The sequence below is a fragment of the Petromyzon marinus genome, unplaced genomic scaffold (genome assembly GCF_048934315.1).
Source record: "Petromyzon marinus isolate PM22_M1 ecotype Great Lakes invasive population unplaced genomic scaffold, UKy_Petmar_22M1.pri1.0 PM_Scaffold_9, whole genome shotgun sequence".
Lineage (NCBI taxonomy): Eukaryota > Metazoa > Chordata > Hyperoartia > Petromyzontiformes > Petromyzontidae > Petromyzon > Petromyzon marinus.
This window is the reverse complement of record NW_027423699.1, coordinates 76,936-653,651: the sequence shown is the minus strand read 5'-3', so window position 1 is coordinate 653,651 and position 576,716 is coordinate 76,936. Positions and strand designations below refer to the sequence as shown.

General features: G+C 45.9%; 12 protein-coding genes, 2 long non-coding RNA genes and 1 pseudogene across 21 annotated transcripts; 11 read left to right on the top strand and 4 right to left on the bottom strand.

Moving 5' to 3' along the window:
- Nucleotides 1–274,492: 274,492 nt before the first annotated feature.
- On the top strand, nt 274,493–306,899 carry LOC142923931 (uncharacterized). The gene is made up of 4 exons (XM_076064955.1): nt 274,493–274,616; nt 276,883–276,957; nt 290,517–291,372; nt 304,300–306,899. Exons 3-4 carry the CDS (start codon nt 290,527–290,529, stop codon nt 306,205–306,207), a joined length of 2,754 nt encoding a protein of 917 aa, XP_075921070.1. The 5' UTR covers nt 274,493–274,616; nt 276,883–276,957; nt 290,517–290,526; the 3' UTR covers nt 306,208–306,899.
- Nucleotides 274,572–283,142, top strand: LOC142923926 (uncharacterized). Its single transcript, XM_076064949.1, has 3 exons — nt 274,572–274,616; nt 276,925–276,957; nt 280,524–283,142. The coding sequence occupies exon 3, from the start codon at nt 280,554–280,556 to the stop codon at nt 281,964–281,966; it is 1,413 nt and encodes a 470-aa protein (XP_075921064.1). The 5' UTR covers nt 274,572–274,616; nt 276,925–276,957; nt 280,524–280,553; the 3' UTR covers nt 281,967–283,142.
- A 7,604-nt stretch (nt 306,900–314,503) lies between the features above and the next one.
- On the top strand, nt 314,504–331,054 carry LOC142923933 (uncharacterized). The gene is made up of 4 exons (XM_076064956.1): nt 314,504–316,691; nt 317,055–318,491; nt 325,990–326,198; nt 328,838–331,054. The coding sequence occupies exons 2-4, from the start codon at nt 317,085–317,087 to the stop codon at nt 330,360–330,362; spliced, it is 3,141 nt and encodes a 1,046-aa protein (XP_075921071.1). The 5' UTR covers nt 314,504–316,691; nt 317,055–317,084; the 3' UTR covers nt 330,363–331,054.
- Nucleotides 331,055–334,741: 3,687 nt separating this feature from the next.
- Nucleotides 334,742–345,054, top strand: LOC142923923 (uncharacterized). The gene is made up of 4 exons (XM_076064942.1): nt 334,742–334,756; nt 336,366–336,439; nt 338,701–338,793; nt 339,157–345,054. Exon 4 carries the CDS (start codon nt 339,185–339,187, stop codon nt 340,679–340,681), a length of 1,497 nt encoding a protein of 498 aa, XP_075921057.1. The 5' UTR covers nt 334,742–334,756; nt 336,366–336,439; nt 338,701–338,793; nt 339,157–339,184; the 3' UTR covers nt 340,682–345,054.
- A 163-nt stretch (nt 345,055–345,217) lies between these two features.
- On the top strand, nt 345,218–365,494 carry LOC142923929 (uncharacterized). The gene is made up of 4 exons (XM_076064953.1): nt 345,218–345,325; nt 350,234–350,296; nt 353,423–354,452; nt 363,041–365,494. Exons 3-4 carry the CDS (start codon nt 353,453–353,455, stop codon nt 364,207–364,209), a joined length of 2,169 nt encoding a protein of 722 aa, XP_075921068.1. The 5' UTR covers nt 345,218–345,325; nt 350,234–350,296; nt 353,423–353,452; the 3' UTR covers nt 364,210–365,494.
- Nucleotides 359,702–414,808, top strand: LOC142923922 (uncharacterized). Of its 2 annotated transcripts, none has more exons than XM_076064941.1 (3): nt 359,702–359,724; nt 409,669–409,735; nt 412,475–414,808. In XM_076064941.1, the coding sequence occupies exon 3, from the start codon at nt 412,515–412,517 to the stop codon at nt 413,652–413,654; it is 1,140 nt and encodes a 379-aa protein (XP_075921056.1). In that variant the 5' UTR covers nt 359,702–359,724; nt 409,669–409,735; nt 412,475–412,514; the 3' UTR covers nt 413,655–414,808. The 2 variants fall into 2 exon arrangements, with proteins under 2 accessions (XP_075921056.1, XP_075921055.1); XM_076064940.1 differs by lacking the exon at nt 359,702–359,724 and adding an exon at nt 374,095–374,276 and having other exon boundaries at nt 412,505–414,808.
- Nucleotides 374,300–446,949, top strand: LOC142923928 (uncharacterized; annotated as a pseudogene).
- On the bottom strand, nt 377,167–379,821 carry LOC142923932 (uncharacterized). Of its 2 annotated transcripts, XR_012941020.1 has the most exons (3): nt 379,617–379,821; nt 378,847–378,916; nt 377,167–377,961 (listed from the first exon to the last, which is right to left on the bottom strand). It is a non-coding gene; the product is annotated as an uncharacterized LOC142923932 (long non-coding RNA). The 2 variants fall into 2 exon arrangements; XR_012941019.1 differs by lacking the exon at nt 379,617–379,821 and having other exon boundaries at nt 378,847–379,136.
- Nucleotides 389,243–399,292, bottom strand: LOC142923924 (uncharacterized). Of its 2 annotated transcripts, XM_076064943.1 has the most exons (3): nt 398,547–399,292; nt 394,420–394,494; nt 389,243–391,553 (listed from the first exon to the last, which is right to left on the bottom strand). In XM_076064943.1, exon 3 carries the CDS (start codon nt 391,523–391,525, stop codon nt 390,485–390,487), a length of 1,041 nt encoding a protein of 346 aa, XP_075921058.1. In that variant the 5' UTR covers nt 391,526–391,553; nt 394,420–394,494; nt 398,547–399,292; the 3' UTR covers nt 389,243–390,484. The 2 variants fall into 2 exon arrangements, with proteins under 2 accessions (XP_075921058.1, XP_075921059.1); XM_076064944.1 differs by lacking the exon at nt 398,547–399,292 and having other exon boundaries at nt 394,420–394,510.
- Nucleotides 446,950–447,061: 112 nt separating the features above from the next.
- On the top strand, nt 447,062–468,813 carry LOC142923930 (uncharacterized). The gene is made up of 4 exons (XM_076064954.1): nt 447,062–447,220; nt 451,994–452,056; nt 455,089–455,795; nt 466,718–468,813. The coding sequence occupies exons 3-4, from the start codon at nt 455,119–455,121 to the stop codon at nt 467,682–467,684; spliced, it is 1,644 nt and encodes a 547-aa protein (XP_075921069.1). The 5' UTR covers nt 447,062–447,220; nt 451,994–452,056; nt 455,089–455,118; the 3' UTR covers nt 467,685–468,813.
- LOC142923921 (uncharacterized) lies at nt 460,951–487,462 on the top strand. 2 transcript variants are annotated; one of them, XM_076064938.1, is made up of 3 exons: nt 460,951–461,056; nt 463,777–463,849; nt 485,246–487,462. In XM_076064938.1, exon 3 carries the CDS (start codon nt 485,274–485,276, stop codon nt 486,768–486,770), a length of 1,497 nt encoding a protein of 498 aa, XP_075921053.1. In that variant the 5' UTR covers nt 460,951–461,056; nt 463,777–463,849; nt 485,246–485,273; the 3' UTR covers nt 486,771–487,462. The 2 variants fall into 2 exon arrangements, with proteins under 2 accessions (XP_075921053.1, XP_075921054.1); XM_076064939.1 differs by lacking the exons at nt 460,951–461,056; nt 463,777–463,849 and adding an exon at nt 483,927–484,879.
- Nucleotides 480,911–501,173, top strand: LOC142923925 (uncharacterized). 4 transcript variants are annotated; one of them, XM_076064946.1, is made up of 3 exons: nt 480,911–481,014; nt 496,309–496,371; nt 498,795–501,173. In XM_076064946.1, the coding sequence occupies exon 3, from the start codon at nt 498,805–498,807 to the stop codon at nt 499,879–499,881; it is 1,077 nt and encodes a 358-aa protein (XP_075921061.1). In that variant the 5' UTR covers nt 480,911–481,014; nt 496,309–496,371; nt 498,795–498,804; the 3' UTR covers nt 499,882–501,173. The 4 variants fall into 4 exon arrangements, with proteins under 4 accessions (XP_075921061.1, XP_075921062.1, XP_075921063.1 ...); XM_076064947.1 differs by lacking the exon at nt 496,309–496,371 and adding an exon at nt 482,650–482,717; XM_076064945.1 differs by lacking the exon at nt 480,911–481,014 and adding an exon at nt 490,875–491,420.
- A 9,114-nt stretch (nt 501,174–510,287) lies between these two features.
- On the top strand, nt 510,288–547,174 carry LOC142923927 (uncharacterized). Its single transcript, XM_076064950.1, has 8 exons — nt 510,288–510,381; nt 510,561–510,623; nt 513,966–514,055; nt 514,422–515,463; nt 515,494–515,504; nt 528,596–529,172; nt 534,013–534,023; nt 544,744–547,174. Exons 1-8 carry the CDS (start codon nt 510,365–510,367, stop codon nt 546,011–546,013), a joined length of 3,081 nt encoding a protein of 1,026 aa, XP_075921065.1. The 5' UTR covers nt 510,288–510,364; the 3' UTR covers nt 546,014–547,174.
- LOC116958085 (uncharacterized) lies at nt 542,115–544,747 on the bottom strand. The gene is made up of 3 exons (XR_004405297.2): nt 544,565–544,747; nt 543,794–543,863; nt 542,115–542,906 (listed from the first exon to the last, which is right to left on the bottom strand). It is a non-coding gene; the product is annotated as an uncharacterized LOC116958085 (long non-coding RNA).
- A 13,968-nt stretch (nt 547,175–561,142) lies between the features above and the next one.
- LOC116958078 (uncharacterized) lies at nt 561,143–564,446 on the bottom strand. The gene has a single exon (XM_032980570.2). The coding sequence runs from the start codon at nt 564,083–564,085 to the stop codon at nt 562,730–562,732; it is 1,356 nt and encodes a 451-aa protein (XP_032836461.2). The 5' UTR covers nt 564,086–564,446; the 3' UTR covers nt 561,143–562,729.
- Between the last annotated feature and the right edge of the window lie 12,270 nt (nt 564,447–576,716).

The window sequence follows — 576,716 nt, the reverse complement described above, 5'->3', positions numbered from 1 at the left end:
TTAACAATTAACCCTATGGGAGTCTCACTGATTAACACTGAACCCTGTGGGAGTCTCACTGATTAACACTGAACCCCATGGGAGTCTCACTGATTAACACTGAACCCTGTGGGAGTCTCACTGATTAACACTGAACCCTGTGGGAGTCTCACTGATTAACACTGAACCCTATGGGAGTCTCACTGATTAACACTGAACCCTGTGGGAGTCTCCCTGATTAAGACTGAACCCTATGGGAGTCTCACTGATTAACACTGAACCCTATGGGAGTTTCACTTATTAACAATTAACCCTATGGGAGTTTCACTGATTAACACTGAACCCTGAGGGAGTCTCACTGATTAACACTGAACCCTATGGGAGTCTCACTGATTAACACTGAACCCTATGGGAGTCCCACTGATTAACACTGAAACCTATGGGAGTCTCACTGATTAACACTGAACCCTATGGGAGTCTCACTGATTAACAATTAACCCTATGGGAGTCTCACTGATTAACACCGAACTCTATGGGATTCTCAATGATTAACACTGAACCCTATGGGAGTCTCACTGATTAACACTGAACAGTGTGGGAGTCTCACTGATTAACACTGAACACTGTGGGAGTCTCACTGATTAACACTGAACCCTATGGGAGTCTCACTGATTAACACTGAACCCTATGGGAGTCTCACTGATTAACACATGAACCCTGAGGGAGTCTCTCTGATTTACACTGAACCCTGTGGGAGTCTCACTGATTAACATTGAACCCTGTGGGAGTCTCAATGATTAACACTGAACCATATGGGAGTCTCATTGATTAACACTGAACCCTGTGGGAGTCTCACTGATTAACACATGAACCTTGTGGGAGACTCACTGATTTACACTGAACCCTATGGGAGTCTCACTGATTAACACTGAACCCTATGGGAGTCTCACTGATTAACACTGAACCCTGTGGGAGTCTCACTGATTAACACTGAACCCTGTGGGAGTCTCACTGATTTACACTGAACCCTGTGGGAGTCTCACTGATTAACACTGAAACCCTGTGCGAGTCTCACTGATTAACACTGTACACTATGGGAGTCTCATTGATTAACACTGAACCCTGTGGGAGTCTCACTGATTAACACATGAACCTTGTGGGGGACTCACTGATTTACACTGAACCCTATGGGAGTCTCACTGATTAACACTGAACCCTATGGGAGTCTCACTGATTAACACTGAACCCTATGGGAGTCTCACTGATTAACACTGAACCCTGTGGGAGTCTCACTGATTAACACTGAACCCTATGGGAGTTTCACTGATTAACACTGAACCCTGTGGGAGTCTCACTGATTAACACTGAACCCTATGGGCATTCTCACAGATTAATGCTGAACCCTATGGGGGTCTCACTGATAAACAATGAACCCTATGGGAGTCTCACTGATTAACACTGAACTCGATGGGAGTCTCACTGATTAACACTGAACCCTGTGGGAGTCTCACTGATTAACACTTAACCCAGTGGGACACTCACTGATTAACAATGAACCCTGTGGGAGTCTCACTGATTAAAACTGAACCCTATGGGAGTCTCACTGATTAACACTGAACCCTGTGGGAGTCTCACTGATTAACACTGAACCCTGTGGGAGTCTCACTGATTAACACTGAACCCTGTGGGAGTCTCACTGATTACCCCTGAACCCTGTGGGAGTTTCATTGATTAACACTGAACCATGTGGGAGTCTCACGGGTTAACACTGAACCCTGTGGGAGTCTCACTGATTAACACTGAACCCTGTGGGAGTCTCACTGATTAACACTGAAACCTATGGGAGTCTCACTGATGAACACTGAACCCTATGGGAGTCTCACTGATTAACAATTAACCCTATGGGAGTCTCACTGATTAACACTGAACCCTGTGGGAGTCTCACTGATTAACACTGAACCCCATGGGAGTCTCACTGATTAACACTGAACCCTGTGGGAGTCTCACTGATTAACACTGAACCCTGTAGGAGTCTCACTGATTAACACTGAACCCTATGGGAGTCTCACTGATTAACACTGAACCCTGTGGGAGTCTCCCTGATTAAGACTGAACCCTATGGGAGTCTCACTGATTAACACTGAACCCTATGGGAGTTTCACTTATTAACAATTAACCCTATGGGAGTTTCACTGATTAACACTGAACCCTGAGGGAGTCTCACTGATTAACACTGAACCCTATGGGAGTCTCACTGATTAACACTGAACCCTATGGGAGTCCCACTGATTAACACTGAAACCTATGGGAGTCTCACTGATTAACACTGAACCCTATGGGAGTCTCACTGATTAACAATTAACCCTATGGGAGTCTCACTGATTAACACCGAACTCTATGGGATTCTCAATGATTAACACTGAACCCTATGGGAGTCTCACTGATTAACACTGAACAGTGTGGGAGTCTCACTGATTAACACTGAACACTGTGGGAGTCTCACTGATTAACACTGAACCCTATGGGAGTCTCACTGATTAACACTGAACCCTATGGGAGTCTCACTGATTAACACATGAACCCTGAGGGAGTCTCTCTGATTTACACTGAACCCTGTGGGAGTCTCACTGATTAACATTGAACCCTGTGGGAGTCTCAATGATTAACACTGAACCATATGGGAGTCTCATTGATTAACACTGAACCCTGTGGGAGTCTCACTGATTAACACATGAACCTTGTGGGAGACTCACTGATTTACACTGAACCCTATGGGAGTCTCACTGATTAACACTGAACCCTATGGGAGTCTCACTGATTAACACTGAACCCTGTGGGAGTCTCACTGATTAACACCGAACCCAGTGGGAAACTCACTGATTAACAATGAACCCTGTGGGAGTCTCACTGATTAAAACTGAACCCTATGGGAGTCTCACTGATTAACACTGAACCCTGTGGGAGTCTCACTGATTAACACTGAACCCTGTGGGAGTCTCACTGATTAACACATGAACCATGTGGGAGACTCACGGATTTACACTGAACCCTATGGGAGTCTCACTGATTAACACTGAAACCTATGGGAGTCTCACTGATGAACACTGAACCCTATGGAAGTCTCACTGATTAACAATTAACCCTATGGGAGTCTCACTGATTAACACTGAACCCTGTGGGAGTCTCACTGATTTACACTGAACCCTGTGGGAGTCTCACTGATTAACACTGAAACCCTGTGCGAGTCTCACTGATTAACACTGTACACTATGGGAGTCTCATTGATTAACACTGAACCCTGTGGGAGTCTCACTGATTAACACATGAACCTTGTGGGGGACTCACTGATTTACACTGAACCCTATGGGAGTCTCACTGATTAACACTGAACCCTATGGGAGTCTCACTGATTAACACTGAACCCTGTCGGAGTCTCACTGATTAACACTGAACCCTATGGGAGTCTCACTGATTAACACTGAACCCTGTGGGAGTCTCACTGATTAACACTGAACCCTATGGGAGTTTCACTGATTAACACTGAACCCTGTGGGAGTCTCACTGATTAACACTGAACCCTATGGGCATTCTCACAGATTAATGCTGAACCCTATGGGGGTCTCACTGATAAACAATGAACCCTATGGGAGTCTCACTGATTAACACTCAACTCGATGGGAGTCTCACTGATTAACACTGAACCCTGTGGGAGTCTCACTGATTAACACTTAACCCAGTGGGACACTCACTGATTAACAATGAACCCTGTGGGAGTCTCACTGATTAAAACTGAACCCTATGGGAGTCTCACTGATTAACACTGAACCCTGTGGGAGTCTCACTGATTAACACTGAACCCTGTGGGAGTCTCACTGATTAACACTGAACCCTGTGGGAGTCTCATTGATTACCCCTGAACCCTGTGGGAGTTTCATTGATTAACACTGAACCATGTGGGAGTCTCACGGGTTAACACTGAACCCTGTGGGAGTCTCACTGATTAACACTGAACCCTGTGGGAGTCTCACTGATTAACACTGAAACCTATGGGAGTCTCACTGATGAACACTGAACCCTATGGGAGTCTCACTGATTAACAATTAACCCTATGGGAGTCTCACTGATTAACACTGAACCCTGTGGGAGTCTCACTGATTAACACTGAACCCCATGGGAGTCTCACTGATTAACACTGAACCCTGTGGGAGTCTCACTGATTAACACTGAACCCTGTGGGAGTCTCACTGATTAACACTGAACCCTATGGGAGTCTCACTGATTAACACTGAACCCTGTGGGAGTCTCCCTGATTAAGACTGAACCCTATGGGAGTCTCACTGATTAACACTGAACCCTATGGGAGTTTCACTTATTAACAATTAACCCTATGGGAGTTTCACTGATTAACACTGAACCCTGAGGGAGTCTCACTGATTAACACTGAACCCTATGGGAGTCTCACTGATTAACACTGAACCCTATGGGAGTCCCACTGATTAACACTGAAACCTATGGGAGTCTCACTGATTAACACTGAACCCTATGGGAGTCTCACTGATTAACAATTAACCCTATGGGAGTCTCACTGATTAACACCGAACTCTATGGGATTCTCAATGATTAACACTGAACCCTATGGGAGTCTCACTGATTAACACTGAACAGTGTGGGAGTCTCACTGATTAACACTGAACACTGTGGGAGTCTCACTGATTAACACTGAACCCTATGGGAGTCTCACTGATTAACACTGAACCCTATGGGAGTCTCACTGATTAACACATGAACCCTGAGGGAGTCTCACTGATTTACACTGAACCCTGTGGGAGTCTCACTGATTAACATTGAACCCTGTGGGAGTCTCAATGATTAACACTGAACCATATGGGAGTCTCATTGATTAACACTGAACCCTGTGGGAGTCTCACTGATTAACACATGAACCTTGTGGGAGACTCACTGATTTACACTGAACCCTATGGGAGTCTCACTGATTAACACTGAACCCTATGGGAGTCTCACTGATTAACACTGAACCCTGTGGGAGTCTCACTGATTAACACCGAACCCAGTGGGAAACTCACTGATTAACAATGAACCCTGTGGGAGTCTCACTGATTAAAACTGAACCCTATGGGAGTCTCACTGATTAACACTGAACCCTGTGGGAGTCTCACTGATTAACACTGAACCCTGTGGGAGTCTCACTGATTAACACTGAACCCTGTGGGAGTCTCATTGATTACCCCTGAACCCTGTGGGAGTTTCACTGATTAACACTTAACCATGTGGGAGTCTCACGGATTAACACTGAACCCTGTGGGAGTCTCACTGATTAACACTGAACCCTGTGGGAGTCTCACTGATTAACACTGAAACCTATGGGAGTCTCACTGATGAACACTGAACCCTATGGGAGTCTCACTGATTAACAATGAACCCTATGGGGGTCTCACTGATTAACACTGAACCCTGTGGGAGTCTCACTGATTAACACTGAACCCTATGGGAGTCTCACTGATTAACACTGAACCCTGTGGGAGTCTCACTGATTTACACTGAACCCTGTGGGAGTCTCACTGATTAACACTGAAACCCTGTGTGAGTCTCACTGATTAACACTGTACACTATGGGAGTCTCATTGATTAACACATGAACCTTGTGGGAGACTCACTGATTTACACTGAACCCTGTGGGAGTCTCACTGATTAACACTGAAACCCTGTGGGAGTCTCACGGATTAACACTGAACACTGTGGGAGTCTCACTGATTAACACTGAACCCTATGGGAGTGTCACTGATTAACACTGAACCATGTGGGACACTCACTGATTAACAATGAACCCTGTGGCAGTCTCATTGATTAACACTGAAACCTATGGGAGTCTCACTGATTAAAACTGAACCCTGTGGGAGTCTCACTGATTAACACTGAACCCCATGGGAGTCTCACTGATTAACACTGAACCCTGTGGGAGTCTCACTGATTAACACTGAACCCTGTGGGAGTCTCACTGATTAACACTGAACCCTATGGGAGTCTCACTGATTAACACTGAACCCTGTGGGAGTCTCCCTGATTAAGACTGAACCCTATGGGAGTCTCACTGATTAACACTGAACCCTATGGGAGTTTCACTTATTAACAATTAACCCTATGGGAGTTTCACTGATTAACACTGAACCCTGAGGGAGTCTCACTGATTAACACTGAACCCTATGGGAGTCTCACTGATTAACACTGAACCCTATGGGAGTCCCACTGATTAACACTGAAACCTATGGGAGTCTCACTGATTAACACTGAACCCTATGGGAGTCTCACTGATTAACAATTAACCCTATGGGAGTCTCACTGATTAACACCGAACTCTATGGGATTCTCAATGATTAACACTGAACCCTATGGGAGTCTCACTGATTAACACTGAACAGTGTGGGAGTCTCACTGATTAACACTGAACACTGTGGGAGTCTCACTGATTAACACTGAACCCTATGGGAGTCTCACTGATTAACACTGAACCCTATGGGAGTCTCACTGATTAACACATGAACCCTGAGGGAGTCTCACTGATTTACACTGAACCCTGTGGGAGTCTCACTGATTAACATTGAACCCTGTGGGAGTCTCAATGATTAACACTGAACCATATGGGAGTCTCATTGATTAACACTGAACCCTGTGGGAGTCTCACTGATTAACACATGAACCTTGTGGGAGACTCACTGATTTACACTGAACCCTATGGGAGTCTCACTGATTAACACTGAACCCTATGGGAGTCTCACTGATTAACACTGAACCCTGTGGGAGTCTCACTGATTAACACCGAACCCAGTGGGAAACTCACTGATTAACAATGAACCCTGTGGGAGTCTCACTGATTAAAACTGAACCCTATGGGAGTCTCACTGATTAACACTGAACCCTGTGGGAGTCTCACTGATTAACACTGAACCCTGTGGGAGTCTCACTGATTAACACTGAACCCTGTGGGAGTCTCATTGATTACCCCTGAACCCTGTGGGAGTTTCACTGATTAACACTGAACCATGTGGGAGTCTCACGGATTAACACTGAACCCTGTGGGAGTCTCACTGATTAACACTGAACCCTGTGGGAGTCTCACTGATTAACACTGAAACCTATGGGAGTCTCACTGATGAACACTGAACCCTATGGGAGTCTCACTGATTAACAATGAACCCTATGGGGGTCTCACTGATTAACACTGAACCCTGTGGGAGTCTCACTGATTAACACTGAACCCTATGGGAGTCTCACTGATTAACACTGAACCCTGTGGGAGTCTCACTGATTTACACTGAACCCTGTGGGAGTCTCACTGATTAACACTGAAACCCTGTGTGAGTCTCACTGATTAACACTGAACCCTGTGGGAGTCTCACTGATTAACACATGAACCTTGTGGGAGACTCACTGATTTACACTGAACCCTATGGGAGTCTCACTGATTAACACTGAACCCTATGGGAGTCTCACTGATTAACACTGAACCCTGTCGGAGTCTCACTGATTAACACTGAACCCTATGGGAGTCTCACTGATTAACACTGAACCCTGTGGGAATCTCACTGATTAACACTGAACCCTATGGGAGTCTCACTGATTAACACTGAACCCTGTGGGAGTCTCACTGATTAACACTGAACCCTGTGCGAGTCTCATTGATTACCCCTGAACCCTGTGGGAGTTTCACTGATTAACACATGAACCATGTGGGAGACTCACGGATTTACACTGAACCCTATGGGAGTCTCACTGATTAACACTGAAACCTATGGGAGTCTCACTGATGAACACTGAACCCTATGGAAGTCTCACTGATTAACAATTAACCCTATGGGAGTCTCACTGATTAACACTGAACCCTGTGGGAGTCTCACTGATTAACACTGAACCCTATGGGAGTCTCACTGATTAACACTGAACCCTGTGGGAGTCTCACTGATTTACACTGAACCCTGTGGGAGTCTCACTGATTAACACTGAAACCCTGTGCGAGTCTCACTGATTAACACTGTACACTATGGGAGTCTCATTGATTAACACTGAACCCTGTGGGAGTCACACTGATTAACACATGAACCTTGTGGGGGACTCATTGATTTACACTGAACCCTATGGGAGTCTCACTGATTAACACTGAACCCTATGGGAGTCTCACTGATTAACACTGAACTCTGTCGGAGTCTCACTGATTAACACTGAACCCTATGGGAGTCTCACTGATTAACACTGAACCCTGTGGGAGTCTCACTGATTAACACTGAACCCTATGGGAGTTTCACTGATTAACACTGAACCCTGTGGGAGTCTCACTGATTAACACTGAACCCTATGGGCATTCTCACAGATTAATGCTGAACCCTATGGGGGTCTCACTGATAAACAATGAACCCTATGGGAGTCTCACTGATTAACACTGAACTCGATGGGAGTCTCACTGATTAACACTGAACCCTGTGGGAGTCTCACTGATTAACACTTAACCCAGTGGGACACTCACTGATTAACAATGAACCCTGTGGGAGTCTCACTGATTAAAACTGAACCCTATGGGAGTCTCACTGATTAACACTGAACCCTGTGGGAGTCTCACTGATTAACACTGAACCCTGTGGGAGTCTCACTGATTAACACTGAACCCTGTGGGAGTCTCACTGATTACCCCTGAACCCTGTGGGAGTTTCATTGATTAACACTGAACCATGTGGGAGTCTCACGGGTTAACACTGAACCCTGTGGGAGTCTCACTGATTAACACTGAACCCTGTGGGAGTCTCACTGATTAACACTGAAACCTATGGGAGTCTCACTGATGAACACTGAACCCTATGGGAGTCTCACTGATTAACAATTAACCCTATGGGAGTCTCACTGATTAACACTGAACCCTGTGGGAGTCTCACTGATTAACACTGAACCCCATGGGAGTCTCACTGATTAACACTGAACCCTGTGGGAGTCTCACTGATTAACACTGAACCCTGTGGGAGTCTCACTGATTAACACTGAACCCTATGGGAGTCTCAATGATTAACACTGAACCCTGTGGGAGTCTCCCTGATTAAGACTGAACCCTATGGGAGTCTCACTGATTAACACTGAACCCTATGGGAGTTTCACTTATTAACAATTAACCCTATGGGAGTTTCACTGATTAACACTGAACCCTGAGGGAGTCTCACTGATTAACACTGAACCCTATGGGAGTCTCACTGATTAACACTGAACCCTATGGGAGTCCCACTGATTAACACTGAAACCTATGGGAGTCTCACTGATTAACACTGAACCCTATGGGAGTCTCACTGATTAACAATTAACCCTATGGGAGTCTCACTGATTAACACCGAACTCTATGGGATTCTCAATGATTAACACTGAACACTATGGGAGTCTCACTGATTAACACTGAACAGTGTGGGAGTCTCACTGATTAACACTGAACACTGTGGGAGTCTCACTGATTAACACTGAACCCTATGGGAGTCTCACTGATTAACACTGAACCCTATGGGAGTCTCACTGATTAACACATGAACCCTGAGGGAGTCTCACTGATTTACACTGAACCCTGTGGGAGTCTCACTGATTAACATTGAACCCTGTGGGAGTCTCAATGATTAACACTGAACCATATGGGAGTCTCATTGATTAACACTGAACCCTGTGGGAGTCTCACTGATTAACACATGAACCTTGTGGGAGACTCACTGATTTACACTGAACCCTATGGGAGTCTCACTGATTAACACTGAACCCTATGGGAGTCTCACTGATTAACACTGAACCCTGTGGGAGTCTCACTGATTAACACCGAACCCAGTGGGAAACTCACTGATTAACAATGAACCCTGTGGGAGTCTCACTGATTAAAACTGAACCCTATGGGAGTCTCACTGATTAACACTGAACCCTGTGGGAGTCTCACTGATTAACACTGAACCCTGTGGGAGTCTCACTGATTAACACTGAACCCTGTGGGAGTCTCATTGATTACCCCTGAACCCTGTGGGAGTTTCACTGATTAACACTGAACCATGTGGGAGTCTCACGGATTAACACTGAACCCTGTGGGAGTCTCACTGATTAACACTGAACCCTGTGGGAGTCTCACTGATTAACACTGAAACCTATGGGAGTCTCACTGATGAACACTGAACCCTATGGGAGTCTCACTGATTAACAATGAACCCTATGGGGGTCTCACTGATTAACACTGAACCCTGTGGGAGTCTCACTGATTAACACTGAACCCTATGGGAGTCTCACTGATTAACACTGAACCCTGTGGGAGTCTCACTGATTTACACTGAACCCTGTGGGAGTCTCACTGATTAACACTGAAACCCTGTGTGAGTCTCACTGATTAACACTGTATACTATGGGAGTCTCATTGATTAACACTGAACCCTGTGGGAGTCTCACTGATTAACACATGAACCTTGTGGTAGACTCACTGATTTACACTGAACCCTATGGGAGTCTCACTGATTAACACTGAACCCTATGGGAGTCTCACTGATTAACACTGAACCCTGTGGGAGTCTCACTGATTAACACTGAACCCTATGGGAGTTTCACTGATTAACACTGAACCCTATGGGAGTTTCACTGATTAACACTGAACCCCGTGGGAGTCTCAATGATTAACACTGAACCCTATGGCCATTCTCACAGATTAATGCTGAACCCTATGGGGGTCTCACTGATAAACAATGAACCCTATGGGAGTCTCACTGATTAACACTGAACTCGATGGGAGTCTCACTGATTAACACTGAACCCTGTGGGAGTCTCACTGATTAACACTGAACCCAGTGGGACACTCACTGATTAACAATGAACCCTGTGGGAGTCTCACTGATTAAAACTGAACCCTATGGGAGTCTCACTGATTAACACTGAACCCTGTGGGAGTCTCACTGATTAACACTGAACCCTGTGGGAGTCTCACTGATTAACACTGAACCCTGTGGGAGTCTCACTGATTACCCCTGAACCCTGTGGGAGTTTCATTGATTAACAGTGAACCATGTGGGAGTCTCACGGGTTAACACTGAACCCTGTGGGAGTCTCACTGATTAACACTGAACCCTGTGGGAGTCTCACTGATTAACACTGAAACCTATGGGAGTCTCACTGATGAACACTGAACCCTATGGGAGTCTCACTGATTAACAATTAACCCTATGGGAGTCTCACTGATTAAAACTGAACCCTATGGAAGTCTCACTGATTAACACTGAACCCTGTGGGAGTCTCACTGATTAACACTGAACCCTGTGGGAGTCTCACTGATTAACACTGAACCCTGTGGGAGTCTCACTGATTACCCCTGAACCCTGTGGGAGTTTCATTGATTAACACTGAACCATGTGGGAGTCTCACGGGTTAACACTGAACCCTGTGGGAGTCTCACTGATTAACACTGAACCCTGTGGGAGTCTCACTGATTAACACTGAAACCTATGGGAGTCTCACTGATGAACACTGAACCCTATGGGAGTCTCACTGATTAACAATTAACCCTATGGGAGTCTCACTGATTAACACTGAACCCTGTGGGAGTCTCACTGATTAACACTGAACCCCATGGGAGTCTCACTGATTAACACTGAACCCTGTGGGAGTCTCACTGATTAACACTGAACCCTGTGGGAGTCTCACTGATTAACACTGAACCCTATGGGAGTCTCAATGATTAACACTGAACCCTGTGGGAGTCTCCCTGATTAAGACTGAACCCTATGGGAGTCTCACTGATTAACACTGAACCCTATGGGAGTTTCACTTATTAACAATTAACCCTATGGGAGTTTCACTGATTAACACTGAACCCTGAGGGAGTCTCACTGATTAACACTGAACCCTATGGGAGTCTCACTGATTAACACTGAACCCTATGGGAGTCCCACTGATTAACACTGAAACCTATGGGAGTCTCACTGATTAACACTGAACCCTATGGGAGTCTCACTGATTAACAATTAACCCTATGGGAGTCTCACTGATTAACACCGAACTCTATGGGATTCTCAATGATTAACACTGAACACTATGGGAGTCTCACTGATTAACACTGAACAGTGTGGGAGTCTCACTGATTAACACTGAACACTGTGGGAGTCTCACTGATTAACACTGAACCCTATGGGAGTCTCACTGATTAACACTGAACCCTATGGGAGTCTCACTGATTAACACATGAACCCTGAGGGAGTCTCACTGATTTACACTGAACCCTGTGGGAGTCTCACTGATTAACATTGAACCCTGTGGGAGTCTCAATGATTAACACTGAACCATATGGGAGTCTCATTGATTAACACTGAACCCTGTGGGAGTCTCACTGATTAACACATGAACCTTGTGGGAGACTCACTGATTTACACTGAACCCTATGGGAGTCTCACTGATTAACACTGAACCCTATGGGAGTCTCACTGATTAACACTGAACCCTGTGGGAGTCTCACTGATTAACACCGAACCCAGTGGGAAACTCACTGATTAACAATGAACCCTGTGGGAGTCTCACTGATTAAAACTGAACCCTATGGGAGTCTCACTGATTAACACTGAACCCTGTGGGAGTCTCACTGATTAACACTGAACCCTGTGGGAGTCTCACTGATTAACACTGAACCCTGTGGGAGTCTCATTGATTACCCCTGAACCCTGTGGGAGTTTCACTGATTAACACTGAACCATGTGGGAGTCTCACGGATTAACACTGAACCCTGTGGGAGTCTCACTGATTAACACTGAACCCTGTGGGAGTCTCACTGATTAACACTGAAACCTATGGGAGTCTCACTGATGAACACTGAACCCTATGGGAGTCTCACTGATTAACAATGAACCCTATGGGGGTCTCACTGATTAACACTGAACCCTGTGGGAGTCTCACTGATTAACACTGAACCCTATGGGAGTCTCACTGATTAACACTGAACCCTGTGGGAGTCTCACTGATTTACACTGAACCCTGTGGGAGTCTCACTGATTAACACTGAAACCCTGTGTGAGTCTCACTGATTAACACTGTATACTATGGGAGTCTCATTGATTAACACTGAACCCTGTGGGAGTCTCACTGATTAACACATGAACCTTGTGGTAGACTCACTGATTTACACTGAACCCTATGGGAGTCTCACTGATTAACACTGAACCCTATGGGAGTCTCACTGATTAACACTGAACCCTGTGGGAGTCTCACTGATTAACACTGAACCCTATGGGAGTTTCACTGATTAACACTGAACCCCGTGGGAGTCTCAATGATTAACACTGAACCCTATGGCCATTCTCACAGATTAATGCTGAACCCTATGGGGGTCTCACTGATAAACAATGAACCCTATGGGAGTCTCACTGATTAACACTGAACTCGATGGGAGTCTCACTGATTAACACTGAACCCTGTGGGAGTCTCACTGATTAACACTGAACCCAGTGGGACACTCACTGATTAACAATGAACCCTGTGGGAGTCTCACTGATTAAAACTGAACCCTATGGGAGTCTCACTGATTAACACTGAACCCTGTGGGAGTCTCACTGATTAACACTGAACCCTGTGGGAGTCTCACTGATTAACACTGAACCCTGTGGGAGTCTCACTGATTACCCCTGAACCCTGTGGGAGTTTCATTGATTAACAGTGAACCATGTGGGAGTCTCACGGGTTAACACTGAACCCTGTGGGAGTCTCACTGATTAACACTGAACCCTGTGGGAGTCTCACTGATTAACACTGAAACCTATGGGAGTCTCACTGATGAACACTGAACCCTATGGGAGTCTCACTGATTAACAATTAACCCTATGGGAGTCTCACTGATTAACACTGAACCCTGTGGGAGTCTCACTGATTAACACTGAACCCTATGGGAGTCTCACTGATTAACACTGAACCCTGTGGGAGTCTCACTGATTAACACTGAACCCTGCGGTAGTCTCACTGATTAACACTGAACCCTATGGGAGTCTCACTGATTAACACTGAACCCTGTGGGAGTCTCAATGATTAAGACTGAACCCTATGGGAGTCTCACTGAATAACACTGAACCCTATGGGAGTTTCACTGATTAACACTTAACCCTATGGGAGTTTCACTGATTAACACTGAACCCTGAGGGAGTCTCACTGATTAACACTGAACCCTATGGGAGTCTCACTGATTAACACTGAACCCTATGGGAGTCCCACTGATTAACACTGAAACCTATGGGAGTCTCACTGATTAACACTGAACCCTATGGGAGTCTCACTGATTAACAATTAACCCTATGGGAGTCTCACTGATTAACACCGAACTCTATGGGATTCTCAATGATTAACACTGAACCCTATGGGAGTCTCACTGATTAACACTGAACAGTGTGGGAGTCTCACTGATTAACACTGAACACTGTGGGAGTCTCACTGATTAACACTGAACCCTATGGGAGTTTCACTTATTAACACTTAACCCTATGGGAGTTTCACTGATTAACAATGAACCCTGAGGGAGTCTCACTGATTAACACTTAACCCTATGGGAGTCTCACTGATTAACACTGAACCCTATGGGAGTCCCACTGATTAACACTGAAACCTATGGGAGTCTCACTGATTAACACTGAACCCTATGGGAGTCTCACTGATTAACAATTAACCCTATGGGAGTCTCACTGATTAACACCGAACTCTATGGGATTCTCAATGATTAACACTGAACCCTATGGGAGTCTCACTGATTAACACTGAACAGTGTGGGAGTCTCACTGATTAACACTGAACACTGTGGGAGTCTCACTGATTAACACTGAACCCTGTGGGAGTCTCACTGATTAACACTGAACCCTATGGGAGTCTCACTGATTAACACATGAACCCTGAGGGAGTCTCACTGATTTACACTGAACCCTGTGGGAGTCTCACTGATTAACACTGAACCCTGTGGGAGTCTCACTGATTAACACTGAACCATATGGGAGTCTCATTGATTAACACTGAACCCTGTGGGAGTCTCACTGATTAACACATGAACCATGTGGGAGACTCACTGATTTACACTGAACCCTATGGGAGTCTCACTGATTAACACTGAACCCTATGGGAGTCTCACTGATTAACACTGAACCCTGTGGGAGTCTCACTGATTAACACCAAACCCAGTGGGAAACTCACTGATTAACAATGAACCCTGTGGGAGTCTCACTGATTAACACTGAACCCTATGGGAGTCTCACTGATTAACACTGAACCCTATGGGAGTCTCACTGATTAACACTGAACCCTGTGGGAGTCTCCCTGATTAAGACTGAACCCTATGGGAGTCTCACTGATTAACACTGAACCCTATGGGAGTTTCACTGATTAACACTTAACCCTATGGGAGTTTCACTGATTAACACTGAACGCTGAGGGAGTCTCACTGATTAACACTGAACCCTATGGGAGTCTCACTGATTAACACTGAACCCTATGGGAGTCTCACTGATTAACAATTAACCCTATGGGAGTCTCACTGATTAACACCGAACTCTATGGGATTCTCAATGATTAACACTGAACCCTATGGGAGTCTCACTGATTAACACTGATCAGTGTGGGAGTCTCACTGATTAACACTGAACACTGTGGGAGTCTCACTGATTAACACTGAACCCTGTGGGAGTCTCACTGATTAACACTGAACCCTATGGGAGTCTCACTGATTAACACATGAACCCTGAGGGAGTCTCACTGATTTACACTGAACCCTGTGGGAGTCTCACTGATTAACACTGAACCCTGTGGGAGTCTCACTGATTAACACTGAACCCTATGGGAGTCTCATTGATTAACACTGAACCCTGTGGGAGTCTCACTGATTAACACATGAACCTTGTGGGAGACTCACTGATTTACACTGAACCCTATGGGAGTCTCACTGATTAACACTGAACCCTATGGGAGTCTCACTGATTAACACTGAACCCTATGGGAGTTTCACTGATTAACACTTAACCCTATGGGAGTTTCACTGATTAACACTGAACGCTGAGGGAGTCTCACTGATTAACACTGAACCCTATGGGAGTCTCACTGATTAACACTGAACCCTGTGGGAGTCTCAATGATTAAGACTGAACCCTATGGGAGTCTCACTGAATAACACTGAACCCTATGGGAGTTTCACTGATTAACACTTAACCCTATGGGAGTTTCACTGATTAACACTGAACCCTGAGGGAGTCTCACTGATTAACACTGAACCCTATGGGAGTCTCACTGATTAACACTGAACCCTATGGGAGTCCCACTGATTAACACTGAAACCTATGGGAGTCTCACTGATTAACACTGAACCCTATGGGAGTCTCACTGATTAACAATTAACCCTATGGGAGTCTCACTGATTAACACCGAACTCTATGGGATTCTCAATGATTAACACTGAACCCTATGGGAGTCTCACTGATTAACACTGAACAGTGTGGGAGTCTCACTGATTAACACTGAACACTGTGGGAGTCTCACTGATTAACACTGAACCCTATGGGAGTCTCACTGATTAACACTTAACCCTATGGGAGTTTCACTGATTAACACTGAACCCTGTGGGAGTCTCACTGGTTAACACTGAACCCAGTGGGACACTCACTGATTAACAATGAACCCTATGGGAGTCCCACTGATTAACACTGAAACCTATGGGAGTCTCACTGATTAACACTGAACCCTGTGGGAGTCTCACTGATTAACACTGAACCCTGTGCGAGTCTCATTGATTACCCCTGAACCCTGTGGGAGTTTCACTGATTAACACTGAACCATGTGGGAGTCTCACGGATTAACACTGAACCCTGTGGGAGTCTCACTGATTAACACTGAACCCTGTGGGAGTCTCACTGATTAACACTGAAACCTGTGGGAGTCTCACTGATTAACACTGAACCCTATGGGAGTCTCACTGATTAACACATGAACCCTGAGGGAGTCTCACTGATTTACACTGAACCCTGTGAGAGTCTCACTGATTAACACTGAACCCTGTGGGAGTCTCACTGATTAACACTGAACCCTATGGGAGTCTCATTGATTAACACTGAACCCTGTGGGAGTCTCACTGATTAACACATGAACCTTGTGGGAGACTCACTGATTTACACTGAACCCTATGGGAGTCTCACTGATTAACACTGAACCCTATGGGAGTCTCACTGATTAACACTGAACCCTGTGGGAGTCTCACTGATTAACACTGAACCCAGTGGGACACTCACTGATTAACAATGAACCCTGTGGGAGTCTCACTGATTAAAACTGAACCCTATGGGAGTCTCACTGATTAACACTGAACCCTGTGGGAGTCTCACTGATTAACACTGAACCCTGTGCGAGTCTCATTGATTACCCCTGAACCCTGTGGGAGTTTCACTGATTAACACTGAACCATGTGGGAGTCTCACGGATTAACACTGAACCCTGTGGGAGTCTCACTGATTAACACTGAACCCTGTGGGAGTCTCACTGATTAACACTGAAACCTATGGGAGTCTCACTGATGAACACTGAACCCTATGGGAGTCTCACTGATTAACAATTAACCCTATGGGAGTCTCACTGATTAACACTGAACCCTGTGGGAGTCTCACTGATTAACACTGAACCCTATGGGAGTCTCACTGATTAACACTGAACCCTGTGGGAGTCTCACTGATTTACACTGAACCCTGTGGGAGTCTCACTGATTAACACTGAAACCCTGTGCAAGTCTCACTGATTAACACTGTACACTATGGGAGTCTCATTGATTAACACTGAACCCTGTGGGAGTCTCACTGATTAACACATGAACCTTGTGGGAGTCTCACTGATTAACACTGAACCCTATGGGAGTCTCACTGATTAACACTGAACCCTGTGGGAGTCTCACTGATTAACACTGAACCCTATGGGAGTTTCACTGATTAACACTGAACCCTGTGGGAGTCTCACTGATTAACACTGAACCCTATGGGCATTCTCACAGTTTAATGCTGAACCCTATGGGGGTCTCACTGATAAACAATGAACCCTATGGGAGTCTCACTGATTAACACTGAACTCGATGGGAGTCTCACTGATTAACACTGAACCCTGTGGGAGTCCCACTGATTAACACTGAACCCAGTGGGACACTCACTGATTAACAATGAACCCTGTGGGAGTCTCACTGATTAAAACTGAACCCTATGGGAGTCTCACTGATTAACACTGAAGCCTGTGGGAGTCTCACCGATTAACACTGAACCCTGTGGGAGTCTCACTGATTAACACTGAACCCTGTGGGAGTCTCACTGATTACCCCTGAACCCTGTGGGAGTTTCATTGATTAACACTGAACCATGTGGGATTCTCACGGGTTAACACTGAACCCTGTGGGAGTCTCACTGATTAACACTGAACCCTGTGGGAGTCTCACTGATTAACACTGAAACCTATGGGAGTCTCACTGATGAACACTGAACCCTATGGGAGTCTCACTGATTAACACTGAACCCTGTGGGAGTCTCACTGATTAACACTGAACCCTGTGGGAGTCTCACTGATTAACACTGAACCCTATGGGAGTCTCACTGATTAACACTGAACCCTGTGGGAGTCTCCCTGATTAAGACTGAACCCTATGGGAGTCTCACTGATTAACACTGAACCCTATGGGAGTTTCACTTATTAACACTTAACCCTATGGGAGTTTCACTGATTAACACTGAACCCTGAGGGAGTCTCACTGATTAACACTGAACCCTATGGGAGTCTCACTGATTAACACTGAACCCTATGGGAGTCCCACTGATTAACACTGAAACCTATGGGAGTCTCACTGATTAACACTGAACCCTATGGGAGTCTCACTGATTAACAATTAACCCTATGGGAGTCTCACTGATTAACACCGAACTCTATGGGATTCTCAATGATTAACACTGAACCCTATGGGAGTCTCACTGATTAACACTGAACAGTGTGGGAGTCTCACTGATTAACACTGAACACTGTGGGAGTCTCACTGATTAACACTGAACCCTGTGGGAGTCTCACTGATTAACACTGAACCCTATGGGAGTCTCACTGATTAACACATGAACCCTGAGGGAGTCTCACTGATTTACACTGAACCCTGTGGAAGTCTCACTGATTAACACTGAACCCTGTGGGAGTCTCACTGATTAACACTGAACCATATGGGAGTCTCATTGATTAACACTGAACCCTGTGGGAGTCTCACTGATTAACACATGAACCTTGTGGGAGACTCACTGATTAACACTGAACCCTGTGGGAGTCTCACTGATTAACACTGAACCCTATGGGAGTCTCACTGATTAACACTGAACCCTATGGGAGTCTCACTGATTAACACTGAACCCTGTGGGAGTCTCACTGATTAACACCGAACCCAGTGGGAAACTCACTGATTAACAATGAACCCTGTGGGAGTCTCACTGATTAAAACTGAACCCTATGGGAGTCTCACTGATTAACACTGAACCCTGTGGGAGTCTCACTGATTAACACTGAACCCTGTGGGAGTCTCACTGATTAACACTGAACCCTGTGGGAGTCTCAATGATTACCCCTGAACCCTGTGGGAGTTTCACTGATTAACACTGAACCATGTGGGAGTCTCACGGATTAACACTGAACCCTCTGGGAGTCTCACTGATTAACACTGAACCCTGTGGGAGTCTCACTGATTAACACTGAAACCTATGGGAGTCTCACTGATGAACACTGAACCCTATGGGAGTCTCACTGATTAACAATTAACCCTATGGGAGTCTCACTGATTAACACTGAACCCAGTGGGAGTCTCACTGATTAACACTGAACCCTATGGGAGTTTCACTGATTAACACTGAACCCTGTGGGAGTCTCACTGATTTACACTGAACCCTGTGGGAGTCTCACTAATTAACACTGAAACCCTGTGCGAGTCTCACTGATTAACACTGTACACTATGGGAGTCTCATTGATTAACACTGAACCCTGTGGGAGTCTCACTGATTAACACATGAACCTTGTGGGAGACTGACTGATTTACACTGAACCCTATGGGAGTCTCACTGATTAACACTGAACCCTATGGGAGTCTCACTGATTAACACTGAACCATGTTGGAGTCTCACTGATTAACACTGAACCCTATGGGAGTCTCATGATTAACACTGAACCCTGTGGGAGTCTCACTGATTAACACTGAACCCTATGGGAGTTTCACTGATTAACACTGAACCCTGTGGGAGTCTCAATGATTAACACTGAACCCTATGGGCATTCTCACAGATTAATGCTGAACCCTATGGGGGTCTCACTGATAAACAATGAACCCTATGGGAGTCTCACTGATTAACACTGAACTCGATGGGAGTCTCACTGATTAACACTGAACCCTGTGGGAGTCTCACTGATTAACACTGAACCCAGTGGGACACTCACTGATTAACAATGAACCCTGTGGGAGTCTCACTGATTAAAACTGAACCCTATGGGAGTCTCACTGATTAACACTGAACCCTGTGGGAGTCTCACTGATTAACACTGAACCCTGTGGGAGTCTCACTGATTAACACTGAACCCTGTGGGAGTCTCACTGATTACCCCTGAACCCTGTGGGAGTTTCATTGATTAACACTGAACCATGTGGGAGTCTCACAGGTTAACACTGAACCCTGTGGGAGTCTCACTGATTAACACTGAACCCTGTGGGAGTCTCACTGATTAACACTGAAACCTATGGGAGTCTCACTGATGAACACTGAACCCTATGGGAGTCTCACTGATTAACAATTAACCCTATGGGAGTCTCACTGATTAACACTGAACCCTGTGGGAGTCTCACTGATTAACACTGAACCCTGTGGGAGTCTCACTGATTAAAACTGAACCCTATGGGAGTCTCACTGATTAACACTGAACCCTGTGGGAGTCTCACTGATTAACACTGAACCCTGTGGTAGTCTCACTGATTAACACTGAACCCTATGGGAGTCTCACTGATTAACACTGAAGCCTGTGGGAGTTTCAATTATTAAGACTGAACCCTATGGGAGTCTCACTGATTAACACTGAACCCTATGGGAGTTTCACTGATTAACACTTAACCCTATGGGAGTTTCACTGATTAACACTGAACCCTGAGGGAGTCTCACTGATTAACACTGAACCCTATGGGAGTCTCACTGATTAACACTGAACCCTATGGGAGTCCCACTGATTTACACTGAAACCTATGGGAGTCTCACTGATTAACACTGAACCCTATGGGAGTCTCACTGATTAACAATTAACCCTATGGGAGTCTCACTGATTAACACCGAACTATATGGGATTCTCAATGATTAACACTGAACCCTGTGGGAGTCTCACTGATTAACACTGAACCCTGTGGGAGTCTCACTGATTAACACTGAACCCTGTGCGAGTCTCATTGATTACCCCTGAACCCTGTGGGAGTTTCACTGATTAACACTGAACCATGTGGGAGTCTCACGGATTAACACTGAACCCTGTGGGAGTCTCACTGATTAACACTGAACCCTGTGGGAGTCTCACTGATTAACACTGAAACCTATGGGAGTCTCACTGATGAACACTGAACCCTATGGGAGTCTCACTGATTAACAATTAACCCTATGGGAGTCTCACTGATTAACACTGAACCCTGTGGGAGTCTCACTGATTAACACTGAACCCTATGGGAGTCTCACTGATTAACACTGAACCCTGTGGGAGTCTCACTGATTTACACTGAACCCTGTGGGAGTCTCACTGATTAACACTGAAACCCTGTGCAAGTCTCACTGATTAACACTGTACACTATGGGAGTCTCATTGATTAACACTGAACCCTGTGGGAGTCTCACTGATTAACACATGAACCTTGTGGGAGTCTCACTGATTAACACTGAACCCTATGGGAGTCTCACTGATTAACACTGAACCCTGTGGGAGTCTCACTGATTAACACTGAACCCTATGGGAGTTTCACTGATTAACACTGAACCCTGTGGGAGTCTCACTGATTAACACTGAACCCTATGGGCATTCTCACAGATTAATGCTGAACCCTATGGGGGTCTCACTGATAAACAATGAACCCTATGGGAGTCTCACTGATTAACACTGAACTCGATGGGAGTCTCACTGATTAACACTGAACCCTGTGGGAGTCCCACTGATTAACACTGAACCCAGTGGGACACTCACTGATTAACAATGAACCCTGTGGGAGTCTCACTGATTAAAACTGAACCCTATGGGAGTCTCACTGATTAACACTGAAGCCTGTGGGAGTCTCACCGATTAACACTGAACCCTGTGGGAGTCTCACTGATTAACACTGAACCCTGTGGGAGTCTCACTGATTACCCCTGAACCCTGTGGGAGTTTCATTGATTAACACTGAACCATGTGGGATTCTCACGGGTTAACACTGAACCCTGTGGGAGTCTCACTGATTAACACTGAACCCTGTGGGAGTCTCACTGATTAACACTGAAACCTATGGGAGTCTCACTGATGAACACTGAACCCTATGGGAGTCTCACTGATTAACACTGAACCCTGTGGGAGTCTCACTGATTAACACTGAACCCTGTGGGAGTCTCACTGATTAACAATGAACCCTATGGGAGTCTCACTGATTAACACTGAACCCTGTGGGAGTCTCCCTGATTAAGACTGAACCCTATGGGAGTCTCACTGATTAACACTGAACCCTATGGGAGTTTCACTTATTAACACTTAACCCTATGGGAGTTTCACTGATTAACACTGAACCCTGAGGGAGTCTCACTGATTAACACTGAACCCTATGGGAGTCTCACTGATTAACACTGAACCCTATGGGAGTCCCACTGATTAACACTGAAACCTATGGGAGTCTCACTGATTAACACTGAACCCTATGGGAGTCTCACTGATTAACAATTAACCCTATGGGAGTCTCACTGATTAACACCGAACTCTATGGGATTCTCAATGATTAACACTGAACCCTATGGGAGTCTCACTGATTAACACTGAACAGTGTGGGAGTCTCACTGATTAACACTGAACACTGTGGGAGTCTCACTGATTAACACTGAACCCTGTGGGAGTCTCACTGATTAACACTGAACCCTATGGGAGTCTCACTGATTAACACATGAACCCTGAGGGAGTCTCACTGATTTACACTGAACCCTGTGGAAGTCTCACTGATTAACACTGAACCCTGTGGGAGTCTCACTGATTAACACTGAACCATATGGGAGTCTCATTGATTAACACTGAACCCTGTGGGAGTCTCACTGATTAACACTGAACCCTATGGGAGTTTCACTGATTAACACTGAACCCTGTGGGAGTCTCACTGATTTACACTGAACCCTGTGGGAGTCTCACTAATTAACACTGAAACCCTGTGCGAGTCTCACTGATTAACACTGTACACTATGGGAGTCTCATTGATTAACACTGAACCCTGTGGGAGTCTCACTGATTAACACATGAACCTTGTGGGAGACTGACTGATTTACACTGAACCCTATGGGAGTCTCACTGATTAACACTGAACCCTATGGGAGTCTCACTGATTAACACTGAACCCTGTCGGAGTCTCACTGATTAACACTGAACCCTATGGGAGTCTCACTGATTAACACTGAACCCTGTGGGAGTCTCACTGATTAACACTGAACCCTATGGGAGTTTCACTGATTAACACTGAACCCTGTGGGAGTCTCAATGATTAACACTGAACCCTATGGGCATTCTCACAGATTAATGCTGAACCCTATGGGGGTCTCACTGATAAACAATGAACCCTATGGGAGTCTCACTGATTAACACTGAACTCGATGGGAGTCTCACTGATTAACACTGAACCCTGTGGGAGTCTCACTGATTAACACTGAACCCAGTGGGACACTCACTGATTAACAATGAACCCTGTGGGAGTCTCACTGATTAAAACTGAACCCTATGGGAGTCTCACTGATTAACACTGAACCCTGTGGGAGTCTCACTGATTAACACTGAACCCTGTGGGAGTCTCACTGATTAACACTGAACCCTGTGGGAGTCTCACTGATTACCCCTGAACCCTGTGGGAGTTTCATTGATTAACACTGAACCATGTGGGAGTCTCACAGGTTAACACTGAACCCTGTGGGAGTCTCACTGATTAACACTGAACCCTGTGGGAGTCTCACTGATTAACACTGAAACCTATGGGAGTCTCACTGATGAACACTGAACCCTATGGGAGTCTCACTGATTAACAATTAACCCTATGGGAGTCTCACTGATTAACACTGAACCCTGTGGGAGTCTCACTGATTAACACTGAACCCTGTGGGAGTCTCACTGATTAAAACTGAACCCTATGGGAGTCTCACTGATTAACACTGAACCCTGTGGGAGTCTCACTGATTAACACTGAACCCTGTGGTAGTCTCACTGATTAACACTGAACCCTATGGGAGTCTCACTGATTAACACTGAACCCTGTGGGAGTTTCAATGATTAAGACTGAACCCTATGGGAGTCTCACTGATTAACACTGAACCCTATGGGAGTTTCACTGATTAACACTTAACCCTATGGGAGTTTCACTGATTAACACTGAACCCTGAGGGAGTCTCACTGATTAACACTGAACCCTATGGGAGTCTCACTGATTAACACTGAACCCTATGGGAGTCCCACTGATTTACACTGAAACCTATGGGAGTCTCACTGATTAACACTGAACCCTATGGGAGTCTCACTGATTAACAATTAACCCTATGGGAGTCTCACTGATTAACACCGAACTATATGGGATTCTCAATGATTAACACTGAACCCTGTGGGAGTCTCACTGATTAACACTGAACCCTGTGGGAGTCTCACTGATTAACACTGAACCCTGTGCGAGTCTCATTGATTACCCCTGAACCCTGTGGGAGTTTCACTGATTAACACTGAACCATGTGGGAGTCTCACGGATTAACACTGAACCCTGTGGGAGTCTCACTGATTAACACTGAACCCTGTGGGAGTCTCACTGATTAACACTGAAACCTATGGGAGTCTCACTGATGAACACTGAACCCTATGGGAGTCTCACTGATTAACAATTAACCCTATGGGAGTCTCACTGATTAACACTGAACCCTGTGGGAGTCTCACTGATTAACACTGAACCCTATGGGAGTCTCACTGATTAACACTGAACCCTGTGGGAGTCTCACTGATTTACACTGAACCCTGTGGGAGTCTCACTGATTAACACTGAAACCCTGTGCAAGTCTCACTGATTAACACTGTACACTATGGGAGTCTCATTGATTAACACTGAACCCTGTGGGAGTCTCACTGATTAACACATGAACCTTGTGGGAGTCTCACTGATTAACACTGAACCCTATGGGAGTCTCACTGATTAACACTGAACCCTGTGGGAGTCTCACTGATTAACACTGAACCCTATGGGAGTTTCACTGATTAACACTGAACCCTGTGGGAGCCTCACTGATTAACACTGAACCCTATGGGCATTCTCACAGATTAATGCTGAACCCTATGGGGGTCTCACTGATAAACAATGAACCCTATGGGAGTCTCACTGATTAACACTGAACTCGATGGGAGTCTCACTGATTAACACTGAACCCTGTGGGAGTCCCACTGATTAACACTGAACCCAGTGGGACACTCACTGATTAACAATGAACCCTGTGGGAGTCTCACTGATTAAAACTGAACCCTATGGGAGTCTCACTGATTAACACTGAAGCCTGTGGGAGTCTCACCGATTAACACTGAACCCTGTGGGAGTCTCACTGATTAACACTGAACCCTGTGGGAGTCTCACTGATTACCCCTGAACCCTGTGGGAGTTTCATTGATTAACACTGAACCATGTGGGATTCTCACGGGTTAACACTGAACCCTGTGGGAGTCTCACTGATTAACACTGAACCCTGTGGGAGTCTCACTGATTAACACTGAAACCTATGGGAGTCTCACTGATGAACACTGAACCCTATGGGAGTCTCACTGATTAACACTGAACCCTGTGGGAGTCTCACTGATTAACACTGAACCCTGTGGGAGTCTCACTGATTAACAATGAACCCTATGGGAGTCTCACTGATTAACACTGAACCCTGTGGGAGTCTCCCTGATTAAGACTGAACCCTATGGGAGTCTCACTGATTAACACTGAACCCTATGGGAGTTTCACTTATTAACACTTAACCCTATGGGAGTTTCACTGATTAACACTGAACCCTGAGGGAGTCTCACTGATTAACACTGAACCCTATGGGAGTCTCACTGATTAACACTGAACCCTATGGGAGTCCCACTGATTAACACTGAAACCTATGGGAGTCTCACTGATTAACACTGAACCCTATGGGAGTCTCACTGATTAACAATTAACCCTATGGGAGTCTCACTGATTAACACCGAACTCTATGGGATTCTCAATGATTAACACTGAACCCTATGGGAGTCTCACTGATTAACACTGAACAGTGTGGGAGTCTCACTGATTAACACTGAACACTGTGAGAGTCTCACTGATTAACACTGAACCCTGTGGGAGTCTCACTGATTAACACTGAACCCTATGGGAGTCTCACTGATTAACACATGAACCCTGAGGGAGTCTCACTGATTTACACTGAACCCTGTGGAAGTCTCACTGATTAACACTGAACCCTGTGGGAGTCTCACTGATTAACACTGAACCATATGGGAGTCTCATTGATTAACACTGAACCCTGTGGGAGTCTCACTGATTAACACATGAACCTTGTGGGAGACTCACTGATTAACACTGAACCCTGTGGGAGTCTCACTGATTAACACTGAACCCTATGGGAGTCTCACTGATTAACACTGAACCCTATGGGAGTCTCACTGATTAACACTGAACCCTGTGGGAGTCTCACTGATTAACACCGAACCCAGTGGGAAACTCACTGATTAACAATGAACCATGTGGGAGTCTCACTGATTAAAACTGAACCCTATGGGAGTCTCACTGATTAACACTGAACCCTGTGGGAGTCTCACTGATTAACACTGAACCCTGTGGGAGTCTCACTGATTAACACTGAACCCTGTGGGAGTCTCATTGATTACCCCTGAACCCTGTGGGAGTTTCACTGATTAACACTGAACCATGTGGGAGTCTCACGGATTAACACTGAACCCTGTGGGAGTCTCACTGATTAACACTGAACCCTGTGGGAGTCTCACTGATTAACACTGAAACCTATGGGAGTCTCACTGATGAACACTGAACCCTATGGGAGTCTCACTGATTAACAATTAACCCTATGGGAGTCTCACTGATTAACACTGAACCCAGTGGGAGTCTCACTGATTAACACTGAACCCTATGGGAGTTTCACTGATTAACACTGAACCCTGTGGGAGTCTCACTGATTTATACTGAACCCTGTGGGAGTCTCACTAATTAACACTGAAACCCTGTGCGAGTCTCACTGATTAACACTGTACACTATGGGAGTCTCATTGATTAACACTGAACCCTGTGGGAGTCTCACTGATTAACACATGAACCTTGTGGGAGACTGACTGATTTACACTGAACCCTATGGGAGTCTCACTGATTAACACTGAACCCTATGGGAGTCTCACTGATTAACACTGAACCCTGTCGGAGTCTCACTGATTAACACTGAACCCTATGGGAGACTCACTGATTTACACTGAACCCTGTGGGAGTCTCACTGATTAACACTGAACCCTATGGGAGTCTCACTGATTAACACATGAACCCTGAGGGAGTCTCACTGATTTACACTGAACCCTGTGGAAGTCTCACTGATTAACACTGAACCCTGTGGGAGTCTCACTGATTAACACTGAACCATATGGGAGTCTCATTGATTAACACTGAACCCTGTGGGAGTCTCACTGATTAACACATGAACCTTGTGGGAGACTCACTGATTAACACTGAACCCTGTGGGAGTCTCACTGATTAACACTGAACCCTATGGGAGTCTCACTGATTAACACTGAACCCTATGGGAGTCTCACTGATTAACACTGAACCCTGTGGGAGTCTCACTGATTAACACCGAACCCAGTGGGAAACTCACTGATTAACAATGAACCCTGTGGGAGTCTCACTGATTAAAACTGAACCCTATGGGAGTCTCACTGATTAACACTGAACCCTGTGGGAGTCTCACTGATTAACACTGAACCCTGTGGGAGTCTCACTGATTAACACTGAACCCTGTGGGAGTCTCATTGATTACCCCTGAACCCTGTGGGAGTTTCACTGATTAACACTGAACCATGTGGGAGTCTCACGGATTAACACTGAACCCTGTGGGAGTCTCACTGATTAACACTGAACCCTGTGGGAGTCTCACTGATTAACACTGAAACCTATGGGAGTCTCACTGATGAACACTGAACCCTATGGGAGTCTCACTGATTAACAATTAACCCTATGGGAGTCTCACTGATTAACACTGAACCCAGTGGGAGTCTCACTGATTAACACTGAACCCTATGGGAGTTTCACTGATTAACACTGAACCCTGTGGGAGTCTCACTGATTTACACTGAACCCTGTGGGAGTCTCACTAATTAACACTGAAACCCTGTGCGAGTCTCACTGATTAACACTGTACACTATGGGAGTCTCATTGATTAACACTGAACCCTGTGGGAGTCTCACTGATTAACACATGAACCTTGTGGGAGACTGACTGATTTACACTGAACCCTATGGGAGTCTCACTGATTAACACTGAACCCTATGGGAGTCTCACTGATTAACACTGAACCCTGTCGGAGTCTCACTGATTAACACTGAACCCTATGGGAGACTCACTGATTTACACTGAACCCTGTGGGAGTCTCACTGATTAACACTGAACCCTATGGGAGTCTCACTGATTAACACATGAACCCTGAGGGAGTCTCACTGATTTACACTGAACCCTGTGGAAGTCTCACTGATTAACACTGAACCCTGTGGGAGTCTCACTGATTAACACTGAACCATATGGGAGTCTCATTGATTAACACTGAACCCTGTGGGAGTCTCACTGATTAACACATGAACCTTGTGGGAGACTCACTGATTAACACTGAACCCTGTGGGAGTCTCACTGATTAACACTGAACCCTATGGGAGTCTCACTGATTAACACTGAACCCTATGGGAGTCTCACTGATTAACACTGAACCCTGTGGGAGTCTCACTGATTAACACCGAACCCAGTGGGAAACTCACTGATTAACAATGAACCCTGTGGGAGTCTCACTGATTAAAACTGAACCCTATGGGAGTCTCACTGATTAACACTGAACCCTGTGGGAGTCTCACTGATTAACACTGAACCCTGTGGGAGTCTCACTGATTAACACTGAACCCTGTGGGAGTCTCATTGATTACCCCTGAACCCTGTGGGAGTTTCACTGATTAACACTGAACCATGTGGGAGTCTCACGGATTAACACTGAACCCTGTGGGAGTCTCACTGATTAACACTGAACCCTGTGGGAGTCTCACTGATTAACACTGAAACCTATGGGAGTCTCACTGATGAACACTGAACCCTATGGGAGTCTCACTGATTAACAATTAACCCTATGGGAGTCTCACTGATTAACACTGAACCCAGTGGGAGTCTCACTGATTAACACTGAACCCTATGGGAGTTTCACTGATTAACACTGAACCCTGTGGGAGTCTCACTGATTTACACTGAACCCTGTGGGAGTCTCACTAATTAACACTGAAACCCTGTGCGAGTCTCACTGATTAACACTGTACACTATGGGAGTCTCATTGATTAACACTGAACCCTGTGGGAGTCTCACTGATTAACACATGAACCTTGTGGGAGACTGACTGATTTACACTGAACCCTATGGGAGTCTCACTGATTAACACTGAACCCTATGGGAGTCTCACTGATTAACACTGAACCCTGTCGGAGTCTCAATGATTAACACTGAACCCTATGGGAGTCTCACTGATTAACACTGAACCCTGTGGGAGTCTCACTGATTAACACTGAACCCTATGGGAGTTTCACTGATTAACACTGAACCCTGTGGGAGTCTCAATGATTAACACTGAACCCTATGGGCATTCTCACAGATTAATGCTGAACCCTATGGGGGTCTCACTGATAAACAATGAACCCTATGGGAGTCTCACTGATTAACACTGAACTCGATGGGAGTCTCACTGATTAACACTGAACCCTGTGGGAGTCTCACTGATTAACACTGAACCCAGTGGGACACTCACTGATTAACAATGAACCCTGTTGGAGTCTCACTGATTAAAACTGAACCTTATGGGAGTCTCACTGATTAACACTGAACCCTGTGGGAGTCTCACTGATTAACACTGAACCCTGTGGGAGTCTCACTGATTAACACTGAACCCTGTGGGAGTCTCACTGATTACCCCTGAACCCTGTGGGAGTTTCATTGATTAACACTGAACCATGTGGGAGTCTCACAGGTTAACACTGAACCCTGTGGGAGTCTCACTGATTAACACTGAACCCTGTGGGAGTCTCACTGATTAACACTGAAACCTATGGGAGTCTCACTGATGAACACTGAACCCTATGGGAGTCTCACTGATTAACAATTAACCCTATGGGAGTCTCACTGATTAACACTGAACCCTGTGGGAGTCTCACTGATTAACACTGAACCCTGTGGGAGTCTCACTGATTAAAACTGAACCCTATGGGAGTCTCACTGATTAACACTGAACCCTGTGGGAGTCTCACTGATTAACACTGAACCCTGTGGTAGTCTCACTGATTAACACTGAACCCTATGGGAGTCTCACTGATTAACACTGAACCCTGTGGGAGTTTCAATGATTAAGACTGAACCCTATGGGAGTCTCACTGATTAACACTGAACCCTATGGGAGTTTCACTGATTAACACTTAACCCTATGGGAGTTTCACTGATTAACACTGAACCCTGAGGGAGTCTCACTGATTAACACTGAACCCTATGGGAGTCTCACTGATTAACACTGAACCCTATGGGAGTCCCACTGATTTACACTGAAACCTATGGGAGTCTCACTGATTAACACTGAACCCTATGGGAGTCTCACTGATTAACAATTAACCCTATGGGAGTCTCACTGATTAACACCGAACTATATGGGATTCTCAATGATTAACACTGAACCCTATGGGAGTCTCACTGATTAACACTGAACAGTGTGGGAGTCTCACCGATTAACACTGAACCCTGTGGGAGTCTCACTGATTAACACTGAACCCTGTGGGAGTCTCACTGATTACCCCTGAACCCTGTGGGAGTTTCATTGATTAACACTGAACCATGTGGGATTCTCACGGGTTAACACTGAACCCTGTCGGAGTCTCACTGATTAACACTGAACCCTGTGGGAGTCTCACTGATTAACACTGAAACCTATGGGAGTCTCACTGATGAACACTGAACCCTATGGGAGTCTCACTGATTAACACTGAACCCTGTGGGAGTCTCACTGATTAACACTGAACCCTGTGGGAGTCTCACTGATTAACAATGAACCCTATGGGAGTCTCACTGATTAACACTGAACCCTGTGGGAGTCTCCCTGATTAAGACTGAACCCTATGGGAGTCTCACTGATTAACACTGAACCCTATGGGAGTTTCACTTATTAACACTTAACCCTATGGGAGTTTCACTGATTAACACTGAACCCTGAGGGAGTCTCACTGATTAACACTGAACCCTATGGGAGTCTCACTGATTAACACTGAACCCTATGGGAGTCCCACTGATTAACACTGAAACCTATGGGAGTCTCACTGATTAACACTGAACCCTATGGGAGTCTCACTGATTAACAATTAACCCTATGGGAGTCTCACTGATTAACACCGAACTCTATGGGATTCTCAATGATTAACACTGAACCCTATGGGAGTCTCACTGATTAACACTGAACAGTGTGGGAGTCTCACTGATTAACACTGAACACTGTGGGAGTCTCACTGATTAACACTGAACCCTGTGGGAGTCTCACTGATTAACACTGAACCCTATGGGAGTCTCACTGATTAACACATGAACCCTGAGGGAGTCTCACTGATTTACACTGAACCCTGTGGAAGTCTCACTGATTAACACTGAACCCTGTGGGAGTCTCACTGATTAACACTGAACCATATGGGAGTCTCATTGATTAACACTGAACCCTGTGGGAGTCTCACTGATTAACACATGAACCTTGTGGGAGACTCACTGATTAACACTGAACCCTGTGGGAGTCTCACTGATTAACACTGAACCCTATGGGAGTCTCACTGATTAACACTGAACCCTATGGGAGTCTCACTGATTAACACTGAACCCTGTGGGAGTCTCACTGATTAACACCGAACCCAGTGGGAAACTCACTGATTAACAATGAACCCTGTGGGAGTCTCCCTGATTAAAACTGAACCCTATGGGAGTCTCACTGATTAACACTGAACCCTGTGGGAGTCTCACTGATTAACACTGAACCCTGTGGGAGTCTCACTGATTAACACTGAACCCTGTGGGAGTCTCATTGATTACCCCTGAACCCTGTGGGAGTTTCACTGATTAACACTGAACCATGTGGGAGTCTCACGGATTAACACTGAACCCTGTGGGAGTCTCACTGATTAACACTGAACCCTGTGGGAGTCTCACTGATTAACACTGAAACCTATGGGAGTCTCACTGATGAACACTGAACCCTATGGGAGTCTCACTGATTAACAATTAACCCTATGGGAGTCTCACTGATTAACACTGAACCCAGTGGGAGTCTCACTGATTAACACTGAACCCTATGGGAGTTTCACTGATTAACACTGAACCCTGTGGGAGTCTCACTGATTTACACTGAACCCTGTGGGAGTCTCACTAATTAACACTGAAACCCTGTGCGAGTCTCACTGATTAACACTGTACACTATGGGAGTCTCATTGATTAACACTGAACCCTGTGGGAGTCTCACTGATTAACACATGAACCTTGTGGGAGACTGACTGATTTACACTGAACCCTATGGGAGTCTCACTGATTAACACTGAACCCTATGGGAGTCTCACTGATTAACACTGAACCCTGTCGGAGTCTCACTGATTAACACTGAACCCTATGGGAGTCTCACTGATTAACACTGAACCCTGTGGGAGTCTCACTGATTAACACTGAACCCTATGGGAGTTTCACTGATTAACACTGAACCCTGTGGGAGTCTCAATGATTAACACTGAACCCTATGGGCATTCTCACAGATTAATGCTGAACCCTATGGGGGTCTCACTGATAAACAATGAACCCTATGGGAGTCTCACTGATTAACACTGAACTCGATGGGAGTCTCACTGATTAACACTGAACCCTGTGGGAGTCTCACTGATTAACACTGAACCCAGTGGGACACTCACTGATTAACAATGAACCCTGTGGGAGTCTCACTGATTAAAACTGAACCCTATGGGAGTCTCACTGATTAACACTGAACCCTGTGGGAGTCTCACTGATTAACACTGAACCCTGTGGGAGTCTCACTGATTAACACTGAACCCTGTGGGAGTCTCACTGATTACCCCTGAACCCTGTGGGAGTTTCATTGATTAACACTGAACCATGTGGGAGTCTCACAGGTTAACACTGAACCCTGTGGGAGTCTCACTGATTAACACTGAACCCTGTGGGAGTCTCACTGATTAACACTGAAACCTATGGGAGTCTCACTGATGAACACTGAACCCTATGGGAGTCTCACTGATTAACAATTAACCCTATGGGAGTCTCACTGATTAACACTGAACCCTGTGGGAGTCTCACTGATTAACACTGAACCCTGTGGGAGTCTCACTGATTAAAACTGAACCCTATGGGAGTCTCACTGATTAACACTGAACCCTGTGGGAGTCTCACTGATTAACACTGAACCCTGTGGTAGTCTCACTGATTAACACTGAACCCTATGGGAGTCTCACTGATTAACACTGAACCCTGTGGGAGTTTCAATGATTAAGACTGAACCCTATGGGAGTCTCACTGATTAACACTGAACCCTATGGGAGTTTCACTGATTAACACTTAACCCTATGGGAGTTTCACTGATTAACACTGAACCCTGAGGGAGTCTCACTGATTAACACTGAACCCTATGGGAGTCTCACTGATTAACACTGAACCCTATGGGAGTCCCACTGATTTACACTGAAACCTATGGGAGTCTCACTGATTAACACTGAACCCTATGGGAGTCTCACTGATTAACAATTAACCCTATGGGAGTCTCACTGATTAACACCGAACTATATGGGATTCTCAATGATTAACACTGAACCCTATGGGAGTCTCACTGATTAACACTGAACAGTGTGGGAGTCTCACTGATTAACACTGAACACTGTGGGAGTCTCACTGATTAACACTGAACCCTGTGGGAGTCTCACTGATTAACACTGAACCCTATGGGAGTCTCACTGATTAACACTGTACACTATGGGAGTCTCATTTATTAACACTGAACCCTGTGGGAGTCTCACTGATTAACACATGAACCTTGTGGGAGTCTCACTGATTAACACTGAACCCTATGGGAGTCTCACTGATTAACACTGAACCCTGTGGGAGTCTCACTGATTAACACTGAACCCTATGGGAGTTTCACTGATTAACACTGAACCCTGTGGGAGTCTCACTGATTAACACTGAACCCTATGGGCATTCTCACAGATTAATGCTGAACCCTATGGGGGTCTCACTGATAAACAATGAACCCTATGGGAGTCTCACTGATTAACACTGAACTCGATGGGAGTCTCACTGATTAACACTGAACCCTGTGGGAGTCCCACTGATTAACACTGAATCCAGTGGGACACTCACTGATTAACAATGAACCCTGTGGGAGTCTCACTGATTAAAACTGAACCCTATGGGAGTCTCACTGATTAACACTGAACCCTGTGGGAGTCTCACTGATTAACACTGAACCCTGTGGGAGTCTCACTGATTAACACTGAACCCTGTGGGAGTCTCACTGATTACCCCTGAACCCTGTGGGAGTTTCATTGATTAACACTGAACCATGTGGGAGTCTCACGGGTTAACACTGAATCCTGTGGGAGTTTCACTGATTAACACTGAACCCTGTGGGAGTCTCACTGATTAACACTGAAACCTTTGGGAGTCTCACTGATGAACACTGAACCCTATGGGAGTCTCACTGATTAACAATTAACCCTATGGGAGTCTCACTGATTAACACTGAACCCTATGGGAGTCTCACTGATTAACACTGAACCCTGTGGGAGTCTCACTGATTAACACTGAACCCTGTGGGAGTCTCACTGATTAACACTGAACCCTGTGGGAGTCTCACTGATTAACACTGAACCCTATGGGAGTTTCACTGATTAACACTGAACCCTGAGGGAGTCTCACTGATTAACACTGAACCCTATGGGAGTCTCACTGATTAACACTGAACCCTATGGGAGTCCCACTGGTTAACACTGAAACCTATGGGAGTCTCACTGATTAACACTGAACCCTATGGGAGTCTCACTGATTAACAATTAACCCTATGGGAGTCTCACTGATTAACACCAAACTCTATGGGATTCTCAATGATTAACACTGAACCCTATGGGAGTCTCACTGATTAACACTGAACAGTGTGGGAGTCTCACTGATTAACACTGAACACTGTGGGAGTCTCACTGATTAACACTGAACCCTGTGGGAGTCTCACTGATTAACACTGAACCCTATGGGAGTCTCACTGATTAACACATGAACCCTGAGGGAGTCTCACTGATTTACACTGAACCCTGTGGAAGTCTCACTGATTAACACTGAACCCTGTGGGAGTCTCACTGATTAACACTGAACCATATGGGAGTCTCATTGATTAACACTGAACCCTGTGGGAGTCTCACTGATTAACACATGAACCTTGTGGGAGACTCACTGATTAACATTGAACCCTGTGGGAGTCTCACTGATTAACACTGAACCCTATGGGAGTCTCACTGATTAACACTGAACCCTATGGGAGTCTCACTGATTAACACTGAACCCTGTGGGAGTCTCACTGATTAACACCGAACCCAGTGGGAAACTCACTGATTAACAATGAACCCTGTGGGAGTCTCACTGATTAAAACTGAACCCTATGGGAGTCTCACTGATTAACACTGAACCCTGTGGGAGTCTCACTGATTAACACTGAACCCTGTGGGAGTCTCACTGATTAACACTGAACCCTGTGGGAGTCTCACTGATTAACACTGAAACCTATGGGAGTCTCACTGATGAACACTGAACCCTATGGGAGTCTCACTGATTAGCAATTAACCCTATGGGAGTCTCACTGATTAACACTGAACCCTGTGGGAGTCTCATTGATTACCCCTGAACCCTGTGGGAGTTTCACTGATTAACACTGAACCATGTGGGAGTCTCACGGATTAACACTGAACCCTGTGGGAGTCTCACTGATTAACACTGAACCCTGTGGGAGTCTCACTGATTAACACTGAAACCTATGGGAGTCTCACTGATGAACACTGAACCCTATGGGAGTCTCACTGATTAACAATTAACCCTATGGGAGTCTCACTGATTAACACTGAACCCTGTGGGAGTCTCACTGATTAACACTGAACCCTATGGGAGTCTCACTGATTAACACTGAACCCTGTGGGAGTCTCACTGATTTACACTGAACCCTGTGGGAGTCTCACTGATTAACACTGAAACCCTGTGCGAGTCTCACTGATTAACACTGTACACTATGCGAGTCTCATTGATTAACACTGAACCCTGTGGGAGTCTCACTGATTAACACATGAACCTTGTGGGAGACTCACTGATTTACACTGAACCCTATGGGAGTCTCACTGATTAACACTGAACCCTATGGGAGTCTCACTGATTAACACTGAACCCTGTCGGAGTCTCACTGTTTAACACTGAACCCTATGGGAGTCTCACTGATTAACACTGAACCCTGTGGGAGTCTCACTGATTAACACTGAACCCTATGGGAGTTTCACTGATTAACACTGAACCCTGTGGGAGTCTCAATGATTAACACTGAACCCTATGGGCATTCTCACAGATTAATGCTGAACCCTATGGGGGTCTCACTGATAAACAATGAACCCTATGGGAGTCTCACTGATTTACACTGAACCCTGTGGAAGTCTCACTGATTAACACTGAACCCTGTGGGAGTCTCACTGATTAACACTGAACCATATGGGAGTCTCATTGATTAACACTGAACCCTGTGGGAGTCTCACTGATTAACACATGAACCTTGTGGGAGACTCACTGATTAACACTGAACCCTGTGGGAGTCTCACTGATTAACACTGAACCCTATGGGAGTCTCACTGATTAACACTGAACCCTATGGGAGTCTCACTGATTAACACTGAACCCTGTGGGAGTCTCACTGATTAACACCGAACCCAGTGGGAAACTCACTGATTAACAATGAACCCTGTGGGAGTCTCACTGATTAAAACTGAACCCTATGGGAGTCTCACTGATTAACACTGAACCCTGTGGGAGTCTCACTGATTAACACTGAACCCTGTGGGAGTCTCACTGATTAACACTGAACCCTGTGGGAGTCTCATTGATTACCCCTGAACCCTGTGGGAGTTTCACTGATTAACACTGAACCATGTGGGAGTCTCACGGATTAACACTGAACCCTGTGGGAGTCTCACTGATTAACACTGAACCCTGTGGGAGTCTCACTGATTAACACTGAAACCTATGGGAGTCTCACTGATGAACACTGAACCCTATGGGAGTCTCACTGATTAACAATTAACCCTATGGGAGTCTCACTGATTAACACTGAACCCTGTGGGAGTCTCACTGATTAACACTGACCCCTATGGGAGTCTCACTGATTAACACTGAACCCTGTGGGAGTCTCACTGATTTACACTGACCCCTGTGGGGGTCTCACTGATTAACACTGAAACCCTGTGCGAGTCTCACTGATTAACACTGTACACTATGGGAGTCTCATTGATTAACACTGAACCCTGTGGGAGTCTCACTGATTAACACATGAACCTTGTGGGAGACTCACTGATTTACACTGAACCCTATGGGAGTCTCACTGATTAACACTGAACCCTATGGGAGTCTCACTGATTAACACTGAACCCTGTCGGAGTCTCACTGATTAACACTGAACCCTATGGGAGTCTCACTGATTAACACTGAACCCTGTGGGAGTCTCACTGATTAACACTGAACCCTATGGGAGTTTCACTGATTAACACTGAACCCTGTGGGAGTCTCAATGATTAACACTGAACCCTATGGGCATTCTCACAGATTAATGCTCAACCCTATGGGGGTCTCACTGATAAACAATGAACCCTATGGGAGTCTCACTGATTAACACTGAACTCGATGGGAGTCTCACTGATTAACACTGAACCCTGTGGGAGTCTCACTGATTAACACTGAACCCAGTGGGACACTCACTGATTAACAATGAACCCTGTGGGAGTCTCACTGATTAACACTGAACCCTGTGGGAGTCTCACTGATTAACACTGAACCCTGTGGGAGTCTCACTGATTACCCCTGAACCCTGTGGGAGTTTCATTGATTAACACTGAACCATGTGGGAGTCTCACAGGTTAACACTGAACCCTGTGGGAGTCTCACTGATTAACACTGAACCCTGTGGGAGTCTCACTGATTAACACTGAAACCTATGGGAGTCTCACTGATGAACACTGAACCCTATGGGAGTCTCACTGATTAACAATTCACCCTATGGGAGTCTCACTGATTAACACTGAACCCTGTGGGAGTCTCACTGATTAAAACTGAACCCTATGGGATTCTCACTGATTAACACTGAACCCTGTGGGAGTCTCACTGATTAACACTGAACCCTGTGGTAGTCTCACTGATTAACACTGAACCCTATGGGAGTCTCACTGATTAACACTGAACCCTGTGGGAGTTTCAATGATTAAGACTGAACCCTATGGGAGTCTCACTGATTAACACTGAACCCTATGGGAGTTTCACTGATTAACACTTAACCCTATGGGAGTTTCACTGATTAACACTGAACCCTGAGGGAGTCTCACTGATTAACACTGAACCCTATGGGAGTCTCACTGATTAACACTGAACCCTATGGGAGTCCCACTGATTAACACTGAAACCTATGGGAGTCTCACTGATTAACACTGAACCCTATGGGAGTCTCACTGATTAACAATTAACCCTATGGGAGTCTCACTGATTAACACCGAACTATATGGGATTCTCAATGATGAACACTGAACCCTATGGGAGTCTCACTGATTAACACTGAACAGTGTGGGAGTCTCACTGATTAACACTGAACACTGTGGGAGTCTCACTGATTAACACTGAACCCTGTGGGAGTCTCACTGATTAACACTGAACCCTATGGGAGTCTCACTGATTAACACTGAACCCTGTGGGAGTCTCACTGATTAACACTGAACCCTATGGGAGTCTCATTGATTAACACTGAACCCTGTGGGAGTCTCACTGATTAACACATGAACCTTGTGGGAGACTCACTGATTTACACTGAACCCTATGGGAGTCTCACTGATTAACACTGAACCCTTTGGGAGTCTCACTGATTAACACTGAACCCTGTGGGAGTCTCACTGATTAACACTGAACCCAGTGGGAAACTCACTGATTAACAATGAACCCTGTGGGAGTCTCACGGATTAAAACTGAACCCTATGCGAGTCTCACTGATTAACACTGAACCCTGTGGGAGTCTCACTGATTAACACTGAACCCTGTGGGAGTCTCACTGATTAACACTGAACCCTGTGGGAGTCTCATTGATTACCCCTGAACCCTGTGGGAGTTTCACTGATTAACACTGAACCATGTGGGAGTCTCACGGATTAACACTGAACCCTGTGGGAGTCTCACTGATTAACACTGAACCCTGTGGGAGTCTCACTGATTAACACTGAAACCTATGGGAGTCTCACTGATGAACACTGAACCCTATGGGAGTCTCACTGATTAACAATTAACCCTATTGGAGTCTCATTGATTAACACTGAACCCTGTGGGAGTCTCACTGATTAACACTGAACCCTATGGGAGTCTCACTGATTAACACTGAACTATGTGGGAGTCTCACTGATTTACACTGAACCCTGTGGGAGTCTCACTGATTAACACTGAAACCCTGTGCGAGTCTCACTGATTAACACTGTACACTATGGGAGTCTCATTGATTAACACTGAACCCTGTGGGAGTCTCACTGATTAACACATGAACCTTGTGGGAGACTCACTGATTTACACTGAACCCTATGGGAGTCTCACTGATTAACACTGAACCCTATGGGAGTCTCACTGATTAACACTGAACCCTGTCGGAGTCTCACTGATTAACACTGAACCATATGGGAGTCTCACTGATTAACACTGAACCCTGTGGTAGTCTCACTGATTAACACTGAACCCTATGGGAGTTTCACTGATTAACACTGAACCCTGTGGGAGTCTCACTGATTAACACTGAATCCTATGGGCATTTTCACAGATTAATGCTGAACCCTATGGGGGTCTCACTGATAAACAATGAACCCTATGGGAGTCTCACTGATTAACACTGAACTCGATGGGAGTCTCACTGATTAACACTGAACCCTGTGGGAGTCTCACTGATTAACACTGAACCCAGTGGGACACTCACTGATTAACAATGAACCCTGTGGGAGTCTCACTGATTAAAACTGAACCCTATGGGAGTCTCACTGATTAACACTGAACCCTGTGGGAGTCTCACTGATAAACACTGAACCGTGTGGGAGTCTCACTGATTAACACTGAACCCTGTGGGAGTCTCACTGATTACCCCTGAACCCTGTGGGAGTTTAATTGATTAACACTGAACCATGTGGGAGTCTCACGGGTTAACACTGAACCCTGTGGGAGTCTCACTGATTAACACTGAACCCTGTGGGAGTCTCACTGATTAACACTGAACCCTATTGGAGTCTCACTGATTAACACTGAACCCTGTGGGAGTCTCACTGATTAAGACTGAACCCTATGGGAGTCTCACTGATTAACACTGAACCCTATGGGAGTTTCACTGATTAACACTTAACCCTATGGGAGTCTCACTGATTAACACTGAACCCTGTGGGAGTCTCACTGATTACCCCTGAACCCTGTGGGAGTTTCACTGATTAACACTGAACCATGTGGGAGTCTCACGGATTAACACTGAACCCTGTGGGAGTCTCACTGATTAACACTGAACCCTGTGGGAGTCTCACTGATTAACACTGAAACCTATGGGAGTCTCACTGATGAACACTGAACCCTATGGGAGTCTCACAGATTAACAATTAACCCTATGGGAGACTCACTGATTAACACTGAACCCTATGGGAGTCTCACTGATTAACACTGAACCCTGTGGGAGTCTCACTGATTTACACTGAACCCTGTGGGAGTCTCACTGATTACCCCTGAACCCTGTGGGAGTTTCATTGATTAACACTGAACCATGTGGGAGTCTCACGGGTTAACACTGAACCCTGTGGGAGTCTCACTGATTAACACTGAACCCGGTGGGAGTCTCACTGATTAACACTGAACCCTATTGGAGTCTCACTGATTAACACTGAACTCTGTGGGAGTCTCACTGATTAAGACTGAACCCTATGGGAGTCTCACTGATTAACACTGAACCCTATGGGAGTTTCACTGATTAACACTTAACCCTATGGGAGTCTCACTGATTAACACTGAACCCTGTGGGAGTCTCACTGATTAACACTGAACCCTGTGGGAGTCTCACTGATTAACACTGAACCCTGTGGGAGTCTCATTGATTACCCCTGAACCCTGTGGGAGTTTCACTGATTAACACTGAACCATGTGGGAGTCTCACGGATTAACACTGAACCCTGTGGGAGTCTCACTGATTAACACTGAACCCTGTGGGAGTCTCACTGATTAACACTGAAACCTATGGGAGTCTCACTGATGAACACTGAACCCTATGGGAGTCTCACAGATTAACAATTAACCCTATGGGAGTCTCACTGATTAACACTGAACCCTGTGGGAGTCTCACTGATTAACATTGAACCCTATGGGAGTCTCACTGATTAACACTGAACCCTGTGGGAGTCTCACTGATTTACACTGAACCCTGTGGGAGTCTCACTGATTAACACTGAAACCCTGTGCGAGTCTCACTGATTAACACTGTACACTATGGGAATCTCATTGATTAACACTGAACCCTGTGGGAGTCTCACTGATTAACACATGAACCTTGTGGGAGTCTCACTGATTAACACTGAACCCTATGGGAGTCTCACTGATTAACACTGAACCCTGTGGGAGTCTCACTGATTAACACTGAACCCTATGGGAGTTTCACTGATTAACACTGAACCCTGTGGGAGTCTCACTGATTAACACTGAACCCTATGGGCATTCTCAAAGATTAATGCTGAACCCTATGGGGGTCTCACTGATAAACAATGAACCCTATGGGAGTCTCACTGATTAACACTGAACTCGATGGGAGTCTCACTGATTAACACTGAACCCTGTGGGAGTCTCACTGATTAACACTGAACCCAGTGGGACACTCACTGATTAACAATTAACCCTGTGGGAGTCTCACTGATTAAAACTGAACCCTATGGGAGTCTCACTGATTAACGCTGAACCCTGTGGGAGTCTCACTGATTAACACTGAACCCTGTGGGAGTCTCACTGATTAACACTGAACCCTGTGGGAGTCTCACTGATTACCCCTGAACCCTGTGGGAGTTTCATTGATTAACACTGAACCATGTGGGAGTCTCACGGGTTAACACTGAACCCTGTGGGAGTCTCACTGATTAACACTGAACCCTGTAGGAGTCTCACTGATTAACACTGAACCCTATGGGAGTATCACTGATTAACACTGAACCCTGTGGGAGTCTCACTGATTAAGACTGAACCCTATGGGAGTCTCACTGATTAACACTGAAGCCTATGGGAGTTTCACTGATTAACACTTAACCCTATGGGAGTCTCACTGATTAACACTGAACCCTGAGGGAGTCTCACTGATTAACACTGAACCCTATGGGAGTCTCACTGATTAACACTGAACCCTGTGGGAGTCTCACTGATTAACACTGAAACCTATGGGAGTCTCACTGATGAACACTGAACCCTATGGGAGTTTCACTGATTAACACTTAACCCTATGGGAGTCTCACTGATTAAGACTGAACCCTGAGGGAGTCTCACTGATTAACACTGAACCCTATGGGAGTCTCACTGATTAACACTGAACCCTGTGGGAGTCTCACTGATTAACACTGAAACCTATGGGAGTCTCACTGATGAACACTGAACCCTATGGGAGTCTCACTGATTAACAATTAACCCTATGGGAGTCTCACTGATTAACACTGAACCCTGTGGGAGTCTCACTGATTAACACTGAACCCTATGGGAGTCTCACTGATTAACACTGAACCCTGTGGGAGTCTCACTGATTTACACTGAACCCTGTGGGAGTCTCACTGATTAACACTGAACCCTGTGGGAGTCTCACTGATTAACACTGAACACTATGGGAGTCTCACTGATTAACACTGAACCCTGTGGGAGTCTCACTGATTAACACTGAACCCTATGGGAGTTTCACTGATTAACACTGAACCCTGTGGGAGTCTCACTGATTAACACTGAACCCTATGGGCATTCTCAAAGATTAATGCTGAACCCTATGGGGGTCTCACTGATAAACAATGAACCCTATGGGAGTCTCACTGATTAACACTGAACCCTGTGGGAGTCTCACTGATTAACACTGAACCCAGTGGGACACTCACTGATTAACAATTAACCCTGTGGGAGTCTCACTGATTAAAACTGAACCCTATGGGAGTCTCACTGATTAACGCTGAACCCTGTGGGAGTCTCACTGATTAACACTGAACCCTGTGGGAGTCTCACTGATTAACACTGAACCCTGTGGGAGTCTCACTGATTACCCCTGAACCCTGTGGGAGTTTCATTGATTAACACTGAACCATGTGGGAGTCTCACGGGTTAACACTGAACCCTGTGGGAGTCTCACTGATTAACACTGAACCCTGTGGGAGTCTCACTGATTAACACTGAACCCTATGGGAGTATCACTGATTAACACTGAACCCTGTGAGAGTCTCACTGATTAAGACTGAACCCTATGGGAGTCTCACTGATTAACACTGAAGCCTATGGGAGTTTCACTGATTAACACTTAACCCTATGGGAGTCTCACTGATTAACACTGAACCCTGAGGGAGTCTCACTGATTAACACTGAACCCTATGGGAGTCTCACTGATTAACACTGAACCCTGTGGGAGTCTCACTGATTAACACTGAAACCTATGGGAGTCTCACTGATGAACACTGAACCCTATGGGAGTTTCACTGATTAACACTTAACCCTATGGGAGTCTCACTGATTAAGACTGAACCCTGAGGGAGTCTCACTGATTAACACTGAACCCTATGGGAGTCTCACTGATTAACACTGAACCCTGTGGGAGTCTCACTGATTAACACTGAAACCTATGGGAGTCTCACTGATGAACACTGAACCCTATGGGAGTCTCACTGATTAACAATTAACCCTATGGGAGTCTCACTGATTAACACTGAACCCTGTGGGAGTCTCACTGATTAACACTGAACCCTATGGGAGTCTCACTGATTAACACTGAACCCTGTGGGAGTCTCACTGATTTACACTGAACCCTGTGGGAGTCTCACTGATTAACACTGAACCCTGTGGGAGTCTCACTGATTAACACTGAACACTATGGGAGTCTCATTGATTAACACTGAACCCTGTGGGAGTCTCACTGATTAACACATGAACCTTGTGGGAGACTCACTGATTTACACTGAACCCTATGGGAGTCTCACTGATTAATACTGAACCCTATGGGAGTCTCACTGATTAACACTGAACCCTGTCGGAGTCTCACTGATTAACACTGAACCCTATGGGAGTCTCACTGATTAACACTGAACCCTGTGGGAGTCTCACTGATTAACACTGAACCCTATGGGAGTTTCACTGATTAACACTGAACCCTGTGGGAGTCTCACTGATTAACACTGAACCCTATGGGCATTCTCACAGATTAATGCTGAACCCTATGGGGGTCTCACTGATAAACAATGAACCCTATGGGAGTCTCACTGATTAACACTGAACTCGATGGGATTCTCAATTATTAACATTGAACCCTATGGGAGTCTCACTGATTAACACTGAACCCTGTGGGAGTCTCACTGATTAACACTGAACCCTATGGGAGTCTCACTGATTAACAATTAACCCTATGGGAGTCTCACTGATTAACACCGAACTCTATGGGATTCTCAATGATTAACACTGAACCCTGTGGGAGTCTCACTGATTAACACTGAACCCTGTGGGAGTCTCATTGATTACCCCTGAACCCTGTGGGAGTTTCACTGATTAACACTGAACCATGTGGGAGTCTCACGGATTAACACTGAACCCTGTGGGAGTCTCACTGATTAACACTGAACCCTGTGGGAGTCTCACTGATTAACACTGAAACCTATGGGAGTCTCACTGATGAACACTGAACCCTATGGGAGTCTCACTGATTAACAATTAACCCTATTGGAGTCTCATTGATTAACACTGAACCCTGTGGGAGTCTCACTGATTAACACTGAACCCTATGGGAGTCTCACTGATTAACACTGAACTATGTGGGAGTCTCACTGATTTACACTGAACCCTGTGGGAGTCTCACTGATTAACACTGAAACCCTGTGCGAGTCTCACTGATTAACACTGTACACTATGGGAGTCTCATTGATTAACACTGAACCCTGTGGGAGTCTCACTGATTAACACATGAACCTTGTGGGAGACTCACTGATTTACACTGAACCCTATGGGAGTCTCACTGATTAACACTGAACCCTATGGGAGTCTCACTGATTAACACTGAACCCTGTCGGAGTCTCACTGATTAACACTGAACCATATGGGAGTCTCACTGATTAACACTGAACCCTGTGGTAGTCTCACTGATTAACACTGAACCCTATGGGAGTTTCACTGATTAACACTGAACCCTGTGGGAGTCTCACTGATTAACACTGAATCCTATGGGCATTTTCACAGATTAATGCTGAACCCTATGGGGGTCTCACTGATAAACAATGAACCCTATGGGAGTCTCACTGATTAACACTGAACTCGATGGGAGTCTCACTGATTAACACTGAACCCTGTGGGAGTCTCACTGATTAACACTGAACCCAGTGGGACACTCACTGATTAACAATGAACCCTGTGGGAGTCTCACTGATTAAAACTGAACCCTATGGGAGTCTCACTGATTAACACTGAACCCTGTGGGAGTCTCACTGATAAACACTGAACCGTGTGGGAGTCTCACTGATTAACACTGAACCCTGTGGGAGTCTCACTGATTACCCCTGAACCCTGTGGGAGTTTAATTGATTAACACTGAACCATGTGGGAGTCTCACGGGTTAACACTGAACCCTGTGGGAGTCTCACTGATTAACACTGAACCCTGTGGGAGTCTCACTGATTAACACTGAACCCTATTGGAGTCTCACTGATTAACACTGAACCCTGTGGGAGTCTCACTGATTAAGACTGAACCCTATGGGAGTCTCACTGATTAACACTGAACCCTATGGGAGTTTCACTGATTAACACTTAACCCTATGGGAGTCTCACTGATTAACACTGAACCCTGTGGGAGTCTCACTGATTACCCCTGAACCCTGTGGGAGTTTCACTGATTAACACTGAACCATGTGGGAGTCTCACGGATTAACACTGAACCCTGTGGGAGTCTCACTGATTAACACTGAACCCTGTGGGAGTCTCACTGATTAACACTGAAACCTATGGGAGTCTCACTGATGAACACTGAACCCTATGGGAGTCTCACAGATTAACAATTAACCCTATGGGAGACTCACTGATTAACACTGAACCCTATGGGAGTCTCACTGATTAACACTGAACCCTGTGGGAGTCTCACTGATTTACACTGAACCCTGTGGGAGTCTCACTGATTACCCCTGAACCCTGTGGGAGTTTCATTGATTAACACTGAACCATGTGGGAGTCTCACGGGTTAACACTGAACCCTGTGGGAGTCTCACTGATTAACACTGAACCCGGTGGGAGTCTCACTGATTAACACTGAACCCTATTGGAGTCTCACTGATTAACACTGAACTCTGTGGGAGTCTCACTGATTAAGACTGAACCCTATGGGAGTCTCACTGATTAACACTGAACCCTATGGGAGTTTCACTGATTAACACTTAACCCTATGGGAGTCTCACTGATTAACACTGAACCCTGTGGGAGTCTCACTGATTAACACTGAACCCTGTGGGAGTCTCACTGATTAACACTGAACCCTGTGGGAGTCTCATTGATTACCCCTGAACCCTGTGGGAGTTTCACTGATTAACACTGAACCATGTGGGAGTCTCACGGATTAACACTGAACCCTGTGGGAGTCTCACTGATTAACACTGAACCCTGTGGGAGTCTCACTGATTAACACTGAAACCTATGGGAGTCTCACTGATGAACACTGAACCCTATGGGAGTCTCACAGATTAACAATTAACCCTATGGGAGTCTCACTGATTAACACTGAACCCTGTGGGAGTCTCACTGATTAACATTGAACCCTATGGGAGTCTCACTGATTAACACTGAACCCTGTGGGAGTCTCACTGATTTACACTGAACCCTGTGGGAGTCTCACTGATTAACACTGAAACCCTGTGCGAGTCTCACTGATTAACACTGTACACTATGGGAATCTCATTGATTAACACTGAACCCTGTGGGAGTCTCACTGATTAACACATGAACCTTGTGGGAGTCTCACTGATTAACACTGAACCCTATGGGAGTCTCACTGATTAACACTGAACCCTGTGGGAGTCTCACTGATTAACACTGAACCCTATGGGAGTTTCACTGATTAACACTGAACCCTGTGGGAGTCTCACTGATTAACACTGAACCCTATGGGCATTCTCAAAGATTAATGCTGAACCCTATGGGGGTCTCACTGATAAACAATGAACCCTATGGGAGTCTCACTGATTAACACTGAACTCGATGGGAGTCTCACTGATTAACACTGAACCCTGTGGGAGTCTCACTGATTAACACTGAACCCAGTGGGACACTCACTGATTAACAATTAACCCTGTGGGAGTCTCACTGATTAAAACTGAACCCTATGGGAGTCTCACTGATTAACGCTGAACCCTGTGGGAGTCTCACTGATTAACACTGAACCCTGTGGGAGTCTCACTGATTAACACTGAACCCTGTGGGAGTCTCACTGATTACCCCTGAACCCTGTGGGAGTTTCATTGATTAACACTGAACCATGTGGGAGTCTCACGGGTTAACACTGAACCCTGTGGGAGTCTCACTGATTAACACTGAACCCTGTAGGAGTCTCACTGATTAACACTGAACCCTATGGGAGTATCACTGATTAACACTGAACCCTGTGGGAGTCTCACTGATTAAGACTGAACCCTATGGGAGTCTCACTGATTAACACTGAAGCCTATGGGAGTTTCACTGATTAACACTTAACCCTATGGGAGTCTCACTGATTAACACTGAACCCTGAGGGAGTCTCACTGATTAACACTGAACCCTATGGGAGTCTCACTGATTAACACTGAACCCTGTGGGAGTCTCACTGATTAACACTGAAACCTATGGGAGTCTCACTGATGAACACTGAACCCTATGGGAGTTTCACTGATTAACACTTAACCCTATGGGAGTCTCACTGATTAAGACTGAACCCTGAGGGAGTCTCACTGATTAACACTGAACCCTATGGGAGTCTCACTGATTAACACTGAACCCTGTGGGAGTCTCACTGATTAACACTGAAACCTATGGGAGTCTCACTGATGAACACTGAACCCTATGGGAGTCTCACTGATTAACAATTAACCCTATGGGAGTCTCACTGATTAACACTGAACCCTGTGGGAGTCTCACTGATTAACACTGAACCCTATGGGAGTCTCACTGATTAACACTGAACCCTGTGGGAGTCTCACTGATTTACACTGAACCCTGTGGGAGTCTCACTGATTAACACTGAACCCTGTGGGAGTCTCACTGATTAACACTGAACACTATGGGAGTCTCACTGATTAACACTGAACCCTGTGGGAGTCTCACTGATTAACACTGAACCCTATGGGAGTTTCACTGATTAACACTGAACCCTGTGGGAGTCTCACTGATTAACACTGAACCCTATGGGCATTCTCAAAGATTAATGCTGAACCCTATGGGGGTCTCACTGATAAACAATGAACCCTATGGGAGTCTCACTGATTAACACTGAACCCTGTGGGAGTCTCACTGATTAACACTGAACCCAGTGGGACACTCACTGATTAACAATTAACCCTGTGGGAGTCTCACTGATTAAAACTGAACCCTATGGGAGTCTCACTGATTAACGCTGAACCCTGTGGGAGTCTCACTGATTAACACTGAACCCTGTGGGAGTCTCACTGATTAACACTGAACCCTGTGGGAGTCTCACTGATTACCCCTGAACCCTGTGGGAGTTTCATTGATTAACACTGAACCATGTGGGAGTCTCACGGGTTAACACTGAACCCTGTGGGAGTCTCACTGATTAACACTGAACCCTGTGGGAGTCTCACTGATTAACACTGAACCCTATGGGAGTATCACTGATTAACACTGAACCCTGTGAGAGTCTCACTGATTAAGACTGAACCCTATGGGAGTCTCACTGATTAACACTGAAGCCTATGGGAGTTTCACTGATTAACACTTAACCCTATGGGAGTCTCACTGATTAACACTGAACCCTGAGGGAGTCTCACTGATTAACACTGAACCCTATGGGAGTCTCACTGATTAACACTGAACCCTGTGGGAGTCTCACTGATTAACACTGAAACCTATGGGAGTCTCACTGATGAACACTGAACCCTATGGGAGTTTCACTGATTAACACTTAACCCTATGGGAGTCTCACTGATTAAGACTGAACCCTGAGGGAGTCTCACTGATTAACACTGAACCCTATGGGAGTCTCACTGATTAACACTGAACCCTGTGGGAGTCTCACTGATTAACACTGAAACCTATGGGAGTCTCACTGATGAACACTGAACCCTATGGGAGTCTCACTGATTAACAATTAACCCTATGGGAGTCTCACTGATTAACACTGAACCCTGTGGGAGTCTCACTGATTAACACTGAACCCTATGGGAGTCTCACTGATTAACACTGAACCCTGTAGGAGTCTCACTGATTTACACTGAACCCTGTGGGAGTCTCACTGATTAACACTGAACCCTGTGGGAGTCTCACTGATTAACACTGAACACTATGGGAGTCTCATTGATTAACACTGAACCCTGTGGGAGTCTCACTGATTAACACATGAACCTTGTGGGAGACTCACTGATTTACACTGAACCCTATGGGAGTCTCACTGATTAATACTGAACCCTATGGGAGTCTCACTGATTAACACTGAACCCTGTCGGAGTCTCACTGATTAACACTGAACCCTATGGGAGTCTCACTGATTAACACTGAACCCTGTGGGAGTCTCACTGATTAACACTGAACCCTATGGGAGTTTCACTGATTAACACTGAACCCTGTGGGAGTCTCACTGATTAACACTGAACCCTATGGGCATTCTCACAGATTAATGCTGAACCCTATGGGGGTCTCACTGATAAACAATGAACCCTATGGGAGTCTCACTGATTAACACTGAACTCGATGGGATTCTCAATTATTAACATTGAACCCTATGGGAGTCTCACTGATTAACACTGAACCCTGTGGGAGTCTCACTGATTAACACTGAACCCTATGGGAGTCTCACTGATTAACAATTAACCCTATGGGAGTCTCACTGATTAACACCGAACTCTATGGGATTCTCAATGATTAACACTGAACCCTATGGGAGTCTCACTGATTAACACTGAACACTGTGGGAGTCTCACTGATTAACACTGAATACTGTGGGAGTCTCACTGATTAACACTGAACCCTGTGGGAGTCTCACTGATTAACACTGAACCCTATGGGAGTCTCACTGATTAACACATGAACCCTGAGGGAGTCTCACTGATTTACACTGAACCCTGTGGGAGTCTCACTGATTAACACTGAACCCTGTGGGAGTCTCACTGATTAACACATGAACCTTGTGAGAGACTCACTGATTAACACTGAACCCTGTGGGAGTCTCACTGAATAACACTGAACCTTATGGGAGTTTCACTGATTAACACATGAACCCTGTGGGAGTCTCACTGATTAACACTGAACCCTGTGGGGGTCTCACTGATTAACACTGAAACCTATGGGAGTCTCACTGATTAACACTGAACCCTATGGGAGTCTCACTGATTAACAATTAACCCTATGGGAGTCTCACTGATTAACACCGAACTCTATGGGATTCTCAACGATTAACACTGAACCCTATGGGAGTCTCACTGATTAACACTGAACACTGTGGGAGTCTCACTGATTAACACTGAACACTGTGGGAGTCTCACTGATTAACACTGAACCCTGTGGGAGTCTCACTGATTAACACTGAACCCTATGGGAGTCTCACTGATTAACACATGAACCCTGAGGGAGTCTCACTGATTTACACTGAACCCTGTGGGAGTCTCACTGATTAACACTGAACCCTGTGGGAGTCTCACTGATTAACACATGAACCTTGTGGGAGACTCACTGATTAACACTGAACCCTGTGGGAGTCTCACTGATTAACACTGAACCCTATGGGAGTCTCACTGATTAACACTGAACCCTGTGGGAGTCTCACTGAATAACACTGAACCCTGTGGGAGTCTCACTGAATAACACTGAACCTTATGGGAGTCTCACTGATTAACACATGAACCCTGTGGGAGTCTCACTGATTAACACTGAACCCTGTGGGGGTCTCACTGATTAACACTGAAACCTATGGGAGTTTCACTGATTAACACTGAACCCTATGGGAGTCTCACTGATTAACAATTAACCCTATGGGAGTCTCACTGATTAACACCGAACTCTATGGGATTCTCAATGATTAACACTGAACCCTATGGGAGTCTCACTGATTAACACTGAACACTGTGGGAGTCTCACTGATTAACACTGAACACTGTGGGAGTCTCACTGATTAACACTGAACCCTGTGGGAGTCTCACTGATTAACACTGAACCCTATGGGAGTCTCACTGATTAACACATGAACCCTGAGGGAGTCTCACTGATTTACACTGAACCCTGTGGGAGGCTCACTGATTAACACTGAACCCTATGGGAGTCTCACTGATTAACACTGAATCCTGTGGGAGTCTCACTGATTTACATTGAACCCTGTGGGAGTCTCACTGATTAACACTGAACCCTGTGGGAGTCTCACTGATTAACAATGAACACTATGGGAGTCTCATTGATTAACACTGAACCCTGTGGGAGTCTCACTGATTAACACATGAACCTTGTGGGAGACTCACTGATTTACACTGAACCCTATGGGAGTCTCACTGATTAATACTGAACCCTATGGGAGTCTCACTGATTAACACTGAACCCTGTCGGAGTCTCACTGATTAACACTGAACCCTATGGGAGTCTCACTGATTAACACTGAACCCTGTGGGAGTCTCACTGATTAACACTGAACCCTATGGGAGTTTCACTGATTAACACTGAACCCTGAGGGAGTCTCACTGATTAACACTGAACCCTATGGGCATTCTCACAGATTAATGCTGAACCCTATGGGGGTCTCACTGATAAACAATGAACCCTATGGGAGTCTCACTGATTAACACTGAACTCGATGAGATTCTCAATTATTAACATTGAACCCTATGGGAGTCTCACTGATTAACACTGAACCCTGTGGGAGTCTCACTGATTAACACTGAACCCTATGGGAGTCTCACTGATTAACAATTAACCCTATGGGAGTCTCACTGATTAACACTGAACTCTATGGGATTCTCAATGATTAACACTGAACCCTATGGGAGTCTCACTGATTAACACTGAACACTGTGGGAGTCTCACTGATTAACACTGAACACTGTGGGAGTCTCACTGATTAACACTGAACCCTGTGGGAGTCTCACTGATTAACACTGAACCCTATGGGAGTCTCACTGATTAACACATGAACCCTGAGGGAGTCTCACTGATTTACACTGAACCCTGTGGGAGTCTCACTGATTAACACTGAACCCTGTGGGAGTCTCACTGATTAACACATGAACCTTGTGGGAGACTCACTGATTAACACTGAACCCTGTGGGAGTCTCACTGAATAACACTGAACCTTATGGGAGTTTCACTGATTAACACATGAACCCTGTGGGAGTCTCACTGATTAACACTGAACCCTGTGGGGGTCTCACTGATTAACACTGAAACCTATGGGAGTCTCACTGATTAACACTGAACCCTATGGGAGTCTCACTGATTAACAATTAACCCTATGGGAGTCTCACTGATTAACACCGAACTCTATGGGATTCTCAATGATTAACACTGAACCCTATGGGAGTCTCACTGATTAACACTGAACACTGTGGGAGTCTCACTGATTAACACTGAAAACTGTGGGAGTCTCACTGATTAACACTGAACCCTGTGGGAGTCTCACTGATTAACACTGAACCCTATGGGAGTCTCACTGATTAACACATGAACCCTGAGGGAGTCTCACTGATTTACACTGAACCCTGTGGGAGTCTCACTGATTAACACTGAACCCTGTGGGAGTCTCACTGATTAACACATGAACCTTGTGGGAGACTCACTGATTAACACTGAACCATGAGGGAGTCTCACTGATTAACACTGAACCCTATGGGAGTCTCACTGATTAACACTGAACCCTGTGGGAGTCTCACTGATTAACACTGGACCCTGTGGGAGTCTCACTGAATAACACTGAACCTTATGGGAGTCTCACTGATTAACACATGAACCCTGTGGGAGTCTCACTGATTAACACTGAACCCTGTGGGGGTCTCACTGATTAACACTGAAACCTATGGGAGTCTCACTGATTAACACTGAACCCTATGGGAGTCTCACTGATTAACAATTAACCCTATGGGAGTCTCACTGATTAACACCGAACTCTATGGGATTCTCAATGATTAACACTGAACCCTATGGGAGTCTCACTGATTAACAATTAACCCTATGGGAGTCTCACTGATTAACACCGAACTCTATGGGATTCTCAATGATTAACACTGAACCCTATGGGAGTCTCACTGATTAACACTGAACACTGTGGGAGTCTCACTGATTAACACTGAACACTGTGGGAGTCTCATTGATTAACACTGAACCCTGTGGGAGTCTCACTGATTAACACCGAACTCTATGGGATTCTCAACGATTAACACTGAACCCTATGGGAGTCTCACTGATTAACACTGAACACTGTGGGAGTCTCACTGATTAACACTGAACACTGTGGGAGTCTCACTGATTAACACTGAACCCTGTGGGAGTCTCACTGATTAACACTGAACCCTATGGGAGTCTCACTGATTAACACATGAACCCTGAGGGAGTCTCACTGATTTACACTGAACCCTGTGGGAGTCTCACTGATTAACACTGAACCCTGTGGGAGTCTCACTGATTAACACATGAACCTTGTGGGAGACTCACTGATTAACACTGAACCCTGTGGGAGTCTCACTGATTAACACTGAACCCTATGGGAGTCTCACTGATTAACACTGAACCCTGTGGGAGTCTCACTGAATAACACTGAACCCTGTGGGAGTCTCACTGAATAACACTGAACCTTATGGGAGTCTCACTGATTAACACATGAACCCTGTGGGAGTCTCACTGATTAACACTGAACCCTGTGGGGGTCTCACTGATTAACACTGAAACCTATGGGAGTTTCACTGATTAACACTGAACCCTATGGGAGTCTCACTGATTAACAATTAACCCTATGGGAGTCTCACTGATTAACACCGAACTCTATGGGATTCTCAATGATTAACACTGAACCCTATGGGAGTCTCACTGATTAACACTGAACACTGTGGGAGTCTCACTGATTAACACTGAACACTGTGGGAGTCTCACTGATTAACACTGAACCCTGTGGGAGTCTCACTGATTAACACTGAACCCTATGGGAGTCTCACTGATTAACACATGAACCCTGAGGGAGTCTCACTGATTTACACTGAACCCTGTGGGAGGCTCACTGATTAACACTGAACCCTATGGGAGTCTCACTGATTAACACTGAATCCTGTGGGAGTCTCACTGATTTACATTGAACCCTGTGGGAGTCTCACTGATTAACACTGAACCCTGTGGGAGTCTCACTGATTAACAATGAACACTATGGGAGTCTCATTGATTAACACTGAACCCTGTGGGAGTCTCACTGATTAACACATGAACCTTGTGGGAGACTCACTGATTTACACTGAACCCTATGGGAGTCTCACTGATTAATACTGAACCCTATGGGAGTCTCACTGATTAACACTGAACCCTGTCGGAGTCTCACTGATTAACACTGAACCCTATGGGAGTCTCACTGATTAACACTGAACCCTGTGGGAGTCTCACTGATTAACACTGAACCCTATGGGAGTTTCACTGATTAACACTGAACCCTGAGGGAGTCTCACTGATTAACACTGAACCCTATGGGCATTCTCACAGATTAATGCTGAACCCTATGGGGGTCTCACTGATAAACAATGAACCCTATGGGAGTCTCACTGATTAACACTGAACTCGATGAGATTCTCAATTATTAACATTGAACCCTATGGGAGTCTCACTGATTAACACTGAACCCTGTGGGAGTCTCACTGATTAACACTGAACCCTATGGGAGTCTCACTGATTAACAATTAACCCTATGGGAGTCTCACTGATTAACACTGAACTCTATGGGATTCTCAATGATTAACACTGAACCCTATGGGAGTCTCACTGATTAACACTGAACACTGTGGGAGTCTCACTGATTAACACTGAACACTGTGGGAGTCTCACTGATTAACACTGAACCCTGTGGGAGTCTCACTGATTAACACTGAACCCTATGGGAGTCTCACTGATTAACACATGAACCCTGAGGGAGTCTCACTGATTTACACTGAACCCTGTGGGAGTCTCACTGATTAACACTGAACCCTGTGGGAGTCTCACTGATTAACACATGAACCTTGTGGGAGACTCACTGATTAACACTGAACCCTGTGGGAGTCTCACTGAATAACACTGAACCTTATGGGAGTTTCACTGATTAACACATGAACCCTGTGGGAGTCTCACTGATTAACACTGAACCCTGTGGGGGTCTCACTGATTAACACTGAAACCTATGGGAGTCTCACTGATTAACACTGAACCCTATGGGAGTCTCACTGATTAACAATTAACCCTATGGGAGTCTCACTGATTAACACCGAACTCTATGGGATTCTCAATGATTAACACTGAACCCTATGGGAGTCTCACTGATTAACACTGAACACTGTGGGAGTCTCACTGATTAACACTGAAAACTGTGGGAGTCTCACTGATTAACACTGAACCCTGTGGGAGTCTCACTGATTAACACTGAACCCTATGGGAGTCTCACTGATTAACACATGAACCCTGAGGGAGTCTCACTGATTTACACTGAACCCTGTGGGAGTCTCACTGATTAACACTGAACCCTGTGGGAGTCTCACTGATTAACACATGAACCTTGTGGGAGACTCACTGATTAACACTGAACCATGAGGGAGTCTCACTGATTAACACTGAACCCTATGGGAGTCTCACTGATTAACACTGAACCCTGTGGGAGTCTCACTGATTAACACTGGACCCTGTGGGAGTCTCACTGAATAACACTGAACCTTATGGGAGTCTCACTGATTAACACATGAACCCTGTGGGAGTCTCACTGATTAACACTGAACCCTGTGGGGGTCTCACTGATTAACACTGAAACCTATGGGAGTCTCACTGATTAACACTGAACCCTATGGGAGTCTCACTGATTAACAATTAACCCTATGGGAGTCTCACTGATTAACACCGAACTCTATGGGATTCTCAATGATTAACACTGAACCCTATGGGAGTCTCACTGATTAACACTGAACACTGTGGGAGTCTCACTGATTAACACTGAACACTGTGGGAGTCTCATTGATTAACACTGAACCCTGTGGGAGTCTCACTGATTAACACTGAACCCTATGGGAGTCTCACTGATTAACACATGAACCCTGAGGGAGTCTCACTGATTTACACTGAACCCTGTGGGAGTCTCACTGATTAACACTGAACCCTGTGGGAGTCTCACTGATTAACACATGAACCTTGTGGGAGACTCACTGATTAACACTGAACCCTGTGGGAGTCTCACTGATTAACACTGAACCCTATGGGAGTCTCACTGATTAACACTGAACCCTGTGGGAGTCTCACTGATTAACACTGAACCCTGTGGGAGTCTCACTGATTAACACTGAACCCTGTGGGAGTCTCACTGATTAACACTGAAACCTATGGGAGTCTCACTGATGAACACTGAACCCTATGGGAGTCTCACAGATTAACAATTAACCCTATGGGAGTCTCACTGATTAACACTGAACCCTGTGGGAGTCTCACTGATCAACACTGAACCCTATGGGAGTCTCACTGATTAACACTGAACCCTGTGGGAGTCTCACTGATTTACACTGAACCCTGTGGGAGTCTCACTGATTACCCCTGAACCCTGTGGGAGTTTCATTGATTAACACTGAACCATGTGGGAGTCTCATGGGTTAACACTGAACCCTGTGGGAGTCTCACTGATTAACACTGAACCCTGTGGGAGTCTCACTGATTAACACTGAACCCTATTGGAGTCTCACTGATTAACACTGAACTCTGTGGGAGTCTCACTGATTAAGACTGAACCCTATGGGAGTCTCACTGATTAACACTGAACCCTATGGGAGTTTCACTGATTAAAACTTAACCCTATGGGAGTCTCACTGATTAACACTGAACCCTGTGGGAGTCTCACTGATTAACACTGAACCCTGTGGGAGTCTCACTGATTAACACTGAACCCTGTGGGAGTCTCATTGATTACCCCTGAACCCTGTGGGAGTTTCACTGATTAACACTGAACCATTTGGGAGTCTCACGGATTAACACTGAACCCTGTGGGAGTCTCACTGATTAACACTGAACCCTGTGGGAGTTTCACTGATTAACACTGAAACCTATGGGAGTCTCACTGATGAACACTGAACCCTATGGGAGTCTCACAGATTAACAATTAACCCTATGGGAGTCTCACTGATTAACACTGAACCCTGTAGGAGTCTCACTGATTAACACTGAACCCTATGGGAGTCTCACTGATTAACACTGAACCCTGTGGGAGTCTCACTGATTTACACTGAACCCTGTGGGAGTCTCACTGATTAACACTGAAACCCTGTGCGAGTCTCACTGATTAACACTGTACACTATGGGAATCTCATTGATTAACACTGAACCCTGTGGGAGTCTCACTGATTAACACATGAACCTTGTGGGAGTCTCACTGATTAACACTGAACCCTATGGCAGTCTCACTGATTAACACTGAACCCTGTGGGAGTCTCACTGATTAACACTGAACCCTATGGGAGTTTCACTGATTAACACTGAACCCTGTGGGAGTCTCACTGATTAACACTGAACCCTATGGGCATTCTCAAAGATTAATGCTGAACCCTATGGGGGTCTCACTGATAAACAATGAACCCTATGGGAGTCTCACTGATTAACACTGAACCCAGTGGGACACTCACTGATTAACAATTAACCCTGTGGGAGTCTCACTGATTAAAACTGAACCCTATGGGAGTCTCACTGATTAACGATGAACCCTGTGGGAGTCTCACTGATTAACACTGAACCCTGTGGGAGTCTCACTGATTAACACTGAACCCTGTGGGAGTCTCACTGATTACCCCTGAACCCTGTGGGAGTTTCATTGATTAACACTGAACCATGTGGGAGTCTCACGGGTTAACACTGAACCCTGTGGGAGTCTCACTGATTAACACTGAACCCTGTGGGAGTCTCACTGATTAACACTGAACCCTGTGGGAGTCTCACTGATTAAGACTGAACCCTATGGGAGTCTCACTGATGAACACTGAACCCTATGGGAGTCTCACAGATTAACAATTAACCCTATGGGAGTCTCACTGATTAACACTGAACCCTGTAGGAGTCTCACTGATTAACACTGAACCCTATGGGAGTCTCACTGATTAACACTGAACCCTGTGGGAGTCTCACTGATTTACACTGAACCCTGTGGGAGTCTCACTGATTAACACTGAAACCCTGTGCGAGTCTCACTGATTAACACTGTACACTATGGGAATCTCATTGATTAACACTGAACCCTGTGGGAGTCTCACTGATTAACACATGAACCTTGTGGGAGTCTCACTGATTAACACTGAACCCTATGGCAGTCTCACTGATTAACACTGAACCCTGTGGGAGTCTCACTGATTAACACTGAACCCTATGGGAGTTTCACTGATTAACACTGAACCCTGTGGGAGTCTCACTGATTAACACTGAACCCTATGGGCATTCTCAAAGATTAATGCTGAACCCTATGGGGGTCTCACTGATAAACAATGAACCCTATGGGAGTTTCACTGATTAACACTGAACCCAGTGGGACACTCACTGATTAACAATTAACCCTGTGGGAGTCTCACTGATTAAAACTGAACCCTATGGGAGTCTCACTGATTAACGATGAACCCTGTGGGAGTCTCACTGATTAACACTGAACCCTGTGGGAGTCTCACTGATTAACACTGAACCCTGTGGGAGTCTCACTGATTACCCCTGAACCCTGTGGGAGTTTCATTGATTAACACTGAACCATGTGGGAGTCTCACGGGTTAACACTGAACCCTGTGGGAGTCTCACTGATTAACACTGAACCCTGTGGGAGTCTCACTGATTAACACTGAACCCTGTGGGAGTCTCACTGATTAAGACTGAACCCTATGGGAGTCTCACTGATTAACACTGAAGCCTATGGGAGTTTCACTGATTAACACTTAACCCTATGGGAGTCTCACTGATTAACACTGAACCCTGAGGGAGTCTCACTGATTAACACTGAACCCTATGGGAGTCTCACTGATTAACACTGAACCCTGTGGGAGTCTCACTGATTAACACTGAAACCTATGGGAGTCTCACTGATGAACACTGAACCCTATGGGAGTTTCACTGATTAACACTTAACCCTATGGGAGTCTCACTGATTAAGACTGAACCCTGAGGGAGTCTCACTGATTAACACTGAACCCTATGGGAGTCTCACTGATTAACACTGAACCCTGTGGGAGTCTCACTGATTAACACTGAAACCTATGGGAGTCTCACTGATGAACACTGAACCCTATGGGAGTCTCACTGATTAACAATTAACCCTATGGGAGTCTCACTGATTAACACTGAACCCTGTGGGAGTCTCACTGATTAACACTGAACCCTATGGGAGTCTCACTGATTAACACTGAACCCTGTGGGAGTCTCACTGATTTACACTGAACCCTGTGGGAGTCTCACTGATTAACACTGAACCCTGTGGGAGTCTCACTGATTAACACTGAACACTATGGGAGTCTCATTGATTAACACTGAACCCTGTGGGAGTCTCACTGATTAACACATGAACCTTGTGGGAGACTCACTGATTTACACTGAACCCTATGGGAGTCTCACTGATTAATACTGAACCCTATGGGAGTCTCACTGATTAACACTGAACCCTGTCGGAGTCTCACTGATTAACACTGAACCCTATGGGAGTCTCACTGATTAACACTGAACCCTGTGGGAGTCTCACTGATTAACACTGAACCCTATGGGAGTTTCACTGATTAACACTGAACCCTGTGGGAGTCTCACTGATTAACACTGAACCCTATGGGCATTCTCACAGATTAATGCTGAACCCTATGGGGGTCTCACTGATAAACAATGAACCCTATGGGAGTCTCACTGATTAACACTGAACTCGATGGGATTCTCAATTATTAACATTGAACCCTATGGGAGTCTCACTGATTAACACTGAACCCTGTGGGAGTCTCACTGATTAACACTGAACCCTATGGGAGTCTCACTGATTAACAATTAACCCTATGGGAGTCTCACTGATTAACACCGAACTCTATGGGATTCTCAATGATTAACACGGAACCCTATGGGAGTCTCACTGATTAACACTGAACACTGTGGGAGTCTCACTGATTAACACTGAACACTGTGGGAGTCTCACTGATTAACACTGAACCCTGTGGGAGTCTCACTGATTAACACTGAACCCTATGGGAGTCTCACTGATTAACACATGAACCCTGAGGGAGTCTCACTGATTTACACTGAACCCTGTGGGAGTCTCACTGATTAACACTGAACCCTGTGGGAGTCTCACTGATTAACACATGAACCTTGTGGGAGACTCACTGATTAACACTGAACCCTGTGGGAGTCTCACTGAATAACACTGAACCTTATGGGAGTCTCACTGATTAACACATGAACCCTGTGGGAGTCTCACTGATTAACACTGAACCCTGTGGGGGTCTCACTGATTAACACTGAAACCTATGGGAGTCTCACTGATTAACACTGAACCCTATGGGAGTCTCACTGATTAACAATTAACCCTATGGGAGTCTCACTGATTAACACCGAACTCTATGGGATTCTCAATGATTAACACTGAACCCTATGGGAGTCTCACTGATTAACACATGAACCCTGAGGGAGTCTCACTGATTTACACTGAACCCTGTGGGAGTCTCACTGATTAACACTGAACCCTGTGGGAGTCTCACTGATTAACACATGAACCTTGTGGGAGACTCACTGATTAACACTGAACCCTGTGGGAGTCTCACTGAATAACACTGAACACTGTGGGAGTCTCACTGATTAACACTGAACACTGTGGGAGTCTCACTGATTAACACTGAACCCTGTGGGAGTCTCACTGATTAACATTGAACCCTATGGGAGTCTCACTGATTAACACATGAACCCTGAGGGAGTCTCACTGATTTACACTGAACCCTGTGGGAGTCTCACTGATTAACACTGAACCCTGTGGGAGTCTCACTGATTAACACATGAACCTTGTGGGAGACTCACTGATTAACACTGAACCCTGTGGGAGTCTCACTGATTAACACTGAACCCTATGGGAGTCTCACTGATTAACACTGAACCCTGTGGGAGTCTCACTGATTAACACTGAACCCTATGGGAGTTTCACTGATTAACACTGAACCCTGTGGGAGTCTCACTGATTAACACTGAACCCTATGGGCATTCTCACAGATTAATGCTGAACCCTATGGGGGTCTCACTGATAAACAATGAACCCTATGGGAGTCTCACTGATTAACACTGAACTCGACGGGATTCTCAATTATTAACATTGAACCCTATGGGAGTCTCACTGATTAACACTGAACCCTGTGGGAGTCTCACTGATTAAGACTGAACCCTATGGGAGTCTCACTGATTAACACTGAAGCCTATGGGAGTTTCACTGATTAACACTTAACCCTATGGGAGTCTCACTGATTAACACTGAACCCTGAGGGAGTCTCACTGATTAACACTGAACCCTATGGGAGTCTCACTGATTAACACTGAACCCTGTGGGAGTCTCACTGATTAACACTGAAACCTATGGGAGTCTCACTGATGAACACTGAACCCTATGGGAGTTTCACTGATTAACACTTAACCCTATGGGAGTCTCACTGATTAACACTGAACCCTATGGGAGTCTCACTGATTAACACTGAACCCTGTGGGAGTCTCACTGATTAACACTGAAACCTATGGGAGTCTCACTGATGAACACTGAACCCTATGGGAGTCTCACTGATTAACAATTAACCCTATGGGAGTCTCACTGATTAACACTGAACCCTGTGGGAGTCTCAATGATTAACACTGAACCCTATGGGAGTCTCACTGATTAACACTTAACCCTGTGGGAGTCTCACTGATTTACACTGAACCCTGTGGGAGTCTCACTGATTAACACTGAACCCTGTGGGAGTCTCACTGATTAACAGTGAACACTATGGGAGTCTCATTGATTAACACTGAACCCTGTGGGAGTCTCACTGATTAACACATGAACCTTGTGGGAGACTCACTGATTTACACTGAACCCTATGGGAGTCTCACTGATTAATACTGAACCCTATGGGAGTCTCACTGATTAACACTGAACCCTGTCGGAGTCTCACTGATTAACACTGAACCCTATGGGAGTCTCACTGATTAACACTGAACCCTGTGGGAGTCTCACTGATTAACACTGAACCCTATGGGAGTTTCACTGATTAACACTGAACCCTGTGGGAGTCTCACTGATTAACACTGAACCCTATGGGCATTCTCACAGATTAATGCTGAACCCTATGGGGGTCTCACTGATAAACAATGAACCCTATGGGAGTCTCACTGATTAACACTGAACTCGATGGGATTCTCAATTATTAACATTGAACCCTATGGGAGTCTCACTGATTAACACTGAACCCTGTGGGAGTCTCACTGATTAACACTGAACCCTATGGGAGTCTCACTGATTAACAATTAACCCTATGGGAGTCTCACTGATTAACACCGAACTCTATGGGATTCTCAATGATTAACACTGAACCCTATGGGAGTCTCACTGATTAACACTGAACACTGTGGGAGTCTCACTGATTAACACTGAACACTGTGGGAGTCTCACTGATTAACACTGAACCCTGTGGGAGTCTCACTGATTAACACTGAACCCTATGGGAGTCTCACTGATTAACACATGAACCCTGAGGGAGTCTCACTGATTTTTACTGAACCCTGTGGGAGTCTCACTGATTAACACTGAACCCTGTGGGAGTCTCACTGATTAACACATGAACCTTGTGGGAGACTCACTGATTAACACTGAACCCTGTGGGAGTCTCACTGAATAACACTGAACCTTATGGGAGTCTCACTGATTAACACATGAACCCTGTGGGAGTCTCACTGATTAACACTGAACCCTGTGGGGGTCTCACTGATTAACACTGAAACCTATGGGAGTCTCACTGATTAACACTGAACCCTATGGGAGTCTCACTGATTAACAATTAACCCTATGGGAGTCTCACTGATTAACACCAAACTCTATGGGATTCTCAATGATTAACACTGAACCCTATGGGAGTCTCACTGATTAACACTGAACACTGTGGGAGTCTCACTGATTAACACTGAACACTGTGGGAGTCTCACTGATTAACACTGAACCCTGTGGGAGTCTCACTGATTAACACTGAACCCTATGGGAGTCTCACTGATTAACACATGAACCCTGAGGGAGTCTCACTGATTTACACTGAACCCTGTGGGAGTCTCACTGATTAACACTGAACCCTGTGGGAGTCTCACTGATTAACACATGAACCTTGTGGGAGACTCACTGATTAACACTGAACCCTGTGGGAGTCTCACTGATTAACACTGAACCCTATGGGAGTCTCACTGATTAACACTGAACGGTGTGGGAGTCTCACTGATTAACACTGAACCCTATGGGAGTTTCACTGATTAACACTGAACCCTGTGGGAGTCTCACTGATTAACACTGAACCCTATGGGCATTCTCACAGATTAATGCTGAACCCTATGGGGGTCTCACTGATAAACAATGAACCCTATGGGAGTCTCACTGATTAACACTGAACTCGATGGGATTCTCAATTATTAACATTGAACCCTATGGGAGTCTCACTGATTAACACTGAACCCTGTGGGAGTCTCACTGATTAACACTGAACCCTATGGGAGTCTCACTGATTAACAATTAACCCTATGGGAGTCTCACTGATTAACACCGAACTCTATGGGATTCTCAATGATTAACACTGAACCCTATGGGAGACTCACTGATTAACACTGAACACTGTGGGAGTCTCACTGATTAACACTGAACACTGTGGGAGTCTCACTGATTAACACTGAACCCTGTGGGAGTCTCACTGATTAACACTGAACCCTATGGGAGTCTCACTGATTAACACATGAACCCTGAGGGAGTCTCACTGATTTACACTGAACCCTGTGGGAGTCTCACTGATTAACACTGAACCCTGTGGGGGTCTCACTGATTAACACATGAACCTTGTGGGAGACTCACTGATTAACACTGAACCCTGTGGGAGTCTCACTGATTAACACATGAACCTTGTGGGAGACTCACTGATTAACACTGAACCCTGTGGGAGTCTCACTGAATAACACTGAACCTTATGGGAGTTTCACTGATTAACACATGAACCCTGTGGGAGTCTCACTGATTAACACTGAACCCTGTGGGGGTCTCACTGATTAACACTGAAACCTATGGGAGTCTCACTGATTAACACTGAACCCTATGGGAGTCTCACTGATTAACAATTAACCCTATGGGAGTCTCACTGATTAACACCGAACTCTATGGGATTCTCAATGATTAACACTGAACCCTATGGGAGTCTCACTGATTAACACTGAACACTGTGGGAGTCTCACTGATTAACACTGAAAACTGTGGGAGTCTCACTGATTAACACTGAACCCTGTGGGAGTCTCACTGATTAACACTGAACCCTATGGGAGTCTCACTGATTAACACATGAACCCTGAGGGAGTCTCACTGATTTACACTGAACCCTGTGGGAGTCTCACTGATTAACACTGAACCCTGTGGGAGTCTCACTGATTAACACATGAACCTTGTGGGAGACTCACTGATTAACACTGAACCCTGTGGGAGTCTCACTGATTAACACTGAACCCTATGGGAGTCTCACTGATTAACACTGAACCCTGTGGGAGTCTCACTGATTAACACTGGACCCTGTGGGAGTCTCACTGAATAACACTGAACCTTATGGGAGTCTCACTGATTAACACATGAACCCTGTGGGAGTCTCACTGATTAACACTGAACCCTGTGGGGGTCTCACTGATTAACACTGAAACCTATGGGAGTCTCACTGATTAACACTGAACCCTATGGGAGTCTCACTGATTAACAATTAACCCTATGGGAGTCTCACTGATTAACACCGAACTCTATGGGATTCTCAATGATTAACACTGAACCCTATGGGAGTCTCACTGATTAACACTGAACACTGTGGGAGTCTCACTGATTAACACTGAACACTGTGGGAGTCTCATTGATTAACACTTAACCCTGTGGGAGTCTCACTGATTAACACTGAACCCTATGGGAGTCTCACTGATTAACACATGAACCCTGAGGGAGTCTCACTGATTTACACTGAACCCTGTGGGAGTCTCACTGATTAACACTGAACCCTGTGGGAGTCTCACTGATTAACACATGAACCTTGTGGGAGACTCACTGATTAACACTGAACCCTGTGGGAGTCTCACTGATTAACACTGAACCCTATGGGAGTCTCACTGATTAACACTGAACCCTGTGGGAGTCTCACTGATTAACACTGAACCCTGTGGGAGTCTCACTGATTAACACTGAACCCTGTGGGAGTCTCACTGATTAACACTGAAACCTATGGGAGTCTCACTGATGAACACTGAACCCTATGGGAGTCTCACAGATTAACAATTAACCCTATGGGAGTCTCACTGATTAACACTGAACCCTGTGGGAGTCTCACTGATCAACACTGAACCCTATGGGAGTCTCACTGATTAACACTGAACCCTGTGGGAGTCTCACTGATTTACACTGAACCCTGTGGGAGTCTCACTGATTACCCCTGAACCCTGTGGGAGTTTCATTGATTAACACTGAACCATGTGGGAGTCTCATGGGTTAACACTGAACCCTGTGGGAGTCTCACTGATTAACACTGAACCCTGTGGGAGTCTCACTGATTAACACTGAACCCTATTGGAGTCTCACTGATTAACACTGAACTCTGTGGGAGTCTCACTGATTAAGACTGAACCCTATGGGAGTCTCACTGATTAACACTGAACCCTATGGGAGTTTCACTGATTAACACTTAACCCTATGGGAGTCTCACTGATTAACCCTGAACCCTGTGGGAGTCTCACTGATTAACACTGAACCCTGTGGGAGTCTCACTGATTAACACTGAACCCTGTGGGAGTCTCATTGATTACCCCTGAACCCTGTAGGAGTTTCACTGATTAACACTGAACCATTTGGGAGTCTCACGGATTAACACTGAACCCTGTGGGAGTCTCACTGATTAACACTGAACCCTGTGGGAGTCTCACTGATTAACACTGAAACCTATGGGAGTCTCACTGATGAACACTGAACCCTATGGGAGTCTCACAGATTAACAATTAACCCTATGGGAGTCTCACTGATTAACACTGAACCCTGTAGGAGTCTCACTGATTAACACTGAACCCTATGGGAGTCTCACTGATTAACACTGAACCCTGTGGGAGTCTCACTGATTTACACTGAACCCTGTGGGAGTCTCACTGATTAACACTGAAACCCTGTGCGAGTCTCACTGATTAACACTGTACACTATGGGAATCTCATTGATTAACACTGAACCCTGTGGGAGTCTCACTGATTAACACATGAACCTTGTGGGAGTCTCACTGATTAACACTGAACCCTGTGGGAGTCTCACTGATTAACACTGAACCCTATGGGAGTCTCACTGATTAACACTGAACCCTGTGGGAGTCTCACTGATTAACACTGGACCCTGTGGGAGTCTCACTGAATAACACTGAACCTTATGGGAGTCTCACTGATTAACACATGAACCCTGTGGGAGTCTCACTGATTAACACTGAACCCTGTGGGGGTCTCACTGATTAACACTGAAACCTATGGGAGTCTCACTGATTAACACTGAACCCTATGGGAGTCTCACTGATTAACAATTAACCCTATGGGAGTCTCACTGATTAACACCGAACTCTATGGGATTCTCAATGATTAACACTGAACCCTATGGGAGTCTCACTGATTAACACTGAACACTGTGGGAGTCTCACTGATTAACACTGAACACTGTGGGAGTCTCATTGATTAACACTGAACCCTGTGGGAGTCTCACTGATTAACACTGAACCCTATGGGAGTCTCACTGATTAACACATGAACCCTGAGGGAGTCTCACTGATTTACACTGAACCCTGTGGGAGTCTCACTGATTAACACTGAACCCTGTGGGAGTCTCACTGATTAACACTGAACCCTGTGGGAGTCTCACTGATTAACACTGAAACCTATGGGAGTCTCACTGATGAACACTGAACCCTATGGGAGTCTCACAGATTAACAATTAACCCTATGGGAGTCTCACTGATTAACACTGAACCCTGTGGGAGTCTCACTGATCAACACTGAACCCTATGGGAGTCTCACTGATTAACACTGAACCCTGTGGGAGTCTCACTGATTTACACTGAACCCTGTGGGAGTCTCACTGATTACCCCTGAACCCTGTGGGAGTTTCATTGATTAACACTGAACCATGTGGGAGTCTCATGGGTTAACACTGAACCCTGTGGGAGTCTCACTGATTAACACTGAACCCTGTGGGAGTCTCACTGATTAACACTGAACCCTATTGGAGTCTCACTGATTAACACTGAACTCTGTGGGAGTCTCACTGATTAAGACTGAACCATATGGGAGTCTCACTGATTAACACTGAACCCTATGGGAGTTTCACTGATTAACACTTAACCCTATGGGAGTCTCACTGATTAACACTGAACCCTGTGGGAGTCTCACTGATTAACACTGAACCCTGTGGGAGTCTCACTGATTAACACTGAACCCTGTGGGAGTCTCATTGATTACCCCTGAACCCTGTGGGAGTTTCACTGATTAACACTGAACCATTTGGGAGTCTCACGGATTAACACTGAACCCTGTGGGAGTCTCACTGATTAACACTGAACCCTGTGGGAGTCTCACTGATTAACACTGAAACCTATGGGAGTCTCACTGATGAACACTGAACCCTATGGGAGTCTCACAGATTAACAATTAACCCTATGGGAGTCTCACTGATTAACACTGAACCCTGTAGGAGTCTCACTGATTAACACTGAACCCTATGGGAGTCTCACTGATTAACACTGAACCCTGTGGGAGTCTCACTGATTTACACTGAACCCTGTGGGAGTCTCACTGATTAACACTGAAACCCTGTGCGAGTCTCACTGATTAACACTGTACACTATGGGAATCTCATTGATTAACACTGAACCCTGTGGGAGTCTCACTGATTAACACATGAACCTTGTGGGAGTCTCACTGATTAACACTGAACCCTATGGCAGTCTCACTGATTAACACTGAACCCTGTGGGAGTCTCACTGATTAACACTGAACCCTATGGGAGTTTCACTGATTAACACTGAACCCTGTGGGAGTCTCACTGATTAACACTGAACCCTATGGGCATTCTCAAAGATTAATGCTGAACCCTATGGGGGTCTCACTGATAAACAATGAACCCTATGGGAGTCTCACTGATTAACACTGAACTCGATGGGAGTCTCACTGATTAACACTGAACCCTGTGGGAGTCTCACTGATTAACACTGAACCCAGTGGGACACTCACTGATTAACAATTAACCCTGTGGGAGTCTCACTGATTAAAACTGAACCCTATGGGAGTCTCACTGATTAACGATGAACCCTGTGGGAGTCTCACTGATTAACACTGAACCCTGTGGGAGTCTCACTGATTAACACTGAACCCTGTGGGAGTCTCACTGATTACCCCTGAACCCTGTGGGAGTTTCATTGATTAACACTGAACCATGTGGGAGTCTCACGGGTTAACACTGAACCCTGTGGGAGTCTCACTGATTAACACTGAACCCTGTGGGAGTCTCACTGATTAACACTGAACCCTGTGGGAGTCTCACTGATTAAGACTGAACCCTATGGGAGTCTCACTGATTAACACTGAAGCCTATGGGAGTTTCACTGATTAACACTTAACCCTATGGGAGTCTCACTGATTAACACTGAACCCTGAGGGAGTCTCACTGATTAACACTGAACCCTATGGGAGTCTCACTGATTAACACTGAACCCTGTGGGAGTCTCACTGATTAACACTGAAACCTATGGGAGTCTCACTGATGAACACTGAACCCTATGGGAGTTTCACTGATTAACACTTAACCCTATGGGAGTCTCACTGATTAAGACTGAACCCTGAGGGAGTCTCACTGATTAACACTGAACCCTATGGGAGTCTCACTGATTAACACTGAACCCTGTGGGAGTCTCACTGATTAACACTGAAACCTATGGGAGTCTCACTGATGAACACTGAACCCTATGGGAGTCTCACTGATTAACAATTAACCCTATGGGAGTCTCACTGATTAACACTGAACCCTGTGGGAGTCTCACTGATTAACACTGAACCCTATGGGAGTCTCACTGATTAACACTGAACCCTGTGGGAGTCTCACTGATTTACACTGAACCCTGTGGGAGTCTCACTGATTAACACTGAACCCTGTGGGAGTCTCACTGATTAACACTGAACACTATGGGAGTCTCATTGATTAACACTGAACCCTGTGGGAGTCTCACTGATTAACACATGAACCTTGTGGGAGACTCACTGATTTACACTGAACCCTATGGGAGTCTCACTGATTAATACTGAACCCTATGGGAGTCTCACTGATTAACACTGAACCCTGTCGGAGTCTCACTGATTAACACTGAACCCTATGGGAGTCTCACTGATTAACACTGAACCCTGTGGGAGTCTCACTGATTAACACTGAACCCTATGGGAGTTTCACTGATTAACACTGAACCCTGTGGGAGTCTCACTGATTAACACTGAACCCTATGGGCATTCTCACAGATTAATGCTGAACCCTATGGGGGTCTCACTGATAAACAATGAACCCTATGGGAGTCTCACTGATTAACACTGAACTCGATGGGATTCTCAATTATTAACATTGAACCCTATGGGAGTCTCACTGATTAACACTGAACCCTGTGGGAGTCTCACTGATTAACACTGAACCCTATGGGAGTCTCACTGATTAACAATTAACCCTATGGGAGTCTCACTGATTAACACCGAACTCTATGGGATTCTCAATGATTAACACGGAACCCTATGGGAGTCTCACTGATTAACACTGAACACTGTGGGAGTCTCACTGATTAACACTGAACACTGTGGGAGTCTCACTGATTAACACTGAACCCTGTGGGAGTCTCACTGATTAACACTGAACCCTATGGGAGTCTCACTGATTAACACATGAACCCTGAGGGAGTCTCACTGATTTACACTGAACCCTGTGGGAGTCTCACTGATTAACACTGAACCCTGTGGGAGTCTCACTGATTAACACATGAACCTTGTGGGAGACTCACTGATTAACACTGAACCCTGTGGGAGTCTCACTGAATAACACTGAACCTTATGGGAGTCTCACTGATTAACACATGAACCCTGTGGGAGTCTCACTGATTAACACTGAACCCTGTGGGGGTCTCACTGATTAACACTGAAACCTATGGGAGTCTCACTGATTAACACTGAACCCTATGGGAGTCTCACTGATTAACAATTAACCCTATGGGAGTCTCACTGATTAACACCGAACTCTATGGGATTCTCAATGATTAACACTGAACCCTATGGGAGTCTCACTGATTAACACTGAACACTGTGGGAGTCTCACTGATTAACACTGAACACTGTGGGAGTCTCACTGATTAACACTGAACCCTGTGGGAGTCTCACTGATTAACATTGAACCCTATGGGAGTCTCACTGATTAACACATGAACCCTGAGGGAGTCTCACTGATTTACACTGAACCCTGTGGGAGTCTCACTGATTAACACTGAACCCTGTGGGAGTCCCACTGATTAACACATGAACCTTGTGGGAGACTCACTGATTAACACTGAACCCTGTGGGAGTCTCACTGATTAACACTGAACCCTATGGGAGTCTCACTGATTAACACTGAACCCTGTGGGAGTCTCACTGATTAACACTGAACCCTATGGGAGGTTCACTGATTAACACAGAACCCTGTGGGAGTCTCACTGATTAACACTGAACCCTATGGGCATTCTCACAGATTAATGCTGAACCCTATGGGGGTCTCACTGATAAACAATGAACCCTATGGGAGTCTCACTGATTAACACTGAACTCGACGGGATTCTCAATTATTAACATTGAACCCTATGGGAGTCTCACTGATTAACACTGAACCCTGTGGGAGTCTCACTGATTAAGACTGAACCCTATGGGAGTCTCACTGATTAACACTGAAGCCTATGGGAGTTTCACTGATTAACACTTAACCCTATGGGAGTCTCACTGATTAACACTGAACCCTGAGGGAGTCTCACTGATTAACACTGAACCCTATGGGAGTCTCACTGATTAACACTGAACCCTGTGGGAGTCTCACTGATTAACACTGAAACCTATGGGAGTCTCACTGATGAACACTGAACCCTATGGGAGTTTCACTGATTAACACTTAACCCTATGGGAGTCTCACTGATTAACACTGAACCCTGAGGGAGTCTCACTGATTAACACTGAACCCTATGGGAGTCTCACTGATTAACACTGAACCCTGTGGGAGTCTCACTGATTAACACTGAAACCTATGGGAGTCTCACTGATGAACACTGAACCCTATGGGAGTCTCACTGATTAACAATTAACCCTATGGGAGTCTCACTGATTAACACTGAACCCTGTGGGAGTCTTAATGATTAACACTGAACCCTATGGGAGTCTCACTGATTAACACTTAACCCTGTGGGAGTCTCACTGATTTACACTGAACCCTGTGGGAGTCTCACTGATTAACACTGAACCCTGTGGGAGTCTCACTGATTAACAGTGAACACTATGGGAGTCTCATTGATTAACACTGAACCCTGTGGGAGTCTCACTGATTAACACATGAACCTTGTGGGAGACTCACTGATTTACACTGAACCCTATGGGAGTCTCACTGATTAATACTGAACCCTATGGGAGTCTCACTGATTAACACTGAACCCTGTCGGAGTCTCACTGATTAACACTGAACCCTATGGGAGTCTCACTGATTAACACTGAACCCTGTGGGAGTCTCACTGATTAACACTGAACCCTATGGGAGTTTCACTGATTAACACTGAACCCTGTGGGAGTCTCACTGATTAACACTGAACCCTATGGGCATTCTCACAGATTAATGCTGAACCCTATGGGGGTCTCACTGATAAACAATGAACCCTATGGGAGTCTCACTGATTAACACTGAACTCGATGGGATTCTCAATTATTAACATTGAACCCTATGGGAGTCTCACTGATTAACACTGAACCCTGTGGGAGTCTCACTGATTAACACTGAACCCTATGGGAGTCTCACTGATTAACAATTAACCCTATGGGAGTCTCACTGATTAACACCGAACTCTATGGGATTCTCAATGATTAACACTGAACCCTATGGGAGTCTCACTGATTAACACTGAACACTGTGGGAGTCTCACTGATTAACACTGAACACTGTGGGAGTCTCACTGATTAACACTGAACCCTGTGGGAGTCTCACTGATTAACACTGAACCCTATGGGAGTCTCACTGATTAACACATGAACCCTGAGGGAGTCTCACTGATTTACACTGAACCCTGTGGGAGTCTCACTGATTAACACTGAACCCTGTGGGAGTCTCACTGATTAACACATGAACCTTGTGGGAGACTCACTGATTAACACTGAACCCTGTGGGAGTCTCACTGAATAACACTGAACCTTATGGGAGTCTCACTGATTAACACATGAACCCTGTGGGAGTCTCACTGATTAACACTGAACCCTGTGGGGGTCTCACTGATTAACACTGAAACCTATGGGAGTCTCACTGATTAACACTGAACCCTATGGGAGTCTCACTGATTAACAATTAACCCTATGGGAGTCTCACTGATTAACACCAAACTCTATGGGATTCTCAATGATTAACACTGAACCCTATGGGAGTCTCACTGATTAACACTGAACACTGTGGGAGTCTCACTGATTAACACTGAACACTGTGGGAGTCTCACTGATTAACACTGAACCCTGTGGGAGTCTCACTGATTAACACTGAACCCTATGGGAGTCTCACTGATTAACACATGAACCCTGAGGGAGTCTCACTGATTTACACTGAACCCTGTGGGAGTCTCACTGATTAACACTGAACCCTGTGGGAGTCTCACTGATTAACACATGAACCTTGTGGGAGACTCACTGATTAACACTGAACCCTGTGGGAGTCTCACTGATTAACACTGAACCCTATGGGAGTCTCACTGATTAACACTGAACCCTGTGGGAGTCTCACTGATTAACACTGAACCCTATGGGAGTTTCACTGATTAACACTGAACCCTGTGGGAGTCTCACTGATTAACACTGAACCCTATGGGCATTCTCACAGATTAATGCTGAACCCTATGGGGGTCTCACTGATAAACAATGAACCCTATGGGAGTCTCACTGATTAACACTGAACTCGATGGGATTCTCAATTATTAACATTGAACCCTATGGGAGTCTCACTGATTAACACTGAACCCTGTGGGAGTCTCACTGATTAACACTGAACCCTATGGGAGTCTCACTGATTAACAATTAACCCTATGGGAGTCTCACTGATTAACACCGAACTCTATGGGATTCTCAATGATTAACACTGAACCCTATGGGAGACTCACTGATTAACACTGAACACTGTGGGAGTCTCACTGATTAACACTGAACACTGTGGGAGTCTCACTGATTAACACTGAACCCTGTGGGAGTCTCACTGATTAACACTGAACCCTATGGGAGTCTCACTGATTAACACATGAACCCTGAGGGAGTCTCACTGATTTACACTGAACCCTGTGGGAGTCTCACTGATTAACACTGAACCCTGTGGGGGTCTCACTGATTAACACATGAACCTTGTGGGAGACTCACTGATTAACACTGAACCCTGTGGGAGTCTCACTGAATAACACTGAACCTTATGGGAGTCTCACTGATTAACACATGAACCCTGTGGGAGTCTCACTGATTAACACTGAACCCTGTGGGGGTCTCACTGATTAACACTGAAACCTATGGGAGTCTCACTGATTAACACTGAACCCTATGGGAGTCTCACTGATTAACAATTAACCCTATGGGAGTCTCACTGATTAACACCGAACTCTATGGGATTCTCAATGATTAACACTGAACCCTATGGGAGTCTCACTGATTAACACTGAACACTGTGGGAGTCTCACTGATTAACACTGAACACTGTGGGAGTCTCACTGATTAACACTGAACCCTGTGGGTGTCTTACTGATTAACACTGAACCCTATGGGAGTCTCACTGATTAACACATGAACCCTGAGGGAGTCTCACTGATTTACACTGAACCCTGTGGGAGTCTCACTGATTAACACTGAACCCTGTGGGAGTCTCACTGATTAACACATGAACCTTGTGGGAGACTCACTGATTAACACTGAACCCTGTGGGAGTCTCACTGAATAACACTGAACCCTATGGGAGTCTCACTGATTAACACATGAACCTTGTGGGAGACTCACTGATTAACACTGAACCCTGTGGGAGTCTCACTGATTAACACTGAACCCTATGGGAGTCTCACTGATTAACACATGAACCTTGTGGGAGACTCACTGATTAACACTGAACCCTGTGGGAGTCTCACTGAATAACACTGAACCCTATGGGAGTCTCACTGATTAACACATGAACCTTGTGGGAGACTCACTGATTAACACTGAACCCTGTGGGAGTCTCACTGATTAACACTGAACCCTATGGGAGTCTCACTGATTAACACTGAACCCTATGGGAGTCTCACTGATTAACAATTAACCCTATGGGAGTCTCACTGATTAACACCGAACTCTATGGGATTCTCAATGATTAACACTGAACCCTATGGGAGTCTCACTGATTAACACTGAACACTGTGGGAGTCTCACTGATTAACACTGAACACTGTGGGAGTCTTACTGATTAACACTGAACCCTGTGGGAGTCTCACTGATTAACACTGAACCCTATGGGAGTCTCACTGATTAACACATGAACCCTGAGGGAGTCTCACTGATTTACACTGAACCCTGTGGGAGTCTCACTGATTAACACTGAACCCTATGGGAGTCTCACTGATTAACACATGAACCCTGTGGGAGTCTCACTGATTAACACATGAACCTTGTAGGAGACTCACTGATTTACACTGAACCCTATGGGAGTCTCACTGATTAATACTGAACCCTATGGGAGTCTCACTGATTAACACTGAACCCTGTCGGAGTCTCACTGATTAACACTGAACCCTATGGGAGTCTCACTGATTAACACTGAACCCTGTGTGAGTCTCACTGATTAACACTGAACCCTATGGGAGTTTCACTGATTAACATTGAACCCTGTGGGAGTCTCACTGATTAACACTGAACCCTATGGGCATTCTCACAGATTAATGCTGAACCCTATGGGGGTCTCACTGATAAACAATGAACCCTATGGGAGTCTCACTGATTAACACTGAACTCGATGGGATTCTCAATTATTAACATTGAACCCTATGGGAGTCTCACTGATTAACACTGAACCCTGTGGGAGTCTCACTGATTAACACTAAACCCTATGGGAGTCTCACTGATTAACAATTAACCCTATGGGAGTCTCACTGATTAACACCGAACTCTATGGGATTCTCAATGATTAACACTGAACCCTATGGGAGTCTCACTGATTAACACTGAACACTGTGGGAGTTTCACTGATTAACACTGAACACTGTGGGAGTCTCACTGATTAACACTCAACCCTGTGGGAGTCTCACTGATTAACACTGAACCCTATGGGAGTCTCACTGATTAACACATGAACCCTGAGGGAGTCTCACTGATTTACACTGAACCCTGTGGGAGTCTCACTGATTAACACTGAACCCTGTGGGAGTCTCACTGATTAACACATGAACCTTGTGGGAGACTCACTGATTAACACTGAACCCTGTGGGAGTCTCACTGAATAACACTGAACCTTATGGGAGTCTCACTGATTAACACATGAACCCTGTGGGAGTCTCACTGATTAACACTGAACCCTGTGGGGGTCTCACTGATTAACACTGAAACCTATGGGAGTCTCACTGATTAACACTGAACCCTATGGGAGTCTCACTGATTAACAATTAACCCTATGGGAGTCTCACTGATTAACATCGAACTCTATGGGATTCTCAATGATTAACACTGAACCCTATGGGAGTCTCACTGATTAACACTGAACACTGTGGGAGTCTCACTGATTAACACTGAACACTGTGGGAGTCTCACTGATTAACACTGAACCCTGTGGGAGTCTCACTGATTAACACTGAACCCTATGGGAGTCTCACTGATTAACACATGAACCCTGAGGGAGTCTCACTGATTTACACTGAACCCTGTGGGAGTCTCACTGATTAACACTGAACCCTGTGGGAGTCTCACTGATTAACACATGAACCTTGTGGGAGACTCACTGATTAACACTGAACCCTGTGGGAGTCTCACTGAATAACACTGAACCCTATGGGAGTCTCACTGATTAACACATGAACCTTGTGGGAGACTCACTGATTAACACCGAACTCTATGGGATTCTCAATGATTAACACTGAACCCTATGGGAGTCTCACTGATTAACACTGAACACTGTGGGAGTCTCACTGATTAACACTGAACACTGTGGGAGTCTCACTGATTAACACTGAACCCTGTGGGAGTCTCACTGATTAACACTGAACCCTATGGGAGTCTCACTGATTAACACTGAACCCTGTGGGAGTCTCACTGATTAACACATGAAACTTGTGGGAGACTCACTGATTAACACCGAACTCTATGGGATTCTCAATGATTAACACTGAACCCTATGGGAGTCTCACTGATTAACACTGAACACTGTGGGAGTCTCACTGATTAACACTGAACACTGTGGGAGTCTCACTGATTAACACTGAACCCTGTGGGAGTCTCACTGATTAACACTGAACCCTATAGGAGTCTCACTGATTAACACTGAACCCTGTGGGAGTCTCACTGATTAACAATGAACCCTATTGGAGACTCACTGATTAACAATTAACCCTATGGGAGTCTCACTGATTAACACCGAACTCTATGGGATTCTCAATGATTAACACTGAACCCTATGGGAGTCTCACTGATTAACACTGAACACTGTGGGAGTCTCACTGATTAACACTGAACACTGTGGGAGTCTCACTGATTAACACTGAACCCTGTGGGAGTTTCACTGATTAACACTGAACCCTATGGGAGTCTCACTGATTAACACATGAACCCTGAGGGAGTCTCACTGATTTACACTGAACCCTGTGGGAGTCTCACTGATTAACACTGAACCCTATGGGAGCCTCACTGATTAACACATGAACCCTGTGGGATTCTCACTGATTAACACATGAACCTTGTAGGAGACTCACTGATTTACACTGAACCCTATGGGAGTCTCACTGATTAATACTGAACCCTATGGGAGTCTCACTGATTAACACTGAACCCTGTCGGAGTCTCACTGATTAACACTGAACCCTATGGGAGTCTCACTGATTAACACTGAACCCTGTGGGAGTCTCACTGATTAACACTGAACCCTATGGGAGTTTCACTGATTAACATTGAACCCTGTGGGAGTCTCACTGATTAACACTGAACCCTATGGGCATTCTCACAGATTAATGCTGAACCCTATGGGGGTCTCACTGATAAACAATGAACCCTATGGGAGTCTCACTGATTAACACTGAACTCGATGGGATTCTCAATTATTAACATTGAACCCTATGGGAGTCTCACTGATTAACACTGAACCCTGTGGGAGTCTCACTGATTAACACTAAACCCTATGGGAGTCTCACTGATTAACAATTAACCCTATGGGAGTCTCACTGATTAACACCGAACTCTATGGGATTCTCAATGATTAACACTGAACCCTATGGGAGTCTCACTGATTAACACTGAACACTGTGGGAGTTTCAGTGATTAACACTGAACACTGTGGGAGTCTCACTGATTAACACTGAACCCTGTGGGAGTCTCACTGATTAACACTGAACCCTATGGGAGTCTCACTGATTAACACATGAACCCTGAGGGAGTCTCACTGATTTACACTGAACCCTGTGGGAGTCTCACTGATTAACACTGAACCCTGTGGGAGTCTCACTGATTAACACATGAACCTTGTGGGAGACTCACTGATTAACACTGAACCCTGTGGGAGTCTCACTGAATAACACTGAACCTTATGGGAGTATCACTGATTAACACATGAACCCTGTGGGAGTCTCACTGATTAACACTGAACCCTGTGGGGGTCTCACTGATTAACACTGAAACCTATGGGAGTCTCACTGATTAACACTGAACCCTATGGGAGTCTCACTGATTAACAATTAACCCTATGGGAGTCTCACTGATTAACATCGAACTCTATGGGATTCTCAATGATTAACACTGAACCCTATGGGAGTCTCACTGATTAACACTGAACACTGTGGGAGTCTCACTGATTAACACTGAACACTGTGGGAGTCTCACTGATTAACACTGAACCCTGTGGGAGTCTCACTGATTAACACTGAACCCTATGGGAGTCTCACTGATTAACACATGAACCCTGAGGGAGTCTCACTGATTTACACTGAACCCTGTGGGAGTCTCACTGATTAACACTGAACCCTGTGGGAGTCTCACTGATTAACACATGAACCTTGTGGGAGACTCACTGATTAACACTGAACCCTGTGGGAGTCTCACTGAATAACACTGAACCCTATGGGAGTCTCACTGATTAACACATGAACCTTGTGGGAGACTCACTGATTAACACCAAACTCTATGGGATTCTCAATGATTAACACTGAACCCTATGGGAGTCTCACTGATTAACACTGAACACTGTGGGAGTCTCACTGATTAACACTGAACACTGTGGGAGTCTCACTGATTAACACTGAACCCTGTGGGAGTCTCACTGATTAACACTGAACCCTATGGGAGTCTCACTGATTAACACTGAACCCTATGGGAGTCTCACTGATTAACACTGAACCCTGAGGGAGTCTCACTGATTTACACTGAACCCTGTGGGAGTCTCACTGATTAACACTGAACCCTGTGGGAGTCTCACTGATTAACACATGAACCTTGTGGGAGACTCACTGATTAACACTGAACCCTGTGGGAGTCTCACTGAATAACACTGAACCTTATGGGAGTCTCACTGATTAAAACATGAACCCTGTGGGAGTCTCACTGATTAACACTGAACCCTGTGGGAGTCTCACTGATTAACACTGAACCCTGTGGGAGTCTCACTGATTAACACTGAACCCTATGGGAGTCTCACTGATTAACACTGAACCCTGTGGGAGTCTCACTGATTAACACATGAACCTTGTGGGAGACTCACTGATTAACACCGAACTCTATGGGATTCTCAATGATTAACACTGAACCCTATGGGAGTCTCACTGATTAACACTGAACACTGTGGGAGTCTCACTGATTAAAACTGAACACTGTGGGAGTCTCACTGATTAACACTGAACCCTGTGGGAGTCTCACTGATTAACACTGAACCCTATGGGAGTCTCACTGATTAACACTGAACCCTGAGGGAGTCTCACTGATTTACACTGAACCCTGTGGGAGTCTCACTGATTAACACTGAACCCTGTGGGAGTCTCACTGATTAACACATGAACCTTGTGGGAGACTCACTGATTAACACTGAACCCTGTGGGAGTCTCACTGAATAACACTGAACCTTATGGGAGTCTCACTGATTAACACATGAACCCTGTGGGAGTCTCACTGATTAACACTGAACCCTGTGGGGGTCTCACTGATTAACACTGAAACCTATGGGAGTCTCACTGATTAACACTGAACCATATGGGAGTCTCACTGATTAACAATTAACCCTATGGGAGTCTCACTGATTAACACCGAACTCTATGGGATTCTCAATGATTAACACTGAACCCTATGGGAGTCTCACTGATTAACACTGAACACTGTGGGAGTCTCACTGATTAACACTGAACACTGTGGGAGTCTCACTGATTAACACTGAACCCTGTGGGAGTCTCACTGATTAACACTGAACCCTATGGGAGTCTCACTGATTAACACATGAACCCTGAGGGAGTCTCACTGATTTACACTGAACCCTGTGGGAGTCTCACTGATTAACACTGAACCCTGTGGGAGTCTCACTGATTAACACATGAACCTTGTGGGAGACTCACTGATTAACACTGAACCCTGTGGGAGTCTCACTGAATAACACTGAACCATATGGGAGTCTCACTGATTAACACATGAACCTTGTGGGAGACTCACTGATTAACACTGAACCCTGTGGGAGTCTCACTGATTAACACTGAACCCTGTGGGAGTCTCACTGATTAACACATGAACCTTGTGGGAGACTCACTGATTAACACTGAACCCTGTGGGAGTCTCACTGAATAACACTGAACCCTATGGGAGTCTCACTGATTAACACATGAACCTTGTGGGAGACTCACTGATTAACACTGAACCCTGTGGGAGTCTCACTGATTAACACTGAACCCTATGGGAGTCTCACTGATTAACACTGAACCCTATGGGAGTCTCACTGATTAACACTGAACCCTGAGGGAGTCTCACTGATTAACACTGAACACTGTGGGAGTCTCACTGATTAACACTGAACACTGTGGGAGTCTCACTGATTAACACTGAACCCTGTGGGAGTCTCACTGATTAACACTGAACCCTATGGGAGTCTCACTGATTAACACATGAACCCTGAGGGAGTCTCACTGATTTACACTGAACCCTGTGGGAGTCTCACTGATTAACACTGAACCCTGTGGGAGTCTCACTGATTAACACATGAACCTTGTGGGAGACTCACTGATTAACACTGAACCCTGTGGGAGTCTCACTGAATAACACTGAACCCTATGGGAGTCTCACTGATTAACACATGAACCTTGTGGGAGACTCACTGATTAACACCGAACTCTATGGGATTCTCAATGATTAACACTGAACCCTATGGGAGTCTCACTGATTAACACTGAACACTGTGGGAGTCTCACTGATTAACACTGAACACTGTGGGAGTCTCACTGATTAACACTGAACCCTGTGGGAGTCTCACTGATTAACACTGAACCCTATGGGAGTCTCACTGATTAACACTGAACCCTATGGGAGTCTCACTGATTAACACTGAACCCTGAGGGAGTCTCACTGATTTACACTGAACCCTGTGGGAGTCTCACTGATTAACACTGAACCCTGTGGGAGTCTCACTGATTAACACATGAACCTTGTGGGAGACTCACTGATTAACACTGAACCCTGTGGGAGTCTCACTGAATAACACTGAACCTTATGGGAGTCTCACTGATTAACACATGAACCCTGTGGGAGTCTCACTGATTAACACTGAACCCTGTGGGAGTCTCACTGATTAACACTGAACCCTGTGGGAGTCTCACTGATTAACACTGAACCCTATGGGAGTCTCACTGATTAACACTGAACCCTGTGGGAGTCTCACTGATTAACACATGAACCTTGTGGGAGACTCACTGATTAACACCGAACTCTATGGGATTCTCAATGATTAACACTGAACCCTATGGGAGTCTCACTGATTAACACTGAACACTGTGGGAGTCTCACTGATTAACACTGAACACTGTGGGAGTCTCACTGATTAACACTGAACCCTGTGGGAGTCTCACTGATTAACACTGAACCCTATGGGAGTCTCACTGATTAACACTGAACCCTGAGGGAGTCTCACTGATTTACACTGAACCCTGTGGGAGTCTCACTGATTAACACTGAACCCTGTGGGAGTCTCACTGATTAACACATGAACCTTGTGGGAGACTCACTGATTAACACTGAACCCTGTGGGAGTCTCACTGAATAACACTGAACCTTATGGGAGTCTCACTGATTAACACATGAACCCTGTGGGAGTCTCACTGATTAACACTGAACCCTGTGGGGGTCTCACTGATTAACACTGAAACCTATGGGAGTCTCACTGATTAACACTGAACCCTATGGGAGTCTCACTGATTAACAATTAACCCTATGGGAGTCTCACTGATTAACACCGAACTCTATGGGATTCTCAATGATTAACACTGAACCCTATGGGAGTCTCACTGATTAACACTGAACACTGTGGGAGTCTCACTGATTAACACTGAACACTGTGGGAGTCTCACTGATTAACACTGAACCCTGTGGGAGTCTCACTGATTAACACTGAACCCTATGGGAGTCTCACTGATTAACACATGAACCCTGAGGGAGTCTCACTGATTTACACTGAACCCTGTGGGAGTCTCACTGATTAACACTGAACCCTGTGGGAGTCTCACTGATTAACACATGAACCTAGTGGGAGACTCACTGATTAACACTGAACCCTGTGGGAGTCTCACTGAATAACACTGAACCATATGGGAGTCTCACTGATTAACACATGAACCTTGTGGGAGACTCACTGATTAACACTGAACCCTGTGGGAGTCTCACTGATTAACACTGAACCCTGTGGGAGTCTCACTGATTAACACATGAACCTTGTGGGAGACTCACTGATTAACACTGAACCCTGTGGGAGTCTCACTGATTAACACATGAACCTTGTGGGAGACTCACTGATTAACACTGAACCCTGTGGGAGTCTCACTGATTAACACTGAACCCTATGGGAGTCTCACTGATTAACACTGAACCCTATGGGAGTCTCACTGATTAACAATTAACCCTATGGGAGTCTCACTGATTAACACTGAACCCTATGGGAGTCTCACTGATTAACAATTAACCCTATGGGAGTCTCACTGATTAACAATTAACCCTATGGGAGTCTCACTGATTAACATCGAACTCTATGGGATTCTCAATGATTAACACTGAACCCTATGGGAGTCTCACTGATTAACACTGAACACTGTGGGAGTCTCACTGATTAACACTGAACACTGTGGGAGTCTCACTGATTAACACTGAACCCTGTGGGAGTCTCACTGATTAACACTGAACCCTATGGGAGTCTCACTGATTAACACATGAACCCTGAGGGAGTCTCACTGATTTACACTGAACCCTGTGGGAGTCTCACTGATTAACACTGAACCCTGTGGGAGTCTCACTGATTAACACATGAACCTTGTGGGAGACTCACTGATTAACACTGAACCCTGTGGGAGTCTCACTGAATAACACTGAACCCTATGGGAGTCTCACTGGTTAACACATGAACCTTGTGGGAGACTCACTGATTAACACCGAACTCTATGGGATTCTCAATGATTAACACTGAACCCTATGGGAGTCTCACTGATTAACACTGAACACTGTGGGAGTCTCACTGATTAACACTGAACACTGTGGGAGTCTCACTGATTAACACTGAACCCTGTGGGAGTCTCAATGATTAACACTGAACTCTATGGGAGTCTCACTGATTAACACTGAACCCTGTGGGAGTCTCACTGATTAACACATGAACCTTGTGGGAGACTCACTGATTAACACCGAACTCTATGGGATTCTCAATGATTAACACTGAACCCTATGGGAGTCTCACTGATTAACACTGAACACTGTGGGAGTCTCACTGATTAACACTGAACACTGTGGGAGTCTCACTGATTAACACTGAACCCTGTGGGAGTCTCACTGATTAACACTGAACCCTATAGGAGTCTCACTGATTAACACTGAACCCTGTGGGAGTCTCACTGATTAACAATGAACCCTATTGGAGACTCACTGATTAACAATTAACCCTATGGGAGTCTCACTGATTAACACCGAACTCTATGGGATTCTCAGTGATTAACACTGAACCCTATGGGAGTCTCACTGATTAACACTGAACACTGTGGGAGTCTCACTGATTAACACTGAACACTGTGGGAGTCTCACTGATTAACACTGAACCCTGTGGGAGTCTCACTGATTAACACTGAACCCTATGGGAGTCTCACTGATTAACACATGAACCCTGAGGGAGTCTCACTGATTTACACTGAACCCTGTGGGAGTCTCACTGATTAACACTGAACCCTATGGGAGTCTCACTGATTAACACATGAACCCTGTGGGAGTCTCACTGATTAACACATGAACCTTGTAGGAGACTCACTGATTTACACTGAACCCTATGGGAGTCTCACTGATTAATACTGAACCCTATGGGAGTCTCACTGATTAACACTGAACCCTGTCGGAGTCTCACTGATTAACACTGAACCCTATGGGAGTCTCACTGATTAACACTGAACCCTGTGGGAGTCTCACTGAATAACACTGAACCCTATGGGAGTTTCACTGATTAACATTGAACCCTGTGGGAGTCTCACTGATTAACACTGAACCCTATGGGCATTCTCACAGATTAATGCTGAACCCTATGGGGGTCTCACTGATAAACAATGAACCCTATGGGAGTCTCACTGATTAACACTGAACTCGATGGGATTCTCAATTATTAACATTGAACCCTATGGGAGTCTCACTGATTAACACTGAACCCTGTGGGAGTCTCACTGATTAACACTAAACCCTATGGGAGTCTCACTGATTAACAATTAACCCTATGGGAGTCTCACTGATTAATACCGAACTCTATGGGATTCTCAATGATTAACACTGAACCCTATGGGAGTCTCACTGATTAACACTGAACACTGTGGGAGTTTCACTGATTAACACTGAACACTGTGGGAGTCTCACTGATTAACACTGAACCCTGTGGGAGTCTCACTGATTAACACTGAACCCTATGGGAGTCTCACTGATTAACACATGAACCCTGAGGGAGTCTCACTGATTTACACTGAACCCTGTGGGAGTCTCACTGATTAACACTGAACCCTGTGGGAGTCTCACTGATTAACACATGAACCTTGTGGGAGACTCACTGATTAACACTGAACCCTGTGGGAGTCTCACTGAATAACACTGAACCTTATGGGAGTATCACTGATTAACACATGAACCCTGTGGGAGTCTCACTGATTAACACTGAACCCTGTGGGGGTCTCACTGATTAACACTGAAACCTATGGGAGTCTCACTGATTAACACTGAACCCTATGGGAGTCTCACTGATTAACAATTAACCCTATGGGAGTCTCACTGATTAACATCGAACTCTATGGGATTCTCAATGATTAACACTGAACCCTATGGGAGTCTCACTGATTAACACTGAACACTGTGGGAGTCTCACTGATTAACACTGAACACTGTGGGAGTCTCACTGATTAACACTGAACCCTGTGGGAGTCTCACTGATTAACACTGAACCCTATGGGAGTCTCACTGATTAACACATGAACCCTGAGGGAGTCTCACTGATTTACACTGAACCCTGTGGGAGTCTCACTGATTAACACTGAACCCTGTGGGAGTCTCACTGATTAACACATGAACCTTGTGGGAGACTCACTGATTAACACTGAACCCTGTGGGAGTCTCACTGAATAACACTGAACCCTATGGGAGTCTCACTGATTAACACATGAACCTTGTGGGAGACTCACTGATTAACACCGAACTCTATGGGATTCTCAATGATTAACACTGAACCCTATGGGAGTCTCACTGATTAACACTGAACACTGTGGAAGTCTCACTGATTAACACTGAACACTGTGGGAGTCTCACTGATTAACACTGAACCCTGTGGGAGTCTCACTGATTAACACTGAACCCTATGGGAGTCTCACTGATTAACACTGAACCCTATGGGAGTCTCACTGATTAACACTGAACCCTGAGGGAGTCTCACTGATTTACACTGAACCCTGTGGGAGTCTCACTGATTAACACTGAACCCTGTGGGAGTCTCACTGATTAACACATGAACCTTGTGGGAGACTCACTGATTAACACTGAACCCTGTGGGAGTCTCACTGAATAACACTGAACCTTATGGGAGACTCACTGATTAACACATGAACCCTGTGGGAGTCTCACTGATTAACACTGAACCCTGTGGGAGTCTCACTGATTAACACTGAACCCTGTGGGAGTCTCACTGATTAACACTGAACCCTATGGGAGTCTCACTGATTAACACTGAACCCTGTGGGAGTCTCACTGATTAACACATGAACCTTGTGGGAGACTCACTGATTAACACCGAACTCTATGGGATTCTCAATGATTAACACTGAACCCTATGGGAGTCTCACTGATTAACACTGAACACTGTGGGAGTCTCACTGATTAACATTGAACACTGTGGGAGTCTCACTGATTAACACTGAACCCTGTGGGAGTCTCACTGATTAACACTGAACCCTATGGGAGTCTCACTGATTAACACTGAACCCTGAGGGAGTCTCACTGATTTACACTGAACCCTGTGGGAGTCTCACTGATTAAAACATGAACCTTGTGGGAGACTCACTGATTAACACTGAACCCTGTGGGAGTCTCACTGAATAACACTGAACCTTATGGGAGTCTCACTGATTAACACATGAACCCTGTGGGAGTCTCACTGATTAACACTGAACCCTGTGGGGGTCTCACTGATTAACACTGAAACCTATGGGAGTCTCACTGATTAACACTGAACCCTATGGGAGTCTCACTGATTAACAATTAACCCTATGGGAGTCTCACTGATTAACACCGAACTCTATGGGATTCTCAATGATTAACACTGAACCCTATGGGAGTCTCACTGATTAACACTGAACACTGTGGGAGTCTCACTGATTAACACTGAACACTGTGGGAGTCTCACTGATTAACACTGAACCCTGTGGGAGTCTCACTGATTAACACTGAACCCTATGGGAGTCTCACTGATTAACACATGAACCCTGAGGGAGTCTCACTGATTTACACTGAACCCTGTGGGAGTCTCACTGATTAACACTGAACCCTGTGGGAGTCTCACTGATTAACACATGAACCTTGTGGGAGACTCACTGATTAACACTGAACCCTGTGGGAGTCTCACTGAATAACACTGAACCATATGGGAGTCTCACTGATTAACACATGAACCTTGTGGGAGACTCACTGATTAACACTGAACCCTGTGGGAGTCTCACTGATTAACACTGAACCCTGTGGGAGTCTCACTGATTAACACATGAACCTTGTGGGAGACTCACTGATTAACACTGAACCCTGTGGGAGTCTCACTGAATAACACTGAACCCTATGGGAGTCTCACTGATTAACACATGAACCTTGTGGGAGACTCACTGATTAACACTGAACCCTGTGGGAGTCTCACTGATTAACACTGAACCCTATGGGAGTCTCACTGATTAACACTGAACCCTATGGGAGTCTCACTGATTAACAATTAACCCTATGGGAGTCTCACTGATTAACACTGAACCCTATGGGAGTCTCACTGATTAACTATTAACCCTATGGGAGTCTCACTGATTAACAATTAACCCTATTGGAGTCTCATTGATTAACACTGAACCCTGTGGGAGTCTCACTGATTAACACTGAACCCTATGGGAGTCTCACTGATTAACACTGAACTATGTGGGAGTCTCACTGATTTACACTGAACCCTGTGGGAGTCTCACTGATTAACACTGAACCCTGTGGGAGTCTCACTGATTAACACATGAACCTTGTGGGAGACTCACTGATTAACACTGAACCCTGTGGGAGTCTCACTGAATAACACTGAACCTTATGGGAGTCTCACTGATTAACACATGAACCCTGTGGGAGTCTCACTGATTAACACTGAACCCTGTGGGAGTCTCACTGATTAACACTGAACCCTGTGGGAGTCTCACTGATTAACACTGAACCCTATGGGAGTCTCACTGATTAACACTGAACCCTGTGGGAGTCTCACTGATTAACACATGAACCTTGTGGGAGACTCACTGATTAACACCGAACTCTATGGGATTCTCAATGATTAACACTGAACCCTATGGGAGTCTCACTGATTAACACTGAACACTGTGGGAGTCTCACTGATTAACACTGAACACTGTGGGAGTCTCACTGATTATCACTGAACCCTGTGGGAGTCTCACTGATTAACACTGAACCCTATGGGAGTCTCACTGATTAACACTGAACCCTGAGGGAGTCTCACTGATTTACACTGAACCCTGTGGGAGTCTCACTGATTAACACTGAACCCTGTGGGAGTCTCACTGATTAACACATGAACCTTGTGGGAGACTCACTGATTAACACTGAACCCTGTGGGAGTCTCACTGAATAACACTGAACCTTATGGGAGTCTCACTGATTAACACATGAACCCTGTGGGAGTCTCACTGATTAACACTGAACCCTGTGGGGTCTCACTGATTAACACTGAAACCTATGGGAGTCTCACTGATTAACACTGAACCCTATGGGAGTCTCACTGATTAACAATTAACCCTATGGGAGTCTCACTGATTAACACCGAACTCTATGGGATTCTCAATGATTAACACTGAACCCTATGGGAGTCTCACTGATTAACACTGAACACTGTGGGAGTCTCACTGATTAACACTGAACACTGTGGGAGTCTCACTGATTAACACTGAACCCTGTGGGAGTCTCACTGATTAACACTGAACCCTATGGGAGTCTCACTGATTAACACATGAACACTGAGGGAGTCTCACTGATTTACACTGAACCCTGTGGGAGTCTCACTGATTAACACTGAACCCTGTGGGAGTCTCACTGATTAACACATGAACCTTGTGGGAGACTCACTGATTAACACTGAACCCTGTGGGAGTCTCACTGAATAACACTGAACCATATGGGAGTCTCACTGATTAACACATGAACCTTGTGGGAGACTCACTGATTAACACTGAACCCTGTGGGAGTCTCACTGATTAACACTGAACCCTGTGGGAGTCTCACTGATTAACACATGAACCTTGTGGGAGACTCACTGATTAACACTGAACCCTGTGGGAGTCTCACTGAATAACACTGAACCCTATGGGAGTCTCACTGATTAACACATGAACCTTGTGGGAGACTCACTGATTAACACTGAACCCTGTGGGAGTCTCACTGATTAACACTGAACCCTATGGGAGTCTCACTGATTAACACTGAACCCTATGGGAGTCTCACTGATTAACAATTAACCCTATGGGAGTCTCACTGATTAACAATTAACCCTATTGGAGTCTCATTGATTAACACTGAACCCTGTGGGAGTCTCACTGATTAACACTGAACCCTATGGGAGTCTCACTGATTAACACTGAACTATGTGGGAGTCTCACTGATTTACACTGAACCCTGTGGGAGTCTCACTGATTAACACTGAAACCCTGTGCGAGTCTCACTGATTAACACTGTACCCTATGGGAGTCTCATGGATTAACACTGAACCCTGTGGGAGTCTCACTGATTAACACATGAACCTTGTGGGAGACTCACTGATTTACACTGAACCCTATGGGAGTCTCACTGATTAACACTGAACCCTATGGGAGTCTCACTGATTAACACTGAACCCTGTCGGAGTCTCACTGATTAACACTGAACCATATGGGAGTCTCACTGATTAACACCGAACCCTGTGGTAGTCTCACTGATTAACACTGAACCCTATGGGAGTTTCATTGATTAACACTGAACCCTGTGGGAGTCTCACTGATTAACACTGAACCCTATGGGCATTCTCACAGATTAATGCTGAACCCTATGGGGGTCTCACTGATAAACAATGAACCCTATGGGAGTCTCACTGATTAACACTGAACTCGATGGGAGTCTCACTGATTAACACTGAACCCTGTGGGAGTCTCACTGATTAACACTGAACCCAGTGGGACACTCACTGATTAACAATGAACCCTGTGGGAGTCTCACTGATTAAAACTGAACCCTATGGGAGTCTCACTGATTAACACTGAACCCTGTGGGAGTCTCACTGATTAACACTGAACCCTGTGGGAGTCTCACTGATTAACACTGAACCCTGTGGGAGTCTCACTGATTACCCCTGAACCCTGTGGGAGTTTCATTGATTAACACTGAACCATGTGGGAGTCTCACGGGTTAACACTGAACCCTGTGAGAGTCTCACTGATTAACACTGAACCCTGTGGGAGTTCCACTGATTAACACTGAACCCTATGGGAGTCTCACTGATTAACACTGAACCCTGTGGGAGTCTCACTGATTAAGACTGAACCCTATGGGAGTCTCACTGATTAACACTGAAACCTATGGGAGTTTCACTGATTAACACTTAACCCTATGGGAGTCTCACTGATTAACACTGAACCCTGTGGGAGTCTCACTGATTAACACTGAACCCTGTGGGAGTCTCACTGATTAACACTGAACCCTGTGGGAGTCTCATTGATTACCCCTGAACCCTGTGGGAGTTTCACTGATTAACACTGAACCATGTGGGAGTCTCACGGATTAACACTGAACCCTGTGGGAGTCTCACTGATTAACACTGAACCCTGTGGGAGTCTCACTGATTAACACTGAAACCTATGGGAGTCTCACTGATGAACACTGAACCCTATGGGAGTCTCACTGATTAACAATTAACCCTATGGGAGTCTCACTGATTAACACTGAACCCTGTGGGAGTCTCACTGATTAACACTGAACCCTATGGGAGTCTCACTGATTAACACTGAACCCTGTGGGAGTCTCACTGATTTACACTGAACCCTGTGGGAGTCTCACTGATTAACACTGAAACCCTGTGCGAGTCTCACTGATTAACACTGTACACTATGGGAGTCTCAATGATTAACACTGAACCCTGTGGGAGTCTCACTGATTAACACATGAACCTTGTGGGAGTCTCACTGATTAACACTGAACCCTATGGGAGTCTCACTGATTAACACTGAACCCTGTGGGAGTCTCACTGATTAACACTGAACCCTATGGGAGTTTCACTGATTAACACTGAACCCTGTGGGAGTCTCACTGATTAACACTGAACCCTATGGGCATTCTCACAGATTAATGCTGAACCCTATGGGGGTCTCACTGATAAACAATGAACCCTATGGGAGTCTCACTGATTAACACTGAACTCGATGGGAGTCTCACTGATTAACACTGAACCCTGTGGGAGTCTCACTGATTAACATTGAACCCAGTGGGACACTCACTGATTAACAATGAACCCTGTGGGAGTCTCACTGATTAAAACTGAACCCTATGGGAGTCTCACTGATTAACGCTGAACCCTGTGGGAGTCTCACTGATTAACACTGAACCCTGTGGGAGTCTCACTGATTAACACTGAACCCTATGTGAGTTTCACTGATTAACACTGAACCCTGTGGGAGTCTCACTGATTAACACTGAACCCTATGGGCATTCTCACAGATTAATGCTGAACCCTATGGGGGTCTCACTGATAAACAATGAACCCTATGGGAGTCTCACTGATTAACACTGAACTCGATGGGAGTCTCACTGATTAACACTGAACCCTGTGGGAGTCTCACTGATTAACATTGAACCCAGTGGGACACTCACTGATTAACAATGAACCCTGTGGGAGTCTCACTGATTAAAACTGAACCCTATGGGAGTCTCACTGATTAACGCTGAACCCTGTGGGAGTCTCACTGATTAACACTGAACCCTGTGGGAGTCTCACTGATTACCCCTGAACCCTGTGGGAGTTTCATTGATTAACACTGAACCCTATGGGATTTTCACTGATTAACACTGAACCCTGTGGGAGTCTCACTGATTAACACTGAACCTTGTGGGAGTCTCATGGATTAACACTGAACCCTGTGGGAGTCTCACTGATTAACACTGAACCCTGTGGGAGTCTCACTGATTAACACTGAACCCTATGGGCATTCTCACAGATTAATGCTGAACCCTATGGGGGTCTCACTGATAAACAATGAACCCTATGGGAGTCTCACTGATTAACACTGAACTCGATGGGAGTCTCACTGATTAACACTGAACCCTGTGGGAGTCTCACTGATTAACACTGAACCCAGTGGGACACTCACTGATTAACAATGAACCCTGTGGGAGTCTCACTGATTAAAACTGAACCCTATGGGAGTCTCACTGATTAACACTGAACCCTGTGGGAGTCTCACTGATTAACACTGAACCCTGTGGGAGTCTCACTGATTAACACTGAACCCTGTGCGAGTCTCACTGATTACCCCTGAACCCTGTGGGAGTTTCATTGATTAACACTGAACCATGTGGGAGTCTCACGGGTTAACACTGAACCCTGTGAGAGTCTCACTGATTAACACTGAACCCTGTGGGAGTTCCACTGATTAACACTGAACCCTATGGGAGTCTCACTGATTAACACTGAACCCTGTGGGAGTCTCACTGATTAAGACTGAACCCTATGGGAGTCTCACTGATTAACACTGAAACCTATGGGAGTTTCACTGATTAACACTTAACCCTATGGGAGTCTCACTGATTAACACTGAACCCTGTGGGAGTCTCACTGATTAACACTGAACCCTGTGGGAGTCTCACTGATTAACACTGAACCCTGTGGGAGTCTCATTGATTACCCCTGAACCCTGTGGGAGTTTCACTGATTAACACTGAACCATGTGGGAGTCTCACGGATTAACACTGAACCCTGTGGGAGTCTCACTGATTAACACTGAACCCTGTGGGAGTCTCACTGATTAACACTGAAACCTATGGGAGTCTCACTGATGAACACTGAACCCTATGGGAGTCTCACTGATTAACAATTAACCCTATGGGAGTCTCACTGATTAACACTGAACCCTGTGGGAGTCTCACTGATTAACACTGAACCCTATGGGAGTCTCACTGATTAACACTGAACCCTGTGGGAGTCTCACTGATTTACACTGAACCCTGTGGGAGTCTCACTGATTAACACTGAAACCCTGTGCGAGTCTCACTGATTAACACTGTACACTATGGGAGTCTCAATGATTAACACTGAACCCTGTGGGAGTCTCACTGATTAACACATGAACCTTGTGGGAGTCTCACTGATTAACACTGAACCCTATGGGAGTCTCACTGATTAACACTGAACCCTGTGGGAGTCTCACTGATTAACACTGAACCCTATGGGAGTTTCACTGATTAACACTGAACCCTGTGGGAGTCTCACTGATTAACACTGAACCCTATGGGCATTCTCACAGATTAATGCTGAACCCTATGGGGGTCTCACTGATAAACAATGAACCCTATGGGAGTCTCACTGATTAACACTGAACTCGATGGGAGTCTCACTGATTAACACTGAACCCTGTGGGAGTCTCACTGATTAACATTGAACCCAGTGGGACACTCACTGATTAACAATGAACCCTGTGGGAGTCTCACTGATTAAAACTGAACCCTATGGGAGTCTCACTGATTAACGCTGAACCCTGTGGGAGTCTCACTGATTAACACTGAACCCTGTGGGAGTCTCACTGATAAACACTGAACCCTATGTGAGTTTCACTGATTAACACTGAACCCTGTGGGAGTCTCACTGATTAACACTGAACCCTATGGGCATTCTCACAGATTAATGCTGAACCCTATGGGGGTCTCACTGATAAACAATGAACCCTATGGGAGTCTCACTGATTAACACTGAACTCGATGGGAGTCTCACTGATTAACACTGAACCCTGTGGGAGTCTCACTGATTAACATTGAACCCAGTGGGACACTCACTGATTAACAATGAACCCTGTGGGAGTCTCACTGATTAAAACTGAACCCTATGGGAGTCTCACTGATTAACGCTGAACCCTGTGGGAGTCTCACTGATTAACACTGAACCCTGTGGGAGTCTCACTGATTAACACTGAACCCTGTGGGAGTCTCACTGATTACCCCTGAACCCTGTGGGAGTTTCATTGATTAACACTGAACCATGTGGGAGTCTCACGGGTTAACACTGAACCCTGTGGGAGTCTCACTGATTAACACTGAACCCTGTGGGAGTCTCACTGATTAACACTGAACCCTATGGGAGTCTCACTGATTAACACTGAACCCTGTGGGAGTCTCACTGATTAAGACTGAACCCTTTCGGAGTCTCACTGATTAACACTGAAGCCTATGGGAGTTTCACTGATTAACACTTAACCCTATGGGAGTCTCACTGATTAACACTGAACCCTGAGGGAGTCTCACTGATTAACACTGAACCCTATGGGAGTCTCACTGATTAACACTGAACCCTGTGGGAGTCTCACTGATTAACACTGAAACCTATGGGAGTCTCACTGATGAACACTGAACCCTATGGGAGTTTCACTGATTAACACTTAACCCTATGGGAGTCTCACTGATTAACACTGAACCCTGAGGGAGTCTCACTGATTAACACTGAACCCTATGGGAGTCTCACTGATTAACACTGAACCCTGTGGGAGTCTCACTGATTAACACTGAAACCTATGGGAGTCTCACTGATGAACACTGAACCCTATGGGAGTCTCACTGATTAACAATTAACCCTATGGGAGTCTCACTGATTAACACTGAACCCTGTGGGAGTCTCACTGATTAAAACTGAACCCTATGGGAGTCTCACTGATTAACACTGAACCCTGTGGGAGTCTCACTGATTTACACTGAACCCTGTGGGAGTCTCACTGATTAACACTGAACCCTGTGGGAGTCTCACTGATTAACACTGAACACTATGGGAGTCTCATTGATTAACACTGAACCCTGTGGGAGTCTCACTGATTAACACATGAACCTTGTGGGAGACTCACTGATTTACACTGAACCCTATGGGAGTCTCACTGATTAATACTGAACCCTATGGGAGTCTCACTGATTAACACTGAACCCTGTCGGAGTCTCACTGATTAACACTGAACCCTATGGGAGTCTCACTGATTAACACTGAACCCTGTGGGAGTCTCACTGATTAACACTGAACCCTATGGGAGTTTCACTGATTAACACTGAACCCTGTGGGAGTCTCACTGATTAACACTGAACCCTATGGGCATTCTCACAGATTAATGCTGAACCCTATGGGGGTCTCACTGATAAACAATGAACCCTATGGGAGTCTCACTGATTAACACTGAACTCGATGGGATTCTCAATTATTAACATTGAACCCTATGGGAGTCTCACTGATTAACACTGAACCCTGTGGGAGTCTCACTGATTAACACTGAACCCTATGGGAGTCTCACTGATTAACAATTAACCCTATGGGAGTCTCACTGATTAACACCGAACTCTATGGGATTCTCAATGATTAACACTGAACCCTATGGAAGTCTCACTGATTAACACTGAACACTGTGGGAGTCTCACTGATTAACACTGAACACTGTGGGAGTTTCACTGATTAACACTGAACCTTGTGGGAGTCTCACTGATTAACACTGAACCCTATGGGAGTCTCACTGATTAACACATGAACCCTGAGGGAGTCTCACTGATTTACACTGAACCCTGTGGGAGTCTCACTGATTAACACTGAACCCTGTGGGAGTCTCACTGATTAACACATGAACCTTGTGGGAGACTCACTGATTAACACTGAACCCTGTGGGAGTCTCACTGAATAACACTGAACCTTATGGGAGTCTCACTGATTAACACATGAACCCTGTGGGAGTCTCACTGATTAACACTGAACCCTGTGGGGGTCTCACTGATTAACACTGAAACCTATGGGAGTCTCACTGATTAACAGTGAACCCTATGGGAGTCTCACTGATTAACAATTAACCCTATGGGAGTCTCACTGATTAACACCGAACTCTATGGGATTCTCAATGATTAACACTGAACCCTATGGGAGTCTCACTGATTAACACTGAACACTGTGGGAGTCTCACTGATTAACACTGAACACTGTGGGAGTCTCACTGATTAACACTGAACCCTGTGGGAGTCTCACTGATTAACACATGAACCCTGAGGGAGTCTCACTGATTTACACTGAACCCTGTGGGAGTCTCACTGATTAACACTGAACCCTGTGGGAGTCTCACTGATTAACACATGAACCTTGTGGGAGACTCACTGATTAACACTGAACCCTGTGGGAGTCTCATTGATTAACACTGAACCCTATGGGAGTCTCACTGATTAACACTGAACCCTGTGGGAGTCTCACTGATTAACACTGAACCCTATGGGAGTTTCACTGATTAACACTGAACCCTGTGGGAGTCTCACTGATTAACACTGAACCCTATGGGCATTCTCACAGATTAATGCTGAACCCTATGGGGGTCTCACTGATAAACAATGAACCCTATGGGAGTCTCACTGATTAACACTGAACTCGATGGGATTCTCAATTATTAACATTGAACCCTATGGGAGTCTCACTGATTAACACTGAACCCTGTGGGAGTCTCACTGATTAACACTGAACCCTATGGGAGTCTCACTGATTAACAATTAACCCTATGGGAGTATCACTGATTAACACCGAACTCTATGGGATTCTCAATGATTAACACTGAACCCTATGGGAGTCTCACTGATTAACACTGAACTCGATGGGATTCTCAATTATTAACATTGAACCCTATGGGAGTCTCACTGATTAACACTGAACCCTGTGGGAGTCTCACTGATTAACACTGAACCCTATGGGAGTCTCACTGATTAACAATTAACCCTATGGGAGTCTCACTGATTAACACCGAACTCTATGGGATTCTCAATGATTAACACTGAACCCTATGGGAGTCTCACTGATTAACACTGAACACTGTGGGAGTCTCACTGATTAACACTGAACACTGTGGGAGTCTCACTGATTAACACTGAACCCTGTGGGAGTCTCACTGATTAACACTGAACCCTATGGGAGTCTCACTGATTAACACATGAACCCTGAGGGAGTCTCACTGATTTACACTGAACCCTGTGGGAGTCTCACTGATTAACACTGAAACCTATGGGAGTCTCACTGATGAACACTGAACCCTATGGGAGTTTCACTGATTAACACTTAACCCTATGGGAGTCTCACTGATTAACACTGAACCCTGAGGGAGTCTCACTGATTAACACTGAACCCTATGGGAGTCTCACTGATTAACACTGAACCCTGTGGGAGTCTCACTGATTAACACTGAAACCTATGGGAGTCTCACTGATGAACACTGAACCCTATGGGAGTCTCACTGATTAACAATTAACCCTATGGGAGTCTCACTGATTAACACTGAACCCTGTGGGAGTCTCACTGATTAACACTGAACCCTATGGGAGTCTCACTGATTAACACTGAACCCTGAGGGAGTCTCACTGATTAACACTGAACCCTGTGGGAGTCTCACTGATTAACACTGAACCCTGTGGGAGTCTCACTGATTAACACTGAACACTATGGGAGTCTCATTGATTAACACTGAACCCTGTGGGAGTCTCACTGATTAACACATGAACCTTGTGGGAGACTCACTGATTTACACTGAACCCTATGGGAGTCTCACTGATTAATACTGAACCCTATGGGAGTCTCACTGATTAACACTGAACCCTGTCGGAGTCTCACTGATTAACACTGAACCCTATGGGAGTCTCACTGATTAACACTGAACCCTGTGGGAGTCTCACTGATTAACACTGAACACTATGGGAGTTTCACTGATTAACACTGAACCCTGTGGGAGTCTCACTGATTAACACTGAACCCTATGGGCATTCTCACAGATTAATGCTGAACCCTATGGGGTCTCACTGATAAACAATGAACCCTATGGGAGTCTCACTGATTAACACTGAACTCGATGGGATTCTCAATTATTAACATTGAACCCTATGGGAGTCTCACTGATTAACACTGAACCCTGTGGGAGTCTCACTGATTAACACTGAACCCTATGGGAGTCTCACTGATTAACAATTAACCCTATGGGAGTCTCACTGATTAACACTGAACCCTATGGGAGTCTCACTGATTAACACTGAACTCGATGGGATTCTCAATTATTAACATTGAACCCTATGGGAGTCTCACTGATTAACACTGAACCCTGTGGGAGTCTCACTGATTAACACTGAACACTATGGGAGTCTCACTGATTAACAATTAACCCTATGGGAGTCTCACTGATTAACACCGAACTCTATGGGATTCTCAATGATTAACACTGAACCCTATGGGAGTCTCACTGATTAACACTGAACACTGTGGGAGTCTCACTGATTAACACTGAACACTGTGGGAGTCTCACTGATTAACACTGAACCCTGTGGGAGTCTCACTGATTAACACTGAACCCTATGGGAGTCTCACTGATTAACACATGAACCCTGAGGGAGTCTCACTGATTTACACTGAACCCTGTGGGAGTCTCACTGATTAACACTGAACCCTGTGGGAGTCTCACTGATTAACACATGAACCTTGTGGGAGTCTCACTGATTAACACTGAACCCTGTGGGAGTCTCACTGAATAACACTGAACCTTATGGGAGTCTCACTGATTAACACATGAACCCTGTGGGAGTCTCACTGATTAACACTGAACCCTGTGGGGGTCTCACTGATTAACACTGAAACCTATGGGAGTCTCACTGATTAACACTGAACCCTATGGGAGTCTCACTGATTAACAATTAACCCTATGGGAGTCTCACTGATTAACACCGAACTCTATGGGATTCTCAATGATTAACACTGAACCCTGTGGGAGTCTCACTGAATAACACTGAACCTTATGGGAGTCTCACTGATTAACACATGAACCCTGTGGGAGTCTCACTGATTAACACTGAACCCTGTGGGAGTCTCACTGATTACCCCTGAACCCTGTGGGAGTTTCATTGATTAACACTGAACCATGTGGGAGTCTCACGGGTTAACACTGAACCCTGTGAGAGTCTCACTGATTAACACTGAACCCTGTGGGAGTTCCACTGATTAACACTGAACCCTATGGGAGTCTCACTGATTAACACTGAACCCTGTGGGAGTCTCACTGATTAAGACTGAACCCTATGGGAGTCTCACTGATTAACACTGAAACCTATGGGAGTTTCACTGATTAACACTTAACCCTATGGGAGTCTCACTGATTAACACTGAACCCTGTGGGAGTCTCACTGATTAACACTGAACCCTGTGGGAGTCTCACTGATTAACACTGAACCCTGTGGGAGTCTCATTGATTACCCCTGAACCCTGTGGGAGTTTCACTGATTAACACTGAACCATGTGGGAGTCTCACGGATTAACACTGAACCCTGTGGGAGTCTCACTGATTAACACTGAACCCTGTGGGAGTCTCACTGATTAACACTGAAACCTATGGGAGTCTCACTGATGAACACTGAACCCTATGGGAGTCTCACTGATTAACAATTAACCCTATGGGAGTCTCACTGATTAACACTGAACCCTGTGGGAGTCTCACTGATTAACACTGAACCCTATGGGAGTCTCACTGATTAACACTGAACCCTGTGGGAGTCTCACTGATTTACACTGAACCCTGTGGGAGTCTCACTGATTAACACTGAAACCCTGTGCGAGTCTCACTGATTAACACTGTACACTATGGGAGTCTCAATGATTAACACTGAACCCTGTGGGAGTCTCACTGATTAACACATGAACCTTGTGGGAGTCTCACTGATTAACACTGAACCCTATGGGAGTCTCACTGATTAACACTGAACCCTGTGGGAGTCTCACTGATTAACACTGAACCCTATGGGAGTTTCACTGATTAACACTGAACCCTGTGGGAGTCTCACTGATTAACACTGAACCCTATGGGCATTCTCACAGATTAATGCTGAACCCTATGGGGGTCTCACTGATAAACAATGAACCCTATGGGAGTCTCACTGATTAACACTGAACTCGATGGGAGTCTCACTGATTAACACTGAACCCTGTGGGAGTCTCACTGATTAACATTGAACCCAGTGGGACACTCACTGATTAACAATGAACCCTGTGGGAGTCTCACTGATTAAAACTGAACCCTATGGGAGTCTCACTGATTAACGCTGAACCCTGTGGGAGTCTCACTGATTAACACTGAACCCTGTGGGAGTCTCACTGATTAACACTGAACCCTATGTGAGTTTCACTGATTAACACTGAACCCTGTGGGAGTCTCACTGATTAACACTGAACCCTATGGGCATTCTCACAGATTAATGCTGAACCCTATGGGGGTCTCACTGATAAACAATGAACCCTATGGGAGTCTCACTGATTAACACTGAACTCGATGGGAGTCTCACTGATTAACACTGAACCCTGTGGGAGTCTCACTGATTAACATTGAACCCAGTGGGACACTCACTGATTAACAATGAACCCTGTGGGAGTCTCACTGATTAAAACTGAACCCTATGGGAGTCTCACTGATTAACGCTGAACCCTGTGGGAGTCTCACTGATTAACACTGAACCCTGTGGGAGTCTCACTGATTAACACTGAACCCTGTGGGAGTCTCACTGATTACCCCTGAACCCTGTGGGAGTTTCATTGATTAACACTGAACCCTATGGGATTTTCACTGATTAACACTGAACCCTGTGGGAGTCTCACTGATTAACACTGAACCTTGTGGGAGTCTCATGGATTAACACTGAACCCTGTGGGAGTCTCACTGATTAACACTGAACCCTGTGGGAGTCTCACTGATTAACACTGAACCCTATGGGCATTCTCACAGATTAATGCTGAACCCTATGGGGGTCTCACTGATAAACAATGAACCCTATGGGAGTCTCACTGATTAACACTGAACTCGATGGGAGTCTCACTGATTAACACTGAACCCTGTGGGAGTCTCACTGATTAACACTGAACCCAGTGGGACACTCACTGATTAACAATGAACCCTGTGGGAGTCTCACTGATTAAAACTGAACCCTATGGGAGTCTCACTGATTAACACTGAACCCTGTGGGAGTCTCACTGATTAACACTGAACCCTGTGGGAGTCTCACTGATTAACACTGAACCCTGTGGGAGTCTCACTGATTACCCCTGAACCCTGTGGGAGTTTCATTGATTAACACTGAACCATGTGGGAGTCTCACGGGTTAACACTGAACCCTGTGAGAGTCTCACTGATTAACACTGAACCCTGTGGGAGTTCCACTGATTAACACTGAACCCTATGGGAGTCTCACTGATTAACACTGAACCCTGTGGGAGTCTCACTGATTAAGACTGAACCCTATGGGAGTCTCACTGATTAACACTGAAACCTATGGGAGTTTCACTGATTAACACTTAACCCTATGGGAGTCTCACTGATTAACACTGAACCCTGTGGGAGTCTCACTGATTAACACTGAACCCTGTGGGAGTCTCACTGATTAACACTGAACCCTGTGGGAGTCTCATTGATTACCCCTGAACCCTGTGGGAGTTTCACTGATTAACACTGAACCATGTGGGAGTCTCACGGATTAACACTGAACCCTGTGGGAGTCTCACTGATTAACACTGAACCCTGTGGGAGTCTCACTGATTAACACTGAAACCTATGGGAGTCTCACTGATGAACACTGAACCCTATGGGAGTCTCACTGATTAACAATTAACCCTATGGGAGTCTCACTGATTAACACTGAACCCTGTGGGAGTCTCACTGATTAACACTGAACCCTATGGGAGTCTCACTGATTAACACTGAACCCTGTGGGAGTCTCACTGATTTACACTGAACCCTGTGGGAGTCTCACTGATTAACACTGAAACCCTGTGCGAGTCTCACTGATTAACACTGTACACTATGGGAGTCTCAATGATTAACACTGAACCCTGTGGGAGTCTCACTGATTAACACATGAACCTTGTGGGAGTCTCACTGATTAACACTGAACCCTATGGGAGTCTCACTGATTAACACTGAACCCTGTGGGAGTCTCACTGATTAACACTGAACCCTATGGGAGTTTCACTGATTAACACTGAACCCTGTGGGAGTCTCACTGATTAACACTGAACCCTATGGGCATTCTCACAGATTAATGCTGAACCCTATGGGGGTCTCACTGATAAACAATGAACCCTATGGGAGTCTCACTGATTAACACTGAACTCGATGGGAGTCTCACTGATTAACACTGAACCCTGTGGGAGTCTCACTGATTAACATTGAACCCAGTGGGACACTCACTGATTAACAATGAACCCTGTGGGAGTCTCACTGATTAAAACTGAACCCTATGGGAGTCTCACTGATTAACGCTGAACCCTGTGGGAGTCTCACTGATTAACACTGAACCCTGTGGGAGTCTCACTGATAAACACTGAACCCTATGTGAGTTTCACTGATTAACACTGAACCCTGTGGGAGTCTCACTGATTAACACTGAACCCTATGGGCATTCTCACAGATTAATGCTGAACCCTATGGGGGTCTCACTGATAAACAATGAACCCTATGGGAGTCTCACTGATTAACACTGAACTCGATGGGAGTCTCACTGATTAACACTGAACCCTGTGGGAGTCTCACTGATTAACATTGAACCCAGTGGGACACTCACTGATTAACAATGAACCCTGTGGGAGTCTCACTGATTAAAACTGAACCCTATGGGAGTCTCACTGATTAACGCTGAACCCTGTGGGAGTCTCACTGATTAACACTGAACCCTGTGGGAGTCTCACTGATTAACACTGAACCCTGTGGGAGTCTCACTGATTACCCCTGAACCCTGTGGGAGTTTCATTGATTAACACTGAACCATGTGGGAGTCTCACGGGTTAACACTGAACCCTGTGGGAGTCTCACTGATTAACACTGAACCCTGTGGGAGTCTCACTGATTAACACTGAACCCTATGGGAGTCTCACTGATTAACACTTAACCCTGTGGGAGTCTCACTGATTAAGACTGAACCCTATGGGAGTCTCACTGATTAACACTGAAGCCTATGGGAGTTTCACTGATTAACACTTAAACCTATGGGAGTCTCACTGATTAACACTGAACCCTGAGGGAGTCTCACTGATTAACACTGAACCCTATGGGAGTCTCACTGATTAACACTGAACCCTGTGGGAGTCTCACTGATTAACACTGAAACCTATGGGAGTCTCACTGATGAACACTGAACCCTATGGGAGTTTCACTGATTAACACTTAACCCTATGGGAGTCTCACTGATTAACACTGAACCCTGAGGGAGTCTCACTGATTAACACTGAACCCTATGGGAGTCTCACTGATTAACACTGAACCCTGTGGGAGTCTCACTGATTAACACTGAAACCTATGGGAGTCTCACTGATGAACACTGAACCCTATGGGAGTCTCACTGATTAACAATTAACCCTATGGGAGTCTCACTGATTAACACTGAACCCTGTGGGAGTCTCACTGATTAAAACTGAACCCTATGGGAGTCTCACTGATTAACACTGAACCCTGTGGGAGTCTCACTGATTTACACTGAACCCTGTGGGAGTCTCACTGATTAACACTGAACCCTGTGGGAGTCTCACTGATTAACACTGAACACTATGGGAGTCTCATTGATTAACACTGAACCCTGTGGGAGTCTCACTGATTAACACATGAACCTTGTGGGAGACTCACTGATTTACACTGAACCCTATGGGAGTCTCACTGATTAATACTGAACCCTATGGGAGTCTCACTGATTAACACTGAACCCTGTCGGAGTCTCACTGATTAACACTGAACCCTATGGGAGTCTCACTGATTAACACTGAACCCTGTGGGAGTCTCACTGATTAACACTGAACCCTATGGGAGTTTCACTGATTAACACTGAACCCTGTGGGAGTCTCACTGATTAACACTGAACCCTATGGGCATTCTCACAGATTAATGCTGAACCCTATGGGGGTCTCACTGATAAACAATGAACCCTATGGGAGTCTCACTGATTAACACTGAACTCGATGGGATTCTCAATTATTAACATTGAACCCTATGGGAGTCTCACTGATTAACACTGAACCCTGTGGGAGTCTCACTGATTAACACTGAACCCTATGGGAGTCTCACTGATTAACAATTAACCCTATGGGAGTCTCACTGATTAACACCGAACTCTATGGGATTCTCAATGATTAACACTGAACCCTATGGAAGTCTCACTGATTAACACTGAACACTGTGGGAGTCTCACTGATTAACACTGAACACTGTGGGAGTTTCACTGATTAACACTGAACCTTGTGGGAGTCTCACTGATTAACACTGAACCCTATGGGAGTCTCACTGATTAACACATGAACCCTGAGGGAGTCTCACTGATTTACACTGAACCCTGTGGGAGTCTCACTGATTAACACTGAACCCTGTGGGAGTCTCACTGATTAACACATGAACCTTGTGGGAGACTCACTGATTAACACTGAACCCTGTGGGAGTCTCACTGAATAACACTGAACCTTATGGGAGTCTCACTGATTAACACATGAACCCTGTGGGAGTCTCACTGATTAACACTGAACCCTGTGGGGGTCTCACTGATTAACACTGAAACCTATGGGAGTCTCACTGATTAACAGTGAACCCTATGGGAGTCTCACTGATTAACAATTAACCCTATGGGAGTCTCACTGATTAACACCGAACTCTATGGGATTCTCAATGATTAACACTGAACCCTATGGGAGTCTCACTGATTAACACTGAACACTGTGGGAGTCTCACTGATTAACACTGAACACTGTGGGAGTCTCACTGATTAACACTGAACCCTGTGGGAGTCTCACTGATTAACACATGAACCCTGAGGGAGTCTCACTGATTTACACTGAACCCTGTGGGAGTCTCACTGATTAACACTGAACCCTGTGGGAGTCTCACTGATTAACACATGAACCTTGTGGGAGACTCACTGATTAACACTGAACCCTGTGGGAGTCTCATTGATTAACACTGAACCCTATGGGAGTCTCACTGATTAACACTGAACCCTGTGGGAGTCTCACTGATTAACACTGAACCCTATGGGAGTTTCACTGATTAACACTGAACCCTGTGGGAGTCTCACTGATTAACACTGAACCCTATGGGCATTCTCACAGATTAATGCTGAACCCTATGGGGGTCTCACTGATAAACAATGAACCCTATGGGAGTCTCACTGATTAACACTGAACTCGATGGGATTCTCAATTATTAACATTGAACCCTATGGGAGTCTCACTGATTAACACTGAACCCTGTGGGAGTCTCACTGATTAACACTGAACCCTATGGGAGTCTCACTGATTAACAATTAACCCTATGGGAGTATCACTGATTAACACCGAACTCTATGGGATTCTCAATGATTAACACTGAACCCTATGGGAGTCTCACTGATTAACACTGAACTCGATGGGATTCTCAATTATTAACATTGAACCCTATGGGAGTCTCACTGATTAACACTGAACCCTGTGGGAGTCTCACTGATTAACACTGAACCCTATGGGAGTCTCACTGATTAACAATTAACCCTATGGGAGTCTCACTGATTAACACCGAACTCTATGGGATTCTCAATGATTAACACTGAACCCTATGGGAGTCTCACTGATTAACACTGAACACTGTGGGAGTCTCACTGATTAACACTGAACACTGTGGGAGTCTCACTGATTAACACTGAACCCTGTGGGAGTCTCACTGATTAACACTGAACCCTATGGGAGTCTCACTGATTAACACATGAACCCTGAGGGAGTCTCACTGATTTACACTGAACCCTGTGGGAGTCTCACTGATTAACACTGAAACCTATGGGAGTCTCACTGATGAACACTGAACCCTATGGGAGTTTCACTGATTAACACTTAACCCTATGGGAGTCTCACTGATTAACACTGAACCCTGAGGGAGTCTCACTGATTAACACTGAACCCTATGGGAGTCTCACTGATTAACACTGAACCCTGTGGGAGTCTCACTGATTAACACTGAAACCTATGGGAGTCTCACTGATGAACACTGAACCCTATGGGAGTCTCACTGATTAACAATTAACCCTATGGGAGTCTCACTGATTAACACTGAACCCTGTGGGAGTCTCACTGATTAACACTGAACCCTATGGGAGTCTCACTGATTAACACTGAACCCTGTGGGAGTCTCACTGATTTACACTGAACCCTGTGGGAGTCTCACTGATTAACACTGAACCCTGTGGGAGTCTCACTGATTAACACTGAACACTATGGGAGTCTCATTGATTAACACTGAACCCTGTGGGAGTCTCACTGATTAACACATGAACCTTGTGGGAGACTCACTGATTTACACTGAACCCTATGGGAGTCTCACTGATTAATACTGAACCCTATGGGAGTCTCACTGATTAACACTGAACCCTGTCGGAGTCTCACTGATTAACACTGAACCCTATGGGAGTCTCACTGATTAACACTGAACCCTGTGGGAGTCTCACTGATTAACACTGAACACTATGGGAGTTTCACTGATTAACACTGAACCCTGTGGGAGTCTCACTGATTAACACTGAACCCTATGGGCATTCTCACAGATTAATGCTGAACCCTATGGGGTCTCACTGATAAACAATGAACCCTATGGGAGTCTCACTGATTAACACTGAACTCGATGGGATTCTCAATTATTAACATTGAACCCTATGGGAGTCTCACTGATTAACACTGAACCCTGTGGGAGTCTCACTGATTAACACTGAACCCTATGGGAGTCTCACTGATTAACAATTAACCCTATGGGAGTCTCACTGATTAACACTGAACCCTATGGGAGTCTCACTGATTAACACTGAACTCGATGGGATTCTCAATTATTAACATTGAACCCTATGGGAGTCTCACTGATTAACACTGAACCCTGTGGGAGTCTCACTGATTAACACTGAACACTATGGGAGTCTCACTGATTAACAATTAACCCTATGGGAGTCTCACTGATTAACACCGAACTCTATGGGATTCTCAATGATTAACACTGAACCCTATGGGAGTCTCACTGATTAACACTGAACACTGTGGGAGTCTCACTGATTAACACTGAACACTGTGGGAGTCTCACTGATTAACACTGAACCCTGTGGGAGTCTCACTGATTAACACTGAACCCTATGGGAGTCTCACTGATTAACACATGAACCCTGAGGGAGTCTCACTGATTTACACTGAACCCTGTGGGAGTCTCACTGATTAACACTGAACCCTGTGGGAGTCTCACTGATTAACACATGAACCTTGTGGGAGTCTCACTGATTAACACTGAACCCTGTGGGAGTCTCACTGAATAACACTGAACCTTATGGGAGTCTCACTGATTAACACATGAACCCTGTGGGAGTCTCACTGATTAACACTGAACCCTGTGGGGGTCTCACTGATTAACACTGAAACCTATGGGAGTCTCACTGATTAACACTGAACCCTATGGGAGTCTCACTGATTAACAATTAACCCTATGGGAGTCTCACTGATTAACACCGAACTCTATGGGATTCTCAATGATTAACACTGAACCCTATGGGAGTCTCACTGATTAACACTGAACACTGTGGGAGTCTCACTGATTAACACTGAACACTGTGGGAGTCTCACTGATTAACACTGAACCCTGTGGGAGTCTCACTGATTAACACTGAACCCTATGGGAGTCTCACTGATTAACACATGAACCCTGAGGGAGTCTCACTGATTAACACTGAACCCTGTGGGAGTCTCACTGATTAACACTGAACCCTATGGGAGTCTCACTGATTAACAATTAACCCTATGGGAGTCTCACTGATTAACACTGAACCCTATGGGAGTCTCACTGATTAACACTGAACTCGATGGGATTCTCAATTATTAACATTGAACCCTATGGGAGTCTCACTGATTAACACTGAACCCTGTGGGAGTCTCACTGATTAACACTGAACACTATGGGAGTCTCACTGATTAACAATTAACCCTATGGGAGTCTCACTGATTAACACCGAACTCTATGGGATTCTCAATGATTAACACTGAACCCTATGGGAGTCTCACTGATTAACACTGAACACTGTGGGAGTCTCACTGATTAACACTGAACACTGTGGGAGTCTCACTGATTAACACTGAACCCTGTGGGAGTCTCACTGATTAACACTGAACCCTATGGGAGTCTCACTGATTAACACATGAACCCTGAGGGAGTCTCACTGATTTACACTGAACCCTGTGGGAGTCTCACTGATTAACACTGAACCCTGTGGGAGTCTCACTGATTAACACATGAACCTTGTGGGAGACTCACTGATTAACACTGAACCCTGTGGGAGTTTCACTGAATAACACTGAACCTTATGGGAGTCTCACTGATTAACACATGAACCCTGTGGGAGTCTCACTGATTAACACTGAACCCTGTGGGGGTCTCACTGATTAACACTGAAACCTATGGGAGTCTCACTGATTAACACTGAACCCTATGGGAGTCTCACTGATTAACAATTAACCCTATGGGAGTCTCACTGATTAACACCGAACTCTATGGGATTCTCAATGATTAACACTGAACCCTATGGGAGTCTCACTGATTAACACTGAACACTGTGGGAGTCTCACTGATTAACACTGAACACTGTGGGAGTCTCACTGATTAACACTGAACCCTGTGGGAGTCTCACTGATTAACACTGAACCCTATGGGAGTCTCACTGATTAACACATGAACCCTGAGGGAGTCTCACTGATTTACACTGAACCCTGTGGGAGTCTCACTGATTAACACTGAACCCTGTGGGAGTCTCACTGATTAACACATGAACCTTGTGGGAGACTCACTGATTAACACTGAACCCTGTGGGAGTCTCACTGATTAACACTGAACCCTATGGGAGTCTCACTGATTAACACTGAACCCTGTGGGAGTCTCACTGATTAACACTGAACCCTATGGGAGTTTCACTGATTAACACTGAACCCTGTGGGAGTCTCACTGCTTAACACTGAACCCTATGGGCATTCTCACAGATTAATGCTGAACCCTATGGGGGTCTCACTGATAAACAATGAACCCTATGGGAGTCTCACTGATTAACACTGAACTCGATGGGATTCTCAATTATTAACATTGAACCCTATGGGAGTCTCACTGATTAACACTGAACCCTGTGGGAGTCTCACTGATTAACACTGAACCCTATGGGAGTCTCACTGATTAACAATTAACCCTATGGGAGTCTCACTGATTAACACCGAACTCTATGGGATTCTCAATGATTAACACTGAACCCTATGGGAGTCTCACTGATTAACACTGAACACTGTGGGAGTCTCACTGATTAACACTGAACATTGTGGGAGTCTCACTGATTAACACTGAACCCTGTGGGAGTCTCACTGATTAACATTGAACCCTATGGGAGTCTCACTGATTAACACATGAACCCTGAGGGAGTCTCACTGATTTACACTGAACCCTGTGGGAGTCTCACTGATTAACACTGAACCCTGTGGGAGTCTCACTGATTAACACATGAACCTTGTGGGAGACTCACTGATTAACACTGAACCCTGTGGGAGTCTCACTGAATAACACTGAAACTTATGGGAGTCTCACTGATTAACACATGAACCCTGTGGGAGTCTCACTGATTAACACTGAACCCTGTGGGGGTCTCACTGATTAACACTGAAACCTATGGGAGTCTCACTGATTACCACTGAACCCTATGGGAGTCTCACTGATTAACAATAAACCCTATGGGAGTCTCACTGATTAACACCGAACTCTATGGGATTCTCAATGATTACAACTGAACCCTATGGGAGTCTCACTGATTAACACTGAACACTGTGGGAGTCTCACTGATTAACACTGAACACTGTGGGAGTCTCACTGATTAACACTGAACCCTGTGGGAGTCTCACTGATTAACACTGAACCCTATGGGAGTCTCACTGATTAACACATGAACCCTGAGGGAGTCTCACTGATTTACACTGAACCCTGTGGGAGTCTCACTGATTAACACTGAACCCTGTGGGAGTCTCACTGATTAACACATGAACCTTGTGGGAGACTCACTGATTAACACTGAACCCTGTGGGAGTCTCACTGAATAACACTGAACCCTATGGGAGTCTCACTGATTAACACATGAACCTTGTGGGAGACTCACTGATTAACACTGAACCCTGTGGGAGTCTCACTGATTAACACTGAACCCTATGGGAGTCTCACTGATTAACACATGAACCTTGTGGGAGACTCACTGATTAACACTGAACCCTGTGGGAGTCTCACTGAATAACACTGAACCCTATGGGAGTCTCACTGATTAACACATGAACCTTGTGGGAGACTCACTGATTAACACTGAACCATGTGGGAGTCTCACTGATTAACACTGAACCCTATGGGAGTCTCACTGATTAACACTGAACCCTATGGGATTCTCAATGATTAACACTGAACCCTATGGGAGTCTCACTGATTAACACATGAACCTGTGGGAGTCTCACTGATTAACACATGAACCTTGTAGGAGACTCACTGATTTACACTGAACCCTATGGGAGTCTCACTGATTAATACTGAACCCTATGGGAGTCTCACTGATTAACACTGAACCCTGTCGGAGTCTCACTGATTAACACTGAACCCTATGGGAGTCTCACTGATTAACACTGAACCCTGTGGGAGTCTCACTGATTAACACTGAACCCTATGGGAGTTTCACTGATTAACACTGAACCCTGTGGGAGTCTCACTGATTAACACTGAACCCTATGGGCATTCTCACAGATTAATGCTGAACCCTATGGGGGTCTCACTGATAAACAATGAACCCTATGGGAGTCTCACTGATTAACACTGAACTCGATGGGATTCTCAATTATTAACATTGAACCCTATGGGAGTCTCACTGATTAACAATTAACCCTATGGGAGTCTCACTGATTAACACCGAACTCTATGGGATTCTCAATGATTAACACTGAACCCTATGGGAGTCTCACTGATTAACACTGAACACTGTGGGAGTCTCACTGATTAACACTGAACACTGTGGGAGTCTCACTGATTAACACTGAACCCTGTGGGAGTCTCACTGATTAACACTGAACCCTATGGGAGTCTCACTGATTAACACATGAACCCTGAGGGAGTCTCACTGATTTACACTGAACCCTGTGGGAGTCTCACTGATTAACACTGAAACCTATGGGAGTCTCACTGATGAACACTGAACCCTATGGGAGTTTCACTGATTAACACTTAACCCTATGGGAGTCTCACTGATTAACACTGAACCCTGAGGGAGTCTCACTGATTAACACTGAACCCTATGGGAGTCTCACTGATTAACACTGAACCCTGTGGGAGTCTCACTAATTAACACTGAAACCTATGGGAGTCTCACTGATGAACACTGAACCCTATGGGAGTCTCACTGATTAACAATTAACCCTATGGGAGTCTCACTGATTAACACTGAACCCTGTGGGAGTCTCACTGATTAACACTGAACCCTATGGGAGTCTCACTGATTAACACTGAACCCTGTGGGAGTCTCACTGATTTACACTGAACCCTGTGGGAGTCTCACTGATTAACACTGAACCCTGTGGGAGTCTCACTGATTAACACTGAACACTATGGGAGTCTCATTGATTAACACTGAACCCTGTGGGAGTCTCACTGATTAACACATGAACCTTGTGGGAGACTCACTGATTTACACTGAACCCTATGGGAGTCTCACTGATTAATACTGAACCCTATGGGAGTCTCACTGATTAACACTGAACCCTGTCGGAGTCTCACTGATTAACACTGAACCCTATGGGAGTCTCACTGATTAACACTGAACCCTGTGGGAGTCTCACTGATTAACACTGAACACTATGGGAGTTTCACTGATTAACACTGAACCCTGTGGGAGTCTCACTGATTAACACTGAACCCTATGGGCATTCTCACAGATTAATGCTGAACCCTATGGGGTCTCACTGATAAACAATGAACCCTATGGGAGTCTCACTGATTAACACTGAACTCGATGGGATTCTCAATTATTAACATTGAACCCTATGGGAGTCTCACTGATTAACACTGAACCCTGTGGGAGTCTCACTGATTAACACTGAACCCTATGGGAGTCTCACTGATTAACAATTAACCCTATGGGAGTCTCACTGATTAACACTGAACCCTATGGGAGTCTCACTGATTAACACTGAACTCGATGGGATTCTCAATTATTAACATTGAACCCTATGGGAGTCTCACTGATTAACACTGAACCCTGTGGGAGTCTCACTGATTAACACTGAACACTATGGGAGTCTCACTGATTAACAATTAACCCTATGGGAGTCTCACTGATTAACACCGAACTCTATGGGATTCTCAATGATTAACACTGAACCCTATGGGAGTCTCACTGATTAACACTGAACACTGTGGGAGTCTCACTGATTAACACTGAACACTGTGGGAGTCTCACTGATTAACACTGAACCCTGTGGGAGTCTCACTGATTAACACTGAACCCTATGGGAGTCTCACTGATTAACACATGAACCCTGAGGGAGTCTCACTGATTTACACTGAACCCTGTGGGAGTCTCACTGATTAACACAGAACCCTGTGGGAGTCTCACTGATTAACACATGAACCTTGTGGGAGTCTCACTGATTAAGACTGAACCCTGTGGGAGTCTCACTGAATAACACTGAACCTTATGGGAGTCTCACTGATTAACACATGAACCCTGTGGGAGTCTCACTGATTAACACTGAACCCTGTGGGGGTCTCACTGATTAACACTGAAACCTATGGGAGTCTCACTGATTAACACTGAACCCTATGGGAGTCTCACTGATTAACAATTAACCCTATGGGAGTCTCACTGATTAACACCGAACTCTATGGGATTCTCAATGATTAACACTGAACCCTATGGGAGTCTCACTGATTAACACTGAACACTGTGGGAGTCTCACTGATTAACACTGAACACTGTGGGAGTCTCACTGATTAACACTGAACCCTGTGGGAGTCTCACTGATTTACACTGAACCCTATGGGAGTCTCACTGATTAACACATGAACCCTGAGGGAGTCTCACTGATTTACACTGAACCCTGTGGGAGTCTCACTGATTAACACTGAACCCTGTGGGAGTCTCACTGATTAACACATGAACCTTGTGGGAGACTCACTGATTAACACTGAACCCTGTGGGAGTCTCACTGATTAACACTGAACCCTATGGGAGTCTCACTGATTAACACTGAACCCTGTGGGAGTCTCACTGATTAACACTGAACCCTATGGGAGTTTCACTGATTAACACTGAACCCTGTGGGAGTCTCACTGCTTAACACTGAACCCTATGGGCATTCTCACAGATTAATGCTGAACCCTATGGGGGTCTCACTGATAAACAATGAACCCTATGGGAGTCTCACTGATTAACACTGAACTCGATGGGATTCTCAATTATTAACATTGAACCCTATGGGAGTCTCACTGATTAACACTGAACCCTGTGGGAGTCTCACTGATTAACACTGAACCCTATGGGAGTCTCACTGATTAACAATTAACCCTATGGGAGTCTCACTGATTAACACTGAACCCTATGGGAGTCTCACTGATTAACACTGAACTCGATGGGATTCTCAATTATTAACATTGAACCCTATGGGAGTCTCACTGATTAACACTGAACCCTGTGGGAGTCTCACTGATTAACACTGAACACTATGGGAGTCTCACTGATTAACAATTAACCCTATGGGAGTCTCACTGATTAACACCGAACTCTATGGGATTCTCAATGATTAACACTGAACCCTATGGGAGTCTCACTGATTAACACTGAACACTGTGGGAGTCTCACTGATTAACACTGAACACTGTGGGAGTCTCACTGATTAACACTGAACCCTGTGGGAGTCTCACTGATTAACACTGAACCCTATGGGAGTCTCACTGATTAACACATGAACCCTGAGGGAGTCTCACTGATTTACACTGAACCCTGTGGGAGTCTCACTGATTAACACTGAACCCTGTGGGAGTCTCACTGATTAACACATGAACCTTGTGGGAGACTCACTGATTAACACTGAACCCTGTGGGAGTTTCACTGAATAACACTGAACCTTATGGGAGTCTCACTGATTAACACATGAACCCTGTGGGAGTCTCACTGATTAACACTGAACCCTGTGGGGGTCTCACTGATTAACACTGAAACCTATGGGAGTCTCACTGATTAACACTGAACCCTATGGGAGTCTCACTGATTAACAATTAACCCTATGGGAGTCTCACTGATTAACACCGAACTCTATGGGATTCTCAATGATTAACACTGAACCCTATGGGAGTCTCACTGATTAACACTGAACACTGTGGGAGTCTCACTGATTAACACTGAACACTGTGGGAGTCTCACTGATTAACACTGAACCCTGTGGGAGTCTCACTGATTAACACTGAACCCTATGGGAGTCTCACTGATTAACACATGAACCCTGAGGGAGTCTCACTGATTTACACTGAACCCTGTGGGAGTCTCACTGATTAACACTGAACCCTGTGGGAGTCTCACTGATTAACACATGAACCTTGTGGGAGACTCACTGATTAACACTGAACCCTGTGGGAGTCTCACTGATTAACACTGAACCCTATGGGAGTCTCACTGATTAACACTGAACCCTGTGGGAGTCTCACTGATTAACACTGAACCCTATGGGAGTTTCACTGATTAACACTGAACCCTGTGGGAGTCTCACTGCTTAACACTGAACCCTATGGGCATTCTCACAGATTAATGCTGAACCCTATGGGGGTCTCACTGATAAACAATGAACCCTATGGGAGTCTCACTGATTAACACTGAACTCGATGGGATTCTCAATTATTAACATTGAACCCTATGGGAGTCTCACTGATTAACACTGAACCCTGTGGGAGTCTCACTGATTAACACTGAACCCTATGGGAGTCTCACTGATTAACAATTAACCCTATGGGAGTCTCACTGATTAACACCGAACTCTATGGGATTCTCAATGATTAACACTGAACCCTATGGGAGTCTCACTGATTAACACTGAACACTGTGGGAGTCTCACTGATTAACACTGAACATTGTGGGAGTCTCACTGATTAACACTGAACCCTGTGGGAGTCTCACTGATTAACATTGAACCCTATGGGAGTCTCACTGATTAACACATGAACCCTGAGGGAGTCTCACTGATTTACACTGAACCCTGTGGGAGTCTCACTGATTAACACTGAACCCTGTGGGAGTCTCACTGATTAACACATGAACCTTGTGGGAGACTCACTGATTAACACTGAACCCTGTGGGAGTCTCACTGAATAACACTGAACCTTATGGGAGTCTCACTGATTAACACATGAACCCTGTGGGAGTCTCACTGATTAACACTGAACCCTGTGGGGGTCTCACTGATTAACACTGAAACCTATGGGAGTCTCACTGATTACCACTGAACCCTATGGGAGTCTCACTGATTAACAATAAACCCTATGGGAGTCTCACTGATTAACACCGAACTCTATGGGATTCTCAATGATTACAACTGAACCCTATGGGAGTCTCACTGATTAACACTGAACACTGTGGGAGTCTCACTGATTAACACTGAACACTGTGGGAGTCTCACTGATTAACACTGAACCCTGTGGGAGTCTCACTGATTAACACTGAACCCTATGGGAGTCTCACTGATTAACACATGAACCCTGAGGGAGTCTCACTGATTTACACTGAACCCTGTGGGAGTCTCACTGATTAACACTGAACCCTGTGGGAGTCTCACTGATTAACACATGAACCTTGTGGGAGACTCACTGATTAACACTGAACCCTGTGGGAGTCTCACTGAATAACACTGAACCCTATGGGAGTCTCACTGATTAACACATGAACCTTGTGGGAGACTCACTGATTAACACTGAACCCTGTGGGAGTCTCACTGATTAACACTGAACCCTATGGGAGTCTCACTGATTAACACATGAACCTTGTGGGAGACTCACTGATTAACACTGAACCCTGTGGGAGTCTCACTGAATAACACTGAACCCTATGGGAGTCTCACTGATTAACACATGAACCTTGTGGGAGACTCACTGATTAACACTGAACCATGTGGGAGTCTCACTGATTAACACTGAACCCTATGGGAGTCTCACTGATTAACACTGAACCCTATGGGATTCTCAATGATTAACACTGAACCCTATGGGAGTCTCACTGATTAACACATGAACCTGTGGGAGTCTCACTGATTAACACATGAACCTTGTAGGAGACTCACTGATTTACACTGAACCCTATGGGAGTCTCACTGATTAATACTGAACCCTATGGGAGTCTCACTGATTAACACTGAACCCTGTCGGAGTCTCACTGATTAACACTGAACCCTATGGGAGTCTCACTGATTAACACTGAACCCTGTGGGAGTCTCACTGATTAACACTGAACCCTATGGGAGTTTCACTGATTAACACTGAACCCTGTGGGAGTCTCACTGATTAACACTGAACCCTATGGGCATTCTCACAGATTAATGCTGAACCCTATGGGGGTCTCACTGATAAACAATGAACCCTATGGGAGTCTCACTGATTAACACTGAACTCGATGGGATTCTCAATTATTAACATTGAACCCTATGGGAGTCTCACTGATTAACACTGAACCCTGTGGGAGTCTCACTGATTAACACTAAACCCTATGGGAGTCTCACTGATTAACAATTAACCCTATGGGAGTCTCACTGATTAACACCGAACTCTATGGGATTCTCAATGATTAACACTGAACCCTATGGGAGTCTCACTGATTAACACTGAACACTGTGGGAGTTTCACTGATTAACACTGAACACTGTGGGAGTCTCACTGATTAACGCTGAACCCTGTGGGAGTCTCACTGATTAACACTGAACCCTATGGGAGTCTCACTGATTAACACATGAACCCTGAGGGAGTCTCACTGATTTACACTGAACCCTGTGGGAGTCTCACTGATTAACACTGAACCCTGTGGGAGTCTCACTGATTAACACATTAACCTTGTGGGAGACTCACTGATTAACACTGAACCCTGTGGGAGTCTCACTGAATAACACTGAACCTTATGGGAGTCTCACTGATTAACACATGAACCCTGTGGGAGTCTCACTGATTAACACTGAACCCTGTGGGGGTCTCACTGATTAACACTGAAACCTATGGGAGTCTCACTGATTAACACTGAACCCTATGGGAGTCTCACTGATTAACAATTAACCCTATGGAAGTCTCACTGATTAACACCGAACTCTATGGGATTCTCAATGATTAACACTGAACCCTATGGGAGTCTCACTGATTAACACTGAACACTGTGGGAGTCTCACTGATTAACACTGAACACTGTGGGAGTCTCACTGATTAACACTGAACCCTGTGGGAGTCTCACTGATTAACACTGAACCCTATGGGAGTCTCACTGATTAACACATGAACCCTGAGGGAGTCTCACTGATTTACACTGAACCCTGTGGGAGTCTCACTGATTAACACTGAACCCTGTGGGAGTCTCACTGATTAACACATGAACCTTGTGGGAGACTCACTGATTAACACTGAACCCTGTGGGAGTCTCACTGAATAACACTGAACCCTATGGGAGTCTCACTGATTAACACATGAACCTTGTGGGAGACTCACTGATTAACACCGAACTCTATGGGATTCTCAATGATTAACACTGAACCCTATGGGAGTATCACTGATTAACACTGAACACTGTGGGAGTCTCACTGATTAACACTGAACACTGTGGGAGTCTCACTGATTAACACTGAACCCTGTGGGAGTCTCACTGATTAACACTGAACCCTATGGGAGTCTCACTGATTAACACATGAACCCTGAGGGAGTCTCACTGATTTACACTGAACCCTGTGGGAGTCTCACTGATTAACACTGAACCCTGTGGGAGTCTCACTGAATAACACTGAACCTTATGGGAGTCTCACTGATTAACACATGAACCCTGTGGGAGTCTCACTGATTAACACTGAACCCTGCGGGGGTCTCACTGATTAATACTGAAACCTATGGGAGTCTCACTGATTAACACTGAACCCTATGGGAGTCTCACTGATTAACAATTAACCCTATGGGAGTCTCACTGATTAACACCGAACTCTATGGGATTCTCAATGATTAACACTGAACCCTATGGGAGTCTCACTGATTAACACTGAACACTGTGGGAGTCTCACTGATTAACACTGAACACTGTGGGAGTCTCACTGATTAACACTGAACCCTGTGGGAGTCTCACTGATTAACACTGAACCCTATGGGAGTCTCACTGATTAACACATGAACCCTGAGGGAGTCTCACTGATTTACACTGAACCCGGTGGGAGTCTCACTGATTAACACTGAACCCTGTGGGAGTCTCACTGATTAACACATGAACCTTGTGGGAGACTCACTGATTAACACTGAACCCTGCGGGAGTCTCATTGAATAACACTGAACCATATGGGAGTCTCACTGATTAACACATGAACCTTGTGGGAGACTCACTGATTAACACTGAACCCTGTGGGAGTCTCACTGATTAACACTGAACCCTGTGGGAGTCTCACTGATTAACACATGAACCTTGTGGGAGACTCACTGATTAACACTGAACCCTGTGGGAGTCTCACTGAATAACACTGAACCCTATGGGAGTCTCACTGATTAACACATGAACCTTGTGGGAGACTCACTGATTAACACTGAACCCTGTGGGAGTCTCACTGATTAACACTGAACCCTATGGGAGTCTCACTGATTAACACTGAACCCTATGGGAGTCTCACTGATTAACAATTAACCCTATGGGAGTCTCACTGATTAACACCGAACTCTATGGGATTCTCAATGATTAACACTGAACCCTATGGGAGTATCACTGATTAACACTGAACACTGTGGGAGTCTCACTGATTAACACTGAACACTGTGGGAGTCTCACTGATTAACACTGAACCCTGTGGGAGTCTCACTGATTAACACTGAACCCTATGGGAGTCTCACTGATTAACACATGAACCCTGAGGGAGTCTCACTGATTTACACTGAACCCTGTGGGAGTCTCACTGATTAACACTGAACCCTATGGGAGTCTCACTGATTAACACATGAACCCTGTGGGAGTCTCACTGATTAACACATGAACCTTGTAGGAGACTCACTGATTTACACTGAACCCTATAGGAGTCTCACTGATTAATACTGAACCCTATGGGAGTCTCACTGATTAACACTGAACCCTGTCGGAGTCTCACTGATTAACACTGAACCCTATGGGAGTCTCACTGATTAACACTGAACCCTGTGGGAGTCTCACTGATTAACACTGAACCCTATGGGAGTTTCACTGATTAACACTGAACCCTGTGGGAGTCTCACTGATTAACACTGAACCCTATGGGCATTCTCACAGATTAATGCTGAACCCTATGGGGGTCTCACTGATAAACAATGAACCCTATGGGAGTCTCACTGATTAACACTGAACTCGATGGGATTCTCAATTATTAACATTGAACCCTATGGGAGTCTCACTGATTAACACTGAACCCTGTGGGAGTCTCACTGATTAACACTAAACCCTATGGGAGTCTCACTGATTAACAATTAACCCTATGGGAGTCTCACTGATTAACACCGAACTCTATGGGATTCTCAATGATTAACACTGAACCCTATGGGAGTCTCACTGATTAACACTGAACACTGTGGGAGTCTCACTGATTAACACTGAACACTGTGGGAGTCTCACTGATTAACACTGAACCCTGTGGGAGTCTCACTGATTAACACATGAACCCTGAGGGAGTCTCACTGATTTACACTGAACCCTGTGGGAGTCTCACTGATTAACACTGAACCTTGTGGGAGTCTCACTGATTAACACATGAACCTTGTGGGAGACTCACTGATTAACACTGAACCCTGTGGGAGTCTCACTGATTAACACTGAACACTGTGGGAGTCTCACTGATTAACACTGAACACTGTGGGAGTCTCACTGATTAACACTGAACCCTGTGGGAGTCTCACTGATTAACACTGAACCCTATGGGAGTCTCACTGATTAACACATGAACCCTGAGGGAGTCTCACTGATTTACACTGAACCCTGTGGGAGTCTCACTGATTAACACTGAACCCTATGGGAGTCTCACTGATAAACAATGAACCCTATGGGAGTCTCACTGATTAACACTGAACTCGATGGGATTCTCAATTATTAACATTGAACCCTACGGGAGTCTCACTGATTAACACTGAACCCTGTGGGAGTCTCACTGATTAACACTAAACCCTATGGGAGTCTCACTGATTAACAATTAACCCTATGGGAGTCTCACTGATTAACACCGAACTCTATGGGATTCTCAATGATTAACACTGAACCCTATGGGAGTCTCACTGATTAACACTGAACACTGTGGGAGTTTCACTGATTAACACTGAACACTGTGGGAGTCTCACTGATTAACACTGAACCCTGTGGGAGTCTCACTGATTAACACTGAACCCTATGGGAGTCTCACCGATTAACACATGAACCCTGAGGGAGTCTCACTGATTTACACTGAACCCTGTGGGAGTCTCACTGATTAACACTGAACCCTGTGGGAGTCTCACTGATTAACACATGAACCTTGTGGGAGACTCACTGATTAACACTGAACCCTGTGGGAGTCTCACTGAATAACACTGAACCTTATGGGAGTCTCACTGATTAACACATGAACCCTGTGGGAGTCTCACTGATTAACACTGAACCCTGTGGGGGTCTCACTGATTAACACTGAAACCTATGGGAGTCTCACTGATTAACACTGAACCCTATGGGAGTCTCACTGATTAACAATTAACCCTATGGGAGTCTCACTGATTAACACCGAACTCTATGGGATTCTCAATGATTAACACTGAACCCTATGGGAGTCTCACTGATTAACACTGAACACTGTGGGAGTCTCACTGATTAACACTGAACACTGTGGGAGTCTCACTGATTAACACTGAACCCTGTGGGAGTCTCACTGATTAACACTGAACCCTATGGGAGTCTCACTGATTAACACATGAACCCTGAGGGAGTCTCACTGATTTACACTGAACCCTGTAAGAGTCTCACTGATTAACACTGAACCCTGTGGGAGTCTCACTGAATAACACTGAACCTTATGGGAGTCTCACTGATTAACACATGAACCCTGTGGGAGTCTCACTGATTAACACTGAACCCTGCGGGGGTCTCACTGATTAACACTGAAACCTATGGGAGTCTCACTGATTAACACTGAACCCTATGGGAGTCTCACTGATTAACAATTAACCCTATGGGAGTCTCACTGATTAACACCGAACTCTATGGGATTCTCAATGATTAACACTGAACCCTATGGGAGTCTCACTGATTAACACTGAACACTGTGGGAGTCTCACTGATTAACACTGAACACTGTGGGAGTCTCACTGATTAACACTGAACCCTGTGGGAGTCTCACTGATTAACACTGAACCCTATGGGAGTCTCACTGATTAACACATGAACCCTGAGGGAGTCTCACTGATTTACACTGAACCCGGTGGGAGTCTCACTGATTAACACTGAACCCTGTGGGAGTCTCACTGATTAACACATGAACCTTGTGGGAGACTCACTGATTAACACTGAACCCTGTGGGAGTCTCACTGAATAACACTGAACCATATGGGAGTCTCACTGATTAACACATGAACCTTGTGGGAGACTCACTGATTAACACTGAACCCTGTGGGAATCTCACTGATTAACACTGAACCCTGTGGGAGTCTAACTGATTAACACATGAACCTTGTGGGAGACTCACTGATTAACACTGAACCCTGTGGGAATCTCACTGAATAACACTGAACCCTATGGGAGTCTCACTGATTAACACATGAACCTTGTGGGAGACTCACTGATTAACACTGAACCCTGTGGGAGTCTCACTGATTAACACTGAACCCTATGGGAGTCTCACTGATTAACACTGAACCCTATGGGAGTCTCACTGATTAACAATTAACCCTATGGGAGTCTCACTGATTAACACCGAACTCTATGGGATTCTCAATGATTAACACTGAACCCTATGGGAGTATCACTGATTAACACTGAACACTGTGGGAGTCTCACTGATTAACACTGAACACTGTGGGAGTCTCACTGATTAACACTGAACCCTGTGGGAGTCTCACTGATTAACACTGAACCCTATGGGAGTCTCACTGATTAACACATGAACCCTGAGGGAGTCTCACTGATTTACACTGAACCCTGTGGGAGTCTCACTGATTAACACTGAACCCTATGGGAGTCTCACTGATTAACACATGAACCCTGTGGGAGTCTCACTGATTAACACATGAACCTTGTAGGAGACTCACTGATTTACACTGAACCCTATGGGAGTCTCACTGATTAATACTGAACCCTATGGGAGTCTCACTGATTAACACTGAACCCTGTCGGAGTCTCACTGATTAACACTGAACCCTATGGGAGTCTCACTGATTAACACTGAACCCTGTGGGAGTCTCACTGATTAACACTGAACACTGTGGGAGTCTCACTGATTAACACTGAACACTGTGGGAGTCTCACTGATTAACACTGAACCCTGTGGGAGTCTCACTGATTAACACTGAACCCTATGGGAGTCTCACTGATTAACACATGAACCCTGAGGGAGTCTCACTGATTTACACTGAACCCTGTGGGAGTCTCACTGATTAACACTGAACCCTATGGGAGTCTCACTGATAAACAATGAACCCTATGGGAGTCTCACTGATTAACACTGAACTCGATGGGATTCTCAATTATTAACATTGAACCCTACGGGAGTCTCACTGATTAACACTGAACCCTGTGGGAGTCTCACTGATTAACACTAAACCCTATGGGAGTCTCACTGATTAACAATTAACCCTATGGGAGTCTCACTGATTAACACCGAACTCTATGGGATTCTCAATGATTAACACTGAACCCTATGGGAGTCTCACTGATTAACACTGAACACTGTGGGAGTTTCACTGATTAACACTGAACACTGTGGGAGTCTCACTGATTAACACTGAACCCTGTGGGAGTCTCACTGATTAACACTGAACCCTATGGGAGTCTCACTGATTAACACATGAACCCTGAGGGAGTCTCACTGATTTACACTGAACCCTGTGGGAGTCTCACTGATTAACACTGAACCCTATGGGAGTCTCACTGATAAACAATGAACCCTATGGGAGTCTCACTGATTAACACTGAACTCGATGGGATTCTCAATTATTAACATTGAACCCTACGGGAGTCTCACTGATTAACACTGAACCCTGTGGGAGTCTCACTGATTAACACTAAACCCTATGGGAGTCTCACTGATTAACAATTAACCCTATGGGAGTCTCACTGATTAACACCGAACTCTATGGGATTCTCAATGATTAACACTGAACCCTATGGGAGTCTCACTGATTAACACTGAACACTGTGGGAGTTTCACTGATTAACACTGAACACTGTGGGAGTCTCACTGATTAACACTGAACCCTGTGGGAGTCTCACTGATTAACACTGAACCCTATGGGAGTCTCACCGATTAACACATGAACCCTGAGGGAGTCTCACTGATTTACACTGAACCCTGTGGGAGTCTCACTGATTAACACTGAACCCTGTGGGAGTCTCACTGATTAACACATGAACCTTGTGGGAGACTCACTGATTAACACTGAACCCTGTGGGAGTCTCACTGAATAACACTGAACCTTATGGGAGTCTCACTGATTAACACATGAACCCTGTGGGAGTCTCACTGATTAACACTGAACCCTGTGGGGGTCTCACTGATTAACACTGAAACCTATGGGAGTCTCACTGATTAACACTGAACCCTATGGGAGTCTCACTGATTAACAATTAACCCTATGGGAGTCTCACTGATTAACACCGAACTCTATGGGATTCTCAATGATTAACACTGAACCCTATGGGAGTCTCACTGATTAACACTGAACACTGTGGGAGTCTCACTGATTAACACTGAACACTGTGGGAGTCTCACTGATTAACACTGAACCCTGTGGGAGTCTCACTGATTAACACTGAACCCTATGGGAGTCTCACTGATTAACACATGAACCCTGAGGGAGTCTCACTGATTTACACTGAACCCTGTAAGAGTCTCACTGATTAACACTGAACCCTGTGGGAGTCTCACTGAATAACACTGAACCTTATGGGAGTCTCACTGATTAACACATGAACCCTGTGGGAGTCTCACTGATTAACACTGAACCCTGCGGGGGTCTCACTGATTAACACTGAAACCTATGGGAGTCTCACTGATTAACACTGAACCCTATGGGAGTCTCACTGATTAACAATTAACCCTATGGGAGTCTCACTGATTAACACCGAACTCTATGGGATTCTCAATGATTAACACTGAACCCTATGGGAGTCTCACTGATTAACACTGAACACTGTGGGAGTCTCACTGATTAACACTGAACACTGTGGGAGTCTCACTGATTAACACTGAACCCTGTGGGAGTCTCACTGATTAACACTGAACCCTATGGGAGTCTCACTGATTAACACATGAACCCTGAGGGAGTCTCACTGATTTACACTGAACCCGGTGGGAGTCTCACTGATTAACACTGAACCCTGTGGGAGTCTCACTGATTAACACATGAACCTTGTGGGAGACTCACTGATTAACACTGAACCCTGTGGGAGTCTCACTGAATAACACTGAACCATATGGGAGTCTCACTGATTAACACATGAACCTTGTGGGAGACTCACTGATTAACACTGAACCCTGTGGGAATCTCACTGATTAACACTGAACCCTGTGGGAGTCTAACTGATTAACACATGAACCTTGTGGGAGACTCACTGATTAACACTGAACCCTGTGGGAATCTCACTGAATAACACTGAACCCTATGGGAGTCTCACTGATTAACACATGAACCTTGTGGGAGACTCACTGATTAACACTGAACCCTGTGGGAGTCTCACTGATTAACACTGAACCCTATGGGAGTCTCACTGATTAACACTGAACCCTATGGGAGTCTCACTGATTAACAATTAACCCTATGGGAGTCTCACTGATTAACACCGAACTCTATGGGATTCTCAATGATTAACACTGAACCCTATGGGAGTATCACTGATTAACACTGAACACTGTGGGAGTCTCACTGATTAACACTGAACACTGTGGGAGTCTCACTGATTAACACTGAACCCTGTGGGAGTCTCACTGATTAACACTGAACCCTATGGGAGTCTCACTGATTAACACATGAACCCTGAGGGAGTCTCACTGATTTACACTGAACCCTGTGGGAGTCTCACTGATTAACACTGAACCCTATGGGAGTCTCACTGATTAACACATGAACCCTGTGGGAGTCTCACTGATTAACACATGAACCTTGTAGGAGACTCACTGATTTACACTGAACCCTATGGGAGTCTCACTGATTAATACTGAACCCTATGGGAGTCTCACTGATTAACACTGAACCCTGTCGGAGTCTCACTGATTAACACTGAACCCTATGGGAGTCTCACTGATTAACACTGAACCCTGTGGGAGTCTCACTGATTAACACTGAACCCTATGGGAGTTTCACTGATTAACACTGAACCCTGTGGGAGTCTCACTGATTAACACTGAACCCTATGGGCATTCTCACAGATTAATGCTGAACCCTATGGGGGTCTCACTGATAAACAATGAACCCTATGGGAGTCTCACTGATTAACACTGAACTCGATGGGATTCTCAATTATTAACATTGAACCCTATGGGAGTCTCACTGATTAACAATTAACCCTATGGGAGTCTCACTGATTAACACCGAACTCTATGGGATTCTCAATGATTAACACTGAACCCTATGGGAGTATCACTGATTAACACTGAACACTGTGGGAGTCTCACTGATTAACACTGAACACTGTGGGAGTCTCACTGATTAACACTGAACCCTGTGGGAGTCTCACTGATTAACACTGAACCCTATGGGAGTCTCACTGATTAACACATGAACCCTGAGGGAGTCTCACTGATTTACACTGAACCCTGTGGGAGTCTCACTGATTAACACTGAACCCTATGGGAGTCTCACTGATTAACACATGAACCCTGTGGGAGTCTCACTGATTAACACATGAACCTTGTAGGAGACTCACTGATTTACACTGAACCCTATGGGAGTCTCACTGATTAATACTGAACCCTATGGGAGTCTCACTGATTAACACTGAACCCTGTCGGAGTCTCACTGATTAACACTGAACCCTATGGGAGTCTCACTGATTAACACTGAACCCTGTGGGAGTCTCACTGATTAACACTGAACCCTATGGGAGTTTCACTGATTAACACTGAACCCTGTGGGAGTCTCACTGATTAACACTGAACCCTATGGGCATTCTCACAGATTAATGCTGAACCCTATGGGGGTCTCACTGATAAACAATGAACCCTATGGGAGTCTCACTGATTAACACTGAACTCGATGGGATTCTCAATTATTAACATTGAACCCTATGGGAGTCTCACTGATTAACACTGAACCCTGTGGGAGTCTCACTGATTAACACTAAACCCTATGGGAGTCTCACTGATTAACAATTAACCCTATGGGAGTCTCACTGATTAACACCGAACTCTATGGGATTCTCAATGATTAACACTGAACCCTATGGGAGTCTCACTGATTAACACTGAACACTGTGGGAGTCTCACTGATTAACACTGAACACTGTGGGAGTCTCACTGATTAACACTGAACCCTGTGGGAGTCTCACTGATTAACACATGAACCCTGAGGGAGTCTCACTGATTTACACTGAACCCTGTGGGAGTCTCACTGATTAACACTGAACCTTGTGGGAGTCTCACTGATTAACACATGAACCTTGTGGGAGACTCACTGATTAACACTGAACCCTGTGGGAGTCTCACTGATTAACACTGAACACTGTGGGAGTCTCACTGATTAACACTGAACACTGTGGGAGTCTCACTGATTAACACTGAACCCTGTGGGAGTCTCACTGATTAACACTGAACCTTGTGGGAGTCTCACTGATTAACACATGAACCCTGAGGGAGTCTCACTGATTTACACTGAACCCTGTGGGAGTCTCACTGATTAACACTGAACCCTATGGGAGTCTCACTGATTAACACATGAACCCTGTGGGAGTCTCACTGATTAACACATGAACCTTGTAGGAGACTCACTGATTTACACTGAACCCTATGGGAGTCTCACTGATTAATACTGAACCCTATGGGAGTCTCAGTGATTAACACTGAACCCTGTCGGAGTCTCACTGATTAACACTGAACCCTATGGGAGTCTCACTGATTAACACTGAACCCTGTGGGAGTCTCACTGATTAACACTGAACCCTATGGGAGTTTCACTGATTAACACTGAACCCTGTGGGAGTCTCACTGATTAACACTGAACCCTATGGGCATTCTCACAGATTAATGCTGAACCCTATGGGGGTCTCACTGATAAACAATGAACCCTATGGGAGTCTCACTGATTAACACTGAACTCGATGGGATTCTCAATTATTAACATTGAACCCTATGGGAGTCTCACTGATTAACACTGAACCCTGTGGGAGTCTCACTGATTAACACTAAACCCTATGGGAGTCTCACTGATTAACAATTAACCCTATGGGAGTCTCACTGATTAACACCGAACTCTATGGGATTCTCAATGATTAACACTGAACCCTATGGGAGTCTCACTGATTAACACTGAACACTGTGGGAGTCTCACTGATTAACACTGAACACTGTGGGAGTCTCACTGATTAACACTGAACCCTGTGGGAGTCTCACTGATTAACACATGAACCCTGAGGGAGTCTCACTGATTTACACTGAACCCTGTGGGAGTCTCACTGATTAACACTGAACCTTGTGGGAGTCTCACTGATTAACACATGAACCTTGTGGGAGACTCACTGATTAACACTGAACCCTGTGGGAGTCTCACTGATTAACACTGAACCCTGTGGGAGTCTCACTGATTAACACATGAACCCTGAGGGAGTCTCACTGATTTACACTGAACCCTGTGGGAGTCTCACTGATTAACACTGAACCTTGTGGGAGTCTCACTGATTAACACATGAACCTTGTGGGAGACTCACTGATTAACACTGAACCCTGTGGGAGTCTCACTGAATAACACTGAACCCTATGGGAGTCTCACTGATTAACACATGAACCTTGTGGGAGACTCACTGATTAACACTGAACCCTGTGGGAGTCTCACTGATTAACACTGAACCCTATGGGAGTCTCACTGATTAACACTGAACCCTATGGGAGTCTCACTGATTAACAATTAACCCTATGGGAGTCTCACTGATTAACACCGAACTCTATGGGATTCTCAATGATTAACACTGAACCCTATGGGAGTCTCACTGATTAACACTGAACACTGTGGGAGTCTCACTGATTAACACTGAACACTGTGGGAGTCTCACTGATTAACACTGAACCCTGTGGGAGTCTCACTGATTAACACTGAACCCTATGGGAGTCTCACTGATTAACACATGAACCCTGAGGGAGTCTCACTGATTTACACTGAACCCTGTGGGAGTCTCACTGATTAACACTGAACCCTATGGGAGTCTCACTGATTAACACATGAACCCTGAGGGAGTCTCACTGATTTACACTGAACCCTGTGGGAGTCTCACTGATTAACACTGAACCCTATGGGCATTCTCACAGATTAATGCTGAGCCCTATGGGGGTCTCACTGATAAACAATGAACCCTATGGGAGTCTCACTGATTAACACTGAACTCGATGGGATTCTCAATTATTAACATTGAACCCTATGGGAGTCTCACTGATTAACACTGAACCCTGTGGGAGTCTCACTGATTAACACTAAACCCTATGGGAGTCTCACTGATTAACAATTAACCCTATGGGAGTCTCACTGATTAACACCGAACTCTATGGGATTCTCAATGATTAACACTGAACCCTATGGGAGTCTCACTGATTAACACTGAACACTGTGGGAGTCTCACTGATTAACACTGAACACTGTGGGAGTCTCACTGATTAACACTGAACCCTGTGGGAGTCTCACTGATTAACATTGAACCCTATGGGAGTCTCACTGATTAACACATGAACCCTGAGGGAGTCTCACTGATTTACACTGAACCCTGTGAGAGTCTCACTGATTAACACTGAACCTTGTGGGAGTCTCACTGATTAACACATGAACCTTGTGGGAGACTCACTGATTAACACTGAACCCTGTGGGAGTCTCACTGAATAACACTGAACCCTATGGGAGTCTCACTGATTAACACATGAACCTTGTGGGAGACTCACTGATTAACACTGAACCCTGTGGGAGTCTCACTGATTAACACTGAACCCTATGGGAGTCTCACTGATTAACACTGAACCCTATGGGAGTCTCACTGATTAACAATTAACCCTATGGGAGTCTCACTGATTAACACCGAACACTATGGGATTCTCAATGATTAACACTAAACCCTATGGGAGTCTCACTGATTAACACTGAACACTGTGGGAGTCTCACTGATTAACACTGAACACTGTGGGAGTCTCACTGATTAACACTGAACCCTGTGGGAGTCTCACTGATTAACACTGAACCCTATGGGAGTCTCACTGATTAACACATGAACCCTGAGGGAGTCTCACTGATTTACACTGAACCTTGTGGGAGTCTCACTGATTAACACTGAACCCTATGGGAGTCTCACTGATTAACACATGAACCCTGAGGGAGTCTCACTGATTTACACTGAACCCTGTGGGAGTCTCACTGATTAACACTGAACCATGTGGGAGTCTTACTGATTAACACTGAACCCAATGGGAGTCTCATTGATTAACACTGAACCCTATGGGAGTCTCACTGATTAACACATGAACCTTGTGGGAGACTCACTGATTTACACTGAACCCTGTGGGAGTCTCACTGATTAACACTGAACCCTATGGGAGTCTCACTGATTAACACTGAACCCTGTGGGATTCTCACTGACTAACACTGAACCCTATGGGATTTTCCCTGATTAACACTGAACCCTGTGGGAGTCTCACTGATTAACACTGAACCCTATGGGAATCTCACTGATTAACACTGAACCCTGTGGGAGTCTCACTGATTAACACTGAACCCTGTGGGAGTCTCACTGATTAACACTGAACCCTGTGGGAGTCTCACTGATTAACACTGAACACTGTGGGAGTTTCACTGATTAACACTGAACACTGTGGGAGTCTCACTGATTAACACTGAACCCTGTGGGAGTCTCACTGATTAACACTGAACCCTATGGGAGTCTCACTGATTAACACATGAACCCTGAGGGAGTCTCACTGATTTACACTGAACCCTGTGGGAGTCTCACTGATTAACACTGAACCCTGTGGGAGTCTCACTGATTAACACATGAACCTTGTGGGAGACTCACTGATTAACACTGAACCCTGTGGGAGTCTCACTGAATAACACTGAACCTTATGGGAGTCTCACTGATTAACACATGAACCTTGTGGGAGACTCACTGATTAACACTGAACCCTGTGGGAGTCTCACTGAATAACACTGAACCTTATGGGAGTCTCACTGATTAACACTGAAACCTATGGGAGTCTCACTGATTAACACTGAACCCTATGGGAGTCTCACTGATTAACAATTAACCCTATGGGAGTCTCACTGATTAACACCGAACTCTATGGGATTCTCAATGATTAACACTGAACCCTATGGGAGTCTCACTGATTAACACTGAACACTGTGGGAGTCTCACTGATTAACACTGAACACTGTGGGAGTCTCAGTGATTAACACTGAACCCTGTGGGAGTCTCACTGATTAACACTGAACCCTATGGGAGTCTCACTGATTAACACATGAACCCTGAGGGAGTCTCACTGATTTACACTGAACCCTGTGGGAGTCTCACTGATTAACACTGAACCTTGTGGGAGTCTCACTGATTAACACATGAACCTTGTGGGAGACTCACTGATTAACACTGAACCCTGTGGGAGTCTCACTGAATAACACTGAACCCTATGGGAGTCTCACTGATTAACACATGAACCTTGTGGGAGACTCACTGATTAACACTGAACCCTGTGGGAGTCTCACTGATTAACACTGAACCCTATGGGAGTCTCACTGATTAACACTGAACCCTATGGGAGTCTCACTGATTTACACTGAACCCTGTGGGAGTCTCACTGATTAACACTGAACCCTATGGGAGTCTCACTGATTAACACATGAACCCTGAGGGAGTCTCACTGATTTACACTGAACCCTGTGGGAGTCTCACTGATTAACACTGAACCATGTGGGAGTCTTACTGATTAACACTGAACCCAATGGGAGTCTCATTGATTAACACTGAACCCTATGGGAGTCTCACTGATTAACACATGAACCTTGTGGGAGACTCACTGATTTACACTGAACCCTGTGGGAGTCTCACTGATTAACACTGAACCCTATGGGAGTCTCACTGATTAACACTGAACCCTGTGGGATTCTCACTGACTAACACTGAACCCTATGGGATTTTCACTGATTAACACTGAACCCTGTGGGAGTCTCACTGATTAACACTGAACCCTATGGGAGTCTCACTGATTAACACTGAACCCTGTGGGAGTCTCACTGATTAACACTGAACCCTGTGGGAGTCTCACTGATTAACACTGAACCCTGTGGGAGTCTCACTGATTAACACTGAACACTGTGGGAGTTTCACTGATTAACACTGAACACTGTGGGAGTCTCACTGATTAACACTGAACCCTGTGGGAGTCTCACTGATTAACACTGAACCCTATGGGAGTCTCACTGATTAACACATGAACCCTGAGGGAGTCTCACTGATTTACACTGAACCCTGTGGGAGTCTCACTGATTAACACTGAACCCTGTGGGAGTCTCACTGATTAACACATGAACCTTGTGGGAGACTCACTGATTAACACTGAACCCTGTGGGAGTCTCACTGAATAACACTGAACCTTATGGGAGTCTCACTGATTAACACATGAACCCTGTGGGAGTCTCACTGATTAACACTGAACCCTGTGGGGGTCTCACTGATTAACACTGAAACCTATGGGAGTCTCACTGATTAACACTGAACCCTATGGGAGTCTCACTGATTAACAATTAACCCTATGGGAGTCTCACTGATTAACACCGAACTCTATGGGATTCTCAATGATTAACACTGAACCCTATGGGAGTCTCACTGATTAACACTGAACACTGTGGGAGTCTCACTGATTAACACTGAACACTGTGGGAGTCTCACTGATTAACACTGAACCCTGTGGGAGTCTCACTGATTAACACTGAACCCTATGGGAGTCTCACTGATTAACACATGAACCCTGAGGGAGTCTCACTGATTTACACTGAACCCTGTGGGAGTCTCACTGATTAACACTGAACCCTGTGGGAGTCTCACTGATTAACACATGAACCTTGTGGGAGACTCACTGATTAACACTGAACCCTGTGGGAGTCTCACTGAATAACACTGAACCCTATGGGAGTCTCACTGATTAACACATGAACCTTGTGGGAGACTCACTGATTAACACCGAACTCTATGGGATTCTCAATGATTAACACTGAACCCTATGGGAGTCTCACTGATTAACACTGAACACTGTGGGAGTCTCACTGATTAACACTGAACACTGTGGGAGTCTCACTGATTAACACTGAACCCTGTGGGAGTCTCACTGATTAACACTGAACCCTATGGGAGTCTCACTGATTAACACATGAACCCTGAGGGAGTCTCACTGATTTACACTGAACCCTGTGGGAGTCTCACTGATTAACACTGAACCCTGTGGGAGTCTCACTGAATAACACTGAACCTTATGGGAGTCTCACTGATTAACACATGAACCCTGTGGGAGTCTCACTGATTAACACTGAACCCTGCGGGGGTCTCACTGATTAACACTGAAACCTATGGGAGTCTCACTCATTAACACTGAACCCTATGGGATTCTCACTGATTAACACTGAACCCTGTGGGAGTCTCACTGATTAACACATGAACCTTGTGGGAGACTCACTGATTAACACTGAACCCTGTGGGAGTCTCACTGAATAACACTGAACCTTATGGGAGTCTCACTGATTAACACATGAACCCTGTGGGAGTCTCACTGATTAACACTGAACCCTGTGGGGGTCTCACTGATTAACACTGAAACCTATGGGAGTCTCACTGATTAACACTGAACCCTATGGGAGTCTCAGTGATTAACAATTAACCCTATGGGAGTCTCACTGATTAACACCGAACTCTATGGGATTCTCAATGATTAACACTGAACCCTATGGGAGTCTCACTGATTAACACTGAACACTGTGGGAGTCTCACTGATTAACACTGAACACTGTGGGAGTCTCACTGATTAACACTGAACCCTGTGGGAGTCTCACTGATTAACACTGAACCCTATGGGAGTCTCACTGATTAACACATGAACCCTGAGGGAGTCTCACTGATTTACACTGAACCCTGTGGGAGTCTCACTGATTAACACTGAACCCTGTGGGAGTTTCACTGATTAACACATTAACCTTGTGGGAGACTCACTGATTAACACTGAACACTGTGGGAGTCTCACTGAATAACACTGAACCCTATGGGAGTCTCACTGATTAACACATGAACCTTGTGGGAGACTCACTGATTAACACCGAACTCTATGGGATTCTCAATGATTAACACTGAACCCTATGGGAGTCTCACTGATTAACACTGAACACTGTGGGAGTCTCACTGATTAACACTGAACACTGTGGGAGTCTCACTGATTAACACTGAACCCTGTGGGAGTCTCACTGATTAACACTGAACCCTATGGGAGTCTCACTGATTAACACATGAACCCTGAGGGAGTCTCACTGATTTACACTGAACCCTGTGGGAGTCTCACTGATTAACACTGAACCCTGTGGGAGTCTCACTGAATAACACTGAACCTTATGGGAGTCTCACTGATTAACACATGAACCCTGTGGGAGTCTCACTGATTAACACTGAACCCTGCGGGGGTCTCACTGATTAACACTGAAATCTATGGGAGTCTCACTCATTAACACTGAACCCTATGGGAGTCTCACTGATTAACAATTAACCCTATGGGAGTCTCACTAATTAACACCGAACTCTATGGGATTCTCAATGATTAACACTGAACCCTATGGGAGTCTCACTGATTAACACTGAACACTGTGGGAGTCTCACTGATTAACACTGAACACTGTGGGAGTCTCACTGATTAACACTGAACCCTGTGGGAGTCTCACTGATTAACACTGAACCCTATGGGAGTCTCACTGATTAACACATGAACCCTGAGGGAGTCTCACTGATTTACACTGAACCCGGTGGGAGTCTCACTGATTAACACTGAACCCTGTGGGAGTCTCACTGATTAACACATGAACCTTGTGGGAGACTCACTGATTAACACTGAACCCTGTGGGAGTCTCACTGAATAACACTGAACCATATGGGAGTCTCACTGATTAACACATGAACCTTGTGGGAGACTCATTGATTAACACTGAACCCTGTGGGAGTCTCACTGATTAACACATGAACCTTGTGGGAGACTCACTGATTAACACTGAACCCTGTGGGAGTCTCACTGAATAACACTGAACCCTATGGGAGTCTCACTGATTAACACATGAACATTGTGGGAGACTCACTGATTAACACTGAACCCTGTGGGAGTCTCACTGATTAACACTGAACCCTATGGGAGTCTCACTGATTAACACTGAACCCTATGGGAGTCTCACTGATTAACAATTAACCCTATGGGAGTCTCACTGATTAACACCGAACTCTATGGGATTCTCAATGATTAACACTGAACCCTATGGGAGTCTCACTGATTAACACTGAACACTGTGGGAGTCTCACTGATTAACACTGAACACTGTGGGAGTCTCACTGATTAACACTGAACCCTGTGGGAGTCTCACTGATTAACACTGAACCCTATGGGAGTCTCACTGATTAACACATGAACCCTGAGGGAGTCTCACTGATTTACACTGAACCCTGTGGGAGTCTCACTGATTAACACTGAACCCTATGGGAGTCTCACTGATTAACACATGAACCCTGTGGGAGTCTCACTGATTAACACTGAACCCTGTGGGAGTCTCACTGAATAACACTGAACCCTATGGGAGTCTCACTGATTAACACATGAACCCTGAGGGAGTCTCACTGATTTACACTGAACCCTGCGGGGGTCTCACTGATTAACACTGAAATCTATGGGAGTCTCACTCATTAACACTGAACCCTATGGGAGTCTCACTGATTAACAATTAACCCTATGGGAGTCTCACTAATTAACACCGAACTCTATGGGATTCTCAATGATTAACACTGAACCCTATGGGAGTCTCACTGATTAACACTGAACACTGTGGGAGTCTCACTGATTAACACTGAACACTGTGGGAGTCTCACTGATTAACACTGAACCCTGTGGGAGTCTCACTGATTAACACTGAACCCTATGGGAGTCTCACTGATTAACACATGAACCCTGAGGGAGTCTCACTGATTTACACTGAACCCGGTGGGAGTCTCACTGATTAACACTGAACCCTGTGGGAGTCTCACTGATTAACACATGAACCTTGTGGGAGACTCACTGATTAACACTGAACCCTGTGGGACTCTCACTGAATAACACTGAACCATATGGGAGTCTCACTGATTAACACATGAACCTTGTGGGAGACTCATTGATTAACACTGAACCCTGTGGGAGTCTCACTGATTAACACATGAACCTTGTGGGAGACTCACTGAATAACACTGAACCCTGTGGGAGTCTCACTGAATAACACTGAACCCTATGGGAGTCTCACTGATTAACACATGAACCTTGTGGGAGACTCACTGATTAACACTGAACCCTGTGGGAGTCTCACTGATTAACACTGAACCCTATGGGAGTCTCACTGATTAACACTGAACCCTATGGGAGTCTCACTGATTAACAATTAACCCTATGGGAGTCTCACTGATTAACACCGAACTCTATGGGATTCTCAATGATTAACACTGAACCCTATGGGAGTCTCACTGATTAACACTGAACACTGTGGGAGTCTCACTGATTAACACTGAACACTGTGGGAGTCTCACTGATTAACACTGAACCCTGTGGGAGTCTCACTGATTAACACTGAACCCTATGGGAGTCTCACTGATTAACACATGAACCCTGAGGGAGTCTCACTGATTTACACTGAACCCTGTGGGAGTCTCACTGATTAACACTGAACCCTATGGGAGTCTCACTGATTAACACATGAACCCTGTGGGAGTCTCACTGATTAACACATGAACCTTGTAGGAGACTCACTGATTTACACTGAACCCTATGGGAGTCTCACTGATTAATACTGAACCCTATGGGAGTCTCACTGATTAACACTGAACCCTGTCGGAGTCTCACTGATTAACACTGAACCTTATGGGAGTCTCACTGATTAACACTGAACCCTGTGGGAGTCTCACTGATTAACACTGAACCCTATGGGAGTTTCACTGATTAACACTGAACCCTGTGGGAGTCTCACTGATTAACACTGAACTCGATGGGATTCTCAATTATTAACATTGAACCCTATGGGAGTCTCACTGATTAACACTGAACCCTGTGGGAGTCTCACTGATTAACACTAAACCCTATGGGAGTCTCACTGATTAACAATTAACCCTATGGGAGTCTCACTGATTAACACCGAACTCTATGGGTTTCTCAATGATTAACACTGAACCCTATGGGAGTCTCACTGATTAACAGTGAACACTGTGGGAGTCTCACTGATTAACACTGAACACTGTGGGAGTCTCACTGATTAACACTGAACCCTGTGGGAGTCTCACTGATTAACACTGAACCCTATGGGAGTCTCACTGATTAACACTGAACACTGTGGGAGTCTCACTGATTAACACTGAACCTTGTGGGAGTCTCACTGATTAACACATGAACCTTGTGGGAGACTCACTGATTAACACTGAACCCTGTGGGAGTCTCACTGAATAACACTGAACCCTATGGGAGTCTCACTGATTAACACATGAACCTTGTGGGAGACTCACTGATTAACACTGAACCCTGTGGGAGTCTCACTGATTAACACTGAACCCTATGGGAGTCTCACTGATTAACACTGAACCCTATGGGAGTCTCACTGATTAACAATTAACCCTATGGGAGTCTCACTGATTAACACCGAACTCTATGGGATTCTCAATGATTAACACTGAACCCTATGGGAGTCTCACTGATTAACACTGAACACTGTGGGAGTCTCACTGATTAACACTGAACACTGTGGGAGTCTCACTGATTAACACTGAACCCTGTGGGAGTCTCACTGATTAACACTGAACCCTATGGGAGTCTCACTGATTAACACATGAACCCTGAGGGAGTCTCACTGATTTACACTGAACCCTGTGGGAGTCTCACTGATTAACACTGAACCCTATGGGAGTCTCACTGATTAACACATGAACCCTGTGGGAGTCTCACTGATTAACACATGAACCTTGTAGGAGACTCACTGATTTACACTGAACCCTATGGGAGTCTCACTGATTAATACTGAACCCTATGGGAGTCTCACTGATTAACACTGAACCCTGTCGGAGTCTCACTGATTAACACTGAACCTTATGGGAGTCTCACTGATTAACACTGAACCCTGTGGGAGTCTCACTGATTAACACTGAACCCTATGGGAGTTTCACTGATTAACACTGAACCCTGTGGGAGTCTCACTGATTAACACTGAACTCGATGGGATTCTCAATTATTAACATTGAACCCTATGGGAGTCTCACTGATTAACACTGAACCCTGTGGGAGTCTCACTGATTAACACTAAACCCTATGGGAGTCTCACTGATTAACAATTAACCCTATGGGAGTCTCACTGATTAACACCGAACTCTATGGGTTTCTCAATGATTAACACTGAACCCTATGGGAGTCTCACTGATTAACAGTGAACACTGTGGGAGTCTCACTGATTAACACTGAACACTGTGGGAGTCTCACTGATTAACACTGAACCCTGTGGGAGTCTCACTGATTAACACTGAACCCTATGGGAGTCTCACTGATTAACACATGAACCCTGAGGGAGTCTCACTGATTTACACTGAACCCTGTGGGAGTCTCACTGATTAACACTGAACCTTGTGGGAGTCTCACTGATTAACACATGAACCTTGTGGGAGACTCACTGATTAACACTGAACCCTGTGGGAGTCTCACTGAATAACACTGAACCCTATGGGAGTCTCACTGATTAACACATGAACCTTGTGGGAGACTCACTGATTAACACTGAACCCTGTGGGAGTCTCACTGATTAACACTGAACCCTATGGGAGTCTCACTGATTAACACTGAACCCTATGGGAGTCTCACTGATTAACAATTAACCCTATGGGAGTCTCACTGATTAACACCGAACTCTATGGGATTCTCAATGATTAACACTGAACCCTATGGGAGTCTCACTGATTAACACTGAACACTGTGGGAGTCTCACTGATTAACACTGAACACTGTGCAAGTCTCACTGATTAACACTGAACCCTGTGGGAGTCTCACTGATTAACACTGAACCCTATGGGAGTCTCACTGATTAACACATGAACCCTGAGGGAGTCTCACTGATTTACACTGAACCCTGTGGGAGTCTCACTGATTAACACTGAACCCTATGGGAGTCTCACTGATTAACACATGAACCCTGAGGGAGTCTCACTGATTTACACTGAACCCTGTGGGAGTCTCACTGATTAACACTGAACCCTGTGGGAGTCTTACTGATTAACACTGAACCCAATGGGAGTCTCATTGATTAACACTGAACCCTATGGGAGTCTCACTGATTAACACATGAACCTTGTGGGAGACTCACTGATTTACACTGAACCCTGTGGGAGTCTCACTGATTAACACTGAACCCTATGGGAGTCTCACTGATTAACACTGAACCCTGTGGGATTCTCACTGACTAACACTGAACCCTATGGGATTTTCACTGATTAACACTGAACCCTGTGGGAGTCTCACTGATTAACACTGAACCCTATGGGAGTCTCACTGATTAACACTGAACCCTGTGGGAGTCTCACTGATTAACACTGAACCCTGTGGGAGTCTCACTGATTAACACTGAACCCTGTGGGAGTCTCACTGATTACCCCTGAACCCTGTGGGAGTTTCACTGATTAACACTGAACCTTGTGGGAGTCTCACGGATTAACACTGAACCCTGTGGGAGTCTCACTGAATAACACTGAACCCTGTGGGAGTCTCACTGATTAACACTGAACCCTATGGGAGTCTCACTGATTAACACTGAACCCTGTGGGAGTCTCACTGATTAAGACTGAACCCTATGGGAGTCTCACTGATTAACACTGAAACCTATGGGAGTTTCATTGATTAACACTTAACCCTATGGGAGTCTCACTGATTAACACTGGACCCTGAGGGAGTCTCACTGATTAACACTGAACCCTATGGGAGTCTCACTGATTAACACTGAACCCTGTGGGAGTCCCATTGATTAACACTGAAACCTATGGGAGTCTCACTGATTAACACTGAACCCTATGGGAGTCTCACTGATTAACAATTAACCCTATGGGAGTCTCACTGATTAACACCAAACTCTATGGGATTCTCAATGATTAACACTGAACGCTATGGGAGTCTCACTGATGAACACTGAACACTGTGGGAGTCTCACTGATTAACACTGAACACTGTGGGAGTCTCACTGATTAACACTGAACCCTGTGGGAGTCCCACTGATTAACACTGAACCCTATGGGAGTCTCACTGATTAACACATGAACCCTGAGGGAGTCTCACTGATTTACATTGAACCCTGTGGGAGTCTCACTGATTAACACTGAACCCTATGGGAGTCTCACTGATTAACACATGAACCCTGAGGGAGTCTCACTGATTTACACTGAACCCTGTGGGAGTCTCACTGATTAACACTGAACCCTGTGGGAGTCTTACTGATTAACACTGAACCCTGTGGGAGTCTTACTGATTAACACTGAACCCAATGGGAGTCTCATTGATTAACACTGAACCCAATGGGAGTCTCACTGATTAACACATGAACCTTGTGGGAGACTCACTGATTAACACTGAACCCTGTGGGAGTCTCACTGCTTAACACTGAACCCTATGGGAGTCTCACTGATTACCACTGAACCCTGTGGGAGTCTCACTGACTAACACTGAACCCTATGGGATTTTCACTGATTAACACTGAACCCTGTGGGAGTCTCACTGATTAACACTGAACCCTATGGGAGTCTCACTGATTAACACTGAACCCTGTGGAAGTCTCATTGATTAACACTGAACCCTGTGGGAGTCTCACTGATTAACACTGAACCCTGTGGGAGTCTCACTGATTACCCCTGAACCCTGTGGGAGTTTCACTGATTAACACTGAACCCTGTGGGAGTCTCACTGATTAACACTGAACCCTATGGGAGTCTCACTGATCAACACTGAACCCTGTGGGAGTCTCACTGATTAAGACTGAACCCTATGGGAGTCTGACTGATTAACACTGAACCCTATGGGAGTTTCACTGATTAACACTTAACCCTATGGGAGTCTCACTGATTAACACTGAACCCTGAGGGAGTCTCACTGATTAACACTGAACCCTGTGGGAGTCTCACTGATTAACACTGAACCCTGTGGGGGTCTCACTGATTAACACTGAAACCTATGGGAGTCTCACTGATTAACACTGAACCCTATGGGAGTCTCACTGATTAACAATTAACCTTATGGGAGTCTCACTGATTAACACCAAACTCTATGGGATTCTCAATGATTAACACTGAACCCTATGGGAGTCTCACTGATTAACACTGAACACTGTGGGAGTCTCACTGATTAACACTGAACACTGTGGGAGTCTCACTGATTAACACTGAACCCTGTGGGAGTCTCACTGATTAACACTGAACCCTATGGGAGTCTCACTGATTAACACATGAACCCTGAGGGAGTCTCACTGATTTACACTGAACCCTGTGGGAGTCTCATTGATTAACACTGAACCCTGTGGGAGTCTCACTGATTAACACATGAACCTTGTGGGAGACTCACTGATTAACACTGAACCCTGTGGGAGTCTCACTGATTAACACTGAACCCTATGGGAGTCTCACTGATTAACACATGAACCTTGTGGGAGACTCAATGATTAACACTGAACCCTGTGGGAGTCTCACTGATTAACACTGAACCCCATGGGAGTCTCACTGATTAACACTGAACCCTATGGGAGTCTCACTGATTAACAATTAACCCTATGGGAGTCTCACTGATTAACACCGAACTCTATGGGATTCTCAATGATTAACACTGAACCCTTTGGGAGTCTCACTGATTAACACTGAACACTGTGGGAGTCTCACTGATTAATACTGAACACTGTGGCAGTCTCACTGATTAACACTGAACCCTGTGGGAGTCTCACTGATTAACACTGAACCCTATGGGAGTCTCACTGATTAACACATGAACCCTGAGGGAGTCTCACTGATTTACACTGAACCCTGTGGGAGTTTCACTGATTAACACTGAACCCTATGGGAGTCTCACTGATTAACACATGAACCCTGAGGGAGTCTCACTGATTTACACTGAACCCTGTGGGAGTCTCACTGATTAACACTGAACACTGTGGGAGTCTTACTGATTAAAACTGAACCCAATGGGAGTCTCATTGATTACCACTGAACCCTATGGGAGTCTCACTGATTAACAAATGAACCTTGTGGGAGACTCACTGATTAACACTGAACCCTGTGGGAGTCTCACTGACTAACACTGAACCCTGTGGGAGTCTCACTGATTAACACTGAACCCTGTGGGAGTCTCACTGATTAACACTGAACCCTGTGGGAGTCTCACTGATTACCCCTGAACCCTGTGGGAGTTTCACTGATTAACACTGATCCTTGTGGGAGTCTCACGGATTAACACTGAACCCTGTGGGAGTCTCACTGAATAACACTGAACCCTGTGGGAGTCTCACTGATTAACACTGAACCCTATGGGAGTCTCACTGATTAACACTGAACCCTGTTGGAGTCTCACTGATTAAGACTGAACCCTATGGGAGTCTCACTGATTAACACTGAAACCTATGGGAGTCTCACTGATTAACACTGAACCCTATGGGAGTCTCACTGATTAACAATTAACCCTATGGGAGTCTCACTGATCAACACCAAACTCTATGGGATTCTCAATGATTAACACTGAACCCTATGGGAGTCTCACTGATGAACACTGAACACTGTGGGAGTCTCACTGATTAACACTGAACACTGTGGGAGTCTCACTGATTAACACTGAACCCTGTGGGAGTCCCACTGATTAACACTGAACCCTATGGGAGTCTCACTGATTAACACATGAACCCTGAGGGAGTCTCACTGATTTACACTGAACCCTGTGGGAGTCTCACTGATTAACACTGAACCCTATGGGAGTCTCACTGATTAACACATGAACCCTGAGGGAGTCTCACTGATTTACACTGAACCCTGTGGGAGTCTCACTGATTAACACTGAACCCTGTGGGAGTCTTACTGATTAACACTGAACCCAATGGGAGTCTCATTGATTAACACTGAACCCAATGGGAGTCTCACTGATTAACACATGAACCTTGTGGGAGACTCACTGATTAACACTGAACCCTGTGGGAGTCTCACTGATTAACACTGAACCCTATGGGAGTCTCACTGATTACCACTGAACCCTGTGGGAGTCTCACTGACTAACACTGGACCCTATGGGATTTTCACTGATTAACACTGAACCCTGTGGGAGTCTCACTGATTAACACTGAACCCTATGGGAGTCTCACTGATTAACACTGAACCCTGTGGAAGTCTCATTGATTAACACTGAACCCTGTGGGAGTCTCACTGATTAACACTGAACCCTGAGGGAGTCTCACTGATTAACACTGAACCCTGTGGGAGTCTCACTGATTAACACTGAACCCTGTGGGGGTCTCACTGATTAACACTGAAACCTATGGGAGTCTCACTGATTAACACTGAACCCTATGGGAGTCTCACTGATTAACAATTAACCTTATGGGAGTCTCACTGATTAACACCGAACTCTATGGGATTCTCAATGATTAACACTGAACCCTATGGGAGTCTCACTGATTAACACTGAACACTGTGGGAGTCTCACTTATTAACACTGAACCCTATGGGAGTCTCACTGATTAACACATGAACCCTGAGGGAGTCTCACTGATTTACACTGAACCCTGTGGGAGTCTCATTGATTAACACTGAACCCTGTGGGAGTCTCACTGATTAACACATGAACCTTGTGGGAGACTCACTGATTAACACTGAACCCTGTGGGAGTCTCACTGATTAACACTGAACCCTATGGGAGTCTCACTGATTAACACATGAACCTTGTGGGAGACTCACTGATTAACACTGAACCCTGTGGGAGTTTCATTGATTAACACTTAACCCTATGGGAGTCTCACTGATTAACACTGGACCCTGAGGGAGTCTCACTGATTAACACTGGACCCTGAGGGAGTCTCACTGATTACCACTGAACCCTGTGGGAGTCTCACTGACTAACACTGAACCCTATGGGATTTTCACTGATTAACACTGAACCCTGTGGGAGTCTCACTGATTAACACTGAACCCTATGGGAGTCTCACTGATTAACACTGAACCCTGTGGAAGTCTCATTGATTAACACTGAACCCTGTGGGAGTCTCACTGATTAACACTGAACCCTGTGGGAGTCTCACTGATTACCCCTGAACCCTGTGGGAGTTTCACTGATTAACACTGAACCCTGTGGGAGTCTCACTGATTAACACTGAACCCTATGGGAGTCTCACTGATCAACACTGAACCCTGTGGGAGTCTCACTGATTAAGACTGAACCCTATGTGAGTCTGACTGATTAACACTGAACCCTATGGGAGTTTCACTGATTAACACTTAACCCTATGGGAGTCTCACTGATTAACACTGAACCCTGAGGGAGTCTCACTGATTAACACTGAACCCTGTGGGAGTCTCACTGATTAACACTGAACCCTGTGGGGGTCTCACTGATTAACACTGAAACCTATGGGAGTCTCACTGATTAACACTGAACCCTATGGGAGTCTCACTGATTAACAATTAACCTTATGGGAGTCTCACTGATTAACACCGAACTCTATGGGATTCTCAATGATTAACACTGAACACTGTGGGAGTCTCACTGATTAATACTGAACACTGTGGCAGTCTCACTGATTAACACTGAACCCTGTGGGAGTCTCACTGATTAACACTGAACCCTATGGGAGTCTCACTGATTAACACATGAACCCTGAGGGAGTCTCACTGATTTACACTGAACCCTGTGGGAGTTTCACTGATTAACACTGAACCCTATGGGAGTCTCACTGATTAACACATGAACCCTGAGGGAGTCTCACTGATTTACACTGAACCCTGTGGGAGTCTCACTGATTAACACTGAACACTGTGGGAGTCTTACTGATTAAAACTGAACCCAATGGGAGTCTCATTGATTACCACTGAACCCTATGGGAGTCTCACTGATTAACAAATGAACCTTGTGGGAGACTCACTGATTAACACTGAACCCTGTGGGAGTCTCACTGACTAACACTGAACCCTGTGGGAGTCTCACTGATTAACACTGAACCCTGTGGGAGTCTCACTGATTAACACTGAACCCTGTGGGAGTCTCACTGATTACCCCTGAACCCTGTGGGAGTTTCACTGATTAACACTGATCCTTGTGGGAGTCTCACGGATTAACACTGAACCCTGTGGGAGTCTCACTGAATAACACTGAACCCTGTGGGAGTCTCACTGATTAACACTGAACCCTATGGGAGTCTCACTGATTAACACTGAACCCTGTTGGAGTCTCACTGATTAAGACTGAACCCTATGGGAGTCTCACTGATTAACACTGAAACCTATGGGAGTCTCACTGATTAACACTGAACCCTATGGGAGTCTCACTGATTAACAATTAACCCTATGGGAGTCTCACTGATCAACACCAAACTCTATGGGATTCTCAATGATTAACACTGAACCCTATGGGAGTCTCACTGATGAACACTGAACACTGTGGGAGTCTCACTGATTAACACTGAACACTGTGGGAGTCTCACTGATTAACACTGAACCCTGTGGGAGTCCCACTGATTAACACTGAACCCTATGGGAGTCTCACTGATTAACACATGAACCCTGAGGGAGTCTCACTGATTTACACTGAACCCTGTGGGAGTCTCACTGATTAACACTGAACCCTATGGGAGTCTCACTGATTAACACATGAACCCTGAGGGAGTCTCACTGATTTACACTGAACCCTGTGGGAGTCTCACTGATTAACACTGAACCCTGTGGGAGTCTTACTGATTAACACTGAACCCAATGGGAGTCTCATTGATTAACACTGAACCCAATGGGAGTCTCACTGATTAACACATGAACCTTGTGGGAGACTCACTGATTAACACTGAACCCTGTGGGAGTCTCACTGATTAACACTGAACCCTATGGGAGTCTCACTGATTACCACTGAACCCTGTGGGAGTCTCACTGACTAACACTGGACCCTATGGGATTTTCACTGATTAACACTGAACCCTGTGGGAGTCTCACTGATTAACACTGAACCCTATGGGAGTCTCACTGATTAACACTGAACCCTGTGGAAGTCTCATTGATTAACACTGAACCCTGTGGGAGTCTCACTGATTAACACTGAACCCTGAGGGAGTCTCACTGATTAACACTGAACCCTGTGGGAGTCTCACTGATTAACACTGAACCCTGTGGGGGTCTCACTGATTAACACTGAAACCTATGGGAGTCTCACTGATTAACACTGAACCCTATGGGAGTCTCACTGATTAACAATTAACCTTATGGGAGTCTCACTGATTAACACCGAACTCTATGGGATTCTCAATGATTAACACTGAACCCTATGGGAGTCTCACTGATTAACACTGAACACTGTGGGAGTCTCACTTATTAACACTGAACCCTATGGGAGTCTCACTGATTAACACATGAACCCTGAGGGAGTCTCACTGATTTACACTGAACCCTGTGGGAGTCTCATTGATTAACACTGAACCCTGTGGGAGTCTCACTGATTAACACATGAACCTTGTGGGAGACTCACTGATTAACACTGAACCCTGTGGGAGTCTCACTGATTAACACTGAACCCTATGGGAGTCTCACTGATTAACACATGAACCTTGTGGGAGACTCACTGATTAACACTGAACCCTGTGGGAGTTTCATTGATTAACACTTAACCCTATGGGAGTCTCACTGATTAACACTGGACCCTGAGGGAGTCTCACTGATTAACACTGGACCCTGAGGGAGTCTCACTGATTACCACTGAACCCTGTGGGAGTCTCACTGACTAACACTGAACCCTATGGGATTTTCACTGATTAACACTGAACCCTGTGGGAGTCTCACTGATTAACACTGAACCCTATGGGAGTCTCACTGATTAACACTGAACCCTGTGGAAGTCTCATTGATTAACACTGAACCCTGTGGGAGTCTCACTGATTAACACTGAACCCTGTGGGAGTCTCACTGATTACCCCTGAACCCTGTGGGAGTTTCACTGATTAACACTGAACCCTGTGGGAGTCTCACTGATTAACACTGAACCCTATGGGAGTCTCACTGATCAACACTGAACCCTGTGGGAGTCTCACTGATTAAGACTGAACCCTATGTGAGTCTGACTGATTAACACTGAACCCTATGGGAGTTTCACTGATTAACACTTAACCCTATGGGAGTCTCACTGATTAACACTGAACCCTGAGGGAGTCTCACTGATTAACACTGAACCCTGTGGGAGTCTCACTGATTAACACTGAACCCTGTGGGGGTCTCACTGATTAACACTGAAACCTATGGGAGTCTCACTGATTAACACTGAACCCTATGGGAGTCTCACTGATTAACAATTAACCTTATGGGAGTCTCACTGATTAACACCGAACTCTATGGGATTCTCAATGATTAACACTGAACCCTATGGGAGTCTGACTGATTAACACTGAACACTGTGGGAGTCTCACTGATTAACACTGAACACTGTGGGAGTCTCACTGATTAACACTGAACCCTGTGGGAGTCTCACTGATTAACACTGAACCCTATGGGAGTCTCACTGATTAACACATGAACCCTGAGGGAGTCTCACTGATTTACACTGAACCCTGTGGGAGTCTCATTGATTAACACTGAACCCTGTGGGAGTCTCACTGATTAACACATGAACCTTGTGGGAGACTCACTGATTAACACTGAACCCTGTGGGAGTCTCACTGATTAACACTGAACCCTATGGGAGTCTCACTGATTAACACATGAACCTTGTGGGAGACTCAATGATTAACACTGAACCCTGTGGGAGTCTCACTGATTAACACTGAACCCCATGGGAGTCTCACTGATTAACACTGAACCCTATGGGAGTCTCACTGATTAACAATTAACCCTATGGGAGTCTCACTGATTAACACTGAACCCTGTGGGATTCTCACTGACTAACACTGAACCCTATGGGATTTTCACTGATTAACACTGAACCCTGTGGGAGTCTCACTGATTAACACTGAACCCTATGGGAGTCTCACTGATTAACACTGAACCCTGTGGGAGTCTCACTGATTAACACTGAACCCTGTGGGAGTCTCACTGATTAACACTGAACCCTGTGGGAGTCTCACTGATTACCCCTGAACCCTGTGGGAGTTTCACTGATTAACACTGAACCTTGTGGGAGTCTCACGGATTAACACTGAACCCTGTGGGAGTCTCACTGAATAACACTGAACCCTGTGGGAGTCTCACTGATTAACACTGAACCCTATGGGAGTCTCACTGATTAACACTGAACCCTGTGGGAGTCTCACTGATTAAGACTGAACCCTATGGGAGTCTCACTGATTAACACTGAAACCTATGGGAGTTTCATTGATTAACACTTAACCCTATGGGAGTCTCACTGATTAACACTGGACCCTGAGGGAGTCTCACTGATTAACACTGAACCCTATGGGAGTCTCACTGATTAACACTGAACCCTGTGGGAGTCCCATTGATTAACACTGAAACCTATGGGAGTCTCACTGATTAACACTGAACCCTATGGGAGTCTCACTGATTAACAATTAACCCTATGGGAGTCTCACTGATTAACACCAAACTCTATGGGATTCTCAATGATTAACACTGAACCCTATGGGAGTCTCACTGATGAACACTGAACACTGTGGGAGTCTCACTGATTAACACTGAACACTGTGGGAGTCTCACTGATTAACACTGAACCCTGTGGGAGTCCCACTGATTAACACTGAACCCTATGGGAGTCTCACTGATTAACACATGAACCCTGAGGGAGTCTCACTGATTTACATTGAACCCTGTGGGAGTCTCACTGATTAACACTGAACCCTATGGGAGTCTCACTGATTAACACATGAACCCTGAGGGAGTCTCACTGATTTACACTGAACCCTGTGGGAGTCTCACTGATTAACACTGAACCCTGTGGGAGTCTTACTGATTAACACTGAACCCTGTGGGAGTCTTACTGATTAACACTGAACCCAATGGGAGTCTCATTGATTAACACTGAACCCAATGGGAGTCTCACTGATTAACACATGAACCTTGTGGGAGACTCACTGATTAACACTGAACCCTGTGGGAGTCTCACTGCTTAACACTGAACCCTATGGGAGTCTCACTGATTACCACTGAACCCTGTGGGAGTCTCACTGACTAACACTGAACCCTATGGGATTTTCACTGATTAACACTGAACCCTGTGGGAGTCTCACTGATTAACACTGAACCCTATGGGAGTCTCACTGATTAACACTGAACCCTGTGGAAGTCTCATTGATTAACACTGAACCCTGTGGGAGTCTCACTGATTAACACTGAACCCTGTGGGAGTCTCACTGATTACCCCTGAACCCTGTGGGAGTTTCACTGATTAACACTGAACCCTGTGGGAGTCTCACTGATTAACACTGAACCCTATGGGAGTCTCACTGATCAACACTGAACCCTGTGGGAGTCTCACTGATTAAGACTGAACCCTATGGGAGTCTGACTGATTAACACTGAACCCTATGGGAGTTTCACTGATTAACACTTAACCCTATGGGAGTCTCACTGATTAACACTGAACCCTGAGGGAGTCTCACTGATTAACACTGAACCCTGTGGGAGTCTCACTGATTAACACTGAACCCTGTGGGGGTCTCACTGATTAACACTGAAACCTATGGGAGTCTCACTGATTAACACTGAACCCTATGGGAGTCTCACTGATTAACAATTAACCTTATGGGAGTCTCACTGATTAACACCAAACTCTATGGGATTCTCAATGATTAACACTGAACCCTATGGGAGTCTCACTGATTAACACTGAACACTGTGGGAGTCTCACTGATTAACACTGAACACTGTGGGAGTCTCACTGATTAACACTGAACCCTGTGGGAGTCTCACTGATTAACACTGAACCCTATGGGAGTCTCACTGATTAACACATGAACCCTGAGGGAGTCTCACTGATTTACACTGAACCCTGTGGGAGTCTCATTGATTAACACTGAACCCTGTGGGAGTCTCACTGATTAACACATGAACCTTGTGGGAGACTCACTGATTAACACTGAACCCTGTGGGAGTCTCACTGATTAACACTGAACCCTATGGGAGTCTCACTGATTAACACATGAACCTTGTGGGAGACTCAATGATTAACACTGAACCCTGTGGGAGTCTCACTGATTAACACTGAACCCCATGGGAGTCTCACTGATTAACACTGAACCCTATGGGAGTCTCACTGATTAACAATTAACCCTATGGGAGTCTCACTGATTAACACCGAACTCTATGGGATTCTCAATGATTAACACTGAACCCTTTGGGAGTCTCACTGATTAACACTGAACACTGTGGGAGTCTCACTGATTAATACTGAACACTGTGGCAGTCTCACTGATTAACACTGAACCCTGTGGGAGTCTCACTGATTAACACTGAACCCTATGGGAGTCTCACTGATTAACACATGAACCCTGAGGGAGTCTCACTGATTTACATTGAACCCTGTGGGAGTTTCACTGATTAACACTGAACCCTATGGGAGTCTCACTGATTAACACATGAACCCTGAGGGAGTCTCACTGATTTACACTGAACCCTGTGGGAGTCTCACTGATTAACACTGAACACTGTGGGAGTCTTACTGATTAAAACTGAACCCAATGGGAGTCTCATTGATTACCACTGAACCCTATGGGAGTCTCACTGATTAACAAATGAACCTTGTGGGAGACTCACTGATTAACACTGAACACTGTGGGAGTCTCACTGACTAACACTGAACCCTGTGGGAGTCTCACTGATTAACACTGAACCCTGTGGGAGTCTCACTGATTAACACTGAACCCTGTGGGAGTCTCACTGATTACCCCTGAACCCTGTGGGAGTTTCACTGATTAACACTGATCCTTGTGGGAGTCTCACGGATTAACACTGAACCCTGTGGGAGTCTCACTGAATAACACTGAACCCTGTGGGAGTCTCACTGATTAACACTGAACCCTATGGGAGTCTCACTGATTAACACTGAACCCTGTTGGAGTCTCACTGATTAAGACTGAACCCTATGGGAGTCTCACTGATTAACACTGAAACCTATGGGAGTCTCACTGATTAACACTGAACCCTATGGGAGTCTCACTGATTAACAATTAACCCTATGGGAGTCTCACTGATCAACACCAAACTCTATGGGATTCTCAATGATTAACACTGAACCCTATGGGAGTCTCACTGATGAACACTGAACACTGTGGGAGTCTCACTGATTAACACTGAACACTGTGGGAGTCTCACTGATTAACACTGAACCCTGTGGGAGTCCCACTGATTAACACTGAACCCTATGGGAGTCTCACTGATTAACACATGAACCCTGAGGGAGTCTCACTGATTTACACTGAACCCTGTGGGAGTCTCACTGATTAACACTGAACCCTATGGGAGTCTCACTGATTAACACATGAACCCTGAGGGAGTCTCACTGATTTACACTGAACCCTGTGGGAGTCTCACTGATTAACACTGAACCCTGTGGGAGTCTTACTGATTAACACTGAACCCAATGGGAGTCTCATTGATTAACACTGAACCCAATGGGAGTCTCACTGATTAACACATGAACCTTGTGGGAGACTCACTGATTAACACTGAACCCTGTGGGAGTCTCACTGATTAACACTGAACCCTATGGGAGTCTCACTGATTACCACTGAACCCTGTGGGAGTCTCACTGACTAACACTGGACCCTATGGGATTTTCACTGATTAACACTGAACCCTGTGGGAGTCTCACTGATTAACACTGAACCCTATGGGAGTCTCACTGATTAACACTGAACCCTGTGGAAGTCTCATTGATTAACACTGAACCCTGTGGGAGTCTCACTGATTAACACTGAACCCTGAGGGAGTCTCACTGATTAACACTGAACCCTGTGGGAGTCTCACTGATTAACACTGAACCCTGTGGGGGTCTCACTGATTAACACTGAAACCTATGGGAGTCTCACTGATTAACACTGAACCCTATGGGAGTCTCACTGATTAACAATTAACCTTATGGGAGTCTCACTGATTAACACCGAACTCTATGGGATTCTCAATGATTAACACTGAACCCTATGGGAGTCTCACTGATTAACACTGAACACTGTGGGAGTCTCACTTATTAACACTGAACCCTATGGGAGTCTCACTGATTAACACATGAACCCTGAGGGAGTCTCACTGATTTACACTGAACCCTGTGGGAGTCTCATTGATTAACACTGAACCCTGTGGGAGTCTCACTGATTAACACATGAACCTTGTGGGAGACTCACTGATTAACACTGAACCCTGTGGGAGTCTCACTGATTAACACTGAACCCTATGGGAGTCTCACTGATTAACACATGAACCTTGTGGGAGACTCACTGATTAACACTGAACCCTGTGGGAGTTTCATTGATTAACACTTAACCCTATGGGAGTCTCACTGATTAACACTGGACCCTGAGGGAGTCTCACTGATTAACACTGGACCCTGAGGGAGTCTCACTGATTACCACTGAACCCTGTGGGAGTCTCACTGACTAACACTGAACCCTATGGGATTTTCACTGATTAACACTGAACCCTGTGGGAGTCTCACTGATTAACACTGAACCCTATGGGAGTCTCACTGATTAACACTGAACCCTGTGGAAGTCTCATTGATTAACACTGAACCCTGTGGGAGTCTCACTGATTAATACTGAACCCTGTGGGAGTCTCACTGATTACCCCTGAACCCTGTGGGAGTTTCACTGATTAACACTGAACCCTGTGGGAGTCTCACTGATTAACACTGAACCCTATGGGAGTCTCACTGATCAACACTGAACCCTGTGGGAGTCTCACTGATTAAGACTGAACCCTATGTGAGTCTGACTGATTAACACTGAACCCTATGGGAGTTTCACTGATTAACACTTAACCCTATGGGAGTCTCACTGATTAACACTGAACCCTGAGGGAGTCTCACTGATTAACACTGAACCCTGTGGGAGTCTCACTGATTAACACTGAACCCTGTGGGGGTCTCACTGATTAACACTGAAACCTATGGGAGTCTCACTGATTAACACTGAACCCTATGGGAGTCTCACTGATTAACAATTAACCTTATGGGAGTCTCACTGATTAACACCGAACTCTATGGGATTCTCAATGATTAACACTGAACCCTATGGGAGTCTGACTGATTAACACTGAACACTGTGGGAGTCTCACTGATTAACACTGAACACTGTGGGAGTCTCACTGATTAACACTGAACCCTGTGGGAGTCTCACTGATTAACACTGAACCCTATGGGAGTCTCACTGATTAACACATGAACCCTGAGGGAGTCTCACTGATTTACACTGAACCCTGTGGGAGTCTCATTGATTAACACTGAACCCTGTGGGAGTCTCACTGATTAACACATGAACCTTGTGGGAGACTCACTGATTAACACTGAACCCTGTGGGAGTCTCACTGATTAACACTGAACCCTATGGGAGTCTCACTGATTAACACATGAACCTTGTGGGAGACTCAATGATTAACACTGAACCCTGTGGGAGTCTCACTGATTAACACTGAACCCCATGGGAGTCTCACTGATTAACACTGAACCCTATGGGAGTCTCACTGATTAACAATTAACCCTATGGGAGTCTCACTGATTAACACCGAACTCTATGGGATTCTCAATGATTAACACTGAACCCTTTGGGAGTCTCACTGATTAACACTGAACACTGTGGGAGTCTCACTGATTAATACTGAACACTGTGGCAGTCTCACTGATTAACACTGAACCCTGTGGGAGTCTCACTGATTAACACTGAACCCTATGGGAGTCTCACTGATTAACACATGAACCCTGAGGGAGTCTCACTGATTTACACTGAACCCTGTGGGAGTTTCACTGATTAGCACTGAACCCTATGGGAGTCTCACTGATTAACACATGAACCCTGAGGGAGTCTCACTGATTTACACTGAACCCTGTGGGAGTCTCACTGATTAACACTGAACACTGTGGGAGTCTTACTGATTAAAACTGAACCCAATGGGAGTCTCATTGATTACCACTGAACCCTATGGGAGTCTCACTGATTAACAAATGAACCTTGTGGGAGACTCACTGATTAACACTGAACCCTGTGGGAGTCTCACTGACTAACACTGAACCCTGTGGGAGTCTCACTGATTAACACTGAACCCTGTGGGAGTCTCACTGATTACCCCTGAACCCTGTGGGAGTTTCACTGATTAACACTGATCCTTGTGGGAGTCTCACGGATTAACACTGAACCCTGTGGGAGTCTCACTGAATAACACTGAACCCTGTGGGAGTCTCACTGATTAACACTGAACCCTATGGGAGTCTCACTGATTAACACTGAACCCTGTTGGAGTCTCACTGATTAAGACTGAACCCTATGGGAGTCTCACTGATTAACACTGAAACCTATGGGAGTTTCATTGATTAACACTTAACCCTATGGGAGTCTCACTGATTAACACTGGACCCTGAGGGAGTCTCACTGATTAACACTGAAACCTATGGGAGTCTCACTGATTAACACTGAACCCTATGGGAGTCTCACTGATTAACAATTAACCCTATGGGAGTCTCACTGATCAACACCAAACTCTATGGGATTCTCAATGATTAACACTGAACCCTATGGGAGTCTCACTGATGAACACTGAACACTGTGGGAGTCTCACTGATTAACACTGAACACTGTGGGAGTCTCACTGATTAACACTGAACCCTGTGGGAGTCCCACTGATTAACACTGAACCCTATGGGAGTCTCACTGATTAACACATGAACCCTGAGGGAGTCTCACTGATTTACACTGAACCCTGTGGGAGTCTCACTGATTAACACTGAACCCTATGGGAGTCTCACTGATTAACACATGAACCCTGAGGGAGTCTCACTGATTTACACTGAACCCTGTGGGAGTCTCACTGATTAACACTGAACCCTGTGGGAGTCTTACTGATTAACACTGAACCCAATGGGAGTCTCATTGATTAACACTGAACCCAATGGGAGTCTCACTGATTAACACATGAACCTTGTGGGAGACTCACTGATTAACACTGAACCCTGTGGGAGTCTCACTGATTAACACTGAACCCTATGGGAGTCTCACTGATTACCACTGAACCCTGTGGGAGTCTCACTGACTAACACTGGACCCTATGGGATTTTCACTGATTAACACTGAACCCTGTGGGAGTCTCACTGATTAACACTGAACCCTATGGGAGTCTCACTGATTAACACTGAACCCTGTGGAAGTCTCATTGATTAACACTGAACCCTGTGGGAGTCTCACTGATTAACACTGAACCCTGAGGGAGTCTCACTGATTAACACTGAACCCTGTGGGAGTCTCACTGATTAACACTGAACCCTGTGGGGGTCTCACTGATTAACACTGAAACCTATGGGAGTCTCACTGATTAACACTGAACCCTATGGGAGTCTCACTGATTAACAATTAACCTTATGGGAGTCTCACTGATTAACACCGAACTCTATGGGATTCTCAATGATTAACACTGAACCCTATGGGAGTCTCACTGATTAACACTGAACACTGTGGGAGTCTCACTTATTAACACTGAACCCTATGGGAGTCTCACTGATTAACACATGAACCCTGAGGGAGTCTCACTGATTTACACTGAACCCTGTGGGAGTCTCATTGATTAACACTGAACCCTGTGGGAGTCTCACTGATTAACACATGAACCTTGTGGGAGACTCACTGATTAACACTGAACCCTGTGGGAGTCTCACTGATTAACACTGAACCCTGTGGGAGTCTCACTGATTAACACATGAACCTTGTGGGAGACTCACTGATTAACACTGAACCCTGTGGGAGTCTCACTGATTAACACTGAACCCTATGGGAGTCTCACTGATTAACACATGAACCTTGTGGGAGACTCAATGATTAACACTGAACCCTGTGGGAGTCTCACTGATTAACACTGAACCCCATGGGAGTCTCACTGATTAACACTGAACCCTATGGGAGTCTCACTGATTAACAATTAACCCTATGGGAGTCTCACTGATTAACACCGAACTCTATGGGATTCTCAATGATTAACACTGAACCCTTTGGGAGTCTCACTGATTAACACTGAACACTGTGGGAGTCTCACTGATTAATACTGAACACTGTGGCAGTCTCACTGATTAACACTGAACCCTGTGGGAGTCTCACTGATTAACACTGAACCCTATGGGAGTCTCACTGATTAACACATGAACCCTGAGGGAGTCTCACTGATTTACACTGAACCCTGTGGGAGTTTCACTGATTAACACTGAACCCTATGGGAGTCTCACTGATTAACACATGAACCCTGAGGGAGTCTCACTGATTTACACTGAACCCTGTGGGAGTCTCACTGATTAACACTGAACACTGTGGGAGTCTTACTGATTAAAACTGAACCCAATGGGAGTCTCATTGATTACCACTGAACCCTATGGGAGTCTCACTGATTAACAAATGAACCTTGTGGGAGACTCACTGATTAACACTGAACCCTGTGGGAGTCTCACTGACTAACACTGAACCCTGTGGGAGTCTCACTGATTAACACTGAACCCTGTGGGAGTCTCACTGATTAACACTGAACCCTGTGGGAGTCTCACTGATTACCCCTGAACCCTGTGGGAGTTTCACTGATTAACACTGATCCTTGTGGGAGTCTCACGGATTAACACTGAACCCTGTGGGAGTCTCACTGAATAACACTGAACCCTGTGGGAGTCTCACTGATTTACACTGAACCCTGTGGGAGTCTCATTGATTAACACTGAACCCTGTGGGAGTCTCACTGATTAACACATGAACCTTGTGGGAGACTCACTGATTAACACTGAACCCTGTGGGAGTCTCACTGATTAACACTGAACCCTATGGGAGTCTCACTGATTAACACATGAACCTTGTGGGAGACTCAATGATTAACACTGAACCCTGTGGGAGTCTCACTGATTAACACTGAACCCCATGGGAGTCTCACTGATTAACACTGAACCCTATGGGAGTCTCACTGATTAACAATTAACCCTATGGGAGTCTCACTGATTAACACCGAACTCTATGGGATTCTCAATGATTAACACTGAACCCTTTGGGAGTCTCACTGATTAACACTGAACACTGTGGGAGTCTCACTGATTAATACTGAACACTGTGGCAGTCTCACTGATTAACACTGAACCCTGTGGGAGTCTCACTGATTAACACTGAACCCTATGGGAGTCTCACTGATTAACACATGAACCCTGAGGGAGTCTCACTGATTTACACTGAACCCTGTGGGAGTTTCACTGATTAGCACTGAACCCTATGGGAGTCTCACTGATTAACACATGAACCCTGAGGGAGTCTCACTGATTTACACTGAACCCTGTGGGAGTCTCACTGATTAACACTGAACACTGTGGGAGTCTTACTGATTAAAACTGAACCCAATGGGAGTCTCATTGATTACCACTGAACCCTATGGGAGTCTCACTGATTAACAAATGAACCTTGTGGGAGACTCACTGATTAACACTGAACCCTGTGGGAGTCTCACTGACTAACACTGAACCCTGTGGGAGTCTCACTGATTAACACTGAACCCTGTGGGAGTCTCACTGATTACCCCTGAACCCTGTGGGAGTTTCACTGATTAACACTGATCCTTGTGGGAGTCTCACGGATTAACACTGAACCCTGTGGGAGTCTCACTGAATAACACTGAACCCTGTGGGAGTCTCACTGATTAACACTGAACCCTATGGGAGTCTCACTGATTAACACTGAACCCTGTTGGAGTCTCACTGATTAAGACTGAACCCTATGGGAGTCTCACTGATTAACACTGAAACCTATGGGAGTTTCATTGATTAACACTTAACCCTATGGGAGTCTCACTGATTAACACTGGACCCTGAGGGAGTCTCACTGATTAACACTGAAACCTATGGGAGTCTCACTGATTAACACTGAACCCTATGGGAGTCTCACTGATTAACAATTAACCCTATGGGAGTCTCACTGATCAACACCAAACTCTATGGGATTCTCAATGATTAACACTGAACCCTATGGGAGTCTCACTGATGAACACTGAACACTGTGGGAGTCTCACTGATTAACACTGAACACTGTGGGAGTCTCACTGATTAACACTGAACCCTGTGGGAGTCCCACTGATTAACACTGAACCCTATGGGAGTCTCACTGATTAACACATGAACCCTGAGGGAGTCTCACTGATTTACACTGAACCCTGTGGGAGTCTCACTGATTAACACTGAACCCTATGGGAGTCTCACTGATTAACACATGAACCCTGAGGGAGTCTCACTGATTTACACTGAACCCTGTGGGAGTCTCACTGATTAACACTGAACCCTGTGGGAGTCTTACTGATTAACACTGAACCCAATGGGAGTCTCATTGATTAACACTGAACCCAATGGGAGTCTCACTGATTAACACATGAACCTTGTGGGAGACTCACTGATTAACACTGAACCCTGTGGGAGTCTCACTGATTAACACTGAACCCTATGGGAGTCTCACTGATTACCACTGAACCCTGTGGGAGTCTCACTGACTAACACTGGACCCTATGGGATTTTCACTGATTAACACTGAACCCTGTGGGAGTCTCACTGATTAACACTGAACCCTATGGGAGTCTCACTGATTAACACTGAACCCTGTGGAAGTCTCATTGATTAACACTGAACCCTGTGGGAGTCTCACTGATTAACACTGAACCCTGAGGGAGTCTCACTGATTAACACTGAACCCTGTGGGAGTCTCACTGATTAACACTGAACCCTGTGGGGGTCTCACTGATTAACACTGAAACCTATGGGAGTCTCACTGATTAACACTGAACCCTATGGGAGTCTCACTGATTAACAATTAACCTTATGGGAGTCTCACTGATTAACACCGAACTCTATGGGATTCTCAATGATTAACACTGAACCCTATGGGAGTCTCACTGATTAACACTGAACACTGTGGGAGTCTCACTTATTAACACTGAACCCTATGGGAGTCTCACTGATTAACACATGAACCCTGAGGGAGTCTCACTGATTTACACTGAACCCTGTGGGAGTCTCATTGATTAACACTGAACCCTGTGGGAGTCTCACTGATTAACACATGAACCTTGTGGGAGACTCACTGATTAACACTGAACCCTGTGGGAGTCTCACTGATTAACACTGAACCCTGTGGGAGTCTCACTGATTAACACATGAACCTTGTGGGAGACTCACTGATTAACACTGAACCCTGTGGGAGTCTCACTGATTAACACTGAACCCTATGGGAGTCTCACTGATTAACACATGAACCTTGTGGGAGACTCAATGATTAACACTGAACCCTGTGGGAGTCTCACTGATTAACACTGAACCCCATGGGAGTCTCACTGATTAACACTGAACCCTATGGGAGTCTCACTGATTAACAATTAACCCTATGGGAGTCTCACTGATTAACACCGAACTCTATGGGATTCTCAATGATTAACACTGAACCCTTTGGGAGTCTCACTGATTAACACTGAACACTGTGGGAGTCTCACTGATTAATACTGAACACTGTGGCAGTCTCACTGATTAACACTGAACCCTGTGGGAGTCTCACTGATTAACACTGAACCCTATGGGAGTCTCACTGATTAACACATGAACCCTGAGGGAGTCTCACTGATTTACACTGAACCCTGTGGGAGTTTCACTGATTAACACTGAACCCTATGGGAGTCTCACTGATTAACACATGAACCCTGAGGGAGTCTCACTGATTTACACTGAACCCTGTGGGAGTCTCACTGATTAACACTGAACACTGTGGGAGTCTTACTGATTAAAACTGAACCCAATGGGAGTCTCATTGATTACCACTGAACCCTATGGGAGTCTCACTGATTAACAAATGAACCTTGTGGGAGACTCACTGATTAACACTGAACCCTGTGGGAGTCTCACTGACTAACACTGAACCCTGTGGGAGTCTCACTGATTAACACTGAACCCTGTGGGAGTCTCACTGATTAACACTGAACCCTGTGGGAGTCTCACTGATTACCCCTGAACCCTGTGGGAGTTTCACTGATTAACACTGATCCTTGTGGGAGTCTCACGGATTAACACTGAACCCTGTGGGAGTCTCACTGAATAACACTGAACCCTGTGGGAGTCTCACTGATTAACACTGAACCCTATGGGAGTCTCACTGATTAACACTGAACCCTGTTGGAGTCTCACTGATTAAGACTGAACCCTATGGGAGTCTCACTGATTAACACTGAAACCTATGGGAGTTTCATTGATTAACACTTAACCCTATGGGAGTCTCACTGATTAACACTGGACCCTGAGGGAGTCTCACTGATTAACACTGAAACCTATGGGAGTCTCACTGATTAACACTGAACCCTATGGGAGTCTCACTGATTAACAATTAACCCTATGGGAGTCTCACTGATCAACACCAAACTCTATGGGATTCTCAATGATTAACACTGAACCCTATGGGAGTCTCACTGATGAACACTGAACACTGTGGGAGTCTCACTGATTAACACTGAACACTGTGGGAGTCTCACTGATTAACACTGAACCCTGTGGGAGTCCCACTGATTAACACTGAACCCTATGGGAGTCTCACTGATTAACACATGAACCCTGAGGGAGTCTCACTGATTTACACTGAACCCTGTGGGAGTCTCACTGATTAACACTGAACCCTATGGGAGTCTCACTGATTAACACATGAACCCTGAGGGAGTCTCACTGATTTACACTGAACCCTGTGGGAGTCTCACTGATTAACACTGAACCCTGTGGGAGTCTTACTGATTAACACTGAACCCAATGGGAGTCTCATTGATTAACACTGAACCCAATGGGAGTCTCACTGATTAACACATGAACCTTGTGGGAGACTCACTGATTAACACTGAACCCTGTGGGAGTCTCACTGATTAACACTGAACCCTATGGGAGTCTCACTGATTACCACTGAACCCTGTGGGAGTCTCACTGACTAACACTGGACCCTATGGGATTTTCACTGATTAACACTGAACCCTGTGGGAGTCTCACTGATTAACACTGAACCCTATGGGAGTCTCACTGATTAACACTGAACCCTGTGGAAGTCTCATTGATTAACACTGAACCCTGTGGGAGTCTCACTGATTAACACTGAACCCTGAGGGAGTCTCACTGATTAACACTGAACCCTGTGGGAGTCTCACTGATTAACACTGAACCCTGTGGGGGTCTCACTGATTAACACTGAAACCTATGGGAGTCTCACTGATTAACACTGAACCCTATGGGAGTCTCACTGATTAACAATTAACCTTATGGGAGTCTCACTGATTAACACCGAACTCTATGGGATTCTCAATGATTAACACTGAACCCTATGGGAGTTTCACTGATTAACACTGAACACTGTGGGAGTCTCACTTATTAACACTGAACCCTATGGGAGTCTCACTGATTAACACATGAACCCTGAGGGAGTCTCACTGATTTACACTGAACCCTGTGGGAGTCTCATTGATTAACACTGAACCCTGTGGGAGTCTCACTGATTAACACATGAACCTTGTGGGAGACTCACTGATTAACACTGAACCCTGTGGGAGTCTCACTGATTAACACTGAACCCTATGGGAGTCTCACTGATTAACACATGAACCTTGTGGGAGACTGACTGATTAACACTGAACCCTGTGGGAGTTTCATTGATTAACACTTAACCCTATGGGAGTCTCACTGATTAACACTGGACCCTGAGGGAGTCTCACTGATTAACACTGAACCCTATGGGAGTCTCACTGATTAACACTGAACCCTGTGGGAGTCCCACTGATTAACACTGAAACCTATGGGAGTCTCACTGATTAACACTGAACCCTATGGGAGTCTCACTGATTAACAATTAACCCTATGGGAGTCTCACTGATTAACACCAAACTCTATGGGATTCTCAATGATTAACACTGAACCCTATGGGAGTCTCACTGATGAACACTGAACACTGTGGGAGTCTCACTGATTAACACTGAACACTGTGGGAGTCCCACTGATTAACACTGAACCCTATGGGAGTCTCACTGATTAACACATGAACCCTGAGGGAGTCTCACTGATTTACACTGAACCCTGTGGGAGTCTCACTGATTAACACTGAACCCTATGGGAGTCTCACTGATTACCACTGAACCCTGTGGAAGTCTCACTGACTAACACTGAACCCTATGGGATTTTCACTGATTAACACTGAACCCTGAGGGAGTCCCACTGATTAACACTGAACCCTATGGGAGTCTCACTGATTAACACATGAACCCTGAGGGAGTCTCACTGATTTACACTGAACCCTGTGGGAGTCTCACTGATTAACACTGAACCCTATGGGAGTCTCACTGATTACCACTGAACCGTGTGGGAGTCTCACTGACTAACACTGAACCCTATGGGATTTTCACTGATTAACACTGAACCCTGTGGGAGTCTCACTGATTAACACTGAACCCTATGGGAGTCTCACTGATTAACACTGAACCCTGTGGAAGTCTCATTGATTAACACTGAACCCTGTGGGAGTCTCACTGATTAACACTGAACCCTGTGGGAGTCTCACTGATTACCCCTGAACCCTGTGGGAGTTTCACTGATTAACACTGAACCCTGTGGGAGTCTCACTGATTAACACTGAACCCTATGGGAGTCTCCCTGATCAACACTGAACCCTGTGGGAGTCTCACTGATTAAGACTGAACCCTATGGGAGTCTCACTGATTAACACTGAACCCTATGGGAGTTTCACTGATTAACACTTAACCCTATGGGAGTCTCACTGATTAACACTGAACCCTGAGGGAGTCTCACTGATTAACACTGAACCCTGTGGGAGTCTCACTGATTAACACTGAACCTTGTGGGGGTCTCACTGATTAACACTGAAACCTATGGGAGTCTCACTGATTAACACTGAACCCTATGGGAGTCTCACTGATTAACAATTAACCTTATGGGAGTCTCACTGATTAACACCGAACTCTATGGGATTCTCAATGATTAACACTGAACCCTATGGGAGTCTCACTGATTAACACTGAACACTGTGGGAGTCTCACTGATTAACACTGAACACTGTGGGAGTCTCACTGATTAACACTGAACCCTGTGGGAGTCTCACTGATTAACACTGAACCCTATGGGAGTCTCACTGATTAACACATGAACCCTGAGGGAGTCTCACTGATTTACACTGAACCCTGTGGGAGTCTCATTGATTAACACTGAACCCTGTGGGAGTCTCACTGATTAACACATGAACCTTGTGGGAGACTCACTGATTAACACTGAACCCTGTGGGAGTCTCACTGATTAACACTGAACCCTATGGGAGTCTCACTGATTAACACATGAACCTTGTGGGAGACTCACTGATTAACACTGAACCCTGTGGGAGTCTCACTGATTAACACTGAACCCCATGGGAGTCTCACTGATTAACACTGAACCCTATGGGAGTCTCACTGATTAACAATTAACCCTATGGGAGTCTCACTGATTAACACCGAACTCTATGGGATTCTCAATGATTAACACTGAACCCTTTGGGAGTCTCACTGATTAACACTGAACACTGTGGGAGTCTCACTGATTAACACTGAACACTGTGGGAGTCTCACTGATTAACACTGAACCCTGTGGGAGTCTCACTGATTAACACTGAACCCTATGGGAGTCTCACTGATTAACACATGAACCCTGAGGGAGTCTCACTGATTTACACTGAACCCTGTGGGAGTTTCACTGATTAACACTGAACCCTATGGGAGTCTCACTGATTAACACATGAACCCTGAGAGAGTCTCACTGATTTACACTGAACCCTGTGGGAGTCTCACTGATTAACACTGAACCCTGTGGGAGTCTTACTGATTAACACTGAACCCAATGGGAGTCTCATTGATTACCACTGAACCCTATGGGAGTCTCACTGATTAACAAATGAACCTTGTGGGAGACTCACTGATTAACACTGAACCCTGTGGGAGTCTCACTGACTAACACTGAACCCTGTGGGAGTCTCACTGATTAACACTGAACCCTGTGGGAGTCTCACTGATTAACACTGAACCCTGTGGGAGTCTCACTGATTACCCCTGAACCCTGTGGGAGTTTCACTGATTAACACTGAACCTTGTGGGAGTCTCACGGATTAACACTGAACCCTGTGGGCGTCTCACTGAATAACACTGAACCCTGTGGGAGTCTCACTGATTAACACTGAAACCTATGGGAGTCTCACTGATTAACACTGAACCCTGTGGGAGTCTCACTGATTAAGACTGAACCCTATGGGAGTCTCACTGATTAACACTGAAACCTATGGGAGTTTCATTGATTAACACTTAACCCTATGGGAGTCTCACTGATTAACACTGGACCCTGAGGGAGTCTCACTGATTAACACTGAACCCTATGGGAGTCTCACTGATTAACACTGAACCCTGTGGGAGTCCCACTGATTAACACTGAAACCTATGGGAGTCTCACTGATTAACACTGAACCCTATGGGAGTCTCACTGATTAACAATTAACCCTATGGGAGTCTCACTGATTAACACCAAACTCTATGGGATTCTCAATGATTAACACTGAACCCTATGGGAGTCTCACTGATGAACACTGAACACTGTGGGAGTCTCACTGATTAACACTGAACACTGTGGGAGTCTCACTGATTAACACTGAACCCTGTGGGAGTCCCACTGATTAACACTGAACCCTATGGGAGTCTCACTGATTAACACATGAACCCTGAGGGAGTCTCACTGATTTACACTGAACCCTGTGGGAGTCTCACTGATTAACACTGAACCCTATGGGAGTCTCACTGATTAACACATGAACCCTGAGGGAGTCTCACTGATTTACACTGAACCCTGTGGGAGTCTCACTGATTAACACTGAACCCTGTGGGAGTCTTACTGATTAACACTGAACCCAATGGGAGTCTCATTGATTAACACTGAACCCAATGGGAGTCTCACTGATTAACACATGAACCTTGTGGGAGACTCACTGATTAACACTGAACCCTGTGGGAGTCTCACTGATTAACACTGAACCCTATGGGAGTCTCACTGATTACCACTGAACCCTGTGGGAGTCTCACTGACTAACACTGAACCTTATGGGATTTTCACTGATTAACACTGAACCCTGTGGGAGTCTCACTGATTAACACTGAACCCTATGGGAGTCTCACTGATTAACACTGAACCCTGTGGAAGTCTCATTGATTAACACTGAACCCTGTGGGAGTCTCACTGATTAACACTGAACCCTGAGGGAGTCTCACTGATTAACACTGAACCCTGTGGGAGTCTCACTGATTAACACTGAACCCTGTGGGGGTCTCACTGATTAACACTGAAACCTTTGGGAGTCTCACTGATTAACACTGAACCCTATGGGAGTCTCACTGATTAACAATTAACCTTATGGGAGTCTCACTGATTAACACCGAACTCTATGGGATTCTCAATGATTAACACTGAACCCTATGGGAGTCTCACTGATTAACACTGAACACTGTGGGAGTCTCACTTATTAACACTGAACCCTACGGGAGTCTCACTGATTAACACATGAACCCTGAGGGAGTCTCACTGATTTACACTGAACCCTGTGGGAGTCTCATTGATTAACACTGAACCCTGTGGGAGTCTCACTGATTAACACATGAACCTTGTGGGAGACTCACTGATTAACACTGAACCCTGTGGGAGTCTCACTGATTAACACTGAACCCTATGGGAGTCTCACTGATTAACACATGAACCTTGTGGGAGACTCACTGATTAACACTGAACCCTGTGGGAGTTTCATTGATTAACACTTAACCCTATGGGAGTCTCACTGATTAACACTGGACCCTGAGGGAGTCTCACTGATTAACACTGAACCCTATGGGAGTCTCACTGATTAACACTGAACCCTGTGGGAGTCCCACTGATTAACACTGAAACCTATGGGAGTCTCACTGATTAACACTGAACCCTATGGGAGTCTCACTGATTAACAATTAACCCTATGGGAGTCTCACTGATTAACACCAAACTCTATGGGATTCTCAATGATTAACACTGAACCCTATGGGAGTCTCACTGATGAACACTGAACACTGTGGGAGTCTCACTGATTAACACTGAACACTGTGGGAGTCTCACTGATTAACACTGAACCCTGTGGGAGTCCCACTGATTAACACTGAACCCTATGGGAGTCTCACTGATTAACACATGAACCCTGAGGGAGTCTCACTGATTTACACTGAACCCTGTGGGAGTCTCACTGATTAACACTGAACCCTATGGGAGTCTCACTGATTAACACATGAACCCTGAGGGAGTCTCACTGATTTACACTGAACCCTGTGGGAGTCTCACTGATTAACACTGAACCCTGTGGGAGTCTTACTGATTAACACTGAACCCAATGGGAGTCTCATTGATTAACACTGAACCCAATGGGAGTCTCACTGATTAACACATGAACCTTGTGGGAGACTCACTGATTAACACTGAACCCTGTGGGAGTCTCACTGATTAACACTGAACCCTATGGGAGTCTCACTGATTACCACTGAACCCTGTGGGAGTCTCACTGACTAACACTGAACCCTATGGGATTTTCACTGATTAACACTGAACCCTGTGGGAGTCTCACTGATTAACACTGAACCCTATGGGAGTCTCACTGATTAACACTGAACCATATGGGAGTCTCACTGATTAACACATGAACCTTGTGGGAGACTCATTGATTAACACTGAACCCTGTGGGAGTCTCACTGATTAACACTGAACCCTATGGGAGTCTCACTGATTAACACATGAACCCTGAGGGAGTCTCACTGATTTACACTGAACCCTGTGGGAGTCTCACTGATTAACACTGAACCCTGTGGGAGTCTTACTGATTAACACTGAACCCAATGGGAGTCTCATTGATTAACACTGAACCCAATGGGAGTCTCACTGATTAACACATGAACCTTGTGGGAGACTCACTGATTAACACTGAACCCTGTGGGAGTCTCACTGATTAACACTGAACCCTATGGGAGTCTCACTGATTACCACTGAACCCTGTGGGAGTCTCACTGACTAACACTGAACCTTATGGGATTTTCACTGATTAACACTGAACCCTGTGGGAGTCTCACTGATTAACACTGAACCCTATGGGAGTCTCACTGATTAACACTGAACCCTGTGGAAGTCTCATTGATTAACACTGAACCCTGTGGGAGTCTCACTGATTAACACTGAACCCTGAGGGAGTCTCACTGATTAACACTGAACCCTGTGGGAGTCTCACTGATTAACACTGAACCCTGTGGGGGTCTCACTGATTAACACTGAAACCTATGGGAGTCTCACTGATTAACACTGAACCCTATGGGAGTCTCACTGATTAACAATTAACATTATGGGAGTCTCACTGATTAACACCGAACTCTATGGGATTCTCAATGATTAACACTGAACCCTATGGGAGTCTCACTGATTAACACTGAACACTGTGGGAGTCTCACTTATTAACACTGAACCCTATGGGAGTCTCACTGATTAACACATGAACCCTGAGGGAGTCTCACTGATTTACACTGAACCCTGTGGGAGTCTCATTGATTAACACTGAACCCTGTGGGAGTCTCACTGATTAACACATGAACCTTGTGGGAGACTCACTGATTAACACTGAACCCTGTGGGAGTCTCACTGATTAACACTGAACCCTATGGGAGTCTCACTGATTAACACATGAACCTTGTGGGAGACTCACTCATTAACACTGAACCCTGTGGGAGTCTCACTGATTAACACTGAACCCCATGGGAGTCTCACTGATTAACACTGAACCCTATGGGAGTCTCACTGGTTAACAATTAACCCTACGGGAGTCTCACTGATTAACACCGAACTCTATGGGATTCTCAATGATTAACACTGAACCCTTTGGGAGTCTCACTGATTAACACTGAACACTGTGGGAGTCTCACTGATTAACACTGAACACTGTGGGAGTCTCACTGATTAACACTGAACCCTGTGGGAGTCTCACTGATTAACACTGAACCCTATGGGAGTCTCACTGATTAACACATGAACCCTGAGGGAGTCTCACTGATTTACACTGAACCCTGTGGGAGTCTCACTGATTAACACTGAACCCTATGGGAGTCTCACTGATTAACACATGAACCCTGAGGGAGTCTCACTGATTTACACTGAACCCTGTGGGAGTCTCACTGATTAACACTGAACCCTGTGGGAGTCTTACTGATTAACACTGAACCCAATGGGAGTCTCATTGATTACCACTGAACCCTATGGGAGTCTCACTGATTAACAAATGAACCTTGTGGGAGACTCACTGATTAACACTGAACCCTGTGGGAGTCTCACTGACTAACACTGAACCCTGTGGGAGTCTCACTGATTAACACTGAACCCTGTGGGAGTCTCACTGATTAACACTGAACCCTGTGGGAGTCTCACTGATTACCCCTGAACCCTGTGGGAGTTTCACTGATTAACACTGAACCTTGTGGGAGTCTCACGGATTAACACTGAACCCTGTGGGAGTCTCACTGAATAACACTGAACCCTGTGGGAGTCTCACTGATTAACACTGAACCCTATGGGAGTCTCACTGATTAACACTGAACCCTGTGGGAGTCTCACTGATTAAGACTGAACCCTATGGGAGTCTCACTGATTAACACTGAAACCTATGGGAGTTTCATTGATTAACACTTAACCCTATGGGAGTCTCACTGATTAACACTGGACCCTGAGGGAGTCTCACTGATTAACACTGAACCCTATGGGAGTCTCACTGATTAACACTGAACCCTGTGGGAGTCCCACTGATTAGCACTGAAACCTATGGGAGTCTCACTGATTAACACTGAACCCTATGGGAGTCTCACTGATTAACAATTAACCCTATGGGAGTCTCACTGATTAAAACCAAACTCTATGGGATTCTCAATGATTAACACTGAACCCTATGGGAGTCTCACTGATGAACACTGAACACTGTGGGAGTCTCACTGATTAACACTGAACCCTGTGGGAGTCCCACTGATTAACACTGAACCCTATGGGAGTCTCACTGATTAACACATGAACCCTGAGGGAGTCTCACTGATTTACACTGAACCCTGTGGGAGTCTCACTGATTAACACTGAACCCTATGGGAGTCTCACTGATTAACACATGAACCCTGAGGGAGTCTCACTGATTTACACTGAACCCTGTGGGAGTCTCACTGATTAACACTGAACCCTGTGGGAGTCTTACTGATTAACACTGAACCCAATGGGAGTCTCATTGATTAACACTGAACCCAATGGGAGTCTCACTGATTAACACATGAACCTTGTGGGAGACTCACTGATTAACACTGAACCCTGTGGGAGTCTCACTGATTAACACTGAACCCTATGGGAGTCTCACTGATTACCACTGAACCCTGTGGGAGTCTCACTGACTAACACTGAACCCTATGGGATTTTCACTGATTAACACTGAACCCTGTGGGAGTCTCACTGATTAACACTGAACCCTGTGGAAGTCTCATTGATTAACACTGAACCCTGTGGGAGTCTCACTGATTAACACTGAACCATGTGGGAGTCTCACTGATTAACACTGAACCCTGTGAGAGTCTCACTGATTACCCCTGAACCCTGTGGGAGTTTCACTGATTAACACTGAACCTAGTGGGAGTCTCACGGATTAACACTGAACCCTGTGGGAGTCTCACTGATTAACACTGAACCCTGTGGGAGTCTCACTGATTAACACTGAACCCTATGGGAGTCTCACTGATTAACACCGAACTCTATGGGAGTCTCACTGATTAAGACTGAACCCTATGGGAGTCTCACTGATTAACACTGAACACTGTGGGAGTCTCACTGATTAACACTGAACACTGTGGGAGTCTCACTGATTAACACTGAACCCTGTGGGAGTCTCACTGATTAACACTGAACCCTATGGGAGTCTCACTGATTAACACATGAACCCTGAGGGAGTCTCACTGATTTACACTGAACCCTGTGGGAGTCTCATTGATTAACACTGAACCCTGTGGGAGTCTCACTGATTAACACATGAACCTTGTGGGAGACTCACTGATTAACACTGAACCCTGTGGGAGTCTCACTGATTAACACTGAACCCTATGGGAGTCTCACTGATTAACACATGAACCTTGTGGGAGACTCACTGATTAACACTGAACCCTGTGGGAGTCTCACTGATTAACACTGAACCCCATGGGAGTCTCACTGATTAACACTGAACCCTATGGGAGTCTCACTGATTAACAATTAACCCTATGGGAGTCTCACTGATTAACACCAAACTCTATGGGATTCTCAATGATTAACACTGAACCCTTTGGGAGTCTCACTGATTAACACTGAACACTGTGGGAGTCTCACTGATTAACACTGAACACTGTGGGAGTCTCACTGATTAACACTGAACCCTGTGGGAGTCTCACTGATTAACACTGAACCCTATGGGAGTCTCACTGATTAACACATGAACCCTGAGGGAGTCTCACTGATTTACACTGAACCCTGTGGGAGTCTCACTGATTAACACTGAACCCTAAGGGAGTCTCACTGATTAACACATGAACCCTGAGGGAGTCTCACTGATTTACACTGAACCCTGTGGGAGTCTCACTGATTAACACTGAACCCTGTGGGAGTCTCACTGATTAACACTGAACCCTGTGGGAGTCTCACTGATTACCCCTGAACCCTGGGGAGTTTCACTGATTAACACTGAACCTTGTGGGAGTCTCACGGATTAACACTGAACCCTGTGGGAGTCTCACTGAATAACACTGAACCCTGTGGGAGTCTCACTGATTAACACTGAACCCTATGGGAGTCTCACTGATTAACACTGAACCCTGTGGGAGTCTCACTGATTAAGACTGAACCCTATAGGAGTCTCACTGATTAACACTGAAACCTATGGGAGTTTAATTGATTAACACTTAACCCTATGGGAGATTCACTGATTAACACTGGACCCTGAGGGAGTCTCACTGATTAACACTGAACCCTATGGGAGTCTCACTGATTAACACTGAACCCTGTGGGAGTCCCACTGATTAACACTGAAACCTATGGGAGTCTCACTGATTAACACTGAACCCTATGGGAGTCTCACTGATTAACAATTAACCCTATGGGAGTCTCACTGATTAAAACCAAACTGTATGGGATTCTCAATGATTAACACTGAACCCTATGGGAGTCTCACTGATGAACACTGAACACTGTGGGAGTCTCACTGATTAACACTGAACACTGTGGGAGTCTCACTGATTAACACATGAACCCTGAGGGAGTCTCACTGATTTACACTGAACCCTGTGGGAGTCTCACTGATTAACACTGAACCCTATGGGAGTCTCACTGATTAACACATGAACCCTGAGGGAGTCTCACTGATTTACACTGAACCCTGTGGGAGTCTCACTGATTAACACTGAACCCTGTGGGAGTCTTACTGATTAACACTGAACCCAATGGGAGTCTCATTGATTAACACTGAACCCAATGGGAGTCTCACTGATTAACACATGAACCTTGTGGGAGACTCACTGATTAACACTGAACCCTGTGGGAGTCTCACTGACTAACACTGAACCCTGTGGGAGTCTCACTGATTAACACTGAACCCTGTGGGAGTCTCACTGATTAACACTGAACCCTGTGGGAGTCTCACTGATTACCCCTGAACCCTGTGGGAGTTTCACTGATTAACACTGAACCTTGTGGGAGTCTCACGGATTAACACTGAACCCTGTGGGAGTCTCACTGAATAACACTGAACCCTGTGGGAGTCTCACTGATTAACACTGAACCCTATGGGAGTCTCACTGATTAACACTGAACCCTGTGGGAGTCTCACTGATTAAGACTGAACCCTATGGGAGTCTCACTGATTAACACTGAAACCTATGGGAGTTTCATTGATTAACACTTAACCCTATGGGAGTCTCACTGATTAACACTGGACCCTGAGGGAGTCTCACTGATTAACACTGAACCCTATGGGAGTCTCACTGATTAACACTGAACCCTGTGGGAGTCCCACTGATTAACACTGAAACCTATGGGAGTCTCACTGATTAACACTGAACCCTATGGGAGTCTCACTGATTAACAATTAACCCTATGGGAGTCTCACTGATTAACACCAAACTCTATGGGATTCTCAATGATTAACACTGAACCCTAAGGGAGTCTCACTGATGAACACTGAACACTGTGGGAGTCTCACTGATTAACACTGAACACTGTGGGAGTCTCACTGATTAACACTGAACCCTGTGGGAGTCCCACTGATTAACACTGAACCCTATGGGAGTCTCACTGATTAACACATGAACCCTGAGGGAGTCTCACTGATTTACACTGAACCCTGTGGGAGTCTCACTGATTAACACTGAACCCTATGGGAGTCTCACTGATTAACACATGAACCCTGAGGGAGTCTCACTGATTTACACTGAACCCTGTGGGAGTCTCACTGATTAACACTGAACCCTGTGGGAGTCTTACTGATTAACACTGAACCCAATGGGAGTCTCATTGATTAACACTGAACCCAATGGGAGTCTCACTGATTAACACATGAACCTTGTGGGAGACTCACTGATTAACACTGAACCCTGTGGGAGTCTCACTGATTAACACTGAACCCTATGGGAGTCTCACTGATTACCACTGAACCCTGTGGGAGTCTCACTGACTAACACTGAACCCTATGGGATTTTCACTGATTAACACTGAACCCTGTGGGAGTCTGACTGATTAACACTGAACCCTATGGGAGTCTCACTGATTAACACTGAACCCTGTGGAAGTCTCATTGATTAACACTGAACCCTGTGGGAGTCTCACTGATTAACACTGAACCCTATGGGAGTCTCACTGATTAACACTGAACCCTGTGGGAGTCCCACTGATTAACACTGAAACCTATGGGAGTCTCACTGATTAACACTGAACCCTATGGGAGTCTCACTGATTAACAATTAACCCTATGGGAGTCTCACTGATTAACACCAAACTCTATGGGATTCTCAATGATTAACACTGAACCCTATGGGAGTCTCACTGATGAACACTGAACACTGTGGGAGTCTCACTGATTAACACTGAACCCTGTGGGAGTCCCACTGATTAACACTGAACCCTATGGGAGTCTCACTGATTAACACATGAACCCTGAGGGAGTCTCACTGATTTACACTGAACCCTGTGGGAGTCTCACTGATTAACACTGAACCCTATGGGAGTCTCACTGATTAACACATGAACCCTGAGGGAGTCTCACTGATTTACACTGAACCCTGTGGGAGTCTCACTGATTAACACTGAACCCTGTGGGAGTCTTACTGATTAACACTGAACCCAATGGGAGTCTCATTGATTAACACTGAACCCAATGGGAGTCTCACTGATTAACACATGAACCTTGTGGGAGACTCACTGATTAACACTGAACCCTGTGGGAGTCTCACTGATTAACACTGAACCCTATGGGAGTCTCACTGATTACCACTGAACCCTGTGGGAGTCTCACTGACTAACACTGAACCCTATGGGATTTTCACTGATTAACACTGAACCCTGTGGGAGTCTCACTGATTAACACTGAACCCTGTGGAAGTCTCATTGATTAACACTGAACCCTGTGGGAGTCTCACTGATTAACACTGAACCATGTGGGAGTCTCACTGATTAACACTGAACCCTGTGAGAGTCTCACTGATTACCCCTGAACCCTGTGGGAGTTTCACTGATTAACACTGAACCTAGTGGGAGTCTCACGGATTAACACTGAACCCTGTGGGAGTCTCACTGATTAACACTGAACCCTGTGGGAGTCTCACTGATTAACACTGAACCCTATGGGAGTCTCACTGATTAACACCGAACTCTATGGGAGTCTCACTGATTAAGACTGAACCCTATGGGAGTCTCACTGATTAACACTGAACACTGTGGGAGTCTCACTGATTAACACTGAACACTGTGGGAGTCTCACTGATTAACACTGAACCCTGTGGGAGTCTCACTGATTAACACTGAACCCTATGGGAGTCTCACTGATTAACACATGAACCCTGAGGGAGTCTCACTGATTTACACTGAACCCTGTGGGAGTCTCATTGATTAACACTGAACCCTGTGGGAGTCTCACTGATTAACACATGAACCTTGTGGGAGACTCACTGATTAACACTGAACCCTGTGGGAGTCTCACTGATTAACACTGAACCCTATGGGAGTCTCACTGATTAACACATGAACCTTGTGGGAGACTCACTGATTAACACTGAACCCTGTGGGAGTCTCACTGATTAACACTGAACCCTATGGGAGTCTCACTGATTAACACATGAACCTTGTGGGAGACTCACTGATTAACACTGAACCCTGTGGGAGTCTCACTGATTAACACTGAACCCCATGGGAGTCTCACTGATTAACACTGAACCCTATGGGAGTCTCACTGATTAACAATTAACCCTATGGGAGTCTCACTGATTAACACCGAACTCTATGGGATTCTCAATGATTAACACTGAACCCTTTGGGAGTCTCACTGATTAACACTGAACACTGTGGGAGTCTCACTGATTAACACTGAACACTGTGGGAGTCTCACTGATTAACACTGAACCCTGTGGGAGTCTCACTGATTAACACTGAACCCTATGGGAGTCTCACTGATTAACACATGAACCCTGAGGGAGTCTCACTGATTTACACTGAACCCTGTGGGAGTCTCACTGATTAACACTGAACCCTAAGGGAGTCTCACTGATTAACACATGAACCCTGAGGGAGTCTCACTGATTTACACTGAACCCTGTGGGAGTCTCACTGATTAACACTGAACCCTGTGGGAGTCTCACTGATTAACACTGAACCCTGTGGGAGTCTCACTGATTACCCCTGAACCCTGGGGAGTTTCACTGATTAACACTGAACCTTGTGGGAGTCTCACGGATTAACACTGAACCCTGTGGGAGTCTCACTGAATAACACTGAACCCTGTGGGAGTCTCACTGATTAACACTGAACCCTATGGGACTCTCACTGATTAACACTGAACCCTGTGGGAGTCTCACTGATTAAGACTGAACCCTATAGGAGTCTCACTGATTAACACTGAAACCTATGGGAGTTTAATTGATTAACACTTAACCCTATGGGAGATTCACTCATTAACACTGGACCCTGAGGGAGTCTCACTGATTAACACTGAACCCTATGGGAGTCTCACTGATTAACACTGAACCCTGTGGGAGTCCCACTGATTAACACTGAAACCTATGGGAGTCTCACTGATTAACACTGAACCCTATGGGAGTCTCACTGATTAACAATTAACCCTATGGGAGTCTCACTGATTAACACCAAACTCTATGGGATTCTCAATGATTAACACTGAACCCTATGGGAGTCTCACTGATGAACACTGAACACTGTGGGAGTCTCACTGATTAACACTGAACACTGTGGGAGTCTCACTGATTAACACATGAACCCTGAGGGAGTCTCACTGATTTACACTGAACCCTGTGGGAGTCCCACTGATTAACACTGAACCCTATGGGAGTCTCACTGATTAACACATGAACCCTGAGGGAGTCTCACTGATTTACACTGAACCCTGTGGGAGTCTCACTGATTAACACTGAACCCTGTGGGAGTCTTACTGATTAACACTGAACCCAATGGGAGTCTCATTGATTAACACTGAACCCAATGGGAGTCTCACTGATTAACACATGAACCTTGTGGGAGACTCACTGATTAACACTGAACCCTGTGGGAATCTCACTGACTAACACTGAACCCTGTGGGAGTCTCACTGATTAACACTGAACCCTGTGGGAGTCTCACTGATTAACACTGAACCCTGTGGGAGTCTCACTGATTACCCCTGAACCCTGTGGGAGTTTCACTGATTAACACTGAACCTTGTGGGAGTCTCACGGATTAACACTGAACCCTGTGGGAGTCTCACTGAATAACACTGAACCCTGTGGGAGTCTCACTGATTAACACTGAACCCTATGGGAGTCTCACTGATTAACACTGAACCCTGTGGGAGTCTCACTGATTAAGACTGAACCCTATGGGAGTCTCACTGATTAACACTGAAACCTATGGGAGTTTCATTGATTAACACTTAACCCTATGGGAGTCTCACTGATTAACACTGGACCCTGAGGGAGTCTCACTGATTAACACTGAACCCTATGGGAGTCTCACTGATTAACACTGAACCCTGTGGGAGTCCCACTGATTAACACTGAAACCTATGGGAGTCTCACTGATTAACACTGAACCCTATGGGAGTCTCACTGATTAACAATTAACCCTATGGGAGTCTCACTGATTAACACCAAACTCTATGGGATTCTCAATGATTAACACTGAACCCTATGGGAGTCTCACTGATGAACACTGAACACTGTGGGAGTCTCACTGATTAACACTGAACACTGTGGGAGTCTCACTGATTAACACTGAACCCTGTGGGAGTCCCACTGATTAACACTGAACCCTATGGGAGTCTCACTGATTAACACATGAACCCTGAGGGAGTCTCACTGATTTACACTGAACCCTGTGGGAGTCTCACTGATTAACACTGAACCCTATGGGAGTCTCACTGATTAACACATGAACCCTGAGGGAGTCTCACTGATTTACACTGAACCCTGTGGGAGTCTCACTGATTAACACTGAACCCTGTGGGAGTCTTACTGATTAACACTGAACCCAATGGGAGTCTCATTGATTAACACTGAACCCAATGGGAGTCTCACTGATTAACACATGAACCTTGTGGGAGACTCACTGATTAACACTGAACCCTGTGGGAGTCTCACTGATTAACACTGAACCCTATGGGAGTCTCACTGATTACCACTGAACCCTGTGGGAGTCTCACTGACTAACACTGAACCCTATGGGATTTTCACTGATTAACACTGAACCCTGTGGGAGTCTCACTGATTAACACTGAACCCTATGGGAGTCTCACTGATTAACACTGAACCCTGTGGAAGTCTCATTGATTAACACTGAACCCTGTGGGAGTCTCACTGATTAACACTGAACCCTGAGGGAGTCTCACTGATTAACACTGAACCCTGTGGGAGTCTCACTGATTAACACTGAACCCTGTGGGGGTCTCACTGATTAACACTGAAACCTTTGGGAGTCTCACTGATTAACACTGAACCCTATGGGAGTCTCACTGATTAACAATTAACCTTATGGGAGTCTCACTGATTAACACCGAACTCTATGGGATTCTCAATGATTAACACTGAACCCTATGGGAGTCTCACTGATTAACACTGAACACTGTGGGAGTCTCACTTATTAACACTGAACCCTACGGGAGTCTCACTGATTAACACATGAACCCTGAGGGAGTCTCACTGATTTACACTGAACCCTGTGGGAGTCTCACTGATTAACACTGAACCCTATGGGAGTCTCACTGATTAACACATGAACCCTGAGGGAGTCTCACTGATTTACACTGAACCCTGTGGGAGTCTCACTGATTAACACTGAACCCTGTGGGAGTCTTACTGATTAACACTGAACCCAATGGGAGTCTCATTGATTAACACTGAACCCAATGGGAGTCTCACTGATTAACACATGAACCTTGTGGGAGACTCACTGATTAACACTGAACCCTGTGGGAGTCTCACTGATTAACACTGAACCCTATGGGAGTCTCACTGATTACCACTGAACCCTGTGGGAGTCTCACTGACTAACACTGAACCCTATGGGATTTTCACTGATTAACACTGAACCCTGTGGGAGTCTCACTGATTAACACTGAACCCTATGGGAGTCTCACTGATTAACACTGAACCCTGTGGAAGTCTCATTGATTAACACTGAACCCTGTGGGAGTCTCACTGATTAACACTGAACCCTGAGGAAGTCTCACTGATTAACACTGAACCCTGTGGGAGTCTCACTGATTAACACTGAACCCTGTGGGGGTCTCACTGATTAACACTGAAACCTTTGGGAGTCTCACTGATTAACACTGAACCCTAAGGGAGTCTCACTGATTAACAATTAACCTTATGGGAGTCTCACTGATTAACACCGAACTCTATGGGATTCTCAATGATTAACACTGAACCCTATGGGAGTCTCACTGATTAACACTGAACACTGTGGGAGTCTCACTTATTAACACTGAACCCTACGGGAGTCTCACTGATTAACACATGAACCCTGAGGGAGTCTCACTGATTTACACTGAACCCTGTGGGAGTCTCATTGATTAACACTGAACCCTGTGGGAGTCTCACTGATTAACACATGAACCTTGTGGGAGACTCACTGATTAACACTGAACCCTGTGGGAGGCTCACTGATTAACACTGAACCCTATGGGAGTCTCACTGATTAACACATGAACCTTGTGGGAGACTCACTGATTAACACTGAACCCTGTGGGAGTTTCATTGATTAACACTTAACCCTATGGGAGTCTCACTGATTAACACTGGACCCTGAGGGAGTCTCACTGATTAACACTGAACCCTATGGGAGTCTCACTGATTAACACTGAACCCTGTGGGAGTCCCACTGATTAACACTGAAACCTATGGGAGTCTCACTGATTAACACTGAACCCTATGGGAGTCTCACTGATTAACAATTAACCCTATGGGAGTCTCACTGATTAACACCAAACTCTATGGGATTCTCAATGATTAACACTGAACACTGTGGGAGTCTCACTGATTAACACTGAACCCTGTGGGAGTCCCACTGATTAACACTGAACCCTATGGGAGTCTCACTGATTAACACATGAACCCTGAGGGAGTCTCACTGATTTACACTGAACCCTGTGGGAGTCTCACTGATTAACACTGAACCCTATGGGAGTCTCACTGATTAACACATGAACCCTGAGGGAGTCTCACTGATTTACACTGAACCCTGTGGGAGTCTCACTGATTAACACTGAACCCTGTGGGAGTCTTACTGATTAACACTGAACCCAATGGGAGTCTCATTGATTAACACTGAACCCAATGGGAGTCTCACTGATTAACACATGAACCTTGTGGGAGACTCACTGATTAACACTGAACCCTGTGGGAGTCTCACTGATTAACACTGAACCCTATGGGAGTCTCACTGATTACCACTGAACCCTGTGGGAGTCTCACTGACTAACACTGAACCCTATGGGATTTTCACTGATTAACACTGAACCCTGTGGGAGTCTCACTGATTAACACTGAACCCTATGGGAGTCTCACTGATTAACACTGAACCCTGTGGAAGTCTCATTGATTAACACTGAACCCTGTGGGAGTCTCACTGATTAACACTGAACCCTGAGGGAGTCTCACTGATTAACACTGAACCCTGTGGGGGTCTCACTGATTAACACTGAAACCTATGGGAGTCTCACTGATTAACACTGAACCCTATGGGAGTCTCACTGATTAACAATTAACATTATGGGAGTCTCACTGATTAACACCGAACTCTATTGGATTCTCAATGATTAACACTGAACCCTATGGGAGTCTCACTGATTAACACTGAACACTGTGGGAGTCTCACTTATTAACACTGAACCCTATGGGAGTCTCACTGATTAACACATGAACCCTGAGGGAGTCTCACTGATTTACACTGAACCCTGTGGGAGTCTCATTGATTAACACTGAACCCTGTGGGAGTCTCACTGATTAACACATGAACCTTGTGGGAGACTCACTGATTAACACTGAACCCTGTGGGAGGCTCACTGATTAACACTGAACCCTATGGGAGTCTCACTGATTAACACATGAACCTTGTGGGAGACTCACTGATTAACACTGAACCCTGTGGGAGTTTCATTGATTAACACTTAACCCTATGGGAGTCTCACTGATTAACACTGGACCCTGAGGGAGTCTCACTGATTAACACTGAACCCTATGGGAGTCTCACTGATTAACACTGAACCCTGTGGGAGTCCCACTGATTAACACTGAAACCTATGGGAGTCTCACTGATTAACACTGAACCCTATGGGAGTCTCACTGATTAACAATTAACCCTATGGGAGTCTCACTGATTAACACCAAACTCTATGGGATTCTCAATGATTAACACTGAACACTGTGGGAGTCTCACTGATTAACACTGAACCCTGTGGGAGTCCCACTGATTAACACTGAACCCTATGGGAGTCTCACTGATTAACACATGAACCCTGAGGGAGTCTCACTGATTTACACTGAACCCTGTGGGAGTCTCACTGATTAACACTGAACCCTATGGGAGTCTCACTGATTAACACATGAACCCTGAGGGAGTCTCACTGATTTACACTGAACCCTGTGGGAGTCTCACTGATTAACACTGAACCCTGTGGGAGTCTTACTGATTAACACTGAACCCAATGGGAGTCTCATTGATTAACACTGAACCCAATGGGAGTCTCACTGATTAACACATGAACCTTGTGGGAGACTCACTGATTAACACTGAACCCTGTGGGAGTCTCACTGATTAACACTGAACCCTATGGGAGTCTCACTGATTACCACTGAACCCTGTGGGAGTCTCACTGACTAACACTGAACCCTATGGGATTTTCACTGATTAACACTGAACCCTGTGGGAGTCTCACTGATTAACACTGAACCCTATGGGAGTCTCACTGATTAACACTGAACCCTGTGGAAGTCTCATTGATTAACACTGAACCCTGTGGGAGTCTCACTGATTAACACTGAACCCTGAGGGAGTCTCACTGATTAACACTGAACCCTGTGGGGGTCTCACTGATTAACACTGAAACCTATGGGAGTCTCACTGATTAACACTGAACCCTATGGGAGTCTCACTGATTAACAATTAACATTATGGGAGTCTCACTGATTAACACCGAACTCTATTGGATTCTCAATGATTAACACTGAACCCTATGGGAGTCTCACTGATTAACACTGAACACTGTGGGAGTCTCACTTATTAACACTGAACCCTATGGGAGTCTCACTGATTAACACATGAACCCTGAGGGAGTCTCACTGATTTACACTGAACCCTGTGGGAGTCTCATTGATTAACACTGAACCCTGTGGGAGTCTCACTGATTAACACATGAACCTTGTGGGAGACTCACTGATTAACACTGAACCCTGTGGGAGTCTCACTGATTAACACTGAACCCTATGGGAGTCTCACTGATTAACACATGAACCTTGTGGGAGACTCACTGATTAACACTGAACCCTGTGGGAGTCTCACTGATTAACACTGAACCCCATGGGAGTCTCACTGATTAACACTGAACCCTATGGGAGTCTCACTGATTAACAATTAACCCTATGGGAGTCTCACTGATTAACACCGAACTCTATGGGATTCTCAATGATTAACACTGATCCCTTTGGGAGTCTCACTGATTAACACTGAACACTGTGGGAGTCTCACTGATTAAAACTGAACACTGTGGGAGTCTCACTGATTAACACTGAACCCTGTGGGAGTCTCACTGATTAACACTGAACCCTATGGGAGTCTCACTGATTAACACATGAACCCTGAGGGAGTCTCACTGATTTACACTGAACCCTGTGGGAGTCTCACTGATTAACACTGAACCCTATGGGAGTCTCACTGATTAACACATGAACCCTGAGGGAGTCTCACTGATTTACACTGAACCCTGTGGGAGTCTCACTGATTAACACTGAACCCTGTGGGAGTCTTACTGATTAACACTGAACCCAATGGGAGTCTCATTGATTACCACTGAACCCTATGGGAGTCTCACTGATTAACAAATGAACCTTGTGGGAGACTCACTGATTAACACTGAACCCTGTGGGAGTCTCACTGACTAACACTGAACCCTGTGGGAGTCTCACTGATTAACACTGAACCCTGTGGGAGTCTCACTGATTAACACTGAACCCTGTGGGAGTCTCACTGATTACCCCTGAACCCTGTGGGAGTTTCACTGATTAACACTGAACCTTGTGGGAGTCTCACGGATTAACACTGAACCCTGTGGGAGTCTCACTGAATAACACTGAACCCTGTGGGAGTCTCACTGATTAACACTGAACCGTATGGGAGTCTCACTGATTAACACTGAACCCTGTGGGAGTCTCACTGATTAAGACTGAACCCTATGGGAGTCTCACTGATTAACACTGAAACCTATGGGAGTTTCATTGATTAACACTTAACCCTATGGGAGTCTCACTGATTAACACTGGACCCTGAGGGAGTCTCACTGATTAACACTGAACCCTATGGGAGTCTCACTGATTAACACTGAACCCTGTGGGAGAACCCACTGATTAACACTGAAACCTATGGGAGTCTCACTGATTAACACTGAACCCTATGGGAGTCTCACTGATTAACAATTAACCCTATGGGAGTCTCACTGATTAACACCAAACTCTATGGGATTCTCAATGATTAACACTGAACCCTATGGGAGTCTCACTGATGAACACTGAACACTGTGGGAGTCTCACTGATTAACACTGAACACTGTGGGAGTCTCACTGATTAACACTGAACCCTGTGGGAGTCCCACTGATTAACACTGAACCCTATGGGAGTCTCACTGATTAACACATGAACCCTGAGGGAGTCTCACTGATTTACACTGAACCCTGTGGGAGTCTCACTGATTAACACTGAACCCTATGGGAGTCTCACTGATTAACACATGAACCCTGAGGGAGTCTCACTGATTTACACTGAACCCTGTGGGAGTCTCACTGATTAACACTGAACCCTGTGGGAGTCTTACTGATTAACACTGAACCCAATGGGAGTCTCATTGATTAACACTGAACCCAATGGGAGTCTCACTGATTAACACATGAACCTTGTGGGAGACTCACTGATTAACACTGAACCCTGTGGGAGTCTCACTGATTAACACTGAACCCTATGGGAGTCTCACTGATTACCACTGAACCCTGTGGGAGTCTCACTGACTAACACTGAACCCTATGGGATTTTCACTGATTAACACTGAACCCTGTGGGAGTCTCACTGATTAACACTGAACCCTGTGGAAGTCTCATTGATTAACACTGAACCCTGTGGGAGTCTCACTGATTAACACTGAACCATGTGGGAGTCTCACTGATTAACACTGAACCATGTGAGAGTCTCACTGATTACCCCTGAACCCTGTGGGAGTTTCACTGATTAACACTGAACCTTGTGGGAGTCTCACGGATTAACACTGAACCCTGTGGGAGTCTCACTGATTAACACTGAACCCTGTGGGAGTCTCACTGATTAACACTGAACCCTATGGGAGTCTCACTGATTAACACCGAACTCTATGGGAGTCTCACTGATTAAGACTGAACCCTATGGGAGTCTCACTGATTAACACTGAACACTGTGGGAGTCTCACTGATTAACACTGAACACTGTGGGAGTCTCACTGATTAACACTGAACCCTGTGGGAGTCTCACTGATTAACACTGAACCCTATGGGAGTCTCACTGATTAACACATGAACCCTGAGGGAGTCTCACTGATTTACACTGAACCCTGTGGGAGTCTCATTGATTAACACTGAACCCTGTGGGAGTCTCACTGATTAACACATGAACCTTGTGGGAGACTCACTGATTAACACTGAACCCTGTGGGAGTCTCACTGATTAACACTGAACCCTATGGGAGTCTCACTGATTAACACATGAACCTTGTGGGAGACTCACTGATTAACACTGAACCCTGTGGGAGTCTCACTGATTAACACTGAACCCCATGGGAGTCTCACTGATTAACACTGAACCCTATGGGAGTCTCACTGATTAACAATTAACCCTATGGGAGTCTCACTGATTAACACCGAACTCTATGGGATTCTCAATGATTAACACTGAACCCTTTGGGAGTCTCACTGATTAACACTGAACACTGTGGGAGTCTCACTGATTAACACTGAACACTGTGGGAGTCTCACTGATTAACACTGAACCCTGTGGGAGTCTCACTGATTAACACTGAACCCTATGGGAGTCTCACTGATTAACACATGAACCCTGAGGGAGTCTCACTGATTTACACTGAACCCTGTGGGAGTCTCACTGATTAACACTGAACCCTATGGGAGTCTCACTGATTAACACATGAACCCTGAGGGAGTCTCACTGATTTACACTGAACCCTGTGGGAGTCTCACTGATTAACACTGAACCCTGTGCGAGTCTCACTGATTAACACTGAACCCTGTGGGAGTCTCACTGATTACCCCTGAACCCTGGGGAGTTTCACTGATTAACACTGAACCTTGTGGGAGTCTCACGGATTAACACTGAACCCTGTGGGAGTCTCACTGAATAACACTGAACCCTGTGGGAGTCTCACTGATTAACACTGCACCCTATGGGAGTCTCACTGATTAACACTGAACCCTGTGGGAGTCTCACTGATTAAGACTGAACCCTATAGGAGTCTCACTGATTAACACTGAAACCTATGGGAGTTTAATTGATTAACACTTAACGCTATGGGAGATTCACTGATTAACACTGGACCCTGAGGGAGTCTCACTGATTAACACTGAACCCTATGGGAGTCTCACTGATTAACACTGAACCCTGTGGGAGTCCCACTGATTAACACTGAAACCTATGGGAGTCTCACTGATTAACACTGAACCCTATGGGAGTCTCACTGATTAACAATTAACCCTATGGGAGTCTCACTGATTAACACCAAACTCTATGGGATTCTCAATGATTAACACTGAACCCTATGGGAGTCTCACTGATGAACACTGAACACTGTGGGAGTCTCACTGATTAACACTGAACACTGTGGGAGTCTCACTGATTAACACATGAACCCTGAGGGAGTCTCACTGATTTACACTGAACCCTGTGGGAGTCTCACTGATTAACACTGAACCCTATGGGAGTCTCACTGATTAACACATGAACCCTGAGGGAGTCTCACTGATTTACACTGAACCCTGTGGGAGTCTCACTGATTAACACTGAACCCTGTGGGAGTCTTACTGATTAACACTGAACCCAATGGGAGTCTCATTGATTAACACTGAACCCAATGGGAGTCTCACTGATTAACACATGAACCTTGTGGGAGACTCACTGATTAACACTGAACCCAATGGGAGTCTCATTGATTAACACTGAACCCAATGGGAGTCTCACTGATTAACACATGAACCTTGTGGGAGACTCACTGATTAACACTGAACCCTGTGGGAGTCTCACTGATTAAGACTGAACCCTATGGGAGTCTCAATGATTAACACTGAAACCTATGGGAGTTTCACTGATTAACACTTAACCCTATGGGAGTCTCACTGATTAACACTGAACCCTGAGGGAGTCTCACTGATTAACACTGAACCCTGTCGGAGTCTCACTGATTAACACTGAACCCTATGGGAGTCACACTGTTTAACACTGAACCCTGTGGGAGTCTCACTGATTAACACTGAACCCTATTGGAGTTTCACTGATTAACACTGAACCCTATGGGAGTCTCACTGATTAACACTGAACCCTGTGGGAGTCTCACTGATTAACACTGAACCCTATGGGAGTTTCACTGATTAACACTGAACCCTGTGGGAGTCTCACTGATTAACACTGAACCCTATGGGCATTCTCACAGATTAATGCTGAACCCTATGCGGGTCTCAATGATAAACAATGAACCCTATGGGAGTCTCACTGATTAACACTGAACTCTATGGGATTCTCACTGATTAACATTGAACCCTATGGGAGTCTCACTGATTAACACTGAACCCTGTGGGAGTCTCACTGATTAAAAATGAACCCTATGGGAGTCTCACTCATAAACATTGAACCCTGTGGGAGTCTCACTGATTAACACTGAACCCTGTGGGAGTCTCACTGATTAACACTGAACTCTGTGGGAGCCTCACTGATTACACCTGAACCCTGTGGGAGTTTCACTGATTAACATTGAACCTTGTGGGAGTCTCATGGATTAACACTGAACCCTGTGGGAGTCTCACTGATTAACACTGAACCCTGTGGGAGTCTCACTGATTAACACTGAACCCTATGGGAGTCTCACTGATCAACACTGAACCCTGTGGGAGTCTCACTGATTAAGACTGAACCCTATGGGAGTCTCACTGATTAACACTGAACCCTATGGGAGTTTCACTGATTAACACTTAACCCTATGGGAGTCTCACTGATTAACACTGAACCCTGAGGGAGTCTCACTGATTAACACTGAACCCTGTGGGAGTCTCACTGATTAACACTGAACCCTGTGGGGGTCTCACTGATTAACACTGAAACCTATGGGAGTCTCACTGATTAACACTGAACCCTATGGGAGTCTCACTGATTAACAATTAACCCTATGGGAGTCTCACTGATTAACACCGAACTCTATGGGATTCTCAATGATTAACACTGAACCCTATGGGAGTCTCACTGATTAACACTGAACACTGTGGGAGTCTCACTGATTAACACTGAACACTGTGGGAGTCTCACTGATTAACACTGAACCCTGTGGGAGTCTCACTGATTAACACTGAACCCTATGGGAGTCTCACTGATTAACACATGAACCCTGAGGGAGTCTCACTGATTTACACTGAACCCTGTGGGAGTCTCACTGATTAACACTGAACCCTGTGGGAGTCTCACTGATTAACACATGAACCTTGTGGGAGACTCACTGATTAACACTGAACCCTGTGGGAGTCTCACTGATTAACACTGAACCCTATGGGAGTCTCACTGATTAACACATGAACCTTGTGGGAGACTCACTGATTAACACTGAACCCTGTGGGAGTCTCACTGATTAACACTGAACCCCATGGGAGTCTCACTGATTAACACTGAACCCTATGGGAGTCTCACTGATTAACAATTAACCCTATGGGAGTCTCACTGATTAACACCGAACTCTATGGGATTCTCAATGATTAACACTGAACCCTTTGGGAGTCTCACTGATTAACACTGAACACTGTGGGAGTCTCACTGATTAACACTGAACACTGTGGGAGTCTCACTGATTAACACTGAACCCTGTGGGAGTCTCACTGATTAACACTGAACCCTATGGGAGTCTCACTGATTAACACATGAACCCTGAGGGAGTCTCACTGATTTACACTAAACCCTGTGGGAGTCTCACTGATTAACACTGAACCCTATGGGAGTCTCACTGATTAACACATGAACCCTGAAGGAGTCTCACTGATTTACACTGAACCCTGTGGGAGTCTCACTGATTAACACTGAACCCTGTGGGAGTCTTACTGATTAACACTGAACCCAATGGGAGTCTCATTGATTAACACTGAACCCTATGGGAGTCTCACTGATTAACAAATGAACCTTGTGGGAGACTCACTGATTAACACTGAACCCTGTGGGAGTCTCACTGATTAACACTGAACCTTGTGGGAGTCTCATGGATTAACACTGAACCCTGTGGGAGTCTCACTGATTAACACTGAACCCTGTGGGAGTCTCACTGATTAACACTGAACCCTATGGGAGTCTCACTGATCAACACTGAACCCTGTGGGAGTCTCACTGATTAAGACTGAACCCTATGGGAGTCTCACTGATTAACACTGAACCCTATGGGAGTTTCACTGATTAACACTTAACCCTATGGGAGTCTCACTGATTAACACTGAACCCTGAGGGAGTCTCACTGATTAACACTGAACCCTGTGGGAGTCTCACTGATTAACACTGAACCCTGTGGGGGTCTCACTGATTAACACTGAAACCTATGGGAGTCTCACTGATTAACACTGAACCCTATGGGAGTCTCACTGATTAACAATTAACCCTATGGGAGTCTCACTGATTAACACCGAACTCTATGGGATTCTCAATGATTAACACTGAACCCTATGGGAGTCTCACTGATTAACACTGAACACTGTGGGAGTCTCACTGATTAACACTGAACACTGTGGGAGTCTCACTGATTAACACTGAACCCTGTCGGAGTCTCACTGATTAACACTGAACCCTATGGGAGTCTCACTGATTAACACATGAACCCTGAGGGAGTCTCACTGATTTACACTGAACCCTGTGGGAGTCTCACTGATTAACACTGAACCCTGTGGGAGTCTCACTGATTAACACATGAACCTTGTGGGAGACTCACTGATTAACACCGAACCCTGTGGGAGTCTCACTGATTAACACTAGACCCTATGGGATACTCACTGATCAACACATGAACCTTGTGGGAGACTCACTGATTAACACTGAACCCTGTGGGAGTTTCACTGATTAACACTGAACCTTGAGGGAGTCTCACGGATTAACACTGCACCCTGTGGGAGTCTCACTGATTAACACTGAACCCTGTGGGAGTCTCACTGATTAACACTGAACCCTATGGGAGTCTCACTGATTAACACTGAACCCTGTGGGAGTCTCACTGATTAACACTGAACCCTATGGGAGTCTCACTGATTAACACTGAACCCTGTGGGAGTCTCACTGATTAAGACTGAACCCTATGGGAGTCTCACTGATTAACACTGAAACCTATGGGAGTCTCACTGATTAACACTGAACCCTGTGGGAGTCCCACTGATTAACACTGAAACCTGTGGGAGTCTCACTGATTAACACTGAACCCTATGGGGAGTCTCACTGATTAACAACTAACCCTATGGGAGACTCACTGATTAACACCGAACTCTATGGGATTCTCAATGATTAACACTGAACCCTATGGGAGTTTCACTGATTAACACTTAACCCTATGGGAGTCTCACTGATTAACACTGAACACTGTGGGAGTCTCACTGATTAACACTGAACACTGTGGGAGTCTCACTGATTAACACTGAACCCTGTGGGAGTCTCACTGATTAACACTGAACCCTATGGGAGTCTCACTGATTAACAATTAACCCTATGGGAGTCACACTGATTAACACCGAACTCTATGGGATTCTCAATGATTAACACTGAACCCTATGGGAATCTCACTGATTAACACTGAACACTGTGGGAGTCTCACTGATTTACACTGAACCCTGTGGGAGTCTCACTGATTAACACTGAACCCTATGGGAGTCTCACTGATTAACACATGAACCCTGAGGGAGTTTCACTGATTTACACTGAACCCTGTGGGAGTCTCACTGATTAACACTGAACCCTGTGGGAGTCTTACTGATTAACACTGAACCCAATGGGAGTCTCATTGATTAACACTGAACGCTATGGGAGTCTCACTGATTAACACATGAACCTTGTGGGAGACTCACTGATTAACACTGAACCCTGTGGGAGTCTCACTGATTAACACTGAACCCTATGGGATTCTCACTGATTAACACTGAACCCTGTGGGAGTCTCACTGACTAACACTGAACCCTATGGGATTTTCACTGATTAACACTGAACCCTATGGGAGTCTCACTGATTAACACTGAACCCTATGAGAGTCTCACTGATTAACACTGAACCCTGTGGGAGTCTCACTGATTAACACTGAACCCTGTGGGAGTCTCACTGATTAACACTGAACCCTGTGGGAGTCTCACTGATTACCCCTGAACCCTGTGGGAGTTTCACTGATTAACACTGAACCTTGTGGGAGTCTCACGGATTAACACTGCACCCTGTGGGAGTCTCACTGATTAACACTGAACCCTGTGGGAGTCTCACTGATTAACACTGAACCCTATGGGAGTCTCACTGATTAACACTGAACCCTGTGGGAGTCTCACTGATTAACACTGAACCCTATGGGAGTCTCACTGATTAACACTGAACCCTGTGGGAGTCTCACTGATTAAGACTGAACCCTATGGGAGTCTCACTGATTAACACTGAAACCTATGGGAGTCTCACTGATTAACAATTAACCCTATGGGAGACTCACTGATTAACACCGAACTCTATGGGATTCTCAATGATTAACACTGAACCCTATGGGAGTTTCACTGATTAACACTTAACCCTATGGGAGTCTCACTGATTAACACTGAACACTGTGGGAGTCTCACTGATTAACACTGAACACTGTGGGAGTCTCACTGATTAACACTGAACCCTGTGGGAGTCTCACTGATTAACACTGAACCCTATGGGAGTCTCACTGATTAACACATGAACCCTGAGGGAGTCTCACTGATTTACACTGAACCCTGTGGGAGTCTCACTGATTAACACTGAACCCTATGGGAGTCTCACTGATTAACACATGAACCTTGTGGGAGACTCACTGATTAACACTGAACACTGTGGGAGTCTCACTGATTAACACTGAACCCCATGGGAGTCTCACTGATTAACACTGAACCCTATGGGAGTCTCACTGATTAACAATTAACCCTATGGGAGTCTCACTGATTAACACCGAACTCTATGGGATTCTCAATGATTAACACTGAACCCTTTGGGAGTCTCACTGATTAACACTGAACACTGTGGGAGTCTCACTGATTAACACTGAACACTGTGGGAGTCTCACTGATTAACACTGAACCCTGTGGGAGTCTCACTGATTAACACTGAACCCTATGGGAGTCTCACTGATTAACACATGAACCCTGAGGGAGTCTCACTGATTTACACTGAACCCTGTGGGAGTCTCACTGATTAACACTGAACCCTATGGGAGTCTCACTGATTAACACATGAACCCTGAGGGAGTCTCACTGATTTACACTGAACCCTGTGGGAGTCTCACTGATTAACACTGAACCCTGTGGGAGTCTTACTGATTAACACTGAACCCAATGGGAGTCTCATTGATTAACACTGAACCCTATGGGAGTCTCACTGATTAACAAATGAACCTTGTGGGAGACTCACTGATTAACACTGAACCCTGTGGGAGTCTCACTGACTAACACTGAACCCTATGGGATTTTCACTGATTAACACTGAACCCTGTGGGAGTCTCACTGATTAACACTGAACCTTGTGGGAGTCTCATGGATTAACACTGAACCCTGTGGGAGTCTCACTGATTAACACTGAACCCTGTGGGAGTCTCACTGATTAACACTGAAACCTATGGGAGTCTCACTGATTAACACTGAACCCTATGGGAGTCTCACTGATTAACAATTAACCCTACGGGAGTCTCACTGATTAACACCGAACTCTATGGGATTCTCAATGATTAACACTGAACCCTATGGGAGTCTCATTGATTAACACTGAACACTGTGGGAGTCTCACTGATTAACACTGAACTCTATGGGATTCTCAATGATTAACACTGAACCCTATGGGAGTCTCACTGATTAACACTGAACACTGTGGGAGTCTCACTGATTAACACCGAACTCTATGGGATTCTCAATGATTAACACTGAACCCTATGGGAGTTTCACTGATTAACACTGAACACTGTGGGAGTCTCACTGATTAACACTGAACACTGTGGGAGTCTCACTGATTAACACTGAACCCTGTCGGAGTCTCACTGATTAACACTGAACCCTATGGGAGTCTCACTGATTAACACATGAACCCTGAGGGAGTCTCACTGATTTACACTGAACCCTGTGGGAGTCTCACTGATTAACACTGAACCCTGTGGGAGTCTCACTGATTAACACATGAACCTTGTGGGAGACTCACTGATTAACACCGAACCCTGTGGGAGTCTCACTGATTAACACTGAACCCTATGGGAGTCTCACTGATCAACACATGAACCTTGTGGGAGACTCACTGATTAACACTGAACCCTGTGGGAGTCTCACTGATTAACACTGAACCCTATGCGAGTCTCACTGATTAACACTGAACCCTATGGGAGTCTCACTGATTAACAATTAACCCTATGGGAGTCTCACTGATTAACACCGAACTCTATGGGATTCTCAATGATTAACACTGAACCCTATGGGAGTCTCACTGATTAACACTGAACACTGTGGGAGTCTCACTGATTAACACTGAACACTGTGGGAGTCTCACTGATTAACACTGTACCCTGTGGGAGTCTCACTGATTAACACATGAACCCTGAGGGAGTCTCACTGATTTACACTGAACCCTGTGGGAGTCTCACTGATTAACACTGAACCCTATGGGAGTCTCACTGATTAACACATGAACCCTGAGGGAGTCTCACTGATTTACACTGAACCCTGTGGGAGTCTCACTGATTAACACCGAACTCTATGGGATTCTCAATGATTAACACTGAACCCTTTGGGAGTCTCACTGATTAACACTGAACACTGTGGGAGTCTCACTGATTAACAGTGAACACTGTGGGAGTCTCACTGATTAACACTGAACCCTGTGGGAGTCTCACTGATTAACACTGAACCCTATGGGAGTCTCACTGATTAACACATGAACCCTGAGGGAGTCTCACTGATTTACACTGAACCCTGTGGGAGTCTCACTGATTAACACTGAACCCTATGGGAGTCTCACTGATTAACACATGAACCCTGAGGGAGTCTCACTGATTTACACTGAACCCTGTGGGAGTCTCACTGATTAACACTGAACCCTGTGGGAGTCTTACTGATTAACACTGAACCCAATGGGAGTCTCATTGATTAACACTGAACCCTATGGGAGTCTCACTGATTAACAAATGAACCTTGTGGGAGACTCACTGATTAACACTGAACCCTGTGGGAGTCTCACTGACTAACTCTGAACCCTATGGGATTTTCACTGATTAACACTGAACCCTGTGGGAGTCTCACTGATTAACACTGAACCCTGTGGGAGTCTCATGGATTAACACTGAACCCTGTGGGAGTCTCACTGATTAACACTGAACCCTGTGGGAGTCTCACTGATTAACACTGAACCCTATGCGAGTCTCACTGATCAACACTGAACCCTGTGGGAGTCTCACTGATTAAGACTGAACCCTATGGGAGTCTCACTGATTAACACTGAACCCTATGGGAGTTTCACTGATTAACACTTAACCCTATGGGAGTCTCACTGATTAACACTGAACCCTGAGGGAGTCTCACTGATTAACACTGAACCCTGTGGGAGTCTCACTGATTAACACTGAACCCTGTGGGGGTCTCACTGATTAACACTGAAACCTATGGGAGTCTCACTGATTAACACTGAACCCTATGGGAGTCTCACTGATTAACAATTAACCCTATGGGAGTCTCACTGATTAACACCGAACTCTATGGGATTCTCAATGATTTACACTGAACCCTATGGGAGTCTCACTGATTAACACTGAACACTGTGGGAGTCTCACTGATTAACACTGAACCCTATGCGAGTCTCACTGATTAACACTGAACCCTATGGGAGTCTCACTGATTAACAATTAACCCTATGGGAGTCTCACTGATTAACACCGAACTCTATGGGATTCTCAATGATTAACACTGAACCCTATGGGAGTCTCACTGATTAACACTGAACACTGTGGGAGTCTCACTGATTAACACTGAACACTGTGGGAGTCTCACTGATTAACACTGTACCCTGTGGGAGTCTCACTGATTAACACATGAACCCTGAGGGAGTCTCACTGATTTACACTGAACCCTGTGGGAGTCTCACTGATTAACACTGAACCCTATGGGAGTCTCACTGATTAACACATGAACCCTGAGGGAGTCTCACTGATTTACACTGAACCCTGTGGGAGTCTCACTGATTAACACCGAACTCTATGGGATTCTCAATGATTAACACTGAACCCTTTGGGAGTCTCACTGATTAACACTGAACACTGTGGGAGTCTCACTGATTAACACTGAACACTGTGGGAGTCTCACTGATTAACACTGAACCCTGTGGGAGTCTCACTGATTAACACTGAACCCTATGGGAGTCTCACTGATTAACACATGAACCCTGAGGGAGTCTCACTGATTTACACTGAACCCTGTGGGAGTCTCACTGATTAACACTGAACCCTATGGGAGTCTCACTGATTAACACATGAACCCTGAGGGAGTCTCACTGATTTACACTGAACCCTGTGGGAGTCTCACTGATTAACACTGAACCCTGTGGGAGTCTTACTGATTAACACTGAACCCAATGGGAGTCTCATTGATTAACACTGAACCCTATGGGAGTCTCACTGATTAACAAATGAACCTTGTGGGAGACTCACTGATTAACACTGAACCCTGTGGGAGTCTCACTGACTAACTCTGAACCCTATGGGATTTTCACTGATTAACACTGAACCCTGTGGGAGTCTCACTGATTAACACTGAACCCTGTGGGAGTCTCATGGATTAACACTGAACCCTGTGGGAGTCTCACTGATTAACACTGAACCCTGTGGGAGTCTCACTGATTAACACTGAACCCTATGCGAGTCTCACTGATCAACACTGAACCCTGTGGGAGTCTCACTGATTAAGACTGAACCCTATGGGAGTCTCACTGATTAACACTGAACCCTATGGGAGTTTCACTGATTAACACTTAACCCTATGGGAGTCTCACTGATTAACACTGAACCCTGAGGGAGTCTCACTGATTAACACTGAACCCTGTGGGAGTCTCACTGATTAACACTGAACCCTGTGGGGGTCTCACTGATTAACACTGAAACCTATGGGAGTCTCACTGATTAACACTGAACCCTATGGGAGTCTCACTGATTAACAATTAACCCTATGGGAGTCTCACTGATTAACACCGAACTCTATGGGATTCTCAATTATTTACACTGAACCCTATGGGAGTCTCACTGATTAACACTGAACACTGTGGGAGTCTCACTGATTAACACTGAACTCTATGGGATTCTCAATGATTAACACTGAACCCTATGGGAGTCTCACTGATTAACACTGAACACTGTGGGAGTCTCACTGATTAACACCGAACTCTATGGGATTCTCAATGATTAACACTGAACCCTATGGGAGTCTCACTGATTAACACTGAACACTGTGGGAGTCTCACTGATTAACACTGAACACTTTGGGAGTCTCACTGATTAACACTGAACCCTGTCGGAGTCTCACTGATTAACACTGAACCCTATGTGAGTCTCACTGATTAACACATGAACCCTGAGGGAGTCTCACTGATTTACACTGAACCCTGTGGGAGTCTCACTGATTAACACTGAACCCTGTGGGAGTCTCACTGATTAACACATGAACCTTGTGGGAGACTCACTGATTAACACCGAACCCTGTGGGAGTCTCACTGATTAACACTGAACCCTATGCGAGTCTCACTGATTAACACTGAACCCTATGGGAGTCTCACTGATTAACACTGAACACTGTGGGAGTCTCACTGATTAACACTGAACACTTTGGGAGTCTCACTGATTAACACTGAACCCTGTCGGAGTCTCACTGATTAACACTGAACCCTATGGGAGTCTCACTGATTAACACATGAACCCTGAGGGAGTCTCACTGATTTACACTGAACCCTGTGGGAGTCTCACTGATTAACACTGAACCCTGTGGGAGTCTCACTGATTAACACATGAACCTTGTGGGAGACTCACTGATTAACACCGAACCCTGTGGGAGTCTCACTGATTAACACTGAACCCTATGGGAGTCTCACTGATCAACACATGAACCTTGTGGGAGACTCACTGATTAACACTGAACCCTGTGGGAGTCTCACTGATTAACACTGAACCCTATGCGAGTCTCACTGATTAACACTGAACCCTATGGGAGTCTCACTGATTAACAATTAACCCTATGGGAGTCTCACTGATTAACACCGAACTCTATGGGATTCTCAATGATTAACACTGAACCCTATGGGAGTCTCACTGATTAACACTGAACACTGTGGGAGTCTCACTGATTAACACTGAACACTGTGGGAGTCTCACTGATTAACACTGTACCCTGTGGGAGTCTCACTGATTAACACATGAACCCTGAGGGAGTATCACTGATTTACACTGAACCCTGTGGGAGTCTCACTGATTAACACTGAACCCTATGGGAGTCTCACTGATTAACACTTGAACCCTGAGGAAGTCTCACTGATTTACACTGAACCCTGTGGGAGTCTCACTGATTAACACTGAACCCTGTGGGAGTCTTACTGATTAACACTGAACCCAATGGGAGTCTCACTGATTAACACTGAACCCTATGGGAGTCTCACTGATTAACACATGAACCCTGAGGGAGTCTCACTGATTTACACTGAACCCTGTGGGAGTCTCACTGATTAACACTGAACCCTGTGGGAGTCTTACTGATTAACACTGAACCCAATGGGAGTCTCATTGATTAACACTGAACCCTATGGGAGTCTCACTGATTAACAAATGAACCTTGTGGGAGACTCACTGATTAACACTGAACCCTGTGGGAGTCTCACTGACTAACACTGAACCCTATGGGATTTTCACTGATTAACACTGAACCCTGTGGGAGTCTCACTGATTAACACTGAACCTTGTGGGAGTCTCATGGATTAACACTGAACCCTGTGGGAGTCTCACTGATTAACACTGAACCCTGTGGGAGTCTCACTGATTAACACTGAAACCTATGGGAGTCTCACTGATTAACACTGAACCCTATGGGAGTCTCACTGATTAACAATTAACCCTACGGGAGTCTCACTGATTAACACCGAACTCTATGGGATTCTCAATGATTAACACTGAACCCTATGGGAGTCTCATTGATTAACACTGAACACTGTGGGAGTCTCACTGATTAACACTGAACTCTATGGGATTCTCAATGATTAACACTGAACCCTATGGGAGTCTCACTGATTAACACTGAACACTGTGGGAGTCTCACTGATTAACACCGAACTCTATGGGATTCTCAATGATTAACACTGAACCCTATGGGAGTTTCACTGATTAACACTGAACACTGTGGGAGTCTCACTGATTAACACTGAACACTGTGGGAGTCTCACTGATTAACACTGAACCCTGTCGGAGTCTCACTGATTAACACTGAACCCTATGGGAGTCTCACTGATTAACACATGAACCCTGAGGGAGTCTCACTGATTTACACTGAACCCTGTGGGAGTCTCACTGATTAACACTGAACCCTGTGGGAGTCTCACTGATTAACACATGAACCTTGTGGGAGACTCACTGATTAACACCGAACCCTGTGGGAGTCTCACTGATTAACACTGAACCCTATGGGAGTCTCACTGATCAACACATGAACCTTGTGGGAGACTCACTGATTAACACTGAACCCTGTGGGAGTCTCACTGATTAACACTGAACCCTATGCGAGTCTCACTGATTAACACTGAACCCTATGGGAGTCTCACTGATTAACAATTAACCCTATGGGAGTCTCACTGATTAACACCGAACTCTATGGGATTCTCAATGATTAACACTGAACCCTATGGGAGTCTCACTGATTAACACTGAACACTGTGGGAGTCTCACTGATTAACACTGAACACTGTGGGAGTCTCACTGATTAACACTGTACCCTGTGGGAGTCTCACTGATTAACACATGAACCCTGAGGGAGTCTCACTGATTTACACTGAACCCTGTGGGAGTCTCACTGATTAACACTGAACCCTATGGGAGTCTCACTGATTAACACATGAACCCTGAGGGAGTCTCACTGATTTACACTGAACCCTGTGGGAGTCTCACTGATTAACACCGAACTCTATGGGATTCTCAATGATTAACACTGAACCCTTTGGGAGTCTCACTGATTAACACTGAACACTGTGGGAGTCTCACTGATTAACACTGAACACTGTGGGAGTCTCACTGATTAACACTGAACCCTGTGGGAGTCTCACTGATTAACACTGAACCCTATGGGAGTCTCACTGATTAACACATGAACCCTGAGGGAGTCTCACTGATTTACACTGAACCCTGTGGGAGTCTCACTGATTAACACTGAACCCTATGGGAGTCTCACTGATTAACACATGAACCCTGAGGGAGTCTCACTGATTTACACTGAACCCTGTGGGAGTCTCACTGATTAACACTGAACCCTGTGGGAGTCTTACTGATTAACACTGAACCCAATGGGAGTCTCATTGATTAACACTGAACCCTATGGGAGTCTCACTGATTAACAAATGAACCTTGTGGGAGACTCACTGATTAACACTGAACCCTGTGGGAGTCTCACTGACTAACTCTGAACCCTATGGGATTTTCACTGATTAACACTGAACCCTGTGGGAGTCTCACTGATTAACACTGAACCCTGTGGGAGTCTCATGGATTAACACTGTACACTGTGGGAGTCTCACTGATTAACACTGAACCCTGTGGGAGTCTCACTGATTAACACTGAACCCTATGCGAGTCTCACTGATCAACACTGAACCCTGTGGGAGTCTCACTGATTAAGACTGAACCCTATGGGAGTCTCACTGATTAACACTGAACCCTATGGGAGTTTCACTGATTAACACTTAACCCTATGGGAGTCTCACTGATTAACACTGAACCCTGAGGGAGTCTCACTGATTAACACTGAACCCTGTGGGAGTCTCACTGATTAACACTGAACCCTGTGGGGGTCTCACTGATTAACACTGAAACCTATGGGAGTCTCACTGATTAACACTGAACCCTATGGGAGTCTCACTGATTAACAATTAACCCTATGGGAGTCTCACTGATTAACACCGAACTCTATGGGATTCTCAATGATTTACACTGAACCCTATGGGAGTCTCACTGATTAACACTGAACACTGTGGGAGTCTCACTGATTAACACTGAACTCTATGGGATTCTCAATGATTAACACTGAACCCTATGGGAGTCTCACTGATTAACACTGAACACTGTGGGAGTCTCACTGATTAACACCGAACTCTATGGGATTCTCAATGATTAACACTGAACCCTATGGGAGTCTCACTGATTAACACTGAACACTGTGGGAGTCTCACTGATTAACACTGAACACTTTGGGAGTCTCACTGATTAACACTGAACCCTATGGGAGTCTCACTGATTAACACATGAACCCTGAGGGAGTCTCACTGATTTACACTGAACCCTGTGGGAGTCTCACTGATTAACACTGAACCCTGTGGGAGTCTTACTGATTAACACTGAACCCAATGGGAGTCTCATTGATTAACACTGAACCCTATGGGAGTCTCACTGATTAACAAATGAACCTTGTGGGAGACTCACTGATTAACACTGAACCCTGTGGGAGTCTCACTGACTAACACTGAACCCTATGGGATTTTCACTGATTAACACTGAACCCTGTGGGAGTCTCACTGATTAACACTGAACCTTGTGGGAGTCTCATGGATTAACACTGAACCCTGTGGGAGTCTCACTGATTAACACTGAACCCTGTGGGAGTCTCACTGATTAACACTGAAACCTATGGGAGTCTCACTGATTAACACTGAACCCTATGGGAGTCTCACTGATTAACAATTAACCCTACGGGAGTTTCACTGATTAACACCGAACTCTATGGGATTCTCAATGATTAACACTGAACCCTATGGGAGTCTCATTGATTAACACTGAACACTGTGGGAGTCTCACTGATTAACACTGAACTCTATGGGATTCTCAATGATTAACACTGAACCCTATGGGAGTCTCACTGATTAACACTGAACACTGTGGGAGTCTCACTGATTAACACCGAACTCTATGGGATTCTCAATGATTAACACTGAACCCTATGGGAGTTTCACTGATTAACACTGAACACTGTGGGAGTCTCACTGATTAACACTGAACACTGTGGGAGTCTCACTGATTAACACTGAACCCTGTCGGAGTCTCACTGATTAACACTGAACCCTATGGGAGTCTCACTGATTAACACATGAACCCTGAGGGAGTCTCACTGATTTACACTGAACCCTGTGGGAGTCTCACTGATTAACACTGAACCCTGTGGGAGTCTCACTGATTAACACATGAACCTTGTGGGAGACTCACTGATTAACACCGAACCCTGTGGGAGTCTCACTGATTAACACTGCACCCTATGGGAGTCTCACTGATCAACACATGAACCTTGTGGGAGACTCACTGATTAACACTGAACCCTGTGGGAGTCTCACTGATTAACACTGAACCCTATGGGAGTCTCACTGATTAACACTGAACCCTATGGGAGTCTCACTGATTAACAATTAACCCTATGGGAGTCTCACTGATTAACACCGAACTCTATGGGATTCTCAATGATTAACACTGAACCCTATGGGAGTCTCACTGATTAACACTGAACACTGTGGGAGTCTCACTGATTAACACTGAACACTGTGGGAGTCTCACTGATTAACACTGTACCCTGTGGGAGTCTCACTGATTAACACATGAACCCTGAGGGAGTCTCACTGATTTACACTGAACCCTGTGGGAGTCTCACTGATTAACACTGAACCCTATGGGAGTCTCACTGATTAACACATGAACCCTGAGGGAGTCTCACTGATTTACACTGAACCCTGTGGGAGTCTCACTGATTAACACCGAACTCTATGGGATTCTCAATGATTAACACTGAACCCTTTGGGAGTCTCACTGATTAACACTGAACACTGTGGGAGTCTCACTGATTAACACTGAACACTGTGGGAGTCTCACTGATTAACACTGAACCCTGTGGGAGTCTCACTGATTAACACTGAACCCTATGGGAGTCTCACTGATTAACACATGAACCCTGAGGGAGTCTCACTGATTTACACTGAACCCTGTGGGAGTCTCACTGATTAACACTGAACCCTATGGGAGTCTCACTGATTAACACATGAACCCTGAGGGAGTCTCACTGATTTACACTGAACCCTGTGGGAGTCTCACTGATTAACACTGAACCCTGTGGGAGTCTTACTGATTAACACTGAACCCAATGGGAGTCTCATTGATTAACACTGAACCCTATGGGAGTCTCACTGATTAACAAATGAACCTTGTGGGAGACTCACTGATTAACACTGAACCCTGTGGGAGTCTCACTGACTAACTCTGAACCCTATGGGATTTTCACTGATTAACACTGAACCCTGTGGGAGTCTCACTGATTAACACTGAACCCTGTGGGAGTCTCATGGATTAACACTGAACACTGTGGGAGTCTCACTGATTAACACTGAACCCTGTGGGAGTCTCACTGATTAACACTGAACCCTATGCGAGTCTCACTGATCAACACTGAACCCTGTGGGAGTCTCACTGATTAAGACTGAACCCTATGGGAGTCTCACTGATTAACACTGAACCCTATGGGAGTTTCACTGATTAACACTTAACCCTATGGGAGTCTCACTGATTAACACTGAACCCTGAGGGAGTCTCACTGATTAACACTGAACCCTGTGGGAGTCTCACTGATTAACACTGAACCCTGTGGGGGTCTCACTGATTAACACTGAAACCTATGGGAGTCTCACTGATTAACACTGAACCCTATGGGAGTCTCACTGATTAACAATTAACCCTATGGGAGTCTCACTGATTAACACCGAACTCTATGGGATTCTCAATGATTTACACTGAACCCTATGGGAGTCTCACTGATTAACACTGAACACTGTGGGAGTCTCACTGATTAACACTGAACTCTATGGGATTCTCAATGATTAACACTGAACCCTATGGGAGTCTCACTGATTAACACTGAACACTGTGGGAGTCTCACTGATTAACACCGAACTCTATGGGATTCTCAATGATTAACACTGAACCCTATGGGAGTCTCACTGATTAACACTGAACACTGTGGGAGTCTCACTGATTAACACTGAACACTTTGGGAGTCTCACTGATTAACACTGAACCCTGTCGGAGTCTCACTGATTAACACTGAACCCTATGTGAGTCTCACTGATTAACACATGAACCCTGAGGGAGTCTCACTGATTTACACTGAACCCTGTGGGAGTCTCACTGATTAACACTGAACCCTGTGGGAGTCTCACTGATTAACACATGAACCTTGTGGGAGACTCACTGATTAACACCGAACCCTGTGGGAGTCTCACTGATTAACACTGAACCCTATGGGAGTCTCACTGATCAACACATGAACCTTGTGGGAGACTCACTGATTAACACTGAACCCTGTGGGAGTCTCACTGATTAACACTGAACCCTATGCGAGTCTCACTGATTAACACTGAACCCTATGGGAGTCTCACTGATTAACAATTAACCCTATGGGAGTCTCACTGATTAACACCGAACTCTATGGGATTCTCAATGATTAACACTGAACCCTATGGGAGTCTCACTGATTAACACTGAACACTGTGGGAGTCTCACTGATTAACACTGAACACTGTGGGAGTCTCACTGATTAACACTGTACCCTGTGGGAGTCTCACTGATTAACACATGAACCCTGAGGGAGTATCACTGATTTACACTGAACCCTGTGGGAGTCTCACTGATTAACACTGAACCCTATGGGAGTCTCACTGATTAACACTTGAACCCTGAGGGAGTCTCACTGATTTACACTGAACCCTGTGGGAGTCTCACTGATTAACACTGAACCCTGTGGGAGTCTTACTGATTAACACTGAACCCAATGGGAGTCTCATTGATTAACACTGAACCCTATGGGAGTCTCACTGATTAACACATGAACCTTGTGGGAGACTCACTGATTAACACTGAACCCTGTGGGAGTCTCACTGATTAACACTGAACCCTATGGGAGTCTCACTGATTAACACTGAACCTTGTGGGAGTCTCACTGACTAACACTGAACCCTATGGGATTTTCACTGATTAACACTGAACCCTATGGGAGTCTCACTGATTAACACTGAACCCTATGGGAGTCTCACTGATTAACACTGAACCCTGTGCGAGTCTCACTGATTAACACTGAACCCTGTGGGAGTCTCACTGATTAACACTGAACCCTGTGGGAGTCTCACTGATTACCCCTGAACCCTGTGGGAGTTTCACTGATTAACACTGAACCTTGTGGGAGTCTCACGGATTAACACTGAACCCTGTGGGAGTCTCACTGATTAACACTGAACCCTGTGGGAGTCTCACTGATTAACACTGAACCCTATGGGAGTCTCACTGATTAACACTGAACCCTGTGGGAGTCTCACTGATTAAGACTGAACCCTATGGGAGTCTCACTGATTAACACTGAAACCTATGGGAGTTTCACTGATTAACACTTAACCCTATGGGAGTCTCATTGATTAACACTGAACCCTGAGGGAGTCTCACTGATTAACACTGAACCCTATGGGAGTCTCACTGATTAACACTGAACCCTGTGGGAGTCCCACTGATTAACACTGAAACCTATGGGAGTCTCACTGATTAACACTGAACCCTATGGGGAGTCTCACTGATTAACAATTAACCCTATGGGAGACTCACTGATTAACACCGAACTCTATGGGATTCTCAATGATTAACACTGAACCCTATGGGAGTCTCACTGATGAACACTGAACACTGTGGGAGTCTCACTGATTAACACTGAACACTGTGGGAGTCTCACTGATTAACACTGAACCCTGTGGGAGTCTCACTGATTAACACTGAACCCTATGGGAGTCTCACTGATTAACACATGAACCCTGAGGGAATCTCACTGATTTACACTGAACCCTGTGGGAGTCTCACTGATTAACACTGAACCCTGTGGGAGTCTCACTGATTAACACATGAACCTTGTGGGAGACTCACTGATTAACACTGAACCCTGTGGGAGTCTCACTGATTAACACTGAACCCTATGGGAGTCTCACTGATTAACACATGAACCTTGTGGGAGACTCACTGATTAACACTGAACCCTGTGGGAGTCTCACTGATTAACACTGAACCCCATGGGAGTCTCACTGATTAACACTGAACCCTATGGGAGTCTCACTGATTAACAATTAACCCTATGGGAGTCTCACTGATTAACACATGAACCTTGTGGGAGACTCGCTGATTAACACTGAACCCTGTGGGAGTCTCACTGATTAACACTGAACCCCATGGGAGTCTCACTGATTAACACTGAACCCTATGGGAGTCTCACTGATTAACAATTAACCCTATGGGAGTCTCACTGATTAACACCGAACTCTATGGGATTCTCAATGATTAACACTGAACCCTTTGGGAGTCTCACTGATTAACACTGAACACTGTGGGAGTCTCACTGATTAACACTGAACACTGTGGGAGTCTCACTGATTAACACTGAACCCTGTGGGAGTCTCACTGATTAACACTGAACCCTATGGGAGTCTCACTGATTAACACATGAACCCTGAGGGAGTCTCACTGATTTACACTGAACCCTGTGGGAGTCTCACTGATTAACACTGAACCCTATGGGAGTCTCACTGATTAACACATGAACCCTGAGGGAGTCTCACTGATTTACACTGAAACCTGTGGGAGTCTCACTGATTAACACTGAACCCTGTGGGAGTCTTACTGATTAACACTGAACCCAATGGGAGTCTCATTGATTAACACTGAACCCTATGGGAGTCTCACTGATTAACAAATGAACCTTGTGGGAGACTCACTGATTAACACTGAACCCTGTGGGAGTCTCACTGACTAACACTGAACCCTATGGGATTTTCACTGATTAACACTGAACCCTGTGGGAGTCTCACTGATTAACACTGAACCTTGTGGGAGTCTCATGGATTAACACTGAACCCTGTGGGAGTCTCACTGATTAACACTGAACCCTGTGGGAGTCTCACTGATTAACACAGAACCCTATGGGAGTCTCACTGATCAACACTGAACCCTGTGGGAGTCTCACTGATTAAGACTGAACCCTATGGGAGTCTCACTGATTAACACTGAACCCTATGGGAGTTTCACTGATTAACACTTAACCCTATGGGAGTCTCACTGATTAACACTGAACCCTGAGGGAGTCTCACTGATTAACACTGAACCCTGTGGGAGTCTCACTAATTAACACTGAACCCTGTGGGGGTCTCACTGATTAACACTGAAACCTATGGGAGTCTCACTGATTAACACTGAACCCTATGGGAGTCTCATTGATTAACAATTAACCCTATGGGAGTCTCACTGATTAACACCGCACTCTATGGGATTCTCAATAATTAACACTGAACCCTATGGGAGTCTCACTGATTAACACTGAACACTGTGGGAGTCTCACTGATTAACACTGAACACTGTGGGAGTCTCACTGATTAACACCGAACTCTATGGGATTCTCAATGATTAACACTGAACCCTATGGGAGTCTCACTGATTAACACTGAACACTGTGGGAGTCTCACTGATTAACACTGAACACTGTGGGAGTCTCACTGATTAACACTGAACCCTGTCGGAGTCTCACTGATTAACACTGAACCCTATGGGAGTCTCACTGATTAACACATGAACCCTGAGGGAGTCTCACTGATTTACACTGAACCCTGTGGGAGTCTCACTGATTAACACTGAACCCTGTGGGAGTCTCACTGATTAACACATGAACCTTGTGGGAGACTCACTGATTAACACCGAACCCTGTGGGAGTCTCACTGATTAACACTGAACCCTATAGGAGTCTCACTGATCAACACATGAACCTTGTGGGAGACTCACTGATTAACACTGCACCCTGTGGGAGTCTCACTGATTAACACTGAACCCTATGCGAGTCTCACTGATTAACACTGAACCCTATGGGAGTCTCACTGATTAACAATTAACCCTATGGGAGTCTCACTGATTAACACCGAACTCTATGGGATTCTCAATGATTAACACTGAACCCTATGGGAGTCTCACTGATTAACACTGAACACTGTGGGAGTCTCACTGATTAACACTGAACACTGTGGGAGTCTCACTAATTAACACTGTACCCTGTGGGAGTCTCACTGATTAACACATGAACCCTGAGGGAGTCTCACTGATTTACACTGAACCCTGTGGGAGTCTCACTGATTAACACTGAACCCTATGGGAGTCTCACTGATTAACACATGAACCCTGAGGGAGTCTCACTGATTTACACTGAACCCTGTGGGAGTCTCACTGATTAACACTGAACCCTGTGGGAGTCTTACTGATTAACACTGAACCCAATGGGAGTCTCATTGATTAACACTGAACCCTATGGGAGTCTCACTGATTAACACATGAACCTTGTGGGAGACTCACTGATTAACAAATGAACCTTGTGGGAGACTCACTGATTAACACTGAACCCTGTGGGAGTCTCACTGACTAACACTGAACCCTATGGGATTTTCACTGATTAACACTGAACCCTGTGGGAGTCTCACTGATTAACACTGAACCTTGTGGGAGTCTCATGGATTAACACTGAACCCTGTGGGAGTCTCACTGATTAACACTGAACCCTGTGGGAGTCTCACTGATTAACACAGAACCCTATGGGAGTCTCACTGATCAACACTGAACCCTGTGGGAGTCTCACTGATTAAGACTGAACCCTATGGGAGTCTCACTGATTAACACTGAACCCTATGGGAGTTTCACTGATTAACACTTAACCCTATGGGAGTCTCACTGATTAACACTGAACCCTGTGGGAGTCTCACTAATTAACACTGAACCCTATGGGAGTCTCACTGATTAACACATGAACCTTGTGGGAGACTCACTGATTAACAAATGAACCTTGTGGGAGACTCACTGATTAACACTGAACCCTGTGGGAGTCTCACTGACTAACACTGAACCCTATGGGATTTTCACTGATTAACACTGAACCCTGTGGGAGTCTCACTGATTAACACTGAACCTTGTGGGAGTCTCATGGATTAACACTGAACCCTGTGGGAGTCTCACTGATTAACACTGAACCCTGTGGGAGTCTCACTGATTAACACAGAACCCTATGGGAGTCTCACTGATCAACACTGAACCCTGTGGGAGTCTCACTGATTAAGACTGAACCCTATGGGAGTCTCACTGATTAACACTGAACCCTATGGGAGTTTCACTGATTAACACTTAACCCTATGGGAGTCTCACTGATTAACACTGAACCCTGAGGGAGTCTCACTGATTAACACTGAAACCTATGGGAGTCTCACTGATTAACACTGAACCCTATGGGAGTCTCACTGATTAACAATTAACCCTATGGGAGTCTCACTGATTAACACCGAACTCTATGGGATTCTCAATGATTAACACTGAACCCTATGGGAGTCTCACTGATTAACACTGAACACTGTGGGAGTCTCACTGATTAACACTGAACTCTATGGGATTCTCAATGATTAACACTGAACCCTATGGGAGTCTCACTGATTAACACTGAACACTGTGGGAGTCTCACTGATTAACACCGAACTCTATGGGATTCTCAATGATTAACACTGAACCCTATGGGAGTCTCACTGATTAACACTGAACACTGTGGGAGTCTCACTGATTAACACTGAACACTGTGGGAGTCTCACTGATTAACACTGAACCCTGTCGGAGTCTCACTGATTAACACTGAACCCTATGGGAGTCTCACTGATTAACACATGAACCCTGAGGGAGTCTCACTGATTTACACTGAACCCTGTGGGAGTCTCACTGATTAACACTGAACCCTGTGGGAGTCTCACTGATTAACACATGAACCTTGTGGGAGACTCACTGATTAACACCGAACCCTGTGGGAGTCTCACTGATTAACACTGAACCCTATGGGAGTCTCACTGATCAACACATGAACCTTGTGGGAGACTCACTGATTAACACTGCACCCTGTGGGAGTCTCACTGATTAACACTGAACCCTATGCGAGTCTCACTGATTAACACTGAACCCTATGGGAGTCTCACTGATTAACAATTAACCCTATGGGAGTCTCACTGATTAACACCGAACTCTAAGGGATTCTCAATGATTAACACTGAACCCTATGGGAGTCTCACTGATTAACACTGAACACTGTGGGAGTCTCACTGATTAACACTGAACACTGTGGGAGTCTCACTGATTAACACTGTACCCTGTGGGAGTCTCACTGATTAACACATGAACCCTGAGGGAGTCTCACTGATTTACACTGAACCCTGTGGGAGTCTCACTGATTAACACTGAACCCTATGGGAGTCTCACTGATTAACACATGAACCCTGAGGGAGTCTCACTGATTTACACTGAACCCTGTGGGAGTCTCACTGATTAACACTGAACCCTGTGGGAGTCTTACTGATTAACACTGAACCCAATGGGAGTCTCATTGATTAACACTGAACCCTATGGGAGGCTCACTGATTAACACATGAACCTTGTGGGAGACTCACTGATTAACACTGAACCCTGTGGGAGTCTCACTGACTAACACTGAACCCTATGGGAGTCTCACTGATTAACACTGAACCCTGTGGGAGTCTCACTGACTAACACTGAACCCTATGGGATTTTCACTGATTAACACTGAACCCTATGGGAGTCTCACTGATTAACACTGAACCCTATGGGAGTCTCACTGATTAACACTGAACCCTGTGGGAGTCTCACTGATTAACACTGAACCCTGTGGGAGTCTCACTGATTAACACTGAACCCTATGGGAGTCTCACTGATTAACACTGAACCCTGTGGGAGTCTCACTGACTAACACTGAACCCTATGGGATTTTCACTGATTAACACTGAACCCTATGGGAGTCTCACTGATTAACACTGAACCCTATGGGAGTCTCACTGATTAACACTGAACCCTGTGGGAATCTCACTGATTAACACTGAACCCTGTGGGAGTCTCACTGATTAACACTGAACCCTGTGGGAGTCTCACTGATTACCCCTGAACCCTGTGGGAGTTTCACTGATTAACAATGAACCTTGTGGGAGTCTCACGGATTAACACTGAACCCTGTGGGAGTCTCACTGATTAACACTGAACCCTGTGGGAGTCTCACTGATTAACACTGAACCCTATGGGAGTCTCACTGATTAACACTGAACCCTGTGGGAGTCTCACTGATTAAGACTGAACCCTATGGGAGTCTCACTGATTAACACTGAAACCTATGGGAGTTTCAATGATTAACACTTAACCCTATGGGAGTCTCATTGATTAACACTGAACCCTGAGGGAGTCTCACTGATTAACACTGAACCCTATGGGAGTCTCACTGATTAACACTGAACCCTGTGGGAGTCCCACTGATTAACACTGAAACCTATGGGAGTCTCACTGATTAACACTGAACCCTATGGGGAGTCTCACTGATTAACAATTAACCCTATGGGAGACTCACTGATTAACACCGAACTCTATGGGATTCTCAATGATTAACACTGAACCCTATGGGAGTCTCACTGATGAACACTGAACACTGTGGGAGTCTCACTGATTAACACTGAACACTGTGGGAGTCTCACTGATTAACACTGAACCCTGTGGGAGTCTCACTGATTACCCCTGAACCCTGTGGGAGTTTCACTGATTAACAATGAACCTTGTGGGAGTCTCACGGATTAACACTGAACCCTGTGGGAGTCTCACTGATTAACACTGAACCCTGTGGGAGTCTCACTGATTAACACTGAACCCTATGGGAGTCTCACTGATTAACACTGAACCCTGTGGGAGTCTCACTGATTAAGACTGAACCCTATGGGAGTCTCACTGATTAACACTGAAACCTATGGGAGTTTCACTGATTAACACTTAACCCTATGGGAGTCTCATTGATTAACACTGAACCCTGAGGGAGTCTCACTGATTAACACTGAACCCTATGGGAGTCTCACTGATTAACACTGAACCCTGTGGGAGTCCCACTGATTAACACTGAAACCTATGGGAGTCTCACTGATTAACACTGAACCCTATGGGGAGTCTCACTGATTAACAATTAACCCTATGGGAGACTCACTGATTAACACCGAACTCTATGGGATTCTCAATGATTAACACTGAACCCTATGGGAGTCTCACTGATGAACACTGAACACTGTGGGAGTCTCACTGATTAACACTGAACACTGTGGGAGTCTCACTGATTAACACTGAACCCTGTGGGAGTCTCACTGATTAACACTGAACCCTATGGGAGTCTCACTGATTAACACATGAACCCTGAGGGAATCTCACTGATTTACACTGAACCCTGTGGGAGTCTCACTGATTAACACTGAACCCTGTGGGAGTCTCACTGATTAACACATGAACCTTGTGGGAGACTCACTGATTAACACTGAACCCTGTGGGAGTCTCACTGATTAACACTGAACCCTATGGGAGTCTCACTGATTAACACATGAACCTTGTGGGAGACTCACTGATTAACACTGAACCCTGTGGGAGTCTCACTGATTAACACTGAACCCCATGGGAGTCTCACTGATTAACACTGAACCCTATGGGAGTCTCACTGATTAACAATTAACCCTATGGGAGTCTCACTGATTAACACATGAACCTTGTGGGAGACTCACTGATTAACACTGAACCCTGTGGGAGTCTTACTGATTAACACTGAACCCAATGGGAGTCTCATTGATTAACACTGAACCCTATGGGAGGCTCACTGATTAACACATGAACCTTGTGGGAGACTCACTGATTAACACTGAACCCTGTGGGAGTCTCACTGACTAACACTGAACCCTATGGGAGTCTCACTGATTAACACTGAACCCTGTGGGAGTCTCACTGACTAACACTGAACCCTATGGGATTTTCACTGATTAACACTGAACCCTATGGGAGTCTCACTGATTAACACTGAACCCTATGGGAGTCTCACTGATTAACACTGAACCCTGTGGGAGTCTCACTGATTAACACTGAACCCTGTGGGAGTCTCACTGATTAACACTGAACCCTATGGGAGTCTCACTGATTAACACTGAACCCTGTGGGAGTCTCACTGACTAACACTGAACCCTATGGGATTTTCACTGATTAACACTGAACCCTATGGGAGTCTCACTGATTAACACTGAACCCTATGGGAGTCTCACTGATTAACACTGAACCCTGTGGGAATCTCACTGATTAACACTGAACCCTGTGGGAGTCTCACTGATTAACACTGAACCCTGTGGGAGTCTCACTGATTACCCCTGAACCCTGTGGGAGTTTCACTGATTAACAATGAACCTTGTGGGAGTCTCACGGATTAACACTGAACCCTGTGGGAGTCTCACTGATTAACACTGAACCCTGTGGGAGTCTCACTGATTAACACTGAACCCTATGGGAGTCTCACTGATTAACACTGAACCCTGTGGGAGTCTCACTGATTAAGACTGAACCCTATGGGAGTCTCACTGATTAACACTGAAACCTATGGGAGTTTCACTGATTAACACTTAACCCTATGGGAGTCTCATTGATTAACACTGAACCCTGAGGGAGTCTCACTGATTAACACTGAACCCTATGGGAGTCTCACTGATTAACACTGAACCCTGTGGGAGTCCCACTGATTAACACTGAAACCTATGGGAGTCTCACTGATTAACACTGAACCCTATGGGGAGTCTCACTGATTAACAATTAACCCTATGGGAGACTCACTGATTAACACCGAACTCTATGGGATTCTCAATGATTAACACTGAACCCTATGGGAGTCTCACTGATGAACACTGAACACTGTGGGAGTCTCACTGATTAACACTGAACACTGTGGGAGTCTCACTGATTAACACTGAACCCTGTGGGAGTCTCACTGATTACCCCTGAACCCTGTGGGAGTTTCACTGATTAACAATGAACCTTGTGGGAGTCTCACGGATTAACACTGAACCCTGTGGGAGTCTCACTGATTAACACTGAACCCTGTGGGAGTCTCACTGATTAACACTGAACCCTATGGGAGTCTCACTGATTAACACTGAACCCTGTGGGAGTCTCACTGATTAAGACTGAACCCTATGGGAGTCTCACTGATTAACACTGAAACCTATGGGAGTTTCACTGATTAACACTTAACCCTATGGGAGTCTCATTGATTAACACTGAACCCTGAGGGAGTCTCACTGATTAACACTGAACCCTATGGGAGTCTCACTGATTAACACTGAACCCTGTGGGAGTCCCACTGATTAACACTGAAACCTATGGGAGTCTCACTGATTAACACTGAACCCTATGGGGAGTCTCACTGATTAACAATTAACCCTATGGGAGACTCACTGATTAACACCGAACTCTATGGGATTCTCAATGATTAACACTGAACCCTATGGGAGTCTCACTGATGAACACTGAACACTGTGGGAGTCTCACTGATTAACACTGAACACTGTGGGAGTCTCACTGATTAACACTGAACCCTGTGGGAGTCTCACTGATTAACACTGAACCCTATGGGAGTCTCACTGATTAACACATGAACCCTGAGGGAATCTCACTGATTTACACTGAACCCTGTGGGAGTCTCACTGATTAACACTGAACCCTGTGGGAGTCTCACTGATTAACACATGAACCTTGTGGGAGACTCACTGATTAACACTGAACCCTGTGGGAGTCTCACTGATTAACACTGAACCCTATGGGAGTCTCACTGATTAACACATGAACCTTGTGGGAGACTCACTGATTAACACTGAACCCTGTGGGAGTCTCACTGATTAACACTGAACCCCATGGGAGTCTCACTGATTAACACTGAACCCTATGGGAGTCTCACTGATTAACAATTAACCCTATGGGAGTCTCACTGATTAACACATGAACCTTGTGGGAGACTCACTGATTAACACTGAACCCTGTGGGAGTCTCACTGATTAACACTGAACCCCATGGGAGTCTCACTGATTAACACTGAACCCTATGGGAGTCTCACTGATTAACAATTAACCCTATGGGAGTCTCACTGATTAACACCGAACTCTATGGGATTCTCAATGATTAACACTGAACCCTTTGGGAGTCTCACTGATTAACACTGAACACTGTGGGAGTCTCACTGATTAACACTGAACACTGTGGGAGTCTCACTGATTAACACTGAACCCTGTGGGAGTCTCACTGATTAACACTGAACCCTATGGGAGTCTCACTGATTAACACATGAACCCTGAGGGAGTCTCACTGATTTACACTGAACCCTGTGGGAGTCTCACTGATTAACACTGAACCCTATGGGAGTCTCACTGATTAACACATGAACCCTGAGGGAGTCTCACTGATTTACACTGAACCCTGTGGGAGTCTCACTGATTAACACTGAACCCTGTGGGAGTCTTACTGATTAACACTGAACCCAATGGGAGTCTCATTGATTAACACTGAACCCTATGGGAGTCTCACTGATTAACAAATGAACCTTGTGGGAGACTCACTGATTAACACTGAACCCTGTGGGAGTCTCACTGATTACCCCTGAACCCTGTGGGAGTTTCACTGATTAACACTGAACCTTGTGGGAGTCTCACGGATTAACACTGAACCCTGTGGGAGTCTCACTGATTAACACTGAACCCTGTGGGAGTCTCACTGATTAACACTGAACCCTATGGGAGTCTCACTGATTAACACTGAACCCTGTGGGAGTCTCACTGATTAAGACTGAACCCTATGGGAGTCTCACTGATTAACACTGAAACCTATGGGAGTTTCACTGATTAACACTTAACCCTATGGGAGTCTCATTGATTAACACTGAACCCTGAGGGAGTCTCACTGATTAACACTGAACCCTATGGGAGTCTCACTGATTAACACTGAACCCTGTGGGAGTCCCACTGATTAACACTGAAACCTTTGGGAGTCTCACTGATTAACACTGAACCCTATGGGGAGTCTCACTGATTAACAATTAACCCTATGGGAGACTCACTGATTAACACCGAACTCTATGGGATTCTCAATGATTAACACTGAACCCTATGGGAGTCTCACTGATGAACACTGAACACTGTGGGAGTCTCACTGATTAACACTGAACACTGTGGGAGTCTCACTGATTAACACTGAACCCTGTGGGAGTCTCACTGATTAACACTGAACCCTATGGGAGTCTCACTGATTAACACATGAACCCTGAGGGAATCTCACTGATTTACACTGAACCCTGTGGGAGTCTCACTGATTAACACTGAACCCTGTGGGAGTCTCACTGATTAACACATGAACCTTGTGGGAGACTCACTGATTAACACTGAACCCTGTGGGAGTCTCACTGATTAACACTGAACCCTATCGGAGTCTCACTGATTAACACATGAACCGTGTGGGAGACTCACTGATTAACACTGAACCCTGTGGGAGTCTCACTGATTAACACTGAACCCCATGGGAGTCTCACTGATTAACACTGAACCCTATGGGAGTCTCACTGATTAACAATTAACCCTATGGGAGTCTCACTGATTAACACATGAACCTTGTGGGAGACTCACTGATTAACACTGAACCCTGTGGGAGTCTCACTGATTAACACTGAACCCCATGGGAGTCTCACTGATTAACACTGAACCTTATGGGAGTCTCACTGATTAACAATTAACCCTATGGGAGTCTCACTGATTAACACCGAACTCTATGCGATTCTCAATGATTAACACTGAACCCTTTGGGAGTCTCACTGATTAACACTGAACACTGTGGGAGTCTCACTGATTAACACTGAACACTGTGGGAGTCTCACTGATTAACACTGAACCCTGTGGGAGTCTCACTGATTAACACTGAACCCTATGGGAGTCTCACTGATTAACACATGAACCCTGAGGGAGTCTCACTGATTTACACTGAACCCTGTGGGAGTCTCACTGATTAACACTGAACCCTATGGGAGTCTCACTGATTAACACATGAACCCTGAGGGAGTCTCACTGATTTACACTGAACCCTGTGGGAGTCTCACTGATTAACACTGAACCCTGTGGGAGTCTTACTGATTAACACTGAACCCAATGGGAGTCTCATTGATTAACACTGAACCCTATGGGAGTCTCACTGATTAACAAATGAACCTTGTGGGAGACTCACTGATTAACACTGAACCCTGTGGGAGTCTCACTGACTAACACTGAACCCTATGGGATTTTCACTGATTAACACTGAACCCTGTGGGAGTCTCACTGATTAACACTGAACCTTGTGGGAGTCTCATGGATTAACACTGAACCCTGTGGGAGTCTCACTGATTAACACTGAACCCTGTGGGAGTCTCACTGATTAACACTGAACCCTATGGGAGTCTCACTGATCAACACTGAACCCTGTGGGAGTCTCACTGATTAAGACTGAACCCTATGGGAGTCTCACTGATTAACACTGAACCCTATGGGAGTTTCACTGATTAACACTTAACCCTATGGGAGTCTCACTGATTAACACTGAACCCTGAGGGAGTCTCACTGATTAACACTGAACCCTGTGGGAGTCTCACTGATTAACACTGAACCCTGTGGGGGTCTCACTGATTAACACTGAAACCTATGGGAGTCTCACTGATTAACACTGAACCCTATGGGAGTCTCACTGATTAACACTGAACCCTATGGGAGTCTCACTGATTAATACTGAACCCTATGGGAGTCTCACTGATTATTACAGAACGCTGTGGGAGTCTCACTGATTAACACTGAACCCCATGGGAGTCTCACTGATTAACACTGAACCTTATGGGAGTCTCACTGATTAACAATTAACCCTATGGGAGTCTCACTGATTAACACCGAACTCTATGCGATTCTCAATGATTAACACTGAACCCTTTGGGAGTCTCACTGATTAACACTGAACACTGTGGGAGTCTCACTGATTAACACTGAACACTGTGGGAGTCTCACTGATTAACACTGAACCCTGTGGGAGTCTCACTGATTAACACTGAACCCTATGGGAGTCTCACTGATTAACACATGAACCCTGAGGGAGTCTCACTGATTTACACTGAACCCTGTGGGAGTCTCACTGATTAACACTGAACCCTATGGGAGTCTCACTGATTAACACATGAACCCTGAGGGAGTCTCACTGATTTACACTGAACCCTGTGGGAGTCTCACTGATTAACACTGAACCCTGTGAGAGTCTTACTGATTAACACTGAACCCAATGGGAGTCTCATTGATTAACACTGAACCCTATGGGAGTCTCACTGATTAACAAATGAACCTTGTGGGAGACTCACTGATTAACACTGAACCCTGTGGGAGTCTCACTGACTAACACTGAACCCTATGGGATTTTCACTGATTAACACTGAACCCTGTGGGAGTCTCACTGATTAACACTGAACCTTGTGGGAGTCTCATGGATTAACACTGAACCCTGTGGGAGTCTCACTGATTAACACTGAACCCTGTGGGAGTCTCACTGATTAACACTGAACCCTATGGGAGTCTCACTGATCAACACTGAACCCTGTGGGAGTCTCACTGATTAAGACTGAACCCTATGGGAGTCTCACTGATTAACACTGAACCCTATGGGAGTTTCACTGATTAACACTTAACCCTATGGGAGTCTCACTGATTAACACTGAACCCTGAGGGAGTTTCACTGATTAACACTGAACCCTGTGGGAGTCTCACTGATTAACACTGAACCCTGTGGGGGTCTCACTGATTAACACTGAAACCTATGGGAGTCTCACTGATTAACACTGAACCCTATGGGAGTCTCACTGATTAACAATTAACCCTATGGGAGTCTCACTGATTAACACCGAACTCTATGGGATTCTCAATGATTAACACTGAACCCTATGGGAGTCTCACTGATTAACACTGAACACTGTGGGAGTCTCACTGATTAACACTGAACACTGTGGGAGTCTCACTGATTAACACTGAACCCTGTCGGAGTCTCACTGATTAACACTGAACCCTATGGGAGTCTCACTGATTAACACATGAACCCTGAGGGAGTCTCACTGATTCACACTGAACCCTGTGGGAGTCTCACTGATTAACACTGAACCCTGTGGGAGTCTCACTGATTAACACATGAACCTTGTGGGAGACTCACTGATTAACACCGAACCCTGTGGGAGTCTCACTGATTAACACTGAACCCTATGGGAGTCTCACTGATCAACACATGAACCTTGTGGGAGACTCACTGATTAACACTGAACCCTGTGGGAGTCTCACTGATTAACACTGAACCCTATGCGAGTCTCACTGATTAACACTGAACCCTATGGGAGCCTCACTGATTAACAATTAACCCTATGGGAGTCTCACTGATTAACACCGAACTCTATGGGATTCTCAATGATTAACACTGAACCCTATGGGAGTCTCACTGATTAACACTGAACACTGTGGGAGTCTCACTGATTAACACTGAACACTGTGGGAGTCTCACTGATTAACACTGTACCCTGTGGGAGTCTCACTGATTAACACATGAACCCTGAGGGAGTCTCACTGATTTACACTGAACCCTGTGGGAGTCTCACTGATTAACACTGAACCCTATGGGAGTCTCACTGATTAACACATGAACCCTGAGGGAGTCTCACTGATTTACACTGAACCCTGTGGGAGTCTCACTGATTAACACTGAACCCTGTGGGAGTCTTACTGATTAACACTGAACCCAATGGGAGTCTCATTGATTAACACTGAACCCTATGGGAGTCTCACTGATTAACACATGAACCTTGTGGGAGACTCACTGATTAACACTGAACCCTGTGGGAGTCTCACTGATTAACACTGAACCCTATGGGAGTCTCACTGATTAACACTGAACCCTGTGGGAGTCTCACTGACTAACACTGAACCCTATGGGATTTTCACTGATTAACACTGAACCCTATGGGAGTCTCACTGATTAACACTGAACCCTATGGGAGTCTCACTGATTAACACTGAACCCTGTGGGAGTCTCACTGATTAACACTGAACCCTGTGGGAGTCTCACTGATTAACACTGAACCCTGTGGGAGTCTCACTGATTACCCCTGAACCCTGTGGGAGTTTCACTGATTAACACTGAACCTTGTGGGAGTCTCACGGATTAACACTGAACCCTGTGGGAGTCTCACTGATTAACACTGAACCCTGTGGGAGTCTCACTGATTAACACTGAACCCTATGGGAGTCTCACTGATTAACACTGAACCCTGTGGGAGTCTCACTGATTAAGACTGAACCCTATGGGAGTCTCACTGATTAACACTGAAACCTATGGGAGTTTCACTGATTAACACTTAACCCTATGGGAGTCTCATTGATTAACACTGAACCCTGAGGGAGTCTCACTGATTAACACTGAACCCTATGGGAGTCTCACTGATTAACACTGAACCCTGTGGGAGTCCCACTGATTAACACTGAAACCTATGGGAGTCTCACTGATTAACACTGAACCCTATGGGGAGTCTCACTGATTAACAATTAACCCTATGGGAGACTCACTGATTAACACCGAACTCTATGGTATTCTCAATGATTAACACTGAACCCTATGGGAGTCTCACTGATGAACACTGAACACTGTGGGAGTCTCAATGATTAACACTGAACACTGTGGGAATCTCACTGATTAACACTGAACCCTGTGGGAGTCTCACTGATTAACACTGAACCCTATGGGAGTCTCACTGATTAACACATGAACCCTGAGGGAATCTCACTGATTTACACTGAACCCTGTGGGAGTCTCACTGATTAACACTGAACCCTGTGGGAGTCTCACTGATTAACACAAGAACCTTGTGGGAGACTCACTGATTAACACTGAACCCTGTGGGAGTCTCACTGATTAACACTGAACCCTATGGGAGTCTCACTGATTAACACATGAACCTTGTGGGAGACTCACTGATTAACACTGAACCCTGTGGGAGTCTCACTGATTAACACTGAACCCCATGGGAGTCTCACTGATTAACACTGAAACCTATGGGAGTCTCACTGATTAACAATTAACCCTATGGGAGTCTCACTGATTAACACCGAACTCTATGGGATTCTCAATGATTAACATTGAACCCTTTGGGAGTCTCACTGATTAACACTGAACACTGTGGGAGTCTCACTGATTAACACTGAACACTGTGGGAGTCTCACTGATTAACACTGAACCCTGTGGGAGTCTCACTGATTAACACTGAACCCTATGGGAGTCTCACTGATTAACACATGAACCCTGAGGGAGTCTCACTGATTTACACTGAACCCTGTGGGAGTCTCACTGATTAACACTGAACCCTATGGGAGTCTCACTGATTAACACATGAACCCTGAGGGAGTCTCACTGATTTACACTGAACCCTGTGGGAGTCTCACTGATTAACACTGAACCCTGTGGGAGTCTTACTGATTAACACTGAACCCAATGGGAGTCTCATTGATTAACACTGAACCCTATGGGAGTCTCACTGATTAACACATGAACCTTGTGGGAGACTCACTGATTAACACTGAACCCTGTGGAAGTCTCACTGACTAACACTGAACCCTATGGGATTTTCACTGATTAACACTGAACCCTGTGGGAGTCTCACTGATTAACACTGAACCTTGTGGGAGTCTCATGGATTAACACTGAACCCTGTGGGAGTCTCACTGATTAACACTGAACCCTGTGGGAGTCTCACTGATTAACACTGAACCCTATGGGAGTCTCACTGATCAACACTGAACCCTGTGGGAGTCTCACTGATTAAGACTTGAACCCTATGGGAGTCTCACTGATTAACACTGAACCCTATGGGAGTTTCACTGATTAACACTTAACCCTATGGGATTCTCACTGATTAACACTGAACCCTGAGGGAGTCTCACTGATAAACACTGAACCCTGTGGGAGTCTCACTGATTAACACTGAACCCTGTGGGGGTCTCACTGATTAACACTGAAACCTAGGGGAGTCTCACTGATTAACACTGAACCCTATGGGAGTCTCACTGATTAACAATTAACCCTATGGGAGTCTCACTGATTAACACCGAACTCTATGGGATTCTCAATGATTAACACTGAACCCTATGGGAGTCTCACTGATTAACACTGAACACTGTGGGAGTCTCACTGATTAACACTGAACACTTTGGGATTCTCACTGATTAACACTGAACCCTGTGGGAGTCTCACTGATTAACACTGAACCCTATGGGAGTCTCACTGATTAACACATGAACCCTGAGGGAGTCTCACTGATTTACACTGAACCCTGTGGGAGTCTCACTGATTAACACTGAACCCTGTGGGAGTCTCACTGATTAACACATGAACCTTGTGGGAGACTCACTGATTAACACCGAACCCTGTGGGAGGCTCACTGATTAACACTGAACCCTATGGGAGTCTCACTGATCAACACATGAACCTTGTGGGAGACTCACTGATTAACATTGAACCCTGTGGGAGTCTCACTGATTAACACTGAACCCTATGCGAGTCTCACTGATTAACACTGAACCCTATGGGAGTCTCACTGATTAACAACTAACCCTATGGGAGTCTCACTGATTAACACCGAACTCTATGGGATTCTCAATGATTAACACTGAACCCTATGGGAGTCTCACTGATTAACACTGAACACTGTGGGAGTGTCACTGATTAACACTGAACACTGTGGGAGTCTTTCTGATTAACACTGAACCCTGTGGGAGTCTCACTGATTAACACTGAACCCTGTGGGGGTCTCACTGATTAACACTGAAACCTATGGGAGTCTCACTGATTAACACTGAACCCTATGGGAGTCTCACTGATTAACAATTAACCCTATGGGAGTCTCACTGATTAACACCGAACTCTATGGGATTCTCAATGATTAACACTGAACCCTATGGGAGTCTCACTGATTAACACTGAACACTGTGGGAGTCTCACTGATTAACACTGAACACTTTGGGATTCTCACTGATTAACACTGAACCCTGTGGGAGTCTCACTGATTAACACTGAACCCTATGGGAGTCTCACTGATTAACACATGAACCCTGAGGGAGTCTCACTGATTTACACTGAACCCTGTGGGAGTCTCACTGATTAACACTGAACCCTGTGGGAGTCTCACTGATTAACACATGAACCTTGTGGGAGACTCACTGATTAACACCGAACCCTGTGGGAGTCTCACTGATTAACACTGAACCCTATGGGAGTCTCACTGATCAACACATGAACCTTGTGGGAGACTCACTGATTAACATTGAACCCTGTGGGAGTCTCACTGATTAACACTGAACCCTATGCGAGTCTCACTGATTAACACTGAACCCTATGGGAGTCTCACTGATTAACAATTAACCCTATGGGAGTCTCACTGATTAACACCGAACTCTATGGGATTCTCAATGATTAACACTGAACCCTATGGGAGTCTCACTGATTAACACTGAACACTGTGGGAGTGTCACTGATTAACACTGAACACTGTGGGAGTCTCACTGATTAACACTGAACCCTGTGGGAGTCTCACTGATTAACACTGAACCCTGTGGGGGTCTCACTGATTAACACTGAAACCTATGGGAGTCTCACTGATTAACACTGAACCCTATGGGAGTCTCACTGATTAACAATTAACCCTATGGGAGTCTCACTGATTAACACCGAACTCTATGGGATTCTCAATGATTAACACTGAACCCTATGGGAGTCTCACTGATTAACACTGAACACTGTGGGAGTCTCACTGATTAACACTGAACACTTTGGGATTCTCACTGATTAACACTGAACCCTGTGGGAGTCTCACTGATTAACACTGAACCCTATGGGAGTCTCACTGATTAACACATGAACCCTGAGGGAGTCTCACTGATTTACACTGAACCCTGTGGGAGTCTCACTGATTAACACTGAACCCTGTGGGAGTCTCACTGATTAACACATGAACCTTGTGGGAGACTCACTGATTAACACCGAACCCTGTGGGAGTCTCACTGATTAACACTGAACCCTATGGGAGTCTCACTGATCAACACATGAACCTTGTGGGAGACTCACTGATTAACATTGAACCCTGTGGGAGTCTCACTGATTAACACTGAACCCTATGCGAGTCTCACTGATTAACACCGAACTCTATGGGATTCTCAATGATTAACACTGAACCCTATGGGAGTCTCACTGATTAACACTGAACACTGTGGGAGTCTCACTGATTAACACTGAACACTGTGGGAGTCTCACTGATTAACACATGAACCCTGAGGGAGTCTCACTGATTTACACTGAACCCTGTGGGAGTCTCACTGATTAACACTGAACCCTATGGGAGTCTCACTGATTAACACATGAACCCTGAGGGAGTCTCACTGATTTACACTGAACCCTGTGGGAGTCTCACTGATTAACACTGAACCCTGTGGGAGTCTTACTGATTAACACTGAACCCAATGGGAGTCTCATTGATTAACACTGAACCCTATGGGAGTCTCACTGATTAACACATGAACCTTGTGGGAGACTCACTGATTAACACTGAACCCTGTGGGAGTCTCACTGATTAACACTGAACCCTATGGGAGTCTCACTGATTAACACTGAACCCTGTGGGAGTCTCACTGACTAACACTGAACCCAATGAGATTTTCACTGATTAACACTGAACCCTATGGGAGTCTCACTGATTAACACTGAACCCTATGGGAGTCTCACTGATTAACACTGAACCCTGTGGGAGTCTCACTGATTAACACTGAACCCTGTGGGAGTCTCACTGATTAACACTGAACCCTGTGGGAGTCTCACTGATTACCCCTGAACCCTGTGGGAGTTTCACTGATTAACACTGAACCTTGTGGGAGTCTCACGGATTAACACTGAACCCTGTGGGAGTCTCACTGATTAACACTGAACCCTGTGGGAGTCTCACTGATTAACACTGAACCCTATGGGAGTCTCACTGATTAACACTGAACCCTGTGGGAGTCTCACTGATTAAGACTGAACCCTATGGGAGTCTCACTGATTAACACTGAAACCTATGGGAGTTTCACTGATTAACACTTAACCCTATGGGAGTCTCATTGATTAACACTGAACCCTGAGGGAGTCTCACTGATTAACACTGAACCCTATGGGAGTCTCACTGATTAACACTGAACCCTGTGGGGGTCTCACTGATTAACACTGAAACCTAGGGGAGTCTCACTGATTAACACTGAACCCTATGGGAGTCTCACTGATTAACACCGAACTCTATGGGATTCTCAATGATTAACACTGAACCCTATGGGAGTCTCACTGATTAACACTGAACACTGTGGGAGTCTCACTGATTAACACTGAACACTTTGGGATTCTCACTGATTAACACTGAACCCTGTGGGAGTCTCACTGATTAACACTGAACCCTATGGGAGTCTCACTGATTAACACATGAATCCTGAGGGAGTCTCACTGATTTACACTGAACCCTGTGGGAGTCTCACTGATTAACACTGAACCCTGTGGGAGTCTCACTGATTAACACATGAACCTTGTGGGAGACTCACTGATTAACACCGAACCCTGTGGGAGTCTCACTGATTAACACTGAACCCTATGGGAGTCTCACTGATCAACACATGAACCTTGTGGGAGACTCACTGATTAACATTGAACCCTGTGGGAGTCTCACTGATTAACACTGAACCCTATGCGAGTCTCACTGATTAACACTGAACCCTAAGGGAGTCTCACTGATTAACAATTAACCCTATGGGAGTCTCACTGATTAACACCGAACTCTATGGGATTCTCAATGATTAACACTGAACCCTATGGGAGTCTCACTGATTAACACTGAACACTGTGGGAGTGTCACTGATTAACACTGAACACTGTGGGAGTCTCACTGATTAACACTGAACCCTGTGGGAGTCTCACTGATTAACACTGAACCCTGTGGGGGTCTCACTGATTAACACTGAAACCTATGGGAGTCTCACTGATTAACACTGAACCCTATGGGAGTCTTACTGATTAACAATTAACCCTATGGGAGTCTCACTGATTAACACCGAACTCTATGGGATTCTCAATGATTAACACTGAACCCTATGGGAGTCTCACTGATTAACACATGAACCCTGAGGGAGTCTCACTGATTTACACTGAACCCTGTGGGAGTCTCACTGATTAACACTGAACCCTGTGGGAGTCTCACTGATTAACACATGAACCTTGTGGGAGACTCACTGATTAACACCGAACCCTGTGGGAGTCTCACTGATTAACACTGAACCCTATGGGAGTCTCACTGATCAACACATGAACCTTGTGGGAGACTCACTGATTAACATTGAACCCTGTGGGAGTCTCACTGATTAACACTGAACCCTATGCGAGTCTCACTGATTAACACCGAACTCTATGGGATTCTCAATTATTAACACTGAACCCTATGGGAGTCTCACTGATTAACACTGAACACTGTGGGAGTCTCACTGATTAACACTGAACACTGTGGGAGTCTCACTGATTAACACATGAACCCTGAGGGAGTCTCACTGATTTACACTGAACCCTGTGGGAGTCTCACTGATTAACACTGAACCCTATGGGAGTCTCACTGATTAACACATGAACCCTGAGGGAGTCTCACTGATTTACACTGAACCCTGTGGGAGTCTCACTGATTAACACTGAACCCTGTGGGAGTCTTACTGATTAACACTGAACCCAATGGGAGTCTCATTGATTAACACTGAACCCTATGGGAGTCTCACTGATTAACACATGAACCTTGTGGGAGACTCACTGATTAACACTGAACCCTGTGGGAGTCTCACTGATTAACACTGAACCCTATGGGAGTCTCACTGATTAACACTGAACCCTGTGGGAGTCTCACTGACTAACACTGAACCCTATGAGATTTTCACTGATTAACACTGAACCCTATGGGAGTCTCACTGATTAACACTGAACCCTATGGGAGTCTCACTGATTAACACTGAACCCTGTGGGAGTCTCACTGATTAACACTGAACCCTGTGGGAGTCTCACTGATTAACACTGAACCCTGTGGGAGTCTCACTGATTACCCCTGAACCCTGTGGGAGTTTCACTGATTAACACTGAACCTTGTGGGAGTCTCACGGATTAACACTGAACCCTGTGGGAGTCTCACTGATTAACACTGAACCCTGTGGGAGTCTCACTGATTAACACTGAACCCTATGGGAGTCTCACTGATTAACACTGAACCCTGTGGGAGTCTCACTGATTAAGACTGAACCCTATGGGAGTCTCACTGATTAACACTGAAACCTATGGGAGTTTCACTGATTAACACTTAACCCTATGGGAGTCTCATTGATTAACACTGAACCCTGAGGGAGTCTCACTGATTAACACTGAACCCTATGGGAGTCTCACTGATTAACACTGAACCCTGTGGGAGTCCCACTGATTAACACTGAAACCTATGGGAGTCTCACTGATTAACACTGAACCCTATGGGGAGTCTCACTGATTAACAAGTAACCCTATGGGAGTCTCACTGATTAACACCGAACTCTATGGGATTCTCAATGATTAACACTGAACCCTATGGGAGTCTCACTGATGAACACTGAACACTGTGGGAGTCTCACTGATTAACACTGAACACTGTGGGAGTCTCACTGATTTACACTGAACCCTGTGGGAGTCTCACTGATTAACACTGAACCCTGTGGGAGTCTCACTGATTAACACATGAACCTTGTGGGAGCCTCACTGATTAACACCGAACCCTGTGGGAGTCTCACTGATTAACACTGAACCCTATGGGAGTCTCACTGATCAACACATGAACCTTGTGGGAGACTCACTGATTAACATTGAACCCTGTGGGAGTCTCACTGATTAACACTGAACCCTATGCGAGTCTCACTGATTAACACTGAACCCTATGGGAGTCTCACTGATTAACAATTAACCCTATGGGAGTCTCACTGATTAACACCGAACTCTATGGGATTCTCAATGATTAACACTGAACCCTATGGGAGTCTCACTGATTAACACTGAACACTGTGGGAGTCTCACTGATTAACACTGAACACTGTGGGAGTCTCACTGATTAACACATGAACCCTAAGGGAGTCTCACTGATTTACACTGAACCCTGTGGGAGTCTCACTGATTAACACTGAACCCTATGGGAGTCTCACTGATTAACACATGAACCCTGAGGGAGTCTCACTGATTTACACTGAACCCTGTGGGAGTCTCACTGATTAACACTGAACCCTGTGGGAGTCTTACTGATTAACACTGAACCCAATGGGAGTCTCATTGATTAACACTGAACCCTATGGGAGTCTCACTGATTAACACATGAACCTTGTGGGAGACTCACTGATTAACACTGAACCCTGTGGGAGTCTCACTGATTAACACTGAACCCTATGGGAGTCTCACTGATTAACACTGAACCCTGTGGGAGTCTCACTGATTAACACTGAACCCTGTGGGAGTCTCACTGATTAACACTGAACCCTGTGGGAGTCTCACTGATTACCCCTGAACCCTGTGGGAGTTTCACTGATTAACACTGAACCTTGTGGGAGTCTCACGGATTAACACTGAACCCTGTGGGAGTCTCACTGATTAACACTGAACCCTGTGGGAGTCTCACTGATTAACACTGAACCCTATGGGAGTTTCACTGATTAACACTGAACCCTGTGGGAGTCTCACTGATTAAGACTGAACCCTATGGGAGTCTCACTGATTAACACTGAAACCTATGGGAGTTTCACTGATTAACACTTAACCCTATGGGAGTCTCACTGATTAACACTGAACCCTATGGGAGTCTCACTGATTAACACTGAACCCTGTGGGAGTCTCACTGACTAACACTGAACCCTATGAGATTTTCACTGATTAACACTGAACCCTATGGGAGTCTCACTGATTAACACTGAACCCTGTGGGAGTCTCACTGATTAACACTGAACCCTGTGGGAGTCTCACTGATTACCCCTGAACCCTGTGGGAGTTTCACTGATTAACACTGAACCTTGTGGGAGTCTCACGGATTAACACTGAACCCTGTGGGAGTCTCACTGATTAACACTGAACCCTGTGGGAGTCTCACTGATTAACACTGAACCCTATGGGAGTCTCACTGATTAACACTGAACCCTGTGGGAGTCTCACTGATTAAGACTGAACCCTATGGGAGTCTCACTGATTAACACTGAAACCTATGGGAGTTTCACTGATTAACACTTAACCCTATGGGAGTCTCACTGATTAACACTGAACCCTATGGGAGTCTCACTGATTAACACTGAACCCTGTGGGAGTCTCACTGACTAACACTGAACCCTATGAGATTTTCACTGATTAACACTGAACCCTATGGGAGTCTCACTGATTAACACTGAACCCTATGGGAGTCTCACTGATTAACACTGAACCCTGTGGGAGTCTCACTGATTAACACTGAACCCTGTGGGAGTCTCACTGATTAACACTGAACCCTGTGGGAGTCTCACTGATTACTCCTGAACCCTGTGGGAGTTTCACTGATTAACACTGAACCTTGTGGGAGTCTCACGGATTAACACTGAACCCTGTGGGAGTCTCACTGATTAACACTGAACCCTGTGGGAGTCTCACTGATTAAGACTGAACCCTATGGGAGTCTCACTGATTAACACTGAAACCTATGGGAGTTTCACTGATTAACACTTAACCCTATGGGAGTCTCATTGATTAACACTGAACCCTGAGGGAGTCTCACTGATTAACACTGAACCCTATGGGAGTCTCACTGATTAACAATTAACCCTATGGGAGTCTCACTGATTAACACCGAACTCTATGGGATTCTCAATGATTAACACTGAACCCTATGGGAGTCTCACTGATTAACACTGAACACTGTGGGAGTCTCACTGATTAACACTGAACACTGTGGGAGTCTCACTGATTAACACATGAACCCTGAGGGAGTCTCACTGATTTACACTGAACCCTGTGGGAGTCTCACTGATTAACACTGAACCCTATGGGAGTCTCACTGATTAACACATGAACCCTGAGGGAGTCTCACTGATTTACACTGAACCCTGTGGGAGTCTCACTGATTAACACTGAACCCTGTGGGAGTCTTACTTATTAACACTGAACCCAATGGGAGTCTCATTGATTAACAGTGAACCCTATGTGAGTCTCACTGATTAACACATGAACCTTGTGGGAGACTCAGTGATTAACACTGAACCCTGTGGGAGTCTCACTGATTAACACTGAACCCTATGGGAGTCTCACTGATTAACACTGAACCCTGTGGGAGTCTCACTGACTAACATTGAACCCTATGAGATTTTCACTGATTAACACTGAACCCTATGGGAGTCTCACTGATTAACACTGAACCCTATGGGAGTCTCACTGATTAACACTGAACCCTGTGGGAGTCTCACTGATTAACACTGAACCCTGTGGGAGTCTCACTGATTAACACTGAACCCTGTGGGAGTTTCACTGATTACCCCTGAACCCTGTGGGAGTTTCACTGATTAACACTGAACCTTGTGGGAGTCTCACGGATTAACACTGAACCCTGTGGGAGTCTCACTGATTAACACTGAACCCTGTGGGAGTCTCACTGATTAACACTGAACCCTATGGGAGTCTCACTGATTAACACTGAACCCTGTGGGAGTCTCACTGATTAAGACTGAACCCTATGGGAGTCTCACTGATTAACACTGAAACCTATGGGAGTTTCACTGATTAACACTTAACCCTATGGGCGTCTCATTGATTAACACTGAACCCTGAGGGAGTCTCACTGATTAACACTGAACCCTATGGGAGTCTCACTGATTAACACTGAACCCTGTGGGAGTCCCACTGATTAACACTGAAACCTATGGGAGTCTCACTGATTAACACTGAACCCTATGGGGAGTCTCACTGATTAACAAGTAACCCTATGGGAGTCTCACTGATTAACACCGAACTCTATGGGATTCTCAATGATTAACACTGAACCCTATGGGAGTCTCACTGATGAACACTGAAAACTGTGGGAGTCTCACTGATTAACACTGAACACTGTGGGAGTCTCACTGATTAACACTGAACCCTGTGGGAGTCTCACTGATTAACACTGAACCCTATGGGAGTCTCACTGATTAACACATGAACCCTATGGGAGTCTCATTGATTAACACTGAACCCTGTGGGAGTCTCACTGATTAACACATGAACCTTGTGGGAGACTCACTGATTTACACTGAACCCTATGGGAGTCTCACTGATTAACACTGAACCCTGTGGGAGTCTCACTGATTAACACATGAACCCTATGGGAGTCTCATTGATTAACACTGAACCCTGTGGGAGTATCACTGATTAACACATGAACCTTGTGGGAGTCTCACTGATTAACACTGAACCCTATGGGAGTCTCACTGATTAACACGGAACCCTATGGGAGTCTCATTGATTAAGACTGAACCCTGTGGGAGTCTCACTGATTAACACTGAACCCTATGGGAGTCTCATTGATTAACACTGAACCCTGTGGGAGTCTCACTGATTAACACTGAACCCTGTGGGAGTGTCACTGATTAACACATGAACCCTGAGGGAGTCTCACTGATTTACACTGAACCCTGTGGGAGTCTCACTGATTAACACTGAACCCTATGGGAGTCTCACTGATTAACACATGAACCCTGAGGGAGTCTCACTGATTTACACTGAACCCTGTGGGAGTCTTACTGATTAACACTGAACCCAATGGGAGTCTCATTGATTAACACTGAACCCTATGGGAGTCTCACTGATTAACACATGAACCTTGTGGGAGACTCACTGATTAACACTGAACCCTGTGGGAGTCTCACTGATTAACACTGAACCCTATGGGAGTCTCACTGATTAACACTGAACCCTGTGGGAGTCTCACTGACTAACACTGAACCCTATGGGATTTTCACTGATTAACACTGAACCCTATGGGAGTCTCACTGATTAACACTGAACCCTATGGGAGTCTCACTGATTAACACTGAACCCTGTGGGAGTCTCACTGATTAACACTGAACCCTGTGGGAGTCTCACTGATTAACACTGAACCCTGTGGGAGTCTCACTGATTACTCCTGAACCCTGTGGGAGTTTCACTGATTAACACTGAACCTTGTGGGAGTCTCACGGATTAACACTGAACCCTGTGGGAGTCTCACTGATTAACACTGAACCCTGTGGGAGTCTCACTGATTAACACTGAACCCTATGGGAGTCTCACTGATTAACACTGAACCCTGTGGGAGTCTCACTGATTAAGACTGAACCCTATGGGAGTCTCACTGATTAACACTGAAACCTATGGGAGTTTCACTGATTAACACTTAACCCTATGGGAGTCTCATTGATTAACACTGAACCCTGAGGGAGTCTCACTGATTAACACTGAACCCTATGGGAGTCTCACTGATTAACACTGAACCCTGTGGGAGTCCCACTGATTAACACTGAAACCTATGGGAGTCACTGATTAACACTGAACCCTATGGGGAGTCTCACTGATTAACAATTAACCCTATGGGAGTCTCACTGATTAACACCAAACTCTTTGGGATTCTCAATGATTAACACTGAACCCTATGGGAGTCTCATTGATGAACACTGAACACTGTGGGAGTCTCACTGATTAACACTGAACACTGTGGGAGTCTCACTGATTAACACTGAACCCTGTGGGAGTCTCACTGATTAACACTGAACCCTATGGGAGTCTCACTGATTAACACATGAACCCTATGGGAGTCTCATTGATTAACACTGAACCCTGTTGGAGTCTCACTGATTAACACATGAACCTTGTGGGAGACTCACTGATTTACACTGAACCCTATGGGAGTCTCACTGATTAACACTGAACCCTATGGGAGTCTCATTGATTAACACTGAACCCTGTGGGAGTCTCACTGATTAACACATGAACCCTATGGGAGTCTCATTGATTAACACTGAACCCTATGGGAGTCTCACTGATTTACACTGAACCCTATGGGAGTTTCACTGATTAACACTGAACCCTATGGGAGTCTCACTGATTAACACTGAACCCTGTGGTAGTCTCACTGATTAACACTGAACCCTATGGGAGTCTCACTGATTAACAATGAACCCTGTGGGAGTCTCACTGATTAACACTGAACCCTATGGGAGTTTCACTGATTAACACTGAACCCTGTGGGAGTCTCACTGATTAACACTGAAGCCTATGGGCATTCTCACAGATTAATGCTGAACCCTATGGGGGTCTCACTGATAAACAATGAACCCTATGGGAGTCTCACTGATTAACACTGAACTCGATGGGATTCTCACTGATTAACACTGAACCCTATGGGAGTCTCACTGATTAACACTGAACCCTGTGGGAGTCTCACTGATTAACAATGAACCCTATGGGAGTCTCACTGATTAACACTGAACTCTATGGGATTCTCACTGATTAACACTGAACCCTGTGGGAGTCTCACTGATTAACACTGAACCCTGTGGGAGTCTCACTGATTAAAACTGAACCCAGTGGGACACTGACTGATTAACAGTGAACCCTGTGGGAGTCTCACTGATTACCCCTGAACCCTGTGGGAGTTTCACTGATTAACACTGAACCATGTGGGAGTCTCACGGATTAACACTGAACCCTGTGGGAGTCTCACTGATTAAGACTGAACCCTGTGGGAGTCTCAGTGATTAACACTCAACCCTATGGGAGTCTCACTGATTAACACTGAACCCTGTGGGAGTCTCACTGATTAAGACTGAACCCTATGGGAGTCTCACTGATTAACACTGAACCCTATGGGAGTCTCACTGATTAACACTGAACCCTATGGGAGTCTCACTGATTAACACTGAACCCTATGGGTGTCTCAGTGATTGTCACTGAACCCTGTGGGAGTCTCACTGATTAACACTGAACCCTATGGGAGTCTCACTGATTAACACTGAACCCTGTGGGAGTCTCACTGATTAACACTGAACCCTATGGGAGTCTCACTGATTAATACTGAACGCTGTGGGAGTCTCACTGATTAACACTGAACCCTATGGGAGTCTCACTGATTAACACTGAACCCTATGGGAGTCTCACTGATTAACACTGAACCCTATGGGGAGTCTCACTGATTAACAATTAACCCTATGGGAGTCTCACTGATTAACACCAAACTCTTTGGGATTCTCAATGATTAACACTGAACCCTATGGGAGTCTCATTGATGAACACTGAACACTGTGGGAGTCTCACTGATTAACACTGAACACTGTGGGAGTCTCACTGATTAACACTGAACCCTGTGGGAGTCTCACTGATTAACACTGAAACCTATGGGAGTCTCACTGATTAACACATGAACCCTATGGGAGTCTCATTGATTAACACTGAACCCTGTTGGAGTCTCACTGATTAACACATGAACCTTGTGGGAGACTCACTGATTTACACTGAACCCTATGGGAGTCTCACTGATTAACACTGAACCCTATGGGAGTCTCATTGATTAACACTGAACCCTGTGGGAGTCTCACTGATTAACACATGAACCCTATGGGAGTCTCATTGATTAACACTGAACCCTATGGGAGTCTCACTGATTTACACTGAACCCTATGGGAGTTTCACTGATTAACACTGAACCCTATGGGAGTCTCACTGATTAACACTGAACCCTGTGGTAGTCTCACTGATTAACACTGAACCCTATGGGAGTCTCACTGATTAACAATGAACCCTGTGGGAGTCTCACTGATTAACACTGAACCCTATGGGAGTTTCACTGATTAACACTGAACCCTGTGGGAGTCTCACTGATTAACACTGAAGCCTATGGGCATTCTCACAGATTAATGCTGAACCCTATGGGGGTCTCACTGATAAACAATGAACCCTATGGGAGTCTCACTGATTAACACTGAACTCGATGGGATTCTCACTGATTAACACTGAACCCTATGGGAGTCTCACTGATTAACACTGAACCCTGTGGGAGTCTCACTGATTAACAATGAACCCTATGGGAGTCTCACTGATTAACACTGAACTCTATGGGATTCTCACTGATTAACACTGAACCCTGTGGGAGTCTCACTGATTAACACTGAACCCTGTGGGAGTCTCACTGATTAAAACTGAACCCAGTGGGACACTGACTGATTAACAGTGAACCCTGTGGGAGTCTCACTGATTACCCCTGAACCCTGTGGGAGTTTCACTGATTAACACTGAACCATGTGGGAGTCTCACGGATTAACACTGAACCCTGTGGGAGTCTCACTGATTAAGACTGAACCCTGTGGGAGTCTCAGTGATTAACACTCAACCCTATGGGAGTCTCACTGATTAACACTGAACCCTGTGGGAGTCTCACTGATTAAGACTGAACCCTATGGGAGTCTCACTGATTAACACTGAACCCTATGGGAGTCTCACTGATTAACACTGAACCCTATGGGAGTCTCACTGATTAACACTGAACCCTATGGGTGTCTCAGTGATTGTCACTGAACCCTGTGGGAGTCTCACTGATTAACACTGAACCCTATGGGAGTCTCACTGATTAACACTGAACCCTGTGGGAGTCTCACTGATTAACACTGAACCCTATGGGAGTCTCACTGATTAATACTGAACGCTGTGGGAGTCTCACTGATTAACACTGAACCCTATGGGAGTCTCACTGATTAACACTGAACCCTATGGGAGTCTCACTGATTAACACTGAACCCTATGGGAGTCTCACTGATTAACACTGAACCCTATGGGAGTCTCACTGATTAACACTGAACCCTATGGGAGTCTCACTGATTATCACTGAACCCTATGGGAGTCTCACTGATTAACACTGAACCCTATGGGAGTCTCACTGATTAACACTGAACCCTATGGGAGTCTCACTGATTAACACTGAACCCTGTGGGAGTCTCACTGATTAACACTGAACCCTATGGGAGTCTCGCTGATTAACACTGAACCCTATGGGAGTCTCACTGATTAACACTGAACCCTATGGGAGTCTCACTGATTAACACTGAACCCTATTCGAGTCTCACTGATTAACACTGAACCCTATGGGAGTCTCACTGATTAACACTGAACCCTATGGGAGTCTCAGTGATTGTCACTGAACCCTGTGGGAGTCTCACTGATTAACACTGAACCCTATGGGAGTCTCACTGATTAACACTGAACCCTGTGGGAGTCTCACTGATTAACACTGAACCCTATGGGAGTCTCACTGATTAATACTGAACGCTGTGGGAGTCTCACTGATTAACACTGAACCCTATGGGAGTCTCACTGATTAACACTGAACCCTATGGGAGTCTCACTGATTAACACTGAACCCTATGGGAGTCTCACTGATTAACACTGAACCCTATGGGAGTCTCACTGATTAACACTGAACCCTATGGGAGTCTCACTGATTAACACTGAACCCTATGGGAGTATCATTGATTAACACTGAACACTGTGGGAGTCTCACTGATTAACACTGCGCCCTGGGGGAGGCTCACTGATTAACACTGAACCCTATGGGAGTCTCATTGATTAACACTGAACACTGTGGGAGTCTCACTGATTAACACTGCACCCTGTGGGAGGCTCACTGATTAACACTGAACCCTATGGGAGTCTCACTGATTAACACATGAACCCTGAGGGAGTCTCACTGATTTACACTTAACCCTGTGGGAGTCTCACTGATGAACACTGAACCCTGTGGGAGTCTCACTGATTAACACTGAACCCTATGGGAGTCTCATTGATTAACACTGAACCCTGTGGGAGTCTCACTGATTAACACATGAACCTTGTGGGAGACTCACTGATTTACACTGAACCCTATGGGAGTCTCACTGATTAACACTGAACCCTATGGGAGTCTCACTGATTAACACTGAACCCTATGGGAGTCTCACTGATTAACACTGAACCCTATGGGAGTCTCACTGATTAACACTGAACCCTATGGGAGTCTCACTGATTAACACTGAACCCTGTGGGAGTCTCACTGATTATCACTGAACCCTATGGGAGTCTCACTGATTAACACTGAACACTATGGGAGTCTCACTGATTAACACTGAACCCTATGGGAGTCTCACTGATTAACACTGAACCCTGTGGGAGTCTCACTGATTAACACTGAACCCTATGGGAGTCTCACTGATTAACACTGAACCCTATGGGAGTCTCACTGATTAACACTGAACCCTATGGAAGTCTCACTGATTAACACTGAACCCTATGGGAGTCTCACTGATTAACACTGAACCCTATGGGTTTCTCAGTGATTGTCACTGAACCCTGTGGGAGTCTCACTGATTAACACTGAACCCTATGGGAGTCTCACTGATTAACACTGAACCCTGTGGGAGTCTCATTGATTAACACTGAACCCTATGGGAGTCTCACTGATTAACACTGAACCCTGTGGGAGTGTCACTGATTAACACATGAACCCTGAGGGAGTCTCACTGATTTACACTGAACCCTGTGGGAGTCTCACTGATTAACACTGAACCCTATGGGAGTCTCACTGATTAACACATGAACCCTGAGGGAGTCTCACTGATTTACACTGAACCCTGTGGGAGTCTTACTGATTAACACTGAACCCAATGGGAGTCTCATTGATTAACACTGAACCCTATGGGAGTCTCACTGATTAACACATGAACCTTGTGGGAGACTCACTGATTAACACTGAACCCTGTGGGAGTCTCACTGATTAACACTGAACCCTATGGGAGTCTCACTGATTAACACTGAACCCTGTGGGAGTCTCACTGACTAACACTGAACCCTATGGGATTTTCACTGATTAACACTGAACCCTATGGGAGTCTCACTGATTAACACTGAACCCTATGGGAGTCTCACTGATTAACACTGAACCCTGTGGGAGTCTCACTGATTAACACTGAACCCTGTGGGAGTCTCACTGATTAACACTGAACCCTGTGGGAGTCTCACTGATTACTCCTGAACCCTGTGGGAGTTTCACTGATTAACACTGAACCTTGTGGGAGTCTCACGGATTAACACTGAACCCTGTGGGAGTCTCACTGATTAACACTGAACCCTGTGGGAGTCTCACTGATTAACACTGAACCCTATGGGAGTCTCACTGATTAACACTGAACCCTGTGGGAGTCTCACTGATTAAGACTGAACCCTATGGGAGTCTCACTGATTAACACTGAAACCTATGGGAGTTTCACTGATTAACACTTAACCCTATGGGAGTCTCATTGATTAACACTGAACCCTGAGGGAGTCTCACTGATTAACACTGAACCCTATGGGAGTCTCACTGATTAACACTGAACCCTGTGGGAGTCCCACTGATTAACACTGAAACCTATGGGAGTCACTGATTAACACTGAACCCTATGGGGAGTCTCACTGATTAACAATTAACCCTATGGGAGTCTCACTGATTAACACCAAACTCTTTGGGATTCTCAATGATTAACACTGAACCCTATGGGAGTCTCATTGATGAACACTGAACACTGTGGGAGTCTCACTGATTAACACTGAACACTGTGGGAGTCTCACTGATTAACACTGAACCCTGTGGGAGTCTCACTGATTAACACTGAACCCTATGGGAGTCTCACTGATTAACACATGAACCCTATGGGAGTCTCATTGATTAACACTGAACCCTGTTGGAGTCTCACTGATTAACACATGAACCTTGTGGGAGACTCACTGATTTACACTGAACCCTATGGGAGTCTCACTGATTAACACTGAACCCTATGGGAGTCTCATTGATTAACACTGAACCCTGTGGGAGTCTCACTGATTAACACATGAACCCTATGGGAGTCTCATTGATTAACACTGAACCCTATGGGAGTCTCACTGATGAACAATGAACCCTATGGGAGTCTCACTGATTAACACTGAACTCTATGGGATTCTCACTGATTAACACTGAACCCTGTGGGAGTCTCACTGATTAACACTGAACCCTGTGGGAGTCTCACTGATTAAAACTGAACCCAGTGGGACACTGACTGATTAACAGTGAACCCTGTGGGAGTCTCACTGATTACCCCTGAACCCTGTGGGAGTTTCACTGATTAACACTGAACCATGTGGGAGTCTCACGGATTAACACTGAACCCTGTGGGAGTCTCACTGATTAAGACTGAACCCTGTGGGAGTCTCAGTGATTAACACTCAACCCTATGGGAGTCTCACTGATTAACACTGAACCCTGTGGGAGTCTCACTGATTAAGACTGAACCCTATGGGAGTCTCACTGATTAACACTGAACCCTATGGGAGTCTCACTGATTAACACTGAACCCTATGGGAGTCTCACTGATTAACACTGAACCCTATGGGTGTCTCAGTGATTGTCACTGAACCCTGTGGGAGTCTCACTGATTAACACTGAACCCTATGGGAGTCTCACTGATTAACACTGAACCCTGTGGGAGTCTCACTGATTAACACTGAACCCTATGGGAGTCTCACTGATTAATACTGAACGCTGTGGGAGTCTCACTGATTAACACTGAACCCTATGGGAGTCTCACTGATTAACACTGAACCCTATGGGAGTCTCACTGATTAACACTGAACCCTATGGGAGTCTCACTGATTAACACTGAACCCTATGGGAGTCTCACTGATTAACACTGAACCCTATGGGAGTCTCACTGATTATCACTGAACCCTATGGGAGTCTCACTGATTAACACTGAACCCTATGGGAGTCTCACTGATTAACACTGAACCCTATGGGAGTCTCACTGATTAACACTGAACCCTATGGGAGTCTCGCTGATTAACACTGAACCCTATGGGAGTCTCACTGATTAACACTGAACCCTATGGGAGTCTCACTGATTAACACTGAACCCTATTCGAGTCTCACTGATTAACACTGAACCCTATGGGAGTCTCACTGATTAACACTGAACCCTATGGGAGTCTCAGTGATTGTCACTGAACCCTGTGGGAGTCTCACTGATTAACACTGAACCCTATGGGAGTCTCACTGATTAACACTGAACCCTGTGGGAGTCTCACTGATTAACACTGAACCCTATGGGAGTCTCACTGATTAATACTGAACGCTGTGGGAGTCTCACTGATTAACACTGAACCCTATGGGAGTCTCACTGATTAACACTGAACCCTATGGGAGTCTCACTGATTAACACTGAACCCTATGGGAGTCTCACTGATTAACACTGAACCCTATGGGAGTCTCACTGATTAACACTGAACCCTATGGGAGTCTCACTGATTAACACTGAACCCTATGGGAGTCTCATTGATTAACACTGAACACTGTGGGAGTCTCACTGATTAACACTGCGCCCTGGGGGAGGCTCACTGATTAACACTGAACCCTATGGGAGTCTCATTGATTAACACTGAACACTGTGGGAGTCTCACTGATTAACACTGCACCCTGTGGGAGGCTCACTGATTAACACTGAACCCTATGGGAGTCTCACTGATTAACACATGAACCCTGAGGGAGTCTCACTGATTTACACTTAACCCTGTGGGAGTCTCACTGATGAACACTGAACCCTGTGGGAGTCTCACTGATTAACACTGAACCCTATGGGAGTCTCATTGATTAACACTGAACCCTGTGGGAGTCTCACTGATTAACACATGAACCTTGTGGGAGACTCACTGATTTACACTGAACCCTATGGGAGTCTCACTGATTAACACTGAACCCTATGGGAGTCTCACTGATTAACACTGAACCCTATGGGAGTCTCACTGATTAACACTGAACCCTATGGGAGTCTCACTGATTAACACTGAACCCTATGGGAGTCTCACTGATTAACACTGAACCCTGTGGGAGTCTCACTGATTATCACTGAACCCTATGGGAGTCTCACTGATTAACACTGAACACTATGGGAGTCTCACTGATTAACACTGAACCCTATGGGAGTCTCACTGATTAACACTGAACCCTGTGGGAGTCTCACTGATTAACACTGAACCCTATGGGAGTCTCACTGATTAACACTGAACCCTATGGGAGTCTCACTGATTAACACTTAACCCTATGGAAGTCTCACTGATTAACACTGAACCCTATGGGAGTCTCACTGATTAACACTGAACCCTATGGGTTTCTCAGTGATTGTCACTGAACCCTGTGGGAGTCTCACTGATTAACACTGAACCCTATGGGAGTCTCACTGATTAACACTGAACCCTGTGGGAGTCTCATTGATTAACACTGAACCCTATGGGAGTCTCACTGATTAACACTGAACGCTGTGGGAGTCTCACTGATTAACACTGAACCCTATGGGAGTCTCACTGATTAACACTGAACCCTGTGGGAGTCTCACTGATTATCACAGAACCCTGTGGGAGTCTCACTGATTAACACTGAACCCTGTGGGAGTCTCACTGATTAACACTGAACCCTATGGGAGTCTCACTGATTAACACTGAACCCTATGGGAGTCTCAGTGATTGTCACTGAACCCTGTGGGAGTCTCACTGATTAACACTGAACCCTATGGGAGTCTCACTGATTAACACTGAACCCTGTGGGAGTCTCACTGATTAACACTGAACCCTATGGGAGTCTCACTGATTAATACTGAACGCTGTGGGAGTCTCACTGATTAACACTGAACCCTATGGGAGTCTCACTGATTAACACTGAACCCTATGGGAGTCTCACTGATTAACACTGAACCCTATGGGAGTCTCACTGATTAACACTGAACCCTATGGGAGTCTCACTGATTAACACTGAACCCTATGGGAGTCTCACTGATTAACACTGAACCCTATGGGAGTCTCATTGATTAACACTGAACACTGTGGGAGTCTCACTGATTAACACTGCGCCCTGGGGGAGGCTCACTGATTAACACTGAACCCTATGGGAGTCTCATTGATTAACACTGAACACTGTGGGAGTCTCACTGATTAACACTGCACCCTGTGGGAGGCTCACTGATTAACACTGAACCCTATGGGAGTCTCACTGATTAACACATGAACCCTGAGGGAGTCTCACTGATTTACACTTAACCCTGTGGGAGTCTCACTGATGAACACTGAACCCTGTGGGAGTCTCACTGATTAACACTGAACCCTATGGGAGTCTCATTGATTAACACTGAACCCTGTGGGAGTCTCACTGATTAACACATGAACCTTGTGGGAGACTCACTGATTTACACTGAACCCTATGGGAGTCTCACTGATTAACACTGAACCCTATGGGAGTCTCACTGATTAACACTGAACCCTATGGGAGTCTCACTGATTAACACTGAACCCTATGGGAGTCTCACTGATTAACACTGAACCCTATGGGAGTCTCACTGATTAACACTGAACCCTGTGGGAGTCTCACTGATTATCACTGAACCCTATGGGAGTCTCACTGATTAACACTGAACACTATGGGAGTCTCACTGATTAACACTGAACCCTATGGGAGTCTCACTGATTAACACTGAACCCTGTGGGAGTCTCACTGATTAACACTGAACCCTATGGGAGTCTCACTGATTAACACTGAACCCTATGGGAGTCTCACTGATTAACACTTAACCCTATGGAAGTCTCACTGATTAACACTGAACCCTATGGGAGTCTCACTGATTAACACTGAACCCTATGGGTTTCTCAGTGATTGTCACTGAACCCTGTGGGAGTCTCACTGATTAACACTGAACCCTATGGGAGTCTCACTGATTAACACTGAACCCTGTGGGAGTCTCATTGATTAACACTGAACCCTATGGGAGTCTCACTGATTAACACTGAACGCTGTGGGAGTCTCACTGATTAACACTGAACCCTATGGGAGTCTCACTGATTAACACTGAACCCTGTGGGAGTCTCACTGATTATCACAGAACCCTGTGGGAGTCTCACTGATTAACACTGAACCCTGTGGGAGTCTCACTGATTAACACTGAACCCTATGGGAGTCTCACTGATTAACACTGAACCCTATGGGAGTCTCACTGATTAACACTGAACCCTATGGGAGTCTCACTGATTAACACTGAACCCTATGGGAGTCTCACTGATTAACACTGAACCCTATGGGAGTCTCACTGATTAACACTGAACCCTGTGGGAGTCTCACTGATTAACACTGAACCCTATGGGAGTCTCACTGATTAACACTGAACCCTATGGGAGTCTCACTGATTAACACTGAACCCTATGGGAGTCTCACTGATTAACACTGAACCCTATGGGAGTCTCACTGATTAACACTGAACCCTATGGGAGTCTCACTGATTAACACTGAACCCTATGGGAGTCTCACTGATTAACACTGAACCCTATGGGAGTCTCACTGATTAACACTGAACCTTATGGGAGAACGGAGACGAGAGAGAGGGGAGTGGAGCCCTCACCTGCAGCGCGAGGCGTGTGGGCCCTGAGTTCCGTCCCGTCGCGATGCACTGGAACGTCGCGTTCTGCCCCGCGTTCACCTCCACGTTCCCCAACCGCAGGAAGTGGGGGGCCTTGTCTGTATGTGCGAGAGTGGGGGGGGGGCGGGCAAGAGTTCAGAGATTTGTGATCATCATCAGCCACGATCTATCCACTGCTGGACGAAGGCCCCCCTTAAGCCTTCGCCATGGTTCACGGTCCTGCCTTCCAACGATCCACCTGTAGTGTTGAGTCTATGGGTGGTAGTGTTGAGTTATTGTTAAATGAGAATCGCACTTCCTATGATTACTGTTGTAAAATTGTTTTTGAAGCTTTTTTTTGATGATTTCGAAAACATATGGTTAATCTATCTTATGGTTGGTATTGTTTGACTTGCATCACACTGGGATTTGAGCATACAGCGTTGTAATACTTTTTTTTAAGATTTACTGGTTTATCCATCATCAACACCATCACCCATCATCAACACTCCGGTAATCAATGAATGTTCTTATGGAGCATTCTTAATCTGTAAATAAATTAAACGTAATTGAGGATTCAGGCTTTGCCTAGAAACAGGTTAGTAGGCCTCAAGCATTAGGCCTAACGGTTTAAACTTTGATTTGGTTACCCAACTAAGGTGTTTAAAAACTTAATTGCAGAGATCGATAGGTGGCAGATCTTCAGTCACCCCTAAATCTGTTAGTGCATTTTTAACTAATTTGAGGATTAATTCTCACGCCGCAGGCTTCGTCTATCGTCAGTGTGTGTGAGTGTGAGGTTGTCAGTGTGTGTGTGAGTGTGAGGTTGTCAGTGTGTGTGTGAGGTTGTCAGTGTGTGTGAGATTGTCAGCCTGTGTGAGTGTGAGGTTGTCAGTGTGTGTGTGAGGTTGTCAGTGTGTGTGTGAGGTTGTCAGTGTGTGTGTGAGATTGTCAGTGTGTGTGTGTGTGAGGTTGTCAGTGTGAGTGTGAGGTTGTCAGTGTGTGTGTGAGGTTGTCAGTGTGTGTGTGAGATTGTCAGCCTGTGTGAGTGTGAGGTTGTCAGTGTGTGTGAGGTTGTCAGTGTGAGTGTGAGGTTGTCAGCCTGTGTGAGTGTGAGGTTGTCAGTGTGTGTGAGTGTGAGGTTGTCAGTGTGTGAGTGTGAGGTTGTCAGTGTGTGTGAGTGTGAGGTTGTCAGTGTGTGTGAGTGTGAGGTTGTCAGTGTGTGTGAGATTGTCAGTGTGTGAGTGTGAGGTTGTCAGTGTGTGTGTGTGTGAGATTGTCAGCCTGTGTGAGTGTGAGGTTGTCAGTGTGTGAGTGTGAGGTTGTCAGTGTGTGTGTGAGGTTGTCAGTGTGTGTGTGAGGTTGTCAGTGTGTGTGAGTGTGAGGTTGTCAGTGTGTGAGTGTGAGGTTGTCAGTGTGTGTGAGTGTGAGGTTGTCAGTGTGTGAGTGTGAGGTTGTCAGTGTGTGTGTGAGGTTGTCAGTGTGTGTGAGTGTGAGGTTGTCAGTGTGTGAGTGTGAGGTTGTCAGTGTGTGTGTGTGTGAGATTGTCAGCCTGTGTGAGTGTGAGGTTGTCAGTGTGTGTGAGATTGTCAGCCTGTGTGAGTGTGAGGTTGTCAGTGGAGTGTGAGGTTGTCAGTGTGTGAGTGTGAGGTTGTCAGCCTGTGTGAGGTTGTCAGTGTGTGTGTGAGGTTGTCAGTGTGTGAGGTTATCAGTGTGTGTGTGTGTGAGGTTGTCAGCGTGTGTGTGAGTGTGAGGTTGTCAGTGTGTGTGAGTGAGGTTGTCAGTGTGTGAGTGTGAGGTTGTCAGTGTGTGTGTGAGTGTGAGGTTGTCAGTGTGTGTGAGTGTGAGGTTGTCAGTGTGTGAGTGTGAGGTTGTCAGTGTGTGTGAGTGTGAGGTTGTCAGTGTGTGTGAGTGTGAGGTTGTCAGTGTGTGTGAGATTGTCAGTGTGTGAGTGTGAGGTTGTCAGTGTGTGTGTGTGTGTGAGATTGTCAGCCTGTGTGAGTGTGAGGTTGTCAGTGTGTGAGTGTGAGGTTGTCAGTGTGTGAGTGTGAGGTTGTCAGTGTGTGTGTGAGGTTGTCAGTGTGTGTGAGTGTGAGGTTGTCAGTGTGTGAGTGTGAGGTTGTCAGTGTGTGTGAGTGTGAGGTTGTCAGTGTGTGAGTGTGAGGTTGTCAGTGTGTGTGTGAGGTTGTCAGTGTGTGTGAGTGTGAGGTTGTCAGTGTGTGTGTGTGAGGTTGTCAGTGTGTGAGTGTGAGGTTGTCAGTGTGTGAGTGTGAGGTTGTCAGTGTGTGAGTGTGAGGTTGTCAGTGTGTGAGAGTGAGGTTGTCAGTGTGTGTGAGTGTGAGGTTGTCAGTGTGTGAGTGTGAGGTTGTCAGTGTGTGTGAGTGTGAGGTTGTCAGTGTGTGAGTGTGTGAGGTTTTCAGTGTGTGTGTGTGAGGTTGTCAGTGTGTGAGTGTGAGGTTGTCAGTGTGTTTGAGTGAGGTTGTCAGTGTGTGAGTGTGAGGTTGTCAGTGTGTGTGAGGTTGTCAGTGTGTGTGAGTGTGAGGTTGTCAGTGTGTGAGTGTGTGAGGTTTTCAGTGTGTGTGTGTGAGGTTGTCAGTGTGTGAGTGTGAGGTTGTCAGTGTGTGTGTGTGAGGTTGTCAGTGTGTGAGTGTGAGGTTGTCAGTGTGTGAGTGTGAGGTTGTCAGTGTGTGTGTGTGAGGTTGTCAGTGTGTGTGAGTGTGAGGTTGTCAGTGTGTGAGTGTGAGGTTGTCAGTGTGTGTGAGTGTGAGGTTGTCAGTGTGTGTGAGTGTGAGGTTGTCAGTGTGTGAGTGTGAGGTTGTCAGTGTGTGTGAGTGTGAGGTTGTCAGTGTGTGAGTGTGAGGTTGTCAGTGTGTGTGAGTGTGAGGTTGTCAGCCTGTATGAGTGTGTGGTTGTCAGTGTGTGTGTGAGGTTGTCAGTGTGTGTGAGTGTGAGGTTGTCAGTGTGTGTGAGTGTGAGGTTGTCAGTGTGTGTGAGGTTGTCAGTGTGTGTGAGTGTGAGGTTGTCAGTGTGTGTGAGTGTGAGGTTGTCAGTGTGTGAGTGTGAGGTTGTCAGTGTGTGTGTGAGGTTGTCCGCCTGTGTGAGTGTGAGGTTGTCAGTGTGTGTGCGAGGTTGTCCGCCTGTGTGAGTGTGAGGTTGTCAGTGTGTGTGAGTGTGAGGTTGTCAGTGTGTGTGAGTGTGAGGTTGTCAGTGTGTGAGTGTGAGGTTGTCAGTGTGAGTGTGAGGTTGTCAGTGTGAGTGTGAGGTTGTCAGTGTGTGAGTGTGAGATTGTCAGTGTGTGTGAGTGTGAGGTTGTTAGTGTGTGTGTGAGGTTGTCAGTGTGAGTGTGTGTGAGGTTGTCAGTGTGTGAGTGTGAGGTTGTCAGTGTGTGTGAGTGTGAGGTTGTCAGTGTGTGTGTGAGTGTGAGGTTGTCAGTGTGTGAGTGTGAGGTTGTCAGTGTGTGTGAGTGTGAGGTTGTCAGTGTGTGAGTGTGAGATTGTCAGTGTGTGAGTGTGAGGTTGTCAGTGTGTGTGAGTGTGAGGTTGTCAGTGTGTGAGTGTGAGATTGTCAGTGTGTGTGAGTGTGAGGTTGTCAGTGTGTGTGAGTGTGAGGTTGTTAGTGTGTGTGTGAGGTTGTCAGTGTGTGAGTGTGAGGTTGTCAGTGTGTGTGAGTGTGAGGTTGTTAGTGTGTGTGTGAGGTTGTCAGTGTGTGTGAGTGTGGGGTTGTCAGTGTGTGTGAGTGTGAGGTTGTCAGTGTGTGAGTGTGAAGTTGTCAGTGTGTGTGAGTGTGAGGTTGTCAGTGTGTGTGAGTGTGAGATTGTCAGTGTGTGTGTGTGAGGTTGTCAGTGTGTGTGTGTGTGAGGTTGTCAGTGTGTGTGAGGTTGTCAGTGTGTGTGAGTGTGAGATTGTCAGTGTGTGTGTGTGTGAGGTTGTCAGTGAATGTGAGGTTGTCAGTGTGTGAGTGTGAGGTTGTCAGTGTGTGTGTGTGAGGTTGTCAGTGTGTGAGTGTGAGGTTGTCAGTGTGTGAGTGTGAGGTTGTCAGTGTGTGAGTGTGAGGTTGTCAGTGTGTGTGTGTGAGGTTGTCAGTGTGAGTGTGAGGTTGTCAGTGGAGTGTGAGGTTGTCAGTGTGTGAGTGTGAGGTTGTCAGCCTGTGTGAGGTTGTCAGTGTGTGTGTGAGGTTGTCAATGTGTGAGTGTGAGGTTATCAGTGTGTGTGTGTGAGGTTGTCAGTGTGTGAGTGTGAGGTTGTCAGTGTGTGAGTGTGAGGTTGTCAGTGTGTGAGTGTGAGGTTGTCAGTGTGTGTGTGTGTGAGATTGTCAGCCTGTGTGTGTGTGAGATTGTCAGCCTGTGTGAGTGTGAGGTTGTCAGTGTGTGAGTGTGAGGTTGTCAGTGTGTGTGAGTGTGAGGTTGTCAGTGTGTGTGAGTGTGAGGTTGTCAGTGTGTGAGTGTGAGGTTGTCAGTGTGTGAGTGTGAGGTTGTCAGTGTGTGAGTGTGAGGTTGTCAGTGTGTGTGAGTGTGAGGTTGTCAGTGTGTGAGTGTGAGGTTGTCAGTGTGTGTGTGAGGTTGTCAGTGTGTGAGTGTGAGGTTGTCAGTGTGTGTGTGAGGTTGTCAGTGTGTGTGAGGTTGTCAGTGTGTGTGAGTGTGAGGTTGTCAGTGTGTGTGAGTGTGAGGTTGTCAGTGTGTGTGAGGTTGTCAGTGTGTGTGATGTTGTCAGTGTGTGAGTGTGAGGTTGTCAGTGTGTGTGAGTGTGAGGTTGTCAGTGTGTGAGTGTGAGGTTGTCAGTGTGTGTGAGTGTGAGGTTGTCAGTGTGTGTGTGTGAGGTTGTCAGTGTGTGTGAGTGTGAGGTTGTCAGTGTGTGAGTGTGAGGTTGTCAGTGTGTGAGTGTGAGGTTGTCAGTGTGTGTGTGAGGTTGTCAGTGTGTGTGAGTGTGAGGTTGTCAGTGTGTGTGTGATGTTGTCAGTGTGTGTGAGGTTGTCAGTGTGTGAGTGTGTGTGAGGTTGTCAGTGTGTGTGTGTGAGGTTGTCAGTGTGTGTGAGTGTGAGGTTGTCAGTGTGTGAGTGTGTGTGAGGTTGTCAGTGTGTGTGTGTGTGAGGTTGTCAGTGTGTGTGAGTGTGAGGTTGTCAGTGTGTGTGAGTGTGAGGTTGTCAGCCTGTGTGAGTGTGAGGTTGTCAGTGTGTGTGAGGTTGTCAGTGTGTGTGAGTGTGAGGTTGTCAGTGTGTGTGTGTGTGTGTGTGAGGTTGTCAGTGTGAGTGTGATGTTGTCAGTGTGTGAGTGTGAGGTTGTCAGTGTGTGTGAGTGTGAGGTTGTCAGTGTGTGAGTGTGAGGTTGTCAGTGTGTGAGTGTGAGGTTGTCAGTGTGTGTGAGTGTGAGGTTGTCAGTGTGTGAGTGTGAGGTTGTCAGTGTGTGAGTGTGATGTTGTCAGTGTGTGTGAGGTTGTCAGTGTGTGTGTGAGGTTGTCAGTGTGTGTGTGAGGTTGTCAGTGTGTGTGAGTGTGAGGTTGTCAGTGTGTGTGTGATGTTGTCAGTGTGTGTGAGGTTGTCAGTGTGTGAGTGTGTGTGAGGTTGTCAGTGTGTGTGTGTGAGGTTGTCAGTGTGTGTGAGTGTGAGGTTGTCAGTGTGTGAGTATGTGTGAGGTTGTCAGTGTGTGTGTGTGTGAGGTTGTCAGTGTGTGTGAGTGTGAGGTTGTCAGTGTGTGTGAGTGTGAGGTTGTCAGCCTGTGTGAGTGTGAGGTTGTCAGTGTGTGTGAGGTTGTCAGTGTGTGTGAGTGTGAGGTTGTCAGTGTGTGTGTGTGTGTGAGGTTGTCAGTGTGAGTGTGATGTTGTCAGTGTGTGAGTGTGAGGTTGTCAGTGTGTGTGAGTGTGAGGTTGTCAGTGTGTGAGTGTGAGGTTGTCAGTGTGTGAGTGTGATGTTGTCAGTGTGTGTGAGGTTGTCAGTGTGTGTGAGGTTTTCAGTGTGTGTGTGAGGTTGTCAGTGTGTGTGAGTGTGATGTTGTCAGTGTGTGTGAGGTTGTCAGTGTGTGAGTGTGTGTGAGGTTGTCAGTGTGTGTGAGTGTGAGGTTGTCAGTGTGTGTGTGTGTGAGGTTGTCAGTGTGTGTGAGTGTGAGGTTGTCAGTGTGTGTGAGTGTGAGGTTGTCAGTGTGAGTGTGAGGTTGTCAGCCTGTGTGAGTGTGAGGTTGTCAGTGTGTGTGAGTGTGAGGTTGTCAGTGTGTGTGAGTGTGAGGTTGTCAGTGTGTGTGAGTGTGAGGTTGTCAGTGTGTGAGTGTGAGGTTGTCAGTGTGTGAGTGTGAGGTTGTCAGTGTGTGAGTGTGAGGTTGTCAGTGTGTGTGAGTGTGAGGTTGTCAGTGTGTGTGTGAGGTTGTCAGTGTGTGAGTGTGAGGTTGTCAGTGTGTGTGTGAGGTTGTCAGTGTGTGTGAGTGTGAGGTTGTCAGTGTGTGTGATGTTGTCAGTGTGTGTGAGGTTGTCAGTGTGTGAGAGTGTGTGAGGTTGTCAGTGTGTGTGTGTGAGGTTGTCAGTGTGTGCGAGTGTGAGGTTGTCAGTGTGTGAGTGTGTGTGAGGTTGTCAGTGTGTGTGTGTGTGAGGTTGTCAGTGTGTGTGAGTGTGAGGTTGTCAGTGTGTGTGAGTGTGAGGTTGTCAGCCTGTGTGAGTGTGAGGTTGTCAGTGTGTGTGAGGTTGTCAGTGTGTGTGAGTGTGAGGTTGTCAGTGTGTGTGAGTGTGAGGTTGTCAGTGTGTGAGTGTGAGGTTGTCAGTGTGTGAGTGTGATGTTGTCAGTGTGTGTGAGGTTGTCAGTGTGTGTGAAGTTGTCAGTGTGTGTGTGAGGTTGTCAGTGTGTGTGAGTGTGATGTTGTCAGTGTGTGTGAGGTTGTCAGTGTGTGAGTGTGTGTGAGGTTGTCAGTGTGTGTGAGTGTGAGGTTGTCAGTGTGTGTGTGTGAGGTTGTCAGTGTGTGTGAGTGTGAGGTTGTCAGTGTGTGTGAGTGTGAGGTTGTCAGTGTGAGTGTGAGGTTGTCAGCCTGTGTGAGTGTGAGGTTGTCAGTGTGTGTGAGTGTGAGGTTGTCAGTGTGTGAGTGTGAGGTTGTCAGTGTGTGTGTGAGGTTGTCCGCCTGTGTGAGTGTGAGGTTGTCAGTGTGTGTGCGAGGTTGTCCGCCTGTGTGAGTGTGAGGTTGTCAGTGTGTGTGAGTGTGAGGTTGTCAGTGTGTGTGAGTGTGAGGTTGTCAGTGTGTGAGTGTGAGGTTGTCAGTGTGAGTGTGAGGTTGTCAGTGTGAGTGTGAGGTTGTCAGTGTGTGAGTGTGAGATTGTCAGTGTGTGTGAGGTTGTTAGTGTGTGTGTGAGGTTGTCAGTGTGAGTGTGTGTGAGGTTGTCAGTGTGTGAGTGTGAGGTTGTCAGTGTGTGTGAGTGTGAGGTTGTCAGTGTGTCTGTGAGTGTGAGGTTGTCAGTGTGTGAGTGTGAGGTTGTCAGTGTGTGTGAGTGTGAGGTTGTCAGTGTGTGAGTGTGAGATTGTCAGTGTGTGAGTGTGAGGTTGTCAGTGTGTGTGAGTGTGAGGTTGTCAGTGTGTGAGTGTGAGATTGTCAGTGTGTGTGAGGTTGTCAGTGTGTGAGTGTGAGGTTGTCAGTGTGTGTGAGTGTGAGGTTGTCAGTGTGTGAGTGTGAGATTGTCAGTGTGTGAGTGTGAGGTTGTCAGTGTGTGTGAGTGTGAGGTTGTCAGTGTGTGTGTGAGGTTGTCAGTGTGTGAGTGTGAGGTTGTCAGTGTGTGTGAGTGTGAGGTTGTTAGTGTGTGTGTGAGGTTGTCAGTGTGTGTGAGTGTGAGGTTGTCAGTGTGTGTGAGTGTGAGGTTGTCAGTGTGTGAGTGTGAGGTTGTCAGTGTGTGTGAGTGTGAGGTTGTCAGTGTGTGTGTGTGAGGTTGTCAGTGTGTGTGAGTGTGAGGTTGTCAGTGTGTGAGTGTGAGGTTGTCAGTGTGTGAGTGTGAGGTTGTCAGTGTGTGTGTGAGGTTGTCAGTGTGTGAGTGTGAGGTTGTCAGTGTGTGTGTGAGGTTGTCAGTGTGTGTGAGTGTGAGGTTGTCAGTGTGTGTGATGTTGTCAGTGTGTGTGAGGTTGTCAGTGTGTGAGAGTGTGTGAGGTTGTCAGTGTGTGTGTGTGAGGTTGTCAGTGTGTGCGAGTGTGAGGTTGTCAGTGTGTGAGTGTGTGTGAGGTTGTCAGTGTGTGTGTGTGTGAGGTTGTCAGTGTGTGTGAGTGTGAGGTTGTCAGTGTGTGTGAGTGTGAGGTTGTCAGCCTGTGTGAGTGTGAGGTTGTCAGTGTGTGTGAGGTTGTCAGTGTGTGTGAGTGTGAGGTTGTCAGTGTGTGTGAGTGTGAGGTTGTCAGTGTGTGAGTGTGAGGTTGTCAGTGTGTGAGTGTGATGTTGTCAGTGTGTGTGAGGTTGTCAGTGTGTGTGAAGTTGTCAGTGTGTGTGTGAGGTTGTCAGTGTGTGTGAGTGTGATGTTGTCAGTGTGTGTGAGGTTGTCAGTGTGTGAGTGTGTGTGAGGTTGTCAGTGTGTGTGAGTGTGAGGTTGTCAGTGTGTGTGTGTGAGGTTGTCAGTGTGTGAGTGTGAGGTTGTCAGTGTGTGTGTGAGGTTGTCCGCCTGTGTGAGTGTGAGGTTGTCAGTGTGTGTGCGAGGTTGTCCGCCTGTGTGAGTGTGAGGTTGTCAGTGTGTGTGAGTGTGAGGTTGTCAGTGTGTGTGAGTGTGAGGTTGTCAGTGTGTGAGTGTGAGGTTGTCAGTGTGAGTGTGAGGTTGTCAGTGTGAGTGTGAGGTTGTCAGTGTGTGAGTGTGAGATTGTCAGTGTGTGTGAGGTTGTTAGTGTGTGTGTGAGGTTGTCAGTGTGAGTGTGTGTGAGGTTGTCAGTGTGTGAGTGTGAGGTTGTCAGTGTGTGTGAGTGTGAGGTTGTCAGTGTGTCTGTGAGTGTGAGGTTGTCAGTGTGTGAGTGTGAGGTTGTCAGTGTGTGTGAGTGTGAGGTTGTCAGTGTGTGAGTGTGAGATTGTCAGTGTGTGAGTGTGAGGTTGTCAGTGTGTGTGAGTGTGAGGTTGTCAGTGTGTGAGTGTGAGATTGTCAGTGTGTGTGAGGTTGTCAGTGTGTGAGTGTGAGGTTGTCAGTGTGTGTGAGTGTGAGGTTGTCAGTGTGTGAGTGTGAGATTGTCAGTGTGTGAGTGTGAGGTTGTCAGTGTGTGTGAGTGTGAGGTTGTCAGTGTGTGTGTGAGGTTGTCAGTGTGTGAGTGTGAGGTTGTCAGTGTGTGTGAGTGTGAGGTTGTTAGTGTGTGTGTGAGGTTGTCAGTGTGTGTGAGTGTGAGGTTGTCAGTGTGTGTGAGTGTGAGGTTGTCAGTGTGTGAGTGTGAGGTTGTCAGCCTGTGTGAGTGTGAGGTTGTCAGTGTGTGTGAGGTTGTCAGTGTGTGTGAGTGTGAGGTTGTCAGTGTGTGTGAGTGTGAGGTTGTCAGTGTGTGAGTGTGAGGTTGTCAGTGTGTGAGTGTGATGTTGTCAGTGTGTGTGAGGTTGTCAGTGTGTGTGAAGTTGTCAGTGTGTGTGTGAGGTTGTCAGTGTGTGTGAGTGTGATGTTGTCAGTGTGTGTGAGGTTGTCAGTGTGTGAGTGTGTGTGAGGTTGTCAGTGTGTGTGAGTGTGAGGTTGTCAGTGTGTGTGTGTGAGGTTGTCAGTGTGTGAGTGTGAGGTTGTCAGTGTGTGTGTGAGGTTGTCCGCCTGTGTGAGTGTGAGGTTGTCAGTGTGTGTGCGAGGTTGTCCGCCTGTGTGAGTGTGAGGTTGTCAGTGTGTGTGAGTGTGAGGTTGTCAGTGTGTGTGAGTGTGAGGTTGTCAGTGTGTGAGTGTGAGGTTGTCAGTGTGAGTGTGAGGTTGTCAGTGTGAGTGTGAGGTTGTCAGTGTGTGAGTGTGAGGTTGTCAGTGTGTGAGTGTGATGTTGTCAGTGTGTGTGAGGTTGTCAGTGTGTGTGAAGTTGTCAGTGTGTGTGTGAGGTTGTCAGTGTGTGTGAGTGTGATGTTGTCAGTGTGTGTGAGGTTGTCAGTGTGTGAGTGTGTGTGAGGTTGTCAGTGTGTGTGAGTGTGAGGTTGTCAGTGTGTGTGTGTGAGGTTGTCAGTGTGTGAGTGTGAGGTTGTCAGTGTGTGTGTGAGGTTGTCCGCCTGTGTGAGTGTGAGGTTGTCAGTGTGTGTGCGAGGTTGTCCGCCTGTGTGAGTGTGAGGTTGTCAGTGTGTGTGAGTGTGAGGTTGTCAGTGTGTGTGTGTGAGGTTGTCAGTGTGTGTGAGTGTGAGGTTGTCAGTGTGTGAGTGTGAGGTTGTCAGTGTGTGAGTGTGAGGTTGTCAGTGTGTGTGTGAGGTTGTCAGTGTGTGAGTGTGAGGTTGTCAGTGTGTGTGTGAGGTTGTCAGTGTGTGTGAGTGTGAGGTTGTCAGTGTGTGTGATGTTGTCAGTGTGTGTGAGGTTGTCAGTGTGTGAGAGTGTGTGAGGTTGTCAGTGTGTGTGTGTGAGGTTGTCAGTGTGTGCGAGTGTGAGGTTGTCAGTGTGTGAGTGTGTGTGAGGTTGTCAGTGTGTGTGTGTGTGAGGTTGTCAGTGTGTGTGAGTGTGAGGTTGTCAGTGTGTGTGAGTGTGAGGTTGTCAGCCTGTGTGAGTGTGAGGTTGTCAGTGTGTGTGAGGTTGTCAGTGTGTGTGAGTGTGAGGTTGTCAGTGTGTGTGAGTGTGAGGTTGTCAGTGTGTGAGTGTGAGGTTGTCAGTGTGTGAGTGTGATGTTGTCAGTGTGTGTGAGGTTGTCAGTGTGTGTGAAGTTGTCAGTGTGTGTGTGAGGTTGTCAGTGTGTGTGAGTGTGATGTTGTCAGTGTGTGTGAGGTTGTCAGTGTGTGAGTGTGTGTGAGGTTGTCAGTGTGTGTGAGTGTGAGGTTGTCAGTGTGTGTGTGTGAGGTTGTCAGTGTGTGAGTGTGAGGTTGTCAGTGTGTGTGTGAGGTTGTCCGCCTGTGTGAGTGTGAGGTTGTCAGTGTGTGTGCGAGGTTGTCCGCCTGTGTGAGTGTGAGGTTGTCAGTGTGTGTGAGTGTGAGGTTGTCAGTGTGTGTGAGTGTGAGGTTGTCAGTGTGTGAGTGTGAGGTTGTCAGTGTGAGTGTGAGGTTGTCAGTGTGAGTGTGAGGTTGTCAGTGTGTGAGTGTGAGATTGTCAGTGTGTGTGAGGTTGTTAGTGTGTGTGTGAGGTTGTCAGTGTGAGTGTGTGTGAGGTTGTCAGTGTGTGAGTGTGAGGTTGTCAGTGTGTGTGAGTGTGAGGTTGTCAGTGTGTCTGTGAGTGTGAGGTTGTCAGTGTGTGAGTGTGAGGTTGTCAGTGTGTGTGAGTGTGAGGTTGTCAGTGTGTGAGTGTGAGATTGTCAGTGTGTGAGTGTGAGGTTGTCAGTGTGTGTGAGTGTGAGGTTGTCAGTGTGTGAGTGTGAGATTGTCAGTGTGTGTGAGGTTGTCAGTGTGTGAGTGTGAGGTTGTCAGTGTGTGTGAGTGTGAGGTTGTCAGTGTGTGAGTGTGAGATTGTCAGTGTGTGAGTGTGAGGTTGTCAGTGTGTGTGAGTGTGAGGTTGTCAGTGTGTGTGTGAGGTTGTCAGTGTGTGAGTGTGAGGTTGTCAGTGTGTGTGAGTGTGAGGTTGTTAGTGTGTGTGTGAGGTTGTCAGTGTGTGTGAGTGTGAGGTTGTCAGTGTGTGTGAGTGTGAGGTTGTCAGTGTGTGAGTGTGAGGTTGTCAGTGTGTGTGAGTGTGAGGTTGTCAGTGTGTGTGTGTGAGGTTGTCAGTGTGTGAGTGTGTGTGAGGTTGTCAGTGTGTGTGTGTGTGAGGTTGTCAGTGTGTGTGAGTGTGAGGTTGTCAGTGTGTGTGAGTGTGAGGTTGTCAGCCTGTGTGAGTGTGAGGTTGTCAGTGTGTGTGAGGTTGTCAGTGTGTGTGAGTGTGAGGTTGTCAGTGTGTGTGAGTGTGAGGTTGTCAGTGTGTGAGTGTGAGGTTGTCAGTGTGTGAGTGTGATGTTGTCAGTGTGTGTGAGGTTGTCAGTGTGTGTGAAGTTGTCAGTGTGTGTGTGAGGTTGTCAGTGTGTGTGAGTGTGATGTTGTCAGTGTGTGTGAGGTTGTCAGTGTGTGAGTGTGTGTGAGGTTGTCAGTGTGTGTGAGTGTGAGGTTGTCAGTGTGTGTGTGTGAGGTTGTCAGTGTGTGAGTGTGAGGTTGTCAGTGTGTGTGTGAGGTTGTCCGCCTGTGTGAGTGTGAGGTTGTCAGTGTGTGTGCGAGGTTGTCCGCCTGTGTGAGTGTGAGGTTGTCAGTGTGTGTGAGTGTGAGGTTGTCAGTGTGTGTGAGTGTGAGGTTGTCAGTGTGTGAGTGTGAGGTTGTCAGTGTGAGTGTGAGGTTGTCAGTGTGAGTGTGAGGTTGTCAGTGTGTGAGTGTGAGATTGTCAGTGTGTGTGAGGTTGTCAGTGTGAGTGTGTGTGAGGTTGTCAGTGTGTGAGTGTGAGGTTGTCAGTGTGTGTGAGTGTGAGGTTGTCAGTGTGTGTGTGTGAGGTTGTCAGTGTGAGTGTGTGTGAGGTTGTCAGTGTGTGAGTGTGAGGTTGTCAGTGTGTGTGAGTGTGAGGTTGTCAGTGTGTCTGTGAGTGTGAGGTTGTCAGTGTGTGAGTGTGAGGTTGTCAGTGTGTGTGAGTGTGAGGTTGTCAGTGTGTGAGTGTGAGATTGTCAGTGTGTGAGTGTGAGGTTGTCAGTGTGTGTGAGTGTGAGGTTGTCAGTGTGTGAGTGTGAGATTGTCAGTGTGTGTGAGGTTGTCAGTGTGTGAGTGTGAGGTTGTCAGTGTGTGTGAGTGTGAGGTTGTCAGTGTGTGAGTGTGAGATTGTCAGTGTGTGAGTGTGAGGTTGTCAGTGTGTGTGAGTGTGAGGTTGTCAGTGTGTGTGTGAGGTTGTCAGTGTGTGAGTGTGAGGTTGTCAGTGTGTGTGAGTGTGAGGTTGTTAGTGTGTGTGTGAGGTTGTCAGTGTGTGTGAGTGTGAGGTTGTCAGTGTGTGTGAGTGTGAGGTTGTCAGTGTGTGAGTGTGAGGTTGTCAGTGTGTGTGAGTGTGAGGTTGTCAGTGTGTGTGTGTGAGGTTGTCAGTGTGTGTGAGTGTGAGGTTGTCAGTGTGTGAGTGTGAGGTTGTCAGTGTGTGAGTGTGAGGTTGTCAGTGTGTGTGTGAGGTTGTCAGTGTGTGTGAGTGTGAGGTTGTCAGTGTGTGTGATGTTGTCAGTGTGTGTGAGGTTGTCAGTGTGTGAGTGTGTGTGAGGTTGTCAGTGTGTGTGTGTGAGGTTGTCAGTGTGTGTGAGTGTGAGGTTGTCAGTGTGTGAGTGTGTGTGAGGTTGTCAGTGTGTGTGTGTGTGAGCTTGTCAGTGTGTGTGAGTGTGAGGTTGTCAGTGTGTGTGAGTGTGAGGTTGTCAGCCTGTGTGAGTGTGAGGTTGTCAGTGTGTGTGAGGTTGTCAGTGTGTGTGAGTGTGAGGTTGTCAGTGTGTGTGTGTGTGTGAGGTTGTCAGTGTGAGTGTGATGTTGTCAGTGTGTGAGTGTGAGGTTGTCAGTGTGTGTGAGTGTGAGGTTGTCAGTGTGTGAGTGTGAGGTTGTCAGTGTGTGAGTGTGATGTTGTCAGTGTGTGTGAGGTTGTCAGTGTGTGTGAGGTTGTCAGTGTGTGTGTGAGGTTGTCAGTGTGTGTGAGTGTGATGTTGTCAGTGTGTGTGAGGTTGTCAGTGTGTGAGTGTGTGTGAGGTTGTCAGTGTGTGTGAGTGTGAGGTTGTCAGTGTGTGTGTGTGTGAGGTTGTCAGTGTGTGTGAGTGTGAGGTTGTCAGTGTGTGTGAGTGTGAGGTTGTCAGCCTGTGTGAGTGTGAGGTTGTCAGTGTGTGTGAGTGTGAGGTTGTCAGTGTGTGTGAGTGTGAGGTTGTCAGTGTGTGTGAGTGTGAGGTTGTCAGTGTGTGTGAGTGTGAGGTTGTCAGTGTGTGAGTGTGAGGTTGTCAGTGTGTGAGTGTGAGGTTGTCAGTGTGTGAGTGTGAGGTTGTCAGTGTGTGTGAGTGTGAGGTTGTCAGTGTGTGAGTGTGAGGTTGTCAGTGTGTGAGTGTGAGGTTGTCAGTGTGTGTGTGAGGTTGTCAGTGTGTGAGTGTGAGGTTGTCAGTGTGTGTGAGGTTGTCAGTGTGTGTGAGTGTGAGGTTGTCAGTGTGTGTGATGTTGTCAGTGTGTGTGAGGTTGTCAGTGTGTGTGAGGTTGTCAGTGTGTGAGTGTGTGTGAGGTTGTCAGTGTGTGTGTGTGAGGTTGTCAGTGTGTGTGAGTGTGAGGTTGTCAGTGTGTGAGTGTGTGTGAGGTTGTCAGTGTGTGTGTGTGTGTGTGAGGTTGTCAGTGTGTGTGAGTGTGAGGTTGTCAGTGTGTGTGAGTGTGAGGTTGTCAGCCTGTGTGAGTGTGAGGTTGTCAGTGTGTGTGAGGTTGTCAGTGTGTGTGAGTGTGAGGTTGTCAGTGTGTGTGTGTGTGTGAGGTTGTCAGTGTGTGAGTGTGATGTTGTCAGTGTGTGAGTGTGAGGTTGTCAGTGTGTGTGAGTGTGAGGTTGTCAGTGTGTGAGTGTGAGGTTGTCAGTGTGTGAGTGTGATGTTGTCAGTGTGTGTGAGGTTGTCAGTGTGTGTGAGGTTGTCAGTGTGTGTGTGAGGTTGTCAGTGTGTGTGAGTGTGATGTTGTCAGTGTGTGTGAGGTTGTCAGTGTGTGAGTGTGTGTGAGGTTGTCAGTGTGTGTGAGTGTGAGGTTGTCAGTGTGTGTGTGTGTGTGTGAGGTTGTCAGTGTGTGTGAGTGTGAGGTTGTCAGTGTGTGTGAGTGTGAGGTTGTCAGTGTGAGTGTGAGGTTGTCAGCCTGTGTGAGTGTGAGGTTTTCAGTGTGTGTGAGTGTGAGGTTGTCAGTGTGTGAGTGTGAGGTTGTCAGTGTGTGTGTGAGGTTGTCTGCCTGTGTGAGTGTGAGGTTGTCAGTGTGTGTGCGAGGTTGTCCGCCTGTGTGAGTGTGAGGTTGTCAGTGTGTGTTAGTGTGAGGTTGTCAGTGTGTGTGAGTGTGAGGTTGTCAGTGTGTGAGTGTGAGGTTGTCAGTGTGAGTGTGAGGTTGTCAGTGTGAGTGTGAGGTTGTCAGTGTGTGAGTGTGAGATTGTCAGTGTGTGTGAGTGTGAGGTTGTTAGTGTGTGTGTGAGGTTGTCAGTGTGAGTGTGTGTGAGGTTGTCAGTGTGTGAGTGTGAGGTTGTCAGTGTGTGTGAGTGTGAGGTTGTCAGTGTGTGTGTGAGTGTGAGGTTGTCAGTGTGTGAGTGTGAGGTTGTCAGTGTGTGTGAGTGTGAGGTTGTCAGTGTGTGAGTGTGAGATTGTCAGTGTGTGAGTGTGAGGTTGTCAGTGTGTGTGAGTGTGAGGTTGTCAGTGTGTGAGTGTGAGATTGTCAGTGTGTGTGAGTGTGAGGTTGTCAGTGTGTGTAAGTGTGAGGTTGTCAGTGTGTGTGTGAGGTTGTCAGTGTGTGAGTGTGAGGTTGTCAGTGTGTGTGAGTGTGAGGTTGTTAGTGTGTGTGTGAGGTTGTCAGTGTGTGTGAGTGTGAGGTTGTCAGTGTGTGTGAGTGTGAGGTTGTCAGTGTGTGAGTGTGAGGTTGTCAGTGTGTGTGAGTGTGAGGTTGTCAGTGTGTGTGAGTGTGAGATTGTCAGTGTGTGTGTGTGAGGTTGTCAGTGTGTGTGTGTGTGAGGTTGTCAGTGTGTGTGAGGTTGTCAGTGTGTGTGAGTGTGAGATTGTCAGTGTGTGTGTGTGTGTGTGAGGTTGTCAGTGAATGTGAGGTTGTCAGTGTGTGAGTGTGAGGTTGTCAGTGTGTGTGTGTGAGGTTGTCAGTGTGTGAGTGTGAGGTTGTCAGTGTGTGAGTGTGAGGTTGTCAGTGTGTGAGTGTGAGGTTGTCAGTGTGTTTGAGTGTGAGGTTGTCAGTGTGTGTGAGTGTGAGGTTGTCAGTGTGTGAGTGTGAGGTTGTCAGTGTGTGTGAGGTTGTCAGTGTGTGTGAGTGTGAGATTGTCAGTGTGTGTGTGAGTGTGAGGTTGTCAGTGTGTGAGTGTGAGGTTGTCAGTGTGTGAGTGTGAGGTTGTCAGTGTGTGTGAGGTTGTCAGTGTGTGTGAGTGTGAGATTGTCAGTGTGTGTGTGTGAGGTCTTTGCGTGGGAGTGTGAGGTTGTCAGTGTGTGTGTGTGAGGTTGTCAGTGTGTGAGTGTGTGAGGTTGTCAGTGTGTATGAGTGTGAGGTTGTCAGTGTGTGTGAGTGTGAGGTTGTCAGTGTGTGTGTGAGTGTGAGGTTGTCAGTGTGTGTGTGTGTGAGGTTGTCAGTGTGTGAGTGTGTGAGGTTGTCAGTGTGTGTGAGTGTGAGGTTGTCAGTGTGTGAGTGTGAGGTTGTCAGTGTGTGTGTGAGGTTGTCAGTGTGTGTGAGTGTGAGGTTGTCAGTGTGTGTGAGTGTGAGGTTGTCAGTGTGTGTGAGTGTGAGGTTGTCAGTGTGTGTGTGTGAGGTTGTCAGTGTGTGAGTGTGAGGTTGTCAGTGTGTGAGTGTGAGGTTGTCAGTGTGTGAGTGTGAGGTTGTCAGTGTGTGTGAGTGTGAGGTTGTCAGTGTGTGTGTGTGTGAGGTTGTCAGTGTGTGTGTGTGTGAGATTGTCAGTGTGTGTGAGTGTGAGGTTGTCAGTGTGTGAGTGTGAGATTGTCAGTGTGTGTGTGTGAGGTTGTCAGTGTGTGTGAGTGTGAGGTTGTCAGTGTGTGTGTGTGAGGTTGTCAGTGTGTGTGTGTGAGATTGTCAGTGTGTGTGAGTGTGAGGTTGTCAGTGTGTGAGTGTGAGATTGTCAGTGTGTGTGTGAGGTTGTCAGTGTGTGAGTGTGAGATTGTCAGTGTGTGTGAGTGTGAGGTTGTCAGTGTGTGTGAGTGTGAGATTGTCAGTGTGTGAGTGTGAGGTTGTCAGTGTGTGTGTGAGTGTGAGATTGTCAGTGTGTGAGTGTGAGGTTGTCAGTGTGTGTGAGTGTGAGGTTGTCAGTGTGTGAGTGTGAGGTTGTCAGTGTGTGTGAGTGTGAGGTTGTCAGTGTGTGTGTGTGTGAGGTTGTCAGTGTGTGTGTGTGTGAGGTTGTCAGTGTGTGAGTGTGAGGTTGTCAGTGTGTGTGAATGTGAGGTTGTCAGTGTGTGTGAGTGAGGTTGTCAGTGTGTGAGTGTGAGGTTGTCAGTGTGTGTGTGTGTGAGGTTGTTAGTGTGAGTGTGAGGTTGTCAGTGTGTGAGTGTGAGGTTGTCAGTGTGTGTGAGGGTGAGGTTGTCAGTGTGTGTGAGTGTGAGGTTGTCAGTGTGTGAGTGTGAGGTTGTCAGTGTGTGAGTGTGAGGTTGTCAGTGTGTGTGTGAGTTTGTCAGTGTGTGAGTGTGAGATTGTCAGTGTGTGTGAGTGTGAGGTTGTCAGTGTGTGAGTGTGAGGTTGTCAGTGTGTGAGTGTGTGAGATTGTCAGTGTGTGTGTGCGAGGTTGTCAGTGTGTGTGTGAGGTTGTCAGTGTGTGTGAGTGTGAGGTTGTCAGTGTGTGAGTGTGAGGTTGTCAGTGTGTGTGAGTGTGAGATTGTCAGTGTGTGTGTGTGAGGTTGTCAGTGTGTGAGTGTGAGGTTGTCAGTGTGTGTGAGTGTGAGGTTGTCAGTGTGTGAGTGTGAGGTTGTCAGTGTGTGTGAGTGTGAGGTTGTCAGTGTGTGTGTGTGAGATTGTCAGCCTGTGTGAGTGTGAGGTTGTCAGTGTGTGTGTGTGTGAGGTTGTCAGTGTGTGAGTGTGTGAGGTTGTCAGTGTGTGAGTGTGAGGTTGTCAGTGTGTGAGTGTCAGGTTGTTAGTGTGTGAGTGTGAGGTTGTCAGTGTGAGTGTGAGGTTGTCAGTGTGTGTGAGTGTGAGATTGTCAGTGTGTGTGAGTGTGAGGTTGTCAGTGTGTGAGTGTGAGATTGTCAGTGTGTGTGAGTGTGAGGTTGTCAGTGTGTGTGAGTGTGAGGTTGTCAGTGTGTGTGAGTGTGAGGTTGTCAGTGTGTGTGTGAGGTTGTCAGTGTGTGTGTGTGTGAGGTTGTCAGTGTGTGAGTGTGAGGTTGTCAGTGTGTGAGTGTGAGGTTGTCAGTGTGTGTGAGTGTGAGGTTGTCAGTGTGTGTGTGTGTGAGGTTGTCAGTGTGTGTGAGTGTGAGGTTGTCAGTGTGTGTGAGTGTGAGGTTGTCAGCCTGTGTGAGTGTGAGGTTGTCAGTGTGTGAATGTGAGGTTATCAGTGTGTGTGTGAGGTTATCAGTGTGTGTGAGTGTGAGGTTGTCAGTGTGTGAGTGTGAGGTTGTCAGTGTGTGTGAGTGTGAGGTTGTCAGTGTGTGAGTGTGAGGTTGTCAGTGTGTGTGTGTGAGGTTGTCAGTGTGAGTGTGAGGTTGTCAGTGTGTGAGTGTGAGGTTGTCAGTGTGTGTGAGTGTGATGTTGTCAGTGTGTGTGAGGTTGTCAGTGTGTGAGTGTGTGTGAGGTTGTCAGTGTGTGTGTGTGAGGTTGTCAGTGTGTGTGAGTGTGAGGTTGTCAGTGTGTGTGAGTGTGAGGTTGTCAGTGTGTGAGTGTGAGGTTGTCAGTGTGAGTGTGAGGTTGTCAGTGTGTGTGAGTGTGAGGTTGTCAGTTTGTGAGTGTGAGATTGTCAGTGTGTGAGTGTGAGGTTGTCAGTGTGTGTGTGAGGTTGTCAGTGTGAGTGTAAGGGTGTCAGTGTGTGTGTGTGTGTGAGGTTGTCAGTGTGTGAGTGTGAGGTTTTCAGTGTGTGAGTGTGAGATTGTCAGCCTGTGTGTGTGTGAGGTTGTCAGTGTGTGTGTGTGAGGTTGTCAGTGTGTGTGAGTGTGAGGTTGTCAGTGTGTGAGTGTGAGGTTGTCAGTGTGTGAGTGTGAGGTTGTCAGTGTGTGTGTGTGAGGTTGTCAGTGTGTGAGTGTGAGGTTGTAAGTGTGTGTGTGAGGTTGTCAGTGTGTGTGTGTGAGGTTGTCAGTGTGTGAGTGTGAGATTGTCAGTGTGTGTGAGTGTGAGGTTGTCAGTGTGTGAGTGTGAGGTTGTCAGTGTGTGAGTGTGAGATTGTCAGTGTGTGTGTGAGGTTGTCAGTGTGTGTGTGAGGTTGTCAGTGTGTGTGAGTGTGAGGTTGTCAGTGTGTGAGTGTGAGGTTGTCAGTGTGTGTGTGAGGTCAGCCTGTGTGAGTGTGAGGTTGTCAGTGTGTGAGTGTGAGGTTGTCAGTGTGTGAGTGTGAGGTTGTCAGTGTGTGTGAGTGTGAGGTTGTCAGCGTGTGACTGTGAGGTTGTCAGTGTGTGTGAGTGTGAGGTTGTCAGTGTGTGAGTGTGAGGTTGTCAGTTTGTGAGTGTGAGATTGTCAGTGTGTGTGAGTGTGAGGTTGTCAGTGTGAGTATGAGGTTGTCAGTGTGAGGTTGTCAGTGTGTGTGAGTGTGAGGTTGTCAGCCTGTGTGAGTGTGAGGTTGTCAGTGTGTGAATGTGAGGTTATCAGTGTGTGTGTGAGGTTATCAGTGTGTGTGAGTGTGAGGTTGTCAGTGTGTGTGAGTGTGAGGTTGTCAGCGTGTGTGTGAGATTGTCAGCCTGTGTGTGAGGTTGTCAGTGTGTGAGTGTGAGGTTGTCAGTGTGTGTGAGTGTGATGTTGTCAGTGTGTGTGAGGTTGTCAGTGTGTGAGTGTGTGTGAGGTTGTCAGTGTGTGTGTGTGAGGTTGTCAGTGTGTGTCAGTGTGAGGTTGTCAGTGTGTGTGAGTGTGAGGTTGTCAGTGTGTGTGAGTGTGAGGTTGTCAGTGTGTGAGTGTGAGGTTGTCAGCCTGTGTGTGTGTGAGGTTGTCAGTGTGTGTGTGTGAGGTTATCAGTGTGTGTGTGTGTGAGGTTGTCAGTGTGTGAGTGTGAGGTTGTCAGTGTGTGAGTGTGAGATTGTCAGTGTGAGTGTGAGGTTGTCAGTGTGTGTGAGTGTGAGGTTGTCAGTGTGTGAGTGTGAGGTTGTCAGTGTGTGAGTGTGAGGTTGTCAGTGTGTGTGTGAGGTTGTCAGTGTGTGAGTGTGAGGTTGTCAGTGTGTGTGAGTGTGAGGTTGTCAGTGTGTGTGAGTGTGAGGTTGTCAGTGTGTGAGTGTGAGGTTGTCAGTGTGTGAGTGTGAGGTTGTCAGTGTGTGAGTGTGAGATTGTCAGTGTGTGTGTGTGTGAGGTTGTCAGTGTGTGTGAGTGTGAGGTTGTCAGTGTGTGAGTGTGAGGTTGTCAGTGTGTGTGAGTGTGAGGTTGTCAGTGTGTGAGTGTGAGGTTGTCAGCCTGTGTGAGTGTGAGGTTGTCAGTGTGTGTGAGTGTGAGGTTGTCAGTGTGTGTGTGAGGTTGTCAGTGTGTGTGAGTGTGAGGTTGTCAGTGTGTGTGAGTGTGAGGTTGTCAGTGTGTGTGAGATTGTCAGCCTGTGTGAGTGTGAGGTTGTCAGTGTGTGTGTGAGGTTGTCAGTGTGTGAGTGTGAGGTTGTCAGCCTGTGTGAGTGTGAGGTTGTCAGTGTGTGAGTGTGAGGTTGTCAGTGTGTGTGTGTGAGGTTGTCAGTGTGTGTGAGTGTGAGGTTGTCAGTGTGTGTGTGTGAGGTTGTCAGTGTGTGAGTGTGAGGTTGTCAGTGTGTGAGTGTGAGATTGTCAGTGTGTGTGTGTGAGGTTGTCAGTGTGTGAGTGTGAGGTTGTCAGTGTGAGTGTGAGGTTGTCATTGTGTGTGTGAGATTGTCAGTGTGTGAGTGTGAGGTTGTCAGTGTGTGAGTGTGAGGTTGTCAGTGTGAGTGTGAGGTTGTCAGCCTGTGTGAGTGTGAGGTTGTCAGTGTGTGTGAGTGTGAGGTTGTCAGTGTGTGTGAGTGTGAGGTTGTCAGTGTGTGTGTGTGAGGTTGTCAGTGTGTGAGTGTGAGGTTGTCAGTGTGTGTGTGTGAGGTTGTCAGTGTGTGAGTGTGAGGTTGTCAGTGTGTGTGTGTGAGGTTGTCAGTGTGTGAGTGTGTGAGGTTGTCAGTGTGTGTGTGAGGTTGTCAGTGTGTGTGAGTGTGAGGTTGTCAGTGTGTGTGTGAGGTTGTCAGTGTGTGTGAGTGTGAGGTTGTCAGTTTGTGAGTGTGAGATTGTCAGTGTGTGTGTGTGAGATTGTCAGTGTGTGTGTGTGAGGTTGTTAGTGTGTGAGTGTGTGAGGTTGTCAGTGTGTGAGTGTGTGAGGTTGTCAGTGTGTGTGAGTGTGAGGTTGTCAGTGTGTGAGTGTGAGGTTGTCAGTGTGTGAGTGTGAGGTTGTCAGTGTGTGAGTGTGTGAGGTTGTCAGTGTGTGTGAGTGTGAGGTTGTCAGTGTGTGAGTGTGAGGTTGTCAGTGTGTGAGTGTGAGGTTGTCAGTGTGTTTGAGATTGTCAGTGTGTGTGAGTGTGAGGTTGTCAGTGTGTGAGGGTGAGGTTGTCAGTGTGTGAGTGTGAGGTTGTCAGTGTGTGTGAGTGTGAGGTTGTCAGTGTGAGTGTGAGATTGTCAGCCTGTGTGTGTGTGAGGTTGTCAGTGTGTGAGTGTGAGGTTGTCAGTGTGTGTGAGATTGTCAGTGTGTGTGTGAGTGTGAGGTTGTCAGCCTGTGTGAGTGTGAGATTGTCAGTGTGTGAGTGTGAGATTGTCAGTGTGTGTGTGTGTGAGATTGTCAGTGTGTGTGAGTGTGAGGTTGTCAGTGTGTGTGAGTGTGAGGTTGTCAGTGTGTGTGTGTGTGAGATTGTCAGTGTGTGAGTGTGAGATTGTCAGTGTGTGTGAGTGTGAGGTTGTCAGTGTGTGTGAGTGTGAGGTTGTCAGTGTGTGTGTGTGTGAGGTTGTCAGTGTGTGAGTGTGAGGTTGTCAGTGTGTGTGTGAGTGTGAGGTTGTCAGTGTGTGTGTGTGAGGTTGTCAGTGTGTGAGTGTGAGGTTGTCAGCCTGTGTGAGTGTGAGGTTGTCAGTGTGTGTGTGTGAGGTTGTCAGTGTGTGTGTGTGAGGTTGTCAGTGTGTGAGTGTGAGGTTGTCAGTGTGTGAGTGTGAGGTTGTCAGCCTGTGTGAGTGTGAGGTTGTCAGTGTGTGAGTTTGAGGTTGTCAGTGTGTGAGTGTGAGGTTGTCAGTGTGTGTGTGTGTGTGAGATTGTCAGTGTGTGTGTGAGGTTGTCAGTGTGTGTGTGAGGTTGTCAGTGTGTGTGTGTGATGTTGTCAGTGTGTGAGTGTGAGGTTGTCAGTGTGTGTGAGTGTGAGATTGTCAGTGTGTGTGTGTGTGAGATTGTCAGTGTGTGTGTGTGTGAGGTTGTCAGTGTGTGTGAGTGTGAGGTTGTCAGTGTGTGTTTGAGGTTGTCAGTGTGTGTGTGTGAGATTGTCAGTGTGTGAGTGTGAGATTGTCAGTGTGTGTTTGAGGTTGTCAGTGTGTGTGTGTGAGGTTGTCAGTGTGTGAGTGTGAGGTTGTCAGTGTGTGTGAGTGTGAGGTTGTCAGTGTGTGAGTGTGAGGTTGTCAGTGTGTGTGAGTGTGAGGTTGTCAGTGTGTGTGTGTGAGGTTGTCAGTGTGTGTGAGTGTGAGGTTGTCAGTGTGTGTGTGTGAGGTTGTCAGTGTGTGTGTGTGTGAGGTTGTCAGTGTGTGTGTGTGAGGTTGTCAGTGTGTGTGTGTGAGATTGTCAGTGTGTGAGTGTGAGGTTGTCAGTGTGTGTGAGTGTGAGATTGTCAGTGTGTGTGTGAGTGTGAGGTTGTCAGTGTGTGAGTGTGAGGTTGTCAGTGTGTGTGAGTGTGAGATTGTCAGTGTGTGTGTGTGAGGTTGTCAGTGTGTGTGTGTGTGAGGTTGTCAGTGTGTGAGTGTGAGGTTGTCAGTGTGTGTGAATGTGAGGTTGTCAGTGTGTGTGTGTGAGGTTGTCAGTGTGTGACTGTGAGGTTGTCAGTGTGTGAGTGTGAGGTTGTCAGCCTGTGTGAGTGTGAGGTTGTCAGTGTGTGTGTGTGTGAGGTTGTCAGTGTGTGTGTGAGTGTGAGATTGTCAGTGTGTGAGTGTGAGATTGTCAGTGTGTGAGTGTGAGGTTGTCAGTGCGTGAGTGTGAGGTTGTCAGTGTGTGTGAGTGTGAGGTTGTCAGTGTGAGTGTGTGAGGTTGTCAGTGTGTGTGAGTGTGAGGTTGTCAGTGTGTGTGTGTGAGGTTGTCAGTGTGTGAGTGTGAGGTTATCAGTGTGTGTGTGAGTGTGAGGTTGTCAGTGTGTGAGTGAGGTTGTCAGTGTGTGTGTGAGGTTGTCAGTGTGTGAGTGTGAGGTTGTCAGTGTGTGTGTGTGAGGTTGTCAGTGTGTGTGTGAGGTTGTCAGTGTGTGTGTGTGAGGTTGTCAGTGTGTGTGTGTGAGGTTGTCAGTGTGTGAGTGTGAGATTGTCAGCCTGTGTGAGTGTGAGGTTGTCAGTGTGTGTGAGTGTGAGGTTGTCAGTGTGTGAGTGTGAGATTGTCAGTGTGTGTGAGTGTGTGGTTGTCAGTGTGTGTGTGTGTGAGGTTGTCAGTGTGTGTGAGTGTGAGGTTGTCAGTGTGTGAGTGTGAGGTTGTCAGTGTGTGAGTGTAAGGTTGTCAGTGTGTGAGTGTGAGATTGTCAGTGTGTGTGAGTGTGAGATTGTCAGTGTGTGTGTGTGAGGTTGTCAGTGTGTGTGTGTGTGAGATTGTCAGTGTGTGTGAGTGTGAGGTTGTCAGTGTGTGAGTGTGAGATTGTCAGTGTGTGTGAGTGTGAGGTTGTCAGTGTGTGAGTGTGAGGTTGTCAGTGTGTGTGTGAGGTTGTCAGTGTGTGTGTGTGAGGTTGTCAGTGTGTGTGAGTGTGAGGTTGTCAGTGTGTGTGTGTGAGGTTGTCAGTGTGTGAGTGTGAGATTGTCAGTGTGAGTGTGAGGTTGTCAGTGTGTGAGTGTGAGGTTGTCAGTGTGTGAGTGTGAGATTGTCAGTGTGTGTGTGTGTGAGGTTGTCAGTGTGTGAGTGTGAGGTTGTCAGTGTGTGTGTGAGTGTGAGGTTGTCAGTGTGTGAGTGTGAGGTTGTCAGTGTGTGAGTGTGAGGTTGTTAGTGTGTGTGTGTGAGATTGTCAGTGTGTGTGTGAGGTTGTCAGTGTGTGTGTGAGGTTGTCAGTGTGTGTGTGTGATGTTGTCAGTGTGTGAGTGTGAGGTTGTCAGTGTGTGTGAGTGTGAGATTGTCAGTGTGTGTGTGTGTGAGATTGTCAGTGTGTGTGTGTGTGAGGTTGTCAGTGTGTGTGAGTGTGAGGTTGTCAGTGTGTGTTTGAGGTTGTCAGTGTGTGTGTGTGAGGTTGTCAGTGTGTGTGTGTGAGATTGTCAGTGTGAGAGTGTGAGGTTGTCAGTGTGTGAGTGTGAGGTTGTCAGTGTGTGAGTGTGAGGTTGTCAGTGTGTGTGTGTGAGGTTGTCAGTGTGTGTGAGTGTGAGGTTGTCAGTGTGTGTGTGAGATTGTCAGTGTGTGTGTGTGAGGTTGTCAGTGTGTGAGTGTGAGATTGTCAGTGTGTGTGTGTGAGATTGTCAGTGTGTGAGTGTGAGGTTGTCAGTGTGTGTGTGTGAGATTGTCAGTGTGTGAGTGTGAGGTTGTCAGTGTGTGTGTGAGGTTGTCAGTGTGTGTGTGTGAGGTTGTCAGTGTGTGTGTGTGAGGTTGTCAGTGTGTGTGTGTGAGGTTGTCAGTGTGTGTGAGTGTGAGGTTGTCAGTGTGTGTGTGAGGTTGTCAGTGTGTGTGTGTGAGGTTGTCAGTGTGTGTGTGTGAGGTTGTCAGTGTGTGTGTGTGAGGTTGTCAGTGTGTGAGTGTGAGGTTGTCAGTGTGTGAGTGTGAGGTTGTCAGTGTGTGAGTGTGAGGTTGTCAGTGTGTGTGAGGTTGTCAGTGTGTGAGTGTGAGGTTGTCAGTGTGTGTGAGGTTGTCAGTGTGTGAGTGTGAGATTGTCAGTGTGTGTGTGTGAGATTGTCAGTGTGTGAGTGTGAGGTTGTCAGTGTGTGTGTGTGAGATTGTCAGTGTGTGAGTGTGAGGTTGTCAGTGTGTGTGTGAGGTTGTCAGTGTGTGTGTGTGAGGTTGTCAGTGTGTGTGTGTGAGGTTGTCAGTGTGTGTGTGTGAGGTTGTCAGTGTGTGTGAGTGTGAGGTTGTCAGTGTGTGTGTGAGGTTGTCAGTGTGTGTGTGTGAGGTTGTCAGTGTGTGTGTGTGAGGTTGTCAGTGTGTGTGTGTGAGGTTGTCAGTGTGTGAGTGTGAGGTTGTCAGTGTGTGAGTGTGAGGTTGTCAGTGTGTGAGTGTGAGGTTGTCAGTGTGTGTGAGGTTGTCAGTGTGTGAGTGTGAGGTTGTCAGTGTGTGTGTGTGTGAGGTTGTCAGTGTGTGTGTGTGAGATTGTCAGTGTGTGTGAGTGTGAGGTTGTCAGTGTGTGTGAGGTTGTCAGTGTGTGAGTGTGAGGTTGTCAGTGTGTGTGTGTGAGGTTGTCAGTGTGTGTGTGTGAGGTCTTTGCGTGGGAGTGGTTGGCACCACGCGGGCTAGGCCGCAGGCTTTCGGCCGTCCGCTCCCTTTGAGTCGCTACGATTTTTTATTTTATTATGTTTAATCGTGATTTAGTGTGCCGTGTGTATAATGTGTACACGTGTGTATAATGTATGTGTGTAATGTGTACAAGTGTGTGTATAATGTATGTGTGTAATGTGTACAAGTGTGTGTATAATGTATGTGTGTAATGTGTACAAGTGTGTGTATAATGTATGTGTGTAATGTGTACATGTGTGTTTAATGTGTGTATGTGTTTGTGTGTATATATGTATCATGTGTATAAGTGTGTTTATAGGTCTATGTATAATGTATGTGTGTATATGAAGTGTGTGTATATTGCGCACTGTGTTGGTGTGTACTGTTGAGAAGGGTTGAATGGACTTAGTGTGTCACTACCCAACCACGTGTCTCTCTCCCCGTGTCCCTCTCCTTGTGTCTGTCCCTCTCCTTGTGTCTGTGTCCCTCTCCTTGTGTCTGTGTCCCTCTCCTTGTGTCTGTGTCCCTCTCCTTGTGTCTGTGTCCCTCTCCTTGTGTCTGTGTCCCTCTCCTTGTGTCTGTGTCCCTCTCCTTGTGTCTGTGTCCCTCTCCTTGTGTCTGTGTCTCTCTCCCCGTGTCTGTGTCTCTCTCCCCGTGTCTGTGTCTCTCTCCCCGTGTCTGTGTCTCTCTCCCCGTGTCTGTGTCTCTCTCCCCGTGTCTGTGTCTCTCTCCCCGTGTCTGTGTCTCTCTCCCCGTGTCTGTGTCTCTCTCCCCGTGTCTGTGTCTCCCCGTGTCTGTGTCTCTCTCCCCGTGTCTGTGTCTCTCTCCCCGTGTCTCTCTCCCCGTGTCTCTCTCCCCGTGTCTCTCTCCCCGTGTCTCTCTCCCCGTGTCTCTCTCCCCGTGTCTCTCTCCCCGTGTCTCTCTCCCCGTGTCTCCCTCCCCGTGTCTCCCTCCCCGTGTATGTCTCCCCGTGTATGTCTCCTAGTGTCTCTTCCTGTTTCTTTCCCGTGTCTCTCTCCCCGTGTCTCTCTCCCCGTGTCTCTCTCCCCGTGTCTCTCTCCCCGTGTCTCTCTCCCCGTGTCTCTCTCCCCGTGTCTCTCTCCCCGTGTCTCTCTCCCCGTGCATGTCTCCCCGTGCATGTCTCCTAGTGTCTCTTCGTGTCTCTCTCCCGTGTCTCTCTCCCCGTGTCTCTCTCCCCGTGTCTCTCTCCCCGTGTCTCTCTCTCCCCGTGTCTCTCTCCCCGTGTCTCTCTCCCCTAGTGTCTCTCTCCCCCAAACACGAACGATACAACAACACGACGTTCGGAGTGCAAAGTTGAGAGAGAGAGAGAGAGAAATGAGAATTTTCCCGGCGGCCGTAACTGGGTGGGGCCGTGGGCTTCCGGTTATTGTAGCGGCCTAGTGCGTGATCCATCCACTGCTGCCCTGAGGGCAGAGAGAGTCGTGATCCATCCACTGCTGCCCTGAGGGCAGAGCCGTGATCCGTTTACTGCTGCCCTGAGGGCAGAGAGAGTCGTGATCCATCCACTGCTGCCCTGAGGGCAGAGCCGTGCCCCGTCCACTGCTGCCCTGAGGGCAGAGTCGCGCTCTGTCCACTGCTGCCCTGAGAGAGAGGCGTGCTTCTGTCCACTGCTGCCCTGAGGGAGCCCCGTGCCCCGTCCACTGCTGCCCTGAGAGAGAGTCGCGCTCCATCCACTGCTGCTGCCCCGAGATGTCGCGGGCGCTGCCCCCAGAGCAAGGAGGCGCTGCTGCAGTCGTTCAACAAGCGGCTCAAGGACGACGTGCGCTCCATCCTGGACAACTTCACGGAGATCATTCGAGACGGCCGAGGGTTGTGAATGAAGAGTTCCCCTGTGTGGGCTTCAGTGGGGCCGTCTGGACGGGCAGCAGAGAGACGAGAGGCCAAGAAGCGACATTCCAGTCGTGGGACTGAGCTCAAGGAGGGCTAGCTCGAGCACCATCCTGCGGCGGGGAAAGGAGGCGGTGCAAGCGGTTCAGCCGAGCCCACAACAGCCAAGAATCTGCTGTCTGGGAGAGGGGGGTGGGCGCTGTTAAACCCTAGCACGTGGGCGAGAAGCCGTGCATGTGTGACGAGTGCGGCAAGACATTTTTCTCACCCTCGGCCTACAAGTATATATATTTCTATTTCCACTTGTGTGTAAATCTGTGTATACCCCGGATATTTTAGAGATGGCAATTCTCCTGCTGTGTGTCCTACTGCTGTCCCTCCCGGCCAAATCTAGTGCCACACTCAAGTCTACAAACGGCTACCCTCGTTATTTTGCGTCAATACTTGTTGCTCGATTTGCCACTACACCTGCAAATGAAACAGCTCATAGACACTTCTACACTCCATCATTGTATCCTTTTAAACCCTATCTTTGTCCCATTACTTCACCAGCACTCCTTCCAAACTTCATTCTGCTCTTAAAAATAACACCATTTGCGAGCTGCTGCTATTCGTCCAAGGTCCGCCGCTCTTCATCCTTTCACAGAAAATACTTATGCAAACTGTTAATTCTACTTTTCTTATTCCTGGGTGGTATTGAGCTTCATCCTGGCCCAAATGAAAAGAGCTCGTATAATTCTGTAGATTTTTCTGGCAGGAAAGGTGTTGGTGTTCTACATGTCAACATCAGAGGGCTTGTGATTAAATTAAGTCAACTAAAACTACAAGTGGTAAATCTTGATCCGGACATTTTTTGCCTAACAGAAACATTTCTCACTCCTGCCGTCAATGACTTGCAGATTACGATTGAAAACTACAACCTTTTTCGGCTTGACCGAGGATCTAAAGGAGGTGGAATTGCCATCTATGTTCGTAACACTATTGCATGTTCACCAGCTCACTCCTTGTTTAAAAAATGTTGCTTTTAAGGTCTGGCTCTCAGAATAACTCTCCCGAATAATCAACAGATATTGGTAGTGTGCTGCTATAGACCGCCTTGTGGGAAGGATGTTGAAGCTGCATCGGCACTGAGAGAGCTTTTTGGGGGCCTCCCTAAATGTGAAATAATTTTAGTGGGTGATCTAAATTGGAATTGGCTAAACCCGCCGGCCGTGGCCACAAATTTTACAGATGAATTTAACTTGTTTCAATTAATAAATGTCCCCACAAGACCCAACCTAAAAAATCCGGGACAGTCAACTCTGCTTGACGTCCTATTGACAAATGCCCCTCACAATTTCGCACTGACTGGTGTCCTGGGTAATAACCTAAGTGATCACTCCTTCATTTTTGGTGTGAGATCATCAGCCAGACCCAAAGCCCCCCCTAAAATTGTTGAGAAGCACTCTTTGAGGCACTTCAGCACTCAGGCATTTACAAATGATGTGCTTCACTCGGATATTGATAAGGTCTGTGATATCCCCAACCTGACTACGGCTTGGGAGACTTTCAGGTACACGTTTCTCCAAATTCTTAACAAACATGCTCCGTTAGTTATATTTAAAACTAAAGGCAACCGCCCACCATGGTATGATCCTTTGATTACAAAGCTCATGAAAACTAGGGACAAGGCTTGGGCATGTGCTCAGAAAAGTAATTTGGTAAATGACTGGCTAGAATACAGGATTTTAAAGAATAGATGCGTAAAAAAAATACGGCATGCAAAAATGCCTATTTTTCCTCCACTCTCCTGGAATCACATGGAAATGCCAGGATTTTTTGTAAAACAATCAAATCTATCGAAAAGGCATCCAAAACAGAAAATCTGCCCGTTGAGCTTCACCGAAATGGGGAATATTTTTCAGATCCCAAAAAAATAGTTGACAATTTTAACATTCATTTTTCTGAAGCTGGTAATCTTTTTGATAATGTATTGGGAGTCACCCCTGCTCCTGCAAATTCCTACACCCCTGTCCAAACATTAAACGAATTTAGTTTCCAACCAATCCACGAAAGTAATCTTCTGAAACAACTGTCCTACCTCAAAGGGTCCTCTATCGGAGCAGATAGTTTTCCCGTCTTTGCTCTACTAACTGTTGGTCACCTAATATACAAACCTATAGCCCATATTTTCAACCTGTCCATCAAAGAAGCATCAGTTCCTCTAGAATGGAAACATCCCTATGTCCGTCCACTTCACAAAGGGGGCCCTAAAGATGATCCCAATAACTACTGACCTATCTCAATTTTGTCCCCATTGATGAAAATGTTTGAAAAATTATTGAACTACCAAATTAGCAGTTTCCTGTCCACCAACAATCTACTACATCTAAAACAATCTGGGTTCTGGAAAAAATACAGCACCACATCTGCTGCATTAGACTCTTTTAATCAAATTTACAATAGCCTTGATAATAAGCAGTACTGTGCCTGTCTTTTTCTTGACCTGTCCAAAGCTTTTGATACAGTTGACCACAACACCCTGCTTAGTAAACTAAGTTGCCTCAGTTTTTCCGAGAACACAGTACAATGGTTAAAAAATTACCTATTTTCTCGCACCCAAACTGTATTCACAGATGGTTGGAGGTCAAACAGTGTTAAGATAACAAAAGGGGTTCCACAGGGTTCCATCCTTGGCCCCCTCTTGTTCTCTCTTCATGTCAATGACTTGGGCACTGAACTGGATCATTCCAGGGTAAATCTTTTTGCAGATGACACGATACTGATTACTGCTGGCCGCTCTCCGGATGACGTAATTTCTAAGCTCCAGGGTGATTTCAACAAACTACAATATCAGCTAGTTTCTCTTAAACTAGTCCTGAATACCTCCAAAACCAAGGTGCTATGCTTCTCTCCGGGACTAAAGCAGGAAGTTATTTTTCCCCAATTACATTCCTTGAATAATTATCAAATAGAGCAAGTCAAGATCTATAAGTATCTTGGGGTCATCCTGGATTCAAAACTTAGTATTGAAGATCACATTGATTATATTGGTAAAAAGACAAAAATAAAAATTGGTTTTCTGTATCGACACAAGCACTGCTTCCCCCCAATGTTCCGTTTGGAATTGATCAAAGCTACCATACTGCCTCTACTTGACTACTGTGACATCGTGTATAAATCAGCCCCAAGTACTGTACTGAAGAAGCTTGATTCCATCTATCACTCGGCCTTAAGATTTGCATTGAACTACCCATATAGGACTCACCACTGTGATCTCTACATTGGGTCAAACTTAACATCTCTTAATGTTCGACGGCTTGTGCACCATATCTTATTTATTCACGAGGTACTTACAAAAAATTCCGCAGACTACCTACTGGATCTCCTCTCTGTTTCAAAGAACAAATTTGACCTCAGGTCTTCGCTCATTTACCAGCTTCACATTCCCTATTGCCGTACAAAAACTGGAGGAAGGACCTTTGCTATTAATGCCCCCAGGGTCTGGAATGCTATTGCCAATAAACTTCAACTTGAATCACTACCTATGAGATCTTCACTCAAAACTGCTCTAGAGTAGTTGTACAACCCTAGCTGCCACTGCTATTCAGTGGCCTAAAATATGGCTCTAGATTTTGGTGTTATAATTTATTTATGTAGTTTATTGTTAAAAATTCGGTCACAGTCCCTATGATCACTGTTACATTGGATTTATGGCTTTTATTTTGGTGATTTCGAAAAGTTTTTTTTTGTTTTGGCCATGTTTTTGTTTATTGTAGTACGGAGTTAGACTGATGGCCTTAATCTTAGTTGTCTTGTGGTTGTTGTTGTTGTTATTTGACTTGCATCCCACTGGGATTTTTGCACACAGCGTTGGTGTACGGTGCTATTTCAGGAATATTTTGATATTTTTTTCCTGTATTTTCTGTTTGCACAGTCACATAATCACTTTAAGATGTTTTCTTGTTCATGTTTTTGTTTGTTGCGGTTGCACCCGATTCAAGAGCCGAATGGCTCACAGGGCTATACCAAATAAATGAACTATGAACTATGAGTTTATTGCGACAAGTTCGGCACCCACGCCCCATCCCTCCACTTATGGGCCAGGCTCATTAACATAAATTATTTAAGTTACAGAGCCGCCCGTTGTGGGAGGGGAGTGTCTTGTTCCCGCAAGTGACGTCATGTCACCGCCTCCTGCCGCGTGACGTCACGAGGTAACAGGAATCTGCCGCTCCACGCGTGAACTGAAATCCGAGGTGAGACATTCTCATCGCGGTTATGGTTGTGGTGGTTGTGGTGGTGGTGGTTGTGGTGGTGGTGGTTGTGGTGGTGGTGGTGGTGGTGGTGGTGGTTGTTGTGGTGGTGGTTGTTGTGGTGGTGGTTGTTGTGGTGGTGGTTGTGGTGGTGGTTGTGGTTGTTGTGGTGGTTGTGGTGGTGGTGGTTGTTGTGGTGGTGGTTGTGGTGGTGGTTGTTGTGGTTGTGGTGGTGGTGGTGGTTGTTGTGGTTGTGGTGGTGGTTGTGGTTGTTGTGGTGGTTGTGGTGGTGGTTGTGGTGGTGGTGGTTGTGGTGGTGGTTGTGGTGGTGGTTGTGGTGGTGTTTGTGGTTGTTGTGGTGGTTGTGGTGGTGGTAGTTGTGGTGGTGGTTGTTGTGGTGGTTGTTGTGGTGGTGGTTGTGGTGGTGGTTGTGGTGGTGTTTGTGGTTGTTGTGGTGGTTGTTGTGGTGGTGGTGGTTGTTGTGGTGGTTGTTGTGGTGGTGGTGGTTGTGGTGGTGGTTGTGGTGGTGGTTGTTGTGGTGGTAGTGGTGGTGGTTGTGGTGGTGGTGGTTGTGGTGGTGGTTGTGGTGGTGTTTGTGGTTGTTGTGGTGGTGGTTGTGGTGGTGGTTGTGGTGGTGGTTGTGGTTGTTGTGGTGGTTGTGGTGGTGGTAGTTGTGGTGGTGCTGGTTGTAGTGGTTGTTGTTGTTTACCGAGCTAGAGCCTCGCTCTCTCTCGTAGGGATGTCAATTGAGTAGCAGCGAGCATGGAAGCGATGTCCAGGTTGGAACTTTACAGCGCGGGGCCTAGCCACGCGGGGTCTTGCCTCCTGCCCTCGCCTGATCGCGTTTGCTTCAATTCTCTCGCTTAGTTGAGCAATCTTTGTAAGAAAGTAATCAACCAGGCTATGCGTTACTTGTGTGTTGACCGACTCTCTGTGTTGCATTGCATTTCCTAATTGTACTCAGTTTGATTGATTAAGTGTGAAATCTCTCTCTGTGTGTGTGCTCGTGTTATTATTATTTACTGCAGTCACCAAAGCTCCAATCTCTCATTGACACAAGGCCGTAATTATAATATATTATAATAATTATAATATATATTGGAGGGGACACATCCCCCCCCAATAATCAAATATGCTCAAAATGTCCCCCCCCCAATATATTTCTATAGCAATATATAATATTGCATGCTCGCTATAAAAAATATTTTCATAGCAATATTAATTGCGATGCTTTGTTAATAAAAAACAACAATTTGCTAAACCTTGGCCACAAAATCTGGACTTGTCTTCAAATAACAATGCATAGATTTCTGTTTATATGATTGCGCTGTACTTTATGAATCCCTAATCTCTGCCATTACATACTATGAAACAAGAAAAGGTAAAAAAAGTGAAAACAGAGCAATGTAATACAATACACTCTTAGACATTATTGTATCAAATAAAACAAATTCCATCCCACGTGTTAGTGAAATTTGTTAATATTTTAATCAGGAAATTAGTTTTCAAATTTAAAAAATTTTCTGGGGGGGGACCCCAGACCCCTTGGAAGATTTGGTCCCCCCCAATGTTGACTCCATGACTACGGCCTTGCATTGACTTGCTCATTTCTCTACCCCCCCCTCTCTCTCTATTTAAGGCCTCGACACAGAGGCGTTGTATCTCTGTGTGCCTATGTGTGTATCTCTCTCTGTGTGTCTCTGTGTTATCTCTCTCTGTCTATGTGTCTCCGTGTCTGTGTTTTGTCTCTCTCTCAAATTGAGCAATCTTTGGAAGAACGTTATCACCCAGGTGGGGTGTTGTTGACTGTTATGTTAGCCGACTCTCTGTGTTGTATTGCAATACGTTTCTAAGTTTTCTAGATTTTTTCTCTCTCTTTCATTTGTACCTGATGATGATTGCTTGTGTTGCAATCGAAACTTCGCATGCTATTTGCGCACAGCGATGGTGTACGGTGCTTTTTGTGGAATATTTTGCTGTTTTTCCCAGGATTTTCTGTTTGCACAGTCACAGTCACTTTTAGATGTTTTCTTGTTCATGTTTGAGTTTTTTGGTTTTTGCGGTTGCACCCGATTCAAGAGCCGCATGGCTCACAGGGCTATACCAAATAAATGAAGCAAACTATTATTTTATTTATTTATTTATTCTACGTGACTTTACCGAAAGAACCAAAGAGTATCTTGCTTTAGTTTAAATTTCTCTTCACCTGGCTCGCTACTTTGTAACTTTGTTTTAAATATCCACAGTTTTATTTTTATTTCTTTACCAGGCCACGCCCGCATTGAGCTGTTGAAACCGCTCTCGTTTACAGAAGCGACCTGCCCACAACAACAATAACAACAAGGTGGGACTTGTCAACCGCGTGGCGGTGTTCACTCTGGACGTGTGGCGGTGTTCACTCTAGACGCGTGGCGGTGTTCGCTCTAGACACGTGGCGGTGTTCACTCTAGACGCGTGGCGGTGTTCACTCTAGACGCGTGGTGGTGTTCACTCTAGACGTGTGGTGGTGTTCACTCTAGACACGTGGCGGTGTTCACTCTAGACGCGTGGCGGTGTTCACTCTGGGCGCGTGGCGGTGTTCACTCTAGACGCGTGGTGGTGTTCACTCTAGACGTGTGGTGGTGTTCACTCTAGACGCGTGGCGGTGTTCACTCTGGGCGCGTGGCGGTGTTCACTCTAGACGTGTGGTGGTGTTCACTTTAGACGCGTGGTGGTGTTCACTCTAGACGTGTGGTGGTGTTCACTCTAGACGGGTGGCGGTGTTCACTCTAGACGCGTGGCGGTGTTCACTCTAGACGCGTGGTGGTGTTCACTCTAGACGCGTGGTGGTGTTCACTCTAGACGCGTGGCGGTGTTCACTCTAAACGCGTGGCGGTGTTCACTCTGGACGCGTGGCGGTGTTCACTCTAGACGTGTGGTGGTGTTCACTCTGGACGCGTGGCGGTGTTCACTCTGGACGTGTGGCGGTGTTCTCTCTAGACGCGTGGTGGTGTTCACTCTAGACGTGTGGTGGTGTTCACTCTAGACGCATGGTGGTGTTCACTCTAGATGTGTGGTGGTGTTCACTCTAGACGCATGGCGGTGTTCACTCTAGACACGTGGTGGTGTTCACTCTACATATGGAGGGGAAACCCGGGGATCGGGAAGGAAATCCACGCGACCACGGGGAGAGAGAGAGAGAGAGACGCAGCCTCGGCTGTGTTGATTGATCCTCAATGAATTACTTGGTGGAGTGAGGAACCATTAATACTGAGCAGGTGAAGGTGGCCAGGCGTGGGTCTGGACACACCACCACCTGTGAACCATGCCAGTGTGTGGCAGTGGTGGAGCCAGTGGGGGTGGGGTGGCACGTACCCCCCCAACGGTCCGATTGAAATCTCTAATTTCGATCGGATCATTGGGGTTTATTAGTAACTAGCTTCACTACCCGGCTTCGCCCGGGACTTGGATTCTTGACTTTGATAAATTTCAAATTTCATATTCCCTTGTCTTTCACTGAAAACCCCTGAAAAAATTTGATGCTTGCAAGAAAGAAAAAAGCCGAAACAAATCAAGTTCCCTAAATCGGATGTTTTCACTCAAGGAAATTTAACCTTAATCCACTTCTACGCAAGGTCGATTTTGGCCACTCCGGAAGGGAATGACGTGGCGAGCTGAAAATAGTCGCGTTCATTTAGAAATTCCAGACAGCATAAGCTGTGAAATTTTCATGATGCCAGAGCTCAGCGTTGGATAGTTTTTGATGCTTCACACAAACAGATGCTATTTCTGCTTTATATTTAATAGCCGTTGTACCCGTTCTTCGCACCCATATGTATTGAAACTCCGAGAAGCTAATGGCTTCATCGGCCAGGAGCAAAGCACCACCTAAAATCTCCCGGCATGCTGTTAACAGCTCTAGAAGTACGGTGCACGAAGAGCCATATGGTAGGGGTAAGCATTGCAGAGCGCTTAACTCAGGTGTGTTGCGGGTTGACGTCACACACTCCATGGTCATTTCCCCACCCCCCCCCCCCCCAAAATACAAAAGTCTATTTTTATACTTTTTACATTGTGTACAGTATGGAACCTACCCACATGCCAAATTTCAAGTGTGTAGCATGTTGGGAAGTATGCTAAACACTTTCGAAGAGACACACATATCCACACATTTCGCTTTTATATATATAGATAAATCAGCATTTTGCGACCCCCCCCCACTGCCACCGTGTGGCATTTTATTACGTGCCAGGGACTCTATAAGAGGACAACAGTCCGAGTCCATAATTGGCAATAAGTAACGGCAAAGCAGTTACAAGCGACTCAGAATTGTGTGCAGTTACGTATACAGTACACGACTTCCCTGAAGGCAAACACCGTCAGCGAGCGCGATGCCTATCACACACGTCGAATAAAAAGGATTAGGACAAGTCCTTAGTAACAACTCCTTACTAACAACTCCTTACTAACAACTCCTTACTTAATAACAACTCATAATATTCTTAGTTTTTTCGGTAAAGTCACGTTGAAGAGAAACAACAAAATAACAAAATATATATAAAACAATAAAAAATTTTCACGACGTTTCGACCATAACTCAAACGGTCATCATCAGGTGTGTCGGTTTGCATACATTTATTTTTAAAACGGCACATTTATTTATAAAAAATAATAATAATAATAAATAAATGTGCCGTTTTAAAAATAAATTTATGCAAACCGACACACCTGATGATGACCGTTTGAGTTATGGTCGAAACGTCGTGAAAATTTTTTATTGTTTTATATATATTTTGTTATTTTGTTGTTTCTCTTCAACGTGACTTTACCGAAAAAACTAAGAATATGAATTACTGCAGTCACGAAAGCTTTAAATCAAAACAACTCATAATGTTTCATTGCTGGAGGGGTTGCTCATGGCTCCGCCTCTGAGTGTGTGATAGTGTCAAGTTTGTATTTGCAGTAAAGCCTTTTAACTCTATATAGTAATAGGTTTTACCCTTTTAACTGGCACAAAAAAAACTGACCCCTTTATTCAAGTCATCATGTTTGCAATAACCACAACACAAGCAGTCAAAATGCAAACAAATGAGACAACTCTGATAATACTAAGCACTGTCCTTGAAATTGATTGGTCCACACCCGAGACGGCTTTTCTTAGAACCTAGTCTCCACTGGTGTTGAAACAGAAGACGCCAAAAGGCGTCTCGGGTGTGGACCAATCAAATTCAAGGACAGTGCTTATTATCAGTTGTCTCTATTGTTTGCATTTTGACTGCTTGTGTTGTGGTTATTGCAAACATGATGCCTTGAATGAAGGTGTCAGTTTTTTGTTCCAGTTAAAAGAGTAAAACCTATTACTATATCTTGTTACTGGCAAAGGAGGTCTCATAATCTATTAACTCTATTGAGCACGGAGGTGATATCAAAACAGTTTATTTTTGTTTTTCTCTGGAACTCTTTGTTTGAATGTAGTCGGGAAGTTATCACAGCACACGTGCAGCTGAAATCAGAACTGTTCATCCCAGCATTCAAGGACATCTGTGCCTGGCTTCACACCTCTAAGTTGCGATTAAACATTCATTTATGCATAACACAAATAGTATTATTTTCAACACCCTTTGCTATGTCAGCTGAATTTAGCTTTCATAAATATTCCTTTTGTAGCCAGACATCCGAAATTGTGTGCTCGGAGTTTTAGGTTAACATTCATTTTGAAGATACTAGGGCTTCCAGGCACGTTTATGACCATTTGCCCTCTCATTGTGTGCCATAACAGCCCGTTTGATGAATTTGGGGCACTTTTTCACTATAACATGAATATATGAATAAGTATATACGTGTTAGTCACGTGTTACTGTGTGTATGCATTCCTCTGTGCATCGATACTGACGTGTAGATGGTGTTTATATTCTTTTTTTCTGTCTGCAGCTGTCGCTTTCTGTCTGCAGAATTTGTCCGATGGAGCAAAGGCACTCGGCGCGGCTTGGTGCAAAAAGGCAACAATGCGACCGGCCTGCAAACAACACGGATCGTACTGGAAATTTGACACCGCACCAGAGAACACACACAGGAGAGAAACCCTTCAAGTGCAGTGTGTGTGGGAAGGCCTTTTCACTTTCACCAAATCTTCAAAGACACCAGAGAACACACACGGGAGAGAAACCCTTCAAGTGCAGTGTGTGTGGGAAGGCGTTTGCACATTCATCTACTCTTAAAAAACACCAGAGAACACACACGGGAGAGAAACCCTTCAAGTGCAGTGTGTGTGGGAAGGCGTTTTCACAGTCACCACATCTTCAAGTACACCAGAGAACGCACACAGGAGAGAAACTCTTTAAGTGCAGTGTGTGTGGGAAGGCGTTTTCAGATCCATCTGCTCTTGTAAGACACCAGAGAACACACACGGGAGAAAAACCCTTCAAGTGCAGTGTGTGTGGTAAGGCGTTTGCACTTTCACCAAATCTTCAAATACACCAGAGAACACACACAGGAGAGAAACCCTTCAAGTGCAGTGTGTGTGGGAAAGCGTTTGCACTTTCACCAAATTTTCAAATACACCAGAGAACACACACAGGAGAGAAACCCTTCAAGTGCAGTGTGTGTGGGAAGGCGTTTTCACGTTCAACAAATCTTCAAAGACACCAGAGAACACACACAGGAGAGAAACCTTTCAAGTGCAGTGTGTGTGGGAAGGCGTTTGCACTTTCACCAAATCTTCAAATACACCAGAGAACACACACAGGAGAGAAACCCTTCAAGTGCAGTGTGTGTGGGAAGGCGTTTTCAGATCCATCTGCTCTTGTAAGACACCAGAGAACTCACACGGGAGAGAAACCCTTCAAGTGCAGTGTGTGTGGGAAGGCGTTTGCACTTTCACCAAATCTTCAAATACACCAGAGAACACACACAGGAGAGAAACCCTTCAAGTGCAGTGTGTGTGGGAAGGCGTTTGCACAGTCACCACATCTTCATGTACACCAGAGAACTCACAAGCATCAGAAGATCCACAAGGAATGGAGTCTGAAATCAGCTTGTGAAAGTCAAAGTTCCGCAATGAGCTCATCCCTCATGAAACAAGAACCGGAACAAAATCCCAGCTTGGACACTTTTAAAGGTATCGAGGTGAAATATGAAGAGGTGAAGGTGAAATGTGAAGAAGTGATGGTGAAGAGCGAAGAAGTGAAGGTAAAATGTGAAGATGAAGATTCAACTCCACAATGGGACCTTAACATCGATGGAGGCAACGTGAAGCAGGAGGAGAATTCTGACTGTGAGGCAGAGCGAGGCAACTCCCAGAAGTTTGTGGAAGTGGAGGTGTGGGTGGACTTCCTAGACAATACAAAGTCAAATAGAGACCCGGGAGATGTGTAAGCTTGAGACAATGTCGCTCCAATAGATGCACCTTTGTCACAGGCCTTTAATGACAAGAATTTTGAAGTTGAACACTCAATTCCTAGGTTCAACCTGCAGGGTAAGATCGGCCAGTCTTTGTGGACCTGTGGGTTGGGTAGTTCTCTAACCATGAGCGAGAGCCAATAAGCTTCCAAGCATTCACAAGGTTCTAATAATTCCATTTATATGGTGCTTGCTTAATCGCCTCTGGCAATTCGGAGTTTTGTATCGTATCTCGTCTCAAACACTTGAAGAGCATCCCCAAGTAGCAGCTGCCCCTGTGTGGCACAAGTTGGTGGCCCTGCACCGGCCTGCATGTGGACAAGAGCCTGTCAGTAGGGGGCGATGGTTGATGTGGCATCTCAGTTGTGGAGTTTGTAGGTAATGTTTAGAATTTGATCAATTTTGACCCAGACGCCAGCATGCAATGGCCTACTCGTTTTGAATGGCGCAATAGTATGTTGTATATACACTGTTAAGCGTATGTTTTAAAATAGCTTGTTAATGCGTTGTAACCTGATTCAGTATATTTCACTGCAGTAATTCAGTTTTGTTAATATTCCTGTGAATAATTTATAATGAATACCTGTCTGATTGTGTGCGTATATGTAACATTTTGTCTATAAGGGTCAAACATTGAATAAGTGATGTTTGGACAAAGTGTGTGTTTTGGAAGTAACCTGTACAGACAACTCAGGTGAGACTCATTGTTCTTGTGATACAGGGGAAAGGGTATTTTTCTGTTTTCAGGAAGCATCTCCCTCTGGAGCAACTCATTGTTTTTGAAATAGGCAGCACACTCGGATCATTAATCAATCACAAGTAGAGGAGATACATTCTCTACAACACGAATTATAATTTTGTACTACGTGTTGATGTAAAATTTTGTCGAAATAGGACGAGAAATGCTCCTTGCTGATTAACGTCTGGATGTTCACAACCAAGGGTTGAAGCAAGCCTGACCGCCTGCAGCGCCCCTCACAACCATTTACGGCCTTGAGCCAGGAGAGTCACGAAAAGAATTGCACACGAACGACACCTCCACGCAGCTCCCGATGCTCCGTTTTGAAGTTTTAAAATGAAACAACTTTGAATTGTATTATGTTTTGAATTAGATAATTGTATTTATTCATTAAAAGCTTATTACTTGAAAAAGATATTTCGTGTGAATTTTCCCTCGTCGTTAAGTAGATGGCCTTGCCGGGGGTTCGGTTCGACGCGGACTTTCAGCTGGTTGGGATCGCGGGATCGAGATGAGGCGACACAGAGCTGGCCGTGCGAGAAGACCGCCGTCTGCAGATCGATTCCAACGCGATCGAACGTCTGTCCCTGCACCTCCGTCGTTCATGCAGGGGGTCTGTAGGTTTACAGCACCTCCTGCATGAAAACGACGGAACGTGCAGCCTTCATCACAGATGAAGTTGTGCACTTATATAAAAGAGTATAGCCAGTGGGTTTTCAAAGTACCTTCGTCTTACAGAAATTAATTTTGAGTGAGCCCACCGCATTAAAACAATGCTCAGCTGAGCTGGGCGAGCCACGGTGGGTTTGGGGGGGGGTCACCTCATCTTTGTCACGTGACACAGCTCACGTGACTTCTGTCGCGACAATGTCTGGATGTTTTCGCCTGAGCATGACCCCTCGTGTTGCGATCGAAACGTCGCGATTTATTTTTTCTTATTTTATTTTTTCTACCTACGTGACTTTACCGCAAGAACCAAAGAGTATGAAAGATTTAAAGCTTTCGTGACTGCAGTAATTCATATTCTTAGCTCTTTCGGTAAAGTCACGTTGAAGGAAAGCAATATAATAATAAAATATATAAAACAATAAAAAATTCTCACGACGTTTCGACCATAACACAAACGGTCGTCATCAGGTGTGTCGGTTTGCATTAATTTATTTATTTTTAAACGGTGTATTTATTTATAAAAAACGTCAGCGCCACGCGCAGAGATTTGGCAGTTTGTTTAGAGGGACGAGTCCATCTATGTTCTGAGAAGAGGAGGGGGGAGACGAAAAATTAATGTATGCTGTCTGAAAGGCGCTGTAAGTGAACAATCAATTAAAACCTGAAATGGTTTATCAAATCTTTCCAATGATTGCTAAGCCAGAATCCATCTTCTCGGTTGGAATTGTCTCTGTGCTTGTTTATGTGGATAGCCTCATGAACGAATCGCTCATGGTAGCCAGATGGCTTACAAAGAACCTCTGTCTTGGAAAAGTCAATGTCATGTGAGCCTACTGAATTATAACAATGATCTGCCACGGCCGAGGTGTTGGTCCTACCGTGTTTAAGGTCTGCTTTGTGTTCACGAATGCGGTCTGAGACATGGCGTTTGGTTTCTCCAATGTAACTACTACCACAGAGGCAACTTAGTTTGTAGACACCAGGGTACTGTATGTCCGGAATCACATCTTTTACAGACAGAACCAGATCACGGATTTTATGTAATGTGTTGAAACGGACCTGGATCTTGTGTTTATTCAAGATTTTGGAGATCTTTTTGTGATCCCCGCAATGTAGGGTAAAGTGTTGGTTTTGAAAGGCTCCTCAAGAGGGTCCTTCTTCATGGTTTGAGTGATAGCTTTGCGGATTGCATAGTCGGAGTAACCATTAGCCTTAAGAGCTTGGTGTACGTGCTTGAGTTCACTGCCTATGTGTTCCTGGTCGGATATGCATTGGGCTCTATGATACAGAGTTTTGATGAGAGAATTCTTCTGTGATGGATGGTGGAAGGAATCCGGTTTCAGATAAGCATCCGTTTGGGTAGCTTTCCTGTAGACAGAGTGGCTCATTGAACCATCAGGTCTCTTTTTTATTAGGACATCCAAAAAAGGTAGCTTGCCATCATTTTCAACTTCCATGGTAAATCTGATGGCTGCGTGTATGGAATTGATGTGGTCGAAGAATTGGTCTAGAGCAGGCCGGCCATGTGGCCAGATGACAAAAGTGTCATCCACGTACCTCTTCCATAAGGTTGGGCGCAGAGTGGCAGTCTGGATGGCGTCAGTCTCAAATTTCTCCATGAAAATGTTAGCTATAACCGGAGATAGGGGGGAGCCCATTGGGGTGCCCTCAGTTTGTTTGTAGAAAGTTACATTCCAAGTGAAGTATGTATTGGTTAAGCAGTGTCTCACCAGGGGGGGTACCTCAGTGTTTAGTTCTTGATGAACCAAGTCTTCAATGATTGCGATAGTGTCAGGTATAGGAACTTTGGTGAATAAGGAAACTAGATCAAAACTGACAAGCAGGTCGTCTGGGGACAGGGAAATACCCTTGATTGTCGTTACCAGGTGAGTAGAATTTTGTACCGCAGAGGTGGTTTTTCAAGTGAAAGGACACAGGATTTCAGACAAATAACGAGCCAGTTTGTATGTGGGGGGAGTTGATAGTAGAGACGATGGGACGAAGGGGTGTATCTACTTTATGTATTTTTGGTAAACCGTATAATCTTGGTGGCCTGGCAGCAGATGGTTTCAACGAAAACTGTTTAGATTGATAAATTAATGCGGTTGAATCAGAAATTATTTTGTTGGTTTGTGTGACGAGGCTGTTGGTGGGATCTCTTTTTATTTTTGCATAGCTGCCATCGTCGAGTAATTCTTTAATTTTGTTGTTATATTTTAGTTTATCCATGATGACAGTAGCATTGCTCTTGTAAGCTGAGAGGACTACAACGTCATCCCTCTTTTTTAATTTCTATAATTCAAAACGCTCATCTTTGCTGAGGTTGCTAGCTGGCATCTTAGCGTTTTTGAGAGTTGCAGTGATTTCAGATCTTGCTACGTCTGCAGTGATGTGACCCGGGCCCCTGAGAGCAACGTCTACTTGGGCAATGATTTCATTAACTGGTATGTGTTTAGGTGTGACTGCAAAGTTTAGACCTTTAGCTAAAACGGATTTCAGACCATTGGAAATAGAACTGTTACTGCGATTAATTACGACTTTGTTAACATCTAGCTTTTTGGTGTGTGGGTCCAGTCTTTTGTTGAAGAGGAGGTTAAATTTGGAAATCAGGTTGTCCTTACATTTGGTCGACATAGTAGCAGCTGAAGAGGCAGTCATATTGTCTACATGTTCCCAATCCGATGTGGACATTGTTGCCCTCAATGATAAGTGTTATTCGTAGAGTGTCTTGTCTAACTGATCTAGTTCGGTGCGTATAATCTGATTTTCTCTGAGATAAGAGCTAAGCTAGTTTTGAAAAGAATTCGTTTAGCATTAGAAGAAGTTACAGCAGCAGAGGTCAGTGTAAATGCGATTGGTATTACCCCAGAGTCGCGGCATCTCTTCAGAAAGGTGAGAGACTCGATCAGCTGAGCCTTCTTATCCCGGAGTTTGTTGAAAGATCTTAAAGTTATGTGGAAACCCTCCCCGTAGAGGCGATTAAATTTTGATTTAAAGCTTTCGTGACTGCTGTAATTCATATTCTTAGCTCTTTCGGTAAAGTCACGTTGAAGGGAAACAATAAAATAATACAATATATATAAAACAATAAAAATTCTCACGACGTTTCGACCATAACACAAACGGTCATCATCACGTGTTGAAGTACAATCCTTATTTGGGCAAAGCTACTCCCGGTGACTGGCGGCTCATTAACATAATATATTCATGAAAGCCGTCGCGAGTTTATTGCGACGAGTTCGGCACCCACGCCCCATCCCTCCACGTATGGGCCAGACTCATTAACATAATTTATTTAAGTAACAGAGTTGCTCATTGTGGGAGGGGAGTGTTTTGTTCCCCGCAAGTGACGTCATGTCAACTTCTGCTGCTGCGTGACGTCACGAGATAACAGGAAGCTGCTGCTCCGCCGTGCACTGAAATCCGAGGTCAGAAATTCTCATCGCGGTTGTGGTGGTGGTGGTTGTGGTGGTGGTTGTTGTTGTGGTGGTTGTTGTTGTGGTGGTGGTTGTTGTGGTGGTGGTTGTTGTGGTGGTTGTTGTTGTTTACCGAGGTAGAGCCTCGCTCTCTCTCGTAGGGATGTCAATTGAGTAGCAGCGAGCATGGAAGCGATGTCCAGGTTGGAACTTTACAGCGCGGGGCCCAGCTACGCGGGGCCTTGCCTCCTGCCCTCGCCTGATCGCGTTTGCTTCAATTCTCTCGCATAAGTTTCATTTGTCTTCACTCGGCTCGCCACTTTGTCACTTTGTTTTACTTATTGTGGTGGTGGTTGTGGGGGTTGTTGTGGTTGAGATGGTGGTTGTTGTTGTGGTTGTATTGGTGGTGGTGTTTGTGGTGGTTGTATTGGTGGTGGTTGTGGTGGTGGTTGTGATGGTGGTTGTGGTTGTGATGGTGGTTGTGGTGGTGGTGGTTGTGATGGTGGTTGTGGTAGTGGTGGTTGTGGTGGTGGTCGTTGTGGTGGTGGTTGTGATGGTGGTTGTGGTTGTGATGGTGGTTGTGGTGGTGTTTGTGGTGGTTGTATTGGTGGTGGTTGTATTGGTGGTGGTTGTATTGGTGGTGGTTGTGGTGGTGGTTGTGGTGGTAGTTGTTGTGGTGGTGGTTTTGGTGGTGGTTGTTGTGGTTTTGGTGGTGGTTGTGGTGGTGGTGTTTGTGGTGGTTGTATTGGTGGTGGTTGTGGTGGTAGTGGTTGTGGTGGTAGTGGTTTTGGTGGTGGTTGTTGTGGTGGTTGTTGTGGTTTTGGTTGTGGTTGTGGTGGTTGTTGTGGTGGTTGTGGTGGTTGTTGTGGTGGTGGTTGTGGTGGTTGTTGTGGTGGTGGTTGTGGTGGTTGTGGTGGTTGTTGTGGTGGTGGTTGTGGTTGTTGTGGTGGTGGTTGTGGTGGTGGTTGTTGTTGTTGTTTACCGAGCTAGAGCCTCGCTCTCTCTCGTAGGGATGTCAATTGAGTATCAGCGAGCATGGAAGCGATGTCCAGGTTGAAACTTTACAGCGCGGGGCCTAGCCACGCGGGGCCTTGCCTCCTGCCCTCGCCTGATCGCGTTTGCTTCAATTCTCTCGCATAAGTTTAATTTGTCTTCACTCGGCTCGCCACTTTGTCACTTTGTTTTACTTGTTGTGGTTGTTGTGGTGGTTGTTGTGGTGGTGGTGGTGGTTGTTGTTGTGGTTGTATTGGTGGTGGTGTTTGTGGTGGTTGTATTGGTGGTGGTTGTGGTGGTGGTTGTGATGGTGGTTGTGGTTGTGATGGTGGTTGTGGTGGTGGTGGTTGTGGTGGTGGTCGTTGTGGTGGTGGTTGTGATGGTGGTTGTGGTTGTGATGGTGGTTGTGGTGGTGTTTGTGGTGGTGTTTGTGGTGGTTGTATTGGTGGTGGTTGTATTGGTGGTGGTTGTATTGGTGGTGGTTGTGGTGGTAGTTGTTGTGGTGGTGGTTTTGGTGGTAGTTGTTGTGGTTTTGGTGGTTGTGGTGGTGGTTGTTGTGGTGGTGGTGTTTGTGGTGGTTGTATTGGTGGTGGTGGTTGTGGTTGTGATGGTGGTTGTGGTGGTTGTTGTGGTGTTTCTGGTGGTTGTATTGGTGGTGGTTGTGGTTGTTGTGGTGGTGGTTGTTGTGGTTTTGGTGGTGGTGTTTGTGGTGGTTGTATTGGTGGTGGTTGTGGTGGTAGTGGTTGTGGTGGTGGTTGTTGTGGTGGTGGTTGTTGTGGTGGTTGTTGTTGTTTACCGAGGTAGAGCCTCGCTCTCTCTCGTTGGGATGTCAATTGAGTAGCAGCGAGCATGGAAGCGATGTCCAGGTTGGAACTTTACAGCGCGGGGCCTAACCACACGGGGCCTTGCCTCCTGCCCTCGCCTGATCGCGTTTGCTTCAATTCCCTCGCTTAAGTTTAATTTGTCTTCACTCGGCTCGCCACTTTGTCACTTTGTTTTACTTTTAAATATTCACGCAGTTTTTATTTCATTCTTTTTTACCAGGCCAAGCCCGCTTGAGCTGCTGTGCCGCTTTTGTTTTTGGAAGCGACCTGCCCACAACACAAGGTGAGGCTCGTGAACAGCGTGGTGGTGTTCACTCTAGACGCGTGGTGGTGTTCACTCTAGACGCGTGGCGGTGTTCACTCTAGACGCGTGGCGGTGTTCACTCTAGACGGGTGGCGGTGTTCACTCTAGACGCGTGGCGGTGTTCACTCTAGACGGGTGGCGGTGTTCACTCTGGGCGCGTGGTGGTGTTTACTGTAGACGCGTGGTGGTGTTCACTCTACTTGGTGGAGTGAGGAAGCATGAATTTTGAGCAGGTGAAGGTGGCCAGGCGTGGGTCTGGACACACCACCACCTGTGAACCATGCCAGTGTGTGACAGTGGTGGAGCCAGTGGGGGTGGGGTGGCACGTACCCCCCCAACGGTCTGATTGAAATCCCTAATTTCGATCGGATCATTGGGGTTTATTAGAAACTAGCTTCACTACCCGGCTTCGCCCGGGACTTGGATTCTTGTCTTGGATGAATTTCAAATTTCATATTCCCTTATCTGTGTTGCGGGTTGACGCCACACACTCCATGGTCATTTCCCCCACTCCCCCAAAATACAAAAATATATTTTAATACTTTGTGCATTGTGTCCAGTCTGGAAGCTACCCACATTACAAATTTCAAGTTTGTAGCATGTTCGGAAGTATGCTGAACATTTCAAACAGACACACATTCACAATTGTGTGCAGTTGCGTATACAGTACACGACTTCCCTGATGGCAAACACCTTCAGCGAGCACGATGCATATCACAGGCGTCGAATAAAAAGCATAGGACAAGTCCTTACTAACAACTCCTTACTAACAACTCCTTACTAACTAGCAACTCCTTACTAAGTAACAATGCCTTACTTACTAACAACTCCTTACTTACTAACAACTCCTTACCAACAACTCCTTACTAACAACTCCTTACGAACAACTCCTTACTTACTAACAACTCCTATCATTTTTCATTGCTGAAGGGGTTGCCCCTCCTACCTTAAAATCTTGGCTCCACCTCTGAGTGTGTGACAGGGTCAAGTTTGTATTTGCAGTAAAGTCTATTAATGCTATTGAGCGTGGAGGTTATATCAAAACAGTTTATTTTTGTTTTTCTCTAAAACTCTTTGTAAGAATGGAGTCAGGAAGTTATCACAGCACATGTGCAGCTGAAGTCGGAACTGTTCATCCCAGCATTCAAGGACATCTGTGCCTGGCTTCACAACTCTAAGTTGTGATTGAACATTAATTTATGCATTTCTGCATAACACAAATAGTATTATTTTCAACACCCTTTGCTATGTCAGCTGAATTTAGTTTTCATAAATATTCCTTTTGAAGCCAGACAGCCGAAATTGTGTGCTCGGAGTTTTGGGTTAACATTCATTTTGAAGATGCTAGGGCTTCCAGACACATTTATGACATTTGCCCTCTCATTGTGTGCCATAACAGCCCGTGTGATGAATTTGGGACACTTTTTCACTATATCATGAAATTATGAATAAGTTTAGACATGTTAGTCACGTGTTACTGTGTGTATGCATTCCTCTGTGCATCAATACTGACATGTAGATGGTGTGGACATTATTTTTTTCTGTCTGCAGCTGACGCTTCCTCTGTTGCTTCCTCTGCAGAATTTGTCTGATGGAGCAAAGGCACTCGGCGCAGCTCGGTACAAAAAGGCATCATTGCGACCGGTGTGCATACAGCACGGATCGTACTGGAAATTTGACCTTGCACCAGAGAACTCACACGGGAGAGAAACCCTTCAAGTGCAGTGTGTGTGGAAAGATGTTAGCACAGTTATCAAATCTTCAAGTACACCAGAGAACACACACAGGAGAGAAACCCTTCAAGTGCAGTGTGTGTGGGAATGCGTTTTCACATTCATCTGCTCTTGTAACACACCAGAGAACACACACGGGAGAGAAACCTTTCCAGTGCAGTGTGTGTGGGAAGGCGTTTGCACATTCACCACATCTTCAAAGACACCAGAGAACACACACAGGAGAGAAACCCTTCAAGTGCAGTGTGTGTGGGAAGGCGTTTTCACAGTCACCACATCTTCAAGTACACCAGAGAACACACACTGGAGATAAAGCCTTCAAGTGCAGTGTGTGTGGGAAGGCGTTTTCACAGTCAACTGCTCTTAAAAAACACCAGAGAACTCACACGGGAGAGAAACCCTTCAAGTGCAGTTTGTGTGGGAAGGCGTTTTCAGATTCATCTACTCTTGTTATACACCAGAGAACTCACACGGGAGATAAACCCTTCAAGTGCAGTGTGTGTGGGAAGGCGTTTTCAGATTCATCTACTCTTGCAATACACCAGAGAACACACACGGGAGAGAAACCCTTCAAGTGCAGTGTGTGTGGGAAGGCGTTTGCACAGTCATCTACTCTTGTAAGACACCAGAGAACACACACGGGAGAGAAACCCTTCAAGTGCAGTGTGTGTGGGAAGGCGTTTGCACAGTCATCAAATCTTCATGTACACCAGAGAACTCACAAGCATCAGAAGATCCACAAGGAGTGGAGTCTGAAATCAGCTTGTGACAGTCAAAGTGCCGCAATGAGCCCATCCCTCATGAAACAAGAACCGGAAGAAAATCCCAGCTTGGACACTTTTAAAGGTATCGAGGTGAAATATGAAGAGGTGAAGGTGAAATGTGAAGAAGTGATGGTGAAGAGTGAAGAAGTGAGGGTAAAATGTGAAGATGAAGATTCAACTCCAAAATCGGACCTTCACATCGATGGAAGCAATGTGAAGCAGGAGGAGAATTCTGACTGTGAGGCAGAGCGAGGCAACTCCCAGCAGTTTGTGGAAGTGGAGGTGTGGGTAGACTTCCTAGACAATACAAAGTCAAATGGAGACCCGGTAGATGTGTAAGTCAGAGACGATGTCGCTCCAATAGATGCACCTTTGTCACAGGCCTTTAATGACAAGAATGAAGTTGAACACTCAATTCCTAGGTTCAACCTGCAGGGTAAGAGCGGCCAGTCTTTGTGGACCTGTGGGTTGGGTAGATCTCTAACCAGGAGCGAGAACCAATAAGCTTCCAAGCATTCACTATGTTCTAATAATTCCATTTATACGGTGCTTGCTTAATCGCCTCTGGCAATTCGGAGTTTTGTATCGTATCTCGTCTCAAACACTTGAAGAGCATCCCCAAGTAGCAGCTGCCCCTGTGTGGCACAAGGTGGTGGCCCTGCACCGGCCTGCATGTGGACAAGAGCCTGTCAGTAGGGGGCGATGGTTGATGTGGCATCTTGGTTCTGGAGTTTGTAGGTAATGTTTAGAATTTCATAAATTTTGACCCAGATGCCAGCATGAAATGGCCTACTCGTTTTGAATGGCTCAATAGTATGTTGTACATAGACTGTTAAGCAGACGGTGTGTATTTTTTTAAATAGCTTCTTGTTAATGCGATGTAACCTGATGCAGTATATTACACTGTAGTAATACAATTTTGTTAATATTCCTGTCAATAATTTATAATGAATACTTGGCTGATTGTGTGCGTACATGTAACATTTTGTCTATAAGGGTCAAACATTTAATAAGTGATGTTAGGACAAAGTGTGTGTTTGGAAGTAACCTGTACAGATAACTCAGGTGAGACTCATTGTTCTTGTGATACAGGTCAAAGGGTATTTTTGCGTTTTCAGAAAGCATCTCCCTCTGGAGCAACTCATTGTCTTTGAAATAGGGAGCACACTGATCATTCATCAATTACAAGGCATACCACTCAAAACTTACACGTAGAGGAGGTACATTCTCTACAACACGAATTATAATTTTGTATTACGTATTGACGTAGATTTTGTCGAATTAGGACGAGAAATGCTCCTTGCTGATTAACGTCTGGATGTTCACAACCAAGGGTTGAAGCAAGCCTGACCGCCTGCAGCGCCCCTCACAACCATTTATGGCTTTGGGCCAGGAAAGTCACGAAAAAAATTGCACACGAACGACGCCTCCACGCAAGCTCCCGATGCTCCGTATCATACTGCTGTCCCTCCCGGACATATCTAGTGCCACACTCAACTCCACAAACGGCTACCCTCGTTATTTTGCGTCAATACTTGTTGCTCGATTTGGCACTACACCTGCAAATGAAACAGCTCATAGACACTTGTACACTCCATCATTGTATCCTTTTTAACACCATTTGCGAGCTGCTGCTATTCGTCCAAGGTTCCCCGCTCTTCATCCTTTCACAGAAAATACTTGTGCAAACTGTTAATTCTACTTTTCTTATTTCTGGGTGGTATTGAGCTTCATCCTGGCCCAAATGAAAAGAACTTGTGTAATTCTGTAGATTTTTCTGGCAGGAGAGGTGTTGGTGTTCTACATGTCAACATCAGAGGGCTTGTGATTAAATTAAGTCAACTAAAACTAGAAGTGGCAAATCTTGACCCGGACATTTTTTGCCTAACAGAAACATTTCTCACTCCTGCGGTCAATGACTTGCAGATTACGATTGACAACTACAACCTTTTTTGGCTTGACCGAGAATCTAAAGGAGGTGGCATTGCCATCTATGTTCGTAATATATGTTCACCATCTCACTCCTTGTTTAAAAAATGTTGCTTTGAAGGTTTGGCTCTCAGAATAACTCTCCCAAATAATCAACAGATATTGGTAGTGTGCTGCTATAGACCGCCTTGTTGGAAGGATGTTGAAGCTGCATTGGCATTGAGAGAGCTTTTTGGGGGCCTCCCTAAAGGTGAAATAGTTTTAGTGGGTGATCTAAATTGGAATTGGCTAAACACGCCGGCCGTGGCCACAAATTTTACAGATGAATTTAACCTGTTTCAATTAATAAATGTCCCCACAAGACCCAACCTAAAAAATCTGGGACAGTCAACTCTGCTTGACGTCCAATTGACAAATGCCCCTCACAATTTCACACTGACTGGTGTTCTGGGTAATAACCTTAGTGATCACTCCTTCATTTTTGGGGTGAGATCATCAGCCAGACCCAAAGCCCCCCCTAAAATTGTTGAGAAGCACTCTTTGAGGCACTTCCGCACTCAGGCATTTACAAATGATGTGCTTCACTCAGACATTGACAAGGTCTGTGATATCCCCAACCTGACTACGGCTTGGGAGACTTTCAGGTACACGTTTCTCCAAATTCTTCACAAACATGCTCCGTTGGTTAGATTTAAAACTAAAGGCAACCGCCCACCATGGTATGATCCTTTGATTACAAAGCTCATGAAAACTAGGGACAAGGCTTGGGCATGTGCTCAGAAAAGTAATTTGGTAAATGACTGCCTAGAATACAGGATTTTAAGGAATAGATGCGTAAAAAAAATACGGCATGCAAAAAATGCCTACTTTTCCTCCACTCTCCTGAAATCACATGGAAATTCCAGGATTTTTTTGGAAAACAATCAAATCTATCGAAAAGGCATCCAAAACAGACAATCTGCCCTTTGAGCTTAACCGAAATGGAGAATATTTTTCAGATCCCAAAAAAATAGTTGACAATTTTAACCTTCATTTTTCTGAAGCTGGTAATATTTTTGATAATGTATTGGGAGTCACCCCTGCTCATGCAAATTATTGATCCCAATAACTACCGACCTATCTCAATTTTGTCCCCATTGATGAAAATTTTTTGAAAAATTATTGAACTACCAAATTAGCAGTTTCTTGTCCACCAACAATCTACTACATCTAAAACAATCTGGGTTCCGAAAAAAATGCAGCACCACATCTGCTGCATTAGATTCTCTGAATCAAATTTACAGTAGCCTTGATAATAAGCAGTACTGTGCCTGTCTTTTTCTTGACCTGTCCAAAGCTTTTGATACAGTAGACCACAACACCCTGCTTAGTAAACTAAGTTGCCTCGGTTTTTCCAAAAACACAGAAAAATGGTTAAAATATTACCTCTTTTCTCGCACCCAAACTGTATTCATAGATGGTTGGAGGTCAAACAGTGTTAAGATAACAAAAGGGGGTTCCACAGGGTTCCATCCTCGGCCCCCTCTTGTTCTCTCTTAATGTCAATGACTTGGGCACTGAACTGGATCATTCCAGGGTAAATCTTTTTGCAGATGACACGATACTGATTACTGCTGGCCGCTCTCCAGATGACGTGATTGCTAAGCTCCAGGGTGATTTCAACAAACTACAACATCAGCTAGTTTCTCTTAAACTAGTCCTAAATACCTCCAAAACCAAGGTGCTATGCTTCTCACCGGGATTAAAGCAGGAAGTTATTTTTTCCAAACTACATTCCTTAAATAATGATCAAATAGAGCAAGTCAAGTTCTATAAGTATCTTGGGGTCATCCTGGATTCAAAACTGAATTTTGAAGATCACATTGATTATATTGGTTAAAAGACTATATTAAAAATTGGTTTACTGTATCGACACAAGCACTGCTTCCCCCCTATGTTCCGTTTGGAATTGATAAAAGCTACCATACTGCCTCTACTTGACTACTGTGACATCGTGTATAAATCAGCCCCAAGTACTGTACTGAAGAAGCTTGATTCCATCTATCACTCGGCCTTAAGATTTGCATTGAACTGCCCATACAGGACTCACCACTGTGATCTCTACATTGGGTCAAACTTAACATCTCTTAATGTTTGACGGCTTGTACACCAGATTTTATTTATTCACGATGTACTTACAAAAAAATCCGCAGACTACCTACTGGATCTCCTCTCTGTTTCAAAGAACAAATTTGACCTCAGGTCTTCGCTCATCTACCAGGTTCACATTCCCTATTGCCATACAAAAACCGGAGGAAGGGCCTTTGATATTGATGCCCCCAGGGTCTGGAATGCTATTGTCAATAAACTACAACTTGAATCACTACCTATGAGATCTTCACTCAAAACTGCTCTAGAGGAGTTGTACACCCCTAGCTGCCACTGCTATTCAGTGGCCTAAAATATGGCTCTAGATTTTGGTGTTATAATTTATTTATGTAGTTTATTGTAAAAAATTCGGTCAGTCCCTATGATCACTTACATTGGATTTATGGCTTTTATTTTGGTGATTTCGAAAAGTTTTTTTGTTTTGGCCATGTTTTTGTTTATTGTAGTACGGAGTTAGACTGATGGCCTTAATCTTAGTTGTCTTGTGGTTGTTGTTGTTGTTATTTGACTTGCATCCCACTGGGATTTTTGCACACAGCGTTGGTGTACGGTGCTATTTCAGGAATATTTTGATATTTTTTTCCTGGATTTTCTGTTTGCACAGTCACAAAGTCACTTTAAGATGTTTTCTTGTTCATGTTTTAGTTTTTTTGTTTGCTGCGGTTGCACCCGATTCAAGAGCCGAATGGCTCACAGGGCTATACCAAATAAATGAACTATGAACTAAATGAACTATGAACATATGGGCCGGGTTCATTAACATAATATATTCACGTACGGAGCCGCTCATTGTGGGAGGGGAGTGTTATCGTTCCCCACAAATGACGTCATGTCACCGCCTGCTGTCGCGTGACGTCACGAGGTAACAGGAAGCTGCTGATCCGCCCGTCCACTGAAATACGAGGTGAGAAATTCTCATCGCGGTTGTGGTTGTTGTGGTGGTGGTTGTTGTGGTGGTGGTTGTTGTGGTGGTTGTTGTTGTTGTTTACCGAGGTAGAGCCTCTCTCTCGTAGGGATGTCAATTGAGTATCAGCGAGCATGGAAGCGATGTCCAGGTTGTAACTTTATAGCGCGGGGCCTAGCCACGCGGGGCCTTGCCTCCTGCCCTCGCCTGATCGCGTTTGCTTCAATTCTCTCGCTTAAGTTTAATTTGTTTCACTCGGCTCGCCTCTTTGTCACTTTGTTTTACTTGTTGTGGTGGTTGTTGTGGTGGTGGTTGTTGTGGTGGTGGTGGTTGTGGTGGTGGTTGTGGTGGTTGTTGTGGTGGTTGTTGTGGTTGTGGTGGTGGTTGTTGTGGTGGTTGTTGTGGTTGCGGTGGTGGTTGTTGTGGTGGTTGTGGCGGTTGTTGTTGTGGTTGCGGTGGTGGTTGTGGTGGTGGTTGTTGTGGTGTTGGTGGTTGTGGTGTTGGTTGTATTGGTGGTGGTTGTGGTGGTGGTTGTTGTGGTGGTGGTTGTGGTGGTGGTGGTGGTTGAGGTGGTTGTTGTGGTGGTTGTGGTGGTGGTTGTTGTGGTGGTTGTTGTGGGTGGCCACGTGGAATGTTCGAACGCTCACTGCGGAGGAGAGGCTGCCCCTCCTCTGTCGGGAGCTGTACCGGTACCGCCTGGATCTGTGTGGCATTCAGGAGGTCCGGTGGACCGGCTCTGGCTCCTGCCACCATGAGGGGTGGACAGTCCTCTACTCGGGGCAGCAGACTGCCAAACAACAGGGTGTGGCTCTTCTTTTGAACAAAAGAATGAAGGGGGCGTGGGAGCGTGGCGGTGAGGTGTGGGAAGCTGTAAGCCCCAGGCTACTTTGGGCTCGCCTTCCCATCAACCGGAGGCGAGGAATGGTGGTCGTGGTTACATATGCCCTCACCGAAGATGAACATCCGTGGAGGGATGCAGGCAAAGCCGATGAGTCAGATGCCTTCTATGACCTCGGGATAGAGTCATCATGTTGGGTGACTTAAATGTCCGAGTTGGTCATGATACTGGCACCTGGTCTGGAGTGATTGGAGGGCATGGGCCAGATCAGCTCAATAACAACGGTAGGAGGCTGCTAGATTTTTGTGCAGCCCATGGGCTTGTAATTACCAACACGCTGTTCCGGCATCGGCGCATCCACACAACATCATGGATGTATGCCGGGTCCAAGAAAGAACATCTGCTGGACTACATAGTGACGGACCAGCGGATGCGAGCCCATGTCTTTGACACCAGGACCTACCGTGGAGCTGATCTGCCCTCTGACCATGAACTAGTCATCTGTAAGATGCGCCTGCCATTCTTCCACTCCGGTGGTGGGTGTACACGCAGGACCCCATTACAACCTAAAGTGGCCTGGTCTCAGTTATCTGATGAAAGTTGCAAGCGAGAATTTCATCATCGCTTGCGGCTGGGATTGGCATCGTCCCCGACTCCTCCTGATGTCGAGGGTAAATGGGCGAGGTTTAGGACTGTGACTCATGCAGCTGCAATGGCTGCTTTGGGTACGTGGTCCAGACCTCCCCAGAGACCCTGGCTGACAGAGGAGGTGTTCAGGATGGTTGAGAAAAAGCAACAGGCCCACTGTCATCGGCTACAGAATCCCACGTCAGAGAATGAGGAGGCTTGCCGCAGCCTTCGCTCGGAGGTTCGGAGAGCCGTGAGGCACTGCAAGGATGGGTGGTGGTCGCGGGTTGCTGAGGAGATGGAGTCTGCCTCAGTGGCCCGTGATCACAAATCTCTATTTAACTCCATCAAAAAAGTAATCTGCAGCGCCACACCTATTACCATCATTAGGGGAAAAAACGGTGACCCAATCTCCGACCCCCAGGAACAGGTTTGCAGATTTGCTGAGCATTTCTGTGAGGTCCTGGGGGAGGGAAAATCCCTCAGCCAGGAAAACATCGTGGCACAAAGTGAGGATGACCCTGCTGAGGCTGCGGTGCCTCAAATATTGGAAGAAGTCACCCCCTGTGAGTGGCTGGCTGAGGTGCCATCTGTTGAGGAAGTACTGAAGGCGATCCGGAGTCTGAGACCAGGAAAGGCAGCGGGCAGAGATGATCTCCCAAGCGAAATGCTGAGGGAGGGCGGCGTTTGTGCACAGACTGCCCTATATGACATCATAACAACAGTCTGGACCACTGGACGGGTTCCGCAGGATTGGAAGGATGCCCTGGTGGTCCCCCTTTTTAAGAAGGGGGACCACACAGACTGTAACAACTACAGGGGCATCTCACTCCTCAGTGTGCCGGGAAAGGTCCTGGAAAGGATTATTCAACATCGCCTTGCCAGGCACGCTGAGGAGAGGCTTGCGGAGCCCCAATGCGGTTTCAGGAAAGGGCGGTCCTGCACAGATGCCATATTTTCTGTCTGTCTGCTACAGCAGAGGTGTAGCGAATTCCAACAAGACCTACATCTCTGCTTTATTGACCTGGTCAAGGCCTATGATACCATCAGTAGGCCTGGGCTCTAGGTTGTTCTTCGTGCTTTTGGAGTACCTGACCCTCTGCTCACGATCATTAAGGACCTTCATGATGGTGAGCGGGCCCGGGTAAAACTACGTGGCTGGGAGTCAGAGCCATTCCCTGTTAACCTTGGGGTGCGACAGGGATGTCCTCTGGCTCTCACATTATTTAACATCTATTTTGACCACGTAGTTTGTGAAGCCTTCAATAGCTGTACCGGGGGAATCTACATATGGTACAGATATAATGGGAGGCTGATCGACGCCCGGGTGCGGTCAAGGGATGGCTCCCTATTGCTCAACCACGTTATGTATGCTGATGATTTGGTAATAGCTGCACATTCGGAGGAGGAATTGGAGACGCTGCTGCTGAGACTGGAGCGTGCCACTAAGAGGTGGGGCCTTACCATCAGCCCCACCAAAACTAAGCACCTGCCTGGGTATTTTGTACCATCGGACACTCCACCCCCACAACTCCCAATCGGTGATGGGGCAGTTGTGGAGAGAGTGGAGAGTTTCCCATACCTGGGCAGTGTGCTTATGACCGGCTCCAGTTTAACAGCAGAGGTCTCACTCCGAATCAGTCGAGCGGCAATATCTTTTCATCGGTTGCGTAACGCTGTGTGGAAGCTACCTGGTCTGTCGCTCCGCACTAAAAGCTTCAGGTCTTCTCAGCCACGGTCATTCCCTCCCTTCTCTATGCTTGCGAAACGTGGACCCCCCTAATGGAACATCTTCGCCGGTTAGAAACATTTAGGCTGGCCTGCCTACGATCCATCCTGGGTTTAACCAGACTGGATTGTGTGAGGAGCTCACAAATCCTTGAAAGATCTGGGCAGGGTCCCATCAGTAAGCTCCTCCGGCAGGCAAGGCTGCGATGGCTGGGTCATGTAGCCCGCATGCCCAGCCACCGCATGCCGAAACAGCTTTTGTTTGGCCGGATTGAGGGGGCTAAGCGGGCGTGGCACGGGCTGGAGAAGAGATGGAGTGATGTGGTACAGGAGGACGTGGAGCTGAGTGGACTTGCCGATGACTGGTACCAGCGGTGTCAAGATCGGCCTCTGTGGAGGAGGCTCGTGAAGGATGCTACTGGGCAGTTGGAGGCAGTCGCCCTCCAACAACAACGGAGGACGGAGGAGCGACGCTCAGAACAACGAGCGGAGCGCCGGGTGGCTAAAGCACAGCAGGTTGGCACAGTAGGGGGCACAGGTGGTGCATCAGCCAGTCATCTCAGTCAGTCGACCCGTGGCACCTGGGTCTGCCCCGTGACCTCCTGCCAGCGGGCGTTCGACACTTCACGTGGCCTCAGGGTGCACATAGCCTGGCACAAGCGTCGTGCTGACGTCACCGCCACGTAGTGGCGAATGGCGGTTGTTGTTGTTGTGGTTTTGGTGGTGGTGGTTGTGGTGGTGGTTATGGTGGTGGTTGTTGTGATGGTTGTTGTGGTGGTGGGGGTGGTGGTTGTGGGAGTGGCTGTGGTAGTGGTTGCTGTGGTGGTTGTTGTTGTGGTGGTTGTGGTGGTTGTTGTGCTGGTTGTTGTGGTTGTTGTGGTGGTGGTTGTGGTGGTTGTGGTGGTGGTTGTTGTGGTGGTTGCTGTGGTGGTGGTTGTGGTGGTGGTTGTGGTGGTGGTGGTTGTGGTAGTGGTGGTTGTGGTGGTGGTTGTGGTGGTTGTGGTGGTGATTGTTGTGGTGGTGGTTGTGGTGGTGGTTGTTGTGGTGGTGGTTGTGGTAGTGGTTGTTGTGGTGGTTGTGGTGGTGGTTGTGGTTGTTGTGGTGGTTGTTGTGGTGGTTGTTGTGGTGGTTGTTGTGCTGGTTGTTGTGGTTGTTGTGGTGGTGGTAGTGGTTGTTGTGGTGGTTGTGGTGGTGGTGGTGGTTGTGGTGGTTGTGGTGGTGGTGGTTGTGGTGGTTGTGGTGGTGATTGTTGTGGTGGTGGTTGTGGTTGTTGTGGTGGTGGTTGTGGTAGTGGTTGTTGTGGTGGTTGTGGTGGTGGTTGTGGTGGTGGTTGTTGTGGTGGTGGTTGTGGTAGTGGTTGTTGTGGTGGTGGTTGTGGTGGTGGTGGTTGTGGTGGTGGTGGTTGTTGTTTACCGAGGTAGAGCCTCGCTCTCTCATAGGGATGTCAATTGAGTAGCAGCGAGCATGGAAGCGATGTCCAGGTTGGAACTTTACAGCGCGGGGCCTAGCCACGCGGGGCCTTGCCTCCTGCCCTCGCCTGATCGCGTTTGCTTCAATTCTCTCGCTTAAGTTTAATTTGTCTTCACACGGCTCGCCACTTTGTCACTTTGTTTTACTTTTAAATATTCACGCAGTTTTTATTTCATTCTTTTTTTACCAGGCCAAGCCCGCTTGAGCTGCTGTGCCGCTTTTGTTTTCAGAAGCGACCTGCCCACAACACAAGGTGAGGCTCGTGAACAGTGTGGTGGTGTTCACTCTAGACGCGTGGCGGTGTTCACTGTAGACGCGTGGTGGTGTTCACTCTCTACATATGGAGGGGAAACCCGGGGATCGGGAAGGAAATCCACGCGACCACGGGGAGAGAGAGAGAGAGACGCAGCCTCAGCTGTGTTTATTTATCCTCAATGAATTACTTTGTGGAGTGAGGAACCATTAATACTGAGCAGGTGAAGGTGGCCAGGCGTGGGTCTGGACACACCACCACCTGTGAACCATGCCAGTGTGTGACAGTGGTGGAGCCAGTGGCGGTGGGGTGGCACGTACCCCCCCAATGGTCCGATTGAAATCCCTAATTTCGATCGGATCATTGGGGTTTATTAGTAACTAGCTTCACTACCCGGCTTCGCCCGGGACTTGGATTCTTGTCTTGGATAAATTTCAAATTTCATATTCCCTTATCTTTGACTGAAAACCCCTGAAAAAATTTGATGCTTGCAAGAAAGAAAAAAGCCGAAACAAATCAAGTTCCCTAAATCGGATGTTTTCACTCAAGGAAATTTAACCTTAATCCACTTCTACGCAAGGTCGATTTTGGCCACTCCGGAAGGGAATGACGTGGCGAGCTGAAAATAGTCGCGTTCATTTAGAAATTCCAGACAGCATAAGCTGTGAAATTTTCATGATGCCAGAGCTCAGCGTTGGATAGTTTTGATGCTTCACACAAACAGATGCTATTTCTGCTTTATATTTAATAGCCGTTGTACCCGTTCTTCGCACCCATATGTATTGAAACTCCGAGAAGCCAATGGCTTCATCGGCCAGGAGCAAAGCACCACCTAAAATCTCCCGGCATGCTGTTAACAGCTCTAAAAGTACGGTGCACGAAGAGCCATATGGTAGGGGTAAGCATTGCAGAGCGCTTAACTCAGGTGTGTTGCGGGTTGACGTCACACACTCCATGGTCATTTCCCCCACCCCCCCCCCCAAAATACAAAAGTCTATTTTTATACTTTTTACATTGTGTAGAGTATGGAACCTACCCACATGCCAAATCTCAAGTGTGTAGCATGTTGGAAAGTATGCTAAACACTTTCGAACAGACACATATCCACACATTTCGCTTTTATATATATAGATAAATCAGCATTTTGCGACCCCCCCCCCCACTGCCACCGTGTGGCATTTTATTACGTGCCAGGGACTCTATGAGAGGACAACAGTCCGAGTCCATAATTGGCAATAAGTAACGGCAAAGCAGTTACAAGCGACTCACAGAATTGTGTGCAGTTGCGTATACAGTACACGACTTCCCTGAAGGCAAACACCTTCAGCGAGCGCGATGGCTATCACACACGTCGAATAAAAAGGATTAGGACAAGTCCTTGGTAACAACTCCGTACTAACAACTCCTTACTTAATAACAACTCATAATATTCTTAGTTTTTTCGGTAAAGTCACGTTGAAGAGAAACAACAAAATAACAAAATATATATAAAACAATAAAAAAATTTCACGACGTTTCGACCATAACTCAAACGGTCATCATCAGGTGTGTCGGTTTGCATAAATTTATTTTTAAAACGGCACATTTATTTATAAATAATAATAATAAATAAATGTGCCGTTTTAAAAATAAATTTATGCAAACCGACACACCTGATGATGACCGTTTGAGTTATGGTCGAAACGTCGTGAAATTTTTTTATTGTTTTATATATATTTTGTTGTTTCTCTTCAACGTGACTTTACCGAAAAAACTAAGAATATGAATTACTGCAGTCACGAAAGCTTTAAATCAAAACAACTCATAATGTTTCATTGCTGGAGGGGTTGCTCATGGCTCCGCCTCTGAGTGTGTGATCGTGTCAAGTTTGTATGTGCAGTAAAGCCTATTAACTCTATATAGTAATAGGTTTTACCCTTTTAACTGGCACAAAAAAAACTGACCCCTTTATTCAAGTCATCATGTTTGCAATAACCACAACACAAGCAGTCAAAATGCAAACAAATGAGACAACTCTGATAATACTAAGCACTGTCCTTGAAATTGATTGGTCCACACCCGAGACGGCTTTTCTTAGAACCTAGTCTCCACTGGTGTTGAAACAGAAGACGCCAAAAGGCGTCTCGGGTGTGGACCAATCAAATTCAAGGACAGTGCTTATTATCAGAGTTGTCTCTATTGTTTGCATTTTGACTGCTTGTGTTGTGGTTATTGCAAACATGATGCCTTGAATAAAGGTGTCAGTTTTTTGTTCCAGTTAAAAGAGTAAAACCTATTACTATATCTTGTTACTGGCAAAGGAGGTCTCATAATCTATTAACTCTATTGAGCACGGAGGTGATATCAAAACAGTTTATTTTTGTTTTTCTCTGGAACTCTTTGTTTGAATGTAGTCGGGAAGTTATCACAGCACACGTGCAGCTGAAATCAGAACTGTTCATCCCAGCATTCAAGGACATCTGTGCCTGGCTTCACACCTCTAAGTTGCGATTAAACATTCATTTATGCATAACACAAATAGTATTATTTTCAACACCCTTTGCTATGTCAGCTGAATTTAACTTTCATAAATATTCCTTTTGTAGCCAGACATCCAAAATTGTGTGCTCGGAGTTTTAGGTTAACATTCATTTTGAAGATACTAGGGCTTCCAGACACGTTTTTGACCATTTGCCCTCTCATTGTGTGCCATAACAGCCCGTTTGATGAATTTGGGACACTTTTTCACGATAACATTAATATATGAATAAGTATAGACGTGTTAGTCACGTGTTACTGTGTGTATGCATTCCTCTGTGCATCGATACTGACGTGTAGATGGTGTTTATATTCTTTTTTTCTGTCTGCAGCTGTCGCTTCCTCTGCAGAATTTGTCTGATGGAGCAAAGGCACTCGGCGCGGCTCGGTGCAAAAAGGCAACAATGCGACCGGCATGCAAACAACACAGATCGTACTGGAAATTTGACACAGCACCAGAGAACACACACAGGAGAGAAACCCTTCAAGTGCAGTGTGTGTGGGAAGGCCTTTTCACTTTCACCAAATCTTCAAATACACCAGAGAACACACACAGGAGAGAAACCCTTCAAGTGCAGTGTGTGTGGGAAGGCGTTTGCACATTCATCTAATCTTAAAAAACACCAGAGAACACACACGGGAGAGAAACCCTTCAAGTGCAGTGTGTGTGGGAAGGCTTTTTCACAGTCACCACATCTTCAAGTACACCAGAGAACGCACACAGGAGAGAAACTCTTTAAGTGCAGTTTGTGTGGGAAAGCGTTTTCAGATCCATCTGCTCTTGTAAGACACCAGAGAACACACACGGGAGAAAGACCCTTCAAGTGCAGTGTGTGTGGGAAGGCGTTTGCACTTTCACCAAATCTTCAATTACACCAGAGAACACACACAGGAGAGAAACCCTTCAAGTGCAGTGTGTGTGGGAAGGCGTTTGCACTTTCACCAAATCTTCAATTACACCAGAGAACACACACAGGAGAGAAACCCTTCAAGTGCAGTGTGTGTGGGAAGGCGTTTACACGTTCAACAAATCTTCAAAGACACCAGAGAACACACACAGGAGAGAAACCCTTCAAGTGCAGTGTGTGTGGGAAGGCTTTTGCACTTTCACCAAATCTTCAAATACACCAGAGAACACACACAGGAGAGAAACCCTTCAAGTGCAGTGTGTGTGGGAAGGCTTTTTCACAGTCACCACATCTTCAAGTACACCAGAGAACGCACACAGGAGAGAAACTCTTTAAGTGCAGTTTGTGTGGGAAAGCGTTTTCAGATCCATCTGCTCTTGTAAGACACCAGAGAACACACACGGGAGAAAGACCCTTCAAGTGCAGTGTGTGTGGGAAGGCGTTTGCACTTTCACCAAATCTTCAATTACACCAGAGAACACACACAGGAGAGAAACCCTTCAAGTGCAGTGTGTGTGGGAAGGCGTTTGCACTTTCACCAAATCTTCAATTACACCAGAGAACACACACAGGAGAGAAACCCTTCAAGTGCAGTGTGTGTGGGAAGGCGTTTTCACGTTCAACAAATCTTCAAAGACACCAGAGAACACACACAGGAGAGAAACCCTTCAAGTGCAGTGTGTGTGGGAAGTCTTTTGCACTTTCACCAAATCTTCAAATACACCAGAGAACACACACAGGAGAGAAACCCTTCAAGTGCAGTGTGTGTGGGAAGGCGTTTTCAGATCCATCTACTCTTGTAAGACACCAGAGAACTCACACGGGAGAGAAACCCTTCAAGTGCAGTGTGTGTGGGAAGGCGTTTTCAGATCCATCTGCTCTTGTAAGGCACCAGAGAACTCACACGGGAGAGAAACCCTTCAAGTCCAGTGTGTGTGGGAAGGCATTTGCACTTTTACCAAATCTTCAAATACACCAGAGAACACACACAGGAGAGAAACCCTTCAAGTGCAGTGTGTGTGGGAAGGCGTTTGCACAGTCACCACATCTTCATGTACACCAGAGAACTCACAAGCATCAGAAGATCCACAAGGAGTGGAGTCTGAAATCAGCTTGTGAAAGTCAAAGTGCCGCAATGAGCTCATCCCTCATGAAACAAGAACCGGAAGAAAAACCCAGCTTGGACACTTTTAAAGGTATCGAGGTGAAGTATGAAGAGGTGAAGGTGAAATGTGAAGAAGTGATGGTGAAGAGCGAAGAAGTGAAGGTAAAATGTGAAGATGAAAATTCAACTCCACAATGGGACCTTAACATCGATGGAGGCAACGTGAAGCAGGAGGAGAATTCTGACTGTGAGGCAGAGCGAGGCTACTCCCAGCAGTTTGTGGAAGTGGAGGTGTGGGTGGATTTCCTAGACAATACAAAGTCAAATAGAGACCCGGTAGATGTGTAAGCTTGGGACGATGTCGCTCCAATAGATGCACCTTTGTCACAGGCCTTTAATGACAAGAATGTGAAGTTGAACAATCAATTCCTAGGTTCAACCTGCAGGGTAAGATCGGCCAGTCTTTGTTGACCTGTGGGTTGGGTAGATCTCTAACCAGGAGCGAGAACCAATAAGCTTCCAAGCATTCACTATGTTCTAATAATTCCATTTATACGGTGCTTGCTTAATCGCCTCTGGCAATTCGGAGTTTTGTATCGTATCTCGTCTCAAACACTTGAAGAGCATCCCCAAGTAGCAGCTGCCCCTGTGTGGCACAAGTTGGTGGCCCTGCACCGGCCTGCATGTGGACAAGAGCCTGTCAGTAGGGGGCGATGGTTGATGTGGCATCTTGGTTGTGGAGTTTGTAGGTAATGTTTAGAATTTCATACATTTTTACCCAGACGCCAGCATGCAATGGCCTACTCGTTTTGAATGGCTCCATAGTATGTTGTACATTTTGACTGCTTGTGTTGTGGTTATTGCAAACATGATGCCTTGAATAAAGGTGTCAGTTTTTGTGCCAGTTAAAAGGGTAAAACCTATTCCTATATCTTGTTACTGGCAAAGGAGGTCTCATAATGTAAAAAAAATGTTTATTTTTATTATTAAAATTGTCATTTAATTTAAGTTTTTTTCTTTAATGAAACATGTTTTTTTAATTTACCTGACTTTACCGAAAGAACCAAGAATATTAATTCCTGCTGTGACCACTCGGTTCGCCTCAATCTGCGTGGAGGCTTGGCCCCCACTCACACAGTGCACACACACAGTCTACACACAGTCTACACACACACCGTGTACACACACAGTGTACACACACCGTGTACACACACAGTGTACACACACCGTGTACACACACACACACACCGTGTACACACCGTGTACACACCGTGTACACACAGTGTACACACACAGTGTACACACACATACACATTGTACACACATACACATTGTAAACACATACACATTGTACACACAATTTACACACTGTACACACACAGTGTTACTCCGACTACAAAATCCGCAAAGCCATCACTCCAGTCATGAAGAAGGATCCTCTTGTGGAGCCACTCAAAACCATCACCTTACCCTACATTGCAGGGGTCACTAAAAATATATCCAAAATCCTGAATAAACACAAGATCCAGGTCCGATTCAACACAGTACATAAAATCCGTGATCTGGTTCCATCTGTAAAAGATGCTGTTCCAGACATACAGTACCCGGGCATTTACAAACTAAAGTGCCTCTGTGGTAGTAGCTGCATTGGAGAAACCAAACAACATATCTCGGACCGCATCCGCGAACATAAAGCAGACTTGAAACACGGTAGAACGAACTCCTCTGCCGTGGCAGATCACTGTTATTATTCAGTGGGCTCACATGACATTGACTTCTCCAAGACGGAGGTTCTTTGCAAACCAACCGGCTACCATGAGAGATTCGTTCATGAGGCCATTCACATATACAAGCACAGAGACAATTTCAACTGCGAAGATGGATTCTGGCTTAGTAACCATTGGAAAGATATTTTAAACCATTTAGGTTCTTAATTGTATTTTACGATGACCTTCAGCCCGCAGCTCTTTCGCTGGCATTGACTCTTAATACCTCTCACACCACGGTTAATGGTATGGTTTACAACATGGAGTATAATAGCGCCTCGCAGCTGACTCTCTCCCCCTCCTCCGTTCCGACCATGGATGAACTCGTCTGTCTGAACGGGGCTCGTAGCTATCCGTGGTTCTAAAGTTGAGGGTAAGAATATGAATAAGAATCCACCCATTTTTCCACCATATAGCATTGTGATATATAACGACTTATTGTTGGTAGCTTAGCTGATTGGAGAATATATAGTTTATTGAAAACATTGAGGTAGTTTATATTTTAGTTTTTTATTGGTTTACTATATGGTATTCATTATAGTTTCATGTATACCCAGTTACTGTTAATAGCTCAGCTTATTGAAGAATATGTTGAGTACATTTATTATATTGATGTAATTTAGACTTAGGTTTTTTCACATCGGTTTACTATATGATTGTCGAGTTGTTGCAGCCCCTTTGGCGTCCATATACTAGGTGCCTCTGTAGATGTGTAGGCTTTGACTTTAACATAGCTATTTCTATGACCAGTCACAAGCTAATCCCTCAGTTATTTCAATGCTAAATTCTCCTGTTTGATTTGTACTAGGTGCCTCTGTAGATGTGTAGGCTTTGACTTTAACATAGCCATTTTTGTGACCAGTCAAAAGCTAATCACTCAGCTATTTCAATGCTAAATTCTCCTGTTTGATTTGTACTAGGTGCCTCTGTGGATGTGTAGGATTTGACTTTAACATAGCTATTTCTATGACCAGTCACAAGCTAATCACGCAGCTATTTCAATGCTGAATTATCCGAACCAAACATTAAACTAATTTCCAATGGTACAGTATATCTTTTCAAGTAGTGGTATCCCAAACTTTCGCATCAGCCTAAATTCCCTTTTCACACCATCAATATGTAAACTCCCCCTCCCCCCCTCGCCGGTCTGCATATGTTCACCCCCTCTACACCGTTCATCATGCTAAGTCCGCCATTTAAATGCTAATTTTTATGCTAATTCCTTTGTAAAGGCGCTCTCTTCTCACACAGCTTAAAGGTCGCGGTCTGAGCTTGGCTGTGTTCGCTCCAGCGCTGTCCTCGAGACAGTCTCGTCCCTTCACCTGATGAAGGCCATTTGTGTTGTGGCCGAAACGTCGTGAGAATTTTATTGTTTTATTAATTTATTATTTTATTCTCATTCTACGTGACTTTACCGAAAGAACCAAAGAAGATGAATCCTTGCAGTCACGAAAGCTTTAAATCGAAATTTGTATACCACTTATTTAAGATTTAAGATTCCTATATGTTGAATGTAAATTCCTTGTCTGTGCGAACTTTCATGGCGAATAAAACCCTTTCTGATTAAAGTCATGTAAATAGAAAACAATAATACAGAAAAAAATGTGTTTATAGGAATAGGTTTTACCCTTTTAACTGGCACAAAAACTGACACCTTTATTCAAGGCATCATGTTTGCAATAACCACAACACAAGCAGTCAATTTGCCAACAAAAGAGACAACTCTGATAATAATATGCACTGTCCTTGAAATTGATTGGTCCACACCCGAGACGGCTTTTCTTAGAACCTAGTCTCCACTGGTGTTGAACCAGAAGACGCCAAAAGGCGTCTCGGGTGTGGACCAATCAAATTCAAGGACAGTGCCAGTATTATTATCAGAGTTGTCTCTTTTGTTTGCATTTTGACTGCTTGTGTTGTGGTTATTGCAAACATGATGCCTTGATATTCTTAGTTTTTTCGGTAAAGTCACGTTGAAGAGAAACGACAAAATAACAAAATATATATAAAACAATAAAAAATTCTCACGACGTTTCGACCATAACTCAAACGGTCATCATCAGGTGTGTCGGTTTGCATAAATTTATTTTGAAAACGGCATATTTATTTATATATATATAAAAAATAACGTTTGCGTCACGCGCAACGATTGGCAGTTTGCCCAGGACTAGTCAATCTATTTTTTGAAAAGAGGAGGGGGGAGACGAAATTTGTTTTTATGTATGCTGTCTGAAAGCCACTGTAAGCGTGAACAATCAATCAAGAACTGAAATGATTTATCAAATCTTTCCAATGATTGCTAAGATAGAATCCATCTTCTCGGTTGAAATTGTCTCTGTGCTTGTTTATGTGGATAGCCTCATGAACGAATCGCTCATGGTAGCCAGATGGCTTACAAAGAACCTCTGTCTTGGAAAAGTCAATGTCATGTGAGCCTACTGAATTAGAACAATGATCTGCTACGGCCGAGGTGTTGGTCCTACCGTGTTTAAGGTCTGCTTTATGTTCACGAATGCGGTCTGAGACATGGCGTTTGGTTTCTCCAATGTAACTACTACCACAGAGGCAACTTAGTTTGTAGACACCAGGGTACTGTATGTCCGGAATCACATCTTTTACAGACGGAACCAGATCACGGATTTTATGTAATGTGTTGAAACGGACCTGGATCTTGTGTTTATTCAAGATTTTGGAGATCTTTTTTGTGATCCCCGCAATGTAGGGTAAAGTGTTGGTTTTGAAAGGCTCCTCAAGAGGGTTCTTCTTCATGGTTTGAGTGATAGCTTTGCGGATTGCATAGTCGGAGTAACCATTAGCCCTAAGAGCTTGGTGTACGTGCTTGAGTTCACTGCTTATGTGTTCCTGGTCGGATATGCATTGGGCTCTATGATACAGAGTCTTGATGAGATAATTCTTCTGTGATGGATGGTGGTGGGAATCCGGTTTCAGATAAGCATCCGTATGGGTAGCTTTCCTGTAGACAGAGTGGCTCATTGAACCATCAGGTCTCTTTTTAATTAGGACATCCAAAAAAGGTATCTTGCCATCTATTTCGACTTCCATGGTAAATCTGATGGCTGGGTGTATGGAATTGATGTGGTCGAAGAATTGGTCTAGAGCAGGCCGGCCATGTGGCCAGATGACAAAAGTGTCATCCACGTACCTCTTCCATAAGGTTGGGCGCAGAGTGGCAGTCTGGATGGCGTCAGTCTCAAATTTCTCCATGAAAATGTTAGCTATAACTGGAGAAAGGGGGGAGCCCATTGGGGTGCCCTCAGTTTGTTTGTAGAAAGTTCCATTCCAAGTGAAGTATGTATTGGTTAAACAGTGTCTCACCAGGGGGGGTACCTCAGTGTTTAGTCCTTGATGAACCAAGTCTTCAATGATTGCAATGGTGTCAGGTACAGGAACCTTGGTGAATAAGGAAACTACATCAAAACTGACAAGCAGGTCGTCTGGGGACAGGGAAATACCCTTGATTGTTGATACCAGGTGAGTAGAATTTTGTACCGCAGAGGTGGTTTTTCCAGTGAAAGGACGCAGGATTTCAGACAAAAAACGAGCTAGTTTGTAGGTGGGGGAGCTGATAGTAGAGACTATGGGACGAAGAGGTGTATCAACTTTATGTATTTTTGGTAAGCCGTATAATCTTGGTGGCCTGGCAGCAGAAGGTTTCAACGAAAACTGTTTAGATTGATCAATTAATGCGGTTGAATCAGAAATTATTTTGTTGGTTTGTGTGACGAGGCTGTTGGTGGGATCTCTTTTTATTTTTGTATAACTACCATCGTCGAGTAATTCTTTAATTTTGTTGTTGTATTCTATTTTATCCATGATAACAGTAGCATTGCCTTTGTCAGCTGAGAGAACTACAATATCATTCCTCTTTTTTAATTTATATAATTCAAAACGCTCATCTTTGCTGAGGTTGCTAGCTGGCATCTTAGCGTTTTTGAGGGTTGCAGCGATTTCAGATCTTGCTACGTCTGCAGCGATGTGACCCAGGCCCCTGAGAGCAACGTCTACTTGGGCAATTATATAATTAACTGGTATGTGTTTAGGTGTGACTGCAAAGTTTAGACCTTTAGCTAAAACGGATTTCAGACCATCGGAAATAGAACTGTTACTGCGATTAATTACGACTTTATTAACGTCTAACTTTTTGGTGTATGGGTCCGGTCTTTTGTTGAAGAGGAGGTTAAATTTGGAAATCAGGTTTTCCTTACATTTGGTCGACATAGTAGCAGCTGAAGAGGCAGTCATATTGTCTACATGTTCCCAATCCGATGTGGACATTATTGCCGTCAATGATAAGTGTGATTTGTAGAGTGTCTTGTCTAACTGATCTAGTTCGGTGCGTATAATCTGATTTTCTCTGAGATAAGAGCTAAGCTAGTTTTGAAAAGAATTCGTTTAGCATTAGAAGAAGTTACAGCAGCAGAGGTCAGTGTAAATGCGATTGGTATTACCCCAGAGTCGCGGCATCTCTTCAGAAAGGTGAGAGACTCGATCAGCTGAGCCTTCTTATCCCGGAGTTTGTTGAAAGATCTTAAAGTTATGTGGAAACCCTCCCCGTAGAGGCGATTAAATTTTGATTTAAAGCTTTCGTGACTGCTGTAATTCATATTCTTAGCTCTTTCGGTAAAGTCACGTTGAAGGGAAACAATAAAATAATACAATATATATAAAACAATAAAAATTCTCACGACGTTTCGACCATAACACAAACGGTCATCATCACGTGTTGAAGTACAATCCTTATTTGGGCAAAGCTACTCCCGGTGACTGGCGGCTCATTAACATAATATATTCATGAAAGCCGTCGCGAGTTTATTGCGACGAGTTCGGCACCCACGCCCCATCCCTCCACGTATGGGCCAGACTCATTAACATAATTTATTTAAGTAACAGAGTTGCTCATTGTGGGAGGGGAGTGTTTTGTTCCCCGCAAGTGACGTCATGTCAACGTCTGCTGCCGCGTGACGTCACGAGATAACAGGAAGCTGCTGCTCCGCCGTGCACTGAAATCCGAGGTGAGTAATTCTCATCGCGGTTGTGGTGGTGGTGGTGGTGGTTGTTGTGGTGGTGGTTGTTGTGGTGGTGGTTGTTGTGGTGGTGGTTGTTGTGGTGGTGGTGGTTGTGGTGGTGGTGGTTGTTGTTGTTTGCCGAGGTAGAGCCTCGCTCTCTCTCGTAGGGATGTCAATTGAGTAGCAGCGAGCATGGAAGCGATGTCCAGGTTGGAACTTTACAGCGCGGGGCCTAGCCACGCGGGGCCGTGCCTCCTGCCCTCGCCTGATCGCGTTTGCTTCAATTCTCTCGCTTAAGTTTCATTTGTCTTCACTCGGCTCGCCACTTTGTCACTTTGTTTTACTTGTTGTGGTGGTGGTTGTGGGGGTTGTTGTGGTGGTGGTTGTTGTTGTGGTTGTATTGGTGGTGGTGTTTGTGGTGGTTGTATTGGTGGTGGTTGTGGTGGTGGTTGTATTGGTGGTGGTTGTGGTGGTGGTTGTGATGGTGGTTGTGGTTGTGATGGTGGTTGTGGTGGTGGTGGTTGTGATGGTGGTTGTGGTGGTGGTGGTTGTGGTGGTGGTCGTTGTGGTGGTGGTTGTGATGGTGGTTGTGGTTGTGATGGTGGTTGTGGTGGTGTTTGTGGTGGTGTTTGTGGTGGTTGTATTGGTGGTGGTTGTATTGGTGGTTGTATTGGTGGTGGTTGTGGTGGTGGTTGTGGTGGTAGTTGTTGTGGTGGTGGTTTTGGTGGTGGTTGTTGTGGTTTTGGTGGTGGTTGTGGTGGTGGTGTTTGTGGTGGTTGTATTGGTGGTGGTTGTGGTGGTAGTGGTTGTGGTGGTAGTTGTTGTGGTGTGGTTGTTCTGGTTTTGGTGGTGGTTGTTGTGGTGCTGGTTGTTGTGGTGGTTGTTGTGGTGGTGGTTGTGGTTGTGGTGGTGGTTGTTGTGGTGGTTGTTGTGGTGGTTGTGGTTGTTTTGGTGGTGGTTGTTGTGGTGGTTGTTGTGGTTTTGGTGGTGGTTGTGGTGGTTGTTGTGGTGGTGGTTGTGATGGTTGTTGTGGTGGTGGTTGTGGTTGTTGTGGTGGTGGTTGTGGTGGTGGTGGTTGTTGTGGTGGTGGTTGTTGTGGTGGTTGTTGTGGTGGTTGTGGTGGTGGTTGTTGTGGTGGTGGTTGTTGTGGTGGTTGTTGTGGTGGTTGTGGTGGTGGTTGTGGTGGTGGTGGTGGTTGTTGTGGTGGTGGTTGTGGTGGTTGTGGTGGTGTTTGTTGTGGTGGTGGTTGTGGTGGTGGTTGTTGTGGTGGTGGTTGTGGTAGTGGTTGTTGTGGTGGTTGTGGTGGTGGTTGTGGTGGTGGTTGTGGTTGTTGTGGTGGTTGTTGTGCTGGTTGTTGTGGTTGTTGTGGTGGTGGTAGTGGTTGTTGTGGTGGTTGTGGTGGTTGTGGTGGTGGTGGTTGTGGTGGTTGTGGTGGTTGTGGTGGTGATTGTTGTGGTGGTGGTTGTGGTGGTGGTTGTTGTGGTTGTTGTTTACCGGGATAGAGCCTCGCTCTCTCATAGGGATGTCAATTGAGTATCAGCGAGCATGGAAGCGATGTCCAGGTTGGAACTTTACAGCGCGGGGCCTAGCCACGCGGGGCCTTGCCTCCTGTCCTCGCCTGATCGCGTTTGCTTCAATTCTCTCGCATAAGTTTAATTTGTCTTCACACGGCGCGCCACTTTGTCACTTTGTTTTACTTTTAAATATTCACGCAGTTTTTATTTCATTCTTTTTTTACCAGGCCAAGCCCGCTTGAGCTGCTGTGCCGCTTTTGTTTTCAGAAGCGACCTGCCCACAACACAAGGTGAGGCTCGTGAACAGTGTGGTGGTGTTCACTCTAGACGCGTGGCGGTGTTCACTCTAGACATGTGGCGGTGTTCACTCTAGACGCGTGGCGGTGTTCACTCTAGACGCGTGGCGGTGTTCACTCTAGACGGGTGGCGGTGTTCACTCTAGACGCGTGGCGGTGTTCACTCTGGACGCGTGGCTGTGTTCACTCTCTACATATGGAGGGGAAACCCGGGGATCGGGAAGGAAATCCACGCGACCACGGGGAGAGAGAGAGACACGCAGCCTCAGCTGTGTTTATTTATCCTCAATGAATTACTTTGTGGAGTGAGGAACCATTAATACTGAGCAGGTGAAGGTGGCCAGGCGTGGGTCTGGACACACCACCACCTGTGAACCATGCCAGTGTGTGACAGTGGTGGAGCCAGTGGGGGTGGGGTGGCACGTACCCCCCCAACGGTCCGATTGAAATCTCTAATTTCGATCGGATCATTGGGGTTTATTAGTAACTAGCTTCACTACCCGGCTTCGCCCGGGACTTGGATTCTTGACTTGGATAAATTTCAAATTTCATATTCCCTTGTCTTTCACTGAAAACCCCTGAAAAAATTTGATGCTTGCAAGAAAGAAAAAAGCCGAAACAAATCAAGTTCCCTAAATCGGATGTTTTCACTCAAGGAAATTTAACCTTAATCCACTTCTACGCAAGGTCGATTTTGGCCACTCCGGAAGGGAATGACGTGGCGAGCTGAAAATAGTCGCGTTCATTTAGAAATTCCAGACAGCATAAGCTGTGAAATTTTCATGATGCCAGAGCTCAGCGTTGGATAGTTTTTGATGCTTCACACAAACAGATGCTATTTCTGCTTTATATTTAATAGCCGTTGTACCCGTTCTTCGCACCCATATGTATTGAAACTCCGAGAAGCCAATGGCTTCATCGGCCAGGAGCAAAGCACCACCTAAAATCTCCCGGCATGCTGTTAACAGCTCTAGAAGTACGGTGCACGAAGAGCCATATGGTAGGGGTAAGCATTGCAGAGCGCTTAACTCAGGTGTGTTGCGGGTTGACGTCACACACTCCATGGTCATTTCCCCCACCCCCCCCCCCCCCCAAAATACAAAAGTCTATTTTTATACTTTTTACATTGTGTACAGTATGGAACCTACCCACATGCCAAATTTCAAGTGTGTAGCATGTTGGGAAGTATGCTAAACACTTTCGAAGAGACACACATATCCACACATTTCGCTTTTATATATATAGATAAATCAGCATTTTGCGACCCCCCCCCACTGCCACCGTGTGGCATTTTATTACGTGCCAGGGACTCTATAAGAGGACAACAGTCCGAGTCCATAATTGGCAATAAGTAACGGCAAAGCAGTTACAAGCGACTCAGAATTGTGTGCAGTTACGTATACAGTACACGACTTCCCTGAAGGCAAACACCGTCAGCGAGCGCGATGCCTATCACACACGTCGAATAAAAAGGATTAGGACAAGTCCTTAGTAACAACTCCTTACTAACAACTCCTTACTAACAACTCCTTACTTAATAACAACTCATAATGTTTCATTGCTGGAGGGGTTGCTCATGGCTCCGCCTCTGAGTGTGTGATAGTGTCAAGTTTGTATTTGCAGTAAAGCCTTTTAACTCTATATAGTAATAGGTTTTACCCTTTTAACTGGCACAAAAAAACTGACACCTTTATTCAAGTCATCATGTTTGCAATAACCACAACACAAGCAGTCAAAATGCAAACAAATGAGACAACTCTGATAATACTAAGCACTGTCCTTGAAATTGATTGGTCCACACCCGAGACGGCTTTTCTTAGAACCTAGTCTCCACTGGTGTTGAAACAGAAGACGCCAAAAGGCGTCTCGGGTGTGGACCAATCAAATTCAAGGACAGTGCTTATTATCAGAGTTGTCTCTATTGTTTGCATTTTGACTGCTTGTGTTGTGGTTATTGCAAACATGATGCCTTGAATGAAGGTGTCAGTTTTTTGTTCCAGTTAAAAGAGTAAAACCTATTACTATATCTTGTTACTGGCAAAGGAGGTCTCATAATCTATTAACTCTATTGAGCACGGAGGTGATATCAAAACAGTTTATTTTTGTTTTTCTCTGGAACTCTTTGTTTGAATGTAGTCGGGAAGTTATCACAGCACACGTGCAGCTGAAATCGGAACTGTTCATCCCAGCATTCAAGGACATCTGTGCCTGGCTTCACACCTCTAAGTTGCGATTAAACATTCATTTATGCATAACACAAATAGTATTATTTTCAACACCCTTTGCTATGTCAGCTGAATTTAGCTTTCATAAATATTCCTTTTGTAGCCAGACATCCAAAATTGTGTGCTCGGAGTTTTAGGTTAACATTCATTTTGAAGATACTAGGGCTTCCAGGCACGTTTATGACCATTTGCCCTCTCATTGTGTGCCATAACAGCCCGTTTGATGAATTTGGGGCACTTTTTCACTATAACATGAATATATGAATAAGTATAGACGTGTTAGTCACGTGTTACTGTGTGTATGCATTCCTCTGTGCATCGATACTGACGTGTAGATGGTGTTTATATTCTTTTTTTCTGTCTGCAGCTGTCGCTTTCTGTCTGCAGAATTTGTCCGATGGAGCAAAGGCACTCGGCGCGGCTTGGTGCAAAAAGGCAACAATGCGACCGGCCTGCAAACAACACGGATCGTACTGGAAATTTGACACGGCACCAGAGAACACACACAGGAGAGAAACCCTTCAAGTGCAGTGTGTGTGGGAAGGCCTTTTCACTTTCACCAAATCTTCAAAGACACCAGAGAACACACACGGGAGAGAAACCCTTCAAGTGCAGTGTGTGTGGGAAGGCGTTTGCACATTCATCTACTCTTAAAAAACACCAGAGAACACACACGGGAGAGAAACCCTTCAAGTGCAGTGTGTGTGGGAAGGCGTTTTCACAGTCACCACATCTTCAAGTACACCAGAGAACGCACACAGGAGAGAAACTCTTTAAGTGCAGTGTGTGTGGGAAGGCGTTTTCAGATCCATCTGCTCTTGTAAGACACCAGAGAACACACACGGGAGAAAAACCCTTCAATTGCAGTGTGTGTGGGAAGGCGTTTGCACTTTCACCAAATCTTCAAATTCACCAGAGAACACACACAGGAGAGAAACCCTTCAAGTGCAGTGTGTGTGGGAAGGCGTTTGCACTTTCACCAAATTTTCAAATACACCAGAGAACACACACAGGAGAGAAACCCTTCAAGTGCAGTGTGTGTGGGAAGGCGTTTTCACGTTCAACAAATCTTCAAAGACACCAGAGAACACACACAGGAGAGAAACCCTTCAAGTGCAGTGTGTGTGGGAAGGCGTTTGCATTTTCACCAAATCTTCAAATACACCAGAGAACACACACAGGAGAGAAACCCTTCAAGTGCAGTGTGTGTGGGAAGGCGTTTTCAGATCCATCTGCTCTTGTAAGACACCAGAGAACTCACACGGGAGAGAAACCCTTCAAGTGCAGTGTGTGTGGGAAGGCGTTTGCACTTTCACCAAATCTTCAAATACACCAGAGAACACACACAGGAGAGAAACCCTTCAAGTGCAGTGTGTGTGGGAAGGCGTTTGCACAGTCACCACATCTTCATGTACACCAGAGAACTCACAAGCATCAGAAGATCCACAAGGAGTGGAGTCTGAAATCAGCTTGTGAAAGTCAAAGTGCCGCAATGAGCTCATCCCTCATGAAACAAGAACCGGAACAAAATCCCAGCTTGGACACTTTTAAAGGTATCGAGGTGAAATATGAAGAGGTGAAGGTGAAATGTGAAGAAGTGATGGTGAAGAGCGAAGAAGTGAAGGTAAAATGTGAAGATGAAGATTCAACTCCACAATGGGACCTTAACATCAATGGAGGCAACGTGAAGCAGGAGGAGAATTCTGACTGTGAGGCAGAGCGAGGCAACTCCCAGCAGTTTGTGGAAGTGGAGGTGTGGGTGGACTTCCTAGACAATACAAAGTCAAATAGAGACCCGGTAGATGTGTAAGCTTGAGACGATGTCGCTCCAATAGATGCACCTTTGTCACAGGCCTTTAATGACAAGAATTTTGAAGTTGAACAATCAATTCCTAGGTTCAACCTGCAGGGTAAGATCGGCCAGTCTTTGTGGACCTGTGGGTTGGGTAGTTCTCTAACCATGAGCGAGAGCCAATAAGCTTCCAAGCATTCACAAGGTTCTAATAATTCCATTTATATGGTGCTTGCTTAATCGCCTCTGGCAATTCGGAGTGTTGTATCGTATCTCGTCTCAAACACTTGAAGAGCATCCCCAAGTAGCAGCTGACCCTGTGTGGTACAAGGTGGTGGCCCTGCACTGGCCTGCATGTGGACAGGAGCCTGTCAGTAGGGGGCGATGGTTGATGTGGCATCTTGGTTGTGGAGTTTGTAGGTAATGTTTAGAATTTCATAAATTTTTACCCAGACGCCAGCATGCAATGGCCTACTCGTTTTGAATGGCTCAATAGTATGTTGTACATACACTGTTAAGCGTATGTTTTAAAATAGCTTGTTAATGCGATGTAACCTGATGCAGTATATTACACTGCAGTAATTCAATTTTGTTAATATTCCTGTCAATAATTTAGAATAAATACTTGTCTGATTGTGTGCGTACATGTAACATTTTGTCTATAAGGGTCAAACATTAAATAAGTGATGTTAGGACAAAGTGTGTGTTTTGGAAGTAACCTGTACAGATAACTCAGGTGAGACTCATTGTCCTTGTGATTCAGGTCAAAGGGTATTTTTGTGTTTTCAGGAAGCATCTCCCTCTGGAGCAACTCATTGTCTTTGAAATAGGGAGCACACTCGGATCATTCATCAGTTAGAAGGCATACCACTCAAAAGTTACACGTAGAAGAGATACATTCTCTACAACACGATTTATAATTTTGTATTACGTGTTGAATGTAGGTTTTGTCGAATTAGGATACTGTGTGTGTGTGTGTACACACACACACACACAGTGTACACACAGTGTACACACACACACCGTGTACACACACAGTGTACACACACCGTGTACACACACACACAGTGTACACACACAGTGTACACACACAGTGTGCACACACATACACATTGTACACACATACACATTGTAAACACATACACATTGTACACACACAATTTACACACTGTACACACACAGTGTTACTCCGACTACAAAATCCGCAAAGCCATCACTCCAGTCATGAAGAAGGATCCTCTTGTGGAGCCACTCAAAACCATCACCTTACCCTACATTGCAGGGGTCACTAAAAATATATCCAAAATCCTGAATAAACACAAGATCCAGGTCCGATTCAACACAGTACATAAAATCCGTGATCTGGTTCCATCTGTAAAAGATGCTGTTCCAGACATACAGTACCCGGGCATTTACAAACTAAAGTGCCTCTGTGGTAGTAGCTGCATTGGAGAAACCAAACAACATATCTCGGACCGCATCCGCGAACATAAAGCAGACTTGAAACACGGTAGAACGAACTCCTCTGCCGTGGCAGATCACTGTTATTATTCAGTGGGCTCACATGACATTGACTTCTCCAAGACGGAGGTTCTTTGCAAACCAACCGGCTACCATGAGAGATTCGTTCATGAGGCCATTCACATATACAAGCACAGAGACAATTTCAACTGCGAAGATGGATTCTGGCTTAGTAACCATTGGAAAGATATTTTAAACCATTTAGGTTCTTAATTGTATTTTACGATGACCTTCAGCCCGCAGCTCTTTCGCTGGCATTGACTCTTAATACCTCTCACACCACGGTTAATGGTATGGTTTACAACATGGAGTATAATAGCGCCTCACAGCTGACTCTCTCCCCCTCCTCCGTTCCGACCATGGATGAACTCGTCTGTCTGAACGGGGCTCGTAGCTATCCGTGGTTCTAAAGTTGAGGGTAAGAATATGAATAAGAATCCACCCATTTTTCCGCCATATAGCATTGTGATATATAACGACTTATTGTTGGTAGCTTAGCTGATTGGAGAATATATAGTTTATTGAAAACATTGAGGTAGTTTATATTTTAGTTTTTTATTGGTTTACTATATGGTATTCATTATAGTTTCGTGTATACCCAGTTACTGTTAATAGCTCAGCTTATTGAAGAATATGTTGAGTACATTTATTATATTGATGTAATTTAGACTTAGGTTTTTTCACATCGGTTTACTATATGATTGTCGAGTTGTTGCAGCCCCTTTGGCGTCCATATACTAGGTGCCTCTGTAGATGTGTAGGCTTTGACTTTAACATAGCTATTTCTATGACCAGTCACAAGCTAATCCCTCAGTTATTTCAATGCTAAATTCTCCTGTTTGATTTGTACTAGGTGCCTCTGTAGATGTGTAGGCTTTGACTTTAACATAGCCATTTTTGTGACCAGTCACAAGCTAATCACGCAGCTATTTCAATGCTGAATTATCCGAACCAAACATTAAACTAATTTCCAATGGTACAGTATATTTTTTCAAGTAGTGGTATCCCAAACTTTCGCATCAGCCTAAATTCCCTTTTCACACCATCAATATATAAACTCCCCCTACCCCCCTCCCCGGTCTGCACATGTTCACCCCCTCTACACCGTTCATCATGCTAAGTCCGCCATTTAAATGCTATTTTTTATGCTAATTCCTTTGTAAAGGCGCTCTGTTCTCGCACAGCTTAAAGGTCGCGGTCTGAGCTTGGCTGTGTTCGCTCCAGCGCTGTCCTCGAGACAGTCTCGTCCCTTCACCTGATGAAGGCCACTTGTGTTTGTGGCCGAAACGTCGTGGGAATTTTATTGTTTTATTTTGTTTTATTAATTTATTATTTTATTCTCATTCTACGTGACTTTACCGAAAGAACCAAAGAAGATGAATCCTTGCAGTCACGAAAGCTTTAAATCGAAATTTGTATACCACTTATTTAAGATTTAAGATTCCTATATGTTGAATGTAAATTCCTTGTCTGTGCGAACTTTCATGGCGAATAAAACCCTTTCTGATTAAAACCCTTTCTGATTAAAGTCATGTAAATAGAAAACAATAATACAGAAAAAATGTGTTTATAGGAATAGGTTTTACCCTTTTAACTGGCACAAAAACTGACACCTTTATTCAAGGCATCATGTTTGCAATAACCACAACACAAGCAGTCAATTTGCCAACAAAAGAGACAACTCTGATAATAATATGCACTGTCCTTGAAATTGATTGGTCCACACCCGAGACGGCTTTTCTTAGAACCTAGTCTCCACTGGTGTTGAACCAGAAGACGCCAAAAGGCGTCTCGGGTGTGGACCAATCAAATTCAAGGACAGTGCCAGTATTATTATCAGAGTTGTCTCTTTTGTTTGCATTTTGACTGCTTGTGTTGTGGTTATTGCAAACATGATGCCTTGATATTCTTAGTTTTTTCGGTAAAGTCACGTTGAAGAGAAACGACAAAATAACAAAATATATATAAAACAATAAAAAATTCTCACGACGTTTCGACCATAACTCAAACGGTCATCATCAGGTGTGTCGGTTTGCATAAATTTATTTTGAAAACGGCATATTTATTTATATATATATAAAAAATAACGTTTGCGTCACGCGCAACGATTGGCAGTTTGCCCAGGACTAGTCAATCTATTTTTTGAAAAGAGGAGGGGGGAGACGAAATTTGTTTTTATGTATGCTGTCTGAAAGCCACTGTAAGCGTGAACAATCAATCAAGAACTGAAATGATTTATCAAATCTTTCCAATGATTGCTAAGATAGAATCCATCTTCTCGGTTGAAATTGTCTCTGTGCTTGTTTATGTGGATAGCCTCATGAACGAATCGCTCATGGTAGCCAGATGGCTTACAAAGAACCTCTGTCTTGGAAAAGTCAATGTCATGTGAGCCTACTGAATTAGAACAATGATCTGCTACGGCCGAGGTGTTGGTCCTACCGTGTTTAAGGTCTGCTTTATGTTCACGAATGCGGTCTGAGACATGGCGTTTGGTTTCTCCAATGTAACTACTACCACAGAGGCAACTTAGTTTGTAGACACCAGGGTACTGTATGTCCGGAATCACATCTTTTACAGACGGAACCAGATCACGGATTTTATGTAATGTGTTGAAACGGACCTGGATCTTGTGTTTATTCAAGATTTTGGAGATCTTTTTTGTGATCCCCGCAATGTAGGGTAAAGTGTTGGTTTTGAAAGGCTCCTCAAGAGGGTTCTTCTTCATGGTTTGAGTGATAGCTTTGCGGATTGCATAGTCGGAGTAACCATTAGCCCTAAGAGCTTGGTGTACGTGCTTGAGTTCACTGCTTATGTGTTCCTGGTCGGATATGCATTGGGCTCTATGATACAGAGTCTTGATGAGATAATTCTTCTGTGATGGATGGTGGTGGGAATCCGGTTTCAGATAAGCATCCGTATGGGTAGCTTTCCTGTAGACAGAGTGGCTCATTGAACCATCAGGTCTCTTTTTAATTAGGACATCCAAAAAAGGTATCTTGCCATCTATTTCGACTTCCATGGTAAATCTGATGGCTGGGTGTATGGAATTGATGTGGTCGAAGAATTGGTCTAGAGCAGGCCGGCCATGTGGCCAGATGACAAAAGTGTCATCCACGTACCTCTTCCATAAGGTTGGGCGCAGAGTGGCAGTCTGGATGGCGTCAGTCTCAAATTTCTCCATGAAAATGTTAGCTATAACTGGAGAAAGGGGGGAGCCCATTGGGGTGACCTCAGTTTGTTTGTAGAAAGTTCCATTCCAAGTGAAGTATGTATTGGTTAAACAGTGTCTCACCAGGGGGGGTACCTCAGTGTTTAGTCCTTGATGAACCAAGTCTTCAATGATTGCAATGGTGTCAGGTACAGGAACCTTGGTGAATAAGGAAACTACATCAAAACTGACAAGCAGGTCGTCTGGGGACAGGGAAATACCCTTGATTGTTGATACCAGGTGAGTAGAATTTTGTACCGCAGAGGTGGTTTTTCCAGTGAAAGGACGCAGGATTTCAGACAAAAAACGAGCTAGTTTGTAGGTGGGGGAGCTGATAGTAGAGACTATGGGACGAAGAGGTGTATCAACTTTATGTATTTTTGGTAAGCCGTATAATCTTGGTGGCCTGGCAGCAGAAGGTTTCAACGAAAACTGTTTAGATTGATCAATTAATGCGGTTGAATCAGAAATTATTTTGTTGGTTTGTGTGACGAGGCTGTTGGTGGGATCTCTTTTTATTTTTGTATAACTACCATCGTCGAGTAATTCTTTAATTTTGTTGTTGTATTCTATTTTATCCATGATAACAGTAGCATTGCCTTTGTCAGCTGAGAGAACTACAATATCATTCCTCTTTTTTAATTTATATAATTCAAAACGCTCATCTTTGCTGAGGTTGCTAGCTGGCATCTTAGCGTTTTTGAGGGTTGCAGCGATTTCAGATCTTGCTACGTCTGCAGCGATGTGACCCAGGCCCCTGAGAGCAACGTCTACTTGGGCAATTATATCATTAACTGGTATGTGTTTAGGTGTGACTGCAAAGTTTAGACCTTTAGCTAAAACGGATTTCAGACCATCGGAAATAGAACTGTTACTGCGATTAATTACGACTTTATTAACGTCTAACTTTTTGGTGTATGGGTCCGGTCTTTTGTTGAAGAGGAGGTTAAATTTGGAAATCAGGTTTTCCTTACATTTGGTCGACATAGTAGCAGCTGAAGAGGCAGTCATATTGTCTACATGTTCCCAATCCGATGTGGACATTATTGCCGTCAATGATAAGTGTGATTTGTAGAGTGTCTTGTCTAACTGATCTAGTTCGGTGCGTATAATCTGATTTTCTCTGAGATAAGAGCTAAGCTAGTTTTGAAAAGAATTCGTTTAGCATTAGAAGAAGTTACAGCAGCAGAGGTCAGTGTAAATGCGATTGGTATTACCCCAGAGTCGCGGCATCTCTTCAGAAAGGTGAGAGACTCGATCAGCTGAGCCTTCTTATCCCGGAGTTTGTTGAAAGATCTTAAAGTTATGTGGAAACCCTCCCCGTAGAGGCGATTAAATTTTGATTTAAAGCTTTCGTGACTGCTGTAATTCATATTCTTAGCTCTTTCGGTAAAGTCACGTTGAAGGGAAACAATAAAAAAATACAATATATATAAAACAATAAAAATTCTCACGACGTTTCGACCATAACACAAACGGTCATCATCACGTGTTGAAGTACAATCCTTATTTGGGCAAAGCTACTCCCGGTGACTGGCGGCTCATTAACATAATATATTCATGAAAGCCGTCGCGAGTTTATTGCGACGAGTTCGGCACCCACGCCCCATCCCTCCACGTATGGGCCAGACTCATTAACATAATTTATTTAAGTAACAGAGTTGCTCATTGTGGGAGGGGAGTGTTTTGTTCCCCGCAAGTGACGTCATGTCAACGTCTGCTGCCGCGTGACGTCACGAGATAACAGGAAGCTGCTGCTCCGCCGTGCACTGAAATCCGAGGTCAGAAATTCTCATCGCGGTTGTGGTGGTGGTGGTTGTGGTGGTGGTTGTTGTTGTGGTGGTGGTTGTTGTGGTGGTTGTTGTTTACCGAGGTAGAGCCTCGCTCTCTCTCGTAGGGATGTCAATTGAGTAGCAGCGAGCATGGAAGCGATGTCCAGGTTGGAACTTTACAGCGCGGGGCCTAGCCACGCGGGGCCTTGCCTCCTGCCCTCGCCTGATCGCGTTTGCTTCAATTCTCTCGCTTAAGTTTAATTTGTCTTCACTCGGCTCGCCACTTTGTCACTTTGTTTTACTTGTTGTGGTTGTTGTGGTGGTTGTTGTGGTGGTGGTGGTGGTTGTTGTTGTGGTTGTATTGGTGGTGGTGTTTGTGGTGGTTGTATTGGTGGTGGTTGTGGTGGTGGTTGTGATGGTGGTTGTGGTTGTGATGGTGGTTGTGGTGGTGGTGGTTGTGGTGGTGGTCGTTGTGGTGGTGGTTGTGATGGTGGTTGTGGTTGTGATGGTGGTTGTGGTGGTGTTTGTGGTGGTGTTTGTGGTGGTTGTATTGGTGGTGGTTGTATTGGTGGTGGTTGTATTGGTGGTGGTTGTGGTGGTAGTTGTTGTGGTGGTGGTTTTGGTGGTAGTTGTTGTGGTTTTGGTGGTTGTGGTGGTGGTTGTTGTGGTGGTGGTGTTTGTGGTGGTTGTATTGGTGGTGGTGGTTGTGGTTGTGATGGTGGTTGTGGTGGTTGTTGTGGTGTTTCTGGTGGTTGTATTGGTGGTGGTTGTGGTTGTTGTGGTGGTGGTTGTTGTGGTTTTGGTGGTGGTGTTTGTGGTGGTTGTATTGGTGGTGGTTGTGGTGGTGGTGGTTGTGGTGGTAGTGGTTGTGGTGGTGGTTGTTGTGGTGGTGGTTGTTGTTTACCGAGGTAGAGCCTCGCTCTCTCTCGTAGGGATGTCAATTGAGTATCAGCGAGCATGGAAGCGATGTCCAGGTTGGAACTTTACAGCGCGGGGCCTAACCACACGGGGCCTTGCCTCCTGCCCTCGCCTGATCGCGTTTGCTTCAATTCCCTCGCTTAAGTTTAATTTGTCTTCACTCGGCTCGCCACTTTGTCACTTTGTTTTACTTTTAAATATTCACGCAGTTTTTATTTCATTCTTTTTTACCAGGCCAAGCCCGCTTGAGCTGCTGTGCCGCTTTTGTTTTTGGAAGCGACCTGCCCACAACACAAGGTGAGGCTCGTGAACAGCGTGGTGGTGTTCACTCTGGACGGGTGGCGGTGTTCACTCTAGACACGTGGCGGTGTTCACTCTAGACGCGTGGCAGTGTTCACTCTAGACGCGTGGCGGTGTTCACTCTAGACGTGTGGTGGTGTTCACTCTAGACGCGTGGCGGTGTTCACTCTAGACGCGTGGCGGTGTTCACTCTAGACGGGTGGCGGTGTTCACTCTAGACGCGTGGCGGTGTTCACTCTAGACGCGTGGTGGTGTTCACTCTGGGCGCGTGGTGGTGTTCACTCTAGACGCGTGGTGGTGTTCACTCTAGACGCGTGGTGGTGTTCACTCTACTTGGTGGAGTGAGAAAGCAAGAATTTTGAGCAGGTGAAGGTGGCCAGGCGTGGGTCTGGACACACCACCACCTGTGAACCATGCCAGTGTGTGACAGTGGTGGAGCCAGTGGGGGTGGGGTGGCACGTACCCCCCCAATGGTCCGATTGAAATCTCTAATTTCGATCGGATCATTGGGGTTTATTAGTAACTAGCTTCACTACCCGGCTTTGCCCGGGACTTGGATTCTTGACTTGGATAAATTTCAAATTTCATATTCCCTTGTCTTTCACTGAAAACCCCTGAAAAAATTTGATGCTTGCAAGAAAGAAAAAAGCCGAAACAAATCAAGTTCCCTAAATCGGATGTTTTCACTCAAGGAAATTTAACCTTAATCCACTTCTACGCAAGGTCGATTTTGGCCACTCCGGAAGGGAATGACGTGGCGAGCTGAAAATAGTCGCGTTCATTTAGAAATTCCAGACAGCATAAGCTGTGAAATTTCCATGATGCCAGAGCTCAGCGTTGGATAGTTTTTGATGCTTCACACAAACAGATGCTATTTCTGCTTTATATTTAATAGCCGTTGTACCCGTTCTTCGCACCCATATGTATTGAAACTCCGAGAAGCCAATGGCTTCATCGGCCAGGAGCAAAGCACCACCTAAAATCTCCCGGCATGCTGTTAACAGCTCTAGAAGTACGGTGCACGAAGAGCCATATGGTAGGGGTAAGCATTGCAGAGCGCTTAACTCAGGTGTGTTGCGGGTTGACGTCACACACTCCATGGTCATTTCCCCCACCCCCCCCCCCCCCAAAATACAAAAGTCTATTTTTATACTTTTTACATTGTGTACAGTATGGAACCTACCCACATGCCAAATTTCAAGTGTGTAGCATGTTGGGAAGTATGCTAAACACTTTCGAAGAGACACACATATCCACACATTTCGCTTTTATATATATAGATAAATCAGCATTTTGCGACCCCCCCCCCACTGCCACCGTGTGGCATTTTATTACGTGCCAGGGACTCTATAAGAGGACAACAGTCCGAGTCCATAATTGGCAATAAGTAACGGCAAAGCAGTTACAAGCGACTCAGAATTGTGTGCAGTTACGTATACAGTACACGACTTCCCTGAAGGCAAACACCGTCAGCGAGCGCGATGCCTATCACACACGTCGAATAAAAAGGATTAGGACAAGTCCTTAGTAACAACTCCTTACTAACAACTCCTTACTAACAACTCCTTACTTAATAACAACTCATAATGTTTCATTGCTGGAGGGGTTGCTCATGGCTCCGCCTCTGAGTGTGTGATAGTGTCAAGTTTGTATTTGCAGTAAAGCCTTTTAACTCTATATAGTAATAGGTTTTACCCTTTTAACTGGCACAAAAAAACTGACACCTTTATTCAAGTCATCATGTTTGCAATAACCACAACACAAGCAGTCAAAATGCAAACAAATGAGACAACTCTGATAATACTAAGCACTGTCCTTGAAATTGATTGGTCCACACCCGAGACGGCTTTTCTTAGAACCTAGTCTCCACTGGTGTTGAAACAGAAGACGCCAAAAGGCGTCTCGGGTGTGGACCAATCAAATTCAAGGACAGTGCTTATTATCAGAGTTGTCTCTATTGTTTGCATTTTGACTGCTTGTGTTGTGGTTATTGCAAACATGATGCCTTGAATGAAGGTGTCAGTTTTTTGTTCCAGTTAAAAGAGTAAAACCTATTACTATATCTTGTTACTAGCAAAGGAGGTCTCATAATATATTAACTCTATTGAGCACGGAGGTTATATCAAAACAGTTTATTTTTGTTTTTCTCTGGAACTCTTTGTTTGAATGTAGTCGGGAAGTTATCACAGCACACGTGCAGCTGAAGTCAGAACTGTTCATCCCAGCATTCAAGGACATCTGTGCCTGGCTTCACACCTCTAAGTTGCGATTGAACATTAATTTATGCATTTCTGCATAACACAAATAGTATTATTTTCAACACCCTTTGCTATGTCAGCTGAATTTAGCTTTTATAAATATTCCTTTTGTAGCCAGACATCCGAAATTGTGTGCTCGGAGTTTTAGGTTAACATTCATTTTGAAGATGCTAGGGTTTCCAGACACGTTTTTGACCATTTGCCCTCTCATTGTGTGCCATAACAGCCCGTTTGATGAATTTGGGACACTTTTTCACGATAAAATTAATATATGAATAAGTATAGACGTGTTAGTCACGTGTTACTGTGTGTATGCATTCCTCTGTGCATCGATACTGACGTGTAGATGGTGTTTATATTCTTTTTTTCTGTCTGCAGCTGTCGCTTCCTCTGCAGAATTTGTCTGATGGAGCAAAGGCACTCGGCGCGGCTCGGTGCAAAAAGGCAACAATGCGACCGGCATGCAAACAACACAGATCGTACTGGAAATTTGACACGGCACCATAGAACACACACAGGAGAGAAACCCTTCAAGTGCAGTGTGTGTGGGAAGGCCTTTTCACTTTCACCAAATCTTCAAATACACCAGAGAACACACACAGGAGAGAAACCCTTCAAGTGCAGTGTGTGTGGGAAGGCATTTGCACATTCATCTAATCTTAAAAAACACCAGAGAACACACACGGGAGAGAAACCCTTCAAGTGCAGTGTGTGTGGGAAGGCGTTTTCACAGTCACCACATCTTCAAGTACACCAGAGAACGCACACAGGAGAGAAACTCTTTAAGTGCAGTTTGTGTGGGAAAGCGTTTTCAGATCCATCTGCTCTTGTAAGACACCAGAGAACACACACGGGAGAAAGACCCTTCAAGTGCAGTGTGTGTGGGAAGGCGTTTGCACTTTCACCAAATCTTCAATTACACCAGAGAACACACACAGGAGAGAAACCCTTCAAGTGCAGTGTGTGTGGGAAGGCGTTTGCACTTTCACCAAATCTTCAATTACACCAGAGAACACACACAGGAGAGAAACCCTTCAAGTGCAGTGTGTGTGGGAAGGCGTTTTCACGTTCAACAAATCTTCAAAGACACCAGAGAACACACACAGGAGAGAAACCCTTCAAGTGCAGTGTGTGTGGGAAGGCTTTTGCACTTTCACCAAATCTTCAAATACACCAGAGAACACACACAGGAGAGAAACCCTTCAAGTGCAGTGTGTGTGGGAAGGCGTTTTCAGATCCATCTACTCTTGTAAGACACCAGAGAACTCACACGGGAGAGAAACCCTTCAAGTGCAGTGTGTGTGGGAAGGCGTTTTCAGATCCATCTGCTCTTGTAAGGCACCAGAGAACTCACACGGGAGAGAAACCCTTCAAGTGCAGTGTGTGTGGGAAGGCGTTTGCACTTTTACCAAATCTTCAAATACACCAGAGAACACACACAGGAGAGAAACCCTTCAAGTGCAGTGTGTGTGGGAAGGCGTTTGCACAGTCACCACATCTTCATGTACACCAGAGAACTCACAAGCATCAGAAGATCCACAAGGAGTGGAGTCTGAAATCAGCTTGTGAAAGTCAAAGTGCCGCAATGAGCTCATCCCTCATGAAACAAGAACCGGAAGAAAAACCCAGCTTGGACACTTTTAAAGGTATCGAGGTGAAGTATGAAGAGGTGAAGGTGAAATGTGAAGAAGTGATGGTGAAGAGCGAAGAAGTGAAGGTAAAATGTGAAGATGAAAATTCAACTCCACAATGGGACCTTAACATCGATGGAGGCAACGTGAAGCAGGAGGAGAATTCTGACTGTGAGGCAGAGCGAGGCTACTCCCAGCAGTTTGTGGAAGTGGAGGTGTGGGTGGATTTCCTAGACAATACAAAGTCAAATAGAGACCCGGTAGATGTGTAAGCTTGGGACGATGTCGCTCCAATAGATGCACCTTTGTCACAGGCCTTTAATGACAAGAATGTGAAGTTGAACAATCAATTCCTAGGTTCAACCTGCAGGGTAAGATCGGCCAGTCTTTGTTGACCTGTGGGTTGGGTAGATCTCTAACCAGGAGCGAGAACCAATAAGCTTCCAAGCATTCACTATGTTCTAATAATTCCATTTATACGGTGCTTGCTTAATCGCCTCTGGCAATTCGGAGTTTTGTATCGTATCTCGTCTCAAACACTTGAAGAGCATCCCCAAGTAGCAGCTGCCCCTGTGTGGCACAAGTTGGTGGCCCTGCACCGGCCTGCATGTGGACAAGAGCCTGTCAGTAGGGGGCGATGGTTGATGTGGCATCTTGGTTGTGGAGTTTGTAGGTAATGTTTAGAATTTCATAAATTTTTACCCAGACGCCAGCATGCAATGGCCTACTCGTTTTGAATGGCTCAATAGTATGTTGTACATTTTGACTGCTTGTGTTGTGGTTATTGCAAACATGATGCCTTGAATAAAGGTGTCAGTTTTTGTGCCAGTTAAAAGGGTAAAACCTATTCCTATATCTTGTTACTGGCAAAGGAGGTCTCATAATGTAAAAAAAATGTTTATTTTTATTATTAAAATTGTCATTTAATTTAAGTTTTTTTCTTTAATGAAACATGTTTTTTTAATTTACCTGACTTTACCGAAAGAACCAAGAATATTAATTCCTGCTGTGACCACTCGGTTCGCCTCAATCTGCGTGGAGGCTTGGCCCCCACTCACACAGTGCACACACACAGTCTACACACAGTCTACACACACACACACCGTGTACACACACAGTGTACACACACCGTGTACACACACACACACACCGTGTACACACCGTGTACACACCGTGTACACACCGTGTACACACCGTGTACACACCGTGTACACACCGTGTACACACCGTGTACACACCGTGTACACACACAGTGTACACACACATACACATTGTACACACATACACATTGTAAACACATACACATTGTACACACACAATTTACACACTGTACACACACAGTGTTACTCCGACTACAAAATCCGCAAAGCCATCACTCCAGTCATGAAGAAGGATCCTCTTGTGGAGCCACTCAAAACCATCACCTTACCCTACATTGCAGGGGTCACTAAAAATATATCCAAAATCCTGAATAAACACAAGATCCAGGTCCGATTCAACACAGTACATAAAATCCGTGATCTGGTTCCATCTGTAAAAGATGCTGTTCCAGACATACAGTACCCGGGCATTTACAAACTAAAGTGCCTCTGTGGTAGTAGCTGCATTGGAGAAACCAAACAACATATCTCGGACCGCATCCGCGAACATAAAGCAGACTTGAAACACGGTAGAACGAACTCCTCTGCCGTGGCAGATCACTGTTATTATTCAGTGGGCTCACATGACATTGACTTCTCCAAGACGGAGGTTCTTTGCAAACCAACCGGCTACCATGAGAGATTCGTTCATGAGGCCATTCACATATACAAGCACAGAGACAATTTCAACTGCGAAGATGGATTCTGGCTTAGTAACCATTGGAAAGATATTTTAAACCATTTAGGTTCTTAATTGTATTTTACGATGACCTTCAGCCCGCAGCTCTTTCGCTGGCATTGACTCTTAATACCTCTCACACCACGGTTAATGGTATGGTTTACAACATGGAGTATAATAGCGCCTCGCAGCTGACTCTCTCCCCCTCCTCCGTTCCGACCATGGATGAACTCGTCTGTCTGAACGGGGCTCGTAGCTATCCGTGGTTCTAAAGTTGAGGGTAAGAATATGAATAAGAATCCACCCATTTTTCCACCATATAGCATTGTGATATATAACGACTTATTGTTGGTAGCTTAGCTGATTGGAGAATATATAGTTTATTGAAAACATTGAGGTAGTTTATATTTTAGTTTTTTATTGGTTTACTATATGGTATTCATTATAGTTTCATGTATACCCAGTTACTGTTAATAGCTCAGCTTATTGAAGAATATGTTGAGTACATTTATTATATTGATGTAATTTAGACTTAGGTTTTTTCACATCGGTTTACTATATGATTGTCGAGTTGTTGCAGCCCCTTTGGCGTCCATATACTAGGTGCCTCTGTAGATGTGTAGGCTTTGACTTTAACATAGCTATTTCTATGACCAGTCACAAGCTAATCCCTCAGTTATTTCAATGCTAAATTCTCCTGTTTGATTTGTACTAGGTGCCTCTGTAGATGTGTAGGCTTTGACTTTAACATAGCCATTTTTGTGACCAGTCAAAAGCTAATCACTCAGCTATTTCAATGCTAAATTCTCCTGTTTGATTTGTACTAGGTGCCTCTGTGGATGTGTAGGATTTGACTTTAACATAGCTATTTCTATGACCAGTCACAAGCTAATCACGCAGCTATTTCAATGCTGAATTATCCGAACCAAACATTAAACTAATTTCCAATGGTACAGTATATCTTTTCAAGTAGTGGTATCCCAAACTTTCGCATCAGCCTAAATTCCCTTTGCACACCATCAATATGTAAACTCCCCCTCCCCCCCTCGCCGGTCTGCACATGTTCACCCCCTCTACACCGTTCATCATGCTAAGTCCGCCATTTAAATGCTAATTTTTATGCTAATTCCTTTGTAAAGGCGCTCTCTTCTCACACAGCTTAAAGGTCGCGGTCTGAGCTTGGCTGTGTTCGCTCCAGCGCTGTCCTCGAGACAGTCTCGTCCCTTCACCTGATGAAGGCCACTTGTGTTGTGGCCGAAACGTCGTGAGAATTTTATTGTTTTATTTTGTTTTATTAATTTATTATTTTATTCTCATTCTACGTGACTTTACCGAAAGAACCAAAGAAGATGAATCCTTGCAGTCACGAAAGCTTTAAATCGAAATTTGTATACCACTTATTTAAAATTTAAGATTCCTATATGTTGAATGTAAATTCCTTGTCTGTGCGAACTTTCATGGCGAATAAAACCCTTTCTGATTAAAACCCTTTCTGATTAAAGTCATGTAAATAGAAAACAATAATATAGAAAAAAATGTGTTTATAGGAATAGGTTTTACCCTTTTAACTGGCACAAAAACTGACACCTTTATTCAAGGCATCATGTTTGCAATAACCACAACACAAGCAGTCAATTTTCCAACAAAAGAGACAACTCTGATAATAATATGCACTGTCCTTGAAATTGATTGGTCCACACCCGAGACGGCTTTTCTTAGAACTTAGTCTCCACTGGTGTTGAACCAGAAGACGCCAAAAGGCGTCTCGGGTGTGGACCAATCAAATTCAAGGACAGTGCCAGTATTATTATCAGAGTTGTCTCTTTTGTTTGCAGTTTGACTGCTTGTGTTGTGGTTATTGCAAACATGATGCCTTGAATAAAGGTGTCAGTTTTTGTGCCAGTTAAAAGGGTAAAACCTATTCCTATATCTTGTTACTGGCAAAGGAGGTCTCATAATGTAAAAAAAATGTTTATTTTTATTATTAAAATTGTCATTTAATTTAAGTTTTTTTCTTTAATGAAACATGTTTTTTTAATTTACCTGACTTTACCGAAAGAACCAAGGATATTAATTCCTGCAGTGACCACTCGGTTCGCCTCAATCTGCGTGGAGGCTTGGCCCCCACTCACACAGTGCACACACACACAGTGTACACACACAGTGTACAAACACAGTGTACAAACACACACCCAAGGGGTCTCTGATCAAGGGAGGGAGCAATGGAAAATGAATCTAAATCAACTTAAACTCCAACCCCGCTCTATGACGTCACCACTCAGCAATTCCTCATCGGCGTGAAACGCCAGGGGGAAGTGTACCTCGCTAGTGACGTCATGTCACCAAGGTATTCACCCCACCCCGTTGACCGCGCCCTGAGCGTGACGTCACCTCTGCCTGGGTCACTTCCGTTATCTGTTCAAGTAGAATCCTTATTTGGGCAAAGCTACTCCCACTGACCGGCGGTTCATTAACATAATGAATTCATGAAAGCCGTCGCGAGTTTATTGCGACGAGTTCGGCACCCCCGCCCATCCCTTCACGTATGGGTCAGACTCATTAACATAATTTATTCAAGTTAAGAACCGCTCATTGTGGGAGGGGAGTTTTGTACCCGCAAGTGACGTCATGTCAACTCCTGCTGCCGCGTGACGTCACGAATTAACAGGAAGCTGCTGCTCCGCCGTGCACTGAAATCCGAGGTGAGTTATTCTCATCGCGGTTGTGGTGGTGGTGGTTGTTGTGGTGGTTGTTGTTGTTGTAGTGGTTGTTGTTTGCCGAGGTAGAGCCTCGCTCTCTCTCGTAGGGATGTCAATTGAGTAGCAGCGAGCATGGAAGCGATGTCCAGGTTGGAACTTTACAGCGTGCGGCCTAGCCACGCGGGGCCTTGCCTCCTGCCCTCGCCTGATCGCGTTTGCTTCAATTCTCTCGCATAAGTTTAATTTGTCTTCACTCGGCTCGCCACTTTGTCACTTTGTTTTACTTGTCGTGGTTGTTGTGGTGGTTGTTGTGGTGGTGGTTGTGGTGGTTGTTGTGGTGGTGGTTGTGGTGGTGGCTGCGGTGGTTGTTCTGGTGGTGGTTGTGGTGGTTATGGTGGTGGTGGTTGTGGTGGTGGCTGCGGTGGTGGTTGTTGTGGTGGTTGTTGTTGTGGTGGTTGTGGTGGTGGTTGTGGTGGTTTTGGTGGTGGTTGTGGTGGTGGTGGTGGTTGTGGTCGTGGTGGTTATGGTTGTTGTGGTGGTGGTTGTAGTGGTGGTGGTTGTAGTGGTGGTTGTATTGGTGGTGGTTGTGGTGGTGTTTGAGGTTGTTGTTGTGGTTGTGGTGGTTGTTGTGGTGGTGGTTGTGGTGGTTGTTGTGGTGGTGGTTGTGGTGGTTTTGGTGGTGGTGGTGGTTGTTGTGGGGGTGGTTGTGGTGGTTTTGGTGGTGGTGGTGGTGGTTGTGGTCGTGGTGGTTATGGTTGTTGTGGTGGTGGTGGTTGTAGTGGTGGTGGTTGTAGTGGTGGTTGTATTGGTGGTGGTTGTGGTGGTGTTTGAGGTTGTTGTTGTGGTTGTGGTTGTGGTGGTTGTTGCTGTGGTGGTTGTTGCTGTGGTGGTTGTTGTGGTGGTGGTTGTTGTGGTGGTGGTTGTTGTGGTGGTTGTTGTGGTGGTGTTTGTGGTTGTGGTGGTGGTTGTTTTGGTGGTGGTTGTTTTGGTGCTGGTTGTTTTGGTGCTGGTGGTGGTTGTGGTGGTGGTTGTAGTTGTGGTGGTGGTTGTGGTGCTGGTTGTAGTGGTGGTGGTGGTGGTTGTTTACAGAGGTAGAGCCTCGCTCTCTCTCGTAGGGATGTCAATTGTGTAGCAGCGAGCATGAAAGCGATGTCCAGGTTGGAACTTTACAGCGCGGGGCCCAGCTACGCGGGGCCTTGCCTCCTGTCCTCGCCTGATCGCGTTTGCTGCAATTATCTCGCTTAATTTAGCAATCTTTGTAAGAACGTAATCACCCAGGTGGGGTGTTGTTGACTGTTCTGTTAGCCGACTCTCTGTTGTATTGCAATACGTTTCTAAGTTTACTAGGTTTGTCTTCTCTTTCACTTGTACCTGATGATGATTGCTTGTGTTGCAATCGAAACGTCGCATGCCATTTGCACACAGCGTTGGTGTGCGGTGCTTTTTGTGCAATATTTTTGCAGTTTTTTTCCTGGATTCTTTGTTTGCACAGTCACATAGTCACTTTAAGATGTTTTCTTGTTCAAGTTTTTTGTTTATTGCGGTTGCACCCGAGTCAAGAGCCAAATGGCTCACAGGGCTATACCAAATGAATTAAACTGAAACTATAATTTAATTTATTTAATTTTTTCTACGTGGCTTTACCGAAAGAACCAAAGAGTATCTTGCTTTAGTTTTAATTTCTCTTCACCTGGCTCGCTACTTTGTAACTTTGTTTTGTTTTAAATATCCACAGTTTTATTTTTATTTCTTTACCAGGCCACGCCCACGTTGAGCTGCTGTACCGTTCTTGTTTTCAGAAGCGACCTGCCCACAACAACAATAACAACAAGGTGGGGCTTGTCAACAGCGTGGTGGTGTTCAATCTCTATACGTGTGGTGGTGTTCACTCTAGACGTGTGGTGGTGTTCACTCTGGACGCGTGGCGGTGTTCACTCTGGACGCGTGGCGGTGTTCACTCTAGACGCGTGGCGGTGTTCACTCTAGACGTGTGGCGGTGTTCACTCTGGACGCGTGGCGGTGTTCACTCTAGACGCGTGGCGGTGTTCACTCTGGACGCGTGGCGGTGTTCACTCTGGACGCGTGGCGGTGTTCACTCTAGACGCGTGGCGGTGTTCACTCTGGGCGCGTGGCGGTGTTCACTCTCTACATATGGAGGGGAAACCCGGGGATCGGGAAGGAAATCCACGCGACCACGGGGAGAGAGAGAGAGACACGCAGCCTCAGCTGTGTTTATTTATCCTCAATGAATTACTTTGTGGAGTGAGGAACCATTAATACTGAGCAGGTGAAGGTGGCCAGGCGTGGGTCTGGACACACCACCACCTGTGAACCATGCCAGTGTGTGACAGTGGTGGAGCCAGTGGGGGTGGGGTGGCACGTACCCCCCCAACGGTCCGATTGAAATCTCTAATTTCGATCGGATCATTGGGGTTTATTAGTAACTAGCTTCACTACCCGGCTTCGCCCGGGACTTGGATTCTTGACTTGGATAAATTTCAAATTTCATATTCCCTTGTCTTTCACTGAAAACCCCTGAAAAAATTTGATGCTTGCAAGAAAGAAAAAAGCCGAAACAAATCAAGTTCCCTAAATCGGATGTTTTCACTCAAGGAAATTTAACCTTAATCCACTTCTACGCAAGGTCGATTTTGGCCACTCCGGAAGGGAATGACGTGGCGAGCTGAAAATAGTCGCGTTCATTTAGAAATTCCAGACAGCATAAGCTGTGAAATTTTCATGATGCCAGAGCTCAGCGTTGGATAGTTTTTGATGCTTCACACAAACAGATGCTATTTCTGCTTTATATTTAATAGCCGTTGTACCCGTTCTTCGCACCCATATGTATTGAAACTCCGAGAAGCCAATGGCTTCATCGGCCAGGAGCAAAGCACCACCTAAAATCTCCCGGCATGCTGTTAACAGCTCTAGAAGTACGGTGCACGAAGAGCCATATGGTAGGGGTAAGCATTGCAGAGCGCTTAACTCAGGTGTGTTGCGGGTTGACGTCACACACTCCATGGTCATTTCCCCCACCCCTTCCCCCCCCCAAAATACAAAAGTCTATTTTTATACTTTTTACATTGTGTACAGTATGGAACCTACCCACATGCCAAATTTCAAGTGTGTAGCATGTTGGGAAGTATGCTAAACACTTTCGAAGAGACACACATATCCACACATTTCGCTTTTATATATATAGATAAATCAGCATTTTGCGACCCCCCCTCACTGCCACCGTGTGGCATTTTATTACGTGCCAGGGACTCTATAAGAGGACAACAGTCCGAGTCCATAATTGGCAATAAGTAACGGCAAAGCAGTTACAAGCGACTCAGAATTGTGTGCAGTTACGTATACAGTACACGACTTCCCTGAAGGCAAACACCGTCAGCGAGCGCGATGCCTATCACACACGTCGAATAAAAAGGATTAGGACAAGTCCTTAGTAACAACTCCTTACTAACAACTCCTTACTAACAACTCCTTACTTAATAACAACTCATAATGTTTCATTGCTGGAGGGGTTGCTCATGGCTCCGCCTCTGAGTGTGTGATAGTGTCAAGTTTGTATTTGCAGTAAAGCCTTTTAACTCTATATAGTAATAGGTTTTACCCTTTTAACTGGCACAAAAAAACTGACACCTTTATTCAAGTCATCACGTTTGCAATAACCACAACACAAGCAGTCAAAATGCAAACAAATGAGACAACTCTGATAATACTAAGCACTGTCCTTGAAATTGATTGGTCCACACCCGAGACGGCTTTTCTTAGAACCTAGTCTCCACTGGTGTTGAAACAGAAGACGCCAAAAGGCGTCTCGGGTGTGGACCAATCAAATTCAAGGACAGTGCTTATTATCAGAGTTGTCTCTTTTGTTTGCATTTTGACTGCTTGTGTTGTGGTTATTGCAAACATGATGCCTTGAATGAAGGTGTCAGTTTTTTGTTCCAGTTAAAAGAGTAAAACCTATTACTATATCTTGTTACTGGCAAAGGAGGTCTCATAATCTATTAACTCTATTGAGCACGGAGGTGATATCAAAACAGTTTATTTTTGTTTTTCTCTGGAACTCTTTGTTTGAATGTAGTCGGGAAGTTATCACAGCACACGTGCAGCTGAAATCGGAACTGTTCATCCCAGCATTCAAGGACATCTGTGCCTGGCTTCACACCTCTAAGTTGCGATTAAACATTCATTTATGCATAACACAAATAGTATTATTTTCAACACCCTTTGCTATGTCAGCTGAATTTAACTTTCATAAATATTCCTTTTGTAGCCAGACATCCAAAATTGTGTGCTCGGAGTTTTAGGTTAACATTCATTTTGAAGATACTAGGGCTTCCAGACACGTTTTTGACCATTTGCCCTCTCATTGTGTGCCATAACAGCCCGTTTGATGAATTTGGGACACTTTTTCACGATAACATTAATATATGAATAAGTATAGACGTGTTAGTCACGTGTTACTGTGTGTATGCATTCCTCTGTGCATCGATACTGACGTGTAGATGGTGTTTATATTCTTTTTTTCTGTCTGCAGCTGTCGCTTCCTCTGCAGAATTTGTCTGATGGAGCAAAGGCACTCGGCGCGGCTCGGTGCAAAAAGGCAACAATGCGACCGGCATGCAAACAACACAGATCGTACTGGAAATTTGACACGGCACCAGAGAACACACACAGGAGAGAAACCCTTCAAGTGCAGTGTGTGTGGGAAGGCCTTTTCACTTTCACCAAATCTTCAAATACACCAGAGAACACACACAGGAGAGAAACCCTTCAAGTGCAGTGTGTGTGGGAAGGCGTTTGCACATTCATCTAATCTTAAAAAACACCAGAGAACACACACGGGAGAGAAACCCTTCAAGTGCAGTGTGTGTGGGAAGGCTTTTTCACAGTCACCACATCTTCAAGTACACCAGAGAACGCACACAGGAGAGAAACTCTTTAAGTGCAGTTTGTGTGGGAAAGCGTTTTCAGATCCATCTGCTCTTGTAAGACACCAGAGAACACACACGGGAGAAAGACCCTTCAAGTGCAGTGTGTGTGGGAAGGCGTTTGCACTTTCACCAAATCTTCAATTACACCAGAGAACACACACAGGAGAGAAACCCTTCAAGTGCAGTGTGTGTGGGAAGGCGTTTGCACTTTCACCAAATCTTCAATTACACCAGAGAACACACACAGGAGAGAAACCCTTCAAGTGCAGTGTGTGTGGGAAGGCGTTTTCACGTTCAACAAATCTTCAAAGACACCAGAGAACACACACAGGAGAGAAACCCTTCAAGTGCAGTGTGTGTGGGAAGGCTTTTGCACTTTCACCAAATCTTCAAATACACCAGAGAACACACACAGGAGAGAAACCCTTCAAGTGCAGTGTGTGTGGGAAGGCGTTTTCAGATCCATCTACTCTTGTAAGACACCAGAGAACTCACACGGGAGAGAAACCCTTCAAGTGCAGTGTGTGTGGGAAGGCGTTTTCAGATCCATCTGCTCTTGTAAGGCACCAGAGAACTCACACGGGAGAGAAACCCTTCAAGTGCAGTGTGTGTGGGAAGGCGTTTGCACTTTTACCAAATCTTCAAATACACCAGAGAACACACACAGGAGAGAAACCCTTCAAGTGCAGTGTGTGTGGGAAGGCGTTTGCACAGTCACCACATCTTCATGTACACCAGAGAACTCACAAGCATCAGAAGATCCACAAGGAGTGGAGTCTGAAATCAGCTTGTGAAAGTCAAAGTGCCGCAATGAGCTCATCCCTCATGAAACAAGAACCGGAAGAAAAACCCAGCTTGGACACTTTTAAAGGTATCGAGGTGAAATATGAAGAGGTGAAGGTGAAATGTGAAGAAGTGATGGTGAAGAGCGAAGAAGTGAAGGTAAAATGTGAAGATGAAAATTCAACTCCACAATGGGACCTTAACATCGATGGAGGCAACGTGAAGCAGGAGGAGAATTCTGACTGTGAGGCAGAGCGAGGCTACTCCCAGCAGTTTGTGGAAGTGGAGGTGTGGGTGGATTTCCTAGACAATACAAAGTCAAATAGATACCCGGTAGATGTGTAAGCTTGGGACGATGTCACTCCAATAGATGTACCTTTGTCACAGGCCTTTAATGACAAGAATGTGAAGTTGAACAATCAATTCCTAGGTTCAACCTGCAGGGTAAGATCGGCCAGTCCTTGTGGACCTGTGGGTTGGGTAGATCTCTAACCAGGAGCGAGAACCAATAAGCTTCCAAGCATTCACTATGTTCTAATAATTCCATTTATACGGTGCTTGCTTAATCGCCTCTGGCAATTCGGAGTTTTGTATCGTATCTCGTCTCAAACACTTGAAGAGCATCCCCAAGTAGCAGCTGCCCCTGTGTGGCACAAGGTGGTGGCCCTGCACCGGCCTGCATGTGGACAAGAGCCTGTCAGTAGGGGGCGATGGTTGATGTGGCATCTTGGTTCTGGAGTTTGTAGGTAATGTTTAGAATTTCATAAATTTTGACCCAGATGCCAGCATGAAATGGCCTACTCGTTTTGAATGGCTCAATAGTATGTTGTACATAGACTGTTAAGCAGACGGTGTGTAATTTTTTTAAATAGCTTCTTGTTAATGCGATGTAACCTGATGCAGTATATTACACTGTAGTAATACAATTTTGTTAATATTCCTGTCAATAATTTATAATGAATACTTGGCTGATTGTGTGCGTATATGTAAGATTTTGTCTATAAGGGTCAAACATTAAATAAGTGATGTTAGGACAAAGTGTGTGTTTGGAAGTAACCTGTACAGATAACTCAGGTGAGACTCATTGTTCTTGTGATACAGGTCAAAGGGTATTTTTGCGTTTTCAGAAAGCATCTCCCTCTGGAGCAACTCATTGTCTTTGAAATAGGGAGCACACTGATCATTCATCAATTACAAGGCATACCACTCAAAACTTACACGTAGAGGAGGTACATTCTCTACAACACGAATTATAATTTTGTATTACGTATTGACGTAGATTTTGTCGAATTAGGACGAGAAATGCTCCTTGCTGATTAACGTCTGGATGTTCACAACCAAGGGTTGAAGCAAGCCTGACCGCCTGCAGCGCCCCTCACAACCATTTATGGCTTTGGGCCAGGAAAGTCACGAAAAAAATTGCACACGAACGACGCCTCCACGCAAGCTCCCGATGCTCCGTATCATACTGCTGTCCCTCCCGGACATATCTAGTGCCACACTCAACTCCACAAACGGCTACCCTCGTTATTTTGCGTCAATACTTGTTGCTCGATTTGGCACTACACCTGCAAATGAAACAGCTCATAGACACTTGTACACTCCATCATTGTATCCTTTTTAACACCATTTGCGAGCTGCTGCTATTCGTCCAAGGTTCCCCGCTCTTCATCCTTTCACAGAAAATACTTGTGCAAACTGTTAATTCTACTTTTCTTATTTCTGGGTGGTATTGAGCTTCATCCTGGCCCAAATGAAAAGAACTTGTGTAATTCTGTAGATTTTTCTGGCAGGAGAGGTGTTGGTGTTCTACATGTCAACATCAGAGGGCTTGTGATTAAATTAAGTCAACTAAAACTAGAAGTGGCAAATCTTGACCCGGACATTTTTTGCCTAACAGAAACATTTCTCACTCCTGCGGTCAATGACTTGCAGATTACGATTGACAACTACAACCTTTTTTGGCTTGACCGAGAATCTAAAGGAGGTGGCATTGCCATCTATGTTCGTAATATATGTTCACCATCTCACTCCTTGTTTAAAAAATGTTGCTTTGAAGGTTTGGCTCTCAGAATAACTCTCCCAAATAATCAACAGATATTGGTAGTGTGCTGCTATAGACCGCCTTGTTGGAAGGATGTTGAAGCTGCATTGGCATTGAGAGAGCTTTTTGGGGGCCTCCATAAAGGTGAAATAGTTTTAGTGGGTGATCTAAATTGGAATTGGCTAAACACGCCGGCCGTGGCCACAAATTTTACAGATGAATTTAACCTGTTTCAATTAATAAATGTCCCCACAAGACCCAACCTAAAAAATCTGGGACAGTCAACTCTGCTTGACGTCCAATTGACAAATGCCCCTCACAATTTCACACTGACTGGTGTTCTGGGTAATAACCTTAGTGATCACTCCTTCATTTTTGGGGTGAGATCATCAGCCAGACCCAAAGCCCCCCCTAAAATTGTTGAGAAGCACTCTTTGAGGCACTTCCGCACTCAGGCATTTACAAATGATGTGCTTCACTCAGACATTGACAAGGTCTGTGATATCCCCAACCTGACTACGGCTTGGGAGACTTTCAGGTACACGTTTCTCCAAATTCTTCACAAACATGCTCCGTTGGTTAGATTTAAAACTAAAGGCAACCGCCCACCATGGTATGATCCTTTGATTACAAAGCTCATGAAAACTAGGGACAAGGCTTGGGCATGTGCTCAGAAAAGTAATTTGGTAAATGACTGCCTAGAATACAGGATTTTAAGGAATAGATGCGTAAAAAAAATACGGCATGCAAAAAATGCCTACTTTTCCTCCACTCTCCTGAAATCACATGGAAATTCCAGGATTTTTTTGGAAAACAATCAAATCTATCGAAAAGGCATCCAAAACAGACAATCTGCCCTTTGAGCTTAACCGAAATGGAGAATATTTTTCAGATCCCAAAAAAATAGTTGACAATTTTAACCTTCATTTTTCTGAAGCTGGTAATATTTTTGATAATGTATTGGGAGTCACCCCTGCTCATGCAAATTATTGATCCCAATAACTACCGACCTATCTCAATTTTGTCCCCATTGATGAAAATTTTTTGAAAAATTATTGAACTACCAAATTAGCAGTTTCTTGTCCACCAACAATCTACTACATCTAAAACAATCTGGGTTCCGAAAAAAATGCAGCACCACATCTGCTGCATTAGATTCTCTGAATCAAATTTACAGTAGCCTTGATAATAAGCAGTACTGTGCCTGTCTTTTTCTTGACCTGTCCAAAGCTTTTGATACAGTAGACCACAACACCCTGCTTAGTAAACTAAGTTGCCTCGGTTTTTCCAAAAACACAGAAAAATGGTTAAAATATTACCTCTTTTCTCGCACCCAAACTGTATTCATAGATGGTTGGAGGTCAAACAGTGTTAAGATAACAAAATGGGGTTCCACAGGGTTCCATCCTCGGCCCCCTCTTGTTCTCTCTTTATGTCAATGACTTGGGCACTGAACTGGATCATTCCAGGGTAAATCTTTTTGCAGATGACACGATACTGATTACTGCTGGCCGCTCTCCAGATGACGTGATTGCTAAGCTCCAGGGTGATTTCAACAAACTACAACATCAGCTAGTTTCTCTTAAACTAGTCCTAAATACCTCCAAAACCAAGGTGCTATGCTTCTCACCGGGATTAAAGCAGGAAGTTATTTTTTCCAAACTACATTCCTTAAATAATGATCAAATAGAGCAAGTCAAGTTCTATAAGTATCTTGGGGTCATCCTGGATTCAAAACTGAATTTTGAAGATCACATTGATTATATTGGTTAAAAGACTATATTAAAAATTGGTTTACTGTATCGACACAAGCACTGCTTCCCCCCTATGTTCCGTTTGGAATTGATAAAAGCTACCATACTGCCTCTACTTGACTACTGTGACATCGTGTATAAATCAGCCCCAAGTACTGTACTGAAGAAGCTTGATTCCATCTATCACTCGGCCTTAAGATTTGCATTGAACTGCCCATACAGGACTCACCACTGTGATCTCTACATTGGGTCAAACTTAACATCTCTTAATGTTTGACGGCTTGTACACCAGATTTTATTTATTCACGATGTACTTACAAAAAAATCCGCAGACTACCTACTGGATCTCCTCTCTGTTTCAAAGAACAAATTTGACCTCAGGTCTTCGCTCATCTACCAGGTTCACATTCCCTATTGCCATACAAAAACCGGAGGAAGGGCCTTTGATATTGATGCCCCCAGGGTCTGGAATGCTATTGTCAATAAACTACAACTTGAATCACTACCTATGAGATCTTCACTCAAAACTGCTCTAGAGGAGTTGTACACCCCTAGCTGCCACTGCTATTCAGTGGCCTAAAATATGGCTCTAGATTTTGGTGTTATAATTTATTTATGTAGTTTATTGTAAAAAATTCGGTCACAGTTTTTATAATCACTGTTACATTGGATTTATGGCTTTTATTTTGGTGATTTCGAAAAGTTTTTTTGTTTTGGCCATGTTTTTGTTTATTGTAGTACGGAGTTAGACTGATGGCCTTAATCTTAGTTGTCTTGTGGTTGTTGTTGTTGTTATTTGAATTGCATCCCACTGGGATTTTTGCACACAGCGTTGGTGTACGGTGCTATTTCAGGAATATTTTGATAATTTTTTCCTGGATTTTCTGTTTGCACAGTCACATAAAGTCACTTTAAGATGTTTTCTTGTTCATGTTTTTTGTTTGTTGCGGTTGCACCCGATTCAAGAGCCGAATGGCTCACAGGGCTATACCAAATAAATGAACTATGAACTAAATGAACTATGAACATATGGGCCGGGTTCATTAACATAATATATTCACGTACGGAGCCGCTCATTGTGGGAGGAGAGTGTTATCGTTCCCCACAAATGACGTCATGTCACCGCCTGCTGTCGCGTGACGTCACGAGGTAACAGGAAGCTGCTGATCCGCCCGTCCACTGAAATACGAGGTGAGAAATTCTCATCGCGGTTGTGGTTGTGGTGGTGGTTGTTGTGGTGGTGGTTGTGGTGGTTGTGGTGGTTGTTGTTGTTTACCGAGGTAGAGCCTCTCTCTCGTAGGGATGTCAATTGAGTATCAGCGAGAATGGAAGCGATGTCCAGGTTGTAACTTTATAGCGCGGGGCCTAGCCACGCGGGGCCTTGCCTCCTGCCCTCGCCTGATCGCGTTTGCTTCAATTCTCTCGCTTAAGTTTAATTTGTTTCACTCGGCTCGCCTCTTTGTCACTTTGTTTTACTTGTTGTGGTGGTTGTTGTGGTGGTTGTTGTGGTGGTGGTTGTTGTGGTGGTGGTGGTTGTGGTGGTGGTTGTGGTGGTGGTTGTTGTGGTGGTTGTTGTGGTTGTGGTGGTGGTTGTTGTGGTGGTTGTTGTGGTTGCGGTGGTGGTTGTTGTGGTGGTTGTGGCGGTTGTTGTTGTGGTTGCGGTGGTGGTTGTGGTGGTGGTTGTTGTGGTGTGGTTGTGTTGGTTGTTGTGGTGTTGGTGGTTGTGGTGTTGGTTGTATTGGTGGTGGTTGTGGTGGTGGTTGTTGTGGTGGTGGTTGTGGTGGTGGTGGTGGTTGAGGTGGTTGTTGTGGTGGTTGTGGTGGTTGTGGTGGTGGTTGTTGTGGTGGTTGTTGTGGGTGGCCACGTGGAATGTTCGAACGCTCACTGCGGAGGAGAGGCTGCCCCTCCTCTGTCGGGAGCTGTACCGGTACCGCCTGGATCTGTGTGGCATTCAGGAGGTCCGGTGGACCGGCTCTGGCTCCTGCCACCATGAGGGGTGGACAGTCCTCTACTCGGGGCAGCAGACTGCCAAACAACAGGGTGTGGCTCTTCTTTTGAACAAAAGAATGAAGGGGGCGTGGGAGCGTGGCGGTGAGGTGTGGGAAGCTGTAAGTCCCAGGCTACTTTGGGCTCGCCTTCCCATCAACCGGAGGCGAGGAATGGTGGTCGTGGTTACATATGCCCTCACCGAAGATGAACATCCGTGGAGGGATGCAGGCAAAGCCGATGAGTCAGATGCCTTCTATGACCTCGGGATAGAGTCATCATGTTGGGTGACTTAAATGTCCGAGTTGGTCATGATACTGGCACCTGGTCTGGAGTGATTGGAGGGCATGGGCCAGATCAGCTCAATAACAACGGTAGGAGGCTGCTAGATTTTTGTGCAGCCCATGGGCTTGTAATTACCAACACGCTGTTCCGGCATCGGCGCATCCACACAACATCATGGATGTATGCCGGGTCCAAGAAAGAACATCTGCTGGACTACATAGTGACGGACCAGCGGATGCGAGCCCATGTCTTTGACACCAGGACCTACCGTGGAGCTGATCTGCCCTCTGACCATGAACTAGTCATCTGTAAGATGCGCCTGCCATTCTTCCACTCCGGTGGTGGGTGTACACGCAGGACCCCATTACAACCTAAAGTGGCCTGGTCTCAGTTATCTGATGAAAGTTGCAAGCGAGAATTTCATCATCGCTTGCGGCTGGGATTGGCATCGTCCCCGACTCCTCCTGATGTCGAGGGTAAATGGGCGAGGTTTAGGACTGTGACTCATGCAGCTGCAATGGCTGCTTTGGGTACGTGGTCCAGACCTCCCCAGAGACCCTGGCTGACAGAGGAGGTGTTCAGGATGGTTGAGAAAAAGCAACAGGCCCACTGTCATCGGCTACAGAATCCCACGTCAGAGAATGAGGAGGCTTGCCGCAGCCTTCGCTCGGAGGTTCGGAGTGCCGTGAGGCACTGCAAGGATGGGTGGTGGTCGCGGGTTGCTGAGGAGATGGAGTCTGCCTCAGTGGCCCGTGATCACAAATCTCTATTTAACTCCATCAAAAAAGTAATCTGCAGCGCCACACCTATTACCATCATTAGGGGAAAAAACGGTGACCCAATCTCCGACCCCCAGGAACAGGTTTGCAGATTTGCTGAGCATTTCTGTGAGGTCCTGGGGGAGGGAAAATCCCTCAGCCAGGAAAACATCGTGGCACAAAGTGAGGATGACCCTGCTGAGGCTGCGGTGCCTCAAATATTGGAAGAAGTCACCCCCTGTGAGTGGCTGGCTGAGGTGCCATCTGTTGAGGAAGTACTGAAGGCGATCCGGAGTCTGAGACCAGGAAAGGCAGCGGGCAGAGATGATCTCCCAAGCAAAATGCTGAGGGAGGGCGGCGTTTGTGCACAGACTGCCCTATATGACATCATAACAACAGTCTGGACCACTGGACGGGTTCCGCAGGATTGGAAGGATGCCCTGGTGGTCCCCCTTTTTAAGAAGGGGGACCACACAGACTGTAACAACTACAGGGGCATCTCCTCAGTGTGCCGGGAAAGGTCCTGGAAAGGATTATTCAACATCGCCTTGCCAGGCACGCTGAGGAGAGGCTTGCGGAGCCCCAATGCGGTTTCAGGAAAGGGCGGTCCTGCACAGATGCCATATTTTCTGTCTGTCTGCTACAGCAGAGGTGTAGCGAATTCCAACAAGACCTACATCTCTGCTTTATTGACCTGGTCAAGGCCTATGATACCATCAGTAGGCCTGGGCTCTAGGTTGTTCTTCGTGCTTTTGGAGTACCTGACCCTCTGCTCACGATCATTAAGGACCTTCATGATGGTGAGCGGGCCCGGGTAAAACTACGTGGCTGGGAGTCAGAGCCATTCCCTGTTAACCTTGGGGTGCGACAGGGATGTCCTCTGGCTCTCACATTATTTAACATCTATTTTGACCACGTAGTTTGTGAAGCCTTCAATAGCTGTACCGGGGGAATCTACATATGGTACAGATATAATGGGAGGCTGATCGACGCCCGGGTGCGGTCAAGGGATGGCTCCCTATTGCTCAACCACGTTATGTATGCTGATGATTTGGTAATAGCTGCACATTCGGAGGAGGAATTGGAGACGCTGCTGCTGAGACTGGAGCGTGCCACTAAGAGGTGGGGCCTTACCATCAGCCCCACCAAAACTAAGCACCTGCCTGGGTATTTTGTACCATCGGACACTCCACCCCCACAACTCCCAATCGGTGATGGGGCAGTTGTGGAGAGAGTGGAGAGTTTCCCATACCTGGGCAGTGTGCTTATGACCGGCTCCAGTTTAACAGCAGAGGTCTCACTCCGAATCAGTCGAGCGGCAATATCTTTTCATCGGTTGCGTAACGCTGTGTGGAAGCTACCTGGTCTGTCGCTCCGCACTAAAAGCTTCAGGTCTTCTCAGCCACGGTCATTCCCTCCCTTCTCTATGCTTGCGAAACGTGGACCCCCCTAATGGAACATCTTCGCCGGTTAGAAACATTTAGGCTGGCCTGCCTACGATCCATCCTGGGTTTAACCAGACTGGATTGTGTGAGGAGCTCACAAATCCTTGAAAGATCTGGGCAGGGTCCCATCAGTAAGCTCCTCCGGCAGGCAAGGCTGCGATGGCTGGGTCATGTAGCCCGCATGCCCAGCCACCGCATGCCGAAACAGCTTTTGTTTGGCCGGATTGAGGGGGCTAAGCGGGCGTGGCACGGGCTAGAGAAGAGATGGAGTGATGTGGTACAGGAGGACGTGGAGCTGAGTGGACTTGCCGATGACTGGTACCAGCGGTGTCAAGATCGGCCTCTGTGGAGGAGGCTCGTGAAGGATGCTACTGGGCAGTTGGAGGCAGTCGCCCTCCAACAACAACGGAGGACGGAGGAGCGACGCTCAGAACAACGAGCGGAGCGCCGGGTGGCTAAAGCACAGCAGGTTGGCACAGTAGGGGGCACAGGTGGTGCATCAGCCAGTCATCTCAGTCAGTCGACCCGTGGCACCTGGGTCTGCCCCGTGACCTCCTGCCAGCGGGCGTTCGACACTTCACGTGGCCTCAGGGTGCACATAGCCTGGCACAAGCGTCGTGCTGACGTCACCGCCACGTAGTGGCGAATGGCGGTTGTTGTTGTTGTGGTTTTGGTGGTGGTGGTTGTGGTGGTGGTTATGGTGGTGGTTGTGGTGATGGTTGTTGTGGTGGTGGGGGTGGTGGTTGTGGGAGTGGCTGTGGTAGTGGTTGCTGTGGTGGTTGTTGTTGTGGTGGTTGTGGTGGTTGTTGTGCTGGTTGTTGTGGTTGTTGTGGTGGTGGTTGTGGTGGTTGTGGTGGTGGTTGTTGTGGTGGTTGCTGTGGTGGTGGTTGTGGTGGTGGTTGTGGTGGTGGTGGTTGTGGTAGTGGTGGTTGTGGTGGTGGTTGTGGTGGTTGTGGTGGTGATTGTTGTGGTGGTGGTTGTGGTGGTGGTTGTTGTGGTGGTGGTTGTGGTAGTGGTTGTTGTGGTGGTTGTGGTGGTGGTTGTGGTGGTGGTTGTGGTTGTTGTGGTGGTTGTTGTGGTGGTTGTTGTGGTGGTTGTTGTGCTGGTTGTTGTGGTTGTTGTGGTGGTGGTAGTGGTTGTTGTGGTGGTTGTGGTGGTGGTGGTGGTTGTGGTGGTTGTGGTGGTGGTGGTTGTGGTGGTTGTGGTGGTGATTGTTGTGGTGGTGGTTGTGGTTGTTGTGGTGGTGGTTGTGGTAGTGGTGGTTGTGGTTGTGGTGGTGGTGGTTGTGGTGGTGGTTGTTGTGGTGGTGGTTGTGGTAGTGGTTGTTGTGGTGGTGGTTGTGGTGGTGGTGGTTGTGGTGGTGGTGGTTGTTGTTTACCGAGGTAGAGCCTCGCTCTCTCATAGGGATGTCAATTGAGTAGCAGCGAGCATGGAAGCGATGTCCAGGTTGGAACTTTACAGCGCGGGGCCTAGCCACGCGGGGCCTTGCCTCCTGCCCTCGCCTGATCGCGTTTGCTTCAATTCTCTCGCTTAAGTTTAATTTGTCTTCACACGGCTCGCCACTTTGTCACTTTGTTTTACTTTTAAATATTCACGCAGTTTTTATTTCATTCTTTTTTTACCAGGCCAAGCCCGCTTGAGCTGCTGTGCCGCTTTTGTTTTCAGAAGCGACCTGCCCACAACACAAGGTGAGGCTCGTGAACAGTGTGGTGGTGTTCACTCTAGACGCGTGGCGGTGTTCACTCTAGACATGTGGCGGTGTTTACTCTAGACGCGTGGCGGTGTTCACTCTAGACGCGTGGCGGTGTTCACTCTAGACGCGTGGCGGTGTTCACTCTAGACGTGTGGCGGTGTTCACTCTGGACGGGTGGCGGTGTTTACTCTAGACGCGTGGCGGTGTTCACTCTAGACGCGTGGCGGTGTTCACTCTAGACGCGTGGCGGTGTTCACTCTAGACATGTGGCGGTGTTCACTCTAGACGCGTGGCGGTGTTCACTCTAGACGCGTGGCGGTGTTCACTGTAGACGCGTGGTGGTGTTCACTCTCTACATATGGAGGGGAAACCCGGGGATCGGGAAGGAAATCCACGCGACCACGGGGAGAGAGAGAGAGAGACGCAGCCTCAGCTGTGTTTATTTATCCTCAATGAATTACTTTGTGGAGTGAGGAACCATTAATACTGAGCAGGTGAAGGTGGCCAGGCGTGGGTCTGGACACACCACCACCTGTGAACCATGCCAGTGTGTGACAGTGGTGGAGCCAGTGGCGGTGGGGTGGCACGTACCCCCCCAATGGTCCGATTGAAATCCCTAATTTCGATCGGATCATTGGGGTTTATTAGTAACTAGCTTCACTACCCGGCTTCGCCCGGGACTTGGATTCTTGTCTTGGATAAATTTCAAATTTCATATTCCCTTATCTTTGACTGAAAACCCCTGAAAAAATTTGATGCTTGCAAGAAAGAAAAAAGCCGAAACAAATCAAGTTCCCTAAATCGGATGTTTTCACTCAAGGAAATTTAACCTTAATCCACTTCTACGCAAGGTCGATTTTGGCCACTCCGGAAGGGAATGACGTGGCGAGCTGAAAATAGTCGCGTTCATTTAGAAATTCCAGACAGCATAAGCTGTGAAATTTTCATGATGCCAGAGCTCAGCGTTGGATAGTTTTGATGCTTCACACAAACAGATGCTATTTCTGCTTTATATTTAATAGCCGTTGTACCCGTTCTTCGCACCCATATGTATTGAAACTCCGAGAAGCCAATGGCTTCATCGGCCAGGAGCAAAGCACCACCTAAAATCTCCCGGCATGCTGTTAACAGCTCTAAAAGTACGGTGCACGAAGAGCCATATGGTAGGGGTAAGCATTGCAGAGCGCTTAACTCAGGTGTGTTGCGGGTTGACGTCACACACTCCATGGTCATTTCCCCCACCCCCCCCCCCAAAATACAAAAGTCTATTTTTATACTTTTTACATTGTGTAGAGTATGGAACCTACCCACATGCCAAATCTCAAGTGTGTAGCATGTTGGGAAGTATGCTAAACACTTTCGAACAGACACATATCCACACATTTCGCTTTTATATATATAGATAAATCAGCATTTTGCGACCCCCCCCCCCACTGCCACCGTGTGGCATTTTATTACGTGCCAGGGACTCTATGAGAGGACAACAGTCCGAGTCCATAATTGGCAATAAGTAACGGCAAAGCAGTTACAAGCGACTCACAGAATTGTGTGCAGTTGCGTATACAGTACACGACTTCCCTGAAGGCAAACACCTTCAGCGAGCGCGATGGCTATCACACACGTCGAATAAAAAGGATTAGGACAAGTCCTTGGTAACAACTCCGTACTAACAACTCCTTACTTAATAACAACTCATAATATTCTTAGTTTTTTCGGTAAAGTCACGTTGAAGAGAAACAACAAAATAACAAAATATATATAAAACAATAAAAAAATTTCACGACGTTTCGACCATAACTCAAACGGTCATCATCAGGTGTGTCGGTTTGCATAAATTTATTTTTAAAACGGCACATTTATTTATAAATAATAATAATAATAAATAAATGTGCCGTTTTAAAAATAAATTTATGCAAACCGACACACCTGATGATGACCGTTTGAGTTATGGTCGAAACGTCGTGAAATTTTTTTATTGTTTTATATATATTTTGTTGTTTCTCTTCAACGTGACTTTACCGAAAAAACTAAGAATATGAATTACTGCAGTCACGAAAGCTTTAAATCAAAACAACTCATAATGTTTCATTGCTGGAGGGGTTGCTCATGGCTCCGCCTCTGAGTGTGTGATCGTGTCAAGTTTGTATGTGCAGTAAAGCCTATTAACTCTATATAGTAATAGGTTTTACCCTTTTAACTGGCACAAAAAAAACTGACCCCTTTATTCAAGTCATCATGTTTGCAATAACCACAACACAAGCAGTCAAAATGCAAACAAATGAGACAACTCTGATAATACTAAGCACTGTCCTTGAAATTGATTGGTCCACACCCGAGACGGCTTTTCTTAGAACCTAGTCTCCACTGGTGTTGAAACAGAAGACGCCAAAAGGCGTCTCGGGTGTGGACCAATCAAATTCAAGGACAGTGCTTATTATCAGTTGTCTCTATTGTTTGCATTTTGACTGCTTGTGTTGTGGTTATTGCAAACATGATGCCTTGAATGAAGGTGTCAGTTTTTTGTTCCAGTTAAAAGAGTAAAACCTATTACTATATCTTGTTACTGGCAAAGGAGGTCTCATAATCTATTAACTCTATTGAGCACGGAGGTGATATCAAAACAGTTTATTTTTGTTTTTCTCTGGAACTCTTTGTTTGAATGTAGTCGGGAAGTTATCACAGCACACGTGCAGCTGAAATCAGAACTGTTCATCCCAGCATTCAAGGACATCTGTGCCTGGCTTCACACCTCTAAGTTGCGATTAAACATTCATTTATGCATAACACAAATAGTATTATTTTCAACACCCTTTGCTATGTCAGCTGAATTTAGCTTTCATAAATATTCCTTTTGTAGCCAGACATCCGAAATTGTGTGCTCGGAGTTTTAGGTTAACATTCATTTTGAAGATACTAGGGCTTCCAGGCACGTTTATGACCATTTGCCCTCTCATTGTGTGCCATAACAGCCCGTTTGATGAATTTGGGGCACTTTTTCACTATAACATGAATATATGAATAAGTATATACGTGTTAGTCACGTGTTACTGTGTGTATGCATTCCTCTGTGCATCGATACTGACGTGTAGATGGTGTTTATATTCTTTTTTTCCGTCTGCAGCTGTCGCTTTCTGTCTGCAGAATTTGTCCGATGGAGCAAAGGCACTCGGCGCGGCTTGGTGCAAAAAGGCAACAATGCGACCGGCCTGCAAACAACACGGATCGTACTGGAAATTTGACACCGCACCAGAGAACACACACAGGAGAGAAACCCTTCAAGTGCAGTGTGTGTGGGAAGGCCTTTTCACTTTCACCAAATCTTCAAAGACACCAGAGAACACACACGGGAGAGAAACCCTTCAAGTGCAGTGTGTGTGGGAAGGCGTTTGCACATTCATCTACTCTTAAAAAACACCAGAGAACACACACGGGAGAGAAACCCTTCAAGTGCAGTGTGTGTGGGAAGGCGTTTTCACAGTCACCACATCTTCAAGTACACCAGAGAACGCACACAGGAGAGAAACTCTTTAAGTGCAGTGTGTGTGGGAAGGCGTTTTCAGATCCATCTGCTCTTGTAAGACACCAGAGAACACACACGGGAGAAAAACCCTTCAAGTGCAGTGTGTGTGGTAAGGCGTTTGCACTTTCACCAAATCTTCAAATACACCAGAGAACACACACAGGAGAGAAACCCTTCAAGTGCAGTGTGTGTGGGAAAGCGTTTGCACTTTCACCAAATTTTCAAATACACCAGAGAACACACACAGGAGAGAAACCCTTCAAGTGCAGTGTGTGTGGGAAGGCGTTTTCACGTTCAACAAATCTTCAAAGACACCAGAGAACACACACAGGAGAGAAACCTTTCAAGTGCAGTGTGTGTGGGAAGGCGTTTGCACTTTCACCAAATCTTCAAATACACCAGAGAACACACACAGGAGAGAAACCCTTCAAGTGCAGTGTGTGTGGGAAGGCGTTTTCAGATCCATCTGCTCTTGTAAGACACCAGAGAACTCACACGGGAGAGAAACCCTTCAAGTGCAGTGTGTGTGGGAAGGCGTTTGCACTTTCACCAAATCTTCAAATACACCAGAGAACACACACAGGAGAGAAACCCTTCAAGTGCAGTGTGTGTGGGAAGGCGTTTGCACAGTCACCACATCTTCATGTACACCAGAGAACTCACAAGCATCAGAAGATCCACAAGGAATGGAGTCTGAAATCAGCTTGTGAAAGTCAAAGTTCCGCAATGAGCTCATCCCTCATGAAACAAGAACCGGAACAAAATCCCAGCTTGGACACTTTTAAAGGTATCGAGGTGAAATATGAAGAGGTGAAGGTGAAATGTGAAGAAGTGATGGTGAAGAGCGAAGAAGTGAAGGTAAAATGTGAAGATGAAGATTCAACTCCACAATGGGACCTTAACATCGATGGAGGCAACGTGAAGCAGGAGGAGAATTCTGACTGTGAGGCAGAGCGAGGCAACTCCCAGCAGTTTGTGGAAGTGGAGGTGTGGGTAGACTTCCTAGACAATACAAAGTCAAATAGAGACCCGGGAGATGTGTAAGCTTGAGACGATGTCGCTCCAATAGATGCACCTTTGTCACAGGCCTTTAATGACAAGAATTTTGAAGTTGAACACTCAATTCCTAGGTTCAACCTGCAGGGTAAGAGCGGCCAGTCTTTGTGGACCTGTGGGTTGGGTAGTTCTCTAACCATGAGCGAGAGCCAATAAGCTTCCAAGCATTCACAAGGTTCTAATAATTCCATTTATATGGTGCTTGCTTAATCGCCTCTGGCAATTCGGAGTTTTGTATCGTATCTCGTCTCAAACACTTGAAGAGCATCCCCAAGTAGCAGCTGCCCCTGTGTGGCACAAGTTGGTGGCCCTGCACCGGCCTGCATGTGGACAAGAGCCTGTCAGTAGGGGGCGATGGTTGATGTGGCATCTCAGTTGTGGAGTTTGTAGGTAATGTTTAGAATTTGATCAATTTTGACCCAGACGCCAGCATGCAATGGCCTACTCGTTTTGAATGGCGCAATAGTATGTTGTAGATACACTGTTAAGCGTATGTTTTAAAATAGCTTGTTAATGCGTTGTAACCTGATTCAGTATATTTCACTGCAGTAATTCAGTTTTGTTAATATTCCTGTGAATAATTTATAATGAATACCTGTCTGATTGTGTGCGTATATGTAACATTTTGTCTATAAGGGTCAAACATTGAATAAGTGATGTTTGGACAAAGTGTGTGTTTTGGAAGTAACCTGTACAGACAACTCAGGTGAGACTCATTGTTCTTGTGATACAGGGGAAAGGGTATTTTTCTGTTTTCAGGAAGCATCTCCCTCTGGAGCAACTCATTGTTTTTGAAATAGGCAGCACACTCGGATCATTAATCAATCACAAGTAGAGGAGATACATTCTCTACAACACGAATTATAATTTTGTACTACGTGTTGATGTAGATTTTGTCGAAATAGGACGAGAAATGGTCCAAGCTGTTTAACGTCTGGATGTTCACAACCAAGGGTTGAAGCAAGCCTGACCGCCTGCGGCGCCCCTCACAAACATTTACGGCCTTGAGCCAGGAAAGTCACGAAAAAAATTGCACACGAACGACGCCTCCACGCAGCTCCCGATGCTCCGTTTTGAAGTTTTAAAATGAAACAACTTTGAATTGTATTATGTTTTGAATTAGATAATTGTATTTATTCATTAAAAGCTTATTACTTGAAAACGATATTTCGTGTGAATTTTCCCTCGTCGTTAAGTAGATGGCCTTGCCGGGGGTTCGGTTCGACGCGGACTTTCAGCTGGTTGGGATCGCGGGATCGAGATGAGGCGACACAGAGCTGGCCGTGCGAGAAGACCGCCGTCTGCAGATCGATTCCAACGCGATCGAACGTCTGTCCCTGCACCTCCGTCGTTCATGCAGGGGGTCTGTAGGTTTACAGCACCTCCTGCATGAAAACGACGGAACGTGCAGCCTTCATCACAGATGAAGTTGTGCACTTATATAAAAGAGTATAGCCAGTGGGTTTTCAAAGTACCTTCGTCTTACAGAAATTAATTTTGAGTGAGCCCACCGCATTAAAACAATGCTCAGCTGAGCTGGGCGAGCCACGGTGGGTTTGGGGGGGGGTCACCTCATCTTTGTCACGTGCCGTAGCTCACGTGACTTCTGTCGCGACAATGTCTGGATGTTTTCGCCTGAGCATGACCCCTCGTGTTGCGATCGAAACGTCGCGATTTATTTTTTCTTATTTTATTTTTTCTACCTACGTGACTTTACCGCAAGAACCAAAGAGTATGAAAGATTTAAAGCTTTCGTGACTGCAGTAATTCATATTCTTAGCTCTTTCGGTAAAGTCACGTTGAAGGAAAGCAATATAATAATAAAATATATAAAACAATAAAAAATTCTCACGACGTTTCGACCATAACACAAACGGTCGTCATCAGGTGTGTCGGTTTGCATTAATTTATTTATTTTTAAACGGTGTATTTATTTATAAAAAACGTCAGCGCCACGCGCAGAGATTTGGCAGTTTGTTTAGAGGGACGAGTCCATCTATGTTCTGAGAAGAGGAGGGGGGAGACGAAAAATTAATGTATGCTGTCTGAAAGGCGCTGTAAGTGAACAATCAATTAAGACCTGAAATGGTTTATCAAATCTTTCCAATGATTGCTAAGCCAGAATCCATCTTCTCGGTTGGAATTGTCTCTGTGCTTGTTTATGTGGATAGCCTCATGAACGAATCGCTCATGGTAGCCAGATGGCTTACAAAGAACCTCTGTCTTGGAAAAGTCAATGTCATGTGAGCCTACTGAATTATAACAATGATCTGCCACGGCCGAGGTGTTGGTCCTACCGTGTTTAAGGTCTGCTTTGTGTTCACGAATGCGGTCTGAGACATGGCGTTTGGTTTCTCCAATGTAACTACTACCACAGAGGCAACTTAGTTTGTAGACACCAGGGTACTGTATGTCCGGAATCACATCTTTTACAGACAGAACCAGATCACGGATTTTATGTAATGTGTTGAAACGGACCTGGATCTTGTGTTTATTCAAGATTTTGGAGATCTTTTTGTGATCCCCGCAATGTAGGGTAAAGTGTTGGTTTTGAAAGGCTCCTCAAGAGGGTCCTTCTTCATGGTTTGAGTGATAGCTTTGCGGATTGCATAGTCGGAGTAACCATTAGCCTTAAGAACTTGGTGTACGTGCTTGAGTTCACTGCCTATGTGTTCCTGGTCGGATATGCATTGGGCTCTATGATACAGAGTTTTGATGAGAGAATTCTTCTGTGATGGATGGTGGAAGGAATCCGGTTTCAGATAAGCATCCGTTTGGGTAGCTTTCCTGTAGACAGAGTGGCTCATTGAACCATCAGGTCTCTTTTTTATTAGGACATCCAAAAAAGGTAGCTTGCCATCATTTTCAACTTCCATGGTAAATCTGATGGCTGCGTGTATGGAATTGATGTGGTCGAAGAATTGGTCTAGAGCAGGCCGGCCATGTGGCCAGATGACAAAAGTGTCATCCACGTACCTCTTCCATAAGGTTGGGCGCAGAGTGGCAGTCTGGATGGCGTCAGTCTCAAATTTCTCCATGAAAATGTTAGCTATAACCGGAGATAGGGGGGAGCCCATTGGGGTGCCCTCAGTTTGTTTGTAGAAAGTTACATTCCAAGTGAAGTATGTATTGGTTAAGCAGTGTCTCACCAGGGGGGGTACCTCAGTGTTTAGTTCTTGATGAACCAAGTCTTCAATGATTGCGATAGTGTCAGGTATAGGAACTTTGGTGAATAAGGAAACTAGATCAAAACTGACAAGCAGGTCGTCTGGGGACAGGGAAATACCCTTGATTGTCGTTACCAGGTGAGTAGAATTTTGTACCGCAGAGGTGGTTTTTCAAGTGAAAGGACACAGGATTTCAGACAAATAACGAGCCAGTTTGTATGTGGGGGGAGTTGATAGTAGAGACGATGGGACGAAGGGGTGTATCTACTTTATGTATTTTTGGTAAGCCGTATAATCTTGGTGGCCTGGCAGCAGATGGTTTCAACGAAAACTGTTTAGATTGATAAATTAATGCGGTTGAATCAGAAATTATTTTGTTGGTTTGTGTGACGAGGCTGTTGGTGGGATCTCTTTTTATTTTTGCATAGCTGCCATCGTCGAGTAATTCTTTAATTTTGTTGTTATATTTTAGTTTATCCATGATGACAGTAGCATTGCTCTTGTAAGCTGAGAGGACTACAACGTCATCCCTCTTTTTTAATTTCTATAATTCAAAACGCTCATCTTTGCTGAGGTTGCTAGCTGGCATCTTAGCGTTTTTGAGAGTTGCAGCGATTTCAGATCTTGCTACGTCTGCAGTGATGTGACCCGGGCCCCTGAGAGCAACGTCTACTTGGGCAATGATTTCATTAACTGGTATGTGTTTAGGTGTGACTGCAAAGTTTAGACCTTTAGCTAAAACGGATTTCAGACCATTGGAAATAGAACTGTTACTGCGATTAATTACGACTTTGTTAACATCTAGCTTTTTGGTGTGTGGGTCCAGTCTTTTGTTGAAGAGGAGGTTAAATTTGGAAATCAGGTTGTCCTTACATTTGGTCGACATAGTAGCAGCTGAAGAGGCAGTCATATTGTCTACATGTTCCCAATCCGATGTGGACATTGTTGCCCTCAATGATAAGTGTTATTCGTAGAGTGTCTTGTCTAACTGATCTAGTTCGGTGCGTATAATCTGATTTTCTCTGAGATAAGAGCTAAGCTAGTTTTGAAAAGAATTCGTTTAGCATTAGAAGAAGTTACAGCAGCAGAGGTCAGTGTAAATGCGATTGGTATTACCCCAGAGTCGCGGCATCTCTTCAGAAAGGTGAGAGACTCGATCAGCTGAGCCTTCTTATCCCGGAGTTTGTTGAAAGATCTTAAAGTTATGTGGAAACCCTCCCCGTAGAGGCGATTAAATTTTGATTTAAAGCTTTCGTGACTGCTGTAATTCATATTCTTAGCTCTTTCGGTAAAGTCACGTTGAAGGGAAACAATAAAATAATACAATATATATAAAACAATAAAAATTCTCACGACGTTTCGACCATAACACAAACGGTCATCATCACGTGTTGAAGTACAATCCTTATTTGGGCAAAGCTACTCCCGGTGACTGGCGGCTCATTAACATAATATATTCATGAAAGCCGTCGCGAGTTTATTGCGACGAGTTCGGCACCCACGCCCCATCCCTCCACGTATGGGCCAGACTCATTAACATAATTTATTTAAGTAACAGAGTTGCTCATTGTGGGAGGGGAGTGTTTTGTTCCCCGCAAGTGACGTCATGTCAACGTCTGCTGCCGCGTGACGTCACGAGATAACAGGAAGCTGCTGCTCCGCCGTGCACTGAAATCCGAGGTGAGTAATTCTCATCGCGGTTGTGGTGGTGGTGGTGGTTGTTGTTGTGGTTGTTGTGGTGGTGGTGGTTGTTGTTGTGGTGGTTGTTGTTGTTTGCCGAGGTAGAGCCTCGCTCTCTCTCGTAGGGATGTCAATTGAGTAGCAGCGAGCATGGAAGCGATGTCCAGGTTGGAACTTTACAGCGCGGGGCCTAGCCACGCGGGGCCGTGCCTCCTGCCCTCGCCTGATCGCGTTTGCTTAAATTCTCTCGCATAAGTTTAATTTGTCTTCACTCGGCTCGCCACTTTGTCACTTTGTTTTACTTGTCGTGGTTGTTGTGGTGGTTGTTGTGGTGGTGGTTGTTGTTGTGGTTGTATTGGTGGTGGTGTTTGTGGTGGTTGTATTGGTGGTGGTGTTTGTGGTGGTTGTATTGGTGGTGGTTGTGGTGGTGGTTGTATTGGTGGTGGTTGTGGTGGTGGTTGTGATGGTGGTTGTGGTGGTGGTGGTTGTGGTGGTGGTCGTTGTGGTGGTGGTTGTGATGGTGGTTGTGGTTGTGATGGTGGTTGTGGTGGTGTTTGTGGTGGTGTTTGTGGTGGTTGTATTGGTGGTGGTTGTATTGGTGGTGGTTGTGGTGGTGGTTGTGGTGGTAGTTGTTGTGGTGGTGGTTTTGGTGGTGGTTGTTGTGGTTTTGGTGGTGGTTGTGGTGGTGGTGTTTGTGGTGGTTGTATTGGTGGTGGTTGTGGTGGTAGTGGTTGTGGTGGTAGTTGTTGTGGTGTGGTTGTTCTGGTTTTGGTGGTGGTTGTTGTGGTGCTGGTTGTTGTGGTGGTTGTTGTGGTGGTGGTTGTGGTTGTGGTGGTGGTTGTTGTGGTGGTTGTTGTGGTGGTTGTGGTTGTTTTGGTGGTGGTTGTTGTGGTGGTTGTTGTGGTTTTGGTGGTGGTTGTGGTGGTTGTTGTGGTGGTGGTTGTGATGGTTGTTGTGGTGGTGGTTGTGGTTGTTGTGGTGGTGGTTGTGGTGGTGGTGGTTGTTGTGGTGGTGGTTGTTGTGGTGGTTGTTGTGGTGGTTGTGGTGGTGGTTGTTGTGGTGGTGGTTGTTGTGGTGGTTGTTGTGGTGGTTGTGGTGGTGGTTGTGGTGGTGGTGGTGGTTGTTGTGGTGGTGGTTGTTGTGGTGGTTGTTGTGGTGGTTGTGGTGGTGGTTGTGGTGGTGGTGGTTGTTGTGGTGGTTGTTGTGGTGGTTGTTGTGGTGGTTGTTGTTGTTGTTTACCGAGGTAGAGCCTCGCTCTCTCTCGTAGGGATGTCAATTGAGTAGCAGCGAGCATGGAAGCGATGTCCAGGTTGGAACTTTACAGCGCGGGGCCTAACCACACGGGGCCTTGCCTCCTGCCCTCGCCTGATCGCGTTTGCTTCAATTCCCTCGCTTAAGTTTAATTTGTCTTCACTCGGCTCGCCACTTTGTCACTTTGTTTTACTTTTAAATATTCACGCAGTTTTTATTTCATTCTTTTTTACCAGGCCAAGCCCGCTTGAGCTGCTGTACCGCTTTTGTTTTCGGAAGCGATCTGCCCACAACACAAGGTGAGGCTCGTGAACAGCGTGGCGGTGTTCACTCTAGACGCGTGGTGGTGTTCACTCTAGACGCGTGGCGGTGTTCACTCTAGACGCGTGGTGGTGTTCACTCTAGACGCGTGGCGGTGTTCACTCTGGACGCGTGGCGGTGTTCACTCTAGACGCGTGGCGGTGTTCCCTCTAGACGCGTGGCGGTGTTCACTCTAGACGTGTGGCGGTGTTCACTCTAGACGCGTGGCGGTGTTCACTCTAGACGGGTGGCGGTGTTCACTCTGGGCGCGTGGTGGTGTTTACTGTAGACGCGTGGTGGTGTTCACTCTACTTGGTGGAGTGAGGAAGCATGAATTTTGAGCAGGTGAAGGTGGCCAGGCGTGGGTCTGGACACACCACCACCTGTGAACCATGCCAGTGTGTGACAGTGGTGGAGCCAGTGGGGGTGGGGTGGCACGTACCCCCCCAACGGTCTGATTGAAATCCCTAATTTCGATCGGATCATTGGGGTTTATTAGAAACTAGCTTCACTACCCGGCTTCGCCCGGGACTTGGATTCTTGTCTTGGATGAATTTCAAATTTCATATTCCCTTATCTGTGTTGCGGGTTGACGCCACACACTCCATGGTCATTTCCCCCACTCCCCCAAAATACAAAAATATATTTTAATACTTTGTGCATTGTGTCCAGTCTGGAAGCTACCCACATTACAAATTTCAAGTTTGTAGCATGTTCGGAAGTATGCTGAACATTTCAAACAGACACACATTCACAATTGTGTGCAGTTGCGTATACAGTACACGACTTCCCTGATGGCAAACACCTTCAGCGAGCACGATGCATATCACAGGCGTCGAATAAAAAGCATAGGACAAGTCCTTACTAACAACTCCTTACTAACTAGCAACTCCTTACTAAGTAACAATGCCTTACTTACTAACAACTCCTTACTTACTAACAACTCCTTACCAACAACTCCTTACTAACAACTCCTTACGAACAACTCCTTACTTACTAACAACTCCTATCATTTTTCATTGCTGAAGGGGTTGCCCCTCCTACCTTAAAATCCTGGCTCCACCTCTGAGTGTGTGACAGGGTCAAGTTTGTATTTGCAGTAAAGTCTATTAATGCTATTGAGCGTGGAGGTTATATCAAAACAGTTTATTTTTGTTTTTCTCTAAAACTCTTTGTAAGAATGGAGTCAGGAAGTTATCACAGCACATGTGCAGCTGAAGTCGGAACTGTTCATCCCAGCATTCAAGGACATCTGTGCCTGGCTTCACAACTCTAAGTTGTGATTGAACATTAATTTATGCATTTCTGCATAACACAAATAGTATTATTTTCAACACCCTTTGCTATGTCAGCTGAATTTAGCTTTCATAAATATTCCTTTTGAAGCCAGACAGCCGAAATTGTGTGCTCGGAGTTTTGGGTTAACATTCATTTTGAAGATACTAGGGCTTCCAGGCACATTTATGACATTTGCCCTCTCATTGTGTGCCATAACAGCCCTTGTGATGAATTTGGGACACTTTTTCACTATAACATGAATATATGAATAAGTATAGACGTGTTAGCTACGTGTTACTGTGTGTATGAATTCCTCTGTGCATCGATACTGACGTGTAGATGATGTGGATATTCTTTTTTTCTTTCTGCAGCTGACGCTTCCTCTGTTGCTTCCTCTGCAGAATTTGTCTGATGGAGCAAAGGCACTCGGCGCGGCTCGGTGCAAAAAGGCAACAATGCGAACAGGGTGCAAACAACACGGATCGTACTGGAAATTTGATACGGCACCAGAGAACTCACACGGGAGAGAAACCTTTCAAGTGCAGTGTGTGTGGGAAGGCCTTTTCACTTTCACAAAATCTTCAAAGACACCAGAGAACACACACGGGAGAGAAACTCTTCAAGTGCAGTGTGTGTGGGAAGGCGTTTGCACATTTATCTACTCTTAAAAAACACCAGAGAACACACACGGGAGAGAAACCCTTCAAGTGCAGTGTGTGTGGGAAGGCGTTTGCGCGTTCATCTGCTCTTACAAAACACCAGAGAACACACACAGGAGAGAAACCCTTCAAGTGCAGTGTGTGTGGGAAGGCGTTTTCACTTTCACCAAATCTTCAAAGACACCAGAGAACACACACGGGAGAGAAACCCTTCAAGTGCAATGTGTGTGGGAAGGCGTTTGCACTTTCATCTACTCTTAAAAAACACCAGAGAACACACACAGGAGAGAAACCCTTCAAGTGCAGTGTGTGTGGAAAGGCATTTTCACAGTCACCACATCTTCAAGGACACCAGAGAACACACACAGGAGAGAAACTCTTTAAGTGCAGTGTGTCTGGGAAGGCGTTTTCAGATTCATCTGCTCTTGTAACACACCAGAGAACACACACAGGAGAGAAACCCTTCAAGTGCAGTGTGTGTGGGAAGGCGTTTTCACGTTCACCAAATCTTCAAAGACACCAGAGAACACACACGGGAGAAAAACCCTTCAAGTGCAGTGTGTGTGGGAAGGCGTTTTCACTTTCACCAAATCTTCAAAGACACCAGAGAACTCACAAGCATCAGAAGATCCACAAGGAGTGGAATCTGAAATCAGCTTGTGAAAGTCAAAGTGCCGCAATGAGCCCATCCCTCATGAAACAAGAACCGGAAGAAAATCCCAGCTTGGACACTTTTAAAGGTATCGAGGTGAAATATGAAGAGGTGAAGGGCAAATGTGAAGAAGTGATGGTGAAGAGTGAAGAAGTGAAGGTCAAATGTGAAGATGAAGATTCAACTCCAAAATCGGACCTTCGCATCGATGGAGGCAACGTGAAGCAGGAGGAGAATTCTGACTGTGAGGCAGAGCGAGGCAACGCCCAGCAGTTTGTGGAAGTGGAGGTGTGGGTGGACTTCCTAGACAATACAAAGTCAAATGGAGACCCGGTAGATGTGTAAGCTTGAGACGATGTTGCTCCAATAGATGCACCTTTGTCACAGGCCTTTAATGACAAGAATGTGAAGTTGAACAATCAATTCCTAGGTTCAACCAGCAGGGTAAGAGCGGCCAGTCTTTGTGGACCTGTGGGTTGGGTAGATCTCTAACCAGGAGCGAGAACCAATAAGCTCCCAAGCATTCACAAGGTTTTAATAATTGCATTGATATGGTGCTTGCTTAATCGCCTCTGGCAATTCGGAGTTTTGTTTCGTATCTTGTCTCAAACACTCGAAGAGCATCCCCAAGTAGCAGCTGCCCCTGTGTGGTACAAGGTGGTGGCCCTGCACCGGCCTGCATGTGGACAAGAGCCTGTCAGTAGGGGGCGATGGTTGATGTGGCATCTTGGTTGTGGAGTTTGTAGGTAATGTTTAGAATTTGATCAATTTTGACCCAGACGCCACCATGCAATGGCCTACTCATTTTGAAAGGCGCAATAGTATGTTGTACATACACTGCTAAGCGTATTTTTTAAAATAGCTTCTTGTTAATGCGATGTAACCTGATGCAGTATATTACACTGCAGTAATTCAGTTTTGTTAATATTCCTGTCAATAATTTAGAATGAATACTTGTCTGATTGTGTGCGTACATGTAACATTTTGTCTATAAGGGTCAAACATTGAATAAGTGATGTTAGGACAAAGTGTTTGTTTTGGAAGTAACCTGTACAGATAACTCAGGTGAGACTCATTGTTCTTGTGATACAGGTCAAAGGGTATTTTTGTGTTTTCAGGAAGCATCTCCCTCTGGAGCAACTCATTGTCTTTGAAATAGGGAGCACACTCGGATCATTCATCAGTGACAAGGCATACCACTCAAAAGTTACACGTAGGGGAGATACATTCTCTACAACACGAATTATAATTCATAATAAAGGTTTTTGGGTTAGATCTAACCCAAAAAACCTTTATTATGAATAATATTGGTCGCGAAAGCCTACGTGTTAAACGAATTATAATTTTGTATTACGTGTTGATGTAGATTTTGTCAAATTAGGACGAGAAATGGTCCAAGCTGTTTAACGTCTGGATGTTCACAACCAAGGGTTGAAGCAAGCCTGACCACCTGCGGCGCCCCTCACAACCATTTACGGCCTTGGGCCAGGAAAGTCACAAAAAGAATTGCACACGAACGACGCCTCCACGCAGCTCCCGATGCTCCGTTTTGAAGTTTGAAAATGAAACAACTTTGAATTGTATTATGTTTTGAATTAGATAATTGTATTTATTCATTAAAAGCTTATTACTTGAAAACGATATTTCGTGTGAATTTTCCCTCGTCGTTAAGTAGATGGCCTTGCCGGGGGTTCGGTTCGATGCGGACTTTCACCTGGTTGGGATCGCGGGATCGAGATGAGGCGACACAGAGCTGGCCGTGCGAGAAGACCGCCGTCTGCAGATCGATTCCAACGCGATCGAACGTCTGTCCCTGCACCTCCGTCGTTCATGCAGGATTTATAAGGCTTTTCCAAAATTGATATGAACAATAATATTTGCCATTATATCATAATTTTTTAACATGCTAAAAATAAATTTTGATTTAAAGCTTTCGTGACTGCAGTAATTCATATTCTTAGTTTTTTCGGTAAAGTCACGTTGAAGAGAAACAACAAAATAAAATATATATAAAACAATAAAAAATTCTCACGACGTTTCGACCATAACTCAAACGGTCATCATCAGGTGTGTCGGTTTGCATAAATTTATTTTGAAAACGGCATTTATTTATATATATATAAAAATAACGTTTGCGTCACGCGCAACGATTGGCTGTTTGCCAGGACTAGTCCATCTAGTTCTATTTCCGATGGTCTGAAATCCGTTTTAGCTAAAGGTCTAAACTTTGCAGTCACACCTAAACACATACCAGTTAATGATATAATTGCCCAAGTAGACGTTGCTCTCAGGGGCCTGGGTCACATCGCTGCAGACGTAGCAAGATCTGAAATCGCTGCAACCCTCAAAAACGCTAAGATGCCAGCTAGCAACCTCAGCAAAGATGAGCGTTTTGAATTATATAAATTAAAAAAGAGGAATGATATTGTAGTTCTCTCAGCTGACAAAGGCAATGCTACTGTTATCATGGATAAAATAGAATACAACAACAAAATTAAAGAATTACTCGACGATGGTAGTTATACAAAAATAAAAAGAGATCCCACCAACAGCCTCGTCACACAAACCAACAAAATAATTTCTGATTCAACCGCATTAATTGATCAATCTAAACAGTTTTCGTTGAAACCTTCTGCTGCCAGGCCACCAAGATTATACGGCTTACCAAAAATACATAAAGTTGATACACCTCTTCGTCCCATAGTCTCTACTATCAGCTCCCCCACCTACAAACTAGCTCGTTTTTTGTCTGAAATCCTGCGTCCTTTCACTGGAAAGACCACCTCTGCGGTACAAAATTCTACTCACCTGGTATCAACAATCAAGGGTATTTCCCTGTCCCCAGACGACCTGCTTGTCAGTTTTGATGTAGTTTCCTTATTCACCAAGGTTCCTGTACCTGACACCATTGCAATCATTGAAGACTTGGTTCATCAAGGACTAAACACTGAGGTACCCCCCCTGGTGAGACACTGTTTAACCAATACATACTTCACTTGGAATGGAACTTTCTACAAACAAACTGAGGGCACCCCAATGGGCTCCCCCCTTTCTCCAGTTATAGCTAACATTTTCATGGAGAAATTTGAGACTGACGCCATCCAGACTGCCACTCTGCGCCCAACCTTATGGAAGAGGTACGTGGATGACACTTTTGTCATCTGGCCACATGGCCGGCCTGCTCTAGACCAATTCTTCGACCACATCAATTTCATACACCCAGCCATCAGATTTACCATGGAAGTCGAAATAGATGGCAAGATACCTTTTTTGGATGTCCTAATTAAAAAGAGACCTGATGGTTCAATGAGCCACTCTGTCTACAGGAAAGCTACCCATACGGATGCTTATCTGAAACCGGATTCCCACCACCATCCATCACAGAAGAATTCTCTCATCAAGACTCTGTATCATAGAGCCCAATGCATATCCGACCAGGAACACATAAGCAGTGAACTCAAGCACGTACACCAAGCTCTTAGGGCTAATGGTTACTCCGACTATACAATCCGCAAAGCTATCACTCAAACCATGAAGAAGAACCCTCTTGAGGAGCCTTTCAAAACCATCACTTTACCCTACATTGCTGGGATCACAAAAAAGATCTCCAAAATCTTGAATAAACACAAGATCCAGGTCCGTTTCAACACATTACATAAAATCCGTGATCTGGGTCCGTCTGTAAAAGATGTGATTCCGGACATACAATACCCTGGTGTCTACAAACTAAGTTGCCTCTGTGGTAGTAGTTACATTGGAGAAACCAAACGCCATATCTCGGACCGCATTCGTGAACATAAAGCAGACCTTAAACACGGTAGGACCAACACCTCGGCCGTAGCAGATCATTGTTCTAATTCAGTAGGCTCACATGCCATTGACTTTTCCAAGACGGAGGTTCTTTGTAAGCCATCTGGCTTCCATGAGAGATTCGTTCATGAGGCTATCCACATATACAAACACAGAGACAATTTCAACCGAGAAGATGGATTCTATCTTAGCAATCATTGGAAAGATTTGATAAATCATTTCAGTTCTTGATTGATTGTTCACGCTTACAGTGCCTTTCAGACAGCATACATAAAAACAAATTTCGTCTCCCCCCTCCTCTTTTCAAAAAATAGATGGACTAGTCCTGGCAAACAGCCAATCGTTGCGCGTGACGCAAACGTTATTTTTTATATATATAAATAAATATGCCGTTTTCAAAATAAATTTATGCAAACCGACACACCTGATGATGACCGTTTGAGTTATGGTCGAAACGTCGTGAGAATTTTTTATTTTATATATATTTTGTTATTTTGTTGTTTCTCTTCAACGTGACTTTACCGAAAAAACTAAGAATATGCTAAAAATAATTAATAAAACCCATAAGCCAGGCACACAAAAACAGATGTCGATCATAAACAGGCCATAAATATATAAAGAAATAATAAAACTCTCAAGGCGAGGATGTTAACAGCTATTGGCGAAGATCTCCAGATGAACAAGAGTTTGATGTGCCCTAAGGGAGGTCACGCAGAGGGAAGACCTCCGCAAGCCAGACACGAGGATGCCCACGGGTTAAACCATATATTTTTTTTTCCTTTGTCATTAAAACAACGGTTAAAATTTAAAATGCAATAACAAGAATAACCTAAAGTTAGCGGTCCTCGCGCTCACTCCAATTAAGACCAGGCCACTAGATACATCAGTTAATTATTATCCAATAATTCGCTATCAAATGATTTTCACCTTGAATACTTTTACTGTTAAAACAAAGCTTGGAGACAAATACCGAGTCACATCAAAGGTTTTCGAGAAGGAATGAGGCGAACGGGTAAACTTACAAAAGAGTTTAAACAATATCCCAAGCAACCCCGACCACCTTTGTCTCTCTCGCAGCGCGTAGAAGCAGGAACCACACCTTATCACAAGGGGCCATCTGGAGCGAGCCAGACGGGTTAATGAGAAAACACACCCCACCCACACACAACAGCCAGCGAACAAGTTTTAAGTTAACGGAATTGCAATACAAATCACACGTAACATTAATAATAACGTGTTAACCTTAAAAGATATTCCATTATAGAACCTTGCAGAACCAAGGGATATGGATTCCAACAATCAAACGGACCTCTTAAACTCAGGATAAACATCTTTATTATAAAATAAATAATAACTCCATCGTAACAACGCGAACCTCGGAATAACCCGAGAGGTGCGTCGGAAGGACATAGTTACAAAACACGAGCCTTGGTAAACATAAGACCAAATGGTATTTGAGAAACATTAAACCGAAAGCAGCCAGAGAGAGAGGTACTCCCGGCCGCCTTTGTATCTCCCGCAGAGCGCGAGAAAGGAATTTCACACCCTAGTGGGGAAAGCTTGATGTTACGAAGAGGGTCGCCCCTCCCCCCGGAAGGGGTGTGGCAGATGGTACACAAACACACACACGAACGCACACACACAGAGACACACACACAGACACACATACACAAACACACGAACGCACACACACAGACTACGCGCCCCCCCTTTTCACTGCGCGGAGATAATTATTTTTTAATATAACGTCTTCCAGTCTTCCAGTCAAGACAGATCAGCGATTCAAGACGTCCACAAGACGAGCAGTCGCAGCGAGCGACTGGCTCCAAGGAGCGAGGATCGCCGAGCCGCGATGTATCAACGAGCGTAGTTCAGAGCGAAAGGCAAAGTATCAATCGAAACTTTATTCCTACATCAAGTGCCAGCCATCCAGCAGCGGCAGAGCGGAACGTCCAGCGCCAACAAAGAGTCAACCAACCATCGGCCAAGCGTTGTGCCGACTCAGCCATCCATCAGCGGAAAAGAGCCTGTATCTGCCAGCACGAGCAGCCGCCAACAACTTCAGCAGACCAGTGACCAAGCGCGTGCGACTTGAGTCATTCAGCAGTGGAGGAAACCCGCTGTCAGAGAGCCGCCAACAACCTCAACAGAGAGAGCGCGTGCCACTCGGCTCACTCAGCAGAAGAAAAACTTGACCTGTCGCCCGCGAGCGCAGCGTCAGATACTACAGCAGCGGAAAGAGCGCGCATTGGCGCAGCTCATCCAGCAGTGGAGAGAAACTGCTGTCAGCGAATCAGCACGGGCGCGTTCGCGCATCTTCGAGGAGAGGGAGCGCGTGCCACCAGCGTGCCATCAGCACCAGCATCAGCACCAGCGCGTGCTATCAGCACCAGCATCAGCACCAGCGCGTGCCATCAGCACCAGCATCAGCACCAGCGCGCGCCACCAGCGTGCCATCAGCACCAGCATCAGCACCAGCGCGTGCCAACAGCACCAGCATCAGCACCAGCGCGTGCCATCAGCACCAGCATCAGCACCAGCGCGTGCCAACAGCGTGCCAACAGCGTGCCAACAGCGTGCCACCAGCGTGCTACAGCGCGCAACTTCGCGTCACCAGGGCTGAGAGGGCAGCGGCCCCGCGCTCAACACCCATCGGCGCGATGACGGCGAGCGTCGTGCTGACTCATCCAGCCAGCGGTGGACAGAAACTGGCAGCCGTTCGTATGCCCCCCCCCCTCCCCGACACTCTCCCCCTCACTCCCCCACCGCGCCACAACACACAGGAAACACATTTTGGACACAAGAGACGCTAACCTCGGCGTTTGCTTTACGCAAAGAATTGAACCAGTGATAAAGAAGACACACGATACGCATATCGGGATAATCAAGGAGGGTTGGCACTCCAAGGTGGTGCATTAAAAATCAATTCATAACGAAAAATACTGCTGTCATTGAGTTGCATAATAACCAATCATCCTACTGTTAACAACGTGATAAGAATTGGCTTGAAGGTCTATGAATGGATGTGGTACTGTGTGGGCAATGTTTAAATAGGAATTTACATTATAAGGTTAAGGTTTTGATAGAATAGTTATGCATGTTTAATCTCTCTCTCAACAACCGATTGATTGCGTTACGCGTCGGGAATTAACCATAGGTGCCGTTATCAAAGTGAAACAACGTAATCGTGATGGTATCATGTTAACGCTGTGTTGAAATTCCAAAATCCCGAGATTGAGTTTTCATATTATCCAAAAATTAAAGTTAGCTAGGAAAAAAAAAATGATTAAAGCAGAAGGTTTGTGTGTGATTCTTCCTGAAATTCTGCATAATATTGTTCTGCGTATGAGATCTGAATCCTGGGGACCTATCATAAGCACACTATCACCACACATAATCCATAACACACATAATTCGTAATGTTCAATCGAGAGTAATCGTATCCTTATCGATAATACGGAATTAAAGAGCAGAGTCGAATCGACTCTCTCTCATTCACGCTCACAACGCCTGCGTCACTGCATACGATTAATTGCGTCATTCCAATTCATAACACAATCCTCGTCACCGAGGCTCGACCTGATAATCCATAACGACCTGCATTATCATAACCACGCCCACTCGCATAAATTAATACGATTATCTCTCGAATCAGCATAATTTATGCGCATAATTATACTGATTAACATAATTTCGGATAAATTATGCAAATCTCAAATTTCATTTAATTTTCATTATTTTCATCAATTTTCATAACACCTATATATACAACAATGTGGCCAAATGACGAAAGTGTCATCCACATATCTCTTCCACAGGGAAGGTATGAGGGTGGACGTCAACACCAGAACGAATTCTTCTGCCGTAGCTGATCACTGTTACAACGCTGTGGGTGATCACGATATAATTTTCTCCGATACCAAGGTTCTTTGCAAACCCACGGGTTTTTATCAGAGATTTGTTCACGAGGCCATTCAGATCTACAACCACAGACACAATTTCAACCGAGAAGATGGTTGCAAATTAAGCAACCATTGGAAGGATGTTCTAAATCGAACCAAACATTAAACTAATTTTCAATGGTACAGTATATTTTTCAAGTAGTGGTACCCCAAACATTCGCAGCTCTTAAAAATTCCCTTTTCACACCATCAATAGGTAAACTCCCCCTCCCCCCCGTGCCAACCGGCTTGTTCACCCGCATGTACACCACCTCTACACCTTCTTTGGTTCTTTCGGTAAAGTCACCAAGTAGAATGAGAATAAAATAATAAATTGATAAAATAAAATAACACAATAATATTCTCACGACGTTTCGGCCACAACACAAGCGGCCTTCATCAGGTGAAGGGGCGAGACTGTCTGGTAGGACAGCGCTGAAGTGAAAGAGCCACGTTCAGATCACGGCTTTTAAGCTGTGTGAGAGGAACAAAGAGCCCTCAAATTTGAAGCTGTGTGAGAGGAACAAAGAGCCCTCAAATTTGAGGTCTCTTTGTTCCTCTCACAGCTTAAAAGCCGTGATCTGAACGTGGCTCTTTCACTCCAGCGCACTCCAGCGCTGTCCTACCAGACAGTCTCGCCCCTTCACCTGATGAAGGCCGCTTGTGTTGTGGCCGAAACGTCGTGAGAATATTATTGTGTTATTTTATTTTATCAATTTATTATTTTATTCTCATTCTACGTGACTTTACCGAAAGAACCAAAGAAGATGAATCATTGCAGTCACGAAAGCTTTAAATCACCTCTACACCGTTCATCATGCTAAGTCGGCCAATCAAATGAAATTTTTTATGCTAATTCCTTTGTCAAGGCACCTTGTTTCCTCGCACACAGTTTAAAGGTCGCGGTCTGAGCGTGGCTGTGTTTCACTCCAGCGCTGTCCTCGAGACAGCCTGATCCCTTCACCTGATGAAGGCCGCTTATGTTGTGGCCGAAACGTCGTGATTTTTATTGTTTTATTTTTTACCTACGTGGTGACTTTACCGAATAGAACCAAAGAGTATGGATCCTTGCGGTCACGAAAGCTTTAAACCTCGAGGACCTGCACACCTTGAGGAGCATGAGGCGAGCGAGGAAGATTTGTGGCCGATTCCTCCCACGCTGGACACTTCTCTGTTCCAGCTACTCCCCTCCGGCAGAAGGCTGCGGTCCATCGGGACCAAAACCTCACGCCACAAAAACAGTTTCTTCCCATCCGCTGCTGGCCTCTTCGACAAGGCCAAGGGCTTACACTGACTTGAACATTTTATCTACAAAATGACACCTTGCCATATTTACACTGTTACCCTATTTGTAGTTTTTGTATTTTTAGATTGTATCTTATAGCTACTTTATATTCAATATTTATTCAAAATTTTACATACTTTAGCCCCTTAGTGTTAGACTTTGTACCTTTAGTATAGTTAGACTTGTATGCCACTTATTTAAGATTTAAGATTCCTATATGTTGAATGTAAATTCCTTGTCTGTGCGATCTTTCATGGCGAATAAAACCCTTTCTGATTAAAACCCTTTCTGATTAAAGTCATGTAAATAGAAAACAATAATAAAGAAAACATGTGTTGATTTTTATTATTTAAATTGTCATTTAATTTAAGTTTTTTCTTTAATGAAACATGTTTTTTAATTTACCTGACTTTACCGAAAGAACCAAGAATATTAATTCCTGCAGTGACCACTCGGTTCGCCTCAATCTGCGTGGAGGCTTGGCCCCCACACACAGTGCACACACACACAGTGTACACACACACACAGTGTACACACACAGTGTACACACACACAGTGTACACACACACAGTGTACACACACACACAGTGTACACAGTGTACACACAGTGTACACACACACAGTGTACACACACACAGTGTGTGTGTACACACACACAGTGTACACACACACACTGTGTACACACACACACTGTGTACACACACTGTGTACACACACACACAGTGTACACACAGTGTACACACACATACAGTGTACACACACACTGTGTACACACACACAGTGTACACACACATACAGTGTACACACACACTGTGTACACACACACAGTGTACACACACACAGTTGTTGCTGAGCTCACACACCCAAGGGGTCTCTGATCAAGGGAGAGAGCAATGGAAAATGAATCTAAATCAACTTAAACTCCAACCCTGCTCTGTGACGCCACCACTCAGCATTACCTCATCGGCGTGAAACGCCAGGGGGAGGTGTACCTCGCTAGTGACGTCATGTCACCAAGGTGTTCACCCCACCCCGTCCACCGCGCCCTTGAGCATGACGTCACCTCTGCCTGAGTCACTTCCGTTGTCTGTTCAAGTAGAATCCCTATTTGGGCAAAGCTACTCCCGGTGACTGGCGGCTCATTAACATAATATATTCATGAAAGCCATCGCGAGTTTATTGCGACGAGTTCGGCACCCACGCCCCATCCCTCCACGTATGGTCCAGTCTCATTAACATAATTTATTTGAGTAACAGCCGCTCATTGAGGGAGGGGAGTGTTTTTACCCCGCAAGTGACGTCATGTTAACTCCTGCTGCCGCGTGACGTCACGAAGTAACAGGAAGCTGCTGCTCCGCCTTGCACTGAAATCCGAGGTGAGTAATTCTCATCGCGGTTGTGGTGGTTGTTGTGGTGGTTGTGGTGGTGGTTGTTGTGGTGGTGGTTGTTGTGGTGGTTGTTGTTTACCGAGGTAGAGCCTCGCTCTCTCTCGTAGGGATGTCAATTGAGTATCAGCGAGCATGGAAGCGATGTCCAGGTTGGAAGTTTACAGCGTGCGGCCTAGCCACGCGGGGCCTTGCCTCCTGCCCTCGCCTGATCGCGTTTGCTTCAATTCTCTCGCTTAAGATTAATTTGTCTTCACTCGGCTCGCCACTTTGTCACTTTGTTTTACTTTTAAATATTCACGCAGTTTTTATTTCATTATTTTTTTACCAGGCCAAGCCCACTTGAGCCGCTGTGCCGCTTTTGTTTTCAGAAGCGACCTGCCCACAACAACAACAAGGTGAGGCTCGTCAACAGCATGGTGGTGTTCACTCTAGACGCGTGGCGGTGTTCACTCTAGACGTGTGGCGGTGTTCACTCTAGACACGTGGCGGTGTTTACTCTAGACGCGTGGCGGTGTTCACTCTAGACGCGTGGTGGTGTTCACTCTAGACGTGTGGTGGTGTTCACTCTAGACGCGTGGCGGTGTTCACTCTAGACGGGTGGCGGTGTTCACTCTAGACGCGTGGCGGTGTTCACTCTAGACGCGTGGCAGTGTTCACTCTAGACGGGTGGCGGTGTTCACTCTAGACGCGTGGTGGTGTTCACTCTAGACGCGTGGTGGTGTTCACTCTAGACGCGTGGCGGTGTTCACTCTAGACGCGTGGTGGTGTTCACTCTAGACACGTGGCGGTGTTCACTCTAGACGCGTGGCGGTGTTCACTCTAGACGTGTGGTGGTGTTCACTCTAGACGCGTGGCGGTGTTCACTCTAGACGCGTGGCGGTGTTCACTCTAGACACGTGGCGGTGTTCACTCTAGACGGGTGGCGGTGTTCACTCTAGACGCGTGGCGGTGTTCACTCTAGACGCGTGGCGGTGTTCACTTTAGACGTGTGGTGGTGTTCACTCTAGACGCGTGGCGGTGTTCACTCTAGACGCGTGGCAGTGTTCACTCTAGACGCGTGGCGGTGTTCACTCTAGACGCGTGGCGGTGTTCACTCTAGACGCGTGGCGGTGTTCACTCTAGACGCGTGGCAGTGTTCACTCTACTTGGTGGAGTGAGGAAGCATGAATTCTGAGCAGGTGAAGGTGGCCAGGCGTGGGTCTGGACACACCACCACCTGTGAACCATGCCAGTGTGTGACAGTGGTGGAGCCAGTGGGGGTGGGGTGGCACGTACCCCCCCAACGGTCCGATTGAAATCCCTAATTTCGATCAGATCATTGGGGTTTATTAGTAACTAGCTTCACTACCCAGCTTCGCCCGGGACTTGGATTCTTGTCTTGGATACATTTAAAATTTCATATTCCCTTGTCTTTGACTGAAAACCCCTGAAAAAATGTGATGCTTGCAAGAAAGAAAAAAGCCGAAACAAATTAAGTTCCCTAAATCGGATGTTTTCACTCAAGGAAATTTAACCTTAATCCACTTCTACGCAAGGTCGATTTTGGCCACTCCGGAAGGGAATGACGTGGCGAGCTGAAAATAGTCGCGTTCACTTAGACATTCCAGACAGCATAAGCCGTGAACATTTCATGATGCCAGAGCTCAGCGATGGATAGTTTTTGGTGCTTCACACAAGCAAACAGATGCTATTTCTGCTTTATATTTAAGATAGCCGTTGTACCCGTTCTTCGCGCGGATATGTATTGAAACTCCGAGAAGCCAATGGCTTCATCGGCCAGGAGCAAAGCGCCACCTAAAATCTCCCGGCACGCTGTTAACAGCTCTAAGCTCTGCAGAGCGCTTAACTCAGGTGTGTTGCCGGTTGACGTCACACACTCCATGGTCATTTCCCCCACCCCCCCCCCCCCCCAAAATACAAACGTCTATTTTTATACTTTTTACATTGTGCACAGTATGGAACTGTTGTATACGGCCCTTTTTCCACAATTAATATCCATGAGAATATTTGCCGATATATACATATAGATTTTTTTTCTTTTGTGACAAACCAAAATTAATTAATAAAACAGCCAGGCACACCAGAAAGCCAGATGTCGATCATAAACAAGCCATTAAAAAAATGAAATAAACTCTCGAAGGAGGATGTTAACAGCTATCTGCGAAGATCTCCAGATGAACAAGAGTTTGATGTGCCCCTTTGGAAAGGTCACCCAGCGGCGAGCCTCAGGAGGACAGACGCGAGTTAAACCATTTTTTTATTTTCCTTATTTGCCATTAAAACAACGGTTAAAATTTAAAATACAATAACCAGAATAAGCTAAAATTAGCGATCCTCACGATCACTCCAATTAAGACTAGGCCACCAGATGCATCAGTGAATCCTTATCCAATTATTAGTTCGATATCAAATGATTTTCACCTTGAATACTTTTACTGTTAAAACAAAGCTTGGAGACAGAAATACCGAGTCACATCAAAGGTTATCGAGAAGGAATGAGGCGAACGGGCAAACTTATGAAAGAGTTTAAACAATGTCCCAAGCAACCCCGACCACCTTTGTCTCTCTCGCAGCGCGGGAGAGCAAGAATTTAACACCATAGCGAGAGAATGATTATCAGGGTTGGCCATCTGCAGCGTATGCGCAGGGCTCAAGGAAAACACACCCCACCCTGCTACGCAGGCGGTAAGAATCCCTTAGAAGCTACACTGCCGCCATCCGCGAACAGAGTTTAATTAGAGAAATTTACTATACATGGTGTCACACAAACCTTAATGCTAACGTGATTTATCTTAAATTACAGTATATCTAGGCGTTACATAACCTTACAGAACCAAGGGATATGGATTCCAACAATAAAGAAACGGATCCCTTAAACTCAGGATAAACATCTTTATTATAAAATAAATAATAACTCCCATCATAACAATGCGAATCTCGGTAACCCGAGAGGTGTGTCGGGAGGACATAGTTACAAAACACGAGCCTTAGTGAAGATAAGACCAAATGTTATTTGAGAAACATTAAACCGAAAGCAGCCAGAAATAGAGGTACTCCCGACCGCCTTTGTATCTCCCGCAGAGCGCGAGAAAGGAATTTCACGCCAGAGCAAAGAGATCATTATCAGGCCATCTGCACACGCACGTGGGCTCAATAATGGCCCCACCCCACAACCACGCAAGCGAGTTTTAAGTTAAGAGAAATCGCAATACATTTATATGATGATAAGACAGAATGACGAAAATTAATAAACCAAGAGCCAAGATAACGGGGTGGATCAAACTGGTTGAATATAAGATCGAAATGATATTTGAGCGATGTTAACTCAAGATATAGAGAGATAGGAAAGATCCCGGCCACCTTTGTCTCTCCCCACAGCACGTGATAAAATATGCATACGCTCGAAAAAGCATCTTCACTTGGAAATAAAATCAAATACCCCGAATCACAAGCAGAATCATATATGCGTATGGTACGATACGCTGTCAGATGAGAAAGGTTAAACTTTAAAAACTAACAATTTTTTTGTGCATCAGAAACGTGTACAAAGGGGGGGGGGGGGGAACCCGCCCCTCCCTCTGGATGGACAGTGTAGACAGACAGACGCCTTTGAGATGAATCGAAGCGTCTGCTCCCTTGATGGTTTATGGCTTGAGGAAGACCCGAACAGAACCTTGTCGTAAATGACACACACACAAACATACACACTGACACACGAACCTCGACCACCACCGACACACAACCAGATCAAAGATAGCTCCGCCTCGTGAGGAGGAGCCTAAGAGGAGAGATTTTGACGTAAAAATGAGCCGTTTCAGCATTGAATTCAACTCATCAGCCCGCGGGGCCAGCTCAACAGAACAAAACTCATCTCAACTCATCTCAGCAGAATACCAGCCATCACCGACGCCGCCTCTACAAACTTGCCAAATTGGCGAGTGTCGCCGATTGGCGACACGCTGCCCGCTATTGGCGGTCAGCGCAACCGAGCGAATCGTGAGCCTGTTTCCCTTCAACGTGACTTTACCGAAAGAGCTAAGAATATGAATTACTGCAGTCACGAAAGCTTTAAATCAAAATTTAATGTGTACGAGTAATTGCATTGTTCCAATTAATAACCAACCTTTGTCACCGAGGCTGGGCCCGATTATCATAACGACCTGCATTATCATAACCAAGCCCACTCGCATAAATTAATAAGGTTACCTCTAATTAGTATAATTTATGCACATAATCACCCAAATTAACACAATTTCGGATGAATTATGTAAATTTCACATTTCAATTTTCATTATTTTCAAATTTTCATAACCCACATATACAACAGAACCTACCCACATGCCAAATTTCAAGTGTGTAGCATGTTGGGAAGTATGCTGAACATTTCAAACAGACATAAATTGACAAATTTCCCTTTTATATATATAGATAAATCAGCATTTTGCGACCCCCACTGCCACCGTGTGGCATATTATTACGTGCCAGGGACTCTGAGAGGACAACAGTCCAAGTCCATAATTGGCAATAAGTAACGGCAAAGCAGTTACAAGCGACTCACAGAATTGTGTGCAGTTGCGTATACAGTACACGACTTCCCTGATGGCAAACACCTTCAGCGAGCGCGATGCCTATCACACGCGTCCAATAAAAAGCATAGGACAAGTCCTTGGTAACAACTCCTTAATAACAGCTCCTTAATAACAACTCCTTACTTAATAACAACTCCTTACTTAATAACAACTCATATGTTTCATTGCTGGAGGGGTTGCTCATGGCTCCACCTCTGAGTGTGTGACACGGTCAAGTTTGTATTTGCAGTAAAGTCTATTAACTCTATTGAGCGTAGAGGTTATATCAAAACAGTTTATTTTGTTTTCCTCTGGAACTCTTTGTTTGAATGTAGTCGGGAAGTTATCACAGCACATGTGCAGCTGAAGTCAGAACTGTTCATCCCAGCATTCAAGGACATCTATGCCTGGCTTCACACCTCTAAGTTGCGATTGAACATTAATTTACGCATTTCTGCATAACACAAATAGTATTATTTTCAACACCCTTTGCTATGTCAGCTGAATTTAGCTTTCATAAATATTCCTTTTGAAGCCAGACAGCCGAAATTGTGTGCTCGGAGTTTTGGGTTAACATTCATTTTGAAGATACTAGGGCTTCCAGGCACATTTATGACATTTGCCCTCTCATTGTGTGCCATAACAGCCCTTGTGATGAATTTGGGACACTTTTTCACTATAACATGAATATATGAATAAGTATAGACGTGTTAGCTACGCGTTACTGTGTGTATGCATTCCTCTGTGCATCGAAACTGACGTGTAGATGATGTGGATATTCTTTTTTTCTTTCTGCAGCTGACGCTTCCTCTGTTGCTTCCTCTGCAGAATTTGTCTGATGGAGCAAAGGCACTCGGCGCAGCTCGGTGCAAAAAGGCATGAATGCGACCGGTGTCCATACAACACGGATCGTACTGAACATTTGACATTGCACCAGAGAACTCACACAGGAGAGAAACCCTTCAAGTGCAGTATGTGTGGGAAGGCGTTAGCACATTCATCTACTCTTGTAAAACACCAGAGAACACACACGGGAGAGAAAACCTTCAAGTGCAGTGTGTGGGAAGGCGTTTTCACAGTCACCAAATCTTCAAAGTCACCAGAGAACACACACGGGAGAGAAACCCTTCAAGTGCGGGGTGTGTGGGAAGGCGTTTGCACAGTCACCACATCTTCATGTACACCAGAGAACTCACACAGGAGATAAACCCTTCAAGTGCAGTGTGTGTGGGAAGGCGTTTGCACATTCATCTACTCTTGTAACACACCAGAGAACACACACGGGAGAGAAAACCTTCAAGTGCAGTGTGTGTGGTAAGGCGTTTTCACAGTCACCAAATCATCAAAGACACCAGAAAACACACACGGGAGAGAAACCCTTTAAGTGCAGTGTGTGTGGGAAGGAGTTGCCTCGCTCTGCCTCACAGTCAGAATTCTCCTCCTGCTTCACGTTGCCTCCATTGATGTGAAGGTCCGACTTTGGAGTTGAATCTTCATCTTCACATTTTACCTTCACTTCTACGCTCTTCACCATCACTTCTTCACATTTCACTTTCACCTCTTCATATTTCACCTCGATACCTTTAAAAGTGTCCAAGCTGGGATTTTCTTCCGGTTCTTGTTTCATGAGGGATGGGCTCATTGCGGCACTTTGACTTTCACAAGCTGATTTCAGACTCCACTCCTTGTGGATCTTCTGATGCTTTTGAGTTCTCTGGTGTACATGAAGATTCGATGAACGTGCAAACACCATCCCGCACGGAGTGCACCTGAATGGTTTCTCTCCCGTATGTGTTCTCTGGTGTTTTAAAAGAGAAGATGAATCTGAAAACGCTTTACCACAGACATTGCACTTAAAGGGTTTCTCTCCCGTGTGTGTTCTCTGGTGTTTTAAAAGAGAAGAAGAATCTGAAAACGCCTTACCACACACACTGCACTTGAAGGGTTATTCTCCTGTGTGTGTTCTCTGGTGTACTTGAAGATGTGGTGACTGTGAAAACGCCTTCCCACACACACTGCACTTAAAGGGTTTCTCTCCTGTGTGTGTTCTCTGGTGTGTTACAAGAGTAGGTGAACGTGCAAACGCCTTCCCACACACACTGCACTTAAAGGGTTTCTCTCCTGTGTGTGTTCTCTGGTGCCGTGTCAAATGTGCAGGACGATCTGTGGTGTATGCACCGAGCCGAGTGCCTTTGCTCCATCAGACAAATTCTGCAGAGGAAGCGATAGCTGCAGACAGAAAAAAAGAATATCCACACCATCTACACGTTAGTATCGATGCACAGAGGAATGCATATACACAGTCACACATGACTTACACGTCTATGCTTATTCATATATTCATGATGTAGTGAAATGTTTCCCAAATTCATCACACAGGCTGTTATAGCACACAATGAGTGGGCAAATGGTCATAAACATGCCTGGAAGCCCTAGTATCTTCAAAATGGATGTCAACCCAAAACTCACACAATTTCGGCTCTCTGGCTACAAAAGGAATATTTATGAAAGCTAAATTCAGCTGAAATAGCAAAGGGTTTGAAAATAATACTTTGTGTTATGCATAAATGCATAAATTAATGTTCAATCACAACTTAGAGTTGTGAAGCCAGGCACAGATGTCCTTGAATGCTGGGATGAACAGTTCCAACTTCAGCTGCACGTGCGCTGTGATAATTTCCTCACTACATTCTTACTAAGAGTTGCAGAGAAAAACTAAAATAAACTGTTTTGATATAACCTCCGTGCTCAATAGAGTTAATAAACTTTATTGCAAATACAAACTTCACACTGTCACACACTGGCATGGTAAACAGTTGATGGTGTATCCAGACACATGCCTGGCCACCTTCATCTACTCAGTATTAATGCTTCCTTACTCCACCAAGTGATTAATTGAAGATCAATCAACATCGCCGAGGCTGCGTGTCTCTTTTTCTATGTGGTGAGATGGTAACTACCTCTCCTGGCATACAGGAAGTCGTGGGTTCGATCCCGACCCTGACGCCTGCTGTATATTTGGAGTTTGGGTGTCTCTATCTCTATCTCCCCGCGATCGCGTGTATTTCCCTCCGGATCCCCCGGTTGTCCCCACTCCACATGCAGAGAGTGAACACCACCACACTTCCAGAGTGAACCCCGCCACGCGTCTAGAGTGAACACCACCACGCGTCTAGAGTGCACACCACCACGCATCTAGAGTGAACACCACCACGCGTCTAGAGTGAACACCACCACGCGTCTAGAGTGAACACCGCCACGCGTCTAGAGTGAACACGCCACACGTCTAGAGTGAACACCACCACGCATCTAGAGTGAACACCGCCACGCTGTTGATAGCCTCACCTTGTTGTTGTTGTTGTTGGCAGGTCGCTTCTGAAAACAAAAGCGGTACAGCAGCTCAAGCGGACTTGGCCCGGTAAAAAAAATAAAACTGCGTGAATATTTAAAATAAAACAAAGTGTAGAGGTGTTAACTACGCACTGTTGGGTAACCTGCATTGCCACCAGGGCAGTGCAGCGTTAACTCTGGGTACAACGTTTGGGGTCAGACGAGGTGAAGTGGATCGTAGTCACGGTTTGGTAAGAACCAATCAGACTGTTCCACGTGGGAATGTGTGATTGGTTCTACCTGACCACGAACGAGTATAAGAAGGGTGACCCAACAGAGCTAGAGGAGTTCTCTCCCTACACGAAGACGGAAGACTGGGCTGAAGACTAGCTAGGACCCTGGACCAGCCTTCCAGCCCATTTGAGGGCTAAGGCTCGGCATACCCAGTGGTCTGGACCCACCGGGCCAGTGGTGGGTCAGATAGTCTCCCCTAGGTCCCAGCCGGAGGACTCTGGGATAAGGGAGCGGTAGACGTGAAAGTCCCACCAAGTCCGGAGGCTGTACCTCCTTAGGTATCAAGGAGGTTAGCGGTAGACGTGCAAGTCCCGCCAAGCTAGGAGGCTGTACCTCCCTAGGGTATCGGGTGAGGGGACTGTATATCCCTCTGTGTATGTTAAGGATTGTATAAGGAAATAGTACAATAAACAGAGTATGCCTCCTAAGAAGTCTACTCGTCTTTACAACACTACAAAAGTAACAAAGTTGTGAGCCAGGTGCAGAGAAATTAAAACTTAAGCTAGATACTCTTTGGTTATTTCGGTAAAGTCACATAGAAAGAAAGAAATTAATGAAATAATAGCATACAACGTTTTGATTGCAACACAAGCAACCATCATCAGGTACAAGTGAAAGAGAAAACAAACCTTGAAAACTTAGAAACGTATTGCAATACAACACAGAGAGTCGGCTAACATAACAGTCAACAACACCCCACTGGTTGATAACGTTCTTCCAATGATTGCTCAATTTGAGAGAGAGACAAAACACAGACACGGAGACACATGAACAGAGAGAGATAACACAGAGACACACAGAGAGATACACACATAGGCACACAGAGAAACAACGCCTCTGTGTCGAGGCCTTAAATAGAGAGAGAGGGGGGGTAGAGAAATTAGCAAGTCAATGCAAGGCCGTAGCCATGGAGTCAACATTGGGGAGGACCAAATCTTCCAGGGGGTCTGGGGTCCCCCCCCCAGAAAAAAATGTAAATTTTAAAACTAATTTCCTGCCATTTCCTGCCATTTCCTGCTTAAAATATTTAAAAAATTCACTAACACATGGGATGGAATTTGTTTTATTTGATACAATAATGTCTAAGAGTGTATTGTATTACGTTGCTCTGTTTTTACTTTTTTACCTTTTCTTGTTTCATAGTATGTAATGGCAGAGATTAGGGATTCATAAAGTACAGCGCAATCATATAAACAGAAATCTATGCATTGTTATATGAAGACAAGTCCAGATTTTGTGGCCAAGGTTTAGCGAATTGTTGTTTTTATCAACAAAGAATAGCAATTATTATTTTTAAAAATATATTTTCATAGCAACATATTGGGGGGGACATTTTTGAGCATAGTTGATTATTGGGGGGGATGTGTGTCCCCCAATATATATAATAATTGGGGGGGATGTGTGTCCCCCAATATATATAATAATTATTATAATATTATAATTACAGCCTTGTGTCAATGAGAGATTTGGAGCTTTGATGACTGCAGTAAATAATAATAACACGAGAACACACAGAGAGAGAGAAAGCACACTTAATCAAACAAACTGAGTAAAATTTGGAAATGTAATGCAATGCACCACAGAGAGTGGGTCAACACACAATTAACGCATAGCCAGGTTGATTACGTTCTTCCAAAGATTGCTCAACTAAGCAAGCGAATCACATTCTTGGTTCTTTTGGTAAAATCACGTAGAAGGGAAATAATAAAATAAAATTCTCACGACGTTTTGGCCACAACACAAGTAGCCTTCCTCAGGTGAAGAAACAGAACTATCTGAAAGACATCGTCTTAATGAACACTGCTAAGCTTGGCAGCGTCTTTTAAGCTGGGTGGGAGAGAGCCTAGACAAAGGAGTTTACATATCAACAGAATAATTTAGCATTGAAGTAGCTAAGGTAATGTGATAGATTATCAGGATGTCAAAGTGATAAATTAGCATGTAACTGGGAGATTAGCATGATGTTATAGTGAGGAATTAGCATGTAACTGGTCATGGAAGTGGCTATGTTAAAGTCAGAGTTTACATATCAACAGAGGCATTTAGTATATTGACGCTAAAGAACTGCAACTACCCAACGATCATAAATAAACCGATGTGAAAGAACTAAATATAAACTACATCAATATAATCAATGTACTCAACAAATTCTCCACTAAGCTGAGCTATCAACATAAAATAACTGGGTATACACTACACTCTATAATGAATACCATATAGTAAACTGATAAAAACTAAAATAAACTACAAAAATATTAAATTTTGGTTTAAAGCTTTCGTGACTGCAGTAATTCATATTCTTAGCTCTTTCAGTAAAGTCACGTTGAAGGGAAACAATAAAATAATAATATATATATAAAACAATAAAAATTCTTACGACGTTTCGACCATAACACAAATGGTCATCATCAGGTGACCGTTTGCTTATGGTCGAAATGTCGTGAGAATTTTTATTGTTTTATATATATTTTATTTACCTTCAACGTGACTTTACCGAAAGAGCTAAGAATACATAAATATTATCAATACAATCAATATTCTCTCCAATCAGCTGAGCTACTAACAATAGTTTAACACGTAGGCTTTCGCGACCAATATTATTCATAATAAAGGTTTTTGGGTTAGATCGCGTTTATTTATAAATGTGCCGTAACCCTCCACCACCCGACACGGTCAATCAGCAAAAAAAGTGTCACGTTGACAAAAGACAAAAATAGTTCACTACTTTAGCCCACCGGTGTGTTGAAGAGTGAATCAAACTGTAAATGTGGATTAACTCAACACACCGGTGGGCTGAAGTAGTGAATTATTTGTCTTTTGTCAACGTGACACTTTTTTTGCTGATTGGCCGTGTCGGGTGGTGGAGGGTTACGGCACATTTATAAATAAACGCGATCTAACCCAAAAACCTTTACTACTAACAATAACTCACTATACATTACAATTCTACATCGAAAAAAGGTGGCGGTTTCTTTATTTATTTATTATGTTTTACATTTATTACTTTGTTATTTCCCTTCTACGTGGTGACTTTACCAAGAGAACCGAGAAGATGAATCCCTGCAGTCACGAAAGCTTTAAATCGAAATTTAAGCGAGAGAATTGAAGCAAACGCGATCAGGCGAGGTGCAGGAGGCAAGACCCCACGTGGCTAGGCCCCCCGCGCTGTAAAGTTCCAACCTGGACATCGCTTCCATGCTCGCTGCTACTCAATTAACATCCCTACGAGAGAGAGCGAGGCTCTAGCTCGGTAAACAACAACAACAACAACCACTACAATAACCACAACCACCACTACAATAACCACAACCACCACTACAATAACCACAACCACCACCACAACCACCCCAACCACCACCACCACCACATCCGCGATGAGAATTTCTCACCTCGGATTTCAGGTCACGTGCCGACAGCAGCTTCCTGTTACTTCGTGACGTCACGCGGCAGCAGGAGGTGACGTCACTTGTGGGGTACAAAACACTCCCCTCCCGCAACGAGCGGCTCTTAATTTAAATAAATTACGTCTGAGTAAAATTTCGATTTAAAGCATTCGTGACTGCAATGATTCATCTTCTTTGGTTCTGTTGGTAAAGTCACGTAGAATGAGAATAAAATAATAAATTGATAAAATAAAATAACACAATAATGTGTTATTTTATAATATTGTGTTATTTTATTTTATCAATTTATTATTTTATTCTCATTCTACGTGACTTTACCGAAAGAACCAAAGAAGATACGTTTGAGTAGCTTTGCCCAAATAAGGATTGTACTTGAACAGACAACGGAAGTGACTCAGGCAAAGGTGACGTCATGCTCAAGGGCTCGGTGGACGGGGTGGGGTGAACACCTTGAGGACATGACGTCACTAGCGAGGTACACCTCCCTCTGGCGTTTCACGCCGATGAGGTAATGCTGAGTGGTGACGTCACAGAGCAGGGTGGGAGTTTAAGTTGATTTAGATTCATTTTCCATTGCTCCCTCCCTTGATCAGAGACCCCTTGGGTGTGTGAGCTCAGCAACAACAACGTGGACATTATTGTGTACACACACAAACACAGTGTGTACACTGTGTGTGTGTGTACACAGTGTGTGTGTGTACACTGTGTGTGTGTGTACAGTGTGTGTGTACAGTGTGTGTGTGTACAGTGTGTGTGTACAGTGTGTGTGTGTACACTGTGTGTGTGTGTACACTGTGTGTGTGTACACTGTGTGTGTGTGTACAGTGTGTGTGTACACTGTGTGTGTACACTGTGTGTGTGTGTACAATGTGTGTGTACACTGTGTGTACACTGTGTGTACACTGTGTGTGTGTACACTGTGTGTGTGTACACTGTGTGTGTACACTGTGTGTGTGTGTGTACACTGTGTGTGTACACTGTGTGTGTGTACTGTGTGTGTACACTGTGTGTGTGTACACTGTGTGTGCGTACACTGTGGGGTGGGCAGTCATCTCAGTCAGTCGACCAATGGCATTTTTTCATAAATTTATTATTTTCCAAAAAATTACTTTTTTTTCTTTTGTTTTCTATTTACATGACTTTACCGAAAGAACCAAGAATATGGTAGCACATTATTTATTGCAGAGGTTCAAAGTTCAAATACGACAGGCCCCAGTAACATTCACCAAAATATGCACAGTCTGCTTAACGCCAGATGTAAAACATAGCGTTGCGTCATTCACAACGCACAGGTCATTGCATGTCACGGTCAAAACTGGGGTAATTCCAAACATTATCCAGAAACTACACAACCGACAGACTCACGTCCACGTGTAGGCCGGTGCAGGGCCACCTTGTGCCACACAGGGGCAGCTGCCACTTTGGTGGGGGGTCCTTCGATTGTTCGAGATGAGATTCGACACGAAACACCGAGTTGCTGGGGCAATTAGGCAAGCGACTTATGAGTGCAAATGTGATGTTGGTAACGTAGTGAACGCTTGGGAGCTTCATTGTCTCTCGCTCCTGCTGACAGATGTACCCAGCCCACAGCTCTACAGATACCAGCCGCTCCTCCTGTGCAGGTTCGGCTACGTACGGTGCGAAAGAAGTTCCAGATACACACAGAGACTCGCACACAGACCCACAGATTAGCACGGTTGGCTACGTACGGTTCTAAATAATTTCAACGTACACACAGAGACTCGGAGCAAGTTTGAGTCGCGTGCAGACGTGGGCCATGAAAGTTTAACGGGCGCATGTTGCTACTGACAGTAGTTGAACACGGTTGGAAAAACGCTGATAGAGATACACACAGAGACTGACAAGAGAGAGGTGAACAGACGCAAACAAGAGGATGACAGAAATAAAGATACAGAGATGACAGAGACACAGTCAGAGAGAGAGAGACACAGAGGGGAACAGAGACACAGACGGACAGAGAGATGTTGAATCGAACAAAATTAACTCGCTCCATTGAAAGAGTTTCCTCGATCTTTGCCCATCCCCGGAAGTCGTTCTAGTTTCTATTTCATTGTGTGTGGTGTGTACGTGTAAGCAATATGGGATATCGATGTACACAGATATGAACAAGCTCAGCAGACAAGACGTCTTTCATACTCTTTGGTTCTTTCAGTAAAGTCACGCAGGTAGAAAAAATAAATTAATAAAAAATAAATCACGACGTTGCGATCGCAACACGAGCGGTCGTCCTCAGGCGAAAACATCCAGACATTGTCGCGTCAGAAGTCACGTGAGCTGTGTCACGTGACTAAGATAAGGTGACCCCCCCCCGCCCGTGGCTCGCCCCGCTCAGCTGAGCATCGTTTTAATGCGGTGGGCTCACGCGAAATTAATTTCTGTAAGACGAAGGTACTTTGAAAACCCACTGGCTATACTCTTTTATATAAGTGATGTGTCCTTAACTACTCATACGGAGACATAGGGTTGAGGCAACGCGTTTATTATAACAACTCTTTCGAACTCGGCTCTACACATTACTGTAACACGAAGGGGTATGGCCCCTTCCACGACGATAGCCTCCGGGAGTGACAGCCTCCCTTCTATCGCAGCCTGCACACTCCGGGCTCTGCTACCCACGGGTCCCTTAGCCCGGCGTTAGGGGAAGACTGGACGACCCGTCCCAGCCAGGGTACGGGAGCTCACCTCTGGTCCGCTACAACCCGGCTCTGGCTAGAGCCTCGGTTGAGGGTCCCCGGGTGCTGGTCCAGTCTTCAGGTCTTCGGATGTCTTCAGGCTTGAGTTGGTGAACACTGCCCGGCCCGTCCAGAGGGCCGGGCTTTTAACCCCAGGTCGGGGTCACCCCTCCCCTCCTGACCCCCCCCCCCTCCCAGAACCTTCTGGAAGGTCTTATCTTAAGGGGCCTTAGGGACGGGTGGGGGGTCAGGGGTGTTAGTCCCCAGTCATGGGGGGGGCGGGGTTTAACCTTTGGTCGACCCCTACGCACCTCGCTCTCTCTCTCGGCTGCCCTCTGTTGACCCGTGAACGTGGTGGCAGGTCAGCTTACAGCGCCTTGTTTATGGCGCTTACGCACAACTTCGTGACTAACGCTGCACGTTCCGTCGTTTTAATGCAGGGGGCGCTGTAAACCTACAGACCCCCTGCATGAACGACAGAGGCGCAGGGACAGAAGTTCGATCGCGTTGGAATCGAACTGCAGACGGCGGTCTTCTCGCACGGCCAGCTCTGTGTCGCCTCATCTCGATCCCGCGATCCCAACCAGGTGAAAGTCCGCATGGAACCGAACCCCTGGCAAGGCCATCTACTTAACGACGACAGAAACTTCACATGAAATATCGTTATCAATGAATAAGCTTTTAATGAAGAAATACAATTATCTAATTCAAAACATAATACAATTCAAAGTTGTTTCATTTTCAAACTTCAAAACGGAGCATCGGGAGCTGCGTGGAGGCGTCGTTCGTGTGCAATTTTTTTGTGACTTTCCTGGCCCAAGGCCGTAAATGGTTGTGAGGGGCGCCGTAGGCGGTCAGGCTTGCTTCAACCCTTGGTTGTGAACATCCAGACGTTAATCAGCAAGGACCATTTCTCGTCCTAATTCGACAAAAACTCCATCAACACGTAATACAAAATTATAATTAGTTTTGGAGAGAATTTATCTCCTCTACGTGTAACTTGAGTGATATGCCTTGTACCTGATTAATGATACGAGTGTGCTCCCTATTTCCAAGGCAATGAGTTGCTCCAGAGGGAGATGCTTCCTGAAAACACAAAAATACCCTTTGACCTGTATCACAAGAACAATGAGTCTCACCTGAGTTATCTGTACAGGTTACTTCCAAAACACACACTTTGTCCTAACATCACTTATTCAATGTTTGACCCTCATAGACAAACTATTTCATGTACGCACACAATCAGACAAGTATTCATTATAAATTATTGACGATCAATTTAACTAAATTAAATTACTGCACTGAAATATACTGCATCAGATTACATCGTATTAACAAGACGCTATTTGAAAAAATACACACCGTCTGCTTAACAGTGTATGTACAACATACTATTGCGCCATTCAAAACGAGTAGGCCATTGCATGCTGGCGTCTGGCTCAAAATTGAGCAAATTCCAAACATTACCTACAAACTCCACAACTGAGATGGCACGTCAATGATCACCCCCCACTGACAGGCTCTTGTCCACATGTAGGCCGGTGCAGGGCCACCACCTTGTGCCACACAGGGGCAGCTGCTACTTGGGGGTGCTCTTCGAGTTTTTGAGACGAGATACGATACAAAACTCCGAATTGCCAGAGGCGATTAAGTAAGCACCATATAAATGGAATTATTAGAACATAGTGAATGCTTGGGAGCTTATTGGCTCTCGCTCATGGTTAGAGATCTACACAACCCACAGGTCCTCAAGAACTGGCCGCTCTTAGCCTGCAGGTTGCACCTAGGAATTGAGTGTTCAACTTCACATGCTTGTCATTAAAGGCCTGTGACAAAGGTGCATCTATTGCAGCGACATCGTCTCAAGCTTACACATCTACCGGGTCTCCATTTGACTTCGTATTGTCTCAGAGGAAGTCCACCCACACCTCCACTTCCACAAACTGCTGGGAGTTGCCTCGCTCTGCCTCGCAGTCAGAATTCTCCTCCTGCTTCACGTTGCCTCCATTGATGTGAAGGTCCGACTTTGGAGTTGAATCTTCATCTTCACATTTGACATTCACTTCTTCGCTCTTCACCATCACTTCTTCACATTTCACCTTCACCTCTTCATATTTCACCGCGATACCTTTAAAAGTGTCCAAGCTGTGATTTTCTTCCGGTTCTAGTTTCATGAGGGATGGGCTCATTGCGGCACTTTGACTTTCACAAGCTGATTTCAGACTCCACTCTTTGTGGATCTTCTGATGCTTGTGTGTTGTCTGGTGTACATGAAGATTTGATGAACGTGAAAATGCCTTCCCACACACACTGCCCTTGAAGGGTTTCTCTCCCGTGTGTGTTCTCTGGTGTGTTATAAGAGTAGATGAATCTGAAAACGACTTCCCACACACACTGCACTTGAAGGGTTTCTCTCCCGTATGCATTCTCTGGTGTTTTTTTAGATTAGTTGAACATGCAAATGCCTTCCCACACACACTGCACTTGAAGGGTTTCTCTCCTGTGTGTGTTCTCTGGTGTAATTGAAGATTTGGTGAAAGTGCAAACGCCTTCCCACACACATTGCACCTGTAGGGTTTATCTCCCGTGTGAGTTCTCTGGTGTTTTACAAGAGAAGATGAATCTGAAAACGCCTTCCCACACTCACTGCACTTGAAGGGTTTCTCTCCTGTGTGTGTTCTCTGGTGTGCTTGAAGATGTGGTGACTGTGAAAACGCCTTCCCACACACACTGCACTTGAAGGGTTTCTTTCCCGTGTGTGTTCTCTGGTGTGTTACAAGAGTAGATGAATGTGAAAACGCCTTCCCACATACACTGCACTTGAAGGGTTTCACTCCTGTGTGTGTTCTCTGGTGCCGTGTCAAATTTCCAGGACGATCCGTGCTGTATGCACACCGGTCGCAATGATGCCTTTTTGCACCGAGCCGCGCCGAGTGCCTTTGCTCCATCAGACCAATTCTGCAGAGGAAGCGACAGCTGCAGACAGAAAAAAAGAATATAAACACCATCTACACGTTAGTATCGATGCACAGATGAATGCATACACACAGTAACACGTGACTAACACGTCTATACTTATTCATATATTCATGTTATAGTGAAAAAGCCAAATTCATCACACAGGCTGTTATGGCACACAATGAGGGCAAATGTCATAAACGTACCTGGAAGCCCTCGTATCTTCAAAATGAATGTTGACCCAAAACTCCGAGCACACAATTTCGGCTGTCTGGCTTCAAAAGGAATATTTATGAAAGCTAAATTCAGGTGACATTGCAAAGGGTGTTGAATATAATTCTATTTGTGTCATGCAGAAATGCATAAATTAATGTTCAATCGCAACTTGGAGGTGTGAAGCCAGGCACAGATGTCCTTGGATGCTGGGATGAACAGTTCCGACTTCAGCTGCACGTGTGCTGTGATAACTTCCCGACTACATTCTTACAAAGAGTCCCAGAGGAAAACTAAAATAAACTATTGTTTTGATATAACCTCCGTGCTCAATAGAGTTAATAGACTTTACTGCAAATACAAACTTGACCCTGTCACACACTCAGAGGTGGAGCCAGGATTTTCAGGTAGGAGGGGCAACCCCTTCAGCAATGAAAAATGATAGGAGTTGTTAGTAAGTAGGGAGTTGTTAGTAAGGAGTTGATAGTAAGGAGTTGTTAGTAAGAAAGGAGTTGTTAGTAGGGAGTTGTTAGTAAGTAGGGAGTTGTTAGTAAGTAAGGAGTTTGTAAGAAAGGGGTTGTTAGGAAGGAGTTGTTAGTAAGGTGTTGTTTGTAAGTAAGGAGTTGTTAGTAAGGAGTTGTTAGTAAGTAAGGAGTTGTTAGTAAGTAATGACTTGTCCCTTGCTTTTTATTAGACGCGTGTGATCGGCATCGCGCTCGCTGAAGGCGTTTGCCATCAGGGAAGTCGTGTGCTGTATACTCAACTGCGCACAATTCTGTGAGTTGTTTGTAACTGCTTTGCCGTTACTTATTGCCAATTATGGACTCGGACTGTTGTCCAATCATAGAGTCCCTGGCACGTAATAATATGCCACACGGTGGCAGTGGGAATCGCAAAATGCTGATTTATCTATATATAAAAGGGAAATGTGTGGATACGTGTGTCTGTTCGAAAGTGTTTAGCATACTTCCAAACATACTACACACTTGAGATTTGGCATGTGGGTAGATTCCATAGGGTACACAATGAAAGAAGTATAAAAATAGACTTTTGTATTTTGGTGGTGGGGGTGAGGGATATGATCATAGAGTGTGTGATGTCAACCCGCAACACACCTGAGTTAAGCGCTCTGCAATGCTTACCCCTACCATATGGCTCTTCGTGCACCGTACTTCTAGAGCTGTTAACAGCGTGCCGAGAGATTTTAGGTGGCGCGTCGCTCCTGGCCGATGAAGCCATTGGTTTCTCGGGGTTTCAATACTTATCCGTGCGAAGAACGGGTAGAACTGCTATCTTAAATATAAAGCAGAAATTACATCTGTTTTTTTGTGTAAAGCAGCAAAACCTCTCCAACGCTGAGGTCTGGCGTCATGAAATTTCCACAGCTTATGCTGTCTGGAATTTCTAAGTGAACGCCACTATTTTCAGATCGCCACGTCATTCCCCTCCCGTTTGGCCAAAATCGACCTTGCATGGAAGTGGGTTAAGGTTGAATATCCTTGAGTGAAAACATCCGATTTAGGTAACCTGATTTGTTTAGGCTTTTTTCCATCTTGCAAGCATCAACATTTAAGGGTTTTTCAGTGAAAGACAAGGGAATATGAAATTTGAAATTGATCCAAGACAAGAATCCAAGTCCCGGGCGAAGCCGGGTAGTGAAGCTAGTTACTAATGAACCCCAATGATCCGATCGAAATTAGGGATTTCAATCGGATCGTTGGGGGGGCACGTGCCACCCCCCCCCCCCCCCCCACTGGCTCCACCACTGCCACACACTGGCATGGTTCACAGGTGGTGGTGTGTCCAGACCCACGCCTGGCCACCTTCACCTGCTCAGTATTAATGGTTCCTCACTCCACCAAGTAATTCATTGAGGATAAATCAACACAGCCGAGGCTGTGTGTCTCTCTCTCTCTCCCCGTGGTCGTATGGATTTCCGTCCTGATCCCCGGGTTTCCCCTCCACATGTAGAGAGTGAACACGGCCACGTGCCCAGAGTGAACACCGCCACGCGTCCAGAGTGAACACCGTCACGCGTCCAGAGTGAATACCGCCACGCGTCCAGAGTTAACACAGCCACGCATCTAGAGTGAACACCACCAAGCGTCTAGAGTGAACACCGCCACGCGTTTAAAGTGAACACAGCCACGCGTCTAGAGTGAACACCGCCACGCGTCTAGAGTGAACACCGCCACGCGTCTAGAGTGAATACCGCCACGCGTCTAGAGTGAACACCACCACGCGTCTAGAGTGAACACCGCCACGCGTCTAGAGTGACCACCACCACGCGTCTAGAGTGAACACCGCCACGCGTCTAGAGTGAACACCACCACGCGTCTAGAGTGAACACCGCCACGCGTCTAGAGTGACCACCACCACGCGTCTAGAGTGACCACCGCCACGCGTCCAGAGTGAACACCGCCACGCGTCCAGTGAACACCACCACGCGTCTAGAGTGAACACCACCACGCGTCTAGAGTGAACACCGCCACGCGTCCAGAGTGAACACCGCCACGCGTCCAGAGTGAACACCGCCACGCGTCTAGAGTGAACACCACCACGCGTCTAGAGTGAACACCGCCACGCGTCCAGAGTGAACACCGCCACGCGTCTAGAGTGAACACCGCCACGCGTCTAGAGTGAACACCACCACGCTGTTGACAAGTCCCACCTTGTTGTTATTGTTGTTGTTGGCAGGTCGCTTCTGAAAACAAGAGCGGTTTCAACAGCTCAACGCGGGCGTGGCCTGGTAAAAAAATAAAAAAACTGTGGATATTTAAAACAAAACAAAGTTACAAAGTAGCGAGCCAGGTGAAGAGAAATTTAAACTAAAGCAAGATACTCTTTGGTTCTTTCGGTAAAGCCACGTAGAAAAAAATAAATAAATTAAATAATAGTTTCAGTTTAATTTATTTGGTATAGCCCTGTGAGCCATTCGCCTCTTGAATCAGGTGCAACCGCAACAAACAAAAAACTAAAACATGAACAAGAAAACATCTTGAAGTGACTGTGATTGTGCGAAAAGAAAATCCAGGGAAAAACAGCAAAATATTCCACAAAAAGCACCGTACACCATCGCTGTGTGCAAATAGCATACGACGTTTTGATTGCAACACAAGCAACCATCATCAGGTACAAGTGAAATAGAAAAAAAATTAAGAAAACTTAGAAACGTATTGCAATACAACACAGAGTCGGCTAACATAACAGTCAACACCCCACCTGGTTGATAACGTTCTTCCAAAGATTGCTCAATTTGAGAGAGAGACAAAACACAGACACGGAGACACATAGACAGAGAGAGATAACACAGAGACACACAGAGAGAGATACACACATAGGCACACAGAGATACAACGCCTCTGTGTCGAGGCCTTAAATAGAGAGAGAGCGGGGGGTAGAGAAATTAGCAAGTCAATGCAAGGCCGTAGCCATGGAGTCAACATTGGGGGGGACCAAATCTTCCAGGGGGTCTGGGGGATGGATTTTTTTTATTTGATACAACAATGTCTAATATTGTATTGTATTACATTGCTCTGTTTTTACTTTTTTACCTTTTCTTCTTTCATTAGTATGTAATGGCAGAGATTAGGGATTCATAAAGTACAACGCAATGATATAAACATAAATCTATGCATTGTTATATGAAGACAAGTCCAGATTTTGTGGCCAAGGTTTAGCAAATTGTTTTTCTTAACAAAGCATCGCAATTATTATGAAAAAAAAATATTTTTATAGCAATATATTGGGGGGACATTTTGAGCATATTTGATTATTGAGGGGGATGTGTGTCCCCCAATATATATTATAATTATTATAAGATATTATAATTATTATAATATATTATGATTACGGCCTTGTGTCAATGAGAGATTTGGAGCTTTGGTGATTGCAGTAAATAATAATAACACGAGCACACACACAGAGAGAGAAAGCACACTTAATCAAACAAGCCGAGTAAAATTTGGAAGTGTAATGCAATGCAACACAGAGAGTCGGTCAACACACAATTAACGCATAGCCTGGTTGATTACGTTCTTACAAAGATTGCTCAACTAAGCAAGCGAATCACATTCTTGGTTCTTCCCACGACGTTTTGGCCACAACACAAGTAGCCTTCCTCAGGTGAAGAAACAGAACTGTGGGAAAGATAGAATCTAAATGAACACTGCTAAGCTTGGCAGCATCTTTTAAGCTGGGTGGGAGGAGGAGAGAGCCTAGACAAAGGAGTTTACATATCAATAGAATAATTTAGCATTGAAGTAGCTGTATCAATGTGAGAGATTAGCAGGATGTTAGTGTGAGGGATTAGCATGTAACTGGTCACGGATGTAGCTATGTTAAAGTCAGAGTTTACATATCAAGAGGCATTTAGTATATTAATGCTAAAGAAATGTAACTACCCAACTGTGGGGGATCACGATATATTTTTTTCCGATACCAAGGTTCTTTGCAAACCCACGGGCTTTTATCAGAGATTTGTTCATGAAGCAATTCAGATCTACAAACACAGACAATTTCAACCGAGAGGATGGTTTCAAATTAAGCAACCATTGGAAAGATGTTCTAAATCGAACTAAACATTAAACTAGTTTCAATGGTACAGTATATTTTTTCAAGTAGTGGTACCCCAAACTTTCGCAGCTCTTATAAATTCCCTTTTCACACCATCAATAGGTAAACTCCCCCTCCCCCCTTTCCCCACCCCCCTCGCCAAACTGCAAGTCCACCGGCACGTACACCACCTCTTTGCTCGCACACAGGTCCGATGTCTGAGCGTGGTTGTGTTTCGCTAAATTCTCCTGTTTGATGAGTACTAGGTGCCTCGGTGAATGTATATACTCTGACTTTAACATAGCTATTTCTGTGACCAGTTACAAGCTAATCACTAAACTATTTAAATGCTAAATTCTATGCTAATTTCCTTTGTCAAGGGGCACCTCTGCGGATGTGTATACTTTAACTTAGCTATTTCAATGAGCCATTTCAATGCTAAATTATATGCTAATTCCTTTGTCAAAGCCCGTGGTCTTCTTCTTCTCACACAGCTTAAAGGTCGTGATCTAAGCGTGGCTTCTTCCACTCCAGCGCTGTCCTCCAGACAGTCTCGTCCCTTCACCTGATGAAGGCCGCTTGTGTTGTGGCCGAAACGTCGTGATTATTGTTGTTTTATTATTTATCTACGTGACTTTACCGAATAGAACCAAAGAGTATGGATCCTTGCAGTCACGAAAGCTTTAAATCTAGAATTATCATACAATAAACCGATGTGAAAGAACTAAATATAAAATACGTCAATATAGTCAATGTACTCAACATATTCTCCACTAAGCTGAGCTACTAACAACAAGTCATTATACATTACACTTTTATGTCGCAAAAAATATTATATGCCTCCGACTAATATTTTTATTATAAACTGCCATAGACAGACCCAACATTGACTCATATACTGCGTTACTATACACTACCCTATACCTTAGATTAAAAATATATATACTTGTAATATTGCACTATGTATTGTTTTACCAACCCTACTGTGTACCACATTGCAGTTTGATTCACTATACAATTACGATACTATATATTACCAAATAAATTATATTAAACACTACACTGAAAGGTACAAAGAGATTAGCAGGATGTTAAGGTGAGAAATTAGCATGTAACTGGGAGATTAGCATGATGTTAATGTGAGGAATTAGCATGTAACTGGTTACGGAAGTAGCTATGTTAAAGTCAGAGTTTACATATCAACAGAGGCATTTAGTATATTAATGCTAAAGAACTGCAACTACCCAACTATCATACAATAAACCGATGTGAAAGAACTAAATATAAACTACATCAATATAATCAATGTACTCAACATATTCTCCACTAAGCTGAGCTATAAACATAAAGTAATTGGGTATAAACTACAATATATAATGAATACCATATAGTAAACTGATATACAAAACTAAAATATAAACTACGTTACAACTATGTTATAAACTAGACTACTATACATTACAATATTATACCTTACAATCGAAACTACACTGTATAATATCGTATAAACAGCCCAGTTTAAGCTCTAACATTGTGCATTATATTTATATGCCTCCAACTAAACTTTTTTCTACATTACACGACTATACATCGTACTATACACTGCCATAGACAAACCCCACCATTGAATTATACAATGCGTTACTATACACTACCCTATACTTTAGACTATAATAATATTAGACTTGTAATATTACACTATGTATTACTCTACCAACCCTACTGTGTACCACACTGCTGTATATTCACTATACAATTACGATCACCACAACCACAACCACCACAACAACAACCACAACCACCACAACCACCACCACAACCACCACCACCACCACAACAACCACCACAACCACCACAACCACCACCACCACCACAACAACCACCACTACCACAACAACAACCACCACAACCACAACAACAACAACCACCACAACAACAACCACCACCACAACAACCACAACCACCACAACCACAACCACCACAACAACAACCACCACAACCACAACCACAACAACCACCACAACAACCACAACCACAACAACAACAACCACCACAACCACAACCACCACCACAACAACCACCACAACCACAACCACCACAACCACAACCACCACAACAACAACCACCACCACAACCACAACAACAACCACCACAACCACCACCACAACAACCACCACCACCACAACAACAACCACCACAACAACAACCACCACAACCACCACCACCACCACGAGAATTTCTCACCTCGGATTTCAGTTCAGGCGCGAAGCGGAAGCTTCCTGTTTCCTCGTGACGTCACGCAGCAGTAGGTGACTTGACGTCACTTCCGGGGTACAAGACACTCTCCTCCCACACCGAGCGGACGGCTTTAACGAACACATTATGTTAATGAGGGTGCAGTCATCGGGCGTAGCTATGCCCAAATAAGGATTGGCACCGGAACAGAAATCGGCAGCGGCCGAACGGAGGTGACGTCACGCTCAAGAGAGCTTTGGTCGCGGGGTGGGCGACATGACGTCACTAGCGAGGCCCACCGCCCCCTGGCGTTTGACGCCGATGAGGGTCACGCTGAGCGGTGACGTTAGAGAGCGGGGGTCAGAGTTCAAGTTTGTTGACAGAAGGGGAGCGGCAGTGACGTGGTGAGCGCTGCGCTCCCGACCAGCCGAGTTCCATTCCCGCTCGTGGCCAACACCGCCAGTGACGATTTTCTGAACCGGTCCTGAGCCTCCCCTACGTCGACTCAGCCTCAAACGAGTACCCGGTGCGGTGTGTAAACATCGCCACTAGGGAGACAAAGGCGGCCGGGAGTGGTGCTGGCCACCCACCGCCTCGTGTGCCGTCCCACCCTTAATAGGTGCTCGCTAACAGCACTTGCCTCTAAAGTCTGTTAAGGCTATACAGGGGATCTTTGTCTTTGTGTTAGGTGCTCGCTAACAGCACTTGCCCCAACATTCTGTCCAGGCTATACGGGGGATCTTTGTCTTTGTGTTAGGTGCTAACTAACAGCACTTACCCCAACATTCTGTGCAGGCTGTACGGGGGATCTTTGTCTTTGTGTGTTGGGAGCAAGTTTGAGTGGCGTGTAGCCGTGGGAGCTGAACGGGCGCCTGCTGCTACTGACAGTCGTTGACTACGGTTCGACAGACGCTGATAGACAGACACAGACGCAGACAGACAAGACAGGCAGACAGACACAGACAAGAGGAACACAGAGACAGAGAAAGATAGACAGAGACAGAGAGACACAGGCAGAGAGAGAGACACAGAGGGGAACAGAGAGACAGACGAACAGAGATGTTGAATCGAACAAACTTAACTCGCTCCATTGAAAGAGATTCCTCGATCTTTGCCCATCCCCGGTAGTCGTTCCAGTTTATATTTCATTGTGTGTGGTGTGTACGTGTAAGCAATATGGGATATCGATGTACACAGATATGAACAAGCTCAGCAGACAAGACGTCTTTCATACTCCTTGGTTCTTTCAGTAAAGTCACGCTGGTAGAAAAAATAAATTAATAAAAAATAAATCACGACGTTTCGATCGCAACACGAGCGGTCGTCCTCAGGCGAAAACATCCAAACATTGTCGCGGCAGACGTCACGTGAGCTGTGTCACGTGACTTAGATGAGGTGACCCCCACCCCCACCGTGGCTCGCCCCGCTCAGCTGAGCATCGTTTTAATGCGGTGGGCTCACGCGAAATTAATTTCTGTAAGAAGAAGGTACTGTGAAAACCCACTGGTTAAACTATTTTATATGACCGCACAACTTCATCTGTGATGAAGGCTGCACTTTCCATCGTTTTCATGCAGGGGGCGCTGTAAACCTACAGACCCCCTGTATGAACGACAGAGGCGCAGGGACAGACGTTCGATCGCGTTGGAATCGATCTGCGGACGGCGGTCTTCTCGCACGGCCAGCTCTGTGTCGCCTCATCTCGATCCCGCGATCCCAACCAGGTGAAAGTCCGCATGGAACCGAACCCCCGGCAAGGCCATCTACTTAATGACGAGAGAAAATTCACACCAAATAAGTCTTCCAGATGTAAAATGAGATAAGCTTTTAATGAATACAATTATCTAATTCAAAACATAATACAATTCAAAGTTATTTCATTTTAAAACTTCAAAACGGAGCATCGGGAGCGTGCGTGGAGGCGTCGTTCGTGTGCAATTTTTTTCGTGACTTTCCTGGCCCAAGGCCGTAAATGTTTGTGAGGGGCGCCGCAGGCGGTCAGGCTTGCTTCAACCCTTGGTTGTGAACATCCAGACGTTAAACAGCAAGGAGCATTTCTTGTCCTAATTCGACAAAATCTGCATCAACACGTAATACAAAATTATAAATCGTGTTGTAGAGAATGTATCTCTTCTACGTGTAACTTTTGAGTGGTATGCAATGTAACTGATGAACGATCCGAGTGTGCTCCCTATTTCAAAGACAATGAGTTGCTCCAGAGGGAGATGCTTCCTGAAAACACAAAAATACCCTTTGACCTGAATCACAAGGACAATGAGTCTCACCTGAGTTATCTGTACAGGTTACTTCCAAAACACACACTTTGTCCTAACATCACTTATTTAATGTTTGACCCTTATAGACAAAATGTTACATGTACGCACACAATCAGACAAGCATTCATTCTAAATTATTGACAGGAATATTAACAAATTGAATTACTGCAGTGAAATATACTGCATCAGGTTACATCATACTAACAAGAAGCTATTTTTTAAAATACGCTTAACAGTGTATGTACAACGAACTATTGCGCCATTCAAAACGAGTAGGCCATTGTATGTTGGCGTTTGGGTAAAAATGTATCAAATTCAAAACATTACCTACAAACTCCACAACTGAGATGCCACATCAACCATCGCCCCCTACTGACAGGCTCTTGGCCACATGCAGGCCAGTGCAGTGCCACCAACTTGTGCCACACAGGGGCAGCTGCTACTTGGGGCTGCTCTTCGAGTGTTTGAGACGAGATACGATCAAAACTCCAAATTGCCAGAGGCGATTAAGTAAGCACCATATAAATGGAATTATTAGAACATAGTGAATGCTTGGGAGCTTATTGGCTCTCGCTCATGGTTAGAGATCTACCCAACCCACAGGTCCTCAAGAACTGGCTGCTCTTAGCCTGCAGGTTGAACCTAGGAATTGAGTGTTCAACTTAATTCTTGTCATTAAAGGCCTGTGACAAAGGTGCATCTATTGGAGCGACATCGTCTCTGACTTACACATCTACCGGGTCTCCATTTGACTTTGTATTGTCAAGGAAGTCTACCCACACCTCCACTTCCACAAACTGCTGGGAGTTGCCTCGCTCTGCCTCACAGTCAGAATTCTCCTCCTGCTTCACGTTGCCTCCATCGATGTGAAGGTCCGACTTTGGAGTTGAATCTTCATCTTCACATTTTACCTTCACTTCTTCGCCCTTCACCATCACTTCTTCACATTTCACTTTCACCTCTTCATATTTCACCTCGATACCTTTAAAAGTGTCCAAGCTGGGATTTTCTTCCGGTTGTTTCAAGAGGGATGGGCTCATTGCGACACTTCGACTTTCACAAGCTGATTTCAGACTCCTCTCCTTGTGAATCTTCGGAAGCTTTTGTGTTCTCTGGTGTACATGAAGATTTGATGAATGTGAAAATGCCTTCCCACACACACTGCACTTGAAGGGTTTCTCTCCCGTGTGTGTTCTCTGGTGTGTTACAAAAGCAGATGAAGCTGAAAAGGCCTTCCCACACACACTGCACTTAAACGGTTTCTCTCCCGTGTGTGTTCTCCGGTGTGCTACAAAGACAAAGATACCCCGTATAGCCTGGACAGACTGTAGGGGAAAGTGCTGTTAGCGAGCACCTATTAAGGGTGGGACGGCACACGAGGGGGTGGGTGGTCAGCACCACGCCCGGCCGCCTTTGTCTCCCTAGTTGCGATGTTTACACACCACACCGGGGTACTCGTTTGAGGCTGAGTCGACCTAGGGGAGGCTCAGGATCGGTTCAGAAAATCGTCACTGGCGGTGTTGGCCACGAGCGGGAATGGAACTCGGCTGGTCGGGAGCGCAGCGCTCATCACGTCACTGCCGCTCCCCTTCTGTCAATAAACTTGAACTCTGACCCTGCTCTCTGACGTCACCGCTCAACGTGACCTCATCAGCGTCAAACGCCAGGGGGCGGTGGCCCTCGCTAGTGACGTCTGCCAGCCACCCCCGACCACCGCTCTCTTGAGCGTGACGTCACCTCCGTTCGGCCGCAGCCGATTTCTGTTCCGGTGCCAATCCTTATTTGGGCAAAGCTACGCCCAGTGACTGCACGCTCATTAACATAATGTGTTCGTTAAAGCCGTCCGCTCGGTGTGGGAGGAGAGTGTCTTGTACCCCGGAAGTGACGTCACGAGGAAACAGGAAGCTGCCGCGTCGCGTGTGAATTGAAATCCGAGGTGAGAAATTCTCATCGCGGTTGTGGTGGTTGTTGTTGTGGTTGTTGTTGTGGTGGTTGTTGTTGTGGTTGTTGTGGTGGTGATTTTGGTTGTTGTTGTGGTGGTGGTGGTTGTGGTGGTGGTGGTAGTGGTGGTTGTTGTAGTTGTGGTGGTGATTGTGGTTGTTGTTGTGGTGGTGGTTGTTGTGGTGGTTGTTGTGGTGGTGGTGGTTGTGGTGGTGGTGGTAGTGGTGGTTGTTGTGGTGGTGGTGGTTGTGGTGGTGGTTGTGGTGGTGGTGGTTGTTGTTGTGGTAGTGGTGGTTGTTGTGGTGGTGGTGGTTGTGGTGGTGGTGGTTGTGGTGGTGGTGGTTGTTGTGGTTGTTGTGGTGGTGGTGGTGGTGGTGGTTGTGGTGGTGGTGGTTGTTGTTGTGGTGGTGGTGTTGTTGTGGTTGTTGTGGTGGTGGTGGTGGTGGTGGTTGTTGTTGTGGTAGTGGTGGTTGTTGTGGTGGAGGTGGTTGTGGTGGTGGTAGTGGTGGTAGTGGTGGTTGTTGTGGTTGTTGTGGTGGTGGTGGTGGTTGTGGTGGTGGTGGTGGTTGTTGTGGTAGTGGTGGTTGTTGTGGTGGTGGTGGTTGTGGTGATCGTAATTGTATAGTGAATATACAGCAGCGTGGTATACAGTAGGGTTGGTAGAGTAATACATAGTGTAATATTACAAGTCTAATATTATTATAGTCTAAAGTATAGGGTAGTGTATAGTAACGCATTGTATAATTCAATGGTGGGGTTTGTCTATGGCAGTGTATAGTACGGTGTATAGTCGTGTAATGTAGAAAAAAGTTTAGTTGGAGGCATATCAATATAATGCACAATGTTAGAGCTTAAACTGGGCTGTGTATACGATATTATACAGTGTAGTTTAGATTGTAAGGTATAATATTGTAATGTATAGTAGTCTAGTTTATAACATAGTTGTAACGCAGCACAGGACAGAACAGCGCATCGTGGCTGTTTTTCTCTCTCTCTCCCTTTCTCCGTTCCGAATATCGATGGACTCGTCCGTCTGAACAAAGCTCGCCGCTTTCCGTGGTGCTAACGTTGAGGACAAATAAACCGCCACTTTTTTCCGACGTGGAATTGTAACGTATAGTGACTTATTGTTAGTAGCTCAGCTGATTGGAGAGTATATTGAGTTTATTCATAATATTGATGTATATTCTTAGTTTTTTCGGTAAAGTCACGTTGAAGAGAAACAACAAAATAATAAAATATATATAAAACAATAAAAAAATTCTCACGACGTTTCGACCATAACACAAACGGTCATCTTCAGGTGTGTTGGTTTGCATAAATTTAATTTTAAACGGCGCATTTATTTATTTATAAAAACGTTAGCGCCACGCGCAACGATTTGGCAGTTTATTTAGGACTAGTCCATCTATATTCTGAAAAGAGGAGGGGGGAGACGAAATTTTTTATAATGTATGCTGTCTGAAAGCCACTGTAAGCGTGAACAATCAATTAAGACCTGAAATGGTTTATCAAATCTTTCCAATGATTGCTAAGATAGAATCCATCTTCTCGGTTGAAATTGTCTCTGTGCTTGTATATGTGGATAGCCTCATGAACGAATCTCTCATGGAAGCCAGATGGCTTACAAAGAACCTCTGTCTTGGAAAAGTCAATGGCATGTGAGCCTACTGAATTATAACAATGATCTGCCACGGCCGAGGTGTTGGTCCTACCGTGTTTAAGGTCTGCTTTGTGTTCACGAATGCGGTCCGAGACATGGCGTTTGGTTTCTCCAATGTAACTACTACCACAGAGGCAACTTAGTTTGTAGACACCAGGGTATTGTATGTCCGGAATCACATCTTTTACAGACGGAACCAGATCACGGATTTTATGTAATGTGTTGAAACGGACCTGAATCTTGTGTTTATTCAAGATTTTGGAGATCTTTTTTGTGATCCCCGCAATGTAGGGTAAAGTGATGGTTTTGAAAGGCTCCTCAAGAGGGTTCTTCTTCATGGTTTGAGTGATAGCTTTGCGGATTGTATAGTCGGAGTAACCATTAGCCCTAAGAGCTTGGTGTACGTGCTTGAGTTCACTGCTTATGTGTTCCTGGTCGGATATGCATTGGGCTCTATGATACAGAGTCTTGATGAGAGAATTCTTCTGTGATGGATGGTGGTGGGAATCCGGTTTCAGATAAGCATCCGTATGGGTAGCTTTCCTGTAGACAGAGTGGCTCATTGAACCATCAGGTCTCTTTTTAATTAGGACATCCAAAAAAGGTATCTTGCCATCTATTTCGACTTCCATGGTAAATCTGATGGCTGAGTGTATGGAATTGATGTGGTCGAAGAATTGGTCTAGAGCAGGCCGGCCATGTGGCCAGATGACAAAAGTGTCATCCACGTACCTCTTCCATAAGGTTGGGCGCAGAGTGGCAGTCTGGATGGCGTCAGTCTCAAATTTCTCCATGAAAATGTTAGCTATAACTGGAGAAAGGGGGGAGCCCATTGGGGTGCCCTCAGTTTGTTTGTAGAAAGTTCCATTCCAAGTGAAGTATGTATTGGTTAAACAGTGTCTCACCAGGGGGGGTACCTCAGTGTTTAGTCCTTGATGAACCAAGTCTTCAATGATTGCAATGGTGTCAGGTACAGGAACCTTGGTGAATAAGGAACTACATCAAAACTGACAAGCAGGTCGTCTGGGGACAGGGAAATACTCCTGATTGTCGATATCAGGTGAGTAGAATTTTGTACCGCAGAGGTGGTCTTTCCAGTGAAAGGACGCAGGATTTCAGACAAAAAACGAGCTAGTTTGTAGGTGGGGGAGCTGATAGTAGAGACTATGGGACGAAGAGGTGTATCAACTTTATGTATTTTTGGTAAGCCGTATAATCTTGGTGGCCTGGCAGCAGAAGGTTTCAACGAAAACTGTTTAGATTGATCAATTAATGCGGTTGAATCAGAAATTATTTTGTTGGTTTGTGTGACGAGGCTGTTGGTGGGATCTCTTTTTATTTTTCAGTGTGGGAGGAGAGTGTCTTGTACCCCGGAAGTGACGTCACGAGGAAACAGGAAGCTGCCGCTTTGCGTGTGAACTGAAATCCGAGGTGAGAAATTCTCATCGCGGTTGTGGTGGTGGTGGTTGTTGTGGTGGTGGTTGTTGTGGTGGTGGTTGTTGTGGTGGTGGTTGTTGTGGTGGTTGTTGTGGTTGTGGTGGTGGTTGTTGTGGTGGTGGTGGTGGTGGTTGTTGTGGTGGTGGTTGTTGTTGTGGTGGTTGTGGTGGTGGTTGTTGTGGTGGTGGTTGTTGTTGTGGTGGTGGTTGTTGTGGTGGTTGTGGTGGTGGTGGTTGGTTGTGGTTGGTTGTTGTGGTGGTGGTTGTGGTGTTCGTAATTGTATAGTGAATATACAGCAGTGTGGTACACAGTAGGGTTGGTAGAATAATACATAGTGTAATATTACAAGTCTAATATTACTCCTTGGTTTTTTCGGTAAAGTCACGTAGAAATAATAAAAAATTAAATAAAATATATAATAGCATACGACGTATCGATCGCAACACAACCAATCATCATCAGGCAGAGGAAACGCATAACCGCAGATATATACAGACCTTAAGTAGGGGGAATTAACACCGATATATCAGGGGACACGGAGAGATGGTACATCACACTAAATCAAACAGGGTTTAGCAAAAATTTGAAACTATAATAAGCAACACAAACGGTGGGTTAAAACACAATTAACACATGTTTTTGGTTGAATTCGCTGTTTCAAAGATTGTTAAATCGTAAGTTAAGTGTGAAATTTAAGATAGTGATAGAATACTTACCGTAGAGAGACCTTTGTGGGGGGTGGGTGAGACACGCGCACAGTTAAGGAGTAAAGTAAATCTGTCCCGAGGCTTTAAGAAGGCGAGCAATGTAGGAGGGCCAAGGTCCACAGATAATGGGACACAGATTTGCATGATACAAGTTATCAGGCACACAGTTGTCAGGCATCCAATGCGCAGCAGCGCACACCTAGAGGTCCCCAGGCACACAACTGCAGGCAGAGACAACACAGCGACACAAATCCAACTCAAGACACAAAGGTGGACACACCAGCAGGTATAATATTGTAATGTTTACTAGTCTAGTTTATAACATAGTTGTAACGAAGCACAGGACAGAGCAGTGCATCGTGGCCGTTTCTCTCCCCTCCTCCGTTCCGAATATCGATGGACTCGTCCGTCTGAACAAAGCTCGCCGCTTTCCGTGGTGCTAACGTTGAGGACAAATAAACCGCCACTTTTTCCGACGTGGAATTGTAACGTATAGTGACTTATTGTTAGTAGCTCAGCTGATTGGAGAGTATATTGAGAATATTGATGTAGTTTATATTTTAGTTTTTTTTATCAGTTTACTATATGGTATTCATTATATATTGTAGTTTATACCCAGTTACTTAATGTTAATAGCTCAACTTATTGGAGAATATATCGAGTACATTGATTATATTGATGTAGTTTATAATTAGTTCTTTCACATCGGTTTATTGTATGATAGTTGGGTAGTTGCAGTTGTTTAGCGTTAATATACTAAATGACTCTGTTGATATGTAAACTCTGACTTTAACATAGCCACTTCCATGACCAGTTACATGCTAATTCCTCACATTAACATGACGCTAATCTACCAGTTACATGCTAATTTCTCACCTTAACATCCTGATAATCTCTTAGTACCTTTCAGTCTAATGTTTAATATAATTTATTTGGTAGTATATAGTATCGTAATTGTATAGTGAATATACAGCAGTGTGGTACACAGTAGGGTTGGTAAAATAATACAGTGTAATATTACAAGTCTAATGTTTTTATAATCTAAGGTATAGGGTATTGTATAGTAACGCATTGTATAATTCAATGTTGGGGTCTGCTAATGGCAGTTTATAATATAAAGATTAGTTGGAGGCATATTATACCAATTTTTGTGACATAGAAGTGTAATGTATAATGATTTATTGTTAGTAGCTCAGCTTAGTGGAGAATATATTGAGTACATTGATTATATTGATGTAGTATATATTTAGTTCTTTCACATCGGTTTATTGTATGATAGTTGGGTAGTTGCAGTTCTTTAGCGTCAATATACTAAATGCCTCTGTTGATATGTAAACTCTGACTTTAACATAGCCACTTCCATGACCAGTTACATGCTAATTCCTCACTATAACATCATGCTAATCTCCCAGTTACATGCTAATTTATGACTTTAACATCCTGCTAATCTCTCACATTAACACAGCTACTTCAATGCTAAATTATTCTGTTGATATGTAAACTCCTTTGTCTAGGCTCTCTCCTCCTCCCACCCAGCTTAAAAGACGCTGCCACGCTTAGCAGTTTTCATTAAGACGATGTCTTTCAGACAGTTTTGTTTCTTCACCTGAGGAAGGCTGCTTGTGTTGTGGCCGAAACTTCGTGAGAATTTTATTTGATTATTTCCCTTCTACGTGATTTTACCAAAAGAAGCAAGAATGTGATTCGCTTGCTTAGTTGAGCAATCTTTGGAGGAATATAATCAACCTGGCTATGCGTTAATTGTGTGTTGACCAAGTCTCTGTGTTGCATTGGATTACATTTCCAAATTTTACTCAGTTTGTTTGATTATTGTGCTTTCTCTCTCTGTGTGTGCGCTCGTGTTATTATTATTTACTGCAATCACCAAAGCTCCAAATCTCTCATTGACACAAGGCCATAATTATAATATATTATAATAATTATAATATATATTGGGGGACACACATCCCCCCCCAATAATCAAATATGCTCAAAATGTCCCCCCCCCCCCCAATATATTTCTATAAAAAATATTTTAAAAAATAATAATTGCTATGCTATGTTAATAAAAAGACAATTTGCTAAACCTTGGCCACAAAATCTGGACTTGTCTTCATATATCAATCCATAGATTTCTGTTTATTTGATTGCCTTGTACTTTATGAATCCCTAATCTCTGCCATTACATACTATGAAACAAGAAAAGGTAAAAAAGTGAAAACAGAGCAATGTAATACAATACACTCTTGGACATTATTGTATCAAATAAAACAAAATCCACCCCATGTGTTGGTGAAGTTTTTAAATATTTTATGCAGGAAATGGCATGAAATTAGTTTTCAAATTTACATTTTTATCTGGGGGGGGGTTCCCAGACCCCCTGGAAGATTTGGTCCCCCCCAATGTTGACTCCATGGCTACGGCCTTGCATTGACTTGCTAATTTCTCTACCCCCCCTCTCTCTCTATTTAAGGCCTCGACACAGAGGCGTTGCTTCTCTGTGTGCCTATGCGTGTATCTCTCTCTGTGTGTCTCTGTGTTATCTCTCTCTGTCTATGTGTCTCCGTGTCTGTGTTTTGTCTCTCTCTCAAATTGAGCAATCTTTGGAAGAACGTTATCAACCAGGTGGGGTGTTGTTGACTGTTACGTTAGTCGACTCTCTGTGTTGTATTGCATTACGTTTCTAAGTTTACTAGGTTTGTTTTCTCTTTCACTTGTACCTGATGATGATTGCTTGTGTTGCAATCGAAACGTCGTATGCTATTTGCACAAGGCGATGGTGTACGGTGCTTTTTGTGGAATATTTTGCTGTTTTTCCCTGGGTTTTCTGTTTGCAGAGTCACATAGTCACTTCAAGATGTTTTCTTGTTCATGTTTTTTGTTTATTGCGGTTGCACCCGATTCAAGAGCCAAATGGCTCACAGGGCTATACCAAATAAATTAAACTGAAACTATAATTTAATTTATTTAATTTTTTTTCTACGTGGCTTTACCGAAAGAACCAAAGAGTATCTTGCTTTAGTTTAAATTTCTCTTCACCTGGCTCGCTACTTTGTAACTTTGTTTTGTTTTAAATATCCACAGTTTTATTTTTATTTTTTTACCAGGCCACGCCCGCATTGAGCTGCTGTCCGTTCTCGTTTACAGAAGCGACCTGCCAACAACAACAACAAGGTGGGGCTTGTCAACAGCGTGGTGGTGTTCACTCTAGACGCGTGGTGGTGTTCACTCTAGATGCATGGCGGTGTTCACTCTAGACGCGTGGCGGTGTTCACTCTAGACGCGTGGCGGTGTTCACTCTGGACGCGTGGCGGTGTTCACTCTAGACGCGTGGCGGTGTTCACTCTGTATGCGTGGCGGTGTTCACTCTAGACGCGTGGCGGTGTTCACTCTAGACGCATGGTGGTGTTCACTCTAGATGTGTGGTGGTGTTCACTCTAGACGCGTGGCGGTGTTCACTCTAGACGCGTGGCGGTGTTCACTCTGGGCGCGTGGCGGTGTTCACTCTCTACATATGGAGGGGAAACCCGGGGATCGGGAAGGAAATCCACGCGACCACGGGGAGAGAGAGAGAGACACGCAGCCTCAGCTGTGTTTATTTATCCTCAATGAATTACTTGGTGGAGTGAGGAACCATTAATACTGAGCAGGTGAAGGTGGCCAGGCGTGGGTCTGGACACACCACCACCTGTGAACCATGCCAGTGTGTGACAGTGGTGGAGCCAGTGGGGGTGGGGTGGCACGTACCCCCCCAATGGTCCGATTGAAATCTCTAATTTCGATCGGATCATTGGGGTTCATTAGTAACTAGCTTCACTACCTGGCTTCGCCCGGGACTTGGATTCTTGTCTTGGATAAATTTCAAATTTCATATTCCCTTGTCTTTCACTGAAAACCCCTGAAAAAATGTGATGCTTGCAAGAAAGAAAAAAGCCGAAACAAATCAAGTTCCCTTAATCGGATGTTTTCACTCAAGGAAATTTAACCTTAATCCACTTCTACGCAAGGTCGATTTTGGCCACGCCAGAAGGGAATGACGTGGCGAGCTGAAAATAGTCGCGTTCATTTAGAAATTCCAGACAGCATAAGCTGTGAAATTTTCATGATGCCAGAGCTCAGTGATGGATAGATTTTGGTGCTTCACACAAACAGATGCTATTTCTGCTTTATATTTAATAGCCGTTGTACCCGTTCTTCGCACGGATATGTATTGAAACTCCGAGAAGCCAATGGCTTCATCGGCCAGGAGCAAAGCACCACCTAAAATCTCCCGGCACGCTGTTAACACCTCTTAAGCTTTGCAGAACGCTTAACTCAGGTGTGTTGCCGGTTGACGTCACACACTCCATGGTCATTTCCCCCACCCCCCCCCCAAATACAAAAGTCTATTTTTATACTTTTTACATTGTGTACAGTACGGAACCTACCCACATGCCAAATTTCAAGTGTGTAGCATTTACACCATTGGAAACCTCATTTGCCAGTAAAAAAATATGATAATTGTTTTTTTACCCTTTTATCTGGCAAAAAAAAACAATTATATTTTGTTACTGGCAAATGAGGTTTCCAATGGTGTAAATGCTTAACCCGAGCTCTCATACTCTGATGGTGCATTGCCTTTGAGTTGTGCGCCTTTTGGCGTCTTCTGGTCCAACACCATGTGAGACGAGGCTCTAAAGAAAGCTGTCTCGGGTGTGGACCAATCAATTTAAAGGACAGTGCATACATTATCAGAGTTGTTTTTTGTTTGCGTTTCGACCGCAGGTATTGTGGTCAATGTAAACATGACTCCTTGGAAAAAAGGTGTCAGTTTTGTTGCCAGATAAAAGGGTAAAAAAACAATTATCAAGTGTGTAGCATGTTGGGAAGTATGCTAAACATTTCGAACAGACACACGTATCCACACATATCCCTTTTATATATGAAATAAATCGGCATTTTGCGACCCCCACTGCCACCGTGTGGCATTTTATTACGTGCCAGGGACTCTATGAGAGGACAACAGTCCGAGTCCATAATTGGCAATAAGTAACGGCAAAGCAGTTACAAGCGACTCACAGAATTGTGTGCAGTTGCGTATACAGTACACGACTTCCCTGAAGGCAAACACCTTCAGTGAGTGCGATGACGATCACACGCGTCGAATAAAAAGCATAGGACAAGTCCTTAGTAACAACTCCTTACTTAATAACAGCTCCTTAATAACAACTCCTTACTAACAACTCCTTACTAACAACTCCTTAATTACTAACAACTCCTTACTAACAACTCCTATCATTTTTCATTGCTGAAGGGGTTGCCCCTCCTACCTGAAAATCCTGGCTCCACCTCTGAGTGTGTGACAGGGTCAAGTTTGTATTTGCAGTAAACTCTATTAACTCTATTGAGCACGGAGGTTATATCAAAACAGTTTATTTTAGTTTTTCTCTGCAACTCTTTGTAAGAATGGAGTCAGGAAGTTATCACAGCACACGTGCAGCTGAAGTCAGAACTGTTCATCCCAGCATTCAAGGACATCTGTTCCTGGCTTCACACCTCTTAAGTTGCGATTGAACATTAATTTATGCATTTCTGCATAACACAAATATTATTATTTTCAACACCCTTTGCTATGTCAGCTGAATTTGCCTTTCATAAATATTCCTTTTTAAGCCAGACAGCCGAAATTGTGTGCTCGGAGTTTTGGGTTAAGATTCATTTTGAAGATACTAGGGCTTTCAGGCACGTTTATGACATTTGCCCTCTCATTGTGTGCCATAACAGCCCGTGTGATGAATTTGGGACACTTTTTCACTATAGCATGAATATATGAATAAGTATAGACGTGTTAGTCACGTGTTACTGTATATATGCATTCCTCTGTGCATCGAAACTGACGTGTAGATGGTGTGGATATTCTTTTTCTATCTGCAGCTGTCGCTTCCTCTGTTGCTTCCTCTGCAGAATTTGTCTGATGGAGCAAAGGCACTCGGCGCGGCTCAGTGCAAAAAGGCAACAATGCGAACAGGGTGCAAACAACACGGATCGTACTGGAAATTTGACACGGCACCAGAGAATACACACAGGAGAGAAACCCTTCAAGTGCAGTGTGTGTGGGAAGGTGTTTGCACGTTCATCTGCTCTTAAAAAACACCAGAGAACACACACGGGAGAGAAACCCTTCAAGTGCAGTGTGTGTGGGATGGCGTTTTCACATTCATCTCCTCTTAATAAACACCAGAGAACTCACACAGGAGAGAAACCCTTCAAGTGCAGTGTGTGTGGGAAGGCGTTTTCAGATTCATCTCCTCTTATAAAACACCAGAGAACTCACACAGGAGAGAAACCTTTCAAGTGCAGTGTGTGTGGGAAGGCGTGTTCAGTTTCATCAAATCTTCAAATACACCAGAGAACACACACAGGAGAGAAACCCTTCAAGTGCAGTGTGTGTGGGAAGGCGTTTTCAGTTTCATCTGCTCTTGTAACACACCGGAGAACACACACGGGAGAGAAACCCTTCAAGTGCAGTGTGTGTGGGAAGGCGTGTGCACAGTCATCTGCTCTTGTAGAACACCAGAGAACACACACAGGAGAGAAACCCTTTAAGTGCAGTGTGTGTGGGAAGGCGTTTTCAGTTTCATCTGCTCTTGTAGCACACCAGAGAACACACACGGGAGATAAACCCTTCAAGTGCAGTGTGTGTGGGAAGGCATTTGCACGTTCATCAAATCTTCATGTACACCAGAGAACTCGCAAGCATCAGAAGATCCACAAGAAGTGGAATCTGAAATCAGCTTGTGAAAGTCAAAGTGCCGCAGTGAGCCCATCCCTCATGAAACAAGAACCGGAAGAAAAACCCAGCTTGGACACTTTTAAAGGTATCGAGGTGAAATATGAAGAGGTGAAGGTGAAGTGTGAAGAAGTGATGGTGAAGAGCGAAGAAGTGAAGGTAAAATGTGAAGATGAAGATTCAACTCCAAAGTCGGACCTTCACATCGATGGAGGCAACGTGAAGCAGGAGGAGAATTCTGACTGTGAGGCAGAGCGAGGCAACTCCCAGCAGTTTGTGGAAGTGGAAGTGTGGGTGGACTTCCTCCGAGACAATACAAAGTAAAATGGAGACCCGGTAGATGTGTAAGCTTGAGACGATGTCGCTCCAATTGATGCACCTTTGTCACAGGCATTTAATGACAAGAATGTGAAGTTGAACAATCAATTCCTAGGTTCAACCTGCAGGGTAAGAGCGGCCAGTCCTTGTGGACCTGTGGGTTGGGTAGATCTCTGACCAGGAGCGAGAACCAATAAGCTCCCAAGCATTCACTATGTTCTAATAATTCTATTTATATGGTGCTTGCTTAAACGCCTCTGGCAATTCGGAGTTTTGTATCGTATCTCGTCTCAAAAACTCGAAGAGCACCCCCAAGTAGCAGCTGCCCCTGTGTGGTACAAGGTGGTGGCCCTGCACCGGCCTGCATGTGGACAAGTGCCTGTCAGTAGGGGGTGATGGTTGATGTGGCATCTCAGTTGTGGAGTTTGTAGTTAATTTTTTTATTTAAAGCTTTCGTGACTGCAGTAATTCATATTCTTAGCTCTTTCGGTAAAGTCACGTTGAAGGTAATGTTTAGAATTTGATCAATTTTGACCCAGACGCTAGCATGCAATGGCCTACTCGTTTTGAATGGCGCAATAGTATGTTGTGCATACACTTTCTTTCGGTAAAGTCACGTAGAAGGGAAACAATAAAATATAAAAATATAAAACTTAAAAATTCTGACGACGTTTCGACTGCAACACAAGCAATCATCATCAGGTGTGAAAACCACAGCAAGAACATTTTTAATGTTTTTTATATTTTTTTCCCTTTCACGTGACTTTACCGAAACAACCAAGAATATGAACCCCTGCAGTCACGAAAGCTTTAAATCAAAAATGTACATACACTGTTAAGCAGATGGTGCGTATGTTTTAAAATAGCTTCTTGTTAGTACGATGTAACCTGATGCAGTATATTTCAGTGCAGTAATTAAATTTTGTTAATATGCCTGTCAATAATTTATAATGAATACTTGGCTGATTGTGTGCGTATATGTAACATTTTGTCTATAAGGGTCAAACATTAAATAAGTGATGTTAGGACAAAGTGTGTGTTTTGGAAGTAACCTGCACCCGATGCTCCGTTTTGAAGTTTGAAAATGAAACAACTTTGAATTGTATTATGTTTTGAATTCGATAATTGTATTTCTTCATTAAAAGCTTATTAATTGAAAACGATATTTAGTGTGAATTTTCTCTTGTCATGAAGTAGATGGCCTTGCCGGGGGTTCGGTTCGATGCGGACTTTCACCTGGTTGGGATCGCGGGATCGAGATGAGGCGACACAGAGCTGGCCGTGCGAGAAGACCGCCATCTGCAGATCGAACGTCTGTCCCTGCGCCTCCGTCGTTCATGCAGGGGGTGCGTAGGTTTGCAGCGCCCCCTGCATGAAAATGACTGGAAGTTGTGCACGTATTTTTAAACATAAATTGTACACCAAAACCGGTTCATAGTTGGCTTGCGCTGAATAAATGCTGCAGTAATTATGGACTCGCAGAAGGCCATGGGATTTATATTTTGCGTAAAAAATTCCTTTGTTTTGCGGAGAGACCGATAAATGAAAGACGTCTTGTCCACTGATCTTGTTCATATCCGTGTACATCGATGTCCCACATTGCTTACACGTACACACCACACACAATGAAATAAATAGAAACTAGAACGACTTCCGGGGATGGGCAAAGATTCAGGAATCTCTTTCAATGGAGCGAGTTAAGTTTGTTCGATTCAACATATCTGTGTTTCTGTTCCCCTCTGTGTCTCTCGCTGACTGTGTCTCTGTCGTCTCTGTATCTTTCTTTCTGTGTTGCTCTTGTCTGTGTCTGTCCACCTCCCTCTTGTCAGTCTTTGTGTGTGTCTCTAGCAGCGTCTTTCCAACCGTATTCAACTACTGTGAGTAGCAACATGCTACTCACCGTACGTAGCCAACCATGCTAATCTGTGGGTCTGTGTGTAAGTCTCTGTGTATCTGGAACTTCTTTCGCACCGTACGTAGCCGAACCTGCACAGGAGGAGCGGCCGGTATCTGTGGAGCTGTGGGCTGGGTACATCTGTCAGCAGGAGCGAGAGACAATGAAGCTCCCAAGCTTTCACTACGTTACCAACATCATATTTGCACTCATAAGTCGCTTGCCTAATTGCCCCAGCAACTCGGTGTTTCGTGTCAAATCTCATCTCGAACAATCGAAGGACCCCCCCCTAAGTGGCAGCTGCCCCTGTGTGGCACAAGGTGGCCCTGCACCGGCCTGCACGTGGACATGAGTCTGTCGGTAGGGGGCGATCATTGACGCGCCATCTCCCTTGTGTAGTTTCTGGATAATGTTTGGAATTACCCCAATTTTGACCGTGACACCAACATGCAATGACCTGTGCGTTGTGAATGACACAACGCTATGTTTTACAGCTGCCGTTAAGCAGACTGTGCATATTGTGGTGAATGTTACTGGGGTAGCCAGGTGTGCCTGTCGGTTTTGAACCTTGAACCTCTGCAATAAATAGAGAATGTGCTACCATATTCTTGGTTCTTTCGGTTGGCGCCGATGATGGCAGCCTCGGCCGTTTGGTCCGCCCTGTTTTGTCTGGTTTTGTCTTGTTTTGCTTGATCACCCGTGCTGGTGAGAGGGGCCTGCTGTTCAGCACACCCGTGCTGGTGAGAGAGGCTTGCTATTCAGCACACCCGTGCTGGTGAGAGGGGCCTGCTGTTCAGCACACCCGTGCTGGTGAGAGAGGCTTGCTATTCAGCACACCCGGGCTGGTGAGAGGGGCCTGCTATTCAGCACACCCGTGCTGGTGAGAGGGCCTGCTGTGCATCACACCCGTGCTGGTGAGAAGATGGTGCCGATGATGGTAGCCTCAGCCGGTCGGTGCGCCCTGTTTTGTCTTGTTTTGTCTATTTTTTCAGCGTTTAGCCAAGATTTTCAGAGTTCCCTAACAAGAGACGAACTTTTAAACATCAGGGAAACAACTCCTGTGGATTTATTTCCCAACTTTCTGCGTCCAGCGGCAAAATTAGTGGGAATTCTAATCAACGCCACGCTAGGCTTTTCTCAAGCAGCGAAACGCCGCCCAAGGGGTAAACGGTCGTGGGCTCTTGTATGGCTACGCAGACGCGGGATCCGAACAGTGCTTCCGAACTCTTTCCTCTCCAACGTACGTTCACTGTGCAACAAAATGGACGAAGTTCAGCTACTGATGGTGAGAAACAGAGACTTTTTTCATCTTCTGTTTTGTGCTTCATGGAGACATTGGCTGTGTGATTTGATTCCGAACACTGCGCTACAACTGGCAGGATTCCATCTTGTAAGATCGGATCGTGACATAGCACTCTCCGGCAAGACGAAAGGCGGTGGTATTTGTTTTTACATTAACAGTGGCTGGTGTGTAGATGTCACAGTGATTCTGCAACATTGTTCTCCGCTCCTTGAATCATTTTTTTATAAACTGTAAACCTTTCTATTCACCTCGCGAGTTCGCGTCACTCATTTTGGTCGGAGTTTACTTGCCGCCGGGTCCTCAGGTTAAAGAGGCCCAACGCATGCTCGCTGACAAGATTCTCAGTGTGGAGCGAGCAAATCCAGATTCACTGGTTAACGTACTTGGCGACTTTAACAAAGGTAATCTCAGCAAAGAACTCCCCAAATACATACAATTCATTAAATGCCCAACCAGAGAAGGGAACACTGGATCACTGCAACATTACAGTCAGTAGAGCCTCCAAGCCATCCCCCGAGCTGCACTGGGACACTGACCATGCCATGGTCCACCTGACTCCTGCATACAGGCAGAGATGAAAGCTCTGTAAACCTGCTGTGAGGACATCTAAACAGTGGACCAGTGAGGCTGTGGAAGATTTGTGGGCGTGCTTGGACTCTACTGACTGGGATATGTTCACTACTGCTACGAACAGTCTGGATGAACTCACAGAGGCTGTGACGTCGTACATCAGCTTCTGTGAGGACTGCTGTATTCCAACACGTACCAGGGTGAACTTCAACAAAAACAAGCGCTGGTTCTCAGCAAAGCTCAGAAGGTTGAGGTTGGAGAAGGAGGAAGCGTTTGGGAGTGGGGAAGAGACATTCAAGGAGTCAAAGAATAGGTTTAGCAAGGCGGTGAGAGAGGCTAAACGACTGTACTCAGAGAGACTAAAACACCAGTTCTCTGCTAACGACTCTGCTTCTGTCTGGAGAGGGCTCAGGCAAATCACCGACTACAAGCCCAGAGCCCCCCACACCACTAACGACTCCCGCCTGGCCAACGACCTGAACGAGTTCTACTGCAGATTTGAAAAACAATTGGACTGTCCTGAACTACCCCTTCCCACCGAAGAGGCCCCATCCCCCACCCCTACTACAGAGACGACTCTCTCCTTTCAGGAGGGAGAAGTTAATAGACTTTTCATGAGGCAGAACCCACGCAAAGCAGCTCGGCCGGACACTGTCTCTCCAGCCACCCTCAGGCACTTCGCTGACCAGATGTCTCCGGTGTTCACCAACATCTTTAACACCTCCCTGGAGACATGCCATGTACCAGCCTGTCTCAAGTCCTCCACCATCATCCCTGTGCCCAAAAAGCTAAGGCCAACAGGACTAAATGATTATAGACCGGTCGCCCTTACCTCTGTGTTAATGAAGTCTTTTGAGCGCCTGGTCCTGGCACACCTCAAAGCCATCACAGACCCTCTCCTGGACCCCCTTCAGTTTGCCTACAGAGCCAACAGGTCTGTGGACGACGCAGTTAACATGGCCCTCCACTTCACCCTACAGCATCTGGACTCCCCAGCATCATACGCCAGGATCCTTTCTAGATTTAAAGCTTTCAGGTCCGGTTCAATACAGTACACAAAATTCGTGATCTGATCCCATCCGTGAAGGATGTCATTCCTGATTTACAGTACCCCGGGGTTTACAAATTGAGTTGTACCTGCGGTGATTGCTACATCGGTGAGACAAAGCGATATGTCTCTGACCGAATTCGCGAGCACAAATCAGATTTGAAACACGGCAAAACGAATTCTTCTGCCGTAGCTGATCACTGTTACAACGCTGTGGGTGATCACGATATAATTTTCTCCGATACCAAGGTTCTTTGCAAACCCACGGGCTTTTATCAGAGATTTGTTCATGAAGCAATTCAGATCTACAAACACAGACAATTTCAACCGAGAGGATGGTTTCAAATTAAGCAACCATTGGAAAGATGTTCTAAATCGAACTAAACATTAAACTAATTTCAATGGTACAGTATATTTTTCAAGTAGTGGTACCCCAAACTTTCGCAGCCCTTATAAATTCCCTTTTCACACCATCAATAGGTAAACTCCCCCCTTCCCCCCCCCCCCCACGCCAAACTGCGAGTCCACCGGCACGTATACCACCTCTTTCCTAAAATCCGCCAATCAAATGCTATTTTTATGCTAATTTCTTTGTCAGAACACCTTGTTTGCTCGCACACAGGTCCGATGTCTGAGCGTGGTTGTTTCGCTAAATTCTCCTGTTTGATTTGTACTAGGTGCCTCGGTGAATGTATATGCTCTAACTTTAACATAGCTATTTCTGTGACCAGTTACAAGCTAATCACTCAGCTATTTCAATGCTAAATTCGATGCTAATTCCTTTGTCAAGGGGTACCTCTGCGGATGTGTATACTTTAACTTAGCTATTTCAATGAGCCATTTCAATGCTAAGTTATATGCTAATTCCTTTGTCAAGGAGCGTGGTCTTTTTCTTCTCACACAGCTTAAAGGTCGTGATCTAAGCGTGGCTTCTTCCACTTCAGCGCTAATTCCTTGGTCAAGGGGTACCTCTGCGGATGTGTATACTTTAACTTAGCTATTTCAATGAGCCATTTCAATGCTAAGTTATATGCTAATTCCTTTGTCAAGGAGCGTGGTCTTTTTCTTCTCACACAGCTTAAAGGTCGTGATCTAAGCGTGGCTTCTTCCACTCCAGCGCTAATTCCTTGGTCAAGGGGTACCTCTGCGGATGTGTATACTTTAACTTAGCTATTTCAATGAGCCATTTCAATGCTAAATTATATGCCAATTCCTTTGTCAAGGCGCATGGTCTTTTTCTTCTCACACAGCTTAAAGGTCGTGATCTAAGCGTGGCTTCTTCCACTCCAGCGCTGTCCTCCAGACAGTCTCGTCCCTTCACCTGAGGAAGGCCGCTTGTGTTGTGGCCGAAACGTCGTGATTTTTTGTTATTTTATTTTCACCTACGTGACTTTACCCAATAAAACCAAAGAGTACGCCAGGATCCTGTTTGTGGACTTCAGCTCTGCCTTCAACACCATCATCCCTGCTGCCCTGCTTCAGGACGAGCTCTTCCAGCTGAATGTGCCCGACTCCACCTGCAGGTGGATCACAGACTTCCTGTCTGACAGGAAGCAGTGCGTTAAGCTGGGAACACAAGTCTCTGACTCCAGGTCCATCAGCACCGGAACTCCTCAGGGCTGCATCCTTTCCCCACTGCTCTTCTCCCTGTACACCAATAGCAGCACCACCTATCATCAGTCCGTCAAACTTTTGAAGTTTGCGGACGACACCACCCTCATTGGGCTGATCTCTGGTGGGGATGAGTCTGACTATAGGTGGGAAGCTGACAACCTGGTGACCTGGTGTAGCCAGAACAACTTAGAGCTAAATGTTCTAAAGACAGTTGAGATGGTTGTGGACTTCAGGAAGAATACAGCCCCACTCACCCCTATCACCCTGTGTGACTCCCCAGTCAAAACTGTAGAGTCCTTCCGCTTCCTGGGACAAGAGCAGACTGCAGCGTATCATCCACAATCCCGTCGCTCCAGAAGGACTCTGACCTAATTCTCCCTCCTGCCCCCCTTATGTCTCCAATGCCCGTTAACCCCCAGGTCACATGACGTCATCCTGAGCATCCAATCAAATCCTTATTTCTGCCGTTTTGAGCACTCTGGCCGTGGGGGGGGGGAGGGTCGCGTTATCCCCCCCCCTTCCCATTGTCTCTGTGCCTGCATTCCTCGCCGGTGACTCATCGATAATCCCCTCGCTCCCTCCCACTTAAGTCAACTCTTATCTGCCTGGGGGCTTTTCCCTCCCACCCCACTGTTTACTCTGTCGCTGGGTGCCGGCTGAAGTTCCCATCCCCCCGTGTTGTGAACGCTTCATCGCGGCCGGCCTGTAAAGCTCTATGGCCCCTTTTTGGGGGGGGCGCCATGTAATCCGGTCTGGGGGGCTCAGCCAATTTCCTGCTCCGGGGAAACCGTGGAACGTCCCTGCTAGTGGAGTCCTCGGGTGAAAACCCATCGTACCAGGTGATCCCTCTCGAGACCCTACGGGGGTGCATGCGAGTGTTTAGTGGGGCGTGCGTTCATGGGGGGGGGGGGAGGGGGGGGTGTGGAGGGGGTAGCGCCGACCGAGCTGCTCCGCTGCGGTGGCACCACACAATCTACCAACCTTCGAGGACCTGCACACCTCGAGGAGCATGAGGCGAGCGAGGAAGATTTGTGGCCGATTCCTCCCACGCTGGACACTTCTCTGTTCCAGCTACTCCCCTCCGGCAGAAGGCTGCGGTCCATCGGGACCAAAACCTCACGCCACAAAAACAGTTTCTTCCCATCCGCTGCTGGCCTCTTCGACAAGGCCAAGGGCTTACACTGACTTGAACATTTTATCTACAAAATGACACCTTGCCATTTTTACACTGTTACCCTATTTGTATTTTTTGTATTTTTAGATTGTATCTTATAGCTACTTTATATTCAATATTTATTCAAAAATGTACATACTTTAGCCCCTTAGTGTTAGTTAGACTTTGTACCTTTACTATAGTTAGACTTGTATACCACTTCTTCTTTGGTTCTTTCGGTAAAGTCACGTAGAATGAGAATAAAATAATAAAATAATAAAATAAAATAACAATTAAATTCTCACGACGTTTCGGCCACAACACAAGTGGCCTTCATCAGGTGAAGGGACGAGACTGTCTCGAGGACAGCGCTGGAGCGAACACAGCCAAGCTCAGACTGCGACCTTTAAGCTGTGCGAGAACAGAGCGCCTTTACAAAGGAATTAGGATAAAAATTAGCATTTAATTGGCGGACTTATCATGATGAACGGTGTAGAGGGGGTGATCATGTGCAGACCGGCGAGGGGGGGAGGGGGAGTTTACATATTGATGGTGTGAAAAGGGAATTTAAGCTGCTGCGAAAGTTTGGGATACCACTACTTGAAAAAATATAATGTACCATTGAAAATTAGTTTAATGTTTGGTTCGGATAACTTAGCATTGAAATAGCTGCCTGATTAGCTTGTGACTGGTCACAGAAATGGCTATGTTAAAGTCAAAGCCTACACATCCACAGAGGCACCTAGTACAAATCAAACAGGAGAATTTAGCATTGAAATAACTGAGGGATTAGCTTGTGACTGGTCATTGAAATAGCTATGTTAAAGTAAAAGCCTACACATCCACAGAGGCACCTAGTACAAATCAAACAGGAGAATTTAGCATTGAAATAGCTGAGTGATTAGCTTGTGACTGGTCACAGAAATGGCTATGTTAAAGTCAAAGCCTACACATCTACAGAGGCACCAAGTACATGGATGCCAAAGGGGCTGCAACAACTCGACAATCATATAGTAAACCAATGTGAAAAAAGCTAAGTCTAAATTACATCAATATAATAAATGTACTCAATATATTCTTCAATAAGCTGAGCTATTAACAGTAACTGGGTATACACTACACTACATAATGAATACCATATAGTAAACCAATAAAAAAACTAAAATATAAACTACATCAATGTTATCAATAAACTCTGTGCTTGGATATGTCAATGGCCTCATGAACGAATCTCTCATGGTAGCCGGTTGGTTTGCAAAGAACCTCCGTCTTGGAGAAGTCAATGTCATGTGAGCCCACTGAATTATAACAGTGATCTGCCACGGCAGAGGAGTTCGTTCTACCGTGTTTCAAGTCTGCTTTATGTTCACGGATGCGGTCCGAGATATGTTGTTTGGTTTCTCCAATGTAGCTACTACCACAGAGGCACTTTAGTTTGTAAATGCCCGGGTACTGTATGTCTGGAACAGCATCTTTTACAGATGGAACCAGATCACGAATTTTATGTACTGTGTTGAATCGGACCTGGATCTTGTGTTTATTCAGGATTTTGTAGATCTTTTTAGTGACCCCTGCAATGTAGGGTAAGGTGATGGTTTTGAGTGGCTCCACAAGAGGATCCTTCTTCATGACTGGAGTGATGGCTTTGCGGATTGTGTAGTCGGAGTAACCATAAGCCCTGAGAGCCTGGTGTACGTGCTTGAGTTCACTGGTAATGTGTTCCTGGTCGGAAATGCATTGGGCTCTATGGTATAGAGTCTTGATGAGAGAGTTCTTCTGGGATGGATGGTGGTGGGAATCCGGTTTCAAGTAAGCATCTGTATGGGTAGCTTTCCTGTAGACAGAGTGGCTCATTGAACCATCATGTCTCCTTTTAATTAAAACATCCAAAAAGGGTAGTTTGCCATCTTTTTCGACCTCCATGGTAAATCTGATGGCTGGGTGTATGGAATTAATGTGATCGCGGAATTGGTCTAGAGCAGGCTGGCCATGTGGCCAGATGACAAAAGTGTCATCCACGTACCTCTTCCATAAGGTCGGGCGTAGAGTGGCAGTCTGGAGGGCGTCAGTTTCAAATTTTTCCATGAATACGTTTGCTACAACCGGAGATAGGGGGGAGCCCATTGGGGTGCCCTCAGTTTGTTTGTAGAAAGTTCCGTTCCAGGTGAAGTATGTGTTGGTTAAGCAATGTCTCACCAGGGAGGGTGCATCAGTATGCAGTCCTTGATGAACCAGGTCCTCAATGATAGCGATGGTGTCAGGTACCGGGACTTTGGTGAACAAGGACACCACATCAAAACTGACAAGCAGGTCGTCTGCGGACAGGGAAATGCCTTTGATTGTCGATACCAGGTGAGTAGAATTTAGTACCGCAGAGGTGGTTTTTCCAGTGAAAGGTCGCAGTATATCAGCAAGAAAACGTGCCAGTTTATAGGTAGGGGAGTTGATAGTAGAGACGATGGGACGAAGGGGTGTCTCTTCTTTGTGTATCTTTGGAAGGCCATATAATATTGGTGGTCTGGCAGCAGAGGGTTTCAACGAGAACTGTTTGGTCTGATCAATTAATGCTGTTGAATTAGAGATGATTTTTTTCGTTTTGGTAACCAGGCTGTTGGTGGGATCTCTTTTTATTTTTGTATAGCTGCCATCGTCGAGTAGTTCTTGAATTTTGTTGTTATATTCTGTTTTGTCCATGATGACAGTGGCATTGCCCTTGTCAGCTGAGAGGACGACAATATCATCTCTCTTTTTTAATTGAGATAATTCAAAGCGTTCATCTTTGCTGATCCAGGTCTGATTCAACACAGTACATAAAAACCCTGATCTGGTTCCATCTGTAAAAGATGCTGTTCCAGACATGCAGTACCCGGGCGTTTACAAACTAAAGTGCCTCTGTGGTAGTAGCTACATTGGAGAAACCAAACGACATCTCGGACCGCATCCGCGAACATAAAGCAGACTTGAAACACGGTAGAACGTACTCCTCTGCCGTAGCAGATCACTGTTATAATTCAGTGGGCTCACATGACATTGACTTCTCCAAGACGGAGGTTCTTTGCAAACCAACCGGCTACCATGAGAGATTCGTTCATGAGGCCATTCACATATACAAGCACAGAGACAATTTCAACCGAGAAGATGGATTCTGGCTTAGTAACCATTGGAAAGATGTTTTAAACCATTTCGGTTCTTAATTAATTGTATTTTACGATGAACTTCAGACCGCAGCTCTTTCGCTGGCATTGACTCTTAATACCTCTCACACCACGGTTAATGGTATGGTTTACAACATGGAGTATAATAGCGCCTCGCAGCTGTCTCTCTCCCCCTCCTCCGTTCCGACCATGGATGAACTCGTCCGTCTGAACGGGGCTCGTAGCTATCCGTGGTTCTAAAGTTGAGGGTAAGAATATGAATAAGAATCCACCCATTTTTTCGCCATATAGCATTGTGATATATAACGACTTATTGTTGGTAGCTTAGCTGATTGGAGAATATATAGTTTATTGATAACATTGAGGTAGTTTACATTTTAGTTTTTTATTGGTTTACTATATGGTATTAAATTTCGATTTAAAGCTTTCGTGACTGCAAGGATTCATCTTCTTTGGTTCTTTCGGTAAATTCACGTAGAATGATAATAAAATAATAAATTGATAAAATAAAATAACACAATAATATTATAGCACAATAATATTATTGTGTTATTTTATTTTATCAATTTATGATTTTATTCTCATTCTACGTGACTTTACCGAAAGAACCAAAGTATATGGTATTAATTATATAGTGTAGTGTATACCCAGTTACTGTTAATAGCACAGCTTATTGAAGAATATATTGAGTACATTTATTATATTGATGTAATTTAGACTTAGGTTTTTTCACATCGGTTTACTATATGATAGTCGAGTTGTTGCAGCCCCTTTGGCGTCCATGTACTAGGTGCCTCTGTAGATATGTAGGCTTTGACTTTAACATAGCTATTTCTATGACCATTCACAAGCTAATCCCTCAGTTATTTCCATGCTAAATTCTCCTGTTTGATTTATACTGGGTGCCTCTGTGGATGTGTAGGCTTTGACTTTAACATAGCCATTTCTGTGACCAGTCACAAGCTAATCACGCAGATATTTCAATGCTAAATTATTAATTATCCGAACCAAACATTAAACTAATTTTCAATGGTACAGTATATTTTTTCAAGTAGTGGTATTCCAAACTTTCGCAGCAGCTTAAATTCCCTTTGCACACCATCAATATGTAAACTCCCCCTCCCCCCCTCGCCGGTCTGCATATGTTCACCCCCTCTACACCGTTCATCATGCTAAGTCCGCCATTTAAATGCTAATTTTTACGCTAATTCCTTTGTCAAGGCGCTCTGTTCTCACACAGCTTAAAGGTCGCGGTCTGAGCTTGGCTGTGTTCGCTCCAGCGCTGTCCTCGAGACAGTCTCGTCCCTTCACCTGATGAAGGCCACTTGTGTTTGTGGCCGAAACGTCGTGAGAATTTTATTGTGTTATTTTGTTTTATTAATTTATTATTTTATTCTCATTCTACGTGACTTTACCGAAAGAACCAAATAAGATGAATCCTTGCAGTCACGAAAGCTTTAAATCGAAATTTGTATACCACTTATTTAAGATTTAAGATTCCTATATGTTGAATGTAAATTCCTTGTCTGTGCGAACTTTCATGGCGAATAAAACCCTTTCTGATTAAAACCCTTTCTGATTAAAGTCATGTAAATAGAAAACAATAATACAGAAAAAATGTGTTTATAGGAATAGGTTTTACCCTTTTAACTGGCACAAAAACTGACACCTTTATTCAAGGCATCATGTTTGCAATAACCACAACACAAGCAGTCAATTTGCCAACACAAGAGACAACTCTGATAATAATATGCACTGTCCTTGAAATTGATTGGTCCACACCCGAGACGGCTTTTCTTAGAACTTAGTCTACACTGGTGTTGAACCAGAAGACGCCAAAAGGCGTCTCGGGTGTGGACCAATCAAATTCAAGGACAGTGCTTATTATCAGAGTTGTCTCTTTTGTTTGCATTTTGACTGCTTGTGTTGTGGTTATTGCAAACATGATGCCTTGAATAAAGGTGTCAGTTTTTGTGCCAGTTAAAAGGGTAAAACCTATTCCTATATCTTGTTACTGGCAAAGGAGGTCTCATAATGTAAAAAAATGTTTATTTTTATTATTTAAATTGTCATTTAATTTAAGTTTTTTTCTTTAATGAAACATGTTTTTTAATTTACCTGACTTTACCGAAGGAACCAAGAATATTAATTCCTGCAGTCACCACTCGGTTCGCCTCAATCTGCGTGGAGGCTTGGCCCCCACTCACACAGTGTACACACACACAGTGTACACACACACAGTGTACACACACACAGTGTACACACACACAGTGTACACACACACAGTGTACACACACACAGTGTACACACACACAGTGTACACACACACAGTGTACACACACACAGTGTATACACACACAGTGTATAAACACACCCAAGGGGTCTCTGATCAAGGGAGGGAGCAATGGAAAATGAATCTAAATCAACTTAAACTCCAACCCCGCTCTATGACGTCACCACTCAGCAATTCGTCATCGGCGTGAAACGCCAGGGGGAAGTGTACCTCGCTAGTGACGTCATGTCACCAAGGTATTCACCCCTCCCCGTTGACCGCGCCCTGAGCGTGACGTCACCTCTGCCTGGGTCACTTCCGTTATCTGTTCAAGTAGAATCCTTATTTGGGCAAAGCTACTCCCACTGACTGGCGGTTCATTAACATAATGCATTCATGAAAGCCGTCGCGAGTTTATTGCGACGAGTTCGGCACCCACGCCCATCCCTTCACGTATGAGCCAGACTCATTAACATAATTTATTCAAGTTAAGAACCGCTCATTGTGGGAGGGGAGTTTTGTACCCCGCAAGTGACGTCACGAAGTAACAGGAAGCTGCTGCTCTGCCGTGCACTGAAATCCGAGGTGAGTAATTCTCATCGCGGTTGTGGTGGTTGTGGTGGTGGTTGTTGTGGTGGTGGTTGTTGTTGTGGTTGTTGTTTACCGAGGTAGAGCCTCGCTCTCTCTCGTAGGGATGTCAATTGAGTAGCAGCGAGCATGGAAGCGATGTCCAGGTTGGAACTTTACAGCGCGGGGCCTAGCCACGCGGGGCCTTGCCTCCTGCCCTCGCCTGATCGCGTTTGCTTCAATTCTCTCGCATAAGTTTAATTTGTCTTCACTCGGCTCGCCACTTTGTCACTTTGTTTTACTTGTTGTGGTGGTGGTTGTGGTGGTGGTTGTTGTGGTGATTGTTGTGGTGGTGGTGGTTGTTGTAGTGGTGGTGGTTGTGGTGGTGGTGGTTGTGGTGGTGGTTGTTGTGGTGGTGGTTGTTGTGGTGGTGGTTGTTGTGGTGGTGGTTGTTGTGGTGGTTGTTGTGGTGGTTGTTGTGGTGGTGGTTGTTGTGGTGGTGGTGGTGGTTGTGGTGGTGGTTGTTGTGGTGGTGGTTGTTGTGGTGGTGGTGGTGTTGTTGGTAGTAGTTGTGGTTGTTGTGGTGGTTGTGGTGGTGGTTGTTGTGGTAGTGGTTGTGGTGGTGGTTGTTGTGGTGGTGGTTGTAGTGGTGGTTGTGGTGGTGGTGGTTGTTGTGGTGGTGGTTGTGGTGGTGGTGGTTGTGGTGGTGGTGGTGGTTGTGGTCGTGGTTGTGGTGGTGGTTGTTATGGTTGTTGTGGTGGTAGTTGTAGTGGTGGTGGTTGTAGTGGTGGTTGTATTGGTCGTGGTTGTGGTGGTGTTTGAGGTTGTGGTGGTTGTTGTGGTAGTGGTTGTTGGAGTGGTGGTGGTTGTTGGTGTGGTGGTTGTTGTGGTGGTGGTTGTTGCGGTTATTGTGGTGATTGTGGTGGTGGTTGTTGTTGTGGTGGTGTTTGTGGTTGTGGTGGTGGTTGTTTTGGTGGTGGTTGTTTTGGTGGTGGTGGTGGTGGTGGTGGTTGTAGTTGTGGTGGTGGTTGTGGTGGTGGTTGTTGTGGTGGTGGTGGTGGTTGTTTACAGAGGTAGAGCCTCGCTCTCTCTCGTAGGGATGTCAATTGTGTAGCAGCGAGCATGAAAGCGATGTCCAGGTTGGAACTTTACAACGCGGGGCCTAGCCACGCGGGGCCTTGCCTCCTGCCCTCGCCTGATCGCGTTTGCTTCAATTATCTCGCTTAATTTAGCAATCTTTGTAAGAAAGTAATCACCCAGGTGGGGTGTTGTTGACTGTTCTGTTAGCCGACTCTCTGTTGTATTGCAATACGTTTCTAAGTTTACTAGGTTTGTCTTCTCTTTCACTTGTACCTGATGATGATTGCTTGTGTTGCAATCGAAACGTCGCATTCCATTTGGACACAGCGTTGGTGTACGGTGCTTTTTGTGGAATATTTTGCTGTTTTTCCCTGGATTTCTGTTTGCACAGTCACATAGTCACTTTAAGATGTTTTCTTGTTCATGTTTTTGTTTTTTATACTCTTTGGTTTTATTCGGTAAAGTCACGTAGGTAAAAAATAAAACAACAAAAATCACGACGTTTCGGCCACAACTCAAGCGGCCTTCATAAGGTGAAGGGACCAGACTGCCTCCAAGACAGTGCTGGAGTGAAACAGAGCCAAGCTCAGACCACGGCTTTTAAGCTGTGTTTGTTTTTGTTTGTTGCGTTTGCACCCAATTCAAGAGCCAAATGGCTCACAGGGCTATACCAAATAAATGAAACTGAAAGTATTATTTCATTATTATTTTTTTTCTACGTGACTTTACCGAAAGAACCAAAGAGTATCTTGCTTTAGTTTAAATTTCTCTTCACCTGGCTCGCTACTTTGTAACTTTGTTTTGTTTTAAATATCCACAGTTTTTTTTATTTTTTTACCAGGCCACGCCCGCGTTGAGCTGCTGTACCGTTCTTGTTTTCAGAAGCGGTGTTCACTCTGGACGCGTGGCGGTGTTCACTCTAGACGCGTGGCGGTGTTCACTCTAGACGCGTGGCGGTGTTCACTCTAGACGCGTGGCGGTGTTCACTCTAGACGCGTGGTGGTGTTCACTCTAGGCGCGTGGCGGTGTTCACTCTGGACGCGTGGCGGTGTTCACTCTAGACGCGTGGCGGTGTTCACTCTAGACATGTGGCGGTGTTCACTCTAGACGCATGGTGGTGTTCACTCTAGATGTGTGGTGGTGTTCACTCTAGATGTGTGGCGGTGTTCACTCTGGACGCGTGGCGGTGTTCACTCTAGACGCATGGTGGTGTTCACTCTAGATGTGTGGTGGTGTTCACTCTAGATGTGTGGCGGTGTTCACTCTGGACGCGTGGCGGTGTTCACTCTGGACGCGTGGCGGTGTTCACTCTAGACGCGTGGCGGTGTTCACTCTAGACGCGTGGCGGTGTTCACTCTGGACGTCTGGCGGTGTTCACTCTAGATGCGTGGCGGTGTTCACTCTAGACGCGTGGTGGTGTTCACGCTGGACGCGTGGCGGTGTTCACTCTACATATGGAGGGGAAACCCGGGGATCGGGAAGGAAATCCACGCGACCACGGGGAGAGAGAGAGAGACACGCAGCCTCAGCTGTGTTTATTTATCCTCAATGAATTACTTTGTGGAGTGAGGAACCATTAATACTGAGCAGGTGAAGGTGGCCAGGCGTGGGTCTGGACACACCACCACCTGTGAACCATGCCAGTGTGTGACAGTGGTGGAGCCAGTGGGGGTGGGGTGGCACGTACCCCCCCAACGGTCCGATTGAAATCCCTAATTTCGATCGGATCATTGGGGTTTATTAGTAACTAGCTTCACTACCCGGCTTCGCCCGGGACTTGGATTCTTGACTTGGATAAATTTCAAATTTCATATTCCCTTGTCTTTCACTGAAAACCCCTGAAAAAATTTGATGCTTGCAAGAAAGAAAAAAGCCGAAACAAATCAAGTTCCCTAAATCGGATGTTTTCACTCAAGGAAATTTAACCTTAATCCACTTCTTCGCAAGGTCGATTTTGGCCACTCCGGAAGGGAATGACGTGGCGAGCTGAAAATAGTCGCGTTCATTTAGAAATTCCAGACAGCATAAGCTGTGAAATTTTCATGATGCCAGAGCTCAGCGTTGGATAGTTTTTGATGCTTCACACAAACAGATGCTATTTCTGCTTTATATTTAATAGCCGTTGTACCCGTTCTTCGCACCCATATGTATTGAAACTCCGAGAAGCCAATGGCTTCATCGGCCAGGAGCAAAGCACCACCTAAAATCTCCCGGCATGCTGTTAACAGCTCTAGAAGTACGGTGCACGAAGAGCCATATGGTAGGGGTAAGCATTGCAGAGCGCTTAACTCAGGTGTGTTGCGGGTTGACGTCACACACTCCATGGTCATTTCCCCCACCCCCCCCCCCCCCAAAATACAAAAGTCTATTTTTATACTTTTTACATTGTGTACAGTATGGAACCTACCCACATGCCAAATCTCAAGTGTGTAGCATGTTGGGAAGTATGCTAAACACTTTCGAACAGACACACATATCCACACATTTCGCTTTTATATATATAGATAAATCAGCATTTTGCGACCCCCCCCCCACTGCCACCGTGTGGCATTTTATTACGTGCCAGGGACTCTATGAGAGGACAACAGTCCGAGTCCATAATTGGCAATAAGTAACGGCAAAGCAGTTACAAGCGACTCACAGAATTGTGTGCAGTTGCGTATACAGTACACGACTTCCCTGAAGGCAAACACCTTCAGCGAGCGCGATGGCTATCACACACGTCGAATAAAAAGGATTAGGACAAGTCCTTGGTAACAACTCCGTACTAACAACTCCTTACTTAATAACAACTCATAATGTTTCATTGCTGGAGGGGTTGCTCATGGCTCCGCCTCTGAGTGTGTGATCGTGTCAAGTTTGTATGTGCAGTAAAGCCTATTAACTCTATATAGTAATAGGTTTTACCCTTTTAACTGGCACAAAAAAACTGACACCTTTATTCAAGTCATCATGTTTGCAATAACCACAACACAAGCAGTCAAAATGCAAACAAATGAGACAACTCTGATAATACTAAGCACTGTCCTTGAAATTGATTGGTCCACACCCGAGACGGCTTTTCTTAGAACCTAGTCTCCACTGGTGTTGAAACAGAAGACGCCAAAAGGCGTCTCGGGTGTGGACCAATCAAATTCAAGGACAGTGCTTATTATCAGAGTTGTCTCTATTGTTTGCATTTTGAATGCTTGTGTTGTGGTTATTGCAAACATGATGCCTTGAATGAAGGTGTCAGTTTTTTGTTCCAGTTAAAAGAGTAAAACCTATTACTATATCTTGTTACTGGCAAAGGAGGTCTCATAATCTATTAACTCTATTGAGCACGGAGGTGATATCAAAACAGTTTATTTTTGTTTTTCTCTGGAACTCTTTGTTTGAATGTAGTCGGGAAGTTATCACAGCACACGTGCAGCTGAAGTCAGAACTGTTCATCCCAGCATTCAAGGACATCTGTGCCTGGCTTCACACCTCTAAGTTGCGATTAAACATTCATTTATGCATAACACAAATAGTATTATTTTCAACACCCTTTGCTATGTCAGCTGAATTTAGCTTTCATAAATATTCCTTTTGTAGCCAGACATCCGAAATTGTGTGCTCGGAGTTTTAGGTTAACATTCATTTTGAAGATACTAGGGCTTCCAGGCACGTTTATGACCATTTGCCCTCTCATTGTGTGCCATAACAGCCCGTTTGATGAATTTGGGGCACTTTTTCACTATAACATGAATATATGAATAAGTATAGACGTGTTAGTCACGTGTTACTGTGTGTATGCATTCCTCTGTGCATCGATACTGACGTGTAGATGGTGTTTATATTCTTTTTTTCTGTCTGCAGCTGTCGCTTTCTGTCTGCAGAATTTGTCCGATGGAGCAAAGGCACTCGGCGCGGCTTGGTGCAAAAAGGCAACAATGCGACCGGCCTGCAAACAACACGGATCGTACTGGAAATTTGACACGGCACCAGAGAACACACACAGGAGAGAAACCCTTCAAGTGCAGTGTGTGTGGGAAGGCCTTTTCACTTTCACCAAATCTTCAAAGACACCAGAGAACACACACGGGAGAGAAACCCTTCAAGTGCAGTGTGTGTGGGAAGGCGTTTGCACATTCATCTACTCTTAAAAAACACCAGAGAACACACACGGGAGAGAAACCCTTCAAGTGCAGTGTGTGTGGGAAGGCGTTTTCACAGTCACCACATCTTCAAGTACACCAGAGAACGCACACAGGAGAGAAACTCTTTAAGTGCAGTGTGTGTGGGAAGGCGTTTTCAGATCCATCTGCTCTTGTAAGACACCAGAGAACACACACGGGAGAAAAACCCTTCAATTGCAGTGTGTGTGGGAAGGCGTTTGCACTTTCACCAAATCTTCAAATTCACCAGAGAACACACACAGGAGAGAAACCCTTCAAGTGCAGTGTGTGTGGGAAGGCGTTTGCACTTTCACCAAATTTTCAAATACACCAGAGAACACACACAGGAGAGAAACCCTTCAAGTGCAGTGTGTGTGGGAAGGCGTTTTCACGTTCAATAAAATCTTCAAAGACACCAGAGAACACACACAGGAGAGAAACCCTTCAAGTGCAGTGTGTGTGGGAAGGCGTTTGCACTTTCACCAAATCTTCAAATACACCAGAGAACACACACAGGAGAGAAACCCTTCAAGTGCAGTGTGTGTGGGAAGGCGTTTTCAGATCCATCTGCTCTTGTAAGACACCAGAGAACTCACACGGGAGAGAAACCCTTCAAGTGCAGTGTGTGTGGGAAGGCGTTTGCACTTTCACCAAATCTTCAAATACACCAGAGAACACACACAGGAGAGAAACCCTTCAAGTGCAGTGTGTGTGGGAAGGCGTTTGCACAGTCACCACATCTTCATGTACACCAGAGAACTCACAAGCATCAGAAGATCCACAAGGAGTGGAGTCTGAAATCAGCTTGTGAAAGTCAAAGTGCCGCAATGAGCTCATCCCTCATGAAACAAGAACCGGAACAAAATCCCAGCTTGGACACTTTTAAAGGTATCGAGGTGAAATATGAAGAGGTGAAGGTGAAATGTGAAGAAGTGATGGTGAAGAGCGAAGAAGTGAAGGTAAAATGTGAAGATGAAGATTCAACTCCACAATGGGACCTTAACATCAATGGAGGCAACGTGAAGCAGGAGGAGAATTCTGACTGTGAGGCAGAGCGAGGCAACTCCCAGCAGTTTGTGGAAGTGGAGGTGTGGGTGGACTTCCTAGACAATACAAAGTCAAATAGAGACCCGGTAGATGTGTAAGCTTGAGACGATGTCGCTCCAATAGATGCACCTTTGTCACAGGCCTTTAATGACAAGAATTTTGAAGTTGAACAATCAATTCCTAGGTTCAACCTGCAGGGTAAGATCGGCCAGTCTTTGTGGACCTGTGGGTTGGGTAGTTCTCTAACCATGAGCGAGAGCCAATAAGCTTCCAAGCATTCACAAGGTTCTAATAATTTCATTTATATGGTGCTTGCTTAATCGCCTCTGGCAATTCGGAGTGTTGTATCGTATCTCGTCTCAAACACTTGAAGAGCATCCCCAAGTAGCAGCTGACCCTGTGTGGTACAAGGTGGTGGCCCTGCACTGGCCTGCATGTGGACAGGAGCCTGTCAGTAGGGGGCGATGGTTGATGTGGCATCTCAGTTGTGGAGTTTGTAGGTAATGTTTATAATTTGATCAATTTTGACCCAGACACCAGCATGCAATGGCCTACTCGATTTGAAAGGCGCAATAGTATGTTGTACATACACTGTAAAGCGTATGTTTTAAAATAGCTTGTTAATGCGTTGTAACCTGATTCAGTATATTTCACTGCAGTAATTCAGTTTTGTTAATATTCCTGTGAATAATTTATAATGAATACCTGTCTGATTGTGTGCGTATATGTAACATTTTGTCTATAAGGGTCAAACATTGAATAAGTGATGTTTGGACAAAGTGTGTGTTTTGGAAGTAACCTGTACAGACAACTCAGGTGAGACTCATTGTTCTTGTGATACAGGGGAAAGGGTATTTTTCTGTTTTCAGGAAGCATCTCCCTCTGGAGCAACTCATTGTTTTTGAAATAGGCAGCACACTCGGATCATTAATCAATCACAAGTAGAGGAGATACATTCTCTACAACACGAATGATAATTTTGTACTACGTGTTGATGTAAAATTTTGTCGAAATAGGACGAGAAATGGTCCAAGCTGTTTAACGTCTGGATGTTCACAACCAAGGGTTGAAGCAAGCCTGACCGCCTGCGGCGCCCCTCACAACCATTTACGGCCTTGAGCCAGCAAAGTCACAAAAAAAATTGCACACGAACGACACCTCCACGCAGCTCCCGATGCTCCGTTTTGAAGTTTTAAAATGAAACAACTTTGAATTGTATTATGTTTTGAATTAGATAATTGTATTTATTCATTAAAAGCTTATTACTTGAAAACGATATTTCGTGTGAATTTTCCCTCGTCGTTAAGTAGATGGCCTTGCCGGGGGTTCGGTTCGACGCGGACTTTCAGCTGGTTGGGATCGCGGGATCGAGATGAGGCGACACAGAGCTGGCCGTGCGAGAAGACCGCCGTCTGCAGATCGATTCCAACGCGATCGAACGTCTGTCCCTGCACCTCCGTCGTTCATGCAGGGGGTCTGTAGGTTTACAGCACCTCCTGCATGAAAACGACGGAACGTGCAGCCTTCATCACAGATGAAGTTGTGCACTTATATAAAAGAGTATAGCCAGTGGGTTTTCAAAGTACCTTCGTCTTACAGAAATTAATTTTGAGTGAGCCCACCGCATTAAAACAATGCTCAGCTGAGCTGGGCGAGCCACGGTGGGTTTGGGGGGGGGGGGTCACCTCATCTTAGTCACGTGACACAGCTCACGTGACTTCTGTCGCGACAATGTCTGGATGTTTTCGCCTGAGCATGACCCCTCGTGTTGCGATCGAAACGTCGCGATTTATTTTTTCTTATTTTATTTTTTCTACCTACGTGACTTTACCGCAAGAACCAAAGAGTATGAAAGATTTAAAGCTTTCGTGACTGCAGTAATTCATATTCTTAGCTCTTTCGGTAAAGTCACGTTGAAGGAAAGCAATATAATAATAAAATATATAAAACAATAAAAAATTCTCACGACGTTTCGACCATAACACAAACGGTCGTCATCAGGTGTGTCGGTTTGCATTAATTTATTTATTTTTAAACGGTGTATTTATTTATAAAAAACGTCAGCGCCACGCGCAGAGATTTGGCAGTTTGTTTAGAGGGACGAGTCCATCTATGTTCTGAGAAGAGGAGGGGGGAGACGAAAAATTAATGTATGCTGTCTGAAAGGCGCTGTAAGTGAACAATCAATTAAGACCTGAAATGGTTTATCAAATCTTTCCAATGATTGCTAAGCCAGAATCCATCTTCTCGGTTGGAATTGTCTCTGTGCTTGTTTATGTGGATAGCCTCATGAACGAATCGCTCATGGTAGCCAGATGGCTTACAAAGAACCTCTGTCTTGGAAAAGTCAATGTCATGTGAGCCTACTGAATTATAACAATGATCTGCCACGGCCGAGGTGTTGGTCCTACCGTGTTTAAGGTCTGCTTTGTGTTCACGAATGCAGTCTGAGACATGGCGTTTGGTTTCTCCAATGTAATTATTACCACAGAGGCAACTTAGTTTGTAGACACCAGGGTACTGTATGTCCGGAATCACATCTTTTACAGACAGAACCAGATCACGGATTTTATGTAATGTGTTGAAACGGACCTGGATCTTGTGTTTATTCAAGATTTTGGAGATCTTTTTGTGATCCCCGCAATGTAGGGTAAAGTGTTGGTTTTGAAAGGCTCCTCAAGAGGGTCCTTCTTCATGGTTTGAGTGATAGCTTTGCGGATTGCATAGTCGGAGTAACCATTAGCCTTAAGAGCTTGGTGTACGTGCTTGAGTTCACTGCCTATGTGTTCCTGGTCGGATATGCATTGGGCTCTATGATACAGAGTTTTGATGAGAGAATTCTTCTGTGATGGATGGTGGAAGGAATCCGGTTTCAGATAAGCATCCGTTTAGGTAGCTTTCCTGTAGACAGAGTGGCTCATTGAACCATCAGGTCTCTTTTTTATTAGGACATCCAAAAAAGGTAGCTTGCCATCATTTTCAACTTCCATGGTAAATCTGATGGCTGCGTGTATGGAATTGATGTGGTCGAAGAATTGGTCTAGAGCAGGCCGGCCATGTGGCCAGATGACAAAAGTGTCATCCACGTACCTCTTCCATAAGGTTGGGCGCAGAGTGGCAGTCTGGATGGCGTCAGTCTCAAATTTCTCCATGAAAATGTTAGCTATAACCGGAGATAGGGGGGAGCCCATTGGGGTGCCCTCGGTTTGTTTGTAGAAAGTTACATTCCAAGTGAAGTATGTATTGGTTAAGCAGTGTCTCACCAGGGGGGGTACCTCAGTGTTTAGTTCTTGATGAACCAAGTCTTCAATGATTGCGATAGTGTCAGGTATAGGAACTTTGGTGAATAAGGAAACTAGATCAAAACTGACAAGCAGGTCGTCTGGGGACAGGGAAATACCCTTGATTGTCGTTACCAGGTGAGTAGAATTTTGTACCGCAGAGGTGGTTTTTCAAGTGAAAGGACACAGGATTTCAGACAAATAACGAGCCAGTTTGTATGTGGGGGGAGTTGATAGTAGAGACGATGGGACGAAGGGGTGTATCTACTTTATGTATTTTTGGTAAGCCGTATAATCTTGGTGGCCTGGCAGCAGATGGTTTCAACGAAAACTGTTTAGATTGATAAATTAATGCGGTTGAATCAGAAATTATTTTGTTGGTTTGTGTGACGAGGCTGTTGGTGGGATCTCTTTTTATTTTTGCATAGCTGCCATCGTCGAGTAATTCTTTAATTTTGTTGTTATATTTTAGTTTATCCATGATGACAGTAGCATTGCTCTTGTAAGCTGAGAGGACTACAACGTCATCCCTCTTTTTTAATTTCTATAATTCAAAACGCTCATCTTTGCTGAGGTTGCTAGCTGGCATCTTAGCGTTTTTGAGAGTTGCAGCGATTTCAGATCTTGCTACGTCTGCAGTGATGTGACCCGGGCCCCTGAGAGCAACGTCTACTTGGGCAATGATTTCATTAACTGGTATGTGTTTAGGTGTGACTGCAAAGTTTAGACCTTTAGCTAAAACGGATTTCAGACCATTGGAAATAGAACTGTTACTGCGATTAATTACGACTTTGTTAACATCTAGCTTTTTGGTGTGTGGGTCCAGTCTTTTGTTGAAGAGGAGGTTAAATTTGGAAATCAGGTTGTCCTTACATTTGGTCGACATAGTAGCAGCTGAAGAGGCAGTCATATTGTCTACATGTTCCCAATCCGATGTGGACATTGTTGCCCTCAATGATAAGTGTTATTCGTAGAGTGTCTTGTCTAACTGATCTAGTTCGGTGCGTATAATCTGATTTTCTCTGAGATAAGAGCTAAGCTAGTTTTGAAAAGAATTCGTTTAGCATTAAAAGAAGTTACAGCAGCAGAGGTCAGTGTAAATGCGATTGGTATTACCCCAGAGTCGCGGCATCTCTTCAGAAAGGTGAGAGACTCGATCAGCTGAGCCTTCTTATCCCGGAGTTTGTTGAAAGATCTTAAAGTTATGTGGAAACCCTCCCCGTAGAGGCGATTAAATTTTGATTTAAAGCTTTCGTGACTGCTGTAATTCATATTCTTAGCTCTTTCGGTAAAGTCACGTTGAAGGGAAACAATAAAATAATACAATATATATAAAACAATAAAAATTCTCACGACGTTTCGACCATAACACAAACGGTCATCATCACGTGTTGAAGTACAATCCTTATTTGGGCAAAGCTACTCCCGGTGACTGGCGGCTCATTAACATAATATATTCATGAAAGCCGTCGCGAGTTTATTGCGACGAGTTCGGCACCCACGCCCCATCCCTCCACGTATGGGCCAGACTCATTAACATAATTTATTTAAGTAACAGAGTTGCTCATTGTGGGAGGGGAGTGTTTTGTTCCCCGCAAGTGACGTCATGTCAACTTCTGCTGCTGCGTGACGTCACGAGATAACAGGAAGCTGCTGCTCCGCCGTGCACTGAAATCCGAGGTCAGAAATTCTCATCGCGGTTGTGGTGGTGGTGGTTGTGGTGGTGGTTGTTGTTGTGGTGGTGGTTGTTGTGGTGGTTGTTGTTGTTTACCGAGGTAGAGCCTCGCTCTCTCTCGTAGGGATGTCAATTGAGTAGCAGCGAGCATGGAAGCGATGTCCAGGTTGGAACTTTACAGCGTGCGGCCTAGCCACGCGGGGCCTTGCCTCCTGCCCTCGCCTGATCGCGTTTGCTTCAATTCTCTCGCATAAGTTTAATTTGTCTTCACTCGGCTCGCCACTTTGTCACTTTGTTTTACTTGTTGTGGTTGTTGTGGTGGTTGTTGTGGTGGTGGTGGTGGTTGTTGTTGTGGTTGTATTGGTGGTGGTGTTTGTGGTGGTTGTATTGGTGGTGGTTGTGGTGGTGGTTGTGATGGTGGTTGTGGTTGTGATGGTGGTTGTGGTGGTGGTGGTTGTGGTGGTGGTCGTTGTGGTGGTGGTTGTGATGGTGGTTGTGGTTGTGATGGTGGTTGTGGTGGTGTTTGTGGTGGTGTTTGTGGTGGTTGTATTGGTGGTGGTTGTATTGGTGGTGGTTGTATTGGTGGTGGTTGTGGTGGTAGTTGTTGTGGTGGTGGTTTTGGTGGTAGTTGTTGTGGTTTTGGTGGTTGTGGTGGTGGTTGTTGTGGTGGTGGTGTTTGTGGTGGTTGTATTGGTGGTGGTGGTTGTGGTTGTGATGGTGGTTGTGGTGGTTGTTGTGGTGTTTCTGGTGGTTGTATTGGTGGTGGTTGTGGTTGTTGTGGTGGTGGTTGTTGTGGTTTTGGTGGTGGTGTTTGTGGTGGTTGTATTGGTGGTGGTTGTGTTGGTGGTTGTGGTGGTAGTGGTTGTGGTGGTGGTTGTTGTGGTGGTGGTTGTTGTTTACCGAGGTAGAGCCTCGCTCTCTCTCGTTGGGATGTCAATTGAGTAGCAGCGAGCATGGAAGCGATGTCCAGGTTGGAACTTTACAGCGCGGGGCCTAACCACACGGGGCCTTGCCTCCTGCCCTCGCCTGATCGCGTTTGCTTCAATTCCCTCGCTTAAGTTTAATTTGTCTTCACTCGGCTCGCCACTTTGTCACTTTGTTTTACTTTTAAATATTCACGCAGTTTTTATTTCATTCTTTTTTACCAGGCCAAGCCCGCTTGAGCTGCTGTGCCGCTTTTGTTTTTGGAAGCGACCTGCCCACAACACAAGGTGAGGCTCGTGAACAGCGTGGCGGTGTTCACTCTAGACGCGTGGCGGTGTTCACTCTAGACGCGTGGCGGTGTTCACTCTAGACGGGTGGCGGTGTTCACTCTAGACGCGTGGCGGTGTTCACTCTAGACGGGTGGTGGTGTTCACTCTGGGCGCGTGGTGGTGTTTACTGTAGACGCGTGGTGGTGTTCACTCTACTTGGTGGAGTGAGAAAGCAAGAATTTTGAGCAGGTGAAGGTGGCCAGGCGTGGGTCTGGACACACCACCACCTGTGAACCATGCCAGTGTGTGACAGTGGTGGAGCCAGTGGGGGTGGGGTGGCACGTACCCCCCCAACGGTCTGATTGAAATCCCTAATTTCGATCGGATCATTGGGGTTTATTAGAAACTAGCTTCACTACCCGGCTTCGCCCGGGACTTGGATTCTTGTCTTGGATGAATTTCAAATTTCATATTCCCTTATCTGTGTTGCGGGTTGACGCCACACACTCCATGGTCATTTCCCCCACTCCCCCAAAATACAAAAATATATTTTAATACTTTGTGCATTGTGTCCAGTCTGGAAGCTACCCACATTACAAATTTCAAGTTTGTAGCATGTTCGGAAGTATGCTGAACATTTCAAACAGACACACATTCACAATTGTGTGCAGTTGCGTATACAGTACACGACTTCCCTGATGGCAAACACCTTCAGCGAGCACGATGCATATCACAGGTGTCGAATAAAAAGCATAGGACAAGTCCTTACTAACAACTCCTTACTAACAACTCCTTACTAACTAGCAACTCCTTACTAAGTAACAATGCCTTACTTACTAACAACTCCTTACTTACTAACAACTCCTTACCAACAACTCCTTACTAACAACTCCTTACGAACAACTCCTTACTTACTAACAACTCCTATCATTTTTCATTGCTGAAGGGGTTGCCCCTCCTACCTTAAAATCCTGGCTCCACCTCTGAGTGTGTGACAGGGTCAAGTTTGTATTTGCAGTAAAGTCTATTAATGCTATTGAGCGTGGAGGTTATATCAAAACAGTTTATTTTTGTTTTTCTCTAAAACTCTTTGTAAGAATGGAGTCAGGAAGTTATCACAGCACACGTGCAGCTGAAGTCGGAACTGTTCATCCCAGCATTCAAGGACATCTGTGCCTGGCTTCACAACTCTAAGTTGTGATTGAACATTAATTTATGCATTTCTGCATAACACAAATAGTATTATTTTCAACACCCTTTGCTATGTCAGCTGAATTTAGTTTTCATAAATATTCCTTTTGAAGCCAGACAGCCGAAATTGTGTGCTCGGAGTTTTGGGTTAACATTCATTTTGAAGATGCTAGGGCTTCCAGACACATTTATGACATTTGCCCTCTCATTGTGTGCCATAACAGCCCGTGTGATGAATTTGGGACACTTTTTCACTATATCATGAAATTATGAATAAGTTTAGACATGTTAGTCACGTGTTACTGTGTGTATGCATTCCTCTGTGCATCAATACTGACATGTAGATGGTGTGGACATTATTTTTTTCTGTCTGCAGCTGACGCTTCCTCTGTTGCTTCCTCTGCAGAATTTGTCTGATGGAGCAAAGGCACTCGGCGCAGCTCGGTACAAAAAGGCATCATTGCGACCGGTGTGCATACAGCACGGATCGTACTGGAAATTTGACCTTGCACCAGAGAACTCACACGGGAGAGAAACCCTTCAAGTGCAGTGTGTGTGGGAAGGCGTTTTCACAGTCATCTGCTCTTTTAACACACCAGAGAACGCACACAGGAGAGAAACCCTTCAAGTGCAGTGTGTGTGGGAAGGCGTTTGCACATTCACCACATCTTCAAAGACACCAGAGAACACACACAGGAGATAAACCCTTCAAGTGCAGTGTGTGTGGGAAGGCGTTTTCACGTTCATCTACTCTTGTAACACACCAGAGAACTCACACAGGAGAGAAACCCTTCAAGTGCAGTGTGTGTGGGAAGGCGTTTGCACAGTTAGCTACTCTTCAAAAACACCAGAGAACATACACGGGAGAGAAACCCTTCAAGTGCAGTGTGTGCGGGAAGGCATTTTCACAGTCATCTGCTCTTGTAATACACCAGAGAACACACACGGGAGAGAAACCCTTCAAGTGCAGTGTGTGTGGGAAGGCGTTTTCACAGTCATCACATCTTCAAGAACACCAGAGAATACACACGGGAGAGAAACCCTTCAAGTGCAGTGTGTGTGGGAAGGCGTTTTCACATTCATCTCCTCTTATAAAACACCAGAGAACTCACACAGGAGAGAAACCCTTCAAGTGCAGTGTGTGTGGAAAGGCGTTTTCACGTTCATCTACTCTTGTAACACACCAGAGAACTCACACAGGAGAGAAACCCTTCAAGTGCAGTGTGTGTGGGAAGGCGTTTTCACGGTCACCACATCTTCAAGTACACCAGAGAACACACACGGGAGAGAAACCCTTCAAGTGCAGTGTGTGTGGGAAGGCGTTTTCACAGTCACCACATCTTCAAAGACACCAGAGAACACACAAGCATCAGAAGATCCACAAGAAGTGGAGTCTGAAATCAGCTTGTGAAAGTCAAAGTGCCGCAATGAGCCTATCCCTCATGAAACAAGAACCGGAAGAAAATTCCAGCTTGGACACTTTTAAAGGTATCGAGGTGAAATATGAAGAGGTGAAATGTGAAGAAGTGATGGTGAAGAGCGAAGAAGTGAAGGTAAAATGTGAAGATGAAGATTCAACTCCACAATGGGACCTTAACATCGATGGAGGCAACGTGAAGCAGGAGGAGAATTCTGACTGTGAGGCAGAGCGAGGCAACTCCCAGCAGTTTGTGGAAGTGGAGGTGTGGGTGGACTTCCTAGACAATACAAAGTCAAATGGAGACCCGGTAGATGTGTAAGGCAGAGACGATGTCGCTCCAATAGATGCACCTTTGTCACAGGCCTTTAATGACAAGAATGTGAAGTTGAACACTCAATTCCTAGGTTCAACCTGCAGGGTAAGAGCGGCCAGTCTTTGTGGACCTGTGGGTTGGGTAGATCTCGAACCAGGAGCGAGAACCAAGAAGCTCCCAAGCATTAACTAGGTTCTAATAATTCCATTTATATGGTGCTTGCTTAATCACCTCTGGCAATTCAGAGTTTTGTATCGTATCTCGTCTCAAACACTCGAAGAGCACCCCCAAGTAGCAGCTGCCCCTGTGTGGCACAAGGTGGTGGCCCTGCACTGGCCTGCATGTGGACAAGAGCCTGTCAGTAGGGGGCGATGGTTGATGTGGCATCTCAGTTGTGGAGTTTGTAGGTAATGTTTAGAATTTGATCAATTTTGACCCAGATGCCAGCATGAAATGGCCTACTCGTTTTGAATGGCTCAATAGTATGTTGTACATACACTGTTAAGCAGACGGTGTGTATTTTTTTAAATAGCTTCTTGTTGATGCGATGTAACCTGATGCAGTATATTACACTGTAGTAATACAATTTTGTTAATATTCCTGTCAATAATTTATAATGAATACTTGGCTGATTGTGTGCGTATATGTAAGATTTTGTCTATAAGGGTCAAACATTAAATAAGTGATGTTAGGACAAAGTGTGTGTTTGGAAGTAACCTGTACAGATAACTCAGGTGAGACTCATTGTTCATGTGATACAGGTCAAAGGGTATTTTTGCGTTTTCAGAAAGCATCTCCCTCTGAAGCAACTCATTGTCTTTGAAATAGGGATCACACTCTGATCCTTCATCAATTACAAGGCATACCACTCAAAACTTACACGTAGAGGAGGTACATTCTCTACAACACGAATTATAATTTTGTGTTACGTATTGACGTAGATTTTGTCGAATTAGGACGAGAAATGCTCCTTGCTGATTAACGTCTGGATGTTCACAACCAAGGGTTGAAGCAAGCCTGACCGCCTGCAGCGCCCCTCACAACCATTTATGGCTTTGGGCCAGGAAAGTCACGAAAAAAATTGCACACGAACGACGCCTCCACGCAAGCTCCCGATGCTCCGTATCATACTGCTGTCCCTCCCGGACATATCTAGTGCCACACTCAACTCCACAAACGGCTACCCTCGTTATTTTGCGTCAATACTTGTTGCTCGATTTGGCACTACACCTGCAAATGAAACAGCGCATAGACACTTGTACACTCCATCATTGTATCCTTTTTAACACCATTTGCGAGCTGCTGCTATTCGTCCAAGGTTCCCCGCTCTTCATCCTTTCACAGAAAATACTTGTGCAAACTGTTAATTCTACTTTTCTTATTTCTGGGTGGTATTGAGCTTCATCCTGGCCCAAATGAAAAGAACTTGTGTCATTCTGTAGATTTTTCTGGCAGGAGAGGTGTTGGTGTTCTACATGTCAACATCAGAGGGCTTGTGATTAAATTAAGTCAACTAAAACTAGAAGTGGCAAATCTTGACCCGGACATTTTTTGCCTAACAGAAACATTTCTCACTCCTGCGGTCAATGACTTGCAGATTACGATTGACAACTACAACCTTTTTTGGCTTGACCGAGAATCTAAAGGAGGTGGCATTGCCATCTATGTTCGTAATACTATTATATGTTCACCATCTCACTCCTTGTTTAAAAAATGTTGCTTTGAAGGTTTGGCTCTCAGAATAACTCTCCCAAATAATCAACAGATATTGGTAGTGTGCTGCTATAGACCGCCTTGTTGGAAGGATGTTGAAGCTGCATTGGCATTGAGAGAGCTTTTTGGGGGCCTCCCTAAAGGTGAAATAGTTTTAGTGGGTGATCTAAATTGGAATTGGCTAAACACGCCGGCCGTGGCCACAAATTTTACAGATGAATTTAACCTGTTTCAATTAATAAATGTCCCCACAAGACCCAACCTAAAAAATCTGGGACAGTCAACGCTGCTTGACGTCCAATTGACAAATGGCCCTCACAATTTCACACTGACTGGTGTTCTGGGTAATAACCTTAGTGATCACTCCTTCATTTTTTGGGTGAGATCATCAGCCAGACCCAAAGCCCCCCCTAAAATTGTTGAGAAGCACTCTTTGAGGCACTTCCGCACTCAGGCATTTACAAATGATGTGCTTCACTCGGATTTTGCTAAGTTCTGTGATATCCCCAACCTGACTACGGCTTGGGAGACTTTCAGGTACACGTTTCTCCAAATTCTTAACAAACATGCTCCGTTGGTTAGATTTAAAACTAAAGGCAACCGCCCACCATGGTATGATCCTTTGATTACAAAGCTCATGAAAACTAGGGACAAGGCTTGGGCATGTGCTCAGAAAAGTAATTTGGTAAATGACTGCCTAGAATACAGGATTTTAAGGAATAGATGTGTAAAAAAAATACGGCATGCAAAAAATGCCTACTTTTCCTCCACTCTCCTGAAATCACATGGAAATTCCAGGATGTTTTTGGAAAACAATCAAATCTATCGAAAAGGCATCCAAAACAGACAATCTGCCCTTTGAGCTTAACCGAAATGGAGAATATTTTTCAGATCCCAAAAAAATAGTTGACAATTTTAACCTTCATTTTTCTGAAGCTGGTAATATTTTTGATAATGTATTGGGAGTCACCCCTGCTCATGCAAATTATTGATCCCAATAACTACCGACCTATCTCAATTTTGTCCCCATTGATGAAAATTTTTTTAAAAATTATTGAACTACCAAATTAGCAGTTTCTTGTCCACCAACAATCTACTACATCTAAAACAATCTGGGTTCCGAAAAAAATGCAGCACCACATCTGCTGCATTAGATTCTCTGAATCAAATTTACAGTAGCCTTGCTAATAAGCAGTACTGTGCCTGTCTTTTTCTTGACCTGTCCAAAGCTTTTGATACAGTAGACCACAACACCCTGCTTAGTAAACTAAGTTGCCTCGGTTTTTCCAAAAACACAGAAAAATGGTTTAAAAAATACCTCTTTTCTCGCACCCAAACTGTATTCATAGATGGTTGGAGGTCTCACAGTGTTAAGATAACAAAATGGGGTTCCACAGGGTTCCATCCTCGGCCCCCTCTTGTTCTCTCTTTATGTCAATGACTTGGGCACTGAACTGGATCATTCCAGGGTAAATCTTTTTGCAGATGACACGATACTGATTACTGCTGGCCGCTCTCCAGATGACGTGATTGCTAAGCTCCAGGGTGATTTCAACAAACTACAACATCAGCTAGTTTCTCTTAAACTAGTCCTAAATACCTCCAAAACCAAGGTGCTATGCTTCTCACCGGGATTAAAGCAGGAAGTTATTTTTTCCAAACTACATTCCTTAAATAATGATCAAATAGAGCAAGTCAAGTTCTATAAGTATCTTGGGGTCATCCTGGATTCAAAACTGAATTTTGAAGATCACATTGATTATATTGGTTAAAAGACTATATTAAAAATTGGTTTACTGTATCGACACAAGCACTGCTTCCCCCCTATGTTCCGTTTGGAATTGATAAAAGCTACCATACTGCCTCTACTTGACTACTGTGACATCGTGTATAAATCAGCCCCAAGTACTGTACTGAAGAAGCTTGATTCCATCTATCACTCGGCCTTAAGATTTGCATTGAACTGCCCATACAGGACTCACCACTGTGATCTCTACATTGGGTCAAACTTAACATCTCTTAATGTTTGACGGCTTGTACACCAGATTTTATTTATTCACGATGTACTTACAAAAAAATCCGCAGACTACCTACTGGATCTCCTCTCTGTTTCAAAGAACAAATTTGACCTCAGGTCTTCGCTCATCTACCAGGTTCACATTCCCTATTGCCATACAAAAACCGGAGGAAGGGCCTTTGATATTGATGCCCCCAGGGTCTGGAATGCTATTGTCAATAAACTACAACTTGAATCACTACCTATGAGATCTTCACTCAAAACTGCTCTAGAGGAGTTGTACACCCCTAGCTGCCACTGCTATTCAGTGGCCTAAAATATGGCTCTAGATTTTGGTGTTATAATTTATTTATGTAGTTAATTGTAAAAAATTCGGTCACAGTTTTTATAATCACTGTTACATTGGATTTATGGCTTTTATTTTGGTGATTTCGAAAAGTTTTTTTGTTTTGGCCATGTTTTTGTTTATTGTAGTACGGAGTTAGACTGATGGCCTTAATCTTAGTTGTCTTGTGGTTGTTGTTGTTGTTATTTGAATTGCATCCCACTGGGATTTTTGCACACAGCGTTGGTGTACGGTGCTATTTCAGGAATATTTTGATAATTTTTTCCTGGATTTTCTGTTTGCACAGTCACATAAAGTCACTTTAAGATGTTTTCTTGTTCATGTTTTTTGTTTGTTGCGGTTGCACCCGATTCAAGAGCCGAATGGCTCACAGGGCTATACCAAATAAATGAACTATGAACTAAATGAACTATGAACATATGGGCCGGGTTCATTAACATAATATATTCACGTACGGAGCCGCTCATTGTGGGAGGGGAGTGTTATCGTTCCCCACAAATGACGTCATGTCACCGCCTGCTGTCGCGTGACGTCACGAGGTAACAGGAAGCTGCTGATCCGCCCGTCCACTGAAATACGAGGTGAGAAATTCTCATCGCGGTTGTGGTTGTTGTGGTGGTGGTGGTGGTTGTTGTGGTGGTGGTTGTAGTGGTGGTTGTTGTTGTTTACCGAGGTAGAGCCTCTCTCTCGTAGGGATGTCAATTGAGTATCAGCGAGCATGGAAGCGATGTCCAGGTTGTAACTTTATAGCGCGGGGCCTAGCCACGCGGGGCCTTGCCTCCTGCCCTCGCCTGATCGCGTTTGCTTCAATTCTCTCGCTTAAGTTTAATTTGTCTTAACTCGGCTCGCCACTTTGTCACTTTGTTTTACTTGTGGTGGTTGTTGTGGTGGTGGTTGTTGTGGTGGTGGTTGTTGTGGTGGTGGTGGTTGTGGTGGTGGTTGTGGTGGTGGTTGTTGTGGTGGTTGTTGTGGTTGTGGTGGTGGTTGTTGTGGTGGTTGTTGTGGTTGCGGTGGTGGTTGTTGTGGTGGTTGTGGCGGTTGTTGTTGTGGTTGCGGTGGTGGTTGTGGTGGTGGTTGTTGTGGTGTGGTTGTGTTGGTTGTTGTGGTGTTGGTGGTTGTGGTGTTGGTTGTATTGGTGGTGGTTGTGGTGGTGGTTGTTGTGGTGGTGGTTGTGGTGGTGGTGGTGGTGGTTGAGGTGGTTGTTGTGGTGGTTGTGGTGGTTGTGGTGGTGGTTGTTGTGGTGGTTGTTGTGGGTGGCCACGTGGAATGTTCGAACGCTCACTGCGGAGGAGAGGCTGCCCCTCCTCTGTCGGGAGCTGTACCGGTACCGCCTGGATCTGTGTGGCATTCAGGAGGTCCGGTGGACCGGCTCTGGCTCCTGCCACCATGAGGGGTGGACAGTCCTCTACTCGGGGCAGCAGACTGCCAAACAACAGGGTGTGGCTCTTCTTTTGAACAAAAGAATGAAGGGGGCGTGGGAGCGTGGCGGTGAGGTGTGGGAAGCTGTAAGTCCCAGGCTACTTTGGGCTCGCCTTCCCATCAACCGGAGGCGAGGAATGGTGGTCGTGGTTACATATGCCCTCACCGAAGATGAACATCCGTGGAGGGATGCAGGCAAAGCCGATGAGTCAGATGCCTTCTATGACCTCGGGATAGAGTCATCATGTTGGGTGACTTAAATGTCCGAGTTGGTCATGATACTGGCACCTGGTCTGGAGTGATTGGAGGGCATGGGCCAGATCAGCTCAATAACAACGGTAGGAGGCTGCTAGATTTTTGTGCAGCCCATGGGCTTGTAATTACCAACACGCTGTTCCGGCATCGGCGCATCCACACAACATCATGGATGTATGCCGGGTCCAAGAAAGAACATCTGCTGGACTACATAGTGACGGACCAGCGGATGCGAGCCCATGTCTTTGACACCAGGACCTACCGTGGAGCTGATCTGCCCTCTGACCATGAACTAGTCATCTGTAAGATGCGCCTGCCATTCTTCCACTCCGGTGGTGGGTGTACACGCAGGACCCCATTACAACCTAAAGTGGCCTGGTCTCAGTTATCTGATGAAAGTTGCAAGCGAGAATTTCATCATCGCTTGCGGCTGGGATTGGCATCGTCCCCGACTCCTCCTGATGTCGAGGGTAAATGGGCGAGGTTTAGGACTGTGACTCATGCAGCTGCAATGGCTGCTTTGGGTACGTGGTCCAGACCTCCCCAGAGACCCTGGCTGACAGAGGAGGTGTTCAGGATGCTTGAGAAAAAGCAACAGGCCCACTGTCATCGGCTACAGAATCCCACGTCAGAGAATGAGGAGGCTTGCCGCAGCCTTCGCTCGGAGGTTCGGAGAGCCGTGAGGCACTGCAAGGATGGGTGGTGGTCGCGGGTTGCTGAGGAGATGGAGTCTGCCTCAGTGGCCCGTGATCACAAATCTCTATTTAACTCCATCAAAAAAGTAATCTGCAGCGCCACACCTATTACCATCATTAGGGGAAAAAACGGTGACCCAATCTCCGACCCCCAGGAACAGGTTTGCAGATTTGCTGAGCATTTCTGTGAGGTCCTGGGGGAGGGAAAATCCCTCAGCCAGGAAAACATCGTGGCACAAAGTGAGGATGACCCTGCTGAGGCTGCGGTGCCTCAAATATTGGAAGAAGTCACCCCCTGTGAGTGGCTGGCTGAGGTGCCATCTGTTGAGGAAGTACTGAAGGCGATCCGGAGTCTGAGACCAGGAAAGGCAGCGGGCAGAGATGATCTCCCAAGCGAAATGCTGAGGGAGGGCGGCGTTTGTGCACAGACTGCCCTATATGACATCATAACAACAGTCTGGACCACTGGACGGGTTCCGCAGGATTGGAAGGATGGGGGACCACACAGACTGTAACAACTACAGGGGCATCTCACTCCTCAGTGTGCCGGGAAAGGTCCTGGAAAGGATTATTCAACATCGCCTTGCCAGGCACGCTGAGGAGAGGCTTGCGGAGCCCCAATGCGGTTTCAGGAAAGGGCGGTCCTGCACAGATGCCATATTTTCTGTCTGTCTGCTACAGCAGAGGTGTAGCGAATTCCAACAAGACCTACATCTCTGCTTTATTGACCTGGTCAAGGCCTATGATACCATCAGTAGGCCTGGGCTCTAGGTTGTTCTTCGTGCTTTTGGAGTACCTGACCCTCTGCTCACGATCATTAAGGACCTTCATGATGGTGAGCGGGCCCGGGTAAAACTACGTGGCTGGGAGTCAGAGCCATTCCCTGTTAACCTTGGGGTGCGACAGGGATGTCCTCTGGCTCTCACATTATTTAACATCTATTTTGACCACGTAGTTTGTGAAGCCTTCAATAGCTGTACCGGGGGAATCTACATATGGTACAGATATAATGGGAGGCTGATCGACGCCCGGGTGCGGTCAAGGGATGGCTCCCTATTGCTCAACCACGTTATGTATGCTGATGATTTGGTAATAGCTGCACATTCGGAGGAGGAATTGGAGACGCTGCTGCTGAGACTGGAGCGTGCCACTAAGAGGTGGGGCCTTACCATCAGCCCCACCAAAACTAAGCACCTGCCTGGGTATTTTGTACCATCGGACACTCCACCCCCACAACTCCCAATCGGTGATGGGGCAGTTGTGGAGAGAGTGGAGAGTTTCCCATACCTGGGCAGTGTGCTTATGACCGGCTCCAGTTTAACAGCAGAGGTCTCACTCCGAATCAGTCGAGCGGCAATATCTTTTCATCGGTTGCGTAACGCTGTGTGGAAGCTACCTGGTCTGTCGCTCCGCACTAAAAGCTTCAGGTCTTCTCAGCCACGGTCATTCCCTCCCTTCTCTATGCTTGCGAAACGTGGACCCCCCTAATGGAACATCTTCGCCGGTTAGAAACATTTAGGCTGGCCTGCCTACGATCCATCCTGGGTTTAACCAGACTGGATTGTGTGAGGAGCTCACAAATCCTTGAAAGATCTGGGCAGGGTCCCATCAGTAAGCTCCTCCGGCAGGCAAGGCTGCGATGGCTGGGTCATGTAGCCCGCATGCCCAGCCACCGCATGCCGAAACAGCTTTTGTTTGGCCGGATTGAGGGGGCTAAGCGGGCGTGGCACGGGCTGGAGAAGAGATGGAGTGATGTGGTACAGGAGGACGTGGAGCTGAGTGGACTTGCCGATGACTGGTACCAGCGGTGTCAAGATCGGCCTCTGTGGAGGAGGCTCGTGAAGGATGCTACTGGGCAGTTGGAGGCAGTCGCCCTCCAACAACAACGGAGGACGGAGGAGCGACGCTCAGAACAACGAGCGGAGCGCCGGGTGGCTAAAGCACAGCAGGTTGGCACAGTAGGGGGCACAGGTGGTGCATCAGCCAGTCATCTCAGTCAGTCGACCCGTGGCACCTGGGTCTGCCCCGTGACCTCCTGCCAGCGGGCGTTCGACACTTCACGTGGCCTCAGGGTGCACATAGCCTGGCACAAGCGTCGTGCTGACGTCACCGCCACGTAGTGGCGAATGGCGGTTGTTGTTGTTGTGGTTTTGGTGGTGGTGGTTGTGGTGGTGGTTATGGTGGTGGTTGTGGTGATGGTTGTTGTGGTGGTGGGGGTGGTGGTTGTGGGAGTGGCTGTGGTAGTGGTTGCTGTGGTGGTTGTTGTTGTGGTGGTTGTTGTGCTGGTTGTTGTGGTTGTTGTGGTGGTGGTTGTGGTGGTTGTGGTGGTGGTTGTTGTGGTGGTTGCTGTGGTGGTGGTTGTGGTGGTGGTTGTGGTGGTGGTGGTTGTGGTAGTGGTGGTTGTGGTGGTGGTTGTGGTGGTGGTTGTGGTTGTTGTGGTGGTTGTTGTGGTGGTTGTTGTGCTGGTTGTTGTGGTTGTTGTGGTGGTGGTAGTGGTTGTTGTGGTGGTTGTGGTGGTGGTGGTGGTTGTGGTGGTTGTGGTGGTGGTGGTTGTGGTGGTTGTGGTGGTGATTGTTGTGGTGGTGGTTGTGGTTGTTGTGGTGGTGGTTGTGGTAGTGGTTGTTGTGGTGGTTGTGGTGGTGGTTGTGGTGGTGGTTGTTGTGGTGGTGGTTGTGGTAGTGGTTGTTGTGGTGGTGGTTGTGGTGGTGGTGGTTGTGGTGGTGGTGGTTGTTGTTTACCGAGGTAGAGCCTCGCTCTCTCATAGGGATGTCAATTGAGTAGCAGCGAGCATGGAAGCGATGTCCAGGTTGGAACTTTACAGCGCGGGGCCTAGCCACGCGGGGCCTTGCCTCCTGCCCTCGCCTGATCGCGTTTGCTTCAATTCTCTCGCTTAAGTTTAATTTGTCTTCACACGGCTCGCCACTTTGTCACTTTGTTTTACTTTTAAATATTCACGCAGTTTTTATTTCATTCTTTTTTTACCAGGCCAAGCCCGCTTGAGCTGCTGTGCCGCTTTTGTTTTCAGAAGCGACCTGCCCACAACACAAGGTGAGGCTCGTGAACAGTGTGGTGGTGTTCACTCTAGACGCGTGGCGGTGTTCACTCTGGACGCGTGGCGGTGTTCACTCTAGACATGTGGCGGTGTTCACTCTAGACGCGTGGCGGTGTTCACTCTAGACGCGTGGCGGTGTTCACTGTAGATGCGTGGTGGTGTTCACTCTCTACATATGGAGGGGAAACCCGGGGATCGGGAAGGAAATCCACGCGACCACGGGGAGAGAGAGAGAGACACGCAGCCTCAGCTGTGTTTATTTATCCTCAATGAATTACTTTGTGGAGTGAGGAACCATTAATACTGAGCAGGTGAAGGTGGCCAGGCGTGGGTCTGGACACACCACCACCTGTGAACCATGCCAGTGTGTGACAGTGGTGGAGCCAGTGGCGGTGGGGTGGCACGTACCCCCCCAATGGTCCGATTGAAATCCCTAATTTCGATCGGATCATTGGGGTTTATTAGTAACTAGCTTCACTACCCGGCTTCGCCCGGGACTTGGATTCTTGTCTTGGATAAATTTCAAATTTCATATTCCCTTATCTTTGACTGAAAACCCCTGAAAAAATTTGATGCTTGCAAGAAAGAAAAAAGCCGAAACAAATCAAGTTCCCTAAATCGGATGTTTTCACTCAAGGAAATTTAACCTTAATCCACTTCTACGCAAGGTCGATTTTGGCCACTCCGGAAGGGAATGACGTGGCGAGCTGAAAATAGTCGCGTTCATTTAGAAATTCCAGACAGCATAAGCTGTGAAATTTTCATGATGCCAGAGCTCAGCGTTGGATAGTTTTGATGCTTCACACAAACAGATGCTATTTCTGCTTTATATTTAATAGCCGTTGTACCCGTTCTTCGCACCCATATGTATTGAAACTCCGAGAAGCCAATGGCTTCATCGGCCAGGAGCAAAGCACCACCTAAAATCTCCCGGCATGCTGTTAACAGCTCTAAAAGTACAGTGCACGAAGAGCCATATGGTAGGGGTAAGCATTGCAGAGCGCTTAACTCAGGTGTGTTGCGGGTTGACGTCACACACTCCATGGTCATTTCCCCCACCCCCCCCCCCAAAATACAAAAGTCTATTTTTATACTTTTTACATTGTGTAGAGTATGGAACCTACCCACATGCCAAATCTCAAGTGTGTAGCATGTTGGGAAGTATGCTAAACACTTTCGAACAGACACATATCCACACATTTCGCTTTTATATATATAGATAAATCAGCATTTTGCGACCCCCCCCCCCACTGCCACCGTGTGGCATTTTATTACGTGCCAGGGACTCTATGAGAGGACAACAGTCCGAGTCCATAATTGGCAATAAGTAACGGCAAAGCAGTTACAAGCGACTCACAGAATTGTGTGCAGTTGCGTATACAGTACACGACTTCCCTGAAGGCAAACACCTTCAGCGAGCGCGATGGCTATCACACACGTCGAATAAAAAGGATTAGGACAAGTCCTTGGTAACAACTCCGTACTAACAACTCCTTACTTAATAACAACTCATAATATTCTTAGTTTTTTCGGTAAAGTCACGTTGAAGAGAAACAACAAAATAACAAAATATATATAAAACAATAAAAAAATTTCACGACGTTTCGACCATAACTCAAACGGTCATCATCAGGTGTGTCGGTTTGCATAAATTTATTTTTAAAACGGCACATTTATTTATAAATAATAATAATAATAAATTATTATTATTATTATTATTTAAATAATAATAATAAATAATAATAATAAATTATTATTATTATTATTATTTAAATAATAATAATAATAAATAAATGTGCCATTTTAAAAATAAATTTATGCAAACCGACACACCTGATGATGACCGTTTGAGTTATGGTCGAAACGTCGTGAAATTTTTTTATTGTTTTATATATATTTTGTTGTTTCTCTTCAACGTGACTTTACCGAAAAAACTAAGAATATGAATTACTGCAGTCACGAAAGCTTTAAATCAAAACAACTCATAATGTTTCATTGCTGGAGGGGTTGCTCATGGCTCCGCCTCTGAGTGTGTGATCGTGTCAAGTTTGTATGTGCAGTAAAGCCTATTAACTCTATATAGTAATAGGTTTTACCCTTTTAACTGGCACAAAAAAAACTGACCCCTTTATTCAAGTCATCATGTTTGCAATAACCACAACACAAGCAGTCAAAATGCAAACAAATGAGACAACTCTGATAATACTAAGCACTGTCCTTGAAATTGATTGGTCCACACCCGAGACGGCTTTTCTTAGAACCTAGTCTCCACTGGTGTTGAAACAGAAGACGCCAAAAGGCGTCTCGGGTGTGGACCAATCAAATTCAAGGACAGTGCTTATTATCAGTTGTCTCTATTGTTTGCATTTTGACTGCTTGTGTTGTGGTTATTGCAAACATGATGCCTTGAATGAAGGTGTCAGTTTTTTGTTCCAGTTAAAAGAGTAAAACCTATTACTATATCTTGTTACTGGCAAAGGAGGTCTCATAATCTATTAACTCTATTGAGCACGGAGGTGATATCAAAACAGTTTATTTTTGTTTTTCTCTGGAACTCTTTGTTTGAATGTAGTCGGGAAGTTATCACAGCACACGTGCAGCTGAAATCAGAACTGTTCATCCCAGCATTCAAGGACATCTGTGCCTGGCTTCACACCTCTAAGTTGCGATTAAACATTCATTTATGCATAACACAAATAGTATTATTTTCAACACCCTTTGCTATGTCAGCTGAATTTAGCTTTCATAAATATTCCTTTTGTAGCCAGACATCCGAAATTGTGTGCTCGGAGTTTTAGGTTAACATTCATTTTGAAGATACTAGGGCTTCCAGGCACGTTTATGACCATTTGCCCTCTCATTGTGTGCCATAACAGCCCGTTTGATGAATTTGGGGCACTTTTTCACTATAACATGAATATATGAATAAGTATATACGTGTTAGTCACGTGTTACTGTGTGTATGCATTCCTCTGTGCATCGATACTGACGTGTAGATGGTGTTTATATTCTTTTTTTCTGTCTGCAGCTGTCGCTTTCTGTCTGCAGAATTTGTCCGATGGAGCAAAGGCACTCGGCGCGGCTTGGTGCAAAAAGGCAACAATGCGACCGGCCTGCAAACAACACGGATCGTACTGGAAATTTGACACCGCACCAGAGAACACACACAGGAGAGAAACCCTTCAAGTGCAGTGTGTGTGGGAAGGCCTTTTCACTTTCACCAAATCTTCAAGTACACCAGAGAACGCACACAGGAGAGAAACTCTTTGAGTGCAGTGTGTGTGGGAAGGCGTTTTCAGATCCATCTGCTCTTGTAAGACACCAGAGAACACACACGGGAGAAAAACCCTTCAAGTGCAGTGTGTGTGGTAAGGCGTTTGCACTTTCACCAAATCTTCAAATACACCAGAGAACACACACAGGAGAGAAACCCTTCAAGTGCAGTGTGTGTGGGAAAGCGTTTGCACTTTCACCAAATTTTCAAATACACCAGAGAACACACACAGGAGAGAAACCCTTCAAGTGCAGTGTGTGTGGGAAGGCGTTTTCACGTTCAACAAATCTTCAAAGACACCAGAGAACACACACAGGAGAGAAACCTTTCAAGTGCAGTGTGTGTGGGAAGGCGTTTGCACTTTCACCAAATCTTCAAATACACCAGAGAACACACACAGGAGAGAAACCCTTCAAGTGCAGTGTGTGTGGGAAGGCGTTTGCACAGTCACCACATCTTCATGTACACCAGAGAACTCACAAGCATCAGAAGATCCACAAGGAATGGAGTCTGAAATCAGCTTGTGAAAGTCAAAGTGCCGCAATGAGCTCATCCCTCATGAAACAAGAACCGGAACAAAATCCCAGCTTGGACACTTTTAAAGGTATCGAGGTGAAATATGAAGAGGTGAAGGTGAAATGTGAAGAAGTGATGGTGAAGAGCGAAGAAGTGAAGGTAAAATGTGAAGATGAAGATTCAACTCCACAATGGGACCTTAACATCGATGGAGGCAACGTGAAGCAGGAGGAGAATTCTGACTGTGAGGCAGAGCGAGGCAACTCCCAGAAGTTTGTGGAAGTGGAGGTGTGGGTGGACTTCCTAGACAATACAAAGTCAAATAGAGACCCGGGAGATGTGTAAGCTTGAGACGATGTCGCTCCAATAGATGCACCTTTGTCACAGGCCTTTAATGACAAGAATTTTGAAGTTGAACACTCAATTCCTAGGTTCAACCTGCAGGGTAAGATCGGCCAGTCTTTGTGGACCTGTGGGTTGGGTAGTTCTCTAACCATGAGCGAGAGCCAATAAGCTTCCAAGCATTCACAAGGTTCTAATAATTCCATTTATATGGTGCTTGCTTAATCGCCTCTGGCAATTCGGAGTTTTGTATCGTATCTCGTCTCAAACACTTGAAGAGCATCCCCAAGTAGCAGCTGCCCCTGTGTGGCACAAGTTGGTGGCCCTGCACCGGCCTGCATGTGGACAAGAGCCTGTCAGTAGGGGGCGATGGTTGATGTGGCATCTCAGTTGTGGAGTTTGTAGGTAATGTTTAGAATTTGATCAATTTTGACCCAGACGCCAGCATGCAATGGCCTACTCGTTTTGAATGGCGCAATAGTATGTTGTATATACACTGTTAAGCGTATGTTTTAAAATAGCTTGTTAATGCGTTGTAACCTGATTCAGTATATTTCACTGCAGTAATTCAGTTTTGTTAATATTCCTGTGAATAATTTATAATGAATACCTGTCTGATTGTGTGCGTATATGTAACATTTTGTCTATAAGGGTCAAACATTGAATAAGTGATGTTTGGACAAAGTGTGTGTTTTGGAAGTAACCTGTACAGACAACTCAGGTGAGACTCATTGTTCTTGTGATACAGGGGAAAGGGTATTTTTCTGTTTTCAGGAAGCATCTCCCTCTGGAGCAACTCATTGTTTTTGAAATAGGCAGCACACTCGGATCATTAATCAATCACAAGTAGAGGAGATACATTCTCTACAACACGAATTATAATTTTGTACTACGTGTTGATGTAAAATTTTGTCGAAATAGGACGAGAAATGGTCCAAGCTGATTAACGTCTGGATGTTCACAACCAAGGCTTGAAGCAAGCCTGACCGCCTGCGGCGCCCCTCACAACCATTTACGGCCTTGAGCCAGGAAAGTCACGAAAAAAATTGCACACGAACGACACCTCCACGCAGCTCCCGATGCTCCGTTTTGAAGTTTTAAAATGAAACAACTTTGAATTGTATTATGTTTTGAATTAGATAATTGTATTTATTCATTAAAAGCTTATTACTTGAAAACGATATTTCGTGTGAATTTTCCCTCGTCGTTAAGTAGATGGCCTTGCCGGGGGTTCGGTTCGACGCGGACTTTCAGCTGGTTGGGATCGCGGGATCGAGATGAGGCGACACAGAGCTGGCCGTGCGAGAAGACCGCCGTCTGCAGATCGATTCCAACGCGATCGAACGTCTGTCCCTGCACCTCCGTCGTTCATGCAGGGGGTCTGTAGGTTTACAGCACCTCCTGCATGAAAACGACGGAACGTGCAGCCTTCATCACAGATGAAGTTGTGCACTTATATAAAAGAGTATAGCCAGTGGGTTTTCAAAGTACCTTCGTCTTACAGAAATTAATTTTGAGTGAGCCCACCGCATTAAAACAATGCTCAGCTGAGCTGGGCGAGCCACGGTGGGTTTGGGGGGGGGGTCACCTTATCTTAGTCACGTGACACAGCTCACGTGACTTCTGTCGCGACAATGTCTGGATGTTTTCGCCTGAGCATGACCCCTCGTGTTGCGATCGAAACGTCGCGATTTATTTTTTCTTATTTTATTTTTTCTACCTACGTGACTTTACCGCAAGAACCAAAGAGTATGAAAGATTTAAAGCTTTCGTGACTGCAGTAATTCATATTCTTAGCTCTTTCGGTAAAGTCACGTTGAAGGAAAGCAATATAATAATAAAATATATAAAACAATAAAAAATTCTCACGACGTTTCGACCATAACACAAACGGTCGTCATCAGGTGTGTCGGTTTGCATTAATTTATTTATTTTTAAACGGTGTATTTATTTATAAAAAACGTCAGCGCCACGCGCAGAGATTTGGCAGTTTGTTTAGAGGGACGAGTCCATCTATGTTCTGAGAAGAGGAGGGGGGAGACGAAAAATTAATGTATGCTGTCTGAAAGGCGCTGTAAGTGAACAATCAATTAAGACCTGAAATGGTTTATCAAATCTTTCCAATGATTGCTAAGCCAGAATCCATCTTCTCGGTTGGAATTGTCTCTGTGCTTGTTTATGTGGATAGCCTCATGAACGAATCGCTCATGGTAGCCAGATGGCTTACAAAGAACCTCTGTCTTGGAAAAGTCAATGTCATGTGAGCCTACTGAATTATAACAATGATCTGCCACGGCCGAGGTGTTGGTCCTACCGTGTTTAAGGTCTGCTTTGTGTTCACGAATGCGGTCTGAGACATGGCGTTTGGTTTCTCCAATGTAACTACTACCACAGAGGCAACTTAGTTTGTAGACACCAGGGTACTGTATGTCCGGAATCACATCTTTTACAGACAGAACCAGATCACGGATTTTATGTAATGTGTTGAAACGGACCTGGATCTTGTGTTTATTCAAGATTTTGGAGATCTTTTTGTGATCCCCGCAATGTAGGGTAAAGTGTTGGTTTTGAAAGGCTCCTCAAGAGGGTCCTTCTTCATGGTTTGAGTGATAGCTTTGCGGATTGCATAGTCGGAGTAACCATTAGCCTTAAGAGCTTGGTGTACGTGCTTGAGTTCACTGCCTATGTGTTCCTGGTCGGATATGCATTGGGCTCTATGATACAGAGTTTTGATGAGAGAATTCTTCTGTGATGGATGGTGGAAGGAATCCGGTTTCAGATAAGCATCCGTTTGGGTAGCTTTCCTGTAGACAGAGTGGCTCATTGAACCATCAGGTCTCTTTTTTATTAGGACATCCAAAAAAGGTAGCTTGCCATCATTTTCAACTTCCATGGTAAATCTGATGGCTGCGTGTATGGAATTGATGTGGTCGAAGAATTGGTCTAGAGCAGGCCGGCCATGTGGCCAGATGACAAAAGTGTCATCCACGTACCTCTTCCATAAGGTTGGGCGCAGAGTGGCAGTCTGGATGGCGTCAGTCTCAAATTTCTCCATGAAAATGTTAGCTATAACCGGAGATAGGGGGGAGCCCATTGGGGTGCCCTCAGTTTGTTTGTAGAAAGTTACATTCCAAGTGAAGTATGTATTGGTTAAGCAGTGTCTCACCAGGGGGGGTACCTCAGTGTTTAGTTCTTGATGAACCAAGTCTTCAATGATTGCGATAGTGTCAGGTATAGGAACTTTGGTGAATAAGGAAACTAGATCAAAACTGACAAGCAGGTCGTCTGGGGACAGGGAAATACCCTTGATTGTCGTTACCAGGTGAGTAGAATTTTGTACCGCAGAGGTGGTTTTTCAAGTGAAAGGACACAGGATTTCAGACAAATAACGAGCCAGTTTGTATGTGGGGGGAGTTGATAGTAGAGACGATGGGACGAAGGGGTGTATCTACTTTATGTATTTTTGGTAAGCCGTATAATCTTGGTGGCCTGGCAGCAGATGGTTTCAACGAAAACTGTTTAGATTGATAAATTAATGCGGTTGAATCAGAAATTATTTTGTTGGTTTGTGTGACGAGGCTGTTGGTGGGATCTCTTTTTATTTTTGCATTGCTGCCATCGTCGAGTAATTCTTTAATTTTGTTGTTATATTTTAGTTTATCCATGATGACAGTAGCATTGCTCTTGTAAGCTGAGAGGACTACAACGTCATCCCTCTTTTTTAATTTCTATAATTCAAAACGCTCATCTTTGCTGAGGTTGCTAGCTGGCATCTTAGCGTTTTTGAGAGTTGCAGCGATTTCAGATCTTGCTACGTCTGCAGTGATGTGACCCGGGCCCCTGAGAGCAACGTCTACTTGGGCAATGATTTCATTAACTGGTATGTGTTTAGGTGTGACTGCAAAGTTTAGACCTTTAGCTAAAACGGATTTCAGACCATTGGAAATAGAACTGTTACTGCGATTAATTACGACTTTGTTAACATCTAGCTTTTTGGTGTGTGGGTCCAGTCTTTTGTTGAAGAGGAGGTTAAATTTGGAAATCAGGTTGTCCTTACATTTGGTCGACATAGTAGCAGCTGAAGAGGCAGTCATATTGTCTACATGTTCCCAATCCGATGTGGACATTGTTGCCCTCAATGATAAGTGTTATTCGTAGAGTGTCTTGTCTAACTGATCTAGTTCGGTGCGTATAATCTGATTTTCTCTGAGATAAGAGCTAAGCTAGTTTTGAAAAGAATTCGTTTAGCATTAGAAGAAGTTACAGCAGCAGAGGTCAGTGTAAATGCGATTGGTATTACCCCAGAGTCGCGGCATCTCTTCAGAAAGGTGAGAGACTCGATCAGCTGAGCCTTCTTATCCCGGAGTTTGTTGAAAGATCTTAAAGTTATGTGGAAACCCTCCCCGTAGAGGCGATTAAATTTTGATTTAAAGCTTTCGTGACTGCTGTAATTCATATTCTTAGCTCTTTCGGTAAAGTCACGTTGAAGGGAAACAATAAAATAATACAATATATATAAAACAATAAAAATTCTCACGACGTTTCGACCATAACACAAACGGTCATCATCACGTGTTGAAGTACAATCCTTATTTGGGCAAAGCTACTCCCGGTGACTGGCGGCTCATTAACATAATATATTCATGAAAGCCGTCGCGAGTTTATTGCGACGAGTTCGGCACCCACGCCCCATCCCTCCACGTATGGGCCAGACTCATTAACATAATTTATTTAAGTAACAGTGTTGCTCATTGTGGGAGGGGAGTGTTTTGTTCCCCGCAAGTGACGTCATGTCAACTTCTGCTGCTGCGTGACGTCACGAGATAACAGGAAGCTGCTGCTCCGCCGTGCACTGAAATCCGAGGTCAGAAATTCTCATCGCGGTTGTGGTGGTGGTGGTTGTGGTGGTGGTTGTTGTTGTGGTGGTGGTTGTTGTGGTGGTTGTTGTTGTTTACCGAGGTAGAGCCTCGCTCTCTCTCGTAGGGATGTCAATTGAGTATCAGCGAGCATGGAAGCGATGTCCAGGTTGGAACTTTACAGCGTGCGGCCTAGCCACGCGGGGCCTTGCCTCCTGCCCTCGCCTGATCGCGTTTGCTTCAATTCTCTCGCATAAGTTTAATTTGTCTTCACTCGGCTCGCCACTTTGTCACTTTGTTTTACTTGTTGTGGTTGTTGTGGTGGTTGTTGTGGTGGTGGTGGTGGTTGTTGTTGTGGTTGTATTGGTGGTGGTGTTTGTGGTGGTTGTATTGGTGGTGGTTGTGGTGGTGGTTGTGATGGTGGTTGTGGTTGTGATGGTGGTTGTGGTGGTGGTGGTTGTGGTGGTGGTCGTTGTGGTGGTGGTTGTGATGGTGGTTGTGGTTGTGATGGTGGTTGTGGTGGTGTTTGTGGTGGTGTTTGTGGTGGTTGTATTGGTGGTGGTTGTATTGGTGGTGGTTGTATTGGTGGTGGTTGTGGTGGTAGTTGTTGTGGTGGTGGTTTTGGTGGTAGTTGTTGTGGTTTTGGTGGTTGTGGTGGTGGTTGTTGTGGTGGTGGTGTTTGTGGTGGTTGTATTGGTGGTGGTGGTTGTGGTTGTGATGGTGGTTGTGGTGGTTGTTGTGGTGTTTCTGGTGGTTGTATTGGTGGTGGTTATGGTTGTTGTGGTGGTGGTGGTTGTAGTGGTGGTGGTTGTAGTGGTGGTTGTATTGGTGGTGGTTGTGGTGGTGTTTGAGGTTGTTGTTGTGGTTGTGGTTGTGGTGGTTGTTGCTGTGGTGGTTGTTGCTGTGGTGGTTGTTGTGGTGGTGGTTGTTGTGGTGGTGGTTGTTGTGGTGGTTGTTGTGGTGGTGTTTGTGGTTGCGGTGGTGGTTGTTGTGGTGGTGGTTGTGGTAGTGGTTGTTGTGGTGGTGGTTGTGGTGGTGGTGGTTGTGGTGGTGGTGGTTGTTGTTTACCGAGGTAGAGCCTCGCTCTCTCTCGTAGGGATGTCAATTGAGTAGCAGCGAGCATGGAAGCGATGTCCAGGTTGGAACTTTACAGCGCGGGGCCTAGCCACGCGGGGCCTTGCCTCCTGCCCTCGCCTGATCGCGTTTGCTTCAATTCTCTCGCATAAGTTTAATTTGTCTTCACTCGGCTCGCCACTTTGTCACTTTGTTTTACTTGTTGTGGTGGTGGTTGTGGGGGTTGTTGTGGTGGTGGTTGTTGTTGTTGTGGTGGTGGTTGTGGTGGTGGCTGCGGTGGTTGTTCTGGTGGTGGTTGTGGTGGTTATGGTGGTGGTGGTTGTGGTGGTGGCTGCGGTGGTGGTTGTTGTGGTGGTTGTTGTTGTGGTGGTTGTGGTGGTGGTTGTGGTGGTTTTGGTGGTGGTTGTGGTGGTGGTGGTGGTGGTTGTGGTCGTGGTGGTTATGGTTGTTGTGGTGGTGGTTGTAGTGGTGGTGGTTGTAGTGGTGGTTGTATTGGTGGTGGTTGTGGTGGTGTTTGAGGTTGTTGTTGTGGTTGTGGTGGTTGTTGTGGTGGTGGTTGTGGTGGTTTTGGTGGTGGTTGTGGTGGTGGTGGTTGTTGTGGTGGTGGTTGTGGTGGTTTTGGTGGTGGTGGTGGTGGTGGTGGTTGTGGTCGTGGTGGTTATGGTTGTTGTGGTGGTGGTGGTTGTAGTGGTGGTGGTTGTAGTGGTGGTTGTATTGGTGGTGGTTGTGGTGGTGTTTGAGGTTGTTGTTGTGGTTGTGGTTGTGGTGGTTGTTGCTGTGGTGGTTGTTGCTGTGGTGGTTGTTGTGGTGGTGGTTGTTGTGGTGGTGGTTGTTGTGGTGGTTGTTGTGGTGGTGTTTGTGGTTGTGGTGGTGGTTGTTTTGGTGGTGGTTGTTTTGGTGCTGGTTGTTTTGGTGCTGGTGGTGGTTGTGGTGGTGGTTGTAGTTGTGGTGGTGGTTGTGGTGCTGGTTGTAGTGGTGGTGGTGGTGGTTGTTTACAGAGGTAGAGCCTCGCTCTCTCTCGTAGGGATGTCAATTGTGTAGCAGCGAGCATGAAAGCGATGTCCAGGTTGGAACTTTACAGCGCGGGGCCTAGCCTCCTGCCCTCGCCTGATCGCGTTTGCTGCAATTATCTCGCTTAATTTAGCAATCTTTGTAAGAACGTAATCACCCAGGTGGGGTGTTGTTGACTGTTCTGTTAGCCGACTCTCTGTTGTATTGCAATACGTTTCTAAGTTTACTAGGTTTGTCTTCTCTTTCACTTGTACCTGATGATGATTGCTTGTGTTGCAATCAAAACGTCGCATGCCATTTGCACACCGCGTTGGTGTGCGGTGCTTTTTGTGCAATATTTTTGCAGTTTTTTTCCGGGATTCTTTGTTTGCACAGTCACATAGTCACGTTAAGATGTTTTCTTGTTCATGTTTTTTGTTTATTGCGGTTGCACCCGAGTCAAGAGCCAAATGGCTCACAGGGCTATACCAAATGAATTAAACTGAAACTATAATTTAATTTATTTAATTTTTTTTCTACGTGGCTTTACCGAAAGAACCAAAGAGTATCTTGCTTTAGTTTAAATTTCTCTTCACCTGGCTCGCTACTTTGTAACTTTGTTTTGTTTTAAATATCCACAGTTTTATTTTTATTTCTTTACCAGGCCACGCCCGCGTTGAGCTGCTGTCCGTTCTCGTTTACAGAAGCGACCTGCCCACAACAACAACAACAACAAGGTGGGGCTTGTCAACAGCGTGGTGGTGTCCAATTTCTAGACGCGTGGCGGTGTTCACTCTAGACGCGTGGTGGTGTTCACTCTAGACGCGTGGTGGTGTTCACTCTAGACGCGTGGTGGTGTTCACTCTGGACGCGTGGCGGTTTTCACTCTAGATGTGTGGTGGTGTTCACTCTAGACGCATGGCGGTGTTCACTCTAGACACGTGGTGGTGTTCACTCTAGACGCGTGGTGGTGTTCACTCTAGACGCGTGGTGGTGTTCACTCTGGACGCGTGGCGGTTTTCACTCTAGACGTGTGGCGGTGTTCACTCTGGACGCGTGGCGGTGTTCACTCTGGACGCGTGGCGGTGTTCACTCTACATATGGAGGGGAAACCCGGGGATCGGGAAGGAAATCCACGCGACCACAGGGAGAGAGAGAGAGACACGCAGCCTCGGCTGTGTTTATTTATCCTCAATGAATTACTTTGTGGAGTGAGGAACCATTAATACTGAGCAGGTGAAGGTGGCCAGGCGTGGGTCTGGACACACCACCACCTGTGAACCATGCCAGTGTGTGACAGTGGTGGAGCCAGTGGGGGTGGGGTGGCACGTACCCCCCCAACGGTCCGATTGAAATCCCTAATTTCAATCGGATCATTGGGGTTTATTAGAAACTAGCTTCACTACCTGGCTTCGCCCGGGACTTGGATTCTTGTCTTGGATAAATTTCAAATTTCATATTCCCTTGTCTTTCACTGAAAACCCCTGAAAAAATGTGATGCTTGCAAGAAAGAAAAAAGCCGAAACAAATCAAGTTCCCTTAATCGGATGTTTTCACTCAAGGAAATTTAACCTTAATCCACTTCTACGCAAGGTCGATTTTGGCCACGCCAGAAGGGAATGACGTGGCGAGCTGAAAATAGTCGCGTTCACTTAGACATTCCAGACAGCATAAGCTGTGAAATTTTCATGATGCCAGAGCTCAGCGTAGGAGAGTTTTTGGTGCTTCACACAAGCAAACAGATGCTATTTCTGCTTTATATTTAAGATAGCCGTTGTACCCGTTCTTCGCACGGATATGTATTGAAACTCCGAGAAGCCAATGGCTTCATCGGCCAGGAGCAAAGCACCACCTAAAATCTCCCGGCACGCTCAGCTCTTAAGCTTTGCAGAACGCTTAACTCAGGTGTGTTGCCGGTTGACGTCACACACTCCATGGTCATTTCCCCCACCCCCCCCCCCCCCAAATACAAAAGTCTATTTTTATACTTTTTACATTGTGTACAATACGGAACCTACCCACATGCCAAATTTCAAGTGTGTAGCATTTACACCATTGGAAACCTCATTTGCCAGTAAAAAAATATGATAATTGTTTTTTTACCCTTTTATCTGGCAAAAAAAAACAATTATATTTTGTTACTGGCAAATGAGGTTTCCAATGGTGTAAATGCTTAACCCGAGCTCTCATACTCTGATGGTGCATTGCCTTTGAGTTGTGCGCCTTTTGGCGTCTTCTGGTCCAACACCATGTGAGACGAGGCTCTAAAGAAAGCTGTCTCGGGTGTAGACCAATCAATTTAAAGGACAGTGCATACATTATCAGAGTTGTTTTTTGTTTGCGTTTCGACCGCAGGTATTGTGGTCAATGTAAACATGACTCCTTGTAAAAAAGGTGTCAGTTTTGTTGCCAGATAAAAGGGTAAAAAAACAATTATCAAGTGTGTAGCATGTTGGGAAGTATGCTAAACATTTCGAACAGACACACGTATCCACACATTTCCCTTTTATATATAAAATAAATTGGCATTTTGCGACCCCCACTGCCACCGTGTGGCATTTTATTACGTGCCAGGGACTCTATGAGAGGACAACAGTCCGAGTCCATAATTGGCAATAAGTAACGGCAAAGCAGTTACAAGCGACTCAGAATTGTGTGCAGTTGCGTATACAGTACACAACTTCCCTGAAGGCAAACACCTTCAGTGAGCGCGATGACGATCACACGCGTCGAATAAAAAGCATAGGACAAGTCCTTAGTAACAACTCCTTACTTAATAACAGCTCCTTAATAACAACTCCTTACTAACAACTCCTTACTAACAACTCCTTACTTACTAACAACTCCTTACTAACAACTCCTATCATTTTTCATTGCTGAAGGGGTTGCCCCTCCTACCTGAAAATCCTGGCTCCACCTCTGAGTGTGTGACAGTGTCAAGTTTGTATTTGCAGTAAAGTATTAACTCTATTGAGCACGGAGGTTATATCAAAACAGTTTATTTTAGTTTTTCTCTGCAACTCTTTGTAAGAATGGAGTCAGGAAGTTATCACAGCACACGTGCAGCTGAAGTCAGAACTTCATCCCAGCATTCAAGGACATCTGTGCCTGGCTTCACACCTCTTAAGTTGTGATTGAACATTAATTTTTGCATTTCTGCATAACACAAATAGTATTATTTTCAACACCCTTTGCTATGTCAGCTGAATTTACCTTTCATAAATATTCCTTTTTAAGCCAGACAGCCGAAATTGTGTGCTCGGAGTTTTGGGTTAAGATTCATTTTGAAGATACTAGGGCTTCCAGGCACGTTTATGACATTTGCCCTCTCATTGTGTGCCATAACAGCCCGTGTGATGAATTTGGGACACTTTTTCACTATAACATTAATATATGAATAAGTATAGACATGTTAGTCACGTGTTACTGTGTGTATGCATTCCTCTGTGCATCGAAACTGACGCAGCTATCTGCAGCTGTCGCTTCCTCTGTTGCTTCCTCTGCAGAATTTGTCTGATGGAGCAAAGGCACTCGGCGCGGCTCAGTGCAAAAAGGCAACAATGCGAACAGGGTGCAAACAACACAGATCGTACTGGAAATTTGACACGGCACCAGAGAATACACACAGGAGAGAAACCCTTCAAGTGCAGTGTGTGTGGGAAGGTGTTTGCACGTTCATCTGCTCTTAAAAAACACCAGAGAACACACACGGGAGAGAAACCCTTCAAGTGCAGTGTGTGTGGGAAGGCGTTTGCACAGTCATCTACTCTTGTAACACACCAGAGAACTCACACAGGAGAGAAACCCTTCAAGTGCAGTGTGTGTGGGATGACGTTTTCACATTCATCTCCTCTTAATAAACACCAGAGAACTCACACAGGAGAGAAACCCTTCAAGTGCAGTGTGTGTGGGAAGGCGTTTTCAGTTTCATCAAATCTTCAAATACACCAGAGAACACACACAGGAGAGAAACCCTTCAAGTGCAGTGTGTGTGGGAAGGCGTTTTCAGTTTCATCTGCTCTTGTAACACACCGGAGAACACACACGGGAGAGAAACCCTTCAAGTGCAGTGTGTGTGGGAAGGCGTTTTCAGTTTCATCTGCTCTTGTAGCACACCAGAGAACACACACGGGAGATAAACCCTTCAAGTGCAGTGTGTGTGGGAAGGCATTTGCACGTTCATCAAATCTTCATGTACACCAGAGAACTCGCAAGCATCAGAAGATCCACAAGAAGTGGAATCTGAAATCAGCTTGTGAAAGTCAAAGTGCCGCAGTGAGCCCATCCCTCATGAAACAAGAACCGGAAGAAAAACCCAGCTTGGACACTTTTAAAGGTATCGAGGTGAAATATGAAGAGGTGAAGGTGAAGTGTGAAGAAGTGATGGTGAAGAGCGAAGAAGTGAAGGTAAAATGTGAAGATGAAGATTCAACTCCAAAGTCGGACCTTCACATCGATGGAGGCAACGTGAAGCAGGAGGAGAATTCTGACTGTGAGGCAGAGCGAGGCAACTCCCAGCAGTTTGTGGAAGTGGAAGTGTGGGTGGACTTCCTCCGAGACAATACAAAGTAAAATGGAGACCCGGTAGATGTGTAAGCTTGAGACGATGTCGCTCCAATTGATGCACCTTTGTCACAGGCATTTAATGACAAGAATGTGAAGTTGAACAATCAATTCCTAGGTTCAACCTGCAGGGTAAGAGCGGCCAGTCCTTGTGGACCTGTGGGTTGGGTAGATCTCTGACCAGGAGCGAGAACCAATAAGCTCCCAAGCATTCACTATGTTCTAATAATTCTATTTATATGGTGCTTGCTTAAACGCCTCTGGCAATTCGGAGTTTTGTATCGTATCTCGTCTCAAAAACTCGAAGAGCATCCCCAAGTAGCAGCTGCCCCTGTGTGGTACAAGGTGGTGGCCCTGCACCGGCCTGCATGTGGTGGTTGATGTGGCATCTCAGTTGTGGAGTTTGTAGTTAATTTTTTTATTTAAAGCTTTCGTGACTGCAGTAATTCATATTCTTAGCTCTTTCGGTAAAGTCACGTTGAAGGTAATGTTTAGAATTTGATCAATTTTGACCCAGACGCTAGCATGCAATGGCCTACTCGTTTTGAATGGCGCAATAGTATGTTGTGCATACACTTTCTTTCGGTAAAGTCACGTAGAAGGGAAACAATAAAATATAAAAATATAAAACTTAAAAATTCTGACGACGTTTCGACTGCAACACAAGCAATCATCATCAGGTGTGAAAACCACAGCAAGAACATTTTTAATGTTTTTTATATTTTTTTCCCTTTCACGTGACTTTACCGAAACAACCAAGAATATGAACCCCTGCAGTCACGAAAGCTTTAAATCAAAAATGTACATACACTGTTAAGCAGATGGTGCGTATGTTTTAAAATAGCTTCTTGTTAGTACGATGTAACCTGATGCAGTATATTTCAGTGCAGTAATTAAATTTTGTTAATATGCCTGTCAATAATTTATAATGAATACTTGGCTGATTGTGTGCGTATATGTAACATTTTGTCTATAAGGGTCAAACATTAAATAAGTGATGTTAGGACAAAGTGTGTGTTTTGGAAGTAACCTGCACCCGATGCTCCGTTTTGAAGTTTGAAAATGAAACAACTTTGAATTGTATTATGTTTTGAATTCGATAATTGTATTTCTTCATTAAAAGCTTATTAATTGAAAACGATATTTAGTGTGAATTTTCTCGCGTCGTTAAGTAGATGGCCTTGCCGGGGGTTCGGTTCGATGCGGACTTTCAGCTGGTTGGGATCGCGGGATCGAGATGAGGCGACACAGAGCTGGCCGTGCGAGAAGACCGCCGTCTGCAGATCGAACGTCTGTCCCTGCGCCTCCGTCGTTCATGCAGGGGGTGCGTAGGTTTGCAGCGCCCCCTGCATGAAAACGACTGGAAGTTGTGCACGTATTTTTAAACATAAATTGTACACCAAAACCGGTTCTTAGTTGGCTTGCACTGAATAAATGCTGCAGTAATTATGGACTTGCAGAAGGCCATGGGATTTATATTTTGCGTAAAAAATTCCTTTGTTTTGCGGAGAGACCGATAAATGAAAGACGTCTTGTCCACTGATCTTGTTCATATCCGTGTACATCGATGTCCCACATTGCTTACACGTACACACCACACACAATGAAATAGAAACTAGAACGACTTCATTCTGGGGATGGGCAAAGATTGAGGAATCTCTTTCAATGGAGCGAGTTAAGTTTGTTCGATTCAACATCTCTGTGTTTCTGTTCCCCTCTGTGTCTCTCGCTGACTGTGTCTCTGTCGTCTCTGTATCTTTCTTTCTGTGTTGCTCTTGTCTGTGTCTGTCCACCTCCCTCTTGTCAGTCTTTGTGTGTGTCTCTAGCAGCGTCTTTCCAACCGTATTCAACTACTGTGAGTAGCAACATGCTACTCACCGTACGTAGCCAACCATGCTAATCTGTGGGTCTGTGTGTAAGTCTCTGTGTATCTGGAACTTCTTTCGCACCGTACGTAGCCGAACCTGCACAGGAGGAGCGGCCGGTATCTGTGGAGCTGTGGGCTGGGTACATCTGTCAGCAGGAGCGAGAGACAATGAAGCTCCCAAGCGTTCACTACGTTACCAACATCATATTTGCACTCATAAGTCGCTTGCCTAATTGCCCCAGCAACTCGGTGTTTCGTGTCAAATCTCATCTCGAACAATCGAAGGACCCCCCCCTAAGTGGCAGCTGCCCCTGTGTGGCACAAGGTGGCCCTGCACCGGCCTGCACGTGGACATGAGTCTGTCGGTAGGGGGCGATCATTGACGCGCCATCTCCCTTGTGTAGTTTCTGGATAATGTTTGGAATTACCCCAATTTTGACCGTGACACCAACATGCAATGACCTGTGCGTTGTGAATGACACAACGCTATGTTTTACAGCTGCCGTTAAGCAGACTGTGCATATTGTGGTGAATGTTACTGGGGTAGCCAGGTGTGCCTGTCGGTTTTGAACCTTGAACCTCTGCAATAAATAGAGAATGTGCTACCATATTCTTGGTTCTTTCGGTTGGCGCCGATGATGGCAGCCTCGGCCGTTTGGTCCGCCCTGTTTTGTCCGGTTTTGTCTTGTTTTGCTTGATCACCCGTGCTGGTGAGAGGGGCCTGCTGTTCAGCACACCCGTGCTGGTGAGAGAGGCCTGCTGTGCATCACACCCGTGCTGGTGAGAAGATGGTGCCGATGATGGTAGCCTCAGCCGGTCGGTGCGCCCTGTTTTGTCTTGTTTTGTCTATTTTTTCAGCGTTTAGCCAAGATTTTCAGAGTTCCCTAACAAGAGACGAACTTTTAAACATCAGGGAAACAACTCCTGTGGATTTATTTCCCAACTTTCTGCGTCCAGCGGCAAAATTAGTGGGAATTCTAATCAACGCCACGCTAGGCTTTGCTCAAGCAGCGAAACGCCGCCCAAGGGGTAAACGGTCGGGGGCTCTTGTATGGCTACGCAGACGCGGGATCCGAACAGTGCTTCCGAACTCTTTCCTCTCCAACGTACGTTCACTGTGCAACAAAATGGACGAAGTTCAGCTACTGATGGTGAGAAACAGAGACTTTTTTTCATCTTCTGTTTTGTGCTTCATGGAGACATTGGCTGTGTGATTTGATTCCGAACACTGCGCTACAACTGGCAGGATTCCATCTTGTAAGATCGGATCGTGACATAGCACTCTCCGGCAAGACGAAAGGCGGTGGTATTTGTTTTTACATTAACAGTGGCTGGTGTGTAGATGTCACAGTGATTCTGCAACATTGTTCTCCGCTCCTTGAATCATTTTTTTATAAACTGTAAACCTTTCTATTCACCTCGCGAGTTCGCGTCACTCATTTTGGTCGGAGTTTACTTGCCGCCGGGTCCTCAGGTTAAAGAGGCCCAACGCATGCTCGCTGACAAGATTCTCAGTGTGGAGCGAGCAAATCCAGATTCACTGGTTAACGTACTTGGCGACTTTAACAAAGGTAATCTCAGCCACGAACTCCCCAAATACATACAATTCATTAAATGCCCAACCAGAGAAGGGAACACTGGATAACTGCAACATTACAGTCAGTAGAGCCTCCAAGCCATCCCCCGAGCTGCACTGGGACACTGACCATGCCATGGTCCACCTGACTCCTGCATACAGGCAGAAATTAAAGCTCTGTTAACCTGCTGTGAGGACATCTAAACAGTGGACCAGTGAGGCTGTGGAAGATTTGTGGGCGTGCTTGGACTCTACTGACTGGGATATGTTCACTACTGCTACGAACAGTCTGGATGAACTCACAGAGGCTGTGATGTCGTACATCAGCTTCTGTGAGGACTGCTGTATTCCAACACGTACCAGGGTGAACTTCAACAACAACAAGCGCTGGTTCTCAGCAAAGCTCAGAAGGTTGAGGTTGGAGAAGGAGGAAGCGTTTGGGAGTGGGGAAGAGACATTCAAGGAGTCAAAGAATAGGTTTAGCAAGGCGGTGAGAGAGGCTAAACGACTGTACTCAGAGAGACTAAAACACCAGTTCTCTGCTAACGACTCTGCTTCTGTCTGGAGAGGGCTCAGGCAAATCACCGACTACAAGCCCAGAGCCCCCCACACCACTAACGACTCCCGCCTGGCCAACGACCTGAACGAGTTCTACTGCAGATTTGAAAGACAATTGGACTGTCCTGAACTACCCCTTCCCACCGAAGAGGCCCCATCCCCCACCCCTACTACAGAGACGACTCTCTCCTTTCAGGAGGGAGAAGTTAATAGACTTTTCAAGAGGCAGAACCCACGCAAAGCAGCTCGGCCGGACACTGTCTCTCCAGCCACCCTCAGGCACTTCGCTGACCAGATGTCTCCGGTGTTCACCAACATCTTTAACACCTCCCTGGAGACATGCCATGTACCAGCCTGTCTCAAGTCCTCCACCATCATCCCTGTGCCCAAAAAGCTAAGGCCAACAGGACTAAATGATTATAGACCGGTCGCCCTTACCTCTGTGTTAATGAAGTCTTTTGAGCGCCTGGTCCTGGCACACCTCAAAGCCATCACAGACCCTCTCCTGGACCCCCTTCAGTTTGCCTAAAGAGCCAACAGGTCTGTGGACGACGCAGTTAACATGGCCCTCCACTTCACCCTAGAGCATCTGGACTCCCCAGCATCATACGCCAGGATCCTTTCTAGATTTAAAGCTTTCAGGTCCGGTTCAATACAGTACACAAAATTCGTGATCTGCTCCCATCCGTGAAGGATGTCATTCCTGATTTACAGTACCCCGGGGTTTACAAATTGAGTTGTACCTGCGGTGATTGCTACATCGGTGAGACAAAGCGACATGTCTCTGACCGAATTCGCGAGCACAAATCAGATTTGAAACACGGCAAAACTAATTCTTCTGCCGTGGCTGATCACTGTTACAACGCTGTGGGGGATCACGATATAATTTTCTCTGATACCAAGGTTCTTTGCAAACCCACGGGCTTTTATCAGAGATTTGTTCATGAAGCAATTCAGATCTACAAACACAGACAATTTCAACCGAGAGGATGGTTTCAAATTAAGCAACCATTGGAAAGATGTTCTAAATCGAACTAAACATTAAACTAATTTCAATGGTACAGTATATTTTTCAAGTAGTGGTACCCCAAACTTTCGCAGCTCTTATAAATTCCCCATATTCACACCATCAATAGGTAAACTCCCCCCCCCCCCGCGCCAAAGTGCGAGTCCACCGGCACGTATACCACCTCTTTCCCAAAATCCGCCAATCAAATGCTATTTTTTATGCTAATTTCTTTGTCAGAACACCTTGTTTGCTCGCACACAGGTCCGATGTCTGAGCGTGGTTGTTTCGCTAAATTCTCCTGTTTGATTTGTACTAGGTGCCTCGGTGAATGTATATGCTCTAACTTTAACATAGCTATTTCTGTGACCAGTTACAAGCTAATCACTCAGCTATTTCAATGCTAAATTCGATGCTAATTCCTTTGTCAAGGGGTACCTCTGCGGATGTGTATACTTTAACTTAGCTATTTCAATGAGCCATTTCAATGCTAAGTTATATGCTAATTCCTTTGTCAAGGCGCGTGGTCTTTTTCTTCTCACACAGCTTAAAGGTCGTGATCTAAGCGTGGCTTCTTCCACTCCAGCGCTAATTCCTTGGTCAAGGGGTACCTCTGCGGATGTGTATACTTTAACTTAGCTATTTCAATGAGCCATTTCAATGCTAAATTATATGCCAATTCCTTTGTCAAGGCGCGTGGTCTTTTTCATCTCACACAGCTTAAAGGTCGTGATCTAAGCGTGGCTTCTTCCACTCCAGCGCTGTCCTCCAGACAGTCTCGTCCCTTCACCTGATGAAGGCCGCTTGTGTTGTGGCCGAAACGTCGTGATTTTTTGTTATTTTATTTTCACCTACGTGACTTTACCCAATAAAACCAAAGAGTACGCCAGGATCCTGTTTGTGGACTTCAGCTCTGCCTTCAACACCATCATCCCTGCCCTGCTTCAGGACAAGCTCTTCCAGCTGAACGTGCCCGACTCCACCTGCAGGTGGATCACAGACTTCCTGTCTGACAGGAAGCAGTGCGTTAAGCTGGGAACACAAGTCTCTGACTCCAGGTCCATCAGCACCGGAACTCCTCAGGGCTGCGTCCTTTCCCCACTGCTCTTCTCCCTGTACACCAATAGCAGCACCACCTATCATCAGTCCGTCAAACTCTTGAAGTTTGCGGACGACACCACCCTCATTGGGCTGATCTCTGGTGGGGATGAGTCTGACTATAGGTGGGAGGCTGACAACCTGGTGACCTGGTGTAGCCAGAACAACTTAGAGCTAAATGCTCTAAAGACAGTTGAGATGGTTGTGGACTTCAGGAAGAATACAGCCCCACTCACCCCCATCACCCTGTGCGACTCCCCAGTCAAAACTGTAGAGTCCTTCCGCTTCCTGGGACAAGAGCAGACTGCAGCGTATAATTCCACAATCCCGTCGCTCCAGAAGGACTCTGACCTAATTCTCCCTCCTGCCCCCCTTATGTCTCCAACGCCCGAGAACCCCCAGGTCACATGACGTCATCCTGAGCATCCAATCAAATCCTTATTGCTGCCGTTTTGAGCGCTCTGGCCGTGGGGGGGGGGGGGGGGGTCGCGTTATCCCCCCCCCCTTCCCATTGTCTCTGTGCCTGCGTTCCTCGCCGGTGACTCATCGATAATCCCCTCGCTCCCTCCCACTTAAGTCAACTCTCATCTGCCTGGGGGCTTTTCCCTCCCACCCCACTGTTTACCCTGTCACTGGGTGCCGGCTGAAGTTCCCATCCCCCCGTGTTGTGAACGCTTCATCGCGGCCGGCCTGTAAAGCTCTATGGCCCCTTTTTGGGGGGGGCGCCATGTAATCCGGTCTGGGGGGCTCAGCCAATTTCCTGCTCCGGGGAAACCGTGGAACGTCCCTGCTAGTGGAGTCCTCGGGTGAAAACCCATTGTACCAGGTGATCCCTCTCGAGACCCTACGAGGGTGCATGCGAGTGTTTAGTGGGGCGTGCGTTCATGGGGGGGGGGAGGGGGGGGTGGAGGGGGTAGCGCCGACCGAGCTGCTCCGCTGCGGTGGCACCACACAATCTACCAACCCTCGAGGACCTGCACACCTCGAGGAGCAAGAGGCGAGCGAGGAAGATTTGTGGCCGATTCCTCCCACGCTGGACACTTCTCTGTTCCAGCTACTCCCCTCCGGCAGAAGGCTGCGGTCCATCGGGACCAAAACCTCACGCCACAAAAACAGTTTCTTCCCATCCGCTGCTGGCCTCTTCGACAAGGCCAAGGGCTTACACTGACTTGAACATTTTATCTACAAAATGACACCTTGCCATTTTTACACTGTTACCCTATTTGTATTTTTTGTATTTTTAGATTGTATCTTATAGCTACTTTATATTCAATATTTATTCAAAAATGTACATACTTTAGCCCCTTAGTGTTAGTTAGACTTTGTACCTTTACTATAGTTAGACTTGTATACCACTTCTTCTTTGGTTCATTCGGTAAAGTCACGTAGAATGAGAATAAAATAATAAAATAATAAAATAAAATAACAATTTTATTCTCACGACGTTTCGACCACAACACAAGTGGCCTTCATCAGGTGAAGGGACGAGACTGTCTCGAGGACAGCGCTGGAGCGAACACACCCAAGCTCAGACTGCGACCTTTAAGCTGTGCGAGAACAGAGCGCCTTTACAAAGGAATTAGCATAAAAATTAGCATTTAATTGGCGGACTTATCATGATGAACAGTGTAGAGGGGGTGATCATGTGCAGACCGGCGAGGGGGGGAGGGGGAGTTTACATATTGATGGTGTGAAAAGGGAATTTAAGCTGCTGCGAAAGTTTGGGATACCACTACTTGAAAAAATATACTGTACCATTGAAAATTAGTTTAATGTTTGGTTCGGATAATTTAGCATTGAAATAGCTGCCTGATTAGCTTGTGACTGGTCACAGAAATGGCTATGTTAAAGTCAAAGCCTACACATCCACAGAGGCACCTAGTACAAATCAAACAGGAGAATTTAGCATTGAAATAACTGAGGGATTAGCTTGTGACTGATCATAGAAATAGCTATGTTAAAGTAAAAGCCTACACATCCACAGAGGCACCTTGTACAAATCAAACAGGAGAATTTAGCATTGAAATAGCTGAGTGATTAGCTTGTGACTGGTCACAGAAATGGCTATGTTAAAGTCAAAGCCTACACATCTACAGAGGCACCAAGTACATGGATGCCAAAGGGGCTGCAACAACTCGACAATCATATAGTAAACCAATGTGAAAAAACCTAAGTCTAAATTACATCAATATAATAAATGTACTCAATATATTCTTCAATAAGCTGAGCTATTAACAGTAACTGGGTATACACTACACTATATAATGAATACCATATAGTAAACCAATAAAAAAACTAAAATATAAACTACATCAATGTTATCAATAAACTCTGTGCTTGGATATGTCAATGGCCTCATGAACGAATCTCTCATGGTAGCCGGTTGGTTTGCAAAGAACCTCCGTCTTGGAGAAGTCAATCTCATGTGAGCCCACTGAATTATAACAGTGATCTGCCACGGCAGAGGAGTTCGTTCTACCGTGTTTCAAGTCTGCTTTATGTTCACGGATGCGGTCCGAGATATGTTGTTTGGTTTCTCCAATGTAGCTACTACCACAGGCACTTTAGTTTGTAAATGCCCAGGTACTGTATGTCTGGAACAGCATCTTTTACAGATGGAACCAGATCACGAATTTTATGTACTGTGTTGAATCGGACCTGGATCTTGTGTTTATTCAGGATTTTGGAGATCTTTTTAGTGACCCCTGCAATGTAGGGTAAGGTGATGGTTTTGAGTGGCTCCACAAGAGGATCCTTCTTCATGACTGGAGTGATGGCTTTGCGGATTGTGTAGTCGGAGTAACCATAAGCCCTGAGAGCCTGGTGTACGTGCTTGAGTTCACTGGTAATGTGTTCCTGGTCGGAAATGCATTGGGCTCTATGGTATAGAGTCTTGATGAGGGAGTTCTTCTGGGATGGATGGTGGTGGGAATCCGGTTTCAAGTAAGCATCTGTATGGGTAGCTTTCCTGTAGACAGAGTGGCTCATTGAACCATCATGTCTCCTTTTAATTAAAACATCCAAAAAGGGTAGTTTGCCATCTTTTTCGACCTCCATGGTAAATCTGATGGCTGGGTGTATGGAATTAATGTGGTCGCGGAATTGGTCTAGAGCAGGCTGGCCACGTGGCCAGATGACAAAAGTGTCATCCACGTACCTCTTCCATAAGGTCGGGCGTAGAGTGGCAGTCTGGAGGGCGTCAGTTTCAAATTTTTCCATGAATACGTTTGCTACAACCGGAGATAGGGGGGAGCCCATTGGGGTGCCCTCAGTTTGTTTGTAGAAAGTTCCGTTCCAGGTGAAGTATGTGTTGGTTAAGCAATGTCTCACCAGGGGGGTACATCAGTATGCAGTCCTTGATGAACCAGGTCCTCAATGATAGCGATGGTGTCAGGTACCGGGACTTTGGTGAACAAGGACACCACATCAAAACTGACAAGCAGGTCGTCTGGGGACAGGGAAATGCCTTTGATTGTCGATACCAGGTGAGTAGAATTTAGTACCGCAGAGGTGGTTTTTCCAGTGAAAGGTCGCAGTATATCAGCAAGAAAACGTGCCAGTTTATAGGTAGGGGAGTTGATAGTAGAGACGATGGGACGAAGGGGTGTCTCTTCTTTGTGTATCTTTGGAAGGCCATATAATATTGGTGGTCTGGCAGCAAAGGGTTTCAACGAGAACTGTTTGGTCTGATCAATTAATGCTGTTGAATTAGAGATGATTTTATTCGTTTTGGTAACCAGGCTGTTGGTGGGATCTCTTTTTATTTTTGTATAGCTGCCATCGTCGAGTAGTTCTTGAATTTTGTTGTTATATTCTGTTTTGTCCATGATGACAGTGGCATTGCCCTTGTCGGCTGAGAGGACGACAATATCATCTCTCTTTTTTAATTGAGATAATTCAAAGCGTTCATCTTTGCTGATCCAGGTCTGATTCAACACAGTACATAAAATCCCTGATCTGGTTCCATCTGTAAAAGATGCTGTTCCAGACATGCAGTACCCGGGCGTTTACAAACTAAAGTGCCTCTGTGGTAGTAGCTACATTGGAGAAACCAAACGACATCTCGGACCGCATCCGCGAACATAAAGCAGACTTGAAACACGGTAGAACGAACTCCTCTGCCGTAGCAGATCACTGTTATAATTCAGTGGGCTCACATGACATTGACTTCTCCAAGACGGAGGTTCTTTGCAAACCAACCGGCTACCATGAGAGATTCGTTCATGAGGCCATTCACATATACAAGCACAGAGACAATTTCAACCGAGAAGATGGATTCTGGCTTAGTAACCATTGGAAAGATGTTTTAAACCATTTCGGTTCTTAATTAATTGTATTTTACGATGAACTTCAGACCGCAGCTCTTTCGCTGGCATTGACTCTTAATACCTCTCACACCACGGTTAATGGTATGGTTTACAACATGGAGTATAATAGCGCCTCGCAGCTGTCTCTCTCCCCCTCCTCCGTTCCGACCATGGATGAACTCGTCCGTCTGAACGGGGCTCGTAGCTATCCGTGGTTGTAAAGTTGAGGGTAAGAATATGAATAAGAATCCACCCATTTTTTCGCCATATAGCATTGTGATATATAACGACTTATTGTTGGTAGCTTAGCTGATTGGAGAATATATAGTTTATTGATAACATTGAGGTAGTTTACATTTTAGTTTTTTATTGGTTTACTATATGGTATTAAATTTCGATTTAAAGCTTTCGTGACTGCAAGGATTCATCTTCTTTGGTTCTTTCGGTAAATTCACGTAGAATGAGAATAAAATAATAAATTGATAAAATAAAATAACACAATAATATTATAGCACAATAATATTATTGTGTTATTTTATTTTATCAATTTATGATTTTATTCTCATTCTACGTGACTTTACCGAAAGAACCAAAGTATATGGTATTAATTATATAGTGTAGTGTATACCCAGTTACTGTTAATAGCTCAGCTTATTGAAGAATATATTGAGTACATTTATTATATTGATGTAATTTAGACTTAGGTTTTTTCACATCGGTTTACTATATGATAGTCGAGTTGTTGCAGCCCCTTTGGCGTCCATGTACTAGGTGCCTCTGTAGATGTGTAGGCTTTGACTTTAACATAGCTATTTCTATAACCAGTCACAAGCTAATCCCTCAGTTATTTCCATGCTAAATTCTCCTGTTTGATTTATACTGGGTGCCTCTGTGGATGTGTAGGCTTTCACTTTAACATAGCCATTTCTGTGACCAGTAACAAGCTAATCACTCAGCTATTTCAATGCTAAATTCTCCTGTTTGATTTGTACTAGGTGCCTCTGGATGTGTAGGCTTTGACTTTAACATAGCCATTTCTGTGACCAGTCACAAGCTAATCACGCAGATATTTCAATGCTAAATTATTCGAACCAAACATTAAACTAATTTTCAATGGTACAGTATATTTTTTCAAGTAGTGGTATCCCAAACTGTCGCAGCAGCTTAAATTCCCTTTGCACACCATCAATATGTAAACTCCCCCTCCCCCCCTCGCCGGTCTGCACATGATCACCCCCTCTACACCGTTCATCATGATAAGTCCGCCATTTAAATGCTAATTTTTATGCTAATTCCTTTGTAAAGGCGCTCTCTTCTCACACAGCTTAAAGGTCGCGGTCTGAGCTTGGCTGTGTTCGCTCCAGCGCTGTCCTCGAGACAGTCTCGTCCCTTCACCTGATGAAGGCCACTTGTGTTGTGGCCGAAACGTCGTGAGAATTTTATTGTTTTATTTTGTTTTATTAATTTATTATTTTATTCTCATTCTACGTGACTTTACCGAAAGAACCAAAGAAGATGAATCCTTGCAGTCACGAAAGCTTTAAATCGAAATTTGTATACCACTTATTTAAAATTTAAGATTCCTATATGTTGAATGTAAATTCCTTGTCTGTGCGAACTTTCATGGCGAATAAAACCCTTTCTGATTAAAGTCATGTAAATAGAAAATAATACAGAAAAAATGTGTTTATAGGAATAGGTTTTACCCTTTTAACTGGCACAAAAACTGACACCTTTATTCAAGGCATCATGTTTGCAATAACCACAACACAAGCAGTCAATTTGCCAACAAAAGAGACAACTCTGATAATAATATGCACTGTCCTTGAAATTGATTGGTCCACACCCGAGACGGCTTTTCTTAGAACTTAGTCTCCACTGGTGTTGAACCAGAAGACGCCAAAAGGCGTCTCGGGTGTGGACCAATCAAATTCAAGGACAGTGCCAGTATTATTATCAGAGTTGTCTCTTTTGTTTGCATTTTGACTGCTTGTGTTGTGGTTATTGCAAACATGATGCCTTGAATAAAGGTGTCAGTTTTTGTGCCAGTTAAAAGGGTAAAACCTATTCCTATATCTTGTTACTGGCAAAGGAGGTCTCATAATGTAAAAAAATGTTTATTTTTATTATTTAAATTGTCATTTAATTTAAGTTTTTTTTCTTTAATGAAACATGTTTTTTTAATTTACCTGACTTTACCGAAAGAACCAAGAATATTAATTGCTGCAGTGACCACTCGGTTCGCCTCAATCTGCGTGGAGGCTTGGCCCCCACTCACACAGTGTACACACACACAGTGTACACACACACAGTGCACACACACACACAGTGCACACACACACACAGTGTACACACACACACACAGTGTACACACACACACACTGTGTACACACACACACAGTGTATAAACACACACCCAAGGGGTCTCTGATCAAGGGAGGGAGCAATGGAAAATGAATCTAAATCAACTTAAACTCCAACCCCACTCTATGACGTCACCACTCAGCAATTCCTCATCGGCGTGAAACGCCAGGGGGAAGTGTACCTCGCTAGTGACGTCATGTCACCAATGTATTCACCCCACCCCGTTGACCGCGCCCTGAGCGTGACGTCCCCTCTGCCTGGGTCACTTCCGTTATCTGTTCAAGTAGAATCCTTATTTGGGCAAAGCTACTCCCACTGACCAGCGGTTCATTAACATAATGCATTCATGAAAGCCGTCGCGAGTTTATTGCGACGAGTTCGGCACCCCCGCCCATCCCTTCACGTATGGGTCAGACTCATTAACATAATTTATTCAAGTTAAGAACCGCTCATTGTGGGAGGGGAGTTTTGTACCCCGCAAGTGACGTCATGTCAACTCCTGCTGCCGCGTGACGTCACGAATTAACAGGAAGCTGCTGCTCCGCCGTGCACTGAAATCCGAGGTGAGAAATTCTCATCGCGGTTGTGGTTGTGGTGGTTGTGGTGGTGGTGGTGGTTGTTGTTGTTGTGGTGGTTGTTGTTTACCGAGGTAGAGCCTCGCTCTCTCTCGTTGGGATGTCAATTGAGTAGCAGCGAGCATGGAAGCGATGTCCAGGTTGGAACTTTACAGCGCGGGGCCCAGCTACGCGGGGCCTAGCCACGCGGGGCCTTGCCTCCTGCCCTCGCCTGATCGCGTTTGCTTCAATTCTCTCGCTTAAGTTTCATTTGTCTTCACTCGGCTCGCCATTTTGTCACTTTGTTTTACTTGTCGTGGTTGTTGTGGTGGTTGTTGTGGTGGTGGTTGTGGTGGTTGTTGTGGTGGTTGTGGTGGTGGCTGCGGTGGTGGTTGTTGTGGTGGTTGTGGTGGTGGTTGTGGTGGTGGTGGTTGTTGTGGTGGTGGTTGTGGTGGTGGTGGTTTTGGTGGTGGTTGTGGTGGTGGTTGTGGTCGTGGTTGTGGTGGTAGTGGTTGTGGTGGTGGTTGTGGTGGTGGTTGTTGTGGTGGTTGTTGTGGTGGTGGTTGTGGTGGTGGTTGTTGTTGTGGTGGTGGTTGTGGTGGTGGTGGTTGTGGTCGTGGTTGTGGTGGTGGTTGTTATGGTTGTTGTGGTGGTGGTTGTAGTGGTGGTGGTTGTAGTGGTGGTTGTATTGGTTGTGGTTGTTGTGGTTGTGGTGGTTGTTGCTGTGGTGGTTGCTGTGGTGGTTGTTGCTGTGGTGGTTGCTGTGGTGGTTGTTGTGGTGGTTGTTGTTGTGGTGGTTGTTGTGGTGGTGTTTGTGGTTGTGGTGGTGGTTGTTTTGGTGGTGGTTGTTTTGGTGCTGGTTGTTTTGGTGCTGGTTGTTTTGGTGCTGGTTGTTTTGGTGCTGGTGGTGGTTGTGGTGGTGGTTGTAGTTGTTGTGGTGCTGGTTGTAGTGGTGGTGGTGGTTGTTGTTTACAGAGGTAGAGCCTCGCTCTCTCTCGTAGGGATGTCAATTGTGTAGCAGCGAGCATGAAAGCGATGTCCAGGTTGGAACTTTACAGCGCGGGGCCTTGCCACGCGGGGCCTTGCCTCCTGCCCTCACCTGATCGCGTTTGCTTCAATTCTCTCGCTTAATTTAGCAATCTTTGTAAGAAAGTAATCACCCAGGTGGGGTGTTGTTGACTGTTCTGTTAGCCGACTCTCTGTTGTATTGCAATACGTTTCTAAGTTTACTAGGTTTGTCTTCTCTTTCACTTGTACCTGATGATGATTGCTTGTGTTGCAATCGAAACGTCGCATGCCATTTGCACACAGCGTTGGTGTACGGTGCTTTTTGTGCAATATTTTTGCTGTTTTTTCCTGGATTCTTTGTTTGCACAATCACATAGTCACTTTAAGATGTTTTCTTGTTCATGTTTTTGTGTATTGCGGTTGCACCCGATTCAAGAGCCAAATGGCTCACAGGGCTATACCAAATAAATTAAACTGAAACTATAATTTAATTTATTTAATTTTTTTTCTACGTGGCTTTACCGAAAGAACCAAAGAGTATCTTGCTTTAGTTTAAATTTCTCTTCACCTGGCTCGCTACTTTGTAACTTTGTTTTGTTTTAAATATCCACAGTTTTATTTTTATTTTTTTACCAGGCCACGCCCGCATTGAGCTGCTGTACCGTTCTTGTTTACAGAAGCGACCTGCCCACAACAACAACAAGGTGGGGCTTGTCAACAGCGTGGTGGTGTTCACTCTAGACGTGTGGCGGTGTTCACTCTAGACGCGTGGTGGTGTTCACTCTAGACGCGTGGCGGTGTTCACTCTAGACGCATGGTGGTGTTCACTCTACATATGGAGGGGAAACCCGGGGATCGGGAAGGAAATCCACGCGACCACGGGGAGAGAGAGAGAGACACGCAGCCTCAGCTGTGTTTATTTATCCTCAATGAATTACTTTGTGGAGTGAGGAACCATTAATACTGAGCAGGTGAAGGTGGCCAGGCGTGGGTCTGGACACACCACCACCTGTGAACCATGCCAGTGTGTGACAGTGGTGGAGCCAGTGGCGGTGGGGTGGCACGTACCCCCCCAATGGTCCGATTGAAATCCCTAATTTCGATCGGATCATTGGGGTTTATTAGTAACTAGCTTCACTACCCGGCTTCGCCCGGGACTTGGATTCTTGACTTGGATAAATTTCAAATTTCATATTCCCTTGTCTTTCACTGAAAACCCCTGAAAAAATTTGATGCTTGCAAGAAAGAAAAAAGCCGAAACAAATCAAGTTCCCTAAATCGGATGTTTTCACTCAAGGAAATTTAACCTTAATCCACTTCTACGCAAGGTCGATTTTGGCCACTCCGGAAGGGAATGACGTGGCGAGCTGAAAATAGTCGCGTTCATTTAGAAATTCCAGACAGCATAAGCTGTGAAATTTTCATGATGCCAGAGCTCAGCGTTGGATAGTTTTTGATGCTTCACACAAACAGATGCTATTTCTGCTTTATATTTAATAGCCGTTGTACCCGTTCTTCGCACCCATATGTATTGAAACTCCGAGAAGCCAATGGCTTCATCGGCCAGGAGCAAAGCACCACCTAAAATCTCCCGGCATGCTGTTAACAGCTCTAGAAGTACGGTGCACGAAGAGCCATATGGTAGGGGTAAGCATTGCAGAGCGCTTAACTCAGGTGTGTTGCGGGTTGACGTCACACACTCCATGGTCATTTCCCCCACCCCCCCCCCCCCCCCAAAATACAAAAGTCTATTTTTATACTTTTTACATTGTGTACAGTATGGAACCTACCCACATGCCAAATTTCAAGTGTGTAGCATGTTGGGAAGTATGCTAAACACTTTCGAAGAGACACATATCCACACATTTCGCTTTTATATATATAGATAAATCAGCATTTTGCGACCCTCCCCCACTGCCACCGTGTGGCATTTTATTACGTGCCAGGGACTCTATAAGAGGACAACAGTCCGAGTCCATAATTGGCAATAAGTAACGGCAAAGCAGTTACAAGCGACTCAGAATTGTGTGCAGTTACGTATACAGTACACGACTTCCCTGAAGGCAAACACCGTCAGCGAGCGCGATGCCTATCACACACGTCGAATAAAAAGGATTAGGACAAGTCCTTAGTAACAACTCCTTACTAACAACTCCTTACTAACAACTCCTTACTTAATAACAACTCATAATGTTTCATTGCTGGAGGGGTTGCTCATGGCTCCGCCTCTGAGTGTGTGATAGTGTCAAGTTTGTATTTGCAGTAAAGCCTTTTAACTCTATATAGTAATAGGTTTTACCCTTTTAACTGGCACAAAAAAACTGACACCTTTATTCAAGTCATCATGTTTGCAATAACCACAACACAAGCAGTCAAAATGCAAACAAATGAGACAACTCTGATAATACTAAGCACTGTCCTTGAAATTGATTGGTCCACACCCGAGACGGCTTTTCTTAGAACCTAGTCTCCACTGGTGTTGAAACAGAAGACGCCAAAAGGCGTCTCGGGTGTGGACCAATCAAATTCAAGGACAGTGCTTATTATCAGAGTTGTCTCTATTGTTTGCATTTTGACTGCTTGTGTTGTGGTTATTGCAAACATGATGCCTTGAATGAAGGTGTCAGTTTTTTGTTCCAGTTAAAAGAGTAAAACCTATTACTATATCTTGTTACTGGCAAAGGAGGTCTCATAATCTATTAACTCTATTGAGCACGGAGGTGATATCAAAACAGTTTATTTTTGTTTTTCTCTGGAACTCTTTGTTTGAATGTAGTCGGGAAGTTATCACAGCACACGTGCAGCTGAAATCGGAACTGTTCATCCCAGCATTCAAGGACATCTGTGCCTGGCTTCACACCTCTAAGTTGCGATTAAACATTCATTTATGCATAACACAAATAGTATTATTTTCAACACCCTTTGCTATGTCAGCTGAATTTAACTTTCATAAATATTCCTTTTGTAGCCAGACATCCAAAATTGTGTGCTCGGAGTTTTAGGTTAACATTCATTTTGAAGATACTAGGGCTTCCAGACACGTTTTTGACCATTTGCCCTCTCATTGTGTGCCATAACAGCCCGTTTGATGAATTTGGGACACTTTTTCACGATAACATTAATATATGAATAAGTATAGACGTGTTAGTCACGTGTTACTGTGTGTATGCATTCCTCTGTGCATCGATACTGACGTGTAGATGGTGTTTATATTCTTTTTTTCTGTCTGCAGCTGTCGCTTCCTCTGCAGAATTTGTCTGATGGAGCAAAGGCACTCGGCGCGGCTCGGTGCAAAAAGGCAACAATGCGACCGGCATGCAAACAACACAGATCGTACTGGAAATTTGACACGGCACCAGAGAACACACACAGGAGAGAAACCCTTCAAGTGCAGTGTGTGTGGGAAGGCCTTTTCACTTTCACCAAATCTTCAAATACACCAGAGAACACACACAGGAGAGAAACCCTTCAAGTGCAGTGTGTGTGGGAAGGCGTTTGCACATTCATCTAATCTTAAAAAACACCAGAGAACACACACGGGAGAGAAACCCTTCAAGTGCAGTGTGTGTGGGAAGGCTTTTTCACAGTCACCACATCTTCAAGTACACCAGAGAACGCACACAGGAGAGAAACTCTTTAAGTGCAGTTTGTGTGGGAAAGCGTTTTCAGATCCATCTGCTCTTGTAAGACACCAGAGAACACACACGGGAGAAAGACCCTTCAAGTGCAGTGTGTGTGGGAAGGCGTTTGCACTTTCACCAAATCTTCAATTACACCAGAGAACACACACAGGAGAGAAACCCTTCAAGTGCAGTGTGTGTGGGAAGGCGTTTGCACTTTCACCAAATCTTCAATTACACCAGAGAACACACACAGGAGAGAAACCCTTCAAGTGCAGTGTGTGTGGGAAGGCGTTTTCACGTTCAACAAATCTTCAAAGACACCAGAGAACACACACAGGAGAGAAACCCTTCAAGTGCAGTGTGTGTGGGAAGGCTTTTGCACTTTCACCAAATCTTCAAATACACCAGAGAACACACACAGGAGAGAAACCCTTCAAGTGCAGTGTGTGTGGGAAGGCGTTTTCAGATCCATCTACTCTTGTAAGGCACCAGAGAACTCACACGGGAGAGAAACCCTTCAAGTGCAGTGTGTGTGGGAAGGCGTTTTCAGATCCATCTGCTCTTGTAAGGCACCAGAGAACTCACACGGGAGAGAAACCCTTCAAGTGCAGTGCGTGTGGGAAGGCGTTTGCACTTTTACCAAATCTTCAAATACACCAGAGAACACACACAGGAGAGAAACCCTTCAAGTGCAGTGTGTGTGGGAAGGCGTTTGCACAGTCACCACATCTTCATGTACACCAGAGAACTCACAAGCATCAGAAGATCCACAAGGAGTGGAGTCTGAAATCAGCTTGTGAAAGTCAAAGTGCCGCAATGAGCTCATCCCTCATGAAACAAGAACCGGAAGAAAAACCCAGCTTGGACACTTTTAAAGGTATCGAGGTGAAATATGAAGAGGTGAAGGTGAAATGTGAAGAAGTGATGGTGAAGAGCGAAGAAGTGAAGGTAAAATGTGAAGATGAAAATTCAACTCCACAATGGGACCTTAACATCGATGGAGGCAACGTGAAGCAGGAGGAGAATTCTGACTGTGAGGCAGAGCGAGGCTACTCCCAGCAGTTTGTGGAAGTGGAGGTGTGGGTGGATTTCCTAGACAATACAAAGTCAAATAGAGACCCGGTAGATGTGTAAGCTTGGGACGATGTCACTCCAATAGATGCACCTTTGTCACAGGCCTTTAATGACAAGAATGTGAAGTTGAACAATCAATTCCTAGGTTCAACCTGCAGGGTAAGATCGGCCAGTCCTTGTGGACCTGTGGGTTGGGTAGATCTCTAACCAGGAGCGAGAACCAATAAGCTTCCAAGCATTCACTATGTTCTAATAATTCCATTTATACGGTGCTTGCTTAATCGCCTCTGGCAATTCGGAGTTTTGTATCGTATCTCGTCTCAAACACTTGAAGAGCATCCCCAAGTAGCAGCTGCCCCTGTGTGGCACAAGGTGGTGGCCCTGCACCGGCCTGCATGTGGACAAGAGCCTGTCAGTAGGGGGCGATGGTTGATGTGGCATCTTGGTTCTGGAGTTTGTAGGTAATGTTTAGAATTTCATAAATTTTGACCCAGATGCCAGCATGAAATGGCCTACTCGTTTTGAATGGCTCAATAGTATGTTGTACATAGACTGTTAAGCAGACGGTGTGTATTTTTTTAAATAGCTTCTTGTTAATGCGATGTAACCTGATGCAGTATATTACACGGTAGTAATACAATTTTGTTAATATTCCTGTCAATAATTTATAATGAATACTTGGCTGATTGTGTGCGTATATGTAAGATTTTGTCTATAAGGGTCAAACATTAAATAAGTGATGTTAGGACAAAGTGTGTGTTTGGAAGTAACCTGTACAGATAACTCAGGTGAGACTCATTGTTCATGTGATACAGGTCAAAGGGTATTTTTGCGTTTTCAGAAAGCATCTCCCTCTGGAGCAACTCATTGTCTTTGAAATAGGGAGCACACTGATCATTCATCAATTACAAGGCATACCACTCAAAACTTACACGTAGAGGAGGTACATTCTCTACAACACGAATTATAATTTTGTATTACGTATTGACGTAGATTTTGTCGAATTAGGACGAGAAATGCTCCTTGCTGATTAACGTCTGGATGTTCACAACCAAGGGTTGAAGCAAGCCTGACCGCCTGCAGCGCCCCTCACAACCATTTATGGCTTTGGGCCAGGAAAGTCACGAAAAAAATTGCACACGAACGACGCCTCCACGCAAGCTCCCGATGCTCCGTATCATACTGCTGTCCCTCCCGGACATATCTAGTGCCACACTCAACTCCACAAACGGCTACCCTCGTTATTTTGCGTCAATACTTGTTGCTCGATTTGGCACTACACCTGCAAATGAAACAGCTCATAGACACTTGTACACTCCATCATTGTATCCTTTTTAACACCATTTGCGAGCTGCTGCTATTCGTCCAAGGTTCCCCGCTCTTCATCCTTTCACAGAAAATACTTGTGCAAACTGTTAATTCTACTTTTCTTATTTCTGGGTGGTATTGAGCTTCATCCTGGCCCAAATGAAAAGAACTTGTGTAATTCTGTAGATTTTTCTGGCAGGAGAGGTGTTGGTGTTCTACATGTCAACATCAGAGGGCTTGTGATTAAATTAAGTCAACTAAAACTAGAAGTGGCAAATCTTGACCCGGACATTTTTTGCCTAACAGAAACATTTCTCACTCCTGCGGTCAATGACTTGCAGATTACGATTGACAACTACAACCTTTTTTGGCTTGACCGAGAATCTAAAGGAGGTGGCATTGCCATCTATGTTCGTAATATATGTTCACCATCTCACTCCTTGTTTAAAAAATGTTGCTTTGAAGGTTTGGCTCTCAGAATAACTCTCCCAAATAATCAACAGATATTGGTAGTGTGCTGCTATAGACCGCCTTGTTGGAAGGATGTTGAAGCTGCATTGGCATTGAGAGAGCTTTTTGGGGGCCTCCCTAAAGGTGAAATAGTTTTAGTGGGTGATCTAAATTGGAATTGGCTAAACACGCCGGCCGTGGCCACAAATTTTACAGATGAATTTAACCTGTTTCAATTAATAAATGTCCCCACAAGACCCAACCTAAAAAATCTGGGACAGTCAACTCTGCTTGACGTCCAATTGACAAATGGCCCTCACAATTTCACACTGACTGGTGTTCTGGGTAATAACCTTAGTGATCACTCCTTCATTTTTGGGGTGAGATCATCAGCCAGACCCAAAGCCCCCCCTAAAATTGTTGAGAAGCACTCTTTGAGGCACTTCCGCACTCAGGCATTTACAAATGATGTGCTTCACTCAGACATTGACAAGGTCTGTGATATCCCCAACCTGACTACGGCTTGGGAGACTTTCAGGTACACGTTTCTCCAAATTCTTCACAAACATGCTCCGTTGGTTAGATTTAAAACTAAAGGCAACCGCCCACCATGGTATGATCCTTTGATTACAAAGCTCATGAAAACTAGGGACAAGGCTTGGGCATGTGCTCAGAAAAGTAATTTGGTAAATGACTGCCTAGAATACAGGATTTTAAGGAATAGATGCGTAAAAAAAATACGGCATGCAAAAAATGCCTACTTTTCCTCCACTCTCCTGAAATCACATGGAAATTCCAGGATTTTTTTGGAAAACAATCAAATCTATCGAAAAGGCATCCAAAACAGACAATCTGCCCTTTGAGCTTAACCGAAATGGAGAATATTTTTCAGATCCCAAAAAAATAGTTGACAATTTTAACCTTCATTTTTCTGAAGCTGGTAATATTTTTGATAATGTATTGGGAGTCACCCCTGCTCATGCAAATTATTGATCCCAATAACTACCGACCTATCTCAATTTTGTCCCCATTGATGAAAATTTTTTGAAAAATTATTGAACTACCAAATTAGCAGTTTCTTGTCCACCAACAATCTACTACATCTAAAACAATCTGGGTTCCGAAAAAAATGCAGCACCACATCTGCTGCATTAGATTCTCTGAATCAAATTTACAGTAGCCTTGATAATAAGCAGTACTGTGCCTGTCTTTTTCTTGACCTGTCCAAAGCTTTTGATACAGTAGACCACAACACCCTGCTTAGTAAACTAAGTTGCCTCGGTTTTTCCAAAAACACAGAAAAATGGTTAAAATATTACCTCTTTTCTCGCACCCAAACTGTATTCATAGATGGTTGGAGGTCAAACAGTGTTAAGATAACAAAAGGGGGTTCCACAGGGTTCCATCCTCGGCCCCCTCTTGTTCTCTCTTTATGTCAATGACTTGGGCACTGAACTGGATCATTCCAGGGTAAATCTTTTTGCAGATGACACGATACTGATTACTGCTGGCCGCTCTCCAGATGACGTGATTGCTAAGCTCCAGGGTGATTTCAACAAACTACAACATCAGCTAGTTTCTCTTAAACTAGTCCTAAATACCTCCAAAACCAAGGTGCTATGCTTCTCACCGGGATTAAAGCAGGAAGTTATTTTTTCCAAACTACATTCCTTAAATAATGATCAAATAGAGCAAGTCAAGTTCTATAAGTATCTTGGGGTCATCCTGGATTCAAAACTGAATTTTGAAGATCACATTGATTATATTGGTTAAAAGACTATATTAAAAATTGGTTTACTGTATCGACACAAGCACTGCTTCCCCCCTATGTTCCGTTTGGAATTGATAAAAGCTACCATACTGCCTCTACTTGACTACTGTGACATCGTGTATAAATCAGCCCCAAGTACTGTACTGAAGAAGCTTGATTCCATCTATCACTCGGCCTTAAGATTTGCATTGAACTGCCCATACAGGACTCACCACTGTGATCTCTACATTGGGTCAAACTTAACATCTCTTAATGTTTGACGGCTTGTACACCAGATTTTATTTATTCACGATGTACTTACAAAAAAATCCGCAGACTACCTACTGGATCTCCTCTCTGTTTCAAAGAACAAATTTGACCTCAGGTCTTCGCTCATCTACCAGGTTCACATTCCCTATTGCCATACAAAAACCGGAGGAAGGGCCTTTGATATTGATGCCCCCAGGGTCTGGAATGCTATTGTCAATAAACTACAACTTGAATCACTACCTATGAGATCTTCACTCAAAACTGCTCTAGAGGAGTTGTACACCCCTAGCTGCCACTGCTATTCAGTGGCCTAAAATATGGCTCTAGATTTTGGTGTTATAATTTATTTATGTAGTTTATTGTAAAAAATTCGGTCAGTCCCTATGATCACTGTTACATTGGATTTATGGCTTTTATTTTGGTGATTTCGAAAAGTTTTTTTTGTTTTGGCCATGTTTTTGTTTATTGTAGTACGGAGTTAGACTGATGGCCTTAATCTTAGTTGTCTTGTGGTTGTTGTTGTTGTTGTTATTTGACTTGCATCCCACTGGGATTTTTGCACACAGCGTTGGTGTACGGTGCTATTTCAGGAATATTTTGATATTTTTTTCCTGGATTTTCTGTTTGCACAGTCACAAAGTCACTTTAAGATGTTTTCTTGTTCATGTTTTAGTTTTTTTGTTTGCTGCGGTTGCACCCGATTCAAGAGCCGAATGGCTCACAGGGCTATACCAAATAAATGAACTATGAACTAAATGAACTATGAACATATGGGCCGGGTTCATTAACATAATATATTCACGTACGGAGCCGCTCATTGTGGGAGGGGAGTGTTATCGTTCCCCACAAATGACGTCATGTCACCGCCTGCTGTCGCGTGACGTCACGAGGTAACAGGAAGCTGCTGATCCGCCCGTCCACTGAAATACGAGGTGAGAAATTCTCATCGCGGTTGTGGTTGTGGTGGTGGTGGTGGTGGTTGTTGTGGTGGTTGTTGTTGTTTACCGAGGTAGAGCCTCTCTCTCGTAGGGATGTCAATTGAGTATCAGCGAGCATGGAAGCGATGTCCAGGTTGTAACTTTATAGCGCGGGGCCTAGCCACGCGGGGCCTTGCCTCCTGCCCTCGCCTGATCGCGTTTGCTTAAATTCTCTCGCTTAAGTTTAATTTGTTTCACTCGGCTCGCCTCTTTGTCACTTTGTTTTACTTGTTGTGGTGGTTGTTGTGGTGGTTGTTGTGGTGGTGGTTGTTGTGGTGGTGGTGGTTGTGGTGGTGGTTGTGGTGGTGGTTGTTGTGGTGGTTGTTGTGGTTGTGGTGGTGGTTGTTGTGGTGGTTGTTGTGGTTGCGGTGGTGGTTGTTGTGGTGGTTGTGGCGGTTGTTGTGGTTGCGGTGGTGGTGGTGGTTGTTGTGGTGTGGTTGTGTTGGTTGTTGTGGTGTTGGTGGTTGTGGTGTTGGTTGTATTGGTGGTTGTGGTGGTGGTTGTTGTGGTGGTGGTTGTGGTGGTGGTGGTGGTTGAGGTGGTTGTTGTGGTGGTTGTGGTGGTTGTGGTGGTGGTTGTTGTGGTGGTTGTTGTGGGTGGCCACGTGGAATGTTCGAACGCTCACTGCGGAGGAGAGGCTGCCCCTCCTCTGTCGGGAGCTGTACCGGTACCGCCTGGATCTGTGTGGCATTCAGGAGGTCCGGTGGACCGGCTCTGGCTCCTGCCACCATGAGGGGTGGACAGTCCTCTACTCGGGGCAGCAGACTGCCAAACAACAGGGTGTGGCTCTTCTTTTGAACAAAAGAATGAAGGGGGCGTGGGAGCGTGGCGGTGAGGTGTGGGAAGCTGTAAGTCCCAGGCTACTTTGGGCTCGCCTTCCCATCAACCGGAGGCGAGGAATGGTGGTCGTGGTTACATATGCCCTCACCGAAGATGAACATCCGTGGAGGGATGCAGGCAAAGCCGATGAGTCAGATGCCTTCTATGACCTCGGGATAGAGTCATCATGTTGGGTGACTTAAATGTCCGAGTTGGTCATGATACTGGCACCTGGTCTGGAGTGATTGGAGGGCATGGGCCAGATCAGCTCAATAACAACGGTAGGAGGCTGCTAGATTTTTGTGCAGCCCATGGGCTTGTAATTACCAACACGCTGTTCCGGCATCGGCGCATCCACACAACATCATGGATGTATGCCGGGTCCAAGAAAGAACATCTGCTGGACTACATAGTGACGGACCAGCGGATGCGAGCCCATGTCTTTGACACCAGGACCTACCGTGGAGCTGATCTGCCCTCTGACCATGAACTAGTCATCTGTAAGATGCGCCTGCCATTCTTCCACTCCGGTGGTGGGTGTACACGCAGGACCCCATTACAACCTAAAGTGGCCTGGTCTCAGTTATCTGATGAAAGTTGCAAGCGAGAATTTCATCATCGCTTGCGGCTGGGATTGGCATCGTCCCCGACTCCTCCTGATGTCGAGGGTAAATGGGCGAGGTTTAGGACTGTGACTCATGCAGCTGCAATGGCTGCTTTGGGTACGTGGTCCAGACCTCCCCAGAGACCCTGGCTGACAGAGGAGGTGTTCAGGATGGTTGAGAAAAAGCAACAGGCCCACTGTCATCGGCTACAGAATCCCACGTCAGAGAATGAGGAGGCTTGCCGCAGCCTTCGCTCGGAGGTTCGGAGAGCCGTGAGGCACTGCAAGGATGGGTGGTGGTCGCGGGTTGCTGAGGAGATGGAGTCTGCCTCAGTGGCCCGTGATCACAAATCTCTATTTAACTCCATCAAAAAAGTAATCTGCAGCGCCACACCTATTACCATCATTAGGGGAAAAAACGGTGACCCAATCTCCGACCCCCAGGAACAGGTTTGCAGATTTGCTGAGCATTTCTGTGAGGTCCTGCGGGAGGGAAAATCCCTCAGCCAGGAAAACATCGTGGCACAAAGTGAGGATGACCCTGCTGAGGCTGCGGTGCCTCAAATATTGGAAGAAGTCACCCCCTGTGAGTGGCTGGCTGAGGTGCCATCTGTTGAGGAAGTACTGAAGGCGATCCGGAGTCTGAGACCAGGAAAGGCAGCGGGCAGAGATGATCTCCCAAGCGAAATGCTGAGGGAGGGCGGCGTTTGTGCACAGACTGCCCTATATGACATCATAACAACAGTCTGGACCACTGGACGGGTTCCGCAGGATTGGAAGGATGCCCTGGTGGTCCCCCTTTTTAAGAAGGGGGACCACACAGACTGTAACAACTACAGGGGCATCTCACTCCTCAGTGTGCCGGGAAAGGTCCTGGAAAGGATTATTCAACATCGCCTTGCCAGGCACGCTGAGGAGAGGCTTGCGGAGCCCCAATGCGGTTTCAGGAAAGGGCGGTCCTGCACAGATGCCATATTTTCTGTCTGTCTGCTACAGCAGAGGTGTAGCGAATTCCAACAAGACCTACATCTCTGCTTTATTGACCTGGTCAAGGCCTATGATACCATCAGTAGGCCTGGGCTCTAGGTTGTTCTTTGTGCTTTTGGAGTACCTGACCCTCTGCTCACGATCATTAAGGACCTTCATGATGGTGAGCGGGCCCGGGTAAAACTACGTGGCTGGGAGTCAGAGCCATTCCCTGTTAACCTTGGGGTGCGACAGGGATGTCCTCTGGCTCTCACATTATTTAACATCTATTTTGACCACGTAGTTTGTGAAGCCTTCAATAGCTGTACCGGGGGAATCTACATATGGTACAGATATAATGGGAGGCTGATCGACGCCCGGGTGCGGTCAAGGGATGGCTCCCTATTGCTCAACCACGTTATGTATGCTGATGATTTGGTAATAGCTGCACATTCGGAGGAGGAATTGGAGACGCTGCTGCTGAGACTGGAGCGTGCCACTAAGAGGTGGGGCCTTACCATCAGCCCCACCAAAACTAAGCACCTGCCTGGGTATTTTGTACCATCGGACACTCCACCCCCACAACTCCCAATCGGTGATGGGGCAGTTGTGGAGAGAGTGGAGAGTTTCCCATACCTGGGCAGTGTGCTTATGACCGGCTCCAGTTTAACAGCAGAGGTCTCACTCCGAATCAGTCGAGCGGCAATATCTTTTCATCGGTTGCGTAACGCTGTGTGGAAGCTACCTGGTCTGTCGCTCCGCACTAAAAGCTTCAGGTCTTCTCAGCCACGGTCATTCCCTCCCTTCTCTATGCTTGCGAAACGTGGACCCCCCTAATGGAACATCTTCGCCGGTTAGAAACATTTAGGCTGGCCTGCCTACGATCCATCCTGGGTTTAACCAGACTGGATTGTGTGAGGAGCTCACAAATCCTTGAAAGATCTGGGCAGGGTCCCATCAGTAAGCTCCTCCGGCAGGCAAGGCTGCGATGGCTGGGTCATGTAGCCCGCATGCCCAGCCACCGCATGCCGAAACAGCTTTTGTTTGGCCGGATTGAGGGGGCTAAGCGGGCGTGGCACGGGCTGGAGAAGAGATGGAGTGATGTGGTACAGGAGGACGTGGAGCTGAGTGGACTTGCCGATGACTGGTACCAGCGGTGTCAAGATCGGCCTCTGTGGAGGAGGCTCGTGAAGGATGCTACTGGGCAGTTGGAGGCAGTCGCCCTCCAACAACAACGGAGGACGGAGGAGCGACGCTCAGAACAACGAGCGGAGCGCCGGGTGGCTAAAGCACAGCAGGTTGGCACAGTAGGGGGCACAGGTGGTGCATCAGCCAGTCATCTCAGTCAGTCGACCCGTGGCACCTGGGTCTGCCCCGTGACCTCCTGCCAGCGGGCGTTCGACACTTCACGTGGCCTCAGGGTGCACATAGCCTGGCACAAGCGTCGTGCTGACGTCACCGCCACGTAGTGGCGAATGGCGGTTGTTGTTGTTGTGGTTTTGGTGGTGGTGGTTGTGGTGGTGGTTATGGTGGTGGTTGTGGTGATGGTTGTTGTGGTGGTGGGGGTGGTGGTTGTGGGAGTGGCTGTGGTAGTGGTTGCTGTGGTGGTTGTTGTTGTGGTGGTTGTGGTGGTTGTTGTGCTGGTTGTTGTGGTTGTTGTGGTGGTGGTTGTGGTGGTTGTGGTGGTGGTTGTTGTGGTGGTTGCTGTGGTGGTGGTTGTGGTGGTGGTTGTGGTGGTGGTGGTTGTGGTAGTGGTGGTTGTGGTGGTGGTTGTGGTGGTTGTGGTGGTGATTGTTGTGGTGGTGGTTGTGGTGGTGGTTGTTGTGGTGGTGGTTGTGGTAGTGGTTGTTGTGGTGGTTGTGGTGGTGGTTGTGGTGGTGGTTGTGGTTGTTGTGGTGGTTGTTGTGGTGGTTGTTGTGGTGGTTGTTGTGCTGGTTGTTGTGGTTGTTGTGGTGGTGGTAGTGGTTGTTGTGGTGGTTGTGGTGGTGGTGGTGGTTGTGGTGGTTGTGGTGGTGGTGGTTGTGGTGGTTGTGGTGGTGATTGTTGTGGTGGTGGTTGTGGTTGTTGTGGTGGTGGTTGTGGTAGTGGTTGTTGTGGTGGTTGTGGTGGTGGTTGTGGTGGTGGTTGTTGTGGTGGTGGTTGTGGTAGTGGTTGTTGTGGTGGTGGTTGTGGTGGTGGTGGTTGTGGTGGTGGTGGTTGTTGTTTACCGAGGTAGAGCCTCGCTCTCTCATAGGGATGTCAATTGAGTAGCAGCGAGCATGGAAGCGATGTCCAGGTTGGAACTTTACAGCGCGGGGCCTAGCCACGCGGGGCCTTGCCTCCTGCCCTCGCCTGATCGCGTTTGCTTCAATTCTCTCGCTTAAGTTTAATTTGTCTTCACACGGCTCGCCACTTTGTCACTTTGTTTTACTTTTAAATATTCACGCAGTTTTTATTTCATTCTTTTTTTACCAGGCCAAGCCCGCTTGAGCTGCTGTGCCGCTTTTGTTTTCAGAAGCGACCTGCCCACAACACAAGGTGAGGCTCGTGAACAGTGTGGTGGTGTTCACTCTAGACGCGTGGCGGTGTTCACTCTAGACATGTGGCGGTGTTCACTCTAGACATGTGGCGGTGTTCACTCTAGACGCGTGGCGGTGTTCACTCTAGACGGGTGGTGGTGTTCACTCTAGACGCGTGGCGGTGTTCACTCTAGACGTGTGGCGGTGTTCACTCTGGACGCGTGGCGGTGTTCACTCTAGACGTGTGGCGGTGTTCACTCTGGACGCGTGGCGGTGTTCACTCTAGACGTGTGGCGGTGTTCACTCTGGACGCGTGGCTGTGTTCACTCTCTACATATGGAGGGGAAACCCGGGGATCGGGAAGGAAATCCACGCGACCACGGGGAGAGAGAGAGACACGCAGCCTCAGCTGTGTTTATTTATCCTCAATGAATTACTTTGTGGAGTGAGGAACCATTAATACTGAGCAGGTGAAGGTGGCCAGGCGTGGGTCTGGACACACCACCACCTGTGAACCATGCCAGTGTGTGACAGTGGTGGAGCCAGTCGGGGTGGGGTGGCACGTACCCCCCCAACGGTCCGATCGAAATCCCTAATTTAAATCGGATCATTGGGGTTTATTAGTAATTAGCTTCACTACCCGGCTTCGCCCGGGACTTGAATTCTTGTCTTGGATTAATTTCATATTCCCATATTTCACTAAAAAACTGTGAAAAAAATTGATGCTTCCAAGATAGAAAAAAGCTGACAAAAATCAATTTAAATCTGATGTTTTTCACTGAAGGAAATTTAACCTTAACCCACTTCTACGTAAGGTCGACTTTGGCAACTCGGGAAGGGAATGACGTGGCGAGCTGAAAATAGTCGTGTTCACTTAGACATTCCAGACAGCATAAGCTGTCAAAATTTCATGACGCCAGAGCTCAGCCATGGATAGTTTTTGGTGCTTCACACAAACAAACAGATGCTATTTCTGCTTTATATTTAAGATAGCCGTTGTACCCGTTCTTCACACGGATATGTATTGAAACTCCGAGAAGCCAATGGCTTCATCGGCCAGGAGCAAAGCACCACCTAAAATCTCCCGGCACGCTGTTAACAGCTCTAGAAGTACGGCGCACGAAGAGCCATATGGTAGGGGTAAGCTTTGCAGAACGCTTAACTCAGGTGTGTTGCCGGTTAACGTCACACACTCCATGGTCCTTTCCCCCCCCCACCCCCCCCCACCCCCCCCCAAATACAAATGTCTATTTTTATACTTTTTACATTGTGTACAGTACGGAACCTACCCACATGCCAAATTTCAAGTGTGTAGCATGTTGGGAAGTATGCTAAACACTTTCGAACAGACACACGTATCCACACATTTCGCTTTTATATATATAGATACATCAGCATTTTGCGACCCCCACTGCCACCGTGTGGCATTTTATTACGTGACAGGGACTCTATGAGAGGACAACAGTCCGAGTCCATAATTGGCAATAAGTAACAGCAAAGCAGTTACAAGCGACTCACAGAATTGTGTGCAGTTGCGTATACAGTACACGACTTCCCTGATTGCAAACACCTTCAGCGAGCGCGATGACGATCACACGCGTCGAATAAAAATCATAGGACAAGTCCTTGGTAACAACTCCTTACTTAATAACAGCTCCTTAATAACAACTCCTTACTAACAACTCCTTACTAACAACTCCTTACTAACAACTCCTTACTAACAACTCCTTACTAACAACTCCTTACTTACTAACAACTCCTTACTAACAACTCCTATCATTTTTTATTGCAGAAGGGGTTGCCCCCCCTGCCTGAAAATCCTGGCTCCACCTCTGAGTGTGTGACAGGGTCAAGTTTGTATTTGCAGTAAAGTAATAACTCGATTGAGCATGGAGGTTATATCAAAACAGTTTATTTTAGTTTTCTCTGGAACTCTTTGTAAGAATGGAGTCAGGAAGTTATCACAGCACACGTGCAGCTGAAGTCGGAACTGTTCATCCCAGCATTCAAGGACATCTGTGCCTGGCTTCACACCTCTAAGTTGCGATTGAACATTAATTTATGCATTAATACGTAACACAAATATTATTATTTTCAAGACCCTTTGCTATGTCAGCTGAATTTAGCTTTCATAAATATTCCTTTTGAAGCCAGACCGCCGAAATTGTGTGCTCGGAGTTTGGGTTGACATTCATTTTGAAGATGCTAGGGCTTCCAGACACATTTATGACATTTGCCCTCTCATTGTGTGCCATAACAGCCCATGTGATGAATTTGGGACACTTTTTCACTATATCATGAAATTATGAATAAGTATAGACATGTTAGTCACGTGTTGCTGTGTGTATGCATTCCTCTGTGCATCAATACTGACGTGTAGATGGTGTGGACATAATTTTTTTCTGTCTGCAGCTGACGCTTCCTCTGTTGCTTCCTCTGCAGAATTTGTCTGATGGAGCAAAGGCACTCGGCGCAGCTCGGTACAACAAGGCATCATTGCGACCGGTGTGCATACAGCACGGATCGTACTGGAAATTTGACCTTGCACCAGAGAACTCACACGGGAGAGAAACCCTTCAAGTGCAGTGTGTGTGGAAAGATGTTAGCACAGTTATCAAATCTTCAAGTACACCAGAGAACACACACAGGAGAGAAACCCTTCAAGTGCAGTGTGTGTGGGAAGGCGTTTTCACAGTCACCACATCTTCAAGTACACCAGAGAACACACACTGGAGATAAAGCCTTCAAGTGCAGTGTGTGTGGGAAGGCGTTTTCACAGTCAACTGCTCTTAAAAAACACCAGAGAACTCACACGGGAGAGAAACCCTTCAAGTGCAGTTTGTGTGGGAAGGCGTTTTCAGATTCATCTACTCTTGTTATACACCAGAGAACTCACACGGGAGAGAAACCCTTCAAGTGCAGTGTGTGTGGGAAGGCGTTTTCAGATTCATCTACTCTTGCAAGACACCAGAGAACACACACGGGAGAGAAACCCTTCAAGTGCAGTGTGTGTGGGAAGGCGTTTGCACAGTCATCTACTCTTGTAAGACACCAGAGAACACACACGGGAGAGAAACCCTTCAAGTGCAGTGTGTGTGGGAAGGCGTTTGCACAGTCATCAAATCTTCATGTACACCAGAGAACTCACAAGCATCAGAAGATCCACAAGGAGTGGAGTCTGAAATCAGCTTGTGACAGTCAAAGTGCCGCAATGAGCCCATCCCTCATGAAACAAGAACCGGAAGAAAATCCCAGCTTGGACACTTTTAAAGGTATCGAGGTGAAATATGAAGAGGTGAAGGTGAAATGTGAAGAAGTGATGGTGAAGAGTGAAGAAGTGAGGGTAAAATGTGAAGATGAAGATTCAACTCCAAAATCGGACCTTCACATCGATGGAGGCAACGTGAAGCAGGAGGAGAATTCTGACTGTGAGGCAGAGCGAGGCAACTCCCAGCAGTTTGTGGAAGTGGAGGTGTGGGTAGACTTCCTAGACAATACAAAGTCAAATGGAGACCCGGTAGATGTGTAAGTCAGAGACGATGTCGCTCCAATAGATGCACCTTTGTCACAGGCCTTTAATGACAAGAATGAAGTTGAACACTCAATTCCTAGGTTCAACCTGCAGGGTAAGAGCGGCCAGTCTTTGTGGACCTGTGGGTTGGGTAGATCTCTAACCATGAGCGAGAGCCAATAAGCTCCCAAGCATTCACTATGTTCTCATAATTGCATTTACATGGTGCTTGCTTAATCGCCTCTGGCAATTCGGAGTTTTGTTTCGTATCTTGTCTCAAACACTCGAAGAGCATCCCCAAGTAGCAGCTGCCCCTGTGTGGTACAAGGTGGTGGCCCTGCACCGGCCTGCATGTGGACAAGAGCCTGTCAGTAGGGGGCGATGGTTGATGTGGCATCTTGGTTGTGGAGTTTGTAGGTAATGTTTAGAATTTGATCAATTTTGACCCAGACGCCACCATGCAATGGCCTACTCATTTTGAAAGGCGCAATAGTATGTTGTACATACACTGCTAAGCGTATTTTTTAAAATAGCTTCTTGTTAATGCGATGTAACCTGATGCAGTATATTACACTGCAGTAATTCAGTTTTGTTAATATTCCTGTCAATAATTTAGAATGAATACTTGTCTGATTGTGTGCGTACATGTAACATTTTGTCTATAAGGGTCAAACATTGAATAAGTGATGTTAGGACAAAGTGTTTGTTTTGGAAGTAACCTGTACAGATAACTCAGGTGAGACTCATTGTTCTTGTGATACAGGTCAAAGGGTATTTTTGTGTTTTCAGGAAGCATCTCCCTCTGGAGCAACTCATTGTCTTTGAAATAGGGAGCACACTCGGATCATTCATCAGTGACAAGGCATACCACTCAAAAGTTACACGTAGGGGAGATACATTCTCTACAACACGAATTATAATTCATAATAAAGGTTTTTGGGTTAGATCTAACCCAAAAAACCTTTATTATGAATAATATTGGTCGCGAAAGCCTACGTGTTAAACGAATTATAATTTTGTATTACGTGTTGATGTAGATTTTGTCAAATTAGGACGAGAAATGGTCCAAGCTGTTTAACGTCTGGATGTTCACAACCAAGGGTTGAAGCAAGCCTGACCACCTGCGGCGCCCCTCACAACCATTTACGGCCTTGGGCCAGGAAAGTCACAAAAAGAATTGCACACGAACGACACCTCCACGCAAGCACCCGATGCTCCGTTTTGAAGTTTGAAAATGAAACAACTTTGAATTGTATTATGTTTTGAATTCGATAATTGTATTTCTTCATTAAAAGCTTATTAAGTGAAAACGATATTTAGTGTGAATTTTCTCTTGTCATGAAGTAGATGGCCTTGCCGGGGGTTCGGTTCCATGCGGACTTTCACCTGGTTGGGATCGCGGGATCGAGATGAGGCGACACAGAGCTGGCCGTGCGAGAAGACCGCCGTCTGCAGATCGATTCCAACGCGATCGAACGTCTGTCCCTGCACCTCCGTCGTTCATGCAGGATTTATAAGGCTTTTCCAAAATTGATATGAACAATAATATTTGCCATTATATCATAATTTTTTAACATGCTAAAAATAAATTTTGATTTAAAGCTTTCGTGACTGCAGTAATTCATATTCTTAGTTTTTTCGGTAAAGTCACGTTGAAGAGAAACAACAAAATAAAATATATATAAAACAATAAAAAATTCTCACGACGTTTCGACCATAACTCAAACGGTCATCATCAGGTGTGTCGGTTTGCATAAATTTATTTTGAAAACGGCATTTATTTATATATATATAAAAATAACGTTTGCGTCACGCGCAACGATTGGCTGTTTGCCAGGACTAGTCCATCTAGTTCTATTTCCGATGGTCTGAAATCCGTTTTAGCTAAAGGTCTAAACTTTGCAGTCACACCTAAACACATACCAGTTAATGATATAATTGCCCAAGTAGACGTTGCTCTCAGGAGCCTGGGTCACATCGCTGCAGACGTAGCAAGATCTGAAATCGCTGCAACCCTCAAAAACGCTAAGATGCCAGCTAGCAACCTCAGCAAAGATGAGCGTTTTGAATTATATAAATTAAAAAAGAGGAATGATATTGTAGTTCTCTCAGCTGACAAAGGCAATGCTACTGTTATCATGGATAAAATAGAATACAACAACAAAATTAAAGAATTACTCGACGATGGTAGTTATACAAAAATAAAAAGAGATCCCACCAACAGCCTCGTCACACAAACCAACAAAATAATTTCTGATTCAACCGCATTAATTGATCAATCTAAACAGTTTTCGTTGAAACCTTCTGCTGCCAGGCCACCAAGATTATACGGCTTACCAAAAATACATAAAGTTGATACACCTCTTCGTCCCATAGTCTCTACTATCAGCTCCCCCACCTACAAACTAGCTCGTTTTTTGTCTGAAATCCTGCGTCCTTTCACTGGAAAGACCACCTCTGCGGTACAAAATTCTACTCACCTGGTATCAACAATCAAGGGTATTTCCCTGTCCCCAGACGACCTGCTTGTCAGTTTTGATGTAGTTTCCTTATTCACCAAGGTTCCTGTACCTGACACCATTGCAATCATTGAAGACTTGGTTCATCAAGGACTAAACACTGAGGTACCCCCCCTGGTGAGACACTGTTTAACCAATACATACTTCACTTGGAATGGAACTTTCTACAAACAAACTGAGGGCACCCCAATGGGCTCCCCCCTTTCTCCAGTTATAGCTAACATTTTCATGGAGAAATTTGAGACTGACGCCATCCAGACTGCCACTCTGCGCCCAACCTTATGGAAGAGGTACGTGGATGACACTTTTGTCATCTGGCCACATGGCCGGCCTGCTCTAGACCAATTCTTCGACCACATCAATTTCATACACCCAGCCATCAGATTTACCATGGAAGTCGAAATAGATGGCAAGATACCTTTTTTGGATGTCCTAATTAAAAAGAGACCTGATGGTTCAATGAGCCACTCTGTCTACAGGAAAGCTACCCATACGGATGCTTATCTGAAACCGGATTCCCACCACCATCCATCACAGAAGAATTCTCTCATCAAGACTCTGTATCATAGAGCCCAATGCATATCCGACCAGGAACACATAAGCAGTGAACTCAAGCACGTACACCAAGCTCTTAGGGCTAATGGTTACTCCGACTATACAATCCGCAAAGCTATCACTCAAACCATGAAGAAGAACCCTCTTGAGGAGCCTTTCAAAACCATCACTTTACCCTACATTGCTGGGATCACAAAAAAGATCTCCAAAATCTTGAATAAACACAAGATCCAGGTCCGTTTCAACACATTACATAAAATCCGTGATCTGGGTCCGTCTGTAAAAGATGTGATTCCGGACATACAATACCCTGGTGTCTACAAACTAAGTTGCCTCTGTGGTAGTAGTTACATTGGAGAAACCAAACGCCATATCTCGGACCGCATTCGTGAACATAAAGCAGACCTTAAACACGGTAGGACCAACACCTCGGCCGTAGCAGATCATTGTTCTAATTCAGTAGGCTCACATGCCATTGACTTTTCCAAGACGGAGGTTCTTTGTAAGCCATCTGGCTTCCATGAGAGATTCGTTCATGAGGCTATCCACATATACAAACACAGAGACAATTTCAACCGAGAAGATGGATTCTATCTTAGCAATCATTGGAAAGATTTGATAAATCATTTCAGTTCTTGATTGATTGTTCACGCTTACAGTGCCTTTCAGACAGCATACATAAAAACAAATTTCGTCTCCCCCCTCCTCTTTTCAAAAAATAGATGGACTAGTCCTGGCAAACAGCCAATCGTTGCGCGTGACGCAAACGTTATTTTTTATATATATAAATAAATATGCCGTTTTCAAAATAAATTTATGCAAACCGACACACCTGATGATGACCGTTTGAGTTATGGTCGAAACGTCGTGAGAATTTTTTATTGTTTTATATATATTTTGTTATTTTGTTGTTTCTCTTCAACGTGACTTTACCGAAAAAACTAAGAATATGCTAAAAATAATTAATAAAACCCATAAGCCAGGCACACAAAAACAGATGTCGATCATAAACAGGCCATAAATATATAAAGAAATAATAAAACTCTCAAGGCGAGGATGTTAACAGCTATTGGCGAAGATCTCCAGATGAACAAGAGTTTGATGTGCCCTAAGGGAGGTCACGCAGAGGGAAGACCTCCGCAAGCCAGACACGAGGATGCCCACGGGTTAAACCATATATTTTTTTTTCCTTTGTCATTAAAACAACGGTTAAAATTTAAAATGCAATAACAAGAATAACCTAAAGTTAGCGGTCCTCGCGCTCACTCCAATTAAGACCAGGCCACTAGATACATCAGTTAATTATTATCCAATAATTCGCTATCAAATGATTTTCACCTTGAATACTTTTACTGTTAAAACAAAGCTTGGAGACAAATACCGAGTCACATCAAAGGTTTTCGAGAAGGAATGAGGCAAACGGGTAAACTTACAAAAGAGTTTAAACAATATCCCAAGCAACCCCGACCACCTTTGTCTCTCTCGCAGCGCGTAGAAGCAGGAACCACACCTTATCACAAGGGGCCATCTGGAGCGAGCCAGACGGGTTAATGAGAAAACACACCCCACCCACACACAACAGCCAGCGAACAAGTTTTAAGTTAACGGAATTGCAATACAAATCACACGTAACATTAATAATAACGTGTTAACCTTAAAAGATATTCCATTATAGAACCTTGCAGAACCAAGGGATATGGATTCCAACAATCAAACGGACCTCTTAAACTCAGGATAAACATCTTTATTATAAAATAAATAATAACTCCATCGTAACAACGCGAACCTCGGAATAACCCGAGAGGTGCGTCGGAAGGACATAGTTACAAAACACGAGCCTTGGTAAACATAAGACCAAATGGTATTTGAGAAACATTAAACCGAAAGCAGCCAGAGAGAGAGGTACTCCCGGCCGCCTTTGTATCTCCCGCAGAGCGCGAGAAAGGAATTTCACACCCTAGTGGGGAAAGCTTGATGTTACGAAGAGGGTCGCCCCTCCCCCCGGAAGGGGTGTGGCAGATGGTACACAAACACACACACGAACGCACACACACAGAGACACACACACACAGACACACATACACAAACACACGAACGCACACACACAGACTACGCGCCCCCCCTTTTCACTGCGCGGAGATAATTATTTTTTAATATAACGTCTTCCAGTCTTCCAGTCAAGACAGATCAGCGATTCAAGACGTCCACAAGACGAGCAGTCGCAGCGAGCGACTGGCTCCAAGGAGCGAGGATCGCCGAGCCGCGATGTATCAACGAGCGTAGTTCAGAGCGAAAGGCAAAGTATCAATCGAAACTTTATTCCTACATCAAGTGCCAGCCATCCAGCAGCGGCAGAGCGGAACGTCCAGCGCCAACAAAGAGTCAACCAACCATCGGCCAAGCGTTGTGCCGACTCAGCCATCCATCAGCGGAAAAGAGCCTGTATCTGCCAGCACGAGCAGCCGCCAACAACTTCAGCAGACCAGTGACCAAGCGCGTGCGACTTGAGTCATTCAGCAGTGGAGGAAACCCGCTGTCAGAGAGCCGCCAACAACCCCAACAGAGAGAGCGCGTGCCACTCGGCTCACTCAGCAGAAGAAAAACTTGACCTGTCGCCCGCGAGCGCAGCGTCAGATACTACAGCAGCGGAAAGAGCGCGCACCGGTGCAGCTCATCCAGCAGTGGAGAGAAACTGCTGTCAGCGAATCAGCACGGGCGCGTTCGCGCATCTTCGAGGAGAAAGAGCGCGGCCAGCAACGCCAAGCAAGAGCGTGCAGCAGCTCAGCCAGCAGTGGAGAGAAACTGCTGTCAGCGAACCAGCACGGGCGCGTTCGCCCATCTTCAACGAGAGGGAGCGCGTGCCACCAGCGTGCCATCAGCACCAGCATCAGCACCAGCGCGTGCCATCAGCACCAGCATCAGCACCAGCGCGTGCCAACAGCACCAGCATCAGCACCAGCGCGTGCCAACAGCACCAGCATCAGCACCAGCGCGTGCCATCAGCACCAGCATCAGCACCAGCGCGTGCCAACAGCACCAGCATCAGCACCAGCGCGTGCCATCAGCACCAGCATCAGCACCAGCGCGTGCCATCAGCACCAGCATCAGCACCAGCGCGCGCCACCAGCGTGCCATCAGCACCAGCATCAGCACCAGCGCGTGCCATCAGCATCAGCACCAGCGCGTGCCAACAGCGTGCCAACAGCGTGCCAACAGCGTGCCACCAGCGTGCTACAGCGCGCAACTTCGCGTCACCAGGGCTGAGAGGGCAGCGGCCCCGCACTCAACACCCATCGGCACACGACGGCGAGCGTCGTGCTGACTCATCCAGCCAGCGGTGGACAGAAACTGGCAGCCGTTCGTATGCCCCCCCCCCCCTCCCCGACACTCTCCCCCTCACTCCCCCACCGCGCCACAACACACAGGAGACACATTTTGGACACAAGAGACGCTAACCTCGGCGTTTGCTTTACGCAAAGAATTGAACCAGTGATAACGAAGACACACGATACGCATATCGGGATAATCAAGGAGGGTTGGCACTCCAAGGTGGTGCATTAAAAATCAATTCATAACGAAAAATACTGCTGTCATTGAGTTGCATAATAACCAATCATCCTACTGTTAACAACGTGATAAGAATTGGCTTGAAGGTCTATGAATGGATGTGGTACTGTGTGGGCAATGTTTAAATAGGAATTTACATTATAAGGTTAAGGTTTTGATAGAATAGTTATGCATGTTTAATCTCTCTCTCAACAACCGATTGATTGCGTTACGCGTCGGGAATTAACCATAGGTGCCGTTATCAAAGTGAAACAACGTAATCGTGATGGTATCATGTTAACGCTGTGTTGAAATTCCAAAATCCCGAGATTGAGTTTTCATATTATCCAAAAATTAAAGTTAGCTAGGAAAAAAAAAATTGATTAAAGCAGAAGGTTTGTGTGTGATTCTTCCTGAAATTCTGCATAATATTGTTCTGCGTATGAGATCTGAATCCTGGGGACCTATCATAAGCACACTATCACCACACATAATCCATAACACACATAATTCATAATGTTCAATCGAGAGTAATCGTATCCTTATCGATAATACGGAATTAAAGAGCAGAGTCGAATCGACTCTCTCTCATTCACGCTCACAACGCCTGCGTCACTGCATACGATTAATTGCGTCATTCCAATTCATAACACAATCCTCGTCACCGAGGCTCGACCTGATAATCCATAACGACCTGCATTATCATAACCACGCCCACTCGCATAAATTAATACGATTATCTCTCGAATCAGCATAATTTATGCGCATAATTATACTGATTAACATAATTTCGGATAAATTATGCAAATCTCAAATTTCATTTAATTTTCATTATTTTCATCAATTTTCATAACACCTATATATACAACAATGTGGCCAAATGACGAAAGTGTCATCCACATATCTCTTCCACAGGGAAGGTATGAGGGTGGACGTCAACACCAGAACGAATTCTTCTGCCGTAGCTGATCACTGTTACAACGCTGTGGGTGATCACGATATAATTTTCTCCGATACCAAGGTTCTTTGCAAACCCACGGGTTTTTATCAGAGATTTGTTCACGAGGCCATTCAGATCTACAACCACAGACACAATTTCAACCGAGAAGATGGTTGCAAATTAAGCAACCATTGGAAGGATGTTCTAAATCGAACCAAACATTAAACTAATTTTCAATGGTACAGTATATTTTTCAAGTAGTGGTACCCCAAACATTCGCAGCTCTTAAAAATGCCCTTTTCACACCATCAATAGGTAAACTCCCCCTCCCCCCCGCGCCAACCGGCTTGTTCACCCGCATGTACACCACCTCTACACCTTCTTTGGTTCTTTCGGTAAAGTCACCAAGTAGAATGAGAATAAAATCATAAATTGATAAAATAAAATAACACAATAATATTCTCACGACGTTTCGGCCACAACACAAGCGGCCTTCATCAGGTGAAGGGGCGAGACTGTCTGGTAGGACAGCGCTGAAGTGAAAGAGCCACGTTCAGATCACGGCTTTTAAGCTGTGTGAGAGGAACAAAGAGCCCTCAAATTTGAAGCTGTGTGAGAGGAACAAAGAGCCCTCAAATTTGAGGTCTCTTTGTTCCTCTCACAGCTTAAAAGCCGTGATCTGAACGTGGCTCTTTCACTCCAGCGCACTCCAGCGCTGTCCTACCAGACAGTCTCGCCCCTTCACCTGATGAAGGCCGCTTGTGTTGTGGCCGAAACGTCGTGAGAATATTATTGTGTTATTTTATTTTATCAATTTATTATTTTATTCTCATTCTACGTGACTTTACCGAAAGAACCAAAGAAGATGAATCATTGCAGTCACGAAAGCTTTAAATCACCTCTACACCGTTCATCATGCTAAGTCGGCCAATCAAATGAAATTTTTTATGCTAATTCCTTTGTCAAGGCACCTTGTTTCCTCGCACACAGTTTAAAGGTCGCGGTCTGAGCGTGGCTGTGTTTCACTCCAGCGCTGTCCTCGAGACAGCCTGATCCCTTCACCTGATGAAGGCCGCTTATGTTGTGGCCGAAACGTCGTGATTTTTATTGTTTTATTTTTTACCTACATGGTGACTTTACCGAATAGAACCAAAGAGTATGGATCCTTGCGGTCACGAAAGCTTTAAACCTCGAGGACCTGTACACCTCGAGGAGCAAGAGGCGAGCGAGGAAGATTTGTGGCCGATTCCTCCCACGCTGGACACTTCTCTGTTCCCGCTACTCCCCTCCGGCAGAAGGCTGCGGTCCATCGGGACCAAAACCTCACGCCACAAAAACAGTTTCTTCCCATCCGCTGCTGGCCTCTTCGACAAGGCCAAGGGCTTACACTGACTTGAACATTTTATCTACAAAATGACACCTTGCCATATTTACACTGTTACCCTATTTGTAGTTTTTGTATTTTTAGATTGTATCTTATAGCTACTTTATATTCAATATTTATTCAAAATTTTACATACTTTAGCCCCTTAGTGTTAGTTAGACTTTGTACCTTTAGTATAGTTAGACTTGTATGCCACTTATTTAAGATTTAAGATTCCTATATGTTGAATGTAAATTCCTTGTCTGTGCGATCTTTCATGGCGAATAAAACCCTTTCTGATTAAAACCCTTTCTGATTAAAGTCATGTAAATAGAAAACAATAATACAGAAAAAATGTGTTGATTTTTATTATTTAAATTGTCATTTAATTTAAGTTTTTTCTTTAATGAAACATGTTTTTAATTTACCTGATTTTACCGAAAGAACCAAGAATATTAATTCCTGCAGTCACCACTCGGTTCGCCTCAATCTGCGTGGAGGCTTGGCCCCCACACACAGTGCACACACACACACAGTGTACACACACACACAGTGTACACACACAGTGTACACACACACAGTGTACACACACACACAGTGTACACAGTGTACACACAGTGTACACACACACAGTGTACACACACACAGTGTGTGTGTACACACACACTGTGTGTACACACACAGTGTACACACACACAGTGTACACACACACAGTGTACACACACACACTGTGTACACACACACACTGTGTACACACACTGTGTACACACACTGTGTACACACACACACAGTGTACACACAGTGTACACACACATACAGTGTACACACACACTGTGTACACACACACAGTGTACACACACATACAGTGTACACACACACTGTGTACACACACACAGTGTACACACACACAGTTGTTGCTGAGCTCACACACCCAAGGGGTCTCTGATCAAGGGAGAGAGCAATGGAAAATGAATCTAAATCAACTTAAACTCCAACCCTGCTCTGTGACGCCACCACTCAGCATTACCTCATCGGCGTGAAACGCCAGGGGGAGGTGTACCTCGCTAGTGACGTCATGTCACCAAGGTGTTCACCCCACCCCGTCCACCGCGCCCTTGAGCATGACGTCACCTCTGCCTGAGTCACTTCCGTTGTCTGTTCAAGTAGAATCCCTATTTGGGCAAAGCTACTCCCGGTGACTGGCGGCTCATTAACATAATATATTCATGAAAGCCATCGCGAGTTTATTGCGACGAGTTCGGCACCCACGCCCCATCCCTCCACGTATGGTCCAGTCTCATTAACATAATTTATTTGAGTAACAGCCGCTCATTGAGGGAGGGGAGTGTTTTTACCCCGCAAGTGACGTCATGTTAACTCCTGCTGCCGCGTGACGTCACGAAGTAACAGGAAGCTGCTGCTCCGCCTTGCACTGAAATCCGAGGTGAGTAATTCTCATCGCGGTTGTGGTGGTGGTGGTGGTGGTTGTTGTGGTGGTGGTTGTTGTGGTGGTTGTTGTTTACCGAGGTAGAGCCTCGCTCTCTCTCTCGTAGGGATGTCAATTGAGTATCAGCGAGCATGGAAGCGATGTCCAGGTTGGAAGTTTACAGCGGGGGGCCTAGCCACGCGGGGCCGTGCCTCCTGCCCTCGCCTGATCGCGTTTGCTTCAATTCTCTCGCTTAAGTTTAATTTGTCTTCACTCGGCTCGCCACTTTGTCACTTTGTTTTACTTTTAAATATTCACGCAGTTTTTATTTCATTATTTTTTTACCAGGCCAAGCCCGCTTGAGCCGCTGTGCCGCTTTTGTTTTCAGAAGCGACCTGCCCACAACACAAGGTGAGGCTCGTCAACAGCATGGTGGTGTTCACTCTAGACGCGTGGTGGTGTTCACTCTAGACGCGTGGTGGTGTTCACTCTAGACGCGTGGCGGTGTTCACTCTAGACACGTGGTGGTGTTCACTCTAGACGGGTGGCGGTGTTCACTCTAGACGCGTGGCGGTGTTCACTCTAGACGCGTGGCGGTGTTCACTCTAGACGCGTGGCAGTGTTCACTCTAGACGGGTGGCGGTGTTCACTCTAGACGCGTGGCGGTGTTCACTCTAGACGGGTGGCGGTGTTCACTCTAGACATGTGGCGGTGTTCACTCTAGACGCGTGGCGGTGTTCACTCTAGACGCGTGGTGGTGTTCACTCTAGACGCGTGGCGGTGTTCACTCTAGACGGGTGGCGGTGTTCACTCTAGACGGGTGGCGGTGTTCACTCTAGACGGGTGGCGGTGTTCACTCTAGACGCGTGGCGGTGTTCACTCTAGACGCGTGGCGGTGTTCACTCTAGACGCGTGGCGGTGTTCACTCTAGACGGGTGGCGGTGTTCACTCTAGACGCGTGGCGGTGTTCACTCTAGACGCGTGGCAGTGTTCACTCTAGACATGTGGCGGTGTTCACTCTAGACGCGTGGCAGTGTTCACTCTAGACGCGTGGCGGTGTTCACTCTAGACGCGTGGCAGTGTTCACTCTAGACGCGTGGCGGTGTTCACTCTAGACGGGTGGCGGTGTTCACTCTAGACGCGTGGCGGTGTTCACTCTAGACGCGTGGCGGTGTTCACTCTAGACGCGTGGCGGTGTTCACTCTAGACGGGTGGCGGTGTTCACTCTAGACGCGTGGCGGTGTTCACTCTAGACGCGTGGCAGTGTTCACTCTAGACATGTGGCGGTGTTCACTCTAGACGCGTGGCAGTGTTCACTTTAGACGGGTGGCGGTGTTCACTCTAGACGCGTGGCGGTGTTCACTCTAGACGTGTGGCGGTGTTCACTCTAGACGCGTGGTGGTGTTCACTCTAGACATGTGGCGGTGTTCACTCTAGACACGTGGCAGTGTTCACTCTAGACGTGTGGTGGTGTTCACTCTAGACGCGTGGCGGTGTTCACTCTAGACGCATGGCGGTGTTCACTCTAGATGTGTGGTGGTGTTCACTCTAGACGCATGGCGGTGTTCACTCTGGACGCGTGGCGGTGTTCACTCTAGACGCGTGGCGGTGTTCACTCTAGACGCATGGTGGTGTTCACTCTAGACGCATGGTGGTGTTCACTCTAGATGTGTGGTGGTGTTCACTCTAGACGCATGGCGGTGTTCACTCTAGACGCGTGGTGGTGTTCACTCTAGACGCGTGGCGGTGTTCACTCTGGACGCGTGGCGGTGTTCACTCTAGACGCGTGGCGGTGTTCACTCTCTACATATGGAGGGGAAACCCGGGGATCGGGAAGGAAATCCACGCGACCACGGGGAGAGAGAGAGAGAGAGACGCAGCCTCGGCTGTGTTGATTGATCCTCAATGAATTACTTTGTGGAGTGAGGAACCATTAATACTGAGCAGGTGAAGGTGGCCAGGCGTGGGTCTGGACACACCACCACCTGTGAACCATGCCAGTGTGTGACAGTGGTGGAGCCAGTGGGGGTGGGGTGGCACGTACCCCCCCAATGGTCCGATTGAAATCCCTAATTTCGATCGGATCATTGGGGTTTATTAGTAACTAGCTTCACTACCCGGCTTCGCCCGGGACTTGGATTCTTGACTTGGATAAATTTCAAATTTCATATTCCCTTGTCTTTCACTGAAAACCCCTGAAAAAATTTGATGCTTGCAAGAAAGAAAAAAGCCGAAACAAATCAAGTTCCCTAAATCGGATGTTTTCACTCAAGGAAATTTAACCTTAATCCACTTCTACGCAAGGTCGATTTTGGCCACTCCGGAAGGGAATGACGTGGCGAGCTGAAAATAGTCGCGTTCATTTAGAAATTCCAGACAGCATAAGCTGTGAAATTTTCATGATGCCAGAGCTCAGCGTTGGATAGTTTTTGATGCTTCACACAAACAGATGCTATTTCTGCTTTATATTTAATAGCCGTTGTACCCGTTCTTCGCACCCATATGTATTGAAACTCCGAGAAGCCAATGGCTTCATCGGCCAGGAGCAAAGCACCACCTAAAATCTCCCGGCATGCTGTTAACAGCTCTAGAAGTACGGTGCACGAAGAGCCATATGGTAGGGGTAAGCATTGCAGAGCGCTTAACTCAGGTGTGTTGCGGGTTGACGTCACACACTCCATGGTCATTTCCCCCACCCCCCCCCCCCCCCAAAATACAAAAGTCTATTTTTATACTTTTTACATTGTGTACAGTATGGAACCTACCCACATGCCAAATTTCAAGTGTGTAGCATGTTGGGAAGTATGCTAAACACTTTCGAAGAGACACACATATCCACACATTTCGCTTTTATATATATAGATAAATCAGCATTTTGCGACCCCCCCCCACTGCCACCGTGTGGCATTTTATTACGTGCCAGGGACTCTATAAGAGGACAACAGTCCGAGTCCATAATTGGCAATAAGTAACGGCAAAGCAGTTACAAGCGACTCAGAATTGTGTGCAGTTACGTATACAGTACACGACTTCCCTGAAGGCAAACACCGTCAGCGAGCGCGATGCCTATCACACACGTCGAATAAAAAGGATTAGGACAAGTCCTTAGTAACAACTCCTTACTAACAACTCCTTACTAACAACTCCTTACTTAATAACAACTCATAATGTTTCATTGCTGGAGGGGTTGCTCATGGCTCCGCCTCTGAGTGTGTGATAGTGTCAAGTTTGTATTTGCAGTAAAGCCTTTTAACTCTATATAGTAATAGGTTTTACCCTTTTAACTGGCACAAAAAAACTGACACCTTTATTCAAGTCATCATGTTTGCAATAACCACAACACAAGCAGTCAAAATGCAAACAAATGAGACAACTCTGATAATACTAAGCACTGTCCTTGAAATTGATTGGTCCACACCCGAGACGGCTTTTCTTAGAACCTAGTCTCCACTGGTGTTGAAACAGAAGACGCCAAAAGGCGTCTCGGGTGTGGACCAATCAAATTCAAGGACAGTGCTTATTATCAGAGTTGTCTCTATTGTTTGCATTTTGACTGCTTGTGTTGTGGTTATTGCAAACATGATGCCTTGAATGAAGGTGTCAGTTTTTTGTTCCAGTTAAAAGAGTAAAACCTATTACTATATCTTGTTACTGGCAAAGGAGGTCTCATAATCTATTAACTCTATTGAGCACGGAGGTGATATCAAAACAGTTTATTTTTGTTTTTCTCTGGAACTCTTTGTTTGAATGTAGTCGGGAAGTTATCACAGCACACGTGCAGCTGAAATCGGAACTGTTCATCCCAGCATTCAAGGACATCTGTGCCTGGCTTCACACCTCTAAGTTGCGATTAAACATTCATTTATGCATAACACAAATAGTATTATTTTCAACACCCTTTGCTATGTCAGCTGAATTTAACTTTCATAAATATTCCTTTTGTAGCCAGACATCCAAAATTGTGTGCTCGGAGTTTTAGGTTAACATTCATTTTGAAGATACTAGGGCTTCCAGACACGTTTTTGACCATTTGCCCTCTCATTGTGTGCCATAACAGCCCGTTTGATGAATTTGGGACACTTTTTCACGATAACATTAATATATGAATAAGTATAGACGTGTTAGTCACGTGTTACTGTGTGTATGCATTCCTCTGTGCATCGATACTGACGTGTAGATGGTGTTTATATTCTTTTTTTCTGTCTGCAGCTGTCGCTTCCTCTGCAGAATTTGTCTGATGGAGCAAAGGCACTCGGCGCGGCTCGGTGCAAAAAGGCAACAATGCGACCGGCATGCAAACAACACAGATCGTACTGGAAATTTGACACGGCACCAGAGAACACACACAGGAGAGAAACCCTTCAAGTGCAGTGTGTGTGGGAAGGCCTTTTCACTTTCACCAAATCTTCAAATACACCAGAGAACACACACAGGAGAGAAACCCTTCAAGTGCAGTGTGTGTGGGAAGGCGTTTGCACATTCATCTAATCTTAAAAAACACCAGAGAACACACACGGGAGAGAAACCCTTCAAGTGCAGTGTGTGTGGGAAGGCTTTTTCACAGTCACCACATCTTCAAGTACACCAGAGAACGCACACAGGAGAGAAACTCTTTAAGTGCAGTTTGTGTGGGAAAGCGTTTTCAGATCCATCTGCTCTTGTAAGACACCAGAGAACACACACGGGAGAAAGACCCTTCAAGTGCAGTGTGTGTGGGAAGGCGTTTGCACTTTCACCAAATCTTCAATTACACCAGAGAACACACACAGGAGAGAAACCCTTCAAGTGCAGTGTGTGTGGGAAGGCGTTTGCACTTTCACCAAATCTTCAATTACACCAGAGAACACACACAGGAGAGAAACCCTTCAAGTGCAGTGTGTGTGGGAAGGCGTTTTCACGTTCAACAAATCTTCAAAGACACCAGAGAACACACACAGGAGAGAAACCCTTCAAGTGCAGTGTGTGTGGGAAGGCTTTTGCACTTTCACCAAATCTTCAAATACACCAGAGAACACACACAGGAGAGAAACCCTTCAAGTGCAGTGTGTGTGGGAAGGCGTTTTCAGATCCATCTACTCTTGTAAGACACCAGAGAACTCACACGGGAGAGAAACCCTTCAAGTGCAGTGTGTGTGGGAAGGCGTTTTCAGATCCATCTGCTCTTGTAAGGCACCAGAGAACTCACACGGGAGAGAAACCCTTCAAGTGCAGTGTGTGTGGGAAGGCGTTTGCACAGTCACCACATCTTCATGTACACCAGAGAACTCACAAGCATCAGAAGATCCACAAGGAGTGGAGTCTGAAATCAGCTTGTGAAAGTCAAAGTGCCGCAATGAGCTCATCCCTCATGAAACAAGAACCGGAAGAAAAACCCAGCTTGGACACTTTTAAAGGTATCGAGGTGAAATATGAAGAGGTGAAGGTGAAATGTGAAGAAGTGATGGTGAAGAGCGAAGAAGTGAAGGTAAAATGTGAAGATGAAAATTCAACTCCACAATGGGACCTTAACATCGATGGAGGCAACGTGAAGCAGGAGGAGAATTCTGACTGTGAGGCAGAGCGAGGCAACTCCCAGCAGTTTGTGGAAGTGGAGGTGTGGGTGGATTTCCTAGACAATACAAAGTCAAATAGAGACCCGGTAGATGTGTAAGCTTGGGACGATGTCACTCCAATAGATGCACCTTTGTCACAGGCCTTTAATGACAAGAATGTGAAGTTGAACAATCAATTCCTAGGTTCAACCTGCAGGGTAAGATCGGCCAGTCCTTGTGGACCTGTGGGTTGGGTAGATCTCTAACCAGGAGCGAGAACCAATAAGCTTCCAAGCATTCACTATGTTCTAATAATTCCATTTATACGGTGCTTGCTTAATCGCCTCTGGCAATTCGGAGTTTTGTATCGTATCTCGTCTCAAACACTTGAAGAGCATCCCCAAGTAGCAGCTGCCCCTGTGTGGCACAAGGTGGTGGCCCTGCACCGGCCTGCATGTGGACAAGAGCCTGTCAGTAGGGGGCGATGGTTGATGTGGCATCTTGGTTCTGGAGTTTGTAGGTAATGTTTAGAATTTCATAAATTTTGACCCAGATGCCAGCATGAAATGGCCTACTCGTTTTGAATGGCTCAATAGTATGTTGTACATAGACTGTTAAGCAGACGGTGTGTATTTTTTTAAATAGCTTCTTGTTAATGCGATGTAACCTGATGCAGTATATTACACTGTAGTAATACAATTTTGTTAATATTCCTGTCAATAATTTATAATGAATACTTGGCTGATTGTGTGCGTATATGTAAGATTTTGTCTATAAGGGTCAAACATTAAATAAGTGATGTTAGGACAAAGTGTGTGTTTGGAAGTAACCTGTACAGATAACTCAGGTGAGACTCATTGTTCATGTGATACAGGTCAAAGGGTATTTTTGCGTTTTCAGAAAGCATCTCCCTCTGAAGCAACTCATTGTCTTTGAAATAGGGATCACACTCTGATCCTTCATCAATTACAAGGCATACCACTCAAAACTTACACGTAGAGGAGGTACATTCTCTACAACACGAATTATAATTTTGTGTTACATATTGACGTAGATTTTGTCGAATTAGGACGAGAAATGCTCCTTGCTGATTAACGTCTGGATGTTCACAACCAAGGGTTGAAGCAAGCCTGACCGCCTGCAGCGCCCCTCACAACCATTTATGGCTTTGGGCCAGGAAAGTCACGAAAAAAATTGCACACGAACGACGCCTCCACGCAAGCTCCCGATGCTCCGTATCATACTGCTGTCCCTCCCGGACATATCTAGTGCCACACTCAACTCCACAAACGGCTACCCTCGTTATTTTGCGTCAATACTTGTTGCTCGATTTGGCACTACACCTGCAAATGAAACAGCTCATAGACACTTGTACACTCCATCATTGTATCCTTTTTAACACCATTTGCGAGCTGCTGCTATTCGTCCAAGGTTCCCCGCTCTTCATCCTTTCACAGAAAATACTTGTGCAAACTGTTAATTCTACTTTTCTTATTTCTGGGTGGTATTGAGCTTCATCCTGGCCCAAATGAAAAGAACTTGTGTAATTCTGTAGATTTTTCTGGCAGGAGAGGTGTTGGTGTTCTACATGTCAACATCAGAGGGCTTGTGATTAAATTAAGTCAACTAAAACTAGAAGTGGCAAATCTTGACCCGGACATTTTTTGCCTAACAGAAACATTTCTCACTCCTGCGGTCAATGACTTGCAGATTACGATTGACAACTACAACCTTTTTTGGCTTGACCGAGAATCTAAAGGAGGTGGCATTGCCATCTATGTTCGTAATACTATTATATGTTCACCATCTCACTCCTTGTTTAAAAAATGTTGCTTTGAAGGTTTGGCTCTCAGAATAACTCTCCCAAATAATCAACAGATATTGGTAGTGTGCTGCTATAGACCGCCTTGTTGGAAGGATGTTGAAGCTGCATTGGCATTGAGAGAGCTTTTTGGGGGCCTCCCTAAAGGTGAAATAGTTTTAGTGGGTGATCTAAATTGGAATTGGCTAAACACGCCGGCCGTGGCCACAAATTTTACAGATGAATTTAACCTGTTTCAATTAATAAATGTCCCCACAAGACCCAACCTAAAAAATCTGGGACAGTCAACGCTGCTTGACGTCCAATTGACAAATGGCCCTCACAATTTCACACTGACTGGTGTTCTGGGTAATAACCTTAGTGATCACTCCTTCATTTTTGGGGTGAGATCATCAGCCAGACCCAAAGCCCCCCCTAAAATTGTTGAGAAGCACTCTTTGAGGCACTTCCGCACTCAGGCATTTACAAATGATGTGCTTCACTCGGATTTTGCTAAGTTCTGTGATATCCCCAACCTGACTACGGCTTGGGAGACTTTCAGGTACACGTTTCTCCAAATTCTTAACAAACATGCTCCGTTGGTTAGATTTAAAACTAAAGGCAACCGCCCACCATGGTATGATCCTTTGATTACAAAGCTCATGAAAACTAGGGACAAGGCTTGGGCATGTGCTCAGAAAAGTAATTTGGTAAATGACTGCCTAGAATACAGGATTTTAAGGAATAGATGTGTAAAAAAAATACGGCATGCAAAAAATGCCTACTTTTCCTCCACTCTCCTGAAATCACATGGAAATTCCAGGATGTTTTTGGAAAACAATCAAATCTATCGAAAAGGCATCCAAAACAGACAATCTGCCCTTTGAGCTTAACCGAAATGGAGAATATTTTTCAGATCCCAAAAAAATAGTTGACAATTTTAACCTTCATTTTTCTGAAGCTGGTAATATTTTTGATAATGTATTGGGAGTCACCCCTGCTCATGCAAATTATTGATCCCAATAACTACCGACCTATCTCAATTTTGTCCCCATTGATGAAAATTTTTTGAAAAATGATTGAACTACCAAATTAGCAGTTTCTTGTCCACCAACAATCTACTACATCTAAAACAATCTGGGTTCCGAAAAAAATGCAGCACCACATCTGCTGCATTAGATTCTCTGAATCAAATTTACAGTAGCCTTGCTAATAAGCAGTACTGTGCCTGTCTTTTTCTTGACCTGTCCAAAGCTTTTGATACAGTAGACCACAACACCCTGCTTAGTAAACTAAGTTGCCTCGGTTTTTCCAAAAACACAGAAAAATGGTTTAAAAAATACCTCTTTTCTCGCACCCAAACTGTATTCATAGATGGTTGGAGGTCTCACAGTGTTAAGATAACAAAATGGGGTTCCACAGGGTTCCATCCTCGGCCCCCTCTTGTTCTCTCTTTATGTCAATGACTTGGGCACTGAACTGGATCATTCCAGGGTAAATCTTTTTGCAGATGACACGATACTGATTACTGCTGGCCGCTCTCCAGATGACGTGATTGCTAAGCTCCAGGGTGATTTCAACAAACTACAACATCAGCTAGTTTCTCTTAAACTAGTCCTAAATACCTCCAAAACCAAGGTGCTATGCTTCTCACCGGGATTAAAGCAGGAAGTTATTTTTTCCAAACTACATTCCTTAAATAATGATCAAATAGAGCAAGTCAAGTTCTATAAGTATCTTGGGGTCATCCTGGATTCAAAACTGAATTTTGAAGATCACATTGATTATATTGGTTAAAAGACTATATTAAAAATTGGTTTACTGTATCGACACAAGCACTGCTTCCCCCCTATGTTCCGTTTGGAATTGATAAAAGCTACCATACTGCCTCTACTTGACTACTGTGACATCGTGTATAAATCAGCCCCAAGTACTGTACTGAAGAAGCTTGATTCCATCTATCACTCGGCCTTAAGATTTGCATTGAACTGCCCATACAGGACTCACCACTGTGATCTCTACATTGGGTCAAACTTAACATCTCTTAATGTTTGACGGCTTGTACACCAGATTTTATTTATTCACGATGTACTTACAAAAAAATCCGCAGACTACCTACTGGATCTCCTCTCTGTTTCAAAGAACAAATTTGACCTCAGGTCTTCGCTCATCTACCAGGTTCACATTCCCTATTGCCATACAAAAACCGGAGGAAGGGCCTTTGATATTGATGCCCCCAGGGTCTGGAATGCTATTGTCAATAAACTACAACTTGAATCACTACCTATGAGATCTTCACTCAAAACTGCTCTAGAGGAGTTGTACACCCCTAGCTGCCACTGCTATTCAGTGGCCTAAAATATGGCTCTAGATTTTGGTGTTATAATTTATTTATGTAGTTTATTGTAAAAAATTCGGTCACAGTTTTTATAATCACTGTTACATTGGATTTATGGCTTTTATTTTGGTGATTTCGAAAAGTTTTTTTGTTTTGGCCATGTTTTTGTTTATTGTAGTACGGAGTTAGACTGATGGCCTTAATCTTAGTTGTCTTGTGGTTGTTGTTGTTGTTATTTGAATTGCATCCCACTGGGATTTTTGCACACAGCGTTGGTGTACGGTGCTATTTCAGGAATATTTTGATAATTTTTTCCTGGATTTTCTGTTTGCACAGTCACATAAAGTCACTTTAAGATGTTTTCTTGTTCATGTTTTTTGTTTGTTGCGGTTGCACCCGATTCAAGAGCCGAATGGCTCACAGGGCTATACCAAATAAATGAACTATGAACTAAATGAACTATGAACATATGGGCCGGGTTCATTAACATAATATATTCACGTACGGAGCCGCTCATTGTGGGAGGGGAGTGTTATCGTTCCCCACAAATGACGTCATGTCACCGCCTGCTGTCGCGTGACGTCACGAGGTAACAGGAAGCTGCTGATCCGCCCGTCCACTGAAATACGAGGTGAGAAATTCTCATCGCGGTTGTGGTTGTTGTGGTGGTGGTGGTGGTTGTTGTGGTGGTGGTTGTAGTGGTGGTTGTTGTTTACCGAGGTAGAGCCTCTCTCTCGTAGGGATGTCAATTGAGTATCAGCGAGCATGGAAGCGATGTCCAGGTTGTAACTTTATAGCGCGGGGCCTAGCCACGCGGGGCCTTGCCTCCTGCCCTCGCCTGATCGCGTTTGCTTAAATTCTCTCGCTTAAGTTTAATTTGTCTTCACTCGGCTCGCCACTTTGTCACTTTGTTTTACTTGTGGTGGTTGTTGTGGTGGTGGTTGTTGTGGTGGTTGTTGTGGTGGTGGTGGTTGTTGTGGTGGTGGTGGTTGTGGTGGTGGTTGTTGTGGTGGTTGTGGTGGTTGTTGTGGTGGTGGTGGTTGTGGTGGTGGTTGTTGTGGTGGTTGTGGTGGTTGTTGTGGTTGTGGTGGTGGTTGTTGTGGTGGTTGTTGTGGTTGCGGTGGTGGTTGTGGTGGTTGTGGCGGTTGTTGTTGTGGTTGCGGTGGTGGTTGTTGTGGTGGTGGTTGTTGTGGTGTGGTTGTGTTGGTTGTTGTGGTGTTGGTGGTTGTGGTGTTGGTTGTATTGGTGGTGGTTGTGGTGGTGGTTGTTGTGGTGGTGGTTGTGGTGGTGGTGGTTGAGGTGGTTGTTGTGGTGGTTGTGGTGGTGGTTGTTGTGGTGGTTGTTGTGGGTGGCCACGTGGAATGTTCGAACGCTCACTGCGGAGGAGAGGCTGCCCCTCCTCTGTTGGGAGCTGTACCGGTACCGCCTGGATCTGTGTGGCATTCAGGAGGTCCGGTGGACCGGCTCTGGCTCCTGCCACCATGAGGGGTGGACAGTCCTCTACTCGGGGCAGCAGACTGCCAAACAACAGGGTGTGGCTCTTCTTTTGAACAAAAGAATGAAGGGGGCGTGGGAGCGTGGCGGTGAGGTGTGGGAAGCTGTAAGTCCCAGGCTACTTTGGGCTCGCCTTCCCATCAACCGGAGGCGAGGAATGGTGGTCGTGGTTACATATGCCCCCACCGAAGATGAACATCCGTGGAGGGATGCAGGCAAAGCCGATGAGTCAGATGCCTTCTATGACCTCGGGATAGAGTCATCATGTTGGGTGACTTAAATGTCCGAGTTGGTCATGATACTGGCACCTGGTCTGGAGTGATTGGAGGGCATGGGCCAGATCAGCTCAATAACAACGGTAGGAGGCTGCTAGATTTTTGTGCAGCCCATGGGCTTGTAATTACCAACACGCTGTTCCGGCATCGGCGCATCCACACAACATCATGGATGTATGCCGGGTCCAAGAAAGAACATCTGCTGTACTACATAGTGACGGACCAGCGGATGCGAGCCCATGTCCTTGACACCAGGACCTACCGTGGAGCTGATCTGCCCTCTGACCATGAACTAGTCATCTGTAAGATGCGCCTGCCATTCTTCCACTCCGGTGGTGGGTGTACACGCAGGACCCCATTACAACCTAAAGTGGCCTGGTCTCAGTTATCTGATGAAAGTTGCAAGCGAGAATTTCATCATCGCTTGCGGCTGGGATTGGCATCGTCCCCGACTCCTCCTGATGTCGAGGGTAAATGGGCGAGGTTTAGGACTGTGACTCATGCAGCTGCAATGGCTGCTTTGGGTACGTGGTCCAGACCTCCCCAGAGACCCTGGCTGACAGAGGAGGTGTTCAGGATGGTTGAGAAAAAGCAACAGGCCCACTGTCATCGGCTACAGAATCCCACGTCAGAGAATGAGGAGGCTTGCCGCAGCCTTCGCTCGGAGGTTCGGAGTGCCGTGAGGCACTGCAAGGATGGGTGGTGGTCGCGGGTTGCTGAGGAGATGGAGTCTGCCTCAGTGGCCCGTGATCACAAATCTCTATTTAACTCCATCAAAAAAGTAATCTGCAGCGCCACACCTATTACCATCATTAGGGGAAAAAACGGTGACCCAATCTCCGACCCCCAGGAACAGGTTTGCAGATTTGCTGAGCATTTCTGTGAGGTCCTGGGGGAGGGAAAATCCCTCAGCCAGGAAAACATCGTGGCACAAAGTGAGGATGACCCTGCTGAGGCTGCGGTGCCTCAAATATTGGAAGAAGTCACCCCCTGTGAGTGGCTGGCTGAGGTGCCATCTGTTGAGGAAGTACTGAAGGCGATCCGGAGTCTGAGACCAGGAAAGGCAGCGGGCAGAGATGATCTCCCAAGCGAAATGCTGAGGGAGGGCGGCGTTTGTGCACAGACTGCCCTATATGACATCATAACAACAGTCTGGACCACTGGACGGGTTCCGCAGGATTGGAAGGATGCCCTGGTGGTCCCCCTTTTTAAGAAGGGGGACCACACAGACTGTAACAACTACAGGGGCATCTCACTCCTCAGTGTGCCGGGAAAGGTCCTGGCAAGGATTATTCAACATCGCCTTGCCAGGCACGCTGAGGAGAGGCTTGCGGAGCCCCAATGCGGTTTCAGGAAAGGGCGGTCCTGCACAGATGCCATATTTTCTGTCTGTCTGCTACAGCAGAGGTGTAGCGAATTCCAACAAGACCTACATCTCTGCTTTATTGACCTGGTCAAGGCCTATGATACCATCAGTAGGCCTGGGCTCTAGGTTGTTCTTCGTGCTTTTGGAGTACCTGACCCTCTGCTCACGATCATTAAGGACCTTCATGATGGTAAGCGGGCCCGGGTAAAACTACGTGGCTGGGAGTCAGAGCCATTCCCTGTTAACCTTGGGGTGCGACAGGGATGTCCTCTGGCTCTCACATTATTTAACATCTATTTTGACCACGTAGTTTGTGAAGCCTTCAATAGCTGTACCGGGGGAATCTACATATGGTACAGATATAATGGGAGGCTGATCGACGCCCGGGTGCGGTCAAGGGATGGCTCCCTATTGCTCAACCACGTTATGTATGCTGATGATTTGGTAATAGCTGCACATTCGGAGGAGGAATTGGAGACGCTGCTGCTGAGACTGGAGCGTGCCACTAAGAGGTGGGGCCTTACCATCAGCCCCACCAAAACTAAGCACCTGCCTGGGTATTTTGTACCATCGGACACTCCACCCCCACAACTCCCAATCGGTGATGGGGCAGTTGTGGAGAGAGTGGAGAGTTTCCCATACCTGGGCAGTGTGCTTATGACCGGCTCCAGTTTAACAGCAGAGGTCTCACTCCGAATCAGTCGAGCGGCAATATCTTTTCATCGGTTGCGTAATGCTGTGTGGAAGCTACCTGGTCTGTCGCTCCGCACTAAAAGCTTCAGGTCTTCTCGGCCACGGTCATTCCCTCCCTTCTCTATGCTTGCGAAACGTGGACCCCCCTAATGGAACATCTTCACCGGTTAGAAACATTTAGGCTGGCCTGCCTACGATCCATCCTGGGTTTAACCAGACTGGATTGTGTGAGGAGCTCACAAATCCTTGAAAGATCTGGGCAGGGTCCCATCAGTGAGCTCCTCCGGCAGGCAAGGCTGCGATGGCTGGGTCATGTAGCCCGCATGCCCAGCCACCGCATGCCGAAACAGCTTTTGTTTGGCCGGATTGAGGGGGCTAAGCGGGCGTGGCACGGGCTAGAGAAGAGATGGAGTGATGTGGTACAGGAGGACGTGGAGCTGAGTGGACTTGCCGATGACTGGTACCAGCGGTGTCAAGATCGGCCTCTGTGGAGGAGGCTCGTGAAGGATGCTACTGGGCAGTTGGAGGCAGTCGCCCTCCAACAACAACGGAGGACGGAGGAGCGACGCTCAGAACAACGAGCGGAGCGCCGGGTGGCTAAAGCACAGCAGGTTGGCACAGTAGGGGGCACAGGTGGTGCATCAGCCAGTCATCTCAGTCAGTCGACCCGTGGCACCTGGGTCTGCCCCGTGACCTCCTGCCAGCGGGCGTTCGACACTTCACGTGGCCTCAGGGTGCACATAGCCTGGCACAAGCGTCGTGCTGACGTCACCGCCACATAGTGGCGAATGGCGGTTGTTGTTGTTGTGGTTTTGGTGGTGGTGGTTGTGGTGGTGGTTATGGTGGTGGTTGTGGTGATGGTTGTTGTGGTGGTGGGGGTGGTGGTTGTGGGAGTGGCTGTGGTAGTGGTTGCTGTGGTGGTGTTTGTGGTGGTTGTTGTTGTGGTGGTTGTGGTGGTTGTTGTGCTGGTTGTTGTGGTTGTTGTGGTGATGGTTGTGGTAGTGGTTGTTGTGGTGGTTGTGGTGGTGGTTGTTGTGGTGGTTGCTGTGGTGGTGGTTGTGGTGGTGGTGGTTGCTGTGGTGGTGTTTGTGGTGGTTGTTGTTGTGGTGGTTGTGGTGGTTGTTGTGCTGGTTGTTGTGGTTGTTGTGGTGGTGGTTGTGGTAGTGGTTGTTGTGGTGGTTGTGGTGGTGGTTGTTGTGGTGGTTGCTGTGGTGGTGGTTGTGGTGGTGGTGGTTGTGGTGGTGGTGGTTGTGGTAGTGGTGGTTGTGGTGGTGGTTGTGGTGGTTGTGGTGGTGTTTGTTGTGGTGGTGGTTGTGGTGGTGGTTGTTGTGGTGGTGGTTGTGGTAGTGGTTGTTGTGGTGGTTGTGGTGGTGGTTGTGGTGGTGGTTGTGGTGGTGGTTGTGGTGGTGGTTGTGGTTGTTGTGGTGGTTGTTGTGGTGGTTGTTGTGCTGGTTGTTGTGGTTGTTGTGGTGGTGGTAGTGGTTGTTGTGGTGGTTGTGGTGGTGGTGGTGGTTGTGGTGGTGGTGGTGGTTGTGGTGGTTGTGGTGGTGATTGTTGTGGTGGTGGTTGTGGTGGTGGTTGTTGTGGTTGTTGTTTACCGGGATAGAGCCTCGCTCTCTCATAGGGATGTCAATTGAGTATCAGCGAGCATGGAAGCGATGTCCAGGTTGGAACTTTACAGCGCGGGGCCTAGCCACGCGGGGCCTTGCCTCCTGTCCTCGCCTGATCGCGTTTGCTTCAATTCTCTCGCATAAGTTTAATTTGTCTTCACACGGCGCGCCACTTTGTCACTTTGTTTTACTTTTAAATATTCACGCAGTTTTTATTTCATTCTTTTTTTACCAGGCCAAGCCCGCTTGAGCTGCTGTGCCGCTTTTGTTTTCAGAAGCGACCTGCCCACAACACAAGGTGAGGCTCGTGAACAGTGTGGTGGTGTTCACTCTAGACGTGGTGGTGTTCACTCTAGACGTGGTGGTGTTCACTCTAGACGCGTGGCGGTGTTCTCTCTAGACACGTGGCGGTGTTCTCTCTAGACACTTGGCGGTGTTCACTCTAGACGCGTGGCGGTGTTCACTCTAGACGCGTGGCAGTGTTCACTCTAGACGCGTGGCGGTGTTCACTCTAGACGCGTGGCGGTGTTCACTCTAGACATGTGGCGGTGTTCACTCTAGACGCGTGGCGGTGTTCACTCTAGACGCGTGGCGGTGTTCACTCTAGACATGTGGCGGTGTTTACTCTAGACGCGTGGCGGTGTTCACTCTAGACGCGTGGCGGTGTTCACTCTAGACATGTGGCGGTGTTCACTCTAGACGCGTGGCGGTGTTCACTCTAGACATGTGGCGGTGTTCACTCTAGACGCGTGGCGGTGTTCACTCTAGACGCGTGGCGGTGTTCACTCTAGACGGGTGGCGGTGTTCACTCTAGACGTGTGGCGGTGTTCACTCTGGACGCGTGGCTGTGTTCACTCTCTACATATGGAGGGGAAACCCGGGGATCGGGAAGGAAATCCACGCGACCACGGGGAGAGAGAGAGACACGCAGCCTCAGCTGTGTTTATTGATCCTCAATGAATTACTTTGTGGAGTGAGGAACCATTAATACTGAGCAGGTGAAGGTGGCCAGGCGTGGGTCTGGACACACCACCACCTGTGAACCATGCCAGTGTGTGACAGTGGTGGAGCCAGTCGGGGTGGGGTGGCACGTACCCCCCCAACGGTCCGATCGAAATCCCTAATTTAAATCGGATCATTGGGGTTTATTAGTAATTAGCTTCACTACCCGGCTTCGCCCGGGACTTGAATTCTTGTCTTGGATTAATTTCATATTCCCATATTTCACTAAAAAACTGTGAAAAAAATTGATGCTTCCAAGATAGAAAAAAGCTGACAAAAATCAATTTAAATCTGATGTTTTTCACTGAAGGAAATTTAACCTTAACCCACTTCTACGTAAGGTCGACTTTGGCAACTCGGGAAGGGAATGACGTGGCGAGCTGAAAATAGTCGTGTTCACTTAGACATTCCAGACAGCATAAGCTGTCAAAATTTCATGACGCCAGAGCTCAGCCATGGATAGTTTTTGGTGCTTCACACAAACAAACAGATGCTATTTCTGCTTTATATTTAAGATAGCCGTTGTACCCGTTCTTCACACGGATATGTATTGAAACTCCGAGAAGCCAATGGCTTCATCGGCCAGGAGCAAAGCACCACCTAAAATCTCCCGGCACGCTGTTAACAGCTCTAGAAGTACGGCGCACGAAGAGCCATATGGTAGGGGTAAGCTTTGCAGAACGCTTAACTCAGGTGTGTTGCCGGTTAACGTCACACACTCCATGGTCCTTTCCCCCCCCCACCCCCCCCCACCCCCCCCCAAATACAAATGTCTATTTTTATACTTTTTACATTGTGTACAGTACGGAACCTACCCACATGCCAAATTTCAAGTGTGTAGCATGTTGGGAAGTATGCTAAACACTTTCGAACAGACACACGTATCCACACATTTCGCTTTTATATATATAGATACATCAGCATTTTGCGACCCCCCACTGCCACCGTGTGGCATTTTATTACGTGACAGGGACTCTATGAGAGGACAACAGTCCGAGTCCATAATTGGCAATAAGTAACAGCAAAGCAGTTACAAGCGACTCACAGAATTGTGTGCAGTTGCGTATACAGTACACAACTTCCCTGATTGCAAACACCTTCAGCGAGCGCGATGACGATCACACGCGTCGAATAAAAATCATAGGACAAGTCCTTGGTAACAACTCCTTACTTAATAACAGCTCCTTAATAACAACTCCTTACAACTCCTTACTAACAACTCCTTACTAACAACTCCTTACTAACAACTCCTTACTAACAACTCCTTACTAACAACTCCTTACTAACAACTCCTTACTTACTAACAACTCCTTACTAACAACTCCTATCATTTTTTATTGCAGAAGGGGTTGCCCCCCCTGCCTGAAAATCCTGGCTCCACCTCTGAGTGTGTGACAGGGTCAAGTTTGTATTTGCAGTAAAGTAATAACTCGATTGAGCATGGAGGTTATATCAAAACAGTTTATTTTAGTTTTCTCTGGAACTCTTTGTAAGAATGGAGTCAGGAAGTTATCACAGCACACGTGCAGCTGAAGTTGGAACTGTTCATCCCAGCATTCAAGGACATCTGTGCCTGGCTTCACACCTCTAAGTTGCGATTGAACATTAATTTATGCATTAATACATAACACAAATATTATTATTTTCAAGACCCTTTGCTATGTCAGCTGAATTTAGCTTTCATAAATATTCCTTTTGAAGCCAGACAGCCGAAATTGTGTGCTCGGAGTTTTGGGTTAACATTCATTTTGAAGATACTAGGGCTTCCAGGTACGTTTATGACATTTGCCCTCTCATTGTGTGCCATAACAGCCTGTGTGATGAATTTGGGACACTTTTTCACTATATCATGAAATTATGAATAAGTATAGACATGTTAGTCACGTGTTGCTGTGTGTATGCATTCCTCTGTGCATCAATACTGACGTGTAGATGGTGTGGACATAATTTTTTTCTGTCTGCAGCTGACGCTTCCTCTGTTGCTTCCTCTGCAGAATTTGTCTGATGGAGCAAAGGCACTCGGCGCAGCTCGGTACAACAAGGCATCATTGCGACCGGTGTGCATACAGCACGGATCGTACTGGAAATTTGACCTTGCACCAGAGAACTCACACGGGAGAGAAACCCTTCAAGTGCAGTGTGTGTGGAAAGATGTTAGCACAGTTATCAAATCTTCAAGTACACCAGAGAACACACACAGGAGAGAAACCCTTCAAGTGCAGTGTGTGTGGGAATGCGTTTTCACATTCATCTGCTCTTGTAACACACCAGAGAACACACACGGGAGAGAAACCTTTCCAGTGCAGTGTGTGTGGGAAGGCGTTTGCACATTCACCACATCTTCAAAGACACCAGAGAACACACACAGGAGAGAAACCCTTCAAGTGCAGTGTGTGTGGGAAGGCGTTTTCACAGTCACCACATCTTCAAGTACACCAGAGAACACACACTGGAGATAAAGCCTTCAAGTGCAGTGTGTGTGGGAAGGCGTTTTCACAGTCAACTGCTCTTAAAAAACACCAGAGAACTCACACGGGAGAGAAACCCTTCAAGTGCAGTTTGTGTGGGAAGGCGTTTTCAGATTCATCTACTCTTGTTATACACCAGAGAACTCACACGGGAGAGAAACCCTTCAAGTGCAGTGTGTGTGGGAAGGCGTTTTCAGATTCATCTCCTCTTGCAAGACACCAGAGAACACACACAGGAGAGAAACCCTTCAAGTGCAGTGTGTGTGGGAAGGCGTTTGCACAGTCATCTACTCTTGTAAGACACCAGAGAACACACACGGGAGAGAAACCCTTCAAGTGCAGTGTGTGTGGGAAGGCGTTTGCACAGTCATCAAATCTTCATGTACACCAGAGAACTCACAAGCATCAGAAGATCCACAAGGAGTGGAGTCTGAAATCAGCTTGTGACAGTCAAAGTGCCGCAATGAGCCCATCCCTCATGAAACAAGAACCGGAAGAAAATCCCAGCTTGGACACTTTTAAAGGTATCGAGGTGAAATATGAAGAGGTGAAGGTGAAATGTGAAGAAGTGATGGTGAAGAGTGAAGAAGTGAGGGTAAAATGTGAAGATGAAGATTCAACTCCAAAATCGGACCTTCACATCGATGGAAGCAACGTGAAGCAGGAGGAGAATTCTGACTGTGAGGCAGAGCGAGGCAACTCCCAGCAGTTTGTGGAAGTGGAGGTGTGGGTAGACTTCCTAGACAATACAAAGTCAAATGGAGACCCGGTAGATGTGTAAGTCAGAGACGATGTCGCTCCAATAGATGCACCTTTGTCACAGGCCTTTAATGACAAGAATGAAGTTGAACACTCAATTCCTAGGTTCAACCTGCAGGGTAAGAGCGGCCAGTCTTTGTGGACCTGTGGGTTGGGTAGATCTCTAACCATGAGCGAGAGCCAATAAGCTCCCAAGCATTCACTATGTTCTCATAATTGCATTTACATGGTGCTTGCTTAATCGCCTCTGGCAATTCGGAGTTTTGTTTCGTATCTTGTCTCAAACACTCGAAGAGCATCCCCAAGTAGCAGCTGCCCCTGTGTGGTACAAGGTGGTGGCCCTGCACCGGCCTGCATGTGGACAAGAGCCTGTCAGTAGGGGGCGATGGTTGATGTGGCATCTTGGTTGTGGAGTTTGTAGGTAATGTTTAGAATTTGATCAATTTTGACCCAGACGCCACCATGCAATGGCCTACTCATTTTGAAAGGCGCAATAGTATGTTGTACATACACTGCTAAGCGTATTTTTTAAAATAGCTTCTTGTTAATGCGATGTAACCTGATGCAGTATATTACACTGCAGTAATTCAGTTTTGTTAATATTCCTGTCAATAATTTAGAATGAATACTTGTCTGATTGTGTGCGTACATGTAACATTTTGTCTATAAGGGTCAAACATTGAATAAGTGATGTTAGGACAAAGTGTTTGTTTTGGAAGTAACCTGTACAGATAACTCAGGTGAGACTCATTGTTCTTGTGATACAGGTCAAATGGTATTTTTGTGTTTTCAGGAAGCATCTCCCTCTGGAGCAACTCATTGTCTTTGAAATAGGGAGCACACTCGGATCATTCATCAGTGACAAGGCATACCACTCAAAAGTTACACGTAGGGGAGATACATTCTCTACAACACGAATTATAATTCATAATAAAGGTTTTTGGGTTAGATCTAACCCAAAAAACCTTTATTATGAATAATATTGGTCGCGAAAGCCTACGTGTTAAACGAATTATAATTTTGTATTACGTGTTGATGTAGATTTTGTCGAATTAGGACGAGAAATGGTCCAAGCTGTTTAACGTCTGGATGTTCACAACCAAGGGTTGAAGCAAGCCTGACCGCCTGCGGCGCCCCTCACAACCATTTACGGCCTTGGGCCAGGAAAGTCACAAAAATAATTGCACACGAACGACGCCTCCACGCAAGCACCCGATGCTCCGTTTTGAAGTTTTAAAATGAAACAACTTTGAATTGTATTATGTTTTGAATTCGATAATTGTATTTCTTCATTAAAAGCTTATTAAGTGAAAACGATATTTAGTGTGAATTTTCTCTTGTCATGAAGTAGATGGCCTTGCCGGGGGTTCGGTTCCATGCGGACTTTCACCTGGTTGGGATCGCGGGATCGAGATGAGGCGACACAGAGCTGGCCGTGCGAGAAGACCGCCGTCTGCAGATCGATTCCAACGCGATCGAACGTCTGTCCCTGCACCTCCGTCGTTCATGCAGGATTTATAAGGCTTTTCCAAAATTGATATGAACAATAATATTTGCCATTATATCATAATTTTTTAACATGCTAAAAATAAATTTTGATTTAAAGCTTTCGTGACTGCAGTAATTCATATTCTTAGTTTTTTCGGTAAAGTCACGTTGAAGAGAAACAACAAAATAAAATATATATAAAACAATAAAAAATTATCACGACGTTTCGACCATAACTCAAACGGTCATCATCAGGTGTGTCGGTTTGCATAAATTTATTTTGAAAACGGCATTTATTTATATATATATAAAAATAACGTTTGCGTCACGCGCAACGATTGGCTGTTTGCCAGGACTAGTCCATCTAGTTCTATTTCCGATGGTCTGAAATCCGTTTTAGCTAAAGGTCTAAACTTTGCAGTCACACCTAAACACATACCAGTTAATGATATAATTGCCCAAGTAGACGTTGCTCTCAGGGGCCTGGGTCACATCGCTGCAGACGTAGCAAGATCTGAAATCGCTGCAACCCTCAAAAACGCTAAGATGCCAGCTAGCAACCTCAGCAAAGATGAGCGTTTTGAATTATATAAATTAAAAAAGAGGAATGATATTGTAGTTCTCTCAGCTGACAAAGGCAATGCTACTGTTATCATGGATAAAATAGAATACAACAACAAAATTAAAGAATTACTCGACGATGGTAGTTATACAAAAATAAAAAGAGATCCCACCAACAGCCTCGTCACACAAACCAACAAAATAATTTCTGATTCAACCGCATTAATTGATCAATCTAAACAGTTTTCGTTGAAACCTTCTGCTGCCAGGCCACCAAGATTATATGGCTTACCAAAAATACATAAAGTTGATACACCTCTTCGTCCCATAGTCTCTACTATCAGCTCCCCCACCTACAAACTAGCTCGTTTTTTGTCTGAAATCCTGCGTCCTTTCACTGGAAAGACCACCTCTGCGGTACAAAATTCTACTCACCTGGTATCAACAATCAAGGGTATTTCCCTGTCCCCAGACGACCTGCTTGTCAGTTTTGATGTAGTTTCCTTATTCACCAAGGTTCCTGTACCTGACACCATTGCAATCATTGAAGACTTGGTTCATCAAGGACTAAACACTGAGGTACCCCCCCTGGTGAGACACTGTTTAACCAATACATACTTCACTTGGAATGGAACTTTCTACAAACAAACTGAGGGCACCCCAATGGGCTCCCCCCTTTCTCCAGTTATAGCTAACATTTTCATGGAGAAATTTGAGACTGACGCCATCCAGACTGCCACTCTGCGCCCAACCTTATGGAAGAGGTACGTGGATGACACTTTTGTCATCTGGCCACATGGCCGGCCTGCTCTAGACCAATTCTTCGACCACATCAATTTCATACACCCAGCCATCAGATTTACCATGGAAGTCGAAATAGATGGCAAGATACCTTTTTTGGATGTCCTAATTAAAAAGAGACCTGATGGTTCAATGAGCCACTCTGTCTACAGGAAAGCTACCCATACGGATGCTTATCTGAAACCGGATTCCCACCACCATCCATCACAGAAGAATTCTCTCATCAAGACTCTGTATCATAGAGCCCAATGCATATCCGACCAGGAACACATAAGCAGTGAACTCAAGCACGTACACCAAGCTCTTAGGGCTAATGGTTACTCCGACTATACAATCCGCAAAGCTATCACTCAAACCATGAAGAAGAACCCTCTTGAGGAGCCTTTCAAAACCATCACTTTACCCTACATTGCTGGGATCACAAAAAAGATCTCCAAAATCTTGAATAAACACAAGATCCAGGTCCGTTTCAACACATTACATAAAATCCGTGATCTGGGTCCGTCTGTAAAAGATGTGATTCCGGACATACAATACCCTGGTGTCTACAAACTAAGTTGCCTCTGTGGTAGTAGTTACATTGGAGAAACCAAACGCCATATCTCGGACCGCATTCGTGAACATAAAGCAGACCTTAAACACGGTAGGACCAACACCTCGGCCGTAGCAGATCATTGTTCTAATTCAGTAGGCTCACATGCCATTGACTTTTCCAAGACGGAGGTTCTTTGTAAGCCATCTGGCTTCCATGAGAGATTCGTTCATGAGGCTATCCACATATACAAACACAGAGACAATTTCAACCGAGAAGATGGATTCTATCTTAGCAATCATTGGAAAGATTTGATAAATCATTTCAGTTCTTGATTGATTGTTCACGCTTACAGTGCCTTTCAGACAGCATACATAAAAACAAATTTCGTCTCCCCCCTCCTCTTTTCAAAAAATAGATGGACTAGTCCTGGCAAACAGCCAATCGTTGCGCGTGACGCAAACGTTATTTTTTATATATATAAATAAATATGCCGTTTTCAAAATAAATTTATGCAAACCGACACACCTGATGATGACCGTTTGAGTTATGGTCGAAACGTCGTGAGAATTTTTTATTGTTTTATATATATTTTGTTATTTTGTTGTTTCTCTTCAACGTGACTTTACCGAAAAAACTAAGAATATGCTAAAAATAATTAATAAAACCCATAAGCCAGGCACACAAAAACAGATGTCGATCATAAACAGGCCATAAATATATAAAGAAATAATAAAACTCTCAAGGCGAGGATGTTAACAGCTATTGGCGAAGATCTCCAGATGAACAAGAGTTTGATGTGCCCTAAGGGAGGTCACGCAGAGGGAAGACCTCCGCAAGCCAGACACGAGGATGCCCACGGGTTAAACCATATATATTTTTTTCCTTTGTCATTAAAACAACGGTTAAAATTTAAAATGCAATAACAAGAATAACCTAAAGTTAGCGGTCCTCGCGCTCACTCCAATTAAGACCAGGCCACTAGATACATCAGTTAATTATTATCCAATAATTCGCTATCAAATGATTTTCACCTTGAATACTTTTACTGTTAAAACAAAGCTTGGAGACAAATACCGAGTCACATCAAAGGTTTTCGAGAAGGAATGAGGCGAACGGGTAAACTTACAAAAGAGTTTAAACAATATCCCAAGCAACCCCGACCACCTTTGTCTCTCTCGCAGCGCGTAGAAGCAGGAACCACACCTTATCACAAGGGGCCATCTGGAGCGAGCCAGACGGGTTAATGAGAAAACACACCCCACCCACACACAACAGCCAGCGAACAAGTTTTAAGTTAACGGAATTGCAATACAAATCACACGTAACATTAATAATAACGTGTTAACCTTAAAAGATATTCCATTATAGAACCTTGCAGAACCAAGGGATATGGATTCCAACAATCAAACGGACCTCTTAAACTCAGGATAAACATCTTTATTATAAAATAAATAATAACTCCATCGTAACAACGCGAACCTCGGAATAACCCGAGAGGTGCGTCGGAAGGACATAGTTACAAAACACGAGCCTTGGTAAACATAAGACCAAATGGTATTTGAGAAACATTAAACCGAAAGCAGCCAGAGAGAGAGGTACTCCCGGCCGCCTTTGTATCTCCCGCAGAGCGCGAGAAAGGAATTTCACACCCTAGTGGGGAAAGCTTGATGTTACGAAGAGGGTCGCCCCTCCCCCCCCGAAGGGGTGTGGCAGATGGTACACAAACACACACACGAACGCACACACACAGAGACACACACACACAGACACACATACACAAACACACGAACGCACACACACAGACTACGCGCCCCCCCTTTTCACTGCGCGGAGATAATTATTTTTTAATATAACGTCTTCCAGTCTTCCAGTCAAGACAGATCAGCGATTCAAGACGTCCACAAGACGAGCAGTCGCAGCGAGCGACTGGCTCCAAGGAGCGAGCCTCGCCGAGCCGCGATGTATCAACGAGCGTAGTTCAGAGCGAAAGGCAAAGTATCAATCGAAACCTTATTCCTACATCAAGTGCCAGCCATCCAGCAGCGGCAGAGCGGAACGTCCAGCGCCAACAAAGAGTCAACCAACCATCGGCCAAGCGTTGTGCCGACTCAGCCATCCATCAGCGGAAAAGAGCCTGTATCTGCCAGCACGAGCAGCCGCCAACAACTTCAGCAGACCAGTGACCAAGCGCGTGCGACTTGAGTCATTCAGCAGTGGAGGAAACCCGCTGTCAGAGAGCCGCCAACAACCTCAACAGAGAGAGCGCGTGCCACTCGGCTCACTCAGCAGAAGAAAAACTTGACCTGTCGCCCGCGAGCGCAGCGTCAGATACTACAGCAGCGGAAAGAGCGCGCACCGGCGCAGCTCATCCAGCAGTGGAGAGAAACTGCTGTCAGCGAATCAGCACGGGCGCGTTCGCGCATCTTCGAGGAGAAAGAGCGCGGCCAGCAACGCCAAGCAAGAGCGTGCAGCAGCTCAGCCAGCAGTGGAGAGAAACTGCTGTCAGCGAACCAGCACGGGCGCGTTCGCGCATCTTCGAGGAGAGGGAGCGCGTGCCACCAGCGTGCCATCAGCACCAGCATCAGCACCAGCGCGTGCCAACAGCACCAGCATCAGCACCAGCGCGTGCCATCAGCACCAGCATCAGCACCAGCGCGTGCCAACAGCGTGCCAACAGCGTGCCAACAGCGTGCCAACAGCGTGCTACAGCGCGCAACTTCGCGTCACCAGGGCTGAGAGGGCAGCGGCCCCGCACTCAACACCCATCGGCGCGATGACGGCGAGCGTCGTGCTGACTCATCCAGCCAGCGGTGGACAGAAACTGGCAGCCGTTCGTATGCCCCCCCCCCCCTCCCCGACACTCTCCCCCTCACTCCCCCACCGCGCCGCAACACACAGGAGACACATTTTGGACACAAGAGACGCTAACCTCGGCGTTTGCTTTACGCAAAGAATTGAACCAGTGATAACGAAGACACACGATACGCATATCGGGATAATCAAGGAGGGTTGGCACTCCAAGGTGGTGCATTAAAAATCAATTCATAACGAAAAATACTGCTGTCATTGAGTTGCATAATAACTAATCATCCTACTGTTAACAACGTGATAAGAATTGGCTTGAAGGTCTATGAATGGATGTGGTACTGTGTGGGCAATGTTTCAATAGGAATTTACATTATAAGGTTAAGGTTTTGATAGAATAGTATGCATGTTTAATCTCTCTCTCAACAACCGATTGATTGCGTTACGCGTCGGGAATTAACCATAGGTGCCGTTATCAAAGTGAAACAACGTAATCGTGATGGTATCATGTTAACGCTGTGTTGAAATTCCAAAATCCCGAGATTGAGTTTTCATATTATCCAAAAATTAAAGTTAGCTAGGAAAAAAAAAATTGATTAAAGCAGAAGGTTTGTGTGTGATTCTTCCTGAAATTCTGCATAATATTGTTCTGCGTATGAGATCTGAATCCTGGGGACCTATCATAAGCACACTATCACCACATAATCCATAACACACATAATCCATAATGTTCAATCGAGAGTAATCGTATCCTTATCGATAATACGGAATTAAAGAGCAGAGTCGAATCGACTCTCTCTCATTCACGCTCACAATGCCTGCGTCACTGCATACGATTAATTGCGTCATTCCAATTCATAACACAATCCTCGTCACCGAGGCTCGACCTGATAATCCATAGCGACCTGCATTATCATAACCACGCCCACTCGCATAAATTAATACGAATATCTATCGAATCAGCATAATTTATGCGCATAATTATACTGATTAACATAATTTCGGATAAATTATGCAAATCTCAAATTTCATTTAATTTTCATTATTTTCATCAATTTTCATAACACCTATATATACAACAATGTGGCCAAATGACGAAAGTGTCATCCACATATCTCTTCCACAGGGAAGGTATGAGGGTGGACGTCAACACCAGAACGAATTCTTCTGCCGTAGCTGATCACTGTTACAACGCTGTGGGTGATCACGATATAATTTTCTCCGATACCAAGGTTCTTTGCAAACCCACGGGTTTTTATCAGAGATTTGTTCACGAGGCCATTCAGATCTACAACCACAGACACAATTTCAACCGAGAAGATGGTTGCAAATTAAGCAACCATTGGAAGGATGTTCTAAATCGAACCAAACATTAAACTAATTTTCAATGGTACAGTATCTTTTTCAAGTAGTGGTACCCCAAACATTCGCAGCTCTTAAAAATTCCCTTTTCACACCATCAATAGGTAAACTCCCCCTCCCCCCCGCGCCAACCGGCTTGTTCACCCGCATGTACACCACCTCTACACCTTCTTTGGTTCTTTCGGTAAAGTCACCAAGTAGAATGAGAATAAAATAATAAATTGATAAAATAAAATAACACAATAATATTCTCACGACGTTTCGGCCACAACACAAGCGGCCTTCATCAGGTGAAGGGGCGAGACTGTCTGGTAGGACAGCGCTGAAGTGAAAGAGCCACGTTCAGATCACGGCTTTTAAGCTGTGTGAGAGGAACAAAGAGCCCTCAAATTTGAAGCTGTGTGAGAGGAACAAAGAGCCCTCAAATTTGAGGTCTCTTTGTTCCTCTCACAGCTTAAAAGCCGTGATCTGAACGTGGCTCTTTCACTCCAGCGCACTCCAGCGCTGTCCTACCAGACAGTCTCGCCCCTTCACCTGATGAAGGCCGCTTGTGTTGTGGCCGAAACGTCGTGAGAATATTATTGTGTTATTTTATTTTATCAATTTATTATTTTATTCTCATTCTACGTGACTTTACCGAAAGAACCAAAGAAGATGAATCATTGCAGTCACGAAAGCTTTAAATCACCTCTACACCGTTCATCATGCTAAGTCGGCCAATCAAATGAAATTTTTTATGCTAATTCCTTTGTCAAGGCACCTTGTTTCCTCGCACACAGTTTAAAGGTCGCGGTCTGAGCGTGGCTGTGTTTCACTCCAGCGCTGTCCTCGAGACAGCCTGATCCCTTCACCTGATGAAGGCCGCTTATGTTGTGGCCGAAACGTCGTGATTTTTATTGTTTTATTTTTTACCTACGTGGTGACTTTACCGAATAGAACCAAAGAGTATGGATCCTTGCGGTCACGAAAGCTTTAAACCTCGAGGACCTGCACACCTTGAGGAGCATGAGGCGAGCGAGGAAGATTTGTGGCCGATTCCTCCCACGCTGGACACTTCTCTGTTCCAGCTACTCCCCTCCGGCAGAAGGCTGCGGTCCATCGGGACCAAAACCTCACGCCACAAAAACAGTTTCTTCCCATCCGCTGCTGGCCTCTTCGACAAGGCCAAGGGCTTACACTGACTTGAACATTTTATCTACAAAATGACACCTTGCCATATTTACACTGTTACCCTATTTGTAGTTTTTGTATTTTTAGATTGTATCTTATAGCTACTTTATATTCAATATTTATTCAAAATTTTACATACTTTAGCCCCTTAGTGTTAGTTAGACTTTGTACCTTTAGTATAGTTAGACTTGTATGCCACTTATTTAAGATTTAAGATTCCTATATGTTGAATGTAAATTCCTTGTCTGTGCGATCTTTCATGGCGAATAAAACCCTTTCTGATTAAAACCATTTCTGATTAAAGTCATGTAAATAGAAAACAATAATACAGAAAAAATGTGTTGATTTTTATTATTTAAATTGTCATTTAATTTAAGTTTTTTCTTTAATGAAACATGTTTTTAATTTACCTGATTTTACCGAAAGAACCAAGAATATTAATTCCTGCAGTCACCACTCGGTTCGCCTCAATCTGCGTGGAGGCTTGGCCCCCACACACAGTGTACACACACACAGTGTACACACACACAGTGTACACACACACAGTGTACACACACACAGTGTACACACACACAGTGTGTACACACACACACAGTGTGTAACACACACACAGTGTGTACACACACACACACAGTGTGTGTAACACACACACACAGTGTGTGTGTGTGTGTACACACACACACACACACTGTGTACACACGCACACACACTGTGTACACACACACAGTTGTTGCTGAGCTCACACACCCAAGGGGTCTCTGATCAAGGGAGAGAGCAATGGAAAATGAATCTAAATCAACTTAAACTCCAACCCTGCTCTGTGACGCCCCACTCAGCATTACCTCATCGGCGTGAAACGCCAGGGGGAGGTGTACCTCGCTAGTGACGTCATATCACCAAGGTGTTCACCCCACCCCGTCCATCGCGCCCTTGAGCATGACGTCCCCTCTACCTGAGTCACTTCCGTTGTCTGTTCAAGTAGAATCCCTATTTGGGCAAAGCTACTCCCGGTGACTGGCGGCTCATTAACATAATATATTCATGAAAGCCATCGCGAGTTTATTGCGACGAGTTCGGCACCCACGCCCCATCCCTCCACGTATGGTCCAGTCTCATTAACATAATTTATTTAAGTAACAGCCGCTCATTGAGGGAGGGGAGTGTTTTTACCCCGCAAGTGACGTCATGTTAACTCCTGCTGCCGCGTGACGTCACGAAGTAACAGGAAGCTGCTGCTCCGCCTTGCACTGAAATCCGAGGTGAGTAATTCTCATCGCGGTTGTGGTGGTGGTGGTGGTGGTTGTGGTGGTGGTTGTTGTGGTGGTGGTTGTTGTGGTGGTTGTTGTTTACCGAGGTAGAGCCTCGCTCTCTCTCTCGTAGGGATGTCAATTGAGTATCAGCGAGCATGGAAGCGATGTCCAGGTTGGAAGTTTACAGCGTGCGGCCTAGCCACGCGGGGCCTTGCCTCCTGCCCTCGCCTGATCGCGTTTGCTTCAATTCCCTCGCTTAAGTTTAATTTGTCTTCACTCGGCTCGCCACTTTGTCACTTTGTTTTACTTTTAAATATTCACGCAGTTTTTATTTCATTCTTTTTTTACCAGGCCAAGCCCGCTTGAGCTGCTGTACCGCTTTTGTTTTCAGAAGCGACCTGCCCACAACACAAGGTGAGGCTCGTGAACAACGTGGTGGTGTTCACTCTAGACGTGTGGTGGTGTTCACTCTAGACGCGTGGCGGTGTTCACTCTAGACGCGTGGCGGTGTTCACTCTAGACGCGTGGCAGTGTTCACTCTAGACGCGTGGCGGTGTTCACTCTAGACGGGTGGCGGTGTTCACTCTAGACGTGTGGCAGTGTTCACTCTAGACGGGTGGCGGTGTTCACTCTAGACGCGTGGTGGTGTTCACTCTAGACGCGTGGCGGTGTTTACTCTAGACGCGTGGCGGTGTTCACTCTAGACGCGTGGCGGTGTTCACTCTAGACGCGTGGTGGTGTTCACTCTAGACGCGTGGCGGTGTTCACTCTAGACGCATGGCGGTGTTCACTCTAGACGCGTGGCGGTGTTCACTCTAGACGCGTGGCGGTGTTCACTCTGGGCGCGTGGCGGTGTTCACTCTACTTGGTGGAGTGAGGAAGCATGAATTTTGAGCAGGTGAAGGTGGCCAGGCGTGGGTCTGGACACACCACCACCTGTGAACCATGCCAGTGTGTGACAGTGGTGGAGCCAGTGGGGGTGGGGTGGCACGTACCCCCCCAAAGGTCCGATTGAAATCCCTAATTTCGATCAGATCATTGGGGTTTATTAGTAACTAGCTTCACTACCCAGCTTCGCCCGGGACTTGGATTCTTGTCTTGGATACATTTAAAATTTCATATTCCCTTATCTTTGACTGAAAACCCCTGAAAAAATGTGATGCTTGCAAGAAAGAAAAAAGCCGAAACAAATTAAGTTCCCTAAATCGGATGTTTTCACTCAAGGAAATTTAACCTTAATCCACTTCTACGCAAGGTCGATTTTGGCCACGCCGGAAGGGAATGACGTGGCGAGCTGAAAATAGTCGCGTTCACTTAGACATTCCAGACAGCATAAGCTGTGAAATTTTCATGACGCCAGAGCTCAGCATTGGATAGTTTTTGGTGCTTCACACAAGCAAACAGATGCTATTTCTGCTTTATATTTAAGATAGCCGTTGTACCCGTTCTTCACACGGATATGTATTGAAACTCCGAGAAGCCAATGGCTTCATCGGCCAGGAGCAAAGCGCCACCTAAAATCTCCCGGCACGCTGTTAACAGCTCTAAGCTCTGCAGAGCGCTTAACCCAGGTGTGTTGCCGGTTGACGTCACACACTCCATGGTCATTTCCCCCACCCCCCCCCCCAAAATACAAAAGTCTATTTTTATACTTTTTACATTGTGCACAGTATGGAACTGTTGTATACGGCCCTTTTTCCACAATTAATATCCATGAGAATATTTGCCGATATATACATATAGATTTTTTTCTTTTGTGACAAACCAAAATTAATTAATAAAACAGCCAGGCACACCATAAAGCCAGATGTCGATCATAAACAAGCCATTAAAAAAATGAAATAAACTCTCGAAGGAGGATGTTAACAGCTATCTGCGAAGATCTCCAGATGAACAAGAGTTTGATGTGCCCCTTTGGAAAGGTCACCCAGCGGCGAGCCTCAGGAGGACAGACGCGAGTTAAACCATTTTTTTATTTTCCTTATTTGCCATTAAAACAACGGTTAAAATTTAAAATACAATAACCAGAATAAGCTAAAATTAGCGATCCTCACGATCACTCCAATTAAGACTAGGCCACCAGATGCATCAGTGAATCCTTATCCAATTATTAGTTCGATATCAAATGATTTTCACCTTGAATACTTTTACTGTTAAAACAAAGCTTGGAGACAGAAATACCGAGTCACATCAAAGGTTATCGAGAAGGAATGAGGCGAACGGGCAAACTTATGAAAGAGTTTAAACAATGTCCCAAGCAACCCCGACCACCTTTGTCTCTCTCGCAGCGCGGGAGAGCAAGAATTTAACACCATAGCGAGAGAATGATTATCAGGGTTGGCCATCTGCAGCGTATGCGCAGGGCTCAAGGAAAACACACCCCACCCTGCTACGCAGGCGGTAAGAATCCCTTAGAAGCTACACTGCCGCCATCCGCGAACAGAGTTTAATTAGAGAAATTTACTATACATGGTGTCACACAAACCTTAATGCTAACGTGATTTATCTTAAATTACAGTATATCTAGGCGTTACATAACCTTACAGAACCAAGGGATATGGATACCAACAATAAAGAAACGGATCCCTTAAACTCAGGATAAACATCTTTATTATAAAATAAATAATAACTCCATCATAACAATGCGAATCTCGGTAACCCGAGAGGTGTGTCGGGAGGACATAGTTACAAAACACGAGCCTTAGTGAAGATAAGACCAAATGGTATTTGAGAAACATTAAACCGAAAGCAGCCAGAAATAGAGGTACTCCCGACCGCCTTTGTATCTCCCGCAGAGCGCGAGAAAGGAATTTCACGCCAGAGCAAAGAGATCATTATCAGGCCATCTGCACACGCACGTGGGCTCAATAATGGCCCCACCCCACAACCACGCAAGCGAGTTTTAAGTTAAGAGAAATCGCAATACATTTATATGATGATAAGACAGAATGACGAAAATTAATAAACTAAGAGCCAAGATAACGGGGTGGATCAAACTGGTTGAATATAAGATCGAAATGATATTTGAGCGATGTTAACTCAAGATATAGAGAGATAGGAAAGATCCCGGCCACCTTTGTCTCTCCCCACAGCACGTGATAAAATATGCATACGCTCGAAAAAGCATCTTCACTTGGAAATAAAATCAAATACCCCGAATCACAAGCAGAATCATATATGCGTATGGTACGATACGCTGTCAGATGAGAAAGGTTAAACTTTAAAAACTAACAATTTTTTTGTGCATCAGAAACGTGTACAAAGGGGGGGGGGGGAACCCGCCCCTCCCTCTGGATGGACAGTGTAGACAGACAGACGCCTTTGAGATGAATCGAAGCGTCTGCTCCCTTGATGGTTTATGGCTTGAGGAAGACCCGAACAGAACCTTGTCGTAAATGACACACACACAAACATACACACTGACACACGAACCTCGACCACCACCGACACACAACCAGATCAAAGATAGCTCCGCCTCGTGAGGAGGAGCCTAAGAGGAGAGATTTTGACGTAAAAATGAGCCGTTTCAGCATTGAATTCAACTCATCAGCCCGCGGGGCCAGCTCAACAGAACAAAACTCATCTCAACTCATCTCAGCAGAATACCAGCCATCACCGACGCCGCCTCTACAAACTTGCCAAATTGGCGAGTGTCGCCGATTGGCGACACGCTGCCCGCTATTGGCGGTCAGCGCAACCGAGCGAATCGTGAGCCTGTTTCCCTTCAACGTGACTTTACCGAAAGAGCTAAGAATATGAATTACTGCAGTCACGAAAGCTTTAAATCAAAATTTAATGTGTACGAGTAATTGCATTGTTCCAATTAATAACCAACCTTTGTTACCGAGGCTGGGCCCGATTATCATAACGACCTGCATTATCATAACCAAGCCCACTCGCATAAATTAATAAGGTTACCTCTAATTAGTATAATTTATGCACATAATCACCCAAATTAACACAATTTCGGATGAATTATGTAAATTTCACATTTCAATTTTCATTATTTTCTAATTTTCATAACCCACATATACAACAGAACCTACCCACATGCCAAATTTCAAGTGTGTAGCATGTTGGGAAGTATGCTGAACATTTCAAACAGACATAAATTGACAAATTTCCCTTTTATATATATAGATAAATCAGCATTTTGCGACCCCCACTGCCACCGTGTGGCATATTATTACGTGCCAGGGACTCTATGAGAGGACAACAGTCCAAGTCCATCATTGGCAATAAGTAACGGCAAAGCAGTTACAAGCGACTCACAGAATTGTGTGCAGTTGCGTATACAGTACACGACTTCCCTGATGGCAAACACCTTCAGCGAGCGCGATGCCTATCACACGCGTCCAATAAAAAGCATAGGACAAGTCCTTGGTAACAACTCCTTAATAACAGCTCCTTAATAACAACTCCTTACTTAATAACAACTCCTTACTTAATAACAACTCATATGTTTCATTGCTGGAGGGGTTGCTCATGGCTCCACCTCTGAGTGTGTGACACGGTCAAGTTTGTATTTGCAGTAAAGTCTATTAACTCTATTGAGCGTAGAGGTTATATCAAAACAGTTTATTTTTGTTTTCCTCTGGAACTCTTTGTTTGAATGTAGTCGGGAAGTTATCACAGCACATGTGCAGCTGAAGTCGGAACTGTTCATCCCAGCATTCAAGGACATCTATGCCTGGCTTCACACCTCTAAGTTGCGATTGAACATTAATTTACGCATTTCTGCATAACACAAATAGTATTATTTTCAACACCCTTTGCTATGTCAGCTGAATTTAGCTTTCATAAATATTCCTTTTGAAGCCAGACAGCCGAAATTGTGTGCTCGGAGTTTTGGGTTAACATTCATTTTGAAGATGCTAGGGCTTCCAGGCACATTTATGACATTTGCCCTCTCATTGTGTGCCATAACAGCCCTTGTGATGAATTTGGGACACTTTTTCACTATAACATGAATATATGAATAAGTATAGACGTGTTAGCTACGTGTTACTGTGTGTATGAATTCCTCTGTGCATCGATACTGACGTGTAGATGATGTGGATATTCTTTTTTTCTTTCTGCAGCTGACGCTTCCTCTGTTGCTTCCTCTGCAGAATTTGTCTGATGGAGCAAAGGCACTCGGCGCGGCTCGGTGCAAAAAGGCAACAATGCGAACAGGGTGCAAACAACACGGATCGTACTGGAAATTTGATACGGCACCAGAGAACTCACACGGGAGAGAAACCTTTCAAGTGCAGTGTGTGTGGGAAGGCCTTTTCACTTTCACAAAATCTTCAAAGACACCAGAGAACACACACGGGAGAGAAACTCTTCAAGTGCAGTGTGTGTGGGAAGGCGTTTGCACATTTATCTACTCTTAAAAAACACCAGAGAACACACACGGGAGAGAAACCCTTCAAGTGCAGTGTGTGTGGGATGGCGTTTTCAGTTTCATATACTCTTGTAACACACCAGAGAACACACACGGGAGAGAAACCCTTCAAGTGCAGTGTGTGTGGGAAGGCGTTTGCGCGTTCATCTGCTCTTACAAAACACCAGAGAACACACACAGGAGAGAAACCCTTCAAGTGCAGTGTGTGTGGGAAGGCGTTTTCACTTTCACCAAATCTTCAAAGACACCAGAGAACACACACGGGAGAGAAACCCTTCAAGTGCAATGTGTGTGGGAAGGCGTTTGCACTTTCATCTACTCTTAAAAAACACCAGAGAACACACACAGGAGAGAAACCCTTCAAGTGCAGTGTGTGTGGAAAGGCATTTTCACAGTCACCACATCTTCAAGGACACCAGAGAACACACACAGGAGAGAAACTCTTTAAGTGCAGTGTGTCTGGGAAGGCGTTTTCAGATTCATCTGCTCTTGTAACACACCAGAGAACACACACAGGAGAGAAACCCTTCAAGTGCAGTGTGTGTGGGAAGGCGTTTTCACGTTCACCAAATCTTCAAAGACACCAGAGAACACACACGGGAGAAAAACCCTTCAAGTGCAGTGTGTGTGGGAAGGCGTTTTCACTTTCACCAAATCTTCAAAGACACCAGAGAACTCACAAGCATCAGAAGATCCACAAGGAGTGGAATCTGAAATCAGCTTGTGAAAGTCAAAGTGCCGGAATGAGCCCATCCCTCATGAAACAAGAACCGGAAGAAAATCCCAGCTTGGACACTTTTAAAGGTATCGAGGTGAAATATGAAGAGGTGAAGGGCAAATGTGAGAAAGTGATGGTGAAGAGTGAAGAAGTGAAGGTCAAATGTGAAGAAGTGATGGTGAAGAGCAAAGAGGTGAAGGTAAAATGTGAAGATGAAGATTCAACTCCAAAATCGGACCTTCACATCGATGGAGGCAACGTGAAGCAGGAGGAGAATTCTGACTGTGAGGCAGAGCGAGGCAACTCCCAGCAGTTTGTGGAAGTGGAGGTGTGGGTGGACTTCCTAGACAATACAAAGTCAAATGGAGACCCGGTAGATGTGTAAGGCAGAGACGATGTCGCTCCAATAGATGCACCTTTGTCACAGGCCTTTAATGACAAGAATGTGAAGTTGAACTCTCAATTCCTAGGTTCAACCAGCAGGGTAAGAGCGGCCAGTCTTTGTGGACCTGTGGGTTGTGTAGATCTCTAACCAGGAGCGAGAACCAATAAGCTCCCAAGCATTCACAAGGTTCTAATAATTCCATTCATATGGTGCTTGCTTAATCGCCTCTGGCAATTCGGAGTTTTGTGTCGTATCTCGTCTCAAACACTCGAAGAGCACCCCCAAGTAGCAGCTGCCCCTGTGTGGCACAAGGTGGTGGCCCTGCACCGGCCTGCATGTGGCCAAGAGCCTGTCCGTAGGGGGCGATGGTTGATGTGGCATCTTGGTTGTGGAGTTTGTAGGTAATGTTTAGAATTTGATCAATTTTTACCCAAACGCCAGCATGCAATGGCCTACTCGTTTTGAATGGCGCAATAGTATGTTGTACATACACTGTTAAGCGTATTTTTTTAAATAGTTTATTGTTACTGCGATGTAACCTGATGCAGTATATTACACTGCAGTAATTCAATTTTGGTAATATGCCTGTCAATAATTTAGAATTAATACTTGTCTGATTGTGTGCGTACATGTAACATTTTGTCTATAAGGGTCAAATATTGAATAAGTGATGTTAGGACAAAGTGTGTGTTTTGGAAGTAACCTGTACAGATAACTCAGGTGAGACTCATTGTCCTTGTGATACAGGTCAAAGGGTATTTTTGTGTTTTCAGGACGCATCTCCCTCTGGAGCAACTCATTGTCTTTGAAATAGGGAGCACACTCGGATCATTCATCAGTTACAAGGCATACCACTGAAAAGTTACACGTAGAGGAGATACATTCTCTACAACACGAATTATAATTTTTGTATTACGTGTTGACGTAAATTTTGTCTAACTAGGTCTAGAAATGCTCCTTGTTGATTAACGTCTGGATGTTCGAAACTATCGGTTGAAGCAGCCCGGCTGCTTTTGAGACGCTGTGCACCAATAAGAGTCCGCAGGTGGCTTGTACTGAATCAATGATGTACTCTCAGAAGGCTGTGTTAGTTATAGTTTGTGTAAAACATTCCTTTGTTTCGTGGAGAGATCGATAAATGAAAGATGTCGTGTCTGCTGATCTGCTTCATAGCAAGGAAGTAATTTTAAGAGCACATTTGAAATTCATTTTTGGTACAGATTTGTATTCGGTTACAAGGCAGAGCACATCTAGTAGATACATTCTCCACAACAACACTCAATAGATTTTGCATGACGTCTTATATGTTGGTGAACTAGAACAAGAAATGGTCCTTGCTGATTAACGTCTGGATGTTCACAACCAAGGGTTGAAGCAAGCCGGACGGCCTGCGGCGCCACTCGCAACCGGGTAAGGCCGGGAAGCACCCGGCGGTACCCGGGCGAAAAAGACAAACATCGACCCACACACACATCGACCCACACACACACATCGACCCACACACACACACACATCGACCCACACACATCGACCCACACACACATCGACCCACACACACACATCGACCCACACACACACATCGACCCACACACACACATCGACCCACACACACACATCGACCCACACACACATCGACCCACACACATCGACCCACACACACACATCGACCCACACACACACATCGACCCACACACACATCGACCCACACACACATCGACCCGCACACACACATCGACCCACACACACATCGACCCACACACACATCGACCCACACACACACATCGACCCACACACACACATCGACCCACACACACACATCGACCCACACACACACATCGACCCACACACACATCGACCCACACACACACATCGACCCACACACACACATCGACCCACACACACACATCGACCCACACACACATCGACCCGCACACACACATCGACCCACACACACACATCGACCCACACACACATCGACCCACACACACACATCGACCCACACACACACATCGACCCACACACACACACATCGACCCACACACACACATCGACCCACACACACACACATCGACCCACACACACATCGACCCACACACACATCGACCCACACACACACATCGACCCACACACACACATCGACCCACACACACACATCGACCCACACACACATCGACCCACACACACATCGACCCACACACACATCGACCCACACACACATCGACCCACACACACACACATCGACCCACACACACACACATCGACCCACACACACATCGACCCACACACACATCGACCCACACACACACATCGACCCACACACACATCGACCCACACACACACATCGACCCACACACACACATCGACCCACACACACACATCGACCCACACACACACATCGACCCACACACACATCGACCCACACACACATCGACCCACACACACACATCGACCCACACACACACATCGACCCACACACACATCGACCCACACACACATCGACCCACACACACATCGACCCACACACACATCGACCCACACACACATCGACCCACACACACATCGACCCACACACACATCGACCCACACACACATCGACCCACACACACACACATCGACCCACACACACACACATCGACCCACACACACACACATCGACCCACACACACACATCGACCCACACACACACATCGACCCACACACACACACATCGACCCACACACACATCGACCCACACACACATCGACCCACACACACACATCGACCCACACACACACATCGACCCACACACACATCGACCCACACACACACATCGACCCACACACACACACATCGACCCACACACACACACATCGACCCACACACACACACATCGACCCACACACACATCGACCCACACACACATCGACCCACACACACATCGACCCACACACACATCGACCCACACACACATCGACCCACACACACATCGACCCACACACACACACATCGACCCACACACACACACATCGACCCACACACACACACATCGACCCACACACACACACATCGACCCACACACACACACATCGACCCACACACACACACATCGACCCACACACACACACATCGACCCACACACACACACATCGACCCACACACACACACATCGACCCACACACACACACATCGACCCACACACACACACATCGACCCACACACACACACATCGACCCACACACACATCGACCCACACACACATCGACCCACACACACACATCGACCCACACACACACATCGACCCACACACACACATCGACCCACACACACACATCGACCCACACACACACATCGACCCACACACACACATCGACCCACACACACACATCGACCCACACACACACATCGACCCACACACACATCGACCCACACACACATCGACCCACACACACATCGACCCACACACACATCGACCCACACACACATCGACCCACACACACATCGACCCACACACACATCGACCCACACACACATCGACCCACACACACATCGACCCACACACACATCGACCCACACACACACACATCGACCCACACACACACACATCGACCCACACACACACACATCGACCCACACACACACATCGACCCACACACACACATCGACCCACACACACACACATCGACCCACACACACATCGACCCACACACACACACATCGACCCACACACACACACATCGACCCACACACACACATCGACCCACACACACACATCGACCCACACACACATCGACCCACACACACACATCGACCCACACACACACATCGACCCACACACACACATCGACCCACACACACACATCGACCCACACACACATCGACCCACACACACATCGACCCACACACACATCGACCCACGCACACATCGACCCACACACACATCGACCCACACACACATCGACCCACACACACATCGACCCACACACACACATCGACCCACACACACATCGACCCACACACACATCGACCCACACACACACATCGACCCACACACACACATCGACCCACACACACACACATCGACCCACACACACACACATCGACCCACACACACACATCGACCCACACACACACATCGACCCACACACACACATCGACCCACACACACACATCGACCCACACACACACACATCGACCCACACACACACATCGACCCACACACACACATCGACCCACACACACACATCGACCCACACATCGACCCACACACACACACATCGACCCACACACACACATCGACCCACACACACATCGACCCACACACACACATCGACCCACACACACACATCGACCCACATCGACCCACACACACACATCGACCCACACACACACATCGACCCACACACACATCGACCCACACACACATCGACCCACACACACACATCGACCCACACACACACATCGACCCACACACACACACACATCGACCCACACACACACATCGACCCACACACACACACATCGACCCACACACACACACATCGACCCACACACACACACATCGACCCACACACACACACATCGACCCACACACACACACATCGACCCGCACACACATCGACCCGCACACACACATCGACCCACACACACACATCGACCTACACACAATCGACCCACACACACACATCGACCCACACACACACATCGACCTACACACACACATCGACCCACACACACACATCGACCCACACACACACATCGACCCACACACACATCGACCCACGCACACATCGACCCACACACACACATCGACCCACACACACACATCGACCCACACACACATCGACCCACACACACATCGACCCACACACACATCGACCCACACACACATCGACCCACACACACACATCGACCCACACACACACATCGACCCACACACACATCGACCCACACACACACATCGACCCACACACACATCGACCCGCACACACACATCGACCCGCACACACACATCGACCCGCACACACACATCGACCCGCACACACACATCGACCCACACACACACATCGACCCACACACATCGACCCACACACACACATCGACCCACACACACACATCGACCCACACACACACATCGACCCACACACACACACATCGACCCACACACACACACATCGACCCACACACACACACATCGACCCACACACACACACATCGACCCACACACACACACATCGACCCGCACACACATCGACCCGCACACACACATCGACCCACACACACACATCGACCTACACACACACATCGACCCACACACACACATCGACCCACACACACACATCGACCTACACACACACATCGACCCACACACACACATCGACCCACACACACACATCGACCCACACACACACATCGACCCACGCACACATCGACCCACACACACACATCGACCCACACACACACATCGACCCACACACACATCGACCCACACACACATCGACCCACACACACACATCGACCCACACACACATCGACCCACACACACACATCGACCCACACACACACATCGACCCACACACACATCGACCCACACACACATCGACCCGCACACACACATCGACCCGCACACACACATCGACCCGCACACACACATCGACCCACACACACACATCGACCCACACACATCGACCCACACACACACATCGACCCACACACACACATCGACCCACACACACACACATCGACCCACACACACACACATCGACCCACACACACACACATTGACCCGCACACACATTGACCCACACACACATCGACCCACACACACATCGACCCACACAACAACAACAACCGCCATTCGCCACTAAGTGGCGGTGACGTCACCACGAGGATGTACCGGTCGCCTCGGTGGGTTTGTGGGAATGGCCCCTGCAGGTCGATCCCAACTAGCTGGTCCGCCCGGCTGACACGGATCGGACTCGGAGGCACCTGATACCGCACCGATTTCTGCCCACACTGCTGACAAGCGCGGCAGCACTGCACCCAGGCGGCCACGCCTTGTGCCAGTTTGGGCCAGAGATACTGGCGACGCAGGGTCTCCCGAGTGCGCCGTTCCCCGTCATGGCCCCCGAGCGGGTGGTCGTGCACCAGCCGGGGCCGCACCTGGGCGGGGACACAGATGCACCCCGGCTGCCCGGCTTCGGTTAGCACCCTGTTCTCTACACGCATCCGGGCGTACAAACCGCTCCAGGGTCCCTGCAGGGCGACCTTTTCCTCCCGCAGGCCCGCCGGGGGCCCGTCCCGGCTGCTCGTCGTCCAGGCCCGGCAACGCACAGCCGACGTCCTCTTGGATCCGACCGGGCGGGGCCGGAGCGGCCCGTCGGGGTCCCTGGCTCCTTCTGCAGGGACCTCCGTGGCACACACAAAACCTTCTCCCAGCGGAGGGGGGCGAGTCTCGGGGGGGGCGCTCCAGCGGGGCTGTTTGCCTGTCGGCAGCGTCCCCCCCATCAGGCACGGGCAGTCCTCCTCCTCCTCCCTCGTCTCCGTGGGTCGCCTCGACAAAGCTTCCGCATTTGCGTTTGCGTCCGCGTGCGTACGCCCGGCGCTGCACTCGATCTGCAGGTTGTACTCCTGCAGCTGCGTCAGCCACCGGGGCCATCTGACCCCCCCCCGCGGTTCCTCGAATGTTGAGGAGGAACTGCAGGGCATAGTGGTCGGACATTTTCTGCCGTGCAAGATGCGGCCGGAACTGCTTCCGCGCGAAAATCACGGCATACAGCTCCTGAAGGGGTCACGCAATAATTCAGCTCGGGGCCCCGCTCGGGGGTCCGGCTGGCGAATGCGATGACCCCGCTCCGTGCCACCCTGCACCTGTGACAACACCGCGGCCCAGCCCACTGCCGCAGGCGTCTGTGTCCAAAATAAAATCGGTGGGAAAGCCGGGGTCGGGGTGGGTATGGGCGAGGTGGTCCTGCGTCCACCGATAGGGGTTCTTAGGGGAAGCGAGTTGGGTGAGGGGGCGTGCAACCTCGCCGAATCCCTTCACAAGCCGGCGACGATAAGTGGCTAGCCCCACGAGCGACCTGATCTCCGTCAGGTGCCTCGGTCTTGGCCATTCCACTACGGCGCGAACCTTCTCCGGGTCGGTGCTCACCCCTCCCCCCCCGCCTCGCTGACGCGGTGTGCGGGGTGCTACCCAACCTCGCGCTGCGCAATGACACGCGGCTTGAGCTCGAGATGGGCTGCCCGCGATCGTTGGAACACCTCCCGTAACCTGGACCAGTGCTCGGACAGGGACCTAATGAACACTATCACGGCGTCCAGGTAAATCAGGCACTGTTCCCATTTCAAGCCCTGCAGCACCAATTCCATCGAACGTCGCCGGCGCGTTAGCGAGTCCGAACGGGAGCACCTGGAACTCAAAACAGTCCCATCGGGGTGGTAAACGCGGTCTTTGGCCGATCCTCCTCCCGCCATCCCCACCGGCCAGTACCCTGACGCTAGGTCGAGGGTGGAAAAATTACCGCGACCCTGCGAGGGGCTGTCAAAGGTGTCGTCGATGAGGGGGATGGGGAAGGCGTCGCCGAGGGTGACCGCGTTCACCTTCAGACCCGTCCTCCTTCGTCACCAGCACGACCGGGGCAGACCAGGGCCTCGCCGAGGGCTGGATTGTGTCGTCGCGTAGCGCATCCACGACTGCCTCTGTAACCTGGGCCCGCTCGGGCGCGCCCACCCGGTACGCGGGGAGCCCAACGGGGTCGGGCGGCACCCGTGTCGATTTGGTGTTGAACGAGAATCGTGCTCCCGCAGGGACCCCCCCCCGCTCGCGCCTGGTCGGCCTCCCCCTCGGGGTAAATCTTCCCAGGGTGTCGCGTAGCGCGTCAAGCAGGCGGACGACCTCGGCTCTGGGAGTCGGGCCGACCCGCCAAGGCCGGTGTCCTGCTTGTCCTCGGAGCGGCAGGGGTCCTCATCAGCCCCGAGGGCAAAAACACCGAGCTGTTAAAGAGCGGCGCGCGCGTGCAGGGGGTGGTACGTGAACCCCGACCGCGTGAACCCCCGACCACGTGAACCCCCGACCAGGTGAACCCCGACCGCGTGAACCCCGACCACGTTGCAGTGTGCGGCGCTCACGAGCGAGGTACGGATCTTCTCGTGTGCGTGTCCGTGTTTAGTGGGGGTGTGTGTGTTTAGTGGGGGTGTGTGTTTAGTGGGGGTGTGTGTGTTTAGTAGGGGTGTGTGTGTTTAGTGGGTGTGCGTGTGTTTAGTAGGGGTGTGTGTGTTTAGTAGGGGGGTGTGTTTAGTGGGGGTGTGTGTGTTTAGTGGGGGTGTGTTTGTGTTTAGTGGGGGTGTGCGTGTGTGTTTAGTAGGGGTGTGTGTTTAGTAGGGGTGTGTGTTTAGTGGGGGTGTGCGTGTGTTTAGTCGGGGTGTGTGTTTAGTGGGTGTGCGTGTGTTTAGTGGGTGTGCGTGTGTTTAGTCGGGGTGTGTGTGTTTAGTGGGTGTGCGTGTGTTTAGTGGGTGTGCGTGTGTGTTTAGTCGGGGTGTGTGTGTTTAGTGGGGGTGTGTGTGTGTGTTTAGTGGGAGTGTGCGTGTGTGTTTAGTAGGGGTGTGTTTAGTAGGGGTGTGTTTAGTGGGTGTGCGTGTGTTTAGTGGGGGTGTGCGTGTGTGTTTAGTAGGGGTGTGTGTGTTTAGTGCGTGTGTGTTTAGTGGGGGTGTGTGTTTAGTGGGGGTGTGTGTTTAGTGTGTGTGTTTAGTGGGGGTGTGTGTTTAGTGGGGGTGTGTTTAGTAGGGGTGTGTTTAGTGGGTGTGCGTGTGTTTAGTGGGGGTGTGTTTAGTGGGGGTGTGTGTGTTTAGTAGGGGTGTGTGTGTTTAGTAGGGGTGTGTGTGTTTAGTGGGTGTGTGCGTGTGTTTAGTGGGTGTGTGTCTTTAGTAGGGGTGTGTGTTTAGTGGGGGTGTGCGTGTGTTTAGTAGGGGTGTGTGTGTGTTTAGTGGGTGTGCGTGTGTTTAGTAGGTGTGTGTTTAGTAGGTGTGCGTGTGTGTTTAGTAGGGGTGTGTGTGTTTAGTAGGGGTGTGTGTGTGTTTAGTAGGGGTGTGTGTGTTTAGTAGGGGTGTGTTTAGTAGGTGTGCGTGTGTTTAGTAGGGTGTGTGTTTAGTGGGTGTGCGTGTGTGTTTAGTAGGTGTGCGTGTGTTTAGTAGGGGTGTGCGTGTTGTTCAAAAGAAAGAGCCACACCCTGTTGTTTGGCAGTCTCCGGCCCCGAGTAGAGGACTGTCCACCCCTTCCACCCACCCACTCATCCACCCACCAACTCACCCACCAACCCACCCACCAACCCACCCACCAACCCACCCACTCACCCACCAACCCACTCACTCACCCAATCACTTAAGAGGACGCATCACACCACAGCAAAGTAGTTTGTAGGTTTTACGGGGGGGGGGGGTTAATATCGTAGGGGAGAAACGGAAACTTTGTCCGATGATGAACACGAAGTTAACAAGCAGCAAATAGCTCGCGACTCGAGGGACGGAACTACTTTCACCCACCGCGACTACTAAAAGTAGTGCCGGCCGCCGTGGGGAAAGAAAAAAGCACGGAGGGATATGGTGCGGTGAGACGGCAAAGGATGGTTACGGATTACCGCATCACACCACCGTAACACTCCACCACCGCGTGACCGTATCACTCCACCGTATCACTGTACCGCTCAGAACCCCCCGCGGCAGAAGAAAGTAGTTCCTAAAGTAGTCCACTCAGAAACGGCGTTGTTATAACAAGTGGAGCGTTATAGCTGGGTAGGTAGATGGGTAGGCAGCTGGGTGGGTAGGTAGTTGCGTGGGTAGCTGGGTGGGTAGCTGGGTAGGGAGCTGAGTGCGTAGCTGGGTAGGGAGCTGAGTGGGTAGCTGGGTAGGGAGCTGAATGGGTAGCTGGGTGGGTAGCTGGGTAGGCAGCTGGGTGGGTAGCTGGGTAGGCAGCTGGGTGGGTAGCTGGGTAGGCAGCTGGGTGGGTAGCTGGGTGGGTAGCTGGGTAGGCAGCTGGGTGGGTAGCTGGGTGGGTAGCTGGGTAGGCAGCTGGGTGGGTAGCTGGGTAGGCAGCTGGGTGGGTAGCTGGGTAGGCAGCTGGGTGGGTAGCTGTGTAGCTGCGTAGGTAGCTGGATAGGTAGCAAGGCAGGTAGCTGGGTCGGTAGCTGGGTAGCTGGGTAGGCAGCTGGAGGGGAATGTGTGAGGGGCGATGTGAAAATCCGTGCCCGAAATTTTCCCAACCGCGCGAGCCTCTACGTGTCTGTGTGTCTGTGTTTGTCTGTGTCTACGTGTCTGTCTGTCTCTACGTGTCTGTGTCTACGTGTCTGTGTGTCTGCCTGTCTGTCTGTATCTGTCTCTACGTGTGTCTGTGTCTACGTGTCTGTGTGTCTGCCTGTCTGTGTGTCTGTCTGTATGTCTCTACGTGTGTCTGTGTCTACGTGTCTGTCTACGTGTGTCTGTGTCTACGTGTGTCTGTGTCTACGTGTGTCTGTGTCTACGTGTGTCTGCGTGTCTCTCCGTGTCTATACCATAGTCACTCACCCCGACCCAGCCAAGATGTTGACTGCCTCACCTGGTATACAGGAGGTCGTGGGTTCAATCAGGGCCCAGACGAGATGTTGACTACCTCGCCTGGTATACAGGAGGTCGTGGGTTCAATCAGGACCCAGACGAGATGTTGACTACCTCGCCTGGTCTGCATCTGGAGTCCTGCGTCCGCGTGAAATCATTGCCACGCATCGGTTAGGTTGGGTGGAGCTATCGAGATGATTTGGCGGCTATAAAATGTCCAAGTGATGATTGCCACTTCTGTTGGGACAGCACGTTGGGGCGCTTCTGAAGCACCAACACCACCACCACCGCTGGCGCCGCCGCCCTTCATCATCTAGCTTGACAAACTCGTTCCTTCACAACTGCTGTTGGTTGTTGTGTTGTTGGTTGTTGTGTTGTTTGTTGTCCTTATCTCTCTCCCCCCTCACCCACGTCTGATTACACACACATACAGACACACACACACATACAGACACACACACATACAGACACACACAGACACAGTTACACACAGACACAACAACAACCGCCATTCGCCGCTAAGTGGCGGTGACGTCACCACGATGCTTGTGCCAGGCTATGTGCACCCTGAGGCCACGTGAAGTGTCGAACGCCCGCTGGCAGGAGGTCACGGGACAGACCCAGGTGCCACGGGTCGACTGACTGAGATGACTGGCTGATGCACCACCTGTGCCCCCTACTGTGGCAACCTGCTGTAATTTAGCCACCCGGCGCTCCGCTCGTTGTTGTGAGCGTCGCTCCTCCGCCCTCCGTTGTTGTTGGAGGGCGACTGCCTCCAATTGCCCAGTAGCGTCCTTCACGAGCCTCCTCCACAGAGGCCGATCTTGACACCGCTGGTTCCAGTCATCGGCAAGTCCACTCAGCTCCACGTCCTCCTGTACCACATCACTCCATCTCTTCTCTAGCCCGTGCCGCGCCCGTTTAGGCCCCTCGATCCGGCAGAACAAAAGCCGTTTCGGCATGCGGTGGCTGGGCATGCGGGCTACATGACCCAGCCAACGCATCCTTGCCTGCAGGAGGAGCTCACCGATGGGACTTTGTCCAGATCTTTCAAGGATTTGTGAGTTCCTCACACAATCCAGCCTGGTTAAACCCAGGATGGATCGTAGGCAGGCTAGACAAGCAGTCACACACAGTCACACACACAGACACACACACAGATACACACAGATACACAAACAGTCACACACACACAGATACACACACAGATACACACAGATACACAAACAGTCACACACACACACAGATACACAAACAGTCACACACACACACAGATACACAAACAGTCACACACACACACAAACAGTCACACACACACACAGATACACAAACAGTCACACACACAGTCACACACCGTGACACACCGTGATACACACACAGACACACACACACACACCGTGATACACACACTGATACACACACACACCGTGATACACACACTCACCGTGATACACACACACACACCGTGATACACACCGTGATACACACCGTGATACACACCGTGATACACACCGTGATACACACACACACACAGTCACAGACACACAGATACACAAACAGTTACACCCACAGTCACACATACAGACACACAGAGACACACACACAGACACACACACACACCGTGATACACACACACACCGTGATACACACACACCCCATGACACACACACACACCATGACACACACACACACCCTGATACACACTGATACACACACACCGTGATACACACACACACACACAGTCACACACACAGACACACACACACACTGATACACACACACCGTGATACACACACCATGATATACACACACACACTCTGTGGTACACACACACACTGATACAACAACAACAACAACCGCCATTCGCCACTAAGTGGCGGTGACGTCACCACGACGCTTGTGCCAGGCTATGTGCACCCTGAGGCCACGTGAAGTGTCGAACGCCCGCTGGCAGGAGGTCACGGGGCAGACCCAGGTGCCACGGGTCGACTGACTGAGATGACTGGCTGATGCACCACCTGTGCCCCCTACTGTGCCAACCTGCTGTGCTTTAGCCACCCGGAGCTCCGCTCGCTGTTGTGAGCGTCGCTCCTCCGCCCTCCGTTGTTGTTGGAGGGCGACTGCCTCCAACTGCCCAGTAGCATCCTTCACGAGCCTCCTCCACAGAGGCCGATCTTGACACCGCTGGTACCAGTCATCGGCAAGTCCACTCAGCTCCACGTCCTCCTGTACCACATCACTCCATCTCTTCTCTAGCCCGTGCCGCGCCCGCTTAGCCCCCTCAATCCGGCCAAACAAAAGCTGTTTCGGCATGCGGTGGCTGGGCATGCGGGCTACATGACCCAGCCATCGCAGCCTTGCCTGCCGGAGGAGCTCACCGATGGGACCCTGCCCAGATCTTTCAAGGATTTGTGAGCCCCTCACACAATCCAGTCTGGTTAAACCCAGGATGGATCGTAGGCAGGCCAGCCTAAATGTTTCTAACCGGCGAAGATGTTCCATTAGGGGGGTCCACGTTTCGCAAGCGTAGAGAAGGGAGGGAATGACCGTGGCCGAGAAGACCTGAAGCTTAGTGCGGAGCGACAGACCAGGTAGCTTCCACACAGCGTTACGCAACCGATGAAAAGATATTGCCGCTCGACTGATTCGGAGTGAGACCTCTGCTGTTAAACTGGAGCCAGTCATAAGCACACTGCCCAGGTATGGGAAACTCTCCACTCTCTCCACAACTGCCCCATCACCGATTGGGAGTTGTGGGGGTGGAGTGTCCGATGGTACAAAATACCCAGGCAGGTGCTTAGTTTTGGTGGGGCTGATGGTAAGGCCCCACCTCTTAGTGGCACGCTCCAGTCTCAGCAGCAGCGTCTCCAACTCCTCCTCTGACTGAGCAGCTATTACCAAGTCATCAGCATACATAACGTGGTTGAGCAGTAGGGAGCCATCCCTTGACCGCACCCGGGCATCGATTAGCCTCCCATTATATCTGTACCATATGGAGATTCCCCCGGTACAGCTATTGAAGGCTTCACGAACTACGTGGTCAAAATAGATGTTAAATAATGTGGGAGCCAGAGGACATCCCTGTCGCACCCCAAGGTGTACAGGGAATGGCTCTGACTCCCGGCCAGGTAGTTTTACCCGGGCCCGCTCACCATCATGAAGGTCCTTAATGATCGTGAGCAGAGGGTCAGGTACTCCAAAAGCACGAAGAACGACCCAGAGCCCAGGCCTACTGATGGTATCATAGGCCTTGACCAGGTCAATAAAGCAGAGATGTAGGTCTTGTTGGAATTCCCTACACCTCTGCTGTAGCAGACGGACAGAAAATATGGCATCTGTGCAGGACCGCCCTTTCCTGAAACCGCATTGGGGCTCCGCAAGCCTCTCCTCAGCGTGCCTGGCAAGGCGATGCTGAATAATCCTTGCCAGGACCTTTCCCGGCACACTGAGGAGTGAGATGCCCCTGTAGTTGTTACAGTCTGTGCGGTCCCCCTTCTTAAAAAGGGGGACCACCAGGGCATCCTTCCAATCCTGCGGAACCCGTCCAGTGGTCCAGACTGTTGTTATGATGTCATATAGGGCAGTCTGTGCACAAACGCCACCCTCCCTCAGCATTTCGCTTGGGAGATCATCTCTGCCCGCTGCCTTTCCTGGTCTCAGACTCCGGATCGCCTTCAATACTTCATCAGCAGCTGGCACCTCAGCCAGCCACTCACAGGGGGTGACTTCATCCAATATTTGAGGCACCGCAGCCTCAGCAGGGTCATCCTCACTTTGTGCCACGATGTTTTCCTGGCTGAGGGATTTTCCCTCCCCCAGGACCTCACAGAAATGCTCAGCAAATCTGCGAACCTGTTCCTGGGGGTCGGAAATTGGATCACCGTTTTTTCCCCTAATGATGGTAATAGGTGTGGCGCTGCAGGTTACTTTTTTGATGGAGTTAAATAGAGATTTGTGATCACGGGCCACTGAGGCAGACTCCATCTCCTCAGCAACCCGCGACCACCACCCATCCTTGCAGCGCCTCACGGCTCTCCGAACCTCCGAGCGAAGGCTGCGGTAAGCCTCCTCATTCTCTGACGTGGGATTCTGTAGCCGATGACAGTGGGCCTGTCGCTTTTTCTCAACCATCCTGAGCAACTCCTCTGTCATCTAGGGTGTCTGGGGAGGTCTGGACCGCGTACCCAAAGCAGCCATTGCAGCTGCATGAGTCACAGTCCTAAACCTCGCCCATTTACCCTCGACATCAGGAGGAGTCGGGGACGATGCCAATCCCAGCCGCAAGCGATGATGAAATTCTCGCTTGCAACTTTCATCAGATAACTGAGACCAGGCCACTTTAGGTTGGAATGGGGTCCTGGGTGTACACCCACCACCGGAGTGGAAGAATGGCAGGCGCATCTTACAGATGACTAGTCGATGGTCAGAGGGCAGATCAGCTCCACGGTAGGTCCTGGTGTCAAGGACATGGGCTCGCATTCGCTGGTCCGTCACTATGTAGTCCAGCAGATGTTCTTGCTTGGACCCGGCATGCATCCATGATGTTGTGTGGATGCGCCGATGCCGGAACAGCGTGTTGGTAATTACAAGCCCATGGGCTGCACAAAAATCTAGCAGCCTCCTACCGTTGTTATTGAGCTGATCTGGCCCATGCCCTCCAATCACTCCAGACCAGGTGCCAGTATCATGACCAACTTGGGCATTGAAGTCACCCAACATGATGACTCTATCCCGAGGGGCCACTTTAGCCAGCACCTGTGACAGGAGGTCATAGAAGGCATCTGACTCATCGGCTTTGCCTGCATCCCTCCACGGATGTTCATCTTCGGTGGGGGCATAAGTAACCACGACCACCATTCCTCGCCTCCGGTTGATGGGAAGGCGAGCCCAAAGTAGCCTGGGGCTTACAGCTTCCCACACCTCACCGCCACGCTCCCACACCCCCTTCATTCTTTTGTTCAAAAGAAGACCCACACCCTGTTGTTTGGCAGTCTGCTGCCCCGAGTAGAGGACTGTCCACCCCTCATGGTGGCAGGAGCCAGAGCCGGTCCACCGGACCTCCTGAATGCCGCATAGATCCAGGCGGTACCGGTCCAGCTCCCGACAGACTGATACACACACAGATATACACACACACACCATGACACAAATATTCCAGGGTTGAAGGTAATGCCCCCCAGACCTCTTAAGTGGCACGCTTCAGGTTCAGCAGCAGAGCCCCGAACTCTTCCTCTGAGCGATCACCAGATGATTGTTAATCAAAGCATCCGACTCATCGGCCTTGCGGTACCTGTGCAGCTCCCGAAGGAGGAGTGGCAGCCTCTCTTCCAAACACAACGGAGCCAGTCCACCGGACCCTCCTGTATTCCACAGAGGTCCAGGTGGTACCGGTCTAGCTCCGGACCGAGCGAGTGGCAGCCTCTCCTCCCCACACACACACACAAGAGAACCAGTCTACCGGACCTCATGAATAGTCTAGGCGGTACCGGTCTAGCTCCGGACCGAGCGAGTGGCAGCCTCTCCTCCTGTCGTTTACCAAGGTAAAGTCTGGGCTTCCCTCGCCCGGCGAGGGAGTCTCTGTCCCTCCGCCGTGGTGTTGTCTATGTGGAGTCTGTCTCTGTCTCTCTGTCTCCGTGGAGTCTGTCTCTCTGTCTCCGTGGAGTCTGCCTCTGTCTCCGTGGAGTCTGTCTCTCTGTCTCCGTGGAGTCTGCCTCTGTCTCCGTGGAGTCTGCCTCTGTCTCCGTGGAGTCTGTCTCTCTGTCTCTCTGTCTCCGTGGAGTCTGTCTCTCTGTCTCCGTGGAGTCTGTCTCTGTCTCTCTGTCTCCGTGGAGTCTGTCTCTGGCTGTCTCTGGCGGTGGTCTCTGGGTCGTCTTGTGCCTTGTTGTCGCCTTCCCACGTTTAAGAATCGCCGTTATGAATTCTCACACGACGATCATGACGATGACGACGATGATGATGATGGTGACGATGATGATGGTGACCATGATGACGACGATGATGATGATGGTGACGATGATGATGGTGACGACGACGACGACGATGACGACATCGGCCAACTGGTTGAGCTGCTATCGTGTGCGATTGGCCAGGCTGCTTTACCGGCTGGCTGGCTGGCTGGCCGGCTGTCTGCCTGCCTGGCTGTGCCCGCCAGCGTTATTGATACTCCCGCTTGACGTTGGCCAGGCTGAAGGGGTCGTCCCCCTCGGCACCGCGGCGCTCCGCAGGCCAGAAGTGCGAAGCCGAGTCCAGGGCCTGCAGCTCCTGCTTCACCAGAGACGGAGGAGCGCCACCACCACCACCACCGCCACCACCGCCGCCACCACCACCACCACCACCGCCACCACCGCCACGGCGGCCGCCACCGCTCACCGCTGCGCTCTCGGCTCTGCCGCTGTTGGCCCGCCGGCTCTTCCGACGCCCTTTCCCGAATCCCGTCTGGGCGGCTGTGCCGGTGCTGCCGGCGTCGGCGTCGGCGTCGTCCGCGTCCGCGGCGATCCGCTTGGCCCTTTTCGCCGCCGTAGATTTGGCAGCGGCCCTCCCCCCCTTGGCCTTGCCCTTCGGGGGGGCCTTCCCGGCCTTCGGGGCGGCGCTCGTCTCCCCGGTGTGCCCCTTCTGGTGCCGGCGGAGGTGGGTGGACCTGGTGAACGTCCCCTGGCACACGGTGCACACAAACGGCTTCTGCCCGGCGTGCGACTCCTGGTGCCGCCGCAGCTCCCCGAGGCCGGCAAACCGAGCGGAGCAGACGGAGCAGCGCACCGCCCTCGCCGACGCCGGAGGCGACGCTCCGCCTCCTCCTCCTCCTCCTCCTCCGCCGCCTCCTCCGCCGATCCGGTGAAGCGCACGCCGGTGCCTCCCCAGCTGCCCCGACTCGGCAAACTCCCGCGGGCAGTCGGCGCAGGCGTACGGCCGCTCGCCGGTGTGCGTGCGCCGGTGCTTGCGCAGGTTGCCGCGGTCGGCGAAGCGCCGGCCGCAGTCGGCGCAGGCGTGCGGCCGCTCGCCGGCGTGCGTGCGCCGGTGCTTGCGCAGGTTGCCGCGGTCGGCGAAGCGCCGGCCGCAGTCGGCGCAGGGGTAGGGCCGCTCGCCGGTGTGCGTGCGCCGGTGCTTGCGCAGCGAGCCCGGCACGGAGAAGGCCCGGCGGCAGTCGGCGCACTCGAAGGGGCGCTCGCCGGTGTGCGTGCGCCGGTGCTTGTGCAGGGTGCCCGAGTCGGCGAAGGCCCGGCCGCAGTCGGCGCAGGGGTAGGGCCGCTCGCCGGTGTGCGTGCGCCGGTGCTTGCGCAGCGAGCCCGAGACGGCGAAGGCCCGGCCGCAGTCGGCGCAGGCGTAGGGCCGCTCGCCGGTGTGAGTGCGCCGGTGCTTCTCGAGGTCGCCCCGGTGGTCCGTGCCGTAGGGGCAGTCCCGGCAGCGGTGGCGCTTCGACGGCGAAGCCGAAACCGAAGCCTCGCGGGGCGGTGGCGGTGGGGAGGAGGGGGCGGGGAGGGGCAGGAGCTGGGAGCACGCCGGGAGATCCATCGCTTTGTGCTGGTGGTGGTGGTGGTGGTTGTGGTGGTGGTGATGGTGGTGGTGGTGGTTGTGGTGATGGTGGTGGTGGTGGTGGTGATGGTGGTGATGGTGGTTGTGGTGGTGATGGGGGTGGTGATGGTGGTGGTGATGGTGGTGGTGATGGTGGTGGTGGTGGTGATGGTTGTGGTGGTGATGGGGGTGGTGATGGTGGTTGTGGTGGTGATGGTTGTGGTGGTGGTGGGGATGGTTGTGGTGGTGGTGGTGATGGTGGTTGTGGTAGTTGTGGTACCGGGGGGATGGGGGGGGGGAGACTTGAAGGGGGCTGCAGAGAAGGACGGAGAATCAACAACTTAGTGATGGTGACGATGGTGGTAATGATGGTGGTAATGATGGTGGTGACGATGGTGATGGTGGTGATGATGGTAGTGACGATGGTGGTAATGATGGTGGTGACGATGGTGGTGGTGATGATGGTGATGGTGGTGGTGATGGTAGTGACGATGGTGGTAATGATGGTGGTGACGATGGTGTTAATGATGGTGGTGACGATGGTGTTAATGATGGTGGTGACGATGATGATGGTGATGATGATGGTGATGATGATGGTGGTAATGATGGTGATGCCGTAAGCTGTTTCCACGTAACTCACTCGCCCACCCACCCACAGACCCAGCAGGTGCTGTCAATCCGGAGCCGGTCATGAGCACACTGCCCAGGTAAGTAGGAAACTCTCCACAACTGCCCCATCACCGATTGGGAGTTGTGGGGGTGGAGTGTCCGATGGTACAAAATACCCTGGCAGGTGCTTAGTTTTGGTGGGGCTGATGGTGTTGTATATATGCCCCCTTTCTCCATCTTAATATTAACAAGTAATTTTCCGATACATATTTCTATTGTTTAAAAATATATATAACGAATAAAAACAACACCAACCCAGGCCTCAGCATGGCACGTGGAGGTCATGAAAAGCCATTTGCCATGACCTACTGGTGACAGTTCACAAACTCCCAGGGTCAGAGGGAGCAGACAGAGCAGAGCACAGCGAATTGCAGGAGACGGACGTAAACGCAAAGGAGCCTAGGGTCACCAGGAGTACGCATTAGCCTAGACATAGTTAAGTAAAAAAAACTCATCCATTTATCCTGTGGTACTATTAAAGTAACGTTAAAGTTTGGGATTCCACGACAGAAGTGGGACATGGTCAATCTTCACACCCACTCCAATTGGCAGCCAGGCCACAAGCTATGTCAGTGAACCATCACCCGTCTATTAATTCAATATGAAATGTTATTTCCATATTTTAATAATTTCTATACAACTTGACCCGAAGAATATGACAATCAGAATTTTCCTAAGTCAAAATGAATTCTCTAACCTCCGGCCATAAGCGAATAATGAGCAGAGTTAAAATAAGGTTAAAGAGCACAGCAAAACTGCAAACGCAAGCAAAGAGCCGGGAAAAACCAACCCAGCCACAGCAACAGCAAGCCGGGGCTTAGCAGTGCCAGTGAATTGATTAGATGATAACTTCCAGGGTCAGAGGTCACAGACCAAGTGCTGAGCATGTTGACAAACACCAGAACACTCCAGGGTCGACACTCCTCACCACGGGGCCACCCCGCGCGAGCAGGAATAAGGGCGGGGGCTTGGAATGTCAGCGTGTCAGCGAAAACCCAAGCAAGTTTTTAAGTAAGATAAAACAATACATAATTTCATAAATAACGTTAATGTAACGCTATTCGCCGTAGACTATACTCCGCTTGCACAGCTTTGTTGAGCATGGGCTGCATGACTTGAGCGACGTTAAACCCAGGGTCAGAGAGAGAAAGAGATCCCGGCCGTCTTTGTCTCCCCGCAGCACGGGGTAGGAGTGCGTATACGCTCGGGAAAACACCTTCCCTTGACAAGAGTCAAACACCACTAACGGAAAGCTGACACAGACCTTGGGTTACTTCCGAATCATAACTGTGGAACTTTTTAACCATTCCCTTGTGTGTCGGGGACATGATGCAGGGAGGGAAGCTTGCCCTCCCTCTCGCACCGGCAGACAGAGAGGCAGACAGAGAGACGCCTTCGACGATTTGTAACGTCTGTTTGTTTTTACATTTTGGTGTTTTATGGAAAGAGGAGGACAACAGAATATGCCGTAAATGACGCACACAAGGACACACACTGACACACGTACGGACACACACATACGGACAGATCATGACACAGCAAAATCGGAAGAACCTCCGCCTTGTGAGGAGGGTCCAAGTGAAGGGATTCTTGGCATAAAAGAGAAGGCTACAACACTGGGAACTCGGTTCGTCCGGAACTCAGCCGAGTTCGGTCGGCTCCCCGGAGCCGGCCCATGGGGCTCCACTCATCGGAGCTCGGCTGCCCATCTCATCTGCAGGCGGGCGAGACCCGCTTGACAGCTCAACTCGCCCCTACGTGGGTCGCTGTTTGGCGACGAGGCTACGAACGTGCGTCGCCGGCGCCGATTGCGCAACCGGGTCAACCCTCAACACCACCGTGCAGGCTGCGAGCGAGCTGTGGGCGCCATCTACCGGCCGAGTTCCGCCACTGCAACAGCGTGTGTCAACTCGGTCATCCGAACCAGTTCACCACGGTGACAGGAGAATCGACCGATACGCATGACGCGCACCGCCCCTACTCGCCACACGACAACCAGGCGTCTGTTTGACGTAAAGAATCAACTCCGAACACTGACTATTCAGAACAATTTATATCAGGAACAAGGACAATCCCAAAACGAGAAGCATCTAAACGTGAAGGCATCGCTACAGATCGGGTGATGATGGTGTGTTCGTTTTACAAGTATAATAATTTCCTCCTTGATATTTAGTGGGCTGTACTCTTAATCGCATAAATTCCCAACAGATCCATCAATACGAATTGATTCTTGACACCTTCTTCCGCAGAGCCACGCTCACGTGGGGAATGGTGTGTCCCACCAGATCCTTATCAGGCGATCTGGTCCACAATTAATTAAACTTGGTATAAGATAAAGATCTTGGGGAAAAAAGTGCACACCATCGCCTGCCCTTACTCCAAGCCATTTCTGTAGTCATATAATCTTGCCGATGGATCTATTGAGATTTGTGCCTTTGAGAATAATAACTGTTTTTGATAATCTTTTTTGTATGATATCGCCGTATAATTTTTAAAGTACCTTTCGTTCACAATCGCCGCACGTACTCGCGTACTCTACAGAATACTCAACTGTTCCGTGACCCAATGTGCTAACAACGTGATAAGGGTTGCATATGATCAATAAGGAGTGCGGTACTGCGGGAACAATTCAAGTATAATCATTGATTATAAAGTTAAGGTTTTTGTTTGAATAGCTTGCAAGCATGTTTTAACGACTCTCTCTCTCACTTACAACAATCGCCTTATGCGGGATCCATGTGCCGTTGTCAAGGTGAAATCGTACAGTCGTTGATAATACTGTATTGATACCGTGTTGAAGTTCCGAGATTGAGAGTTCACATACTATATTATAGTTAAGGTTTAATTAGAAAATAAATTGATTAATGCAGAAGTGGTCGTGTGATTCTTTCCGGAAATGTTTGCATAAGATCTGATTCTGCGACGAGATATGACCCTGGGGACCTAAAACATAAACACTAAATTTCGATTTAAAGCTTTCGTGACTGCAAGGATTCATCTTCTTTGGTTCTTTCGGTAAAGTCACGTAGAATGAGAAGAAAATAATACATTGATAAAATAAAATAACACAATAATATTCTCACGACGTTTCGGCCACAACACAAGCGGCCTTCATCAGGTGAAGGGGACGAGACTGTCTGGAGGACAGCGCTCCAGACAATCTCGTCCCCTTCACCTGATGAAGGCCGCTTGTGTTGTGGCCGAAACGTCGTGAGAATATTATTGCGTTATTTTATTTTATCAATGTATTATTTTATTCTCATTCTACGTGACTTTACCGAAAGAACCAAAGAAGATAAACACACTAATCCATACTCAGTAAATGTTCATATCATTCTCGCATTAATCCGCCAGACCATGAGTAACCTCCCTGCCAAATAGGGTCAAGAGCGATTTCAAGCAATTAAGCCGAGCAGTAGTTAAAAGATTTGGGGAATACTCCACACTATCTGAAGGACTGAACGCGGCAAAATTGATGACTCAGCGTGCGGACGAAGACCCACGAGATTATCTCCTACACCTCAAGAGAGCAAATTCCGCAGGTGACGTGGACAACGCCCAGGAAGAAGGGAAAATATTAAAAGTTATGTTCTTCCAATCACTAAGACCTGAAAGAATGAGGATAGTAGCAATGATGCTAGACCCCGAGACTGCCTCCCTACACCAGATTGAAAGCAAGGCCCGCACGGCCTGGGTGAACGGACGGAGAACCACCAGCACAGCCAAAACACACATCGTCACCAAAGATAAAGAACGCCTCGATCTGGGGAGAAACGAATTTCCAGGAAATAATAACAGCACCACACGGAACGAACATGAAACCCCCAGGAGAGGGCGCCAAATCCACTAGAATCAACACCCATCAGCAACACGCTGGACAACGTTTCACGGGGCGGGGGGGGGGAGAGAAGTGAAGCCAGAGGGACCTGGCACCCACAGCCGCCACAGCCCTGGAATACAGAAGAGGGCGGCTCTTGGAACTATGGAGGATGGAGAGCGAGGGACGGATCATACCTAAGAGGCCGACGCCCACCGAACCAATCACCATATTGTCTCCCACTGCCGCCTCCGCTAGCAATGGGGCATAGACCACAGGCAGCCAACAGGAGTGGATACACGTAGGCTTTCGCGACCAATATTATTCATAATAAAGGTTTTTGGGTTAGATCGCGTTTACTTATAAATGTGTCGTAACCCTCCACCACCCGACACGGCCAATCAGCAAAAAAAAAGGTGTCACGTTGACAAAAGACAAAAATAGTTCACTACTTTAGCCCACCGGTGTGTTGAAGAGTGAATCCACATTTACAGTTTGAGCACGACGTTTCGCTGGTAAATACATCCAGCATCATCGGGCACCACACGGAACCATTCTGGCGAATTGCCCGATGATGCTGGATGTATTTACCAGCGAAACGTCGTGCTACTCAAACTGTAAATGTGGATTCACTCTTCAACACACCGGTGGGCTAAAGTAGTGAACTATTTTTGTCTTTTGTCAACGCGACACTTTATTTTTGCTGATTGGCCGTGTCGGGTGGTGGAGGGTTACGACACATTTATAAATAAACGCGATCTAACCCAAAAACCTTTATTATGAAGGAGTCGATACGCTCACTACATTCGGATGGAAAGAGAACCCCAGGAGAGTATGAAGACTCCCATGCGAACAGCCAAGGCAAGAATACCAACGGAACACACACAGGAAGAGGACGCACCCAACGCAAAGATAGCCCAAGTGAACATAAGAAACTCAAGAAACACCAAAGCAGTCACCGAAGTGGTACCAGAGGGCAAAGGGTACCATCTGGGGGAATTAATTCCCGTAGCACCGGTCGGACGAGTCCACGTGGAAGTAATACTGTAAGACACCGTGACCAGCCAGGGCCTTTGTGATACGGTAGCAGAAATATCCATGATATCCAGAGACCTATTTTGATGAACTCCAGACTGCCCTTCAGAGGAAGAATGAAACGTTACGGATGATGCCAAGTAGGCTCACCTACTCAGGATGCGAAGGGACCCACATGCGGTCATTGGGCAAGGTCACGATGAAGCTGACGTTCAACGAAATCAACATGAGCCATCCACTATATGTCGTGCGGAACCCAGGAAAAGAGCTGATCATTGGGATCGAACTACTGAATCGTCATTAAACCCATTATGAACCTTGAATCCCGACAAATATGGGCACAGTCAATGCCGGAGCAGCATAAGGATCCAGAAGATGAAGAAGTTAAAGACTCTACGGGAATTCAAATGATAACACAATATCTCAACGACCTGTCACAGACAATCAAGGACGAAACCAAGCGCCCAGCAAGAATACGGACCACTCCCCCCCCCCCCCCCCCCCCATAGGCCTTTGTGTCTCGAGAGACAATTATTTTTTGCGCCTTACGAGGTCAGCTGTAGGTTTTGCAGCACCTAGAATGACTTAGTAGGCCAATCCTTGAGTGACAATCCTTGCCACAGCAATTGCAAGTGAATGTGCGGTGGCAGCTCCAGAGGTGTTTGTTGCTTGTTCTTTACGTCGCTCCCTCTTGGTCTGCCAAGCTGTGTGGTCTTTTCTCCTCCCTGCTCCTGAGGCCTGTCTTCACAGCCTGCTGCCAGCTGAGTCCGTCGCCGGCAGTTTTCTCCCAGTCATTTGGGTTGATGTCGCAGCTCTTCGTGTCCCGTTTACAGACATCTTTGAAGCGCAGGACCGGGCGACCAGTGACCCGTGTGCCTAATGCCAGCTCGCCGCACAAGACATCCTTGGGTATTCTGCCATCCTGCATGCGGCGCACGTGTCCAAGCCATCTCAGGCGCCTATGACTGAGCAGAGAGCACATGCTGGGAATGTTGGCCAAGTTGAGAACTGAGGTGTCGGGAATGCGATCTTGCCATCTGATATCGAGGACCACTCAACTACTGACCAACAGACTGGGAAAGGGCCTTGAGGAAGCCGACCTACGACCAGTAGTTCCCAAGGACTGTCCCCTCATGGAGTACATACCGCCCACTAGTGGCCAAACAGGTGAACAGGGGACGGGTGAAGGAGAACCCAAGGCCGGAAGCATGTTCCCCTCGGGTGAGGCAAAGGTCATTCAGCCGATAATAACACAAAGGAAACATGAAACTGAGCAACCAGGAATCACGGAAGCCTTAGACCCAGACCATGGAAACAAAGTCCCCACAATAGAAGAACAAACAGAACAACAAATCGGAGCGGCAGACGCCCTCGAGAATGACACTCAACAAAGCGAGCTCCGACAACTGCTCCAGAAATACCACTTCCTGTTCTCGGAAGACTTCTATGACTGCGGCCAGACCGACCTACATGTGGTATCTATTCCCACACTGGAGGGAGCACCAGTGGTATACGTGAAACAATACAAGATTCCACTGGCCGCCTACGAATCGATCCAAGCAACCTTGGAAAACCAAGTCAAGAAGAATATAATACGGGAATGCAACTCAACCTACAACTCACCGATTTGGCCTGTGCTAAAACCCACGGGCAAGTGGCGACTCACCATCGACTGTGGGCAACTCAACAAAACGGTTCCCCGATCTCGACGGCCAATGGCAGAAACCGATAAGAGTCTCAACCAAGTAAAAGGCGCAAAAGTACTCACCACAATGGCCCTATCGAATGGCTTCTGGACCATGCCCGTGAAAGAAGCGGATCAATACATTCAACGGGATACAGTATACCTGGAACCGACGCCCATTCGGATACTCAAACTCACCTGCGGACTTTAACATATTCCTACACAAGGCAATGGGCGACGCAAAAGAGCGAGGTACCATCGTCTATGTCGATGACATTCTGGTCAAGGATTCCTCCTGGGAAGAACACCCCGAGAGCCTCCAGCATACCCTCGAGCAGTTAAAGGAAGCAGGCGCAAAGATAACGATACAAAAGGGACAGTGGGCACGCAAAAGGGTGGACTACCTCGGGCTCCAGATCGGCACTGAGGGAAAGTTACCCCAAACGAAGAGACTTGAAGCCCTCCTCGCGCTCAAATCGCCCACCGCAGTCACGACCCTTCGGAGCTTCTTGGGGATCTGCAACTACCTTCGACAGTTCGTGGACGACTATGCAGGGATCATCTTCTTTGGTTCTTTCGGTAAAGTCACGTAGAATGAGAATAAAATAATAAATTGATAAAATAAAATAACACAATAAAATTCTCACGACGTTTCGGCCACAACACAAGCGGCCTTCATCAGGTGAAGGGACGAGACTGTCTGGAGGACAGCGCTGGAGCTTGGCTGTGTTCGCTCCAGCGCTGTCCTCCAGACAGTCTCGTCCCTTCACCTGATGAAGGCCGCTTGTGTTGTGGCCGAAACGTCGTGAGAATTTTATTGTGTTATTTTATTTTATCAATTTATTATTTTATTCTCATTCTACGTGACTTTACCGAAAGAACCAAAGAAGATGAATCCTTGCAGTCACGAAAGCTTTAAATCGAAATATGCAGGGATCGCTCGACCCTTAGTCAAACCACCACAAGAAGACAAACCATGGGAATGGGGACAGGATCAGGAGGCCGCAGTGGAAGAATTAAAACGGCAGATCACCGGGGCATCCTGCCTGGCGTACCCAGAGAAAGGAAAAGAATACTACCAGGAGACAGCATACTTGGATCATAGTATCAGCTCGGTACTGCACCAGATACAGGAAGCAGAGAAACGAGTTGTTATTGCCTACGCCAGCAAAGCCCTCCGGGGGAGTGGAGACGAAGTTCTCCGAGTGTGAGAAGGCAATATTCGGAAACATCTGGGCTAACACAACATTTTCGAAACTTGTTGAACGGAGGGAAGATCATCCGAGAAACGAATCATTAATCCCTGGCGCACCTCAACAGCAAGAAGATTCGAGAAGGCCGCGTAACCAGCAGCCGGATAGCCAATTGGGCACTGACACTCCGAGGCCGACCAATCACAGTGAAATACGCAAAAAAACAAGAAAAGTCCAATGGCCCAAGGTCTTGCCGATTTACATGATTGCGCCCTAGACAGCGTAGAAGCAGGGGCCGTAAAGACACCTCCGGAGGACAGCAGGCACCTGCCCTTCAGGAAGGAGACATGTGCCGACCTACCAATGGTGTACATCGATGGATGCTCCAAAATGAAGGCGAACAAACTCCGCGCCGGGTCAGGAGTCGTTTGGGAAACTGGCCCACTCGCAGGGATTCAAGAGTGGTTGCAGCTGGGATCAAAGTCAAACCAGTATGCAGAGTTGGTCGGGGTACACATCGCCATCCAAATGGCATCCGATAACCAAATACAGACCATGGTGGTGTGCACCGATTCCAACTACGTACAGCACAGCTTCCTGCACCGCCTACCCATATGGAAAAAAAAAACGATATGAAGAACCATAGGAATAAAACCAATTCGCCATCGACAACTGTTCGAGGCCATAGATAAGATGGTTCAGAACAAGGATAAGAAGATATTTTGGAAGAAGGTCAAAGGTCACTCCAAGATACCTGGTCAAGAGAAAACTGGGAATGACCGGGCGGACGCCCCAGCAAAGGCAGGAAGCCTGGCAGGCACCCCGTGGAAGCTAGAAGACCAAACCGAAAGAGACGGACAACAAGAGTCGACGAACCAAGACCTCGTCGTGATAGGACTGGTCACAAGAAGCGGGAGAGGAACCCTGCAGAAGCTGGAACCAGGGCCAAATTGAACAGTGCACACGGCCTTCCGAAGACCTGGTTAGAATGCAACAAGAGGACGAAACCCTAAAAGGCACTGGCTGATCACGTCCAGGATCCAACCAGAAAACCAATCACTACCGACAATCTGAACGATAACAAAGAGCTCGAGACCATGCATAACCAAATCAAAGGGTTCTCAATGCGGAAAGGGCTACTGGTGTATACGAACGAAAGGGACGGTAATACTAGATGGGTAGTCCCCTCGCAATATCGAGAGATAATGTTACAACACGCCCACGACGAGCCAAGCAGCGGCCACCGATGCGAGATGAACACGGGACAGATGCTGCGGCAGGTGGCCTACTGGCCTAAAATGGGTGAAGACATACACAACCGTGTGTCCAATTGCCTCGTGTGTTGTAAGTACCAGCCAACGACCTCACAGCACAGGGCACCCCTACAGAGGAGGGGAACAGACTACCCTTGGTCCAACCTACAAATCGACTGGATAGGTCCTGTCAACCGATCAACCAACGTAAATAAGTACATGCTGTGACCTGTGCATTCTCCAAATGGATAGAGTGTTTACCAGCACCCAACAACACCGCGGAGACGACAGCCGTCCTACTTATCAACCAAATATTCAGTAGGTGGGGCCTACCGTCAACAATCGATTCAGACAAAGGAAGCCACTTCACGGCCGAAGTCATCGCAGAAGTGTGGAAGATGCTGGGAGTAAAAAAGACGACTACACGTCGCCTACCATCCACAATCCTCAGGGCAGGTGGAAAGAGCCAACAGGACCATCGTGAGCCTCCTAAAGAAATATGTCCACCACGGGACGCGACTGGGATACGAAACTACCCCTGGTCTTGATGGCCATGCGAGCCACGCCCAACCGAGCTACGGGCAGGACACCATTCGAGATCACGACAGGGAGACTCATGACCCTCCCGGTACGCCTGCTGTATGTCCCAGCGGAGGACGAGACCCCGACGGCAACGACGCCCTCTGAATACCTGACGGGACTGGACAGTCACCTACGGAGCACGTTCGCTATGGTCAGAGACCAGTGGCAAGCAGAGGCTCAGGGGAGCAAGGCATACTACGACCAAAAAGGCAGCCACGCAGACTGCCAGCTAGGAGACCAGGCATTGTACCTCAATTCCTCCCTTCCTGGACAGGACCACATGAGACCGTCGACAAAATGTCCCCAAATTTTGATTTAAAGCTTTCGTGACTGCAGTAATTCATATTCTTAGTTTTTTCGGTAAAGTCACGTTGAAGAGAAACAACAAAATAATAAAATATATATAAAACAATAAAAAAATTCTCACGACGTTTCGACGATAACTCAAATGGACCGTTTGAGACCGTTTGAGTTATGGTCGAAACGTCGTGATAAATTTTTTATTGTTTTATATATATTTTATTATTTTGTTGTTTCTCTTCAACATGACTTTACCGAAATAACTAAGAATATAAAAATGTCCCCAGTCGTGTATCAGCTAAAAATTCACAAAGGCAGGAAGAGAGCAGCAGTACAAGTGGGTGCACATCAATCAAATCAAACCGTACCCTGTGCTGGTGGAGCAAGAGAAATAATAAAGAGGTAAAAATTGGGCATGTCACACTAAGATAATGTCTAAAATGTAATAATAGGGTTTTTTCCCCATTTTTTTCTGGCAACAAAACTGAAACCTTTTTACGAGGATTCGTGTCTGCATTAACCACAATACCTGCAGTCAAAATGCAAAAAAAAACATACTAAGATAATATATGTGGCATTGTCCTTGAAACTGATTGGTCCACACCAAGGTATTGTGGTTAATGCAGTAACATGAATCCTTGTAAGAAGATTTCAGTTTTGTTGCCAGAAAAAAAGGGGAAAAAACCCTATTATTACATTTTGGTACTGGCAAAGGAGGTCTAATAATATTCTTAGTTTTTTTCGGTAAAGTCACGTTGAAGGGAAACAACAAAATAATAAAATATATTATTGTTTTATATTATTGTTTTATATATTTTATTATTTTGTTGTTTCCCTTCAACGTGACTTTACCGAAAAAACTAAGAATATGAATTACTGCAGTCACGAAAGCTTTAAATCAAAATTTGAGGTCTAATAATGTCTAAAAAATTTTCCAGGAAACGGCAGCCCCCCTTGCTCACGCTCCTGCTAACTCGCTTTGCCAAGCCGCCAGAGGGCAGCCAAGATCTGCTCAAGCCAGGACCAGAATCCGGGGTGATGCTGAGAGACCCTTCCGGCCTCCTAGCGACCGAAACGGAAATAGTAACATAGCAAGTCCGTGTCTCCTTAGAACCTGCCGTGGTAGTAGAAGACACCACCCTCGACTACCAGAGCAACCCGGAACTGGTACCACGGACTTCCTAAGAAACGGTGAACAGAATGTCGGCACGATCCTGAAGCAATTACAAAGCACCATGATACATTCCCCCCCCTTCCCCCACCATTGTCAACACAACACGCTCCAAGAGATCAATCGGCCTGGGAGGGGCATTCGGAATACTATCCGGCTTTAGCTCCTAAATCACGCTAGGAGTATCCATATCCAACGCCGTGAAGATTGGACACCTCACGCAAGGCCAAGCCGCGACATTTACAATCTGAGCCGAGCGTTAAATTGCCTCGGTGGTTGTGAGCGGGACGCGGCGATCCAGGCCCAAGAGGACGCGGAATGAGCCTGGGACCAACACCAAGCAGGGGATTGGAGACGCGCACCAGACGTAGCGGTGATCACATGGGTCTCTGTGGCACCATCAACACCATCACCACCACAACTATCATCATCATCACCACACGTAGCGGTGATCACGTGGGTCTCTGTGGCACCATCAACACCATCACCACCACAACTATCATCATCATCATCACCACACGTAGCGGTGATCACGTGGGTCTCTGTGGCACCATCAACACCATCACCACCACTATCATCATCATCATCACCACACGTAGCGGTGATCACGTGGGTCTCTGTGGCACCATCAACACCATCACCACCACAACTATCATCATCATCATCACCACACGTAGCGGTGATCACGTGGGTCTCTGTGGCACCATCAACACCATCACCACAACTATCATCATCATCACCACACGTAGCGGTGATCACGTGGGTCTCTGTGGCACCATCAACACCATCACCACAACTATCATCATCATCATCACCACACGTAGCGGTGATCACGTGGGTCTCTGTGGCACCATCAACACCATCACCACCACAACTATCATCATCATCACCACACGTAGCGGTGATCACGTGGGTCTCTGTGGCACC

Coding starts and splice junctions, on each gene's coding strand:
- LOC142923926 (XM_076064949.1), top strand. CDS start 280,554: ATGGAGCAAAGGCACTCGGCGCGGCTTGGTGCAAAAAGGCAACAATGC.
- LOC142923931 (XM_076064955.1), top strand. CDS start 290,527: ATGGAGCAAAGGCACTCGGCGCAGCTCGGTACAAAAAGGCATCATTGC. Junction 291,373..304,299: donor CACAGTCATCAAATCTTCAT/GTACACCAGAGA, acceptor AATTTGACACAG/CACCAGAGAACACACACAGG.
- LOC142923933 (XM_076064956.1), top strand. CDS start 317,085: ATGGAGCAAAGGCACTCGGCGCGGCTTGGTGCAAAAAGGCAACAATGC. Junction 318,492..325,989: donor CAAATAGAGACCCGGTAGAT/GTGTAAGCTTGA, acceptor GGCCTAACCACA/CGGGGCCTTGCCTCCTGCCC. Junction 326,199..328,837: donor CGACCTGCCCACAACACAAG/GTGAGGCTCGTG, acceptor TTCTGTCTGCAG/CTGTCGCTTCCTCTGCAGAA.
- LOC142923923 (XM_076064942.1), top strand. CDS start 339,185: ATGGAGCAAAGGCACTCGGCGCGGCTCGGTGCAAAAAGGCAACAATGC.
- LOC142923929 (XM_076064953.1), top strand. CDS start 353,453: ATGGAGCAAAGGCACTCGGCGCGGCTTGGTGCAAAAAGGCAACAATGC. Junction 354,453..363,040: donor TGGGAAGGCGTTTGCACAGT/CACCACATCTTC, acceptor ACACGGATCGTA/CTGGAAATTTGATACGGCAC.
- LOC142923924 (XM_076064943.1), bottom strand. CDS start 391,525: ATGGAGCAAAGGCACTCGGCGCGGCTCGGTGCAAAAAGGCATCATTGC.
- LOC142923922 (XM_076064941.1), top strand. CDS start 412,515: ATGGAGCAAAGGCACTCGGCGCGGCTCAGTGCAAAAAGGCAACAATGC.
- LOC142923930 (XM_076064954.1), top strand. CDS start 455,119: ATGGAGCAAAGGCACTCGGCGCGGCTTGGTGCAAAAAGGCAACAATGC. Junction 455,796..466,717: donor GCACAGTCACCACATCTTCA/TGTACACCAGAG, acceptor TGGAAATTTGAC/ACGGCACCAGAGAATACACA.
- LOC142923921 (XM_076064938.1), top strand. CDS start 485,274: ATGGAGCAAAGGCACTCGGCGCGGCTCGGTGCAAAAAGGCAACAATGC.
- LOC142923925 (XM_076064948.1), top strand. CDS start 498,805: ATGGAGCAAAGGCACTCGGCGCAGCTCGGTACAACAAGGCATCATTGC.
- LOC142923927 (XM_076064950.1), top strand. Junction 510,624..513,965: donor CGACCTGCCCACAACACAAG/GTGAGGCTCGTC, acceptor GTTTGAATGTAG/TCGGGAAGTTATCACAGCAC. Junction 514,056..514,421: donor GCCTGGCTTCACACCTCTAA/GTTGCGATTAAA, acceptor TTCTGTCTGCAG/CTGTCGCTTCCTCTGCAGAA.
- LOC116958078 (XM_032980570.2), bottom strand. CDS start 564,085: ATGGATCTCCCGGCGTGCTCCCAGCTCCTGCCCCTCCCCGCCCCCTCC.